We start from the raw sequence: 427220 nt of genomic DNA, 5'->3' as shown, positions 1-427220 counted from the left end.
GGCTCTGAGCACTATGGGACTTAACTTCTGAGGTCATCAGTCACCTAGAACTTAGAACTACTTAAACCCAACTAACCTAAGGAACAGCACACACATCCATGCCCGAGACAGGATTCGAATCTGCGATCGTAGCGGTCGCAAGGCTCCAGACTGCAGGGCCTAGAACCGTTTTTTTTTTTTTTCCTTCGATATAGTTCGTTGCGTTTGGTCTAGGCGGACGTCACAAGACATCAGTTGATTCCTTTACTCAGTTTTTTTTTTATTTATGACAGAGGGCAAGCAGCCCTCTGACCGAACACGCTGAGCTGCCGTGCCGGCTTAACCGCTCGCCCACCCCGGCCGCCTGGTTTGGCAACCCGTGGTACACTACTGTATGGGAGGTGGCTATGTCACAGACCTAGGGATAGAGCAGTAGTTCAGTTTTGCATCCCTTCTGGCGAGGCGCAAAATTTCTGCTACTAGCAACGCTCAGCTTAAGGAGCATAATGTGGTTTCTTCTTGCAGATTTTTAATGAAATCTAAACTGTTTATGGGGATGATGTGATGAATCTTTCTAATGTGTGAAGGTAATGTTGTGAGCTTAAGATGGCAGAACGAACGTTCGTGATGAACGAAGGAGTGGGCATTCCTCAATCGTAACTGATGGGATAGTGAATAATAAATGTTTCGAAGTGACCATTGATCGACTTTAGACGAGATGAATGCAATGTTTTCAGTTATCTCCAGACTTCTTCTGCGTGAAATCATTCCAGAAGCACTTCGTTCTTTAAGATTTTGTGAGGAGAGGAAACCAAAACAGTTCGCAGATCAACACGGAGTCAGCAGAATCACATATTCATGGGAATTTTTCGACCACTTCAAACTGGAAGGTGAACAATTCCTTGACTCTGTTGTGATGAGATGAACCGTGACTGGCCCATTACACCAATGAGACCAAAGAAACAATCAATGCAGTGGTGGAAACCCTCCCGCCTTCAGCAAAAAATTCAAAACCATTGTTTCAGTATGAAAGAAATGGTCTCTTATCTTTTGCGACCGTAAGAGGATTCTCATTGTATTTCCGTTTCAGGGGAAAACAATTAATACTGCGGCAGTACTGTGAAAGCCTAAAGAAACTATGGAGGGTTTCGTGACAATGCTAGTCTCCACACATCCAGTGCCACAAAGAAACTCTTGGATTCATTCCGATAGGACATCAACCATCCCGTCACAGTCTTTGATCTGGCACCTCTAGATTTCCATCTTTTCACCTTTCTAAGATATTTATGGATGGAAAAAGTGTTTATATCGACAATGAGGTTCAGAGGGCCATCAAACAATAGGGAAAAGATGCAATGGGTGAGTTTTCTGAGAAAAATATGTGAAAACTCATCTTTAGGTTCAAAAAGTGCATTGAGAACGAAGGCAACTACATCGAAAAATAGCGTTTGATGTACATCCGTGAATTTATAAATTGTTCGTAAACATATACTGCCGTTTCAATTTATAAACAGCTGAGTACTAGTACTAATTTCTGGACAAGGCTTATACTAATAGCAGATAAACAGCAGCTCTATAGTGTAACTAAGGAAGCAGCTTGTTTCAGAATATCAACTTCATTTCTAAATTCCTTGATTAAATTTACGTGGCATGAGCATGGAAAGCATTCAGCAGTAAATGGCAATTCATTGTTAATGCAGAGTACAGTTCAAGTTTTTAAAATTTCCTGCCTTTTGTTATTGTGTTCCTTGAATCACTACACGTCCCTCAAGGTGCTCCTTGTTGATGAGATCTAAATAACTTGATGAACGAATGGATGATTCATCCTACAGGAAACAGATCGGGTGATGGTTTATCACCAAATCTGTTTAACATCATCCTAGGAAAAATGAAGAGTATACGGAAGATCGCGATAAACACAGAAGTAATGAAAGAGATCAGACTGGCATCAAAAAGACAAGACCTGAAGGTAGTGTTCCCAGCATTTGTGCATTATCTGGCATTAAGTAAGGCAAATTTGTCTTTGGACCCTGCAGTCGTTTACCAGGGAAATTTTTGTTGAAGGTGATATGCCTTTGCGTACTTCCAACCTTTGAACAGCCTTACGTAGCTAGTTACAGTTACAATAGTTACAGCGGTCCTGTTATTCCATATAAACTCCAGACAAATGTGTGGCTTGGCATTTTTCACATTAAGAAATCATTGCCAGAGGTGAAAGAAGCAATAAGTCATAGAAAAATAAATACTAGGACTGATGAGGTACTGAATGCCAAACTTTAAATTTTCTGACTGATATTTGGCCACTCTGCCATTGACGAGTTACTAGCAAAAGAAGTAGATCTCTCATGAGAAAACAGAATGGATAGGACACTAACATGGCAAGGAAGACCACCTGGAAATTAGATCTGAAAAATCGAGAAATTACACTAATTTAAATATCTTAAGGAATGGACAGAGTAAAATGGCCTGGATGAAGTAACAGCTTTGAAGGTGGAACTACTATACAGGATTGTGCAGAAAAATAGGTACCTACAAAAAGAAGTTAATCACCTGTAAACAAAGATGAAGCACTACAACGCAGAAGGCGGGAACTCTCTACTTCTCAGAACTGAACAAGAAAGCAATACAAAGGAAACGGTAAAGTAAGAAAGAAAAACATTGAGGAAGAATGTAAGAAAATAAAAAGGAAAATATACTTCATGAATGATGATAATCATCACTTTTTAGCGCCAGCAAACTGGGAAGAAGAGGAAAAGTGAAGACGTGTATGCACAATCATGAAAAATTGCGGAAATAACATACAGAAGGAGATAGACATAGTGTGTGCACGTTACTAGAAAGAGTAGATTAGCAAAGGAAAATGTTCTTAATCATCGTGTTAAAACTGACCGCAAATAAAAGAGGTATGAATGAAGGTGTGATTGATCCTACGGAAATCCGGTCTAAGGAGGCTGACATTCATGTCACACTCGGACGACTCCCGTTTTTGTCTCTAGAGGACAGCAGCACACGACAGAATGAAGCGACTGGCTGGTAACTATCAAGAAGTCAGTAGTGGTTGAACTACAGAGAGGGGAGGAAGCACTTGCGGCTAGGCGAATAATGCTCACTTTGAATGGGCTCGAGATTCCCCGATACACCACAGGTTGCCGAGCCTGCTCAAACTATCACATTAGCAAGAGCGCAAAAGGTACGCTAGAAACAACGAAATAGCCCCAACAACAATCTATAGATCTGATTATAATTTGACAGTTGAGCGAGACTCAGTAGGAGAGAGCATTAAATCAATCCAGCAACAAACTTCTGTTGTATAAGAACTATTCTGCAATAAGAGTTCTGATACAATGAGTACGATAAAAAACTTTTATGCTGATTTTAAAGTAAAGCTAACAGTCAAAAGCTTTAAACGTTAAACCACAGTTTACTTGAAATATCCTTCGAAAAATGTCAATTGACTCTGAACCCAGTAAAATATTTTATTTCGTTATTAGAGACCGTAATATTACCAATTATGCATTTGAACTGTGATGGTTCCTAAAAATCAAGAAAGCCTTACACTTTTTCATCAAGATAATGCTTCCTCCACCAGCATCTTTGCCACTACCTCTGACCAGAATTCCTGTTGTTCCTCCCATATAGGATGGCGTATAATTACTCTATTGGCTTTTCATTCACTTCTAAGCCCATACAAATTAATCATTTTATTATATTCTCATCATTCAATTCTTCAATGCCACAATTTCCACAGGTACCCAAACTAGAAATTTAAAACTGCATGACCTCTTGTCTGACTGCTTTTGACAACTTCCCTGTTTCTCCAAAAATCTTGATACCAGACGCTGACATAACCACTGTGTATGTTTGGCTTGGCTCCAAACTACTCTTGCAAAACTGCAGAATATCAGAACCATTGTCCATGAGTAGCTCGGACACTAATCCACCTGCTGTTACCGCTACAATAGGATTAACGTCATACTTAATCTTCCATAGTTGGCAACAGCTTCTCTTCATGTAACAAACTTTTAATTACCACTTTTTGGTCAAAATCTGGCTTAACCAGCCAATTTTTAAGTCTCACTCTCCCTAAATGAAAACACTGAACTCTTGAAGCATACACTTATCAAGCACCAGGTAGTGAGCTTCACACCACCTAGCCTGTGTTTCTAAAAGCAATGTGTTCATATTATCCTGCCCAAATGACTGTTAGCATTTACAATTACCACTGAAAACAAATTCCTAGATAACATCGCTTTCCTCCATAGGTACCTTTGCCCCTGCTAATTGTTCTACATTCGAAAGTTCCCTAGCCTATATTTCAGAAGCATTCCCAACCTGACTCTATTCTAAATTCAGTTTAAGAGCCCAAATTGCCTATACTTGCCCACTATTACCTTGTGCTGCCACTGAATTATGTTCTTGTTCTTATATAGCTTTGCAGGTCCATCTGTATCATCCGCTGGAACGCACAAAAACGATCAGGTTGTATGGAACAATTACCGTCGAGAACACTTGCTGTGGCTCTGAAGTTCTTCTCCATTTGTGTCATTCGTCAAGGTCAACCGTGTCGCTCCAATGACCTGGGTCGCTATAACGCTCCATCAGTTTACCTGTCCACCCGGCGGACTGCTTGTTGCTGCGCATGGCTGCATCATTCTCCCAAATTCAGAGGTGGCGTACCCACTCCGTACTTCGTTTCCTTGTAAACAGGTGTTCTCCACGCCCAATTTCCTCTAAATGTAGGAATATATGATTTCTTGTGTCTGACCGATCCCGCGCCGAGACACCATTTAGTTTTAACGCTTGATTCGGAACATGGTGACTGCCATATTCTGCCCATAGGCTATGCATTGCGTGAGTTTTGGTTTCCACCATGACCGCGCCTAAGGTGCAGTGGCCTACAGCCAACTTTCCATGGCTATGTCTTCTGATACCCACCATCTTGCCCAGGTTATTTTTCCAAAAATCTGACATAGTTGTCTAGTGACGCTGCAGTCAAATCCCTACAAATATAGAATGGCGACATTCACTCAGTACAAGCGGCAAGCAATTCTGTACCCGTTCTCATGGCCATATGCTTAAGCCGCTTGCTCCAGTACTTGCAAAACTCTTTGATGTTTCTCCAGTCTAGTAGGTATCTACCTGTATTTCCACTCCAGAAATCAACCAACAAATCTCTCCGAATTTTTAAAATCCAATATTTCTTCAGGTATGAAACCATTCAAATCTGACAAGCATTTGCAATGTCATTCGCCCAGCAAACCGCTCCCCTTTTAAACCTCCCATTCTAAAAGAAATTTGTTCATGTGCCCGCCAAGATACTGGCAACATGTCTCTAAACTCCTGTAGAAACAATTTCGGATGCACATTACCCTGAAAACGGAATAATTAAGCTTGCGATATCCAATAAAATCACTTCTATTGAGATAACAGGCGAATGCTGTGCTACACTTCGAGACAATTTTAAAACTTCTTTATCATTTTTGATCAATTTCTCGTCCACAACAAGATTATGTGTAACCTGCTCCTGCTGAAACGACTTATGTGTTTTTCGCTCAGCATCCAGTGTGCGATTCATCTCTGTTACATTGTTAATACCGTTGGTACGCTGATCGTGCATGATAGTATCACTTTTACGTATGAGTCAGTTGTTAACACAAAGCTGGCTCATGTATGACTTGCTGAAGCTCTGAGTGTTCAGTGAAACAGCAATAGACACTTTCATTGGCTTCAAATCTTTTGACGATCTATAGCTCGGATTCTTTGTATTTGCTTTGCAACGTTTGGCACAGTACTGAGTTCCGAGGCTACCTGTGATACGCTGGACTCAAACTTTGAATTAAAATGTTCATTCTAAACTGGTTTGTTTTGTTTCACCCTCAATGTGAATTTAGACATTTAGGTAGGCACATGTGTCTGTGTTTGCTTAATTTCTGTCTCTATATTGGAATTTACTCTATCAACCTCATCTTTTACATTTTTTGCACTGGAATTAACTTTACCAATATTTGCATGAATCTCGTCAGTGTTATTTTCAATTTAGACTTTAAGTTACTTAACGTCTCAGTTAATGACACTATCAAAACATTTTGCCCATCAAGTATGCCACCTAGAGACCATTTCTCCTCCACTGAGTCTATCAAAGCACAGGTACTAAATCGCTCAGCTCGAGTACAATTGGTTGCAATTTAACTTGAGCTACTAAAACAACATTAGGAGATTCTGCAACACTTTCATCTCCATGCTGTACCTGAGTACAGCATATATCAGGACTGAAAACTTCAATACTGATAATTTCCCTCTTAACCCTGTCCAAATTAATGATATCCTCTACATCAAACTGTGGCATAGGACTTATTGGGTCCCTGTTATTGGCCATTCTGTTCTGAAGTTTTACATGCATGTCCAGAAGCTGAAAAAGTGGTTGAAAACTCAGCTGCCTCATAGCTGTGAAATACATAGATAGTTGGCACTGCTAGGATGGGTTGGCTTCCAGCTGTGTGTCTCCAGAACAACAACATGCCGCCTCCGGCACATCCCTCAGGGATCGTAGATTCATGTGGGTTCCCCAGTGACAAGCTGCAACTGAATGGTGGTCTTGTCTGCAACCAAACACACTGAACTGACTGTCCTAACTTTCACTTTATAACTTAATTTATATCCAGCTGTTCCATCTTAGTGACGCTGTTAACAAAACTTCCTTATTGGTGAATTCACTGAGAATTTATTACACACATTGATTACACAGCTGTGCTCAGTACTGTTTCCTTGTAACTCGATTTCACAGTTTAAAAAATAATTCTCCCTAACCATGAATATATTTGATATTATTCGTACAAAGAATAAGAACTGCAGTCCTCAGAAGCATCTCAGACTATCTAGCCATGAAGAATTAGTACATCACTCTAAACCAATAGGAGAAATATACATAAAACACTTTTGGAAGGTGTAGTAGAACTAGCTGCCTGCAACTATGAACAGAAGAATAACAGGAGTTCGTTGCCATGTGACAACAGAGACCTATATTTTTGCTCCATGTATTCTAAGTCCATCTGCACACCTTTTACGTGTTAAACCTTAATTTCCCTTACCTGTTCTGCAGTCATTCATAAGTTGAGCTTCCACTGGTAGAGCCTGATGAATCTTTACATGAATACAATGCAAATAATTAAAAGAGGTTTATGCACAATGGAATGAATAACATGATAATCATGTAGCCTGAAGCAATGAATTAAAATTTTTACCATCAGAAGGATTCAAACCCAGGTCACCTGCTTACTAGGGCGATGCACTAGCCATTACACCATACTGGCACTGTGGCTGCCAGACCTGAATGATCTAGCCTAGTATGTCTCTCTCCCCAATACAAATTCTGACTCACATCTATCTTATTGCTATTCTCTTTCTAAACTAGAATCAGTATTGCCAAGGCTCTCTAATATCACAATAGCACCTTAGCAATGAGAGAAATGTGGTTAATCCTACCTGTACCTCCGGAACAGATGATATATTAATCATATACAGCTGATGTGCCTAAGACATACTGAGTCTCAACTTTATCTATGACAATGATTTATGCGGAAGCAATAAATTAAAATTTGTATCAGTGCCGCGATATAATGCCGGGTTTCCTGCTTAGTAGGCAGGCTCCAGCCTACATCATTATTGTAGATAAAGATGAGACTCAATATGTATCTGGAAAATCAATTGTATATGATACTCTGGTAAAACACACACTATATTGCTGAACTCTACGTCCTCCAATTTGTTTGTTGTACATGGGTGACACAAGAAATGCAAAGATACACTGGTGTACATAATGTAAGAATGAAAGTATCTTTCAAATGGTGTCACTCCAAAGTAACACAGCTTGATGAAACTTGGACCTTACATAGAGAGAACTGCTACAGTGTAGTACAGAAGGTAACTGAAAGAAATAAGTAGTGATACAAATAGAAATGACACTTCTATTTAAAAACTTAATTACACTGAAGTCACAATGATTTATGATAGTCCCCTGAACATTACAAAAGGCAGTACATGGTTCTTAATAGGGTATTTGATCACCTAGGACAGCAATTCATGCTCTGAAACTTACTGCTGTGCTGGCAGTCCATTCCTCCACCAGCACAGTTGACGACTGTTGGACTGTCTTTGGTGCACGTGGACAGGCTGCTGTAATGTGTCTTCCAACACATCTCACATTTTCTCAACTGATTCACGTTCAGAGAATAGATAGGCCAATCCATTTGTTGAATGTCCACTTGTTCCAAGAACTCCTCCACTTGCAGTGTTTGATGTGGTTGTGCAGTGCCATCTGTAAAGATGAAGTCATGGTGGAAAGCACCCATGAATAGATGCACATGGCGAAGGAGTACAGTGCCAGAATAACTTGACCAATGAATGTATCATGTTCGAAGATTTGAAGGTCAGTATAACCATACAACATTATGTTTCCCCACACTGTAGCACCTAGACAACCAAAATGATTATGCTTCACAATGTTCGTGGATGGATTACATGTACCCTCATCTTGCCATATGAGGAAACATCCAGATAACTTCTCTGACTGAATCTTCTCTCATCTGAGAAGAGCACACAATCTTAGTCCACATTGATCCATTCCCTATGCTCTTGGCACCATCGTAAATGGAGCTGCCAGCTTCTGGATGTCAACTTGAACACAATATGCTTCTCGTCAGGCAGAGAGACCATCCTTATGGAGTCACTGTAGAGCATGAGATTGTGTGTCTTAAAGTCCTGTTAAATACAGTTACAGTTGCACCCACAGTTTGATGTAGGCCCCTTCCTGCCTGTTGCGTAATGTAATGATCATCTGCTGCTATAGTTACCATGGTCGAGCACCTCCTCTCCTTTGTGCAGCAATGGCTTGTGGTTCAAAATGCTCCCAGTGCATGTAAAACAATAGTGTGAGCAATAACAAACACCTGGGCTATATTCGTCACATTTCATCTGTAATCCCCTTTTTAAAAAAAATGTTTTCTGTTTGTGTGTATCAATATTTGTATCAATACAATTGTCAATGATTCTGTATGTAAATGCTTGAGTAATAAAAGAAGGTGCAGCCTCCAGTTTTTTAGAGAGCAGCTGGGAGGAACCTAGCTGTTTGCACTTGTTTTTCTGCTTTGAGATATCACAAGGTAAGCACCATAAGCTGCAGCTGTAAATGATTTCATAATATACGAGTTTGTTTTGACCTATCTGTTTCTTTCTTATTAATCCACCAGATCACATATTTATAGGAATATTTATTTAATTACAAGTTTTGTTTTTCAGAATTTCTAGCAGAAAAGACACAACTCTTCGATATGGCACCAACCCGCTATTGGTGTGATTTCATTAATAATTTGCAAAGTACATTTTTATATAATTTCATTTCATTTCATTTTGTTATCTTCCTGTAGATCATTAACATGATGTAGGAATTGTCATAAGAGTAATGTACATGCAAAGTACATGTAATACAAACATAATAACAGAATCTCACTTAAGTAGCTATTTTTAATGCTTTTTTGATAGTACAACATTTGTCATGAACATGTACACAAATGTTAAGACAATAATTTTCCACACATTCAAAGTACTCACCCACATCATAGAAACTTATTCTTAAGCTGTCTTAAATTTTACTTCATCTGTTATTTCCTTCATGCACATTGTCAGAGTATTGTAAAGTTTTATACCAAAATAACTTTCATACTTTTTGGTTTGTGTTATCCTTATTCTTTCTACATGTAAATTTTTACAATTTTGAGTATTATAATTGTGGCAGTCCTCATTGGTACTAAATTGTTCAGGTTCCTCTTGTATAAAGCAATCTTTTAAATATACACAGTGATGGTATTGTGAGAATTTGTAATTGTTTGAAGAGGGGCCTACTGTGAGTTCTTGGAGAATTGTGTGTTATAATTTGAATAGCTCTTTTCTGTTGTTTGAAGGTATTTATTAAGCATGATTTAGTTTTGCCACAGAATTCTATACCAGAAGACACAATAGACTGAAAGTAAGCAAAATACACTAATCTAGCACGCTCTATGCTGCGTTCACCAGATACTATCCTCAATGCCAAACATGCTGAATTGAGCCTGTGGGATAAATACTTGAAATGATCTTTCCAGATTAACTTTTGATCAACATGTGTGGAACCTGCAGACATTCAGAGAAGAAGTCCAAGTTTTTCATATCAGTCATACAGCACAGTGCAATTTCCAAATCGCAATATCCAGAGTACATCCTCTATTGCACTTTTTCCTACACCAATCTGGGATTACAATGTTCATCCAAGTAAAAGAATTTTGAAATCCATCCTTCTTCCAGTTTCCTGATGAAGTTATCTAAATGTTGCCTCTGGGCCTTGTTGCAATGAAGAACAACACCACAGGGCACAGGAACTCCTCACTGATTGACACTCACTGTCTTCTTCCGTTCCTTCAACTGCTTCATATTGTGAGGCCAGAGCCATTTGGTGGAGCAGACATGCAGACTTCACACCATGTGACAACCAGCTTTCTGTGTATGACTGAGAGACCTCCAGCAACATGCCCCCACACCTTCATTCTCTTCTACCAGGTAGTTAGTCCATTTAGCTGGTCCTTAAGTTTTGCAAAGCAGTGTAATATCACCACACACCAGAATTCATGGAGCCTGTAAAGTAGGTGCTAATTCTGATTGACAAAACACACTTTTACCTGTAACTCGCTAGCGACTCACGTTTCAGTAGTGTATTTCTTGATTTCGGAAAAGCATTTGACTCAGTACCACAACTATGTTTATTGTCAAAAGTACGATCATATGGAGTATCAAGAGAAATTTGTGACTGAATTGGAGGCTTTTTAGTAGGGAGGACTCAGCATGTTGTCTTGGATGGAGAGTTATTGTCAGATGTTGGGTAACTTCAAGTGTGCCACAGGGAAGTGTGTTACTGTTCATGTTGTATGGTAATGACCTAGCAGACAATATTAACAGTAAAATCAGGCTTTTAAAAGAAGATGCAGTTATCTATAATGAAGTATAAATCTCAAAGAAGCTACATAAATATCCAGTCAGATCTCGATAAGATTTCAAAGTGGTGCTGAGATTGGCAACTTCCATCAAAAGTTCAGAAATGTAAAATTTTCCACTTCACAAAATGAAAAAAACATAGTATCCTATGACTATAATATTAATGAGTCACTGCTGGAATCAGCCAACTCATACAAATACCTGGGCATAACACTTCTTAGGAATAAGAAATGGACTGACCACATAGGTTCAGTTGTGGGTAAAGCAGGTGGTAAACTTCACTTTATTGGCAGAATACTGGGGAAGTGCACTCAGTCTACAAAGATGATTGCTTACAAATCACTCATGTGGTCCATCTAGAATATTGCTCAATGTGGGACCTGTACTAGATAGGAATAACAGAGGATACTGAATGTATACAGAGAAGGGAAGCACAAATGGTCACAGGTTTGTTTGACCCATGGAGTGTGACAGAGATACTGAGGAACTGAACTGGAAGACTCTTGAAGACAGTCGCAAACAATCCCGAGAAAGTCTATTAACAAAGTTTCAAGAACCAACTTTAAATGATTTCTCTAGTACTCCGGAAATATACTACAACCACCAGCATATAGTTCACATAGGGATATTGAGGATAAAATTAGAATAATTACTTCACAGACACAGACATTCAGACAATCATTCTTCCCAGGCTCCATATGTGGATGGAACAGGAAGACACTCAAATAACTGGTAGAATGGGATGTAATCTCTGCCATGCACCTCGTAGCGGTTTGCAGAATATAGATGCAGATGTAATATCACAATAATACTGCCACTGCCATGAAGGACCTGGGAAATGAAATCCAAGGATTGTTCTGAATCTGCTTGTCAAAAAGCAGCACTATATTCTTCAAGACAATAATATCGACCCACACAGTCATGAGCAGAAGATCATCAGTGGAAAATTAATACAATACTGGAAAACCTCACAACCAGACAATAAGCATCATCCAACATACCGAGAGTGCGGTGAGAGCTTGCAAAACAGTGTGAACAAGCTTTGTTCATTTACATTACCAATATATAACACTGTAGATATTCCAGAATGAGATTTTCACTCTGCAGCGGAGTGTGCGCTGATATGAAACTTCCTAGCAGATTAAAACTGTGTGCCTGAACGAGACTCGAACTCGGGACCTTTGCCTTTCGCGGGCAAGTGCTCTACCATCTGAGCTACCGAAGCACGACTCACGCCCGGTCCTCACAGCCCTACTTCTGCCAGTATATCGTCTCCTACCTTCCAAACTTTACAGAAGCTCTCCTGCGAACCATGCAGAACTAGCACTCCTGAAGGAAAGGATATTGCGGAGACATGGCTTAGCCACAGCCTGAGGGATGTTTCCAGAATGAGATTTTAACTCTGCAGTGGAGTGTGCGCTGATATGAAACTTCCTGGCAGATTAAAACTGTGTGCCCGAGCGAGACTCGAACTCAGGACCTTTGCCTTTCGCGGGCAAATGCTCTACCATGTGAGCTACCGAAGCACAACTCACGGCCGGTCCTCACAGCCCTACTTCTGCCAGTATCTCGTCGCCTACCTTCCAAACTTTACAGAAGCTCTCCTGTGAACCATGCAGAACTAGCACTCCTGAAAGAAAGGATATTGCGGAGACATGGCTTAGCCACAGCCTGAGGGATGTTTCCAGAATGAGATTTTCACTCTGCAGCGGAGTGTGAGCTGATATGAAACTTCCTGGCAGATTAAAACTGTGTGCCCGACCGAGACTCGAACTCAGGACCTTTGCCTTTCACGGGCAAGTGCTCTACCATCTGAGCTACCGAAGCACGACTCACGGCCGGTCCTCACAGCCCTACTTCTGCCAGTATCTCGTCTCCTACCTTCCAAACTTTACAGAAGCTCACCTGCGAACCATGCAGAACTAGCACTCCTGGAAGAAAGGATATTGCGGAGACATGGCACTTGCCCGCGAAAGGCAAAGGTCCCGAGTTCGAGTCTCGGTCGGGCACACAGTTTTAATCTGCCAGGAAGATTCATATCAGCGCACACTCTGCTGCAGAGTGAAAATCTCATTCTGGAAACATCCCTCAGGATGTGGCTAAGCCATGTCTCCGCAATATCCTTTCTTTCAGGAGTGCTAGTTCTGCATGGTTCGCAGGAGAGCTTCTGTAAAGTTTGGAAGGTAGGAGACGAGATACTGGCAGAAGTAGAGCTGTGAGGACCGGGCGTGAGTCGTGCTTCGGTAGCTCAGATGGTAGAGCACTTGCCCGCGAAAGGCAAAGGTCCCGAGTTCGAGTCTCGGTCGGGCACACAGTTTTAATCTGCCAGGAAATTTCACTGTCGATATTGTCACAATAAAAATTATAGCTTCATAAAACCAATTAAAGTCATTGCCTACACCACTTTTCATAGTCCAACTTCATCAACATAAAGTTACCTATTACAAAACTTATTGTACCACTGATGTGCAACTGCCATCAAACATAGGTCATTCCTCAGCCAAAACCTAACCCATTCTGCTTCAAAAAATGGTCTGCAACCTCTTTTTATAGCTTTTCTGCTGATGATGCTGCCAAACAAGTCACTTTCCTAATATTTACACTTTTGATAATATCTTGTCCTAAACTGGTTCTTCCATTGGCAGCTCTTACATCGTATTACTTGAAATAATTTTACAAACATGCTAACAGCTTAAAAATGTATTGGAAGGACTATTTCTTTCTCCCTGGCTTCAGAGCTTGAGATGGGACCAATGACTCATTGCTATTTATTTATTTTACTGTGAGTTCAGGTGATCCTAATAGCAATGGAGTTGCAAGGATATGGAATGAGTCCATGTTAATAATACAGCAGCACACAATATGGTTAATTCATGACAAGGCTCGTAGTAACAATACGGGACACTAGAAGAAATAAAAATAGATTACATACATCAGAATTAACACTTATGTGTACACATTCAGATTAACAGTTTCAGAGTATTTGAGCAAAAATATAACATTACAGCAACAAATAGTTTACATTTATGCTTTCATTGCATGGCGAACAAGGTTGTATAATAAAAACTTGCTCCTATGCAGTAAACAATTCACTAATTGAATAGAGTGACTTTTGTAGTAGGTAATCCTTCAGTTTGCTCTTGAACTTTGGTGTTTCACGAGCAAGACTTTTGATGACACGTAGAGCACTGTAAATTCTGATGCCTGTATGATTTTCTCCTTTCTGTACAAGGGTATAGTTTGACTGGTTACTATGAAAGTCCTCTTTTGACCTTGTGTTGCGACCATGATATTCACAATAGGTTTTGAAGAGAGAGTGGTTTTTATTAATGAAACATAGAGGGTAGTATATGTACTGAGATATCATTGTAAATACCTGTAGTTTCCTAAACTGATTCTTGCATGAGTGCCATGGTTGCACACCACTCATGAAACATGTAGGTCCTTTCTGAGCAATAAAAACTTTTTTTGCCAAGGGCTAGTAGCCCCAAAATATGATTCCATGTGACAAAAGTGCATGGAAATATTCAAAGTAAGCAGCCTTTATGGCCTCCTTATGTGTGTTTGATGCAATTATGCAAATGACAAATGTTGCACAATGTAGCCTTTTTTCTAGATCTAGGATAGGGTTGGACAAATTCAGTTTGCAGTCTATGTACACACCCAGGAACTTAACAGAGTTGACTTTCTTTATTTGGTGTCCATTACGTTCCATATTTATATCCTGCAGTTCTTTCCTGCATTTCAGAATGTCATCAAATGCGTTGTTTGCAGATGTTTCCCAGTTCCCTGTTGCTTTACCAACTAGAAGGGAAGTATCATCAAAGAATATAAAAACAGTAAGGGTCCCAGTACCGAGCCTTCCTATCTGTAAGGTAGGATTTAATTCATATCCCCATTATTCCACTTAACCCATAGAAAAGCACTCCATTGTCAGGTCACAAGTGGCCTACCGGGACCATCCAACCACCATGTCATCCTCAGTGGAGGATGCGGAAAGGAGGGGCATGGCGTCAGCACACCGCTCTCCCGGTCGTTACGATGCTTTTCTTTGACCGGAGCCGCTACTACTCAGTTGAGTAGCTCCTCAATTGACATCACAAAGCTGAGTGCACCCCGAAAAATGGCAACAGCACATGGCGGCCTGGATGGTCACCCACCCAAGTGCCGACCATGCCCAACAGCACTTAACTTCGGTGATCTCATGGGAAACGGTGTATCCACTGCGGCAAGGCCGTTGCCCAGTTAACCCATAGTGGTCTGCTTTATTTAGCAAAATTTCAAGATTGACACAGTCAAAAGCTTTTTATAGGTCACATAGGATTACAATTGGTGCCAATTTTCTGTTAAGAGATTCAAGAATTTGACTGGTGAAAGAGAAAATAGCATCATCAATTGAGAGGCCTTGCCAGAAACCAAACTGACATTGACTGAGAATGTTATGGCTGTTCAGGTGATTAACAATTCTCCTGTATACCAGTTTCTCAAGGACCTTTGAAAAACTTGTTAGTAGGGATATTGGGCAGTATTTTGTTACATCAGTTTTTTCACCTTTCTTGAAAAGTGGTTTCATACAGGCATATTTTAATCTAAGTAGAACAATACCTTGTTTTAGAGATTCATTAAAAATGTGACACAATACTGCATTTATAGAGCCATGACAGTGCTTAAGTATCTTAGTTGAAATATTATACACCTCACAAGAGTTTTTTGACTTCATCTCTCTGATTGTCTTATTGATCTCACTAATTGTTTTGGGGGTTATCTGCATCTGGCAAACTCTGGCATTGTTAGCTTTATGCAAAAGGGTTATTGCATCACCCATTGAGCCTTCACAACCAATGTTTTTCTGTAGTTGTACTTCCTGTATATTTTTTACAATATTTCCATCCTGAATTAATTCTACATCAATCATGTACTCTACTTTTTTACCACTCTTCCTTTTTATAACTTGCCAGATGGTTTTTGATTTGTTATTTGAGTTACCAATTTCAGATGTTACATACATAGTTTTGGATTTTTTATTATCCTTTTTAAAATATTGCAGTACAATCTGAAGTCCTCCTTTTTGATGGGATCATTAGATAGCCTTAGGGATTCATATAAATTTCTTTTTGTTCTACAAGAAATTCTGATCCCTTCAGTAATTCAGGGGTTCTATTTTGCAGCCTGAGGATTGTTTCTCGGGATTATTTTTGGAAATACAATTTCAAACATTGACACAAACTCATTAGAGAACAGATTAAATTTTTCATTAATATCCTCTCCATAAGGGGCGACTGGCCCCATAATCTGTATCTCGCTTTCAATTCTTTCCTGTCGTATCCTTCGACCGAGGCTCCAGATCTCCAGACTACAGAACTGGGTAACTTGCATTTTAACGGGCCCTTGGCAGCTCATCATGTTACAATGTTCATACTTGGCCATTGAGTTCCCAAGTGCCTTCTGACACTAGCGCTCAATTAAAATTTAAATATTTCCATCTGAAATTAGATAGCACACACATAAAGATAGGTTCCACTGTCAGTCTTTCTCTTACTCTACTGACTGAATAATGCAACCTAGTTGATGGGAAATGAGTGTAGGCTGTGAGATGGCAAATCACTGCCACCCCTCAGCAAATTAGAAGCTGTACCTGCCATTGAAGAAATCCAGTGAGAACATCGGGACAGCTTTAGGAGTAACAAGGCAGGCAATCATACTCCTTATGATCTAGGGAAAAAATCAGGTTAAAATTTCTAGAACTCTCCCTGGTGGATTATTCAAAGTAGCCCTCCATATGCATCCTACCATAAATTACAATTTGTGAAGTTAACATGTCCAACACAGTAATGTGTCATGGCAAGAACATTTCTTCTAATTTCAACAAATTTAATGTTATTACATAGTTTTGACCAGATGAAGCACTTCTTTTTATGTACTTAATTTTATTTATTTTGCTATATTTCATTGTATATTTACTGGTTAAATGTGTGGATTCTGGCTGACAGTACCAACTGTACTGGGTCCCATTCTGTGGTCTGAAAGGAATGTTTTGATATAGCGAATTTTCATATGAGGTTACTTTATTGTCAGTTCAAGATTCAAGATTCAAGATTCTTTATTAGCCATTGATCATGCAAGATGAAATAGGCTTCGTCAGTACATAAAATAATATTAATATTCCAGACACTATATATAAGGCATAGATATAATTAGCATATGAGTAACTTACAAATAACCTAAACCTTAAGCAGGTGACTACAATGCTTAAAACATATTCTTGTTTCAGATACATACAAAGGTACCAAAAATGAGTTACATTGTAGTAGCAAACACAGTAGTTACGTAACACATCATAACACTGGCAAATAAAGTAGTTACCTAACACAGTTGAAATACAAAGGTATTAGATATGAAATATTTTGTAACAGTATATATAGTAGTTAATTGAGTTAATTATGCAATTACAGGTTTATCTCTGTGCTACTCAGATCATAATATTCTTGCATAGAATAAAATGGATTGTCAGATAACCAATTGTACAAATTTTGTTTAAGAATTTTTGTGGGCATATCCCGAGCAGATTGCGGTAGTTTGTTGAATATTTTTAAGGTATTCACTTTGTGTGAGTTACTACTTTTTGTTAGTCTGTGTCTTGGTATATCATAATCTGCCTTCCTTCTAGTGTTGTAGTTATGAATTTCTTCCCTGACAACACCTTCCATACCATTGTTTTTAATGTGTAACACACAGATATAAATATACAAGTTTACAATGGTCAACAGTCTTAGCCTTATAAAGAGAGGACGACAGTGCTCCGTGGGACCGACTTTACACATTATGCGCAGCATTCTTTTCTGCATCAACAAAATTTTGTTACTGTGAGAGCTGTGCCCCCATATGAGAAGGCCATATGTAATATGTGACTGGAAGAGTCCACAGTACATTGTTCTCAGAAAGTTCATGCTAAGTTGGATGTAGGAGTACTGGCTAACTTGGGAGGGGCAAAGCTGGCTTTCAGGATGGTGCATTGTGTATGTGTATTGAAGCGAGTAATGGAAATCAACAGATGCCAATTGTTACAATACAAGATGTTTTGGACTAAGTGAATAAGTCGAAGGGATTTCAGAAAAACGGTAAGAAATACAGAAGATATGTTGTAAGTAAAAAGGAGAATGAAGCCCCAAGAAACAATGTTGATATTTAAGCATGACTAGAGGAGATAAAGTGGTAACTCAACTGTTTCCCTAGGCCAAAGTAGGCTATATTAATGAAGAAGTATGTGACAAAATCAGGTATATTACCCAAGTTCTGAAATTATCCTCTGCTTTGTTTATAAACATCTGTATGCAAAAGAGTGTTGTACACGATGTATAGAACCATATCAAATTACACCTGTGACTGTTTATACAGGTGCAGTCATATTAATGTCAATGTGCAACAACCACTCAAAGATGGCAGGTGGCAATACTATATATAAGTAGGATATATAAGTGTGTCACGGGGGATGCTGAAAACTGTGCAGTTGTTGTCATAATGCAGAAATTGGTCGATATGTCTTATTCCAAAAGGGCATGATCATTGGCTTCTACAGCAAGGGTGGAAGCATTTCCAAAGCAGTTAAGTATGTAAACCATATGCATGTTGCCGTGGGTAAAGTATATTGCGTATGGCGAAATGGTGCTATCCCAAAGTGACGCCAAGGCAACTGAGGTGCACCAGGGGCCATAGATGGCAGAAGTGATTGATGGCTAGGGCAATGCAAACAGAAGAATGGGCGTGTAACTGTTGAGCAACAGACCACCCAGATGAACCAAGAGGCTACCAGCAGTGTCTGTCAATGACCATTCAGTAAATGTTGCTGGATATGGACCTCCGCAGTACATGCTTGGTTCATGGCCCCAAGCTGATCACTATTCATCAGTGACAAAGGCTGGAATTTGCACACTAATGCTGCAAGTGAACATCCACTCAGTGGTGACAGGTGGCTTTTCCAGATTAATCATGTTTTATGTTTCATGTGACAGATGGCTGATAGCTTGTACAGCCAGAAACAACTGTTGGAAGGGTCCATACCAGAGGTGGGAGCATTGTGGTCTGGGAAATGTTTTGTGGCTTCCCTGGGTGATCTTGTCACTCTGGCAGGCACAATGGATCAACACAAATATGTATCTATCCTTGGAGACTGTGTTAACTAGCACGTGTAGTTTGTTTTTTCCTTGGCACGATGGCATTTACCAGCAGGACAATGTAATGTGTCACAGCTCACAGTATATGTGCATGGTTTGAAGAGCACCATGATGAGTTTACCGTACTCTCTGGCCACCAAAGTCCAGAGATTTAAACTCAACTGAGAATTTGTGGGACCACTTTGATCATGCTGTTTGTGCCATGGATCTTCCACTGAGAAGCCTAGTGCAGCTGGTCATGGCACTGGAATCAGCATGGCTCCACATTTCTGTTGGTACCTTCCAGAACCTCACTGACTCTCTTCCTGCAAATTCACACTGCAAAAGGTTGTTATTTTGGCATTTGGCATGTGGTCACATTAATGTGAGTGAACTTTGTATATATGAAGTAGTTAAATTTACATCTACATTTGAATTTTACAAAACACCTTATATTTTTTGGTTGTGTTCCACTGCCATTTTTTCCCATTTAAAAATGGTACATTTGAAGGACAACTGCCAGTAAGCTTCTATGTGAGCTCAGCTTTCTATGATTTTACTATCATGATCATTTTGGAAGATTTATGTGCGACAAAGGAATATGTACCTTAAGTTCTCTTGGGCTGTACACTCTTGATGTTTTAATGTTCCACTGCTTTGTAATGTGTGACATCTAGCTTGGAACATCAGCAGCTGCAGTTGGATGAGCATCTCTTTGATACTCTTGTGCTTATTAAACTATCTGTCATGAAATTTGCCTCTTTTCTTTGAATCATCTCTTTCTACTCTATCAGTTCAGTTTGGTGAGAGTTTCACACAGATGTGCAATACTCAAGAATAATATGAGTGAGAGTTTTGTAAGGATACCTCTAATTCACTCATCGTGTTTGTGTAAAATAAATACGACAGATCACTCATGTTGTTGTGGCCAGGCGCAGTGTGATCCACAAGTAACTGCTCTCACGAAATTTTTAAATGGTCACAATGAATCCGTTGAAGATTGTTTGAAACAGGATTTACAGAATGCAAGAAAATACGTCCTCAACATTGAAAAAGTGGTAAGTTCTTTTGAAAAAAGAAGAAACTTGGAAGAAAGTGTTATTTGTAATCGTTTCCCTAATCCTATAGAAACGATCCATTCAAAACATCATGAACCTATGTTAACATTATTCTCGGCAAATACTAACAAGTGCAGCAAGCTGTTATTATACAGGCCTACTGAACAATTAAATGCTGCGAGTGTGATGTTTAAGTCTGCCAATGATGAAAACAGCAACCTCAAAAAAGTGAGTTTAACTTGTAAATCTACAGGGAAGAAACTTAATGTCAATCCAGTGCCAAATAAAAGTGAAATATGTATATTAGGAGATAGCCATGCCAAAGGAGTAGCCAGTATAATGATAGCTATGCAATCTCGCTACAAAATTACTAGTGTTGTGAAATCAGGTGCACCTCTTGGCGAGATTGTGAAAAACTGTGAAAAGCTAACAAAAAATTCCTCTGTCTGTGTCATAATAGGTGGTGCAAACGATGTTTATCGTAATGAAAGCCATCATGCAACAAGAGCACTCAAAGAAACTTTGGAAAAACTCTCACATATAAAAGTTTTCGTGCTTAGTGTTCCACATAGGCATGACTTAATAAGTAGCTCGTGTGTTAACCTAGAAATTAACAAAGTCAACAGGAAAATAAGAAAACTCTGCTGCAGTTTCCCACAGGCTACCTTTATTGACGCAAACAGCATGGAGAGAGCTCACTTTACAAGCATGGTATGCACAGGAACACACAGGGAAAGGAAGCTACGTGCAAACAATTGTTAAATTCTATTAACTGCAACACAGTGGAAGGTCGTGCTGTAATCCCTCTGCCAGTATGCTTAGTAACAAAAACGAAGAAAATGAATGGATCAGAAGTTTCAGTACCTAGATGCTCAGATGATTCTGTTTTTTCACCAAACAGAGATAACTCAATGGTTACATGTACTGCAGAAGAAGAAAAGGCAGCATTTCCACTCTGTGAACCTACAGCAACACCACTTGTGCACCTGCCTACATGCAGTTCGTCAAAAATATCACTGCCAGCAGAAACACCAGCTGCAACAGCAGTACAACCCCTGGAGCCTACAGCAACAGCAATCTTATCCCCACCTGCAAGCAAGTCAATAGCTTCATCATCTCCAAGGGAATTGACAGCATCAGCTCAAGGTAAATCAACAAGCAAGTCATCAGTTTCATCATCTTCAGTAAAGAAGGAAGCATCTACTGAAGAAAAATCGACATCATCACAGAGAACAGGAGGTAAACGTAAAGTTGTGTGTCCTCCTCATCTGAAGGATTTTTTAACCACAGGCACGAGAAAGAAGAAACCACCAAAATAGGTAATAATCCAAACAACTTCTCCATTTTTCATCAAAACATAAGGGGAATAAGAAGCAAACTAGATCAATTAGAAGTTAACATAAATAACAAAAACTTTATGAACAATGCTCAGATCTTATGTTTCTCAGAACACCATATTACAGAAGGAATTGAAATGTTACATATAGACAGTTATAGCCTTGCCACCTACTACTGTAGAGATAGCATGAGAAAAGGTGGAGTAGTAATTTTCATTAAGAATAATTTAACTTTTAGATCTGTAGATGTAAGGAAATATTGCAGTGACCAACAGTTTGAAGTGTGTGCAATAGAAGTGACATTAAACAGTTCCAAATTAATAGTAGTTACAGTGTACAGGGCACCAGGAACCAATTTCACAGTCTTTATGGTTCAGTTAGAATTGTTACTATCAACCTTATTTTCTAAAAATAATGACATTATCTTACTTGGGGACTTTAATGTCAACTTCGCAATGGAATGCAACAACAAAGTAGAGCTCCAGAATTTGCTGAGTTCCTACAATCTTACATCAGTGGTTGACTTTCCTACTAGGATCACACCTGACTGTCAATCTCTGATAGACAATATATTTTTAGATGTAAATTTATACCAGAACTTCACTGTCACTGCAATAGTAAATGGCATATCAGACCATGATGGACAGCTCCTCACTCTACATGACTACAGACCTGTCAAGAAAGCAGTCCCATCCTGGAAGGCAATCAGACTTATGAACAAAGAGACCCTGGAATTTTTTAACCATAAGCTGCAGCATGAAGATTGGAATTCAGTTCGCAGAGTAGATGATGTTGATACAAAGTTCAACATATTCATAAATGAATTCCTATCCCACTTTGAAGAAGCTTTTCCTAAAAAGTTTGTTAGGAACAATATTTCCTCGTCCTTAAAGAAGCCATGGATCACAAAGGGTATTCGAGTGTCATGTAAATATAAGAGAGAACTTTATGTTGCAACCAGAGGGTCAAGGGACAGAGAATTAATCAGCCATTATAACATGTATTGTAAAATCCTAAAGAAAGTTATTCAGACATCAAAAGCACTGTATTATGTAAAAGAAATTGATAACTCCAATAATAAAATGAAGACTGTCTGGCAAATAGTTAACAAGGAGACAGGGAACAATAAAAAAAGAGCTGTAGAAAACTTCATAATCAAACATGAAGGGAATCTTGTGCAAAATCCTGAGATCATAGCTGAAATCTTTAATAAACACTTCCTGTCAGTGTCTGAGCAAATAGGCTGCAAGGGTTCTGTGAATGATGCCCTGACCTTTTTGCGAAATGCTTTCCCTAACAAAATCATCCAAATGCATATTAGACCTGTTACAGTATCAGAAATTGAAAGAACAATTGCCTCCATGAAAACCAAGAACTCCTGTGGAGTAGACAATATTTCTAGCAAATTGTTAAAGCAGTGTTGTACTTCTGTAAGCAATATACTGTGTCATATTTTCAATGCCTCTTTGCAGCAAGGAATTGTTCCTGATAGACTAAAGTATGCTATCGTGAAGCCTCTCTTTAAGAAAGGGGAGAAAACTGATGTTAAAAATTTCAGACCAATATCTCTCCTGTCTGTGTTTTCAAAGGTACTAGAAAAGCTCATGTATTCTAGAATTTTAGAACACCTACATAAATTCAATATTCTCAGCAAACATCAGTTTGGTTTCCGGAAAGGTCTGTCAACTGAACAAGCAATATATGCTTTTATAGATAAGGTTTTGGAATCTCTAAATGAGAAAATGGTGACAACAGGGTTATTTTGTGATTTATGTAAAGCCTTTGACACTGTGAACCACCAAATACTGTTACTGAAGGCAGACCATCTAGGAATAAGTGGTGTAGCAAATAACTGGCTTCAGTCATACCTGACAGAGAGGAAACAGAAAGTAGTCTTAGATAAGTCAGACAATTTGTGTGGTGGAATGATTTCATCGGAATGGAGAGACATAAATTGTGGAGTTCCACAGGGCTCTATTCTTGGTCCTTTACTGTTCCTGTTATTTATAAATGATTTACCTTATTCTTCAATGATTCAGTGCAATTTTACCATCTTTGCAGATGATACTAACATAATGGTTAATGGTCTTAAATGTGAAAATGTTCAAGAGTCTGTTAATACTATTCTTATAGATTTAATGAAATGGTTTACTGCAAATGGTCTTTCACTTAACCTGAGTAAGACTAATTATATTCAGTTCACCCCAACTGCCAAAACTGAGGAAGAAATGACTGTTAAATATGCCACACAGGTCATAGAAAGAGTGGAAGTAACAAAGTTTCTAGGCGTGAAGATTGACTGTAGAGTAAACTGGTCCCATCACATTTTAGATCTTTACAAGAGACTCAGCTCTTCAGTTTTTGCAATGCGAATCATCTCTGTCAGTGCAAACTTAAGCATTAAAAAAGCTGCATACTATGGTTACTTCCATTCTTTGATGGCATATGGAATTATTTTCTGGGGAAATCAACCTCTTGCAAAGAAAATATTCATTGCTCAGAAGCGTGTTGTAAGAGTGATGTCTGGTGTAGATCCTAGATGCAGCTGCAGAAGCCTATTCCGGAATCTGGGAATTCTTACAACTACTTCTCAATATATATACTCACTTATGTGTTTCATAAGTAAAAACACTGATTTATACAAATGTAACAGTGAATACCATCAGTATAACACAAGGAGGAAACATGATTTCCACACTGAAGGTAAAAATTTGAAGATTGTGCAGAAGGGTGTACAGTCCTCTGGTATAAAGATATTTAATGCTCTTCCTCCAGAAATCAAATGTGAAATTGCCAACAAATCTACATTTAAAGAGCTTCTGAGGCAATTTCTTTTAGCCATGTCATTTTACAGTTTGGAAGAGTTTATGAAACACAGTGAGAAACGGCCTTAAAATAAGATGTATTATCATATAAATTGAACATTAAGCTGAACATTCTTGTCACATATGTAACTCTTTTAGTGTTAACTGCTTATATTTAACAGTCTGGGTTATATGACCTTTTCAGGTTTAATTTACTTTGTTTTATACCTGTAATCTGTAGGTCTAAGGATTCTCATTCCATTATATTGTGTTATGGATCATTGTAGTGGTTAAGTAACTTTATATTCTTTACCTGTAAACATAGTGTACAAGTACTTGTCATTGACAATGTAAAAATTGACACACACTACATCCATGTGAAATTGTCACAGTTGGATCCATGGTGTAAGAAATAAATAAAATAAATAAAATAAACAAATTTCAGCCAGGCACCTGCATTTCCTATAACTGGTTTTATGTGGCTTTTCCACATAAAACTACTTTTGATTTGTAGTATAAGATGTTGTAACTACATTTTCTCTTTTAATAATCCTAAAATAATCTGTAGGTTAATGAACAACTAATCGACTAGCAAAAGATATTTAAAAAAAAAAAAAAAAAAAAAAAAAAAAAAAAAAAAAAAACTTAGTCAAGTGACAGATATAGACTGCTAGTAAGAAGAAATCAGCAGAAGTTATGATGACAATGTGGTAGAAACAAGGTGTATGCACTGGAACAGGTTATTTTCTATGGAGTTCTGCAGTTCTTTCATTACATAGAGAGTATGAAGATGATTGGAGAAGGGATTTGTTGACCATTTCATACTGTGTTGCAGATCAATGTCTGGAACAAGATGCTATATACTTACAATTTATATTGTCTGCTGAAGAGTATTCTGACTAAAGGCTTGTTGTCAGTCACTCCATTACAGAAAACTAAATACAGTCTACAAGTCAACTAACTATGAATTATGAAAGTGAAATAATTATCAACATTTTTGGCATCAGCAGCCCAAACTGAAAACATGTTCTGTTAATGGAGCCACATTATTCTTTCAAAAAGCTACTAACAAAAAAAAAAAAAAAAAAAAAAAACAAGCAGATTAAAATGTCTCCTATTACAGTACATGAAACTGAGAATTCTGTTTGGCATTGATGGTATCTTTTCAAGGTTACTGAAGGAATGCTATAAGCCAAAAAGAAAAATACTGTGCCATACATTCAATGAATCTGTCCAGCATGGGATTGTTCCTGAGAGACTAAAGTATACTATTGTCAAACCTCTCTTAAAAAAAGTGATGAAACTGACATTACCAACTATCATCCTATCTCCCTTTTAACAACCTTACCTAAAATTCTTGAGAAATTTGTTCACAAAAGACTTATTGACCACCTCATTCATTATAAGGTAGCTAGTTTGGATTTCAACAGGGTGTATCAACAGAACAAGCTATTTTCTCCTTCAGTCACCAAATATTAGAGTCTTTTAATAATAAATTATCTTCTGTGACCTTTCTAAGGCCCATGATAGAGTTAACCATGAAATCATTTTAGCAAAGGCTGAATATTGTAGTATAAGTGGCCCAGCTGGCTCATGAATTAAATCCTACCTAACTGGAAGAAAGCAGAAGATCATGTTGAACGACTCTGAGGGGCACTCTGGGGCTCTATTGGCTGTGGTGTTCCTCAGAGCTCTGTACTTGGCTCCCTTCTCTTCTTCCTCTATATCAATGACCTCCTTGTGTACTAGCTTTAAAACTCATTTTCTCTTTTTGCTAATGACACCAACATCCTTATCAACAAAATTCCCAACCATAGTCTTGAGGAATCAACCAATATTGTTTTTAATGAAGTACTTAACTGGTTTGGTAATAATCAGTTATCATTAAATGTTAATAAGACCCAATTTGTTCATTTCCAATTAAGTATAAAAGTGAAAGATCAATTAAGTATTAAATGTTATGGTAGTGAGTTACTTCAAGTTGAGTCATCCAAGTTCCTGGGTGTACATATTGACAGCAATCTAAAATGGCCTGAACATATTTTACAATTTCTCAAAAAACTCAGCTCAGCAACATTCACTATTTGTATTCACTGTCTGTGACCGAAACACCACAAAAACTGCTTATTTTAGTTACTTCCATGCACTATTGTTGTATAGCATAGTTTTCTGAGATAATTAGCCACTTTCCAAAAGAATATTCAGTGCCAAAAAGAGAGTTATTAGGATAATAAGCAAAGTCCGGCCTAGACATACTTGTAGAACCTTTCTAGAAAATTAGGGATACTGACAACTGCATCTCAATATATCTACTCTCTTTTATGTTTCATTGCTAAAAATGAGCAACTATACATAACCAGTGATTCATACCATACCCACAATACCAGGAGGAAGATGGACCTCCATTATGAATTAAAAAACCTTAGTATTGTACAAAAATGAGTCTATTACATGAACTGCAAGGTATTCAGTCTCCCCACTATCACTGAAATCACTTGTCAATGAGCGTCCCAAAGTTAAACAACAGCTCAAACACTATCTAATAAATACTTACTTTTATTCAATTGAAGAATATTTCAATTGTGTTAACTCCAATTGATTTAAGTCTGATGTACTCTTATGCATTATGATAGTTGGAATCATTCTTAACATTACTAAGTCTTTTATGTAACTATTAAGATCTACATCCATTTTAACTTTTTAAGTGTAATTTGGTCTATATCCATTAATGTGTATTTTGTCTTATACCAGTACCTATATCTCCTCTTGCAAGAGTGTTTTTTATGCGTTTCTTTTGTATAATTTGTATAATTTTGTATAATTTGTAATAATCTGACGTGTCCTACATCCATGTGAATGTCTAGCTGTACGGAATTTATGGGACCTAAATAAATAAATAAGAAAGGGGAACTCAAACGTGGCATGTGTTGAAAGAATGAAAGAAGATATATCATTAACAGTTTTTGTACAGTTAGGTCATTTGAGATTGAATACAAGCTCTGTTTGGATGGAGACAACACAAAGGCATTTTCAAAGGAACCATCCCAGTATTTGCCTTAATTGATTTAGGGACACAATGACAGACTTAGATCTTAGCAACCAGATGGGGCCTGAATCCTGCTCATCCCAAAAGTGTGTCCTATGTCTCATCCACTGCAACCATAAAAAGGTTACAAGTGTCAGTAGCAGGCTGAATGAGGAATGTTTTCTACAAAGACAAACCACAAAAATACAAACTAAGTAGTGTGGAAATATATGTGAACAGACAAGAAAGTTGCATAAAGCTTATGTTATTCATTAATAAGCATGCTGAGAGTGTTATGTAATGAAAGGAAGACATTTCTTCTGCATGAAAGAAAGTTCAATGGATTTTGAAGAAATCAATGTAATATAAGCAATCTGATTATGCACTTAGGTAACTGCAATGGATGTAGTCTGTATGATAGGAAATTTGTTAGTGAAACAGGATGTAAAAAAGATGATCCATGATATGTGAAAGTGGCCCATTCTTTCACACTGAAATAAATGAAAATCATTTGAAACTATCGTCCATGAAACTCAACAGATTTTTCCATAGTACAGGAAAGTCAAACTAAGCACAAGCATAAAAAAGTAACGAAAATCATTAGACTGCTAAAAATATATTCACTCATGTTGCTAAATTTCTGTATACATATAAAAATTGGTGAAATCATATTCGATTTGGCAGAGTCTGACTTGTGAAAGTTTTGTGGCATGTCTATGTCTTTTGCTATGTTTCAAGGTCACCTGAAATATGAGGTAGGCTCACCATCTATTAAACAATTAGAGAGTATTTTTTTAATAAATAGGTCTAAATACAGACTGTTGTATCTCTGCCAATATTCTAAAAACAATTTTGAAAGCATTTACAACACATAATAAAGTACTATTTGCCTCACAATTTTGAGTCTGGAAAAGATACGCAACAGAGAAATTTATATTTGACCTCAATGGTGCAATGTACAAAGTAAACAATCCTGCTGGATATTTCCGCAACCTTGAATAGTACTGTGGTACTTTATTTGTGCTGATCATAAAATATTATTAGAGAACTTCATTATAGTGTCTATTAATTGTATCCATTGTGCCTGGATATGATCAACTCTAAATAAAAAAAGATAAAAGTCACTTCAACTGATACTGGACCAAGAATAAGACAAATCTAAAACAATCATGAGTTACATCACTCTAGGCTTCACAATTGGAATCATGATGCTTGTAACATACCTAAACGATGTGTCAAAGGCAATACAAGGGTTATAAATAGCTATAATGATTACTGGTGCTCAAACATTCTGGTAAAGTGTCTGAGCTCAACAGTTCTGCTCACAGTTAAATGAAGAGTTAAGCAAACAGAACATGTTTACAGTTACTGTTTTACTTTGTTTCTCATACAAATTATGTAATAGAATTCCATATAGATTATTCTGACTGCACACTGCTCAGCATGTCTAAAGTCTTTCATGCTTATGTGGATAACAGCCTGAAGTGAAATATTCACACTGATATTTTATCAAACGAATTAAAATTCTGTCATCCATTAAGTATTAAATTGAGGTGTTTCTCTCTGTGTATTTGTAAGCATAAAACTTACCACATCTTGCATATTTTCCATTCAGTACTGGCTTATCAGTACATTTTAGAGATGAGCAGTTAATGACAAAAGACCTTTTCTACAAAAAAATTTATGACAATGTTAGGCAGCCAGCGATAATTTATTACCTTCTGCACAAATTAAAAAATAAATACATAAATAAATAAGAAGCTAAAAAGTCAAATTGTAGATTATTCTGTTTTTGTCTAAAAGTACAAAAATAATTTCAGTAGTCCAACATTAATCATTTTAACAAGCTGCGAACCACCACTAAAGAGGAAACTAAGAACAGCCATACACTTGAGGACATGTTTAAGATAAAATTTTTCTGCTATCTTTTCAGTATGAATTCTGGATGACTGAAATCAGGCACAACAAAATTCTGTTTGTAGATTTTAAGACTGGAGTAAGTGTGAACAGACACAGAAATAAGTTTTTATTGTTTATTTGTGTGTGTGTGTGTGTGTGTGTGTGTGTGTGTGTGTGTGTGTGTGTGTGTGTGTGTGTCTGTGTGTGTGCATAAGCAAACAGATATGCTTATTATGTTTGTGTAATTATTCACTCCTGTAGAATAACAGAAGTGTATGACTAAAGAAGCTCCTTTTTCCCCAGTAATAGCTATTGTCAGCCTAGTCATTATTAGAGCACAGAGTTTATGAAATTCCCTCATTTGTAGTTATGAGCAAAATGAAAATTTAAACAAATTACACAAACTGACCCTTATTTCAAAGTTTTAAATTACATATTTTTACATATTTTGAGGTATAATACACATTTCACACTATGCTACATAATTTGATAAAGGTTAATATTATTGTGGAATTATTATACATTCCCATAACTCCCATACATTTTTGTTACATAACAAGACAGGAAAAAATTAAATTTTATTATTGTGTTTCACATACTGTTATCTATCACATTAAACAGTATGCTAAATCACACAATTTCGATAAAGACAATAATGTCTCATTCTGAACGCTTTCCTTTCTTGTTCGCAAACAGTTCACAATGTGTAACAGTCAGTTGTATTTAAGTTAATTGTAGCACAGGTTGTGTCTTTCTTGTCATCAAAGACATGGATTTCTATCAACAGTGCTTTAACCATAAAATATTGCCCTGCCAAACTTCTAATAAATGTATAGGATGGATTATGAAATCTCAAATTGAACAACATTTACAAAGCCATCTACATATTACGAATAAATAACAGATTTTGTCCAAGAAACATGTTCAACATACACAATCATAAGGACAGCCTACAGCATCTAACAGTGAATTTAAGAAAGAACTGTGTTTTGCATTGGCTGCAGGGAACATACCCTAGAACAAATTTCAGGTACCTGAATTTAAGCATTTCTTACAGAAATACTGCAATCACAACATTCCTAATAAGTCCAGTCTCAGGAAGAATTACCAGGATTTTTGCTATGTTGACATACTACAAAAAATCAGGGCTGACACTGGCAAATCAGCTACATCCCCTGATGAGACAATGGATGCTGTAGGTCACATAATCACTAATCTAATTGTGGGAAAGCTGGACTCTGAGGCTGCATCTACACCCTATTTAATTTATCATAAACCTTTAGAGGCAACAAATAGTTCAACAATTGCTAGATTCAGTAATTATGAGCTTAAAGTACTATGGTCATATGGCATAAAGGAAGAGAGGGTCATATTGAGTACACAGATGCAGCTTCATACATGTTGAAAGTGTAGAAATCACTTTAAGTATTTTATCCAAACTTAATGGAGATTACATGTGCAGCATTGTAATGAGTGGCAGGGAACAATTAGATATCAATTCCCAGAAGTAAATACACTGATATCAGCAACAAAGAAGGTTTTCTTGAAATTCTTGGAATGTTCTTAACATGTACAATGTTACAAGCAGCAACTGCATGATATGCCTCTACCTGTGGAGCGAGATAAAGTAGGCAACAGGGACTGAAGCTGTGATTTTCTACCATAAGTACTTTGAATGAGTGAAGTCAGTAACGAAGAACTTCTCTTCTGATCCTGTGGTGTCTGCAAGTAAACTCTAGTTAGTGTTCAACAGTTCTTAAGTGCTCAGTTCAGTTTCATACATCACAAGTCACTTCAGCCAGCTTCCTGGCAGTATCAAAAAACTGCACACTTCAAGTATATCTCTCCAAGAGGCTGTGCCAATAACGGAAGATGCAGCTCAGAAGGTTTGTGTTGTACCGTGTGAAATGGGTGGTGTGCTTTCCAGTCGGAAAGGTCGGCCCTCGACATCAGGGAAGAAGTGTTTCACTGTCCCATAAACTGCTGAAAGTTCGTGGCTGAAGGCTAAGTATTTTTGTTGAGCTCATGAAAGTTTCTTCAAAAATAACTGAAGTGGCATGACCACGTCATTGTGGCATTGTTGTAGGACTATACTACAGAGTCACTGGCATCCATCGTGATGAAGAGTTCAGCATTTGATATTGGACGAGTGAGGGTGATGGCTCGTGCGAGAGAATCTTTCAGGACATGGACGGCTGCGTGCATTGGTACCATCCTTGGAAGTTTGCTTGCCGGCAATGGCATTAGTGAGGGTGGCCTAGGTGTCGGCTGCTGCAGGCAAATGACGATGGTAGTAGTTTATAATTTCCAGAAACTAACAGAGCTCTTTGTATGGGGTAGGGAGTGGCATGGATAAGATTGATTGCACCTTCGTTTCAGTAAGGTGTATACCAGTGGCTGAGACTGTGTACCCCAAGAACTGGACAGGTTGTTGGTGCAGTTGTAGTTTGTCAGTGTTGATCTCGACTCCGTTTGATGAGAGAGTGTCCTTTAGTATCGTGATGTGGCATTGGTGATCTTGCACTGCTTTGCTGAAGATCAGGATATCGTCAAGATATATGAAACAGAAGTTGAACTAGAGCAAGAGAGAGCCAATAAAGCATTGCCATGTCTAGGCAGTGGTTTTTAACCTTAATTGCATGAAATGGAACTCGTACAACCTGATAGGGGTGATAATCACTGTTTTCGGAATGTCTTTGGTTGTGACTGGGATTTGGTGATAAGTGCGTCTGCAGTCCAGTAAGTTGAAAATTGTAGCACCCATGAGAGAGTGAGTGAAGTCAAAAATGTTCGGTATCACATAATTGTTCATCATTGTTCTAGCGTTGAAGCATCTGTAATCGCCACACATACAAAAGAGCCATCCTGTTTAGGGGTGAGGCATATGGGTGATAACCAATTGCTGTCAGAGGGCTGTAAAATTCCTGCCTCAAGAAGTTCTTGTATTAGTTGGTGAGCCGAGCGTACCTTGAGTGGGTTAAGGTGGCGAGCCTTGTGACGAATGGTGTGCTCTAGGGTGTGATGATGTGATGAACAGTTCCGTTGTGACAGTGGAAACTGAATTTTCGATGACTGCGAGTGGGTGGGACGTGGTGTCAAGTGACAGAATGAGATTTTCGCTCTGCAGCGGAGTGTGCGCTGATATGAAACTTCCTGGCAGATTAAAACTGTGTGCCCGACCGAGACTCGAACTCAGGACCTTTGCCTTTCGCGGGCAAGTGCTCTACCAACTGAGCTACCCAAGCACGACTCACAGCACCTCACAGCTTTACTTCTGCCAGTACCTCGCCTCCTACCTTTCAAACTTTACAGAAGCTCTCCTGTGAAACTTGCAGAACTAGCACTCCAGAAAGAAAGGATATGCAGAGACATGGCTTAGCCACAGCCTGGGGGATGTTTCCAGAACGAGATTTTCACTCTGCAGCGGAGTGCGCCTTTCTTTCAGGAGTGCTAGTTCTGCAAGTTTCACAGGAGAGCTTCTGTAAAGTTTGGAAGGTAGGAGGCGAGGTACTGGCAAAAGTAAAGCTGTGAGGACAGGGCATGAGTCGTGCTTGGGTAGCTCAGTTGGTAGAGCACTTGCCCGCGAAAGGCAAAGGTCGCGAGTTCGAGTCTCGGTCCGGCACACTGTGGTGTCAGTTGATTTATTAGTGGCGTGTGGCTAAGAAGCAGCTTAATTATCTGCTCAATAGGGGCATTGCACTGAAAACATCACGTATTTGTTTTGTTTACACAGGAGTGGTTGGGAGTTTGTTAATGCCGAGCATGAGGCAGGCACGAGTGGTGCGCGTAGAGGCTGTGTATTGTCTGTAGCGCACGAGAGAGGCGTGCTCGGTGGTGGCGGCACTCCTGGCATGTGTAGAGCTATGGAGCGATTTGTGAGAGGAGGCACGGGAGGTGGTGTGAATGTTTATCAACACAATGGGCAGGCGGGTGCACCCATGGCAGCTGGGGCACGGTCGGAGACCGGACGGATGGATTTTCACGAGGCACGCGAGTGTCAGTTTGCGAAACAGGAGAGAGAGACATTGAGCGGAACACACATGATGGGGTGGGGGAGGTAGGAGTAGCACTGTGTGGTTGAGACTGAAGTCAAACGAGATAGGTGTGGTGTTGTTAACCTGTGTGCTGTTGGTCAGGTGCAGCAGATGAAGGCTCAGGTGTCGACGCTGCCGAGCAGTGTGAATTGATGCGGGCAGTGATAGTGGCTAGCTTGTCATCGGCACGTGCAATGTGATATTTCTAAACAGCTTTCTCACAGAGGAGGGCTCATGTCTTGGCACTTTCTGTCAGGACGCGATTCACAGTTGAACAAGTCCTGCTCGTGAGAGCCGTGCATTGATGGACTAAACAGATAATGGCATTTACACTCAGAGCAGGTGGTGGAGCATGGTCACATGGGATGTGAAAGTTAGACATGTAGTGAAACAGAGGACCTCAAACAACATTTGGAGACAGGTGCTGGTGTGATAGAAGTCGATTCTCAGGATTGGTTCTGCGATGTGCACCACGTGGAAGATCCAGGGGAGGGAGAGTCAGTTAAAGAGGTGGAGTTGAAGATCGACGGAGCTGCAGGTCTGGAGTGGAAATGAGTTTATAACTTGCAGAAGAGAGCATGTGTATGTGTGAGAAGGCATGTGTCTATCGATTTAGGTATGATTGAAACGTCAGTGCCGGTGTCCACAAGGAAGCTGCAACTCGAAGAATACTCTTTGACATAAAGGCAGCTGCTCAATGGGACGGACTCGTGTCGGGAATGTAGTGGGGGTTGGCACTTGTTGGACGATTGACTTTTTGGATGCTTCCATGGGGTGCGACAAATTTTTGTGTCATCGCCAAATATGGTGTGGTACCAACAGTGATGGTATGTTAGGAGAGGAGGTGGCCAAACATCCTCTATGTGTTCTGGTTCATATGCCAGGGTGGTTGGCGCAGGAGCGATGATATGCAGTGACTCGGTGGGCAGAGAGTGCACTTGCTGAGTGCCGGGTGGCGCAGCAGTCTGGAGGGGCAGAGTGCGGCCTGCCCCTGCCTGCAGCCAGGTGAGTGCCAACCTGTTGTGTGTGCCCCACCCGCAGACACGAACCAATCAATTAGAGAGTGTGGGGGAGAAGATGAACCTGGAGATCTGTAGGCAGTTTTGATAACTACACTGACTACAAGGTTTCATCTGGCATCATCTGCTCACTGACCAGGAGGCATAGCCAGCGCCAAAACTGGTACGAGGTGCGGTCACCAAGATGTTCCTCATACAGTACTCGCAGAATAACCTCTTGTGGGGAACACGAGAGGCACTCAATGATAGTCTGTTTTGTGAAATTGTACTTTGAAGTTAGTGGCAGTGTCAGAAGTAGGTCACAGATCAGGTCTGCATGCCTGTGCAGTTGAGTCATGAGGCACAGGAATTTTGAATTGTCATCGGTGATGTGGTACAGCTCAAACAAATTCTCCACCAGTGCAAACCATGTTGCTGGGTTGTCCTCAGATAGGGGAGGACGGGGGGGGGGGGGGGGGGGACAGTAAGCAGCCTGGTGGTGGCAACAAAGGCACAGCTAGATCTGCATCTGAGTCCCTCATATCACTCATATGACGTGGATGCTGCTGGAGTGGCGTGATCGACACAGGCAGCACTGTGTTGGGTATGACCGAGCAGTCCATTGGAGCAAATGAGAAAGGCACCGAAGCACAAGGAAATGATGCTGTAGAGCTGTCTGATGCAATGTTTGCAGCGTGGAAGTCTGACATGGAAGGCATGGCCGGCACCATGTGAAAAGTGAGTGGGTGAAAGGCTGCAGCTGAAGCTTCCTGCAAGTTTACTTGTGGTGGTGGGTGGGGTGGAAGAGCGGATGTACTTGGAGCAGCACAGTAAAATGTTCCCATCGGGCTGTTGACATGACGAGCCGCGCATGTTCGGAGGGGCGGAAACCACAGTTAGCATCACTACGTGGCACAGTGTTCACATCAGGTGGGGGCCCATAGAGTGCACTGAGCGGCTGAACGGTCACTAGGGGAGGAAACTGGCCTGGAAATATTCATGATATATATTTGGTGTTGTCCACTTTGTAAACTGATGAAGCAGTAAAGCACTTAGGCATCATGGGAGCATGATCGCTACATGTGATCTGCCCTAACAAAGGCGAGGTTGCACACAGCACTGTTGTAACAGTCGCCCAGGCGACCGACATCTAATACATAGTTTGTGTGTGAATGAAGAATCCACATCAGCGTGATTAAATGCAGGAACTTTGCTCTCCTCATTATCATTTTCGAAATGCATGTGTCGATGCACACTCACTGGAGGGGCAAAGCCTGAATCTGCAGTCACATGTTGCACTGTTGAGTAGCGAAAGTGTTGAGGTGATGAAACTGCACGAGATGTATTGTAGAATCCAGGTGGCGCTGAAGCAATGAAATGTCCCATTGTAGATGCAGAAGCTTTGATATCCATGGCGTGGCAGGATACGTGGCCAAGTGCAACAAACGACAAACGAAGGCATAAACAAAGCCAGCGTGCGAATTCTTACTCAGGGTCAACACTGAGATTTCAGTTGGGTTGTAGCCCAAGGAAACACACTCATTCTGTAAGGCTCGGTGTATTTCATTACAGATGTCCACATTACAACAAATCGTACAGCCAACTGTACAAGCAAGATGGTGTGGACCATTAGGTTCAGAGTCAAAGAAGTTGTGATGGCAGAGATATACCATTCATACTTGTTGTCACCACACTAGCAAACTCCACTGACTTGAGTACATGAAAAACTGCTTATCATAGTTATTGTGAATCTGTCATTAGCTATGGAATAATTTTCTGGGGAAGTTCAATTAGTGTATCTCAAATACTGAAACTGCAAAAGAAAACTGTCCAATACATATGTACTGCACAGCAAACAGAGCCTTGTCACCCATTATTGGAAACCGCAAATCCTAACTGTTCCCTCCATATACATTTATGATATTACAATCTTCCTACACAGTAGACAAAAATTATTTGAGGAGAATCATTTTAGCCATACACGAATCAAATGATTTAGATTATGAATGTTATGAGATAAATAAACCACAATTCACAGTTCACATCCCATTCATTGTAGAATATATTCTGAGCTCAAACATAATGAGGTATTTCCATCATAATGAGGTCCTCCACAACAAGCAGCAAGAATTCTAAAAACATAGCTCATGTGATACTCAACTATCAGATTTTCACATGATATCCCAAAGCCACAACTCAAGGGAATCAGTTGTACGCAAATTTTCTAGACTTCTGAAAAGCATTTGACTGAGCACCATATCAATGCTTATTAACAAAAGTGTAATCATATGGGGTAATATATGAAATTTATGACTGAATTTAGAATTTTTTAGTAGGGTGAACGCAGCGTGTAATCTTGGATAGTCATCAAGAGATGTAGAAGCAACTTCAGGTGTGCCTTGTGGAAGTGTGTTGGGACCCTTGCTGTTCATGTTGCACGTTAATGACCTGGCAGGAAATATTAACAGCACAGATACCCTTCTCAAGGTGGGCATATTGTATAAATCCCACAATATTTCATTGATACAACTGTTTAACATTTTCAGGTGGTGACAGTTGCTGTTGTCACTGCTGCAAAAGTAGTTGCTGTTGACATTGCTGCAAAACATGACTGATAACAATCATGCAGCAGCATCAAAATTTATCAGACCAGGAATAGGTGATATGCGTATACAGGGAGATGCTCACAGTTGGAGGAAAGTGGCACTCATAGTACCCCCAACCAGGAACTGCAGAAAGGCTTTTGTGGGCAAAGACTGTGCTGCCAGACACTTCTGTGGTTAAAAGATGAATTAAATCTCAGCAATGTGTTGCATTGAGTCATGAATCAGAAGTTCTTGTTTCTCCTTTTTTAATTTAATGGCAGCCAATGCTGGATCCCATGTGGCACTTAATTGGAAACCTGCATCCCTGTTGATAAGATTGTCTGCTGTACAGATACCGTATTTGCTCAAATCTAAGCCACACTCGAATCTAAGCCGCACCTGAAAAATGAGACTCGAAATCAAGGAAAAAAAAAAAAAATTCCCGAATCTAAGCCGGACCTGAAATTTGAGACTTGAAATTCAAGGGGAGAGAAAAGTTTTAGGCTGCACCTCCAAATCGAAACAAAGTTAGTCCATTGTAATATGAGACACAATTTAGGTTGAATGAATGACGATACAGTTACAGTAGTTTGGTTCGAGTCATAAGCTTAGCAGTTAAGCATTACCAGGTAGCCATTGCTAAGCGTCAGGCGCTCCATCCGTATTTATACAGGTACCCTTCCTTTTTCACGTGCTTCGTCAGGTTTGAATCGATTGCTTATTTTTCTTTGATCTGATAAGTGCCGTTCTCTTTGTTATAGGTGTTTACATCACTATAAGCTGAAACTGCATTACTGTACTGTGTCATGCATTGTTATTCGCATTCTGATAATGAGTGTTTACGGCCTGTCACCACTCGCGGCATGGCTTGCTTTTGTGCGCGCTACCACCACTTACAATTAAAAAAATGAGAGGAGTTGTCTCATTAGTGAAACAATGGCAAGAGACTGCTATTTATTGTTATTGTTACTTGCACTGCTTCTTTCTTTTATAATGATCAACAAGAACCAAATAATAGACTGCGTATGACAGAAGATGTTCTGAATGAGAGTTTAGCTAAAATTTTTCTCCATTTCAAAATCTTTGCAGATGCCTCTTTTGTACATTACATTCTGCACAGAAATTAGAGTCATCTTAGATTTAAAAATCTAGTCAGTTGCCATGCTTCATATGTATATTCTTCCGCGTTTGCTGTTGTCTCACACTAGTTTCGTAGTTTATTAGGCAGACAGGATTTAAATGAGATAGCAGCAAACGCGAAAGAATACATGGCAAAATGTTAATATTCGTATTATTCTTATGGTGAAGAGAATACTGCATGTGATTCACAATTCATAAAAATTCCTATTAGCAACCATCTCTTCTCACAGGTAGGAAAAAATTCAGGACGAAGAGTTGGCCATATTGACAAACATCCCAAACAGTCCTGCCAGTTGAATTTTCATAGTACATTGAAATGCTGCTACATTCAAAGATGAACAGTATGGAATTTGTATTTACTTTGTTGGATAATGTATGAAAATGCAGTGGGCGAAACTCGGGGCAGAGAAAAAAGCTCATCTTCCACCTTTTTTTAAAATTTATTTACTGGCACAGAGGTTTTGGAGCCAGTATTTATCTTTGTGCCTGCAAAGCATGCCTGTGTAGCGTTACATATATTCATGGCTGAAGTTAGTCCTGGTGGCACCCACCAACATTTTTCAGAACTTCCGCTTACTTTGTACTCGATTCTAAGCTGCAGGCGGTTTTTTGGATTACAAAAACCAGAAAAAAAGTGTGGCTTAGATTCGAGTAAATATGGTATGTATAGCCTCCTTAACAACACAGTCCCAGAACAATGATGCTAAGGATAAAACTTCAGTCATCTCATAAAACATGTAATGCCCCATGTCCAGAGAATGCTCCGCTACTGCTGATGGCAATGTTCTCACATGGTTTGACATGTTTGCCCTATATAAGATTTGCACATTGGTGTGGATCTTATCTATGCCACATTTCCTAAGTCCAGACCCATCTTTGACTGAAAGCAACAAATTCCTCTGTTTTGCTGGTGGCCAAAAAACACACTTGATGTCATGTCTCTTGAAGATTCTTTCTATTCTTGAAGATATGCCGCCATTTGCAATGTGTGGCTATGATCTTCAGTTACATCCCTGTTCTGAACTTGCTTAGAATGGAATGCATGGCATTTCTGCCTATGAGATTGGCCTTTTTGTTGGAACACTGTTCTTAGATGTAGCTCACCAGGCAGACTATTGGTATCTGAGACCAAATGTGTTCTATGTACCAAAGAGTGTAAGAGAATACCATGGCTCCTGGCAAGGAGAAACTACATGCACCATTTTCCTCCAATTATGAGTATATTCCCACACATTTATTGGCTGCTCCTCACCAGATAAATTTTGATGTTGCTGCTTGATTATCATCAGTCTTGTTGTACAGCAGTAATTCTGACCTCATATATTTCAGAGGTGATGCAGTTATCTATAATAACGTACTATCTGAAAGAACCTGCACAGATATTCAGTCAGATCATGATAAGGTTTTAAAATGGTACAAAAACTGGCAACTTGCTTTAAATATTCGGAGATGTTAAACTGAGCACTTCAAAATATGTAAAATCATGGATCACTATTGAAATCAGTCAGCTAATGGGAATATGTGGGTGTAACAATTCATGGGGGTAAGAAACGGAATGATCACATAGGTTCAATCATAGGTAAATTAACAGGCAGACACTGGTTCATTGGTAAGGTACTGGGAATATGGAACCAGCCTACAAAGTGATGAAGTGTGTGGGACCCATACCAAATAGGTCTAACAGGGAATATTGAACGTATACAAAGAAGGGAGCATAATCATGACATGTCTGCTTGCTCTACAGGAGAGAGGCACAGAAATGCTGAAAAACATGAACTGGTAAACATGTGAGGATAGACACCAGCTATCTTGGAAAGCCTGCTTGCAAAGATTCAATTATCAATATAAGTGAATAATCTAGAAATATAATATGCCCTCATATTGTTATCATAGGGTCTGTGGAGATTAGATTACTCTTATAACAGATGCACAGAGGCATCTAAGCAGTCATTCTCCCCATGTGTCATATGCAAATGGAATGAGAAGAAACCATAATATGTGGTACAATGAGGAGTATCCTCTGTCATGCACTTCACAATGGTTAGCACTGTATGCAAAAGAAGATGTGGATCCCTTTGACTTCCAATATGTTCACTCTGGCTATTTTAGGGTATTTGTTCTGAAAGACATTGCTGCCAAATAAGTATAGGTCAAGTTACAACGATCAGGAGAGAAACAAAAAACAGCAATTTAGATAGCATGAGCTTGCTATTTATGAAAAAAGGGGATTGATCAATACAGGAACTGAAAAATCTGGAGGTGTTTCTATAGATGTCCTACACATAACAGAACATCATTTAGAAGTCACAGATATTGAAAAATATGCACTTAAATGTGTAGAAGTTAGTGTGACATTATTAGGGACATCATATGAAAAAGGAGAGAATGGCTTAAGTCCTGTACACAAAAGGTAGAGTTAAGTCCCAGGCCACAGATCCCAGTGAATACTGCAGTGAACAGCTGTTTGAGTCATGTATTTCAGTATAATAGACTTCAAAACTTCCAAGATAGCAGTTCTGGTTGTGTACAAGTCCCCAATAACAAATATTTTGTACTTCATCACACTGTTAGACATGACACTAAAGAGTACAAATAATTGAAAAATAAGAGTTTGTGGAGATTTCAGTACTGACTGCATCTCAGATAGTTCTGATGAAGGGCACTTAGAATTACTGACTGATCTCTACAGTAAATTGTAAACAAGCAAAGGACATAGTGCAACAGCATTTTTTAATTTATTCCTAAATTCAGTTGTATTTTATGAAACAGATAACAAATGGTTATCTGGCCATGATTATCAAACAGCAGTGATACAGCACCCTCCACCAATTGGGTTTAATTGAGAAAAGAAACATACAATTTTACTGAATCATAAATGTTTATGCAGTTATACTATTTGGAGAGAATTGACAGACAGAACAATGGTAGGAAGTTTACAAAGGTCACATAGTAATTAAGACATTTCTTTCTGAAAAATGTTCCTACATTCCACAAATCCAGTTTTCTTTTAAAGTAGACCAAGAACAACTGCTGCAATAGTTAAGAGAAAGGATTACCAAAATCTGGAATCAAATTGTCTTGTGCCAGCTGCCAGGAAGAGAGAGCTTTGTTAATGAAGAGGACTAGCTGAAATTAAGAAATAAAGGGCGCTACAAGCTCTAATGCAAGATTCTTTACTGTTTCATAAAGAAGGCAAAAAACCATGTACTATGCACAAAAAAATCAAAATTTCTAAAGCAAATGAAAGGCTGTTTGAAGCATATTTAGGCACAAAGTGGATGAACTTAGCCAGTAAAATGATATTCAGCTCACTGACGGCAGTAGCAGTCAACTAGATAGTACTAAATTCAAATCATTTGTTACTAAATTCAATGAATTCTTGCTAACGGAACTTGAAAGTACAAGGACAATAAAGGATAATCAAAAGCATATTCATTAGACATACTTAGACAGGCATTGCATACTCTAGCACCAAAGACCAGTTCTGTCTAATCACGTAATCACTAGGTCACGTAACCAGTCAATGTGACAAGTTGAATTTCTTGAATAACAAATAATTTCATAGTAACACTCATTAAAAAAATAGAGTTAAACAATAGCCCCCAATTATTGACCCATCTACCAACTGGAGAGTTCTAAAAATGACTGAGAATGTGGCTTACAACAGAATATTGAACCACCTATCTGACAATAATATTTTAGCAGCAGCTCAGTTTCGCTTCATTTAAAGCTCCTTTACTGAGGAAGAAATATATGATACCATGAAGTAAGTCATGGTAATTCTAAACAACAGAAATTACTCAGCTGTCATTTTCTGTGATCTTTCTAAGGTTGTGTAGATCATAAGATTCTACTAGGAAAATTAAAATGATATGGTTGGAGGTGTTCCTCTTGCAGTCAGTCATATCTAGGAACATTCTGGGAATAGGATTATTGTGTAATGAACATGTGATATATATTAAAGACTGGGGTTATTATGACCTCAGTAGCTATTTTTCTTATTGTGAGTATGTAAGTAAATTATTTTTTACTTTTTAATAAATACTGGTAACTAACTCACTTATTCAGTTTATTGAACAGGATACATTTGGAAACACAAATTTCATTTATTAGTGTTACAATATTGTACAACATAGCCTTTTAAATATATGTGACCATAATTTAAGCTAGGTATCATTTATACATTATCAATGACCATGTGCAGTGGTACATAGCTATGCTTTATAAGTTATACACTGGTTGAAATTTCTGCTGCTAATATAACCTCCTGTTTATGTATATGAAATTGAGATAGCTACAAGAAACAATAACATCACTCTTGCATTTATGAATATTAATTTGTTTTTCATTACAGGTGTGAACTCTGTATAATTCCATTAACCCTTATCAATGAAGTATTGGTTGGTGTAAATTTAATTTTGGTACCAGCAGTTCTATACATAGCAGACAAGAAAGATTTAAATAAGTGAGATAATCTTGTTTTATGAAATTTTCCATCATGCATTCTTTTGTAAAATTCTTTCTATTTAAGGCTAAATACAAATTGTAGGAGTTTGTAATGAAAGTTTCAGTATGTTATTATTAAACTATAGAGCAACATGTACAATTTTTTTATCAACAAGTGTACAATTTTTTTATTAACAAGCATACCCTCTTTCCTATAAGTTATGAGCATGAGTTTAGTGCCTTGATAATGGCACAAAACCAATCACAGCCAGCTTGTAGTGAGTTGTTCTGCTTCTAAACCTCAACTGTGCCTTACCAGTTGTTTGGTTGTGGGGTTGTGTATTCACTCAGATTATGAACTGTTATCTCACTGGAATGGGAATGCATCATGATGAGATAGGAGATAATTGAAGATATTCTTGTTGCAAGTACATGGACTGGCTTCTTGAATGCAGTGCAACTGTTATACTTTTCAACACCTTTGCAAAACTGATAGTCTTCATGCTAGGCGTCTTGGCAGTGGAAAAGATGCTGTGATAACACTAGATTTTGATAGATAGCTTTAGCAATGCAGTTCCAACTGGTATGCATGCTGTAGCACAAGCAATTGGTGCACTGATAAAGGAAGATTAGAATTTAACATCTTGGCCATCTTCATATTATCAGAGTTGGAGCAAAAGCTTACACAGGACATTGAAAGGAGAGGAAATCAACAGTGTATTTCTCAAAGGTACCATCACAACATTTGCCTTAAACAATTTAATCTGGCTGACTGAATGGTGACTTGAACCATGAAACTTCCTGACAAATTAAAACTGTATGCCAGACCGAGGCTCAAACTCAGGACCTTTGCCTTCTGTGGGCATGTGCTCTACCATCTGATCTACCCAAGCACGACTCACGCCCCATCCTCACAGCTTTACTTCCGCCAGTACCTCATCTCCTACTTTCCAAACTCCACAGAAGCTCTCCTGCGATGGTAGAGCACTTGCCCGCGAAAGGCAAAGGTCCTGAGTTCAAGTCTCGGTCTGGCACACAGTTTTAATCTGCCAGGAAGTTTCATATCAGTGCACACTCTGCTGCAGAGTGAAAATCTCATTCTGGACTTGAACCATGTACTCCTAAATGTGGGTCCAACCTCTCAGCCACTTCATCACTTTGTAAAACATTATGGACATAGATCATATAACTATTTAGAGGGTCCTCAAGAGTATAACCTATATTGTGTCACATTAGGATGATCCAACTACAAATCTGGTGTGACATTTCTGCATTTGTTTTTTCATCAAAATAATGGTAATGGTGTTGGCTTTCCAGCAATACTATTATTCACAGAAGAGGCATAATTTGTAGTGGTCAGCTATTTTAATAGAATGGTTGTAAGTTGGAGAATGAGATCCTATGTGTAAATTACTGTTTGTTATCACTAACAAAGATTTTCATAATGATTTTTGGTAGTGTTCTTCTTTTAGCCCTATTTAACTGGAGAACCGTACTACAAGATTCTGCACACCACAATTACAAAACAGCTGGTCACAATACCACTTTCTTTGCACAGCTATCTCTCTTTCCATTGCTGATGTGTGAGACCAACTAACTGTAACGATGGGAAAGTCAAGCAGGATCTGTTACCTGGTCAGTATCTTCACCTGATTTATTGTATCTTGATTCATTTCTTTAGCAGCTGCCAAAACAGTAGTTTACATTACTCCTATTGTCACCATAGCTGATTGATTTCACAAATCAGCCATGCATTTGATGACATGAAACAGAATCCTGCTATCCTCGATAGAGGATTGCAGCAAAAGTGACAATTATGTGATGATTTTCAGAGAAAACATTTTAAACACCTGTTGTGAGTTTATCTGAATATGTCTTTAATGAAACATAGTATGTGCACAATTCTCATTATTCATTCTCAGAACTTGACAGTCACTGTAGGTACATAACTCATGAACCATTGGTTCATGAGCTTGTGTGTGGAGGCTGTCATACTTATAACTTTGTCAGTGGAATCCTAAAACATGCTTCATATTATCCTTAGGTGTTTTTGTAATCAGTTATGGCATATGAATATGGGACGAAGAGAGAAGCGTTCAGATTAAAAAGGGCATAAGGCAGGTACACAGTCTTCCTGCACAGCTGCATAACCTATATATAAAAAAGCAATGAAGGAAATAAAATAAGGATTCAGAAGTAGAATTAAAATTCAGGGTGAAAGAATGTCAATAATAAAACTTTGTGACAACATTTAAGGTGATGAAGAATTACAAGGCCTGTTTAATGGAATGAACAGTTAAAGTAAGAAGAACAAGGATCAAGAATAAACCAAAAAGGTGAAAGTATTATGGAGCAGCAGATGTTGAATCACTGACAAACTATATTTAAATTTGGGTCCATGTATGAGGGGCATTCTACACTGATTTACACTATTTTTATGCTTATTAAAAACCTTTACGTGTTGGACATCTTCGAATCATGTTTTTGGAGTCTGTCACATCCACCGTCAGACAGCCGCTCACACTTTTGAACATCTGTGAAATGATGTCCGTGCAGCAGTTTCTTTGTAGCACTGAATAGTTGGTAATCATAATGGACAAGTCAGGAGAATATGGAGAGTGTGGCAGCACCTAGAACCCCATGTCAACAACGGCAGCTGTGATTGTTCCAGTCATATGGGGATGAATGTTATTGTGCTGAAAGAGCATTCACTTCACCCATTTTCCAGGCCATTTCTTTTGGCATGCACAGTGAGACCCTTTGGAGGCCACATCACGCAATTAAAAAGAAATGGCCAGAATGTGGCCACAAAGAAACCTCAGAATGGACACCATTTCACAAATGCCCGGGAACAGCTAGCAGCTGACCTGTGGTGGGTGCAACATACCCCTAGGAGGGCCTACAGAGAACCTATATCAGTGATGCAAACGTGTGCAGCTTAATGGAGACTATATTGAGGTAATGCAAGTGTCTACTGAGGCATACAGGTTCTTAGTGAGTGAGTGAGTAAGTAAAAGAGAGAGAGAGAGAGAGAGAGAGAGAGAGTAATAAAGAGCAAATCAGCATGGAACATGTCTCACTGTAGACAAAGTAAAGAAACTTGGCTTCCTAGGAAACATGATGAATAATGCAATGAGGATTTAAGTAGCAAATGAGAACAAGAAAAAAGAGCATTATCCATTAAATAAGTCTGCTAGTATGAAACCTAGATGTTAATTTTAGAAAGAAATTTCTGAGAGTGTCACTCAGAGGTATTATAAAGCATGGAAATGAATTATTGGATGTAATAAAATTGGGAAAGAAAAGAATCCAATCATTTGGTACATGATGTTATGAAAGGATGCTGAAAATGGAGTAGACTGTTAGGGTAAGAAATGAGGAGATTCTCCACAGAAGTGATAAAGAGAGGAATGTATGGCAAACACTAGGATCAGGATGACAGGGAATGTGTTAAGATACCAGAGTATAATGTGAATGATTCCAGAGGGCACTATAGAGGAAAAATTGTTTACTGGAAGACAGAGACTGGAATATATACAATGTGTAATTGAGGATGTTCGGTGCAGGTGCTGAGATTAAGAGACTGGCACAGAAGAAGAGATTGTGGCAGGACACAGATGACTGATAACCTAAAGAGATAAAGGAATTACAGGTGAATAAAATATTGCATCTTTAAATGCATTTTAAATACCATAATGAATTACATGACAGATGTATCAAAAATGACTGGTGACTGTGTATTGACACTTCATGATTGTGTGACCAAAGATGAAATTCACAGTCAGTACCGAATGCACCTGTTGTTAAGAAGATGGGAGAAGATGTCAATGGCGATATGGAGACATTCTTCAAGTAGATCAAGAAAGAATAGCAAATCTTTGGTTTTCATTGAAAGTCAATGGTAAATGACCTATGGGAATACTAACACAATGTTGGCTAGATATCCTCCAGTGAGTTTCCACCAAGATCAAGCTCAAGATTATGCCAACTGGAGCCAGAGAGCAAAAAAGGCAGACTTCTGTACATTGTGGGACAAACACTGAGGATGAAAAAGAAGATCACGTATTTACAAATTATAAATAATAAGTATAAGGTTGTTTCATTTGGATATTGTGTATTGTTAGTCCTGACAATCCTTTTTTGCTGCATTTTATGTGTAGGGGGAGCACAGATAGTAGAAAACTAAAAAGGAGAAGTAAGGATTTGAGAGGTGAGGATGGAAATTATCAGACATTAGAAGAAATAAACCTTTACAACATGGTAAAAGAGAAAAGTGCTTTCCCTCTATTGGCTGTGTTGATGCGTAAGCATACCAGTCACAGTGATGCTACTTCTGTTACTGTTAGTTTGCCACATCTCACTGTCACAAGAAGACCAAGATAGCATATCTGCTGGTGGAACAGTATGTCTTATCAGATTAAGTCCTCACATGCAGGATGGTGTCACAGTGCTAGGATTGTGCTATGTAGTCAGTGTCAGCTGCTGTCTCTGGTACCACTGTTGTCGTAGTTGTTGCCAGCTGGTTTCCCAATGCGAAAGGTGGTGTTTCCGCTGTCTCCACAATGAATACCCCTCGGGTCCTGCACACAACACATTCATCCATTTATACACTGTCTTCCTTACTTACTTTCAAGAAGGAGAACCTTCAGGGATGTGGACAAGTCCACACATTACAAAAGACAAAGAAATTGTTGAAATCTAATATGTATACCATATTAACAATAATCTATCATTATACTGCTTACTGTCAGTCTCGGTAGCTGAGTGGTCAAAGTAGATGACTGTCATGCAGAGAATCTGTGTTCAATTCCTAGTATTACCAGGGATTTTTCCTTTGTGGGAGGACTGGAACAGGGTGCAGTCAGCCTTGTGAAGCCAACTGAGGAGTTACTTGAATGAACAGTAGAGCTTCCAAGGTCAATAAACCTGACAAAGACTGGGAGAATGGTGTGCTGTACACATGTCCCTCTACATGTCCCATCCCGTGACACGAATGGTAGAGGATGAGACAGTGGCTGGTTGGCTGCAACTGGATCGTTTAGGGCTAGAATGCAGAACTTTACCTACCTTAACTATATTACTGCTTGATATTTTTCATGCTTATACCACCTAAATAATCAACAAAAATTGAAACATAGCTGCTACATTCAAAAAAGCTGTTACTTCCTCAATTGCATTAAATAACTGGTATTTGTAGATTAATACTTATTTAGCTTCCTAAATATGTAAATAATGAGCCCAGTTTACAGTACATTATAAACTGTTAACTGCAATGTCAGCTAATGTTACAAGCAGCTGGTTCGACTGCTGAAGGACAGTAAATAATGAGCCCAGTTTACAGTACATTATAAACTGTTAACTGCAATGTCAGCTAATGTTACAAGCAGCTGGTTCGACTGCTGAAGGACAGACTGAATCTAACAGGTTAGCTGTGGGACAGCGTGAATGTCTGTTGGAGCAGCCAGCTGTCAGATGGACTGTGAGTGCTAGTAAAGGTGGCTAGCAAGCCACGCGGGACAGCGGTCATCAGGGTTTTCCCAGGCTGAAAGAGCAATCTGTTCGGTTGACATGATCACAGGATGAGCTAAGATGGATGGGACAGTGACTTGGAATTTCATCAATAATATAATTTTAGTGAAAATATGTAAAATGCGTTATGAACATACTAGAGAAAAGACAATGGCAGCTTTGGGACCATGATAATGGGAAGAGCTCATTGAACATAAATCTGTGCCTGAAGCTTTAATAATTAAAAATATTAATATTATAACAATTATTGTCTGTAATAAATTGTAACAACTGAACCCATTACAAAAGTGACACTTATGATACACTAAATGAAATAGAATAATGTCAGCAATATAATGAACAGATTACTTTTCCAACTAAATAAATATACAAAAATGTCATAAACAATTTAGTTTGTTTATGTAAATAGTGCCATAACTATGGAATCCTCCACAGAGGCACAAATGATCTTACCAGCATTAGTTTCCTTCTTTAATATTCCAATAACTTTCAATGTACATTTAATTATATTTGTGATTTATGCAATAGTTCAAGTTAGCATTTTGACTTGAGGGCTGGATGCGGCAGTACGTCTGAGACTTGTTTAAAATTGTTGAAGTAACACATAAGTGAGTTTACTAAGAGGTTACAAAACAACCACAAAAATTTCTATATGTTTTATGATAAGTATTACAAAATTATTGTGAAAATTATGAATGGTGGTCAGGATGAAAGCATCTGCACTGAATCAAGGAGAGGTCAACTGACTGAACCTTTGAGTAACCATGCAAGGCAAAGCTTGTGGGCTTTTGTCAGTCATCTTGTGCATGGAGTTTTGGTGAGGTAGTTTTGTCTGGAATCACTGAAGTGAGGGCAGTGTTTATGCCTTGAATGTTACTTTTGTGTAGAGGACTTAGATTAAGCTTGGTCATGTGTGATAACTTATGAATCTTGGGACTCCGATTTCAGTCTGGGTAAGTTAGTGATGAGATCTCACTTCAGCAACTTCAGTTGCTATTGTGTGCCATTGTGAACAAGTAAAGATTTGTGGTTTAACAGATTTATATTGTGATGAACTTGAACTGATTTTGTTGGATTAACATTAATGACTAAAAATTTAGATTCTCTGGGGATGATAAAACTCATGCTAGTGAACGTTGAGGGATAGATCTGGCTTTTGAGAGTTTATTGCACTGATGTACTTTATTATTTAGTGCATGCTGCCAAGTGTAAATGCTGTGTATGTACAATGCAATTCAAAATTTTACACTGCTGATAGACACTGAACAGTTATTCAATGAATTATTTGTATGTGGCCACCACTTGCATACATTGTATTTTTCTGAAGAATAAATGAGATTTATATCAGAGTTAAAATAAATCTGTTTTATTTTACTATCCTACGTGATTTCAAACAACAGATCCATCCTCAGTACAGCTTTTATTAATTTGCTAATGTCCCATCGCTAGTATAAGACTTTGATAAAAATATAACTATGTATGTTGTTGTGCTATAGAGAAACAGTGTATGGCCTTCCCCTATTGATAATAATGAGCCATGCTTAAAGTTATTAGCTGTACATTGTCAACACTCTGGTGGAACTTATTACTGCATTGCAATTGTTTGTATCGAAAGGGATACACTGAGTGAAGAGTAGGAACTAGAAACCCATGAGTAATGCTGCACAACATTACAAAAAACACTGTACTTGCCATTATCTAGCAGAAATTTCCAATCATTTAATCTAGATATTACGACAATTTTTTAGAATGAATGGCCAATGAGATTTGTTTTGAATTGTTTTGAAATGTATGGAATTCCCAATTTCTTAGTTTATTTTAGATGGAAACTTGTTGAATACCTTTTGTACAAGACAAACCCTAGACAAGAATGTAATGTCTACATGAAAACTGTTTTGATGTTTTTTTATTGCACTTGTGTAGATCAAATTTCAGTCACCAACAAAAACAGTTAAAATGTAAATGTGTTGCGAAGTGAATGCAAGAATTCAAATATTCTTAAAAAAGGTTTCCGCAAGATGTATGATTAGTTATTTTACACAATATTGTTACTACTCAACATAATGATAGATGCTTCTAATGGTCAATAATGTGGAACTGAGGTCCTCAATTTGTTTATCTGTGTGATGACTCTTTCTTAATTTGCTAACCAACTCAATGTCAAGGAATTTTACACTTTGTTTCATGTAGAGTATGGCTATTACTGTCTTCTACTTGTAAGGCCATTACTGCTTGATTGAAATCACATAATGTGGGTCTTTGTGAGATTAAGACAAACTTCTAGCTGTGAACCACCTGTAGATCTGCTCAACCATCATCTGAGCTGTAGGTGCTAGGATTCAGTTTGAGCCATTGGCTGATATGCTTGTGTGATCAGCAAATATAACAGCTTTTGAATCACCCTTTAAAGTTATTGGGCAATCGTTTAAGGAGATTAAGAACATGTATGAACTCAGTTTTGATCATTGTGCCACCCTATGTGTTCTGCTCCCCCATTCTGAAGTTATATTCATGCCTGTGACACAATCTGTCAATCAGACCCACTGCTTTCTTTTACAAAGGTAAGATTCCACCAAAGCATTAATGCAACAACACTTTAGCTTATCATGTACTGTAGGCCTTTTTGGACCACAAATCCACAGGTTTTGGCAAGGTCACAATATACACCAAAACAATAATTTTACTTGCTTCACTCTGTCAAAAACACTCAAAGCTGGCTCTTTAAAGCCACATTCTGTTTTTTATCAGATACAGTGCTTCAGTCAGGTAGATAATTTGGAAAGTTGATACATAGGCAATCCCAAAAACTGAAGAATTGTGTGCTATCTATTTTATACATTAAAACTAAAGAAAAATGACACCTTGAACTAATACTTACATATGAATAGGGTGCTCAAATTATTTTTAAGCAAAATTGTGGTATTTCCAAAATACTGCACAAAAAATCCAGAGCAATGAATCAGTTTTGAGCCATACTGACGTAGGCCTACTACTTATTTATTTTGGCAAAATAAGAGATTGGTGTCATTACTCAGCATTAAACTTCAGTATCAACACAAATATTACATGTTCTGAATATAAGCTGGTGGAGAAGGCTCATGGCAGGAACTATGAGACTAATAATTTTATATTAAAAAAAAAACAAAAAAACAAAAAAAACAAAAACTGAGTAAATGAACTGGACTGGACTGAAAAATAAGTGCCTTAAATAAATTGTGCTTCTTTAAAACTACTGATTATTTGTTCTATAACAAATGGTGCAACTACATTCACAATAAACAGTTATGTTTGTTATATTTTAGTTTGAGAGCATGAAAGCTTCTGATTGAGAAACGCTTCAGTCTTACGAGTGGTATTCAAATGTAGCTACTAGCCTGACAACTTGATTTTCAAATTCTGTAACTGACTTCAGTGGTAGTTAGTTATTAATTTTAAGTCTCAATGATGTATTTTAATGAGGATCATGTTTGTTTTATGTCACATAAGTTGCAACATCAGTTCGTCCTCCATGTCCAGCACTAAATTTTGCATCACAAACTGTATATTCAACATTCTAAATCTGCCTTTTATGATCAGGGACTTGCACTAACTTCATGTTTACTTTGCACTTATGTCCCCCCATAACAACTGCAGGAAATGTTACAATAGAGTTTGTAAAAATCATAGATGCAGTTAGTGCTGTATGCAAGTATGTGTTAAACTGCAGTATAATATAACAGTATCATGTATTGCACAGAAACAGCAATACTGCTGTGGTAAATGAACACAAAAGCATATAAATTCAGAATTATGTATTGAAATCAAGATATGACACAGCTTAGTTTTTCAAATGTCAACTTCCCCAAATTGACACAATGACTGAAGTAACGCCAGGGACAAGTGTCCAGCATACTGAAAGAAAGAACGTATAAGGCTTGATGATAAGTGCAATAAAGAAAAAAGAAACACACACTTCACAAGAAGAAAAATCCAGGATATTTCATTGAATCCTGAATGTGTTCTGGGGCAACATAACAGTTTGTTCAAAAATAGGAAATGTTCAGAAAAACTGGGATGGTTGGGAATCTTTACACTTGTAAGACATCTACTTCATGCATTGTACAGGTTGTATACTACATAAGACCATTATCAGAACATCATACACCTTTATATAGACTGTCTAGGAAAATAATTTTGCCATGTTTTTTAATTTCTTTGAGTTCTTGCGTTTTTACATTTTCACCTCTCATAAGTTAAATTCTCCTTTGGTGTCCAAATATTTCTGCTAGGCCTTCTCTTTTTACCCATGTGATCCTCTGCTGCCTAATCACAGCAACTCATTCGTCTTCTATTGTATTTCTTTCTTCTGTTCCATCCCAACAGTGCCCAGTGCTCCCTCTGAAACCCTCAACAACCTCTGTTTCTTTTTTCCTTTTTTTTCCAGTTTATCCCAGTCCCATCTCCTTAGATTCTTATCTTTTCACAATAACTTCAGTTTTAATTTGCGGGCTACATTCAACAAATTATGCTCAAAGTGAGTACCCCAGGAAACATCTTACAGTTTAAAATCTGGTTTCAAAATCTGTGTGCCATCATCTTATGATCATTCTGGAAACTTCCAGTGTCCCCAGGTCTCTTCCATTCTCTTCCATGTATATAACTTTCTTTCATGTCTTAAAACAAGAGTTAACAATGATTAAATTATGCTCTGTGCAAAATTCTACCACATGATTTCTTCTTTCCTTCCTTTCCCCCAGTCCATATTCTACTATTTTTCCTCCTTGTCCCCTTCCCTGTACTGATGTGAGCAGAAGTCCTGTTCTTCCTGTCACAGCACTTTGGTAATTTTCACTACATCTAAGTTCAGTCTATCCATTTAACTGTTTAAATTTTTTAACCTACCCACCCACCTAAGGAATCTAACATTCCACAATCTAACCCATAGAATGACAGTTTTGTTTCTCCAGATGTTGACATCCTCCTGAGTAGCCCTGCCCAGAGATCTGAATGGGGGATTATTTCACCTCCAAAATATTTTACCCAAGAGGATACCATCATCATTTAATGACACAGTAGAGCTGCATGTCCTCACCATATACAACAATGTAGTTTCCCTTTGCTTTTAGCCTTTCACAGTACCAAGAAAGTAATGCCATGTTCATTAATGTCATAAGACCAGATCAGCCAATCATCCAGACTGTTACACTTGTAATTAATCAAAAGATTGCTGACCCTCTTCAGGAACTACAAATTAGTCTGGCCTCTTGACAGGTAACCCTCAATTATGGTTGCCCCTAAGGTACAGCCCTCTGTATTGCTATATTGTTGATGGATGCAAGCCACCCCAGCTCAGCATGGTCCATGCTTCACAGGGTGGGGGGGTGGGGGGGAGGAGGGGGGAGGGTGGAGGTAATTCATACATGGAATCAATAGTAGGTTATGTGAGAAATTATTACAAGGGACAGGGACACACCGGTACAATAAAGGGTAAACAATACTTCTAAGACAAATATTGGAACACAGAAAGTGTGTAAAGCAATTGCATTCCCTATAAAGCGTGAAACAGAAGGTAAGCCTCCTACTTGCCCAAAAGAGACAAAATCACTAGTGACAAATGCACCAAAAGTGCAACTATTATCCTATCACCTACTTTGCCTCATACATACAGGGTGTCCCATTTATCTTGACCACCCTAAATAACTGTTTGTCCAGATGCAAATTACAAAATGTTTGAAGAAAATGTCCTTTATCAATCTGAGGGACATCAATCAGCATGATAGCCTTCATTGTAGCTTTGTTTTTTACATTATGAACAGTGGTATTTTTTTAATGGCACCCTGTATTTTTTATTTGGTAATTAATTTCCTCTCCTACAGGCCTATTCAAAAATGTATCACAGTGTACCATTCACTGAAACACAACATTATTAATTACAAAACAACACTGATGTTGACACTCCCAGTGCTTAATGCAGGTACTCGGGGTAATGGAACACATCCATGTGCTGACGCTGACAGAGGAAAAATGTAAATGTAAGTAGATTGCACACCCGTCATTCCGTCAACGTCAACCCACAGCAACGAAATCATCATAGCACTCGCACAGATGAAGCTGGCAAAGTTACTGTTCTTGCTTCCATTGCAATGAATCCACATGTGAGCACACAACAGCTTGAACATGAGATAGGCATTCCTAAAACCAGTGTACATCATATCCTTACATGTCACCAGTTCCATCCTCACCATGTACACCTACATCAGGAATTGCATGGGAATGATTTCCATAATCGTGTACTGTTCTGTCAGTGGACACAGCAGCAAATCCTTGCCAACTTGAACTTCTTCTCCAATGTTCTATTTACCGATGAATGTTCCTTCTCAAACAAAGGACAGGTAAATACAAGGAAAATGCATTATTGGTCCAGCGACAACCCACAATGGCTTAGACAGGTGGAACATCTGCGTCAATGGAGAGTTAACGTCTGGTGTGGGATGCTTGGAACTACAATTATTGGCCCTTATTTCATCAATGGTAGTCTAAACTGCACAGCATATGCCAACTGCCTCAGACAAATTCTTCCTCCTCTTCTGGATGAAGTGCCACTAAGAACCAGAATGCTTATGTGGTGTCAACATGATGGATGTCCAGCACATAATGCCTTGCATGCATGTCGTGTTATGAACTGAAGGTATCCTGCCAGATGGATTTGCCGAGGAGGAACAGTTACTTGCCCTGCTAGGTCTCCTGATTTAAATCCTCTGGACCTTTTTCTTTGGGGATGTATTAAAGATATTGTCTATCACAATATTCCAACAACTCCAGAGGACATGCAGGAACATATCATGCTTGCATGTAATTCTCTTCAGCAGGCAACACTGGAAGAGTAAATAATTCTTTCATCAATGAGTGCACCAGTGTATCGGTGTCCAGGGTCACCACTTTGAGCACCTTTGAATGTTCTACTCCTGGGCAATGGTACAGGAGAATCAAAGTCAATTTTGTGTTATGTTTTTACTTGGTTTTCATTTCTTTACTGACAACTCCAGCAAGTGGACGAGTTTGTGATCCGGGGCTCAATGTCAATGTTGTGTTATGTAATTAACAACTTTGTGTTTCAGTGAATGTACACAGTGATACATTTTTAAATAGGTCTTTAGGATAGGAAATGAATTACCAAATAAAAAATATAGGGTGCCATTTAAAGAAGTCATACCGCTGTTCTTATCATTGTAAAAAAACAAAGCTGCAATGAAGGCAATCATGCTGATTGATGTCCTCCAGATGGCTAAAGAACATTTGCTTGAAACATTTTGTAATTTGGATCTGGACAAACAGTTATTTGTGGTGGTAAAGATAAATGGGACACTATGTATATTAAGCAGAGCAATGTAATATTCCATCTGTGACGAATAGCCGAGGTTATTTCTTTTTTAAAAATGGCGATAGACAAAAATGCGAAAATTATCGAAGGACTGCTTTGTTTATCATGCCTATGAAATGTATTGAAATATAATAAACAACAGAGTAATGACAATAGCAATGGGAAAGCTAGATGAAGGCAGGAAGATGGTTTCAGTAAAACTGATCCACTATAGATAACATTTTACTGTAAACTCTATCATAGAAAATGTCAAGGTTACAATTTCTAAACACATATTGCCTATAAAGAATTTAAAAAATGCTTTTGATAAGCTGAAGAGAACCAGATTATGAGACATAATGTATGGAAAAGGATATCCCGCACATCCCATTCCAGTTAAAAATAAAAAGCAATTCAGCCTATAGACATGTGTACACATTCTTAACTCAGGAAGAAGTAACTGCTGTATCCCACTACCTGTACGTGTGAGTATGAGTGCATCGAGTGTAGTGTTGCCACACCTGTGTACTTAAATCAAAGACCAACTGTAGCAGTGTGGGCCAGCCACTAGCAACCACCTGTAAGAAGCTTGCACATGGCAGAGTCTCTGGCACACCACCTACTGGTGCCTTGCATCTATACAGGGTGTTACAAAAACGTACGACCAAACTTTCAGGAAACATTCCTCACACACAAATAAAGAAAAGGCATTATGTGGGCATGTGTCCGGAAACGCTTAATTTCCATGTTAGAGCTCATTTTAGTTTCGTCAGTATGTACTGTAGTTCCTCGATTCACCGCCAGTTGGCCCAATTGAAGGAAGGTAATGTTAACTTCGGTGCTTGTGTTGACATGCGACTCATTGCTCTACAGTACTAACATCAAGCACATCAGTACGTAGCATCAACAGGTTAGTGTTCATCACGAACGTGGTTTTGCAGTCAGTGAAAAGTTTACAAATGCGGAGGTGGCAGATGCCCATTTGATGTATGGATTAGCACGGGGAAATAGCCGTGGCGCGGTACGTTTGTATCGAGACATTTTCACAATCAACATGTGTGGGCTAACGAGAATCTGCACGCAATTGTCCAATCACATCATCAACACAGATTTTCTGTGAACGTTTGGACAGGCATTGTTGGTGATGTCTTGATTGGGCCCCATGTTCTTCCACCTACGCTCAATGGAGCACGTTATCATGATTTCATACGGGATACTCTACCTGTGCTGCTAGAACACGTGCCTTTACAAGTACGACACAACATGTGGTTCATGCACGATGGAGCTCCTGTACATTTCAGTCGAAGTGTTCGTACGCTTCTCAACAACAGATTCGGCGATCGATGGATTGGTAGAGGCGGACCAATTCCATGGCCTCCACGCTCTCCTGACCTCAACCCTCTTGACTTTCATTTATGGGGGCATTTTAAAGCTCTTGTCTACGCAACCCCGGTACCAAATGTAGAAACTCTTCGTGCTCGTATTGTGGACGGCTGTGATACAATACGCCATTCTCCAGAGCTGCATTAGCGCATCAGGGATTCCATGCGACGGAGGGTGGATGCATGTATCCTCGCTAACGGAGGACATTTTGAACATTTCCTGTAACAAAGTGTTTGAAGTCACGCTGGTACGTTCTGTTGCTGTGTGTTTCCATTCCATGATTAATGTGGTTTGAAGAGAAGTAATAAAATGAGCTCTAACATGGAAAGTAAGCGTTTCCGGACACATGTCCACATAACATATTTTCTTTCTTTGTGTGTGAGGAATGTTTCCTGAAAGTTTGGCCGTACCTTTTTGTACCACCCTGTATATGCACGGAGCAGTGCTGACTCACTCCCACTATGTTCTTTTATTTTGTACAGCTGACATCAGCTGTTCTGTGTATCGCTTATATGTGGAGTCACGAGAGGCTTATTTCCGTTATTGTTCAGAGGCATATGAATAAAGCCAAATTCATGGTACTTGGTTTCATGTATTAATTGGTTACTACTACACAACTGGCAATGAGTTTGGAAAGGTTTCTTTGTGTGCAGTCTTTAAGTGTTGTTTCATCAGGTTTACTCATTATGGATGCCGTGCTACCGGCCAAGATTGAACAGCTTACTTCGGCAGTGATCACTTTGTTGGCTTCCATTAACAGACAGGGCACCACTCCACCAGTCTATGATGATTCACCGAAGTACTGGACGGTCACGGAAAAAACCTCAGCATTTTTTGGCTTTCAATGTGACAGACTCAAATTTGTGCAAAGTCTTATTTGCTCTCATGGATTCCATCTGAGATGTATCACTTACTGTGTCAAGTTGTACCATTACGAGAACCTGCAGCTCGTACTTTTGCTCATATGTGCAGTTTACTGTCTAAATACCATTGTAAACAAATGCATGTCATACGGCGCGAGTTGAGTTGTATTGATGCCACATGAAACCAAACCAGTCATACAGGGCCTGGGCAGCCAAACTTCACAGCTTTAGCCATAAGTGTCAGTTCACTGTTGATGCCCGTAATGACTCTTATGCGGACTCTATGGTGCATGACACAATTATCTCTTTAGCTCCAGAAGGATCAAACTGCTCAGGTCATCGGTCCCTAAGCTAACCCACTACTTAATCTAACTTAAACTAACTTACGCTAAGGATGACACACACACACCCATGCCCAAGGGAGGACTCGAACCTCCGACGGGGAGAGCACATGGACGGTGACAAGATGCGTCAGACCGCGCGGCTAACCCATGAAGCTGCGCCAGAAGGCTTTACTCTTTGAAAGCATCACACTGGCAGAAGTTTTGCAAATTGAACAATCTCTTGAAGTTTCTGGGGATGGGTGATCAAACCTAAAGTGTGGGCCGAGGTGCCCACTAGGATGACACAAGGAGGTGACAGTGGCAGTAAACATGCGCACCTAGCACTGAGCAGACCAAGGCCTGCCCAAGCAGCCGCGATCACCACAGCATTTTTTGTTTCCATCTTGTCCTTTCTGTCTTGTTCAGCATGAACGTTCGGCATACTCTAAGCGCTTGGCCACTCGTAATGCTTGCCAGTAGAAAGGCCACATCACCTCCAAATGTCGTTCACTCAAGGTTGCTCAGGATATGGTCATGGACGTAAACTGTATGACTCGAGTGCTCATAACTTCTCCCAAGGTGTTTGTGGAGTTAAGTGTTTCTCGCTGAGTGCCACGGCTACAGGTCGACAAAGATGCTACAGAGAAGTTATTGAATTCTCAAACTTATAGCTGCCCAGTTGTTGACACTGGTCGTGGAAGCTGGTCAGTTATAACAAACAGTACATTGTGCTGTTGGGACAATTTATGGCATCTCCCTCCGTGGTTCGTTACATTACACTGTGGTGGTTGCTGATGCCGGTATTGAGAACTTGTCCGGACGAACGCATTTCAGGCATTTGGATTAGGAAATCCAATGCTGTTCACATTGCGTCGATCAGGTACTGTATTCTCAATTGGAAAAACTGTGTGAGGAGTTTTCGGACTTATCTTCAAACGGCAAAGGGTGTGCTACAAATTTTTCATCTCAAATTTCTTTGAAATCCATGGCTCAGCTCATTTTTATCATGCAGAATTGGACAGACTTTAATCTGTAGGGGTGGTGCAATGTGTTATGGCTAGTGAATAGTTTTCTCCACTGGTTGTAGTTCGGAAACCGTCAGGGAAACTTCTCGTCTGTGGCAACGTCAGTACTACTGTCGACGCACAGTTAATCATGTATATGTATTCTTTCCTGTACCAGGAGGAACTGTTGGCAAAAATATCTGGTGGCCAGTATTTTTCAAAAATTGATTTGTCTGAAGCTTATCTGCTGGTTCCTGTGGATGAAGAGACTCAGTTAATTCTGGTTTGGGTACTCCTTTTGGTCTCTAACAATATTTGCGCCTTTCTTTTGATGTGGCTACCGCCCCTTCTATTTTCCAACGATTTTAGAGAAATTTACTATGACTGTCATAGGTCGCGTTAATTATCTCGATGAAACTGTTGTCACAGGCTCCTCCATGGTCGATCACTGGAAAAACATGCGAACTTTTTTTTATTTCTTACCTATACGCATCATGTTGATGGTGGAGTGGTGTTGTGGGGTGACATTACATGGGGCCAGCCTTCTATTGTTTCTTTGGGCTTTGAGGTCTCGCAGGATGGGATTCATCCTCTGCCAGACCACATCTTCGCTTTTACATCAATGCCTCACTCCTCAACCATGAAGGAGCTTCAGGCCTTCCTAGGGAAGGTAGGCTACTACCATAAATTCCTTCCAGGGGCGGCCATATTGGCATGTCTCGTTACGCAAGAATGTACCATTTTTCTGGAGCCTGTATTGCAAACACGCTTTTCGAATGTTGAATTCCAAACCACGCTCGGCCCCTCGTTTGGCTACGTTCTCTCCAGACCAGCACATAGTTTTGGCGACTGACACAGTATGGCCTTAGCGTAGTCCTAGCACGCCAATATGCCAACGGTTCTTAATGACCTGCTGCTTTTGCCTCCAAATCTCTCACTCCGGCCCAGCAATATTACTCTCAGGTGGAAAGAGAGGCTCTTGCCTTAGTCTACACTCTCCAGAAATTTCATTTTTTTTTTATGGCTCGAAGTTACTGACCATAAGTCCTTAGTGTCCTTGTTTGACTCTCACACTTCCTTGCCTGACAAGGCAGCATGCCACCTGCAACGATGGGCGTTGTTGTTGTCTCGCTACAATTATGAAATCCATTTTCGACCTGCATCTAAATGTGCCAATGTGGACGCCTTGTGCCGCCTCCCTTCAGTACTACAGAACTGGATTCGGTGGTTGAAGAGGCTACAGGATGTCGTGTACCACATAAAATTGCTAGGAGACGTGTATATAATGTGAATCTCCATTTCTGATTACCACAATGAGCACCACATTGTACACTGCAATACCACCGAGTTCGTTACACTTGGGCATGAAATCACACAGAATGGACACTCTAGGATTGATATAGTGTCTGATCTGTTTATACCCTGATAATACAAGACAATGTGTTTGGAGACAACCCCGTAATATCGAACACCTTTATCACTGTGTCCTATACACGCATCAAGTTGATGGTGGAGTGGTGATGTGGGGTGACATTACTTGGGGTCAGCTTACACCTCTTGCGGTTATTGAGGGCAACCTCACAGCTCTATTGTACAGAGACGAGATTCTGCAATCAATAGTGGGACCCTATCACCAACATTTTGGTGACAATTTCATCTTGATAGATGATAACTGCCTGCTCATCGTACTGTTCTCGTGAACATGTTCCTTCCACATGCTAGGATCACCAGACTGGACTGACCTGCATGTTCCCCGAACATGTACCCAATCGAACATCTGTGGGCTTGATTGAAACGAGCTATTTTTCGATATCGACAATAGCCATGTGCTCTGTGCAACTTACACAGAATCGCAATTGAAGAGAGGGACAATTTGGACCAGGGCTTGCATGATGATCTCATCGAAAGGTATACAATGATGTATTCAACCTTCATCTTGGCAAGGAGAGTTCCACAATGTATTGCTCAGGAGTGCTGCAAAAACCCACCACATGGGAAGCAGACGATTTTGTCATTAGACAAATATTTGTTTTTTTGTATTTTTTTTAATTATTTTGTGATCTAAACACACTGCAGATGAATACATAAGCATGCCTTACAGCCAATGTTTGTTTCCTGTGCCATGGATTTCGAAATAAAGGGGTGATGCAGAACTTCTGTTGATGTGCGTATATCGTGAAGAGCAGAAGAAGAGTAAGTAGGCAGTGTCTGGAGACGCACCCTGTGGGACAGTGCTCCCCCATGAGGATGGCCTGCTTGCGTGCCTGCTCGCCATCCGGGCACCAGCCCAGAGTGTGCTGCCAGTAGGATGGGCACGGCACACCCCAAAAGCCCGCAGCACTCTCCACTGACTCTGCGAAGTACACCGCCGACATGAGGTGTGAGCACACTGGCTCATCTGCAACATACACCGCATACTGGGGATAACAGCTTGCAGCGCCACCACTTCATTCATCTAAAACTTGTGTAAAAAAAATCAACAGCTCTAAACCTCAATCTACGCTCTACTGATGCTTTTATTTCACACTTCGTACTAAGCATTAATGTAACGGCACACAGAACACTACTCTGGGCCGTGCACATCTAGTCTGAATCACATCACTTTGGTAGCAGAGCATGGTTAGAGTACTGGGCTATTAGGATTAAGAAGGTGGAACAATTGATTGAGCTTTGGTCATAAATTTTACATAAATCATTTATTGAAACTTTTATTGCAATTAACATTAACTCATTTCAGCATGCGAAAGCCCACTTACATGAACTCACAGCTCAAAAAATTATGAATTTAAGAACAATCCAGAATTACTTGAGACTTAAAATTTTGCAGATACGAATCACTTAACAAAACAATTCAGCAAATAACCTCTCATCAAGAAGGCTTTAGTCAAAATGTCGGTCAATAACTCGAACAAGTTTGGAAGTAACAGCGAATTCAGAAAACAATATTAGAAAAAGAAAGGCTGGCACACAATGCTTTAGCTATTAAGAAACTATCTGTAATGTATACACCACAATGAGGTGGACTGAGAGAGAGGGACGAGAAGATGGACAGAAAGAGAGGGAAGGAGAAATAGAGGGACAGAAAAAGCAAGAGTAAAAGGACACAGAAAGGAGAGAGGAGGAGTAGAGAGGAGACTGGGAAAATGGGGAGATTGGCTGAAAGAGGGGGACGGAGATGTGCAGAGAGAAAAGTGGGTGGAGGGGGTGAACAAAGAGAGAGGGGAGAAGGAGATGGACAGAGGGGGAATGAAGTCTGACAGAGAGAGTGTAGAATGAGATAGAAAGAGAGAGGGAGAGGAAGAGATTGACAAAGAGAGGAGGAGGAGGGTAAGTTGTAAGAAGCAAGTGGAAGATGGATAGGGGAAGCAAGTAAGTGGAAAAGGGTGAGTGAGAGTCGAGATGGACAGAGGGGGGGGGGGGGGTGGGTGGAGGAGATGAGTAGAAAGAGGAGAGGAGGAAATTGATAGAGATCGGGGGAGGAGGATAAGGACAGATGGGGATGAGGAGATGGGTAGGGAGAAGTGGGGGAGCAGAAAGGGAGATGGACAGAGAGAAGCAGATGAGACAATGGAGAGAGCTGGGGAAGGAAGAGATTTGTGCAATATTTGTACCATATGGCTACTATATATATAAAGCAGCACATATGTGTGTATTTCTGGGATCTGCCCCCAAACCCCTGGATCGATTTCAAATAAATTTGGAACACAAATGGCGAACTTCATGAGTATCAGTGCTGTGGAGTTTGAAACCTCCCAGCTGCAATGCAAATGGGGATACGCGCAAAAAAAGTGTGTTTTCAGACCCTGCCACATACGTTTACCTGCACAAGAGGCATTTTAAATGGGAATATATCAGCCTGCCTTATCGACCTGCTTGGCATGGCAGGCAACATATCAGGGGTAAGAAACGATTATCCCACTATGCCATGTAGGCTGCCAGGCATGATAGGTGTGCTTTGCAAGGTAGCCTAAATGTCAGAGGCAAATAACAGTTTTCAAGCCCTGTGTGATAAGCATGTTGCAGGTGTGGTATCAGTCGACTTTATTGACCAGTTTTACGGGGACTCCATGTGCAGGTGGGCACATACCATACATAGATTAGAGATAAGATTAGATTAGATTAGTACTTGTTCCATAGATCATGAATACGACACTTCGTAATGATGTGGAACGTGTCAGACTAATAAAAGGTGTCCATGCAAGATATTACATTGGACAAAATATTACATGACACTCAATAATTTTTTTTGTGGAGGTTGGAAAATTACCCACTTACTATATCCAAAAACTCATCTAATGAGTAGAAGGAGCTGCCATTAAGAAATTCTTTTAATTTCCTTTTAAATGCTATATGGCTATCTGTCAGACTTTTGATGCTATTAGGTAAGTGACCAAAGACTTTTGTGGCAGCATAATTTACCCCCTTCTGAGCCAAAGTTAGATTTAACCTTGAGTAGTGAAGATCATCCTTTCTCCTAGTGTTGTAGCTGTTGTATATTGCTAGAGAAGACCGAAATGCACGCTATAAGCTCACGCAGGCTGGCGTAAGGTCTGAAACAGGATACGTAATGAATGCTATAAAGAAAAGTACGTAGCTGCTGGAATACTTAACTTTAATCCATCATTGTTGTACATCGCTCTTGACGATACAAGTGAGACTCTGTAGATTCATGCAATGTAATACTAATGGCGCCTTGCTAGGTCGTAGCCATTGACTTAGCTGAAGGCTATTCTAACTATCTGCTCTGCAAATGAGCGAGGCTTCGTCAGTGTGCATCGCTAGCTAAGTCGTCCGTACAACTGGGGCGAGTGCTAGTCCGTCTCTCGAGACCTGCCGTGTGGTGGCGCTCGGTCTGCGATCACTAACAGTGGCGACACGCGGGTCCGACATGTACTAATGGACCGCGGCCGATTTAAAGCTACCACCTAGCAAGTGTGGTGTCTGGCGGTGACACCACAGTAGCCATGTACACTGCTATTACTTTTGAATTCGTTCGGATTGTTAATAACAAATTTCATAAGTGAATATATATATATATATATATATATTGTGAGGCTACAGTGAAGATTTCTAGCTCTTTAAATAAGTGTCTGCAGGATGATCTTGTATGAGCTTCAGAAATTATTCTGATTACACGCTTTTGTGCAATGAACACTCTTTTACTCAATGATGCGTTACCCCAGAATATGATGCCATACGAAAGCAGAGAATGAAAATAGGCGTGGTAAGCTAATTTACTCAGATGTATATCGCCAAAATTTGCAATGACCCTAATAGCATAAGTAGCTGAACTCAAACGTTTCAGCAGATCCTCAGTGTGTTTTTTCCAGTTCAACCCCTCATCAATGCATACACCTAGAAATTTTGAATATTCTACCTTAGCTACCGATTTCTGATCAAAGTCTATATTTATTAATGGGGTCATTCCATTTACTGTGTGGAACTGTATATACTGTGTTTTGTCAAAGTTTAATGAGAGCCCATTTGCAGAGAACCACTTAATGATTTTGTGAAAGACATTGTTTACAATTTCACCAGTTAATTCTTGTCTGTCGGGTGTGATAGCTATACTTGTATCATCGGCAAAAAGTACCAGCTTTGCATCTTCGTGAATATAGAATGGCAAGTCATTAATATATATATTAAGAACAGCAGAGGACCTAAGACCGAACCTTGCGACACCCCTTTCTTGATTGTTCCCCAGTTTGAAAAAACACCAGTTTAAAAAACTTTTACATTAAATGACTCTGGTCGCAGAATCCTGTACACTTACAAGGTAGATTAGGGTTTAGTATCCTGTCGACAGTGATATCATTAGAGATGGAGCATTCACATTAAGGATTCTGGGAAATCACGGACAACCTAAATCTGGTTGATTGACAAAGGAGTTGGATCACCATCCTGCAGTATTTGAGTGCAGTGTCTTAGCACAGCGGTTGTCTTCCTTCATCACATTTATGGATGCGTGATTTGAGGAAAGTTAAATGATTCAAACACTTGTTTTATGACAAAATTCTGCCAGAACTAAATTGTTAATAATTAGAAGGCTAGTAAGAGTAAAAGAGCGGCTGAGGCCACAAGCGGTGGATCACATCTCTACGTGTTTGTTGCGCAGTATTTGTTTTGTCTGTGACATCATCGTACAAGCATAGGCGCATGCACGTGATAGAGAAATAGTCTCTGTGTAAAGTTATAAACTGGTGTAGCGTGGATGTGTGATTAGCTGGAACATTGATTCAGGTGGCACTGTGACGAGCTTACAGAGCACTACTAGAACCACAGTGAGACAATAAAAATATTTGCCAGAGTATAAGTGAAATCCGTATTAAATTGAAAATTACAAAGTAATGAAAAATATCCTCTCATTTGACTACATGAGCAGAAGTTGCACTAGTATGCCAACTTTACAAATTGCTGCTAAGGTCGATTTTAACTCATCTATCTCCTGTAATTGACCTCTTACTTATACTTCATCAGTCTGTATTTCGACGTGGCAAAAGCTATGGTGGACAGCAGCTAAATGTCACACAGTTTACAGATGATGGGTCTGAAGCTTTTAAGGTGACAGGTGTGATATTTGTCGACTTATCAGCAGTGTATGACATTGTCACTCACCAGTTATTTCTAGCCAAGATCTACAACCTGACCGAGGACTTTGGCCTAACTAGGCTCATCGCAGATTCTTCATCGGTTTCTAAGATCACCGCAGCCGATGGAGACTGCAGAAAATCGGTCTCCAGCAGGAAGTGTGCTGGCTACAATTCTGTTCGATGTCTACATAAATGACTAACCCTTAGCACCCAACAGCAGTAACTTCTTTTATACCAATGGCCTTGCTCTAGCCACCCAGAGCACAGATTTTGAATCAGTGGAGAACGCCCCCATGAATGTCCTTAACAACTTTCCAAATACTACAACACAAACCAACTTCAGCCAAATCCCACAAAGACACAACGTGGGCTTTTCATTTGAGAAACAGGGAAGCTAGTCAGAAACTAAAGATAGTATGGTCAGGTGTTGAAATTGAACACTGTGAGGTCCCAAAACACCTACAAGTGACACTAGATACAGTTCTTACTTTCAAGAAACATCGTATGAACTGCAAGGCCGAGGTTTCCACAAAGAACATTCTTTTACAGAAACTGGCCGGATCACAGTGGGGCTGAAACTCTACGGCCCTCTGCAATGGCACTATGCCATTCTGTGGCAGGGCATGCATATCCTTTTTGGTACAATTCAAAACATGCCAGACAGGTGGGCATAGCTCTCAGTCACACATGCAGAGTCATAACATGCTGCTTTAAATCCACTACAGTTGAATAGCTTTACCACCTCGCAAGCAATATCATCAGCACGACCACACCATAACACCACCGCCTCCGAATTTTACTGTTGGAACTACACACGCTGGCAGATGACGTTCACTGGGCATTTGCCATACCCACACCCTGTCATTGGATCGCCACATTGTGTTCCGTGATTCGTCACTCCACACAACGTTTTTCCACTGTTCAATCGTCCAATGTTTACGCTCCTTACACCAAGAGAGGCGTCGTTAGGTATTTACCGATGTGACGCGTGGCTTATGGGCAGCAGCTCGACCGTGATATCCAAGTTTTCTCACCTCCCACGTAACTGTCATAGTACTTGCAGTGAATCCTGATGCAGTTTGGAATTCCTGTGTGATGGTCTGGATAGATGTCTGCCTATTACACATTACGACCCTCTTCAACTGTCAGCGGTCTCTGTCAGTCAACAGACGAGGACGGCCTGTACGCTTTTGTGCTGTACGTGTCCCTTTGCGTTTCCACATCACTATGACATCGGAAATAGAGGACCTAGGGTCGTTTAGGAGTGTGGCAATCTCGCGTACAGATGTACGACACAAGTGACACCCAATCAGCTGACCACATTCGAAGTCCGTGAGTTTCGCGGAACGCTCCATTCTGCTCTCTCACGATGTCTAATGGCTACTGAGGTCGCTGATATGAAGTATCTGGCAGTATGTGGCAGCACAATGCATCTAATATGAAAAACGTATGTTTTTGGGGGTGTCCAGATGCTTTTGATCACACAGTATATATCGACTCCATCCTTAGTTTCATTACAAAACTTCACAGTTTCTGAAAGTTTCTTCTCAGTATTCTCATTCATCTTACATCCAGCATGCATGTTACTCAGAATACGTATATTTTTTTTCTTTTTCCATTGGTATGTTGAGAGAAGGTCGTCGCCTGACTTGTGTTTTGCATGGAATGTGTCGTCTCCACTTCGCGCAGCAGGAAGAACCTCCTTGAGTGAGCTCCGAAGAGCGCCAACGAAACTTGTTCCTTTTTGTTTCAGTTGATCTGCCAGTTTCACGGAGGTGAAGAAGTCAGTCGTGACGTCCCGTATGGTCAACGCGCCTGACATTTGTTGTCGTGTAAGAGAACTGTTAGCAGCGCTCCAGACAGCAGTGTAGAAGGGGACGGGGGGATTCGCCACTGTATAATATGTTATTCTGTAGCATTCTATTGTCACTCCGTAGGTCTGCTCGTCGACAGTCCATAGAAAACGGAAAGCCGCGCTAATACAAAGTATCCTCCGACCCCCAAATACTTCGTTTTTCGCGTTCTTTTTGGCCCAAAGTATCATAATATACTCTTAACATTTCATGAATAACGTCGAGGCACGCCCGGAAACTATTTAGTGTCTGAAGACCGGTGTTACTGATATCAAATTGCGTTAAAAGATGCATGGGTCAAAAATGACCCACATGGTACTACTGGCATAACAGGTAAATTTTTCATACTTCTAGGTGAGCTAGGGGGATGAAATTTTGGTGAGTTTTTCAACCCCGTAAATGATGAAAAGTCACGGGGACGTCTGGTCCTGCGATTATTATGGAGAAAAACCATCGTGGTTCAAAAATGACACACATGGTACTTCTAGTGTTTAGAGATTGATAGTTAAATTATGTATTCATACGAAACACTTCAAAAAAATGGTTCAAATGGCTCTGGCACTATGGGACTTAACTTCTGAGGTCATCAGTCCCCTAGAACTTAGACCTACTTAAACCTAACTAACCTAAGGACATCACACACATCCATGCCCAAGTCAGGATTCGAACCTGCGACCGTAGCGGTCGCGCGGTTCCAGACTGTAGCTCCTAGAACAGCTCGGCCACTCTGGCCGGCACGAAACACTTATTACGCACGATTTTATCCCGACGTTTTCACGAAAAATCTACGGCACGGACCTGAACTACAAGCGCACAGTTTTTTCAATAGCATCCACTATCGTGCTCGGCTAAACTGCTGAGAGAGAATTAATACGGTCACAGTGAACTTTTTAAACTAAGCGAGGACAAAGTACGTAATGAATGTAAAATTAATTTTCGCATTGAGGAAGTATAAGGGGACGTAGGCTTTGTTAGGGAACGACTATTTTTGGTGCATTAAACGATTGATTAACTTAACGAGAGGACTATTTTTTTTATTTCTCTTATGATTTAAACCTTGAAATAAAAAACGAATAACTATCGAAAGAGACACACATGAGCTACTTGTTTCGAAATTCTACGACATGTGCATTCTCCCTCTGTTAAGGCCCTTGTTCAGCTACAGCCAATGGCTGATCAAGTTTTGTTGTAGCCAAAAGTAGTAAGATGGTGTAACAACAGCTTTACAAGAAAAATGTGCAATGTGTTGATACGTTACTGCAGAACGGATGAACTCGGGAGAGGCTGCAGGTAGAATGCAAGCGTGGCTAGTAGAGAGAGGAGAGACTGACTCACTGCGCGCTTCTCGGCATGCGGGTTGATGTGTACCGCCGTTGACGTAGAAGTCTGCGTGGCCCGACGGCTCGATCTTGCCGAAGACGCCGGCGTTGGTGTGGATGGCGTCCACGAAGTCGGCGTCGCTGGGGTCCAGCTTCCAGGAGGACTTGAGCGTCGCGAAGAACGGCAGCGCCGGGTCCAGCCCTGCACAGCGTACGAAGCGACCCTCGTCAAAGTCACACATAGACAACACCTCAGTTGCATGTTGCGGTAGCAAATACCGAATGAAAAACGGTAGAGGCTTATCCGAGTCTGAACTTTTGCTGTGATGGCGACATTCCGTCAGTTTATAAAGTAAACACTTGTCACTATGACATTAAAATTACCGAGAGTTACAAGAGTATATAACGATGGATTACAATAATAATTCGGAAATATGGTAGAAAGGTTCAAAATGGTTCAAATGGCTCTAAGCACTGTGGGACTTAACATCTGAGGTCCTCAGTCCCCTAAACTTAGAACTACTTAAACCTAAGAAGCCTAAGGACATCACACACATCCATGTCCGAGGCAGGATTCGAACCTGTGACCGTAGCAGCCGCGTGGTTCCGGACTGAAGCGCCTAGTACCGCTCGGCTGGTAGAAAGGGAGAGGGGGGGGGGGGGAGGAGGCGGAGGTTAGTACGGACCCCAAGTAAAGCTAAATTTTTTATGTAACATTTACTGGATCTAAAATTAAGAGAGGCGTTTAGTAAGTAATGCAACACATTTTTTTTTCTCGGACAGTTTGGGTCGAAGAAATGCAGAGTAGTTGTGGGAAATATTGAACTATTCCCACTTCATCGGCGCCGCTGTACGTAGACTGTAAAATGGCGTCTGTAACAGAGGTGCGTCCCAAGCAGAGAGTTACTTTGATGGAGAAACAGAGCGTTGCAGATATTCATAGGAGCTTGCAAAATGTCTACGGAGACCTGGCAGAGAATGAAACGGTGAGCCATTTGGCGATGCGTCTGTCATCGTCGAAACAAGGTCGCGCGACCCTGTCCGAACTCCTGCATGCCAGAAGGCTGCACAGTCAAACACCTCTCTGCACAACTGGACGTCTCTGGTGGTAGTGTTGGCACCATAGTCCACCAGTTGGTGAACTCAAATGTGTGTAGTCGCTCGGTTTCTCGTTGCCTAACAGAGACCCATAAAGAACAACGAAGGACCATCTGTCCGGAACTGTTTACGTGTTACGAAGGTGATCGTGACAATTTTTTGTCGAAAATCGTCACAGATGACGAAACATGAGTTCGTCACTTCAAACCGGAAACAAAACGGCAATCCACGGACTGACACCACACCACCTCTCCTCTGAAAAGAAGGTCAAAGCCGCACCCTCAACCGGCGAAGTCACGGCGACGGTGGGAATCTGAAAGGCCTATTCTCTTTGATGTCCTCCCTCTTGCGGCTAGGATTAACTCTGAAGTGTACTGTGCTACCCTCAGGAAATTGAAGAAACGACTTCGGCATGTTCGTTTCCACAAAAAATGCAAAACAACTCCTTCTCCATGACAACCCATGGAGAGAAGCTCACGAAGCTTCGTTGGACTGTTCTTCCTCATCCACGTTTGGCCTAATGAAGGATATGTTCCGTGGGAAGCATTACGTGGACAATGGATAGGTTACTGGTACAGCCAGAAATTGGCTTCGACGTGGACCAGTAGAGCGGTATCTGATGTGAGGAAATATTATTATTATTATTTAAGCATCAGATTGAGAAGGGGAAGCAACATATATTTGCGTGGCTCCCTGTCCCGTTAAGAAAGTACCGCTTACCATTGTGGAACAGTGAGACTTTGTGCGAGCGATGTGCGATTAGAGAAGTTTGCTAAGAAATTCCCGGATGTCACTCGCACTGAAAATGTACCTAAGGGCCAGTTTAAAACTGAGTTGACGAATATTACAAGGGGGGAATATAAGTAGTATGTTAACGTCGGCCTCGACTGTTCTGTCCGCACAATGACACGTCGGACACGGTTGGCTCCGTAAAAAAACGTGGCACATAGAAAGTAAATGATTAAGCAAACACAAATTTAGAGTATTTGACACTATTATTACGAACTTGGACGTACATATAACAGGTTAACACTTACGTTAATAACAATGACAGAGCTTGAGTAGTTTGAAAAGTTTAGAAATCACGTAGAAATGTCCATTCATTAACCAAACTGTGTTTTTCACACATGCTAGTCTCACACGCAACAAAATAACAGTATTTATCAATAGATTTAAAGAAATTACAAATCTTAAAATGACGACTATGTAATGGTGCGTCCGTATTATATAGGACATAAAAAGAGAGTGATATTGTCCGGCAGTGGACGATGGGTTGCGCGCTTGTTTTTTTTTTTTTTTTTTTTTTTTTTTTTTGAAATGTCTTCAAGGTCTGTCTTGAATATCGATGTTTTTACAAACGCGTTGGTCTATGGTTTCCTAGGGGCGTCAGTGGTGCTGGATTCATTTCTCCTTGTAAATCGTCAAAATACATCATTACAATGCGTAGTTAAATATTATGTACTGACAAATAAATGGCTCTTGGCCTCTCATTACTCAAATCAGTGTTTTACTTGACGAGATGTGGCGGTGTGAAAATACAATATCTCAGGTACCATGCGGGCATACAGGCTCTCCGAGTAAGGTGGGGTAAGGCCGTCACGTTAAATGGAGATTGTGTTGAAAAATAGGGTTTCGTAGCCAAAAGAGTGGGGAATAATATGGTGTATTGGAATCCTGAATGAAGTCAACATGCTTTCAGAAAAAAAGGTTGTTTTGCATTACTTATTGAACTCCCATCGTGGTTAACATGTGAGCTCGTTAGGGTTACATATTTTAATAAATACTGTTCATGTAACCGTCGGTGACTTTTTAACCACTCTTGAAGACACGGAGAAAAATTATATCTCTTGATGATGGAAATAACACACTCACAAATAAAACACAAGGTCTCCTAAACTTTAATTTACAAAGAGAAAAGAAAAAGTCAAACTACATATATATGACAACACTACACATTATGGAACAAATACCTGCCTTCATAGGTTGCACTTCAAGGTGCTACATAAGCGAAGGTACTTCCTGCCAGCTAGCAGAAACAGTGGGACAACGTCCTGTATCTTGATTTTGGTGGAAATCTGCGTGTACTTAACTGGATCCTGCTCCGCATTGAGACTGAAGATATTGTTAAGCAAACATTTATTGGTTCCACTGCAAAGAATGGTGTACTCAGATTGGATGGACTTACAGAAAAGTCTGTCTGGAAGAACTGCTCAGGATTCAAAAGGACTGGGCTTCAAGCGTTTCACGATGATTATAAATATGAGGGCGTGCTGAAAAGTAAAGCCACCGACTTTTTTTATGTGAAAACTCTTAAACCTTTTTTGATAAAACAAGCGTTATTAACAGTATGCATCTTTATTTTTCATGTCTACATATTGGCAGCCCTCTGTCTTTAGAAGGCTCAGAATTGTAGAGTGTAAAAAGGCGCTGTTTAATGTAACTATGTCGATACATGAGGAACAGCGTGCTGTAATCGAGTTTCGGATTTGAGGAGTTCGTCATGACGATGCTAGGCCACACAAGGACACTGTGGCATTTGTAACGCCCCTTCGCCTTGGTTTCACTCTTGTCGATCATCCTTCATACCATCACGACTTAACCCTGTCCGATTTTCATGTTTCCAAAACTTTGATAGTGATACAACGGTGCAAGCAGAGGTGATGCTTCTGCTCCATCAATACAGTCAAACACTCTACAGTGACGGTGTGGTTAGCACACTGGATTCGCATTCGGGAGGACGACGGTTCAAAACCCGCATGCGGCCATCTTGATTTACGTTTTCCGTGATTTCCCCAAATCGCTTCAGGTAAATGCCGGGATGGTTCCTTTGAAAGGACACTGCCGACTTCCTTCCCTTCCTTCCCTATTCCGATGGGTCCGATGACTTCGCTGTTTGGTCCGTCCCCCAAATCAACCAATCAACCAGCGACGGTATCAACAAACTGATCTCCCGTTGAGAGGAATATTACCTTCACCAGGGTGACTATGTTGAGAAATAATTATGTAGACTTAAAGTAGTAAAGGAGTTTTGCTATTTGGGGAGCAAAATAACTGATGATGGACGAAGTAGAGAGGATATAAAATGTTGACTGGCAATGGCAAGGAAAGCATTTCTGAAGAAGAGAAATTTGTTAACATCGAGTATAGATTTAAGTGTCAGGAAGTCGTTTCTGAAAGTATTTGTATGGAGTGTAGCCATGTATGGAAGTGAAACATGGACGATAAATAGTTTGGACAAGAAGAGAATAGAAGCTTTCGAAATGTGGTGCTACAGAAGAATGATGAAGATTAGGTGGGTAGATCACATAACTAATGAGGAGGTACTGAATAGAATTGGGAAGAAGAGGAGTTGTTGGCACAACTTGACAAGAAGAAGGGACCGGTTGGTAGGACATGTTCTGAGGCGTCAGGCGATCACAAATTTAGCATTGGAGGGCAGCGTGGAGGGTAAAAATTGTAGAGGGAGACCAAGAGATGAATACACTAAGTAGATTCAGAAGGATGTAGGTTGCAGAAAATACTGGGAGATGAAGAAGCTTGCACAGGATAGAGTAGCATGGAGAGCTGCATCAAACCAGTCTCAGGACTGAAGACCACAACAACAACAACAACAACAACAACAACAAAGAACAAAAATGTAAAATGTTAATAACGTCTGTTTTATGTAATAAGCTGTGAGTGTTTTTACATAAAAAATTCGCATTACTTTTTAGCACGGCCTCGTACTTCAGAGAACAAGTTGGGAAAAGCTGCCCTAAGCCATTGCTGGTAAACTTAAATAGTTTCAGGAAACGGGTACAGACATTGTGATCTAGAGCAGGATTTAAAACGAGTGGCTAAACGCCATTCCATGGAGTGCTAATTGGTCAAAAGCCTCAGGAGAAACGTTATCCACTAAACTGTTACGATCTACAGGGTGAGTCAGGTGGAAAGGTACATGTTTTGAGGGGTGATAGCACAAGTTATTTTGAAAACAAAACGTCATTTGCACATGTGACTTGTTCGTACTAGCTTCCGAGGTAACTAATGAAAACAATGGCTAACAGAACAAATGCAGGTGATTGTAAATGAAAGATTGTAATCTAATGTTCTGTTTAATTATATGCATTTTCTCAAAAAATATGTTCAAAACGTCCACCGATAACTGCACTGCGCCGGCCGGTATGGCCTAGCGGTTCTAGGCGCTTCAGTCTGGAACCGAGCGACCGCTCCGGTCGCAGGTTCGAATTCATCCTCGGGCATGGATGTGTGTGATGTCCTTAGGTTAGTTAGGTTTAAGTAGTTGTAAGTTCTAGGGGACTGATGACCTCAGATGTTAAGTCCCATAGTGCTCAGAGCCATTTGAACCATTTAACTGCACTGCAGTTTGCAACTCTTGTTCAAAATGGTTCAAATGGCTCTGAGCACTATGGGACTTAACATCTATGGTCATCAGTCCCCTAGAACTTAGAACTACTTAAACCTAACTAACCTAAGGACAGCACACAACACCCAGCCATCACGAGGCAGAGAAAATCCCTGACCCCGCCGGGAATCGAACCCGGGAACCCGGGCGTGGGAAGCGAGAACGCTACCGCACGACCACGAGATGCGGGCTGCAACTCTTGTAAACAGTTGCTGTGTTGCTGATTTGAGCTCATCGTACGATCCTTTACTTGAACACACGCATGTAAAATACGAACGGGAAATTCCTCCTTCGTGAAGTTTGCATTGAAATGATTAGTGAAGGCAGCACTAACAATAAGTGGTCTAATGTCGCTTCGGTTGTATTCGCATGTGAGTTCTAGTGTAGAAGGACATGCGGCTGACGCCTGTGATTTTCGAATAGCTGAATGTGGATATGGCAAATAAAAGGGCATATGCTCATTTGAAGTTTTTTGTTCAGCATCACCAACACTATCACCCCTCAAAACTTGTGCTTTTCCTCCGGACTCGCCCTATAGATCTTTTATGAGAACTGTATTATAAGTTTTCATACTGTTACAATGCTTACGGCAAAGAGAAAAAAATGTGTGTGTGTTGTGTTAAAAGATAATACCGTGGTGAATGACGGACCCCGTCAGCAAGGGTGCATGTTAGTGCATAGGTGGAAATGCTGCAAGGCATTTGAATACAAATGCCTTTTGGTATTATCGATGAAAGTATTTAACTTTATGAAAAAATATTTACAGTATTCAGCTGAATATCCTTCTGCAATAAGAATTTGTTCATTTGTATTTTGTGTAATAAGTAAAATTGCCCGAATTTCTACTTCTTTTTGTGCCTCAGTTAAAAAATATGTGATATATGTGTGCAAATAGCAACAAGTGTAATAAATGTGTTAAAAAAAGTAGCCGAAGTCGGTAGCGCACATCCACGCTGTGGCACTCAACTTCGAAGCAGCCAGTTCAAGTCCTCGTGGAGCAACAAATTTTCAGCTCCAGTATTTGTTCAGCAAGGGGTGGGGAAGCAGTGGTTTAAGCTACCTGATCATCAGAATTTGTGCCTATCGATTGTTGTGGATTAAATTCCCCAACATGTCCTGAGTGATCGATACAGCGAAGCCATGCTTTTGTCTGTTATAACGCAAGTAGTCCGTAGCGAAATGCAGAAAGTATTGCGAACGATCAGTGATTGGCGCAGGGACTAGCAGCTGACCACAAACCTAAATAAATGTAGCGTGAAATTACAATGAAGTGAATACCCCTAGCTACATACAGACGTTGATATAAGTCAACGGGGACAGTTGAAAATGTGTACGACGACCGGGACTCGAACCCGGTATCTCCTGCGCACATGGCAGACGCTCTATCCATATATATATATATATATATATATATATATATATATATATATATATATATATATATATATATATTTGAAAGCCAGCTAGTCTAGCCATTTCTTTAATGAAGAAAACGAAAAAGGATTTTTTTTATTTTTTATTTTATTTTATTTTTGTACAAATGGATAAAGGAAAGCCGTTCCTCTTCGGCTACATAAACAGAGTAATAGGAAGTAGTCCCGTTACGACATAAGGTTGCTCCATACTATAGCTCGCTGCCAATTTTTCGGAAGCCGGCCGGAGTGGCCGAGCGGTTCTAGGCACTACAGTCTGGAACTGCGCGACCGCTACGTTCGCAGGTTCGAATCCTGCCTCGGGCATGGATGTGTGTGATGTCCTTAGGTTAGTTAGGTTTAAGTAGTTCTAAGTTCTAGGGGACTGATGACCTCAGAAGTAAAGTCCCATAGTGCTTAGAAAATGGCTCTGAGCACTATGGGACCCAACTGCTGAGGTCATTAGTCCCCTAGAATTTAGAACTAGTTAAACCTAACTAACCTAAGGACATCACACACATCCATGCCCGAGGCAGGGTTCGAACCTGCGACCGTAGCGGTCTCGCGGTTCCAGACTGCAGCGCCAGAACCGCGCGGCCACTTCGGCCGGCTAGTGCTTAGAGCCATTCGAATTTTTCGTTGACTATCGTCTCATTGCTGTGTTGTTTCCGTTGTTTGTTCAATCTCATAAAAAAAGAGAACTGGAAAGAGATCCTTGGTTATCTTCTCATGTCATCGATAATCCAGCTGCGAGGCGGATTATGGAATGTGCTCCAAAGAAAATTAGAAAAATATTGCCTGTATTTAGGGCTCTTGACGATCGCACAATGTCGTTCGTTGAGGTAATACCAAAAATCGGGTACCGTCTTTTAGCCATTACCGAAGAGGTAGTGAACTGCGTGGCCGCTGATCCACGTCACAGAGTTCGTTTTTGCTCTTGGGAAATAAATCTTATCGGGGAAAAGAAGTGATCGGGTAGTTATCCTGTCGGGAGTCGTGCGTGTGAGAAAAGCCAATATCCGGTGGCACAACTTTTTCCATTAACAGTTACGTACCATGCAGATTCCACGTCAGTATCAAGGGTGGTGGCATTCACTGCCTGCCACACTGCACGCCACTTTGTAGTGGGGTGTTTGCTTTCAATCACATTCGTCGTCCTGTTCATTTGCATGGCAGCATATATCGCCCTCGTCATCATCAAGCGTGTGGGTGGTAGTGCGGTATGGATGTAGCTTAATTCAAGGAAGAATTGTCTAATGTAGAAGAAAGGTGCTGGGATGTCCGATATCATCGCAGGGGGTGCGAGTGAGATTGGTCGTAAGGCTTCCAGTAAGAGACTTGTGAGGCACGTCGGACTTCGTCGCCACAGTTGCAGGTGACAGCTGACGAACAGGGCCTTCGCTCTGTTCTGAATATGACAAAGGCCTAAACCTCCTCTGCTCCTCGGGAGGGTTAGGGACTCGTAACGAATCTTAAATAACATGCCCGTATTAACGAAGGTTCCCAAACCCGCCAACACGCGGTGAGCCAGAGTAGGTGGTATCGGGAGTATCTGTGCAAAATGGGAGATACGTGACGCCAAACAGACGTTAGCGTATCGCGTCCGTTGCAGGAGGTCTAGATGTCTAAGACGGTAGTCACTTATTCCTGCTCTCATCTGATTCAATAAACGCCTGTAAGCTGTTGAACGCTTTATGTGAATTCAATGCCAAGACAGCGGATTGTGTCACTGATTCGTAGCGGCGCGACACTCTCGTCGGGTAGACTTCTGCCTACATACAGAGCGTGCGGTTTGTGGAGATTGAGTTTGTTCCCCGACGTCGCGCCGTAGGTCGCCACCCACGCCAGTGCTGCACGAGCATCGTCATTACTGCGAAGAAGGTTCAAATGGCTCTGAGCACTATGGGACTCAACTGCTGAGGTTATTAGTCCCCTAGAACTTAGAACTACTTAAACCTAACTAACCTAAGGACATCACAAACATCCATGCCCGAGGCAGGGTTCGAACCTGCGACCGTAGCGGTCTTGCGGTTCCAGACTGCAGCGCCTTTAACCGCACGGCCACTTCGGCCGGCTGCGAAGAAGGAGTACCAGATCATCCGCATAGGCAGTGCAGCAAAAGGTGTGTCCACCAATGGACATCCCAGTCAGGCGTTGTCGGAGGCCGCAGAGGAGTGGTTCCAAGACGAGGGCGTACAATATCGCCGAAAGAGGGCAGCCTTGTCGCACCGATCGCTGGATCTGTATCGGCGGCGTGAGACGGCCGTTATATAACACCTTGGACGTCGCTCCGCGTAGGAGACGCATCAGTACCTTAACTATTATGTCCGTATACCCCATTTGTCGCAGTACCTCCATCAAAAACGTGTGGTCGACTCTGTCAAAGGCCTGGCTAAAGTCGAGTGGGGCCAGTTGGCGAGCTTTGGCTAGCGCGATCATATCTCGATATCGACCCAGTGCAGTGCGAATATTATGGTCACCACCTAATGATGCCTGGTCCTGCGACACAACACATCGTACCGATCGCTTTAGGCGTGCCGCCAGAAGCCGGGTGAAAATCTTCAAGTCACTGTTGAGTAAGGTCAAGGGGCGATAATCACTGATCCTGGAACCGCCTCGTGGTTTGTGTATGGGCACAACCAGCCCTTCTAGGAACGCCCCAGGGGTCCCGTCGTGGGAGACATAAGATCGCGGCAAATATCAGTCCATGGTGGTGCCGGAAATTGCTGATATATCCGGTAAAATTCCAGAGGAAGGCCATTAGGTCCGGGGAACTTATGAGCAGCCCCCGCCTGTATTGCTTCAATGATTTCCTCTTCCGTTACATCTGCAGTCAAATCCGCCGCCACTGTCGGAGAGATCGTGCCATAAGTGAGTTGAGAGACTTCGGCGATCACCTCTGGGGGATGTCGGTGTTCCGAGTACAGCCTAGTGTAGTGAGCATGAAGAGCGTTTCCTATATCGCGCTGGGTATCAAGGCGCCGTCCGTCTTGCGTCGTGATTCCATCTGAGCCACCGAGGACATAGAGGATAGTGCGACTGCAGGGACTTACCAGTGGTACGCCTCCCGTGAGATCCACATTCCCAACTTATTGTCCCACACTATATTCATAGTGCCCCTGCCCATTATACTCATTACTCGCGGCTTTTTTCCGATTCCCGAAAGAGTTCGGTCACTGTTTGTGCATCCACACAGAAGAAGAAGATGGTCAAATAGCGAGTGAGCCTTTATATATATATATATATATATATATATATATATATATATATATATATATATATATATATATATATATACTCCTGGAAATTGAAATAAGAACACCGTGAATTCATTGTCCCAGGAAGGGGAAACTTTATTGACACATTCCTGGGGTCAGATACATCACATGATCACACTGACAGAACCACAGGCACATAGACACAGGCAACAGAGCATGCACAATGTCGGCACTAGTACAGTGTATATCCACCTTTCGCAGCAATGCAGGCTGCTATTCTCCCATGGAGACGATCGTAGAGATGCTGGATGTAGTCCTGTGGAACGGCTTGCCATGCCATTTCCACCTGGCGCCTCAGTTGGACCAGCGTTCGTGCTGGACGTGCAGACCGCGTGAGACGACGCTTCATCCAGTCCCAAACATGCTCAATGGGGGACAGATCCGGAGATCTTGCTGGCCAGGGTAGTTGACTTACACCTTCTAGAGCACGTTGGGTGGCACGGGATACATGCGGACGTGCATTGTCCTGTTGGAACAGCAAGTTCCCTTGCCGGTCTAGGAATGGTAGAACGATGGGTTCGATGACGGTTTGGATGTACCGTGCACTATTCAGTGTCCCCTCGACGATCACCAGTGGTGTACGGCCAGTGTAGGAGATCGCTCCCCACACCATGATGCCGGGTGTTGGCCCTGTGTGCCTCGGTCGTATGCAGTCCTGATTGTGGCGCTCACCTGCACGGCGCCAAACACGCATACGACCATCATTGGCACCAAGGCAGAAGCGACTCTCATCGCTGAAGACGACACGTCTCCATTCGTCCCTCCATTCACGCCTGTCGCGACACCACTGGAGGCGGGCTGCACGATGTTGGGGCGTGAGCGGAAGACGGCCTAACGGTGTGCGGGACCGTAGCCCAGCTTCATGGAGACGGTTGCGAATGGTCCTCGCCGATACCCCAGGAGCAACAGTGTCCCTAATTTGCTGGGAAGTGGCGGTGCGGTCCCCTACGGCACTGCGTAGGATCCTACGGTCTTGGCGTGCATCCGTGCGTCGCTGCGGTCCGGTCCCAGGTCGACGGGCACGTGCACCTTCCGCCGACCACTGGCGACAACATCGATGTACTGTGGAGACCTCAAGCCCCACGTGTTGAGCAATTCGGCGGTACGTCCACCCGGCCTCCCGCATGCCCACTATACGCCCTCGCTCAAAGTCCGTCAACTGCACATACGGTTCACGTCCACGCTGTCACGGCATGCTACCAGTGTTAAAGACTGCGATGGAGCTCCGTATGCCACGGCAAACTGGCTGACACTGACGGCGGCGGTGCACAAATGCTGCGCAGCTAGCGCCATTCGACGGCCAACACCGGGGTTCCTGGTGTGTCCGCTGTGCCGTGCGTGTGATCATTGCTTGTACAGCCCTCTCGCAGTGTCCGGAGCAAGTATGGTGGGTCTGACACCGGTGTCAATGTGTTCTTTTTTCCATTTCCAGGAATATATATATATATATATATATATATATATATATATATATATATATGAAGATGGTATCTGTTTTTTCGGACATGACCGAAACAGTAACGTCGGCCGTGGTGACCGAGTGGTCACCATCTATATATATATATATATATATATATATATATATATATATATATATATATATATATATATATATATATATGAAGATGGTATCTGTTTTTTCGGACATGACCGAAACAGTAACGTCGGCCTTGGTGACCGAGCGGTTCTAGGCGCTTCAGTCCGGAACCGCGCTGCTGCTACGGTCGCAGGTTCGAATCCTGCCTCGGGCATGGATGTGTGATGTCGTTAGGTTAGTTAGGTTTAAGTAGTTCTAAGTCTAGGGGACTGATGACCTCAGATGTTATGTCCCATAGTGCTCAGAGCCATTTTTTTGAAACAGTAACTACCGTAAAATACCTAAAAGCTATCCTGAGCGACCATTGGTTGCAGGAAAAGTACGAGGCAGGGAAAATCTCAAGGAAATGTACAGAGGGTGGACAAAAGTATGGAAACACGAAAAACAGAACACATCAGTATGCACAATACGGTGTAGGGAACCCATTGGCATTCAAAACAGCATCCAGTCGTCTCGGAATGGATAACTACAGGTCCACTATAGTTTTCAAGTGAATCTTATATATTCTACTTGTATGCAAAGTAGATCATAAAGGCTCAATAGTATTTCGATCCGGTGAGTGTGGTGGCCAGGGAAGTTGCGACAATTCATCCTCATACTCACAAAACCAGTCCTGGACGTTACGAGCTGCGTGAACAGGGGCCCTGCCGTCATTGGGGAACAATCATTGTACCACGGAACGGACCTGATCAGCCAAAATTGTCACATAATTCTTGGTAGTAATACGATTTTGCAGGCTAACCATGGGGTCCGTGGAACACCATGATATGGCTGCTCAAATCATCACCGAAGCCCGCCATGTTTCGCACTTGGGGCGTAATGACGGCCAGAAGAAGGAACAGCGTGAAACAAGACTCAACTGGCCAAATGAGTTTCTTCCTTTTCACCATATCTCAGGGTTTATGGCTTTGACATAGCGTTTTTCCTGTTACAGGCATTTGAGTCACTGATAAGTGTTTTCGTATTCCAGCTCGTCCTACAATTCCCTGCTTATGGTGCTCCCTTGATGTTGTTTTGATGCCGACAGGGTTCACGCGTGCGACGTTTAGCTCTGAAGTGAATTTTGCAGCTGTCACACTCTTTCATCTGCGTTCGAACTTAGTGGATGATGTCTTCCCGCTTTTCCTGTATGCGACATAAATTGTCGGTAGGGTGCCTCATGAAACACCAAACACTTTGATTACCTTGCTTATGAAAACACTCACCATACGAGCACCGAAAATTTGCCCACCTTCGAATTCATTTAGCTCCGATCTACTGCTTGAGGCAAATGGCAGGACGATTCTTTTGGAAAGGATACTGCAGATTTCCTTACCCCTCCTTCCAGTACCAGGCCTTCTGTTCGGTCTTTAATCACCTCGTTGTCGACGGGACGTTAACCTAATCTTTCATCTTCATTTCTGAGAGCGCCGTTCCTAAGGCTATGGCCCTTTTTTCCAGTGGGATATGAGCTGGAAAGAACACGGCAGAAAAATAGAAATACAGCTTCTGCTTGAGGACGACCACACAGCGCTGGAATTAGAGCTGCTGCTGTACATGCGCGGCGCATCTCTGAGGTCGCACACAGCAAAGTGCACTTCGACACATTTTCCTGCTGAAATTCCAGCTGCCTGAATGGCCACACTAACAATTTTCCTCGCGGTGTTCAGTCTGTCGCTCGTTCCTTATCACAGCGCGGTTTTATGATACGCAGAATGGAGTACTTCGATAGTGAGCTCATTCTGAAACTTCAAAAATATCCATATTTTTATGACATAAGGTATCCCGAGAATAGAAACGGAAGTATGAAGATGGAGTTGTGGCACCTAATATCTCGAGGTATGTTTTCAATCAACAGAGTGATTTACTGAGATAAATTAAAAATTTATGTTGATGTTCCATTACTTTTTTCGCTGCAGTGTAGAAAATGTTTGGAAGCCAACAGGAAGCAGTACGCAGTCAGTTCAGTACCTGACGTAACTGCATCGTCGCCAAATGTTTCAGCTCCACCTTTAGGTGGACCTGTTTCAACGTTTCCGAAACAGTCGAGAAAAACATACTTAACGCGTACTCCAACTCCATTAGAACAGGAAATGTTCAGTGTAATTAAAAATAATGTACGACGACCGACCCAGAATAGAGATCTTGATGAAATATTTTTAATCCTAGATTCCAGTGAAGAAGAAATTGAAACAAACGGACAAACTTGATTTTCAAGTGAAAGTTTTACAGTGTGTGCAGTCTTATTTAGAGAGATCAGTACATCCACCAGTACAGTCCAATAAAGTTATACACTATCTTATCAAAAGTATCCGGACACCTGGCTGAAAATGACTTACAAGTTCGTGACGCCATCCATCGGTAATGCTGGAAGTCAGTATGGTATTGGCCCACCCTTAGACTTGATGACAGCTTCCACTCTCGCAGGCATACGTTCAGTCATGTGCTGGAAGGTTTGTCGGGGAATGGCAGCCCATTCTTCACGGATTGCTGCACTGAGGTGTATCGATGTCGGTCGGTGACGCCTGGCACGAAGTCAGCGTTCCAAAACATCCCAGAGGTGTTCTATAGGATTCAGGTCAGGACTCTGTGCTCGCTGTCCGTTTCAGGGATGTTATTGTCGTGTAATCACTCCGCAACAGGCCGTGCATTATGAACAGATGCTCGATCGTGTTGAAAGATACAATCGCCATCCCCGAATTGCTCTTCAACAGTGGGTAGCAAGAAGGTGCTTGAACCATCAACGTAGGCAAATGGTTCAAATGGCTCTGAGCACTATGGGACTCAACATCTTAGGTCATAAGTCCCCTAGAACTTAGAACTACTTAAACCTAACTAACCTAAGGACATCACACACACCCATGCCCGAGGCAGGATTCGAACCTGCGACGGTAGCAGTCCCGCGGTTCCGGACTGCAGCGCCAGAACCGCTAGACCACCGCGGCCGGCCCATCAACGTAGGCCACTGCTGTGGTAGTGCCACGCTAAACAACAAGAGGTGCAAGCCCCCTCCGTGAAATACACGACCACACCATAACACCACCTCCTCCGAATTTTACTGTTGGCACTACACTCGCTGACAGATGACGTTCACTGTGCATTCGCCATACCCACACCCTGCCACTGGCCACATTGTGTACACTGATTCCTCACTCCACACAACGTTTTTCCACTGTTCAATTGTCCAATGTTTACGCTGCTTACACCAAGCGAGGCGTCGTTTGGCATTTACCGGCGTGATGTGTGGCTTATGAGCAGCCGCTCGATCGTGAAATCCAAGTTTTTTCACCTCCCGTCTAACTGTCATAGTACTTGCAGTAGATCCTGATGCAGTTTGGAATTCCTGTGTGATGGTCTGGATAGATGTCTGCCTATTACACATTACGATCCTCTTCAACTGTCGGCGGTCTCCGTCTGTCAAGAGACGAGGTCGGCCTGTACGTTTTTGTGCTGTACGTGCCCCTTCACGTTTCCACTTTACTATCACCTCGGAAACAGTGCACCTAGGGATGTTTAGGAGTGTGGACATCTCGCGTACAGACGTATGGCACAAGTGACACCCAATCACCTGACCAGGTTCGAAGTCCGTGAGTTCCGCGGAGCGCCCCATTCTACTCTCTCACGATGTCTGATGAATATTGAGGTCGCTAATATGGAGTACCTGGCAGTAGGTGGCAGTACAATGCACTTAATATGAAAAACGTATGTTTTTGGGGTGTCCGGATACTTTTAATCACATAGTGTATTTGATGCCATACTCCTTATCCTTTCATCGTGATCTAACTAAACTGCATTATCAGAACAATTCTCAACGGAAAGTAGTATGGGATCTGAGTGGGATACTGGCGATTCTGTCATATCATTTGTCAGTTTGTAACCGTAATATGGTGGTAAGCTCCTATGGGACCAAACTGCTGAGGTCATCGGTCCCTAGGCTCACACACTTCTTAATGTAATAATCTGACTTAAACTAACTTACGCTAAGGACAACACACACACCCACGTCTGAGGGAGGATTCGAACCACCGACGGGGAGGGGGGAGGGGTGAGCCGCGCGAACCGTGGCAAGGCGCTCTTGACCGCACAGCTACCCCGCACGGCAAACGTAATTTGATACACGTCATTGGTAGTAAATACCGTAATTGTACTCGCGACGTTGTTTCACCGGCACCTACACTTGGCCACCATACGCCAATACCCGGCAGTTTTTCCTGCTCGGTTTGGCCGTCTCACTTGCAGGGCTGTCCCACTTGCAGGGCCGGCCGGTGTGACCGAGCGCTTCTAGGCGCTTCAGTCAGGAACCGCGCGACCGCTACGGTCGCAGGTTCGAATCCTGCCTTGGGCATGGGTGTGTGATGTCCTTAGGTTAGTTGGGTTAAGTAGTTCTAAGTTCTAGGGGACTGATGACCTCAGATGTTAAGTCCCATAGTGCTCAGAGCCATTTGAACCATTTTGAACCACTTGCAGGAATTCTTGCCACGTTTTTTCCAGCTCAGATCCCGCTGTGAAAAACGCACGTGGGCAGTAGCCTAACAAAACATATGCGGCTGTGACATTCATACTCACAGACTGCAAGGTCTTAGGTGCTGAATGTACAGGGTGACAATTATTGAACTATATGAAGTAAAATCGTCACAAATTCTGAAAGGTTTGTGTTATGACGTTCAAACTGCATGGCTGAGAGCAGGGCACGTTGGTAATTAGTATGTATTGTATGGTTTGGTTTAGCGACGAAGCCCACTTTCATATGGATGTGTTCGTCAATAAGCAAAATTGGCGCATTTGGGGGACTGAGAATCCGCATTTCGCCATCGAGAAGTCTCTTCACCCTCAACGGGTGACTGTGTGGTGTGCACGGAATACAAATGTAATGTTGTGTGACTAGGCCCCCCCGTCGGGTAGACCGTTCGCCGGGTGCAAGTCTTTCGATTTGACGCCACTTTGGCAAGTTGCGCGTCGATGGGGATGAAATGAAGATGATTAGGACAACACAATACCAAGTCCCAGAGCGGAGAAAATATCCGGCCCAGCCGGGAATCGAACCCGGGCCCTTAGGATTGACATTCTGTCGCGCTGACCACTTAGTTATCGGGGGCGGACTGCACGGAATAATCGGTGCGATATTCCTTGATGGCACAGTGACTACCGAACGGTACGTGAAGGTTTTGAAAGATGATTTCATCCCCATTATCCAACGTGACCCTGATTTCGACAATATGTGCTTTATGCAAGACGGAACTCGGCCCCATCGAAGTAGGAGAGTTTCTCATGTCCCGGAGGAGCAGTTTGGGGACCTCATTCTGGATCTGGGGTATCCAGAGGCCACTGGCATGAGCCTCGATTGGCCGCAATATTCTCTGGATCTGAAGTCATGCGACTTCTTTTTTTGGGGCCATATTACAGACAAGGTGTACAGCAATAACCCCAAAACCATTGCTGAGCTGTAAACAGCCATTCAAGAGGTCATCGAAAGCATCGACGTTTCTACACTTCAGCGGGTCGTGCAGAATTTCGCTATTCGTCTCAGCACAGGCAGACATATCGAACGTGTCATAACCTACATCCGAATATCTGTAGTGACGTTTACATGTTGAATAAAGTGTGTGCACACCGTAGTTTGTAACTAATTTCCGTTTTTTGTATACTTCAATAACTGTCACCCTGCATGTAAGGCATAATTATGTTTTAAGACCTGCTGCTGCACTCCGTTTTTTACATCTAGATCTACATATGAAGGACTTATTTCAATAGTGGTACAAGTCCATTTTTGTTCATATTGAGAAACGGAGTCCTAAAGTTAAATGAGTGCTGAAAAATCTGCAGTTGAGATACCAGAAATATTCAAGAATATGGCTTCTTGCTAGAGATGAACCTTTCTTTCTGTTTCTTTGGCTCATTAATTTCAGAAGCATTATAGACAAAAAAGTGGAGGTAATGGACTTGTACCACTACTGAAATAAGTCCTTCATATCTACTCCTCAAGTCACAGTACGGTGCAAAACGGAGGGAATTTTGTACCACTATTAGTCATGTCCTTTCCAGTTCCACTCGCAAACAGAGCGAGGGAGAAACAACTTTCTAAAAGTCTCCGGACGATCCCTAATTTCTCACGTTTCATCTTCGTGGTCTTTATGCGAAATGTACGTTGCAACAGTCGACCTCTAATATCGGTCATCTAAATTTGCGCAATTGTGCCTTGCGAAAAGAGTGTTGTCTTCTCTCCAGGGATCCCCACTGGAGTTCTCCAAGTATCTCAATAATACTTGTGTGCTGATCGAACCTACCGGTAAGAAATCTAGCAGACGACACTCGGTCGCTTCGATGTCTGCCTTTAATCCTACCTGGTGGGGATCCCAATCTCTCGAATAGTAATCAAGAACGGGTCGCAGGGTGCGCTATACTTTCCAAATATTCTCCCAACAAAACGAAGTCGCACATTCACGTTCTCTACTATCAAACTGACTTGCTCATTTCATTTCATATCGCTTTGCTATGTTGTGTTGTTATTGTTGTGGTCTTCAGTCCAGAGACTGGTTTGATGCAGCTCTCCATGCTACTCTATCCTGTGCAAGCTTCTTCATCTCCCAGTACCTACTGCAACCTACATCCTTCTGAATCTGCTTAGTGTATTCATCTCTTGGTCTCCCTCTACAATTTTTACCCTCCACGCTGCCCTCCAATACTAAATTGGTGATCCCTTGTTGCCTCAGAACATGTCCTACCAACCGGTCCTTTCTTCTAGTCAAGGTGTGCCACAGATTTCTCTTCTCTCTAATTCTATCCAATACCTCCTCATTAGTTATGTGATCTACTCATCTAATCTTCATCATTCTTCTGTAGCACCACATTTCGAAAGCTTCTATTCTCTTCTTGTCCAAGCTAGTTATCGTCCACGTTTCACTTCCATACATGGACACACTCCATACAATACTTTCAGAAACGACTTCCTGACACTTAAATCTATACTCGATGTTAACAAATTTCTCTTCTTCAGAAACGCTTTCCTTGCCATTGCCAGTCAACATTTTATATCCTCTCTACTTCGATCATCATTAGTTATTTTGTTCCTTAAATAGCAAAACTCATTTACTACTTTAAGTGTCTCATTTCCTAATCTAATCCCCTCAGCATCACCCGATTTAATTCGACTACATTCCATTATCCTCGTTTCGCTTTTGATGATGTTCATCTTATATCCTCCTTTCAAGACACTGTCCATTCCGTTCAGCTGCTCTTCCAGGTCCTTTGATGTCTCTGACAGAATTACACTGTCATCGGCGAACCTCAAAGTTTTAATTTCTTCTCCATGGACTTTAATTCCTACTCCGAACTTTTCTCTTGTTTCCTTTACTGCTAGCTCAATATACAGATTGAATAACATCGGGGATAGGCTACAACCCTGTTTCACTCCCTTCCCAACCATTGCTTCCGTTTCATGCCCCTCGACTCTTTTAACTACCATCTGTTTTCTGTACAAATTGTAAATAGCCTTTCGCTCCCTGTATTTTACCCCAGTCACCTTCAGAATTTGAAAGAGAGTATTCCAGTCAACATTTTCAAAAGCTTTCTCTAAGTCTACAAATACTAGAAATGTAGGTTTGCTACGTTACGCTTAGATATTTATTCGAAGTGGTTGGATCACGCAACAGTCTGCTAATGTTGTATTCGAATGTTACAGGATTGTTTTTCCTACTCATCCGCATTAACTTACATTACGTTTAGGGAAAGCTTCCATTCATCGAATCCACTGTCTACTTCATCTTGTATACTCCTACAGTTACTCAACGACTACACCTTACCGTACACCACAGAGTCATCAGTAAACAGCTGTAAATGGCTGCTCACCCTGTCCGTCAGATCATCTATGGGTATAGAGAATAAAATCAGTCCTACGACACTTGCATGGGGAACACCTGACGATACCCTTGTCTCCGATGAGTACTCGCCGTCGAGGGCAACGTATTGGCTTCTATTACTTAAAAACTCTTCGAGTCACTCACATCTTTGCCAGCCACATCCGTATGCTCGTCCTTCGTCAACAGTCTGCAGTGGCCATAGTCATCAGTAAACAGCTGTAAATGGCTGCTCACCCTGTCCGTCAGATCATCTATGGGTATAGAGAATAAAATCAGTCCTACGACACTTGCATGGGGAACACCTGACGATACCCTTGTCTCCGATGAGTACTCGCCGTCGAGGGCAACGTATTGGCTTCTATTACTTAAAAACTCTTCGAGTCACTCACATCTTTGCCAGCCACATCCGTATGCTCGTCCTTCGTCAACAGTCTGCAGTGGCCATGGTGCCAATCGCTTTCTTACTCTTAGGAAAGCAATATTTTATCTGCAGTTTCTAAAAATTTCCCCAAAAAATTCCATACCTTTTCTTGCTGACAGTACGGGTAATATAACGGATGATGATAAACAGAAGGCCGTTTACGGTAGAGGACTGCAGCACCATTCCCCCTTTCAATTATCGAACAAACGCAAGGATGGATGACATAGTGTTTAGTGTATCTGAGATTGTAAAACAGGTAAGATCCTTTGACGCTTGGAAGGCATCTGGCCCAGACGGTATCCCCGTAAGATCGTATGTTGACTATGCTACAAATATAGCACCATTCTTATCATCATCTATCAAACATCACTGGAACAGCGGAAAGTTCCACGGGACTGGAACAAGGCCCAGGTCATAGCAATCTATAAAAAGGGGAGAAAATCGGATGCACATAATTACCGGCCAATTTCACTGAAAATGGTTCAAATGGCTCTGAGTACTATGGGACTCAACTGCTGAGGTTATTAGTCCCCTAGAACTTAGAACTAGTTAAACCTAACTAACCTAAGGACATCACAAACATCCATGCCCGAGGCAGGATTCGAACCTGCGACCGTAGCGGTCTCGCGGTTCCAGACTGCAGCGCCTTTAACCGCACGGCCACTTCGGCCGGCCAATTTCACTGACATCGATTTGTTGTAGAGTCATGGAACATATTTTGTGTTCAGACATAATGACCATTCTAGACTCTGATAAGCTCATCTGCAGAAACCAACGCGGTTTTAGGAAACAGCGGTCATGTGAGGCACAGCTGGCCCTCTTTGTGCATGATATACAACAGGCTCTAGACACCGGCTCCCAGGCTGATGCCATATTTCTTGACATTCGAAAGCCGTTCGACTCACTCCGCGCGCTTACGGTCTATCCGATCACATATGCGGTTGGATAGAAAGTTTTCTAACAGACGGGGAGCAGTATGTCGTCCTGAACGGGTTTACTTCAAAAGAAACAAGCGTAACTTCGGGTGTGCCCCAGGGCAGCGTGATGGGTCCTCTGCTTTTTACGATTTACATAAACGATCTGGTTGATGGTATTGACAGCGGCATAACACTGTTTGCCCATTTTGCTGTAGTCTACAGGAACGTAGTATCACTCGAAAGTTGTGAACAAATCAGTGAGGACTTGCAGAAAATAAATGTGTGGTGTCATGACTGGCAGTTATCTCTCAATATTAGTAAGCGTAACCTACTGCGTATAACAAGGCGAAAATCCCCATCAATGTACGAGTACAAAATAAATGCCCAGTCTTTGGAAGCGGTAACATCCGTCAAGTATCTGGGCGTGACTATTCGAAATGACCTCAAATGGAATGATCAGATTACACAAGTAAGGGGCAAGGCGAACTCTAGATTACGGTTTATTGGCAGAATCCTGAAGCGATGTAGTCCTTCAACAAAGGAAATTGCTTACAGTACTTTAGTTCTTCCAGTCTTACAGTATTGTTCGTCTGTATGGGACCTTACCAGTTGGATCTGATTGAAGAGATTGAAAAGGTCCAAAGAAGAAGGCAAGATTCGTGACTGGTACATTTAGCTATCACGAGAGCGTTACAGTTCTCATAGAAAGTTTGAGGTGGGATACACTTGCAGACAGACGACGCGCTTAACGGAAGGCTGCTCACTAAATTCCGAAATCTGATCTTCGCGGAGGATATAGAGCATATATTATTACCACCAACTTTCAAATCGCGCAATGATCACCATTCAAAGATAAGGGAAATTAGAGCTCGTACTGAGGCGTTCACAGTCGTTTTTCCCTCGTGCGATCCGCGAGTGGAACAGGGGGGGGGGGGGGGGGGGGGCAATATGCCTCTGGCGCGAATTGTGCCCTCCGCCACACACCGCTTGGTAGCTAGCGGAGTATATATGTAGATGAAAATGTAGGAACTATATTTGTCAGCGTCTTAAGAAGGGCAATGGATTTTTTTAAGTGTATAGACGGTTTCTTATCTGCCTGCCGAACACGCCGGATTTGGTATCTTTAGTAAAACGTAAATGCTGTGTGACATTTTTGGCTATGATATCCCACAGGGTGGGTACAGCCGCCTGTCTGAAAGGCTGACTTTCCTCCGCACACATTGGCCCCTTTCCTTCCTGATGCGTGAAAACTGTGTCGTATATGTCGTATTGTAGTGTGTAGGTGAGTGTAATGGATTCGTTTATAATATCGTTTTGTGTGATGATTACGACGATGAGAGTAGGGAGGGAGTGGAGTCTGGTGCCGGCACATAGCGTGCTCCTCTCGAACAGCACTAACGGGGTCGCAGAGCTTAACGCCCCATCTGCCCCTCCCCCCCCCCCCCCCCCCTCCCTTTTATGAGCCACTGTGTAGAGATTTCGACTTCAATCCAGGACACCGGCGCAAAGACTGGCGATCAGGAACTTTATGCCACACCTCTCCTCTCCTTGGCGGGCAAATACTGGCAGGGAAATTTCATCCACCACGAAGATTCGAACTGGCTTATCTCAGAGTCGAGTGCCACGACACAGGCGTGCGTTACCGATCTCGGCTACGGAGTCGGCTGGTTGCTTAGTGTTGCCGAGCAAGTATTCACGGAACACGTTTTTAAATACCACCACTGCTGTGATCGAAATAGATTTTCTCAGCAGTTTAGAAATACTGGGCTTTTTCTTGATTAGCGTCTTAACCTCTACAGCGTCTTTGAGGAGTAAATTTAAATAGAAATTTGCTTCTTTTTTTCACTTCATTGCACACACCATTCACAATGGATGCTCTGTCACAGCTCTGGCCGAAATACTTGTTCACATCTAATCCCTTTCGTTCTACATATTCAATTAAGTGATAATCCTATGCTGATGCAGGTTGATCTTTGACCCCAGTGAAGGATGTAAATGATTCGCATATCACTTACATCATAATGATTTCCAGAACAATAATTCATTATTTTAGCGTAGAAAGACTTCTCTTGACTGATTTATTTCACTAATTTCTCCACTTCCCTTTCACATATTCCCCATTTTTTCGTATTTTTTCTTTCTTTTGAGAAGCACCTTATTCTTAGGGGCATTGATACGGCCGTTCCAGACTAGATATGCCTCTGCTGTTAACGATGGATAGTTTCCTTAATTATCTAGTGACTCTTTTCCGCGTATCTCTTGGACCAAACAACATACGGCGGCACGCCGCAGTTCTCAACAATAGAAGGGTTCCTGCAGCGCAGTACGCTGTTGCTTAGCATCTGTTTGAGAGAAGTCGACTGGCGCGCAACACGAATGTTTCCGTCCTTGTTCAACAGACTCTTACTAAAACCGTGAAACGCAGGAAAAGTACGAGACGCAGTAGCAGTCAGAAGGTAAGATATCAACAGACATCTGCGTTCTGCCAGTCCGTACCTCCCAAAACTCACCTGTCAAATCAATTGCACCTTTCTGTGGACGCATGACGTAAAATCTTACAGGTATGTATGTCTGATGAATATCTTCGATACTGAAGTTATATTCACAATTATCTGATTTTGGAAACCAGTCATCCACACTATTTATCACTGTCAGTCTGGGGCAGTATGTGTGGTAAAAAGACGAATTTTATAAATCTTGTAGTTACTGGGAAACCGGAATACTACAGTCAGTACACTCTCCTACGATGCTTGCGTGGCAAGAACTCCCAGTATTCGCTCATATAGATAATATCTGACAAATCGAGTATATCTGCACATGTCAGCAGAAGTAATTTCCAAGAATGATCGGCTATCGACGTCACTGGGTCCAAACGATACATATCGAAAGAGCGATCGTAAATCGATCATGCGACTCTGGTGGCCGGCGTTGCAATCAATTATTTGTGATCATCATTTTTATCTGTTTCCCGTTGTTCCCGTAGTTGCTCTAAATTACATTCCTCCGCTAATTATTAGTGAGTTGCTAGGGAAACCCAGACGATTTATGTGGTTAGTGGGTGGGATGTGTGGTGTTCTTGATGTTTCTTTGGTGGATTCTCTCACATGGAAAAATCTAATTCCATGTTAATCCAGCGCAGAAAATTGTTTGATTTTTTGTCTCAAATATGGAGACTATCGGACGAGGAAAGAAGGGACTGTGTAGACTTGGGTGGTGCGAAGTGTGTAAAACTTCGTAAGAACAGTTTCGATGCTGAAATACCGTTACCATTTCATTGCAGATAGTGCGGAAAACGAACAAGTATCAGGAACAATACATGGTTCAACTCTTCCAATTTATCCATCCAGACGGCCGGCCAGGGTGACCGAGCAGTTCTAGGCGCTACAGTCTGGAACCGCGCGACCGCTACGGTCGCAGGTTCGAATCCTGCCTCGGGCATGGATGTGTGTGATGTCCTTAGGTTAGTTAGGTTTAAGTAGTTATAAGTTCTAGGGGACTGATGACCACATCAGTTAAGTACCAAAGTGCTCAGAGCCATTTGAACCTTTTTTTTTTTTTTTTTTTTTTTTTTTTTTTTTTTTTTTTTTTTTTTGGTCATTGCTGTAGTGATCACCGTAAACATAACGCCCGCCACCAGAGTTGCATGATCGATTTACCATCGCACGTTCGATATGTATCGTTTGGACCCCGCGACTTCGATAGGCAAACATTCTTGGAAATTACCAGGATTTCCAACACATTGTAGAGGAATTTTAGGCATTAAGCTGTATTTTTGTTAGAAGATTAATTTGCTTTTTAATTCATGGTGTCTTATAAACGGAATGAAATGTGATTTAAAATTGTTGTTCCTGCCTACGTGTAGTTAAATAAGGGTGGTCAGCTTTATCGTCCTTATGTCGCCTCAGTTCGTATCCTCAATCCCAGTACAGGGCGCCCACATTTTCTTGGCTTCTTGTCTCACTAGTAATGAGAAGCTAGAGGTCTCTGGAGGTTGAGTTGGTAATATACTGAATCTTCTCGCTGCCAACACTGTGCGCAAACAGGTTTAACTCTAGAATAGCATTGCTTAATGCTCCGAGTAATCTCGGTGAGAATTCGTTTGTGGCAATGAGTATCGTTCGTTCATGTCCTCTTGCGCTGTTGTGTATTTCCTTGATCTGGCACTATCATTCACTCCGAGAACTCCGGTGGATCAGTGGCTGACGGGAGTAGCTGTTACTATAGAAATCGGAAGAAGGTATATGGCTTCGGACTGATTATTCATTTGTTTTCGGTCGCTACCGACCTTAGCTTTCAATACTGTGTGCAAAGGGTGTCTTCATTGAATGTATCAGTAAATTTAAACCATTTCAAATTCAATTACACATAAAATTTCTGCTGTCTTGAACTCCGCTTGTTACGTCTGGTTTCGTGTACGATAACATAGACGCTGTGAACTCATTGTCGTCTGCTTGCTAAACTAGCTAAATGATACCCATTTACGTCAGAATACTTTGCAAAATCAGTTTTGATTATTTTAATACAGGGACAGACCTCATTTGGCTGACCGTTTTTACTAACATGCTCGTTTTCTTATCTGTCTGTCTTCCCAGTACAAATTTTGGAATTGATTGTAAACCGTCTTTCCATGAACTACAGACCTGAAACTTTCAGCATGCTCAAAACTGGATGACAATGCAATATTAACTCGCTTTCGTGTCAGGTCTGTGGTGAAGGATATTTTGTTTTGCTGTCTACTTGGTACAAATATTGAAATTGCTTTCAGACTAACTTCTTTATGAGCTAAGAACTTGAAACTTTCTATACAATCAGCGCACAATCCGCTGAAGAGTGAAAATCTCATTCTGAACTTTCAATATAGCTTGGAACTGGATAATAATGTAATACTAACTCCTTTCTTGTCTGGTGTGTGGCGGAGGGGACTTTGTGTAACATAGCTGTTGCCCCCTTTCCTGTCCAAGTCGCGAACGTTTCATGCTAAGAAAGATTGCTGGTAAGCCTCTGTGTGGGCTCGAATCATTCTAATTTTTACCTTCACGGTCTTTTCGCGAGATAGACGTCGAAATAAGCAATATACTGGCTGAGTCAAGCGGAGAGAAAAAGAAATAAACCTGAACTTACCACATGTCTGTGTTATAAACTCATCAAAATGTTAGAAATCAATTGAAGAATTTCACACACAAAACACTAAAAAGCAGAAAATAATTAATTAAGCAAAGTTAGTAGAAAATGTTGTTAAAACAGACTGAAAAGTATAAAATAATGTCTCCCAACTCCATAGAGATTACTGACCCTATGTAGATAGTCCTGAAAATGTGTGTTTGCGCCTTTTTAATAGCTATGAAAATGCTTGTAAGATTTAGAACGAAAAATGCGGGGAGCATGCAATACATAACTGATACATGAATAGTTCACCTCCTCAGTATTATCTGTTGCATGAGCCCCATCTTCCTCATCTACACCTACACCTACATCATATTCCGAAAACTATCTAACGATGTGCCGCGAAAGGTACTTACGGTACAACTAACTGATCGCCCCCTTCCCTGTTGCACTCGCGAATGGTGTGTAGGAAGAATGATTATCCGTAAGCCCGTGTATTAGCTCTAATTTCTCGAATTCTCTCGTCGTGGTCATTGCGTGAGATCTATGTGCGAGGCAGTAATATGTTGTCCGACTCCTCCCGGCAAGTACTCTCACGACATTTCAACAGTAAACGTCTCCGTGATGAACGCCTCTCTTGTAACGTCTGCCGCTCTACCTGGTAAGGATACTGACTGATGGGCAATACTCAAGAATCGGTGAACAAGCACTTTCTAATACACTTCTTTCGTGGATGAATAAACATTTCCTTAAGAACGCATTGTGAACCTCAGTCTGGCATCCACTTTTCCTAACATCTGTTTTCTGTGATCATTCCAGTTAAGATCGCTCGGTTCAAATGGCTCTGAGCGCTATGTGACTTAACTTCTGAGGTCATCAGTCGCCTAGAACTTAGAACTAATTAAACCTAACTAACCTAAGGACATCACACACATCCATGCCCGAGGCAGGATTCGAACCTGCGACCGTAGCGGTCGCTCGGCTCCAGACTGTAGCGCCCAGAACCGCACGGCCACTCCGGCCGGCTAAGATCGCTCGGGATATTTACTCCTAAATATTTCACGGTAGATGCCATTTGTAGGAATTTGTCATTATTAGTGTAGATGTACAGTAGTGGATGTCTTTTCCTGTGTTGGCGCGGATATGTTAAATTTATTTACGTTCAGGGTAAACTTCCAGGGCCTCCATCTTTTGTATCACGCGGCACGTGAGTCCGCTCCTGTAACTGAAGGGTAGACCGAATGTAGGAAGTAAAAATTGTTTTACTATATCACAACACAATAACTGGAATACATAAATTGTAACTTAACTTTGGCTGAGATGAGCACGTAGGTGCGAAGCGGTACATCAATCAAATCTAACATCGGCTAGAAGTTACAAAGGCAAAATCTGTAGTGGCCCGTCCACTACGAAATAGAAACAATGTTGCTTAGTCGTCTACTCGGAATCAAATGGGCAGAATCTGGAGCGGCGCTCGTAGAGCTGCACAGCGCCGGCTAGAGGGCGCAATCGTCGGTGTCGTAGTGCCAACCTACGAACTTGTACCTACGCCGTGGCATCGTAGCTATCGACACCACACCACCATTCATCAATCCTCTGCAGGTCATCCTGCAAATCGATACTGTGCTTTGGCGTAGCTACATTCTTATAGACAGCTGCATCATCTGCGGACAGTCTTAAAGATCATTTATATACATTGCAGACAGTAACGGTCCTATCACTTTTCCTTGGGGTACTCCGCAAATGGAAATGAGCGTACGTCATTGTGGACCGGGAGTCCCCCAATCGGGGAAGTTCGGCCGCCGAGGGCAAGTACTTATTGCATTCGACGCGACGCCACATTGGGCGACTTGCGCGTCGGAGATGGGGATGACATGATGATGAGGACAACACGACACCCAGTCCCTGAGCGGAGAAAATCTCCTGCTCCAGCTGGGAATCGAACCTGTGCCTCTTGGCGTGGCATTTCGCTGCGCTGACAACTCAGCTAACGGGGGTGGACGGGTACTCCGGAAATTACCTTTACAGCTGTCTGTTTTGTTGCGTTAAGAACGACGTGTTGAGTTCTGTCATCAAGAAAGTCTTGAATCAAGTAGCGAATCTGGTCCGCTACTCGATAAGCTTGTTTTCTCCGCTAATCGACAGTGCATGATGGTGACAAATGCGTTCCTGAGGTCAAAGGACATGGCATCAGCTAGACCGCCGTTGTGTACAGCGGTCTGGATCTCACGGAGGAACAATGCGCCCTAAGTTTGGCATGATCTCTGACTGCGGAATCCACGTTGTTTTTATAGTCGAGATTTTCGTTGACCAAAAACATCATATTTCTTCAGGATAAAACATGTTCTGTAATTCTACAACAGACTGACGACAACGATATAGGCCTATAATTACGTTCATCTCTCGTTTTAAGTCTTACAAGTATTTTCATAGCTATTAAAAATTGACGAACACAAAATTTCGGGACTATCAGCATCCCTATGGAGTTGGGAGAAATTATTTCATACTTTTCAGTCCGTTTTAAAAACGTTTTCTATTAACGTTTTTTAAGTAATTATTTTCTGCTTTTTAGGGTAGGAGAGTTTTGAAAACATGTTACATTAAAAATTTACTTTTATTTAAATAATTATTATTGTTTCGTGTCTTTTTAGTTCCTTTGTTCCGGGCGCCAGGGTCCTCTTAACCTAGGGGCTGACCATACACGGGGTTGATATTTAACCAGTAGAACAACTCATAATAAGAGGGAATCTTCAATGTATACAGTCACTGTAAAGAAACTTCTAAAGAAACAGAGATTACTACATAATAAGTGTGAAACAACGCGTAGGGCTATAAATAGGGAGAAGCTGAATGAAAGCCCGCATCTCGTGGTCGTGCGGTAGCGTTCTCGCTTCCCACGCCTGGGTTCCCGGGTTCGATTCCCGGCGGGGTCAGGGATTTTCTCTGCCTCGTGATGGCTGGGTGTTGTGTGCTGTCCTTAGGTTAGTTAGGTTTAAGTAGTTCTAAGTTCTAGGGGACTTATGACCACAGCAGTTGAGTCCCATAGTGCTCAGAGCCATTTGAACCATTTGAGCTGAATGAAACGCGTTAGGCTATCGAGAGAGCAATACGTGATGCCTTTAATGTCTACCGTAGCAGAGTATCTTCAAATGATCTTTCACAAAATCTAAAGAAATTCTGGTCGTATGTAGAGGCTGTTACAGGTACCAAAGTTAGTGTCCTGTCCCTAGTGAATCAGGCAGGAACTGAAATTGAGGGTAACAAAGCAAAAGCCGAAATGCTTAGCTTCGTTTTCAAATGTTACTTTACAAAGGAAAACACAGGAGAAATGACCAGATTTAATCCTCGTGTCACTGAAAAGATGAATGAAGTAAGTATTAGAGTCAGTGGTGTTGAGAAACAGCTGAAAGCGTTAAAACTGAACAAAGCTCGAGACCCGACGAAATCGTTTCAGATTCTATACTGAATACGCGGCTGAGTTGGCCCATAATCTACCGTAGATCCCTCGAACAAAAACTGTGCCCAGTTCTTGGAAAAAAGCACAGGTCACACCCACCTACAAGAAGGGTAGTAAAAGTGATTCAGAAAACTACCGTCCAATATCCTCGACGTCGATTTGTTGCAGAACATATTCTGAGCTCAATCATAATGAGGTATCTTGAACAGAATGACCTCGTCGATGCCAAACAGCATGGATTCCTAAAACGTCGATCATGTGAAACACAACTCGAATTTTTCTCAGATGACACACTGAAAGCATTAGATCAAGGCAGTCAGGTGGATGAAGTATTTCCTGCTTTCCGAAAAGCATCTGACTCAGTACTACATCTACGCTTATTGCCAAAAGTACGATTATACGGAGTATCAAGTGAAATTGTAATTGGATTGAGCACTTCTTGGTAGGGAGGACACAGCATGTTACCTTGGATGTCGAGTCGTCGTCAGATGTAGAAGTAACTTCGGGTGTGCGCCAGGAAAGAGTGTCGGGAATCTTGCTATTCATGTTATATGTTAACGACATTGCAGACAATACTAACAGTAACACCTGACTTTTTCCGGATCTAATATGAAGTACTGTCTGAAAGAAGCTGCACAAATATTCAGTCAGATCTTGATAAGATTTCAACGTGTTGCATAGATTAGGAACTTGTTTTAAACGTCCAGAAACGTAAAACTGTGCACTTCACGAAACAAAAAACACAGTATCCTATGACTATAGTATCAGTGACTCACTGTTGGCATTGGCTAACTCATACAAATACCTGGATGTAACACTTTGTAGGGATATGAAATGGAGTCATCACATAGGCCCTGTCTTAGGTTGACTGGTAGAATGCTGGGAAAGTGCAATCACTCTACAAAGCAGATTGCTTAAAAATCACTCATGCAACCGGTTCTAGAATACTGCTCAAGTGTGGGGGACCAGTACCATACAGGTCTAGCAGAGGGTATCGAATGTATACAGAGAAGAGCAAGCACCACGAATCGTCACAGGGGGAGAGTGTCACAGAGCTACTGAAGGAAAAGAGCTGGAAGGCTCTTGAAGACAGACGTAAACTATCACGAGAAAGTCTATTAAAAAAGTTTCAAGAACTGGCTTTAAATGATGACTCTGGAAATGTACTACAACGCCCTACATATCGCTCACATAGCGGTCGTGTGTATAATTATTCCACGTGCAGAGACATTCGAACAATCATTCTTCACGCGCTCTATAGAACTGTTGATATTTTAAAAATATCGCCGGCCGCTGTGGCCGAGAGGTTCTAGGCGCTTCCGTCCGGAACCGCGCTGCTGCTACGGTCGCAGGTTCGAATCCTGTCTCGGGCATGGATGTGTGTAGTGTCCTTAGGTTAGTTTGGTTTAAGTAGTTCTAAGTCTAGGGGACTGATGACCTCAGATGTTAAGTATGTCCCATAGTGCTTAGAGCCATTTGAACTATTTTTTTAAAATATCGAGAGATCTATATATCGATATTTAAGTAAATATTATTATCGACCTTTTATTATCTTGAGAAACTATCGATATGATGATGGTGAGCATATCGACGCACGGGCCTATAAAAATATTGGCTGCACATTGTAAATATGCTGCCAGTCTTAGAGCTGTATATTTAAGCATTGATTTTGTTGTGTCTAGACCATACAGCCTAGACACAATGCTGTAGCCGATAGGGCACGCAATGCTAACGCAGACGGGCGTGAAGTCTGGAACATGAGACTTATAAATGAATAAGAAGAAAAGTACGTAGATGCTTGTTACTTAACTTTTAATTAGTCCTTGGAATACATCTCTCTTGAATATTAGTAAGCTATAGGCACTGATACAAATGGCGCCTTGCTAGGTGGTCGCCAGTTAACTTAGCAGAGGGCTATTCTACTGTCTATCTCTCGGCAAATGAGAGCAAGGCTTAGCACGTCCAATCGCTAGCTATGTTGTCCGTACAACTGGGGATGAGGTCTCCTCAGTCTCTCGAGACCTGCCTTGTGGTGGCGCTAGGTTTGCGATCCCACAGTGGCGACACGCGGGTCCGACATGTACTACAGGACCGCGGCCGATTTAAGTTACCACCTAGCAAGTGTGGTGTCTAGCGGTGACACCACAGATTTATTATTAGATATTCTGTATATCAACAAGCTAGCAGCCTGTTTATCCCCCTTAGAGCAAGAATTAAAAGGATATCGATGCACATTCATGCTTGGCTGTTACCACTTTGCTAACACTGGTAACTGCATGTAAAAGCCACAATGAAAGGTGTCCGGTGGGTCCGTCGTTCGTTTCGTCCCATATCGAATTTATCTGGATCACTTCATGTCGACTTCTCTGTTTTTTTTTTTTTTTTATTTCTACAAACACCAGCGAACTAGCAGTCGTCTTGTCAAAACTGCGTGGTGAAGTCAAACGTTGCAGTTTCTGTTGGTAGCGACGAGCGCCTATTGCATCAGCATTTCCCCCCACAGGCCTCTCCCCGCCGCAAAGATCAGTCTTACACTAGTCTTGTTATTCCATTCAAACCGCCATCCAGCCCCCACCCCCCCCCCTTTTCACAGTGCAATTGGACTTCTTCTTTGTGTCAGCTATACTAGCTTCACACAATCAAAGAGAAAGACTCGACGTGATGAAAGCTCAAAAAGTAATGAATCCTTCACGCGGTGAAAGTAAATTATGTTCTAATACAATTTCAGAAGAACGAGTTCAAATATTTACTGAAAATTGAGAAAAAAAAATAGTATAAAGTAAAAATATTGTCAAGATTGCGATGTCGGTATATCGATAAATCGGTGAAAAAAAATATCGCCATTATATTTCGTTACTTCTTTTGAAAAAATATCGATATATCGATAATTAGACGACATTCGCACTCCATACGTGAATGGTACGGGAAGAAACCCAAATAACTGGTACAATGGTAGTACCCTCTGCCATGCACTTGACAGTGGTTCGCAGAGTATAGATGTAGATACAGATGTGGGGTACCCCGGGGCGATACAGCGGTTGTCCCATCCCTGTTACAGCCATGCATCGCAGCTCTTGGAACTCAGACTTGATGTTTTTGCCTCGCTTCGGCCAGAGACGTCCGTCTCGACTCAACACGACGCAGCACTTCTGGCGAAATCGGACGGCGCGCCAGCCGCAGGGAAAGCAAGCGGGCCCCAGCGTCCATCAGTATTCGGCGCCGCCAACCGGAGCGAGCATTCCGTGCACGTACCCCGCCAGATCCTCCTGCCGATGCCGCCGTATTGTGAGCTTCAACACTCTCCAGGCATGGATTTACTGCCTACAGTTGCCTATGTGGGGATGTCTTGTTCTGCCACTTGTTCCCGCCATGTTTTTTCTACAGACGTCTCGCTCATCGTCATCTACTAAAAACTATTCGATATATGGACTTAGACGTTTTGGCAATTGATAAGGAGGAATGTCCAGCTTCCGTAGCTCATTTATTTATTTATTACTTTTTTTAAATGTAACTGTTGTGTGCGATCTTTATTTTCCTTTCATTAGGATTCATGTTTCTTAATTACCCTTGTGTAGCGTTTCCTGGAAGAAGACGACGACCTGCAGGAAAAGGCGGCAGGTCATGTTTAAATACCGTCCATTACCATTAAGACTTTAATTTCAGTTCACAAAGGAAACACTTCTCGGCAGGACAGATAGTCGACAACGCCCAGTAAAAGGTGGAAATGAAGAGTAGGTTAGGAAAACGTGGTGGTGGAAGGAGGAACTGTTAATGACCAAGTAACCAATAACTGTATCGGACTGCTGGAAAGAACACTCAGGTTCAATTCTTGGAAGCGCCAGGAATTTTTCTGAATCTAAGGTAGTCGCTGACCCCAAAAACGCTTAGTGGCAATCAGTAGTTCACGTCTAACTACAGTGAACCACGGGCGGGCTCAGAAGAAAAATTGTTTTCGCGTAGATTTATTTAGTGGCACACAGTATTAGCAACGAATGTGTATCCTGAAATATTTCTACGGCGGAGGCTTGACTGATATTAATAAACAGTGTTTAAATTGAATTCAACAGTGAGTTACATAATTTAGCAGTGGAAGAAAACTCATTCACATTAGCCATAAATATGGGGTGTTTATAAATTAGTTACACAAAATTAACCTTCAACTGCGAAAGGGGTAAATAAGTTCAAATGGCTCTGAGCACTATGGGACTTAACTTCTGAGGTCATCAGTCCCCTAGAACTTAGAACTACTTAAACCTAACCTAAGGACATCACACACACCAATACCCGAGGCAGGATTCGAACCTGCGACCGTAGCGGTCGCGCGGTTACAGACTGTAGCGCCTAGCAACGCTCGGCCACCCCGGCGGCGGTAAATAAGTGACAGAAATTTTTGATACACTGTAAGAGGTCCGAGCAGATGTAATTTCGATGTATTGCTCATGCGCTGCCTGTGATATGCAAAATCTCTGACCAGAGAGCAGTGTTGACTGCTGTAGGAACTGTGTAGCTGTAGCAGTAAGTTGTTGCTAGTCTGGAGTCTGCTCTGGTCTGGTCTGGTGTATCGTGTTGGGTGGCCCGGTCGCGGTGGAGCGATGTCGGAGCCTGAGTATTAATGTATAAGGTAAAAAGCAGCCTCGTGCATATGTAGTAATGTTATCTCAAGTCCCATGTAAATGTTTTAAAAATCTCGTAATAATAATCTTTCTCATAAAAAGTGACTTTTAACAACCATTCATTTCAATTTAAAGAATTTACTAATTTCTCCCATCCATGATCATCCCGATTATTACAATAGAAAAATCAGTTGCTTCTTTTCATAAATGACAGATAGGTCGACCAGCATTGCACAGAGCTGTGCCGGAAAAATTTATTGTAAGAGCAGATATATCCGGCGACTTCATTGAGGTAAGAATTTTTCCTTTTTTATTCAGAATGATCTTTCAGGGCCATGACGCAGCACTGCCGTCGTCCAAAATTTACCAGGTTAAATTCACAGTGAATTATTGAAAAGTCATAAGTGAGCGACAATTTAATTGAGAGGTTAGTTACATTGTTTTATTACCAGGTTACTGAATTCATTTTTTATTGGGACGTTACACTGAATGTGAAGGACATAATTATAATTTTATTGTTGAGAGATTTAGGAATTTTTCTGTTTTGAGCTTACACTAAACGTGAATATTATTTATGTTAATATTTTCTGTTTTGAGGTTACGCTAAATGTGAATGAATTTTGAGCTTAGATTAAATCAGAAAGAATTTTGTGTGGAGGTTAATGTGAAAAGAATTTTGTAGGGAGGTTATAAATGGGAACGAATTTTGTGGGGAGATTAAATGTAAATGAATTTTGTGGGGAGGTTACACTGTAAAAGAATTTTGTTTTGAGGTTACACTAAATTAGAATCATATTCATATTATTTAAATATATTTTGTGGGGAGGTTACACTGAATGACGATATTTATTTATATTAATGATTATAAATTATTGTGGGGAGGTTACACTTCGCGACCCTGCCAGGATCGTATTTCTTTATGAATCTCTGAGAAGTAGTCATATATCTGCTCTTATTTACTTAAATGTAGTTCGCATCTGGCGCAACGCATTTACTAATTTGTCACTCTTTCTTTCACAGATCATCGGCAATTTATTGCTCTTTGTTGTAATTGTGTTTGTTCCATTTTTGCTTCGTCTTTGTTTCATTTTGTGCTCAATTTTTATTTGTGAAAAATGCCACGAAAAACTGTTAACAGTACATCGCCATGTGCAATGAGTGAAATAGCCGAATCGAATAATTTGACAGATAATACTAGCGACACTCAGTCTAATACTGATAACCCCTAATTATAGATAATCAGTGCGTGCCGATCACTAATATTGATTTTGATCCTAATGATGAGCAAACAAATGCAATTATGTCCACAGTAAATGTAACAATTGATGACGCGGCACGTTCCGTTACAATGAACGCTGTCCAGTTTGACACGCCTAATTTGCAAAATATACGTAGCGAACAGATAATTGTTTTTAACGAAGATGAACAATGTACTCAAAGTACGTCAGATTTATTTGATTCCGAGGTAGTGAGTAACAGTGCACATCCAATTGGCGAACCTTTTCAAGAATCAGAAAATGACCAAATGATTACACAAAACGTGACAAATGCACATACACCATTACACAGCATAGAAAATAGAGTCGCTAATTTTGGCTTGGATCAAATTATGGCAGTATTGCTACAGCGGAATGAAATACTAGATAACCATTTCAAACAACTTAATTAAAAATACGACAAACTTAATTAATCGTACAAACAACTTAATGAAAAATTCGACAACCATTTCAAACAACTTAATGAATTGTGCAAACAATTTAATGAAAGTTTCAAACAGTCGAACGAAAAACACGACAACCTTAATGAACAGAACAAACAACTTAGTGAACAGATTACAGCCGTTTCCGTGCAACGTTATGACACTAAAGAACAATTACGTGAGGAAAGTAAGGCTTGTGCTAGGAATAGTAGCGAAGAGTTACGTGATACACGTGTAGACACCACGAAATTACTTAGAGATGAAAGTAGTGCAGTCACTGAACAATCTTCTGAAAAAGCAACACAGTTACGCGACGGGTTTAAATTACCGTCAGCAGAACTTTCACACAAGCTGGATGCGGAAGTCGATAAGAGATTTGAACAACAGAACAGCCAAATTGACGAACGTTTTAAAGTGACAGAAATGAAAATTGTTTCAGTCACTAACACGTCACAGCATACGCCACGTTCCGAACATTCGTCACACCCACACAGCCAGTATAACTTAAGTAATTTACAGAGACCACGCGACTTAGAATCCGAAAAGACACAGACAAACAGATTCTCATGCAATCCTGAACCTGCTAAGACATACAGAGACGATAATTTTCATTACAAGCACTTTCTATCCGTGAGAAAATTTAAGGTATTTAAAAATGACAGAGCACAGGTACACGCTTTGGACTGGATACGACAATTTGCTTTTGCATTTCCACCAGCTTGGCCTGTAATGCAGAAACTAGCATTGGACTGGATACAACAATTTGTTTTTGAATTTTCACCGGCATTGCCTGTAACGCAGAAACTAAAATTTATTTGCAGCGCGTAATTGACCTCAGGGGATTTATTACGCTTCGATGAATATGTGCCGTAGCGTACACAGGGCCCCGAGCTGTAGTAGTGCTATTTCATCTTTAGTTTTCTGCACTGCTGCCTTCTCTTTTACTATCCTTTATATCTATCAAAACAACTCTTCAACTATCGATCTATCTAGAATTAGGAATGAGTAATGAGAGCCTGATATGACAAGTTTTAGCGAAAGTGACAGTTTCATTAGACACTCCCGAAATGACAAGAAATAACAGCATAATTTTAATAACAGATAAAAGTGTAATCATCAGTATGTACAAAATTTTCAGCTATCGCAGACGCGTTTTGGCAACAATAGTGGTTTTTCCCAACAACAGCAACAAAACCAACCGGTTAGCATACCTAACCAACAATGTAATGTACAAGGTCAACCAAGCTTTAATGTTTCGCCGCCTACACGTATAGCGTCGGCTCCGCCAAATAGTAACGCACAGCAACAAGGAAATAACTACGTACAGAAAAAACACCATTTCAACTCATACCGCAATGCGCCGTATAGAAATGACTATCATGACAGACGTAAAAGTAATGAGCACAATTTTCAGCGTACGTTTAATAACAGTCGGTCTTACCAGCAACAGAATCATCCGCAACAACAGATCATCATGGATGAACCAGACAGTCGGTATCATCCCGATCATAATACGTCAGGAAGAAATAACAGAACAGTACAAATAGTTGAAATACCACAGCATCCTCCCGCAAATAACCGCACGTCAGAAAGAATTTGACTAGATACAGTACAGGTTGCATCTTCCAGCAACGCAAGCAATACTTTTGACACACAGAATCTTGTTCACGAAAATGTTATTACTTTGGACGACATCCGAGACACTCTTTTGCAGGAAAAACCAGTTATTCAAAAAACCATTTATACCCTGTCATTGAAGTAAAGATTGGATCATCCAAATTTTCAGCAGTAATCGATTCTGGATCACCTATGTCAGTTATAAATGAGGAAACTTTCAACGAATGTAACAAAAAGAATACCTATCCTACGTTACCATTAGGCAAAACTAAAGTAAAAGGAGCAGTATCTGGTAAAGGAGTAGATGTAAAATTACAGACACACTTATCGTTTTGTATTGCAGGTCATACGTTTCACTCAAATTTTTGGATTGTTCCCTTATTGACAACAGACGTTATTTTAGGTACGAATTTTCTAGTACAACACGACGCAATTATTGACTTTCAAAATTCCTATTTAATGTTAAAGGATGAAAATGTACAACTGGCTTTAGAATTTCAGCACTCTTTATCTGCAGAAGAACAAACAATTAATCGGACAGAGGTAATTTCTGCATCACGTAACATAGACTGTCATTCCACATTGTTCACAGATACGTACGTACATAACTATAATACTCCAGACGAAGCCGACTATGACGTTATACAGATGATTTCTGATAAAATTAAACAGAGCAATGCAAATACAGACGACGAACGTACTCAACTACACAAAATTCTTTTACAGCAAGCTCCAGTTTTTGACAACGTCCCTGGTACTATGTCCGGTTTTATGTATGAATTTCAAGTTAAACAACACGACACATTTAAAGCCAAACATTATCCCATTCCGTATATTCACAGAGAACAAGTTAAGAAAGAATTGCAAGCTATGCTTGACCAAGGAATTATTGAACCGGCAGTTAGTCCGTACATAAAACCGCTCCATATTGTTAAGAAAAAGGATGGTTCACTTCGCCTCATACTTGATTCGCGTCACATCAATGACATTATTATTAATGAAACAGATCGCCCTCAAACACTAGAAGAACTTCTACAGAAATTTCATGGTACTGCTATTTATTCCACATTAGATTTGAAATCGGGATTTTGGCAAATTCAGCTCCATCCGAACTGCAGAAAGTACACAGCTTTTCTCTGTTTTGGTGACTGTTATCAATTTTGTAAATTACCGTTCGGATTAACTTTCTTCAGCAGCAATTATTCGCAGTTTGAATACTATACTTCCGACAGAACTAAAAGACAGAATCACAACGTATGTAGACGACATTCTTATTGCAGAAGCTAACTGGTCTGAACACAATCTGATTCTTGAACAACTGTTACGAACTTTTCGTGCACAAGGACTCACAGTTAATCTCAGTAAATCGCACTTTGGCAAAACTATAAAATTTCTTGGACATGTAATTTCAGGAGAAGGCATTGCGCCTGACCCGTAAAAACTTCAAGCTTTACGTGACATTACTGTACCTACGACGAAGAAACAACTACGCAGCTTTTTGGGTTTAATTAAGTTTTTTCGTAAATTTATTCATTACTCTGCTTTAGACACCCCTAGATTATGTCATTTGACAGGTAAAAACTCTATTTGGTCCTGGGATAGCCAAGCACAGTCTGAATTTGTCAATCTGAAACAAGCTTTGTTGAATGAACCACTTTTATCACATCCAGATCTTACTAGAAATTTTTCCATTGCCACCGACAGTTCTAACACCGCTTTAGGCGTACACATTTTTCAGGAAATTGAAGAAGATGGTTCTACAGTAATTAAAAACATCGCCTTTGCGAGTCGCATTCTGTCACCTGCTGAACGCAATTATTCTGTTACAGAACTTGAAACATAATGTGTTGTATGGGCATTTACGAGATTTCGGTATTTTCTTTATGGATGACATACGACCGTTTACACAGATCATAGAGATATCCAGTTTTTACTTTCAGCAAAATTTACACATGACAGGTTAAGCAGATGGAAACTTTATTTACAGGAATTTAATTTTACAATTGTTCACATTCCCGGTACACAAAATGTTGTAGCAGACGCACTATCCCGTTCTCTCAGCAACAATCAGCAAGACATCGTAACCAACTTCTGCCAAGCAAATTTTAGCGTCATGTATATTCAACAAGTTGCATTCGAAAATTTTATTTCGTCATCATTACGAGACATAGCACAGGAGCAGAGTAAAGACAACGTATGGAAAGAAATTAAACACCTTTGGCAAGATAGGAATAATGTTTCCATTAGAAATCATTACACTGTACGCAATAATATTCTGTTTCGCCGCTCTCACCCTGACAGCAACAGTTCTAACTATGTATTCCTGACGAACTGGTTAACAAATTAATTTGGTATACTCATTTAAGTTACGCACATTACGGAGCCAGAAAATGTTTTCTTATACTGAGACAGAACTGTTATTTTGCCAAGATGGAGAAACGTATTCGACGAGTTTTAGCGTCATGTAAAATCTGCCAGAAAGCTAAGTCAGACACGACTTCACATATTCCTCCGTTACATCCCACTGTACCTGTTAAATAGAGACACATGGCCGCTGTAGACATTTTTGGTCCGATTCCCAGATCTAATAGAGGTTTTTGTTACATCTTTGTCGCTGTTGAACTCACTTCGAAATTTGTTACCTTCACTCCGTTACGCAAAGCTACTGCTAAATCTGTTTCGAATGCATTTGTAAAACATTTTTTTATTTCATGTAGGGGATGTATTGAAAGTGATTTCCGACAATGGACCACAGTTTCGATCTGCTATATGGACACGTATGTTACGAGCAAGAAACATTTCTCCGATTTATATATCCAGGTATCACGCTTCTTCGAACCCTTGTGAACGACTAATGAAAGAAATTGGTAAACTATGTAGAATATACTGCTATAAAAAACATATTGATTGGGATACACACATACTGTCATTCGAGGATGTAATTAACTCCATACCAAATGAATCTACTATGCTATCTCCGACTGTTATATTGAAAAATGTTGAATCACCTAACAAAATTAAAGAATTAGTATCCTTTCCTACATCTCGTCGACTACGACACCATGAAATAATTGACATTGCGCTGAACAACATCAAACGTGCCGCAGAGCGCCGGAGAAGACTACAAAAACAGGTTTGTACACGCCGTGACTTTCACGTTGGACAGAAGATATTAGTACGCACACATTATTTATCCAACAGAGGAAAGAGTAGATGCAGTAAATTTGAGCTTCTATACGCAGGTCCATATCGAATTCGCAGCATTCCTCACCCCAATGTAGTACACGTCGAAACTCTGAGAAACAGAAAAAGTAAAGGCAATCACCATGTCTCCAATATTAAACCCTTTATCGAATGAATATACTTTATGATTTATCACACTGTAATGCCATTTGCAAATATTTATATGAACACTTACTGATGATTATCGTATTTTTTCTTGGCAAGTGCCCGGCAAGGTAAGGTTAGCAGGTCGCTTTTCTTCTCGTTACACATCAGACCGTGCACATTTTTCCAGATAAACTTACATATTTTATGAACACTTATGCAATTCTACCTATGTGACTACTTACTGATGATTATCGTATTTTTTCTTGGCAAGTGCCCGTCAAGATAAGGTTAGCAGGTCGCTTTTCTTGTCATATATCAGACCGTGCACATTTTCCATTTTTCGTGTATGTATGATTGTTTTCCTGTTTTGTTTGTATGCACTACTAAATCTTTAAGATATAACAAACACCAGTTGACTTTGACATTTTTCCTTATGATATCTCAATATCTTGACTATTCTACACTTTTGGCTACTGCATTATGAGACTGTGTGTCCTTTTTTGCACCTGAACACTCTCTATGTTTTTGACATAATACGTTTTCTGTCATGCTATGGTGTATGCTTAATTATATCACTAGAAACAAGTTTTTATTTATTGCGTTGTAATATCTCTTTATATTCGATGAATTATTCTGATACAATTCTACCCTTGAATGACGTTTACAAATTTTCTATCTTCATACTCGCAGAATCCATGCGAAAAGTAGTTCATACAATAGCTATGCCATGAGCGCATAAGTATTCGTTGTAGTACTCTCTCTGGTGGTTGTTAAAAAAAAAAAAAAAAAAAAAAAGGAATGGAGATTCCGGGATTGTCTTCGTGCCGATTAGCCTGAGCTTGGTATGGAAGAACTGTAATCTGATTATTGAGATTTATCACAGAAGATAACTGATACGAACTGTACGATTAAAAGGGAAATATATATAGATTGCTCCTTCAAATAAAAGGTGTGTGTTTGAAATTTGAGAATTAATTATATTTATCCATTTATTGCGTAGTTGTTAATCAGAAGGGAACTTCCGAAAGACTGGATACGAACCTGCATTTAATAATCCAAGAGCTCCATTACTTCTTCGGAAGGTTAAACTTCATCAAAGCCAAATATCCGCTTGATATGAGGTTTCCCGACTGATTATACAACGCTCCCAAAATTACGAGGCATTTTATTTGTACAGATTAGCAGACTGCCGCAAAGCACGAGCCTGCATAGAAGAAGAATCATCGCCTGATTTCATTTTAACAAGTAAAATTTCAGAATCATTTTGAGTGACTGAGCTATGACTGTTTCCTGTCATGAATGATTGATTGCTCGAACGAATTGAGAGCTACATAATTACGTAGATAGGAGGAAAAATTACAATGGCGAGTGTGACAGGACTCTCTTGGATTGTTATATAATAATGTATTTTTTGTTTTATGAAAACCAACGAGAACGAGAGGTAACTAATATGAAGAGAGATTCGGTGCCCATAGTAAAAGATTGCTGATACCAAGAAACGATTTCAACTATTGGACAGCCGGCCGCGGTGGTCTAGCGGTTCTAGGCGCTGTCAGGAACCGCGCGACTGCTACGGTCGCAGGTTCGAATCCTGCCTCGGGCATGGATGTGTGTGATGTCCTTAGGTTAGTTAGGTTTAAGTAGTTCTAAGTTCTAGGGGACTTATGACCACAGCTGTTGAGTCCCATAGTGCTGAGAGCCATTTGAACCATTTTTTGAACTATTAGACAACACCGAGACTACAGAACAAGGCCAGAGAAATCTAATTTTTTATCCTGTAGTTAAAATAGTTTGAAATCAATTTAGAAAGAACTTTTTTCCAGATATTAGTTAGATTGTAGAACTGTATATTGTGTGATTTTCGTATCTGGACACTGAACTTTATACCATCTGTGAAGTAATTTGAAAGTTAAGTGTGTCTACGACAGTAAATGTGAAACTGTATTTAGTGATTAGAACTTGATATTGACAGTTATTTAATGGTATTGACTAGAGCGGCATTTAAAATGTCATTGAATCAGCAACGAGACGTGCAACAGCCTTCAGCTGTTTGCTCAGAAGCAGAGGCCACGGATAGCAATTCTGAGACTGTTGTGGCTAGTGGTAGCAATATAAATAATCCCGCTGGTTCAGAAAACATTCATACAACAGCTGATCAGACTATTGTTGACAGATTAGTTGTTATTATGCAACAGTTGTCTCTATTAGCCGATGGCCAAGCGGAGGTAAAACGAGACTTATCCGTTATACAAAATGAAATCCAAAATCAATTAGCCGAAAATCAAACAGAATTACAAAATCAGTTAAGAGCAACCTTTACCGAATTAGATCAGAGGTTAAATACCCAGATACAGGAAATAAAAGAACAGGCAGAAAGGACCGAACAGAATCTTAATGCTCAAATTGAGCAGGTCCGCCAACAATGCTAAGAAAACAATAGTAAATTAAAAGCGGAACTAACCGAATATGTATCCGTCAAAATTGACACGATACAAAAACAAGTAGAACTGTTTCCTCAAGTAATACAAGCTCAAGAGGACATACAGTGTTCCGTAGCTATGATACCAGAAATTATAGAATCCCAAGATAATCTAAAGAAGCAATTTGACGAAGTGAAGGAGAAACAGGAGACAGTGGAACATAGAATGAATGTACTTGCGGGAAAGTTTTCAGAAATGACAGAGCGGCAAAATTTTCCTTCGGAAACCATAGAAGAAACTGTGAAAGTAGCTTTACAGGCAATTTCAGAGAGTTCAGAAGAGAATTTTTTCAACAAAGGGTTAAAGGAAGTTCGAAAACAACTTGGCGAAGAATTCTCGCGTTGGAAAGAAAATATCGAAAGATCACTAAATCTCTCGCAGGAGGATTTAGAAACAGCGAGAAGTAGGAAACAACATTCTCAATCTGCGCGTGAAATTCCGTCCACGTCAAGATCCGATGTAGACAGAACTGGAACGTCACAAGTTAGATTCGATATAACGGATAGCCACAGGGAAGAGTACGAACAGGATGATTTTTGGAATCGTTGTACCGTTGAGGAAAAGATGATTAAACAGAGACAATTTCAAATCTTTAACCCTGACAAAAAGAATGTTCATCCTGTAGTCTTTATTCGAAGTTTCAGAGGTCTATTTCCACAACCTTGGACAGAATGGCAAAAGATTAGTTTTGTATCTGGATATATACAAGGATCAGGAGCATTGTGGGCATCCGAACAAACATCTTCTTGTAAATGTTACAAATAATTTGAGCAGGCTTTTCCAGCAAAATATTGGTCTGCTGGAGTACAAGAAAGACTTAGGCAGGAAGTATTATATCCTGAGCCTTTCTCATTTTCTAGAGGATCTATAAAGAGATATTTTGAGAAATACATCAATAAATCTTTGTATTGGGATGTACCGATTCCTTAGCCGGATATACTTAGACTACTCAAGTCCAGACTACCCACCAGTATAAGGACTCAGCTGTTATATATAAATGATAAGGATATAGACTCATTTATGACTACACTTGATCGTATTGATATAATTGAGGAGGGCAATAAAAGGGCAAGAGAAATGTCATATCAAAGAAGAGCAATAGAAGCGAATCCGAGCTGCAACTCGAGTGGGAATCGCAGTAATGGTAGCAGTAACAATAATCATAACCAACTACACTCTCTGAGGAGACTTAGTAATGGACAAAATGCAAACAATAATTATTACCATAATGGAAACTTTAGTAATGGTGCAGCGAGGGGCTATTTTAGGAACAGTAGGAATTTTAATCGATATAATCCAATGTATGGCAACACAGGACAGTTCTACCAACACCAGCAGAACAACAACAATAATTACACGGATCAAGCAAGACAACATAGACAGAATTCACCACAACAACCGATAATCACTGAAGTAGCTGAAGAGACAAATACCAATCGGACCAACAATCAGTCAAACTAAACATGACCGCATCGTGCCCCGGAGGAGCGGTCAGGGGATCTGTTAGGGGCGAGACAGTAAAATTACAATTGTTAAGATATAATGATGGTGAGCTGTTGACTGAAGAGTTAACAAAGGATTTAATAACGTGTCATAATGAGAGATCGAGTGTTCCGGTATTGGAAGTATTTGTTGAAATAGAGGAAGTTCCAACGAATGTGATATTGGACACCGCCGCTTCCGCCAATGTCATCTCAGGCGCTCTTTTTCGGAGAATTATTAGGAAGAAGAAGGTACCAATTTTGCCAGTACAGAACTGCAAAATCATCGGAGCTGTGGGAGCACGCTCTCCCAACGTCAAAATACAAACACAATTAGAGATGAAAATGGGAAATGTAGCAATAAAATGCACGTTCCTTGTAGTGTAGAAGTTATTAGTGGACTGTATTCTTGGTATTGGGAGTATGCAGGAGTACGATTGTCAGATTGATTTTTTGGAAGGAATAGTTAAATTTAGATTAAATGGAGAAGAGATATCACTGGATTTAAATAGAAGGGAAACGGTGCATGAGAAATATTGTCGCGGTGCCATAATTCAATTAACTGACACTACAAACGGTCGTTGGAAGGAGCTTTCAAAGGATTTGATACAACAGGAGGACTTTAACCAAACAACAATGAGAAAGCTAGTGAATCAAATCACCTTACCGGAGAACAAAGGCAGCAGCTTCATTATTTGTTAGAGGCATATGAAGAGATTTTTGATGAGAAACCAGGAATTATTAAAGGGTATATTTGTCACCTACAAGTGAAGCCACATCAGACTTACTGTTACACGCACTATCCGATCCCCTGGCGTTTATAACAATCCGTTCAAAGGGAGATAAATAGAATGTTAGAATGGAACTTGATTGAGCCATCAACTAGTCCATATTGTTCTCCGCTCTTAGTCGTCGCAAAACCTGGAGGTAACGTTAGATTAGTTCTGGATGCGAGAGAGATTAATAAAATAATAGTACCTGTAAGAACTCATCCGGAAAATATAGATGAATTAATTCAAAATTTCCAGGATGTTTCGTACTTAACTAGTGTTGATCTGAGAAGTTCGTACTGGCAGGTCCAAATGGATGAAGAATCTAGGAAATATACCGCATTTATCTATGCTGGGAGAAGTTACCAATTTAGAGTTGTCCCGTTCGGACTTAATATTAGTGCCGGAATATTTATTTCAGCGTTGGATTATGTTCTTGGACCAGAATTGCGTAGTCGTATAACTGTGTTTGTTGACAACTTATTAATACCCACGAAAACATGGGAAGAGCATTTGCATATTTTGGAAAGGATTTTTGCTGTTTTCAAGAAAACCGGAATTACAGTAAACTTACAAAAGTCTCATTTTGCTTTACCACAAATTAAGTTCTTAGAACATATGATAGATGCAAAAGGTATCCTGCCTACCGAGAAGAAGATAAGTGCAATTCGAAATTTTCCATCACCACGGAATAAAAGACAGCTGAAGGGATTTATAGGTATGGCATCGTTCTTCCGTCGTTTCATAAAGACTCAAGCCATGAATTCTGAGGCATTAAACCGGCTTCTACAGAAGGATGTGCCATGGCAATGGACTGAAGAATGAGAACTAGCTTTTCGAGACATTAAAGACCAACTCGTTAACGCATCCTTATTATATCACCCTGATATGAACTGTGAGTTCTGTCTGTCCACAGATTCATCGGATGTTGGATTAGGTGCTTGTCTCTTCCAAATAAGGAAAATAAAAGGGGTACCAACATTCTGTCCGATAGCATTTGCTAGTCGAGTGTTATCGCCCTGTGAAAGAGCCTATACGACCACATAACTTGAAGCACTTGCGGTTATCTGGGCATTCAAGAAGTTTAACTATTATTTATATGGTTCGAAAACGATTGTGTATTGTGACCATCAATCACTAACCTTTTTGCAAACATGTAAATTATTACATCCTAGACTGTCACGTTGGACAATGACACTACAACAGTACCAATTTAAAATTATTCATGTGTCTGGCAAAGAAAATATTATTGCGGATGCATTGTCAAGATCCCCAGAAGGTTTAACGCCGGAAATAGAATCAGTAAATACTTCGGATTTTCCAGTATTACTGTTGCAGGACAATATCTACAAGACTTATTATGTACATCTTTGTAGAGATATGGGAAATTTACAACGAAAAGACCCTCGATGGAAGAAGATAATTCAGCTAAAGGAACAACAAAATTCAAGGGCTAGTTTAGATCATTATAAATTATTAAATGGAGTATTATTCTTCAGATGTGGGAAGGACAACAATCTACGGTGGTGTGTATGTATCCCGAAGGAATATGAGGAAAAATTAATTTGGTTTACCCACTTATCATGGGGACATTTTGGTGTAATTAAATGTGCTAATAAAATAGGAGCATACTGTTATTTTCCGAATATTCAGAGAAAAGTGCACCAAACAATACAAAACTGTTTACTCTGTCAAAAGGCAAAACCGGATAATAGAGGTAGTATGCATGTTCTGCATTCAATTATTCCACGAGAGCCAAGGGCGTTAATTTCGTGTGATATCTGCGGCCCTCTCCCACGATCAAGAGGAGGAGTCAAATTCATTGTTGGATTCTTTGACGTGTTTACAAAATATGTAAAACTATATCCATTAAAGTGTGCTACTGCCAGAGCTGTTGTAGTGAGATTGGTGTGTGACTATCTTCCGCATGTAGGTTTACCGAAATTCATAATTACAGATAATGCCAGAATTTTTACTGGATTTAAATGGAAGCAAACATTAACACAACTTGCTATTCGACAAATTTTGACATCATCTTACCATCCACAAGGTAGTCCAATGGAACGAGTTTTCCGAGAATTAAACCGATTTATGCGTACATACTGTCACAGTAAACAAACATCATGGGCTGATTATTTGTCAGAATTTGAACAAATATTTAATAATATGACACATACCTCAACTAACTTTACTCCAACAGAGCTTATGTTTAGTCAGATTGAAAAGAACTTCTGGATAAACCATCTGCCAAAGTATGAAGACCAGAATTTAAAATGGGAGGAAAAGATTCGACTCGCACTTCTCAATTTAACTAAAAAGGCAATACAACGGAAATTGACATATGATAAACGGATTCACCGGATTCAGACGTTTCATCTTGGAGAAAAGGTTTTATTGAGGCGACACATCCATTCCTCGAAACTGATGAAGAACATAAAGAAATGGAATCTCATTTATACCAGACCATATGTTATTGTAAATATACCAAATCCTGGATCATACTTGTTGGCATATCCCGAATCGAAAAGAATAAAGGGATTATTCCCGCATAATGATATTAAGAAATTTTTTGAAGGATCGTAGATCTGTGATACCAAATATGGAGAAGAATTTAGAGTGGAATTTGACTATGAGTCGAATGTGTATATAAATATCAAGAAGTTTATGTTGTCTAGAGGTTAAGAGACAGTGAGATTACTCCTATGGTAGATTAAGAGACAGTGAGATTACTCCTGTGATAGGTTAAGCGACAGTGAGATTACTCCTGTGATAGTTAAGCACAAAATTTTAAGATAGGTAGAAGAATTTGTTAATTACTAGGGTTTGTAAGTGTGGACTATGAGCAGAAGCCATAGTGATATACAATGAAAGTGCATATACATTTCCTCAAGACACGGCACTTATGTGAGAATTGCGTGTGAAACTTTAACAGTGCGGGATATGTAGGTAAATACGCTTTGTGTGTGATGTATGCTGTTCGCGCGAGAAAACAAATGAACTGTGAAATGGAGCAACAGTCGATAATGTCACTGCTGCAAACAATTGAAGAAACTCTGGTTGCGCGAGAGAAAATTATTACAATTTTTTGATTTTTCATTATGCCTTCTCTACCAGGAGAATTAATTTAAGAATTTTAATTGACATTTTAAGAATAGCAGTTTGTGTGTTTCATATTATGGACATAATTGTTGAAATATATTTCCATAAATGTTCATGAGATGATGAAGAAGATTCTGCGATTGGATGATTTGTTAAATAAACATACGTCATCATTAATGATATTTATTTACAAGTGGATCTATAAATCAATTAATTATAAGAATAATGAAAGTTTTTCAAATTATTCCTTTTGTGGAGTCAGTGTCATATGCCTATGTTTAAAAATTTTTCATCAGGTGTAAACTTAAATTTTATCCATAATTTCGTAATTGAAAGCAAACCTCGGACAGATTCAATGCTCTACTTCCACCTGCACTATAACAAAACGAAGAAAAAAAAATTGAGAGGAATACATTCGATTTAAATGTCCACACTCTATTGGGCAATGTTTTGGACAATCAGCAATTGTAATGCAAAACAACTGTGGTATTGAGGACTACAAAAAAAATTCGCGATTGTCAGGACTGATGGATGTTCCAGACTAGTACAGATGGAAGAATATAAGAATCCACTGCGATTTCGAGTTCAACGATGAAATATGGACTTCGTTGCCTTAATCCACTCTCTTCCAGGGATTTATTCAGTCACAACCTTTTCTTATTCCACTTTAAACCTGTTTCATGTTCACGTCCCTGACCATCTGTTCCTGAGATCATCTTCCTGTTTCTACGGCACGTTACCAGCTTCTATCCTGTACCATAAGCCATCGCCTGTCCTCCGTGCCGCCTCCACCAAACGCTGTACGTCGCCTACCCGGTGTCCGTACCCAGTGTTCCTGGTCCATCGACTTCACAACGAGATCGCCGGCTACATCGTCGAAAGAAGAATTATGAAAATTTTTTTTGAGCAATATTGTAATTTTTTTTTTTTGGCCATGAGGCACTTTTCCTTCGATCTAATCTATGGAGCTTCTATATATTTCAAAATTACTGGATTTAGGCTTTCCTATCTTCTTTAATACCTGAGCTGGGGTCTGTTCTTCCGGGTTTTCCAGGGTTTCCCTGTGAAGCCCAGTTCCCAAATGGATAGGCCTTTTTCGTAATTACACCAATCTACATCTTCCCTGGTTATGTACTCGGGATGCGGGTATGCCCCGGTACATGTAAAAGCTACAGCTTAGGTATTCTCGTAACTTATTGTCTTAACATATTACCCATAATCTCTATAGTAAAATTATACTAATTCAAAATATTCCTCTTTTCAATAAACAACACAACAAATTTTTTCTCTTAGCTCGCAAAGTGTATTATCGTTAACTTTGCTCGCTGCGAGGGGCAATTGTAATATCTCTTTATATTCGATGAATTATTCTGGTACAATTCTACCCTTGAATGACGTTTACAAATTTTCTATCTTCATACTCGCAGAATCCATGCGAAAAGTAGTTCATACAATAGCTATGCCATGAGCGCATAAGTATTCTTTGTAGTACTCTCTCTGGTGGTTGTTAAAAAAAAAAAAGAAAGGGGGATTCCGGGATTGTCTTCGTGCCGATTAGCCTGAGCTTGGTTTGGAAGAACTGTAATCTGATTATTGAGATTTATCACAGAAGATAACTGATACGAACTGTACGATTAAAAGGGAAATATATATAGATTGCTCCTTCAAATAAAAGGTGTGTATTTGAAATTTGAGAATTAATGATATTTATCCATTTATTGCGTAGTTGTTAATCAGAAGGGAACTTCCGAAAGACTGGATACGAACCTGCATTTAATAACCCAAGAGCTCCATTACTTCTTCGGAAGGTTAAACTTCATCAAAGCCAAATATCCGCTTGATATGAGGTTTCCCGACTGATTATACAACGCTCCCAAAATTACGAGGCATTTTATTTGTACAGATTAGCAGACTGCCGCAAAGCACGAGCCTGCAGAGAAGAAGAATCATCGCCTGATTTCATTTTAACAAGTAAAATTTCAGAATCATTTTGAGCGACTGAGCTATGACTGTGTTTCCTATCATGAATGATTGATTGCTCGAACGAATTGAGAGCTACATAATTCCGTAGATAGGAGGAAAAATTACAGGGTGTATGATTTAAATGCAAGATATTAATCCTTATTCATCATTTTCAGATAGCAATAACGTGTAAAAGAAATAAATTAAACAAACCACAGTGGATTACTATGAAATGGGAATTTGACCTTCGGAATGAACGAAAGAAAATGTAACACCTTGTGATGAAGAGTAAATGGATCAGAATTAACATGAATATACTATACACATCGTATGATAGCAGTCTTAACTTTTTTCTTTCTTTCAGAATACGAGGCGATTGATGCAGGCTGTCAGACAGAACAACACATCTTAGTTTTAGTGATGAAATATGCTAGAAATAAGAAACTCTACACTATGAATAGTTGTATGAAGTAAATGGTAATATGAATAATGAATAATGTAGTGTCTTTTTTGCAGATGATAATAAATGATGATGAATAGTTATATGAAGAATATGCTAATATGAATAATGAAGTTTTTCTTTGCAGATGAGAATAATGATGGAGTTTATATATTTACTGTTAGTTAAGAAATGCCATGTAGTTATTTAAGTATTTGTTGCAGTTCGCTTTGACAGTATGTCTTATATCGCATGGTATAATGACTGAATGTTTTGGAAAGGACAGCTAGAGTACATACATATTGAGTACACGTTTCATTACATGTTAATTCGAAGTTCAGTACTTTTCAGCATAATATGCGGTTCTTCTTTCAGCTGAATAGTCCATTTTGTATTTTTTCCAGGAGAAGCTATTCATGAAATTAATGTGCTATAAGCAGTTAGTTATTAAACCTGTTCTAGTACTTGCATTGTTTTTTACCCATTTGTGTGTGTCATTCATGAATGTGATCACATATACTCTACATGTTTCATAACCTTGCTACAGCTGACTCATGACGAATGACGTTACTAATCCTTATTTGCAGCAATAAGTCAAAAGCAAATATTTTCATGCCCCAGCAATTAATTATCGATACCAACGCAATGCATTGCTTGCACAAAAAAATGTGTTGCCAGTCCCAAATAATGCTACTAGTTTAATAGATATTTATAGTACTAAATATAATGCAGATTTGTCAGATGTATTGAATCCATTATATCTATGTACACTCCTGGAAATTGAAATAAGAACACCGTGAATTCATTGTCCCAGGAAGGGGAAACTTTATTGACACATTCCTGGGGTCAGATACATCACATGATCACACTGACAGAACCACAGGCACATAGACACAGGCAACAGAGCATGCACAATGTCGGCACTAGTACAGTGTATATCCACCTTTCGCAGCAATGCAGGCTGCTATTCTCCCATGGAGACGATCGTAGAGATGCTGGATGTAGTCCTGTGGAACGGCTTGCCATGCCATTTCCACCTGGCGCCTCAGTTGGACCAGCGTTCGTGTTGGACGTGCAGACCGCGTGAGACGACGCTTCATCCAGTCCCAAACATGCTCAATGGGGGACAGATCCGGAGATCTTGCTGGCCAGGGTAGTTGACTTACACCTTCTAGAGCACGTTGGGTGGCACGGGATACATGCGGACGTGCATTGTCCTGTTGGAACAGCAAGTTCCCTTGCCGGTCTAGGAATGGTAGAACGATGGGTTCGATGACGGTTTGGATGTACAGTGCACTATTCAGTGTCCCCTCGACGATCACCAGTCGTGTACGGCCAGTGTAGGAGATCGCTCCCCACACCATGATGCCGGGTGTTGGCCCTGTGTGCCTCGGTCGTATGCAGTCCTGATTGTGGCGCTCACCTGCACGGCGCCAAACACGCATACGACCATCATTGGCACCGAGGCAGAAGCGACTCTCATCGCTGAAGACGACACGTCTCCATTCGTCCCTCCATTCACGCCTGTCGAGACACCACTGGAGGCGGGCTGCACGATGTTGGGGCGTGAGCGGAAGACGGCCTAACGGTGTGCGGAACCGTAGCCCAGCTTCATGGAGACGGTTGCGAATGGTCCTCGCCGATACCCCAGAAGCAACAGTGTCCCTAATTTGCTGGGAAGTGGCGGTGCGGTCCCCTACGGCACTGCGTAGGATCCTACGGTCTTGGCGTGCATCCGTGCGTCGCTGCGGTCCGGTCCCAGGTCGACGGGCACGTGCACCTTCCGCCGACCACTGGCGACAACATCGATGTACTGTGGAGACCTCACGCCCCACGTGTTGAGCAATTCGGCGGTACGTCCACCCGGCCTCCCGCATGCCCACTATACGCCCTCGCTTAAAGTCCGTCAACTGCACATACGGTTCACGTCCACGCTGTCGCGGCATGCTACCAGTGTTAAAGACTGCGATGGAGCTCCGTATGCCACGGCAAACTGGCTGACACTGACGGCGGCGGTGCACAAATGCTGCGCAGCTAGCGCCATTCGACGGCCAACACCGCGGTTCCTGGTGTGTCCGCTGTGCCGTGCGTGTGATCATTGCTTGTACAGCCCTCTCGCAGTGTCCGGAGCAAGTATGGTGGGTCTGACACACCGGTGTCAATGTGTTCTTTTTTCCATTTCCAGGAGTGTATTATTGGACCGCAGACCTTGAGTAATAGTTGCAGTGTGTTGCATTTTGGATGTGTCCTATGTCATTTGAATGATGAGTTCTGAGTAATACTGAATGATGTTTTGTAATTATGCATAAATGCTATGCCAATAATTTCTGTAAATAATATTTTTGTTATACTCTATAAATGCTATGCCAATAATTAACTCTCATTTTTAATGATGACTTCTGAATAATACCGAATAATGTTTTATAAAAGTATATGAATACTTTGTAACTGGCCATTGAATGCCACTGTTTTTTTTTATGTTTTTAAATTTGTCTTATATCACTTACATGGTATCATATATGAATACCAGTAGCTTAATGCTACACTCATTAACTCCTGTTTTGAATGACTTCTGAATAATGCATAAAAATGGTTTGCAACTGGCCAATGAGTGCCAATGATTACCATAACTAGATGAATTATGTAAATGGTATGCCATTAATTAACTCTTGTTTGAATGATCACTTCTGAATAATGCATAAAAATGGTTTGTAACTGGCCAATGAGTGCCAATGATTACTATAACTAGATGAATTATGTTAATGCTATGCCATTAATTAACTCTTGCTTTGAATGATGACTTCTGAACAACGCATAAATATGGTTTGTAACTGGCCAATGAGTGCCAATATTAAGTGTAATCAGATGACTTATGAATAATGTTCTGTAATACTTCATACATACTACAGAAATGTTTAGTAACTAGGCAATGAGTGCCAACAATTACTCAAATCGGTTGATAGACTAGTGTAATTCTCTATGATGACTAGCATAAGACATAATGCCCTTCACCTTCTGACCTAATTACCAGAAAGTACTGCAATATCCGTTTGTCCTGTCTATCCTCATGATCATGGAGCACTATATTTGGTTTTTGCACTAATTCTACGTTGGTGAAAAAGTATCAATTCTGCAGGAGTGTGGTGTTGACACATCATGCTGTCCACCACCTTGAACAATGGAGATGTTATCATGGTCCCACTGTTTGGTGTACGTAATATAGTACCAAAATGATAATACTTCAGGGAAGAGAACTTCAGATTGTCTCACTTGGTGTTGTGCTTCTGTAGAAAGATATGGACTTTCAGTGCAGCTACGTGCAACCTACTGTGCTACAACCATGATGCAATCCTTCCCTTTCCTTTCCTAGTTCTTATAAAATGCACTTTGTGTCATTTATTAACATGTTTTGTACTCATTGCGTATCCTAGTTCTTGTAAAGTGGTAAAAAAATGTAAAAAATATATACAGTGCGTGTGCACTTTATGTCATTTATTAATATGTTTTGTACTCATTGCGTAACCTAGTTCTTGTAAAATGGTAAAAATATATACAGTGCGTGTGCACTTTATGTCATTTGTTAATGTGTTTTGTACTCATTGCGTATACATTTTGTCATTGCTTGATATGTTCTGTACTCAGTGCATGTGCACTCTATTTCATTTCATGTTCTGCACTTATATATATATATATATATATATGTATATACTCTGTGACTGTAAACTTAGTTAATTAAGTAGATTTTAGAAAAATTTGTTGCTCATGGCAAGTCCAATTGACTCACCATCGCTGCCAAATTTTGCCCCCCCCCCCCCCCCCCCCCCCAGTGGAGGGTTATGTAAGAGGTCTCAACAGATGTAATTTCGATGTAATGCTCATGCGCTGCCTGCGATATGCAAAATCTCTGACCAGAGAGCAGTGTTGACTGCAGTAGGAACTGTGTAGCTGTAGCAGTAAGTTGTTGCTAGTCTGGAGTCTGCTCTGGTCTGGTCTGGTGTATCGTGTTGGGTGGCCCGGTCGCGGTGCAGCGATGTTGGAGCCTGAGTATTAATGTATAAGGTAAAAAGCAGCCTCGTGCATATGTAGTAATGTTATCTCAAGTCCCATGTAAATGTTTTAAAAATCTCGTAATAATAATCTTTCTCATAAAAAGTGACTTAACAACCATTCATTTCAATTTAAAGAATTTACTAATTTCTCCCATCCATGATCATCCCGGTTATTGCAATAGAAAAATCAGTTGCTTCTTTTCATAAATGACAGATAGGTCGGCCTGCATTGCACAGAGCTGTGCCGGAAAAATTTATTGTAAGAGCAGATATATCCGGCGACTTCATTGAGGTAAGAATTTTTCCTTTTTTATTCAGAATGATCTTTCAGGGCCATGACGCAGCACTGCCGTCGTCCAAAATTTACCAGGTTAAATTCACAGTGAATTATTGAAAAGTCATAAGTGAGCGACAATTTAATTGAGAGGTTAGTTACATTGTTTTATTACCAGGTTACTGAATTCATTTTTTATTGGGACGTTACACTGAATGTGAATAACATAATTATAATTTTATTGTTGAGAGGTTTAGGAACTTTTCTGTTTTGAGCTTACACTAAACGTGAATATTATTTATGTTAATATTTTCTGTTTTGAGGTTACGCTAAATGTGAATGAATTTTGAGCTTAGATTAAATCAGAAAGAATTTTGTGTGGAGGTTAATGTGAAAAGAATTTTGTAGGGAGGTTATAAATGGGAACGAATTTTGTGGGGAGATTAAATGTAAATGAATTTTGTGGGGAGGTTACACTGTAAAAGAATTTTGTTTTGAGGTTACACTAAATTAGAATCATATTCATATTATTTAAATATATTTTGTGGGGAGGTTACACTGAATGACGATATTTATTTATATTAATGATTATAAATAGTTGTGGGGAGGTTACAACATCACTGAATGCAGTATATCTTCAAGTTTTATTCTCACCTAACGCTGTTAGTTCCCGATGTTCCCGATACCTGGCAAGCGCGAAAGAGTTATTCAAACAGATTACATGGAGTCTTACACTGAAGCGCCAAGGAAACTGGTATAGGAATGTGGATTCAGATGCAGAGATATGTAAAAGGGTAGAATAAGGTGCCGGGGTCGGAAACGCCTATACAAGACAAGTGTCTGGGGCAGTTGGCAGATCGGTTACTGCTGCTACAATGATAGGTTATCAAGATTTAAGTGAGTTTGAACGTGGTGTTACAAACGGTGCACGAGCGATAGGACACAGCATCTCCGAGGTAGCGCAGAAAGTGAGGATTTTCCCAGTCGACCATTTCACGAGTGTACTGTGAATGTCAGGTAGCCGGTAAAATATCAAATTTCCGACATCGCTGCGGCCGGACAAAGATTCTGCAAGAACGGGACTAACGACAATTGAAGACAATCGTTCAACGTGACAGAAGTGCAACCCTTCGGTAAATTGCTGTAGATTTCATTGCTGGGCCATCAACATGTGTCAGCGTGCGAACCATTCAACTAAACATCATCGATACGGGCTTTCGGAGCTGAAGGCTCACTCGTGCACCCTTGATGACTGCACGACACAAAGCTTTACGCCTCGTCTGGGCCCGTCAACACCGACATTGAACTGTTGAGGACCAACATGTTGCCTGGTCGGACGAGTCTCGTTTCAAATTGTATCGAGCGGATGGAGGTGTACAGATATGGAGACAATCCATCAATCCATGGGCCCTGCATGTCAGCAGGGGCTGTTCAAGTTGGTCGAGGCTCTGTAATAGTGTGGAGCGTGCGCAGTTGGAATGATATGGGAGCCCTGATATGACAGGTGACACGTACGTTAGCATCCTATCTGATCACCTGCATCCATTCACATCCGTTGTGCATTCTATTCTGAGTTTAAACACTTCTGCTGGCCACCAAACTCCCCAGACATGAACATTATTGAGCATATCTGGGATGCCTTGCAACGTGCTGTTCAGAAGAGATCACCACCCTCTCGTACTCTTGCGGATTTATGGACAGCCCTGCAGGATTCATGGTGTCAGTTCCCTCCAGCACTACTTCAGACATTAGTCGAGTCCATGCCACGTCGTGTCAAGGCACTTCGGCGTGCTCGAGGGGGCCCTACGCGTTATTAGGCAGGTGTACCAGTTTCTTTGGCTCTTCAGCATGTAACAATGCAGAGCGTGCGCAGTGTTGTTGATGGTTTCATGAATCCAGATCTGCTGCTAAAGTTCACAGACAATTCAGGACCACTTCAAGAGAGACTGTTATTATTTGGCACAACCGTTTCACCAAAACTGACTGTGTATCACTTAGGATGCCAGGTCAGAGTCGGCCAGATGTCTCTGACGCAGCAATTGAACAAGTTCGGCAGTCTTTCAATCAGAGCCCGCGCAAATCAACGAGACCTGCCAGCTTAGAATTGAATATGCCTAGTGTTACAGTCTAATATGTATCATGAACGTCACTAATTCAAACCCTACAAACTGCAACTGTTGCAAACTTTAAGAGAAAGTGACAAAGAGAAACAAGCTGAGTTTTGTGTACAAATGTTTAACAAAATTCAGCGCGAAGATGATTTTCTTAATAAAACTGTGTTCAGTGAAGAAGCAACCTTCCATGCCTTCGGTAAAGTGAATGGGCATAGTGTTCGGATATGCGGTGAGCACAAACTACATCATATAATCGAACATGTACGGGACACACCTAAGGTAAATTTTCCTTGCGCTGTAAGCTGTAATGAAATTTACGATCATTTCTTTTTTTTCGAGTCAACTGTAACTGGCATATTGCACCTGGACCTGCTTGAGCATTATCTAACGCCTCAGTTGCAAAAGGATATGGGCACAGCATGTATTTACTTGCAACATGGCACGCCAACACATTATCATCGTTAAGTTGTCGCGTATATGCGAAGGAATGTGCCGAGCTGAACTGGACGTTGTGGATCAGTATCCTGGCGGCCCTGTTCATCTTATTTAAGCACAGTGGACTTCAGTGTATGGTGGTACCTTAAAGATAGTGTTTGTTCCTTAGCTTCCGGAAAACGCCGACGAGCAGCGAAAACGGATTACACAAGAAGTTGTCATCATACATCAAGACTTGCTTCATAGAATCTGGCACGGAACTGATTACAGATGGGACATTTATCATGTTACAAAGGCCGACCGGAGTGGCCGTGCGGTTCTAGGCGCTACAGTCTGGAACCGCAGGACCGCTACGGTCGTAGGTTCGAATCCTGCCTCGGGCATGGATGTGTGTGATGTCCTTAGGTTAGATAGGTTTAAGTAGTTCTAAGTTCTAGAGGACTGATGACCTCAGAAGTTGAGTCCCATAGTGCTCAGAGCCATTTGAACCATTTTTGTTACAAAAGGTAGCCACATGGAACATAAAACCTGAAGATATACTGCATTCAGTGGCGTATCAAACATTTCTATAAGTTGTTTACCCTTTTCACAGTTAAAGGTTACCTTTGTATAACTAATTCATAAAAATCCTGTATAGGCCACAATAGTAGTAAACAGATATTTAGGACGCAACGAAGTTTCGACATGCCGACACCTGCTCCAGTACCCTAAAATCAACGCAATCTTCGGATGAGTCCGAGAAGTCAACCTAACAAAACGGTGAGTATAAAAGCTCCAGAATGAGGTTTTCACTCTGCAGCGGAGTGTGCGCCGATGTGAAACTTCCTGGCAGGTTAAAACTGTGTGCCGGACCGAGACTCTAACTAGGGACCTTTGCCTTTGGTGGGAAAGTGCTCTACCATCTGAGCTACCCAAGCACGACTCACTACCCGTCCTCAAAGCTTTACTTCCGCCAGTACCTCCTCTCCTACCTTCCAGACTTCACAGAAACTCTCCTGCGAAGTGTCTAAGGTAGGAGACGAGGTACTGGCGGAAGTAAAGCTATGAGGATGGGTCGTGAATCACGCTTGGATTGCTAAGCCGGCACGGTAGCTCAGTGTGTTCGGTCAGAGGGTTAGCTGCCCTCTGTAGTAAAAAACTGAGTTAATGGATGAACGAAGAAGCTGAACAAGCGTCATGGGACATACGCCCCGAAAAAATTAGAACGAACAATAACGAACAAAATGAGATAAAAAAATGATGGTAGAGCACTCGTCCGCGAAAGGCAAAGGTCCCGAGTTTGAGTCTCGGTCCGGCACACAGTTTTAATCTGCCAGAAAGTTTCAGTATGAAAGCTATTTGCAATAGTGGTGCTTCATAGAGAACTGGATGGAGCGTTGTTTAGGAGTGAATAGGAAAGGAGGGAAAGTGTGGATTATGTTAATAATTTTTTATTCACGAACAAGCTTTTAAATTACATATACTGTGGATCTAAGTTGTAACGAATGGTGACTATGGTGAAAACCGTTGCAGTGGTTAATAAAGAACAAAAACGTAGCGATATATTTAGTGAAGGACACTTGAACATTTGAATTAATACAGAACAGAATTCCGAGTTTGTTAATACCGCGAATTGTGGAACTGAAGGTAGCAGCACTTGCAATTTAGATTCAACAACGCACAGTTCGACCCCAGCAGTTAGTCAGAAAACAGTAACGAACATTCTAAGCAATCATTTAATGCTACTGATTATGCTAGAAGTTAAAGACTCTCGTAAAGAAATTAAAAACTCTCGTCAAGAAATCTAAGACACTCGACAGGAAATTAAAAGGGAAATGCAGGGGGGTTGTAATAAATTATGAAATATAATTGTTAGTCTGTGAACGGAGCACAGTAACACATTTAATCAAAAGAATGATTAACTCTGAAATGACTTTCATATCAAACGTGAGGGGGTCAAAACTGAAATGTAAGATTTTAAGACAGACTAACGAACACTGTGAATAAATGAAAATGTTCTTTAACGAGGCTCATGTTAAAATTCGTGTCCACAATGGCGAAATTGCGCGCGCAAGAAGTGCTTGCCGCAGCAACAAAGAGACGATTATGAAATTAGTGGGCGGGCTTCAGACGCAGTGCAGTAAGTTGGGCAGCAATGTACACGAAACTACGCAGGAAAGTCTTGGAATGCAAGGAAGGACCGAAGGAAGTGAGTAAAGACTTTGTACGGGAAGCGATTAATGCAGCGTTACGATAATCGGTCAGAACTTAGTTGACGTGCCCAAGTAATTGTAGACATTTGGATGAATGCCCTAAATTTCAAAGAATATGTTCCCAAACATGGTATCTACCCCTAGCTTTCATAAAGCAGTTCAAACATCCATTTCCGAAACATTAAACCGAACAAACTAAAAAAGATACGTGCTTCATCCACATGAAAGGATGCACATATCTGGGGTATTAGCGATCCGACAATTGTTTCATGTACAAAGAAATGGAAACAGCGTTCATAAATAAAAAATTTTTTCGAGAAAAACGGTGTGACATAAAATAAAAAATTCTTATACACCCGACATGGCAAGCCATCACGGTACTATGCGAGAGTATACACAGAAAACTGATTTGACAATGCATATCTCAGCGAACCGGTTAAAAAGAAAGAATTAGTATCAGTTTTAACACAGAAGTTACCACTCGTATGTAAAGAGTTAGGACTCAGCCCGTATTTGAATACGGAAGAAGTGTGTTTAGTGGTCGTTCGTACTGAAGCCCTGGTAGCAGAATGAGAACAACGAGAGAGAAATAAAGACGATCACCAAAATCGCTATACTTGCCCACCACGAGGAGAATTTCAGGATTATGGACGACCAAGTAGATTACGTCGATGAGACGACAGCAGGCAACTAAGGGACGAATATGACCCATAGAACGGATTTAATCCAAATCATTAATCTAATCGGTCGGCGTATGCAGGAGACAGGGCGCCGAATCTATCGCCGAAACTCGCTAGTTGCCGCGATCGTAATCCGCGAGAGTGACGGTAAACTAAATAAAGTTTCGGCAACGGCCCGCTGCTACACTGATGTTATGGAAAACGTGTCAGGTGTTACAATGTGCCCGCATCTCGTGGTCATGCGGTAGCGTTCTCGCTTCCTGTTCCCGGGTTCGATTCCCGGCGGGGTCAGGGATTTTCTCTGCCTCGTGATGGCTGGGTGTTGTGTGCTGTCCTTAGGTTAGTTAGGTTTAATTAGTTCTAAGTTCTAGGCGACTGATGACCTCAGCAGTTGAGTCGCATAGTGCTCAGAGCCATTTTTTTGTTACAATGTAAGCCATTAAATGCGAACGTATCACAGATGTGAAGGAAGAGCTACACAGAGAGAAAGAAGGGAATGATAAAGAAATCTTAATGTTTTTTTTAGAAGTGGAAATAAGCGGAATAATTATGAATGCCTTAGTGGATTCAGCGGGTAAGATGAGTTCTGTCTCGTAAAATTTAGTTTCATAACTGAAACAGCTAATAAATGCTTCGCCTTCGCAGCATTTGCTGATGATGGCGTACGTATTGCCAGTGCTGAAGGCAATCGTAGCAAACGCTTCAAACGTCCGGCACTACTAAAGCTCAAAAGCCAGGAAGATGAGTACAGGCAGACCGTACTGATTTTGGCGCCGGCCGCGGTGGTCTAGCGGTTCTAGGCGCTCAGTCCGGAGCCGCGCGACTGCTACGGTCGCAGGTTCGAATCCTGCCTCGGGCATGGATGTGTGTGATGTCCTTAGGTTAGTTAGGTTTAAGTAGTTCTAAGTTCTAGGGGACTGATGACCATAGATGTTAAGTCCCATAGTGCTCAGAGCCATTTGAACCATTTTTTTTTTTTATTTTGGCTTTCTTAATATTGATCGAATGCTCGGTATTGACTGGTTAACTGAAATGAAATGTAAGATAGATTTTGAAGAAAGCTGTCTTCGTGTGAAGTTAAATAATGGAGAGAAGTGAAGGGATTTGTTAGTGAAGATAACATGTAACCTCTCCCCACGGCTTGGACGACCTCTTCACGCCCTACTCGGCGGGAGGAGGTCGTTTTGGCCCGGTTACGGATTGGACACTGCCGGTTCAGCCACCGCCATCTGCTGACGGCTGCGCCGGCGCCGTTCTGCCCATGTGGGCAATTGCTGACGCTGCGCCACATTTTAACGTCCTGTCCAAATTTTAATACACTGCGCATTGATCTTGGCCTGCCATGTAGTCTGGATGAAATTTTAGCGGATGACCCAGGAGCAGCTGCTCGCGTTCTTCGTTTTATCCACTTGACAAACCTGTCTAAAGACATTTGATTATGCTGTTTTCTTTAAGTCCCTTGCCTGTTAATGTGCCTTATATAGTGTTGTCCTTTTTAGTTGCTGTTTTAACATTGTGCCTCGCAGTGCATTCATAATTTAGTCTGGGCGCTAATGACCACTGTAGTTGTGCGCCCTAAAACCACAAAAAAAACCATGAGCTCTGCGTGTGCCAGCATGAGGTTAATACGTTTTCGACAAGAAGAGGGAACTACAAATTTAAATAACTGTCTCCCAGCGCGATGTATGAACCTTCATCTGTAATGGTGCGAAAAAAAGGCCAGAGCCCATAAGTTCATATGACATGTAAAGCGGGTTAATGCTGTTCCATTGGCACCAAATTTAATCATAAATCTAGCCAATACCGCCGTGGACGTGTCACACGAGGGGGGAGGGGGGGGGGGGGGAATCGTCACAGTACCTCTTACCCAACTTTCGCCCCTTCATATCGCGGTTCTGCGATGGAGGTCAGAACCGCGACGCCCAAAGTAGAAATCAAGCAGTTTTCTTAAGAGCAGTGGCCGAGGAAACCACACACCGCCGCTCAGAATCGACAGGAAAAGGCCTCAGCGAGTGGCGTAAAGGGCGTCAATGAAATCATCCTTTTGTGTTGATTCCCATACATTTCTCGGTCGAAAAACCAGTTTGCAGTGTGAGACGCCACAGGAATACGTTCTTGGCAAGTTGATAGTGCTGACATCGCCCATCGCCTGACGCTTCAACCCTTCTCTAAAGACATCGTGGATTAGCAGCCCCACTGAATGCGATCTCACTCCTCCTTGCTCTGGTGTACAAGGTAGGACCACCATTCGACGAAATTTGAACATGATCCGAAACAGCAACAAAGGGTCTTGTGCTTTTTCAGTGCTCCTATTTCTTGCCCTCCTATGATGTGATAACAGAGGGTTGCGACATTAGTACGTGCGTGAATGAAATGGCAAAAATTGGGTCCCTCTAAGACCCCTGTTCCGCAGTAACCTCGGTGGCAGCCGCTCTCATTTATTGAGAATTTCAAAACACACCTTTACGGAGAAAACTTTCGAAATACTGCTACACGTCTGCAGGTAGGCAACATTCAATACAACTCCAGTGCCAGTTGCCTTTCTGATAGCGCTTAGCACTACTTTGGAAGTTTTTTTCTGTAACGGTACAGTTTTATATTTCTTTATAGATGTGTGGGGGAAGGGGAGGGGGAGGGAGGGAGTGTCACTGAGGTTATTACCGAAGTGGGGGCCTCTGGGATCCTTTTCCCTTCTATTCATGCATGCTTCATTGTTGTACACTCCTCTGTGATCACACCACAGCTGCCAATGGGACATCTTTGGCTCACTTTACATGTCACATGAACTTTGACCTATGACCTTTCCTTCGCGTGTGTCGACACCCTGTTTGTAGAAGTGTCACTGAGCCCGAGGGTTATGTCACCGGGTACAATGCTTTTGCACCATTACACGTGTAAGTAGACTGTTTAGGTTTTTATGTTGGTAACGCCACATAGCGCTGTGTATGAAAATCACTGACTGTGCTGTGTCCAATCTGTGGCTGATTTGCGTTGTTGGGATATTTGCTATTGTAGTGTTGGGCAGTTGGATGTGAACAGCGCGTAGCGTTGCGCAGTTGGAGGAGAGCTGCCAGCAGTGGTGGATGTGGGGAGAGAGATGGCAGAGTTTTGAGAGCGGACGATCTGGACATGTGTCCGTCAGAAAAAGGAAATTTGTGAGACTGGATGTCATGAACTGATACATATATTATGACTTTTGAACATTATTAAGGTAAATACATTTTTTGTTCTCCATCAAAATCTTTCATTTGCTAACTATGCCTATCAGTAGTTAGTGCCTTCAGTTGTTAGAATCTTTTATTTAGCTGGCAGCATTGGCTCACACTGTATTGCAGTAGTTCGAGTAACGAAGATTTTTGTGAGGTAAGTGATTCATGAAAGGTGTAGGTTATTGTTAGTCAGGGCCATTCTTTTGTAGGGATTATTGAAAGTCAGATTGCGTTGCGCTAGTCAGTTTACTGTTGATCAGAATAATTAAAGAGAGAAATGTCTGAGTACGTTCAGTTTTGCTCAGCTGTTTGAAAATCAAATAACGTAAGAGGTTTACCAGCACTGTCATTCTTAATTTTTCTAAGGGGTGTTACACATGTTGCGGTCATGTTTGAGCCAAATTTCAAACTGATGCATCGCAGTGGGAGACAACTTCAATGTTTCGAAAAGGTGATCCTGTAATTCTGTTGTGCAGTGTATTTTCAAAAACACCTTGTTTGATCAAAGAATCCACCTGCAAAATTAAAGCCAAGGATCACCAACCATTTCGCAGTAATTCTCATCCACTAGCCTTGATAAAGAGAGATACTGGGCAAGGGGGTAAAACAATAATAAAGGTAAAATTATTCTATTGCTAACTTAGTAACTACCCGTCCACCATAGACAAAATTCACATTTCGGTCCGTGGACACACAGTGAAGACACTCGCGCCCAAGAGACGGCCCACTAACCTGTGATCCTGCGGACCCTGGAGCCCGTGGCGTCCTGCAGGTGGTTGCTGGCGAAGGCGGAGATGTGCGCCCCCAGGCTGTGGCCCACCAGGTGCACGTCCAGGGGGGCGCCGCCGTCGCCGCCGCTGTGGCTACGCTGCAAGCGCACGAGGCTGGGTTAGACCTGGGAGGGTGCGGCTGCGTCCCAAACCCAAGCAACTGCTGCACCTCCGTAAACGACGACCACTCTCAAAGAAGGTTGTACACACATCAAAAAAAGTTTTGCATCACCCCGGTTCCCAGAACTCCTGAAGATAGATGTTGTCTGTGGATATTGTACCACAGACACAGTCCCTTCGACTGTTCAGAGATGTCACTAAACCCGCAAAAGATGTAAACAATCACGCATGAGTAGCGCCTATTACACGGAGAGGGTCCGACAGCCGATCAGTTCCAGTCATTCCACCAGGGAGAAGGTACACGGCTCGTGTTGTCTGTAGTTCAACCATGCCTAGACGGTCGATCGCGTCCGCGTTGTTACTTTGTGCCAGGAAGGGAAGCGTCCAGGCCTCTCGGAGTGAACCAAAGCGATGTTGATCGGACATGGAGGAGATACAGAGAGACATGGAACTGTCGATGACACTCCTCGCTCAGGCCGCCCAAGGATTGCTACTGCAGTGGATGCCCGCTGCCTGCGGATTATAGCTCGGAGGAACCCCGACAGCAAAGCCACCATGTTGAATAATGCTTTTCGAGCATACAGGACGTCGTGCGCAATAGGCTGCATGATGCGCAACTTCACTCCCGACATCCAAGGCGAGATCCATCTTTGCAACCACGACACCATGTAGCGCCGTACAGATGGGCCCAACAACATGCCGAATGGACCGCTCAGGATTGGCATCACGTTCTCTCCACCGACGAGTGTAGCATATGACTTCAACCAGACAATCGTCGGAGACGTGTTTGGAGGCAACCTGGTCAGGCTGAACGCCTTAGACACACTATTCAGCGAGTGTAGCAAGGTGGAGTTTCCCTGCTGTGTTGGGGTGGCACTATGTGGGGCCGACGTACGCCGATGGTGGTCATGGAGGCGCCGTAATGGCTGTACGATACGTGAACGCCGTCCTCCGACTGATAGTGTAACCATATCGACAGTATATTGGCGAGGCATTCGTCTTCATGGATGACAATTCACACCCTCATCGTGCACATCTTGTGGATGACTTCCTTCAGGATAACGATATCGCACGACTAGAGTGGCCAGCATGTTCTCCAGACATGAACCCTATCGAACATGCCTGGGATAGCTTAAAAAGGGCTGTTTATGGACGATGTGACCCACCAACCACTCTGACCGATCTATGCCGAAAAGCTGTTGAGGAATGGGACAATCAGGATGAACAGTGACTTTATGAACTTGTGGATAATATGCCACGACGAATACAGGCATACATCAATGCATGAGGACGTGCTACTGGGTATTAGAGGTACTGATGTGTACAGCACGCTGTACCACCACCTCTGAAGGTCTCGCTGTATGGTGGTACAACATGCAATGTGTGGTTTTCATGAGCAATAAAAAGGGCGGAAATAATGTTTATGTTGATCTCTATTCCAATTTTCTATACAGGTTCCGGAACTCTCGGAAACGAGGTGATGCAAAACTTTTTTTGATGTGTGTATATCACATTTTGGTGGCTCACTGTAATGAAGTGGTACAGCACATGAGACATGCTAGAATACCAACGGATGTCTCTTTTTCTGTTTACAAGTTGACCTATTTGTAATTTGAAAGTTGGCCATCCTGGAAGAACGTTTATAGCAATGAAAATAGCGGACGTGTCTGATGTAAGTTTCATTGCAAAGTATATTGTATCCTTAAAGAAAAGCATAGAAAGGGAAACAGATCGATCAAATTGAAAGCCGAGTGTCAAGAAAAGTAAGAGCAATGGTGTAGAATTTTATGTTTCTGCGACTGGTGAAGATGTGCCTGAAAAAACTACATCGAAATTGGTACATGTAAGAAAGTTGTATATCATTATAATGAAAAAAAAAAACTGGGAAATGATACTTTTGTCTAACTACCTTGTTTTTGACAGGATATTTTAGAACAGTAGGAGCTAAATTTATTGTTTTAGGGCACAGCTTTATGCCTAGGGGCCCCACTGTTGCATTAACTGGGAAAAAAGAAGAGTAATGAATGTCATGATTACCTTTGAATGGAAGTATGCAATAGCGGAAGCTTGTTTAAGTACAGCTTCCATTACAAAGGAAATGAGCCAGAATGATTTTACTGCTGTCAATGTTCTTGAAATACTTATGAAGTCTGACCCAAACTTGAATACTACTAGTTATATGACTGATTATAAATACAGATGATCCAAATGCTATGCAGCTGCGTCTTAATCAGAATGTCACAGAACATTCGGTATGTCGCTCCTTGCTATAAAACAAAAGAGAAAATCAACCTCAGGTTGACATCCCTGTACCTGTGCAATCTATATGTTGCAAGTGTCAGTCCTGGCCGGAACAATGTTATGTGTAATTGTGAGGGCGTTATGTAGGAGATAAGTGAATTGGATTAAGGAAAATGGTTGGTGTCCCTATGTTGGGGCAGCCATTGTTGTACAAGTGGGCGGGAAGTACGAGGGTAATCCCAAAAGGAAGGTCTCCTTTTTTTTATGAGTACATAGACCTGTTTATTTCTACAATGGTTTACATCAGTTTACAGCTAGAACATTTAGCTATTTTTCCACATAATAACCATTTCTGTCGATGCATTTTTGTAGACGCTGTGGCAGTTTCTGTATGCCCATGTCATACCAGCTCGCCGCCATGCTGTTCAAAAAGTTATGAACCTCTTTCTTCACCTCTCGTGGCCACCGTCGGCACTACGCGGCATGAAAAATCATTATCCTATTTAATGTTCTGCACGTTTGCGCCATTTACAATATTGATACATCAATATTAAATCTTAACAATCATTTAATGTTACCTGCTTTCTTCCTACCCACCCTGTATAAAGAATATTTTATTAGCTTACCCTCGGAACAGTTCAGTTTATTTTTCCGCCATTTAATTTTTTCTTTGTCATTGTTTCTTTTACTATATAGAACTAGCTTTTTCTGGTTTGGAGGTGAATTAAATACACAGTATTATTTCAGTATGTCAGATAATATGTTCTGTTTATTCTTTCTACTATTTTCGACATTGTAAAAGAAAATTATTTTTTAAATTAACACAGTTATTTGATAATGTACTTTTATAATATATGCAACGTTCTTACACGAAAGGCTACGTAAAAATTAAGATAACTTTCTAAATATTATAAAATATGCTAAATAAATGTTGCTGGTCTATGATACATTCTGTATCACTTGCTCATAAATAATGAAACATGTAAAAAAATAATACCAAAGGGAAACAACAATAATTTTTATGCAGTTGTGATATACAACCTTCTTTGAGGGAGGTCTTCAGATCATCGGAACGCCATCCACGATATAAATCTCACTGGGAAGAACATGCAAAAGGAAGCCGTATATACAGAATCAACTTTCTATAATTTTTTGATCTCGCACCCGGAACAGCAACATTTTTTCTTCCGATATGTTAGCTATGAGCCTTACAGCCATCTTCATGTTGAGCAGATGACTGACTTCCGAGTGACCATAAGTGCCTGTTGGTACGCTAAAATGCGAAAATATAAACTATCCCGAGAAAGACTACTTACAAAGTTTCAAGAACAGGCTTTAAATGATGACTCTAGGAATATACTACAACTCCTTACACATCGCTATCGTAAGGATTGTGAGGACAAGATTAGACTATTACGACACATACGGAGGCATTTAAACAATCATTTTTCCCGCGCTCCATACGTGAATGGAACGGGAAAAAAAATCCTAATAACTGGTACGGTGTGTCGTACCCTTTTAGCCATGCCCTTCACGGTGGTTTGCGTAATACAGATGTAGATATAGAGTGGGCTGAGCAGCGCATGCGCTACAGATAATACAACTGGCACAACAGCGTTAGTTATAGACAAAACTTACAAATCAAAATGTTACAAGTGCAGAGCATAAAGAAACAAAGAGCAAATGCAACTCCACAGTGGTTGTCCCAAAGAACAGATACCATCGGCGACCGTGCAGCTCGTTAGAATGAATTTACAATTACATCAATACAATGAAATGAATACCCTTAGCTGCATACAGGCATTGATATACGTCAACGGGGACAATTGAAAATGTGGCCCCAAACGGGACTCGAACCCGGGATCTCCTGCTTACATGGCAGACGCTCTATCTATCTGAGCCACAGAGGACACAGAGTATAGTGCGACTGCAGGGCCTTATCCCTGGCACGCCTTCCGTGAGACCCACATTCTCAGCTTATTGTCCCGCACTACGTTCGTAGTGCCCCTGCCCATTACACTCATTACTCGCGGCTTTAACGTTTCCCGTAAGAGTTCGGGCACTGTGTGTGCATCCACACAGAAGAAGATGTAATGGCTGGTGAGCCTTATATATAAGATGGATGTACGGATGCACACACATTGCCCGAACTCTTACGGGAATCGGTAAAGCCGCGAGTAATGAGTGTAATGGGCAGGGGCACTACGAACGTAGTGCGGGACAATAAGCTGAGAATGTGGGTCTCACGGGAGGCGTGCCAGAGGTAAGTCCCTGCAGTCCCACTATACTCTGTGTCCTCGGTGGCTCAGATAGAAGCCGGCACGGTAGCTCAGCGTGTTCGGTCAGAGAGCTAGTTAGCCTCTGTATTAAAAAAAAAAACTGAGTGGAAGGATTAACAAACGAACTTTAACGGATGTCATGTGACGTCCGCAACGGCCAAACCCAACGATAAAAAAAAAAAAAGAGGATAGAGCGTCTGCATGTAAGCAAGAGATCCCAGGTTCGAGTCCCAGTCGGGACACAAATTTTCAGCTGTCCCCATTGACATATATCAACACCTGTATGCAACTAAGGGTATTCATTCATTGTATTGATTTAATTGTAAATCTTCCTACAGTCAATTTAAGTTCTAATTATAAGAAACCTTTGTATCTTTTGTAGATTACAGACTTTGTATTAGTATCGTGCTATGACACAAACATTGCAGCGGATGACGTACAGGGGTTGAAGTTAAGCATCTTGCTTAGGAACCATATGAGCTGCATCTACCTTGCAGCATGACGTGTGACGTGACCGTGCACAGTAGCGTTCGGCAGTTTCTCTGTGACGAGGAGACAATAGGCTGAGATCAGCAATCCCTGTGTTCACATCGTATTATGTGACTCTATCCATAAAACATCAGCTGCATTGTAAGCGGTTCTGTCTGTAGATAATGATACAGGAGGTGGACAAAAACATGGAAACACCAAAAACACATTACCGCGCCTAGTACGATGCAAAAAAAAAAAAAAAAAAAAAACTATTGACATTCAAAGCAGCTTCCAATAGTCTCGGAATGGATAAATACAAGTTCTTTCTATATGGTGTCCAAGGGAATCTTATACCACACTGCCTGCAAAATAGTGATATGTGCAGGTGACTGGTGGAGGTGGATAGCGACCATGCACCCCTCTCCTCAAAGCAGACTACAAAGGCTCAGTAATACTGAGATCTGTGACTGGTGGCCTCGTGCTCACAAAACCAGACCGGGACGATGCGAGCTACACCCACATCTACTTCAATCTACATGGATACTCTGCAAATCACATTTAAGTGCCTGGCAGAGGGTTCATTGAACCACCTTCACAATTCTCTATTATTCCAATCTCGTACAGCGCGCGGAAAGAATGAACACCTTATCTTTCCGTACGAGCTCTTATTTCCCTTATTTTATCGTAGTGATCGTTCCGCCCTATCTAGGTCGGTGTCAACAAAATATTTTCGCATTCGGAGGAGAAAGTTGGTGATTGGAATTCCGTGAGAAGATTCCGTCGCAACGAAAAACGCCTTTCTTTTAATGATGTTCAGAGCAAATCCTGTGTCATTTCTGTGACACTCTCTCCCATATTTCGCAATAATACAAAACGTGCTGCCTTTCTGTGAACTTTTTCGATATACTCCGTCAGTCCTATCTGGTAAGGATCACACACCGCGCAACAGTATTCTAAAAGAGGACGGACAAGCGTAGGGTAGGCAGACTCCTTAGTAGGTCTGTTACACTTTCTAAGTGTCCTGCCAATAAAACGCAGCCTTTGGTTAGCCTTCCCCATAACATCTTCTGTGTGTTCCTTCCAATTTAAGTTGTTCGTAATTGTAACACCTAGGTATTTAGTTGAATTTATGGCTTTTAGATTAGACTGATTTATCGTGTAACCGAAGTTTAATGAGTTCCTTTTAGCACTCATGTGGATGACCTCACACTTTTCGATATTTAGGGTCAACTGCCACTCTTCGCACCATTCAGATATCTTTTCTAAATCGTTTTGCAGTTTGTTTTGATCTTCTGATGACTTAATTAGTCGATCAACGACAGCGTCATCTGCAAACAACCTAAGACAGCTACTCAGATTGTCTCCCAAATCGTTTATATACACTCCTGGAAATGGAAAAAAGAACACATTGACACCGGTGTGTCAGACCCACCATACTTGCTCCGGACACTGCGAGAGAGCTGTACAAGCAATGATCACACGCACGGCACAGCGGACACACCAGGAACCGCGGTGTTGGCCGTCGAATGGCGCTAGCTGCACAGCATTTGTGCACCGCCGCCGTCAGTGTCAGCCAGTTTGCCGTGGCATACGGAGCTCCATCGCAGTCTTTAACACTGGTAGCATGCCGCGACAGCGTGGACGTGAACCGTATGTGCAGTTGACGGACTTTGAGAGAGGGCGTATAGTGGGCATGCGGGAGGCCGGGTGGACGTACCGCCGAATTGCTCAACACGTGGGGCGTGAGGTCTCCACAGTACATCGATGTTGTCGCCAGTGGTCGGCGGAAGGTGCACGTGCCCGTCGACCTGGGACCGGACCGCAGCGACGCACGGATGCACGCCAAGACCGTAGGATCCTACGCAGTGCCGTAGGGGACTGCACCGCCACTTCCCAGCAAATTAGGGACACTGTTGCTCCTGGGGTATCGGCGAGGACCATTCGCAACCGTCTCCATGAAGCTGGGCTACGGTCCCGCACACCGTTAGGCCGTCTTCCGCTCACGCCCCAACATCGTGCAGCCCGCCTCCAGTGGTGTCGCGACAGGCGTGAATGGAGGGACGAATGGAGACGTGTCGTCTTCAGCGATGAGAGTCGCTTCTGCCTTGGTGCCAATGATGGTCGTATGCGTGTTTGGCGCCGTGCAGGTGAGCGCCACAATCAGGACTGCATACGACCGAGGCACACAGGGCCAACACCCGGCATCATGGTGTGGGGAGCGATCTCCTACACTGGCCGTACACCACTGGTGATCGTCGAGGGGACACTGAATAGTGCACGGTACATCCAAACCGTCATCGAACCCATCGTTCTACCATTCCTAGACCGGCAAGGGAACTTGCTGTTCCAACAGGACAATGCACGTCCGCATGTATCCCGTGCCACCCAACGTGCTCTAGAAGGTGTAAGTCAACTACCCTGGCCAGCAAGATCTCCGGATCTGTCCCCCATTGAGCATGTTTGGGACTGGATGAAGCGTCGTCTCACGCGGTCTGCACGTCCAGCACGAACGCTGGTCCAACTGAGGCGCCAGGTGGAAATGGCATGGCAAGCCGTTCCACAGGACTACATCCAGCATCTCTACGATCGTCTCCATGGGAGAATAGCAGCCTGCATTGCTGCGAAAGGTGGATATACACTGTACTAGTGCCGACATTGTGCATGCTCTGTTGCCTGTGTCTATGTGCCTGTGGTTCTGTCAGTGTGATCATGTGATGTATCTGACCCCAGGAATGTGTCAATAAAGTTTCCCCTTCCTGGGACAATGAATTCACGGTGTTCTTATTTCAATTTCCAGGAGTGTAGATAAGGAACAGCAAAGGGCCTGAAATCACTTCAGTTTTACTCGATGACTTTCCGTCAATTACTACGAACTGTGACCGCTCTGATAGGAAATCGCAAATCCAGTCACATAACTGAGACGATATTCCATAAGCACGCAATTTCACTACGATCCGATTGTGTGATACAGAGTCAAAAGCCTTCCGGAAATCCAGGAATACGGAATCGATCTGAAATCCCTTGAGTGAGCAGAGACCCCGTCGTCTTGGAACATTTGGAAATAAACATTGCACCATGGGACGGATCCGATCAGCCAAAACGGTCACACAGTCATTGGCAGTAACGTGACTTTGCAGACTAATCATGGAGCCCATGGAATACTATGGTATGGCTACCCAAATCATCACCGAACCTCCGCCATGTTTCACTCTTGGGACGTAATCTCAGTCAGAAGTTCGAAACAGTGTGACATAAGAGTCATCTAGTCAAAATAGACTACTGGCCATTAAAAGTGCTACACCAAGAAGAAATGCAGATGATAAACGGGTATTCATTGGACAAATATATTATACTAGAACTGACATGTGATTACATTTTCACGCAATTTGGTGCATACATCCTGAGAAATCAATACCCAGAACAACCACCTCTGGCCGTAATAACGGCCTTTATACGCCTGGGCATTGAGTCAAACAGAGCTTAAGTGGCGTGTACAGGTACAGCTGCCCATGCAGCTTCAACACGATACCACAGTTCAACAAGAGTAGTGACTGGCGTATTGTGACGGGGCAGTTGCGAGGCCACCATTGACCAGACGGTTTCAATTGGTGAGAGGTCTGGAGAATGTGCTGGCCAGGGCAGCAGTCGAACATTTTCTGTATCCAGAAAGACCCGTACAGGACCTGCAACATGCGGTCGTGCATTATCCTGCTGAAATGTAGGGTTTTGCGGGGATCGAATGAAGGGAAGAGCCACGGGTCGTAACACATCTGAAATGTAACGTCCACTGTTCAAAGTGCTGTCAGTGCGAACAAGAGGTGACCGAGACGAGTAACCAATGGCACCTCACACGATCTCGCCGTGTGATACGCCAGTATGGCGATGACGAATACACGCTTCCAATGTGCGTTCGCCGCGATATCGCCAAACACGGATGCGACCGTCATGATGCTGTAAACAGAAACTGGATTCATCCGAAAAAATGACTTTTTGCCATTCGTGCACCCAGGTTCGTCGTTGAGTACACCATCGCAGGCGCTCCTGTCTGTGATGCAGCGTCAAGGGTAACCGCAACCATGGTCTCCGAGCTGACAGTCCACGCTGCTGCAAACGTCGTCGAACTGTTCGTGCAGATGGTTGTTGTCTTGCAAACGTACCCATCTGTTGACTTAGGGATCGAGACGTGGCTGCACGATCCGTTACAGCCTTGCGGATAAGATGCCTGTCATCTCGACTGCTAGTGATACGAGGCCGTTGGGATCCAGCACGGCGTTCCGTATTACCCTCCTGAACCCACCGATTCCATATTCTGCTAACAGTCATTGGATCTCGACCAACGCGAGCAGCAACATCGCGATACGATAAACCGCAATCGCGATAGGCTACAATGGGACCTTTATCAAAGTTGGAGACGTGATGGTACGCATTTCTCCTCCTTACACGAGGCATCACAACGTTTCACCAGGCAACGCAGGTCAACTGCTGTTTGTGTATCGGTTGGAAACTTTCCTCGTGTCAGCACGTTGTAGGTGTCGCCACCGGCGAAAAACCTTGTGTGAATGCCCTGAAAAGCTAATCATTTGCATATCACAGCATCTTGTTCCTGTCGGTTAAATTTCGCGTCTCGAGCACATCTTCGTGGTGTAGCAATTTTAATGGCCAGTAGTGTACTTTCTTCCGTTACCGCATAGTCCTTTTTTTATGGTTCTGGCAGCACGTTTTCCTCTTACAGATATTTTTATCACTAACGTGTGGTTTGTGGAATTCCAGTTCGCCCCGCAATTCCCGGCTTACGGAGCTCCCTTCGTGTTGTTTTGCTGCTGACATGGTTCGCGAGTGTGACATAAGGCCCTGCTGCGACTCTTCCTGTTATTTTCCGTCACACTGTTATTTTACGTCACAATCCTCTTCAATGACCGTTTGTCACGATCACTCAAAACACATACTTTCGTCCGCTTTGTGACTTAGCGGATGGTGGTCTTCCGATTTCCCTGTATGCGGTATAAATCTTCGATATGGTATCTCTTGAAACATCATACACTTCGGCTACCTTGGTTACGAGAGCACTCGCCATATTAGCACCAACAATTTGCCTATGACCGAAATCACTTAGCTCTGACGTAGTGATGCACTCGCAACAACACGGAACGACTGACGCTGCAACGTATTCATGACAATGAACTGCCGCCTTCCGTGGACAAATAAAACGATGCAACGTGCTGGCTTCGCTAGCATCTCCATTTATTATGCGTTTCTGGCTTTATTTCCATATTTTTGGCCAGTCGCGGTAAAATGGAAGTGAGCGTATGGCACTGTTGGTCGGGAAGTTGGGCCGCCAAGTGCAAGTCTTATTTCAGTCGACGCCACATTGGGCGACTTGCGCGCCGGTGATGAGGATGAAATGATGATGAGGACAACAAATCTCTAACCAGCCTGGAGTCGAACCCGGGCCAGTTTGCAAGGGAGGCGAGCACGTTACCACCGAGCTAAGCAGGCGTCCCGGCAAAAGAGGGTGAGAAAACTGTGTGCAGTCAGAGCTTTGAAACTGTGAACAATGTATGCAAGTTCGAGAATGACAGTGATTGAATCAATCTATTACTTCGAAAGGAAATTGGTAGCATGTTTTTCGCACTACCTGTATATCCGTAAATAACAAAATGCTTTGTAGCGAGGCTCATATGGTTACACTGAATCTGGATGACTTGCGGCACTAAAGGAGAAATATAGAAAATAAAAACTGACGTTGTCGATAAATGTATTGTTCGATGGAGAATGTGGTATTTGTACCAAACGATTGGTGAGCACCAACTTCGAGAACACTGGTTGCAGTTTTATAAGACGAGACGGATTATTCAGACATCAGACGGTCTCTGCGAAAGACTATTATTTCTTTAGTATTTGGACGCATAAAAACCACAAATAAGTTAAATTACGTTTGAATTAAGGAAATATCAGCTTGCAATTGTAAATTTAAGTTTACTTTTCATTTGTTGTTGAATGTAGCGATGTCCATATAAAAACTTTACTTTTCATTTTTAGTAAAATGTAACCATTTCTGCGCGACATAAAAGTGTAATACTTTCCTATGTAAAAACTCTGCCCGTCATCGTTTTTTGTATTTTTTTTAAATTGTCGATATAAGTAATACCGGGAGGTTACAATAAAAGTGGAGCTACTCACAGAGGTCCAGCATCGGCTGTAATTACCGTATGGCAGCGAAAGTTGGTAGATATACTAACGCGTTAATGGGGAAGCGATTTACGCTGGAGAAAAATTTGTTCCAGTTTTGGCTACCGGACACAGATCTGGCACTGGACACTGTTTATATGACGGTAGGACATTCACAGTGTCATTTGACAAGCCATACCGTGCGTGAAAGTATAGCTATCGGGAAGAGAGAATGCATGCTGTTAGTGAAACTGTTTTCTGTGAATGGCAGCAATTACAGTGCTGCACTGGTCTAGTACCACCGACTGAGAGGTCTGAGGAGATGCCCGATGTCATTAAATGATTTAAAGAATATGGTAATGAAATTCGGAAACGGGGTGAGCTTTTTGTAACACTTGGAAGGCGTACTATCCCGGTGGAAGTTACTGACGAGGTTGCTTTTGCTGTAACTGATCATGCAACACGTGCCCCAGGTAGCGCTAGCTCTAGTGCTGTACGACGAGAGTCATCCAGCCCATGATCAACAGCGCGGAAAGTTTTGCGGTCTATATTACGCTGGTACCCGTACACGATCCAGACGGTGTAGTACCTAAAAAACCTCATGGTCCAGGGCAATGATCTGAGTTTGCTCTTCGATTTCTGGCACCGATCGAAATTGATGACATGTGGCTGGGCAATATTCTAAGGAGTAACGAGGCACGTTATAAACTACAGGCTGCAGTGAATAAACAGAGCTGCCGAATATGGGGTAGTGAAAAACCGTGTGCTTTGCACGATGAGCCGCTGCACTCGCCGTATGTGACTGTGTGGTGTGGATTCACAGGCACCTTTATTCTCGGGTTGTTCTTCTTTGAAGAGAATACACCCAGAGGGCCTGTCAGGTGTACCAAGTTCACCTTGTACAGCATGTGATTCCTGCTTTGTAGGCCGGCCGCAGTGGCCGAGCAGTTTTAGGCGCTTCAGTCCGGAACCGCGCGACTGGTACGGTCGCAGGTTCGAATCCTGCCTCGGGCATGGACGTGTGTGATGTCCTTAGGTTAGTTAGGTTTAAGTATTTCTAAGTCTGGGGGACTGATGACCTCAGCTGTTAAGTCCCATAGTGCTTAGAGCCATTAGAATTGGGTGTTGTGTTATTCTTATCATCATCATTTCATCTCCATTGACACGCAAGTCGCCGCAGTGGCGTCAACTCGAAAGACTTGCACCAGGCGAATGGTCTACCCGCCGGGAGGCCCTAGCTACACGGCATTTCCATTTTACCTACACGTGGAAGGTCTCAGGTACTGTATACTACAGTTCCTTGCAAAGTAAGAATGCTTAATTAATTGACTAATAATATTTTCAATCACGGATTCATATTCGAGGGAAATTTGCGAACCTAGTATCCGTAATAACGGGCCGATTACGAAAAAGTACTGAACAAGTTGGAAAACTTATTAGACAAATATCAGTAATATCAATTTTCTTAGACCTTCTGAATCCGCCGATGTGTTACTTAGATGCCATACCATCGAATGGTGGGGGTACATCAGTTTTATATCAGCCGAATAGTCAATCTGAAAAATTCTCACAAGGTGGCGTAAATCGGTAAAAGACAGATCCCGTGCGTTCAGTTTCTCGAAGCAGACTTTCCAGAGTCGAAGGAGGCTGTTCTTTCCCTGCAGTCGCGTTCCTTGTGCCACCGCAGAATAGTCAACTTAAATTCCCGACCCTTCTTTTCCAGTCAAAAACCGCTGGAACGGCCAGTACTGTCCCCTGTCCAGTAAGGTTGGCTAGAGGAACTATTGTTTCTGGAGTAGGTAGTCCACTGTGTTTGCTCAACGACAATTCACAAGACTTCGAGCCCACTCTTACGCAGACTTCAGACAGGGCCCATTAGATTGGAGGTATGGTGGTGTTAATTCGTTTGTTAATCTTTAGTTAACACAAACTGGCTTTCACTACTACTGAATCAGTCAGTCATATCAACAGACTTCTGCTCGCGCCATGAAGTTACCTCTTTTGTTAATATGCGCTGACCTCTGCCATTGAAATCAAGCGTGGTCGCAACTTGCCTCGTGAACTGCACCAATGCTACTGGGATAACAGTTGCCACACTTACTGTCCTTTGCGTCTGAATCTTTCGTCTCTTATGTGCAGTCATATTTCTCCTGTACGTTCCTTATGACGGTTTATCACGTCTCACTGATTAGGAATCTGTAAGGATTGGGCGGACTTGTACTTCTTGTTCAATTGTTTTCTTGTCTTCACTTCATTTTCTCTGGAGGACACGAAATCCGGAATTGTGGACTGATGGCGTCCCATGCTGTAACAAGACCTTTTATCTTTTACTTTTGAAAGACCAGTGAATTGAACAATTAAACTTTGAACACAATACAGTCTGCTGTTCCTGATGCAGTACAACACAAAGAGATTGACATTCTCCAGAAATTCTTCTGAGTAATTTGAAGGAAATTTTCGTCAATAACAATTGTTCTTCAAGGAAAGGAAAATACATTCTTGAGAGCTTGGATTACATTCTCTTGATCAATGAAAAGTCTATCTTCAAAACAAAATACGAGGGGTATTCGGAAAGTAAGTTCCGATCGGCGGCGGGAGGAAACCACTGTTACAATGAAAAATGTTTAGTTTGCAACGACTAGCTACAACTTCCAGCTATACATATGTATATGTCGTCGCCGCTCCGAGTTAGAAATTTGTCGTGGTGTTGTATAGCTTTCCAATACCACTGTCAGAAGGCACTAGTCAGTGGTTTCTGCCAATTCTCTACTCTGGTCTACAACTCATTGTTTGTGCCAGAATGTTGTCTTCATAGCCGGCGGTTGAGCAGAGATGAAACTCGGAGGAAGCCAATTACGGTGTGTATTGTGGGTGATCAAACACTTCACACCGAAAACGCTGCAGGAGCATCCTCATTGCACAAGGAAACGCGTGACAGTTATGTTATGTGATCTGAATTGCGTCAGACGAAATTTCTCAACAGGCCCCTCGTAATTGGCGGGAGACACACTTTTATAGGCATATTTACTCGCTTAAGTAAAGGTACATGTACCACATTGGAACAACCGAAATAAAATATTCAAACGTACCTACGTTCTGTATTTTAATTTAAAAAACCTACCTGTTACCAACTGTCCGTCTAAAATTGTGAGCCATATGTTTGTGTCTATTACAGCGCCATCTATCACAAAGCGAAAAAAGTGGTCCAACTAAAACGTTCATATTTATTTACGTACAACACGAATATGTAATAAAAAATGGGGGTTCCTATTTTAAAAAAACGCAGTTGATATCCGTTCGACCTATGGCAGCGCCATCTACCGGACGAACCATAGCGCCATCTGGTTTCCCCCTTCAAGCTAGACAAGTTTCGTTCTTTGTAGTTTTTTCGTTTGACGCTTATTTCGTGAGATATTTGGCCCGGTCACGACCAATGCACCATCCTGTATATGCATTCATAACGGTAAAACACGATTCCTGATTGTTTAAAGAATCGAACTCCCACGTATAATGTGGTGTCACCGCTAGACACCACACTTGCTAGGTGGTAACTTAAATCGGCCGCGGTCCTGTAGTACATGTCGGACCCGCGTGTCGCCACTGTGTAATCGCAATCCTAGCGCCACCACATGGCAGGTCACAAGATACGGACTAGACCTCGCCCCAGTTGTACGGACGACATTGCTTGCGACCAGACGTACGAAGCTTTCCTCTCATTTGCCGAGAGACAGATTGAATAGCCTTCAGCTAGTCCATAGCTACTACCTAGCAAGGCGCCATTTGTATCAGTGCTTATAGCTTACTACTATTCAAGAGATGTATTCCAACAAGAGAATAAAAGTTAAGTAACATCTACGTACTTTTCTTCTTATTCATTAATAAGTATCCTGTTTCAGACTTCACGCCCGTCTGCGTTAGTTTAGCGTGCACCTAGCTACCTCATTGTGTCTATGCTTTATGAGCTAGACACAACATATAAAACATAATATCCCCCGAACGATGTGTAGTACAATGATGCAGATTCACTCAGTAGCAAATGCGGATACTGGATACTGTATACTGGCGTGTCTCTCGGCTTCGTCGCCGCCGCCAACCCACAACACATCTATACTTATCGGGTTATTGTTAGCTCTACCCCTGCGTTCAGGCTGGTCTCCGCGGTGTCTGGCTCAACCGCTAGAGGGCACCCCGGTAACCAGCCAGAAGGAGCAGAAGGTAACACCAGGGGTCGCTCCAGACGTGCACCTCTTGTTGCATCCGCCGCAACTTCGGCAGCCAATAGGAAACTTGTAACCTTCAGCCGTGCGAGTACTTCGGCCCGAGCGGAGTCGCGTAGAGCCAGTCTGCACCTAACACCGGTCCGTCTAGTGTTGGAAACCACAGCTGTGGTGTAGACAAAGGCCGCAGATTCCTTCATCGCAACGCTGTAAGGGATCCAGAACCGAGATCTACATCTTCCAAGGGAATAATCCACTCGCCTGTTGCACGAGGACACAGGCATCCGGCTCCTGCAGGACAGATTCAGGATCATCGCGAGATCCTTTTATGAGAAAGCGCGAAAATCCAACTGGTTCCTCCGTGAACTGGGCCGCCAGCCACACCACAGGCGAACCTGACATGCTATGAGAATAATTTTCTCGCAGAACACACGGGATATCATCACCACATCACCCAAAGACAATTCGCATGGATAAGATTTTTCTTTTCTTCTCCATAGGAACAACAGGAACAGCATTTTTATGCTTACACTACTCAACATGTCGAGCAAGGAAAGCTCGCCAATGGAACCTCAGCGTCAGCAGCTAGAGACAGTTCCGTCTTTGCCAGCCAGCGACTGACGGACACTGCCTCGTCGCCCACGCCCCTCGGACGCGTGAGCTTCCGCGACCTGTGCTCTGAGCCTCGCTGTTCTGCGCCATGGAAAAGTGGCGCTGCTCGTGAGATAGAATTTTGAATACGTATTCTGTTTGGAAGATACTCTTTTCATTGGCCAATATAACGTATCTCATCTTCGATTCGTTGAGGAACAGTTGTATGTGACGAACTTTTCCTTCACATTACTAAGAAGGATTTCTGGAGAACGTTTATTTTATTTTGTTGTACTGCATCAGAAACAGCAGCCTGCTTTTTGTTCGAAGTTTACTTGTTTAAATAAACAAAGTTAAATTACATCTAGATGTGATTCCATGGAAGTATTCCGAGAGAGGAGACCTTTAGATACTGTCTACAAATTTTCAACTTGTCCCACTGATCTAAATCAATTTCCATTGGAAGCTAATGCCTTTAATTCTTTTGTGTCCTGAGAACTTTAAATTTTTAAGTTCTGTCAGTTATATGAAATATTGAAAATCAGACTGATAATGCCCCTCGTAGCTGTTAGGTGGGCATCTTTTAACTGGGACCGTGCACCAGCTAGCCTTTAATAATATAGAGCCACTGATTTACACTTTGTCTGTTACGAGTTTGAGGCGTTCCCAGTGTTCCTCATTATACAATTTTTTCTGACGGAAACACCTGCTGTAGCGACGAACTCTAGTGCTGCCGTGGCCAAGGGACGGATGATACGCAAGTAAGACTCCTTTTATCTCGTGATACGGAAGCAGAACGGGTAAGGTAATTCTTTTCATGTCGATATCATCAATAAATCTCGCACCACGCCACAGTAGTACAGAGACGGTACAGGGGTAGGACAAAAATATGGAAAGACCACGGTAAGTGCGTGCCTGAACATTTTAGTCAAGCCTATAGGTGGCGCTGTTGTATTTGGTCACGAATGTCACCTGTGCAATGTCCTCAATACAGTACAAGTTCATTCGTGAACAGACCAGTGTTCTGTGTAGTTGTAAGTGCATTATGTCGGAGCTAAGTGAATCCGTATGGTAGGTGCTTCCGTTACCAAGGTATCCGAAGTGTTTGGGGTTTCAAGAGATACCGTCTTAGAGATCTACACAACATACAGTGTAGCCTGAGAAAAATCGTCTGATAAGACGCAACACGGACGAACGTGTATGTGTGTGTGGGTTTTTTTTTGGGGGGGGGGGGGGAGGGAGGGGGGGAGTGATCGTGACTGCCGGTGACTGAAGAGGAGTCTGAAGAAAAATAGAGGACGACAGTGCAAAAGTCACTGTAGAACCGAATGTTGCACTCACGAACGCTGTTGGCACCAAACATTGAGGCAGCTCCATAAGTAGGGAACTGCAGGGTGAACTGGAATTCCAAAACCACTCATCTGTGATGCAAGTGTCCATATCAGGAAAATGTGGTGCTGAGGCAATAAAACCTGGACTATGGAGAATGGCACGAAGTCATCTGGTGGGATGAGTCTTGTTTCACACTCTCTCAAACTTCTGGCTACGATTCCGACCCAAGAGTGAAACATGACAAGGATTCGGTAATGATTTGGGCAGCCATATCGTGGTGTTCCACGGGCACCACCTTTAGTCAGGAGAATGTTCCTGACAAGGATTATGTGACCATTTTTGGCTGATCAGGTCCCAAGGCACAGTGTTCGTTCCCCAATGGTGATGCTGTGTCCCGAGACGGCAGGGCCCCTCTTCACACAGCAGGCATCGTCCAGAACTGGTTTTGTGCGCACGAAAAAAATGGTTCAAATGGCTCTGAGCACTATGGGACTTAACATCGGTGGTCATCAGTCCTCTAGAACTTAGAACTACTTAAACCTAACTAACCTAAGGACACCGCACAACACCCAGTCATCAAAAGGCATAGAAAATCCCTGATCCCGCCGGGAATCGAACCCGGGAACCCGGGCGTGGGAAGCGAGAACGCTACCACACGACCACGAGCTGCGGACTGTGCGCACAAATTTGGATTTCGCATCTCTCCTGACTTCCGCAGTCACCAGATCTAAATTTATTCAGGCTTGGTGGTCTACTTTGGAGAGAAAGTATCCACCTCCATAATCGTTACCTGAACTTGCAATATCTTGCAGGAACTCTTAGATTCCCTTGAAAGCCATTCAGGACCTGTATTTATCCATTCTGAAACGGCTAGAAGCTGTTTTTAGTGCCACTGGCTTTCCTTCACCTACCAGGAATGGTAACATGATGTGTTTTTTGTGTTTCCATTGTTAACCCGCTGTGCCCCAGGGAGGGTGTTTGGTGACGCACCTGGAGCCGCTGCAGCATGGCGGCGAGGCAGCGTCCGGCGTGCAGCGTGTTGAGCACGGCGGCCAGGTAGCAGGGCGACGGCGCCAGGTAGCCCCAGTCCACCACCAGCACGTTCAGACCGCCCGCGCGCAGGTATGCTGCGCACAACAGACAACACGTCAGCTGATTTCTCCACTTATGTAGGGCAAAAGATAGCATCAGGGGGTATTCCGAGGTAACATGAGTGTCTACATGCAAAAAAAGCACAAGCGCGACAAGGACTCGCGCTCTAATGATCCCGTACAAGCTTCATTATTGTATCTACAGGGTGTTACAAAAAGGTACGGCCAAACTTTCAGGAAACATTCCTCACACACAAATAAAGAAGACATGTTATGTGGACATGTGTCCGGAAACGCTTAATTTCCATGTTGGAGCTCATTTTAGTTTCGTCCACCTACGCTCAATGGAGCACGTTGTCATGATTTCATACGGGATACTCTACCTGTGCTGCTAGAACATGTGCCTTTACAAGTACGACACAACATGTGGTTCATGCACGATGGAGCTCCTGCACATTTCAGTCGAAGTGTTCGTACGCTTCTCAACAACAGATTTGGTGACCGATGGATTGGTAGAGGCGGACCAATTCCATGGCCTCCACGCTCTCCTGACCTCAACGCTCTTGACTTTCATTTATGGGGGCATTTGAAAGTTCTTGTCTACGCAACCCCGGTACCAAATGTAGAGACTCTTCGCGGTGGTGGTGGTGGTTAGTGTTTGACGTCCCGTCGACAACGAGGTCATTAGAGACGGAGCGCAAGCTCGGGTTAGGGAAGGATTGGGAAGGAAATCGGCTGTGCCCTTTCAAAGGAACCATCCCGGCATTTGCCTGAAACGATTTAGGGAAATCACGGAAAACCTAAATCAGGATGGCCGGAGACGGGATTGAACCGTCGTCCTCCCGAATGCGAGTCCAGTGTAGACTCTTCGTGCTCGTATTGTGGACGGCTGTGATACAATACGCCATTCTCCAGGGCTGCATCAGGGCATCAGGGATTCCATGCGACGGAGGGTGGATGCATGTATCCTCGCTAACGGAGGACATTTTGAACATTTCCTGTAACAAAGTGTTTGAAGTCACGCTGGTACGTTCTGTTGCTCTGTGTTTCCATTCCATGATTAATGTGATTTGAAGAGAAGTAATAAAATGAGCTCTAACATGGAAGTTAAGCGTTTCGGGACACATGTCCACATAACATATTTTCTTTCTTTGTGTGTGAGGAATGTTTCCTGATAGTTTGGCCGTACCTTTTTGTAACACCCTGTATATAGTTCATCTACAGCGTGAAGATTAATAAAGCCGACAAACTGCAGGGACGGATTCCTGACTGGAAATGGAGAAGAAAAGGCCCTAAGAACATGTGTCGAGAAATGCGTCTTTGCCACGTTAGATGGCGCTGTCGAATGACAGTTCCTCTGACCACGTGCCTTGAGTTCCTTGCGTGTTGCAGGCAGTGTGGTTGACGCAGCGTACTGTAAGCAGCAGAATGGTCCGGTATTCACGTCAGGAACAAGCCGCGATGGTGTTTGCGTACGAGCAAGCAGATGGAAACAGTGGAGGGGTAGCACAGCTATACCAAAACGATTACCCTCGCAGACACCAACCACATTACACAACATTTCACACGTTTGTGTGATCATGGGTCTTTTCAGACAGACGAACGTGTAGGGAGGCAGCCGACTGCGCTTACACCAGATTTGGGGGGCATGTTTGAATAGGATATTGAGACAAACCCTAGTACAAGCTCCAGGCAAGTGGCCTACCATCGTGGTGTTACGACATTTTTTCCTCCATTTCCAGTCAGGAATCCGTCCCTGCAGTTTGTCGGTTTTATTAATGTTCACCCTGTGTAGGTTCTGATGAGTAAGTTTACGAGTATCCAAGTACGTGACATAAATGGCCGTATCTTTTGACTGCATTGACTTAGAAGCTTAAATTTTTCACACCACCAAGGGACCGTACAACTTAGTATGCGACATAAATTTCAACTTGATACCTCCACCCGTCCCTAAGAAAAGGGATCTTAAAAGAACCACATACAGGCTGAACCTATAAGGGTTCAGCTTTTAACGACTGAGATACCGAACACTAAAAAGTAGATTCAAACTCGTTTCACATCCGCCCTATTTTCCAGACTTGGCTCCCTTGGACTACTATTTGTTCCCCAATTTGAATAAATGGCTGGCGGGACAATGATTTTATTCAAAAGAGGAGGTGGTTGCAGCAACTAATAGTAGAACAGTAAAAAGTAGCGGTAAAAAGTAGAAATAGTAGCAAACTGCTTTCTTCCTACAAGTCCTGGTAGAAAAACAGGCCGGTTTCCATATAGCGACAAGTCCGAGAGATGGCACCACCGGCGCGTATCGAGGTCATGTTTAGTTAGTAGCATCTTTGGAAAGAACGCACACCAAGTTTCAGCCATATTGGTCTATTTCTTTGTGTTTGCCATTCGGGCGAATCAAGGAAGTCGAGTGATTGTCAAAAAATGGACGAAAATGAATTTTGTGTGGTGATTAAACACTACTTTATGAAAGGCAAAACGCCTCAGGAGACTGAAGAGAAGCTTGCTAAACATTACGGTGACTCTGCACCTTCGATTAGAACAGTTTATAAGTGGTTTCAAAACTTTCGGAGTGGCCATATGGGCACAAGTGATGCTGAACGTTGTGGACGCCCTGTGGAGGCTACAACTCCAGAAATCATTGATAAAACCCATGATATAGTGATGGATGACAGAAGAGTTAAGGTGCATGAGACTGTGAGATTGCTAGTGCAATGGGCATCTAGAATGAATGGGTACATAATATTTTGCATAAACATTTGGACATGAGAAAGCTATCCGCAAGATGGGTTCCATGATTGCTCACGCTTGACCAAAAACGGAATCGAGTGAAGTGTTGCAAGGATTGTCTGCAGTTGTTTAGGAAGAATCCACAGGACTTTGAGCGTCGTTTCGTCACTGTGGATGAAACCTGTATACATTACTATACTCCTGAGACCAAACAACAATCTAAACTCTAAAGAATGGGTTACCAAGGGAGAACCTACACCAAAAAAGGCGAAGACCACTCCTTCGGCCGGAAAGGTTATGGCGACTGTCTTTTGAGATTCGCAAGGGATAATCCTCATCGACTATCTGGAAAAGGGTAAAGCTATTACAGGTGCATTCTATTCATCGTTATCAGACCTTTGAAAACCGAGCTGCAAGAAAAACGCCGGCGATTGGACCGCACTAAAGTCTTTTTCCATCACGACAATACATCAGCACACACCTCAGCAGTTGTGGTTGCAAAATTAATGGAAATAGGATTCAAACTCGTTTCACATCCCTCCTATTTTCCAGACTTGGCTCCCTTGGACTACTATTTGCTCCCCAATTTGGATAAATGGCTGGTGGGACAATGATTTTATTCAAATGAGGAGGTGGTTGCAGCAACTAATAGCTATTTTGCAGACTTGGACAATTCCTGTTATTCGGAAGGGATCAACTAATTAGAACAGCGTTGGACGAAGGGAGACTATGTCGAAAAATAAAAAAATGTTTACCACAAACACGTAAGTAGTTTTTATTTTTGCACGGACTTTTCAAACTCCCCTCATATAGCGAAACAGACCAGAGGTTATGTTGTGAAACATTTTCAATCACAATAGCGAAACCCTTAGGTATTGCCATTTCATGCATTGTTCTAGTTTTGAAAATTGTGTTTTGTACATGACCACCATTGCTACGTTGACAATCTGCAGTTCAAATCGTTCTCGGTACTTCCGTTCTCGCATTTGTATAGGAATGTTTCTGATTTCTTCACCAATGGTGTCTTTCAGTTCCGCAATTACGTGTGCACGTCTAGCATAAACGCTGTTTCAGGAACCCCCAAAGGAAGCAATGACAGGCCGATAGGAAGGCAGATCTGGGGAGCCACAAAATGTCCCCATTCCTTGAAGTCATCTGGTTACTAAACACACTGCACACCGAAATTTGAGCACCATGAGACGTAGCACCACACGCTGAAACCAATACTCATTTGCAGGAAACAGTCCAGGTTGAGTTGCACGGAATGCATGAACCATGGCAGCCTACCGCTGAGATGTGATTGTGGTTGCTCGACCATATTCATCCTAAAAAGAAGGGCCGATTATGCTCACTGAAGGAACAGCGCGCGACTCTGACTTTCTGATAGCGTGCCCAGCTAGCCGCCCAATGTAACGCGCTGCTTCCCGAGCGGGAAGGCGTGCCGGTCCCCGGCAAGAATCTGCCCGGCGGATTAGTGTCGAGATCCGGTGTGGTGGCCAGCCTGGAATGGTTTTTAAGGCTGTTTCTCATCTGCCTAGGCGAATGTGGGCTGGTTCCCCTTATTCCAACTCAGTTACACTATGTCGGTGATTGCTGCAAAAAAAAACTGTCTGCACGTGCGTGTACACCAATTCTACCACGCAAACGTTTGAGGTTACACTCGTCTGGTATGAGACGTTCCCGGGGGGGGGGGGGGGGGGGGGGGGATGGTGGAGGTGGGGAGGGGGCAGAGGGGAGGGGGGAGGGGATGGGGGAGGGGGAGGGGGGAGGGGGGGCGTGTTACTGGGGACCAAACCGCACAATAACCCTGGGTTCGTGGAGTGGGGGACTGCCATAGCCTGTTGTGGGGTTGTGAACGACTGAGGGCTACGGCGGGAACGAAGCCTCTACGTCGTTTCTAGGGCCCCAGTTTAATACACCATACACGACACAAGGGGCGTGATGGAGTTCGTGAGGATTATCCTCGAACCAGTAACAGCAGTTTTGTTTGTTCACATAACCACTGATATGAAAATGTGCCTCGTCATTCACTCATAGAAAATTTAAGAATCCTTAATCGTCCCTAATTTTAGTCAACAATTCAACAAGCAGTAAGTCACTTATATGATTAAAGTGTTGTCAAAACCTGTACCTTGTACGGCTGCAACTGTAAATTATTCCATAAAATTCTGTGCACACTACGACTGGACATTCCCACCACTGCTGCAGCCTGTCCCACAGTACGCTTTGACTGTTGGTTACAACATTTTCCGCTTCCTCTATTCGTTCCTGGGAGCGACAACTTCTGGACATTCCTGGAGATTTCAGCTTAAGTGCAGTTCTTGTTGCTTCGAAGTTTGTCACCCATAACCTGATCGCTTGTGCCGATGGTACAGGATCGTTCCGTCTAAGGGTGAAATGTCAACGGTAGCCCCGTATAGCAGCAGCAACACAGACACCGCTTTTGTAAAAGGCCTTCACAGCCATAGCACGTTCAGGCCCACTCCAGCATCCCATCTCGGCAAATGGCGCACCTACCTGAAACATATAACAAACTATCAGTGTTGCCAATAATATCATTTCACTTTTAGAGACGAATTAAAACAGACAGTTTTTTTGCCACACACTATATTACAAACAAATATTTCTTGCATTGTATTAGTGATTAACCGTTTTTTTTCTTCTTTACCTCGAACAGCCTATACGTATTGAGAAGTTTCATCAAAATGGATCAACTCGAAGGTAGTGACGAGTAGTTTACAACGGACCACAGTGGCATCTGCAAGGGTAAAAGGAGAGGGGCGGGGTGCAAAAGGGCACTTGCCCCCCCCCCACCCCCACCCCCTCTTGGAATAAAGAGTTCTTATTCATTATATTCGTTACAGAGATCTCTGGAATATAAGGACTTTTCTGTGTCACCAGTAAAATGTAAGACTTATGGCATGGCAAATATCTAAAGCGACCAACTCATTTATAACCAGAATGACAATTTTATTCTCTCCCCGCCACCCTCTTCCACCCATGGATAAATTTCTGCGGACGCCCATGGACAGACATAAAGGTGTAATCATCACCTGGGAAAAATCAAAACTTGGTGATGGTGTTGGTCTTCCTCTGTACATTCACCCTCGAATGTGACACATTATATGAACAGTGGATGACCTGGCGGAGAACTTGTTGTAGAAGTCTACATTTTGGCTGATTAAGAAATAGTCCCAACTCCTCATTCTGCAAATGTCTACCACGCAATGGTTTTCTGATCCCAGGAAAAAGAAGAAGTGACTGGGCGCCATGGTAGGCGAATATAGGGTGGTGAGGCCATATTTGAAAGCTCAAAAAAGCAGCATGTGTGACTGGCCTGCGATGAAAGAGGTGGAGCACTGTCGTGAAGCTCATGGTCTTCCACTAACCTGTTGGCACTACACCAAGACAGCCTCAAAAAATACTAAGCATCAGCTTGCCTATGATGATGGGGTCTTTGCCCTTTCCAGCGATGGCGAATTCACGTTTCCGCTGCTCTCCTTGCTCCTTTGTCATGCGGTCAGAGTAATACATTTGTGAAACCCAGATATGGTAAAAGTAACCCATGACAGCTTGTCTACTCTTAGTTTCGCCTCGACTACGATGCGGTGATTTTCGAGCACCAGGATCCTCACGTCTCTTCTGATTTACAGTTCCACACAGAGGATGGTCATCGACTTCGTTCTTCAGCATTCAGAGCATGGAATTTTCGGTGCCGCATGACCTCTGCGTCGTTTGAGGGCGCATTGTTGCCATGCACTTCCACCAGTTCACCATGGATTGTTGCAGTGTTACTCTCCTTCAAATGCAGAAAACGAATCACCTCACTCATACGTTCTCAGCGGGCTGAACAATTTCGTTTTGGCGCTCCTAGCGCGGTGCTGCGACACTTTGACGCAAAACATTCAATGTGTACCAGACTGCACACATGCTGAGACGAAGCAAGTTGAGTATCCAGTCTCATCTGCTGTTTTTCGGCCTCCCAAGATTTTCTAAATTTTTTCCTAAACTATTAGAGGTAAAGGTGGATAAATGGGCCCCTACTTTGTTTTTTTTTATATAACACCTTATATTTTTAGTATAATCACCTGAAATTAACATAAAGCATTTCTCTAGTATGTCCTGCAAATAGTTGCGACATGTTTTGGTTCAACTTTTTAATAGTTAAAACAAAATTTTATTTTTCCTGATAGTCTGCAGTTTGTTGCGTCAAGAATTTGTGCTGGTAATATGGGCCCCGAGGTAGTTTGAAATAAAAAGAGACAAAAATTTGAAAAAATAATTTTATTTAATTTTTGTGTATAATGAAAGAAAGATTCACTCTGAACATTGTTAATTAGTCTACTGGTGGGATGATTTTCACATCCTACGCCTAGTCTATTCACAAAAGTCGCACACATAAGCATCAAGTGATCCTGTTTCAGCTGCAGATAATGCACCAACTTGCCTTTTTTCCCTCAGGCCGATGACACGAGAAATTTTTCTTTGAACGACACTAAGACCTGACTCGTCTGCCGGCTGGGGTGGTCGAGCGGTTCTAGGCGCTACATTCTGGAACCGCGCGACCGCTACGGTCGCAGGTTCGAATCCTGCCTCGGGCATGGATGTGTGTGATATCCTTAGGTTAGTTAGGTTTAAGTAGTTCTAAGTTCTAGGGGACTGATGACCTCAGCAGTTAAGTCCCATAGTGCTCAGAGCCATTTTTTGATTCGTCTACATTAAAAACTCTGTCTGCAGGATATTTATACTTACTGAACGCAGCTTCAAGTAAACTGAAGAAATTGTTGACAGCTTGTTTATTAAACTCATTAGCACGTGAAATCGAAGATGTGGATGGCTTCAAAATAGACAGAATATTTTTGTGCCGTGACATAAAATGGTCAAACCAAGTTCGACCAGAAACTTCGCCCTTTACAAATGGATGAGGGATTTTATTTCTTGTACAAAGCTGGTAGGCCATGCGCCTGACATCATTTCTGGTAAGGCTGTAGAATTTGGATTCTATAATGAGAAGATATTTAACCAGTTCGTCCTCAAGTCCCTGTGGTAAAACCGGTGGACGGCCCAGTTTAATATTAACTATTTCTTCGACAGGCTTATCGATTCGTGAAAGCCTTTGGAGCGTAGAACGAGGGACAAAGTACACTTTAACCGCTTTTTTCAACCCAATTTTTTTCTCTTTAATAGCTACAATAGCATTTGACATATTTGCTTTGTCCTACGATTGCCGTTTCGATTTTTTTGGTGGTGCAAGATGTCTTCGAGGCATCTGAAACATAAAGAGTAGCAATATTTGTAAATGGTCCCATAAAATCTGATTGATTTTACGGGGCCCATAATACCAGCAGCAAAAGGGGCCCATGTATCCACCCTCGACATCTTGGGATAAACGATTTTGCCTACGGTTAGTTTGGTTCGCAACCGACGTTAATTAATGTAAAACGGCATCCCAACAACAAGCCAAATACGTACCTTACCTTAGTTTTAGTAATAACATGTTAGAAATTTGAGTTTTATTCAAATAAACACTAACTTTCAAACTTTTGATGACAGCGAAAAAATTCACAGCACAACTACTCACAAACCATGACAGCTACTACGTCTGCACACTCTACAGTGAAGTTTGGCAACTAGTTCTAGTAGTTCATGTGCTCTCCTCTAGAATTCATGGCCTGTACTTCCAAATATGTAGGGGGTCCATATACCAGCAGGGGCCCATTTTTCCACCTTTGCCTCTGTAATGACAATATGATAGTGTACCTAGTACCCAGTGAGTGCATAGTAATTTCAGACTCATAAATAATCCTAATCTCATTGAATTGCATTGCTCTTTATGTACTACTTGCTAACAATGTTGCAATGATCTGATTAATTAACTCAGAAACTTCGTAATAATGAAATAATGTTAATTGAAAAGGTTAATACAGTTCCACGTTACATATTTAGTGAGCAGTAGGAAACATATTTCAGGATATTAACGCCTGTCATTTGAAAGTACATATCTCCGACTTTTCCGTAAGGTATCTGTCTGAAACTAATTATCTTTCGAATTAATTAACATTAAATCTCTAGACCATTGCTAACTTCGGTTACAAATTACTGCCAGATTCTGAACTTTGGAGCTATAATTTCGTTGATACATTTTTTATGTTTCACTTGACGTGCATCGTTTGTTAATTAACACACTGATTAGAAAGTTCAATATTATGACGGTCATAAATATTTTATTTAAGATGGATGCCGTCAATAGTGAGTGGTGTAAAAGACACTGTTCATAGGCGAAACTATGTACAGACGCAGCAATTCTAAGGTGAGGCAGTCTGCGGCTGAGAGTAAAACGAGCAACATCTACGTCTCTTGTGAACAATATGCCGTAGTCTGATAGCCAGCATTCTGAAATATTCGTATATACTGCATACAGTTCGTTTTCGTAAGTTTGATTCATGACTTCTATGACAATAATTACTAATTAATTCCGAGAGAGATATTACTAGAGGAACAGAGTCATTATTGACTTCTGTCACCAATGACTGGATAGCAGAGCGTGTTGATGGACTTACTGATTATTTTTGTGCACTATTTTAATTGTTTCGAATACCTTAAATGCATATGAGGACAGTGATATGATGAACTGAAAATTTTTGCCACATGCGAACCATTTTGAACTACTGGATTGTGTTGTGTTACTGCACTACGACCATTTAACAGTTTAGGAACTACTGCTGTAGGCAGCAATCCGGTTTCCTTTAGTTTGAACTATATGTGAGAGCAGAGACTGTCAGCGAGTGCTTTAAACCAAGAGACACCATTGGTTTCGAACACAATATTGCTACAGACTGTTAGTAGAACTTCTTTCAACTAGTTTTGGAGCCAGCGCAGCTACAGAGAAGAACGGAAGATGCTTCTGCAGAAGGAAGCAGGTTTGTTCCAACGTGCCTGCCAGAAAACAAAAAACTAATCATTTAATTCAATTTGTTCGAAGAGATAATTAAAATTTTATGATACATCTCTTAGTCTTACGACGTACAGGAAACAAATCGAGACTGATGCTACAGATTTTACTAATTACCGAATGTGTTCAGTTATTGAAACTTCCTGGCAGATTAAAACTGTGTGCCGGATCGAGACTCAGCGCACACTCCGCTGTAGAGTGAAAATTTCATTTTAGAAACATCACCCAGGTTGTGGCTAAGCCATGTATCCGCAATATCCTTTCTTCCAGAAGTGCTAGTCCTGCAAAGTTCGCAGGAGAGCTTCTGTAAAGTTTGGAAGGTAGAAGACGAGGTACTGGCGGAATTAAAGCTGTGAGGACGGGGCGTGACTCGTGCTTGGGCAGCTCAGTCGGTAGAGCACTTGCCCGCGAAAGGCAAAGGTCCCGAGTTCAAGTCTCGGTCCGGCACACAGTTTTAATCTGCCAGGAAGTTTCATATCAGCGCACACTCCGCTGTAGAGCGAAAATTTCATTCTATGTTCAGTTACTGATGATCGCCTTCAAAGTAGGACAGGCTCATCAAAGAATTGCGCCCGCGGGCGCCAGGCAGTGTAGTTGAGCGCCCCGTCCGCGACCGTGTGTCGCTGGTGTCGGCATACGAGAAAGAGAGAGAGAGCTGCGGGGCGAGTGAGACCGCACAGCACTGCTGTGCGCCGGACTGTCCCGCAGTCAGATCCAACGCAAACAAAATAACAGAGGAAGCGCATCCCTGTAGGAGGCCGATGAGCCGTAAAACAAGCAAACCATTTACCGTTCAGATAACAACTAGTGTTCGTGTGGCAGAATTACTACGCAAAGCTTTAGACAACAATATCCAAAACAAGAATCGAAGAACATCTTAGTTGTTTTCTGACCCACAGGTTCATTCTATTAGTACTGCACATGCGCACTCGTCATGTGTACAATAGGCGTCTTCTGAAAAATATATTAGTTTCGCAAATGAACTGGAGTCATAAATATTCTATTTTAGAAATAACTTTATGTAAGGGATATAGAGTCTAATTCTTACTGTTAGCAGTTGCAAGTAAATATTTTTTGTTATACTTCGGGCTATATCTCTTTGTATCCCTTTTCAGAGTTTAGAACCCGCATCTTTAGTTTGCTGTTTTGTACGTAATAATTTTAACCGACCAAGTTTCAAAACTTATTAAAAATAGAATTAAGGTTTTAAAGCTCTTTAATTCTTACAGTCGACATTGTTAAAGAAGACAATTAACATTTTACACTTTTTTCTTTTTCGAGGATGCGGTTTTGTCATGTTTGGTACAATATTCCCTGAAACTGATAACCTCAATGAACGATTCGTAGTTTTAGCAAGCTCTAAAAGAGAGAAAAAACGCTCACAGATATACGTGGAACCAAACATTGAGAGAACATAGGCCGCGTGCTTGTGCAAAAGAGGATATTTCCCTCGTGGAAGACAGCTGTAAAAGTCATCCAAAGTTTTACACATGATAAAGAGGGGTTGCAGGTGGATATCTCACTGCAGGTCAATCAGCTCTACCTGAAGCACTTGTGAGGCGTCCTATGCCGAAGGGAAAACGGGCGAACAAATATATCTAAGACCGATTGAAGCTCACTTATCTCCAAAAATCTGTTTTCAAACCGTTCTTGTAATTTGCAAATGACTGCAACATAATCTGAAAAATCCACATCTTCTTTAACGCTGTCTAGTACAGGAAAGTGTCCACAATTCTTCTCGCGCAATTGTTTTTCCCACAAAATAAGATTTTTTTAATGCTTGAATCGTCTGCACTAAATCAATGGCATAGTGATTTTCGCGTTGGAGTGAAATGTTCAAAAGTATTTAAATGACCAGTAAGGTCACTCAAAAAAGCCAAATTCGCCACCCACTTAGGATCACAAAGTAATTCTTCTGGACGTCCTTTCATTTCCAAAAAGGTATTTATTTCGCCCCTCAAGGAGAAAAACCGATGAAGCACCTTTCCTCTGCTCAGTCATCTTACTTCAGTGTGGTATGCGATGTCGGGGTATTCTGCTTCGATATCAGCCAGAAATTCTTTAAATTGGCGATGTGTGAGTCCATGCGAGCGAAGATAATTAACCGTTTGAAGAACTGTGTCCATAACATTTTTTATGTTGACAATCTTCGCACAAAGTGCCTCCTGGTGTATCAGACAATGAACTGTCTCGAATAAGAAACAGCCAACTTCAGCCATTTTTGACCTCACGTAACTCAGAAATCCAGTGCGTATCTCTCGTAGCGCAGGGGCTCCATCCCTTGTTACACTGGTCAGGCGTTCCCAATTTAAACCCATTGACTCTAACACGTTTTCCACTGCTACAAAAATATCCAAACCCGTGGTTGTGTCTTTTAATGGTATAAGATCGAGAAATTCTTCGGTGACACGCAGATTGTGGTCGACATTTCGAATGAATATGAGATATGTCCGCAACGTCCGCGGACTCGTCAAGAGCGTTAGAAAGTGAAATGAAGTTTGCCGCTCTCTACATTAATTGCTGCTCCATATCTGAGACCATATCTTCGACTCTGTGAGCAACAGTTTGAGGCGAAAGAGCTATTTTTTCAAATTTTTCCGTGAGGTCTGGTGGACAAATACAAGCCGCCGAGTCGACCAGGCAATCCTTGATGAGATTCCCAGCAGCAAAGGGTTTCCCTGCTTTCCTAATTCTCAGTGATCATTTGTAACCTGCACACAGACTTTGTCCACCTGTTTCCTGCTCGTACCACGCCAATAAAGAACATACAATTATTTTTGTACAATCCTGTTTTTAAAACACTTTTACCACTTTAACAATTAATCGTTTCATTCATTGAAACTCAAATAAAAAAACGAACTAAAAAGATTGGTTTTAGATGCGTTTTCCCCCAGTTCCGCTGAAAAGGACAGCGATGTGTCGTCGCAAAATAAATTTTTATCTATTGCAAATATTTGCGTACAGCGGCATGGCGAGGCTCGGCGGCCGGTCCGCACGGCCAGCTAAGCGTCACGGCTTGGCCACTGCGACAACTCACGAATTCGCCCGGGGCGCTGGCCGCGGCCGATCGCGGGCGCTAGCGCCCCAGGGGCACAGTTTGGACGAGCCTGAGCTAGGACCTACAGTCCAGTCTCGATATCTCGAACTAGGGACCTAACAAAAAATTCAAATAGTTCAGAGTTCGATTTAACGGAAACTTGACAGACCAAAGTGGAATCAGAAAAACCCTCGAAATAAGAGTATGTTCAAAAACGCTACTGTACTTTCAATAACATTTTCCTTCCTTTATAAAAGGAAGCAAAAAGTAATAACTAAAACAATACTTAAAAGAATGTTGATTTTAAATTCCTTAATTATTTTTCGAGGCCGCGGTGGTCTAGCGAGTAGAGCGCTAGACACCGGCCCTGGAGGTCACGGTTTCGATAACGGATAAGGGCGGGAATTTTTCCTCACTCCATTTGCTCCATGATGGCCTGCTATCAAATGGGTATCGGGGATCTAGTTCGGATCTAAAAGGCGATCGGGGCGATGGCCCCGCCACCCTCCCCTTCCTACTGCAGTGGCAAAGAAAAGCTGTCCTTTAGCTGCAGTCAGGTTAATAACCCGGTCAACGGCTTGCGCTACCGCCTTCAAATTACGTTTTAGTTATTTTTCATTTACTTTAACATTTGAAATTAAAGACACACACAAATTTCATGGAATACAAAAGAAAACTTCTGTTTCATTCTTTTCTCCATGCTAAACAATCTGTGTCATCAACGCCCGCAATTTCTCCGCAAATCATCTTTATAGTTAGTGTGCTACCGCTCACCAGCGACGAACGTTTCAGTGCCGAGGCTAACAGCAAGTGAGTTAGCTTTTTTTAAGCGTATAACCTTCGACTGGTATTTTTTGTCCCCTACATTGACTAAGCCATTTCAACAAACTTTCATCTTGGCACTTCCACTTTCTCGCACCGTATAAGTTTCAGCAGTCAGATCGAACGGTTCCAAGATTGCTGAAAGTGTGGATGAAAGAATCCCGTAAGTTTTCGCTACTTCCTTCTTTGATCAAATGTTTGAGCTGAGCGAAAACAAGACATGCTATGAATCACACAATGGGATATTGTCCGAAATTTCGTAGGCAAACGAAGGGTGGGAAATTGACAAATAGGGTATCAAAGTGACCAGTGTGAGGTCTGGTTTTTCAAAAACATACTTAATGTCAAGAAATTCATCTCTTCAAGGCGTAGCAGTTTCGCGAGTAATAAGTTGCATTGGTGTGATAATTAACTGTTAAAATGGTTTTCTTCGTATCAAGAACGAAACTGAGGACATTTCGAGAACAGAAGACAGTAGAAATCTAAATGAGGGGTCGAAAAGATCACGCTTTCCGCACAAAATCTGCAAATAAAAAAGGTCTAAAAGACGGTCGTATGTTTTGTGAAATTATTTGTGTAAAAGTAGGAAATAAAATGGATTAGAGAAACTATTAATGCTCCTTTGAATAATGTTCCAAATCATGTGCAGCAAATGAGGAGCCTGTTGCGAGTTTAAAGTTCAATGTTTAATTTTTCAATGCTATAATTTTAAAGAGTGCTAGAGGATATTTGTCTGGTGGGTTATGTAGATCGTGCAGTCTGTTGTATCTGCCCTGACATATTTCTGTCATCTACGCTCAAAGATGTAAAAATGTTCCAACAACTTTCCAGTCTCAAAAATGTTTCACTAGAAAATCCTTCAAACATCGGGAAGGGAAATGAGCCTTCTCAACCTGCGTCTCATTTGCTGTACATGATTTCGAACATCATTCATAGGCGTTTTAAGTGATTCTCGAATGTATTTTATTTCTTATTTTTTGAAAAATAATTTCGCAAAAACTGCCTTTTTTTCTTCAAACTTTTGTTTGCACTACACATTCCACGACCTCATTAACCCGCTTTTTTTCTGCGAACATCAAAACTTGAACTTCTTTGAAGTCTTTTTGCAACTGATTTATGTACTGTGGTAAGTTACGCACTATTGAGACAAAAAACGAGTGTCACAAAGAGTTGCATGACGAAGCAACTATCTGAACAATTCGCAAAACAATTCGAATTACCGAGTGTTTCGCAAAACAATTCGAATTACTGAGTGTTATCCAGCCGCTAACTTCGGATTGGGGTATAAACTGTTTTCGATACGATCTGTCATGACACTCCATTCGCTTTATCCAGCGTACCAAAACACTTGGTTTATTCGATCACCGACGTTTTGTCAAGGGACTCCACAACTTGTTTGATTTATCGAGAAATTCGATTTACCGAAGTTAGAATTGGCAAGAGCTGTATTCGTATTTGAATCCACGCAGTCTACAGTTGTTCCTTCCACTGCTCAAAACATTCCTCCACATTATTTCCCGCGAGCTTACGCAAAGCTCCGCCAATTAGCCGTCCGGCAAGGTGGAAGAATACATATTTGGTCAACTGCGCACCAACAGTCGATGAATTAAAAGTTTTCTTTGGAACATTTTACAGTTGAATCCGTCTTCAGAAATAATTAATAATGCAGCCAGTCTCTTTTTGTCAGAATATGTATTGTGCCACTAGATAATAAAATACTGGTCATAATACTAATTAATGTTGTGGCTGAAGCTAAACAATTGGACCACCAACGTTATGATTAAAACTCTTTTTGTCAGAATATGTACTGTGCCACTAGATAACAAAATGCTGGTCATAGTAGTAATTAATACTGTGGTTGAAGCTAAACAATTAAACCACCAACATTATGATTAAAACTTCTTATCATTCGATTACAGTTATCCAGTGTATTGAGTGATTATAGAGTATTGGACGAATTACAGGACTATGTATTTTTATCGACACAGAACGCCCATCTTCAGGGAGAAATCTCAGATTGAACGTTCTGTTTGTTGATAAGTAATACTCCAAGACGCAATCGCAAAAAATAAAAAAAAATGAAAGTGTGAACGACTATGGGAATCCATCCGACATCAGTCTAGTGAATTGAAACCTAACATATGCCTTACATTTAACAGGGTCTTTGTTATCACTGCATTTTATATCCGCATAAATCGTCCCTCCCAGGTAGCCTATTGGTATGAGTAGCTGAGTGTGACTCACTGGTTTGGAAATTTGTGGTAAGTTCGTATGCGACCAAATAGCTGAGGTGATCAGTCCCTAGGCTTGCACACTACTTAATCTAAGTTAAACTAACTTACGCTAAGGACAACACACACACACACACACACACAAACACATACACACACACACACACGCACACACACGCACACACACACACACACACACACACCTATGCATGAGGGAGCAGTCGAACCTCCTACGGGGGGAGCCGCGCGAACCGTGGCAAGACGCCTGAGACCGCGCGGCTACCTGCGCGGCCTCACTGATATTGTCGTTAAAGGGTGCTACTGTCCTTCAGTTTGGGAAGCACACAGTTTTACATTTCCGTACGTTTAAAGCAAGTTGCTAAAATTTGCAGCACTTTGACATCTTATCGGAATGTGGCTGGGTAATTGTGCAGCTTTACTTTCTAATGTCTAACAATGTAGACAATCATTGGAGGGCACTTGGCGGTAAGCGTAGCCGTTCAATGGCAGGTGGCGTTCGCAGAAGCGAGCAGCGAGCCAAATTCCGCGCCAGCTGGACTGGACTGGGCTCGGCCGTTCCTGGAGAACTGAACGTTACTCGCGATTGCGTCATCGTTTCGCCTGATGAGCCAACAGTCCGAGGGCACTGAGCCGAAACTCTCGGCCAGTAAGCGCGCCACTGGAGGGTTAACGCTAGCACCGTACACATCTGAAACAGACCCCTAATCTTCTAACTGAAATAAACTAAATTTCAGTAAGTCATTATAATGTCAATAAACGGAGTGTTAAAGAAAGTGCCTAATACTTTGAGAGAGACTGACGGAGGGTATGTCGAAAAAGTCCAAAGAAAGGCTGCACGTTTTGTATTATCGCGAAATATGGGAGAGAGTGTCACAGAAATGATACAGGATTTGGGCTGGACATCATTAAAAGAAAGGCGATTTTCGTTGCGGCGGAATCTTCTCACGAAATTCCAATCACCAATTTTCTCCTCCGAATGCGAAAATATTTTGTTCACACCGACCTACATAGAGAGGAACGATCACGAAGATAAAATAAGGGAAATTAGAGTTCGTACGGAGAGATATAGGTGTTCATTCTTTACGCACGCCATACGAGATTGTAATAATAGAGAGTTGTGAAGGTGGTTAGATGAACCGTCTGCCAGGCACTTAAATGTGATTTGCAGAGTATCCATGTAGATGTATTGAACTGGGGACCTAGAAACGATGGAGAGGCTTCGTCCCCGCCATGGCCCTCAGTGGTTCACAACCCCACAACAGGCTACAGCAGTCCACTCACCCCACCGCCGCCCCCTACCGAACACAGGGTTATTGTGCAGTTCGGCCCCTAGTGGACCCCCCCCCCCCTCGGAAACGTCTCATTCCAGATGAGTGTAAACCCAATGTGGTAGAGTAATTATGATGTACTTGTACGTGGAGAAGTGTTTGCGCAGCAATCGCTGACATAGTGTAACTGAGGCGGAATAAGGGGAACCAGCCCGCATTCGCCGAGGCAGGTGGAAAACCGCCTCAACAACCATCCACAGGCTGGCCGGCACACCGGACCTCGACACTAATCCGCCGGGCGGATACGTTCCGGGGACCGGCACGCCTTCCCGCTCGGGAAGCAGTGCGTTAGGCCGCACGGCTAGCGCGTGGGCTTTGAGAGGTGGTAGTACTCACAGAAACAAGAAAAATAATTCCAATACACGTGGGTCGAGAAACGCGTACTTTCCGAGATACATGTGTTTATAGGAAGGGCTGCGAGACTCTTGGCTACAGATATTAGCACGGTCGTTGTATTGGCGTTCCGTCAAATGTATCACCAGGGTATTATGATGTCTTACTCACAGTACTCTGTTTACCATTAGGCGGTCTGCAGTCAGTCGTGTGGTTCGGGTAGTGTTGTACGCTACGTGAGTTTTCGTCGTGTTTGTGTGCCTTATTGTACAGTACAGTCAACACTGTGTATTGTGTTTTACCTTCTTCCAAAAGAGTACTCATTCATGTGTTTACTGTTATTGCGCTGTTTGTACGTATAAATGGGATAGTACATTTACATTTTCTCTGTTCCATCACTTGTTAGCATTGGAAGCCTACCACTCGACAAGTGAAATGGCGGATATGATATTCTGCTACGGTTTAAAAAATGGTCGTAGACTGAGAGCCCGCGTCCCCTACGCTGAAAAATATTCACAGCGCAGGGTGCACTCTGGTAAGCTGTTCGGCAGAGTTTCCAGCGTCTGAGGGACACAGGTAGCCTTGCACCTCGAAAGACTGACTGTGGAAGGCCCCTGAACAGAGAGCATGCATGACATGGAGAAGCGTGTGCTACGTTCGTTGGAGGAAACCCCTGGGACGATCAGCTGCAGCAGAAGGCGTGTCTCACTCTCTTATCTGCGGGGATACTTCATGAACAGTTGCTGTACTCCTATCATCCACAGCGTGTTCAGGACCTAAGCCAACAGGATCATCACGGCAGACGGCTGTTCTGTCAATGGCTGTTGCAGACGTGGGGCGCAGATCCACTGGTCACATCCAAGATTTTATTTACCGATGAGGCACAGTTCACAAGAGATGGTGTTGTGAATTTCCATAACCATCTTTTATGGGCAGATGCAAATCCCCAAGCAGTTCAGGAAAGAGGGCATCAACACCGATTCTCAACCAACATATGGGCAGGCATACTTGACGATAGATTAATAGGGCCATACGTGCTGCCGCAAAAGTTAACTGGAGCGCATTACTGGACTTTCTCATAAATGTACTGCCTACGTTGCTGCAGACTGTGCCATTACAGCAACGAATACAAATGTGGTTCACCCATGATGGCGCAATAGCACATTTTCGTCACCATGTGTGCTAACATGTGGACATTCAGGACCGCTGGATTCGTCAGGGCGCTTCACGCCTTGGCCTGCTCGTTCCCCAGACCTCAGTCCCCTAGACTTTTGATTATGGGGACACTTGAAGTAATGGTCTACGCCACGCCAATCAGTCATTTGCGGACACTACAGGGTCACGTCTTCAATGTGTGCCATCAGGCACAACAACAGTCGGGTATACTTCAGAGGTTGCTTAATTCCTTACGCCGGATGGCAGAAAGGTGCACTTTCATGAATGGACGCCAGTTCCTAAAAAAACGTGTTTATCTCAGAAAGGATGCATTTCTGGACCCATATTTATTGGACTTATCTCAGCTTACCCATGTACTGGACCCATGTTTACTGCACTTATTTTTCTTGTCTCGATGAGTACTATCACCACTAAAAGTACACCCTGTATAGTGAAGACAATCTAAGAAAATCATTCTAATCCATCAGAGAACTAAAAAGCTCTTAAGTGGTTGCATAATAGAAATTCAGTGGGAAACGGCCTGGCGCAATTCTTTCAACCGGACCCCATTTAAACGGCTTGCGTGGCAGATTTATCCTACTGGGGAAACCGGATCAACAGTTTAGCGTGAAACCTGAAGCACGTGAAGTGATATTAGTAAGAATTCTTACGTCGTCCGTACTGGATTGTGATTTGGAAATTGTGCCTGTCTTATTTTAAAATTTTTGCTCGTTGAGCGCAACCATAGAACTGTTTGAACTCATTTAGCACACTTTTCCTTCTTTTCCTCCCAGAGTCTCTTCATTTGTTCACTCTTTTTCTCTTTACGCTCTCCTGTCCATCCCGAGCTTCGTGGGGCAGGCTTAGCAAATGTTTCCTTCTATCTTGAAAGAATTCATGATAAACGCCAATTCTTTCTTGGTCTTCCTTAACTTCTGTCACACAGCTGTTATTTTTTGCATGTAAGCTAAGTTTAGATTTTTTTATGAGCTTGTTGTTGTCAAATCTATATAGGTGACCGTAAAACTGTAACCAGTCTCTCTTGACTGCGTTTGTCATTTGATAGAACGTCTGTTTCCTTTTTACCCAAATTTCATTTCCACATTTCAGTCCTAAGATTTTCCCTCTCTTGTTATTCAATGATTTGCGTTTGGAGTCTGTCACCATTTATCATGGTTTCAGATGAATTAGGAATTTGTATTATAACGTCGTAATTTTTCCTTTCGTAATACTTTTTCTTGTACCTGCTCTTTGTATTTTAACAATTTTTTACCTTTGGATTTAGCTCTGCCGGTCCATTGATTTCTCCTTGATATCTGAATTCTTGTACCTCTTTTTCGAATTTAGTGATTAAAGGTTGACTGGTAAACGTAATCTGGCACCTTTCATCTAAGCTTAAACTTTTATTTGTGAGCCTGTTGCGGCCTACTCTATGTAGTGACCGTAGAACTGTAATCGTCGCTTCCTAATGGTCTTTACCATATTTTCTGTAAGCTGACAGATCTGCTATCCAATTTGAGTTGTTTGGCCCGCTGAAGACGCACAGTTTTACGTGCCACTACGAACAACAGCTTTTTCTGAGGTACCCTACTGACAGTAGCAGTTACTGTTGGGTTTGAAACCGATTGTCATTAACTGCGTCTGACAGTCCTTCGGATCTTGGTTCAAATGGCTCTGAGCACTATGGGACTTAACATCTGAGGTCATCAGTCCCCTAGAACTTAGAACTACTTAAACCTAACTAACCTAAGGACATCACACACATCCATGCCCGAGGCAGGATTCGAACCTGCGACCGTAGCGGTCGCGCGGTTCCAGACTGAAACGCCTTCGGATCTTGTTCGACCTTGTTGCGCCCGATATTTTTACGCCGTGTTACATGGATGCGGGTGATTTGCTTTTCCTCGTACACACATTGGACGATCCACTTTCATCCACGTTCACACATGTACAAATCAGGCTACTTCATTCGCTGAGTGGTTATGCACACTTGCAAACAGCTACATGGGCATTCCTATGATAACGTTTCTCTACCCCATTGTAGGGATATACACTCCTGGAAATGGAAAAAAGAACACATTGACACCGGTGTGTCAGACCCACCATACTTGCTCCGGACACTGCGAGAGGGCTGTACAAGCAATGATCACACGCACGGCACAGCGGGCACACCAGGAACCGCGGTGTTGGCCGTCGAATGGCGCTAGCTGCGCAGCATTTGTGCACCGCCGCCGTCAGTGTCGGCCAGTTTGCCGTGGCATACGGAGCTCCATCGCAGTCTTTAACACTGGTAGCATGCCGCGACAGCGTGGACGTGAACCGTATGTGCAGTTGATGGACTTTGAGCGAGGGCGTATAGTGGGCATGCGGGAGGCCGGGTGGACGTACCGCCGAATTGCTCAAAACGTGGGGCGTGAGGTCTCCACAGTACATCGATGTTGTCGCCAGTGGTCGGCGGAAGGTGCACGTGCCCGTCGACCTGGGACCGGACCGCAGCGACGCACGGATGCACGCCAAGACCGTAGGATCCTACGCAGTGCCGTAGGGGACCGCACCGCCACTTCCCAGCAAATTAGGGACACTGTTGCTCCTGGGGTATCGGCGAGGACCATTCGCAACCGTCTCCATGAAGCTGGGCTACGGTCCCGCACACCGTTAGGCCGTCTTCCGCTCACGCCCCAACATCGTGCAGCCCGCCTCCAGTGGTGTCGCGACAGGCGTGAATGGAGGGACGAATGGAGACGTGTCGTCTTCAGCGATGAGAGTCGCTTCTGCCTTGGTGCCAATGATGGTCGTATGCGTGTTTGGCGCCGTGCAGGTGAGCGCCACAATCAGGCCTGCATACGACCGAGGCACACAGGGCCAACACCCAGCATCATGGTGTGGGGAGCGATCTCCTACACTGGCCGTACACCACTGGTGATCGTCGAGGGGACACTGAATAGTGCACGGTACATCCAAACCGTCATCGAACCCATCGTTCTACCATTCCTAGACGGGCAAGGGAACTTGCTGTTCCAACAGGACAATGCACGTCCGCATGTATCCCGTGCCATCCAACGTGCTCTAGAAGGTGTAAGTCAACTACCCTGGCCAGCAAGATCTCCGGATCTGTCCCCCATTGAGCATGTTTGGGACTGGATGAAGCGTCGTCTCACGCGGTCTGCACGTCCAGCACGAACGCTGGTCCAACTGAGGCGCCAGGTGGAAATGGTATGGCAAGCCGTTCCACAGGACTACATCCAGCATCTCTACGATCGTCTCCATGGGAGAATAGCAGCCTGCATTGCTGCGAAAGGTGGATATACACTGTACTAGCGCCGACATTGTGCATGCTCTGTTGCCTGTGTCTATGTGCCTGTGGTTCTGTCAGTGTGATCATGTGATGTATCTGACCCCAGGAATGTGTCAATAAAGTTTCCCCTCCCTGGGACAATGAATTCACGGTGTTCTTATTTCAATTTCCAGGAGTGTATGTGTAGTGTATGTTCTTTAGGACATGCCCGAAAGAACAGACACCATTCTTGATCCTGCAACCGTACATATACATTGTTGTTGTTGTTGTGGTCTTCAGTCCTGAGACTGGTTTGATGCAGCTCTCCATGCCACTCTATCCTGTGCAAGCTTCTTCATCTCCCAGTACCTACTGCAACCTACATCCTTCTGAATCTGCTTAGTGTATTGATCTCTTGGTCTCCCTCTACGATTTTTACCCTCCGCGCTGCCCTACAATGCTAAATTTGTGATCCCTTGATGCCTCAAAACATGTCCTACCAACCGATCCCTTCTTCTAGTCAGGTTGTCCCACAAACTTCTCTTCTCCCCAATCCTATTCAATACCTCCTCATTAGATACGTGATCTACCCACCTTATCTTCAGCATTCTTCTGTAGCACCACATTTCGAAAGCTTCTATTCTCTTCTTGTCCAAACTGGTTATTGTCCATGTTTCACTTCCATACATGGCTACACTCCATACCAATACTTTCAGAAATGACTTCCTGACACTTAAATCTATACTCGATGTTAACAAATTTCTCTTCTTCGGAAACGATTTCCTTGCCATTGCCAGTCTGCATTTTATATCCTCTCTACTTCGACCATCATCTGTTATTTTACTCCCTAAATAGCAAAACTCCTTTACTACTTTAAGTGTCTCATTTCCTAATCTAATCCCCTCAGCATCACCCGATTTAATTTGACTACATTCCATTATCCTCGTTTTGCTTTTGTTGATGTTCATCTTATATCCTCCTTTCAAGACACTGTCCATTCCGTTCAACTGCTCTTCCATGTCCTTTGCTGTCTCTGACAGAATTACAATGTCATCGGCGAACCTCAAAGTTTTTACTTCTTCTCCATGAATTTTAATACCTACTCCGAATTTTTCTTTTGTTTCCTTTACTGCTTGCTCAATATACAGATTGAATAATATCGGGGAGAGGCTACAACCCTGTCTCACTCCTTTCCCAGCCACTGCTTCCCTTTCATATACATGATGAAACGAAATAAATTATGACAGCGACCGCTGCGACTGCGCTGAAATGGAAACAATGACGGCAAGTGAAACTTTGCGTCGAACCTCGACTCGAACCCGCAGTTATCGCTTTACGCGAGTTGTCACCTTCACTCTTCGGATATCCGAGCACTTCTTTCGCCTGTAGGACCAACTAAGTAGTATGCTACAAGTTGGGACTTCTGGTCGGACAGAAAGCGTGCTCGGATAATCAGTGAAGGCGACCACTCTTCTACAGCGGGAAATCGGGATAGGAGACAGAGTCCGGCACAAATTTTCGCTTGTCGCCGTTGAATTCATTTCAGTGTCCCATTGTGAAAATTATTTCATTTCGTCACCTACTGCAGGTGCATCGTGGTATTTACGTCAGCCATTCACTACCAACCGATGTGTTGCCACCGTTAGTCGGTCAGTACTCTCGCGGACAACCTTCGTTTTCGTGCAGTTTCTTGCGCTATTTGAGTTCTAACACCGTGAATAATGGAAATAATTACAGCAACGAAAGGAAAGCCTTGTCCTCTCAAGGACGGTCATCAATACCAGGTGCACCGAAAACGGAGTGAACAGGTTGTGCATCGATTTCTGAACTGAGTAAGTGTCAAGGCCGTTTAAAAATTGCGAATGGCAGAATCTGGGCTAACAGCAACATTCTTGCCCACTTGACGAATCAAACACGTAGATTAAAAAGAGAATGCATTACTGCTGTCTGTTTTCCCGGATTTTTAAAAGAGAGATTTCTAGATCTGTGACATCGTCTCAAATATGCCAAATTATGAGAACTCCAAGTCTGCATTGTATAAAGCAACAAGGGAAGCTATTGGGATGACCCACAATCCTGGCACTGAGATTCAACTGAGTGAAGGCATTTTGAAATTACTGAAGGAAATAACTTGCTGAAAACTGACGATGCGTCTATTTCTCACAGAAGAATCCTGTTGTTCCGTTGTGAAAAGCGGAGAAAACTCTGTGTGGAAATGGAGCTGTTCTTATGGATGACACATATGACAGTTGTTCGAAACAATTCAGACAATTGCACACAATAAACGGCAATATCGGAAGCACAGAACAGGAGAAGAAAGTATTTCCTACTTTACTTGCTTTGCTCATCAGACAAAATTCAAAATAAATATGAAAGACCTTTTCGGGATTGCAAAATAAGATGACCGGGTGGTCGCCGGAAACTGCAGTGCTAGACTTCGAAATGGTAACAATTAAAGCAATGAAAACCTTGTTCCCTGAATCCCTTACCGGTTGCAGTTTGCACTTCAGTCGATGTCTGTGGCAGAAAATAGAAGAACTGGGATTAACGGAGGAATACAGAAGTAGATAAGAGGTCCGATTACTTTGTAGCATGTGTGCTGCAGTGGCACATTTTCCACTAAACAGCGTCGATGAAGCGTTTATGGTTATCATAGAGGTAATGCCCGGTGGAGAAAAGTTCACGCATTTCTCAGACCACATGCGCAATCAGTGAAAGCAAAATCCTAGTATATCGGTTCAAATGTGGGATGTTTTTAATCAGCGGCACAGGGTCACGAACGCTGTCGAAGGTTGCTACAGAAAACTGAAGTCCTCCATAAATCAAAAGCATCCGAAGGTATACTTCCTGATAAATAAACAGAAGAAAGATTCAGTTAATGCTATGTTTGAAACTAAAAAAGACTCCATTGCCGTGCCTCTTAAAAAATAAATGAAGTACATAAATCTTAACAAAAGAATAACTGATATTATCGTTACACATGCGACATCTTGCGCCACCTAATAAGTTCCAAAACACGCATAAAAACGGGATTCCTCCGGGGCTCATACATCGGGTTCTGTTGCGTCACGTATTCGCCCTTTGGACTATGGACCATTTGTCACCAAACAGAAGGAGCGTCTTAGTGGCGTTATCCTACAGTGTATGTCAAATTATGAATATTACACACTTCCTCCTTCTTAGGCAAATGGAGCAAATGGATTGGTTCTTTTTGCATTTAATGTGGCCTACGGTGGGCCTTAAGAGGCTTATGGAGGCAACATTATTTCATGGGCGGTTCCTTAGAAAACCTCAAAACAAAAGGTTTTTTCACCATTTATCGTACCAAAACCGGGCAGTGAGTTCCAATACGGCTGTTCACTTTAAATGGCTGAAATTTTTACGACATATTCCTAAAATCGCGATTCGGACATCCTTGAGAATTTTCTTGACATCTTTATCCGTTTCCAAGATACAAGGGTTCAAAGTTACCTTACATGCACACGTGAAATACGTTGTGAGGCGGGATCTAATTAACAAACAATCGCAGAAAGTTTCAAAAAATTTTAACATTACATTCTCTAGGCATTTGTGTAGATGTACCACCTTCCTGTTTTCAAAAATCTATACCAGTTATCGAGAAACATCTGAAAAATTCTGTTTTTGGGTACCACAACAGAGCCGCGGCTCGTGGTCTTGCGGTAGCGTTCTCGCTTCCCGTGCACCGGGTCCCGGGTTCGATTCCCGGCGGGGTCAGCGATTTTCTCTGCCTCGAGATGACTGGGTGTTGTGTGTCTTTCATCCTCATTCACCCGCAAGTCGCCGTAGTGGCGTTAAAGAACCGCCCCGCGAGGGGTCTCCCAGCCATCAATGCTATACGCTCATTATTGCCGAGCCGCAGATACCAAGACAGCTATGCACAGAAGATGGGTGTAATTTTTACGGTATATTCGTAAGATTGCATAGGAATGTCCTTGGAACTAAAATGGTCGGAAAATTCACGGCTACAATATCTGTGTCCGAAACATCATGTTGAGATCACGGGTCGTAAAGTCAACGGCCGAAAAGTCCACAACCGCACACAATAGGTACTTCCCGCCATCCTGTCATATCTTCACATCGAGCCATGTTACTGCGCTGATTCCGTACAACCTGCGTACATTTCGCTGCGACGACTTCTGTCAGGGGTAAAGGTTGATATGAGTGCCTGGCACCAGCTCTGGAACATGTGCGTTTTTCTGAAGGGATGAGTTTTCTGGTGAGTTCTTTTAACTCTAACACATAACCGTGTTCTACGAAAAACAAAGCTAGAGTTTGACGCCACGACGACGTTGATATTACAGATGGAGCACAAACTCGGATTTGACGAATGTGGGATAAAATGGCAATCGTGACCTTTTTAAGGTTCAAAATGGTTCAAATGGCTCTGAGCACTATGGGACTTAACATCTGTGGTCATCAGTCCCCTAGAACTTAGAACTACTTAAACCTAACTAACCTAATGACATCACAAACATCCACGCCCGAGGCAGGATTCGAACCTGCGACCGTAGCAGTCGCGCGGTTCCGGACTGCGCGCCTAGAACCGCTAGACCACCGCGGCCGGCCCTTTTTAAGGAACCTAACTGGCATCGCCTGGTGCGTACCAGGAATAAGAATTAAAGTATAGATCAGATCATCATGGTTGGTCGGGAATGGACATCTCGTTCCCCCGGATAAATATTCAGCGTCTTTAACACTGGCCACTGGGTCCAAGACAGTCTAGCTCATGACAGCAGCTTCATAATATTCTGCAAGTCGAAGACAGACTATAGCGCTCATTGTCGTCGAAACGTCACAACGTGTTTCCAGACTTACATGAAACAAATGACGCACGTGTATTTTTCCGGCCCCTAACAGGAGGACAGTGAAACTAAACAGCAAAATTTAATATTGCAGTCTACAAAGTTAATAACGTGACTGCAAAATTTCAGCTTTTCTTAAAATCTGTAACGATGCAATATCTGAGAAAGCCGCATTAACATTCTGTCAGATCTTGATAATATTTCAAATTGGCGCAAACATTGCAAGCTTGTGTCAAATATTCTAAAACTGTACACTTTGAAAAACGAAAAAAAAAACCTATTAGCCTATGACTGCAATATCACCGACTCACAAATGGAATCTGTCAACTCATACAAATGTCTGTGTGTAATAATTTGTTGGGCTATGAAATGGACTGGTCACATAGGCTCGGTCAAACGTAAAGCAGGTGGCAGACGTCAGCTCACTGATAGTATATTGGGAAATTTGCAGACAATCTACAAAACGTGCCGCGCGGAGTGGCCGCGCGGTTAGAGGCACCATGTAACGAATTGCGAGGCGCCTCCCGCTGGAGGTTCGAGTCCTCCCTCGGGCATGTGTGTGTGTGTGTGTGTGTGTGTGTGTGTGTGTGTGTGTGTGTGTGTTTGTGTGTGTGTGTGTTGTTCTTAGCATAAATTAGATTAAGTTAGTTTAAGTAGTGTGTAAGTCTAGGAACCGATGACCTCAGCAATTTGGTCCCTTAGGAATTCACACATTTGAACATGTGAAAAAAACATGTAGCTTACAAAATACTCGCGCACCCCTATAGAATATTGCTCAAGTGTGTGGGATCCACAACACATAGAACTAACAGGGTTGGGTTCAAATGGCTCTGAGCACTATGGGACTCAACTGCTGTGGTCATCAGTCCCCTAGAACTTAGAACTACTTAAACCTAACTAACCTAAGGACATCACACACATCCATGCCCGAGGCAGGATTCGAACCTTCGACCGTAGCAGCAGCGCGGCTCCGGACTGGAGCGCCTAGAACCGCACGGCCACCGCGGCCGGCAACTAACAGGGAATATTGAACGTATACAGAGAAGGGCAGCACGAATGGGCACAGGTTTATTTGGCACTAAGCGGAGAAGCCGAAAAATCTGAACTGGCAGACGTTTGAAGATACACTACTGGCCATTAAAATTGCTACACCACGAAGATGACGTGCTACAGACGCGAAATGTAACCGACAGGAAGAAGAAGTTGTGATATGCAAATGATTAGCTTTTCAGAACATTCACACAAGGTTGGTGCCGGTGGCGACACCTACAACGTGCTGACATGAGGAAAGTTTAAAACGATTTCTCGTACACAAACAGCAGTTGACCGGCGTTGCCTGGTGAAACGTTGTTGTGATGCCTTGTATAAGGAGGGGAAATGCGTACCATCACGTTGCCGACTTTGATAAAGGTCGGATTGTAGCCTATCGCGACTGCGGTTTATCGTATCGCGACATGCTGCTCGCGTTGGTCGAGATCCAATGACTGTTAGCAGAATATGGAATCGGTGGGTTCAGGAGGGTAATACGGAACGCCGTGCTGGATCCCAACGGCCTCGTATCACTAGCAGTCGAGATGACAGGTATCTTATCCGCATGGCTGTAACGGATCGTGCAGCCACGTCTCGATTCCTGAGTCAACAGATGGGGACGTTTGCAAGACAACAACCATCTGCACGAACAGTTCGACGACGTTTGCAGCAGCATGGACTATCAGCTCGGAGACCATGGCTGCGGTTACCCTTGACGCTACATGACACACAGGAGCGCCTGCGATGGTGTACTCAGCGACGAACCTGGGTGCACAAATGGCAAAATAACATTTTTTCGGATGAATCCAGGTTCTGTTTACAGCATCATGATGGTCGCATCCGTGTTTGGCGACATCGCGGTGAACGCACATTGGAAGCGCGTATTCGTCATCTCCATACTGGCGTATCACCCGGCGCGATGGTATGGGGTCCCATTGGTTACACGTCTCGGTCACCGCTTGTTCGCATTTGAAATATTACTGTATCTCATTGCTACCTATCAGAACCCCTTGGAAAGCATTAAAGACAAACACTAGTCCTAATTGTTCAATTGTAAAATGACCTGTTTCCAAATTACATACAAAAAAACACTATGTATACATATAATTCGAAAACGATGCTTTGCTGATTAACATTGTTCTTATGTGAGCAACATAATATAAATGTGAGATTAATACTGTAACTAATCGAAAGAAATGTAGCACATGGTCAGGATTTACCAGTAAACCTATCAGTATAAAATTACTACAGCAAATTAAATAGAACATATAAATAAAGCATGTTAATTGAATCTCCGATATATGTTAGCACTAAAATTCAGGCACTAGTTGATTTGTTATAAACAAATTTAGAAATGTGATTGTTATCTGTAACATAATTAGTCAGAAAATGTTATATTAACTCCTAACTAAGTTGAAAATAGGTTCACCTTGTTCCGCACTGAGAGTGTAAATTTTTAGCAATGTGTAGCTCATATTCGGTTTAACTTTTAATTGTGGTTTTACATAAAATTGTAATTTTCATTGTAGGTAATTGTTAACAAAAGTATAAATAGAGGTCACGCAGGTGCCTTGGGGCACTCGTTTTTTGGCTAGGGTTGCGAGCAAATGTATTGTAGGCTCACTCTTTTGTTGATTGTTGTGAAGTCTGTGTCGATTGACGTCAACTTTGGGTACATGTGATGTAACCGGTACAATTCACCAGGCTCGGACACCAGAGTCCTGGAAATATATTGGTGTTAAAACTGCACTGTACTTTGGAATTTATTTGGGAGTCTTCCGCAATCCTTTTCATAGGCTGCACAGCGACGAGACGAATCCAGGAATTTTACAAAACCCCGAAAACTAAACAACTTTCAATGTTGGCAGATGGCTCTGAGCACTGTGGGACTTAACTTCTGAGGTCATCAGTCCCCTAGAACTTAGAACTACTTAAACCTAACTAACCTAAGGACATCACACACATCCATGCCCGAGGCAGGATTCGAACCTGCGACCGTAGCGGTCGCGCGGTTCCAGACTGTAGCGCCTAGAAACGCTCGGCCACTCCGGCCGGCCAATGTTGGCAGAATTGACGTGAAAACAACAGCGCATCGACTGGGCATTTCACTCAAAACATTTGCAATGCGGAGGTGGGAAAATATAAACATCTCACATTGACCGCACTTTGAATAGTGGACGTTACATCTCAGATGTGTTACGACCCGTGGCTCCACCCTTCATTCGATTCCTGCGAAACCCAGTATATGAGAGGAAAGTTCCTGTAACGGCGCGTAGCAAGCTGGATGTTTCAGTGATGCCAGTGTGGCGTACAGCATTTCTAATACAGTGATGATATGCCAGAGACGAGTGTCAAAAATGGTTCAAATGGCTCTGAGCACTATGGGACTTAACATCTGTGGTCATGAGTCCCCTAGAACTTAGAACTACTTAAAGCTAACTAGCCTAAGGACATCACACACATCCATACCCGAGGCAGGATTCGAACCTGCGACTGTAGCGGTCCCGCGGTTCCAGGCTGAAGCGCCTAGAACCGCTCGGCCACACCGACCGGCTAGAGACGAGTGTCGTGTCGCCCACAACGAACCGAGCACTGGTTATCACACGACTATCCCACGTGACCACTTGTGATGCTACACACTCTAGTTGTGACAAACCATTAGCGCCATATCAGAACTAGGTCAGTTAGAGATTAACAGACCTTTGAGGTTAGCAGTTTCATTAATTAATTTCTACCTTAATTTAATTCGTAGTTTAATGGGTGTTGCGAGAGCAAACGAGCGATACCAAGTACACAGTATAAAGATACTGTCCATAATTTTTGCTGGTCATAACTGCTATTAACTCGGGCACTGGTAATTTATGCCAAGGTGGCGTTTTAAGTTGTATGAGAAATCTTTCAGTAAATTTTGAAATGTTGACCTCACAAGAATACCCCAGGCAGGTGCCTGTGCAGCGGTTCTGGCTGTTAGGAGAAGTCAGTGTCTGGCAACCTAATCCAGCTAAGCAACTGCCAAAAACTATGTAGATGAGCACTGTTAGGTTGGCTACGAAAAGTAGAGACCTCTGCGCGGTCGGTCATTTTCTTTGAAAGCCAATGTTTTAGTAATCCCCACAGCAAGAGATCTGCCTCGCTCGAACCCGAGTCCTTCTGCTATTAAGACGCGATTCCATGACTCCAGACCACATGGTCCTACCGTTTAGGCGCCATGTTGAGACAGTATAACTGAGTACTACAGATACCATAAAGTTTGATAACAGATCGGCAGATAGTTGGAGAAATAGCTAATGACCTCCTCCTGCAGCAGGGACGCCTACTGATTATCAGTGCACCCAGAAACAAAGTCTTGACTGACCTCCAAGTAGTGGCTGAAATGCTTTCGCCAGGCCTAAAAGCGAAATTCCATGCTACAGGAATGAATTTCCCCTAGCATTCTACAAATTTTGCTATGAGCCTGTCCATACAACTGATTCGACAACTCAGTGTGTTCATGTAACTAAACGAATTATTATCAGCGTCTTTGGTTGCTGTTGCATAATGGTCTCTTTTCCCGCACACAGACATATTCGCTAGCCAAGAACACGTATTTCTAACATTCCTGTGGAATCTTGAGTACTATTTGTTCCTGCCACATCTGCAAACTCCATGACCTGTTGAGTTATCAGTTTGTCAGGTCCCGCCATTGCATTGTCTCCAACCTTGCAAGCCAACGATATGTACTGGGTGTCCGTCCAGTCCATCTGAGTACACAATAGTGCCCAGGACGCCATCGTCCAGTGTGGACCCTCTACCGTTGCGTTTTGTCAATGTGGCCAGAGGTCCTCTCATACAGACACACCACGTGCTGACATCAGAGCCTGTGGCGTGCAATTAAAGATGGCGTGAATATGTTTCTCGGAAGAAATGGTCGTGTACAAGTTTAGAATGCACTTGTTACTGAAAGGGTGTTATGAAAAAGTCGGCGAGCAACTACTACCCAGATATGTGAGATGGGCAACACAGCAATCGAACGTGCAGGCCTTCAATCTTTGGAGAGGGCTTGTAAGTCAGTTATTGTTGCCATGTTGAGTTGTCTGTTAGACAAGGGGGAGCGTGCAGTACTCCAGGCTCTACAGCTCCGTGATGTGGAGTTGTGTTCATTTTCTCCTCAATGGAGCCAATAAGATAATGACGATGCATCCATATCACTGCGTATCACTGAAATCCCCACGCCAGCGCTATATCTATAGCTATAGCTACGTTTACATCTACACTCTGCAAGCCCCTCACGGTGTGTAAGACAGCTGCTACGTGCCATCTTTACGTCTTTAGAGAGTATCTCTCTCGCTCACCCTCAATTAGGATCATCATCATCATCATCATCATTTAAGACTGATTGTGCCTTTCAGCGTTCAGTCTGAAGCATAGCCCCCCTTATAAAATTCCTCCATGATCCCCTATTCAGTGCTAACATTGGTGCCTCTTCTGATGTTAAACCTATTACTTCAAAATCATTCTTCACCGAATCTAGGTACCTTCTCCTTGGTCTGCCCCGACTCCTCCTACCCTCTACTGCTGAACCCATGAGTCTCTTGGGTAACCTTGCTTCTCCCATGCGTGTAACATGACCCCACCATCTAAGCCTGTTCGCCCTGACTGCTACATCTATAGATTTCATTCCCAGTTTTTCTTTGATTTCCTCATTGTGGACACCCTCCTGCCATTGTTCCCATCTACTAGTACCTGCAATCATCCTAGCTACTTTCATATCCGTAACCTCAGCCTTGTTGATAAGGTAACCTGAATCCACCCAGCTTTCGCTCCCAAACAACAAATTTGGTCGAAAGATTGAACGGTGCACAGATAACTTAGTCTTGGTACTGACTTCCTTCTTGCAGAAGAGTGTAGATCGTAGCTGAGCGCTCACTGCATTAGCTTTGCTACACCTCGCTTCCAGTTCTTTCACTATGTTGCCATCCTGTGAGAATATGCATCCCAAGTACTTGAAACCATCCACCTGTTCTAACTTTGTTCCTCCTATTTGGCACTCAATCTGTTTATATTTCTTTCCCACTGACATTACTTTCGTTTTGGGGATGCTAATCTTCATACCATAGTCCTTATATTTCTGATCAAGCTCTGAAATATTACTTTGCAAACTTTCAATCGAATCTGACATCACAACGAAGTCATCAACATATGCAAGACTGCTTATTTTGTGTTCACATATCTTAATCTCACCCAGCCAGTCTATTGTTTTCAACATATGATCCATAAATAATATGAACAACAGTGGAGACAGTGTCTTACCCATGAAACTACTCTGAACCATGAACTCAACTTACCGTCAACTCTAACTGCTGCCAGACTATCCATGTAAAGACCTTTAATTGCTTGCAAAAGTTTGCCTCCTATTCCATAATCTCGTAGAACGGACAATAACTTCCTCCTAGGAACCCGGTCATATGCCTTTTCTAGATCTATAAAGCATAGATACAATTCCCTGTTCCACTCATAACACTTCTCCATTATTTGCCGTAAGCTAAAGATCTGGTCCTGACAACCTCTAAGAGGCCTAAACTCACACTGATTTTCATCCAATTGGTCCTCAACTAATACTCGCACTTTCCTTTCAACAATACCTGCGAAGATTTTACCCACAACGCTGATTAAAGAGATACCTCTGTAGTTGTTACAATCTTTTCTGTTTCCATGTTTAAATATTGGTGTGATTACTGCTTTTGTCCAGTCTGATGGAACCTGTCCCGACACCCAGGCCAATTCAATTATCCTGTGTAGCCATTTAAGACCTGACATTCCACTGTATTTGATGAGTTCCGACTTAATTTCATCCACCCCAGCTGCTTTATTGCACTGCAATCTACTGACCATTTTCTCCACTTCCTCAAATGTGATCCTATTTCCATCATAATTCCTATCCCATTCTACCTCGAAATCTGAAACATTACTGATCGTATTTTCACCTACATTGAGGAACTCTTCAAAATATTCCCTCCATCTGCCCAAGGCATCCACTGGATTCACCAGCAGTTTTCCTGACCTGTCCAAAATACTTGTTATTTCCTTCTTACCTCCCTTTCGAAGACTGCTAATTACACTCCAGAATGGTTTTCCAGCAGCTTGACCCATAGTCTCCAACCTGTTTCCAAAGTCTTCCCAAGATTTCTTCTTGGACGCTGCAATTATCTGTTTGGCTTTGTTTCGTTTCTTTCTTTAACATAACTTTCTCTGTCTACCTGAGTTCTAGTTTGTAGCCATTTTTGATACGCCTTCTTTTTCCTTTTACAGGCTGCCTTGACTGTGTCATTCCACGAAGCTGTTTGCTTCATCCTACTTTTACACACTACTGTTCCAAGACATTCTTTAGCCACTTCTAGTACTGCGTCCCTGTACCTTGTCCATGCCTTTTCCAATGACTGTAATTGACTACATTCAACTAACTGGTACCTTTCTGAGATCGCTGTTATGTACTTGTGCCTGATTTCCTTATCCTGAAGTTTCTCCACTCTTATCCTCCTACATATGGACCTGACCTCCTGCACTTTCGGCCTCACAATCCCAATTTCACTGCAGATTAAATAATGATCAGTGTCATCAAAGAATCCCCTGAATACACGTGTGTCCCTCACAGCCTTCCTGAATTCCTGATCTGTTATTATATAGTCAATGGCAGATCTGGTTCCCCTGCCTTCCCAAGTATACCGGTGAATATTCTTATGTTTAAAAAGGAGTTTGTGATTACTAAGCCCATACTGGCACAGAAATCCAAGAGTTGTTTCCCGTTCCTGTTGGCCTCCATATCCTCTCCAAATTTACCCATTTACTCAATTAGGAGTTTTATTTTTATTCATTTTCTGTCCTCCCATTATTTATGTGTGTGGTTTTTCGTGACTGACCAGACATTGTCTCCTAGTCCAGTAAGAAGTATATGGTAAAGCAAGGCACCCTTGCTACATATATCGGTGCCTTTTTTACTTTGTTTCAATCGTGTAAGCTCCGTTATTAATTTATTTGTGAGTCTTCCTCAAAATATACTGATTAATTGATTATGTAGTCGACTCCTATTTCAGTACAGTTGTGCTACAACGTTCAGTCCAAAATCTGTCACCACATCTGATCTATTTTACTGTGATTTTACAGAAATTCACGGTCAGGGCAGGGATTGAGGTAGTTTGTGCAGGTTTCCAAGCAACACAGATGGGAATGCGGTTCCAACTTTTCCCACACAGGAGCCTAATTTAACTCTGGTGGTGGGGCTAAAGAGCCAGTTTTGACTGCCGACCCACTGTGTTCAGACTGTGTAAACACACACCTATCATAACAACACGCAAGTATGCTGTTTGGGAATAGGTACAGACAGCTGATTTACTAGCCTACGTTGGCCTAACGACATTTACAGTTTGCTTTCTTTTTTCTTGGTCCCACACCAAGTGCTACACCAGCTCAGCTTAACAGGGACGACTCCAATACAAACGTGGACTGTCTGTCAACTTCTCAGAAAATGTATGCGGTTGCTCCAAGATGTCCTGTCCGCCGCTATGGACTTGGCAATCTACAGAACAACTGTTTTGTGTAGCTAAGATCTAGCTTCATTTTTAAGCCCGTTTTATTATGAATTTTGTTTAGCAGATAAATAGCTTGTTGCCTAGTTTCAACAGAAGACAAAGGACAAACGTGGTTATCTGTCAGACAGAAAGTCACTCCCTTTCATGGTACATACGTTACATATTCTGCCAGAAGTTAGTATTATATACTATCTGCTCAATAGTATCTGGACACCTAGTAGTGGACATTAATATGGACTGTGTCCACAATTCGCCTTTATAATGGCTTGAACTCTGCTTGAGACAGTTTCAGAGAGGTATCTGAACGCTTCTGGAGGTAGCACATTCTTCCTCAACCGCTGACATCAGAGAAGTCGACGTTCTCACTAACCCTAAAGGTGTTCCATTGGTATAGGTCGGGACTATTAGCAAGCCATTCTATTTCAGGAATGTTATTGTCCACAACCCATTGTCTCACAGATGCTGCTTTATGGCAGGATGCATTGTAATGCTAATACACACAGTACGCAGCTCGTGGTCTACTCGCTAGCGTCGCTGGCTCTCGAACACGGGGTCGCAGATTCGATTTCCGACCGGGTTGGGGATTTTCTCTGACCATGGATTGGGTGTTTGTGTTTTCATCATCATTAGTGACAGTGGCAAGAATGGACTGTGTAAAAATTGGTACTTTGTACGGGCGCTGATGACCGCGCAGTTGAGCGCCCCAGAAACCAAACATCATCTAATACACACAGTCGTAGTCCCCGAACTGTTCCTCTACTGTAGGCAATGTACAATGCTGTAGAATGTGTTAATACTTAAGCGCAATAAGGGGACCACATCATTACTACTACACAAGGGCAGGTAATGGTTTTCAGACTTTCTCCAACTCAAACCTTTCCCTTGGATTGCTGTACGGCGTAGCGTGATTCATTATTCAAAACCACTCGTTTCCCGTCATTCAATGTCCAGTGGCGTTCCACTTGACACCTCCTCAAGTTTCGCTTAGCACTGACTGCAGATATGTGTGGATTATGACGACCTGCTTGACCATTGTAACCCATCCTTTTTAACACCTTATGCACAGGCATTGTGCTAGATCGACTGCTGGTAGCACTCTGAAGCTCACGAGTGATCCCTTTTTTTGATTTTATGCGTTTTTTTACAATTACGTTTCGAGATTCTCGACGGTTGCTGTACGCCAGTACATGAGGTCTGCCTAGGCTCGGGTTAGTTATGGTTGATCCTTCAAGTGTCCACTTCACAATGGCATCACCAACAGCCGACTAGGGCAGCCTTAGAATGATTGAAATGTCCCTGATGTACTTATTGCTCAGGTGAAATCGGATGACTAATCCACGTGAGAAGTCATTGAGCTCTCATGACCGAATCATGCTACTGTTACTGATTCTCTACTTACAATACTCCACACCTCCAATTATAGTGGCGGGTCTGCCTGTCGTGACATCTAGTGATTAATTCCCTATTACGAGGTGTGTTTTTTTTTTTTTTAAGTGAGGTCCGCTTGAACATAAGTACACAACGAAAGGTTATTTGAAAACAGTAAATTTTTTTTCAGAAACTACATACTTCACTCTATGTTTCGACATAGTTGCCAAGTTTGTTGAAAAACGTATCATACCTCTCAACCAATTTTAAAATACCGTCTTCATAAAAACTTGCCGCCTGCTCCGATAACGAAGAGTTCAGTGCCGTTTTCACGTCGTTGTCATCATTGTAACGGTTGCCACTGAGGTGTTGTTTGAGGTGGGGGAACACATGGTAATCGCTCGGCACAAGATCAGGACTGTAGGGTGGATGGGTGGGTGGTCTAAGACTTCCCAGCCAAAACTGTCCAATAAATCGTGGGTGTGACCTGCAGTGTGAGGTCTTGTATTCTCATGCTGAAGGACAATTGCCTTCGTCAGTGTGCCGCGTCTTTTGTTTTGAATCGCTCTGCGTAGCTTTCTCAGGGTTTGGCAGTATGCTTCTGCATTGATAATGGTTCCTCGTTGCATGAAGTCGACCAACAAAACACCATACCTATCCCAAAACACCAACACCCTGATTTTGCGCTGGAATAGAGTCTGTTTGGCCTTCACCTTTACAGGCAAGTGTGTGTGTCTCCATTCCATGCTCTGTTGCTTCGATTCGGGCGTGATATACGAAACCCATGTTTCGTCTCCAGTTACGACCAGACTCAAGAAGCCATCACCTTCTTCGTGATAACGAGTCAAGAACTTCATCACACACTCAGATCTTTGGTTTTTGTGGTCCTCTGTTAGGAGTTTCGGGACCCGAGGGGAACACAGTTTCCTAAACTTAAAGTGTTCAGAAACAATGTTGTAAAGAACTGATCTCCACACGTCAGGAAATTCGTTTGAGAGACCTGTTATTGTGAAGCGCCTGTTATCACGAATCCTCGCTTCAACTGAAGCCACCAAATCGTCCGTAATCAAAGAAGGGCGACTGGAGCGGTCCTTATCATGGACGTTGTCACGGCCATCTCTGAATTCACGTACCCACTTGCGCTTTTTGCTTTCACTCATAACAGTATCACCGTACACTTCGCAAATCTGTCGATGAATTTCTGCAGCAGACACGTTCCTTGCTGACAAAAACCGTCATATCTGATCGAACCTCGCGGCGGGCGAGTTGATAGTCTTAAACATTTTGAAAGCAGACAACAGAACCGTACCGGTTAGCTACACAGCTGAAACTGAGCACAGTTGTTCCCGAGGCATGCCGGTACACGACGCTCGCGCTCGTTGCGGTATGCGCGCCAACTACAAGTGCCTACAACAAAACGGACTTCACTTCAAAAACACGCCTCGTACATATGCCTGTCTGGATACTTCCAATGAAATATGGTATTCGGCATGGCAGGTGATTAATTTTTTGTCTAGCCGGGCGTACTGTGCATTGACTGTGGGAGCTGCAGAGACGCACCTTGTCGGACCATCTTGGTGACGTTGAAGTCGACGCCGCCCACGTAGCCGTGCACGATGACCTTGGTGGGGCGGCGCGGGTCGAAGACGCCGTCCAGCCGCTGCTCGCCGTCTTCCAGGCGCAGCTCCACCGGCTCGTCCGGGTGCTCGCTACAAAGACACGTGTCTTCAGAAATAATTTTGTTCATAAACACTTACACCGAGGAGACAGAAGGCATGGGACAGCGACATGCACGTATACAGATGGCGGTAGTATCGCATACACAACATATAAAAGGGCAGTGCAATGGCTGAGCTGTCATTTGTACTCAAGTGACTGATGTGGAAAGGTGTCCGACGTGACTATGACCGCGACTATGAACGCGGAATGGTACTTGGAAAGAGGCGCATGGAACATTCCATTTCGGAAATCGTTAGGGAATTCAGTATTCCGAGATCCACAGTGTCAAGAGTGTGCCGAGAATAGCAAATTTCCTATCACCACATACAACGCAGCAGCGTACATCCTTCACTTAACGACCGAGAGCAGCGGCGAGTTGTCAGTAGTAATAGAAAAGCAACACTGCGTGAAATAACCACGGAAATCAATGTGGGACGTACGACGAACATACTCGGTTGTGGCTTCATAATGGTGTTTACACGAATTGGACTAGGTCCTCTGGTCCAATTGAACTGATCACTGACAGGAAATGTTTACGTTCGGCTACTTGGAGACCATTTTGAGCCATTCATCGATTTATGATCCTAAACAGCGATGGAATTTTCATCGATGACAATGCGCCATGTCAACGGGCCATAGTTGTTTACGAGTGGTTCGAAGAACATCCTGGACAGTTCAAGCGAATGATCTGGCCACCCAGATCACCCGGCATGAATCCCATCGAACATTTATGGGACAGAATCGAAAGGTCAGTTTGAACACAAAATCCTGCACCGGCAACACTTTCGCAATTATGGACGACTATAGAGGCAGCTTGACTCAATATTTCTGTAATGGACTTTCGACGACTTATTGAGTCCATGCCACGTCGAGTTGCTGCATTACGACGAGCAAAAGGTGGCCCGAAACGATTATCTGGAGGTATCCCATGACTTTTGTCACCTTATTGTATATACTACTGAACCAACGTTTATTAAAATTTTTACCAAGGACACATCTGCAAAGAGCTGCACTGCCAGATGGAAACGTGAAGCGCTCAGAAGACACGATCGGTCGAAGTTCGTACACGTATACGCCATCGACAAGTATGTAAATAATTTGAGTTGCGATTCTGTGTGACAAATAGAACGCCCACCAGATAGCGGCTTTAGTGTTGTTATCAGGCCTGGTTGGGTACATAAAGGCTGTGAACCGTGCCAGATGTTTAGTGATCACTGTGAAGGACACAGAGATGACACATACTTGTGTGAGACGGTGTTACCAGCAACTGACAATAGTTTGGTTGGTTGATTTGTGGGAAGGGAGCAAACATGGAATTCATTGGTCCCATTGGTTTAAGGGAGGATGGGAAGGATTGCGGCCATTCCCTTTGAAAGGATGACGATGGTGATGATTTAGTTGAGGGGACACACGACATCATGGTCATCAGCCCAATGCAAAAAGTCAACATGAAATCTCATGGGTGGGGACGAAGTCTGTCCCCACATGCGGAGCAGTTTATAACGTACTAAAGTCTTCCGCCCTTCCCTACCAGTTTAGGGACGAGACCTGACAGTTCACAAAATTTCACCTCTCTGTTAACACTGGTATCGGTATCTACGAGGATGGTAGGCAGATACCAAGTGAGACCAAGGGTTGCCCTAATATCAGTATAATACACAACACACGTAGCCACAATATGCTGAAATGAAAGCGGCAAGCCACAAACTTCACAGAATGGTGGATCCTCCCGCCAGAGGAGGAAGCCATGTGTGAAAGGGCTATGCCCGATGCGCAGTCTGGTAAGCAAAAGCACTTTCCAGGGGGCGAGACTGACACAAAGTCCGCCAAGCCTTTGTGGTCAATTTGAGCGACCACAGTTTGTTGTCTGACACCTGCAACCATTCAGTCTCCCATTGACACATGATGCATCTGTCAGAAAATTAGATAATGGCGTGCAATGGGATGGGACACTGATGGACAGCACCATCCCAACATGCTTCCTTGGCAGTTTTGTCAACCATGTCGTTATCCTGTATCCCAACGTGGCCAGGCATCCAGCAAAAGATCACCTCCTTGCCACGGCGTTGGAGCCACTGCAAGCAGTCAGGGATGAGCTGAATCAGCGGGTCTACCGGATACATCTGGTGAAGTGCTTGCAGTGCACTGTGCGAGTCGGAACACACAAGAAAACTCGTATGGTGATGTCTGTGAACCCTCTCCAGTATCATCAGAATACCATATAACTCCGCATCATAATTTGTAAATTGTTCTGGAAGACGCACTTTAAAAACCCCATAAGGGAAAACCACAGAACAACCGAGAGCATTCTCCTGCTGGGACCAATCTGTATAAATAACAATAAAACTATGGTACATACTTAAAATAGACGAAAACAAAGTTGTAAAAACCACATATGGAGTACAACTTTTCGTGTGCTGTGTCAAGCTTAAAATCACTTTGGCCCTCTGAAGACACTAAGGCGGCAGTGCATTCCATCCCTGGGAGTGTGTTTTCATGCCCGAGAGATCCAGATCCTTGAGACAGTCCGTAGCATGTATACCAAATGGCTGGGTCGCTTAGGGCCGATTCGCTTTCAAAGGAACCATCCCGGCATTTTCCTGAAGCGATTTAGGAAAATCACGGGAAACCTAAATCAGGACGGACGGATGCGAGTCTGAACCATCGTCCTGTCGAATGCAAGTACAGTGCGCTAACCACTGCACCACCTCGCTCGGTAACAGTAGCCTGAAAGGGGCCTCAATATGTGTCTCCATTTGGCCACCTTGGGGAATATCCAGATTTGTAGAGCATTGCAATGTGACAGTGGCCCGATGTTGGACTGCATGGGATCGTGGGATCAAGCATACTCGTTGTCTAGGTTCCAGCAGATCACATCTGACCACAACCAGCGAGCATTGCCATATTGTACACCAACTATGTCGTAACCCCTTCATAGAGCCTACCATCTGAGAACAAGTAGTAATGGGCTGCCTGCAACATTCTAGGTCTTCCTGCACCATTGGTGCAGCAGCTGGTCTAAGGAACTGCCATTAACACAACAACAAAAACGGCTGCAATTAGAGTGGTTCCATCACCAGGAAACGTGAGCTTCTGATGAATGGCGTTGTACTGTGTGCCGAGATGAATCGTCGTTCTGCACCATTCCAGATGGTCATCGTCGGTGAGTATGTTGGAGACAGTTCTCATTCTTCCTATGTTTTCGAGAGACATATCGTCTTACTCCCGATATCACGCTGTGGGGAGCCATCAGATATGATTCCAAGGTACGGCTAGTAGCAACTGAGGGAACTCTGAGGTCATGACGGTACGTCACGAACATTCTGCGTCCTCAAGTGTTACCTCTCACCTGACAGTACCGTGGTGCCACCTTCAACGTGTAACATGTGTCTCTGAACTGTATGCATGTTTTCATGGTACTCCTGTCGCCACCAAGATCCCCATACCTGTGTCTGACAGAACATGTATGGTGCCAGCACAGATGTCCATTCCATCCCAGTGCCAGTATTCAGGATATCAAGGACATTTACGACACTTGTGGGCCATCTTTCCTAAGAAAAGAATACAGCAGCTTTATGAGATCCTTCCCAACCAAAGCAGTGCGTTTACAGGGTCAGTGGAGCTGTAACATTATATTAAAAAGTGGGCTCATGCTGCCAAGTTCTTTGTAAATTTGACTCGCTATTGTAATCACTAGAATAACATTACATATGCTCTCAACCTGTGAATTTTTACTTTGCTTACTCCTCCACTTCCGGGTGCTACACGTTTTTTGTTTGGCAGTGTACGACGTGTGACAATAAAGTAATGAGACTTAGTAAGATGTGATAACCCTACAGGCTTGCGTAGGCATAATATCTTTGACCTTGGTCTATAAGCTGCTTCGCCGGCCGGTGTGGCCGTGCGGTTCTAGGCGCTTCAGTCTGGAACCGCGTGACCGCTACGGTCGCAGGTTCGAATCCTGTCTCGGGCATGGATGTGTGTGATGTCCTTAGTTAGGTTTAAGTAGTTCTAAGTTCTAGGGGACTGATGACCACAGATGTTAAGTCCCATAGTGCTCAGAGCCATATAAGCTGCTTCTACTCCAAGCGGCACATCGATGCAACTGCTCAACCGTGAGTTGTGCTGTAACAAGTTAACACGTGTTTGTGTCTCTCGTCACGGAAATGGAACCGCATAATATTGCGCAACGGTATGGCATTTCTTTTTGCGTTAAATTGGATGAAAACGCGACGACAACTTACAGTTCGCTTCAGAAGGCTTTTGGAGAGGAGGTTATGTCAAGAGATCAAGTTTTTCATTGGCATTAAATGTTTAGTGAAGGCAGAACGAATGTTGAAGATGAAGACCGCAGAGGACGCCCATCAATCTCACGGATGGAAGTCAACTTGGCCAGGGTGCGTGAAATGGCTCTGAGCAGTGTGGGACTTAACTTCTGAGGTCATCAGTCCCCTAGAAGTTAGAACTACTTAAACGTAACTAACCTAAGGACATCACACACATCCATGCCCGAGGCAGGATTTGAACCTGCGACCGTAGCGGTCGCGCGGTTCCAGACTGTAGCGTCTAGAAGCGCTCGGCCACTCCAGCCGGTAGGGTGCGTGAACTCGTATCATCTGATCGCAGATTATCCATGAAAATGATTGCAGAAGAACTTAACATCAATCGAGAAACGGTTCGTCTAATAATAACTGAAGATCTTGGTATGAGAAAGATTTGTGCAAAAATTGTCCCCAAAAATCTCACACCACAACAGCGAGAATACGGAAAAATGTGGCAGCGGATCTGTTAGAGCAGACGAAATCAATCCAGAATTGTTGAGTCGTGTTATCACTAGTGATGAAGGTTTGTTTTTTCATTACGATCCAGAGACAAAGCACCAAAGTTCGCAATGGTGCTCAAAGGGATTACTCAGACCAAAAAAAGCTCGCATGTCAAAGTCAAAAGTGAAATGCATGTTTGTGTGCTTCTTTGATTCCAAGGGAATTGTTCATACAGATTAGGTGCCTCCTGGACAAACAGTTAACCAATATTACTACAAAGAAATTTTAGAAAGACTTCGTAAAAGAGTTCTTCGTGTCCGTGCCAACATTGGTGATAATTGGATTCTGCATCACGATAATGTGCTATCCCATACTGCTCTGTCAGTACAGCAATTTTTAAACGCAAAACAAATTTCACTACTACTACAGCTACCTTATTCACCAGATATGGCTCCGTGCGACCTTTTTTTATTTCCAAGAGTCAAAACTGCTTTCAAGGGACACCATTTTCAAACAACACAAGTTATCCAAAAAGCTGTAACGAGGGTCTTGCAGGATATTACAGAAGATGAGTTCCAGAAATGTTACCATCAATGGCAGAAGCGCTGGAAAATGTGTTTGCAATCAGAAGGGAACTACTTTGAAGGAGACAACACTAAACTTAACTAAAACGGTAAGCAACATTTTTTTCACATCAGTCTCATTACTTTATTGTCGCTAGGGCTAGAATACTCTACATGATTTTAACTCTAAGAATTCAGTTTCCTGGAAAGCTTCCAAAGACGTTTAGTAACAGGTTTTGTTAAGCTCTAACTTGGGAAGTCATTTATTCAGTAAAGTATTTGTTATTTGAGGGTCATTTTTAAAGTAAGAACCGACAGCACATCGTTTTCGCGCATCCTACCACAGTCGCCCGCTCTTGGCCAGTCTCCCACCATGCCGCCATTATGTTTGACGTCTCTGCCGGAGTTGCGTGTATTGTTATACTGCTTCGTCTGTCGCCACCAGTAATTCTGTTAATTGTGAAGTGAGCTCGGTTATTAAGTTCTCAAATGCAAGACATGTTCGTCTGGCTGAAACTCACCAGCAGCTTGTTGCAGTCTGTGGTGCTGGTGTAATGAGTGATGGTAATATGCGTAAACAGTGTAGATTGTTCAATGAAGGAAGGGCAAATGTGCATGATGAAAAACGATCTGGATGGTTTGCTGTCATGAATGAAGACTTGATACAAAAATTTGACGAGGCAATTCGCCAAAACAGGCGCTTCGCTATTAACGAGTTCCACCAGAAATTTCCACAAATTTTAAGATCATTGGTTTTTCACCTTGTTACTGACAAACTTCACCACAAAAAAATGTGTGTGAGATGGGTGCCGAAAATGTTGACAGAAGAACACAAAACAATTAAATGGCACATTCTTTGTCCGGTTTGGAGCGCTATGGTGACGTTCTTGAGTCACGTTGTGACCGGTGATGAAACGTGGACTGCGCACTACACTCCACAGAATTAACGTCAATCCAATGAGTGGCGTCATTCAAACTCCCCGACGAAACAACGAAAATTCAAACAAGAATCTTCAACACGGAAAATCATGGCCACGATTTTTTGAGATCGGAAAGGCATTCTTCTGTTAGACTTTTTGCCAAGTGGAATGGCAATAAATGCTGAGAGATACTGTGAAACATTATTAAACCTTAGGCGCTATTCAAAATTGCGCCCGGGGATTGCTCTCTGGCGGCGTCGCTCTGCTTCACGACAATGCTCAACCTGAGGTTGCGGCAGGAACAAAGACTTAGTGCCACAAGTTTCATCGGGAATTAGTGGATCACGCACCATACAGCCCTGATTCAGCACCATCACGCTTTCATCTGTTTCCAAAACTGAACGAATTTTCTTGTGGAAAGCGCTTGGAAAATGATGACACGTTGAAGTAACTGTTACTAACTGATTTAATTGTCAGGTGGCAGAGTTATTTGATCCAGGGACCCAAAAGCTGGTGCGACGACTTGAAAAAGTTTAGTAAATGTTCATGGTGACCATGCTGAAAAGAGAAAAAAATGTGCATATTGTAGTTTCTGATACATTTCACTCTATTACAAATTGGTTCTTAATTTAAAAATGACGCTCGTATTACCTATTTGGAGAAACGACAAGGTGTACAACTTTGCTTCTGCTGTTTTTCCCCAACATTAACGAAAGAAATTGGTTACACGTGTATCATTCAAAGTGTTTTCCATCGCTGGCCACTACCTTTTCCCCTCTTTCGGGCAGTGTATGAATCCCGCGTCGAAAAAATTTTTCATCTTTTGAAGCGATCCATGAGTCGATCCAATTTGTGACTTCTTCATGAAATCGGAAGTGTTGCTCAGCCAGGCCATGCGCCATTGATCTAAACAGGTGATAGTCAGAGGGAGCAATGTCTGGAGAATACGGCGGGTGGGGTAGGACTTCCCATGTTAACGTTTCCAAGTACGTTTTGACCTCTCTTGCGACGTGGGGTCGAGCGTCGTCGTGCTGCAAAATCACTTTATCGTGCCTCTCGCTGTATTGCGGCCGATTGTCTTTTAATGCTCTGCTCAAACACATTCATTGTGTTCGATAATGAGCACCTGTGATTGTTTCACTTGGTTTTAACATCTCATAGTACATGACGCCCCCCCATGAACCATGGACCTTGCCGTTGGTGGGGAGGCTTGCGTGCCTCAGCGATACAGATAGCCCTACCGTAGGTACAACCACAACGGAGGGGTATCTGTTGAGAGGCCAGACAAACGTGTGGTTCCTGAAGAGGGGCAGCAGCCTTTTCAGTAGTTGCAAGGGCAACAGTCTGGATGATTGACTGATCTGGCCTTGTAACAATAACCAAAACGGCCTTGCTGTGCTGGTACTGCGAACGGCTGAAAGCAAGGGGAAACTACGGCCGTAATTTTTCCCGAGGGCATGCAGCTTTACTGTATGATTAAATGATGATGGCGTCCTCTTGGGTAAAATATTCCGGAGGTAAAATAGTCCCCCATTCGGATCTCCGGGCGGGGACTACTCAAGAGGATGTCGTTATCAGGAGAAAGAAAACTGGCGTTCAACGGATCGGAGCGTGGAATGTCAGGTCCCTTAATCGGGCAGGTAGGTTAGAAAATTTGAAAAGGGAAATGGATAGGTTAAAGTTAGATATAGTGGGAATTAGTGAAGTTCGGTGGCAGGAGGAACAAGACTTCTGGTCAGGTGACTACAGGGTTATAAACACAAAGTCAAATAAGGGTAATGCAGGAGTAGGTTTAATAATGAATAGGAAAATAGGAAGGCGGGTAAGCTACTACAAACAGCATAGTGAACGCATTATTGTGGCCAAGATAGATACGAAGCCCACACCTACTACAGTAGTACAAGTTTATATGCCAACTAGCTCTGCAGATTATGAAGAAATTGAAGAAATGTATGATGAAATAAAAGAAATTATTCAGATAGTGAAGGGAGACGAAAATTTAATAGTCATGGGTGACTGGAATTCGAGTGTAGGAAAAGGGAGAGAAGGAAACGTAGTAGGTGAATATGGATTGGGGCTAAGAAATGAAAGAGGAAGCCGCCTGGTAGAATTTTGCACAGAGCACAACTTAATCATAGCTAACACTTGGTTTAAGAATCATGAAAGAAGGTTGTATACATGGAAGAACCCTGGAGATACTAAAAGGTATCAGATAGATTATATAATGGTAAGACAGAGATTTAGGAACCAGGTTTTAAATTGTAAGACATTTCCAGGGGCAGATGTGAACTCTGACCACAATCTGTTGGTTATGACCTGTAGATTAAAACTGAAGAAACTGCAAAAAGGTGGGAATTTAAGGAGATGGGACCTGGATAAACTGAAAGAACCAGAGGTTGTGCAGAGTTTCAGGGAGAGCATAAGGGAACAATTGACAGGAATGGGGGAAAGAAATACAGTAGAAGAGGAATGGGTAGCATTGAGGAATGAAATAGTGAAGGCAGCGGAGGATCAAATAGGTAAAAAGAAGAGGGCTGGTAGAAACCCTTGGGTAACAGAAGAAATATTAATTTTATTGATGAAAAGAGAAAATATAAAGATGCAGTAAATGAAGCAGGCAAAAACGAAAACAAACGTCTCAAAAATGATATCGACAGGAAGTGCAAAATAGCTAAGCAGGGATGGCTAGAGGACAAATGTAAGGATGTAGAGGCTTGTCTCACTAGGGGTAAGATAGATACTGCCTACAGGAAAGTTAAAGAGACCTTTGGAGATAAGAGAATCACTTGTATGAACATCAAGAGCTCAGATGGAAACCCAGTTCTAAGCAAAGAAGGGAAAGCAGAAAGGTGGAAGTAGTATATAGAGGGTCTATACAAGGGCGATGTACTTGAGGACAATATTATGGAAATGGAAGAGGATGTAGATGAAGATGAAATGGGAGATACGATACTGCGTGAAGAGTTTGACAGAGCACTGAAAGACCTGAGTCGAAACAAGGCCCCCGGAGTAGACAACATTCCATTGGAACTATTGACGGCCTTGGGAGAGCCAGTCCTGACAAAACTCTACCATCTGGTGAGCAAGATGTATGAAACGGGCGAAATACCCTCAGACTTCAAGAAGAATATAATAATTCCAATCCCAAAGAAAGCAGGTGTTGACAGATGTGAGAATTACCGAACAATCAGTTTAATAAGCCACAGCTGCAAAATACTAACACGAATTCTTTACAGACGAATGGAAAAACTAGTAGAAGCCGACCTCGGGGAAGATCAGTTTGGGTTCCGTAGAAATACTGGAACACGTGAGGCAATACTGACCTTACGACTTATCTTAGAAGAAAGATTAAGGAAAGACAAACCTACGTTTCTAGCATTTGTAGACTTAGAGAAAGCTTTTGACAATGTTGACTGGAATACTCTCTTTCAAATTCTATAGGTGGCTGGGGTAAAATACAGGGAGCGAAAGGCTATTTACAATTTGTACAGAAACCAGATGGCAGTTATAAGAGTCGAGGGACATGAAAGGGAAGCAGTGATTGGGAAGGGAGTAAGACAGGGTTGTAGCCTCTCCCCGATGTTATTCAATCTGTAAATTGAGCAAGCAGTAAAGGAAACAAAAGAAAAATTCGGAATAGGTATTAAAATCCATGGAGAAGAAATAAAAACCTTGAGGTTCGCCGATGACATTGTAATTCTGTCAGAGACAGCAAAGGACTTGGAAGAGCAGTTGAACGGAATGGATGGTGTCTTGAAGGGAGGATATAAGATGAACATCAACAAAAGCAAAACGAGGATAATGGAATGTAGTCGAATTAAGTCGGGTGATGTTGAGGGTATTAGATTAGGAAATGAGACACTTAAAGTAGTAAAGGAGTTTTGCTATTTGGGGAGCAAAATAACTGATGATGGCAGAAGTAGAGAGGATATAAAATGTAGACTGGCAATGGCAAGGAAAGCGTTTCTGAAGAAGAGAAATTTGTTAACATCGAATATAGATTTAAGTGTCAGGAAGTCATTTCTGAAAGTATTTGTATGGAGTGTAGCCATGTATGGAAGTGAAACATGGACGGTAAATAGTTTGGACAAGAAGAGAATAGAAGCTTTCGAAATGTGGTGCTACAGAAGAATGCTGAAGATTAGATGGGTAGATCACATAACTAATGAGGAGGTACTGAATAGGATTGGGGAGAAGAGGAGTTTGTGGCACAACTTGACCAGAAGAAGGGATCGGTTGGTAGGACATGTTCTGAGACATCAAGGGATCACCAATTTAGTATTGGAGGGCAGTGTGGAGGGTAAAAATCGTAGGGGGAGACCAAGAGATGAATACACTAAGCAGATTCAGAAGGATGTAGGTTGCAGTAGGTACTGGGAGATGAAGAAGCTTGCACAGGATACAGTAGCATGGAGAGCTGCATCAAACCAGTCTCAGGACTGAAGACCACAACAACAACAGTACATGACGCCGAGCTGGTTCCACCAAATGCAGAGCATGATCTTGGAGCCGTGAATATACGGTTTTGCCCTCGACGTGAAATCATGGTCGGGATATCCCCATGATTTTTTGCGTTTAGAGTTATCATAATGAACCCATTTTTCGTCCCCGGTCACAATGCGAAGCAGAAATCCCTTCCGTTTTTGCCTCTGAAGCAACTGTTCACAAACACAAACACCGTTCAACGTCTCTTGATTTCAGCACACACGGGACCCAAGTACCTTCTTTCTGAATCATGGCCATAGCCTTGAGACGTTGTGAAATGGCTTACTGTGTCACTCCCACTAATCATGCCAATTCTTCTTCAATTTGACGCGAGTCTTCACTCAGCAATGTCTCCAATTCTGCATCTTCGAAAACATTCTTTCTTCCACCACTATGCCGGTATACGACGTTAAAATCACCGTTCTTGAAGCGTTGAAACCACTCACGACACGTTCTTTCACTAATAGCGTCCTTAGCATACCTACTTAGGAGCATTCAGTGAGACTCAGCCGCTGTTTTCTTCATATTGAAACAAAACAGTAACACCTCCTGCAAGTGACGAAAATTAGGTTCGTAAACTGACATTTTCAATCAAGAACAACTTTATGATGCAGACACAAATCGACTAATGTTTTAATGAGGTTATGCTGACCGAGGTCGAAGCTAATTTCCTGACGTCTGCGATCTGTTTCTTTCGACCGCTACTTACAGTTATCGCCACCTTTCGGCAAACGGCGGATGCAGAGTTGTACACCTTGTATTTCCTCTTGTTTAGATTTACTACTACAAAGTAACTGGAATTGTGTATGACATTTGCAGTTGATACTAAATATTAGGACTTGGTGCACCAGCTGCAGCAGTACAGTAAATTACAATTATTTTATTTCCACAAAATTCACTGATGTTCAAATGGTTCAAATGGCTCTAAGCTCTGTGGGACTTAACATCTGAGGTCATCAGTCCTCTAGAACTTAGAACTACTTAAACATAACTAACCTAAGGACATCACACACATTCACGCCCGAGGGACGATTCGAACCTGCGACCGTAGCGGTCGCGTGGTTCCAGACTGAAGCGCCTAGAACAGCTCGGCCACAGTGGCCGGCTGATTACGGGGAAGGGACCAAACAGCGAGCTCATCGGTCCCATTAGGGAAGGATGGGAAATGAAGTCGATCGTTCCTTTCAAAGGAACAATACCGGCATTTGCCTGAAGCGATTTAGGGAAATCATGGAAAATCTAAATCAGGATGGCCGGACGCTGGTTTGAACCGTCGTCCTCCCGAAATGCGAGTCCAGTGTGTTAACCACTGCGCGGCCTCGCTCGGTCCCTGGGTGGTGTTTACGTTTATCTGTATCCAAAAACCATCAAGGAATACCAGTTAAAAGATCAAACAGAAATTGTGCGAGTATATGCAAAAATATAAAATGAAGAGAGGAATACCGACTTCAGAGTCGCTGAGACTCTTGCTGGACCCCTCGTGGCTGCGAGTATCGCTATTCGCTCCCCGCGCGAGGCGCGTTAATTCGTGCCGGAGCATCAGGCAACTGAGCGATCGAGGTATTAGACATTCTCGAAATCGTGAAAAGAATGTCGTCCAATTTCCTTTGCAGTCATCACGGTTGGGGGATTCCTTAGGGTTTTTAAGTGGCTTAGCTCATGGCTGAGATTATGAAATCATTGTTAATTCTTTCTCCCGTGCTCTTTCAGTTTAGCTAGTGAGCCAGCACTTATGATCCGATCGACAAGGGGACACAAAAGCTCTAACTGTTCTCTTCCTCCTCATAAGGCGATCGATGGGTAATAAAGTCACTGTTACGGCTGATTCTCCGTTACAGCCTGTCCTACGCCGCGCTAAATGATGGAAGACCACGGTGACGGCTTGATCTATGCAGGCTTCGGATCTAACGCTAGGCGACGAATAAATATTGCGTCGCTTCGTTTTTCTCCCACGTCTTTGTGGGTCCCTGCGGCGTTGTGGTAGGTTCTGAACAGACGGTCATCTAAAACTTTGGAGAGATGCCAATCCCTGTAAGAACGCGAGATATATTTGCAAAGCAATACCTAAATCCTAATAAGCAAGTGGATCTTCAGATCGACGCAGATTTTTGTTTTTCATTCGTAAAGAAGTGAATTTTTATGTACATTTCAATAAGTACACTGGACCAAAAATTTCGAGAGTTGACGCTAATACCGCGTAACACCGTCTTTAACGTTGTAATGGCCTCATCTCAGCGAGGAAGAGGGCCTACAAGTTTCTTCAGGTATGCCGTATCCAGGGATAGCCACACATCGGGGATTATATCCCGTAGGGCAACCAAATTGAGGGGGTATTGACTCACGTTTCACCCGCTGTTCCAAATAATCTGACATTTTGTATGTGTTTAAGGCATGGTCATTTAGAGAGCCAGCTGATGAGTGCTAGGATGCCTGAATGTTTGTGGCCCATCAACACGGTTGTTGTCATTTTGTACACAGCATATGACATGCTCGCAGGAGATGTGGCTAATAAAGACAATCAATAAGAAATCTACGAAACGTTACACTACATTCAGTGAACTGACATGGAACCCCTTGAGTGCGAGATAGCAAGCTCGGACTTTAGTAAGGCTCATTTAAAAGTCTCAATTACGACAGGAAAAATATTGGATGCTGATGACGCTCACCATGTGCATCAAGAGGACGACAGGAAATGAATGTCCGGAAGGTGCAGAGATCAATCTTCTATGGAATATATGTATTACACTTCACAAAATGAACATCGTCGATATTCAAGAAATGTTCAAAACAAACCATTAACTTGCATCATGGAGACCGAATGAAAAATAGCACGCCACAGTGATCACAAAGGCCCGCGCCATCAAGACTGAAGGAGAACTCTTTGGGAGTTAAAACCGTCAGGACTTCCAGCTAGGTATCCACTCTTAAAGAATACGTATAGAATCATATTAGTGTAACGGGTGATGAGAACTGATGAATTGTGATGGCTAGCAACCGAATGCGAAACAGTCTCTCGTGAAAGTGGCTGTCCTTTAAGGCCTAACTACAGACAGTACGATAATACGTTTTATAGGCACGGAAAAAGCAAACATCCTGGAGCTGAATTTGTCCGGTGGTTCCAGGTGGTATGAACTGCAATGTCGCACACTTTTCGGGAGGGATAATTTACTCAAAAAGAAGTATAATTTTTATATGCAGACCTAGAATGAAGCAAAAACTGGTTATTTTGACTAGCTATTGATAAAAATCAGTGCTCATACCATAGTTGTAGTTCTCTTACGTCCATTTTCCCATTCTTGCATGTTGTGACGTAAAAATTCCCTACTGCCATTCCAAGCTCACGCACACGAGAAAGAATCGTAGGGGGCAGAGAACCTCTAACTTCTCGCAGGACAATGAATAACTGTCCAGCCAATTTACCATCCAGATTAACAGTCGGTTAAGGCATTGGTGTTAGTTGATCTTGATACAACTCCCTCGGTACCTCTGATTTCCAGGGTTCCTTCCAGATGCATTGCCTCTTCATCTCCCCATTGGTTGGAGTTGAAAACGAATTCCTTACTCAACGATGGGATAAGTTTACCTCATTTACAAATTTTCGGGCCGATTCCACAGTTTGCTGTGCTTCGTCAAGATTACGCTTTGTTTGAAATTTCGTTATCATACGTCTTCCAGCTCTGCAGCGCTGTTTGAAGTTATGCAACCATCCGCTGCTTCCCTTGAAATCGCTGTAATCTACGCCGCGCGCAGTTTTTATACGCAGACCAAGAATGAGGCAAAAACTTGATATTTTGACCATTTATTGGTCAAAATCAGTGCTCATACCATAGTTCTAGTTCTCTTACGTCCATTTTCCCACTTTTGCATATTGTGACGTAAATATTCCCTATTGCCCTTGCAAGATCACGCACACGAAAACGAATCGTAGGGGGCGGATTACCTCTAACTTCTCGCAGGACAGTGAATAACTTTCCAGCCAATTTACCATCCAGATTAACAGTCGGTATAATTGTATACGAATCCGTTAAGGCATTGGTGTTACTTGATCTTGATACAACTCTCTCGGTACCTCTGATTTCCAGGCTCCCTTCCAGATGCATTTCCTCTTCAACTCCCCATTGGTTGGAGTTGAAAACGAATTCCTTACTCAATGATGGGATAAGTTTATCTCATTTACAAATTTTCTGGCCGATTCCTCAGTTTGCTGTGCTTCGTCAAGATGACGCTTTGTTTAAAATTTCGCTAACATGCGTTTTCCAGTTCTGTAGCGCTGTTTGAAGTTATGTAACCATCCGCTACTTCCCTTGAAATCGCTGTAATCTACTTCGCGCGCAGTTTAATGTGCATAACGTAGTAGATCACTATCATGCATATCCTGTAAATCACATCGAGCATCCTTGAAACTCGCAAACACCACTTTTTGTAACAAGTGGGCCTTGTCGTCCCTTCAATATCCGTAGTTTTTCTTATGCACTACACTATCATATTGCTGCGGACTTATCGAAATCTGTCCATGATTATTTTTTTTACTGTGCTGCGGATGTACTTCCATGTACGTAATTATGTTTCGTGCCCGCTCCTTGGACGACGATTGTCCTTTACTGAGTTTCGCTATAGATGGGAATTGTGGCTCCCTGTCCGACAGAGATTATGAACTACAAGGCTCGGCACCTGTTTCATTATCAGTTTCACTTGTTAAGCACGCATCGTCATCACTGTACACCTCACATATACTGCCCGCACAGTCGAGCGCATACGACACCACATATTCCACTGACTCATCTTGCAGAAACGCTAATACTTCACCTGGAATTTCTTTCTCACTCTGCGAAATACCTTGGGTTCCTTTCTGACGAAATGTCATATTCGCCAAACGTGGTTGTCGGTATAATGCAATGGTTGCTTTGCTTACCGTTGCCATTACTCTGCTTTGTATCAACACCACTAGCACTGTTGTGAGTTACTCGTCGACAAAGCAGTTGAACTACGCTCTGTAGCCTCATGCTGTGCTCACGATCTGATACCTCCAGCCTCCACCCCTGCTACCATTAAAGCCAATATTGCGGTTGTATGGTAGGCCATGTGTCGGGCATCGAATGTCGTAATCATCATTGACCTTTCGCAACCTCACACTCAAGAGGTTCCTAATGAGACGTACATAACTTTGTATAAATGTAGGTTCTTCTGCCATACACGGTGGTCCATTGATCGTGACAGGGCCAAATATCTCACGAAATAAGCGTCAAACGAAAACTCTACAAAGAACGAAACTTGTCTACCTTGAAGGGGGAAACCAGATGGCGCTATGGTTGACCCGCTAGATGGCGCTGCCATAGGTCAAACGGATATCAACTGCGTTTTTTTTTTTAAATAGGAACCCCCATTTTTATTACATATTTGTGTAGTACGTAAAGAAATATGACTATTTTAGTTGTACCACTTTTTTCGCTTTGTGATAGATGGCGCTTCAATAGTCACAAACATATGGCTTACAATTTTAGACGAACAGTTGGTAATAGGTAGGTTTTTTAAATTAACGTTTGAACGTTTTATTTCGGCTGTTCCAATGTGATACACGTACCTTTGTGAACTTATCATTTCTGAGAACGCTTGCTGTTACAGCGTGATTACCTGTAAATACCACATTAATGCAATAAATGCTCAAAATGATGTCCGTCAACCTTAATGCATTTGGCAATACGTGTAACGACATTCCTCTCAACAGCGAGTACTTCGCCTTCCGTAATGTTGGCACATGCATTGACGATGCGCTGACGCATGTTGTCAGGCGTTCTCTGTGTATAACGATAGCACATATCCTTCAACTTTACCCACAGAAAGAAATCGGGGGACGTCAGATCCGGTGAACGAACGGGCCATGGTAGGGTGCTTCGACGATCAATCTACCTGTCATGAAATATGCTATTCAATACAGCTTCAACCGCACACGAGCTATATCCCGGACATCCATCATGTTCGAAGTACATCGCCATTCTGTCATGTAGTGAAACATCTTGATGTAACATTGGTAGAACATTACGTAGGAAATCAGCATACACTGCACCATTTAGATTGCCATCGATAAAATGGAGGCCAATTATCCTTCCTCCCATAATGCCGCACCATGCATTAACCCGCCAATGTCGCTGATGTTCCACTTGTCGCAGCCATCGTGAATAGTGCATATTATGCCGGTTCGCGTTACCGCTGTAGGTGAATGACGCTTCGTCGCTAAATAGAACGCGTGCAAAAAATCTGTCACCGTCCCGTAATTTCTTTTGTGCCCAGTGGCAGAACTGTACACGACGTTCAAAGTCTTCGCCATGCAATTCCTGGTGCATAGAAATATGGTACGGGTGCAATCGACGTTGATGTAGCATTCTCAGCACCGACGTTTTTGAGATTCCCGATTCTCGCCCAATTTGTCTGATACTGATGTTCGGATTAGCCGCGACAGCAGCTAAAACACCTACTTGGGCATCATCATTTGTTGCAGCTCGTGGTTGACGTTTCACATGTGGCTGTTTCCTTAAATAGCGTAACTATCCGGCGAAGGGTCCGGACACTTGGATGATGTCGTCCAGGATACCGAGCAGCATACATAGCAAACGCCCGTCGGGCATTTTGATCACAATAGCCATACATCAACACGATATCGACCTTTTCCGCAATTGGTAAACGGTCCATTTTAACACGGGTAATGTATCACGAAGCAAATACCGTCCGCACGTGATACCACGTACTTATACGTTTGTGACTATTACAGCGTGACTATTACAAAGCGAGAAAAGTGGTCCAACTAAAACATTCATATTTCTTTACGTACTACACGAATAATAAATAAAAATGGGAGTTCCTATTTTAAAACACGCAGTTGATATCCGTTTGACCTATGGCAGCGCCATCTAGCGGGCCAACCATAGTGCCATCTGGTTTCCCCCTTCAAGCTAGACGAGTTTCTTTCTTTGTAGTTTTTTCGTTTGATACTTATTTCGTGAGATGTTCGGCCCGGTCACTATGAATGGACCACCCTGAGAGTAATGTTCTTGATAGAAACAAATACTCTGTAATGCTGACGCTCTCATAAAAGTCTCCGAGTATTAGTAGTGTCGGGCAACGTTGATGTAATGTCCTCATTGCAGCTTTCCGTACTAATGTTGATAACTCTACAGATGAACCGAAGCTGGGGCGGAAGCACTGAGTGTGGCTGTTTAAAACGACGTTCCAGCCAATCAAAGTCGTGAGAAGTGAGGTCATGTCGGTTTATCATCCTCTGGTGGCGAGTATGCGTGCAGTCGCCTCTCGGAGAACACCCAGAAGCAGAACACACAGATCCTCGTCGCCCTTCAGGCAACAGTCCAGCAGTCGCTCCCCTCTGCTACTTCCTAACAAGGGAAACTCCCCATCGCACCCCCCTCAGATTTAGTTATAAGTTGGCACAGTGGATAGGCCTTGAAAAACTGAACACAGATCAATCGAGAAAACAGGAAGAAGTTGTGTGGAACTATGAAAAAAATAAGCAAAATATACAAACTGAGTAGTCCATGCATAAGATAGGCAACATGAAGGACAGTCTGGGCTCCGGAGCGCCGTGGTCCCGTGGTTAGCGTGAGCAGCTGTGGAACAGGAGGTCCTTGGTTCAAGTCTTCTGTCGAGTAAACTTTTAATTTTTTGTTTTGAGACAATTATTATCTGCGCGTCCGTCCGATGCGAGGTAACTGCGCCGTAGTATGGGGACACTACACCTATACAAACATTGAAACACACGTCAGTCGACTACAGCGCACGGGAGTGTTCCTGCTATCGAGGCTCCCTGGTTGGCAGTTGACTGTTCGCTACTTTGGACGAGAGTCCATTAAATACGTGAGATGTATTCCGTGGGCAATATGAATCCAGCAAATATAGCTCGCGACTTCAATAACAAGGTTAATGAATATTTTTCGAACCCATACTACGGCGCAGTTACCTCGCATAGGACGGATGGACGGACAGATAATAATTTTAAGAAAATAAAAAATTTAGTTTTTCACTCGAGGGAAGACTTGAACCAAGGACCTCCTGTTCCACAGCTGCTCACGCTAACCACGGGACCACGGCGCTACGGAGCCCAGACTGTCCTTCATGTTGCCTATCTTATGCATGGACTACTCAGTTTGTATATTTTGCTTATTTTTTTCATAGTTCCACACAACTTCTTCCTGTTTTCTCGATTGATCTGTGTTCAGTTTTTCAAGGCCTATCCACTATGCCAACTTATAACTAAATCTGAGGGAGGTGCGATGGGGAGGTTCCCTTGTAAGTAGTATCAAAACCCCATCATGAATAGATGACCGAATATTCAAGGCCTGACAATCTGCGTCTTTAACGCAGATGGCATTGTTAATCAAGAGGTCGAGTTCAGAGAACTCATGAAGAAGTTCTCCATCGACATATGCATGATGGGGGAAACCCACCTAAAACCGGGAATAAAAGCGACAGTTCCCAACTACGTTAGCTACCGTAAAGACAGGCCAACCCAAGGCGGAGGAGTGGCCATATATGTAAAAAGAGGGATCCCCCACCACCAGGTATTCTTACCAGCTACCAACAAAATCTAAGCAATGGCGGTGGAAGTAAGCACTGCCACTGGACCCCTAACAATTGTTGCAGTCTACCGACCCCCACATGACCAGATAGATGAGGGAGACATAGCTGCTCTAGAGCAAATTGAAGGTAAACTCATAATAGGGGGAGACTTCAATGCCAAACACCCTGATTGGAATTCTAGAGTAACCTCCAGAGCAGGCGCCAAACTGCAACAACTATCGCGCACCCACCACTTCGAAACATGGGGTCCAGTCGAGCCCACACATTTTCCAAAAAATGGAGGCAGGCCCGACGTGTTAGACAGCTCTCAATAGGAGTATCGCAGGGTTTGTGGCCGCAAGGACAATCAACAGAATGTCCTCCGACCACAACCCAGTGATTCTGGAGGTCGATGTGGGAGAATGGGTAGCACTCCCACGGTACCAGACGTCGTACAAACGTACAGACTGGGAGCGATACCAAGAAACTGTCGCCTCTGATATCGCTCGCGCTCCGCCACCTACTGCCGAAACAGTAGAACAAGCGCTACAAGACCTAACAGGCACCATCTTGCAGGCAGCGGAAGAAGCCACCCCTCCACAAAGGGATGGCCCACCGCCGCAAATACAGCTCCCGGAACACTTGCTAGCTAAAATCCGACATAATAACATAGTGGCAAAAGGGTGGAGGATCGCCAGAAATCAGGCCACCAGGAGGCTGCTCAATCGTCTACAGAGAGAACTGAAGGTAGCGCTCAATGAGCACAGAAACCAGCAATGGCAAAACCGCCTCACAGCTCTCAAAGTAGACGATCATACACTATGGCAAGCGACCAAACAGTTTACAAAAAGACGCGCTAGGATGCCGCCACTGCATGGCGAGCGGGGACTGGTCTACAGCCATGCTGGAAAGGCCAATGCCCTCGCCGACTCCTTCGAGAAGCAGTTCCAAGCGGCAGAACCCCAGGATGAAGAGCATGAAGAGGTAGTCAGTCGTCAACTGACTGTCTTCCTCAATGCCGAGGAGGACCCAGAGGACGAACCCATACTTTTTGCCCCCGAGGACGTGGCAAGAGTAATCAGGTCCCTCCCTACAAAAAAGGCAGCAGGGCACGACAGTGTCACTAATCAGTTAGTCAAAAATCTCCCACCCACAGCAATCACACACCTCGCGAACGTCCTCAACGAGATTACTCGATCTCGTGTTTTCCCAGCTTGCTGGAAATATGCGGAAGTGGTCGCGATACACAAACCAGGGAAAGACCCTCTATTCCCGCAGCACTACAGGCCGATTAGCCTCTTGCCAACTCTCAGCAAGATCTATGAGCGCCTCCTGCTAAGACCAATACAAGAACATATTACCAGAGAGCAAATTCTGCCGGATTTCCAATTTGGGTTCTGGCAGAACCACTCTGCCCCACAACAGGTCATGAGAATGGTTGAAGCAGCCACAGAGGGCTTCAACCGCAGAGGCACTTGCGGGATAGTGCTACTAGACGTAGCCAAAGCCTTTGATTCAGTATGGCATAGAGGGCTACTCTACAAGTTGTACACACAAGGGTTTCCCGGGAGCATAGTGCAGCTGATCAAGAGCTATCTCACGAACAGGACTTTCTCCGTCAAAGTAGAAACTGCCACCTCCACCAGAAGGCGTATTCGTGCTGGGGTGCCACAGGGATCGGTCCTTGGGCCCTATTGCACAGTTTGTACACTGCGGACACTCCAACAGCCCCCCTGGTGCACACTGCACAGTACACTGACGATACAGTCTTCTACACGAGAAACGCGAACAAGGACCTGGTCATCCGTAGGCTACAAAAGGTTTTAGATGACAGAAACTTGGGCCCGTCGCTGGCGCATCACCATCAACTCTGAGAAGACGCAGGTAATGCTGATTACCCGCAGGCTCGGAAGGCGCGAACCTCCTCAACGTCCTCCCTCCACCTTCACCTAAATGGAACCCAACTCCCCTGGCGCAGAACCGCCAAGTACCTTGGCGTAACCTTGGACTCTCGTCTTACGTGGAAACACCACATAGACGAGGTCCACAGGAAGGTCTGCGCCAGAATGTCCATCCTATACCCTATCCTGAACACAACCAGCTCCCTTCCCTGCCCAGTAGCAGTAAATGTGTACCAGGCCCTGATCCGGCCAGTAATGGAGTATGCGTGCCCTGTCTGAGGATACGCGGCAAAGCAGCACCTGGACAAACTCCAGAGGCTGCAGAACCGCGCCCTCAGAAGGTCACTGCATCTACCTCTTGGATTCCCCACAGACGACCTGCACGCCGCAGCCGAAATCCCACTCCTGAGAGAGTGTTTCCAGGATCTGGCAAGGGCCTTCTATGAGGGTTCTTCCAGATCCGGAAACGCACTCATCCACTCCCTAGGTCGGTATGACATGTCCCGCGATAAGCACAAGCGCCCTATGACGATCTTCGACGACTAAGTCGAAAAGAAAATCCCAACACCCAATCCCTAATCCTGTTCCTTCCCATATAACACCAATCTTCTCACCTACCTCAGGCAAGTACCAGACACACTCACAACGATCATCACATATCACAGACACCAAAAAAACTATAGAAAAATCACACACACAAGTTCACAGGGGAGTAAAAGCCGAAAAGCTACAAACTCCCTCTCACACTTCCCCAAAGAGGGGAAAGTAAAAGATGAAAGCAGCAGCTCGGAGAACAGCAAGCGACGGAAGAGCTAGCTCGCCCACCGGCGCCCTGATAACAGGTTTAAACGTGCCGTGTCCCTCTAGCTGTGAGCGGCTCGCGGAACACTGGGTGCGGTCGACGAAGAAGCCGCCATACCGCAGCACACTCGTCATCAAGGTGCAGAAGCAAAGGCAGAAAATGCACACGCCACCAGTTAATTACTGCCTACCACCTACTCCTATTGTCTATTACTTATGCAGATGTTGTCACACACAAGAGACCTAAAAATACACTACTGGCAATTGAAATTGCTACACCAAGAAGAAATGCAGATGATAAACGGATATTCAGTGGACAAATATATTATACTAGAACTGACATGTGATTACATTTTCATGCAACTTGGGTGCATAGATCCTCAGAAATCAGTACCCAGAACAACCACCTCTGGCCGTAATAACGGCCTTGATACGCCTGGGCATTGAGTCAAATAGAGCTTGGATGGCGTGTACAGGTACAGCTGCCCATGCAGCTTCAACACGATACCACAGTTCATCAAGAGTAGTGACTGGCGTATTGTGACGAGCCAGTTGCTCGGCCACCATTGACCAGAAGTTTTCAGTTGGTGAAAGCTCTGGAGAATGTGCTGGCCAGTGCAGCAGTCGAACATTTTCTGTATCCAGAAAGGCCCGTACGGAACCTGCAACATGCGGTCGTGCATTATCCTGCTGAAATGTAGGGTTTCGCAGGGATCGAATGAAGGGTGGAGCCACGGGTCGTAACACATCCGAAATGTAACGTCCTCTGTTCAAAGTGCCGTCAATGCGAACAAGAGGTGACCGAGACGTGTAACCAATGGCACCCCATACCACCACGCCGGGTGATACGCCAGTATGGGGATGACCAATACACGCTTCCAATGTGCGTTCACCGCCATGTCGCCAAACACGGATGCGACCATCATGATGCTGTAACCAGAACCTGGATTCATACGAAACAATGACGTTTTGCCATTCGCGCACCCATGAGTACACCATCGCAGGCGCTCCTGTCTGTGATGGAGCGTCAAGGGTAACCGCAGCCATCGTCTCCGAGCTGATAGTCCATGCTGCTGCAAACGTCGTCGAACTGTTCGTGCAGATGGTTGTTGTCTCGCGAACGTCCCCATCTGTTGACTCAGGGATCGAGACGTGGCTGCACGATCCGTTACAGCCATGCCGATAAGATGCCTGTCATCTCGACTGCTAGTGATACGATGCCGTTGGCATCCAGCACAGCGTTCCGTATTACCCTCCTGAACCCACCGATTCCATATTCTGCTAACAGTCATTGGATCTCGACCAACGCGAGCAGCAATGTCGCGATACGATAACCGCAATTGCGATAGGCTACAATCCGATCTTTATCAAAGTCGGAAACGTGATGGTACGTATTTCTCCCCCTTACACGAGGCATCACAACAACGTTTCACCAGGCAACGCCGGTCCACTGCTGTTTGTGTATGAGAACTCGGTTGGAAACTTTCCTCATGTCAGCACGTTGTAGGTGTCGCCACCGGCGCCAACCTTGTGCGAATGCTCCGAAAAGCTAATCATTTGCATATCACAGAATCTGCTTCCTGTCGGTTAAATTTCGCGTCTCTAGCACGTCATCTTCGTGGTGTAGCAATTTTAATGGCCAGTAGTGTAATATTTCGAATAATAACATTCCATAATCTCAAACAGGATCAAATTCTTAAGTAATTCATCTACATCTACAACTACATCGATACTCAGCAATCCACCTTACGGCCAGTGGCGGAGGTATCCTGAACCACTACCAGTTATTTCCTTCCCTGTTCCACTCGCAAACAGAGTGAGGCTGACTGTCTATATGTCTCCGTATGAGCCCTAATTTCTCTTGTCTTATCTTTGTGATCCTTACACGCAAAGTAGTAACACTTATATGTTGTTTGAACCTACCGGTAACGAATGTAGCAGCCCACCTCTGAATTGCTTCGATGTTTTCAATCCGGCCTGGTACGGATCCCAAACACTCGAGCAATACTCAAGAACAGGTCGCACAAGCGTCCTACATGCGGTCTCCTTTACAGATGAACCACTCTTTTCTAGAATTCTCCCAAAAAAACCGAAGTCGATCATTCGACTTCCCTACCACAATCCTCACAAGCTCGTTTCATTTCATATCGCTTTGCTACGTTTCTCCCAGATATTTAAACGTCGTGACTCTGTGAATCGAGACACTACTAACATAGCATCCGAACATTTGTTTTTCCTACCCATCCGCTTTAAATTACATTTTTCTACATTTAGAGCTAGCCGTCGTTCATCACAGCACCTAGAAATTTTTTCAAAGTCGTCTTGTATCTTCCTACAGTCACTTGACTTCGACACCTTAACGTACACCACATTACCATCAGCAAACAACCGCACATTGCTGTCCGCCAAATTATTTACGTATATAGAGAACAAGCGCTTAGTACTAACCTCTGTTTTGGCCGCGCTGGGTGAAAGTGGGTGGTTGTAGGTGACGAAAATTGTAATGCTGACCTTGCGCTGCCAACTCAAATTGCGAAGTGTAATCCCTGCCTAGCGCGTATTAGTATTATTTATAATAATCACAGGAAAAAAATAGTGAATGAAAAACTACTCTCGAAAACAGTGATTCAGTTCCAATTCAGCATTTAAAGAAGGAGTAATTAATATCTGTGCTTCAACAAAAAAGAAATTGAAAATATATTGGAAAAATGCCCAAACGTAAAAACAACTTTTCGCGACCCTGTGTAGTGTCGAAAAAACAAAAGGTGGCGCGGAACAGCGAAACCGATGAAGAAAGAAGCATGGCTAGCAGTGTTCTCTTACATATAAGATATTTGTCCGTATAATGATTTTTAAAAAAAATAACGAAAAAGTCTTGCACCGCATTTTTTTGTCATTATTACATTCATAAAACTACTGGCAGGAAACAAAAACGCCAGCGAAGCGGATTATTATCAGCTGGTATCAAGTAATGCGGATATTGGTTCAATCTGATTTCTGCATATCTTCAGCTCAATAATGTAATCAATGTAAATGAGGATTGTATAATGATTTTCTGTCTGATAATGTGTCTGTTTAATAGCCTAATATTTATAATCCCAGCATACTCGAAATTTCTAGTTTTTTACTCCTTTTTTAACGAAAACATGTTTCAGATTTTTTGACTTATTCCATATCCTTTACGACTAGTTCGCTTGAGGTTTGTGGAAGGTACATTAATATATCTCTTATTCTTTGTAAATGTGTATTGGGTATTCTGGTTTAATGACAAATCTGACAACCTTGATGATTTCCTTACTCGGCGTATCTATAGAACAAAAAGTACATCTAATGTGGTCTATATGGAGTATACTCTACTCTAATCTAATGTAATCGAAACTGTTCACTTTCTGTACTGTTTGACCCACTGCAGACGTGCACCTTCACGTGCCGCTGTGAGCAGTGGTCTTTTACGAGATTTGTATTGTCTTAAGCATTTTATCTCATTTTCATCGACTCGCAAGTCGCCGAAGGGGGTAGAAACATTTGCAGCAGGTGGACGAGTAATACCGGGCATCATCTCCCAGCTAGGAATGCCATAAATCATTTCAAATATTTTTTATGATGAACCGGAGTCATATAGTCCACTGCATGCAGTTCCCTTTTCAATGTTCGCGCCTGACATTGGTTCACATGGACTAGCATTCACTGCCAACAGCAATCCATGTCGGGTTTAGATCCGGTTGATAGCGACAAGGCACTTTATGACCGCTTTCTTTCGGCGTGTTACGTGGCTGTGAGTGGTACATCATTCTTTGCACAGCCAGCATTGAGACATCAACAGGTCGAGAAAGTTCATTCGCAGTGTGGTGGTGGGTACGTCCAAGCACGGTGCTTCATTTCTGGCATTCTGCCACAGCTTCACGTTGACCCACCTCGCTGCACAACTTCCATACAACTGACTGCTGAATACACATCACTGTCACCGTCATTACTTACGGCAGCGGCGTAGGTTCAGAAGATCGCCTGGTTCAGTGTTATAGGACCATTACATTCCACAATATATACAAATAAAAGTGACAAAAATTTGGAAATTTGTGGTAAGTTCCTATGGGACCAAACTGCTGAGGTCAGCCGACCGGTTTGGCCGAGCGGTTCTAGGCGCTACAGTCTGGAACCGCGTGACCGCTACGGTCGCAGGTTCGAATCCTGCCTCGGGCACGGATGTGTGTGATGTCCTTAGGTTAGTTAGGTTTAAGTAGCTCTAAGTTCTAGGGGACAGATGACCTCAGCAGTTAAGTTCCATAGTGCTCAGAGCCATTTCAACCATTTTTTTTGCTGAGGTCATCGGTTCCTAGGCTAATCTAACTTACGCTAAGCACAACACACGAGGGTGAACTCGAACCTCCGACGGGAGGAGCCGCGCGAACCGTGGCAAGGCGCCCAAGACCGCGTGGCTAGCCACCGCAGCATAAAAGTGGCCCGGAGGTCAGAGCTCCAGGGTACAAAGGAACACAGCGTAGGAAAGGAAATACAGTACTGACATGGCTACTGCAGATGTTTAAAGTGACCACCATTCATCTCTAGGCGCTTCTGGGCCTTGGTTAGCAAATTGCTAAGGCAGATCGAAGCTGGACTGCTGCAATTGCTGCAATCTCATCCGGAATGTTCTGCTCCAGTTCTTGAAGACTGTGAGGGTTGTTGCGGTACACCTTAGACCTGAGGGCTCTCCACACAAAATAATCGCACACTGACTGATCGGTTGATCTGGTTGGCCAGCTAGGGCCGTGACCAGACTGACCGCTTATAACTCTGTCAGGCGTGAAGTTAGTGCAAATGTGCTCCAAGGTTCAGCCGGCTGTATGGGCAGTTGCTCCATCCTGTTGGAAGTAGCTATGGGTCTTTTCCCCGTTAATATTGCCACAAATGGTTTCAAAATGCTGGCAATGTAACGCGCCGAGGTCAGCGTCTGATGAAAGAAGATGGGACCAATAATGCGGCGTGCAAACACTGCACGCCAAACCCCAACCTTCCGATCATGCAGTGGTGCTTTGTGGAAGTTATGCGGATTCTCCGCTGCCCAGAACATCTGATTCTGTGAGTTGACATAACCACTCACGTAAAACCACGCTCCCTCAGACATAAAAATCATGTCCAAGCCATTCACTGTGCTGGAGGCGCTGACGAGAATCTGCTGCTTTTAACGCATGAACGAGAGAGAAGCGGCAGGGACACATGTGCAGGTCCAGGTGGAATATTCGTCCGCATGATCGACATTATACGTCGGTATCTTGCGACAGGCGTCAGGTTGATTTGGTAGAACTCTGAAATATTTTATAGTAACTGCAGTCACATTTTCTGGTGAGCGGACATGTTTTCGAACGTTTTTTGACCTGTTCAAAAAAGATCCTGTCTGACGCGATTTTCGGACTAAGCGTTGCAAGGCGCTCTTTCACACCATTGAACTTCTCAGCAAACAACTACCCTCACCGTTTCCACGACTTTATTGTCACGTAACTTTCCATAACGAACACCTGCTGCTTTTTGTGAGCACATCATCCCCTTTGCACCGATCCACTCACACTGACACAGCCCGAACTATGCTCTGAACCGGTGTTGGTCAAATGGCGGGCGTACACGTGGTGTGCGCGTCACGGGATGTGGTTGTATGCACACATTCGCGTCCAGTCGTATTCACTCTTCTGGACCACTTTTATTTGCCCCACCCTGTATAAATTAACTAGTAGATGAAAAATGCACACGTATCACTAAAGGCAGAAAGCTGGATGTAACCAGATGTTAATAAGCAAAGAAATACTGAATTCTCACAACAAATTTTGCTGAATACTTTTACTATCTCGACGTAATACCCATGGCTTCGCCCAAGTATGTTTCCTTTCCTTCCTCCTCTTTTTCTTCTAAACACACACACAGAGCAACTGTGGCACAAGCAACTGCAGCGCATAACAACAAGCTGTTGTTGTCGGACATCTTGAAATCTGACGAAAATTATGACGCCGGCCGGTGTGGCCGTGCGGTTCTAGGCGCTTCAGTCTGGAACCGTGTGACCGCTACGGTCGCAGGTTCGAATCCTGCCTTGTGCATGGATGTGTGTGATGTCCTTAGGTTAGTTAGGTTTAATTAGTTCTAAGTTCTAGGCGACTGATGACCTCATAAGTTAAGTCGCATAGTGCTCAGTGCCATTTGAACTTTTTTGAAAATTATGATGACACTGTAAAACCCCTTTTTAGTGCCATGTCAAAGAACTTTGTAAAAGAAATATGATAGAGTACTACTGGCCTAAGGCCATTACAGCATCACTGAATACGGTTGTAAATACGAATATAAAGAAAGTCAGGAAAGTCTTTTTCTTTAGCAAGAGCGATAAGAGACAGATTTCAGATTACTTGACAGATCATCTCGAAAATTTCATCTCCAGCACTAACAGCGTTAAGCATCAAAGGACGAAGTTCACGAGCGTCGTACAAAACGCTTCAGACAAGTATGTAACGAGGAAAATTGTGAGGGATGGAAAACATCCACCGTGTCACCGTGTTTCGACAACGGTAATCAAACTAAGCCAAAAAGAGGACGGCTGTGCATGGAGCCTTCTGTCTAACGACTTGACAAAACATATTAAGATGTTCTGGTGTATGGTTAAATCAGTGAACCAATCGACGCATTTGTCCAGACATTCCGTGATCATAACGGCACTGAAACAAAGAATAACACAAAAAGGCCAAAATAGTAAAAGTCTTTTTCCAAAACTATTTCACAGAGGAAGATCACACTTTAGCTACTCCTTTAAATCGTCGCACGAACGACAAAATGAGAGAATCGAAATAAGTGACCAAACGATAGAAAAGCAAATGAAATCGCTAACGGAGGAAAGGCCACTGGACCTGACGAGACACCAGTTAGTTTCTACACGGAGCATGCGAAAGAGCTTGCCCCTCAGCCAACGGCTGTGCACCGTAGGTCTCTTGATGGACGAAGCGTTCCTAATGATGGGAAAAAGCACAAGTCATCCGTGTTTTCAAAAAGGGTCGCCGAACAGACACACAAAAATATAGGCCCATGTCCCCGACGTTGGTCCTCTGTACAGTTCTGGAATATGTTTTATGCTCGTGTATTACGAAATTTCTGGAGACCAAAAATCTCCTCTTTAGGGACCAACATGGGTTCCGAAAACAAAAATCGTACCCAGCTCGCCCTGTTCGTCCAGGAGACACACGATGCAGAGGATACAGGCGCCCAGGTAGATATTGTGACCCATGACTTCCGAAAGTCATTCGATACAGTGCCGCAATGCCGCCTAATGAACAAATATACGGACTTCTGGAATATCAGACCAGCTGTATAACTGGATTCAAGAGTTCCTAGCAAACAGAGACAAGCACATCATCCTGAATGGGGAGAAATCTACAGAGGTAGAAGTAACTCTGGGTGTGCCGCACATGAGTACTGTCGGACCATTATGTTGCACAATGTACCGAGTGGTTATAATTAAACTTTCCTTGTTTAACACGGAAACTAACTACCGTAGGAGTACCAAACTAGGTAGCATTAATGTCAAGGACATGGGGATGATAAATAATGAAGAATCAATTCAATTGAAACACTTGTAATGTGCTGCTACGGTACATCATATCATTACATAACGGTACCATCATTTGCTTTTCTATCATTAATTGATGGAAGGAGAAAATATAAAAATGCAGTAAATGAAGCAGGCAAAAACGAATACAAACGTCTAAAAAATGAGATCGACAGGAAGTGCAAAATGGCTAAGCAGGGATGGCTAGAGGACAAATGTAAGGATCTAGAGGCTTATCTCACTAGGGGTAAGATAGACACTGCCTACAGGAAAATTAAAGACCTTTGGAGAAAGGAGAACCACTTGCGTGAATATCAAGAGCTTTGATGGAAACCCAGTTCTAAAGAAGAAGGGAAAGCAGAAAGGTGGAAGGAGTATATAGAGGGTCTATACAAGGGTGATGTACTTGAGGACAATATTATGGAAATGGAAGAGGATTTAGATGAAAATGAAATGGGAGATATAATACTGCGTGAAGAGTTTGACAGAGCACTGAAAGACCTGAGTCGAAACAAGGCCCCCGGAGTAGACAACATTCCATTAGAACTACTGACAGCCTTGGGAGAGCCAGTCCTGACAAAACTCTACCATCTGGTGAGCAAGATGTATGAGACAGGCGAAGTACCCTCAGACTTCAAGAAGAATATAATAATTCCAATCCCAAAGAAAGCAGGTGCTGACAGATGTGAAAATTACCGAACTATCAGTTTAATAAGTCACGGATTCAAAATACTAACGCGCATTCTTTACAGACGAATGGAAAAACTGGTAGACGCCGACCTCGGGGAAGATCAGTTTGGATTCCGTAGATGACACTGTAATTCTGTCAGAGACAGCAAAGGACTTGGAAGAGCAGTTGAACGGAATGGAGAGTGTTTTGAAAGGAGGATATAAGATGAACATCAACAAAAGCAAAACGAGGATAATGGAATGTAGTCAAATTAAATCGGGTGATGCTGAAGGGATTAGATCGGGAAATGAGACACTTAAAGTAGTAAAGGAGTTTTGCTATTTGGGGAGCAAAATAACTGATGATGGTCGAAGTAGAGAGGATATAAAATGTAGACTGGCAATGGCAAGGAAAGCGTTTCTCAAGAAGAGAAATTTGTTAACATTGAGTATAGATTTAAGTGTCACGAAGTCGTTTCTGAAAGAATTTGTATGGAGTGTAGCCATGTATGGAAGTGAAACATGGACGATAACTAGCTTGGACAAGAAGAGAATAGAAGCTTTCGAAATGTGGTGGTACAGAAGAATGCTGAAGATTAGATGGGTAGATCATATAACTAATGAGGAGGTATTGAATAGGATTCGGGAGAAGAGAAGTTTGTGGCACAACTTGACTAGAAGAAGGGATCGGTTGGTAGGACATGTTCTGAGGCAACAAGGGATCACTAATTTACTATTGGAGGGCAGTGTGGAGGGTAAAAATCGTAGAGGGAGACCAAGAGATGAATACACTAAACAGATTCAGATGGATGTAGGTTGCAGTAGGTACTGGGAGATGAAGAAGCTTGCACAGGATAGAGTAGCATGGAGAGCTGCATCAAACCAGCCTCAGGACTGAAGACTACAAAAACAACAACAACAACCATTACGCCTACCAAATGGGCTCAATATGGCACCCATCAGAGTCCAGAAGGGGCTGAGAGCTCAGGATTGCATTCTGCACACCAGGTCGAATCATGTCCGTTGATGTGCTGGCTACCTCTCTTGATATGCTGAGCTTCAATTCCACACATGTGTAAACCTCTTAAACCTCGTAAACCCTGTCCTTTAGGTAGCCCCACAACCAGATATCGCAGGGAGTGAGATCAGGTGATCGTACTGGCCAAGCATTTGGAAACTATCGGCTGATAATTCGAGCAGGAGCGTATCGCAGTAATTTTGGCCAGTCACATTGCACGTCTTTGGTCCTTGAGCGCCAAGCTGTTCGAAAAAGAATGGGCCAATAATGAACGTAGCCGTGAAGTCACAACATACGGTGACACGTTAAAAATACAGAGGAACCTCATGCACCGTGACCGGAGGTGAAGATCCTCACACTTGGCAGTTGTGTATGTGTTCAGAGAAAAATGAGCTTCATCTGTCAGTAGGATGGTCCAGGGCCAACTCTCGTCAGCTTCAATCCTTGCGAGAAAGTGGAGAGCGAAGTCAACACGTCGTTGTGCGTCCTGTGGTGCAAGCTGCTGCACAATATGGATCTTGTACGGATACCACTTGAGAATGGTGAAGCACCTTCCGTACAGTGGACCACGGGGTGTTCAACTGTCGTGACACAGCAAGCGCACTGCCTGACGATTGGGAATTGCTCGCAGCGTTGTCTGCTACAGAACAGCGATTTCATCAACCACCTGTGGTGCAACCGGACAGCGATTTCATGAACCACCTGTGATGCAACCGGTAGTCGGCCTCTTCCCGGAGCGACGCCCAGTTCTCCAGTTGATTCGAACTTCTTCATCATGCTCCGCACAGCAGATGGAGGAAGAGGACCCTTCTGTAATAATTTCAGCCGGCGATATTCTCGAAGTGCAACTGCAGCATTACTGTTGTTTTGATAATAGAGCTTCCCCAATAATGTCCTTCTCCTTTTGTCCAAGCTCATGTTGACACGTCAACAAGTGCACTGCGACTGGTCAGGTGTGTGAGACTACGAATTACGATGCCTGATCACGGCACCTGGTGGCCATAATTGGAACTGGATGGTGGAGCTGTGACGCATGGAAATCATGCACCCCATACTTTGGACACTAATGCTACCAAGTTTGGTGCTCGTACGGTAATAACTTTCCGTGTGATAACGTGTTAAATAGGGAACATTTAATTGTAGCCACCCGGTATATAAACAGTTGGCAAATGACGCAACCACCCATGCGCGTCGTCAGATGGTTAACAATTTTCTTTAGGTAGAGTTTGGGTTGACAGCATGTAGTCTGCTCCACACTGCACAAGAATATTTGATTATTTAGTAGCACTTTATCCTCTGTTTCATTAATAAAAATACGCTAAAGTGCTTGCAATATATGAGGCAAAATACTTGTGTTCACTTAAATACACTCCAGCTGGTGGCGGTTCGTTTTGTTGTGGTCCATTCAAAAAGTATTTGTGGCTGGTTGCTTAATTCACCAAGTTTCATTAACAGGCGCGAAATTCAGAAGATCCAACACGGATAATATATATATATATATATATATATATATATATATATATATATATATATATAACATATTAGATAACATCGGAAGTTCCATGAGGCTTTCCGCAGATGATGCTGTTGTATACAGAGAAATGCAAGAAGACCTGTAGAGGATCGACGCTAGGCTCAATGAGTCGCAACTGATCGTCAGCATGAACAAATGCAAGGTATTGCGAAGACTAGATAGAAAGACCCTTTACTGCATGATTACACAACTACAGAACAATTGCTGCAAGCAGTTACTTCCATAAAATATCTAGGAGTTTGCCTACGAAGAGACCTGAAATGGAACGAGAATCCTCACGAAAGTGTACCACAGCGGCCAGCATGCAATTCTCCATGGACGCACCAGCATATCATGGATTCAATGCAACGGTGGGTTGATGGATGTATCTTTGCTAACGGAGGGCATTTTTAACATCTCATTTAGGAAAGTGTTTCACATTGTGCTATTCAGTTTTTTTCTTGTGTGTTTCGCGTGTGTAAACTATTGAAGAGCTGTAGAAACTGACCCCTAACATGGAAATAAGCCGTTTCCCGATCCATGTTAAAATGTTCAATCCCGGGTCCGGCCATCCTGATATAGGTTTTTTATGGTTTCCCTACATCGCTCCAGGCAAATTCCGGGATGGTTCCTCTGAAATGGCACGGCCGACTTCCATCCCCGTCCTTCCCTAATCCGATGGGACCGATGACCTCGCTGTTTGCTCTCTTCCCCCAACCAACCCAACCCAAATTTTCAAATGTGTGTGACATCTTATGGGACTTAAGTGCTAAGGTCATCAGTCCCTAAGCTTACACAGTATTAACATAAATTATCCTAAGGACAAACACACACACACATGCCTGAGGGAGGACTCGAACCTCCGTCGGGACCCGATCCATGTTCGTGAACATATTTTCTTTCTCTACGTCTGAGGAACGTTTCGTGACGGTTTGGCCGTAGGTTTGGTTTCACCCTGTAGAGAGCACTTCGTGTAGCAGGTACACAGTGATGAGGAGACTGGAAGAAGGTAGAGAGAGAAGGATGATGATGGATGATAATGCATGATGATGATGATGATGATGTTTGCTTTGCGGGCCGCTTAACTGCATTGTTATCAGCACCCGTACAAATTCTTAATCTTTACACAGTCCAATCTCGCCACTTCTATGAATGATGATGAAATGACGAGGACAACTCAAACACCCAGTCCCCAGGCGGAGAAAATCCCCACCCTGGAGAGAGGTGCAGGACGGTACCATACCAATCTTCGAAACGTCAACAATCGATTGAGTCCAACACCAAAAAAACCAAAGATTTAAAGACATGTCGGTAGCTTACCTGTGAAAGAGGTAGAAGACGACATTGCTGCTGCAGTTGGTGGACAACTCCAGGGTGCACGGACCAATCACCCATTCAGGTCGCACTCCAGCCGTTGCTGCCAAAACACAAACATTCCATCTTTACTGGCGTCTTCTGCAAAGTTTCAGACTACTCTACCTGCTGCACTTTCATAACACACTGAAGAAACTGAACATTGGAGTTCCTTTAGCAGGCTCCGAAAGGATAACAAGTATCCTTTTCGGTGGTGGCAGCGGACGTTGGGACAGGTTGTCACGACTAACGGACCTCCGTCGAGGTTCGTTTCTTAATTACACTGCTGGGCTATAAAATTGGAGCACCGCGACTGCGGAATGCAGCGAACGTCAGTTTGGTGTAAGATGTACTACATGCTCAGATATGCAAATGGTTAGCATTCCAGCGCAACCACTTAACGCCTTTGGGAGTGGCGCCATCTACGTTTTCTATACAAAGAAATATTACACAGCGCGTTTTTCATTCTGAAATCGCATTGGAGTGTCCGTAGTTGGTGAGAGGATGAGGCTACCTCTGGTGTAAGAAGGAGAGACGCCTGCCAGCACATGCTGCCGTCCTGAGTGTCGAGGCTGCGGTCTGTCGTTCCGCAATGTCGCTGCTCGGAATGGCCGGCATGCCACGAGTCGTAAGAATGTGGAGTATATGGACTGAGGAGAGACACAGCACAGGGCCGGCCACGGCGTGTCAAAGTTCAAGCGTGCAGCGTCTGTGGGCCGCTTGTGGGCGAAGGCCCGACATGTCACTCGGGTTTGCTCGGCCCTTCTCGGAAGTTCTCGTAACAGCGCCGCATTTCATGTAACATTGCGGTGCGGCGTTTCTCGGTCGGCACAATTCTCTGAGTTCCGCAGAATCGTGGTGTCAGCACTGTTTTGCTACTTGTTCGTGGTATGGAGGACATTCACAGGTCCAGTGGCTGTTTGCAAAAAAGAGGCAGTCTAGCGATCTAACGTCACAATCCTTTAAAATGAATGGGACTGACTGAAGAGAGGGATGACAATTCTCAATTCGCATAAGCGATGGATAGTGCTTATACCACGCAGACACAATTTAAATATTTAGATGACAGTAAAAGAACGAAAAATTACAACGGTCCACAAGACGGGATTCAGTGTCTTGTACATCAAAAAGCACTTTTTGAGAAATTTGCAGGCATGCAGTATGGAAAGATATTGGTGGTATTAACAGTAAGTTTTCTGATTATTCCACTGTGAGTTGTAACTGTTTTCGATGGAACTGAATGGAGAGTATGGAGACTTTATGTATTACTGTAAAATACGTTGGTTAAGTCTCAGGCACCTTGGTTTTAGCAAGATGTAACATTTACTATGGTAGGATGTACAGAGAGGCCATAGATAAACAAAACACAAAAACAATTTCAACAGAAAAGGAGAAGGATTGAAATTAGGCATGTTGTGTGCCTTAGTGTTAAAGGAAAAAACAAAAAAAAAACACTGTCAACTGTTCCCCATTACAAGCTCCACAACATATGTCGGAGCGACTCCACGAGCTTAAGTAGCAGTCTGATGACGTCAGGAACCGACCGTTGCGTAGATATAATCAGTTCAGCTTGCTGAATTTGGCTGAGTCTGTAACAGCTTTCTGAGTCATTACAGCCACTGACGGTGTGTGCAGCATTGGAAGACGAAACGTTAGGCAGATAATTATGCCATGGACCACGGCCTAAGGCCCATAATAAACATATCAGCAATATTTGTAATTTATATTTTTTCCAAAAATATTGTGACACATTTAGCCGCGAAATGTTCCCTGAAAAAACCTGCCAGTCAAACTTTTGAATAATTCCGCAATTTATATACCAACTGTGACATCCAGTGCAAAGGAGCGTCATGGTTTTGAGAATCAGAATTCTTGTCCAAACCGCCGTTGTTCATACTGTCAGTCAGATTCTCTCTACAACCACGAAGACATTTCTTCCATAACTCACTACCGGCGTCAGACAGAGCTCTGAAAAATGACGATGTCCATGACAGATGTTGATAGACTCTGGTTATGTGTAGAGCCTTCTCCGATCCATGGTATATATTATATTTGCAGCAAATGTACTGTCGCACTGGTCATAAACCATGTAAAGATGCAAGATGTGTATTATATTCTGAATTTACGAGTATATTATGTTATTGTCACATATAGCAAAGGAAATATTACATGGTGAAACAGAAAAAACAGGAACTTTTGAAACACCCAATAGAAACAGAAAAAACAGGAGGAAACTTTTGCAGGGAGCATTTGAATCACCACAACTTGCCTTTTAAGGGGCAGTAATCCAAATTACTAGGGCTGGAACTTCAATAGCGGCAACTATTTGTTCACAACCGATACAAAACAGTTACGTGTTTGCACCTGTTACTGCCCTTCAGAGTAGTCACCAGCGTTATCTGGAAATCGTTGCCACCGATGTGGAAGGCGTAGTATACCGTTAGCAGAGTTTAAATTCCAAACCTCGTATATAATCTCCAGAATGAGATTTTCACTCTGCAGCGGAGTGTGCGATGATACGAAACTTCCTGGCAGATTAAAACAGAGTGCCCGACCGAGACTCGAACTCGGGACCTTTGCCTTTCGCGGGCAAGTGCTCTACCAACTGAGCTACCGAAGCACGACTCACGCTCGGTACTCACAGCTTTACTTCTGCCAGTACCTCGTCTCCTACCTTCCAAACTTTACAGAAGCTCTCCTGCGAGCCTTGCAGAACTAGCACTCCTGAAAGAAAGGATATTGCGGTGACATGGCTTAGCCACAGCCTGGGGGATGTTTCCAGAATGAGATTTTCACTCTGCAGCGGAGTGTGCGCTGATATGAAACTTCCTGGCAGATTAAAACTTTGTGCCCGACCGAGACTCGGACTCGGGACCTTTGCCTTTCGCGGGCAAGTGCTCTACCAACTGAGCTACCGAAGCACGACTCACGGTCGGTACTCACAGCTTCACTTCTGCCAGTACCTCGTCTCCTACCTTCCAAACTTTACAGAAGCTCTCCTGCGAACCTTGCAGAACTAGCACTCCTGAAAGAAAGGATATTGCGGAGACATGGCTTAGCCACAGCCTGGGGGATGTTTCCAGAATGAGATTTTCACTCTGCAGCGGAGTGTGCGCTGATATGAAACTTCCTGGCAGATTAAAACTGTGTGCCCGACCGAGACTCGGACTCGTGACCTTTGCCTTTCGCGGGCAAGTGCTCTACCAACTGAGCTACCGAAGCACGACTCACGCCCGGTACTCACAGCTTTACTTCTGCCAGTACCTCGTCTCCTACCTTCCAAACTTTACAGAAGCTCTCCTGCGAACCTTGCAGAACTAGCACTCCTGAAAGAAAGGATATTGCGGAGACATGGCTTAGCCACAGCCTGGGGGATAGCTTCTGTAAAGTTTGGAAGGTAGGAGACGAGGTACTGGCAGAAGTACAGCTGTGAGTACCGGCCGTGAGTCGTGCTTCGGTAGCTCAGTTGGTAGAGCACTTGCCCGCGAAAGGCAAAGGTCCCGAGTTCGAGTCTCGGTCGGGCACACAGTTTTAATCTGCCAGGAAGTTTCATACCAGCGCACACTCCGCTGCAGAGTGAAAATCTCATTCTGGAAACATCCCCCAGGCTGTGGCTAAGCCATGTCTCCGCAATATCCTTTCTTTCAGGAGTACTAGTTCTGTAAGGTTCGCAGGAGAGCTTCTGTAAAGTTTGGAAGGTAGGAGACGAGGTTCTGGCAGAAGTAAAGCTGTGAGTACCGGGCGTGAGTCGTGCTTCGGTAGCTCAGTTGGTAGAGCACTTGCCCGCGAAAGGCAAAGATCCCGAGTTCGAGTCTCGGTCGGGCACACAGTTTTAATCTGCCAGGAAGTCTCGTATATAATATTATATACCGGTATATAATATTATATAATGTTTGAATATTATATCCATATTCTCAGTTAGAATATAATAAATTTCCTTGAGGCCGAAAAGCTAGCTTTTGTTCACGAATCAGCACGGTTTTAGAGAGTAGCATGCGCGCGAAAATTAGTTTGTCCTTTTCTCACACGATATACTGAGAACTATGGATGAAGGGCAACAGACAGATTACACTATTCTAGATTTCTGGAAAGCATCTGACATAATGCCGCACAGCAGACTGTTAACGAAGGTACGAGCATATGGGAAAGGTTCCCAGACATGGGAGCGGTTCGAAGACTTATTGAGTAATAGACCCTATTACGTTTTCCTCGACGTTGAGTGTTCATCACAGACAAGGGTATGGTCAGGTGTGTCCCATGGAAGTGTGATAGGGCCTCTATTTTTTTCAGTACTCATAAATAATCTAGCGGAGAGTGTGGATAGCTACCTGTGATTGTTTGCTGATGATACTCTGGTGTACGGGATGGTGTCGAGGTTGAGTGACTGTAGCAGGATACAAAAAAATGGTTCAAATGGCTCTGAGCACTATGGGACTTAACATCTTAGGTCATAAGTCCCCTAGAACTTAGAACTACTTAAACCTAACTAACCTAAGGACATCACACACACCCATGCCCGAGGCAGGATTCGAACCTGCGACCGTAGCAGTCCCGCGGTTCCGGACTGCAGCGCCAGAACCGCACGGCCACCGCGGCCGGCCAGGATACAACAACGTTGTTCTAAGTTTACAAAAATATACGTTAATGCGGATGAGCAGGAAAAACAGACCGGTAATGTTCGGATACAGCCTTAGCAGTGTCCTGCTTGACACAGCTACCTCCCTTAAATATATGGGCCTAACGTTGCAAAGCGATATGAAATGAACGAGCATGTGAAAATTGCGGTAGCGAAGGCATATGGTCGACTTCGGTTTAGTGGGAGAATTTTGGGAAAGTGTGTTTCATCTGTGAAAAAGACCACATACAGGACATAAGTGCGACCTATTCTTGAATACTGACCGAGTGTTTGGGATCCGGAACAGGTCGGATTAAAAGAAGACATCGAAGCGATTCAGAGGTGTTGTTACCGGTAGGTTCTAACTACACGCAGTATTACGGAGATGCTTCGGGAACTCAAATGGATATCACTGGAGGAGAGGCGACGTTCGAGACACGCTTGGGGATTATTTAGAAAACCGGAATTTAAAGGTGACTGCACGTCGATTCTACTGCCGCCAACGCAAGGACCACGAAAATAAGATACGAGAAATCGGGGCTCATACGAAGGCATACAGATAGTCGTTTTTTCCTCACTGTATTTGCAAGTGGAATGGGAAAGCAAATAACTAGTAGTGGTACAGGGAACCCTCCGCCACGCACCGTACGGTGGCTTGCGAAGGATGTATGTACACTGGTGTCCAAGATTAAAGCAACATACGGAAATTTTCCAAAATTGCGTTTATTTTGCCACAAAACAGTATAAACTGGTGACAGCAAAGTAGAACAATGTAAAGAATACAGAACGTAAACTAATGCAATACGCAGAGCGGTAAACAAAAATTTTCTTCGCATTTTTTTTCCAACCAAGCGGATTTGCACACACATGCCGACAATTTTTAATGTGCTCAGTATGGAGTGTGACCACCTCTGGCAGCAAAACAGGCCTGACAACGACGGGACATGCTGCGAATGATGTCATCAGTGCCTTGTTGAGGCAATAACGCCCATTATTCTTGCAGAACTGCTCGTTAGTCTTGGGGTGTGGGTGGTGGATGCTGACGTGGTGCAAGCCGTCTCCCTAGTGCATCTCAGATATGCTCTATGGGAATAAGTATGAAGTTGGGTATCGGGAGAGCGAGGAGGCCACGCCATGTGTGCAATATCTTCCGTTTCCAAGGAACCATCAACCACACTTGCTCTATAAGGTCGAGCATTATAGTCTGTCAATACGGAGTCTAGGCCCACTGCACCTCGCATCAACCGCACATGAGGTCTCAAGATCTCATAACGATACCTGGGAGCAGTTAAAATTTGCCGATTCAACTGTACAAGTTCATGTAGAGATGTTCGAGTGGTCAACATAATCCCTGCCACACCATCAGAGATCCTCTTCGATATCGGTCTCTTTACACAATGTTTTGGTCCCAAAATCGTATTCAACATTCCCTCCAGAGTCGAATCTGTCGAGAGTCACTCCCCAGACAGAATTGGGACTCATCTGTGAAAAGAACTTTAGCCCACTACTCGGCCGTCCAGGTGGCAAGTTGACGACTCCAATCTAGACGTTCCTTTCTGTGAAGATGTGTTATAGGTATTCACACAGCAGGTCTCCGACAATAAAGGCCTCTCTGCCGAAGCCTTCTGTACACCGTTTGCCTCGATACAGCACGACCAGTGGATACTGCGAGTTCACATATCTGTTGCCGTGCAGTACTAAGGCGGCACCGTCGTACCATTACAGCCAAATAACGGTCTTCTCTTTCTGATGCCACACGTGGTTGGCCCTGCCGTGGTCTTTGGGATACAGTTTCGGCCTCTGTAAACTGTCGCGACATCCGAGGAACAACAGAACGATTCACATTAATCCATCGCGCCACATCAGTTTGCGACCGTCTTGTTTCCATTCTTCCTATGGCCCTTCACTGCAGAAAGCCTGGTACTCGTCTTCTCTGTGCTATGCTGCACCGTCTGTGATTTTGTACACAGCGATTTTGGATGTGCGACTGTCCCGTTTCATAGGTGCCCTGAAGTGGTGTGGTTGTCCATTGACCGGAATGCCGTCTTCCGTGCAGAACACGATCATACGGACATCTGTTGACAGTTTGTTTGAATATATCTTGAATTAGACACCAGTGTAGGTGTAGATAGTGTCCTCCAGTAACTATGCATTCTTCCAATCTGCTCTTAAGGTTCCTCCTCGATTACCGTTACATCTCAACTGGGATCCCACGAATTTCGTTCTGAGTTCATAGTTTCAGTTCATCCAGTATTCTTGACCGAGTCGTGTAGGCCAACTCTTAAGTCAGCCACACAAGGAAAAAAATCACAGACGCAAAAATCCGGTTATCTAGGGGAGGGGAGGGGGGGGGCAAGGAATGTCATCGAGTCTTGAGAGGCCACAGTTACTGAAGAGTTCTCGCACAGGCCTCATTGACTGCCTTGTAGTGAACGATGTCACATCATGCCATTTAAACCAGGTTTAGTGAAGTTGTAGAATATTGTTCAATGTAGGTGCAAATAAAAGTTGCAACATAATACCTGTGATCCGCTCCTCATTTCCGAATAAGCAAGGTCTGATGACCCCATGAAACGAAACTACACAACATACTGACGTGTGACAGGCGTTCATGAACTTCATTAAGGTTTCGGTCTGCCCAGTAACGGTAGTCCAGCCTATTTACGTAACTTGTGACATGAAAATGAGCCTCATCTGACAGCCACAGCTTGTCCAGAAAGCCATTGTCCTCGTTTATGTTCGTCATAACTTGCTTACAAAATTCTAATCGCAACTGGTAATTGTTTTTCTTCAATTGTTGCACGATCCGCAATTTGTATGGATGAAATTTTAAAACCGGCCGGAGTGCCCGTGCGGTTCTAGGCGCTACAGTCTGGAACCGAGCGACTGCTACGGTCGCAGATTCGAATCCTGCCTCGGGCATGGATGTGTGTGATGTCCTTAGGTTGTTGTTCTGGTCTTCAGTCCTGAGACTGGTTTGATGCAGCTCTCCATGCTACTCTATCCTGTGCAAGCTTCTTCATCTCCCAGTACTTACTGCAACCTACATCCTTCTGAATCTGCTTAGTGTATTCATCTCTTGGTCTCCCTCTACGAATTTTACCCTCCACGCTGCCCTCCAATACTAAATTGGTGATCCCTCGATGTCTCAGAACATGTCCTACCAACCGATCCCTTCTTCTAGTCAAGTTGTGCCACAAGCTCCTCTTCTCCACAATTCTATTCAATACCTCCACATTAGTTATGCGATCTACCCATCTAATCTTCAGCATTCTTCTGTACCACCACATTTCGAAAGCTTCTATTCTCTTCTTGTCTAAACTATTTAACGTCCTTGTTTCACTTCCATACATGGCTACACTCCATACAAATACTTTCAGAAACGACTTCCTGACATTTAAATCTATACTCGATGTTAACAAATTTTTCTTCTTCAGAAACGCTTTCCTTCCCATTGCCAGTCTACATTTTATATCCTCTCTACTTCGACCACCATAAGTTATTTTGCTCCCCAAATAGCAAAACTCCTTTGCTACTTTAAGTGTCTCATTTCCTAATCTAATTCCCTCAGCATCACCCGATTTAATTCGATTACATTCCATTATCCTCGTTTTGCTTTTGTTGATGATCATCTTATACCCTCTTTTCAAGACACTGTCCATTCCGTTCAACTGCTCTTCCAAGTCCTTTGCTGTCTCTGACAGAATTACAATGTCATCGGCGAACCTCAACGTTTTTATTTCTTCTCCATGGATTTTAATACCTACTCCGAACTTTTCTTTTGTTTCCTTTATTGCTTGCTCAATATACAGATTGAATAACATCGGGGATAGGCTACAACCCTGTCTCACTCCCTTCCCAACCACTGCTTGCCTTTCATACCTCTCGACTCTTATAACTGCCATCTGCTTTCTGTACAAATTGTAAATAGCCTTTCGCTCCCTGTATTTTACCCCTGCCACCTTCAGAATTTGAAAGAGAGTATTCCAATCAACGTTGTCAAAAGCTTTCTCTAAGTCTACAAATGCTAGAAACGTAGGTTTGTCTTTCCTTAATCTTTCTTCTAAGATAAGTCGTAAGGTCAGTATTCCCTCACGTGTTCCAACATTTCTACGGAATCCAAATTGATCTTCCCCGAGGTTGGCTTCTATCAGTTTTTCCGTTCGTCTGTAAAGAATTCGCGTTAGTATTTTGCAGCTGTGACTTATTAAACTGATTGTTCGGTAATTTTCACATCTGTCAACACCTGCTTTCTTTGGAATTGGAATTATTATATTCTTCTTGAAGTTTGAGGGTATTTCGCCTGTCTCGTACATCTTGCTCACCAGATGGTAGATTTTTGTCAGGACTGGCTCTCCCAAGGCTATCAGTAGTTCTAATGGAATGTTGTCTACTCCGGGGGCCTTTTTTCGACTCAGGTCTTTCAGTGCTCTGTCAAACTCTTCACGCAGTATCATATCTCCCATTTCATCTTCATCTACATCCTCTTCCATTTCCATAATATTATCCTCAAGTACATCGCCCTTGTATAGACCCTTTATATACTCCTTCCACCTTTCTGCTTTCCCTTCTTCTTTAGAACTGGGTTTCCATCAAAGCTCTTGATATTCATGCAAGTGGTTCTCTTTTCTCCAAAGGTATCTTTAATTTTCCTGTAGGCGGTATCTATCTTACCCCTAGTGATATATGCCTCTACATCCTTTCATTTGTCCTCTAGCCATGCCTGTTTAGCCATTTTGCACTTCCTGTCGATATCATTTTTGAGACGTTTGTATTCCTTTTTGCCTGCTTCATTTACAGCATTTTTATATTTTCTCCTTTCATCAATTAAATTCAATATTTCTTCTGTTACCCAAGGGTTTCTACCAGCCCTCGTCTTTTTACCTATTTGATCCTCCGTTGCCTTCACTATTTCATCCCTCAATGCTACCCATTCCTCTTCTACTGTATTTTTTCCCCCATCCCTGTCAATTGTTCCCTTATGCTCTCCCTGAAACTCTGTACAACCTCTGGTTCTTTCAGTTTATCCAGGTCCCAGTGTTAGCTATTATTAAGTTATGCTCTGCACAAAATTCTACCAGGCGGCTTCCTCTTTCATTTCTGTACCCCAATACATATTCACCTACTATGTTTCCTTCTCTCCCTTTTCCTACTCTCGAATTCCAGTCACCCATGACTATTAAATTTTCGTCTCCCTTCACTGCCTGAATAATTTCTTTTATCTCATCATACATTTTATCAATTTCTTCATCATCTGCAGAGCTAGTTGGCATACAAACTTGTACTACTGTAGTAGGCGTGGGCTTCGTGTCTATCTTGGCCACAATAATGCGTTCACTATGCTGTTTGTAGTAGCGTACCCGTACTCCTATTTTTTTGTTCATTATTAAACCTACTCCTGCATTACCCCTATTTGATTTTGTGTTTATAACCCTGTATTCACCTGACCAAAAGTCTTGTTCCTCCTGCCACCGACCTTCACTAATTCCCACTATATCTAACTTTAACCTATCCATTTCCCTTTTTAAATTTTCTAACCTACCTGCCCGATTAAGGGATCTGACATTCCACGCTCCGATACGTAGAACGCCAGTTTTCTTTCTCCTGATAACGACATCCTCTTGAGTAGTCCCCGCCCGGAGATCCGAATGGGGGACTATTATACCTCCGGAATATTTTACCCAAGAGGACGCCATCATCATTTAATCATACAGTAAAGCTGCATGCCCTCGGGAACAATTACGGCTGTAGTTTCCCCTTGCTTTCAGCCGTTCGCAGCACCAGAACAGCAAGGCCATTTTGGTTAATGTCACAAGCGCAGATCAGTCAATCATCCAGACTGTTGCCCTTGCAACTACTGAAAAGGCTGCTGCCCCTCTTCAGGAACCACACGTTTGTCTGGCCTCTCAACAGATACCCCTCCGTTGTGGCTGCACCTACGGTACGGCTATCTGTATCGTTGAGGCACGCAAGCCTCCCCACCAAGGGCAAGGTCCATGGTTCATGTGGGGAAGGTCCTTAGGTTAGTTAGGTTTAATTGGTTCTAAGTTCTAGGCGACTGATGACTTTAGAAGTTACGTCGCATAGTGCTCAGAGCCATTTGAACCATTTTTTTGAAATTTTAAATGGAAATGGAGAATTCGGCGAAATTTTCTCGAGTCACTCTGTCCACACTGCTTCCTTATGAACTGAACGCCGTGGACTCCATAAAACTGAAACGCGTATATCTTCGAGGTTCAGCGGAGTATGTGCACTTCTCGGTGGCCTTGATGGTACATTTTTAAAGCGCATCCAGTCCCTTTAAATATATTAATCCAAACGTCGGAACTCCCTCTTCGCACTTTCCAAACTACCACTGTTTTTGTAAAATATCTTTAGGCAAAAGCATGCTATTGACCGTTCCACAGATCCATAGTTATTCGTTGGCTAGATTGTTTACAGTTCGAGGTCACTGTTCCACAGTGCTGTCAACAGCATATGGCTGGCTTTGTGCATTTTTGTGTCACCAATGCGTTATGTCCTCTGGAAAATATATGACTAATGCTATGTCATTCATAGACAACCGCTGACAGACAACAGAAGAATATGGAGAGGCAATCTAGACAAAGGACGAAAGCCTCTGAAAGAAGCACAGATGAAGAGTTACCAAGTGAATCAGAAAGTCCTACCTTCATGAAACAGCTGTTCAAACTTTAAACTTCGTTTACTGAAAAGAGAGTCTACCATCCCTGCAAGAGAATTTACATCTCCAAAAATATTTCTAAGAACGTTAAACTCAAACATTGCAACTCAGCAGTAAGACCCTCCATACTGTACGCCTTTGAATGCCTCTTGATGAACAGGAAGGGTCCACTCAGGAAACTGGAGCCAAAGGAACTGAAAACGCTAAGGAGAATACTAGGGCCAATGAGAGAAGAGGATGGCTCCTACAAGATCAGACACAGCAGTGAGCTTTACCGTCTCCAAGAAGACATAATCACATCAATGAGGATAAGTTGACTGGCCTTCTATGGTCATTTAACCCGAATGAACTCATGCAGACTCAGGAATGGGATATTCACCATAACGTGCAGAGAGAAAGCATCCAAGAACAAATGGATCACCTCAAACCTGGAGTAACTTGAAATTCCGTTAGAAACCATACAGTACAGGTCCATATTCCGGCAGAAAACTCTACAAGAGGTACCGGTGTCCCCAGTGTCCCTTACCAGCAAAAAGATCACAGAACTGGGGCCAAACTGGACGTAGGAGAGAAATCGTGCTCACAGCCATAGAATGAAAGCTTTTTGGCATAAGACGAAACAGAAGACACGTGTAAAGAGTCAAACGAGCCTCGTGATCCTAAGTGGGCCCTAACGAAAAGAAGAAGTACCAACAGAAGTTGGTGAAAAATTTTTCAGTTTTTTCAGCCATAATACAGGGTGGTCCACTGATCGTGACCGGGCCAAATATCTCACGAAATAAGCGTCAAACGAAAACACTACAAAGAACGAAACTTGTCTAGTTTGAAAGGGGAAACCAGAAGGCACTATGGTTGGCCCGCTAGATGGCGCTGCCATAGGTCAAACTGATATCAACTGCGTTTTTTTCTTTAAATAGGAGCCCCCATTTTTATTACATATTCGTGTAGTACGTAAAGACATATGAATATTTTAGTTGGACCACTTTTTTCGCTTTGTGGTAAATGGCGCTGTAATAGTCACAAACTTATAAGTACGTGGTATTTGCTCCGGCATACATTACCCGTGTTGAAACGGACCGTTTACCAATTGCGGAAAAGGCCGATATCGTGTTGATGTATGGCTATTGCGATCAAAATGTCCAACGGGCGTGTGCTATGTATGCTGCTCGGTATCCTGGACGACATTATCCAAGTATCCGGATCGTTCGCCAGATAGTTACGTTTTTTAAGGAAACTGGAAATGTTCAGCCACATGTAAAACGTCAACCACAAACTGCAACAAATGATGATACCCAAGTAGGTGTTTTAGCTGCTGTCGCGATAATCCGCTCATCAGTATAAGACAAATTGCGCGAGAATCGGGAATCTCAAAAAAGATGGTGTTGAGAATGCTACATCAACATCGATTGCACCCGTCGTGTACAGTTCTGCCACTGGGCACAAGAGAAATTACGGGGCGATGACAGATTTTTTGCACGCGTTCTATTTAGCGACGAAGTGTCATTCACCAACAGCGGTAACGTAAACCGGCATAATATGCACTATTGCGTAACGGAAAATCCAGGATGGCTGCGACAAGTGAAACATCAGCGACCTTGGCGGGTTAAAGTGTGGTGCGGCATTATGGGAGGAAGGATAATTGGCCCCCATTTTATCGATGGAAATCTAAATGGTGCAATGTATGCTGATTTCCTACGTAATGTTCTACCGATGTTACTACAAGATGTTTCACTGCATGATAGAATGACGATGTACTTCCAAAATGATGGATGTCCGGCACATAGCTCGCGTGCGGTTGAAGCTGTATTGAATAGCATATTTCATGACACTTACCCCCATGAACCATGGACCTTGCCGTTGGTGGGGAGGCTTGCGTGCCTCAGCGATACAGATAGCCGTACCGTAGGTGCGGCCACAACGGAGGGGTATCTGTTGAGAGGCCAGACAAACGTGTGGTTCCTGAAGAGAGGCAGCAGCCTTTTCAGTAGTTGCAGGGGCAACAGTCTGGATGATTGACTGATCTGCCCTTGTAACAATAACCAAAACGGCCTTGCTGTGCTGGTACTGCGAACGGCTGAAAGCAAGGGGAAACTACGGCCGTAATTTTTCCCGATGGCATGCAGCTTTACTGTATGATTAAATGATGATGGCGTCCTCTTGGGTAAAATATTCCGGAGGTATAATAGTCCCCCATTCGGATCTCCGAGCGGGGACTACTCAAGAGGATGTCGTTATCAGAAGAAAGAAAACTAGCGTTCTACGTATCGGAGCGTGGAATGTCAGATCCCTTCATCAGGCAGGTAGGTTAGAAAATTTAAAAAGGGAAATGGATAGGTTAAAGTTAGATATGGTGGGAATTAGTGAAGTTCGGTGGCAGGAGGAACAAGACTTTTGGTCAGGTGAATACAGGGTTATAAACACAAAATCAAATAGGGGTAATGCAGGAGTAGGTTTAATAATGAACAAAAAAATAGGAGTACGGGTACGCTACTACAAACAGCATAGTGAACGCATTATTGTGGCCAAGATAGATACGAAGCCCACACCTACTACAGTAGTACAAGTTTATATGCCAACTAGCTCTGCAGATGACGAAGAAATCGAAGAAATGTATGATGAAATAAAAGAAATTATTCAGGTAGTGAAGGGTGACGAAAATGTAATAGTCATGGATGACTGCAATTCGGTAGTAGGAAAAGGGAGAGAAGGCAACGTAGTAGGTGAATATGGATTGGGGCTAAGAAATAAAAGAGGAAGTCGTCTGGTAGAATTTTGCACAGAGCACAACTTAATCATAGATAACACTTCGTTCAAGAATCATAAAAGAAGCCTGGAGATACTGACAGGTCTCAGATTGATTATATAATGGTAAGACAGAGATTTAGGAACCAGGTTTTAAATTGTAAGACATTTCCAGGGGCAGATGTGGACTCTGACCACAATCTATTGGTTATGACCTGTAGATTAAAACTGAAGAAACTGCAAAAAGGTGGGAATCTAAGGAGATGGGACCTGGATAAACTGAAAGAACCAGAGGTTGTACAGAGTTTCAGGGAGAGCATATGGGAACAATTGACAGGAATGGGGGAAAGAAATACAGTAGAAGAGGAATGGGTAGCATTGAGGAATGAAATAGTGAAGGCAGCAGAGGATCAAATAGGTAAAAAGACGAGGGCTGATAGAAACCCTTGGGTAACAGAAGAAATATTGATTTTATTGATGAAAGGAGAAAATATAAAGATGCAGTAAATGAAGCAGGCAAAAACGAATACAAACGTCTCAAAAATGATATCGACAGGAAGTGCAAAATGGCTAAGCAGGGATGGCTAGAGGACAAGTGTAAGGATGTAGAGGCTTATCTCACTAGGGGTAAGATAGATACTGCCTACAGGAAAGTTAAAGAGACCTTTGGAGATAAGAGAATCACTTGTATGAACATCAAGAGCTCAGATGGAAACCCAGTTCTAAGCAAAGAAGGGAAAGCAGAAAGGTGGAAGGAGTATATAGAGGGTCTATACAATGGCGATGTACTTGAGGACAATATTATGGAAATGGATGTAGATGAAGATGAAATGGGAGATACGATACTGCGTGAAGAGTTTGACAGAGCACTGAAAGACCTGAGTCGAAACAAGGCCCCCGGAGTAGACAACATTCCATTGGAACTACTGACGGCCTTGGGAGAGCCAGTCCTGACAAAACTCTACCATCTGGTGAGCAAGATGTATGAAACAGGCGAAATACCCTCAGACTTCAAGAAGAATATAATAATTCCAATCCCAAAGAAAGCAGGTGTTGACAGATGTGAAAATTACCGAACAATCAGTTTAATAAGCCACAGCTGCAAAATACTAACACAAATTCTCTACAGACGAATGGAAAAACTAGTAGAAACCGACCTCGGGGAAGATCAGTTTCGATTCCGTAGAAATATTGGAACACGTGAGGCAATACTGACCTTACGACTTATCTTAGAAGAAAGATTAAGGAAAGGCAAACGTACGTTTCTAGCATTTGTAGACTTAGAGAAAGCTTTTGACAATGTTGACTGGAATACTCTCTTTCAAATTCTAAAGGTGGTGGGGGTAAAATACAGGGAGCGAAAGGCTATTTACAATTTGTACAGAAACCAGATGGCAGTTATAAGAGTCGAGGGACATGAAAGGGAAGCAGTTGTTGGGAAGGGAGTAAGACAGGGTTGTAGCCTCTCCCCGATGATATTCAATCTGTATATTGAGCAAGCACCAAAGGAAACAAAAGAAAAATTCGGAGTAGGTATTAAAATCCATGGAGAAGAAATAAAAACGTTGAGGTTCGCCGATGACATTGTAATTGTCAGAGACAGCAAAGGACTTGGAAGAGCAGTTGAACGGAATGGACAGTGTTTTGAAAGGAGGATATGAGATGAACATCAACAAAAGCAAAACGAGGATAATGGAATGTAGTCAAATTAAATCGGGTGATGCTGAAGGGATTAGATCAGGAAATGAGACACTTAAAGTAGTAAAGGAGTTTTGCTATTTGGGGAGCAAAATAACTGATGATGGTCGAAGTAGAGAGGATATAAAATGTAGACTGGCAATGGCAAGGAAAGCGTATCTGAAGAAGAGAAATTTGTTATCATCGAGTATAGATTTAAGTGTCAGGAAGTCATTTCTGAAAGTATTTGTATGGAGTGTAGCCATGTATGGAAGTGAAACATGGACGATAAATAGTTTGGACAAGAAGAGAATAGAAGCTTTCGAAATGTGGTGCTACAGAAGAATGCTGAAGATTAGATGGGTAGATCACATAACTAATGAGGAAGTATTGAATAGGATTGGGGAGAAGAGGCGTTTGTGGCACAACTTGACCAGAAGAAGGGATCGGTTGGTAGGACATGTTCCGAGGCATCAAGGGATCACCAATTTAGTATTGGAGGGCAGCGTGGAGGGTAAAAATCGTAGAGGGAGACCAAGAGATGAATACACTAAGCAGATTCAGGAGGATGTAGGTTGCAGTAGGTACTGGGAGATGAAGAAGCTTGCACAGGATAGAGTAGCATGGAGAGCTGCATCAAACCAGTCTCAGGACTGAAGACCACAACAACAACATTTCATGACAGGTGGATTGGTCGTCGACGCACCATACCATGGCCCGCACGTTCGCCGGATCTGACGTCCCTGGATTTCTTTCTGTAGGGAAAGTTGAAGGATATTTGCTATCGTGATCCACGGACATCACCTGACTACATGCGTCAGCGCATTGTCAATGCATGTGCGAACATTACGGAAGGCGAAGTACTCGCTGTTGAGAGAAATGTCGTTACACGTATTGCCAAATGCATTGAGGTTGACGGACATCAATTTGAGCATTTATTGTATTAATGTGGTATTTGCAGGTAATTACGCAGTAACAGCATGTGTTCTCAGAAATGATAAGATTACAAAGGTACATGTATCACATTAGAACAACCGAAATAAAATGTTCAAACGTACCTACGGTCTGTATTTTAATTTAAAAAACCTATCTGTCACCGACTGTTCGTCTAAAATTGTGAGCCGTATGTTTGTGACTATTACAGCGCCATCTATCACAAAGCGAGAAAAGTGGTCCAACTAAAACATTCGTATTTCTTTATGTACTACACGAATATGTAATAAAAATGGGGGTTCCTATTTTTAAAAAACGCATTTGATATCCGTTTGACCTATGGCAGCCCCATCTAGCGGGCCAACCATTGCACCATTTGGTTTTCCACTTAAAGCTAGACAAGTTTCGTTCTTTGTAGTTTCTTCGTTTGAGGCTTATTTCATGAGATATTTGGCCCGATCACGATCAATGGACCACCCCGTATATATATTAGAAATAATAATTTATTGAAATAGTTTTGACGAAACTTATCTTTATAGTGCCAGTATAGCAGGATCTCTGGGTCCTGTTAATGCAGGCGATTGTGTCCTATACTCGCAGTCAACAAGGAAACGTAAGACTACGTGTCGCCAGTGCTATACAGGTGTACCCCGGTACAGAGAATGTCTGGCTGTTGTCTGTCTCCTCCAGATCTCCCACCCATAGAGAACATTTGATCATTGATTGCCAACGCACTGGCACACCACAACACGTCAGCCAGTAAGATTAATGGAATCTGGAATAGAGTTGGAGAGGCGTGGAATCCCTCAACCGTGTCTTTCATCCAAGCTCAGTTGACTAGATTACCAGTTGGGTTAACATGTTGTTGTTGCTGCCAGAGGTAGTAGATCCGTATACTAAATTAAGTACCCTGTAATTCCCCAAACAATCTAAAATCTGGCTTCTTACTATACTGTAAAAGTATAGTAACTCACAATTCGTTACTTACTTTCGGCATCTACATATATACTCCGTAAGCCAGCACACAGTGATGGTGAAGGATACGCAGTGACAGTGTGTAGGGAAGCAGCCTACTCACACTGTAGTAAATTCACATCAGTCTTTCCATTGTGTGCCAGCCAGTCCGCTGTAACTAGCTCTGACGTCATAAATGTTGCGCAATACATTAAAAATCAAGCAAATAACCTAAAACATTTCTAGGATGTCAGGAGTAATACTAAATTAATGTGTGTTGAATATCAGTTCGATAACTTTAGCCATTTTCGAAATTTGGACGTTTTTCTGTAAAAATCATTGGCGCAACAGAAAAGAGCTAGAGAGTTAAAAATTTATAATTAGATTCATTTTTCATAATTATTTAATAAAAACAGTCTTCTGGATCTCACAAATTAAGATTTTAGTGGAAATTCGTGATTTTCTGGTTTTCGTCTCAAAACTTAAGGAAGCAAGATAGATTAAGTAGGCTAATAAATAAGGCTAGGATGTTTATATTTAAGTAGAATGGAGATCCGCTATCACCATAAGGATGTGAGAAGTTTCATTTGAATACCTATAAAACTATAGCGATAGCGTATCTCCAAAGGGCCAGTTCAGAGCTCGTCTACTGCGTGCAATGTAATTAAATTAATTCTCTCGCCCAAAATATTTAACTTAGCCACATCAAAATTTTATTATGATTACGTACCTGTGTGCTGAATGCACATTTAAATTAAGAGCTTCATCGGCCATCAGCAAAAGAAGCTATGATTTATTCGGTAACTTAAAGTGGTGCATTACTAGCCCAGCGGCTAGTCGGGAGAGCCGATTTGATCAGGCGTTCCCTTAGCCGTCCGCACCGCGGCTTTATATACAAGAACGCTGCGCGAGGAAGCAAGGCCCCAGTTCTCTCCAGACGCTGAATAGCACGCCATATGTGTCGGGAGTCGCGTCGCGTCGGTATCATTGCTACAAACAGCCTCGGAGGCCGTATTAAGTTACTCGAGATACGCGTACCATGAAATCATTTTCGAGTGAAGTGTTAATTCTGGTATGACTATAATTATCGATCTTCAGTTTGCGTATTGTCGTATTTTCACGTGCCGCCGCGGGACAAACATTCTACCATTTTTAGCGTGGCGTTTGGTGAACCTAATCATCAAATTTTGGCGAGCATTCATTTAAATATTTAATTTGGACAGTTATATTGGCATCAGCGCATTAGACTCTGAACTGCTCTGTTAGTTAGATTGTGTGGATTCTTTTTTTTTTTTTTTTCATCTGTGACTTTCAGAATATATTCAACTATTTTAGAAAATCGTTTTTGATTATGAATCCCAGACAATCTCCTATTCCCCCAGAGCTATAAGCTGTAACTACACTCCTGGAAATTGAAATAAGAACACCGTGAATTCATTGTCCCAGGAAGGGGAAACTTTATTGACACATTCCTGCGGTCAGATACATCACATGATCACACTGACAGAACCACAGGCACATAGACACAGGCAACAGAGCGTTCACAATGTCGGCACTAGTACAGTGTATATCCACCTTTCGCAGCAATGCAGGCTGATATTGCCGGCCGAAGTGGCCGTGCGGTTAAAGGCGCTGCAGTCTGGAACCGCAAGACCGCTATGGTCGCAGGTTCGAATCCTGCCTCGGGCATGGATGTTTGTGATGTCCTTAGGTTAGTTAGGTTTAACTAGTTCTAAGTACTAGGGGACTAATGACCTCAGCAGTTGAGTCCCATAGTGCTCAGAGCCATTTCAACCAGGCTGCTATTCTCCCATGGAGACGATCGTAGAGATGCTGGATGTAGTCCTGTGGAACGGCTTGCCATGCCATTTCCATCTGGCGCCTCAGTTGGACCAGCGTTCGTGCTGGACGTGCAGACCGCGTGAGACGACGCTTCATCCAGTCCCAAACATGCTCAATGGGGGACAGATCCGGAGATCTTGCTGGCCAGGGTAGTTGACTTACACCTTCTAGAGCACGTTGGGTGGCACGGGATACATGCGGACGTGCATTGTCCTGTTGGAACAGCAAGTTCCCTTGCCGGTCTAGGAATGGTAGAACGATGGGTTCGATGACGGTTTGGATGTACCGTGCACTATTCAGTGTCCCCTCGACGATCACCAGTGGTGTACGGCCAGTGTAGGAGATCGCTCCCCACACCATGATGCCGGGTGTTGGCCCTGTGTGCCTCGGTCGTATGCAGTCCTGATTGTGGCGCTCACCTGCACGGCGCCAAACACGCATACGACCATCATTGGCACCAAGGCAGAAGCGACTCTCATCGCTGAAGACGACACGTCTCCATTCGTCCCTCCATTCACGCCTGTCGCGACACCACTGGAGGCGGGCTGCACGATGTTGGGGCGTGAGCGGAAGACGGCCTAACGGTGTGCGGGACCGTAGCCCAGCTTCATGGAGACGGTTGCGAATGGTCCTCGCCGATACCCCAGGAGCAACAGTGTCCCTAATTTGCTGGGAAGTGGCGGTGCGGTCCCCTACGGCACTGCGTAGGATCCTACGGTCTTGGCGTGCATCCGTGCGTCGCTGCGGTCCGGTCCCAGGTCGACGGGCACGTGCACCTTCCGCCGACCACTGGCGACAACATCGATGTACTGTGGAGACCTCACGCCCCACGTGTTGAGCAATTCGGCGGTACGTCCACCCGGCCTCCCGCATGCCCACTATACGCCCTCGCTCAAAGTCCGTCAACTGCACATACGGTTCACGTCCACGCTGTCGCGGCATGCTACCAGTGTTAAAGACTGCGATGGAGCTCCGTATGCCACGGCAAACTGGCTGACACTGACGGCGGCGGTGCACAAATGCTGCGCAGCTAGCGCCATTCGACGGCCAACACCGCGGTTCCTGGTGTGTCCGCTGTGCCGTGCGTGTGATCATTGCTTGTACAGCCCTCTCGCAGTGTCCGGAGCAAGTATGGTGGGTCTGACACACCGGTGTCAATGTGTTCTTTTTTCCATTTCCAGGAGTGTTTAAGTGTATTCTCAGATGAAGTGGGCACTAGTAATTCTAATTACAGGCTTCACGTTTTGCTAATCACTTTCTGGTTGCCAATATTGTAGTTAGAGAGCCAGTGTTGAGAACGGCAAAAGACAGCATAAATAATAGGAACATTTAACATCAATCATTTCCACCCGCCGCCCCACAAGCGTTAGTCTTCTCTTTCAAGTTTCATTCGCAAATGCAGCAAGAATACAGAGACTGCCTAATTGAAGGGCCAAAATATTATTACCACCTGCTTAACAGCTTGTTTGTCCGTCTGTGGAACAAATTACGTAATTGATTCTGGGTGTCAGAGATCCGGCAGTTCATTGGTGGGTTTTTGGAGGTATGTGGCATTGGATGTCTACGCACGGGTCACGTAATTCGCATAAATAATGCGCCGCTGATTTGCGTACGCGTTGATGGCGTCTGATAGCGGCCTAGATGGATTCTGTAGAATATACATCAAGCGAATTTTGCCACCGAGACATCATGAGAGTTCACTTTAATGCTCCTCAAACTACCGTAGCATGGTTCTGGCTCTGGGACACGGACAATTATATTGCTGAAAGATGACATTACCGTCGGAGAAGACATCAAGCGTGTAGGTATGCAGGTGGTTCGCAGCTGTCAGCGTGTCTTCGATTACCGCCACAGGTAGCATCCAAGCGCAGAATAATGTCTCCCATAGCATATTACTGCTCCCGCCTGCCTGTGTCCGTGGTGCGCTGCACGTTTCGAGCCGCCATTTACCTCGATGACGCCGTTATGGAGACGAGAAGCGACTTAGAGCAGCAAATATGCGATTCACCCGAAGAGCCGACACGTTTCCATTGACCGACGGTGGAATCCAGATGGTCCCGTGCCGACTGCAGTCGTAATTGGCGATGTCGTTGGGTCAACATGTGAACACGTAGGGGAGGTCTGCTGCAGAACTCCATGTTCAATAATGTATGATGAATGGCGTGCTCCAAAACACTTTCGCGTGCACCAGCATTGTGTTCTTTCGGCAGAGACCACAGATCACCATCTGTCCTACTTTTCAGAGCAGACACGCTTCCAAATCCCACCTTCTGCGAAGAGTCGTGGCTGTCTAACCATTTAGCGCCTAGTGGTAGTTTTGCTATTATACATGGCGTGCATTCGATACGTCCTTTATATTTTTTCGGAGATATTTAGTACCACATGTCTAAGCACAGGTCACGAAATTCCCGTAAATTACGGACTGGTTGTTAATGGACGCGGATATGGTGAACGTTGGTGTCCTGATGTGCTGCATCAGGTTCAGATCAGGCAAATTTGAGGGTCAGGACATCAACGTGAGTTCACTATTGTGCTCCTCAAACCGCTGTAGTGTGACTGTGGCTTTGTGACATACACTGTCACAGGGCTACTTATTGTTTATTGTAAACGGTATAAATTCGAGCCCCTATTAATAACATGGATTCCCAAATGCATAAATCCCGTGGATATTATTATTTTGTAGTCTTTCGTTGCCATGGGTTTCAGATACAAAGGTTCGCACGTGTGTCTGAGGTGACCTTACATCTTTACAGACGAGAAACAGAATCTTCGACTGATCTTTGTTTATTATTGATCTGTACATAAGCACATTATGAGATCGATCCTTCGTGCATCTTGCTGAATAAGTGAGTCAGTGTTTCACCTCCATCCTTGGTAAAAACAATCCAGTGCCATCTTGGAAACACGCTCATTTGTCGTCTACCAAAGCGTCTGCCAAGACTCTCATCACAACAACCTTTCACGCAAGGGGTGCAGCCAAAAATGACCGCCCTTCAGCCGAGGCTGCGTCTTTTATTCTAGTGACGTCATTCCCATGGCGACAGAAAAGTCAGAATTACGACGTGTCTAACGATACAAATTAAGTATCGTGTAAACGTATGTTGAGGGCTAATAACACGGATACTTCAGTGTGTCCAAATGTCACTGGGAATCCCTCACAAATTTTCGGTTCTGGTCACATGCAAATCGTGTTTGTAATATATTGATTGAACCGGGTTGAAAGTGGTGTAAAAGACTAAAAACTTATAAAAACAGAAGTCACAAGGAAAAAATGCCAAAATATTATCAGAATATACAGGATGATTCACGAAGATATGCAACTATTTTAATATGTTCTTCTACAAGTAAAAATAAAGAAAAAAAATTCATATAAACATAGGTCTGCAAAGGTTTAGTAACTATTGCCTGAAATTTAGCAACTTCGCTAACATGAAGCCATCGCAAAACTGTACGAGGTCAAAGTAAAGCACAATTTTCATTTATTTTGTTGTTATTGATCTGGTGAATGTAACATCTCCCAAACATGTATCTGCAGTAGTTTTCCAGAATATCCAGAGAAGCAAAGAAGAAATTTCGTACAAATTTTTATTTATTAACTACTTGGTCCAATTTGTTTTATTTTAAATTCCAGACAACTGCACAACGTTTTCAACAGAAGTTAAGGTGAATTTAATTGATGGTAATAACGTTAACTGAAACTGTATGAATGTGTCACATAATATGCTTTTATTAATACCATAGCACACGTGAATTGATGTTAAACCGAAAAAAAACTCAATGTTAAGGAAGTTATACAATGTACATACAATTTCACAATACATTCAGACTAAGTGTTCAAAAATGTCTCCACTGAGTTCAATTCATTTAGCTGCAAGACTATGAACAGATTTTGTTGCTCGTTTCAGTTTCATAGGGTTGTTCTTAACTTCGTCTATTGCATTCATAATGCGAGCAACTAATGTATCAAATGTATTGACTTTGTCCTCATAAATTATGTCTTTCATCAATTCCCAGACATAAAAATCCATTGGTGTTAAATCGGGCGATCTGGGTGGCCACAGACGTGTAGCACCACGACCAATCTATTTCTGGGAAAATGTTCATATAAATGTGTGGTAGCGGTGTTGATGAAATGTGGAGGCGCGCCGTCATGTTGAAAATACATTTTCAGTCTCGTAGCAAGAGGGACATCTTCGAGCAAGCGGGGCATTTCTTCTTGAAGGAACTGTAAGTATGTCTTACCAGTTAGTCGTCCTGGGAAAATTAATGGTCCAATAAAGGGTGTGTTTATTATACCACACGACACATTTATGCTAAATTGCTGCTGGAAATTGCGTTGCACTGTTGCAGGTGGGTTTGCTTAAGACCATACGTGCTCGTTATGTGTTTCGTTTATACCATCTCTACTAAACAGTGCCTCATCAGTAAATAAAATGCATTTGTGTAACTGCCAATTAGTATTTAACGAGTTGCACAACTCCAAGCGAAGGGCAGGACTCCCGGATGTAAATGATGCCCTTTTTGTTTATGGCAAGGATACAGATTATTGTACTTGAGTGTACTCCATACCTTAGACTGTGAAATGCCTAATCGTTGAGAGATACGTCGTGTACTGGTACCCGGGCTACGTTGAACAACATTCATAATATCCTCATAATCGTCTTCGCATATCCAGCACTTGTACTAATTATGAACGCTAGGAGAGAACCTGTCTCCCGTAACATTCGAAATACTCCACTAATGGTTGTGCATCTGGAATCCTCCGAGTTGGATAACGTAGGAGATATTCGTTAACTACAGCCTTAGCATTACCACCACATTTGCCATAAATAAACACCATATCGGCGTATTCCTCTGTCGTAAATTTGAAAGGCATCCCTATTTCATAAATAATCTACAAACAGCCACAGTTACTGTGTGGTTTCACTAAAATACACTGTTGCTATTATGTTCTTTCACTGAACAATACAGAAAACTAACTCGGTTCAAGGTTAGGAAACGACTGAAACAACTCAATAACGGTTGCCAACAAGGACATAAACGTTTCCAGATTCTTAATGGAAAGTAAACAAATTTACTCGTATAATAATCTGTGCTTCTCTGGATGTTCTGGAAAACTACTGCAGATACACGTTTGGGACATGTTACATTCACCAGATCAATAACAACAAAATAAATGGAAATTGTGATTTACTTTGACCTCGTACAGTTTTCCGATGGCTTCATATTAGCAAAGTTGCTAAATTTCAGGCAAAATCTTCTATTAGCCGTAACTCCGTAACTTAACATTTGCGGACCTATGTTTAGTTTTGCTTGTAGAATAACATATTAAAATATTTGCATATCTTCGTGTATCACCCTGTATATCAAAGGCTCAGTTTCATGAGAGGATTAGAGAAGATGGTTGGATTTCGTCCTGGCAAAGTATTATGAAAGTTATCTATATGTCTCTTCCGACGTTAGCAATTAAAGCAAGGCGCCGGCCAGGGTGACCGAGCGGTTCTAGGCGCTACAGTCTGGAACCGCGCGACCACTACAGTCGCAGGTTCGAATCCTGCCTCGGGCATGGATGTGTGTGATGTCCTTAGGTTAGTTAGGTTTAAGTAGTTCTAAGTTCTAGGGGACTGATGACCTCAGAAGTTAAGTCCCATAGTGCTCAGAGCCATTTGAACCATGTGAATTACAGCAATTAAAACATCGTCTTTTAAGTGGACTTAGCCGTCAGAAGTGAGGTAGTTTTCTTCGATTGGAATATATCAGTTGCTTCAAAAGACTATTCTATAAAAGTTTCAAAAGTAAGATGAGTAGCGTTATCGTTACAAACTTTGTAGAATTGGTTAGTGGATGTTATGTGTCACAAAACTATCATGTCACTTTGAAAATGAGGTAGTTCTGATTCCGAATACATGTTAATAAAGTTGCTTCTAATACATGTTAATAAAGTTGCGGATAATTTGCAAAAGACAAACTTCAACCACACGAAGAAAGCTGGTGAAATAAATATAAATGAAAAGACCGATGGGAGAAAGGGCCGGATAACTTCAGGTAATTTTATGTAGTGACCGAAATTGTACGTTATGTTACATCGGAAGCAATTTTTATTACACAGAATTTAAGTTGTGACGAACAGAGGAGTTTTCATCTGAAGCAATCGATTTGGAATTGATCTCTTGGTCCCAATCGATCTCAGATTTATGAATAGAACTGTCCACTTCCTACTGAAGACTATACCGATGTCATGGCCTCTGGGAAGACGTATAACAACAGGGACAAACAAATGAGCAAGAGTCACCAACAAAAATTCCAGAGGTGAGTGCAGTGCCAAAGAAAAGCAAGTAAAATAAGTCGCCGTAATCAACAACAAGCGTTCGAACAGTATGACTTAAAGTAAGAAGAGAGCGAGTTATTTGCTTGCGCTCCAGTTTTAAAAGAAAAATTGGTGTGTAATGGCCAGTTTTAAAGCTGTATGTTATTACCTTAGGTTTCGCCAGATAACGAGTGGTATTGCACCTTTAACGTGGCTTAGGTACATGTAATTGGGAACACGTAGCGTCTTTTATTTAGGCTGATCACTATGTCAGAAAGCGCGACTGTGTCGCAGAAGCGGGACACGCTATCTCCCGGAAGTAGAGTGAGAAAATTGCAAAGCTAGAAACTAGAAGACTGCAAACGGCCTGATAAAAAGTAGATAGTGCGTCTTTTCGTACAAAAACTGTTTAGTGCCTACATGATAACGGTAGATGACAATGTGGACTTCGCTTTCTCAGTAATAAGCGCACGTACATGACGTCATCCCTGAAGTGGGGCACACTATCCCGTCGAAGGCGCGACAGGACTGCCCTAACAAATACTTTGCCTGTGCGACTCTTTCTTGCACGGGGACGAGTAATGACTTCCGTTGAAACAGTAATATCTATTGGCTCTCAGCTGCTGTGTGTAATGCTTTGGTTAAAATATTTCTGTGACCTTCACATGAAGTGTTTGTCTGAATACAATGACCTCCAAATGAAATATTTGCCTGAATACAGTGACCCAGTAACGAAGCCGAGCGCACAACGAATGTTGAATCTAAAGGTTTCCTCATACAGAGTACCTATCAAGGCTTGGATCTGATCGCCTAGCAACATAAATCATGTTCTACACAAGATGATTATACGTAGTAGTAATTTGAGCTATTTTTCATCCATTAATGTTCAAAATGGTTCAAATGGCTCTGAGCACTATGGGACTCAACTGCTGAGGTCATAGAACTACTTAAACCTAACTAACCTAAGGACAACACACACATCCATGCCCGAGGCAGGATTCGAACCTGCGACCGTAGCGGCCGCGCGGTTCCAGACTGTAGCGCCAGAACCGCTCGGCCACCAGCGGCGGGCCCATTAATGTACTACTAGCACTAACTATGTAGCAGTTCTCACCAGATCGTGACACAGACAGCAGCAAATACAGCTGAATAGAAAAAGAAAAAAGGAAAGAACTGAAAAAAATTATTATTTTTCCTCTCTATTAGTTGATGTCCACTCCACATCGTCTTTCATTACCATGGACCAAAGTGATCTGCCCGGTCACTCTTTGGCCATAGTGACATCACAAAGGAAAATGAAAAAATTGAGGATAAAATACTAAATTACTTTTGTGCGAAATTACATCAGTGATGAAGATCTCAACGTGCTTCTTACCTTTTATTGTGACTCAAGTGTGAAAATAAGAGATACAGTAATAATTGTGCGTGGCATTGAAAGTCAGCTCATGGCTCAGTTGTACCGTAGCCCCATGTTATTCAGTTTATGTATACAGTTAGCAGTAAAGCAAACCACGGAGGAGTTTAGAAAAGGAAATTATAGCTGGAGGACAAAAAATAAAATCTTTGAAGTTTGCCGATGACATCATAAATCTGCCAAGAGACAGTACAGAGCTTGGAAGATCAATTAAACGGAATTGATACTATCTTGAAAGGTGTGTATAAGATGAACATTTAAAAAAAAAGTGAAGCAAGGATAATGGAATGGAGCCGAATTATAGCTGGTAGTGCTGAACGATTTATATTAGGAAATCAGAAACTGAAGGTAATGGTCAAGGTTTCGTAGCAAAATAACTGACGATGCCCAAAGAAGACAGGTTGTAAAATGCAGACTTGCCACAGCGAGAAAATATTTTCTATAAAAGAGAAATATTTTAAAATCGAATAAAAATTTGAATGGTAGGAAACTATTTCTGTATATATTTGTCTACGGTAAGGTAGTGAAATGTGAATGACAAGCAGCTCAGAAGAGAATACAATAGTAGCTTCTGGTATGTGGTGCTATAAAAGAATGGGTAGAATGAATAGATAGTGGTACTGAATCGACTGGAGAGGGGGGGGGGGGCGGAGAGAGAAATTAACGGCACGGCTTGACCAAATAAAGAGAGCGGTTGATGGGACACATTCTGAGGCTCAAAGAAAGGGCGAGAGATCAAACCTTGAGGGGAACACACGCTTGACTACAGTAGTCGGGTTCATGTGAGTGTAGGTTGAGTAGATAGGCAGAAATGAAAAGACTTTCAAAGGATAGTTTTACGTACAGAGCTGTGAGAAAGTACCAGACAAGTTTTATGACTGAAGTACATAACAACAACAACGGATGAAAAAACACCTCTGGTACTGATGTGTTCAATTAGAGTCGATGATGAACATGTAGAGGAACTGGTCCCATTTCTAGTAAAAATGGGTCGCTGGAATAATGAAGTGTCACATGCGGCCGAAAAAATGCTCAGGACGTTCCAATCAATAAGAAGCGTTGAAGAATCGATACACCGGCAGTGAAACAACCTTTGTCTCTTTCTTACATTTTCCTTGATGATTTGCATGTAAACTCATTCTACATGTCAGGCGAAGCAAGGCAATGAGCCTAACGACGATGAGAAAGAAGCAGTTTTACATTCCGCTGTCGAGGCGATGCTTTATCGTGCAGCTGCAGCGAGTTCGCCACCTTGTGGAACATTACGGCGTCATAAGAGAAATGCTCGCCACTGGTACTACATGATCAGCGGGTAGCCTATTCATATCCTGGTGACGCAGTGGGCTAACTCGCTTCAAAATGTGGGCATAATACAAAAACTGATATAAAATACTACAAAACTGTGTTCTTCTTAGATTCATTGGGTGGCAGATTAGGATTCCGACGTCAGAATTACAAAATTAAAAATGACGGATCGAATTTGGCGGATCAAAAATTATAAATTTAGCGGATTCGAGTAAAACTTCAAGTATAAAGTATTGTGAGGTCGGTGATGTCGAAATTGCCGTATTGAAATGTTTCCAATCGAAATCATAGCCACGTTCGTCGCTTGTGTCATTACTGCTTTCAGAAGGGTTGTCCACTTCGAGATGGTTCGAAAAGCAGACCTTTTACCTTAGCTGGCATCTGTTTATCTTCTTCAATTGTCATTTTCTGGGCTCTAGAGACGATTGGATCCGCAGACGCCAGAAGCCAATGGAATGCGACATGAATAGTTTTCTCACGGAAATATTTGCATGTAAAATCAACTCGATAACGGCGCATATCCGTATTTCGAGCTTCATGCACATCTTCGGTTAGCCGATCAGTCAGCAGTGGAGCAGCTTCGATTATGGCATATCCGAGCATCAAAACTTCGTGGACTGATGTCGGCATGAATAGTTTTCTCACGGAAATATTTGCATGTAAAATCAACTCGATAACGGCGCATATCCGTATTTCGAGCTTCATGCACATCTTCGGTTAGCCGATCAGTCAGCAGTGGAGCAGCTTCGATTATGGCATATCCGAGCATCAAAACTTCGTGGACTGATGTCGGCATTGGGCCTTATTGCAGAATATTGTGAGTAAGGTAAAGGACCCGCCAGGTTAGCCGAGAGCGCTAATGCGCTGCGTACTGGACTCGGGTAGGCGCACCGGCCCCGGATCGAATCCGCCCGGCGGATTACCAACGCCGATCGGTGTGCCGGCCAGCCTGGATGTGCTTTTTAGGCGGTTTTCCACATCCCGCTAGGTGAATACCGGGCTGGTCCCCACGTTCCGCCTGAGTTACACGACTCGCAGACATCTGAACGCGTTCGCACTATTCTATGAATTACACTAGATGCAGACGGCAGGGGTACACTAATTCCGTCCTGGGGGGTACGGGGTGGCGGCAGGAAGGGCATCCGACCACCCCGTTCCATTAACCTTGCCAAATCCGTTCCTAACAATGCCGACCCTGCGTCAGCGCGGGACATGGCACCAGTGAAAGAAAGAAAGGAGAAAGATTGTGAGTAGGGTAAAAAAGTTGCCCGACCAACTAGCCGCGTGGTCTAACACGCCGCTTCCCGAGCGGAAAGGCGTGCCGGTCCCCGGCACGAATCAGCTGGCGGATTAGTGTCGAGGTCAGGTGTGCCGGCCAGCCTGTGGGTGGTTTTTAAGGCAGTTTTCCATCTACCTTGTGAAAGCGGGCTAGTTCCCCTTATTCCTCCTCAGCTACACTATGTCGGCGATTGCTGCGCAAACACCGTTTCCATGTACGGGAACACCGTAATTACTCTAGCACACAAACATTTGGGTCTACACTCGTCTGGCATGAGACATTCCTGGGGAGGGGGGGGGTCTAGAACACTTAATAACAAGTGATGCTGTTGAATGTCACGCTTAATAAACTCACGGGGCAAAGCATTCGTCACCCACTAAAGAGTACACTGGTCGCTCTAAAGCGCTGTAGATAGAGTAGAATTGGTACCAGATGGTCATGTGACCCTCCACCCTAACGTAGTGTGTAGTGGTACGTATGTATGGAAGTGTAGTGGAACGTATGTACCAGTCAGTTGTAAGGAAGGTAGAGCAATAACATGGATTGACGGTGAGACGGACGGAAGGGCAGAAACGAGGGACCGTGATTGGATGTGTCCATGACCACGCCATAAATGAAGTTGCCTGATTTGTTGGTGTATCAAAGCAGCCTGTGCAACGTGTCTGCATGGAATGGTGCACCACTCACAACCACGTGACACAGCTTAATAACAGTGGTCCTCCAAACATACTAATCGACAGGGACCAGAGACGAGTACGACGCCTCGTCAACGAAGTTAGGTTCCAAACCTAACAGGAATTACTCTTGTCAATGACAGCAGGACCACCTCAAGCACTTCCAAGTCAACATTACGCAGAGAATCGTTGCGACGGACATTTGGAATGGCATATGTCTCAAAAGCCCTCTGCTCACAACGGTACATAAAGTTGCAGATCTTCAGCAGATCAAACAACAAATGAACTGGACTGTAGGTTACCGAGTTTGTGCCTGGTGCGCTTCTTACGGTCTACAAGATTGTGATATGTAGGTTACTTCTCACAAGTGCTAACCCTTTCCCCTCGATTTTTTTCACCCTGTACTGCCACTTCACTCGTAATATTTGCACAGAAAATAACCTCTGTTCGCTCCCTTTGGACGCAGACATTAAAATTTTCCAAACCGACGCAAACAATGTAGCCATCCAGCGTCGTCTGGTAGGAGAGCGGCGGGCCCCTGTGCACTAAACAATTTGAGAGGTGTCCGGCAGCGACGCTGCCCACATCCCAGACAGCCTGCTCGCCTCGCTACAAAAGGCGAAAACGCAGGGCATCCCCCTGTGTTGCGACGAGCGGGCCGTATTCTGCTCTTGTCGCACGGGAATCCGTGACGCCAAGCATCGTCCCACCCCAAACGAAGTGTGCCAGCCCCGTCACTCTGTTTCTATGTAAAGAAAATCAAAGCTCTCATTCCAGATTTCATTACTCCAGTGACCTTAATTGGCAGCAACAACTCGAGAACTTAACGAAAAAAAGTTGAATCGAGGCAACAAATGGAAAGGACAAGCCGCGAGACCTTGACGTCTTTCAAAATAAACAATAAAACAAAATTGCACTTATATTATAACACTGAACATGTCATGTTTTGTCTATCATTCTGTGTATTTCGTTACTTAGGCCTTACATTTCTTCAAGGTGTTGTACTTTCCGATGCATTGTCCCGGTTGGAGTTCTGGTTTTCTGGAACATATATTGCAGTAGTAAAGAGTTCTACGACCTTTCACTTTCCGGTTAAAGCAAAATCCATACTGTTACTGTTTTCAGTGGAGAAAATGAAGGGCGGCTTCTACGATAGTCTCTTCAAATGGTTCAAATGGCTCTAAGCCCTATAGGACTTGACATCTGAGGTCATCAGTCCCCTAGACTCAGAACTACTTAACCCTAAGTAACATAAGGACATCACACACATCCAGGCCCGAGGCAGGATTCGAACCTGTCTGTGATCGTAGCAGCAGTGCGGTTCCGCACTGAAGTGCCTAGAACCGCTCGGCCACAGCGGCCGGCTACGATAGTCTCTCCTCGTCATCGAAACTAGATGGTCTTCCCCTCTTTCTTCCATTTGTATTCCGTACATGTCCAACCAGAGCTTTCAGAACTGCCACTCTGTGTCCCTTGTGGATCCAGTTGGATTTCTGCTTGGAAATAACATCCAGATCTTACCGAATAAAGCTATTGACTACAGTACAGCTACTTCCACCAGGCAGTAAAACATCTCACGCGACTTTTTTTTATTTCATGATAAAGCTGTAGGATGCGCAGTGCTGGTCATTACTACTACTATATGTAAACTCTGCGTGTTCATCACTACCAATTTCTGTATTTTTACCTTCACTCTCACAACTTTGTGAACTATAACTACTGATGTCATCGCTCACCCAATATCTCCAATATTGTTTTAGGATTATCAAATGAAACCGCGACTTTTATTGTTATAGTTCTAAAAACCACCTTCGTACTTAGGAGTGAACGAGAAACGTGAAAACGAAACAATAGCGGCACGCGTTCGACAAATGCGTTTCTTCGTAGCTACATCGCTTGCTGACCGATTTCAGAACACTTCAGTACAAAAAATACGGCGACGAGAATTCGGATATACGAATTATAGCGAATTGAAGTTTGTGTCGGTCGATGCCCAACTTGTGAGTCTGTTACGATATTTATGCTGTCGGTCGAGCGCTATGGGTTCATAATGTTTTCCAAAGAAATGTACCTTCTGTGCCCAACTCTCTCAGCGACGGTACGTTGTCTACCCAGAGGTAACTACATCAGAAAATCCAGAGACAGAGGCGGGCGCCCAGCCAGTAGTTGTCTGCCGGCGCACCTCTTGGCGCACCAGACGGTGTGGCCACGTCAAGGCCGCGGCCAGCTGTCGCGTTGCCAAGGAAGGCCGCGTCGACGCAACTAAGTCCCCTTGACTTCCGGTGATTCGGATGTACTAGGAGTGACGTCTGCTAGCGCGACAGACAATGAACGTGAACCATAACTACCTACATCTACATCTACCTACACTCATGTTCAGAAAAAGAGAACACCTTGAACGACTATACAGAGTGATCGGAAATTCCCGTTACAAACTTCTAGGACATGTAGAGGGTAGTGAGTACATAACATTTTGAATGGCTCTGACCACTATGGGACCCAACATCTGATGTCATCAGTCCCCTAGAACTCAGAACTGCTTAAACCTAAGGACATCACACACATCCATGCCCGAGGCAGGATTCGAACCTGCGACCGTAGCGGTCGCGCGGTTCCAGACTGAAGCGCCTAGAACCGCTCGGCCACAACGGCCGGCATTTTGAAGGGGAACCCATGTCTGGAATCGTATCGTTTCCGTTCTAAGACAGTTTCAATTCAGATGTGTACCTCGTCAACGTCTGCTTAGGGCAAGAGAAACGTCTCAGAGTTCCCTGTCCTTGTATGCAACAGGCTAGACACGATGACGAGTACTACGTCAAACGATCCCCAGATGTCACTAATTGTTTGCGAGTCAATTCCTGTGCATCACCGATAGAGGAAACATGGTGCAGTACACGTTTGCGGAATACACAGACATGCTCCTTGTGTATGGCGAAGCTGGAGGTAACGTATCACGAACGTTTTCCACACCGTGACACTCCATCGCACAAAGTGTTTTCCCAAGTTACACAACGGCTACGAGAAACGGATAGCTTCACCGTGAGGAGGCAGGACTGTGGTGCTCTCCACGACGACGCCGCACTCCCGAATTTGAAGAAGGTGTACTACGTCGCATTGAAGATAGCCCGTCAACGAGTTCGCGAACAATTGCGCGTGCTATGGCTTTTAGTCACGTTACCATCTTGGACGACCTGCATGAGCAACAATTACATCCGTACCACTTACAAAGGGTACACGCTATGGGTCCAGCAGACTTCCCACAACGCGTCGCCTTCTGCACATGGATCCTGCACCGTTGCATCGTCGCGCCCCTGTTTCCACGTCGAGTTCTCTTCACAGATGAATGTAGGTTCACAAGGGATTGTGTTCTGAATGCTCGAAATAGCCATGTCTGGGCGGACGAAAACCCTCATGCCACGCATGTTCAGCGATTTCAAGACAGGTTCGGAATTAACGTGTGGGCAAGTATTCTGGACGGGCATGTGATTGGACCATACCTCCTTCCATCCAAGCTCATGGGTCCCGCACACTTAGTCTTCCTAAGACACGTAATGGACCCGTTCTTGGAAGCTGTTCCACTGAATGTCCGTCAGAAAATGTGGTTTCAGCATGAGGGAGCACCACCTCACTTTTCACTGGCTGTCCGGAGATATCTTCAACAGACGGTAGGGTGAAAGATGTATAGGCCGTAGTGGTCCGACCGCGTGGCCGCCACAATCGCCGGTTCAAATGGTTCAATTGGCTCTGAGCACTATGGGACTTAACATCTATGGTCATCAGTCCCCTAGAACTTAGAACTACTTAAACCGAACTAACCTAAGGACAGCACACAACACCCAGCCATCACAATCGCCGGATTTAACCCCTATGGACCCCGGTGGGGTCGTATGAAGAGCCTAATTTATGAGACACCTGTAGAGACAGAGAAAGATGTGCTGGCACGAGTTCTGGCCGCTGCACAAGACAATGAAGAGACACCAGGTTTGATGGAGAGAGTGTACCAGAACATTCTTCGGAGGTACAATGTGTGTAACAACGTTGGTGGTCGCCACATCGAGCCGCTGTTGTAATGCATCGGTGCGTTGGGTCTGGTGCCGTAGTTGCTGGGTTCTTGTTGTTGTCGACTAATGTAAACCATAAGGTGCACGTTGTAATGCAAATGCCTAAGTAATAACGGAACGAGTCAGTATTCTTTTCAAATGGATTGCAACAATTGTACTGGGTCACGCCTAAAGTACATTCCTCACGTGGGTGTGGATGAGGTAATCATCTGCATTGAAACTGTCGTAGAACGGAAATGATACGTTTCCGGACATGGGTTCCTATTCAAAGTGTTATGTACTCACTACCCTCTACATGTCCTAGAAGTTTGCAACGGGAATTTCCGACCACCCTGTAGATGGGACGTTATATTCACACGACATATACATTAGTACGTACGGCAGAAATGATTATCATTTTAACCATGTCGGCCCTCGGGGTTCAAGGTCAACATCGACATTGCGGCGCAACACCATGTACCGCTGAGATGTGCCTCCAGCTCTCGACCGAACGAGGTGGCGCAGTGGCTAGCACACTGGACTCGCATTCGGGAGGACGACAGTTCAATCCCGCGTCCGGCCATCCTGATTTAGGTTTTCCGTGATTTCCCTAAATCGCTCCAGGCAAACGCCGGGATGGTTCCTTTGAAAGGGCACGGCCGACTTCCTTCCCCGTCCTTCCCTAATCCGATGAGACCGATGACGTCACTGTCTGGTCTCCTCCCCCAAACAACCCAATCCGGCTCTCGTTGTTGCTATTAACCGAAGGTAACAGATGGTTGTGACTTGAGTAGACGTGCAGGATGTCTCGCAGACGTAGGCGCGAACCGTACCGTCAAATCAGTGAGTTTGAGAGAGGGCGCATTATTGGCATTAGTGAATGTGATGAATGCATCCAAAAAACTGCTGCACGTGTGGGACGAAGTGTTTCGGCAGAGCAACAGGTGTGTGCAGAATGGTTCATGGAGGGCCGCAGAACATGACGAGATAGGTGAGGTCACACCACACAGACCAGCCAACGAATGGCATTGCAGGACAGCTCTGCGTTCTCCTCGGCTCTGGAACAGTGGAACACATCGTACGCTATCAAGGGTGACAGTCCGTCGCCGTTTATTATTGCATGTGTTACGCGCGCATCGTCCACTTCTCCGCCTACCTTTGACGAATGTGCAGAAATATGCTAGACGACAATGGCTTATGGAACTTCGTCACTGGGGACAGGAATGGCATCAGATAGTGTTTTCGGATGAATGCAGTTTCTGTTTGTTTGAAAATGATGGCCGCATTTTAGTTCGCCGCAGATAGGGGGAGGGCATCACAGTGATTGTATTTGCACAAGACATACAGTGCCACATCAAGGCCTTAGGGAGTGGGGTGCTATTGTTTACAACCATAAATCACAGTTGGTGTGTCCAGGGCACTGTAACCAGTGTGGCCTACTTGAATGACATCCTGCAACCAGTAGCCATATCCTTTCTGCGCAACATCCGGACGCCATTTTTCAACAAGACAATGCACGACCACATGTCGCTGCATGAACACGTGCCTTCCTGGTGTCACAGGATGTCAGCCTTTAGCCCTGATCTGCTAGATCAGTAGACTTGTCACCAATCGAAAATGTGTGGAATATGACGAAACGACGGGTGGAGCGCTGTGACTCAATGCCAATCACCACAGATGAGCTTTGGAACCAGGTGAATGCAGCACGGATGGCTATACCGTAGCACGCCATTCGCGCCTTATATGCTTCGATGCCATCACACATGGAACAAGTTATCAAGGCCTAAGGCAGATCCTCTGCCTATTAGGCAACATGACACATGCTGAACTGAGGTGACTGCAATGCTAATCATTTTCCAGAACATACTAATGGACATGTCCTGTGAATATGAACTTCCTACCTCTAGTTATTCGAGGTGTTCTGTTTTCTCTGAATATGAGGGTACCCTACTCCGCAACCTACGTATGGTGCGTCGCAGGTATACCCTGTAGCACTAGTAGCCATTTCCTTTCCTGTTCCTCTCGCAAATAGAACAAGGGAGAAACGATTGTCGATATGCTTCCGCACGAGTCCTAATCTCTCCACTCTTATTTTGATGGTCCTTATGCGAAATGTACATCGATGGCAGTGGAATCGTTCTGCAGTAAGCCTCAAATGCTGGATCTCTAAATTTTCTCAATAGTGCTCCTCGAAAAGAACGTCCCTTCCCTCCAGAGATTCCTGATGTTTTTTTTTTTTTTTTTTTTTTTTTTTAGGGCGCAAAACCGCTATGGTCATTAGCGCCCGGTCTGTGACTTAAAAATCCACTACAGAAAGGGGTTGGTTGTCCCCAAAAAGGGCTTCAAATGACTGACGTCATCTCACTGGCACTAATGAACTCGAGAACGCGATCGGCCGAGCGCGTGTCATCTGCTAAAATGGACGATATATCAGGCGACAGCTGTAGACGGGCGCGTAACGGAGTAAAATAGGGGCACTCAATTAAAAGGTGTCTTACCGTCCACAACTGAGAGCAGTGGGGACAGAGTGGGGGAGGATCGCCGCTTAAAAGATGTCGATGGCTAAAAACACAGTGCCCTATCCGGAGTCTAGTTAAAATTACCTCCTCCCGACGACGCGTTCGGGAGGAAGAGGTCCAAGCACAGGGAAGAGCTTTGACGTCCCACAATTTATTATGGGGAAGTGTCGACCAATGTACGTGCCATAAAAGAACAACGCGACGACATAAAACACTCCGTAGATCGGCGAAGGGAGTCGATCGAATAGCTGGCCGAAGAAGAGAGACTGCAGCCTTGGCCGCTATATCGGCCGCCTCATTGCCACAGATACCAACGTGTCCTGAGAGCCAGAGGAACGCCACAGAGACGCCCCCCAAATGGAGCAAGCGCAGGCAGTCCTGAATCCGGTTGACCAGAGGGTGGACAGGGTACAGAGCTTGGAGACTGAGGAGAGAGCTGAGAGAATCTGAACAGATAACATACTGTATCAGCTGATGGCGGTGGATGTAGTGGACAGCCTGGAGAACAGCGTAAAGCTCCGCAGTATAAACCGAACACTGGTCGGGAAGCCGAAATCGATTGGGGGTGTCGCCAGCAATATAGGCACTCCCTACACATAACGATGTTTTCGAGCCATCACTGTAAATAAATGTGGCTTCCTTCATTTGTGCACATAGAGCAGCAAATGCGCGACGATAAACAAGTGAAGGGGTACCATCCTTGGGGAATTGACAAAGGTCACGGAGCAGGCAGAACCGGGGACGGAGCCAAGGCGGTGCTGTGCCCCAAGTTGTCAAGAAGGTTTTAGGAAAGCGGAAAAGGAAAGAGAATGGAGCAGTTGACGGAAGCGGACTCCCGGTGGTAGTAGGGAGGAAGGACGGCCTGCATACCCTACATGCAAGGAGGCGTCGAAAAAAATGTCATGGGCCAGATTAGCAGGCATGGAAGACAGATGGCTAGCATAACGACTCAGAAGGACAGCTCGCCGATTGGACAGCGGAGGTTCAGCAGTCTCAGCATAGAGGCTTTCCACAGGGCTGGTGTAAAAAGCTCCAGACACTAAACGTAATCCACGGTGGTGGATAGAGTCGAGACGCCGAAGAATAGACGACCGAGCAGAGGAGTAAACTATGCTTCCATAGTCCAATTTCGAGCACACTAAGGCGCGACATAGGCGGAGAAGTCCGCAGCTCGTGGTCGTGCGGAAGCGTTCTCGCTTCCCGCGCCCGGGTTCCCGGGTTCGAATCCCGGCGGGGTAAGGGATTTTCTCTGCCTCGTGATGACTGGGTGTTGTGTGATGTCCATAGGTTAGTTAGGTTTAAGTAGTTCTAAGTTCTAGGGGACTGATGACCATAGATGTTAAGTCCCATAGTGCTCAGAGCCATTTGAACCATTTTTTTGAGGCGGCGAAGGACCACTCGATCCGCTCCCCAGGAGGTACCATTCAGGACACGGAGGGTGTTGAGGGATCGCAGATAGCGAGCCGAAAGATAGGAAACGTGAGAGGACAAGCACAGTTTTCTGTCAAACATAAGACCCAAGAATTTAGCGACGTCCGAAAACGGAAGGTTGACAGGTCCTAGATGTAATGAGGGTGGAAGAAACTCCTTACGTCGCCAAAAATTAACACAAACGGTCTTACTGGGAGAAAAACGGAAGCCGGTTTCGATGCTCCAAGAGTGGAGGCGATCGAGACATCCTTGAAGTCGTTCAAGAAGGCTGGTCCGTTGAGAGCTGTAGTAGATCGCAAAATCGTCCACAAAGAGGGAGCCCGAGACATCAGGAAGAAGACAATCCATAATCGGATTTATGGCAATGACAAACAGTACAACACTCAGCACGGAGCCCTGGGGTACCCCGTTTTCTTGGGAGAAATTACGGGAGAGAGTGGTGTTCACCCGCACTCGAAATGTGCGCTCTGCCATAAATTCGTGAAGAAAAAGGGGCAGCCGACCTCGAAAGCCCCAAGAGAACAGTGTGCGGAGGATGCCTGTCCTCCAACAGGTATCGTATGCTCTCTCCATATCAAAAAACATTGCTACTGTTTGGCGTTTCCGGAGAAAATTGTTCATGATATAAGTGGAGAGAGCAACAACTGCAGAACGATGCTTTCGGAAACCGCATTGGGCAGGTGTTAAAAGACAGCGGGACTCCAGCCACCAAGCTAAACGGCAATTCACCATACGCTCCAAAACCTTATACACACTACTCGTGAGAGAAATGGGGCGATAGCTAGAGGGGAGGTGTTTGTCCTTTCCAGGTTTCGGAACAGGAACAACTATAGCTTCCCGCCATCGTCTGGGAAAAGTACTATCGGTCCAAATTCGATTATAAAGGCGAAGGAGGTAACGCAGACTATGGTATGATAAATGCAGCAACATTTGGATGTGGATACCATCCGGTCCTGGGGCGAAGGAGCGAGAAGAAGAGAGTGCATGTTGGAGTTCCCGCATGGAGAAAACAGTATTGTAGCTTTCGCGATTTTGAGAGGAGAAAGCAAGAGGTCGCACTTCCGCTGCACGTTTCTTCGGGAGAAACGCTGGCGGGTAATTTGAAGAGCTCGAAATCTCAGCAGTGTTGACCCAATGAGTTAGAAATTGCGACGGGGTCCACTAATGTATCATGCGCGACAGTGAGCCCAGAGACCGGGGAGAAACTAGGCGCGCCTGAGAACCGTCGGATCAGACTCCAAACTTCCGAGGAGGGAGTGAAGGTGTTAAATGATCTAGTAAAGAATTTCCAGCTTTCCTTCTCGCTATCGCGGATGACGCGACGGCATCGCGCTCGGAACTGCTTATAGCGGATACAGTTGTCCAAAGTAGGATGGTGGCGGAAAACGCAAAGAGCACGTCGCCGCTCACGTATTGCGTCACGGCATGCCGCGTTCCACCAAGGAACTGGGGGGCGCCGGGGCAATGCGGAGGTGCGTGGTATTGAACGTTCCGCAGCTGTAAGAATAACGTCTGTAATATGTGTGACCTCATCGTCGACGCTAGGAAAGTGACGGTCATCGAATGACGCTAGAGACGAAAAAAGTGTCCAATAGGCTTCGCCAAACTTCCAGCGTCGCGGGCGCATATATGGCTGTTGAGGCTGCAGTCTAAGGACACATGGAAAGTGGTCACTCGAGTGTGTATCATCAAGGGCGAACCATTCGAAGCGCCGAGCTAGCGGAACAGTACCGACCGAAAGGTCCAAATGAGAGAAATTTGTCGTGGAGGCAGACAAAAATGTTGGGTCCCCAGTGTTGAGGCAAACTAGATCCGCTTGGTGGAAGACGTCTAGCAATAGTGAGCCACGCGGACAAGGATGTGGAGATCCCCAAAGTGGGTGGTGGGCATTGAAGTCCCCAACCAGCAAATAGGGGGGTGGAAGCTGACCAAGAAGATGAAGGAGATCAGCTCGTGCCATTGGTGTGGACGATGGAATGTATACAGTACAAAGAGAAAAGGTATATCCAGAAAGGGAAAGATGGATAGCGACAGCTTGGAAGGAAGTGTTTAAGGGTTTGGGTGATAATGGAGAGTATCATGGAGAAGAATCATGAGTCCTCCATGTATTGGAGTGCCTTCAACAGAGGGGAGATCAAATCGGACGGACTGAAAATGGGGGAGAACAAAGCGGTCATGGGGATGCAGCTTTGTTTCCTGAAGACAGAAGATGACCGGCGAGTAGGATCGTAAGAGGATCGACAATTCATCCCGATTGGCTCGAAGGCCGCGGATATTCCAGTGGATAATGGGCATAGGGTGAACAGAAAATGGAGGAATGTGACCAAGGTTGCCGTCAACTCAGCGACTGCTCAGAGCTTGCGACCGACAGCATGGAATGGCATTCAGACGAAGGCAGAAGATCCTGATCCATACGTTGTTCAGGAGCAGCTCCTGCCACCAGCGATCGGCCGGTTGATCGGCCGCCACCAGTGCGCCTTGGCGACACAGAAGACGGCCGAGGGCGATACCGCGAGGTGGTGCTGTAGATGAGACACGCCTTGGCGGAGAAGGAGATCAACTGGGTTTCTTACTAGCCTTCTTGGAAACATGATGTTTAGATGAAGGAGGAACCGATGGTTGTGAAGTTGGGATACGTAAAAAATCTTCACGAGTATGCTCGTTTTTCGAAGTCTTGGTGTCTGACTTTTGGGCTCGAGATTTAGCAGAACCCGATGAAGGGTGAGCCATAGAGTGGGCAGGCGAAAGTGGGGAGGTTGAACAGGCGATCTTTGCGCTGGCCGATCTGACGACTGTGGCACTAAAGGTAAGGTCACAAGTCTGTGTGGCCGCCTCCTTCGTTGGCCGAGGAGAGGCAAGGACAGTGCTGTATTTTCCTGTCTGAGGCACGGTGGGCTGTCGACTGGCGAATAATTTTCGAGCACTCTGATTTCCTGAATGAGCTTTTCGTCTTTAAAAATGGGGCAATCTCGAGAGGAAGCAGCGTGGTCACCCATACAGTTGATGCAACGAGGGGATGGAGGAGGACAAGCACCCTCATGGGCATCCTTGCCACACGTAACACATTTGGCCGGATTGGAACAGGACTGGCTGGTGTGACTGAACCACTGACACCGATAGCAACGCGTAGGGTTTGGGATGTAAGGGCGAACGGAAATTATCTCATAGCCTGCTTTGATTTTCGATGGGAGTTGAACTTTGTCAAATGTCAAGAAGACAGTACATGTTGGAATGATATTCGTGTCAACCCTTTTCATGACTCTATGAACAGCCGTTACGCCCTGGTCAGACAGGTAGTGTTGAATTTCCTCGTCGGACAATCCGTCGAGGGAGCGTGTATAAACGACCCCACGTGATGAATTTAAAGTACGGTGCGGTTCCACCCGGACAGGGAAGGTGTGTAGCAGTGAAGTACGCAGCAATTTTCGTGCCTGGAGGGCACTGACTGTTTCTAACAACAAGGTGCCATTTCGTAATCTGGAACAAGACTTTACATGACCTGCAATTGCGTCGACACCTTTCTGAATAATGAAAGGGATGACCGTAGAGAAGTCGTGACCTTCGTCAGACCGAGAAACAACAAGGAACTGTGGCAACGATGGAAGGACTGTCTGTGGCTGAGGCTCATTGAACTTACGCTTGTGAGCTGACATAGTAGAAGATGAGGAAACCATTGCGAAAGTATCCCCCATGATTACCAGCGTCTCCGATGACGCGCTCCTTCCTTGTGGGGGCCCTCTCTGAGGGCACTCCCGCCTTAGGTGATTGTTCACACCTCAGGTCACACCTCCCGACGAACGGACGGAGGGAGCAATCGGCACTTTCGGAAGGTATCAGCTCGGGTTATCACCCCTCCCTGGGCCTGGCCATTACCAGGGGGTACGTACGTGTCCTACCTGTCTACCCGGGGCGGGAAATTACGCGTTACCACGTCATCGGCTACGCATGGAAATGCTTGGGTCGGCCTTCAAACACGCACAGGGAGGAAAAAAGAGGAAGGTAAAGGAAAGGAGGGAGGTCTAAAACGCCGCAGCGGAGAAAAGGGCAGATAGAAGAGGTAAGGAAAAGAGAAGGACAAGGGAAGGACGAAGACTTGCAAGCGGAGAAAGCAAAGAATTTGTTACAGTTTCGAGCGTCCGTCTCCGGACGTAGGCACAAAACATACTCCCAGAGGGGGAGAAAGGGAAGGAAAGAGGCGGAGGTGAGGGGGGGGGGGGGCGAAGATGGGAGATGGGGAAGGATACGAAAAGGGAAGGCATGCAGCCCGGAAAGGAAGGAAGGCCACATTAGCTCGGGGTCCCGTGCTCGCTACGCATGTATCCACAAAAGAGTTGTACACCCCCTGGGGGGAGGGAAACTGTTTGAGTTCCCGAAGCATCTCTGTAATACTTGAGGGTTGTTCGAATCTGGCGGTAACAAATCCAGCCGCCCACCTCTGAAATGCTACAATGTCTTCCTTTAATCCGATCTGGTGCAGATCCGAAACACCCTAACAATACTCAAAAATACGTCTCCTTTATAGATGAATCACACTTTCCTAAATTCTCCCACTAAACCGAAGTCGACCATTCGCCCTGCCTACCAGATTAGATTAGATTTACTTTCATTCCAATTGATCTGTAGTGAGGAGGTCCTCCAGGGTGTAGAACATGTCAGAAAAACAACAATACATGACAAATATTTACAACTCAAACTAATAAGCTAATGTACCATTCCACAGGTCCCAAGTGGTATGGTCGTCATTTTTTAGTGAACACTGTATGAAAGAAACATTTTACAAATACTAATGCATTGAATTTAAAATAAAAAAGTTTTTTATTTATTTATAAGGTAATAAAAGTGTAATACAACTACTAAATACTTATTTACAATGAACACATTACTGCACTGAACTGGTGCAGAAGTTAGATTGTACTTACACACACACACACACACACACACTTATTTACAATGAACACATTACTGCACTGAAATTGTGCAGAAGATATATACTTACAAATCAGTTGGTTTTACTGAGAAATTCGTCAATGGAGTAGAAGGAGTTGGCCACCAATAAATCCTTTAGGCTTCTCTTAAACTGATTTTCATTGTTTGTTAAGCTTTTTATGGCTGCTGGCAAGTTATTGAAAAAGTGTGTTCCTGAATAATGCACACCTTTTTGTACAAGACTAAGTGACTTTAAATCCTTGTGAAGATTATTCTTATTTCTAGTATTGATTCCATGAATTGAGCTGCTGGTTTGAAAAAGTGATATATTTTTAATGACAAATTTCATTAAGGAATAAATATATTGGGAAGCAGTAGTTAGTATCCCTAGTTCCTTAAACAGGCTTCTGCAGGATGTTCTTGAGTTCACGCCACGTATAACTCTTAATGCACGTTTTTGTGAACAGAAAACTTTAGCTTGGCTTGATGATTAACCCAAAAAATAATCCCACATGACATTATGGAATGAAAGTAAGCATAGTATGCCAGCTTTTTCATTTTTATATCCCCTATGTCTGACACAATTCGCATTGCAAATAGAGATTTGTTAAGACACTTCAGCAGTTTTGTGGTGTGCTCCTCCCAGTTGAATTTATTATCAAGCTGTAACCCCAAGAATTTAACACTGTCCACTTCTTCTATCTGCTTGTCATCATATGTTAGGCATATACTCTTGGGACACCCCTTACAAGTTCTGAACTGCATGTAGTGTGTTTTTTCAAAATTTAGTGACAAAGAATTGGCTAGGAACCAGTGATTAATGTCCACAAACATATTTTTAGTTGATCTTCCTAAGACTACACTTGATTTGCAATGTTTGTATCATCGGCAAACAAAATGAACTTGGCATCTGGTAATGTTACTGATGAAAGGTCATTGATATATACATGAAAAAGTAAGGGCCCCAAAATGGAACCTTGTGGGACACCACATGTAATTAGTTCCCAGTTGGATGATGCCTGACAGGTTGATACATATCTCTTTCCTAATAACACCCTTTGATTCCTGCCAGAGAAATAAGATCTGAACCATTTTGCAGCATTTCCTGTTACACTATAATATTCTAATTTATTTAAAAGGATATTGTGTTTTACACAGTCAAATACCTTTGACAGATCACAAAATATACCAGTTGCCTGAAATTTTTTGTCTAATCAATTAAGCACATTTTCACTGTAAGTGTAGATAGCATTCTCAATATCAGAACCCTTTAGAAATCCAAACTGTGACTTTGACAGTATGTTATTTGAGATAACATGGTTATAAAGCCGATTGTACATTACTTTTTCTAAAATTTTTGAGAGTGCTGGCAACAGTGAAATTGGACGGAGATTCGATGCTATTTCTTTATCTCCCTTCTTAAACAGTGGCTTAACTTCAGCATATTTCAACCATTCAGGAAATATTCCACTGATAAACGACTGGTTACACAGATATCTTAATATGTTACTTAACTCAGAATCACATTCTTTAATTAACTTTGTTGATATTTCATCATACCCACTAGATGTTTTTGATTTTAAAGATTTTATGATGGACATTATTTCTGCTGGGGTAGTGAGGGTCAAATTCATATTATGGAAGTTTCTTGAAATGTCTGGTCTGAGGTATTCCATAGCAGCATCTACCGAAGATATCCCTATTCCTTGAGTAATCCATGGCTTCTTTGTAGACTTTGCTCTAACCTTGGTAAGTTTTGGGGGAAAACAGTGTTCGAATAAGGTGAGCACTTTATTATCAAAAGTGTTATATTTTTCATTCATGCCATGAGCACTGTAAACATCAGTCCAGTGAATATCTCCGAGGAGTGTCGTAAAATAATCAATTTTTGGCTTATTGATTACCCTCTTGAGCTCAGATCTAACAGATTTTATATCCTGTTCAGTATTAACATTTAACAGAAGGAACTGCATGTCATGGTCTGAGAGGCCATTGACTATTGGTTTTGTAATATAATTTTGTTCATTGGACTTTTCTATAAAGATATTATCAATGGCTGTTTGTGAGCAATTGGCTACCCTAGTGGGGAACTTTACAGTGGGAATTAAGTTGAATTATAGTGTTACTAACTCAAATAAGTTCTTATTGGGAGAGTCTTTGAGGAAATCTACATTGAAATCACCAGCAACCACTATTTCTTTGTTTTTGGTTGTTAAATGGGCCAGTACAGCTTCAAGGTGGTTTATGAACAGATTAAAGTTACCTGCAGGTGCTCGATATACACTTAATATTATGAAGGATTTTTTGTGAAATTCTACTTCTGTTGCACATGCTTCCATATGCTGTTCTAGGCAAAATTTATGAATGTCTATGTTCTTAAATTTATGACAGTTTCTAATGAATGTGGCAACTCCTCCTTTCTCCATTTCTGATCTACAAAAGTGAGATGCTAACCTAAACCCTGCAACACTTAAAAGTTCTATACCAGTGGTCACATGATGTTCAGAGAGGCAGATTATGTCAGCTGGGTTTTAAGACTCTAATTCATCTATGCAGATAATTAATTCATTAATTTTATTTCTCAGTCCTCGAATATTTTGATGCAATAAAGATAACTGACATTTCACATTGACTGAGTTAAAATTGGGTAGAGTTAAAATATCTGCTGACTGTTGAAAATTCTAAACCGATAGCTGTTTATGCTGATGTAATAAGCTAGAATTATGTTTTTTGGTTTCTTTCTCAAACTGAAGGTTTGTCTCAGTCCTAAGCTCTCTTTAAAAAGCACACATGCTCGTTCCATTTCATTTCGCTTCGCTATGTTACGTCCAGGTATTTAATCGACACGGCTGTGTCAAGCAGTACACTGCTAATGCTGTACTAGAACATTTAGGGCTTTTTTTTTTCTTCCTACGCATTTGCATTAACTTACATTTTTCTACATTTAAAGCTATCTGCTATTCACCACACCAAGTAGAAATTTTGTCAGTTCACCTTGTATCCTCCTACACTCACTCAACGGGAAACTGTCGTCTGCCATAATCTTCCTCCACGACAACGTACGCTCTCACACAGTTGCCAAAACCGTCGAGAGGATTCAAACTTTTCGTTGATCTGGTGCAGCGTAACAAACAGTGTGTATAAACGGCGATTACGTGGAAAAGTACAGAAGATATGTGGTAAAATATTATTGTCGTTGAAAAACTTTTCACCTAATCTTATTTTTGTATGACCAGACGGACCTTAGTTTTGGAATACCGCTCGTACTTAAGAAGTCTTCGAGCCAGTCACTTACCTGGGAACCTATTCCGTATGCTCGTACCTTCGTTAACAGTCGCGAGTGTAGCACCGTTTCAAATGCCTTACGGAAATCTAGGAATATGGAATCCACCTGTTGCCCTTCATGCACAGTTCGCAGGATACTATGTGAGGAAACGGCAAGCAATACTTTCTAAAACTGTGCTGATTTGTGGACAGAAACTTTTCCCTATCAAGGAAATTTATTATATTCTAAAGATTAGATGGGTAGATCACATAACTATTGAGGAGACACTGAATAGAACTGAGGAGTAAAGAAATTTGTAGCAGAATCAGAGTAGAAGAAAGATTCGGTCAGTAGGACACATTCTGCGACATCAAAGGATCGCAAATGTAGTACTGGAGGGCAATGTGGGGGGTGGGGGGGGGGGAGGAGTAAAAATCGTAAGGGTGACCAATAGATGGATACTGTAAGCAGTTCCAGAAGGATCTAAGTTAAAGTAGTTGCTGAGAGATGAGGTTTGCACAGGATAGAGTGACACGGAGAGCTGTATCAAACCAGTCTTCGGACTGAAGAAGACAACAACAATAACTGAGAATATGTTCAAGGATTCTGCAACAAACCGATGTTAAAGATATTGGTCTTTAATTTTGTGGGTCCGTTCTTTTACCCTTCATATATACAGGAGTGAGCTGCGCTTTTTTTCAGTCGCTTTGAACCCTCCACGGGGCTAGTGATTTGCGATAAATGCAAGCTAAGTAGGGGGCCATTGTCGTACGGTACTTTTTGTAAAACCGAATTGGGATTTCATCCGGATCTGGTGATTTATTTCTTTCAACTCTTTTAGTCGTTTTTCTACATCTGGGGTGCTTATTACAATGTCCTCCATACCAGAGTCTGTAAATGATGTTATGTTCTTATGATTTTCCTGTGTGAAGAATTTCTTAAATGTGAAATTTAAAATTTCGTCTTTCTTGCCATCTGCTGCCACATCAGACTGGTCAACAAGCGACTGGATAGAAGCCTTAGATGCACTTAGCGATTTTGCATAGGACCAGAATTTTCTCCGATTCTCGACAGATCTATTGCTAAGGTATGATTGTGGCAGTTGTTTGCTTTGCGCATCGATCTTTTTACAGATGCACGAATTCTATTAACATTTGGCTGTCGTTATTTTCGCTTTCTCTTTTGAACCAAGGGTGTAACAGCCTTTGCTTCATCAGCATTTTTCGAATTTCGTTGTTCAACCAAGGAGGTCTTTCCCGTCTTTAATCCAATTACTCGGCACACACAGTGAGATGCTATCAACTGTCTATCTGCTGTTTCTAGCACAAATACTCTCCTAGACTTCTTGACTCATTTATTAACGTTGGTATTCAAAGTCGCTACCATGACATCAGGGTTACTAATACCTGTCTCTATACTGACGCTACCGATTAGGTCAACTGTTTGTAGCTACAAGGTCAAAAATATTTTCGTTGCCTGTGGGCTGTCAAACTAGTTGCTCAATACAGTTTTCGGAAAATGTGCTCGAAAATTCTTCGGAAGATTGTCTGTCTGTACCCCTGTACTTTGTTGCGTCTCTGTAAAATAAAGAAGTTGCGTGAAGGTCATCGAGTTCATGTTGTCGCTGAATGAATCTGGGGACAAAGACTTCGTTCTACGAATTAAAGTCAAATGAATTTCAGTTGCATGTTTGATTCTTATATCCGACGAGTTTGTTAATGAACACGTATGCAGTTGTTTCGTCACTTTTTCCGCATTGGAGACCACGTCATATTGTAAAATGATGCACCAACGATTCTCTTATTAAACTGCGTTGATGAAGGCCGCTTGGTACAGAGGTGGAAATTTTGTTGCCTCATATTACAACGTGACAGCCTTTGATCTCACAAGAGTGGACTATGACTCGAAGTACGTAGCAGTGTGGTCCGTAAGGCCACGAACACATAAAAGGACAAACGTATACTAATCTTCTTCCTCAGCGTTTGTCTCGCAGTGTAGCTGGTGCAATCTTTTGGCTGTCTGTCTTCACTTGACACGATCTTGACCTTCGTCAGGGTGGAGCACGCTATCTTGAGATTTATATGAATAATGCAACGACCATGTACGAGTATAATAAAACAGGACATCCTATTTGAAAAATAGCATTTACGATCACATTGCCTTCATTATGTTCAGATACCGCTTAAAAATGTGTCACGCTCGAAACCGGTAGCAGGAAATAAGAAAGATATAAAAAAGCAGCTCTCGTGGATTACGATTACAATGCAGCACACAAAAACACTGAGGTCATGGGATACCTCCTAATATCATATCAGACCTCCATTTTCCCGGCGCAGTGCATAAACTCTACGTGGCATCGACTCAACAAGTCGTTGAAAGTCCCCTGCAGAAATACTGAACCACGAACCACCTTGCCTCTATAGCCGTCCACAAGTCCGAAAATGTTGCCGGTGCAGGATTTTGTGCACGAACTGACCTCTCAATTATGTCCCATAAATCTTCGATGGAATTCATGTCGGGCGATCTGGGTGGTCAAATCATTCGCCCCAGAATGTTCTTCAAGCCAATCGCGAACAATTGTGGCGTGATGACATAGCGCATTGTCATCCATAAAAATTCCATCGTTGTTCGGGATCATGAAGTCCACGAACGGGTGCAAGTGGTCTCCAAGTAGCCGAACATAACCATTTACAGCCAAAGATCGCTTCACTTGAATCAGAGGACCCAGTCCATTCCATGTAAACCCAACCCACACCATTATGAAGCCACACCAGCTTGCACAGTGTTCTGTTGACAACCTTGGTCCATAGTTTCGTGGAGTCTGCGCCACACTCGAACTCTACAATCAGCTCTTACCAACTGAAATCGAGACTCATCTGCCTAGGCCACGGTTTTCCAGCCATCTAGGGTCCAACCGATATGATCACGCGCCCAGGAGAGGCGCTGCAGGCGATGTTGTGCTGTTATCAAAGGCACTTGCGTCGGTGGGCTGCCATAGCCCATTAACGCAGTATTTCGCTGCACAATTTCCTAACTTATACGTTCGTCTTACGTCCCACACTGATTTCTGTGGTTATTTCGAGCAGTGTTACTTGTCTGTTAGCACTGACAACTCTACGCTAATGCCGTTGCTCTCAGTCGTTAAGTGAAGGCAGTTAGGCACTACGTTGCCCATGGTGAGAGGTAATGCCTGAAACTTTGTATTCTCCGGACACTCTTGACACTGTGGATCTCGGATATTGAATTCCCTAACGATTTCCGAAACGGAATGTCCCATTCGTCTACCTTCAACTACCGTTCCGCGTTCGAAGTGTGTTAATTCCCGTCGTACGGCCATAATCACATCGGACACCTTTTCACATGAATGATCTGAGTACAGATGACATCTCCGCCAATGTACTGTTCTTTTGTACCTCGTGTACGCGACACTACCGCTATTTGTACAGGGTGGTCCATTGATAGTGACCGGGCCAAATATCTCACGAAATAAGCGTCAAACGAAAAAACTACAAAGAACGAAACTTGTCTAGCTTGAAGGGGGAAACCAGATGGCGATATGGTTGACCCGCTAGATGGCGCTGCCATAGATCAAACGGATATCAACTGTTTTTTTTTTTTAAATAGGAACTCCCATTTTTAGTACATATTCGTGTAGTACGTAAAGAAATATGAATGTTTTAGCTGGACCACTTTTTTCGCTTTGTGATAGATGGCGCTGTAATAGTCACAAACGTGTAAGTACGTGGTATCACGTAACATTCCGCTAGTGCGGACGGTATTTGCTTCGTGAAGCATTACCCTTGTTAAAATGGACCGTTTACCAATTGCGGAAAAGGTCGATATCAGGTTGATGTGTGGCTATTGTGGTCAAAATGCCCAACGGGCTTGTGCTATGTACGCTGCTCGGTATCCTGGACGACATCATCCAAGTGTCCGGACCGTTCGCCGGATAGTTTCGTTATTTAAAGAAACAGGAAGTGTTCAGCCACATGTGAAACGTCAACCACGACCTGCAACAAATGATGATGCCCAAGTAGGTGTTTTAGCTGCTGTCGCGGCTAATCTGCACATCAGTATCAGACAAATTGCGCGAGAATCGGGTATCTCAAAAACGTCGGAGTTGATAGTGCTACATCAACATCGATTGCACCCGTACCATATTTCTATGCACCAGGAATTGCATGGCGTCGACTCTGAACGTCGTGTACAGTTCTGCCACTGGACACAAGAGAAATTACGGGACGATGACGCGTTCTATTTAGCGACGAAGCGTCATTCACCAACAGCGGTAACGTAAACCGGCATAATATGCACTATTGGGCAACAGAAAATCCTCGATGGCTGCGACAAGTGGAACATCAGTGACCTTGTCGGGTTAATGTATGGTGCGGCATTATGGGAGGAAGGATAATTGGCCCCCATTTTATCGACGGCAATCTAAATGGTGCAATATTTGCTGATGTCCTAGGTAATGTTCTACGGTGGTTACTACAAGATGCTTCACTGCACGACAGAATGGCGATGTACTTCCAACATGATGGATGTCCGGCACATAGCTCGCGTGCAGTTGAAGCGGTATTGAGCAGCATTTTTCATGACAGGTGGATTGGTCGTCGAAGCACCATACCATGGCCCGGATTTCTTTCTGTAGGGAAAGTTGAAGGATATTTGCAATCGTTATCCACCGACAACGCCTGACAACATGCGTCATTACGGAGGCGAACTACTCGCTGTTGAGAGGAATGTCGTTACACGTATCGCCAAATGCATTGAGGTTGACGGTCATCATTTTGAGCATTATTGCATTAATGTGGTATTTACAGGTAATCACGCTGTAACAGCATGCGTTCTCAGAAATGATAAGTTCACAAAGGTACCTGTATCACATTGGAACAACCGAAATAAAATGTTCAACAGTACATTCGTCCTTTATTTTAATTTAAAAAACCTACCTGTTACCAACTGTTCGTCTAAAATTGTGAGCCACATGTTTATTACAGCGCCATCTATCACAAAGCGAAAAAAGTGATCCATCTAAAACATTCATATTTGTTTACGTACTACACGAATATGTAATAAAAAATGGGGGTTCCTATTTTAAAAAAACGCAGTTGATATCCGTTTGACCTATGGCAGCGTCATCTAGCGGGCCAACCATAGCGCCATCTGGTTTCCCCCTTGAAGCTAGACAAGTTTCGTTCTTTGTAGTTTTTTCGTTTAACGCTTATTTCGTGAGATATTTGGCCCGGTCACGATCAATGGTCCACCCTGTATATTGGTATCCCATTACTTTTGTCACCTCACTATACGAGTATATGGAAGGTATCTAAGTATCCAACCAACGTTGCCTCGCTTTGCGAAAAGAACGTTTACCTTCGACTTTCAACGGAAACTTGCCTTATGCTGTGTGTTCGAAGTACGTGTCCACACCGCGGTAGACAGCTTCTTCTCATCCTCTCGGCGACAGGTGTCACTCCGAACCGCCTGCGAATTCCGTGACTGGTCGCATGATCACGAACTTTCAGGACAGGTGTTCACCAAAACATTTTGCTTTTCAGAAGTCATCCTGTTTCTTTTGTTACGGGGCAACACTCTGCACCATACAAGGCAACTGGGCGGAACGCAGAGCGGTATATTTTCGATTTGAGTTGGTCCGGGATCTTCTTATAACAGAGCACTCCAGTCTTCGCCCGCCATTTAAGTCACGCACTTCCAACGCAGTATGTGATTTCAGAACCGAGAGAACCGTGAAATAATAAACCGCGTTAACAACGCTTGTCGGACAGTGACTGGTGTGCTTTGTGATAGGAAGATCCCGGACCGACTCTAAGGGCAATACAATTAAATCTACATCTATATCTACATGGATATTCTGCAAATGACATTTAAGTGCCTGGCAGAGGGTTCATTGAAGCACCTCAGTGAATAAAAGGCATAAAAGCTACAGCTAACAATTAGTGAAAACATAGAGCTTTAGCCAATAGAAGCCCAATAACAAGCCACGCATTTCCCACTATTAAGGCATTAGGGGCGTTACGGGACACTGCTGTAGTTCGTATTCCGCTGGAATCACATGTACTCGTATCGCAATCCAGATCTAGGTTAACCAACCGCTGGTCTGGTACACTGGCCAGCCAGAATGTGGCTTGAAAGCAGCTTCTGACAATCGCACGGGCAAATGCTAGGCTGGTGCCAACAGCCGCTTCATAACATATGACACACAAACAGTTTAATTACAGGCACAATCATACACAGGGCAAAGTTAACGCGATTCACAGACCGGTGGCTCTTACTACATATCTCCTCTAGGGAAACACGACTGTGGCGGCCGGAAGGGAACCCAGCCACAGAGCAGAGATCATGAGAACGCTGCTGCAAATGAACGTCATACCCTGGGAGAACTGCTTGGAGGTTGGAGGGAAAGCTGTTTTTAAAAGCTGCGTCGATTACATGTTGCAATATTTACATTGTTAAAAGCTGTGGCCGAAGAAATAGTTATCTCGAGTGGGAAAAGAACCATAGTACACCACAAAACAAAAGGAGAAACATGGTCGACAGTGCGAAAAAGTTCAGAAATCAAAGTCGGTAATTAAGTGGTAGTGCGACCTCCAGACCAGATGAGAGGAAATGCAGATCAGCAAATCGTAAGTAATTACTTTTTTACGTAAAGTCGCGACGTGAATTGTTTGATAATCTAAAAATACCAGAACTGTATCGTTATAGATCACACTGATGACGCCTGAGAACAAGGAAAAAGCAAAACGGATCTGGGAAAAATAAATTAAGTGGCAGCAGGAAAAGGGGGTTTTATTTACAAAACGTTTTCGTTATTTCCAGCATCGGGCTGGGTTTACGTCTGGAGAAAGCCAAAAGCAGCCTACATTCCTGACTGCTTGATTCCAACGGTTAAGCGTGGAGGTGGAAGCGTGATGGTGTGGGCAGCCATATCGTGGTATTCTGCTGGTCCCATCATTACTCTCAAACGCTGAGTTACAGCCAACGATTATGTGAACATTTTAGGTGATAAGATGCACCCCATGATTCAAATATTGTTCCCCAAAAATGATGCCATATTTCAGGATGATAAGGCACTCATTCACATGGCCAGAACAGTAGAATCGTGACTTGAGTAGCATGCAACTAAACTGCAGCATCTTCCTTGGCCAGCACAGTCTCCGGATTTGAACCTTATCGAACCCTTGTGGGCGGTATTGGAACGAGAAGACTCCGGAGCAGATTTCCGTCTTCCTTGTCACTACAGGATATAGAAGAGGTTCTGATCTAAGAGTGGCATAACATTCCACTAGAGATTATACAATGATTATATGCCACTATTCCAAGAAGAATGGCAGCTGTATTACGGGCAAATGAGGGTCCAACAATTCCCAATTAAATATATGTATATGAAGATGGTATCTGTTCTTTCGGACATATCCGAAACAACAGATACCATCGGTGACCATACAGTTCGTTAGAATTACAATGAAATGAATACCCCTAGCTGCATGCAGGCGTTGATATAAGTCAACGGGGACAGTTGAAAATGTGTGCCGTGACCGGGACTCGAGCCCAGGATCTCCTGCTTACATTCTATCCATCTGAGTCACCGAGGAAACACAGGATAGTGCGACTGCAGGGACTTATCTCTGGCACGCCTCCCGTGAGACCCTCATTCCCAACTTTTTGTCCCGCACAATATTCATAGTGCCCCTGCCCATTATAGTCATTACTCGCGGCATTTTGCCGATTCCCGTAAGAGTTCGGACACTGTTTTGTGCATCTGTACAGAAGAAGATGGTCAAGTGTCGGACCTGTCCAAAAGGACAGATACCATAAGGTTCACCGGCCATTTGCCCATCTTCTTCTGTGTGGATGCACAAAACAGTGCCCGAACTCTTACGGGAATCGGCAAAAAGCCGCGAGTAATGAGTATAATGCGCAGGGGCGCTATGAATATAGTGCGGTCAAAAAGTTGGGAATGTGGGTCTACGGGAGGCGTGCCAGGGATACGTCCCTGCAGTTGCACTATCCTCTGTCATCGGTGGTTCAGATGGATAGAGTGTCTGCCATGCAAGCAGGAGATCCCGGGTTCGAGTCCCGATCGGGGCACACATTTCAACTGTCCCCGTTGACTTATATCAACGCCTGTATGCAGCTACGGGTATTCATTTCATTGCAATTCCCAATTAAGTACAGGTGTGCATGTTATTTTCCCTACGTCCACATTATTTTGCCTATTCCCTGTACAATGGCAACATTCCTGCAAGTCTTTTTGCAGTATTGCAGAAGGAATTTCCAGCTTCTCGTAGCCCTATTGCAAGGCCTCATTCGAGTTCAATGAGCTGATGGTAATGGCGCCTTTGTCGTCTTGAAGGCTTTCTTGACTAAAATCATCTCGGAACGTCCGACCTCAAAGGTAACTAACGCTCGCTATCGTTATAGCGCGCTTTTAAAACAAACCTAGTTTGCATCCTCATAGGACCGCTACCATCGGCACTCTTATGCGATTGGCGTGAAATTTGAATAGACGTCATCTTTCATTAGTAGACACACACATATCAACTTTCATTTATATCCCACAAATCCTTCTCGGCGATGATCTTTTTCCGTCAGTGTGTATGTGAAACTCTCCGCCGAGCCGGCCGCTGTGGACGAGCGGTTCTAGGCGCTTCCGACCGGAACCGCGCTGCTGCTACGGTCGCAGGTTCGAATCCTGCCTCGGGCATGGATATGTGTGCTGTCCTTAGGTTAGTTAGGTTTAATTAGTTCTAAGTCTAGGGGACTGATGACCGATGTTAAGTCCCATGGTGCTCAGAGCCATCTGGGCTTCTCCGCCGACGTCTACATTTATGTTTGAAACCGGCGGTCGGCTCTCACGCGCTCGACATCACCCGGGCGTAAAATCCAGTTTTGCACCCTCGAAGACCGCATTCCAGCCCCAGAGTTCGTCCGCTGGGGGCGGAGAAAGGAACAGGGGTAGGGGGTGTCTGCTTTCCTCAGCAATGGAGCAACGTTCCGGCGTGCATTCGACACAGTCTACGCTTTCCCTCCTGCTGTACAGCCTCACCAAAGCACGGTTCCTCTTCCTTCTCAGCCGCTCCGACAACATGACACATAAATAGCAGATTTCGAACCTACTGGGATGATTCATAAGTTCGTGGCGCTTTCCAATACGTTTAATAAACACAACAGATACAAATAACAGAGACTTTAGTCATCGATAATACATTCTCTTCACTATTTACAACAGTGTTCCAACGCTGGGGTAAGTTTTCGATTTCGCGACTGTAGAAATCAGATGGTTTTGAGGCGAAGAACTCTTCGAGTTATTTTCATCCGAAAAGGAAGTTCCTTGAAGGTTTATGACAGAGAGCGAAAAAGGGAAAAATCTGAAAGAGCAAAATCAGGTCAATAAGGTGGGTGCGCAATGACTTCCCAACCCAGCTCCTGTATAGCGTTTTTTTGTCAGTCCACCAGATTGCGGGCGGGCGTTAGCGTGGAGTAGCATCACTTCACGCAGTCTTCCTGGTCGCTGTTCTTGGATTGTGTCTGCAAGATGTGTAGTTGTTGACAATAAATGTGAGCAGCGATCATTAGACGTCGGGGAAGCAATTTGTAGTACACCACACCGTCACTGTACCACCTGATACAATAGCTTCATATTTAACAATTAAATAAAACCGCTAGCTCACAGAAAGATCCGTGCCTAAAGACTGGAAAATAGCCCAAGTCACACCAATACCCAAAAAGGGAAGTAGGAATAATCTGTTGAATTATATGCCCATATCACTAATGTCGATTTGCAGTAGGGCTTTGGAACATGTACTGTATTCGAACATTATGAAGTACCTCGAAGAAAACTATTTATTGTCACGTACGCAGCATGAATTCAGAAAATATCGTTCTTGCGAAACACAACTAGCTCTTTATACTGAAGAAGTAATGAGTGCTATCGACAGAGGATGTCAAATTGATTCCATATTTTTAGATTTCCACAAGGCTTTCGACACCGTTCCTCACAAGCGTCTTCTAACCAAACTGCGTGCCTATGGAATATCGCCTCAGTTCTGCGACTGGATTCATGATTTCCTCTCAGAGAGGTCGCAGTTCGTAGTAATAGACGAAAAGTCATTGAGTAAAACAGAAGTAATATCCGGCGTCCCCCAAGGAAGTGTTATAGGCCCTCTATTGTTCCTGATCTATATTAATGACATAGGAGACAATCTCAGTAGCCGTCTTAGATTGATTGCAGATGATGCTGTCATTTACCGTCTTGTAAAGTCCTCAGATGATCAAAACGACTTGCAAAATGATTTAGATCAGATATCTGTGTGGTGCGAAAAGTGGCAATTGACCCTGAATAAAGAAAAGTGTGAAGCTATTCACATGAGTACTAAAAGAAAACCGCTAAATTTCGATTACGCGATAAGTCACACAAATCTGAAGGCCGAAAATTCAACTGAATACTAAGAATTTCAATTACAAATACCCTAAATTGGAACGATCACGCCGGCCGAAGCGGCCGAGCGGTTCTAGGCGCTACAGTCTGTGTGAAGCTATTCACATGAGTACTAAAAGAAAACCGCTAAATTTCGATTACGCGATAAGTCACACAAATCTGAAGGCCGAAAATTCAACTGAATACTAAGAATTTCAATTACAAATACCCTAAATTGGAACGATCACGCCGGCCGAAGCGGCCGAGCGGTTCTAGGCGCTACAGTCTGGAACCGCGCGACCTCTACGGTCGCAGGTTCGAATCATACCTCGAGCATGGATGTGTGTGATGTCCTTAGGTTAGTTAGGTTTAAGTAGTTCTAGGGGACCGATGACCTCAGAAGTTAAGTCCCATAGTGCTCAGAGCCATTTGAACCATTTTGCAACGATCGCATAGAAAATGTTGTGGGTAGAGCCAACCAAAGACTGCGATTCATTGGCAGAGCACTTAGAAGGTGCAACAGGTCTACTAAAGAGACTGTTTACGCCACGCTTGTCCGCCCTATTCTGGAGTATTTCTGTGCAGTGTGGGATCCGCATCAGATGGGACTGACGGATGACATCGAAAAAGTACAAAGAAGGCAGCTCGTTTTGTATTATTGCGAAGTAGGGGAGATAGTGCCACAGACATGATTCGTGAATTGGAGTGGCAATCATTAAAACAAAGGCGTTTTGCGTTGCGAGGGGATCTTCTCATGAAATTTCAATCACCAGTTTTCTCCGACGATTGCTGGAACATTCTGTTGGCACCCACCTACATAGGAAGAAATGATCATCATGATAAAATAAGAGAAATCAGGGCTCGCACAGAAAAATTTAAGTGCTCGTTTTTCACGGACGCCGTTCGAGAGTGGAACGGTAGAGATACAGCTTGAAGGTGGTTCAAAATGGTTCAAATGGCTCTGAGCACTATGGGACTTAACATCGAAGGTCATAAGTCCCCTAGAACTTAGAACTACTTAAACCTAATTAACCTAAGGATATCACACACATCCATGCCCGAGGCAGGATTCGAACCTATGACCGCAGCAGTCGCGCGGTTCCGGACGGAAGCGCCTAGAACCGCTCTGCCACCGCGGCCGGCTTCAAGGTGGTTCGTTGAACCCTCTGCCAGGCATTTTATTGTGAATAGCAGAGTAATCACGTAGATGTAGACGTGGATGTAGATGTGATGCATAACATTACCTTTTATGGATGCATTCAGTCTTCGTACGGATAGTTGCTGCTTTCTTTGAGCTCAACCATTCCTCTTTCTTTCCTTATGTTAGCGTAGAGACACCATTTCTCACAACCAGTACCGATAATGGATAGCTAGATAGTAATGGTCGATGTTGTTCACGAGCCAGTTGATGAGGAAGCAGGGAAGCACATACAGCCACCTGCTTAGATCGTGTGATACCCATACGCTCGAGTGGTTTTGGCTTAGAGCATGCGATACCCACATACCCGATCTTTGGACCTTCCTCACTGCATGAAAATGTCGCACGATGGTGGATTAATCACAGTTCATCACATCTTCCAGTTCTCGAGTACAGTGACGTGGATCATTGTGGATTAATGTGTTCAAACGATTTTCGTGAAACCCCAAACGTCTTCCTGAACGTGAAGAGTCACAAATGTCAAAACGACCCTCCTTAAAACGAGAAAACCATTTTCTCTCCGTACTCTGTCCAATGGCATTATCCCCATACACGGCGCTGCTGTCAGTCCTCTGTTGAACTCAAACAGAAGAATGTGTCGGAAATGTTCCGATTTATCCACTTGGCGCTAGAGTTTATAGCGTCCACAGCTCCACTCACTAACTCCAAACGACAAAAGGGCAGCATGTAAACTCAAATAGCAACAGTGAACCACAAATAAAAAATGACAAACGCTAAATAAACCCATTGCAACAGGAATATCCACAAGCAAAACGAAAATACTATGAACTTATGAATCAACCTAGTCATATCAACACTATTCTCTAACTTATAATATCTGTTTTGTCATTCATCACTGCGAGCTGTTATATTTATGGGACTGCAATAACAACAAGAGCCTGGTAAGCAACGATAGGCTTAAGTTTTCTCTCATTTGTTGCATTTAAGTTACCAATACTGTGAGCAGTTTTCACTGTTTGTCACGTGGGAAGAGTCGACATGCAGTCGTGAATTTGAAGGTGTGATAGCGTACGGTAAGAAGTCCATATATGTGATGATTCAACGCAGAGGTTTAGGGAAAAAATTTGTTTTCCCACTCGCTTCAAGATATCCTTCGTATTAAGGATTTAGGGAGCCTGTCGCCGGAAACCAAGTTATTCAAGAAAAATAAAATGACAAGTAAAGAAGCTGTAAGAAATTTCAGCCCACACATTTACAGGAGAGTAGATTGGATATATGACTGTAATATCAGAAACAAATTGTATTGTTTCCGTGTTTTTGTTTGTAAGAGAGAGAGACAGAGAGAGAGAGAGAGAGAGAGAGAGAGAGAGAGAGAGAGAGAGAACTTGCTGGGTGCGAAAAGACTTGGAAGCTAAGAGACGTTGACGATCTCGTAAATTAAACACGGGAGATAAAAGAAACATGAGCGGTCCACATCACACGTAACTGCACAGCTAGAGCACAATCTTTTACAAAAACAGGATATTAGACCACAACTGGATGTTGGCTATAGGCAGTCAACTGAAAGACACAATGATCAGATCTACAAATATTGTTACGTTAAAACTGTGGACTGTATTAAATTTTATTGTATTTTCGACCTTGCATTTCGTGTAGACAGGAGGTTTATCATTACCGAGCAAGAAAATAAATTGCTGCCACTGATTTTGTATCAAGTTATCGTCGATAACACAACCGATATTTCAACAATTTCGCAGTTTGGCATGGTTATCAGATACGTTTTGTCTAAGGGAAAATTTGTAGAAAGGTTTTAGACGTTACTCAGTCGTCATGAACATGCAAAAACGTTAGCGTAATGGCTTAAAGAAACGTTACTATATATCATGAACAATTCAGATAAAGCTATTATTTCTCAGAGCTACGTGGGTGCAGCTGCTGCGTGCGGTCGTCGTCCAGGTGTACAGGTTCTTCTGAGAGAGCATCTTATACATGCCTATTTATTCATTGTTATGCTCGCACATTTAAGCTGATTTCAGCCCAAAGAACGATTCTGAATATGGACTTAAAGAGTTTTTTGGCTTTTGCTGACCTTCTTACTCCTTTTTTGTTTCACAGTTCTTCACAGCGAACAGCGATGCTAATTGACATAATGAGCAGGAAAGTCCCCCTTTCGCAAAACGAGATGGAATTTTTAATCGAGAACTGAGCTAGTTGTGTACGAAAATAGAGAGTCTCTTTTAGAATGGCTGGAGTACATTCAGCTTAAATTTCGACAAACTGCAAGAATTACTCAAAAAAGAGGGCTGCGCCCGAAGTAAATTTTGGTTGTCTGTATTTTCTAATATTATGCCACACGTTGACATAGTGTACACTAAACACTAAAAATGCGCGGTTGACCCTTGACCGTACAACAGAGGGGAGAACATTTCAAAAAAGCCATAAGCATATACGAGACAGAATTATTGACATGATTTATATGTGTAGAAAACTGCTGGATTCTGCGAAGATAGAGAGACATGGAAACGAATTCCAAAGCCTGTTGTTAGCGAAAGAAGTGTGTTATACAATAATGGCTCAGGTTGTTGAACACTGACTTCACAGGGTATCCTGTCATGCAAACATTTATTTATGAAAAGTTTACTTCGTATATAAGTCAATTTCCACAAACATTGTCGCAGAGGTCTTACATATCCCTTCGTTGATGTAGATAAGCTGAGAACAGAAAAATGTTCAAATGTTTGTGAATTCCTAATGGACCAAACTGCTGAGGTCATCGATCCCTAGACTTATACACCGCTTTAAACTAAGAGCAACACACACACCCCATGCCCGAGGAAGGAGTCGAACCTCCGTCGGGAGGGGCCGCGCAAGCCGTGACATGGTGCCTCAAACAGCGCAGCCACTCCCGCGGCTGAGAACAGAACTTGCGAATACATAGAAAGAAGGATCCGTTATTGTATGATTATATGATAACGGAACAAACACTGGTATCAGTTACTTCTGTAAAATATCTAGGAGTATGTGTGCAGAACGATTTGAAGTGGAATGATCATATAAAATTAATTGTTGGTAAGGCGGGTGCCAGGTTGAGATTCATTGGGAGATTCCTTAGAAAATGTAGGCCATCAACAAAGGAGGTGGCTTACAAAACCCTCGTTCGACCTATACTTGAGTATTGCTCATCAGTGTGGGATCCGTACCAGGTCGGGTTGACAGAGGAGACAGAGAAGATCCAAAGAAGAGCGGCGCGTTTCGCCACAGGGTTATTTGGTAAGCGTGATAGCGTTACGGAGATGTTTAGCAAACTCAAGTGGCAGACTCTGCAGGAGAGGCGCTCTGCATCGCGGTGTAGCTTGCTGTCCAGGTTTCGAGAGGGTGCGTTTCTGGATGAGGTATCGAATATAATGCTTCCCCCTACTTATACCTCCCGAGGAGATCACGAATGAAAAATTAGAGAGATTTGAGCGCGCACGGAGGCTTTCCGGCAGTCGTTCTTCCCGCGAACCATACGCGACTGGAACAGGAAAGGGAGGTAATGACAGTGGCACGTAAAGTGCCCTCCGCTACACACGATTGGGTGGCTTGCGGAGTATAAATGTAGATGTAGATGTAGATACTAAACAAAAGGAGTGAGTTTGTAACTCTCACAGGTGCTGTTCTGCTTCTGCAGTTCGCGTTCCAAAATAATTTGCTGAAGCCTTTTAGTGATAACAATTAAATTCCAGAAACCCATCTTTACCATACCGGCTACGATGACAGCGTATGATGCAGAGCGATCTTTCTCTGCTCTGGAGAGAATATAATTTTTCTACGAGGTACCACGGCTAACGACAGATGCAGTGCTCTCTATCTATGGAGACTTCGTACACAGCATCGTAGGCTCCAGTGAATGCTTCATTGACAGAGTCTCTGCTCTTAAGGAGCGGAGAACGGATTTTTCATATAAACATTCATCGTAAGGTAAGCGTGTTTCCGTATAGCAGTTACGTTATTGCTCATTTCTAGCCTTTTTATGTTAGTTCGAACTTTGCAGTCCATCTCCCAGTGAAGCCCTAGGACAGTGATTCCCGAACTTTTCCTCAGGCGGACCTCTTTGAGAATCTTGGTACACTTTCATGGAATACCTTGTCTCAGTTTGAAGGGTACTAAAAATTTTAAAAAGAGGAAAACTTGTGTTGTTCAGTGATTAATTCAATTTTAAATCATAAACAATAACATAGTAAATACAATAAAATTTTAAAAAATAATTTTGTCAAAGCGTCGAAAAAGTTGTATTAATTGTTTTTCGCGGAGCACTTTTTCACTTCCCGCGAAACATGTAGTTTGGGAAATTCTGTCCTAGCAAAACCTCCAGGAACCGTCAAGGTGCCATTCGTCTCCCCAAATAGAAATTCGGTCTAAGTACCCTCCTACAGTCGCTTATAGACGACCCCTTCCCGTACACCACATCGCCATCACCAAACAGCTGCCGGTGGCTGTGGCCGAGCAGTTCTAGGCGCTTCAGTCCGGAACCGCGAGACCGCTACGGTCGCAGGTTCGAATCCTGCTTCGGGCATGGATGTGTGTGTTGTCCTTAGGTTAGTTAGGTTTAAGTAGTTCTAAGTCTAGGGGACTGATGACTTCAGATGTTAAGTCCCATAGTGCTCAGAGCCATTTGAACCAAACAGCTCCTGTCCGCCAGATCATTTATGTATATAGAAAATAACAGCAATTCTATCACACTTCCCAGCGGCATTCCTGCCAATACCCTTGTCTCTGATAAACTCTCACCGTCGAGGATAATGTGCAGGATTCTCTTACTTAAGAAGTCTTCGAGCCACTCACATATCTGGGAACCTAATCCTTATGCGCGTACCTTCGTCAACAGTCTGCAGTGGAATACAGTGTCAAATGCTTTCCAGAAATCTAGAAATACGAGTATGTAATCTGCCTCTTGCTGTTCATCTATAGATCGCAGTATACACATGAGAAAAGGGCAAAATGGGATTCGCATGAGCGATGCTTTCAAAAACCGTGCTGGTTCGTGAACGTAAGTTTTTCGATCTCTAGAAACTCTATTACATTCGAACTCAGAATATGTTCAAGATGTTCTACAGGATGTAATTCTCAGACACTGATAATCTGGATTACTGTCTCTTAAAAGGCAAGTTGTGCTGGTTCAATTGTTCTCAGTAAAAGTTTTCTATTAGATTTTCTATTTTTACTGGGTGTTTCAAAAGTTGCCGTTTTTCTGTGTCACCCTGTAATATTTTCCCTTTGCTGTACGTAACAAGAGCATCACATGGTTATAAATTTAGAACACAATACATATCTTGGCTCTTTACATGGATTATGCCCAGTGTGGCGATACGTTTGGTGCAAATACATTAGATACCAAGGATCAAAGAAACCACGAAATACAACCAGAGTCTACCATCATCTGGACGTTATAGACATCATAAAGTTATTTTTCAGAGCTCTGTCTGGCACTGAGTTATGGAACAAAACTCTTCATGGTTGTACAGGGAATCGGATTGAGAGAGCGAACAATGGTGATTTGCACCATAATTTTGGTTCTAAAAACCATGACGCTTCTTTTCACTAGATGTAACAGTTGACATATAATCTGTGGAATTAATTAAAAGTTTGAATGGCGGGTTTTTTCAGCCAACAAGTTGCGACAAATGTGTGTCAGAAAATTTTTAGACACTAAATTAAGATTACTCAGAGTTACGATAAGTCATTTTAAAGAGGTGATAATAATAATTTCTTGTGTCTCAGTGGCCTCATGCAAGTCTTCTATTGGACGCCACTTCGGTGACTTGCTTGTCCCTAACCTACCTCAGTTATCAAAAAGGGGAAAGGGGAACTACAGTCTAACGTGGAGTCCGAACCAGGTGTCACGTGTCGTTTCTGGCAGTCCCTCACATCGTTACCAACTGAAGGCTATGTTAAAACGAAGACTGAAAAATCCGTGTCCGGCCAAGATTCCATCCCGCGACCTCTCGGTTTCCGGGTACACGCTTTACCGCTTTTTTCCCAAACAGTAATTTATTGAGTAATCTACATGTACTAAATCAAATGGCTCTGAGCACTATGGGACTTAACATCTGAGGTCACCAGTCCCCTAGAACTTAGAACTACTTAAACCTAACTAACCTGAGGACATAACACACATCCATGCCCGAGGCAGGAGTCGAACCTGCGACCGTAGCGGTCTCGCGGTTCCACACTGAAGCGCCTAGTACCGCTCGGCCACACACGCCGGCAGTCTACATTGCCATAAAGATAATAAACATGGGTATGACACGGCTTCCATAACAGAAAATAGAATTAATTAGAAATAGTGCTAAACAAGACAGAATATTCGTGCAAATAGGAAATACCCCTCCATCACTGAAATGTTCCCTCGCAACGTAGCTCTTTTGTTTGTCTTGATATGACATTTACAACCACACATACATACACACGTTCAATAACTGAGGTGGCGAATAAAAACCAATCAGTCAAACAGTTTACCTGCGAGCGCCAGCAGCGCGGCGAGTAGGCGGCGAGCGGCCAGCATGTGTAGCGACTGGCGCCAGTCCCGTGGCGCACTGACTTCACGCCGCCAGCTACGATGCGCTAAGGTACCCCGTCCACACTGGCGGCGTCTGTGGTGGGGGCACGGTCCGCGGCGCTGCGGTCGCGCACCCCTTTATCCGCAGGCACGCCGTAACTTTATTGTGGTGAAATTCTAGAACTCATCACGAGTTCTCAGAGAGATCCTCGCCATAAGCGAGCACCTCGAGCAAGTCTGAAAGAAATGCACTGCTCACGATGTACAGTGGACATCGGTCCTAATAGCGAAAGCTGACACCGCCAGAAGTAGACGATAATAGAACCAAAACCAGCGGAGCAGCTTAAATCACTTGATGAAGGCAGATCTTCCAGTCCACAGCTTGTGAACTGTGGATAACAGTCTCTTAATTATGTAAACTGCAGAAAGGGGCAAACTTGGGGCATGCGAAATGCGGGCACAGAATTACTCGGCCAGTTAGCGTTACCAGGGAGACATCACAAGGAGACTGGCTGATGCTCTCCCATATCCGCAACCGAAATTACAACTAAAATAACAATCAACAAACATAACATTGACAAATATTACATCGTCAAAAATAAGTCGGCCAGTTTCTTCTCATGTTCTTGGGACAAAAACTTACCTGAAGCTAACTCTTTTAACAAACAATGGAAGCTGTAGAAATGAACTAAGATATGTACCACGACCGGGACTCGTACCGGGGTCTTCTTGCTTACTAGATAGAAATGCTAACCATTACACCACCGTAACACTATAGTCAACAATGCTGCACGAACTAGCCAAGTTGAATGTTCCCCTCGCCCCCCCCCCCCCCCCCTTCAACACAATTTCATATCTTTAGCTTGTTTTCTCCGTACATGCAATCTTGATTATAGTGCCGCAGTGGCGTGATGGTTACCATTTCTGTCTACACTACTGGCCATTAAAATTGCTACACCAAGAAGAAATGTAGATGATAAACGGGTATTCGTTGGACAAATATATTATACTAGAACTGACATGTAATTACATTTTCACGCAATTTGGGTGCATAGATCCTGAGAAACAGTACCCAGAACAACCACCTCTGACCGTAATAACGGCCTTGATACGCCTGGGCATTGAGTCAAACAGAGCTTGGATGGCGTGTACAGGCACAACTTCCTGTAGCTTCAACACGATACCACAGTTCATCAAGAGTAGTGACTGGCGTATTGCGACGAGCCAGTTGTTCGGCCACCATTGACCAGACGTTTTCAATTGGTGAGAGATCTGGAGACTTTGCTGGCCAGGGCAGCAGTCGAACACTTTCTGTATCCAGAAAGGCTCGTACAGCACCTGCAACAAGCGGTCGTGCATTCTCCTGCTGAAATGTAGGGTTTCTCAGGGATCGAATGAAGGGTAGAGCCACGGGTCGTAACACATCTGAAATGTAACGTCCACTGATCAAAGCGCCGTCAATGCGAACAAGAGGCGACCGAGAAGTGTAACCAATGGCACCCCATACCATCACGCCGGGTGATACGCCAGTATGGCGATGACGAATACACGCTTCCAATGTGCGTTCACCGCGATGTCGCCAAACGCGGATGCGACCATCATGATGCTGTAAACAGAACCTTGATTCATCCGAAAAAATGACGTTTTGCCATTCGTGCACCCAGGTTCGTCGTTGAGTACACCATCGCAGGCGCTCCTGTCTGTGATGGAGCGTCAAGGGTAACCGCAGACATGGTCTCCGAGCTGATAGTCCATGCTGCTGCACACTTCGTCGGACTGTTCGTGCAGATGGTTGTTGTCTTGCAAACGTCCCCATCTGTTGACTCAGGGATCGAGACGTGGCTGCACGATCCGTTACAGCCATGCGGACAAGATGCCTGTCATCACGACTGCTAGTGACACGCGACCGTTGGGATCCAGCACGGCGTTCCGTGTTACCCTCCTGAACCCACCGATTCCATATTCTGCTAACAGTCATTTTATCTCGAGCAACGCCAGCAGCAATGTCGCGATACGATAAACCGCAATCACGATAGGCTACAATCTGACCTTTATCAAAGTCGGAAACGTGATGGTACGCATTTCTCTTCCTTACACGAGGCATCACAAGAACGTTTCACCAGGCAACGCCGGTCAACTGCTGTTTGTGTATGAGAAATCCGTTGGAAATTTTCCTCATGTCAGCACGTTGTAGGTGTCACCACCGGTGCCAACCTTGTGTGAATGCACTGAAAAGCTAATCATTTGCATATCACGGCATCTTCTTCCTATCGGTTAAATTTCGCGTCTGTAGCACGTCATCTTCGTGGTGTAGCTATTTTAATGACCATTAGTGTAATAAACAGGAAGACCTGCGTTCGAGTCTCGGCCGTGGCACAATTTTAGTTCATTTCTTCACTTTTCCTCATTATCGTAGCTAGAGACGAGACTTATAGGTCTCAGGGAAACTTTAATTATAAGACCTTTTAACAAAACAGAAACAATTGATGACTCCTTTCCTCAAGTCTTGCATCTCCTCCCGTTAAAAAGTTTCCGTCTCAACAGTTTTATTTTTGTCGCTTCGCACTCCTGATTTTCACGTATGCGTCTGCTTGCACATCAAGCAGAATCTCTGCAAGACTGTAGACAGAAGGGTGAGCAGAATAAAACGAACCGTTCAGTTTAGAACAGAAAGCTTCACAACCGTCGGTGGTACCGTTGCAGGTGGGCGAGTGTTCGGCCCAGACAGTTAGTTGAAACAAGGCTTCAGGGAGTAAATACGCGTCGAAAACGTAGTCAGTAAATTTTACTATTGCAGGTTTCTGTTTGAACATGTGCTCCCCGTCTTCCCCACACAGAGTCACCAGGGATAATTGCCTCTAAATCATCAGTGAAACATTCCATCACCTCACCTAGATTCAAGAAAGGCACACCGAAGAATTTATTCTCTGGCGTGCTGGGAGCTGCGTTTTCGACAGGCCTAGCTCCTGTATCCTCCACCACCGAGACTGAGCAAGGTGAAACCAACAGCCACTGACACTTGAATCTGATCCCGCGCTGTTCACTGCTTCGTTAATGCCACTTTTAAAAACGATAAAAACCTCTACAGGTTGAATTTCGTGGCCATGAGAATTTTGCGCAACATGCTGTAAAACTGTATTTTATGAACATGACCGTTTATCAGCCAGGACGACGAATACAAATGGCACGTAGGCACTATCTATCAGACCATGAATGGTGAATGATTGTGCGAAATATCGTGGGTACGTCTTAAACGTACCATTCACATATATTTGCGACGGCTCACTCAGTACCGTCAAATTTGTAGGTATTGAAAATATAAAGAAGTTCACATCGTCGTTCGTCATCAAAAACTGTTCATCACGACTCGTCTTCAGTGTGAGGAGCTTTATATTGTCGTGCGTTTCGTTTTCGCCACGGGGAAAGTTTAGGTGGAATGTTTATTGAGCAAGATGTATTTTGCATCGAATGCAGCTTTCATCCTCCTGTGTGAGAGTTTCGATATCACCGTTCTTCATCAGCCCTTGACGCAACAACTTACCCAGCCTGCACGAAATATCTTAGAGTGCTTTTCTTTTCCATAAGTTGCTCAACTTTCGGCAGTTCGGCTCTTGGCTAATTAGTTTTTCATGGTTATGATTGACACTGCTGGTTATAACTTTGTAGCCACTCGACACTTCAAGTAGGCATTACAAATATTCTTAGCACAAGCAGATCTCAGTATACCAGTCTTCAGATATTCATCTTTTGGATTTGCAGCTCTTGCATTGTTTCCGTGTTTGCAGTTAAAATGGCTCTGAGCACTATGGGACTTAACGTCTGAGGTCATCAGTCCTCTAGAACTTAGAACTACTTAAACCTAACTAACCTAAGGACAGCACACACATCCATGCCCGAGGCAGGATTCGAACCTGCGACCGTAGAGGTCGCGCGGTTCCAAACTGAAGCGCCTAGAACCGCTCGGCCACACCGGCCGGCTGCAGTTAAAATTATTGGATATAAGTTCCGCCTTTTAGGCAAACCATTGTTTTTTTGTTACCCAAACATGTTTCGGCATCTCTGCCCCATCATCGGTGGGTTTTGTTTGATGAAAAACTGTAAAAAGTGAACGTATTTTAGGTTGTAGCTGATTTAACAAAATGAGGCCTAAAGACAATTTTTGTTCGGTTTTGTTCTTGCCTGGATTTTATGTTGTATGGTTTTGCAGGACCATCTGTGTGGTGTCCTGCACTATAGCTTTCATCTGCAAACCAACGATGTAGAAGGGAATTTTATCGGCGAGTTAAGACATCCCGTGATTTTTAAAAACGCCATTTTGGTGTGACAGTATGTTTTGCGTATATATTTGTTGTTATTCACGTTTTGTTGTGACTGATCCTTCTTTTTTCGCATTCTGGACACACATATTACATGTACTTTGTGTAATTTCGGTTATACAAATGACCTTTTATTCCGCGTAACGCGGTGTACTCGCTGTTGTCCGAGTTTGGCACCGAATTTTAAATTTGTTTTGTTTTATCTCTCTTTTTCTGTGTGTGTCACACTTTAGACTTTATATCCGTTACTGATAGAATGGGACTTTCAGGATCAGTAAATAATGCCCTTGAATATCTGAAACTAGCCTTCACAAATAGCTTCAAGTACATGAATATATCACTCACTTCACCAAAAGAAATAACTTCCATAATATAATCTTTAAAAACAAAGCATTCTAGTGGGTACGATGAAATATCAACAAAGTTAATTAAGGCATGTTCTTGTGAGTTTAGTACAATTCTAAGTTACTTGTGTAGCCAGTCAGTTATAACTGGGACATTTCCTGACTGGCTAAAATATGTAGATGTTAAGCCTCTATTCAAGAAAGGGGATAAAGAGATACCATCAAACTACAGACCGATTTCACTTTTGCCAGCATTCTCAAAAATTTTAGAAAAAGTAATGTACAGGCAGCTGCTCAACCATCTGGCCACAAATAACATATTATCAAGAACACAGTTTGGATTTCTGAAGGGTTCTGATATCGAGAAGGCTATTTACACCTACAGTGAAAATGTACTTAATTCATTAAATAACAAATTACAAGCAGCAGGTATTTTCTGTGATTTGTAAAAGGCATTTGATTCTGTGAACCACAACATCCTTTTAAGTAAATTAGAATTCTATGGTGTCATGGGCAGTGCTGCAAAATGGTTCAAGTCATACCTCACTAACAGGAAACAAAGGGTGTCAGTGCAAGGGACTAGTGAATTAAGTCATCAGTCATCATCAGAAAGGGAAGAAATTACATGTGGTGTCCCACAAGGATCCATCTTAGGGCCATTGCTTTTTCTTGTGTAATGATCTCTCATCAGTTACACTGCCAGAAGCAGAGTTCGTTTTGTTTGCAGATGACACAAGTATTGCAATAAATAGTATGTCAAGTGTAGTTCTAGAAAGATCTGCTAATGATATTTTCATGGATATTAATAAATGGTTTAAAGCCAACTCACTGACATTAAACTTCGAAAAGACTCACTATATGCAATTCAGAACCTGTAAGAGGTTTCCACCCAGCAAATGCATAAAATACGAAGAAGAGCAGATAGAAGAGGTTAACAGTCTTGAATTCCTGGGATTACAACTTGATAATAAATTCAGTTGGGAAGAGCACACCACAGAACTGCAGAAACGCCTTAACAAATCTGTATTTGCAATTCGAGTGTTAGCAGACATAGGCGACATAAAAATGAAAAAGCTTGCATACTTTGCCTACTTTCATTCCATAATGTCATATGGTATAATATTTTGGGGTAACTCTTCAAGTCAAACAAAAGTTTTCAGAGTCCAAAAGCGTGTAATACGTATTATTTGTGGAGTAAATTCACGGACGTCCTGTAGAAACCTCTTCAAAGAACTGTGTATACTAACTACTGCCTCTCAGTATATTTACTCATTAATGAAATTTGTCCTAAATAATATATCTCTTTTTCCAACAAACAGCTCAGTTCATACGTACAACACCAGGAACAAAAATGATCTGCACAAGGACTTAAAAGCACTTACTTTAGTTCAAAAAGGGGTCCACTACTCACGAATACACATCTTTAATAATTTACCAGTAAACATAAAAAATTTAGTTACAAATAAAGATCAGTTTAAAAGGACCCTGAAAGACTTACTAGTGGCCAACTCCTTCTACTCCATTGACGAATTTTTTAATAGAAACAAATGATGTATTGTATATATTCATACTATTAGTATTGTTATTTCAGCTTTAAAAAAAATAAATAAATTGACATGTTCCACATCCACGAGGATCTCCTCAGCACGGATCTATGGAACGAAAAACTAATCTAATCTAATCTAAAAGACTCGCATTAATCGATTCTGTTAAGAAATTCGTCGGTGGAGTAGAAGGAGTTGGCCACCTGACTCGCCTACGAGAGGCGGACAGTTGAGATCCCCGTCTGGCCATCCTTTAGCTTTTCGCTGATTTTGTTCAATCGCTTAAGGCAAATTCTGGGATGGTACCTTTGAAAAAGGCACGGCCAGTTTCCTGCCCAAATTCCACCGTGCGCGCCGTCCTTAATGATCAAGTAATCGACGGGACATTAAACTCCAAACTTCCTTCCTTCATCTTGCAACTCCTGAGCAACTTTCATTCGTCACCGTTTTTATTCAAGTTTTTAAAATTTTGTAAGAAAATTTGCCATCACCCGTCTCGCTCCCAAAACATACGAGAACATGTGGTGGTCTGAGCCAATCAACATGCCAGCATAATCAGCGACTTCTCTTATTCTGATTCGGTGATAATTCATAATCAGTTCTTTCACTTTTTCCACGACATCATCGCTTAAGTTACAGGGGAATTTATCTAGTTGACTCTATAGGAAATGGTGTTTGTCACTCATATTACATCCCACGACATGAAATGCTGACGACGTATCACTTACGAAACTTCCATAGTTGGTTCAAAATGGCTCTGAGCACTATGGGACTCAACTGCTGAGGTCATTAGTCCCCTAGAACTTAGAACTAGTTAAACCTAACTAACCTAAGGACATCACAAACATCCATGCCCGAGGCAGGATTCGAACCTGCGACCGTAGCGGTCTTGCGGTTCCAGACTGCAGCGCCTTTAACCGCACGGCCACTTCGGCCGGCGGAAGTTCCATAGTTAGCAGCATTTTTATTACCAAGGAATTACCACGAATAACACCCATGCGGTCTTTTTTTTGGTATCCATCTTTGTGACAAATTCCTTATCACGTGCAAACGCTTGAACCTGGCGTCCACTAAAGACTCCTGTCCTGATCTTCTCAAGGGACAAAGCAGGAAGAGTGTTGTAAGCATTCCTTGCCTCTATCTAACGCGTTAACTAACTGTTTAATCAAACCCAGTCTGATGTGTAGTAGAGGGGAAATAGTTTTTTCTCGACAGGCAAAGAAAGCAGGGATACTCTGTAAATCCTCTCTGTTAACCTAGCAGCAAATTAAGCGGTTAATCGTAGTCTTCATGTCATTATGCTCCTCTCGTAAATACATATATGAACAATTGGAACATGTGCAAAGACATTTCCATTATGTAGTACAACACACTTCAGACTGTCTTTTGAACCGTCTACAAATAAACGCCAGTCATCTGGACTGTACAATGTAATACTTAGCGAAGACCTGAGATATTATGCACATGAACACACTTATTTTTCTCTGTACCTCTTCCAGCTTTCGGTAATTTGATACTTTTACACTATGACTCAGCACACATTTTTTCTTGCAATGTAGAGCATAACACTTCGGCTGTAAGTTTGGAGAGAGACCGAAATTCGTTTCAAGCTCTTTTGTTCGTGGAACACTTCAGGGTGATCTTGTTTAATACTCCAGCATCCATTTGCAATCTTGCAATCTTATATTTGTCCCATCTCTCTTAAAAGTATGTAATATAACCGAAAACAACTGGAACGGGAAAAATCAGTAAAAGAATCAGTAAATAAATATCACGCAACTGAGTGTCGTAGTGGCCCCTTGTTGTTAGAGGGCCCGCAGAACCGACTCGCAAGATGGGTTGCCGACCCCCTTTCAGGATCGCGGAGAGAAACATCGCCAGCGGACAGAAACAATAACAGACTATCCAAATAAACACGGAACTACTTCGCTAGACAACATGTGACAGTGTTCCACCAATCGGAACTCACATGAATGATATAGCACTCCGCCGACTTGGCTTTATAAACACGCCTAGACCGTCAGACCGGCTCCACCGACGACCAGCTCCTTAACCTTACCAATCTTCTTTCCCTCCAACTAAACTCCCGTCGCTCCGCTATCTTTGTTTCCCTTGATCTTCAGAACGCCTATGACCGTGTCTGCCATCCCGGGCTCCTCTTCAGACTCCAGACCTATGCTCTCCCCATCAACTTCGTCCGTCTTGTTGCTTCCTTCCTCTCCCATCGTCCCTCCTATGTAACTATCCACAATTCCAACTCCCGTACTTTCTATCCCTCTGCCGGCGTGCCATAAAGTTCTGTCCTTTCCCCTCTCCTCTACGCTGCTGATATGCCCAAACCTCCCCCTCCCGTTCATCTTCTCCAGTTCGCTGATGACACCGCCTTCCTAGCCCTTTATCCTACCCTTCAGCAGTCCCAACGTTCCCTCCAAACCCACCTTGACCAATTCACCGCTTGGTGCAACCAGTGGTTCCTCCATGTTAATCCCTCCAAGACCCAGGCGATCATCATAGGCCGCACCACCCGCTCCTTCCGCCTCCATGATTTCTACCTCACCATTTATGGCCATCCTATCCACCTCACTCCTACCCTCAAATACCTTGGCCTCACACTCGACCGCCACCTCACCTGGACTCCCCATCTCCTTACCATCCAAAACAAAGCTCACAACTGCCTCTGCCTCCTGAAACTCCTGTCCGGCCGGACGTGGGGTATGCATCCTTCCACCATCCTTCACACCTACAATTCCTTGATCCGCCCCATCCTCTGTTATGCCAGCGTAGCTTGGATTTCCGCCCTTCCTCGGTTCTATAAAGCCCTCCAAATCCTCGAACGCCATGCGCTCCGCCTCGCCTTCCGCATCCACCTTCTGTCCCCCACGCGCATCCTCTACGACCTCATCCCCTACCCCCACCTTCTCCTTTTCCCTGAACACATCCGCACACTATATATTGTCCGCCGCCTTGATCCCCCTCACCCCCTGGTGTCCCCCTTCCTCTCCACCCCCAACCAGTTGCCGCGCCTTTACCGTTGTGTCCCACCCTCTCTCCATCTCCACACCCTTCATCTCCTTTCCCAACACAACTTCCACTGTCTACCCCTTCCGGATGATGAGCTTCGCCCTGACATCTACCCTTCCTACCAACTCTAACCCCATCTTCCTGCCTCCTCCTCAGGGCTCCCTCTCCTCCCCCTCCCTCCTCCTGAGCGGCTTCCCCCTCCTACTCCCCCTCCATCTCTTGTGCCTCCTTTCAGTGTCTCTGCACTCCCTCCTGCCCTGTCTTCCCTCTTCATCTCCCGCCCTATGTGTCTCCCGCCTCTTCATGTACCCACTGATGCCCCTCCTCTCTTCATCCCGCCCCTACCCCTGCTGCCCCTTGCTCTCCCCTCCTTTTCCATCCTCTCTGCCCTTTCCCTCGGCAGGTCGCGCCTGGCAGATTTATTCTTCGTCGTGTGTGCTCCAAGTGGGTTTTAAGTGTGTTCTTCCGGAGTGTTTTTACTACTGTGGCCGACTTTTAACGTGTGCATGTCCATTCAGTGTCTTCTCTGAGTTTTGAAGAATCGCCAACTGTGTTTTTGAACTTTCTGGTGACATTTTTTTAACTGTCCTCCATGAACGTCTCTTTGTTAGTCTATTTTTTACACCCATTTTCTCCCATTATTCTGTTTTAAGTTCCCCTTTATCACCTTATGTATGTAACATTTTATTCTTATTTTAAGTTGTCATGTCACTCGGCTGAAGAGCAGCGGATTGTGCCGCTGACAGCCCTCCCCTGCCCATATGAGGCAGGGGAATGAAATCACAATAAAGAAAAAAAGAAAAAAGGTCAGACCGGCTGTGTTTACCAACTGCTAGGAACAGCTCCAGCCAATACTTACGCCGGCCCCAGCCTTGTATTCACTTGCCGTAGTCTTGTAGTAGCACACTGTATTTTGTAGAGAAGTTTTGGTCAGTATTTTCTTCCATTGTCTTGTTTCCTTATCTGTTTTGGCACCACAGAGTTGTTTTTTCTGTTTGTTCTGCCTTTAAAACTTTGTGTGTGCCAAGAAGGTGTCTTTTCTTTAATTATTAAAAAGTGTGTTCCAATTGACTGTTAGTTTTTTCCTGCCGACCATAGGGCACTACAATGAGAGTTCGAAAAATTTCTTGTCCAGTATAATCGCCGATATCTTTCTTGACAGGTGACAGCAGGCTGATTGATATGGTTAACACGGTGCAAATATTTATCAGACACGTTTACAATCACAAAAAGGAAAAATCGCATGAATCAGTCTAGTACAACAAGCGAAATTACGCAATTCTCGTTACTTTCTGAACATGCTTCGTACAATACTACTTCAGCACGTTATTTGTCACAGTTCACTGTACACACCTACCTGTGAAAGGAGCTTTTCCACGTGTCCTTTTCACATTTTGATTCAATACTGGTCTCATCTCTACAGAGAGTCATAGATTCTTTGAATCCCCCCAGTCAGGTCACAAATCTTGATAAGACTAAATTTCGCTGCTCTGGCCCGTATCAACGGGAATGCTGTACACTTCACTTGTGAGATGACACAAGACATAAAAAATCCAGAGGACTGATGTCACATGGCCTTGGAGACTAAGATACAGCCTCTGCTGGTCCATACTGGACATAGTGGAGCGAGACATGTCGAATTACATCAGCGGGAAAACGTGTTTCTGACCCTGTTCTGCATCTGTCAGATTTCCCAACCATGGTTCGTAGGTGAAATCTAAATCCCATTACATGGAGACTGAATCGAAAATTAGACGTTTTAAATATTTTAGCACTAACTAGAACAATATTTCATACTGTTGTGAATAGTGGCTGGTGACCACGCAGTCGCAGTCATCTCGCAAACGGCCTGTTTGCGGAAGCACGATAACAGAAACGTTTTTGTTTATGTTTATGCTTATTTTTACCTATGTAAATTTTCGTTGTTCATTATTGTACGAGCGCGAGCTGAAAAACAATGCTACCAAATTTCTTTTTATTCTGTTCTCGATATCGGTTCGGCTATTATCTGCCAAGCATATTACTCTGTCGACTTTCCCGCTGCGCTGGCGCAAGTTGCAACCGTCTGCCGCTAGAGGGCTCCTAATTGTAGCGTGTAACTTGGAGGTGTGACGGTGCGTGAGAAACGGCGCGCTGTAATCGTGTTTCTGACTGTCCACACATGGAGCACGCTCTCCTTCGGCATGAGAATGCCACATCACACGAGCGCCGCGACGTCTGCAACAATCCGACGCCTTGGATTCACTGTCTTCGATCATCCTCCATACAATCCTGACTTGCTCCCATCCGATTTTCATCTGTTTGCAAAAGTTAAGGAACACATTCGAGGACGTCAGTTTGATGGTTGCTCAAGGTCAATCCTTCCAAGACCCAGGCGATCGTTGTAGGCAAAACTACCTCTTCCTTCCGTCTCCTCGATTTCTGTATCACCATTTATGGCCGTCCTATCGCCCTCACCTCCACCCTCAAGTACCTTGGCGTCACCCTCGACCGTCGCCTCTCCTGGACCCCCCCCCCCCCCCCCCCGTCTCCGGACTATCCAAGCCAAGGCACGCTCCCGACTCCATCTCCTCAAGCTACTTTCTGGCCGCACATGGGGTCTGGACCCCTCCACCATCCTCCACACCTATAAATCCCTCATCCGCCCTATCCTCTGCTACGCTCATCCCACCTGGATCTCCGCCCCTCCTACATTTTACAAATCCCTTCAAATCCTAGAACACCATGTGCTCCGCCTCGCCTATCGCATCTGCCTCCCTGCCCCCACGCGGACCTGTATGACCTCATTCCGTTCCCACACCTCCTTCTTTTCCTCGAACGGATACGGATCCTCTACACCTCCCGTAAACTTGATCCCCCTCACCTGCTTGTCTCTCCCATCCTCTCCCACCCCTGTCCACTGCCGCACCTGTATTCCCAAGTCCCACTACCATACCCTCGCCCAAGGTGGCTTCCGCCAACTCCCCCTCCCTGATGACGCCCTCATCCCCTCCATCTACCCCTCCTAACAACTTTGATCCTCCCCTTCCACCCCATGTGCCATTTCCCAAGGGCACCCTCTCTCCGTTCTCTCCCTCCTCCCTTCCCCCCTCCCTCCTTTCCCCCCAGGCTTCCACTACCCCCCTACCTTCTTTCCTCCCCCTCCCATCTCCTCTGCCACTGACATCTACACTCTCCCCCCTCCCTTCTCCCCCACCTTTTCCCCTTTGGCAGGTCCCTGGACTCGTACACGTAACAGTGAACGTTCGCGCGCCAGAGATCATCGCCATCGGTTTTCTGTGTGTGCCATTGTGTCAGTGCTTTAGTGTTTCACCATCCACGCTCCATCGTTCAAGTGTGTCATTTCAGTCATCAGTGTTCGTGTACCAGTGCTGAACGTTTTTTTTATTTTACTACGTCTGTGAACGGACCCATGTTTCTTACCTAGTGTGTCTACTGTTTTTTGTCAATCATTTTGTTTTGTTTTTCTACATCTTCCTATATTTCCGCTTGTACTATCTGTGGCCGAAGAGCAGCGTAGTATTACCGCTGCTGGCCTACCTAGTATAAGGTGTTAAAATAACAATAAAGAAAAAAAAAGACGTGAGTTTGATAGTGATGATGCGGTGCAGGCAGAGATGTGGTCGTGGCTCCGTAAACAAGGTCAAACGTGCTACAGTGATGATATTATCAAACTAGTCTCCCGTTAGGAGAAATTTGTTCGCGTCAGAGTGCGTATGTTGAGAAATAAATACGTAGACAAGGAGAATAAAAATGCAGGATGTTAATAAAGTTTTATTTAAAAATCTTTCAGAATTTTCGTGTAAAAAATTCGAAGACATTACTTTCCAGCACGCTTTCGTACAACCTCTATAGGGGACATCGGGAGTGACAATTCGAGAGACGTTATTATGGACACTTACGAATCGGAGAAGTTTTTATTTAAATGTGCCTAATCGTAATTCGCTGTAGAGCTGCAGCTTTCTGAAAGTGACCGCTAACAAATAAAATTTTCCAAAAGCGAATCAAATGAAGCATTCTACGCATGTAATGACGCAAAAATATTCTGCAAAATTTTAAATTAAATTTTAATAAATGTTACAACATTGTAATAATACGTTTAGCGATTTTATCCTTTTAGGCAGAAACCAGATTGCAGTTATTAGGGAAGGGAGTGGGAGACGCACGCAGCCTACCCTTGATGTCATCCAGTGTATACAATGAGCAAGCTGTGAAGGAAACCAAGGAGAAATCTGGAAAGGAAATTAAAATTCAGACAGAAGAAAAGTACCTAGTACATAGACGAGTTATGTTATTTGGGAAGCAAAATACACTCCTGGAAATGGAAAAAAGAACACATTGACACCGGTGTGTCAGACCCACCATACTTGCTCCGGACACTGCGAGAGGGCTGTACAAGCAATGATCACACGCACGGCACAGCGGACACACCAGGAACCGCGGTGTTGGCCGTCGAATGGCGCTAGCTGCGCAGCATTTGTGCACCGCCGCCGTCAGTGTCAGCCAGTTTGCCGTGGCATACGGAGCTCCATCGCAGTCTTTGACACTGGTAGCATGCCGCGACAGCGTGGACGTGAACCGTATGTGCAGTTGACGGACTTTGAGCGAGGGCGTATAGTGGGCATGCGGGAGGCCGGGTGGACGTACCGCCGAATTGCTCAACACGTGGGGCGTGAGGTCTCCACAGTACATTGATGTTGTCGCCAGTGGTCGGCGGAAGGTGCACGTGCCCGTCGATCTGGGACCGGACCACAGCGACGCACGGATGCACGCCAAAACCGTAGGATCCTACGCAGTGCCGTAGGGGACCGCACCGCCACTTCCCAGCAAATTAGGGACACTGTTGCTCCTGGGGTATCGGCGAGGACCATTCGCAACCGTCTCCATGAAGCTGGGCTACGGTCCCGCACACCGTTAGGCCGTCTTCCGCTCACGCCCCAACATCGTGCAGCCCGCCTCCAGTGGTGTCGCGACAGGCGTGAATGGAGGGACGAAGGGAGACGTGTCGTCTTCAGCGATGAGAGTCGCTTCTGCCTTGTTGCCAATGATGGTCGTATGCGTGTTTGGCGCCGTGCAGGTGAGCGCCACAATCAGGACTGCATACGACCGAGGCACACAGGGCCAAAACCCGGCATCATGGTGTGGGGAGCGATCTCCTACACTGGCCGTACACCACTGGTGATCGTCGAGGGGACACTGAATAGTGCACGGTACATCCAAACCGTCATCGAACCCATCGTTCTACCATTCCTAGACCGGCAAGGGAACTTGCTGTTCCAACAGGACAATGCACGTCCGCATGTGTCCCGTGCCACCCAACGTGCTCTAGAAGGTGTAAGTCAACTACCCTGGCCAGCAAGATCTCCGGATCTGTCCCCCATTGAGCATGTTTGGGACTGGATGAAGCGTCGTCTCACGCGGTCTGCACGTCCAGCACGAACGCTGGTCCAACCGAGGCGCCAGGTGGAAATGGCATGGCAAGCCGTTCCACAGGACTACATCCAGCATCTCTACGATCGTCTCCATGGGAGAATAGCAGCCTGCATTGCTGCGAAAGGTGGATATACACTGTACTAGTGCCGACATTGTGCATGCTCTGTTGCCTGTGTCTATGTGCCTGTGGTTCTGTCAGTGTGATCATGTGATGTATCTGACCCCAGGAATGTGTCAATAAAGTTTCCCCTTCCTGGGACAATGAATTCACGGTGTTCTTATTTCAATTTCCAGGAGTGTAGTTCACGATGGCCGAACTAGGGAAGATATAAAATGCAGACTGTGAATAACAAGAAAAACATTTCTGAAAAAGACAAATTTTTAACATCTAAAACAAATTTAAGTGTTCGGAAGTCAATTCTGAAGGTATTTCTCTAGTGTGTAGCCTCATACGCAACGTGGGCGATGGGCGGTTCAGACAAGAAGAGAATGGAAGCTCTTGAAATATGTTGCTACTGGAGAATTCTGAAGACTAGACGGGTAGATCGGACAACTAATGAACGGTTACTGTATTAAAGGGGAAAAAAGAAATTTACACACAACTTGACTAAAAGAAGGGATCGGTCGATAGGATACTTCCTGAGGCGTCAAGGAATTGCTAATTTTGTAATGGAGGGAAGTGTGAGGGATAAAAATTGTAGAGGGACACTAAGGCTTGAATACAGTAATAAGTTCAGAGAGATTTAGGTTGCGGTAGTTATGCAAAGAAGAAGGGGCTTGCACAGGATAGAGTGGCGTGGGTAATTGCAGGTAACCAATCTTCGGGCTAAAGACAACAACAGCAACATAGTGGTATTATTGCACATACTGCGCGCACATAACTCGTCTCTTAGTTAATTTTTTCTCGTCCAACTTTGTTTCTTCATCAGTCTCCAGAGAGATAACCGTAGAGGGACAAAGAGCAGTAACCTTAATGGGCAATATAATAGATCTGCGCGCTCCATCTGTCAGTTAGGAAATGAGATCTTACTTGGGGCACGGAATGTTTAGAGACTTCATCATGCTGACGGAGTAAACGCATTCGAGTGGCCACGTTAAGGCCAAACGACCGTATCGCATAGCCAAGCGGTGTTCGTAATATAAAGCAGCCAACACGAAAAGAATTGTATGGCTTGTAAAATTAGCGATTTTTGAGTTGATTCTTGAATGACGTTAGTTAACAGAGAAAACATATACAACTGTTTATGTGGAAATGAGACAAAAATAATTAAGAACTCATAAGTACGATTAATTTTGTACATAGTATATACAACATTACTTGCACGTTTTTAAGCAAAACTGCTGACGTCTTTGAAAAAAGGCAATATTTCCGTGCTTATGAACTGTTAGGAACATCTATGGCATTTTTAAATGTAGCCTACAGTAGTTGTTTAGTAAAACATTCACACATATTCAAATAATATTTTCATACAATACGTAATACTAAGGCATGCACATCACAGTCGGTTGTATTCACACAGTTTTCTGTTACGAGTACAACATCAAGAACAAATTCAGTGACTAGATTTTTTTAAATTGAAACTTCTTTTGAATAGACTTCCACTTTCAAATGGTTATCAATCACAATAAACACTAAGTAATGGGGCTGCACAGATAGAGCGAAACACATAAAAATGAAACACTCTTGTTTCACTACTTTCGCTCAATTCTTCTGAAAATATGTCACATTAACATCATCTTTCGGCTCATAAATGCTGTTACATGAATTTTTTTTAAATACACATTATGGATGGCTGCACAAATATTGGTGCTTCCCTGCAATACCGCTGCCTCCAACAAGCTTTTTCTTCTGGTCCCTTCTGGATGGTCATCCCGTTGAAAATAGGTGGGCTGGACAGATCGGAAAAACGCTCGGCACGGAATTTGAATCATGCCGTGCTTTTGAAAGTGGAGCAGTTCTCACGATACTTCCCAGATAATATAGCCAGCTTTGAAATGCTTCCTACACCACTCAAAAATGAGCAGTACATTATTTGTAATATATTGTAGCCAAGTGATCCGGTAAATAATAATATACCATAACCTAAAACACACATTACCAAATTACATTCAAAACAAAACTTATTAGTGTTTAAATTAGTAACTGTGAGATTCTGCATTGAGATTTAATGGAACCATTTCTGTCTCATTATATCGGCTTTAGGAATCCTGAACACATGTATCTTGCCTCCCGCTGTGTAATATCCATCAGCTTTTTGCGCGCAACAATTCATAATCGTAATGAAAATGAAACTGCATAAACGTATATTATGTTGCGTTAAATTCACGCAAACAAAACTTCGAAACACTCAATATGACTTCACTGTACTTAAATAACAATTTCGTAACAAACTTATGGGGAACAAAATTTTATGCTCAACACATTGTTGATACAACGCAAGACAGCTGTTGGTTTTCGACGCTTCTCGCTGACATCACAAGTTCGAATACTCGCAGTTGTTTGATATTTGATTAGATGTACTTTCCGTTCCAGTTAATCCATAGTGAATAGATCCTCTGGGATGTGGAACATGCCAGAAAACAAGAATATACAATAAATATTTACAAAATAAGGACAGACATGCTAATGGATATTCCACAGATCCCAAATGAAATTTCCCTTGTGCGTGTGGAATCGGTAAAAAATATCTTAAGTATATTTACATTTAAAAGAATATAAAACTTGTCACCAAATATTAAATGGCCAATACAGTTAGGTGCATATGATAACTCTTAGGCTCTTGTATTCACACATCATCAAATAAAAAAATTAAATTAAAAAAACATTTACAGCACTTATTTACAGTGATCGCAATACTGCATGAAATTTGTACAGAAGTCATATTGTATGCAATATTAACATTATATGATATTATTAATAACATACACGCAACAATCCGTTCCCCTAAGAAATTCATCAGTGGAGTAGAAGGAGCTGCCGCCAGTAAATCCTTTAGACACTTCTCAAGCTGAATTTTATTATTAGTTAAAATTTTTATGACTGCCGGCATGTTATTGCAAAAGTGTATTGCCGAATAGTGGACGCCTTTCTGAACCAAAGTAAGTGACTTTAAGTCTTTGTGAAAGTTATTCTTATTTCAGGTATTGATTCCATGACCACAGCTGTTGATATGAAAAAAGATACATATTTTAATGGCACATTTCATTAAAGAATAAATGTATTTGAAAGCAGTAATTATTATCCCTAGTTCCTTAAACAGCCCTCTACAGGACTTTCTTGACTATATACCACAAATAATTCGTATTGCGTGTTTTTGGGCTCAGAAAATTTTAGCTTGGCATGATGAGTTACCCCAGAAAATAGCCCTGTATGACATTATGGAAGGTTTTTTTTGTATCATCCATCTCTGATAACATTTGCATAGCAATTGTTCAGTGCTTCAGAAGTTCAGTGGCATGCTGCTCCCACTTAAATTTATTATTAAGCCGTAATCCCAAGAATTGCTTGTCGTCATATTTAGGCATATACACGCGGGAACCTTTCACAAGTTCTGAAATGAATATATTATGTTTTTTCAAGGTTTGGTTGTAGAGAATTGGCTAAGAACCATTTATTAAAGTCTATTTAAATTTCATTTGCTCACCTTTCTAAGGCTATACTCGTATATGCGCATCGAAGTCGCGCTACGTTGCACATATGCTTCAGCAATGTCCTCAACAGAAACTTTTGGCCGCCTCTTATAAAACAGAGGCTGCCAACAGCAAGAAAACCAGTCTGAAAAATAAAAATTTGTTAACATAGATTATAAATTTCTTAAGAAATTGTTTCTGAAAGTATTTGTCTTGAGTGTAGCCTAGTATGGTAGTGAAAATTGAACAATAAACACTACAGACACAAAGACTTGAGATACTTTTGGAAAGTGGAACTGCAGAAGAACGTTGAAGATTAGATGGGTAGATCAGATAATTAATGAAGTGGCACCAAATTGAATCGGAGAAAGTGAGCTTTATGAAAGAACTTGACAAAAAGAAAGCGTAGGCTGAGAGGATACATCAATTAATTGCTAATTCGGTAACGGATGCAAGTGAGGGAAGTTAAAAATTTCAGAGGAAGACTAAGGCTTTGTATTGTATGTATTGTATGTTAACCGGGGACCTAGAAACGACGAAGAGGCTCCGTCCCCGCCGCAGCCGCAGTAGACCACAACCCCACGACAACTACCGCAGTCCACTTCACCCCTCCGCCACCACCACCCCACACCGAACCACTCTTTCAAGATTATTGTGCGGTTTGGCCCCCGGTGGACCCCCCCCCCCCCCCCCCTAGGGAACGTTTCACACCAGACGAGTGTAACCCCTATGTTTGCGTGGTAGAGTAATGGTGGTGTACGTGGAGAACTTGTTTGCGCAGCAATCGCCGACATAGTGTAACTGAGGCGGAATAAGGGGAACCAGCCCTCATTCGCCGAGGCAGATGGAAAGCCGCCTGAAAACCATCCACAGACTGGCCGGCTCACCGGACCTCGACACAAATCCGCCGGGCGGATTCGTGCCGGGGACCGGCGCTCATTCCCGCCCGGAAAGCCGTGCGTTAGGGGATCGCACGGCCAACCGGGCGGCATGGACTAAGGCTTAGGTTCCAAAATGATGTAGGTTGCAGTTCTTATACAGAGATGAAGACACTTCGAAACGTGACAGCCTAGTATTGGGCTGATAGTTCCATGTTTCATTTCTGTTGTTCCGACTTGCGGAACTCTATGTGGTGATCCAGACGATTTATAGAAATCTGTTTGTTAGTATCATGCATAATGATAAGGACTGCAAGGACCGTGCCACTGACACCTGCCTCAGTTAATTTTTTTATCTAATTATCTAGTTGTTTGTTTCTTTATTTAATGAGATGTACGAGGGTAAGTCCAAAACGAAAGGGACTTTTGCCATTTCTCGCGTAGAGCTTAGCAACACGCTATTATCCAGGACTGTAGTATCGTTGTATGCAACAATTCTATATAACGTGTCACTCTTATTCGTGCGTCAGTCGTTCTACTGTAGCAGACTGTGGAACATGGCAACTCCATTGTCTATTTGCACTAAGGAGGAAATGGGGGCAGTGATTCGCTTTCTGTTTGCGGAAGATGTTAAAACTGCGAAAATTATTCGTCGAATGCAAACGACTTTTGCTGTTTTTCGCGAAGCAAGATCTATGAACAGATAGAGCGTTTCAAACAGGAAAGAACTTCTCTGTGTAACGAGACAGATCGGACAAGCCCTCGACGTCAACAACTGAGGACAATTTAGAACTTGATGATAGTACGGTGATGGAAAACAGACGAATCACAGTAGAAGAAATCGCGAATACTTCACATATCATTTATGGTCCAATGTATTCCATCTTTCGGAAAGTGTGTGCAAGGTGGGTACCGAAATAATTGACAGCGCAGCATAAGGCGTAAACATTTGACTCGTTATCATCGCGAGGGAAACGGATTTTTGCGGCAAATCATCACAGTAGACGAAACATGGGTGCATTATCATTAACCAGAAAGTAAGACTTAGAGCATGGTTTGGAAATACTCATCATCACCGTGTAACGCCGGAAACGCATATCCTCCTATTTCCATCTATTGCACTGCAAATTTTTTTCCTTATTTTGTTACCTGAAGAAATAACATTTCTGTGTCTTTGTATACTGTAATTGTTTTACCATTTGTATATATATATGCATTTATGTCGATGTATAATTGGTTTGTTTTGTGAATATTATTTGTATTTATACGCTGGGTCTGGCCTAGGGAAAACTATGCTATCGAACGAATACATCGATAGGTCGTGTGGAGAACCAAAGTGTTTAGGATCTTTGGTAGTGTTAACTCTGTCGCGTGGAGCGCGGGCAGAGGGGAGTCTGGCTGGAGTAGTGCGGTGGAGCAGGTGTGTTGTGTAACGCTCCCGCGAGTTGCCGCGCTTTCAGGGTTTGGCAGCATGTAATTGCGCTCGACTTGCTATGGCAGTTTCTGACACGGTGTCGCGGACGGGAAGCATTAGCTGGCGCACATCAAGAGCCCGTTTCGTCTGGTAACAGTGTCGAGAAGAAGGCGCGCCAACATCCAGCTTCTGCAACAACGACGGCCGACAATGAGTGACTGTCGCCACCTCCTCGACCGACGACTTCAAACCTTCAATCAACCAACAAGGAAGACTGGAAGCACGTAAAGTTTTAGAACTGAATGGCAGACCTCAGCTTTTAAAATTGTTGCATCACAAAATTACAGCAACTTAGCATGAATCTTTGTTGCTCGTTGTCCCAATTGCATTACCAAGCAGGGTCCCTTCCTTTTCCGAAATGAACCCGAGTGTCGTTGAAATTCAGACGCCAGCATTAAAGTACTATCATTCCATTTCACTGCTTTCATTTCAAAGTTCAGTTAAGGTATTCATAGCTGGCCACAATATTTAGATTACACAAGCACAGATTAAGAGTACGAGTTTTGTTACCGTATTTTAGCTTACCTGTGACTACAGCTCAGCTTGGTACGTACTAAATTTTACTATTGTTGATTGTTCAGAATCAATTATCTCAAGTTCAAAGTTAAATCTCTTATTTCTAAATTGCGTAGATTCAAGTACCTTTTTGAAATGATTGTTGAGGTAGCCCAAGACTAACCGTATTTTACTGAATTTCGATGTGCTTCAGAAACAAAGCTCACTATTAATTTCAGTCACTAAATTAGCTTTCAATTTTCCGGTTTTATTAATTCTTTTGTTAAATTAAGTCAGAGTATAGCGAAATTTATTACTTCTGACGAACTTTCAGTTTTCACACTACACGTGTCAACCTTCAGTTGTCACGGTTCTAGTGCTAATTATGTGTGTAATAACCTTTCTTTTTCAGTTACTATAGTAATTGTCCATAGGACTGGCGACCGTAATTTCCCCCAAATCTCAAATATCTAATTACCGCTAGTTGATTGTTAACGTAACGGCCGCACATTTACTTTCTTTATTAACTTTACCCCTTTTCAGAATTAATTTCCACCAGTTTCATTTGCATTTTTCCTTTCATTTAGATGTAACCCTTTCCTCCCTCTTTACCGACAGATTAACTTCGGTGATTGCTTTTCCCAAATTTGCATTAGGTATACGCGGGTTAATTTTTCACTGTCATTAAGGTCGGTAAGTGAGGAGGAGGTTACAACCGGAAATTTAAACGTCAACCACCAGTTGCTAAGATGTTGTAGCCGTTCATGTCACCCAAAGAGGCGAAACTGTGAATAGTGAGAACTATAAAAATGTGTTGCTAACTAAACTGAAATCTGCGATCAGATACAAACGTCGCGGAAAACTGTAAAAAGGTGTCATCGTGCAGCAAGACAACGCTCGACCACATTCTGCGAAATGGACGGCCGAAAGAAACAATAAAGGAGTTGCGATTCGAATTTCTGGAACACCCGCCATACAGTCCAGACCTGACTCCGAGCGTATTTCCATACGTTTGGACCTTTGAAGGAAGGGCTCAGGGGAAGAAGATTAGCAACCGATGAAGAAGTCATTGATGCGGTGCAACATTGGTTACAGGTGCAACCAAAAAACTTTTTTTCCAACGGAACCAAAAAACTCGTGAAACGTTTGACAGAGCGTCGAAATGCAGGGAGGAAATTTTAGAAGGATAATGTATGTTTCAGTTTTCTATCATTGGAATAAATATTCCTTTTCTCAAAGACCGTTTGCTTTTTGACTTCCCCTCATACATCTCCGCAGAAAAATGAATGGACCATGGAAAAGGCAGCCTCGAAAGCCGTTTGTGGGCGGCAGGCATGTCCATAGAGATGGGGCGATTTGTGACGGGAGGTCGACCTTAGAACACAGCAATGCCCCGACCACTTATCAGAGCTAGGATGCGGCAGCCACACCACTTGGTCACTGTGGCGCCAGGAAGTCGCGTACAGCATCTAGTCCTTAGAATTGCGAACTTCATCCGGCACTGCACTCAAAGGATCGGTTTGAGAACAATGTTAGGAGTCTGCATGATGCATAATAAATTGCCATATCAACCGCTGTTCTTGTTAAACAGAAACTCTTGGTGATTCGTTTTACTGATAAGCCTTTCGAGAAAACTGTAGGAAGCCATCCTGGCAAAATGAAGCAATCTCGGTTGTCTTCACGTTGGAAAGCTTTGTATCGGTTGTTGTTAATGTTTTTCTCCTTTTTTGAGGGACAGGAACGGCACCGTCCCGACGTAAACTACGCGAACAACAAATTTCTCCATCATGGCGCTGGAAAGCACCTCATTGGACGGCTGAAGAAACACACTGACGGAAAAAAAATCGCAACACCAAGGAGGAAATGTGAGACATAAATGAAAGTTGGTGGGCGTCTTTCTACATCTGAAAGATGATGTCTGTTGAAATTTCGTGCCAGTCGCATACGAGTGGCGCTATTAGCCGTGAGCGTTAGTTACCTTTGAGACTGGACGTGGTGAGTTGAAGTTAGTCAAGAATGCTGCTAAGGCGACAAAGACGCCATTATCAATACCTCACTGAGTTGGCACGAGGTCGTGAGATAGAGCTACGAGAAGCTCGGTACTGCAGATAGACTTGGCAGGAATGTGGCCACTGTACACTAGGTGCGTCCACACTACTCGTGTCGCTCGTGAACTTGTGAGGCTTGCGAGCCTTACGAAATAATGTGGACGGAACTAGGCTCCGAGGGCTCGTCGCGAAACAGGCTTGCGAGCTGCCCGAGCTTATGGCTTGTCTGGCCCCGGCTGTTGTCGGCACATCAAAGGGATGCGCGGTGAGCCCGCGAGATGTGGACGGCAACAAAGCTCTTACCAGTTGGCTCTCTGCACTCGTACAGTTTGGTCTTGGTAATATTCTTTTTCTGTGTTGCGGACATCGGTTTTTCTTTTGAAATGGAGTGGACCGACGGTTTTGTCATTAAATTCATAAATACTTATGAACAATACCCCGTGCTGCGGGATGCAACAAACTCCTGATATAAAATAAAATTTTTAAATAAAGAAGCATGGAATTCCATCGCGACAGAACTCGGCGTGGATGTGGCCGAATTAAAAAAAAAAAAAAAGGCCAGCTTATTAGCCACTTACAAGGAAGTCCACCAGAAGAAGACTGAGCCTGGGAAGTCTGGCGCTGGGGTTGAGGAAGTGAACGCTCCAAACTGGTTCGGTTTCAAAGCATTTGAATTTCTGCACTGCAAATATCAGCCCCGGAAGACAATCAACACAGATGTAAGTAAAATATATTTATTTTTGGAAATGTATAAACAAACTATTAACAAACTTAAAGGGGTTCAGTCCCTTTCTGGTTCTGTCTCCACGGCCACCTAACTCTTTATCTTTCTCAGCTTACATTTTGGTCCCTGCTCATTTGTTAATTTTAAATGTTTTGGTGTTATTCCCTTATATACCATTAATCACATCATTTCTTAAGATATTTTTTCATATTTATTTTAGCTTACTGCCATTTCTATTAGGAATATACCTAGTAATTGCTTATAGTTTTAAAATTTAAAAATTAAAAAAAATTATAAAGTTTATGGCAAAATGAGTTCTGAACGTCACGGAGGGGAAAGGAGGAAATGTAGTAACAGGATTGGAATACATACTGGGGCGTCGCTGGGTACTCAGCTAGTAATAAATAAATAATAATGAATAACATTTATTTTTCTAACACAGTATATTGAAACACATGTACATTTATATGTATTTTATTTGTATATTATGTTATTTGAGGAAATAAAAATAATAAAATAGGAATTAATATAGGTAAAACTTCACATATATAGGCAGTTCAAATGTGTGCAGTCAGGCAGTCACTAGTATGTACGTAGCTAGTAGCTGAAAATTCTTTAATAAGTTATTGGTAATCATCTTGCCATGGCAATCTTCCCTCTTCGGAAATGAAATAAGCAGGGAATTCATCTCTAATGGCTTGGGCAGTCTGCGTTGAACGTCGTGGAATGTTCACTAATCGTGTAAACGTTGTAGCAGGAGTGATCTCATTTCTCCAAGTTCCTGGCTTTAAATGCCCGTTGTCCTCATTATTCACTGTTCCTACAGGGGTATAAATTTGTCTGGAAGCAGAACTTTTTCGCAAGAAATTATGGAGGTATATACAAGTCATAATAACACTTTGGGCTTTCTCAGGCTGTAGTAACATAGGCTTTCTTAGTATCCGGAATACGGAAGAAAGTATTCCGGACGGTTTTTCCACAATCCGCTTTGTCTTGAAAGTCTGTAGTTAAAAATTCTTTTCATTGACCTCAGTGGTTGTTGTCCACTATACGGCTTCATGATAAGATTGTTGAGGGGAAACGCGTCGTCTGCGACAATAACATAGGGTACTTTTTTCTGGCTACCTGGGAAGGTAAGATCGTCTGGGAAAACGATGGTACCATTACTCATATTCCTAAAAAAAAAAGATGTATTTCGAAAAACACCACCGTCTGAAATTCGACCTTAGCATCCGACATCAGCATACAGAAAACAATAGTAAGCATCCACTAGACCAAAAAGAACAACACTGAAAAATGTCTTATAATAGAAGAAATCGCTTCCAGAATTAAGTGGGCTTTGGATTGCGCAATGTTTGCCATCCATTGCACCGAGACAATGAGGAAAGTTCCATTTTCTCTCATATTCCTCTGCTACATGTAACCACTCTTGTTGTGTCTGTGGCATCTGCAAAAAAGTAAATAGAAACTAATAACTCCCAATAACATAAATAATTATTAAATGCATAGACAATAATTGACATTCTAATAATTATGAACATTAATAATAATTAAAATCAGTAATTTTGCGTAATAATAGGTACTAATCATTATAACAAATATTCTGAATTTCACTTTTCAACTTGACAATGTTCCCAATTTTTTACGATTTTTATCGTGTATCTCCCTATTCCTACATCCATTCTTTTATTTTTTATTTTACTTGCTTTGCTGTTGTTTATATCAATATTGTGTAGTCGCTTTGTTTTAGGAGGAATTTAAGGACGATTTGGAAGATCAGAGGGTTGCGGGCATGGATACAAACGAAGGTACAGCGAGCACTTGCGAAGAAATTAGTATTCAAGGTGTCGATCATCAAACAACGCAAGGCAACAAACTACCACCCGCACCAAACAAACACACGAAGGTATTTGCTTCACCTACAAAAAAATCAGAGGAAAAGAGCCGAAAATCCTCGTATAGGAGAGGCATATAATGCATTACAAACTGCTTTATCTAAAACTAGAGACGAGTTTGACGCCTATGGAGAGTACATAGCGAACGTTCTACGGCCCATGGACAACAGAACACGTGATTTTGTTAAATAAGAATTTTCCGACACGATTTTCAGAGCAGAAAGCGGCTGTCTCGAACATTGTAGACCAAGTTCAGCCAACAGCGACTACAGTTGCTCGTCGCATTTACCGATTCCTTCAACTCAACTAGTTCATACCCATGAGCAGATGCAAAGCAGCTTCCAACAGACATCTATTTCTACTTCTGACAACACCGAAAAAGGCTCTCCACATTTTCTGGATCTGCTTGATTTATAATAATTAAAAGTAATAATCTTTGCGTGTAATTGTTTCTCATTCTTTAAATCTACATGTTTTTCATTTCTTTTGCTTATTACCTGATGAATAAAAGTGCATTAATAACAAAATTTGTATAATTTGTCAACTTACCTTTAAAAACTCCTTCAAACCGCCGTAAGAGCTGCACATACTTCAGGAACAATGTTTGCTATCACTTGCTTGGAGACTTTAAATAAAAAACGGAGACTGGTGTAGGAATCGCCAGTTGCTAGGTATCTGAGCGTAAGTGCCAACCTCTCAGCAACTGGTATAGCTTTCCGAAATTTGCTGTCAGCCTTTGGATATTTTCGGTCCTACCAAATTTATCAGATATTCAAAATCTGATGCGGACATACGGTAAAATGTCTTGAAACGCATGTTTTCAACATCCAAGTCATCCATCAAATCACTCCCACTATATCTTTTTCTGCTTCTGAAAACTGTGGTCATCCACCACCTGCGTTTTCTTGGGACTTTGTAGCGTCTTCTTCTATCCTCTTCCCCAGCTAAAAGGCGTATCACAAGGAAGCTGGCACCTGCTATAACCACTTCGTCCATTTTTAAATTAGGAAACTGGCACTGGTCAAGACTGTGAGTACGGTGCGGATCCTCACGAGCCAAAGCCTGGCAAGCAGGTTAGAGCAGCTCAGTGTCAGTTAGACCGTCAGCGAGAGCGCATCGCTAGCTCCTGCTACTACTAAGGCGAGTACACCGTTTGCTTCTTACATATTTTACAAACAGCAGCGACTTATTTTCAGTTATCTGTGTAATTACTAGTTTATTTTTGTAATTTCTTGCGTGTTCGAGTGCTTACTAGGTAGAACCTTTTATTTCAATAACAGTGTTTTTGTACTTATTTGCTGCGCTTAGCTTTTAAATAGTTTTTCTGGGAAAACCTAGCGTAGTTTTCGCGTCTCGTATTTCAGTGAGTGTTTCTTGATTATCAGAGTAGCTCATCAGAAGATTATCTTGGGAATTTGTCACCGTATAGAGTAGGGTAAACATAGTCATGTGTAGGGACTGTGGTTGTTGTGAGCGGACGCAAGGAGAATTGGCCACTCTTCGGGGACAGGTGGAGGCTTTGTCTGTTAGGCTCATCGAGCTCGAGGCGCAGGCGTCGGCTCGTAGTGGCGTTGGGGCAACTGTGGTGAGACCTATGCCTACTTCGGTGGCCTTGGAATCACATGGAACCCCTCATGTCGCTGCGTCTTCCGGCAGTGAGCATCTTACCGGTCAGCCATCACTCCAGGGTGAATGGCGGACAGTGGTGGGCTCGCGCGTGCCTGGCCGAAAGGCGAAGGTGGGATCTGGCCGCGTGGCGGCTGCCTTACCCCTTTCCAACAGGTACGGGGTGCTTCCTAGTGGTGATGACATCGTTTCCGAGCCACCACAGGATGCCTCGCCTGTTGGGCCAGTGGCCGATTCTCCGGCAAGGTCCCGACAGTCACAGAGGGCGGGCCTATTAGTTATAGGGAGCCCCAACGTTAGGCGGGTTATGGAGCCCCTCAGGAAAATAGCGGGTAGGTCGGGGAAGAATGCCAGTGTGCACTCGGTGTGCTTGCCGGGGGGTCTCGTCCGTAATGTGGAGGAGGCCCTTCCGGCAGCTATTGAACGCACTGGGTGTGACCGGCTGCAGATAGTAGCACATGTCGGAACGAATGACGCCTGCCGCTTGGGTTCTGAGGCCATCCTTGGTTCCTTCCGGCGGCTGGCTGATTTGGTGAAGACAACCAGCATCGCACGCGGAGTGCAAGCTGAGCTTAATATCTGCAGCATAGTGCCCAGAGTCGATCGCGGTCCTCTGGTTTGGAGCCGTGTGGAGGGTCTAAACCAGAGGCTCAGACGACTCTGCGACTATAATGGTTGCAAATTCATCGACCTCCGTTATTGGGTGGAGAACTGTAGGGCCCCCCTAGACAGGTCAGGCGTGCACTACACACCGGAAGCAGCTACTAGGGTAGCAGAGTACGTGTGGCGTGCACACGGGGGTTTTTTAGGTTAGAGGGACCCCCCCTTGGGCGAAACGATAAAATACCTGACGGCTTACCAGAGAGAACATTATCATCGTTGATAAAGAACGTCCGTCCTCAGAGACCAAAAACAGGAAAAGTTAACGTAATATTGGTAAACTGCAGGAGTATCCAGGGCAAGGTTCCTGAATTAGTATCTCTTATTGAAGGAAATAGTGCGCATATAGTATTAGGAACGGAAAGTTGGTTAAAACCGGAAGTGAACAGTAACGAAATCCTAGACACAGAATGGAATATATACCGCAAGGATAGGATAAACGCCAATGGTGGAGGAGTATTTATAGCAGTAAAGAATTCAATAATATCCAGTGAAGTTATTAGCGAATGCGAATGTGAAATAATCTGGGTTAAGTTAAGTATCAAAGGTGGGTCAGATATGATAGTCGGATGCTTCTATAGGCCACCTGCATCAGCAACCGTAGTAGTTGAGCGCCTCAGAGAGAACCTGCAGAACGTCGTGAAGAAGTTTCGTGATCATACTATTGTAATAGGGGGAGACTTCAATCTACCAGGTATAGAATGGGATAGTCACACAATCAGAACTGGAGCCAGGGACAGAGACTCTTGTGACATTATCCTGACTGCCTTGTCCGAGAATTACTTCGAGCAGATAGTTAGAGAACCAACTCGTGAAGCTAACGTTTTAGACCTCATAGCAACAAATAGACCGGAACTTTTCGACTCCGTGAATGTAGAAGAGGGTATCAGTGATCATAAGTCAGTGGTTGCATCAATGACTACAAGTGTAATAAGAAATGCCAAGAAAGGAAGGAAAATCTATTTGCTTAACAAGAGTGATAGGGCACAAATCGCAGAATATCTGAGTGACCACCATCAAACGTTCATTTCTGAGGAAGAGGATGTGGAACAAAAATGGAAAAAATTCAGAAACATCGTCCAGTACGCCTTAGATAAGTTCGTACCGACTAAGGTCCAAAGCGAGGGGAAAGATCCACCGTGGTATAACAATCATGTACGAAAGGTACTACGGAAACAAAGAAAGCTTCACCATAGGTTTAAGAGTAGTCGAATCATAGCTGATAAGGAAAAGCTGAACGAAGCGAAAAAGAGCGTAAAGAGAGCAATGAGAGAAGCATTCAACGAATTCGAACATAAAACATTGGCAAACAATCTAAACAAGAACCCTAAAAAGTTTTGGTCATATGTAAAATCGGTAAGCGGATCTAAATCCCCTATTCAGTCACTCGTTGACCACGATGGCACCGAAACAGAGGACGACCGAAGAAAGGCAGAAATACTGAATTCAGTGTTCCGAAACTGTTTCACTGCGGAAAATCGTAACACGGTCCCTGACTTCAGCCGTCGCACGGACGCCAAAATGGAAAATATTGAAATAAACGATATCGGAATTGAAAAACAACTGCTATCACTTAGTAGCGGAAAAGCATCCGGACCAGACGAGATACCCTTAAGATTCTACAGTGATTATGCTAAAGAACTTGCCCCCTTTCTATCAGCAATTTATCGTAGATCTCTGGAAGAACGTAAAGTACCTAGCGACTGGAAGAGAGCACAGGTCGTTCCCATTTTCAAGAAGGGTCATAAATCAGATGCGAATAATTATAGGCCTATTTCACTTACGTCAATCTGTTGTAGAATAATGGAACATGTTTTGTGTTCTCGTATTATGACGTTCTTAGATAATACAAATCTCCTTCATCATAACCAACATGGATTCCGCAAACAGAGATCATGTGAAACCCAGCTCGCCCTATTTGTCCAAGAAATTCACAGTGCCGTAGACACTGGCGAGCAGATTGATGCCGTATTCCTGGACTTCAGGAAGGCATTTGATACAGTTCCGCACTTACGTTTAGTGAAAAAAATACGAGCTTACGGAATATCGGACCAGGTTTGTGATTGGATTCAGGATTTCCTAGAAGAAAGAACACAACATGTCATTCTTAACGGTTCAAAATCTGCAGATGTAGAGGTAATTTCGGGAGTACCGCAAGGAAGCGTGATAGGACCTTTATTGTTTACAATATACATAAATGACTTAGTTGACAACATCGGTAGCTCCGTGAGGCTATTTGCAGATGACACGGTTGTCTACAAGAAAGTAGCAACATCAGAAGACTCGTACGTACTCCAGGAAGACCTGCAGAGGATTAATGAATGGTGCGACAGCTGGCAGCTTTCCCTAAACGTAGATAAATGTAATATAATGCGCATACATAGGGGCAGAAATCCATTCCAGTACGATTATGCCATAGGTGGTAAATCATTGGAAGCGGTAACGACCGTAAAATACTTAGGAGTTACTATCCGGAGCGATCTGAAGTGGAATGATCACATAAAACAAATAGTGGGAAAAGCAGGCGCCAGGTTGAGATTCATAGGAAGAATTCTAAGAAAATGTGACTCATCGACGAAAGAAGTAGCTTACAAAACGCTTGTTCGTCCGATTCTTGAGTATTGCTCATCAGTATGGGACCCTTACCAGGTTGGATTAATAGAAGAGATAGACATGATCCAGCGAAAAGCAGCGCGATTCGTCATGGGGACATTTAGTCAGCGCGAGAGCGTTACGGAGATGCTGAACAAGCTCCAGTGGCGGACACTTCAAGAAAGGCGTTACGCAATACGGAGAGGTTTATTATCGAAATTACGAGAGAGCACATTCCGGGAAGAGATGGGCAACATATTACTACCGCCCACATATATCTCGCGTAATGATCACAACGAAAAGATCCGAGAAATTAGAGCAAATACGGAGACTTACAAGCAGTCGTTCTTCCCACGCACAATTCGTGAATGGAACAGGGAAGGGGGGATCAGATAGTGGTACAATAAGTACCCTCCGCCACACACCGTAAGGTGGCTCGCGGAGTATAGATGTAGATGTAGATGTAGATGGACGAAGATAGAAGCAGCACAGACAGACAAGTCTGACAAGTCTCCCGGCAGACGAGTATGACGAGCACAAGTCTGGCGAGCACGAGTAGTGTGGACGCACCTTACAGGCAGCGGTGGTCACGAGACTAGACACTCGCAAAAGACCGGGCTCTAGGCGGCAACAAAGCACTACCGAGAGGGAAGACCATGTTGTTCAGCGTATGGCTCTGGTACATTGCTCTACATCTGCAGCAGCAATTTAAGCAGCAGTTGGCCCTACATTGACATCTTTTCTTTTCTTCTAACAAAACACTACTGGTCTGTTTGCTAGAAAACAATTAACAAACCCTCAACTGTATTATGACTAAACATATCTACTTTTTAGTTCATTACAATGTAAACAGCAGTTTTGCTTTACAATCTTTCTCTATTATACGGTATTTCTCGCCTCTTAACAAGCCCCTTGAAGGGGCCAGTACACGTCCCTAACTACGTGGAAGTAGATGGAGTTTAGCACCTAGCACAGACTACTGCCAACCTCACAACAAATAATTTTGATATCCAAGAACAAAACATTAACAATTTAATTATTAGTCTGCAGGTGCTCGCTTGAGCTAACCCACCATCAAGAACAGCCCCAAACACTAATTCACTCAAGTTAGGTTAAGCCGGAAGGTCAAGAGGAGGCAAACCATCAACTAAGATCCGTTCCTGTCGACTTCATCCTATCCCTAAATTTCGCTATGCGGGGAAGTCTTCCATCGCTTATATCCCTGCCTCTGTAACCTTCCTAGTCAGTCCGGTAATTAAATCCATTCCGAAGAGGAGCGGCTTGGCCAGAGACTGGCCTGCCCTCATCGGCGGAAAACATTATCATACTTTGACTCATTTCAATTACTGACAATGTGTGTCTCTCAGCGCACACGACTTTCCTCTCTTATCTTTCGCCATGCTGCAGCATTTCTCTTTGACAAGTTTGCTGAGGTCCGATCGAAATCTTTTGTTACATTACGCTAAATTTTACATTTTTCAACATCACGAAAAGCTCCATAAACGTATTTTTCTCCAATGGTTTGCCTCTCCCTACGCAACGTGTGCGTTATTAGGGCACCCAAAGACTATACGTTCCGGGATGCCCTTCTCTGCTCCACAATCACAGGCTGGCCCTGGGCTTTTCCCCATCCTATGCAGATACAACGGATAGGTTCCGTGACCAGTTAGTAAACGGACGATCCCTTTTGTTCGCTGAAAATACTTCATTTTAAGTCTTTTTCGAATGGAAGGTAAGAAATCATATACTCGTCTAGCTCTCTCAGATGAATCCCATTCCCTTTGCCAAAGTTCTAAGAGTTGGCTTTTAATGTCTCTGCTATTCTGACAGGCTCTCCCCATTATATTCTCCACAGTGATATTTACAGCGACGCAACGAGCCGTTACAAATCGGTTACTTCAATGACAGCTCTCAACCCAGAAGCCCTGTGGCGTGCATTCCATCGACCCCAAACCATCGGCATTTGCGACTTTTTTTAAGTGGTGTCAAGCGAGAGCTCATTGGAAAGCAGTTGCGTATTCTGATGAAAGCTGGTTCTGCCTCACTGCCAGTGATGATGATGATGTTTGGTTTGCCGGGTGCTCAACTGCGCGGTTATCAGCGCCCTTGCAAATTCCCAAACTTTGCTCAGTCCAATCTCGCCACTTCCACGAATGATGATGAAATGATGAGGACAGCACAAACACCCAGTCATCTCGAGGCAGGTGAAAATCCCTGGCCCTCTCATTGCCAGTAGTGGTAGTATGTTGGTCAGAAGTAGTACAGGTGAGGGCCTGCAAACAACCTGTCTCCATGCTAGACATCCTGGACATACACCTGGAGTTATGGTCCGGGGTACGATTTCGTACGACAGCAGGAGCACTCCCGTGGGTATCCCACGCACCCTGAATGCAAACCTGTACGTCAGTCTGGTGATTCAACCTGTCGTGCTGCCATTCATGGATAGCATTCCAGGGGGTGTTTTCCAGCACGATGATGGTCGCCCGCACACCGCGCAGAAACAAGTGTAACTTCGGGTGTGCCCCAGGGCAGCGTAATAGGTCCGCTGCTTTTTACGATTTACATAAACGATCTGGTTGATGGTATTGACAACGGCATTAGACTGTTTGCCGATGATGCTGTAGTCTACAGGAAAGTAGTATCACACGAAAGTTGTGAACAAATCAATGAGGATTTGCAGAAAATAAATGTGTGTTGTAATGACTGGAAGTCATCTCTTAATATTAGTAAGTGTAACCTACTGCGTATAACAAGACTAAAATCCCCATTAATGCACTAGTACAAAAGAAATACCCAGTCTTTGGAAGCGGTAACATCCGTCAAGTATCTGGGTGTGACTGTTCGAAATGACCTCAAACGGAATGTGATCATGAATACACAAGTAATGGACAAGGCGAACTCTAGATTGCGGTTTATTGGTAGAATCCTGAAGCGATGCAGTCCTTCAACAAAGGAAATTGCTTACAATACGTTAGTTTGTCCAGTCTTAGAGTATTGTTCGCCTGTATGGGACCCTTACCAGATGGGGCTCACTCAAGAGATTGAAAAGGCCTATAGATGACGGGTACATTTAGCCATCACGAGAGTGTTTCAAATCTCACAGAAAGTCTGAAGTGGGATACACTTGCAGATAGACGACGAGCTAAACGGAAGGGGCTGCTTGTTAAATTCCGAAATCCGATCTTCGCCAAAGATGTAGAGCATGGAGAACAGCAAATCGCGCAATGATCACCATTCAAAGGTAAGGGAAACTAGAGCTCGTACTGAGGCGTTCAAACAGTCGTTTTTTCCTCGTGCGATCCGCGAATGGAACATGGGGGGGGGGGGGGGGGGAATATGACTTTGGCACGAATTGTGCCCTCCTCCACACACCGTTTGGTGGCTAGCAGAATATATATGTAGATGTTATAATGCAACATGCTCTACAGGGTGTCGACATCTTGCTTTGACCTGCTCTGTCGCCAGATCTGTATCCAGTCGAACAAATATGGGACGTCATCGAACGACAACTCCAGCGTCATCCACAACCAGCATTAACCGTCCCTGTGTTAACTGACCGCATGGAACTCCATCCCACAAACTGACATCAGGCATCTGTACAACACAATGCATGCACGTTTGTACGCTTGCATGAAACACCCTGGCGGTTACACCGCTTTTTAATTTACCAGCATTTCACATTTGCAATGGCTTATTTCGCGCTTAAGTTAGCCTGTGTTCTTGCAATGTTAATCATTTAAATGTGTTACCTAGACAAATGTACTCCCGAAACTTGACATACTACATTAATAATTTTTTGGTGCTGCGATTTTTTTCCGTCAGTGTATCTGCTACGTGGGATGTTGGAGCTTCGTTTCTCAAATTTCACTGGACATTATTTGGGCAAGCCTGCCTTCACGCCGGCCGGGGTGGCCGAGCGGTTCTAGGCGCTACAGTCTGGAACTGCGCGACCGCTACGGTCGCAGGTTCGAATCCTGCCTCGGACATTGATGTGTTTGATGTCCTTAGGTTAGTTAAGGTCAAGTAGTTCTAAGTTCTAGGGGACTGATGACCTCAGAAGTTAAGTCCCATAGTGCTCAGAGCCATTTGAACCTGCCTTCACACTGGTGGAGTAAAGTTCGTACGGTCTATTGCGGGAGTCTCTGTAGTGGAGACGAATGTAAAATTTTGGAGAGACTTGGTCAGGGAATGCAGAGCAAGACACTCGATCGGAAGACGTGGACAATAGGTAAACAGCTGCATCCAAGAATCAGCTCGTCACTCCATAACTGATGGGCTATTGCTGCCAGCAAGCCGCAGAAGATTCAAGTCTTATCGCTCTGAGCAGTCGCTTCTGTTGAAAATAGCTTCCGTCGACACTGTTGAGAACAGCTTGCAGCGTTGGCTGTCACGAGGAGAGAATGGCTAGGTGTTTTCGAATCGTTTCTTTTAAACATGTTTAGACAACACTGCTTGATCATCCATAACCGAGTGAGTCCAGACTGTTACATGTGGGACCAGTGCCTTGTTTCCTAGCACTATCGGAGCAGTCATTATGCACCGAACCCGATTATGCGTTTCAGGGGGACAATCTGTTGAGATGGCTGTCACTCTTGGATTATCCGTTCCTTGCGGGCATGTCAAGCAGATATAAAACTCAGTTCAATTATCTCGATGTTCACGGCTTGTTGGCTCTGAGCACTATGGGAATTAACATCTGAGGTCATCAGTCCCCTAGACTTAGAACTACTTAAACCTAACTCACCTAAGGACAACACACACATCCATGCCCGAGGCAGGATTCGAACCTGCGACGATAGCAGCAGCGCAGTTCCAGACTGAAGCTCCTAGAACCGATCGGCCACAGCGGCCGGCTTCACGGCTTGTATTTCCCTTAAGTTTTGAATTTTATTAATCTCGTTAATGTGTGCTTCTTTTCTCGTGTGTGCTTGCAAAGAGTAAATACAATTGGGGTTAATCTGGAGCAATACTGTGAATTCAGTAGACCGATAACATACCCCAGTTATCATTCATTAATGATCTTGTAGGAACCGACACCAGACTTCATTTATGAGGGCCTTTCTTTTTACGTAATACGATCCATTGAGTGCCAAATTCAATTATGGATCTGAGTACACTGTTCGTCTAGCAGTAATAGATCACAAAAACGATCGAAAGGTTCCTTAGCTCAAGTCGGCTTCTTGGAACTTAACTCGGCGTAGATTATCGGTGGAAGCTGTATCAAACAGGTTCGGACTGAAGTCGTCAATAACAATAACAAGCACGAACTAGTAGGGCATGCCAGATGTTTTTGATGGCTGAAAACATTTATTATTTATGACAAATGATTAAGCTCTAGGAAAAGATTCACTAATAGAGCAGCGTGCCCGCTTAGTATGTTGTTGTTGTTGTGGTCTTCAGTCCTGAGACTGGTTTGATGCAGCTCTCCATGCTACTCTATCCTGTGCAAGCTTCTTCATCTCCCAGTACTTACTGCAACCTACATCCTTCTGAATCTGCTTAGTGTATTCATCTCTTGGTCTCCCTCTACGATTTTTACCCTCCACGGTGCCCTCCAATGCTAAATTTGTGATCCCTTGATGCCTCAAAACATGTCCTACCAACCGATCCCTTCTTCTAGTCAAGTTGTGCCACAAACTCCTCTTCTCCCCAATTCTATTCAATACCTCCTCATTAGTTACGTGATCTACCCACCTTATCTTCAGCATTCTTCTGTAGCACCGCATTTCGAAAGCTTCTATTCTCTTCTTGTCCAAACTAGTTATCGTCCATGTTTCACTTCCATACATGGCTACACTCCATACAAATACTTTCAGAAACGACTTCCTGACACTTAAATCTATACTCGATGTTAACAAATTTCTCTTCTTGAGAAACGCTTTCCTTGCCATTGCCGGTCTACATTTTATATCCTCTCTATTTCGACCATCATCAGTTATTTTACTCCCTAAATAGCAAAACTCCTTTACTACTTTAAGTGTCTCATTTCCTAATCTAATTCCCTCAGCATCACCCGACTTAATTTGACTATATTCCATTATCCTCGTTTTGCTTTTGTTGATGTTCATCTTATATCCTCCTTTCAAGACACTGTCCATTCCGTTCAACTGCTCTTCCAAGTCCTTTGCTATCTTTGACAGAATTACAATGTCATCGGCGAACCTCAAAGTTTTTACTTCTTCTCCATGAATTTTAATACCTACTCCGAATTTTTCTTTTGTTTCCTTTACTGCTTGCTCAATATACAGATTGAATAACATCGGGGAGAGGCTACAACCCTGTCTCACTCCTTTCCCAACCACTGCTTCCCTTTCATGCCCCTCGACTCTTATAGCTGCCATCTGGCCTCTGTACAAATTGTAAATAGCCTTTCGCTCCCTGTATTTTACCCCTGCCACCTTCAGAATTTGAAAGAGAGTATTCCAGTTAACATTGTCAAAAGCTTTCTCTAAGTCTACAAATGCTAGAAACGTAGGTTTGCCTTTTCTTAATCTTTCTTCTAAGATAAGTCATAAGGTCAGTATTGCCTCACGTGTTCCAACATTTCTAAGGAATCCAAACTGATCTTCCCCGAGGTCGGCTTCTACCAGTTTTTCCATTCGTCTGTAAAGAAATTGCGTTAGTATTTTGCAGCTGTGACTTATTAAACTGATAGTTCGGTAATTTTCACATCTGTCAACACCTGCTTTCTTTGGGATTGGAATTATTATATTCTTCTTGAAGTCTGAGGGTATTTCGCCTATCTCATACATCGTGCTCACCAGATGGTAGAGTTTTGTCATGACTGGCTCTCCCGAGGCCATCAGTAGTTCTAATGGAATGTTGTCTACTCCCGGGGCCTTGTTTCGACTCAGGTCTTTCAGTGCTCTATCAAACTCTTCACGCAGTATCTTATCTCCCATTTCGTCTTCATCTACATCCTCTTCCATTTCCATAATATTGCCCTCAAGTACATCGCCCTTGTATAAACCCTCTATATACTCCTTCCACCTTTCTGCCTTCCCTTCTTTGCTTAGAACTGGGTTGCCATCTGAGCTCTTGATATTCATACAAGTGGTTCTCTTCTCTCCAAAGGTCTCTTTAATTTTCCTGTAGGCAGTATCTATCTTACCCCTATTGAGACAAGCCTCTACATCCTTACATTTGTCCTCTAGCCATCCCTGCTTAGCCATTTTGCACTTCCTGTCGATCTCAATTTTGAGACGTTTGTATTCCTTTTTGCCTGCTTCGTTTACTGCATTTTTATATTTTCTCCTTTCATCAATTAAATTCAATATTTCTTCTGTTACCCAAGGATTTCTATTAGCCCTCGTCTTTTTACCTACTTGATCGTCTGCTGCCTTCACTACTTCATCCCTCAGAGCTACCCATTCTTCTTCTACTGTATTTCTTTCCCCCATTCCTGTCAATTGTTCCCTTATGCTCTCCCTGAAACTCTCTACAACCTTTGGTTCTTTCAGTTTATCCAGGTCCCATCTCCTTAAATTCCCACCTTTTTGCAGTTTCTTCAGTTTCAATCTGCAGTTCATAACCAATAGATTGTGGTCTGAATCCACATCTGCCCCAGGAAATGTCTTACAATTTAAAACCTGGTTCCTAAATCTCTGTCTTACCATTATATAATCTATCTGATACCTTTTAGTATCTCCAGGATTCTTCCAGGTATACAACCTTCTTTTATGATTCATGAACCAAGTGTTAGCTATGATTAAGTTAACCTCTGTGCAAAATTCTACAAGGCGGCTTCCTCTTTCATTCCTTCCCTCCAATCCATATTCACCTACTATGTTTCCTTCTCTCCCTTTTCCTACTGACGAATTCCAGTCACCCATGACTATTAAATTTTCGTCTCCCTTCACTACCTGAATAATTTCTTTTATCTCGTCATACATTTCATCTATTTCTTCATCATCTGCAGAGCTAGTTGGCATATAAACTTGTACTACTGTAGTAGGCATGGGCTTTGTGTCTATCTTGGCCACAATAATGCGTTCACTATGCTGTTTGTAGTAGCTAACTCGCACTCCTATTTTTTTATTCATTATTAAACCTACTCCTGCATTACCCCTATTTGATTTTGTATTTAAAACCCTGTAATCACCTGACCAAAAGTCTTGTTCCTCCTGCCACCGAACTTCACTAATTCCCACTATATCTAACTTTAACCTATCCATTTCCCTTTTTAAATTTTCTAACCTACCTGCCCGATTAAGGGATCTGACATTCCACGCTCCGATCCGTAGAACGCCAGTTTTCTTTCTCCTGATAACGACGTCCTCCTGAGTAGTCCCCGCCCGGAGATCCGAATGGGGGACTATTTTACCCCCGTAATATTTTACCCAAGAGGACGCCATCATCATTTAATCATACAGTAAAGCTGTATGTCCTCGGGAAAAATTACGGCTGTAGTTTGCCCTTGCTTTCAGCCGTTCGCAGTACCAGCACAGCAAGGCCGTTTTGGTTAATGTTACAAGGCCAGATCAGTCAATCATCCAGACTGTTGCCCCTGCAACTACTGAAAAGGCTGCTGCCCCTCTTCAGGAACCACACGTTTGTCTGGCCTCTCAACAAATACCCCTCCGTTGTGGTTGCACCTACGGTACGGCCATCTGTATCGCTGAGGCACGCAAGCCTCCCCACCAACGGCAAGGTCCATGGTTCATGGGGGGCCGCTTAGTATATGAGCACCATTATTCGGCGTCATCAAAAAAAAAAGTTTTCATCCACATTTCTAGGCCACCTGTACAACTTTCTGAATTAACGTTACATGATTTACACTAGAGGCCCCGTAAACGGCGCACTCTCAATCTGAATGTCCTGGAACTTGAAAACTAGCTGTGGGTATCTGGTGCTCCTTCAAGAATTCGCTCCTGTTCAAACGATTTCACCGCTTTCAAGCACGTCTAAAACGAACAAGATAAATTTAGCTTCTTAACAGTTTTTGCAAGAGTACTTAGCATTATCAGTGTCCCGTTTTTTTTTCCTTGCTTCGATAACAAGTGTTCAGTTTCCAGGTATTAGTCAGAAACACGAAAGGCTTTTTCCTGGAACCGTTAACAGTTCCCACAACACCTAATTGTCATGAACAAGTCGTAAAACACTACTGCAGTCATCAACAAAAGATATTTCAAACAAACGGAGAAAATTCTGATCCATATAAAATAGCTTAGATAATCAAAATAATCTATTCAGTCACTCATGGATCTAGGTTGGTGCCCAAACAGGCAACGACGCAAGCATACCCGAAATTTTAAATTCTGCTTCTAAATCATGTACCAAATTCGTGCCACTGTGAGATACGAACATGCGATTGGACGCCACACCTGTAAACATCCCGGTGTCGAGAGGTAGCTGAAGTCTTTAAAACCGAATAACGCACTAACCACGACGGTATACTAACCACGAGGTATACGAGTCAAGTAGTACAGTGAGTACGTTACAAGATTATCTCCCTTTTCTGCATTCAAATATCTCGAGCCTTTCATCCTGCGAACACTACCAAGTGACTGAAAATTGACTGAAAAAAGTGTACATTTCTCGTGTTTATAAGAAGTTTAACAGAACAAATGTCTAAAGATACAAAAAGTACCATGAACGTCTGTCTGTTATATTTTTACATTACGTTATATTAGGCGTATTCCTACTATCCTGTGAATGGGGCTCGTTGGGATGTGCGCCTTGGTACACAAAACAGGTCAGAACACTGTTGTAGAAACAACGAAAACAGTATGCTAAATTTAAACGAACGCACAATCTCCAAGATAGGCGAACTTTTACAGAAGCTCGAAATTTTGTGCGGACTTCAATGCGAGATGTTACAGTAATTTACACAACGAAACTTTGTCTCTAAACCTGGCAGAACGAAAGAGATTATGGTCGTATGTAAAATATGCTAGACACAAGACACAATCAATGCCTTCCCTACGCGGCAGCAATAGAAATACTATAGAAGACACGGAAGAGGATGTAGATGAAGATGAAATGGGAGATACGATATTGTGTGAAGAATTTGACAGAGCACTGAAAGATCTGAGTCGAAGCAAGGCCTCAGGAGTAGACAACATTCCATTAGAACTACTGACGGCCTTGGGAGAGCCAGTCCTGACAAAACTCTACCATGTGGTGAGGAAGATGTATGAGACAGGCGAAATACCCTCAGACTTCAAGAAGAATATAGTAATTCCAATCCCAAAGAAAGCAGGTGTTGACAGATGTGAAAATTACCGAACTATCAGTTTAATAAGTCACAGCTGCAAAATACTAACGCGAATTCCTTACAGACGAATGGAAAAACTGGTAGAAGCCGACCTCGGGGAAGATCAGTTTGGATTCCGTAGAAATGTTGGAACACGTGAGGCAATACTGACCTTACGACTTATCTTAGAAGAAAGATTAAGGAAAGGCAAACTTACGTTTCTAGCATTTGTAGACTTAGAGAAAGCTTTTGACAATGTTGATTGGGATACTCTCTTTCAAATTCTAAAGGTGGCAGGGGTAAAATACAGGGAGCGAAAGGCTATTTCTAATTTGTACAGAAACCAGATGGCAGTTATAGGAGTCGAGGGGCATGAAAGGGAAGCAGCGGTTGGGAAGGGAGTGAGACAGGGTTGTAGCCTCTCGCCGATGTCATTGAGCAAGCAGTAAAGGAAACAAAAGAAAAATTCGGAGTAGGTGTTAAAATCCATGGAGAAGAAATAAAAACTTTGAGGTTCGCCGATGACATTGTAATTCTGTCAGAGACAGCAAAGGACTCGGAAGAGCCGTTGAACGGAATGGACAGTGTCTTGAAAGGAAGATATAAGATGAACATTAACAAAAGCAAAACGAGTATAATGGAATGCAGTCGAATTAAGTCGGGTGATGCTGAGGAAATTAGATTAGGAAATGAGACACTTAAAGTAGTAAAGGAGTTTTGCTATTTGGGGAGCAAAATAACTGATGATGGTCGAAGTAGAGAGGATATAAAATGTAGACAGGCAATGGGAAGGAAAGCGTTTCTCAAGAAGAGAAATTTGTTAACATCGAGTATAGATTTAAGTGTCAGGAAGTCGTTTCTGAAAGTATTTGTATGGAGTGTAGCCATGTATGGAAGTGAAACATGGACGATAACTAGTTTGGACAAGAAGAGAATAGAAGCTTTCGAAACGTGGTGCTACAGAAGAATGCTGAAGATTAGATGGGAATATCACATAACTAATGAGGAGGTATTGAATAGAATTGGGGAGAACAGGAGTTTGTGGCACAACTTGACAAGAAGAAAGGACCAATTGGTAGGACATGTTCTGAGGCATCAAGGGATCACAAGTTCAGCATTGGAGGGCACCGTGGAGGGCAAAAATCGTAGAGGGAGACCAAGAGATGAATACACTAAGCAGATTCAGAATGATGTAGGTTGCAGTAAGTACTGGGAGATGAAGGAGCTTGCACAGGATAGAGTAGCATGGAGAGCTGCATCAAACCAGTCTCAGGACTGAAGACCACAACAACAACAACATAGAAGACAGTGCTGCCGAAGCAGAGTTACTGAACATAGACTTCCGAAATTCCTTCACGAAAGAAGTCGAATTATATATTCCAGAATTCTAATCAAGAACAGCTGCTAACATGAGTGACTGGAAGTAGATATCCTTGGATTAGTGAAGCAACTTAAATCATAGAGTGTAGCAATCAGTCGTCCTTTTTTAGATTTCGGCTAGTGGCTAGCCATTCTCAGTGCACTATTTTCTATTCTCGATGCATGTAAGTCCCTGTTGTTTGGGTGAACGACAGAGACTTACATGCATGGAGAATAGAAAATAGTGCATTGAGAATGGCTAGCCACAAGCCTAAATCTGGATTTGAGTAATAAAATATAAAAAAGGACGACAGATTGCTGCCCTATATGATTTATAAACCACATAACAGTCGCTGAGTGCACCTACTTTCCGAATGGAAGGTAACCTGATGAACTTAAATCACTTAATAAATGCAAACCTTCCAGTCTAGACCGTATGGCAATTAGTTTCTTTTCAGAGTATGCTGATGAAATAGTTCCATACTTAAAATCATATACAACCGCTCGCTCGACGAAAGATTCGTACAGGTCACACCAATATTCAAGAGAGGTCGTGGGAGTAATCCACTAAATTACACACTCATATCATTAACTGCGATATGGAGCACGATTTTGGAACATATATTGTGTTCGAACATCATGAATTACCTCGGAGAGAATGGTCTATTGATACACAGTCAACATGAATTTAGAATAAATAGTTCTTGTGAAACACAGCTAGCTTTTTACTCCCACGAAGTGTTGAATGCTATTGACTAGGGATTTGAAATTGATTCCTTAGTCTTAGATTTCCAGAAGGCTTTTGACACTGTACTACACAAGCGGCTTGTAGTGAAATTGCGTGCTAATGGAATATCTTCTCAGTTATATGACTGGATTGGTGATTTCCTGTCAGTGAGGTCACAGTTCATAATAATTTATGGAAAGTCATCGAGTGATGATGTTTGGTTTGTGGGGCGCTTAACTGCTCGGCATCAGCGCCCGTACGAAGTCCCGATTTTTTTCACAGTCCAATCTAGTCATTGCCACGAATGATGATGATAATTATGAAATGATGAGAACAACAACAAACACCCAATCCCTGAGCAGAGAGAATCCCCAACCCGGCCGGGAATCGAACCAGGGACCTCGTGATCCAGAGGCAGCAACGCTAGCCACTAGACCACGAGCTGCAGACAAGTCATCGAGTAAAATAGAAGTCATTTCTGGCGTTCCCCGAGATTGTGTTATAGGTGCTCTGTTGTTCCTTATGTATACAAACGATTTAGTAGACAATTTGAGCAGCTGTCTTAGGTTGTTAGGGGTGATGCTGTCGTTTATCGTCTGGTAAAGTCATCAGAAGATCAAAACAAATTGCAAAACCATTCAGAAAAGATATCTGTATGCTGCGAAAATTCGCAACTGACCATAAATAATGAAAAGTGTGAGGTTATCCAGATGAGTGCTAAACGGAGTCTGTTAAACTTAGTTTACATGATAAATCAGCCAAATCTAAAGACCGTAAATTCAACTAAATATCTAGAAATTACAATAATGAACAACTTAAATTGGAAATCACACATAGAAAATATTGTAGGGAAGGCGAATCAAAGACTGCGTTTTATTGGCAGAACAATTAGAAAGTGTAGTACATCTACTAAAGAGACTGCCTACACTACACTTGTCCGTCCTCTTTCGGAGTACTGCTGCATTGTTTGGGATCATTACCAGATAGAATTAACGAAGTACATTGAGAAAGTTCAAAAAAGCGCAGCACGTTTTGTATTATCGCTAAATAAGGGAGTGAGTGTCACCGACATGATACAGGACATGGGGCAGACCTCATTTAAAAAATTTCGTTCTCCGGAAATTTCAATCACCTACTTTCTCCTCCGAATGCGAAAATATTTTATTGACGCCGACCTGTATAGGGAGAAATGATCATCATAATAAAATAAGGGAAATCATAACTCGCGCGGAAAGATATAGGTATTCGTTTTTTCTGCGCGCTGTTCGAGATTGGGATAATAGAGAACTATTTTGAAGGTGGTTCGCTGAACCTTCCGGTACACATTTAAGTGTGATTTACACAGTAGCCTTGTAGATGTAGATTTAGAAGATGGTTGCCGGCCCCCGAAGTACTGATCGTTAAATCATATTGTTTAACAGGGATCTATAGAAGCGAAGGTAAATTTAGTATAATAAATATAACTGATAATAAACATTATAAATATTTTTAAATGAATATAAAAGGGTCATATAAATAATAATAATAATAATTCTGTATTAATATTAAATACCGTGGTTTTTCAGAATTGTAAAAATATGTTTAACACTTTTTTTTAATATTTCAGTTTCTAGTCTTAAGTAGCTTTTCGTTGGCTTGTTTATATTCGAATATGAACAAAATAATATTAGACTATCCGTTTAAAAATAAATAAAAATCAAATTTCCTATTGTGTAAAGAATGTTAGAGATTGGGTACTGACCTTAGTGAATGTAAGGAACTATACATTAAAGACAAAAGTGTATCATTGACCAGTTTCCATTACAACCCCAAGCCAAGAAGCTAGTTTCTAAATATTTTAGTTTCGAAAAAGATGGCTTCCTTTTGCAACAGCTTTAGGTTCTGCTAGATAAGTCAGAATGGTTATGCATATGTCAGGATATACCTCTCTTACGTCTTATTATCGTTTGTTATTTTCCATAACTGTGCGGTGATTATATTCCAGGTGTCCTCTTAGAATAAACAACAGATTGAGAGATGCCGCGCCGGCCGCTGGTGGCCGAGCGGTTCTAGGCGCTTCAGTCCGGAACCTCGCGACTGCTACGGTCGCAGGTTCGAATCCTGCCTCGGGCATGGGTGTGTGTGATGTCCTTAGGTTTACGTAGTTCCAAGTTCTAGGGGACTGATGACCTCAGATGTTAAGTCCCATAGTGCTCGGAGCCATTGGAACCATTTTTTTGAGAGATGCCGCAAATTTTCAACAATACAGGAATCTCGGCTACGGCCCACGCCGTTGCTTAGCATCAGTTTGAGACGAGACTATTAGAGAGCAGCACAAATGTGTCCGTCCCTAGTCAGCAAAGCTTAAGAAACCCGTGAAATGCAGTATGTGGACGGCACAACGATAGCAGTCAGAAGATAAGTCATCAACGAACATGTGAATTCAACCAGTCTGTCACCCTCAAAACACAGGCGTAAAATCTGTTGTACCTTTCTGACGACGCCCAACAGACAAATATGTATAAATATGCAAATCTTTTAACAAGGCAGTTACATCCAGGGTAATTTTATTTTCAAACCAGTCGTCCAAACTGTTTGCCACGCCTTGTTTGAGGTAGTTTGTCTTGGAGGAGTCCGAATTTTATAAATCTTGTAAGTATAGGAAAATCGGACTGCTACAAGTTCTCCACTCTCCTATGAAATTCCCATGTGAAGTCTGCTTCTGTATAAACTTGTATTGATAATGTTCAACCAGCTGACTATATCACGATGGTGTATTGAAATACTCGCTTTCCGTGCACGTATCACACGAAATAATACAACTCCATAAGAATTTCTTACACACCATAAATGGATATCATGCTTTAAGATCTATTTTTCTCTTTAAACTGATTTGTCTTTTAACTCAATCTGTCTGCTAACATGCGATACGAAATAAGTGCTTCTGGTGAAAATTAGTTAAATTTATCGGATTTTTGTCAAATTAGTTCGTATCCTCAATCCCAGAACAATTCGCCCAGCGTTTGTTGGCTTCACATGTCTATAGCACTAGATAGGTAAAAGCTGCTGCCAAATTTGAATATCAAACAATATTATGCACAGTAGGCACAACACTATAGGCGTCACTGGTTAATGCTGCATTTGATGTCGGTGATAAAAATTTCTAGCAATAAGCATAATTTCGCATATGACCTCTTAGACATAATATGGGGTCTAGTGAAGCACGGGGTACAACCCGCCGGCTTTGACCAATGACGTCAGAATTCGCCAGAGAGTATTTATTACACAGATGAAAGAGCTGACAAGACTGTTCAGAAACAAAGGAATACGAGAGACGAAAAATATAGTTGACATATATCAAGGCAAGTACTATTTCCACGTTAAGGATATCGCGTGTTTGTATCGTATTATTTCTGTGGAAAACGAAGGGGAAAAAATGGATGGACATATTGGTAGCATAGAATACCTCACGTCACATATATATGGGTTGTATCTCGAACCTCATTCCAACTGTATTGGTTAACTGAAGTACGGGATACAAGTTTAGCGTACGTCGATTTCTTCGTGTTCGTTAGCAGTAATGTCCTGTTGTTCAGTTGAACTATATAGGTCAACTGAAGCACGGGATTCAAATTTTACATGTGTTGTTTCTTTCGCCTCCGCTACCACTAATAGTCTGTTCTTACTTAGATAGTTGTACTACTGATGGCAGGAGGAGCTACGCACATAATACACTCCTGGAAATGGAAAAAAGAACACATTGACACCGGTGTGTCAGACCCACCATACTTGCTCCGGACACTGCGAGAGGGCTGTACAAGCAATGATCACACGCACGGCACAGCGGACACATCAGGAACCGCGGTGTTGGCCGTCGAATGGCGCTAGCTGCGCAGCATTTGTGCACCGCCGCCGTCAGTGTCAGCCAGTTTGCCGTGGCATACGGAGCTCCATCGCAGTCTTTAACACTGGTAGCATGCCGCGACAGCGTGGACGTGAACCGTATGTGCGGTTGACGGACTTTGAGCGAGGGCGTATAGTGGGCATGCGGGAGGCCGGGTGGACGTACCGCCGAATTGCTCAACACGTGGGGCGTGAGGTCTCCACAGTACATCGATGTTGTCGCCAGTGGTCGGCGGAAGGTGCACGTGCCCGTCGACCTGGGACCGGACCACAGCGACGCACGGATGCACGCCAAGACCGTAGGATCCTACGCAGTGCCGTAGGGGACCGCACCGCCACTTCCCAGCAAATTAGGGACACTGTTGCTCCTGGGGTATCGGCGAGGACCATTCGCAACCGTCTCCATGAAGCTGGGCTACGGTCCCGCACACCGTTAGGCCGTCTTCCGCTCACGCCCCAACATCGTGCAGCCCGCCTCCAGTGGTGTCGCGACAGGCGTGAATGGAGGGACGAATGGAGACGTGTCGTCTTCAGCGATGAGAGTCGCTTCTACCTTGGTGCCAATGATGGTCGTATGCGTGTTTGGCGCCGTGCAGGTGAGCGCCACAATCAGGACTGCATACGACCGAGGCACACAGGGCCAACACCCGGCATCATGGTGTGGGGAGCGATCTCCTACACTGGCCGTACACCACTGGTGATCGTCGAGGGGACACTGAATAGTGCACGGTACATCCAAACCGTCATCGAACCCATCGTTCTACCATTCCTAGACCGGCAAGGGAACTTGCTGTTCCAACAGGACAATGCACGTCCGCATGTATCCCGTGCCACCCAACGTGCTCTAGAAGGTGTAAGTCAACTACCCTGGCCAGCAAGATCTCCGGATCTGTCCCCCATTGAGCATGTTTGGGACTGGATGAAGCGTCGTCTCACGCGGTCTGCACGTCCAGCACGAACGCTGGTCCAACTGAGGCGCCAGGTGGAAATGGCATGGCAAGCCGTTCCACAGGACTACATCCAGCATCTCTACGATCGTCTCCATGGGAGAATAGCAGCCTGCATTGCTGCGAAAGGTGGATATACACTGTACTAGAGCCGACATTGTGCATGCTCTGTTGCCTGTGTCTATGTGCCTGTGGTTCTGTCAGTGTGATCATGTGATGTATCTGACCCCAGGAATGTGTCAATACAGTTTCCCCTTCCTGGGACAATGAATTCACGGTGTTCTTATTTCAATTTCCAGGAGTGTATTTGTATCCCAAACTCCCGTTGACCTATATACATGTACACTGCAAACGAAAACAGGTAAACGGACGTACGTTACATATGCAACCTGTGCGTCAGTTGAACTGCGCGAAGAGGCAATAAGACGACACACATACAATTTGTATCCCGTACTTCACTATGGGGTACAGGTTTTTTTTTTTTTCGCCTTCGACGCTAATAGTATCGACTGAAAGTTATAGTTTTGATCGCAGCAGTGACAATAGTAGCCCATTCTTTATTTGAGCTATATAGCTATACACAACGTTTGTATCCTGCTCTCCAGTTGACATATATAGGTAAATCTCATCAGTGTTACATATGTCGTTCTTTCCGAACAGGTAGTCTCAGTGTAAAAGTCAACTGAAGGACGGTATACAAATTTTAGTAGTGTCGGGCGTTTCGCCTTTAATATTGCTAGTAAAGATTCGAAAAAATCATACTGATACTAGTACTGGGAAACGAAAGACGGACGACAGCTGCGAAATTTCTATTACATACTGGAGTACACGAAAACATACGTAATGGTGTAATACAACAATAAAAAACGTCAAAATACTCAAATGCAGTAAAAGAAAAAAATGGAAAACTGAACTCACCTCACGGCAACTTCTTAAAAGAACCGAAGCTCGCCTAGAAAGATATAAACAAAAATCACATACCCCCATACACAAGAAACAAAACATTATGAACACACACACACACACACACACACGCACCCCCCCCCCCCCCCCGCCCCTCTCACTCTAATGCAAAATTAGGTAACATATTTCGGACGGTACATTTGCCCAACACGTTTAACAAAACATTTAAACTGGAGAATACTGCGCCTCCATGAATATTCGTCTAAGTGACTTTGAAGTGTGGAAATCCGGCGTTTCTCCTTTCCCTATGAGAGATTTCACAGCTGACCAATTACCCTCTATGCTATTTGTGCGATCCCCTATGGATAATGATCTGAACTCATATTGTGATTAACTACGAGACTCTGATAACCTCTTTCCCCTAAATCCCTATAAGAAGAAAAACCATCTGAAATTACAATGGAACCCTCTGCAACGTGATCTTCAACTAAGCTGACCAAAACTTCCATCCTTCGATTGAATACTACTTTAAACACTACATCTTTACACTCTTGACCTGAAACTACAGCCCCCCCCCCCCCAACCCATAATCCCACCAGACGTTCTTCCCTGTTGTACTTTCTTTTGCCAAAATGCAACTCGTCAATTAACACCCGCCTCCACCCCCCCCCACCCCCCCACCCCCAACGGCCACCTATATTTCATGTACACCCCACAAACTTCCCTGCAAAAAGAGAACCAATCCACAACTGTACGCATACTCAGACGAATTAATGGACACACAGCCACACAGGATATCTCAAACACTAACAGTACGTGATTTTCATAATGTCTCTCAAGGCGGGCTTAGATTTTTCGAACCACGTTCCTCGTATAATGGACCGCCACAACCGATCCTTGCTGCAGAGCCATACGAATAAGTCGTGAGTACGGCGACGAGATATACTTGTGACGCGCATATGTTCGCCGCACTCACGACATCGAACATACTCGGCAACGAGACCACACATTTGTAAAATACAAATCGTGGCCAACCTACAAACGAAAATGAGATACTAAAAATTGTCCTAAAATAAGAAACTAATAGTCCAAATTACCTCAATAGCACTAAGAATGAAATTAAGTGCCGAATGAATTGCAAACAACCAATTATTTAAATAAATACACAAGAAGAATATTTTGAGAAATATGTAGCGCTCTCTTTTAAAATCACATTCAATTATTTTAATATACAATGATAGCACTTATCCGGAACACAGAACTGTTTTATTATCTATGGCTGAAAGTGAAGACATTATTATCTATGAGTTATGTATGACGTCATTGGTCAAAGCCTACGGGTTGTATCCCCTGCTTCACTAGACCACACAAATGTGTACCCCGTGGCCTGACAGGTCAAGTAGTCCCCTCGACGATGAGTCCATTAAAGGTCCGACGCACGAGCGATATATCTCTGTCATTCTTGCCAGCAATATCGCCTGCCATCGGGTGTTCTCAACGATCCGCAAAAAAAGAGTTATTTAAAAAGCGATTTTAGCCAGTACTTCGAATACCATTGAGTCGAGAAGTTCAGTGCTGTTTAGCAGCAGTCGACTTAATCTGTTATGTTGACTATCACTGGGAGGCAAAAAGAGAACAGAAGTGTTTTTACCGATCGGTTTTAGTAGATTTTCCTAGTGTCTGCTCAATTTTTGTTTGTCACTCTTTTTTCCTTTCGTTCCTTCGGGTGCCAGGAGGCTTCTTGTTCTTGGTTGGTTGCCCTGGTTATAATATGAGCGAATTCTCCAAATATTAACAATAACCGAAAATCAACTTCGTTTCAAATTAGACAAAAGAGCAACAAATGGGATGTACGCTGTAATAATGATAGGTCGACAGCAAGAAACAAAAACTGTTGCAGCTATTTATCGATCCAGAGAAAGTCTTTGATCGCTTGCTTCGGTCACTAGATTAGAGATTAGATTAGTTTTTCGTTCCATAGATCCGTGCTGAGGAGATCCTTGTGGATGTGGAACATGTCAGTTTTTATTTTAAAAAAAGCTGAAATAACGATACTAATCGTATGAATATATACAATACATCATTTGTTTCTATCAAAAAATTCGTCAATGGAGTAGAAGGAGTTGGCCACTAGTAAGTCTTTCAGGCTCCTTTTAAACTGGTCTTTATTTGTAACTAAATTTTTTGTTTGCTGGCAAATTATTAAAGATGAGTGTTCCTGAGTAGTGGACCCCTTTCTGAACTAAAGTAAGTGCTTTTAAGTCCTTGTGCAGATCATTTTTGTTCCTGGTATTGAATGTATGAACTGAGCTGTTTGTTGGAAAAAGAGGTATATTACTTAGGACAAATTTCATTAAGGAGTAAATATACTTAGAGGCAGTAGTTGTTAGTATACCCAGTTCTTTGAAGAGGTTTCTAAAGGACGTCCGTGAATTTACTCCACAAATAATACGTATTATACGCTTTTGGACTCTGAAAACTTTTGTTTGACTTGAAGAGTTACCCCAAAATATTATACCATATGACATTATGGGATGAAAATAGGCAAAGTATGCAAGCTTTTTCATTTTTATGTCGCCTATGTCTGCTAACACTCGAATTACAATACAGATTTGTTACGGCGTTTCTGCAGTTCTGTGGTGTGCTCCTCCCAACTGAATTTATTATCAAGTTCTAATTTCAGGGATTTAAGACTGTTAACCTCTTCTATCTGCTCTTCTTCATACTTTATGCATATGCTGGGTAGAAACCTCTTACAGGTTCTGAATTGCATATAGTGAGTCTTTTCGAAGTTTAATGTCAGTGAGTTGGCTTTAAACCATTTATTAATATCCATGAAAATATCATTAGCAGATCTTTCTAGAACTACACTCAACATACTATTTATTGCAATACTTGTGTCATCTGCAAACAAAACGAACTCTGCTTCTGGCTGTGTAACTGATGAGAGATCATTAATGTACACAAGAAACAGCAATGGCCCTAAGATGGATCCTTGTGGGACACCACATGTAATTTCTTCCCTTTCTGATGATGACTGATTGCTTAATTCACTAGTCCCTTGCACTTACACCCTTTGTTTCCTGTTAGTGAGGTATGACTTGAACCATTTTGCAGCACTGCCTGTGACACCATAGAATTCTAATTTATTTAAAAGGGTGTTGTGGTTCACACAATCGAATGCCTTCGACAAATCACAGAAAATACCTGCTGGTTGTAATTTGTTATTTAATGAATTAAGTAAATTTTCACTGTAGGTGTAAATAGCCTTCTCGACATCAGAACCCTTCAGAAATCTAAAGTATGTTCTTGATACTATGTTATTTGTGGTCAGATGGTTGAGAAGCTGCCTGTACATTACTTTTTCTAAAATTTTTGAGAATGCTGGCAAAAGTGAAATCGGTCTGTAGTTTGATGGTATCTCTTTATCCCCTTTCTTGAATAGAGGCTTAACATCTGCATATTTTAGCCAGTCAGGGAATGTCCCAGTTATAATTGACTGGTGACACAAGTAACTTAGACTTGTACTAAATTCAGATGAACATGCCTTAATTAACTTTGTTGATATTTCATCGTAAGCACTAGAACGATTTGTTTTAAAGATTTTATTATGGAAGTTATTTCTTTTGGTGAAGTGAGTGACATATTCATGTACCTGAAGCTATTTGTAAAGGCTAGTTTCAGATATTCAGGGGCATTATTTACTGATCCTGACAATCCCATTCTATAAGTAACGGATATAAAGTAATTGTTAAATGGATTTGCCACACTATGCCCATCGGTTACTAAGGTGTCATCTACCCTTAATGCTATTTGCTCTTGTTCCTTTCTGGTTCTACCAGTCTCCTCTGTCACTATATCCCATATTGTTTTTATTTTGTTCCCTGACATTGCTATCTTCTTCTCGTAGTACATTTGTTTAGATGTCTGAATTACTTTTTTTAATATTTTACAATATTCCTTGTATTTAGCTAAACCATAGCATTGGAGCTATTCTTGGTCGACAGATACATTTTCCTTTTTGTCTTGCAGGAAATCTTTATTCCTTGTGTAATCCATGGTTTTATTATAGACTTCTTTTTAATTTGAGTAACTTTTAGAGGAAAACAGTTTTCAAACATGGTACTGATATTGTTCATGAATGTGTTATATTTTTCATTCATGTCATGAGCACTATTAACATCTTTCCAGTTCAAATCTTTGAGCAGTTTTCTAAAACACTCAATTTTTGGTTGATTGACTACTCCCCTGTATTCAGATTTAAGTCTTGATAATCTGCTTAGAATTTACATCTAAAACAAGGAGCTGCATGTCATGATCTGATAGTCCATTTATTACAGGTTCTATGATATGATTTTGTTCCTTTGATTTGTCTATAAAATGTTATCAATGGCTGTCCTTGAGGATTTAGTGATTCTAGTTGGAAAGTTTACAGTGTAAGTTAGATTGAAAGACAACATTACTAACTACAGTAAATGTTTACTGGAAGATAGCATCAGAAAATCTGTATTAAAGTCACCAGCAATCAATATTTCTTTGTTTCTTCCTGTTAAATAAACCAAAAGAGCTTCTAGATGATTTATGAATAGATTATAATTTCCTGCAGGTGCTCAGTAAATAGTTACTATTATATAGGATCTGTTATGGAACTCTACTTCAGTTGCACATGCCTCTAGATGCTGCTCTAAACAGAATTTATAATTGTCAATGTTCTTGAATTTATGGCAGTTTTTAATAAATGTGGCAACTCCTCCTTCAACCATGTCTACTCTGCAGAAGTAGGAAGCTAGTTTAAATCCAGAAATGTCTAACATATCTATACCAATGGTCACTTGATGTTCAGAGAGGCAGATTATGTCAATTTGGTTAGATGAATTCATTTCATCAATACAAATGAGCAGTTCATCAACTTTATTTCTGAGTCCCGGAATGTTGTGGTGTAATAAAGATAACTGATATTGCATACTAATGGCATTATAACTGCTTTGGCGAAGATGAACTGGCAGTTTCTGATTACTTTCTGTTAAACATTGTTTAAATGGAGGCTGTCTGCTAAAGTCTGACTCCTGTTCATCTGTTTTCTCAAACTAAGTGTATCTGCCAATCTCTCTTAAAACTCCTTTTCTTTCCCCCTTCCCTATCCTAAAAAAGGCATCCCTCTGAAACCTGTGACCACTGATATTTTACCACTTGTGAAAGTGTCCCCCCTTAAGTTTGCAATCAACCCAGACAGTTTTCCCTCCCCTTTCCTATTGAGGTGAAGGCCATGCCTAGTGTAGTCCCACCTATTGATAGAATCCACAGGAATCAAACCAATATGGGTTCCTATATCCATCCTAAGCAGCCACTCCAACTCCAATTTCACCCTCCCGACAGAAGAGTTCAAATGAGCCTGATCATGGCGTCTCAACACAGACACAAATCCCACACTCGTATGCTTCGTTGCTGATGCTATCTTCACCAGGTCACTCTCTATGGAATACTCAGAGTCTTTGTCAATGCTATTTCCCAGACCACCCACTATAACCACTGCATCCTCCTTTGTGAAATTCTTGCATTAAGAACTTACATCCTCTGTTACCTGCCCCAGATCTGCACTAGGCTTGAAAAAGTTTGTGACCTGGTACTCTGGATCTAGGTAGTTGGCCAACACCTCTACCATGGGAACTACCTAACAACAGAACTTTCTTTCTCTTTATAAATTTTCCTACCTTTTTCAAGTCCTTAAAAGCTTGTTGTGCCCTTTCTACAGCTTCAGCTACATGAGGCTCATCTGATTCTGACTGAGGCAACAGGTCAAATCTATTTTCAAGATTTATGACAAAGCTGTCTGATGCTCTCCTATGCCTATTCCCCCTATTACCTGTTGCCACTTCCCACCTCTGTTCACCCTTCTCCCTCTTTAACCTGTCCAGATCCTCCCTTGCCTTGTCTAAGTCAGCTTGAAGAGCTGCAGTTTTCCCTTCCTGTTCCAGCATTTTCCTACCTCTAGTATGGCATGATCTAAGAGGGCACGAAGGACCTTGTGAGTTAACAAGCATATCGCTCTCGTTTAAATATGTGGCCGAAAGAGACAGTCTTCCAAGAATTGTGAAACGCATCCTGTCGTCCAAGACCGTGTGCCACAAAGAGCGCAGATTCGTCACGAGATGTGGAAATTCACAGGCGTCTATTGTGCTGAATGAGGCCAGACTGATCAGGCCTAAGTGCTGTAGTGTGCAAGTGAGACAGACGAGAACCTACGTCATAGGGAAACCCCATAGGAATTGTTTGTGCCCAGGGGATCGTGTCAGTGGTAAATATGGCGGACCTAAGATCGGACATAAAGGGAAATATTTATGAAAACTATTTAGTTCTGTACTAAGCCAGGGAATGAAGTCACAGTAATTTTAATCTAACATCTTTCTTAAATTTTCATGGTGATCCTAAAAAAACTTGAATATCGATCATATCTATAATAGTTTAGGATTTACTGTTAAAGTGAAATTAACAAGTTTTGTAACAAAGACCTGAATGCTAAAATCTGAATGCTTTGGTCGATCTTCACGTTTGACATTTCATATAAAAGTGCATGATTAAAATGACAAATGTTGTAAATATCAACTCTGCAAATTTGTTTAAAAGATATAGTAAATTTAAACTAACAGTATTTTCAGTTAAGCATCAGATCATTTCCTCCACTCAAAACACATTGAACGATGACAGCATGACACCTTATTGAATGATTAGGTAATAGTATATTTGTTGTAAAGTTTAGTGCATAATAGTTATTTTCGTTCTTTGTTTATTTATCAGAACACACATTGGTGCAAGGCTACTGTCCATGACATTCAAAGTTAAGAAGGAAACTGTACTGATTTTATGTAAATGAATTTATGTTTTATTGTGTAGTGGATATTATTGTTACTTTATTTAGAACGTGAAAGTGGTCAGGCTCTGAGTATTTAAAGATGTTGAAATGTAAAATAATGTAGAATAAGCTGTAGCCAATCAGATGGACGGCTTCAGGGAAGGGAACTGCACTAGTCAGTTGAGCGACGATGTTCGGCACGAGAGAGACGCGGCCAGAGATGGGCAGAGAGACAGTGCTGGTCTAGGCACCAAAGGGGACAGTTCGGATTGAGATGCGAAAGCGGACAGTCGGTCTTTAGTTAGCTAGGAATTGAAACGATTTAGAATATTTCGCGTTATGTGGTATCGCGGAACTTAGTCTCTGAACGGTGAGCAGCTGCGTGCCTGGTGTCAACTCTAACTTTTCGCGTAGATAACGAGGTGAAGTATTGGACTTGTATTTCGCGATGAGATTGTGAATGATCGAACTGTGTCAAATGGATATGCGCTCGAGTGTAACTGTAACACGTAACGTTACCGACAGCCCCGGACGGTGCAAAGGCTCGCCCAATCACCCCCCTCCACACCAATCCATATCCTAAGCTCCGCCCTTGGTCTGCCGCATGTTCCAACATCAAAGTTGTATGTATCACAGATATGCCAGTCATAACAAGGGAGAAAATCAGTAGTTAGTACGAAATACAGTTTTTCCGGAACTGTTGTGAAAAGAATTAGAAATATGTTCATTGACTATGCGAGTTGAAAAATCATCAATAAGAAAGAGAAATAAAAATGGTATCCACACTGTCTTTTTTATTTCATGAACTTTCATCTGCACTATATCAAAAAATCTGATATTTGTTAACTGCAGTGAGGGCAAATTTCGGTCACATCGCGTGGTGTAAGAAATTCTGTTGGGAAATATTAATTGGTAGTATCACCAAGGATGCTGTCCATTATCTCGATTGTCTAAAGTCAATGTGGTGCATAAACAAGGCAAAGTCGATGTCTTGGTTTGTTTCTGATTACCTCATTAAGACTAAAGAATATAAGAGTGGGATAATGTAGAAATGCGTAATGCAAGCAGTCAGATATTTATACACTGACATTCTTCATTAATATTTGCCTGTGTAATGGGTGAATTTTTACTTGTGAACTCTTATGACTGCTTGCTTATAGCAGATGCGAGATTACTTCAGTGTTTGAGAGCTTTAGAGCTGCTTATTGTTAAGCATATGTACATAATTTCGTCAGTGTCATTCCAACACGTCTTATCGTACTTTAATGTCTGTTAGGTATCAGTTTTGACAGCAGTTTGCCACAACAGTCAAGATTAGGTACCTTGTGTATGATAACTTTATTGAGAGTGCATATCTATGTTTCATTTTGACAGTATTACACAAACTGCTGAGAAGTACTAACAGCACAATACTGCTAGTATGAACAATCGCGGTAAAACAAAAAACGACGAACAAAAACACGACAGCGACGAGGACTACCAAAGATCATATTGATGCGCTCTTGGTTGGTGTGGTGGGGGGTAGGTGTGGAGGGGGGTAAATGGGCGTGGCTTGTGCAAATGTCCGGGGCTGTCGCTAACGTTTCCTAACTGTAACTCTAAATACGACCACTTTCGCCATTAGTTTGCTTTCTGAATAGACATTATTCAGCTGTGTGGCATACATCATTTATGGGTCGTTAATTTAGCTCCGGATATTATTATTACTTTTATTATATGTTATATTAATTTTGTATGTTTCAAACAATTTCGCAAACTTGCTAGCAGCTAGACAGTTTAACCAAAGGTTCACAAGTGTCTAATTTAACTAGTGTCTAATTTAGGGCATGTAATGCTACATGTGCGGTTCAATCCCTAGACGAGTTTCAGCCAAGATATTTCGACGAAGAGGAACCGCATATGAGCCCGAACATCTTTTGGATGTTAGCTCGTAACCTGAATATCATGTTAACATTACTTCAGATACGAACAACCATGACCAGGCAAGTGTCAAGAGCCCAGTTTGGACTGTTTCGAAATGAATGCTAGGATGCATCATGAGTGCGCTCTCACAAGGGAAAGTCACGATATGTTGTCGCGCAAATTGTATTCAAAGACAGTGTAGTTAATACAACAACAAAATTTACATACGATTACACGAAAAAAATTATAGCTGCTATGGACTATTAGAACAGGAGATGTCAGTCGTCAAACCTGCGATGAGAATACTGTAAGTATAGATGACTTATTATACAGATGTATTATTTGAGACTAATAGTCAGTAATATGACATGAAACACTATACAAAAGAGTTTATTTGCCCGACTAAACTATCAGAGGGGGAAAAAAAACTCAAGTCAGCAATAACAGCACGGTCAGTGCATAGACAGTTCTCGCAGTGTGCACATTTGATGAAAGCAGGTTGGTCCAGTTCTTCTCGAAACGCTCTTCCCTTAATCCTTCTTCGAAGCAGTACTCCAAGGATGTTTGAAGCACACCAGGAAAGTCCTTGGTTTAGCCACATCGAAAACAATGCAAATTTGATGAAGATAGAGAATCATGATGGCGAGAACTCGGGATACACAAACGATTAAAGGCCTAAGAAGTTATCTCTATGCCATATGTTAATATCATTGTCAGAGGCTACCATAATTGTATCTGTAATAAATTTCGCAAATTTTTCATATGGACGGAAGAAGAAAACATCGACACGTTGCACAATGACTGCGCACTTTACTGGAATCAGCTTCTTGATCAATTCAACGCCTTCAGGAGCTATTGGCTGTCGAGGAGTCAACTAAAAGAAGAAGGGCTTTAGGTTTTTCTTCTGTATATCTGGCCATGTTCTTGGTCTAGGAAGATTTTTAAATCCCTAGCAAACGTCTTGATTTTCGGTAAATTTGTGTTCGTATTTGCAGGAAAATTGCCGGTACGCTCCATTACAAAGACATACCAATGGGGTATCAGTGTATCATCCATCACAATCCCAGGAATTATCATATAAGAGTGTGTGGTTGCCGCTATGGATTCTACCGCGCCAAAGACATGCTTGCTTCCCTTCTCTGCTTGAGACCGTCCAGATCGTAACTCTTTATCAAATCGTGATTGGTCGGCATTACTTTAACTGGAGACAGACGTTTTTCCTAAATGAAAGAAGATTTCTCTCGCGAATCGATAGCGTTTTGTTGGATATGGGCTTTCCCTTCAATCAACCTCTTGCTAACTTTGTGGGTTATTTTGTGACAGACAATTTTAATCTTGTGATTCCTGAAATTTTCCCAGGAGAAAGTATTCATGAAGTCTCGGGATTGCAGCTACATAACGTCGACTTCTTGCCACGCAAGAAGTCAACCCTATCCGGCTGCAATCCCGAAACTTCATGGAATAATTTTATTACATTTAAATTTCTTAGTCCACGAGTTGGGAGCTTTGAACTGCAGTGACTTGTGAGGGTCAGTTTTCTTCTTAATTGTCAGTCTCTAAAGTCTCAATGTACAATCACGTATTATTGCGTTTTCTTGGCTCTTTACAGTAAAATGATCACCTAATTCACGATTTGTCATATCTTGTAGAAGTCTTATGTTTGATGAATGACAACGTTTTAGCCTGTTTTCAAAGTTTTGTAACTAATTCTTGCTATCTTTTTATCCTTTTCTGTACCAGCATTGTAATCTTCAGGCGCAGTCCCATATCAATTGCTAAACCAGGGCGGCAGAGACAAGGAGGATCAACATTTCCATCTTTTTCCTTTGGTTGTTTTATCCATATCTTGTACATATCAGACAGATGTCCTTCTGGAAACTTCATTCGTTTCCTTGGAAGTGCTGGCTGATAAGATGAACCGCTGCAGCTGATTCCTCAAACTGGGGGGGGGGGGGGGGGGGGCTATCAAGTACAGGGTCCCACAGGGTTCGGTCTTAGGTCCTTTACTGTTCTTGATATACGTACATTAATGACTTACCATTCCACATTGATGAAGATGCAAAGTTAGTTCTTTTTGCTGACGATACAAGTATAGTAATAACATCCAGAAACCAGGAACTAAGTGATGTAATTGTAAATGATGTTTTACACAATATTATTAAGTGGTTCTCAGCAAACGGACTCTCTTTAAATTTTGATAGAAAACAGTATATACAGTTCCGTACAGTAAATGGCACAACTCCAGTAATAAATATAGACTTTGAACAGAAGTCTGTAGCTAAGGTAAAATTTTCAAAATTTTTAGGTGTGTCCATTGATGAGAGGTTAAACTGGATGCAACACATTGATGGTCTGCTGAAACGTCTGAGTTCAGCTACGTATGCTATTATGGTTATTGCAAATTTTGGTGATAAGAATCTCAGTAAATTAGCTTACTATGTCTACTTTCATTCACTGCTTTCGTAAGGCATCATATTCTGGGGTAATTCATCATTGAGTAGAAAAGTATTCATTGCTCAAAAACGTGTAATCAGAATAATTGCTGGAGCCCACCCACAGTCATCCTGCAGACATCTATTTAAGGATCTATGGATCCTCACAGTAACCTCACAGTATATATATTCACTTATGAAATTTGTTGTTAATAATCCAACCCAGTTCAAAAGTAATATCAGTGTGTGTAGCTATAACACCAGGAGAAAGGATGAACTTCACTATGCAGGGTAAATCTGGCTTTGACACAGAAAGGGGTAAATTATGCTGCCACAAAAGTCTTTGGTCACCTACCAAACAGCATCAAAAGCCTGACAGATAGCCAACTAACATTTAAAAATAAATTAAAAGAATTTCTAGATGACAATTCCTTCTACTCATTGGCTGAATTTTTAGATATAAATTAAGGAGAAAAAAAACTTAAACATTAGTGTCATGCAATATTTTGTGTAATGTAATATCTTGTACAGACATCTTTTATTAACCTGACACGTTCCACATCATTACGAAGTGTCGTATTCATCATCTATGGAACAAGTATTAATCTAATCTAATCTCTAATCTAGTTGCTTCCCGAAATCCGCTACTGATGACATTGTTTCATCCTTCACTGCCATGGCACTAAGATTTTCTTCTTCTGATGCCCCTTCATCTACAAAAGTGTAGTAACCCTGCTATTAAAGCATCCTGTTCTGTCAACTGTTGCTTTGTTTGTCCATAAATAACATGCTCTTCTGCAATACCGAAGTACTCCTCGAACAGTTTCACAGCCTGCCTCACTGTCCAGTGTGAAAAACTCTGTAAACAGATTCCATATCACAAAGATAATCTGATCTACTCTAACAAAAAACACAAAGCCATCTGACGTATTTTGACCATTGCGCCGTTTGTAGAGCGATACGTAAATGAAGGCCTTTAGTAGAGGGGGGGGAGACCTATTACCGCACCACCTATTTCTCCCTCTTCCGTCAAAACCGTTGCAGCATAGCAGTGGGTTTACACAGATTAGACTGAGATGGGAAGTGGTTAAAACTGCTGCAACGGCGGTCCCCACTCATGAGGGGCCTCAGGACGGGGCCAGGTGATGTACAACGCTATTGCTGCTAGCCATAGTAGGAACGGTAGTGACGTTTAGCTTTCAGCTAAGCGCTATTGCTGCCAAAGTTGGAGTTTGTTAATGTAACATACCCAACTACAGGGTAGGAGGAGGGAAGGGACCTAAACGCTGTTGGCCAGGGGCATCAGGGAGCTGCACTGCCCCACGACAGATCTACACTCCTGGAAATTGAAATAAGAACACCGTGAATTCATTGTCCCAGGAAGGGGAAACTTTATTGACACATTCCTGGGGTCAGATACATCACATGATCACACTGACAGAACCACAGGCACATAGACATAGGCAACAGAGCATGCACAATGTCGGCACTAGTACAGTGTATATCCACCTTTCGCAGCAATGCAGGCTGCTATTCTCCCATGGAGACGATCGTAGAGATGCTGGATGTAGTCCTGTGGAACGGCTTGCCATGCCATTTCCACCTGGCGCCTCAGTTGGACCAGCGTTCGTGCTGGACGTGCAGACCGCGTGAGACGACGCTTCATCCAGTCCCAAACATGCTCAATGGGGGACAGATCCGGAGATCTTGCTGGCCAGGGTAGTTGACTTACACCTTCTAGAGCACGTTGGGTGGCACGGGATACATGCGGACGTGCATTGTCCTGTTGGAACAGCAAGTTCCCTTGCCGGTCTAGGAATGGTAGAACGATGGGTTCGATGACGGTTTGGATGTACCGTGCACTATTCAGTGTCCCCTCGACGATCACCAGTGGTGTACGGCCAGTGTAGGAGATCGCTCCCCACACCATGATGCCGGGTGTTGGCCCTGTGTGCCTCGGTCGTATGCAGTCCTGATTGTGGCGCTCACCTGCACGGCGCCAAACACGCATACGACCATCATTGGCACCAAGGCAGAAGCGACTCTCATCGCTGAAGACGACACGTCTCCATTCGACCCTCCATTCACGCCTGTCGCGACACCACTGGAGGCGGGCCGCACGATGTTGGGGCGTGAGCGGAAGACGGCCTAACGGTGTGCGGGACCGTAGCCCAGCTTCATGGAGACTGTTGCGAATGGTCCTCGCCGATACCCCAGGAGCAACAGTGTCCCTAATTTGCTGGGAAGTGGCGGTGCGGTCCCCTACGGCACTGCGTAGGATCCTACGGTCTTGGCGTGCATCCGTGCGTCGCTGTGGTCCGGTCCCAGGTCGACGGGCACGTGCACCTTCCGCCGACAACATCGATGTACTGTGGAGACCTCACGCCCCACGTGTTGAGCAATTCGGCGGTACGTCCACCCGGCCTCCCGCATGCCCACTATACGCCCTCGCTCAAAGTCCGTCGACTGCACATACGGTTCACGTCCACGCTGTCACGGCATGCTACCAGTGTTAAAGACTGCGATGGAGCTCCGTATGCCACGGCAAACTGGCTGACACTGACGGCGGCGGTGCACAAATGCTGCGCAGCTAGCGCCATTCGACGGCCAACACCGGGGTTCCTGGTGTGTCCGCTGTGCCGTGCGTGTGATCATTGCTTGTACAGCCCTCTCGCAGTGTCCGGAGCAAGTATGGTGGGTCTGACACCGGTGTCAATGTGTTCTTTTTTCCATTTCCAGGAGTGTATGTCGCTCGCCACCATCCTCGGGTAGACTCCGTCAAGTCTCGTTTTTCCACTTGGAGTGCTGCTCTCAAAGTTTTTACTTTACAGTGCCGCTAGTTAGCTTCTGTTAGCTCTCACCCCACGGACTCAAAAACTGACTTCTGTTGTGCAACCAGTTGCAACCTTTGCTGTTTCTAATGTTTAGAATTAGCTTTCAGTGTAACAGTCTAAAAGCAAGTAAGTAGTGTTATTCAGATCCCTGAGTTCCTCGAATTTCCTACTGCGAGCGCCATATCGAATACCAGAATCCGCACCTCTCGTAGATGCCTTGAGACAGTTTTTGGTGCTGATCCAAGTAATCATCCTACCATTACCGGAAGTTTGTCCTTCAGCATTTGCTCCTAACCGCTCGACAATTGTAGACTGACCTGTAACCCTGTCTTCCCTCTATCCCACGTTATTACTATTATTCTCATGTCAGAAGTATACATAAAACAAAGTGTATGCGATTATTGACAGATCAGCAAAGTTTATGTAATCTTTACCCAAAATCTGGCCAATTCCAATGAATTTTCCGTTGTCTGGTGAAGATCATCTTTTGTGCAGGTGGTTTGACACAGTCGACACTGAAGCATATGTTGAACAGTCTGTTCTTCCCCGCAGTCACACTGGGTTTTGTTTTCTTCAGTGTATCCCCATTTTGCCACATTAACCCGTGGTCTGCCCACTCCTGACTTCAGCCAATTCAAGGACTTCCAGACTGGCCAGTTCTCATCACGACCAGGGCGTAAAGAGTAGGAAAATCTTTTCGTGGGATGTTTCAGCCCTCCATAGTTGCAGCCTGACTTCTTCATCAGTCGTTGTTAGTTTCTCCGATGTCCTGACGAAGCTTTTCCTTGACATTAGTAGTTGTGGTTACGGTTGTTGCCCATGCATGGGATGCGTTTTTTCCTGCTCCAATTTCGTTCTTTTCCTTTTGCTGCTGTTCCTTTTCGAACAGAAGGCGGTGCAATTCCTGCAAGATGATAGAGCCTTTCGACTGGAGCTGACTTCAAGCAGCCTGTTGTAATTCTGCATCTGTCGTTTAGGGTAATATCTACCGTTTGTAATGCGTTGTCTTGTACGAAAGAGGACAACCATACTCTGCAGCAGAGTATCATAAAGCCATTGCAGAACTTCGGATGGTTTCAGCTTGATCGTCCCACTGTGATCCGACCAGTCTTCTCAGTAGGTTGTTCCTGGTGCAAAATTTATTTGAAATTCATGCAGTGTATTTTGAACGTTAGAGATCTGTCAAGCGTTATTCCTAGGTACCCCTGGGAGTGTCACTGTGGTCCAGTTTAACCCCTGAACATTCTATTTTTAACTTCCAGGTGGTTTCCCTATTTCTCAGATGAGAAGTACACACTTGTGTCTTTGATGGACTTGTTTCAAGCTAGTTCATTCTGTAGAATTTTGACAAATCTTCAAGAGCACTCTTTAGGGAGCCTCCCCGAAGATTCCGATTGAGAAAAGCAATCGGGCGTACTCTGGGCGTCAAGAAATGGTGGCTGATACTTTCACACTAGAAACATCTATATACAAGCCATTTTTAGGGTCACAGCTAAGCATTCTCTTATGTTATGACCCGGCAGGAGTCTTCAACAGAGGTAAAGGTACCATAAGGGCACGCCAGAGAAGTGCGACAGAATACATGTAAACGATCTGACGGAGACGGTCAGCATAAGTCTGTGAATGTTTGCTGCAGACACTGCAGTGTACGTGAATGTGTCGCTGTTGAGTGACTGTATGGGAATACAAGACTACCTGGACAGATTTTATATTTGTTCTGGTCAATGGCACCTTGTTCTATATATGGAAAAATGTAACTTAATGCAAAATAATAGGAAAAACAATCCTCTAATGTTAGAATACATTATTAGTAATGTGCTTGATTCAGTCACGTCACATATATCAAGGCGTTACATTGCAAAGCGACATGAAATGGAATGAGCACGTAATATAGGCTGAACGGAAAACAAATGGTTTACTTAGGTTTACTGTAGAGTTCTAGGAAAGTGTATCTCATCTATAAAGAGTACCACATACAGAACACCTGAGCGACCCGTTTTCGAGTACTGTTCGAGTTCTGGTTACCGTAGGTTTATAGCCACGCAAGTATAACGGAAATGCTCCGTGAGCTCAAATGGCAATCCCTAGAGGGAATGAGACATTCTTCTGGCGAAACACAATTGAGAAAGTTTAGGAAACCGCTCCAGAAAGATCCTACTGCCACCAACGTAAATTTCGCCAAAGGGCAGCAGAGACAAGATAAGAGAAATCAGAGCTCTTAACGAAGTATTCAGATTGTTGTTTTCTCCTCGCTTCACTAGTTAGTGGAACAGGAAAGAGAATAACTAGCCATGCGCCGTATGGTGGCTTGTGGATTATGTATGTAATGAAATAATTGAAGAGCCCCTCTGAAATCAATTTTAACCGATTTGGCGAAATCGGTAGGGCATTCATGCGTTGGACAAGGTTTTCGATCCTGTAACTCACCCTCCAAGCCATGCGCCACACTTACTTAGTGCCAAAGCTTCAGTACCGGACGGCGCAGGCGCATGGTGGTCCAATTAAGAACGTAACCTGCAGGTAAACCACATGCGGGCGCTCGACGCTGCCTTCGGCGGTTATCAGTAAACAAAACAGCGAAACCAGGCCAGCATCCGGTCCCACGACTGCCTATTACGGCCATCAGCAGTTGACGAAATTTCGTGAGCCTCCAAAAGGTCAACTTGCTCGACAGCAGGTGGTGCCAGAACACTACACTTCCCAACTGCCGAGAGCAATTTGGTTTCATCACAGCTCAGATCTGCAGGTGGCTAGCTAACGCAGAAATCAAAACCCTGAGCGTTACTTCTACCGCATCGGCAGGGAAAACTATGGTAAGAATGGCAACATGTGCAAGTGTTCGTAAGAATTCGAACCTATTGTCACTGAATGTATCGTTTACGCAAACATTTGTCTAGTGGCTCCCTCGAATCTATCCATTTGCTATTTTGCCTCTTATGACTTCATATGTACAATTTTTGTTTGAAATATTGAGATAAGATCTCATTACCTTTACTTTATACATGAAAAATCCTTTTATATATATTGCCCCAGTGTGTACTTACTCCAATCTTCTCGGTCCATCTGTTCCTCTCCCTTCTCTCTGTCCATCTGCTCCTTCCCCCTCTGTTCATTTCATCCTCTCCCTCTTACTTCCTCCTCCCCCTGTTCATCTCCTCCTCATCCCTTCTAAAGCCATCTCCATCTCCTCTGTCTCTCTGTCCAACTCCTCCTACTCCTTACCCTTTTCGTCTCCCTCCCTCTGTCTGTCACCTCCTACCCACTCCCTCTCTGTCCATCTCCTCCTCCCCCTCTCTATCTTCCATCTCCTCCTCTTTCTTCTCTTTTCTCTCTTTCTCCCCCTCTCCCTCTCTATCTCCTCCTCCCCCCTCTCTATCTCCTCCACATCTTCCATTTGTCCATCTCCTCATCCCCACTCTCTCTGTCCATCTGCTCCTCTTCCCTAACATTATCCCTTTCTCTCTAACCCTCTCACTGTCCACCTCGTCCACCCCCTCCTAATCTATGTCAATTTTCTCCTACACCTCTCAGTATGTCCATTTCCGCCTGTCCTTCTCTCTTCCCAGTATGACACTCACCACACCAAGTTAGGTAGAAATCGACCCAGGTGTTTAGGAAGAGCCTTTTATCCTCTGCTTTGTCTATGTACGCAGTTGTCACATATATTTAACATATTTCACTCATATTTGAACACAATTTCACCTATATCCCGAGTGAATTTCGCCCTGCAACTTCATTTTCACGTAGCTCAATGTTTATGACATAATATCACCTGAACTAGGCATCATACAATGAGGTAATTTTGCAGATACTTCCCGTGATTTATGCAGATCCTGTCTGCGAAATGTGTTGCGATTAGAGTTAGTAACAAAGAAGTAATAAATTAAAACTTCATGTGCATCTCAGCGTTTATGACATCATTGCGTAGGCATATTCATCAGCATATTTGGATACTGCCTGCGAAATGTGTTGCAAATAAAGTTAGTAGTAAATTAACGTCTACATCATACTCCGCAAGCCACCTAATGGTGTGTGGCGGAGGGTACTTTCGGTACCACTCTCTGATCCCTCCAACCCTGTTCCACTTGCGAATAGTGCGTGGGAAGAAAGATTGCCGTACGCCTCTGTATTTGTTCTAATTTCTCGAATTTTATCCTCGTGGTCAATACGGGAGATGTATGTAGGGGGAAGTAATATGTTGTCCGACTCCTCCCGAAAAGTGTTGTCCCGAGATTTCAATAGAAAATCTCTCCGTGATGCACAACGCCTCGCTTGTAACGTCTGCCAGTGGAGTTTGCTTAGCATCTCCGTAAAGCTCTCTCGACAGCTAAACAATCCTGTGACGAAACGCGCCGCTCTTCGTTGGATTTTCTCTGTCTCCTCTGTCCTACCTGACAGGGATCCCAGATAGATGAACAGTACTCAAGAATCGGGCGAACAAGCGCCTTATAAGCCACTTCTTTCGTGGATCAGTTACATTTCCTTACGATTCTTCCGATGAATCTGAGTGTGCTGTCTGCTTTTCGCTCTGTCTGTTTTATATGGTCATTCCACTTAAGGTCGCTGTTGATAGTCACGCCTGGATATTTTACGACAGACGCTGTTTCCAGCTGTTTGTCATCAATAGTGTAGCTGTACAGTAGTGAATTTCTTTTCCTATGTATGCGCAACTTATCACATTTATTTACGTTCAGGGTCAACTGCAAGAGCCTGCACAATTCATCAATTCTCTGCAGGTCGTTCTGCAAATTCTTACTATCTTCTGGCGGTGCTACTATGGTATAGACAACTGCATCGTCTGAGAGTAGTCCTAAGGAGCATCCGACGCTTTCCACTAGATCATTTACATAAACTGTAAACAGCAACGGTCCTATCACACTTCCCTGTAGTACTTCGGATATTACCTGTACATCTGTCGATTTAGTTCCGTTAAAATAGACGTGTTGAGTTCTATCTGCAAGAAAGTCCTGAATCCAATCGCAAGTTTGCTCTGATACTCCGTAAGCTCGTACTTTTTTCGTTAAAGGGCAAATCGGGATGATGTCAAATGCCTCACTGAAATCAAGGAACACGGCATCAACCTGAGCGCCGTTGTCCAGTGCGCTATGGATCGCATGGAGGAACAGAACGAGCTGAGGTTCGCAGGATCACTGTTTGCGGAATCCATGTTGATTTTTATAGAGGAGATGTTCATTCTTCAAAAACGTCATAATTCTTGAGCACAAAACATATTCTACAGTTCTACAACAGATTGACGTAAACGATACAGGTCTGTAATTGTATAGATCTATCTTACGGCCTTTCTTAAAAACGGGAATGACCTGCACTTTTTCCAGTCTTTAGGTACCTTTTGTTGCTCAAGCGTAAAACGGTAAATTACTGCTAGAAGGGAAACAAGTTCTTTCACATAATCTTTATACAATCTTATAGGTACCTCATATGGTCTTGACGCCTTTCCGAATTCAGTATCTTCTCTGTTATCTTTCGTTTCGGTGCCGCTGAGAGAATGAATAGATGATTTTGAACCACTTACTGATTTTACATAAGACCAAAATCTCTTAGTGTTTTTACTCACGTCGGTTGACAACGATTTACTTTCAAAATTTGAACGTCATACATGATGCAGCAGTTTTTCACGCATCTCAGTGTTAATGACATATCTCCTGAACTACGCGTATAATGATGTAATTTTGGGGGTTCATTTAGTGGTATATGTAAAGACTGTCAGCAAAATTTGTCGCGAATACGGTTATCAGTAAAAAAGTAATAAATTAAAACGTTATTGCTGATGCAACAGTTTTACTACATGAACAGCGAACAAACTTTTCTCTTATCGTCATTTTGTGTGGGTTGTCAGCGAGAAAAAGTTTCGCAAAGATTTGAAATTATGTGACAGTTTGTTGCAAGTCTCTTAAGTGCTTTAGTTCTCAAATACTGGATGAATAAAGTCTAGGTATTCGCCTGTCGTGGGATACACTTCTTTTTCACCCCCAACCGTTTGACAGGTAGGTGGTTCTTACTCCTACAGCGACTCTTTCCAGACGGTAAGTGATGTTTGTACCAAGTTTGGTTGAAACCAGCCCATTGGTTTGGATAGAATAAAACAAATAATCTGTTTATTATTTCAAAATAAATCGCCATAACTGTTAATACAAGAATTGCAATGTAAGACGAGACGGTCAGTGCCATCATGGAAAACTGTTTGCAGTTTCCTATGGAACCATGATTGTATCCAACGTATTGCCAAGGTTGTTTCGAGTACATTGCAGAAGCTTCACTGGGAAGCCCTTACACATCCTCCATACAGTCCCGATCTCTCCCCATGCGATTTGCATATTTTTGTAGCTCTGAAGATGGGCATTCGTGGCCATCGATTTCCTTCAAACAAAGAGTGCCTGGATACAATAGTGGCAAACATTTTCCCGTAAGCCACTGACCATCTTGTCTCATAATGGGATAATATATAAACAGTTATGGCGGTCACTTTTCTTTTCTTTGTTATTTTGTCACTAGATAACAAGGAGTTAAGCTGACAATTAATCTTTTTACTTGCCCCATTTTTGTTATGTCTTGTGTACCTACCCCATTTGTTGTAAAATGACGGCTAAGGATTTAAATGTATAGACATTTTTAATTTTGTGTAATCTCACATCCACTACCATGTATACTTTTCTGTATTTATTTTTCTCCTTTACGTGATACACTCAAAGGAGAAAAAAAACGACCCACCACAAAAGAATTATTCAAATGGGAGAGAAATCGGTAAATGTGATGTAAATGTATAGACAAACAAAGGAGTATAATTTCAGAAAAAATGGATGATTTATTCAAGAGAAAGAGATAAACAAATTGAGCAAGTCAATAACGCGTTGATCCACCTCTGGCTCTTATGCAACAGTTATTCGGCTTGGCATTGATTGACTATATCCTCCTGAGGGATATCGGGTCAAATTCTATCCAGTCAGCGCGTTACATAGTCCAAAGCACCGACCATTCTCAGTTGGGGAGAGATACGGAGACCTTGCTAGCAAAGGTAGGGTCTGTCAAGCACGAAGACAAGTAGTAGAAATTCTCGCCGCATGCAGGCGGGCACTATCTTGCTGAAATTTAAGTCCAGGGTGGCTTGCCACAAAGGGCAACAAAGCGGGGCGCTGTGCTGTAAGAATGCTGTAGGTGACAACCAAAGGAATCCTGCTATGAAAAGAAATGGCACCCCAGAATACGACTCACGACTGTCTGGTCGAATGGCGGGTGAGAGTCAGACTGATATCCCATCACTATGCGGGGCTTCTCCAGATGAATTCATTCCTAACGTCAAGTTTCAAATGACAGTGGTTCTGTCTTGAAGTAACATAGCCTCTACGGGGCACAAATAATAACAATTGTTAATTACTAGCAAATACTGAATAGCCCTTTCAATTCTGATAATGAAACTTTCTGACAGATTAAAGATGGGAACCAGACCAGAATTCAACCAAGTACAATAGCATTTCACAAGCAATACTCTCACCGAATGAGTAGCAAAGAATGTAAAAGCCATGACACAGACTATTAAGTATCCCTGGATAGTGTAGCTGATAAGTACGTTTCTCAGATAGGTAGAAGCTCGCAGATCAAGTCATCCTCAGAACATAATTTTTATCTACCAAGAGAAATGTTCATTCTGGTTCTATTACATTCTCAATGTCACAGCTATTATGCTGCCAATAGTCTTAAAGGTTTAGTAATCATTCTGGAACCTCATCAAGAAAATTATTCTGCTGCTGCTGCTTTCAAAAAATAAATTACAAGTAGAGTACAGATTTTCCAATAACAAATTACATAAACAGCATGGCTCACTCATCATACTTCCATATAGCAATAAAACTAATGCTGGAAATTAAATGAGAAATAAACGTTATTACTGTGAAGTACTGATACTTGTTTTTACATTCTGATCCACCTCAGGCTACTAACTTCAATGAAATATGATTAACATTTTTTCAAAGCATTTTTGGGATTTTTATTGTACTTGTATTATGGCAAGAACAAAATGACAGCATAAAATTTACTATGCTTTACAAGCATCTGTGGATTCAGGGAATATCTAAAACACCAAACACTTGCTAAAACTAGAATCTTATCTCTCAGTAAATTTAAAATATTAAGTTTCAATCAAACTCTGAGATCAGTATTTCATCAAGGACATTTTGTTACTGAGAACACTTGACAACAGACTTTTGAAGTGTTACGCCCATCACACACACAGAACCTCAGAACAATTAATATAAACTAGCAAAACCATATCCTGGTACTTCACTGAGGAGAGGGCCCCCATTTAATTATAAAATAAACAGTAACTCCCTTCCTGTTCACTGGCATTCTTTGCATCTAAGAGACCAACACTACTGAAATCGTTGGTGTATATAGCCCAATTACACCAAGATTATCCATAGATTTTTCAGACCGCATTCCACTTTACAGCACATTTCTACACCAGGGCTTAGTTTTGAATGCAAAACTAAATCAAAATTCTCATCAACATTGTTCAACAATAGTGTCATCATATACTTTTCTACAATGCCATAAAAACATTGTTTGCATTGCGTATCAATGATTAAAAACACATCAACTTTTCACAGTTTCTCCTGCAACTGATATCGTACAGGAAGCCCTAGAAATGCAAGGTGTGGTGGATGCAAAACTGAAGCAAAATTTTTGTTCTTCACTGCTGAAAAACAGTGTTAACATTTAGTTTTTAACAATGCTACAGGAACATTATTTGTAATAGGTGTGAATTACTAGTAAACGCATTAACTTTTCATAGTTTATCCAGCACCTGTAATTTTGTACTGGACCTGTGCAACATGAACAGCCTATATCATAAGCAATCCAGTCAGGAAGTTTCATTTAGTGATAGAATGCATGCCAGATTTTTAATAATGTTTTGGAGCCTGCAAACAATACATTTAATACATTCTAACTTTTTTTTTTCAATATAATCTTGTTTAGGGGCTATTATGAACTGTATTTATAGAACAAAAGTTAAATTTTTTTGTGTAAATCTTGACATCATGGCCGAATCTCTCATGTGTGATATTAAATTTTGACAAAATTTAGAAAATACAAGTTAAGAAAAGTGTAGTATACAAATGATACTGATAAACATTACAAAAGTGTGTAAAGATAATCAAAATGTTTCAAGAACAATCTAGATTACTTGAGCAAAACTGAATAATGAGTGCTTCAGAATATATAATTACTGAACAATACAAGTAGCAATATTAATGAGACCTAGAGTTTTAGAATTAGTGGAGGAGCTTGGGAGATAATCAGGAATTCAAACATTGTTTACATTTCTGACAGATATATCCTGTTTGAGATCTTCAGTTGTGCCAACTGAAAATGTGGACAAATACAATTAAAAATATATTTTGCTTCTGTTTGTGTGTGTGTGTGTGTGTGTGTGTGTGTGTGTGTGTGTGCGCGCGCGCGCGCCCTCGTTTTACATCTGAACAAGAATTTTGTCCAAAAGTTGAGCAATTTTCCTCTTATGCTATGTAGTTGTCCAATTTCAGTACCTCTTCTATTTAGTATGCCGCAATCTGTCCTTGTGAAATCATAGTAAAACAATTGTTTTCATTTTTAAAACAAGGAATATTATTTATGAAAGAAAGTCAACAGTGGAATATTTTCTACACATCAAGCTAAGTTTACCAGTTGGCATGATGACTGAGGTAACTGAAATTGTTACATAAATATTATTTAAAACCATATCATACAATACATATAATAATACGATATATATAATAAAAAATAATGGCAAACTGAAAAGTTCTCAGACTGGTAAAGAGATTGCATTGATATACATGAATTTTTGTGTTTAGTATGTTGTTTCATGTTGCTCTAAAGTGTAAGCGACTTGCCTGTTTACTCTGCACAACAGTTTTGTTTGTATTGTTTTTTAAAGCAATCCTACTGTGTGTGATTTTTTGAGTGGAAAAACTAGAATACTATGCAATCACAAAATTCCTCAATTTGACAGTAGAGTATATTTATAATTGGCAAATGTTTATAAAGCCTTCTCAGCAGTTAAGAAACAGATAGGTGAACTGAAATAGCACTGTACTTCTCTCAAAGGCCATCAACATGGTGTTCCAAAATGGCAATCACAGGTGAAGACGTCTACAAAGAGCACAGCATGGTGTTGGATGAATGACAGTTCAAGGGGTATATAATGTCTGATGACACAGGCATACTATAAGAAAGATTTTATGCATATTACGTATAGAATTAACCATTACAAAGCTTTTTTTGAGATAGGTGCTTCATTTGTAAAACACTGGTGAAAAGCAGATGCATCTGATTCTGTGTGCAACTAGTTATTGTAGATGAGTTGCATCACTACTTAATTCCCTAAATGAAATGATGATAGGGGCTAGCTGACATACAACAAAAGAGATGAAGTTAACTCCATATTGCAGAATGACATGTTCTTGTTCATTTTCTTTAAATACATGAAAGTAGTGTTGAATACAATGCAAAGAGGCTTATATTGGGACAGAAACAAATAATTGCAGTGACCTTTAAGCAATGAGAAAACAAAGTGCAGGAGATTGGAAATCCCTAAATATTTAAATACAACATAAAAGAATACTTCATAAGCCACTTCTCCTAGAATTTATCACAGTACTTGAATGTATATTCCACATAACTCTAATATTTGTATTAGGTACATCCTTACTTTGCCAGTATATAGACAGCTGGTGGTGGGCTGTGTAAAACTGCATAAATGCTTTGCTTGAAGTATTATGTAAAAAAAAAAAAACAACAGTGGCCTTCGTCCCCCCCCCCCCCTTTCCAATAATATCTGTTTTTCTCCTAACATAAATACATAAAGTTATCTAGCCATAAATACCGTAATTATAGTTTCATTAGGTCAGCAATCCCAAAGAAAGCAGGTGTTGACAGATGTGAAAATTACCGGACTATCAGTTTACTAAGTCACAGCTGCAAAATACTAACGCAAATTCTTTACAGACGAATGGAAAAACTGGTAGAAGCCGACCTCGGGGAAGATCAGTTTGGATTCCGTAGAAATGTTGGAACACGTGAGGTAATACTGACCTTACGACTTATCTTAGAAGAAAGATTAAGAAAAGGCAAACCTACGTTTCTAGCATTTGTAGACTTAGAGAAAGCTTTTGACAATGTTAACTGGAATACTCTCTTTCAAATTCTGAAGGTGGCAGGGGTAAAATACAGGGAGCGAAAGGCTATTTACAATTTGTACAGAAGCCAGATGGCAGTTATAAGAGTAGAGGGGCATGAAAGGGAAGCAGTGGTTGGGAAAGGAGTGAGAGAGGGTTGTAGCCTCTCCCCGATGTTATTCAATCTGTATATTGAGAAAGCAGTAAAGGAAACAAAAGAAAAATTCGGAGTAGGTATTAAAATCCACGGAGAAGAAATAAAAACTTTGAGGTTCGCCGATGACATTGTAATTCTGTCAGAGACAGCAAAGGACTTGGAAGAGCAGTTGAACGGAATGGACAGTGTCTTGAAAGGAGGATATAAGATGAACATCAACAAAAGCAAAACGAGGATAATGGAATGTAGTCGAATTATGTCGGGTGATGCTGAGGGAATTAGATTAGGAAATGAGACACTTAAAGTAGTAAAGGAGTTTTGCTATTTAGGGAGTAAAATAACTGATGATGGTCGAAGTAGAGAGGATATAAAATGTAGACTGGCAATGGCAAGGAAAGCGTTTCTCAAGAAGAGAAATTTGTTAACATCAAGTATAGATTTAAGTGTCAGGAAGTCGTTTCTGAAAGTATTTGTATGAAGTGTAGCCATGTATGGAAGTGAAACATGGACGATAACTAGTTTGGACAAGAAGAGAATAGAAGATTTCAAAATGTGGTGCTACAGAAGAATGCTGAAGATAAGGTGGGTAGATCACGTAACTAATGAGGAGGTATTGAATAGGATTGGGGAGAAGAGAAGTTTGTGGCACAACTTGACTAGAAGAAGGGATCGGTTGGTAGGACATGTTTGGAGGCATCAAGGGATCACAAATTTAGCATTGGAAGGCAGCGTGGAGGGTAAAAATCGTAGAGGGAGACCAAGAGATGAATACACTAAGCAGATTCAGAAGGATGTAGGTTGCAGTAGGTACTGGGAGATGAAGAAGCTTGCACAGGATAGAGTAGCATGGAGAGCTGCATCAAACCAGTCTCAGGACTGAAGACCACAACAACAACAACAGGTCAGCAATAGTCATAATTTGTTGTTAGCATACTTTACAGAAGTAGCTAGCAGTGGTTGTTTCTCCTTGTTGATGTGTAAGTTATTCATTCTACATTCCTGAAGGCTTCATGATGGAGTTTACAGAACATGATTCCTGAGTGAGTGACAGTAAGGATTTAAAGTACGAATTATTCAAACATTCATTCTGTTCACATAGTATTGGAACTGTAAGCGTACCATGTACACTTATGCTTACTCAGGGCAACGTATTTTTTCTTCATTGGGCTGCCATTGCCACCAAGAAACAATAATGTGGCTAAAGAATGTGATAAGCATGGTTGCAGTGGAGCAAGCAGTCCACTGAATGATTTTGTGGAGTAAGGTTGAGGCATAGTGCCGTATACCTCCTCTGCCTTGGAGGCGGTTAAGTGGGAGATGTGTCTCAGAGCTGGATGGTGACAGATGGTGACATGAGACTGGACGCACACATAGGTTATGTATCAGCCGATAGAGGACAGGGGACTGTTATTTAGTTTCGATTGTGCCCACTAGAGTGCACTAAAGTAATGGAATGTTTTTCATAAATTGTTCTAGTATTTTCATAAAGTGTTGTTATGTCTTTTTGTGTATGTAAAATGTTATAAATGTGTTTTAGCAGTATGAATGATGCGTGAGTGTGGTTTAAGGTTAATATGAAGATTATTGTTTAACGAGTTATGTAGTGGGATTTAGTGTGGGAACATTTCGAAGAAGTATGGATGAGGACAAAGGGGATTTTTGTAGAAAAGATTTGTAAAGTAAGTTTATGGTAAAGAGAAAGTTAATTCAGGTATAAATAACAATAGTAAATAACTTTATTCATAAAGAAAACTTCAGCATATTAGATAATTACGTCGGTAAAAAGTGCAGTTGTTAGGTTTACTATTTTGCGATCGGTTATTGATGAAGAGCGCGGACTGACACAGGAGAATGTTGTTTTGCTATTGGCTGTTGAGTAAAGTGACCAATGGTAAAGCAATATTCTTCACGCGCCTTTCTCTGCTGGTAGGGAAGACTTAAGAGTATTCTAGAGAGGAGTCGGACCCTAGCATGAAACAGTTTGGACGTGTGTAGTAGTAGCTCCGAAGGAAATGATAAGTTGCCGGATCTAGCAGTGTTTCATACATCAAAAGTGTTGTGAAGTGACTGCATAATTATTCCGATGGGTGCGTAGAAATTTCAGAATTTTTAAGTGAATTTTGTGACGAGAAAAGACATAAATTCCACGTGGTGTATTGAGCAGGTCGGTGGCTAAAAACTGTGATTGTATTACGTGCCGACTGTCTTAATATTTGGCAAGCATTCTCAATCAAAGACAATCCGTATTTTTTGTAGCTATTACGTTTTCGGGAAATGCAATACCATAAACTTGCTACAGGATCATTTAATAATCGCGAAAGTGTTACGGAGATGATAGATAAACTCCAGTGGAAGACTCTGCAGGAGAGACGCTCAGTAGCTCGGTACGGGCTTTTGTTAAAGTTTCGAGAACATACCTTCACCGAAGAGTCAAGCAGTATATTGCTCCCTCCTATGTACATCTCGCGAAGAGACCATGAGGATAAAATCAGAGAGATTAGAACCCACACAGAAGCATACCGACAATCCTTCTTTCCACGAACAATACGAGACTGGAATAGAAGGGAGAACCGATAGAGGTACTCAGGGTACCCTCCACCACACACTGTCAGGTGGCTTGCAGAGTGTGAATGTAGATGTAGCTGTAGAATGTGAGTGAAAGGGATGGTGAGTGACTGTGTTAAGACTAGCACAGGCTTGGCAGTGATACTTGTTCACCTAAGTTTCAGAATATATTAATTAAGGAAATAATTTCCAACCTTTCATTTTATGCGAAAACTTTCTCCCGAAACGTAGATTAGTGACTTTAATTGCAGCCTAGTTCACGTCAAAGTACAGTAGGTTTCACTCGGCTTCCCTACTGATGATCTGCTGAGACAATGTTCACAGGTAGGTGCAGGTTCGTCATAAAGGGAGAGAAGGAACCGTGCCGCCTTAAGGTCAATGCATATGAGATGAGGGAATTAAGTCATCAGTTTCGTAAAGTTCATATTATGATGACTTTAAATCTATCAAAATTCAAGCTATCACAAATTATCGAAAATATGCAGATTTTCTGTGGAATTAATCAAAATTTCTCACTGCAATGTACAATATTATAATGGCTGTACAGTGTTTGTTGAACGTTTTATGACCAAAAGCGATAGTTACAATAAACAGAATTCACATTATATTTATCTGGGAAAGCTAATAATCTGTAAAAGGCAGCTCAAGCAGGAAGCTAGAATTGTATTGAATAGAGTGGACACAGATAGGCATTAACTGATTATTTGAAAATAAACTCAAACAATAGTGAAATTCAGTGTTAAAACTATGTTCATTTCAGGGTTTTCTTTCAACAATAACATATAATTTAAAACAAGGATTCTAACAATGATCATATTAGTGTAAGTACACACTCAATTATCAAAGAAAATGATCTACAGATGCACCCATTATCTTGTACTGTTTCCAGCCCCAGGTTGGGCCTGTCTGGAACATAGCCCTCACCATATAGTCCTATTTTCCCACCATCTTTCTGTGTTCATTCAAGTCCAGTCCTCACCTCTTTTCTTCAGACATACTCCGTACCTTTCAGCCATCTCTCTCTCTCGGTCTTCCTCTTCACTGTTCCCTTTGCATCTCCATTTCATGTATCCTCGTTTTCATTCTCTTTAAGTGTCCATACAATCTCCTTTCATTCCTCATGCTATCCCTCCTTGTTATTCCTCTCCTATGCCCGTAATCTGCTTACATCTCTTTTCTTCATTGACCATATTTCAGATGCATGTCAGTATTGGGATGTAGTGCTTTCTATGGATTACTTCTTTGCTTTTTTGTGGGACATCTTTATTCTAAACCAGGCTCCTAACACTTAGCATGGATGCTTCTACCTGTCTGCCATGTTTATTTATCTCTTTCTCATTTTTTCCCTATCACACTTTCCAAGTACTTACCGCTCCCTCCTTCAATTGTTCACCTCCAACCCTTATTCCACTAGCTGGTCCATCTTTCTTTCTAATTGTACTAGGGACCTCGCATTTGTTTACATTAAATTTCATTCCATATTACTTCACAATTTCTTCCCAAGCACCCAGCTGTTTCTGAGCCTCGTCCTCCCTGTTTGCCAAGGTCATCAAGTCATCCGTGAACTCCATTCCTTTCATCTTGTCTTCTCCACTTTTTTCTGCCATCTTATCATTATTTCACCCAGTACCACAATCAAGAGGAGAGGTGACAGTGCACTGCCCCGTTTCACTCCACTTGTTTGCTGGAAACAATTTGTCCTTTCATTTCACACTTCCACATAACTCAGACTTCCACAGCACATCTCCTCCACTCTGTTTGTTGTCTTTTTTTCCACACCCTTCTTTTCTACTGCTTCCCAGACGTTTCTTTTACAGACGCTATCAAATGCCTTTTCTGTATGGAGAAAGACCGTCACAAGGCCTTGCCCAAATTCATATTGGTGCTGTTGGAGCTCCCTAACAGCAAATATGAGGTCAACACTTGATCTCCCAGGTTTGAAGCCATGCTGTTCCTCTCTCAATTTAGTCTTGATCCTTGTTGGGATTCTACTCTCCAGGATCTTATTGTATACATTGGCACAGAGCTGTATCTGTGACTCTCCTGTAGTTTATAGTATCCTCCCCACTCCCTTTCTTGAATACAGGGCAAATTAGTGTCCACTTCCAATCTTCTAGTCTTCTTCTCATTCCACAACCCCCTCATCACACAATACAGCCCGTTTTCCAACCTTCCCGGCTTCCTTCACCACTTCAACACTTACTTCGTCCATATCTGGTGCCTTTCTTCTCCAGTGCCATTTCCATTTCATTCCATGTCAGGTCCTCCACCCCCACCCCCTCCCCCCCACCGCCCAAGTTCACTTCTACCTTCTTCCCTCCATTATCATTCCAAGTCCGTTCAGATTTAGCAATTACTCAAAGTACTCCTTCCACACTGTCTCGGTACCCATTTGTTATTAATCTCTTCCACATTTCTATCCATCATTGCTGCATCCTCTCTCAGACCTCTCCTCTTACTTATGACCATACCATACAGGGCTTTCTTACTTCCTCTGCTACCTTCCTCCATCATTTTTGTCCATTCTCCCATCCCCTTTTTGTCTCCTCAGCTTGTTTGCTACTTTCTTTGCTTTCTCGTGCTCCTCTCTCACCTGAACATTAACAAATGATGAAATTAAAAATAGAAAAAGATACCTTACATGTGGCTTATCATGCTATGATTTCACTCTCATGTGAGGAGTGTAACAGTGACTATTAGAAACTGTACATCAATCTACACTAGTGACAGTGATTGGAACTGCAACAGCTGTCAGCAGTAGGATTAATTACATGCATTGATCACGTTAGCAACAACAGGAAGTAGTTGCCAAGGATTTAACCACCACAATACATTTGATCAACTAAATAGCAGCAACATCCTTCAAGCAATGGACTAGTTTCACAGCACAAAAACAAGTAAATTCCATAATCACAATCAATTGCATTTTCAAGCACAGTTTGCTTTGCATGCCGGTAGTAGGTGTTTTTGGATGCGAACTTTGAAAAGCTCAGAACAGTGTATTGAACACTGATTTGCAGGAACTAAATTCTACCTTAACTGTATAACAGCATTAGAATATTGTGACAATTGTAGTTTGTCATCATTAAATAATTATGGCAGGGGAGGGAGAAGCAGATGGTAATCAGAAAAGCTCTGCTGTAGATGCAGAAATGAAACTGGAAGAGGTACACACAGGGTTTTTGGATGGCAGTAACGTGGTTAACAGTCTGACGGATAACATCTATGAAGAAGGAAACTGTATCTTACCATGCGTAGAATGACAGAATATCACAGCAGACAGTGGGAGAAACATCATAGAGACACAAGCATCATTTGATTGGCAGGTCACAACTGGGCTCATTGTGACAGAGTTAAAGATACTGGAGGAGGAGTGAACTAATAATATGTCCGGAAAAAATTGTTAAGAAGCTAAAACAGAGCCAGATACAGTTAAAACAGAATCAGGACAACACAGAAAGCAGAAGAAAAGTACCAGTTTGCTTTTGTTCTACAATATTGTAGAACAAAAGCAAACTGGTGCTTTTCATTTATTATTATAATGTTGTTCTACCAAGAACCGACGGAAGATTCTGTTAATATCAGAAGAAAAGTACTGACAAGTTAAAAATAAGCCAGGAAGAAAGTGTTAACAATTCGAAGCACACTAAATAAGCAGCAGGAAGAACTAGAAAGCAGTATGTATAAACTGCAACAACAGACACTGACAACTGGTGAATCAGTAAACAAAATAATGCAGCCAGACCTTTAGGAAGATTTTCGTAGCAAAATAACATTCGACAAATTTGTCAAATACAAAAATTACATCCAGTACTATTCATGTGGAGTTTCAAAGGCGTGTTATCACACAGTTTCCCAGAGGCTCATAAAATAATGTATGTAACAAAATGCTTGAAAGACTAAGTTGCAAGATGGGGAAATGAAATGATCATACAGCTTTATTGTCTGGGAGGCTGGGTCTGGGGTTGTTTGGCTGGTTGCTTTCTATTTGTCGCTGTTTCAGTGACTTCCTTGCTGAAGACAAGAGGAATTGATTGGATAACACACTCAGTTCCTGAGCAAAGAAAATCTTTTACCTGGCCTGGATTCAAACCCAGGACCCTTTGTTCTACTTAAACACTAGATCGCGAGCTGCAGACACAAGTTGGCAAGGGTAGCTAGGAAAATACAAGGTAACATACACAAATTTTGAAATGGCAATTCTAGTAAGGTAGTTGTAGAAGACTAAACAAAGTAACTTTGGTTTGTAACTGATGAGCATTTCTTCAAAACTCAATAAACGCAAAAAAGTAAATTTTTCAGGAAACACATATTTTAAATACCCAACTGATATAAATGCTAATTATGTAAATGAGATATTTTAACATTTACACAGCTTTTTTACCCACAATTCCAACTACGTGCTTCACTTTTCTAAAATTTTCGTTGTTTATTGCAGAATAAAGGGATGGAGTTTCCAAGTTTTTTTCAAAAGTTGATAAATGCAAAGATGGAATTTAAAAGTTCTGTTATTAAAATTGTTTTTTTCTGATTCCTTTTATCTCTAAGATTAATTGCAAAGAAAGCTACTTTTGTGTTAATTTTGGATAGAAATATAATAGTGCACTACAATATAACACTTTAGTATTATACTTTTCCATAAATGTTTGATAAGTAAAAGTGCTAAACACCAACAAACACTATTGAAATACAACACAGAATACTGGCTCCAACAATACTAAACTACAAACCTACTGATCACTTTCAACAATGTTCTCATAAAACTATACCGCTTGTAGAGGTGGAAGTCCAAACTGTCGGGCAGCTGCGCGTGATAAGAAAGTAAACAGCCACTGAGTTATAAAGAGACAAAAGAAGCTCTGTGTAGGGACCCGTGATAAGCAGTCAATTAGGAGTATCAACAGAGAGCACTTCTGGTTAGAGAGAGAAGTCTGGGAGTGGAGAGAGAAAGAAAGAGTGCCCTTGGTGAGGACAGCACTACGTTATGAGGAGCCAATAAAGGGATCAGGACACAGTGCGTGACCATATAGGGAGAGGCACATCTATCCCTCCACCCAGCTTCTGAAGGAAAATAATGAAAATAATATTTAAACAATACCAAATAAGGATAAGTTGCACTCGACACTAAGCCATGCCAAGTGCTGGCAGGGTTGAATTTGGAAAGCTAACAAAACTCGGGAGCACGCACTCTCGAGGTTAAGCTCCAGGCAACGACAGTAGTCAGCGTGGCTAGCAGCAGCCGACTTGGTCTGAGGAATGGGCTGTGGGCAGGCCACCAGAGATAGTCACTGATGAGCGTTTAGGCAGTAGCCGTGGGACTCTGATGTAAAGAGCTAGTGTGGGTAGCAGTTTCACTGAAGAGCTTCTACCAGGCAGTCAGAACGGTGGTAGTTAGTCACCGTCTCTGTGAAAGGATTGGCCATTCCATGGGTATAATCACCAACACAGTTACGGTGATCTGTATTCTTTCTGAATAAACTAGAACTTGTGTAACGTTTGGAATAGTTTATTTCCACCCACTTCCTAGCCTTGTACCTTCACACCAGGTATTTCAACATCTTAGCCAAAAAGTCTCCCTCTCACTAAGGTCAACTGGTTAATGTCTTTCACGAATCGTGTCACTCAATCCCCGGCAAAACCCACACTTGGGACACGACACGCTGCTTCTGGTATATTAAAATGCCTCACAAATTTTACGACACACTTTTTCCTTTCCTTGATGACCAGGTTCTTCTTTCATAAAGTGGCTGTTTTCCTCACTTCCTGACTGTAGTTTCAGGATTTCCATACCTCAACCTCTACAGGACTGCCATTATAAGTGTACGATACAGACAACAAACAGGACTTCAATTGTAAGTGTCTGATACTAACAACAATACCTTCTTCTTAGACTTTTCATGAGCCATCACTTGCTGAGCTGTTATTTTGAAAAGCATCTTACATCATAGGGCTTTTGATGCACTGGACTTGCAATCCTTTGCTTGAGCAATAATCAGGAGTTGATGTCGTTTTGTAAAATTATTCTCCATTCAGGTCTCTCAGAAGCAAAGCACAGTTGGAATTTACCAACTTTTGCTTTAGCTAGCTGAGAGTAAGTACTCAGTTTTGCAAAAAACTTGTAGTTTTCAATATCCTATAACAAAGTAAAAAATGGCTTTTGACAATACTATTCTAATCATTCTAATGATTCTCTTCAAGCTGACGAAACAATTGATTGGATCCCTGCTTTAGATGAGAGGGGTAGGCTGTGCATCAAGGGCACCTGGTAAGTTTAAGCAACTATACATGCAATACATAAAATTTTTTACTTACTGTTGTTTTTTTTTTTAATTTGACAGTTGCCCATATATTTTCACTGGTTCCGAAGTCAGAAAAGAAAAGAATTTTATTTGAACCATTTTCTGGGTGGGACACCTCAAGGTTTTTGAGAAAAATTCAATAGATACTTCACCTACACTTAGTTTTAGTATTGGTTGATTTTGCCGTATGCCAAAATATATTCCAACCACATTTTGATTTTTCATCTTCATTATTGCATAGAACTTTGTTGCACTAAGTTTGTGCAAAACATGGCTGGTTATTAATTGATTCTTTTTCTCTAAGTCTTGTTTCTTTTGAGAGTCTGTCCTTGAACAATCCCTGATGTTGCCTGAAATGTTGCAGCTCATACAGGTACAGTCTGGTACTTTATAAAAGCAGTATTCTTTGTTTTTGGCTCTTTCCTGATGTTTCTTTTGCTTGACAAAGCTGGCTCAAATTGAGCAATAATCAGGAGTTAATGTTGTTTTGTAAAATTATTCACCATTCAGGTCTCTCAGAAGCAAAGCACAGTTGGAATTTACCAACTTTTGCTTTAGCTAGCTGAGAGTAAATATTCAGTTCTGCAAAAACTTGTAGTTTTCAATACCCAATAACAAAGTAAATAATGGCTTTTGACAAAACTATTCTAATAATTCTAATGACTCTCTTCAAGCCGATGAAACAATTGATACGTGGATCCCTGCTTTAGATGAGAGTGGTAGGCTGTGCATCAAGGGCACCTGGTAAGTTTAAGCAACTACACATCTCATACATTTTTTTTTTTAATTTGGCAGTTGCCCATATGTCCATGTATAACATGAGCAGGTTGCATCTTTACTTTCTTTCCCCTCATATCTAGCCCATTTTTCTGATGAGTTTCACATTTACGAAAGGTCACAAATAATTGTGGTTGTAATGGCATGGGCTTGAGTCAGGTCCTGATTCTGAATTCCAGGCACTGACTGACACCCGCTGTTTCAGCTGTTACAGCATGCCACTTAAAGGCGACACAGGTGCTAGGTCAATAACTGGCATTATAAATTTTCATGGCACTCAGCGGGTATCATATGTGATCTCAACTTCAGCAAGAATTGCCTTATTGTATCTAAAATATGGCTGTCTGGCCATGTGAGACAGGTTGCAATAGCTGAGCTTTGAAACAGTGTGGGCTGTGTGCCAGCTGCCATCACAAGGCTGCCAACTTTGTTCTGTCTCAACGGGACTGCCAGCTGGGGTCTGACTGTAACTCAATTCGGACAGTGTTTGAGCTGATGTCCTTTTAGATGTGAACCACCAGGATGTGTGACAAGAAATTTCAAAGTGCTCAATCCTTCTGCAATTTGGAGGAACTATGGAGGGGCATTATAGAGGAAAGAACACTTCTACATACTATTGTGAAGAACTTAACAAGATAACTCAGAAACAGGGACACACTGTCAAGTTTTGTGGAATGGATAAAAAAGGTAAACATTGATATGTATAAACTGAAAGGTGACAGGCAAAAGGCAGGAGACAGAACAAAGAGCGATAGATGCATTTTTGTGGGGTTTGCCTATAGAGAGGTTATGTAAATTACACTTAAAATTTCCACAAACTTTAAATATAGTAGTAGCATTTGTGGTAACTTTGGCCAAGTTTTATCCGTTTCCACCCGAACCCACATGATTGTGCGGGTTCGGTTTTTATTTTTTTTACGACAAACTAAATCTCTTGCCTTGCTTCCAACCGACCTGCAACGATCGTGCAGGTTGTGCACTACGTGTTTCTCATGTTTATGTTGCCATTCGGCGCCAACAGATTGCAGCACATGTTGTTTAAGTTGATCGAGAAGTGAGCATTATGCCAGCACCTAGTTAGTAGCTCATAATTCAGTTAAATTGAATTGTTTTGGCGATCTGCTGGATCTGGTTATTTGTAATAGTGTGTACAATGTTGTGATATTGATAATTATTAGTAACTTTGTATCTTTGCGCAGTAATTGTGCGTTAAATTTGTACTAGCACGATCGTGCGAGTTAGGTGTTGGCTGTGTCCTCGAGTGGGTGTTGTTGATTGTGTCATTGGCCTCCCTATATTACTGCTTTTCATGAGGTTTTGAATGGGAAAGTTTTTACACACATTCCTGTTATTGTATGCAGGTTTATCAGACAATCGAACCCGTTCTCTATTAGAGGATTCGGATTTGAGTGGCATTTCGTCAGATGAAGACGATGAGTTTGTTCCTTCTCCTTCAAATATTCAGCAGGCAGACGACTCGTCTGATGATGATTTGAGTGCCGAAGAAGTTCCTGAAGAGCGCAGGAGTTCACACAGTGTTGCAGAAGGTGTCACGCCACTGCTTTTTGAGAGATCAAATTTTGTTCAGAAGTTTCATCCACCAAACATTAATTACAGAGCTGTTGAGGTCAATGACAAAGAGGTGCGATCTGAGTTACCTATTTCTTGTATCATTCCCATTTTCTTACTAAAATATCTTCTTTTTAATTCTAGAGTCTTTCACCAATTGTAACTCCTGCTGAATATTTCTGTGAATATTTCAGTGAAAAGTGTTTTGAAGAGGCAGCGAAATATACAAATCTGTATAGTGATGCAAAGACAGGGAAATCCCTAGGGACTACAGCTCATGAACTGAAGGTGTTTTTTGGGATAAATGTAATGATAGGCTGCGTAAGGTATCCTAGGCTACCCATGTACTGGAAAAATCTATTTATTTATCAGCTATTAGTGACACTATGTCTAGAGACCCATTCCTTGCACTCAGGAATAATGTTCACTTTGTTGATACTATAAAACCACCTGAAGAGGCTAAAACTAATAGACTGTGGAAAGTTCAGCCAGTGATCGACACAGTAAGAAGAAGATGTCACAGTTTGCCTCGTAGCTTTAACTACTACAGTCTTGATGAGCAAATGATCCCTTTTACTGGGCGTTGCAAACTGAAGCAATATGTCAAAGGAAAACCAAGGCCTGTAGGTCTTAAAAACTTTATCATGACCTCAGCATCAGGTAAAGTGTTGGATTATGAAATTTATCAGGGGGCTACTACACCTGTGGATGATAAGTCATTAGGATTAGGCCCTTCTGTTATTTTACGACTAACACAAACTCCCCCACAAGGAAGTTTTGTTTATTTTGATAGGCACTTTACCACAATTCCTCTCTTAGCAAAGCTTAAGGAGAAAGGAATTAAGGCTACTGGCACAATAATGGTAAACAGAATTAAGAATGTAAATTTGAAAGAGGGAAGAATAAAAAGAGGAGAGTGTCATTCATATGTTAGAGCAGATGAAGCTGTAGTAATTACTGAGTGGCAGGACAGTCAGAGGGTCGTGATAACATCCACTTGTGCTGGCATTGAGCCAAAATGTAAAGTTCAAAGGTGGTGTAAGCAGGAGGGTCACTATCTTGATGTAGATTGCCCTTTTGTAATTCAGCAGTACAATGCCAATATGGGTGGCATAGACATTCATGACCAGCAGGCTGAGTGTTACCGAACATGGTTCAGAATCAGAAAATGGACACTCAAGTGCTTGCTACATTTCATAGACCTTTCAGTGGTCAACTGCTGGTTTCTCTACAGAGAGCACTGTCGTGAAAACCAGACTGCCAAAAAGAACATTATGGATCTGTTGAAATTTAGAATGTCTCTAGCTGAGGCTCTTCTCTCATGTCCAGACAGAAAGACGAGAGCTGAACAGTTTGAAACACCATAAGATGATATGTTAAGTACCTCCACAAAGGCAAAAGTTTACAAACCCCATCCGCAACCAGGTTTGGACAAGCGATATGATGGGTATGATCACTGGCCGACAGTGGATGATATTTTGTCACCATGAACATGTCAGTATGAGCGCTGCAGTTCCAGAACAAAGACAAAGTGCATAAAATGCAATCAGTACTTATGTCTTGCAAAAGGAAAGGATTGTTTAAAATTATCTCACGAAAAGTGAAGCAGTCTGAACCATGACTTTGTGTTAGAAAACAAATAAAAAAAATTATTATTAATTTTTTTGCCACAGAATATGATTTGCAATCTATGTAACATTTTTTATAATAACTAATAAATAAAAGTAATGAAATAATAATTTTTTATTCATAACTGTTCCTCAGGTAACTTGTAATATCAAACAAATAGCAGGAAGCCAGAGAATAATTTTGGTGAAATTAAACCTGACCCTCACGATTGTGCTAGTTGTTTTCCCGCTACATTTTTTATGGAAGGGTTTTTTATTATTTTTTCCCAGTGTCTACTATGCCCGAGTAAACAGAGAATTCAACTTTATTCACCATTAAAAAAAAAAAAAAAGGTGTTCAGTGTGGAAAGGGTTATGCAGTGACTGAGCCTAATGTGAGGAAAGTAGCTTTTAATATTGAGACTGTGTGTTATAAATGTGGTCAGCTGGGTCACAGATGGTGGTGTTGCAAAAAATCACAGTGTAAGAAGGGAAAATGGGTTGGACATTCTATGAGATTGCCACTGCAGGGATTCACAAACAAGAGAGTGAATCATGTGGTACATATTGCGCTACAGTGTTAAATGAAAGAGGGAATGGTGCAATCAGTGTGTGGCATACCCATTGCCTGTTAGCCCAAAGCAGCCTGTGCAGAGTCGGTGGCAGTTGTTTAACAATATGTCTAGGAGGAAGGAGGGTGCAAACTTTGCAAAATATGAGATGGCAGGTATCCTTAGCCGGTCAGAACATAATCGGTATAAAACATTTAAACCCACCTTGTTGTATGCAAAGTTAGATAGCTGGGGATACCATTCAATCACTTGGTTTGGAAGTGCTGGGTTTTCAGTCAAGGGGGAAGGGGAAGGAGTGGGTGGGTGGGTGGGTGGGTGGGTGGGTGGGTGGGGGGGGGGGGGGGAGCAAGGCTTTGAAGCGTGCTTAGAAGTTCTCCAAAACATAGGCATAAACTGCAACATGCTTTGATTTTCTGACTAAACATCATCTCTAAGTCAATCTGCAACAGTGCATAGTGGACCTGGATGGGACATACTTCCCTCCTGATTTTACTGCTGAAATCACTAAACCACTCAAGGTAGAATGTAGGCATGGGGGAAGCTGGCCTAACTGTGATCTAGATCTCATATACTCGACTTGTGATGTATGCCGAGAGGTACAAGGGAGGTAGTCTGGGTGGGTGTGGGAGTGGATATCCCAATTTATACTCTGGTTGTGAATCCTCGATGAAAAATGAAGAATTGGATAAGATACGTGTTTTATTAACTGCAGTTTATCCTACATACGAGAGGCTGGCAGAAGCTGGGTAGTGGTGTTAGCACAGATATTTTCGGTTCACTAGAAGTGGAGGCATCATGAGGTGTACTGATGACTGACTTGGAATCATTGAAGAAGGAAGAATTAGATATGAATTTCACGAAAGAGTATTTGGAGCTGGGACAGTCTATCTATTTATCTGAACTGCGGGAAAAAATGAAGGATGTGATGGATAGATTATTAGAAAATGAAGTTGTCCAATCCTCCCTGACAATTGCCAGCTACGCCATTAATGTAGCGTTGGAATGAAGCACCAATGTATAGAAAACTATATGGAATTTCACATCATCATCAACCAGTTGCGGAGGAATTTATTAATATGTTTCTTCTACTTCAGTCATGTGACAATGTGCACAACCAAAAGTTGGGAGGATACCACCCTTTTCACTGACTACTGTTAATGTAGTTAATTATAGTTATTGTTGCTCTCTGTTTCATATAAGTGAATATTATCTGAACCATGGACCTTGCCGTTAGTGGGGAGGCTTGCGTGCCTAAGCGATGCAGGTAGCTGTAGCGTAGGTGCAACCACAATGGAGGGGTATCTGTTGAGAGGCCATACAAATGTGTGGTTCCTGAGGAGGGGCAGCAGCCTTTTCAGTAGTTGCAGGGGCAACAGTCTGGATAATTGACTGACCTGGCCTTGTAACACTAACAAAAATGGCCTTGCTGTGCTGGTACTGTGAACGGCTGAAAGCAAAGGGAAACTACAGCCGTAATTTTTCCCGAGGGCTTGCTGCTTTACTGTATGGTTAAATGATGATTGCGCCCTCTTGGGTACAATATTCCGGAGGTAAAATAGTACCCATTCGGATCTCCGAGTGGGGACGACTCAGGAGGACGTCGTTATCAGGAGAAAGAAAACTGGCATTCTACAGATTGGAACCCTTAATCGGGCAGGTAGGTTAGAAAATTTAAAAAGGGAAACGGATAGGTTAAAGTCAGATATAGTGGGAATTAGTGAAGTTCGATTTCAGGGGGGAACAAGACTTCTGGTCAGGTGAATACAGGGTTATAAATACAAAATCAAATAGGGGTAATGCAGGAGTAGGTTTAACCCTTTGAATGTCAAGGTAAATGGTCTATCGTCACCCCCTACTAACGCTAATACTGTCAGGGTGCCGATTCGTCGGTACTCTGCTTCATCTTGTTTAGCTTACAGAATCGGGTGCTAGATGGTGTTGGCGTGCTGATTACAGATGCTCTTTGCCTCGAGCTACGTGTAGGTTGACAGTTATCAACAATTGAGCATTGTTTCAGTGAAATATTAGCGTTCAATTATTCCAGTTTTGCATCGTTTGTTTATTGATGTCGTGTTTTGCACTACATATTTACATTCTGTTATTGCATTCTACATTCTTGTTTTTGCGCAGTACTGTTATTTATCACTGTTTCTGTGTGTTTTTCATCACGTTAAGAGTTTACAGTTAGTTTATTTTCTCTGCTTTTTGTGAAAAATGCGACCTACACCAGGCCACAGCAGAGGACTTACTGACAAAGAAATGTGTGAACTTTTAGAATGTGCTAGTGATACAGAGTGTTTTAGCGAAAGCAGTAATAGTTCAGAAAGTGACAGTGATGTACTTGACAATATTGTGAATGAAAGTGAAGATGAAATGGAAGATGTACAATATACTGAAGTAATTGCACCTGATCACTACAGCCATTACCCCATCCATTTCAAGAGCTTCCAGGACCAAAACATATGCTGCCAGCAGGAATTCCTGTGATAGAATATTCCAGTCTATTCTTTATTACAACGTTGCTGCAGCTTACTGTAACTGAAACAAATCACTCAGCTAAACAGTTTATGACTAAACATGCTATATTGTCCAAACTGTACAAGAAATGGAAGAATGTGACAAGTACCTACGTAAGAGGTTTTATTGCTTGCTTACTAAATATGGGACTCAATATAAGGCCCACAATGCTCACATACTGGAACACAAAACTGTCACAGGCATTTCCATGGTTTGGTAAAATGTTTTCTGCCCACCAATTTAGGCATCTTATGAAATTCTTTCATCTTGTGGATAGTGAGAAACATCCAGCACCAGACCCATGTATCAGGTACCACCCATTGGTAGATCATGCTAATAATATATTTAGACACCATTACACACCTCATGAACAGCTTAGTATTGAGTCTAGTTGGCACTAAACGCCACACTTCCCTATTACAGTATTTGCCACACAAACACCACCACCGATGGGGAATCAAATTCTGGATGCTGTGTGATTCTGTAAAACACTATTGTCTTGGGTTTTATACTTATAGAGGTGCAAAAGCCAAGAAGATAAGGCTGAGATTGCAAGACATGGCTTAGGTTACTGTGTTGTCCAGAAGTTAGTGTGTTTGGGCAATTATTTGGACAAGGGATATCATATCTTTGTGGACAACTTTTTCATGTCAGTACCACTTGTAAAAAGTCTTTATAAATTAGGTACATACATTACTGGCACTGTAAGAAAAAACAGGAAATATTTGCCAGAGCGATTTAGAAAGAAATTTGGAATTGGGGAAAAGATGTATTGTAAGTCAGGTCCAGTACTAGCATGTGCGTAACGAGAGAAAAGATCCCAGCGTACCCCCGTTCTCTTATTGTCAAGTAAAGTTGGTGATGGTTACATTGAAGTCCAAAATAAAAATGAAACAGTAAAAAAGCCAGAAATAATACACCAGTACAACCAGTATATGGGTGGAATAGACACATCCGACATGCTGTATGCATATTTGGATGAGAGACGTACTCTTCGTTACTGGAAGAAGGTAGCTTTTAACATAATGTCAAGAATGGTGCTGAACTCTTACATATTTTACAAAGAGCATAATAAAGGAAGGAAAGTTGTTTCCAGATATGTATACTCTGTAATGATAATTGAAGCCTTGTCAGATGAATGGCTGCAAGAAAAAAATGCAGCTGATGATCCTCGTGGTTCTCTGGGTTTTAGAAAACTTCCAGAGAAGAAAGAGTCAAGATGCTATGTGTGTCCTAGTGAGGGAAGGAAAAGAAGGTCAAGAACTGTTTGTAATAGACGTAATAAGGGATTGGATGGTGAATGTTTTCCTAAACACAAATGCTAAGTCATACTGTAGACATGAAAATTCTGTAATGTTCTCCTTCCAGGAATTTCTCACTTCCAGCCTTGCCTCTCAATCTTTCTTGAAATACCTAAATCCTACTCCCAACATCACCACACCTGAAGCCCAGGCTATCCATGATCTGAAGGCTGACCAATCCATCGTCATTCTTCCGGCTGACAAGGGTTCCACGACCGTGGTACTTGATTGTCGGGAGCATGTGGCTGAGGGACTGCGTCAGCTTTCAGACAACACTACATACAAAGTTTGCCAAGGTAACCCCATTCCTGATGTCCAGGCAGAGCTTCAAGGAATCCTCAGAACCACAGGCCCCCTTCAAAACCTTTCACTTGACTCCATCAACCTCCTGACCCCACCGATACCCCGCACCCCTACCTTCTACCTACTTCCTAAAATTCACAAACACAAACATCCCGGCCGCCCCATTGTAGCTGGTTACCAAGCCCCCACAGAATGTATCTCTGCCTACGTAGATCAACACCTTCAACCCATTATATGCAGTCTCCATCCTTACCCAATCTGTTACCCCTGGAAACCATCCTTGTAACCACAGATGCCACTTCCTTATACACAAATATCCCGCATGTCCAGGGCCTTGCTGCGATGGAGCACTTGCTTTCACGCCGATCACCTGCTACCCTACCTAAAACCTCTTTCCTCATTACTTTGGCCAGCTTCATCCTAACCCACAACTTCTTCACTTTTGAAGGCCAGACATACCAACAATTAAAGGGAACAGCCATGGGTACCAGGATGGCCCCCTCGTACGCCAACCTATTTATGGGTCGCTTAGAGGAAGCCTTCTTGGTTAGCCAAGCCTGCCAACCCAAAGTTTGGTACAAATTTAATTATGACACCTTCATGATCTGGACTCACAGTGAAGAAGAACTCCAGAATTTCCTCTCCAACCTCAACTCTTTTGGTTCCATCAGATTCACGTGGTCCTATTCCAAATCCCATGCCACTTTCCTCAACGTTGACTTCCATCTGTCCAATGGCCAGCTTCACACATCCATTCACATCAAACCCACTAACAAGCAACAGTACCTCCATTATGACAGCTGCCACCCATTCCATATCAAACAGTCCCTTCCCTACCGCTTAGGTCTTCGTGGCAAACGAATCTGCTCCAGTCCGGAATCCCTGAACCATTACACCAATAACCTGAAAACAGCTTTCGCATCCCGCAACTACCCTCCTGACCTGGTACAGAAGCAAATAGCTAGAGCCACTTCCTCATCCCCTCAAACCCAGAACCTCTCACAGAAGAAGCCCAAAAGTGCCCCACTTGTGACAGGATACTTTCCGGGACTGGATCAGACTCTGAATGTGGCTCTCCAGCAGGGATACGACTTTCTCAAATCCTGCCCTGAAATGAGATCCTCCCCACTCCACCAAGAGTGTCTTTCTGATGGCTACCTAACCTTCGTAACCTCTTGGTTCATCCCTATGAACCCCAAACCACCTTCCCTACCCTCTGGCTCCTACCCTTGTAACCACCCCCGGTGTAAAACCTGTCCTATGCACCCTCCCACCACCACCTACTCCAGTCCCGTAATCCAGAAGGTGTACACGATCAAAGGCAGAGCAAAATGTGAAAGCTATCACGTGATTTACCAACTGACATGCCTACACTGGGAAGCCTTCTATGTGGGAATGACCAGCAACAAACGGTCTATTCACATGAACGGACACAGGCAGACAGTGTTTGTTGGTAATGAGGATCACCCTGTGGCTAAACAAGCCTTGGTGCACGGCCAGCACATCTTGGCACAGTGTTACACCGTCCAGGTTATCTGGATACTTCCCACTGACACCAACCTATCAGAACTCTGGAGATGAGAACTTGCCCTTCAATATGTTCTCTCTTCCCATTACCCACCAGGACTCAACCTCTGCTAATTTCAAGCTGCCACCCCTCGTAGCTCACCTGTCATTCAACAACATCTTTGCCTCTGTACTTCCGCCTCGACTGACATCTCTGCCCAACCTCTTTGCATTTAAATATGTCTGCCTGTGTCTGTATATGTGCAGATGGATGTGTGTGTGTGTGTGTGTGTGTGCGTGAGTGTATGCCTGTCCTTTTTCCCCCTAAGGTAAGTCTTTCCGTTCCCAGGATTGGAATGACTCCTTACCCTCTCCCTTAAAACCCGCATACTTTTGTCTTTCCCTCTCCTTCCTGATGAAGCAACCATGGGTTGCAAAAGCTTAAATATTTGTGTGTGTGTTTGTGTGTTTTTTATTTTATTGTGTCTATCAACATACCAGCACTTTCTCGTTTGGTAAGTTAAAATATATTTTTTGGACTGCCATAATCAAATTCATTTGAAACATTATGATAATCTGTGTAGGCCATAATATTATACATACTTTTATGGATAAGTGGTAATGTTTTCATGTTTTTAAAGTGAATACTGTGTGATATATGGCAATTTAAATAGAATGTAGCACAATGGTATAAATATGCATGACATTTTTAGCACAAACCACTCCAAATTGGCTGACTGCAAAAGGGTTAACAATGAATAAAAAAAATAGGAATGTGGGTAAGCTACTGAAAACAGCATAGTGAATGCATTATTGTGGCCAAGATAGATACAAAGCCCATACCTACTGTAATATCCCCACGGAAAATTACCCTATACCACGCACTAATTAATAATGATTAATCAAATCATCCATATTTATTTACGTTTAAAAAGTATCTGATCAAATTTTCTAGTAAGATATGCGCCGACAGCTCGTCGACGCCAAGGTAGTTTTCTAGTACGTTTATTCTCTGGAACAACAGAGGTAGAGATATGTATGCTCCATGGTTAATATAGTTGGGATAGAGAGAGAGATAGAACGGAACTTTTTCCAAAATCGGGTTGTTAAAGAAGTTTTTGGGTACTCTTCTTCGCATTAAAGCGAACAAGGGAAATTTGTGCCGCTAGTGGGAGACATAAAGAAATAATAAACCTGTGAAAATAAATCTCTTGAGATTTAAAATACCAGAAAGCGGAATCTGTACAACAAAGGATTTAATATAAACCGTTCATCTGAAATCAGGTTTGTGAACATTTTATTACAGAGTGAATGAAGAATGCGTTCTCTGTATGAATCATTGATGATTGTCTGGGCCTGTAATTAATTGGGAAGTTTCAGCTGTGACGAAGAGAACCTGCAATCTATGAGTTTTACAAATCGTCCAAAAAGGCTTCGTCCACATCTGAAATATTAGATCTGTCGTAAATTGAACGGATTGTTCAAACGATCGATTTTCCCAACTGAATGCAGCGCTTAATAATAATAACAAACGTAAAGATCTTTTCTAGCAAAACTGCCGCTGAATATTAAGACGAGGGGCTCTACCAGAGATTCGACGAGGCTGATCTCAAGTAATATATTTTCATTGTACACAGATAAATTATAGAGAGAGAGAGAGAGAGAGAGAGAGAGTGAATGTAATTCTAGAAATTACTTACAATCCTCCAGTAGTATAATTGTTTGTCTGTCCTTTTACGGATCAGCCAATCATAAGACACGAAGCCCTGACTTTACTGTACTGATTCAGGTATGAGCGTGAAGGAGCGATAAAGACGACAGATACACTTCTGTACAGACAAACATTACACGAAGTTAGCGGCAAGCTGCATTCACACACAAAGACTTTCATCACGATTCAAAACATCACAAAACAATAGTAAGAAAGAGTTTTAATTAGAATGGCCAATCCGTGACAGGACACGTTTTTGGACGTTGTTAAAATAATTTTGTTCTTTGTTTCATGTGAACGACGACGAGACAACCTAATTTGGAAAAAAGAGAAGAAATACTCGCAGCTGAATTACTGGGGTCTACGAATAAACAGCATGCAGGGCGCAGAAAAATTAGGCCAGATCTATAATTTTTTTACTAAAGCTTGCTTGTATGCTGGAAGTAGACGTAGATTTGAACATTGACTAATTGTGTTCATACCAGACGTAGTTTGACCTGCCCTAGTTGCATTTAAATATATAAGTAATATATGAAACTGTTATTGTGTGGAGGGAGATATATATATAAATCTGGACTGTAGAACATTTATATGGTTTTAACTAGGGCAATGTTTAAGATGAGTCAAGCAGAGCAGAGCAACACGCAACAGCCTTCAGCTGTGAGCACCGACGATAATGAGGTAGTAAGAAGTGTTGTAGAACCGATCGCTACAGATAGCGCAATAGAACGCCCGGTAGACACGGCTGGAGATGTAACAGCAGTTATTGTGTGGAGGGAGATATATATATAAATCTTGACTGTAGAACATTTATATGGTTTTAACTAGGGCAATGTTTAAGATGAGTCAAGCAGAGCAGAGCAACACGCAACAGCCTTCAGCTGTGAGCACCGACGATAATGAGGTAGTAAGAAGTGTTGTAGAACCGATCGCTACAGATAGCGCAATAGAACGCCCGGTAGACACGGCTGGAGATGTAACAGCAGGGATGCAACATGGATTAGATCCATTAGTAATTATAATGAGACAGATGCAAATGATAACCGAGAGTATGAATAATATGAAAACCGATATTAACGCGAGATTAGCTTCAGTCACTGAAGGGCAGGAAAATTTGAAAGCGGAGATTAAGCAGCACTTACAGGCCAGTTTTTCCGAATTAGAGCAGCGGATAGAGGAAAAGACAAAGGAACTAAAAGATCAGGCCGAAGAGACGGAACGAAAATTAACTGCACAAATAGAATTGGTTAAAGCTCAATGTGAGGAATCTACTCAACGTGTACGTGTAGAAATGAAGGAGTATGTGGCCATTAAGATAGATACCGTACGCGGACAGGTGGAAATGGTTCCGCAGTTAGTACAAAAGCAAGATGCCATGTCATGTGCAATTGCGCAACTTCCTGAATTGGCACGTACGCAGACGAACCTAAAGGAAAGTGTGGAACATCTGACAGAACGTCAAGACGTCATTGACCACCAGATTAATGTATTAACGGGTAAATTATCCGAAATCACATTAGAAAACAAAAGGCTAATGTGTGAAAACGTTGAGCAAAATGCTAAAGCAGCATTCCAGAGTCTACGCGCCAAACACGAAGAGAATTTGTTTGCGAAAGGACTTGAGGAAGTGCGACAGCAGTTAGGTGATGATCTCGAGCATTGGAAACAAACGATCGAAGAATCGATACGCGTTTCACAACAGGGCTCAGAACAAATGAATACAGGTCGACAGCAGAAGTTGTCAGCGACTATAGACCCAGTTACTGCACATTCGCACACAATACCGACATGTGTAAGTAACTCGAATATCAAATTGCCACGAGCTAGTTGTTCGCGTGATGTCCTAGCGGATGGAGATTACGAAAGCCTTTGTCATGCCGAAGAAAAAATGATAAAGCATCGGCAATTTCAGATTTTTAACACTGACAAAAGGGGGGTCCATCCGATTGTTTTTATTCGAAGTTTTAGAGGAGTGCTACCCAGAAATTGGTCGGAGTGGCAGAAGATCAGTTTCGTTACTGGGTATATACAAGGTTCTGGGGCGATCTGGGCCTCGGACATGACTTCTGTTTGCTCGACGTATGAAGATTTTGAAAAAGCGTTTTTAGCGAAATTCTGGTCAGAAGGAGTACAGGAACGCCTAAGGCAGGAGGTGCTCTACCCCGAGCCTTTCTCTTTTTCGAAGGGAAGCCTTAGGAAATATTTTGAAAAATATATAAATAAAACAAGATATTGGGACAGACCTATGCCTTTGCCAGACATAATAAACATACTTAAGGCAAGATTACCGACTAGCATCCGGAATCAATTAATTTTCGGCAACGATAGAGACCTGGAGTCGTTCCTCACGACGTTAGATCATATAGACATTATAGAAGAGAACAGCCAGAAAGCACGTAATAGCAGATTCCAATATAGGGAGATAGAACCTCCGGCTAATGGTAGGCAAGGGAACGCACAGAGATCGATAAATAATGGAGAAACTCATCAAAATCTCAACAATAATACCGGTAATAGTCTTGCGAGGGGCTATCCAAGGAATAACAGGAATGGGAAAAGATACAATCCCGTATGGGGAAACGAAAGGAATTTTAGACCGCAAGCTTGGAACAATAACGGTAATAGAAAGTGGAATCAACCGGGGGGAATAAACTCAAACAACCAACATCAGTGGGGACAGACATCTACGAATCAACCGGTAATTACCGAAGTGACGGACGATGTCAACCACCAGGCGAATCAAAATCCAACAAACTTGTAAGGACCCACTCGTGCCCCGGAGGAGCGGTCAACAATAGGTTGAGGGGCAACAGGATATGTGTACCCATGCTGACGTATAATGATGGAAGATTACTGGCAGATGAATTGACCGAAGACTTAGAACCCCAAGATGAGGATAAGGAACCGGTGGCAGTAGCCGAAGTGCAAGTCATTTTGGAGACTGTACCTATAACGGCTGTTTTAGACACATCTGCAACCACAAATGTTATTTCGGAGGCTCTATTCAACAAGATCAGAAATATAAGACGAGTACCAATTTTTCCAGTTCAAAATTGTAGAATAATAGGCGCCGTTGGGGCTCGATCGGCGAATGTAAAAGTGCAGTCACTACTTAGTGTAGAAGTAGGAAATGTAGCAATATTAAGCACATTCCTTGTTGTGAAAAATTTGGTGGTAGACTGCATTATCGGAGTCGACAGCCTACGTCAATACGGATGCAGAATAGATTTTAAAACAGGAAAAATTTGGTTAAATATAAATAAACAAGAAATTGAGTTGGACTTGTTGAAAAAGGAAAGCCTTACCAGAAAATATAATAGTGGGATCAGCGTGCAAGTAATCAAGACTGCACAGAATTCTAAACAGCACGCAAATAATGAGTTCCAAGTCAAAGGAGATTTCGGTCAATTAGTGTATGAGAAGTTAAATGAATCTGACTGCATCACTGAAGATCAGAAGAAGCAGCTCAAAGAATTATTATTAATGTATGAAAACGTGTTTGATGAAAGGCCAGGAGTGATTAAAGGATACATATGCCATCTGTACGTTAAGCCACACGAAACATATTGTCGAACTTTCTATCCTGTTCCCTGGAGGTTAAAGGCTCAAGTTCAAAAAGAAATAGATCGCATGTTGAAATGGGGTTTGATCGAACCCTCCACAACCCCTACTGCTCACTATTGTTGGTCGTGCCAAAAGCATACACGGGATCGAACAAAATAAAAGGGTTATTTCCTCATAACGACTTAAAAAGATATAATGAAGAATAGAAGATAGGGAGCAATGATGTTCCGAGTGCCAGAGATGAACACTCGTAAAAAATATAACCATAAACTGTGTGTGTGTAGTGTTAAAAACATTTAAAATGAAATAGTTAATTAATGACATAGAATATAGAAATAGTGACTAATTATTATTATTGAATGTTGTAAAAAGGATAGTGGAGATAGGCTTCACCTGTGGTTTGAGTGAACATAGGACTTTAGCTTTGCTAATGTGATCAAGATGTATAAAGTATCTGACTGACCTGTGAGAAAAATGAAATGTTTCCCGCAAAAGGACGCTGAATAATCAAAAAAGGTTCAAAGTGAATATTCAGATATAATCTCATGTGAACGCTTAGATGTATAAACGTGTGAAGGGATGTGTTGTGGTAGTGAATCGTGAGTGACAGTTAACGCCGCAAAGACAATTTCCCGCGCAAAACAGTTGACGTCGGCGCGAGAATTAAAATCGATAGAGACGACACAGATATGTTTTATAAGAGACTCGCACCAAGCGCGAGAATAAACTCATTCAGGTTGAACTTTAAAAGGAATAAGTGTCACAATTAGGAGTTAAGAGTTTTTAAAATTATTAATATTTATAGAATTAATAGTTGTTAAATGGTTTGTGTTCGTTTGGGAATTCTGTTTGAAAAATCCAGTTCCATAGATGCGCATGGATGAACGCAGTATGAATCAGAGAGAAAATGAAAGAAGCGAATCCGCGTTCCTCAATGCTAATAAATTTTACAATTCAGCACTAAAGCGAATATATGTGTTTAGAATAAAAAGTTTTGAGGATAGCTAAATTATATGACTTATTAAGGGAATATGGATGATGTCTGGTATAAAATGAACTACACTTTCCATTATTCGATGATTTGAATCCAAAATCTATAGTAAGTTACATGAATCCTTTAAATTACGAAGAACAAATCAGTCATAGAAAATCTGTTAAAGCGTTTGGACTTATAAGTACCAGTGGGGAGGCAAAGTCAAAAGGAGTATTCAAACGAAAGTAAATCGTATGATGCTTTTGGCAACATCATTAATTAAGAGTTAAATTCATTGAAGTACGTCGTAACAAAAAGGATCCATGAAGACATAAGGATTTTGCTTTCAAAAAGGAGAATCTTGGACGGTGCAACCTAATCAGTTCTCTTACAGGAAGAGTTTCCTTTTTGTTCACTGCTAATTCTTTTGGGAATGAATGTTGCATGTCAATTCGAGTATCCCGGTTCCTTCTACTCTTCCCATTGTGGGCCGCGTAGAAGATCTACTACAAAGGGGGCCGCGTAGAAGACCGACTACAAATGTGGACGTCGGGGACATGCAAGACCCGGGGGAGTTTAGCACCGCAAGATATTGTACTAGGAGCAAGATTGTAAAACGCAAATTCACGTTATTTATTGTAAAAAGTTTTTTGCTAGAGGCACAAACTACCTTTTTCCAAATTGTGAGACAAATTGATCCCTATCTTTTCTTTAAAGACAAATTTCAAAATTATTTTTGTTCTTCTATAGGCTTTCCTATCTTCTATGTATCGTAGGCTGGGGTCTAAGCTTAAGAGGTTTTCCAAGGTTTCCCTGCTTAAGAAAGTTCCCGAATGGGTAGACCCTGACAACAGTCTATGAAAGATCATCTTCCTTGGTTGTGCACAGCAAACATAACACCGAGATGCACGTAAAAGCAATACAGCCGCGATACCTGTCTCTTCATTTCTTCTGTTTTCCACATTTCTTTTCTTCGTCTGTCTCAAACATAATATTCTTTTTCAGTCGGAGGACTGACAATCATCACTTCCGGGTTATCCACATTAATAGATAGCTCGCGAAGTGTGTTCGGTGAATCAAAATTGAGCTCACAAACTTCGCTCGCTGCGAGGGGCATTGTAATATCCCCACGGAAAATTACCCTATACCACGCACTAATTAATAATGATTAATCAAATCATCCATATTTATTTACGTTTAAAAAGTATCTGATCAAATTTTCTAGTAAGATATGCGCCGACAGCTCGTCGACGCCAAGGTAGTTTTCTAGTACATTTATTCTCTGGAACAACAGAGGTAGAGATATGTATGCTCCATGGTTAATATAGTTGGGATAGAGAGAGAGAGAGAACGGAACTTTTTCCAAAATCGGGTTGTTAAAGAAGTTTTTGGGTACTCTTCTTCGCATTAAAGCGAACAAGGGAAATTTGTGCCGCTAGTGGGAGACATAAAGAAATAATAAACCTGTGAAAATAAATCTCTTGAGATTTAAAATACCAGAAAGCGGAATCTGTACAACAAAGGATTTAATATAAACCGTTCATCTGAAATCAGGTTTGTGAACATTTTATTACAGAGTGAATGAAGAATGAGTTCTCTGTATGAATCATTGATGATTGTCTGGGCCTGTAATTAATTGGGAAGTTTCAGCTGTGACGAAGAGAACCTGCAATCTATGAGTTTTACAAATCGTCCAAAAAGGCTTCGTCCACATCTGAAATATTAGATCTGTCGTAAATTGAACGGATTGTTCAAACGATCGATTTTCCCAACTGAATGCAGCGCTTAATAATAATAACAAACGTAAAGATCTTTTCTAGCAAAACTGCCGCTGAATATTAAGACGAGGGGCTCTACCAGAGATTCGACGAGGCTGATCTCAAGTAATATATTTTCATTGTACACAGATAAATTATAGAGAGAGAGAGAGAGAGAGAGTGAATGTAATTCTAGAAATTACTTACAATCCTCCAGTAGTATAATTGTTTGTCTGTCCTTTTACGGATCAGCCAATCATAAGACACGAAGCCCTGACTTTACTGTACTGATTCAGGTATGAGCGTGAAGGAGCGATAAAGACGACAGATACACTTCTGTACAGACAAACATTACACGAAGTTAGCGGCAAGCTGCATTCACACACAAAGACTTTCATCACGATTCAAAACATCACAAAACAATAGTAAGAAAGAGTTTTAATTAGACTACCACAGTAGTACAAGTTTATATGCCAACTAGCTCCACAGGTGACAAAGAGATTGATGAAATGTATGATGAAATAAAAGAAATTATTCAGATAGTGAAGGGAGACGAAAATTTAATAGTCGTGGGTGACTGGAATTTGATAGTAGAAAAAGGAAGGGAAGGTAACATAGTAGGTGAATATGGAATGGGGGTAAGGAATGAAAGAGGAAGCCGCCTGGTAGAATATTGCACAGAACGTAACTTAATCATAGCTAACACTTGATTTAAGAACCATGAAAGAAGGCTGCATACATGGAAGAGGCCTGGAAATACTGGAAGGTTTCACATAGATTATATAATGGTAAGACAGAATTTAGGAAGCAGGTTTTAAATTGTAAGACATTTCCAGGGGCAGATGTGGACTCTGACCACAATCTATTGGTTATGAACTGTAGATTAAAACTGAAGAAACTGCAAAAAGGTGGGAATTTAAGGAGATGGGACCTGGATAAAGTGACAGAACCAGAGGTTGTACAGAGTTTCAGAGAGAGCATTAGGGAAGGATTGACAAGAATGGAGGGAAGAAATACAGTAGAAGAAAAATGGGTTGCTTTGAGAGATGAAATAGTGAAGGCAGCAGAGGATCAAGTAAGTAAAAAGACGAGGGCTAGTAGAAATCCTTGGGTAACAGAAGAAATATTGAATTTAATTGATGAAAGGAGAAAATATAAAAATGCAGTAAATGAAGCAGGCAAAAAGGAATACAAACGCCTCAAAAATGAGATCGACAGGAAGTGCAAAATGGCTAAGCAGGGATGGCTAGAGGATAAATGTAAGGATGTAGAGGCTTATCTCACTAGGGGTAAGATATATACTGCCTACAGGAAAATTAAAGAGACCTTTGGAGAAAAGAGAACCACTTGTATGAATATCAAGAGCTCAGATGGAAACCCAGTTCTAAGCAAAGAAGGGAAGGCAGAAAGGTGGAAGGAGTATATAGAGGGTTTATACAAGGGCGATGTACTTGAGGACAATATTATGGAAATGGAAGAGCATGTAGATGAAGATGAAATGGGAGATACGATACTGCGTGAAGAGTTTGACAGAGCACTGAAAGACCTAAGTCGACACAAGGCCCCGGGAGTAGACAACATTCCATTAGAACTACTGACGGCCTTGGGAGAGCCAGTCCTGACAAAACTCTACCATCTGGTGAGCAAGATGTATGAGACAGGCGAAATACCCTCAGACTTCAAGAAGAATATAATAATTCCAATTCCAAAGAAAGCAGGTGTTGACAGATCTGAAAATTACCGAACTATCAGTTTAATAAGTCACAGCTGCAAAATACTAACACGAATTCTTTACAGACAAATGGAAAAACTAGTAGAAGCCGACCTTGGGGAAGATCAGTTTGGATTCCGTAGAAATACTGGAACACGTGAGGCAATACTGACCCTACGGCTTATCTTAGAAGCTAGATTAAGGAAAGGCAAACCTACGTTTCTAGCATTTGTAGACTTAGAGAAAGCTTTTGACAATGTTCACTGGAATAGTCCTCTTCAAATTCTGAAGGTGGCAGGGGTAAAATACAGGGAGCAAAAGGCTATTTACAATTTGTACAGAAACCAGATAGCAGATGTAAGAGTCGAAGGGCATGAAAAGGAAACAGTGGTTGGGAAGGGAGTGAGACAGGGTTATAGCCTATCCCCGATGTTATTCAATCTGTATATTGAGCAAGCAGCAAAGGAAACAAAAGAAAAATTCGGAGTAGGTATTAAAATCTACGGAGAAGAAATAAAAACTTTGAGGTTCGCCGATGACATTGTAATTCTGCCAGAGACAGCAAAGGACCTGGAAGAGCAGTTGAACAGAATGGACAGTGTCTTAAAAGGAGGATATAAGATGAACATCAACAAAAGCAAAACGAGGATAATGGAATGTAGTCGAATCAAATTGGGTGATGCTAAGGGAATTAGATTAGGAAATGAGGCAAAAAGGGAATTAGATTAGGAAATGAGGCACTTAAGTAGTAAACGAGCTTTGCTATTTGGGGAGCAAAATAACTGATGATGGTCGAAGTAGAGAGGATATAAAATGTAGACTGGCAATGGAAAGGAAAGTGCTTCTGAGGATAAGAAATTTGTTAACATCAAGTATAGATTTAAGAGTCAGGAAGTTGTTTCTGAAAGTATTTGTACGGAGTGTAGCCATGTATGGAAGTGAAACGTGGACAATAAATAGTATCGACAAGAAGAGAATAGAAGCTTTCAAAATGTGGTGCTACAGAAGAACGCTGAAGATTAGATAGGTAGATGATACAACTAATGAGGATGTATTGAACAGAACTGGGGAGAAGAGAAAATTGTGGCTCAACTTGACAGTTGGTAGGACATGTTCTGAGGCATCAAAGGATTACCAATTTAGTATTGGTGGGCAGCATGGAGGGTAAAAATCATAGAGGGAGACCAACAGATGAATACACTAAGCAGATTCAGAAGGATGTAGGTTGCAGTACATACTGGGAGATGAAGAAGCTTGCACAGGATAGAGTAACATGGAGAGCTGCATCAAACCAGTCTCTGGACTGAAGACCACAACAACAACATTCTAATATGTCATGCATGATGACAAGCTTGATTTATAATTACAAAAATCTAATCATCTAGAGGTCAAAGCTTTTCTGTGCATGTTTGGTTACAAATAAATTTGTTTTTGGAGAGTATCTGTCATGAGCAAAACAATTTTTATTTTTATTTCCCACGTTTCCCTGAGTTTAGGAGGGGGGGATATCTTTCCACAAAGACAAAAAATGCTATTTACCCCTTTTTCACACATAAATTTGAGTTTTGAAGACAGTATTTACTTATTTGAAAACCATATATATGCTGTGGATTTCCTTGATTTTTATTTTACTTAATGCTGTTGTTTTGTTTCATGGTTTGCCATCTGCAGCCATACAGAACTTAATGTTCAAATTTTTATGATTGGGCAAGTTATTGTTGTGCTTACCATTAACTAATACTATGCAGAAGATTGTGTGTGTGTGTGTGTGTGTGTGTGCGTGTGTGTCTTTGCAATATGTTTCATTTACTTTTTTTGGTTTCCCCCTTATAGCAAAAAACACACACAAACACACAATCAATCTTCCACATAGCATTAGTTAATGACATGCATAACCATAACATGTCCAGTTGTAAAATGTCAAAGTAAATAATTGTCCTACATTAAGTTCTATAAGGTGACAAACTGTGGCCCAAAATAACTGTGCTAAATGTCTTAAAAATCAAGGAAACCACAGCATGTGGTAACTAGATACATATTCAGAACTTCGTCCATATTTCATACATGTAAGTACTGTCTTAAAAACTCAAATCTGTAGCTGTGCAAGTGGTAAAGCGAATTTTTCCTATTTTATTGACAGATAAAAAAACTGGTGATGCTCAAACTTCAACAAAACTTGTCTGGGAAATAAAAATAAAAATTTTGTTTGGCTCAAGGCGGACCCTCACCTAAAACAAAACAAAAATTATGAACAAATGAGCATGTATCGACTACTGACAAAAGCCTTATAAGCAAGAACAAGATAACATATATACGGTATTCTTGAAAGGGCAGCTCAAAGAAAATCAATACCTTGACATCCCACTTGAAGAATTCGCTGTAGTACGATGGGTGCTAAATCATTTACCAGTACATGCACAAGAGAAACTTTTTGGAACAATCATAAAAACAGTAGACCACGTGAGAAGAGTTCTTGACAAAGTCTTAGAACACAGTAGGGGCATCCACAGTATTTTTTTCAACTCTGAAAGAAGAAAGTAAAAATGGATGAGACAGACGTGAGTTTCATGAACCATGTGATAACAGGCGAATTCCCAGGTATTGCTGGTAAAACAGACATGGGAGGGAGGCAGCAAGTACAAACCAAACAAAAAGTCAGAACTGTGTCCATAATATAATTGCTCGAGAGAAGAATAACATGACTAATGTTCATGCTCTTCATGGGTATGCTGCCAGAATATGATCGTCTTCACTACACGATATTTTGGCGATCTATCTGACCATCATCTTCAGGTGCGATTGCTGAGTCTGGCGGCTGGATGGATTGCTGAAATATCATGTAGTGAAGACGATCGTATCCGACAGCATACCTGTGAAGGACATAAACACATAAGATGCCAGGAAAATCTGTGGAATCACAACATGCCTGATGTTTTATGTTACAAAGAAGGAGAATATCAGTCCCAACACTGTTAGAGGCACTCAGGGCATTAGGAGAAATAAGGAACTGGAAGAAGAGCCACACTATATGAAAGAAAGGAAATCTTTTAGACGAGGGTACACAGAAGCAAATGATTTGTGGCAGAAAGAAGCAAGATTCAAGAAGGAAGATAAAGAAAAAAAGAGGAAGGTATAGTAGAAAACCAAATACAAGGTAAAAAAAATTAGCAACAGGAGAAATACAAATGGCAGCATCAATAACAGAAATTTCTTTGGAAGAAAAATGAGACAGTTAGCAAACATAGAAGACCCTGCATAAAACAAGAGCCAAAAAGAGGGGAGAAAAGATTACCACATCAAGCGAGCAGCAAATACAACACTGAAAACGCCATTACGAAAATGTCATTGTGTGGGACTATATCATGTGGAGGAACCTAAACACTACAAGTCTTCCAATAAATTAACTAATCAATACAAACTGGATGGATGTACACACTTGTCTATACAGTGAATCGTTCTTTGTCACAGTGAACTCTATGGAATGTGAATTTGTCACTCTCAGAAAGATGAATAGTGTATTAATTAGACACTGTGAGCTTAAATTCAGTTAGGAATGTATATATATTGTGCACATGAAGCATTTTTTCTACCCTAAACAAACTTGAGACACTGAATTTGCTTGGTTTCATTCAGAACAGTCACTGACAGACATGCTGCGTGCACAGTGGGGACCTGTGATGGTGGCCACTCTACCATAGCAGCAAGTGAGACACAGCTGTCTTAAAGTTGTGGAGATTAATGCATACTGAGATACAGCACTGAGCCTTTTCCATTGGCATCCACTGCACTGGTAGAGTATTGCGCACATGTGAATGGTCTATCCTTTCTCCTGGGCCTAACCCCAATAAATAACCACAAATTTGCTGACTGGTATGCATTATAAACAATACTGCTGCCTGTTATCAACGGGCAGTGATGCAGAAAGAGACTTCTCACACAGAAACTAAAGTTTGTTGGTGGACCATACCCATCAGTCTAAAAAGTTTAGACTCTGGATTAAAAAGAGAGAGAGAGAAAGAGAGAAGTTAAGATTGTGGTTTTAATACTTCATGTGTTTTACATCGAAACACCCACCTGCTCCCCCCTCCTCCACTGATTTCAACACACAGAATGTTTATACAACCACATGGGACTGTCGAAAGTCCTTCTCTGACATGCTGTTCAACTCACATGTTGAGAATGGCTGTGATATGGGGTCTGAGTGGGGCACAGTCGAATGGGGGGTGCCCCAGGGATCAGTGATGGGGCCACTCCTTTTCCTTATTTATGTAAATGATATGCCCTCTAGTATTACAGGTAATTCTAAAACATTTCTGTTTGCTGATGACACTAGCTTGGTAGCAAAGGATATTGTGTGCAACCCTGGCTCTGTTTCAAATAGTGCAGTTCATGACATAAGTTCATGGCCTGCAGGAAATAAACCAATGCTAAATCACAGTAAGACTCAGTTTTTACAGTTTCTAACACACAATTCAACAAAACCCAACGTTCTAATTTCACAGAATGGGCATATGATTAGTGAAACTGAACAGTTGAAATTTCTAGGTGTTCAGATAGACAGTAAACTGTCATGGAAAACCCACATTCAGGATCTTATTGAATGACTTCAGGCAGCCATTTTTATCATTCGAATGGTATCTGAAGTAAGTGATCATTCGACACAAAAATTAGACTACTTTGCTTATTTTCATTCATTTATGTCATACAGAATTTTATTTTGAGTTAACTCTTCCCATTCTCAAAGCATATTTTTAGCTCAGAAATGGGCAGTTCGGGCAATAAGTGGTGTAAGATTGTGAACTGCTTGTCGACCCCTGTTCAATAGTCTGGGTATTGTGACACTGGCCTCTCAATATACATATTCTTTACTGTCGTTTCTTGTTAACAATATCAGTTTATTCCCAACAATTAACAGCTTTCACTCAGTTAACACAAGGCAGAAATCCATTCTGCATTTGGATAGTGCTTCCTTAAATCTTGTGCAGAAAGGTGCGCAGTATACTGCTGTATCCATTTTCAATAAGCCACCATAAGAATTCAAAAATCGTATCAGTAATACACATGTTTTCAAACCAAAACAGAAGAGTTTCCTCACGGGTCACTCCTATTCTATCAAGGAGTTCCTTGAAAAATTAAGCTTATTCCCATATTATATTGTTGATTGTGTTTACTCAAACTTATGGATTTACTTTTTTTGGGTTCATAAACATTTTATTTTATCTGTTATTACTTTTATGTTGCAATTTCATGTATTGAGATGTTCCATGACCTTGGAGATTTGCTCCTCAATTTGGTCCTATGGAACTAGACATGTAAATAAAAAATAAATAAAAACTGACCATAAAATTTTGCAATCAAGGGTGATGGGACTGCAAACTGAAGTTACGTTATTTTAACTCTGAGAAAGTTAATAATCTGATATCTCAATTAATGGACAAATCAAACAGGAAGTAGAACGGTGCCTGTGACTTCAGATCAACAGGTATCAACTGACATTTGAAAATAAATTCAAACAACAGTCAACTTCACTGTTAAACTGTTGTCATTTGAAGAAGGAGCCTCTAGAATGGTCATGCATGAAATAGTATTCTCAATGATCAAAATAATATTTCAGATGATTAGGCATGCCTTGGGCAACATTACAAGGAGTCCTAGTGGCAGATCTTTCCACCATAAAGGCCAATAGGGATGAATTTTCTCAGTCAGCCCTTAGAATTGAAATACTGAATACTGAAGGTATTTCATTTGATAAAGGAGTTTTACTGTCTATCAACTGCAAACAAACAGCCTGCTATTTTCTATTAATTCAAGAGAACCACAGGGGTCCAAAAGATCAAAGTCCAAAAATAAATGGATGAATTTCATCACTAGAAGACTAAATATAATGTAGGACAGTGTAGTGACTGCAGAGCCTGGCCTAAAAAGCATTTCAGTACCTTCAACATCAGATAATGACATAAAATACTGAGGGTTCAGATTCAGTCACATATAGTGACATTCATACATAAACTATGTAACACTAACGTCAGCATTTTTTTAAATAAGGTCTGGGCTCACAATTTTTGTAAAGGTTACTTACTGAAAGTTGTCATTCCACTTAAACTGTACCAAATATCTTTTTTTTATATACATCACAACAGACAGACAGACAGACAATGTTCACTACTAAATTACACAGGTATAATGTTGCTGATGAAACCACATTGCACAAAGATGAGGCGGTTAAAACTATGTATTTATCCTTACCTCACATCAGACCTGTTTTTGAAAGAATAGCCAAGTAATTTAAAAACATCATAGTGATAACGGGCTTCCACACTAACAATACACTAGGCCACACCATACATCAGAACATCCAATACAATAAATCTTATGCACATCTGGAGTATACAGAAGTAACTGTGGAGAGTGTAATAATTCTTATGCAGGTCAGATTGGCAGAAGCTTTAGTTATCATTTTAGGGAACACTGGAATACCAGCAAGAATTGTAAATTGTTGTTTGCTAACCGTCTTCAAGTAACCAAATACAAGTTAGATGACACTGACAACTCTTTAGAAATTCTATGTAGAATCGGCAAAGATAGGCAACTTAACTATTTAGAAAAGATTGAAATTTATAGGGCATTTAGAGACCAGCTGGAATGCATTTTAAATGTGCAGACTGAGCTATTTCTTGACTGCTTCACATTTTATGATTGGTCTTCGATAAGTTGGTTTCACCTTAGTTGATTTTGGCATGTAATCCTGGTCATGCTACACTTATTTCTAACAAGTACCGTTTTCTTTCTACAGCATCTTATGTCTGTGCATTACTTGTATCTCACCACATTTTAGTCTTCAATTGTGCCCTTGTAAGGGTATTGATTACTGGTTTTATTTATTTTTACCTGGAGTTTTTACTTTGTTTATACCTATGTTTATGGGCACAATTTTGTTGTGACTATTATTATCTTATGAGTACACTGCTGTTATCATATGAGTTGCACTTAGAGAACTTGTCATTACTTGCTTTCTGTGAGAATGTTCACATTTGGTATGTATTTTGATTGTAAAAAAAATGATTCGCCTGTGCTTACATTGCGTATGTTTATTTTGACACATAAGTTTGCTGTCAATTTTACATTATATTTTAGAATGCCATTTCTTTTGACAGGCGATCAACTTTAATTTTACTGTTTGACTGAACAGTCATAGTAAAAGTATAAGCGCTTATGTGCTTACAGTTTACTTACTTTTATTCACGTGTCAGTGTTATTTATCAACTTTATTTTATTTAATACTTTTTTCATTATTTCTGTTCTATTCTGTGTACATGGTCATAACATACGACGCCAACTCTGACAAGCATCTTTGCACTTTCAGGTTTATACTTGCAGTATATGAGACCTTTGCCACTTTTCCACCACTTGTGTTTCTTCCACCACACTGGTTTCATGTGACTTGTCTCCTGTGTCTATTGTGAACATGGGTTTTATCATTATGTCCAGTGTTCGTCACTTTTTAACCTGTGGTAATGTGCATTCTCACTTGGTGTTCAGAAGAACAGATGGACTTATGCCACCATATGTTATTGATTTTATAATATTCGGTACCATGTTGCCATATATTACAACTTCATATTGTTAAGTGGATACCATTACCACATGTATGCAATTATACATTCTTATTTTTCTTTATGTAAAATTTGTGTAATTTTTTTGGGGCTGACTGCTTCCAGGCCACCTGATGATGACAAAATGTCGAAATTGCAAACAAGTTGTATAAACAATAAGGATTTTTAATAAAGCCTATGAGGAATGATAACTTTCAGTAACTAACTTCAGCATCACAGAACCACTTAACTTTCACCATCAATCAACAAAGTTAATAGGTGATTTTAACTGCCACAGTACATCATGGGTCTATAAGGAAAGCAATAAAAATGGTGAAGAACTGTAAGACTGGGTTGGAAAGATGAGATTAGTGTTAATCCATGACACAAAAATGCCATCATCCTTCAACAGTGGAAGATGGTGTAATAAAATTAATCCAGATACCATTTCTGTCAATGAACACATTACAAAGCAAGTAAAGAAGACTGTTGCAGAGCCACTTCCATGGAAACAACATCAACCTATTATTTGTTCTGTTGACAGTTGTGAAACCAAGGATTGTCCCGTTCAAAACACAATTTAACTCCAAGAAAGCACAGTGGAAGAATTTCAGATCATAACTTCATATGGAAGTCCTAAAACTCAACCCATCTCCAGATATGTATGACCAATTTGTTGAATCAGTGCAAGTCATCTCAAGTAAATATATTCCACCATGATGCAGAATGAACCACATCCAAGAATTCGTTGAAATTCTAAGTTTCTCTTTGTGAGATACAAACAATTATTTGGCAATGACCTATTCTCTGAGGAAGCAACTCAAACAGGTGAAGACCTCTGCTTATCACCTCCAAGAATTAAAAAGAATCAAATCTAGATATGAAACAGAACAGCCAAAAGCATCGAAATTATTGGAGAACCTGAATAGTGACCCAGCCACTGATGCTCCTGATCTCTCAAAGGTAATTTCCTGCACAAATTGCCCATCAATTACTTCTGAATGGTATAACTAAAGGAAGATCAAAAAACTCCAAACTCCTGGGACATGCTGATGAGAAAGACTACCCCTGCACTCCTTTCACCTGGAAAGAACTGGATGTGGTTTTCAAGCCTATGAATAACAATAAAACTGCAGACCTAGATGACACACTATGAACAGAACAAATTAAAATGTTTAGACCTGCTACAAAGCAGTGGAAACAAAATCTTACCATCACCTGTATTTTAAAATTGTAGATTAACACAGTTTAGCACAAAGCTAAAGTAGCAGCACTTCTAAATCCTATGAAAGAGCCAACAGACCCAAAAAGATTCTGTTACATTTCACTTCTCTGCCATTTCTATAATGTATTGGAAAGAATGATTCTAATCAGATATTAGTGTGTGTCAACAAAAGCCTCATACGAGAGCAGTCAGACTTCCTCCCAGAAAGGTCTTGCTGCTGACAGATCCACCACATTAATGATGGGTATGCAAGAGTTTAAGTTACAGATGTGACTCATTGATCTTACAGCAGCTTATGATACAGTCAGCCACAAAAAGCCAGTTAAAAAAGTGTACTCGATAGTAAAGCATTACTGCTTAAGATACTTCACCCAATGTTTGCTGCAAAAGGACACAGGCATCAGCAAACAAAACAAGAAAAGTATATGGAGGATTAAACAAAAAAAAAAAAAAAAAAAAAAAAAAAAAAAGAAGGCCTCCTTCAGGGAGGTCTACTGTCCCTGCTGTTATGTAACATCTACACAAATGACCAACTTATTAGCTGTGGAACTAAAGAATTTATTTATGCTGAAGATACAGTCATTGCTCCCCAAGTTAAAAACTTTGAGAAGCTAGGGATAAAACTGACAAGAACTCTCAAAAGCGTGGCAAGTACTATGATGATAACAATCTGGATGTAAGTTCTGGATAGATGCAAGTTAGTGTATTTCATCTAAGAAATAGGGAAGCCAAAAGGAAACTGAAGGTCACTTGGAGAAGAGAACAAATATTCCACTTCAGTACTCCCAAATACTCTGGAGTACTCCCTTGCATTCAAAGCTGACTGCAAAGAAACAAACAGGAAAAACATCATCCACAAAGTTACAGGATCCACCTGAGGCACTCAACAAAAAGTACGCTGAACATCTGCCCTGGACTATACTTCTCTGCACAAGAATATTCTGCACCAGTTTGGCAAATTCTGTACTTATCAAACAGGCTGATACAGCTATGAATGGGACTAAATTCATTGTGATGGTCTATGACCAACTGGTGTCAGAAACTATAATACATTACAGATATACAACCAACTGGTACTCACAGGAAAGCACCTTCAAAAACAGAGAAGAGGAAATAGGAAAATGATCCTAGAAATCCCTTATCTGGACACGAGCCTCAACAATCAAGACTCAGATCAGGAAAGAGCCACGTGCATGCAACTACAGCAAATCCTTCATTTCCCAGAACCCACCACATGGAATTTCAGTGAGATCCTTTGCCTAGAGGACACCAAATGAATGCCAAAGACAAACCTGCTTTGAGTGACATGGAAGGCACTAAACAGATTGACCATTGGGGTGTCATGATGCAAAGTCAATCTCAGCAAATGGGAACTCAGCTGTTATGACGAAATTTTCCCATGTGGTAGTGATCTGCAGGACCTACAATATCTGCTAGCTGGCAGGAACATGTCAGACACAGTATAGCGTCCCCAGTGCTATATTACGAAAAGACTTAAAAAACAGTATTTATAAAGAAGAGGCATTTAAAAATTGAATAATATATTTTTATCATGTAGCCGTAAAACAATAATTTCTCTGTCAAGAAATGCAAAGAAATGCAATGCAAAGAAATATAACAAAGTGACCTAAAGAGACGACAAGATACGCTCTTTTGTTAATTTTTTAGTCAACTTCACTTCTTCTCTTGTCTTGATTGTGTATAGAAGGACATCTTGCGAGTACTGGCAAATGTAAGCAGATTTGTATGAGTTAAGCAAATTATATATATACTGATTTAATATTATTGTGCACTTTTAATTTATAAGAGGTGATCCCGATTTCATGTCCGCCTTCCTTGAATTAACCTGCATTCAAGTAATTTACAGTTCAACAATCGCAGCGGCCGATGCAGCCAACGACGCCATTACGTGGCGATATTAACTTATGAAAAATTACGGAAGCGAAATACTCGCCCGCTGTTAACATAATATTAATTTTTCTCCACAGCGGCACGAAGTTGCAGAAATACGTAGCTTTAAGACTCTTATTTTCAGTACCATAGCCGAGAGCCAGAGCCAGGACTCCGACTACAATACAATGGTTAACGGAGGTAAGAAAAATACTCTCGCGCGTGTGTGGGCCGCAACTGTAAATAATAACTAAAGATTTCTTGCTTTAAAGTGAACTGACTAGCCGAGGAAATTAATATGAAAAGTTTATTACATTGTTCAACTTATATGCTCATGTATTAAGATTCAGCGAGTCTAACATTCATTAACATAACAAATAATTTGAGATTAATATTGTTAAAAAGGAGAACTTCAGGAAAGCATTTAATCGTAAATCAAAATTGAATGAAATAACATTTTTATCAAGGCCCACCACGTAAGTCGGCAACAATCAAAAAATAATAATATATTAAATTACGACGGCCGACGGACGCGTGATTGGCGCCCAACATGGGGCCCGATCAATATGATTCTATTGTACTGAATGTAAATATGTATGTGTCTAATTGTTGTAAAATATTAATGCTTATATGAATTCTTTTACATGTACAACAACAAAACCACACCCTGAGGAGATCTGGAGAAGAAAAAGTGTAGAAAAGAAAAAGGATTGCGAGAAAGAAAAATAAGTAAGGTAAGGCCTATTGTGCAAGCATCCTGTGTAACTCTGTGCGGAATATCGAACCCATGTGTACATGAGATACCTTCGGTGTTTTGTGTATTTATGTGTTTATTTTTGGAGGGGATAATTATTCGTGTGTGTATCAGTGTTAAAGATTTGTCAGTGGCTTAAAGTGAATTTATTATGGGTAAGATAGGACAAGCTAAAGCATCCGTACCAGACGAACAAAAATGTGTTAATATGGAAAGTGAGGGTCATTTGCAATACGTAAACGAATCCCAAGCCACCGCCTCGGCCCCCCTGCGGGTCCGGGGTAAGAATAGGCCCGAGGTATTCCTGCCTGTCGTAAGAGGCGACTAAAAGGAGTTTCAACCGTTTCGGCCTTCCATGTGATGGTCCCCCTTGGGGTTTGACCTCCATTTTTCAAAATTCTACAGAAGTACGAGCCTTTTGGGGAAGGACGCTTTACGTGGTGTATCACTGGTCCTCAGTGCACTAAGACCTTGGCACTCAGCATTGTAACGGCGTTGTAACCACACCCACTATTCCTCAAATTGGGCCTAAACGCCTGGTGGGTTGCACAAGTTACGCCCATAGTGCGTCCCCATCTGCACCTGCGATCATGATGGACTTTCCATGGCACCCGAAATCCAGCACGGTAGCCAGCCCATTCTGGTGGGGTCGTCATTTACCCTCTAGGTTGTAGCCCCCTGACAACACAGGGATCGTACTGCCGATACCTGAGCTGCACCCTCCCCACATCGGCCAAGGAGTAGATGCCCGTCTCCTTGGGGCATCAGGACTCCCGGCAACGGTCATCCTGCCAGGTGGCCCTTGCTGAGGCTGGGTGGCGCCCGTGGGGAGAGCCCCTGGTCGGAGTGGGTGGTATCGGGGCGGACGTTTCGCAGATGAAACGTCAACATGTATCAGGTCGCTCTGCGGCCGAGTCTTTTAAAAAGAAAGGTACTGTCTCTGGTTCTGGTTCTCCTGCCCTTTCCCCCTTTGCCACTCCCTGGGAGGAAGGACAGGCCCGCCGGCTTGGAGCGAAGTACTTCCCCCGCTATTTAGTCTGTTCTCGGACCGATGGGGGGACGTTCGCCACCTCCAAGCCCATGTTCTTTGTCCAGCACATCGAGGACATCTTCGGGGAAATCGAGGCTCTCAGTAAGATGCGTTCGGGGTCCGTTCTTATAAAGACCACCTCCGCCACACAGTCGGCGGCGCTCCAGGCGTGCGACCGACTAGGGGACATCCCAGTGTCCATTGTCCCGCATCTGGCACTGAATAGGACGCAGGGGGTTATTCTTCATCGGGACCTCCTGCTGCAATCTGATGAGGAGCTCACGGCCAACCTGGAGCGCCGAGGCGTACATTTCGTCCGGCAAGTCCAGCGCGGCCCCAAAGACCGTCGCATCAACACCGGGGCCTTTATCCTCGCCTTCGAGGGGGATGTTCTCCCGGAGAAGGTAAAGGTGATGTGCTACCGGTGCGACCTGCGACCTTACGTCCCGCCTCCTATGCGCTGCTTTCGGTGTTTGCGCTTTGGGCACATGTCGTCACGGTGTGAGGCTGAGCCCCTTTGTGGCGATTGTGGACGTCCTCTTCGTGAGGAACATACATGCACCCCACCACCTTGGTGCGTCAATTGTCCTGGCATCCACTCGCCTAGATCTTTAGACTGCCCCGCGTATCAGATGGAGAAGAAGACTCAAGAATTAAAAGCTTTGGATCGTCTCTCTTATTCTGAGGCCAGGAAGAAGTATGACCGCCTCCATCCCGTGACGTTGACAACTTCGTTTGCCTCAGTCGTGTCCACTCCTTCCATAGTATCCTCACCCCTATCCTGTCCCCCCTCCATCTCCTCCCCCCATCCGGGGTCTATGCCTCCGCTTCCCAAATCCCTCCCTTCCAAATCCTCCTCCCTCGCAGCCCCTGCCCCTCTGCCCCAGGGGCCACCCTTCCTCCTCCTCCCCCTCCGCCGCCTGAGAAGCGATCTGCTGCCAGGCGCTCAGCTGGCCGCTCGTTGGCGAATGATGCTGCCCCTCCTACACAACCTGGGAAAGCGGCCGCAGCTGGCAACTACTCGATGGAACAGGATCCGCCTCCCGCCGGTTGTAGCGTTGTTCCCTCGAAACCTGGCCCTCCACGGCCGTCGAGGTGACCAGTTCTTCCCCCGTTTCGTTCCCCCTTTTTTCTGACTAGCGATGGCTTTGTTACATTGGAACATAAGAGGTATTCGATCTAATCGGGAGGAATTACAACTGCTCCTCCGCCTGCACTGTCCGCTCGTCCTTGGTCTCCAGGAAACCAAGTTGCGCCCAACTGACTGTATTGCTTTTACCCACTATACCTCAGAGCGGTCTGACCTCACCCCTGTGGACGGTATTCCAGCTCATGGTGGGGTCATGTTGCTCGTTCGGGACGATGTCTATTACCATCCCATCCCATTGACCACCCCACTCCAAGCAATAGCTGTCCGTATTACTCTTTCTGCCTTTACTTTTTCTGTTTGTACCGTCTACACTCCATCGTCATCCGCAGTTAGTCGGGCTGACATGATGCACCTGATTGTTCAGCTTCCTCCGCCGTTTTTATTGTTTGGCGACTTCAATGCCCATCATCCCCTTTGGGGCTCTCCTGCATCCTGTCAGAGAGGCTCCCTCTTGGCGGATGTCTTCAACCATCTCAATCTTGTCTGCCTCAATACTGGCGCCCCGACTTTCCTCTCGGACTCTACTCATACCTACTCCCACTTGGACCTCTCGATCTGTTCTACCACTCTTGCCCGTCGGTTCGAGTGGTATGTCCTTTCTGACACCTATTCGAGCGACCACTTCCCCTGTGTCATTCGTCTCCTGCACCACACCCCATCCCCACATCCTTCGAGCTGGAACATACCGAAAGCTGACTGGGGACTTTACTCCTCCCTGGCGACCTTTCCGGACCACGATTTTCTCAGTTGTGACAGTCAGGTTGAATACCTCACGGCTGTTATCATCCATGCTGCCGAACGTTCCATTCCTCGTACTACCTCTTCTTCACGTCGCGTTTCTGTCCCCTGGTGGAATGAGGCTTGTAGAGACGCTATCCGTGCTCGACGACATGCTTTACGCACCTTTCGCTGCCATCCTACGTTGGCGAATTGTATTGGATACAAACGACTCCGAGCGCAATGCCGTAGAGTCATCAAAGACAGCAAAAAAGCTTGTTGGGCCTCTTTCACCAGCTCCTTTAACAGTTTTACTCCCTCTTCTGTCGTCTGGGGCGGCTTGCGCCGGCTGTCGGGCATTAAGGCCCACTCCTCGGTACCTGGCCTGACCTCAGGTAATGAGGTCCTTGTTGATCCTGTGGATGTCTCCAACGCCTTCGGCCGCTTTTTCGCGGAGGTTTCAAGCTCCGCCCATTACCACCCTGCCTTCCTTCCCAGGAAAGAGGCAGAAGAGGCTCGGTGACCTTCCTTCCACTCACTGAATCTGGAAAATTATAATGCCCCCTTTACTATGCGGGAACTCGAACGTGCACTTGTACTGTCCCGGTCCTCTGCTCCAGGGCCAGATGCCATTCACGTTCAGATGCTGGCACACCTTTCTCCGGCAGGCAAAAGCTTCCTTCTTCGTACCGACAATCGCGTCTGGACCGAAGGTCAAGTCCCCATGTGTTGGCGTGACACCGTCGTTGTTCCTATACCCAAACCCGGGAAGGATAGACACCTTCCTTCTAGTTACCGCCCCATTTCTCTTACAAGCTGTCTCTGTAAGGTGATGGAGCGCATGGTTAACGCTCAGTTAGTTTGGATTCTTGAATCTCGACAGCTACTTACCAATGTTCAATGCGGCTTTCGTCGCCGCCGCTCTGCTGTTGACCACCTTGTGACCTTGTAGACATTCATCATGACCAACTTTTTGCGAAAGCACCAAACGATAGCCGTGTTCTTCGATTTGGAGAAGGCTTATGATACCTGTTGGAGAGGAGGTATCCTCCGCACTATGCACAGGTGGGGTCTACGCGGTCGCCTGCCCCTTTTTATTGATTCCTTTTTAACAGATCGAAAGTTTAGGGTACGTGTGGGTTCCGTCTTGTCCGACGTCTTCCTCCAGGAGAATGGAGTGCCTCAGTGTTCCGTCTTGAGCGTAGCCCTTTTTGCCATAGCGATCAATCCAATTATGGATTGCATTCCACCTACTGTCTCAGGCTCTCGTTTTGTTGATGACTTCGCAATCTACTGCAGTGCCAAGAGAACATGCCTCCTGGAGCGCTGCCTTCAGCATTGTCTAGACAGCCTATACTCATGGAGTGTGGCAAATGGCTTCCGGTTCTCTGAAGAGAAGACGGTTTGCATCAACTTTTGGCGATATAAAGCGTTCCTTCCGCCATCCTTACATCTCGGTCCCGTTGTTCTCCCATTCATGGAAACAACTAAGTTTCTAGGGCTCACACTGGACAGGAAACTTTGTTGGTCTCCGCATGTCTCTTATTTGGCTGCCCGTTGTACACGTTCCCTTAATGTCCTCAGAGTTCTTAGTGGTTCATCTTGGGGAGCAGATCGCACTGTCCTGCTTTGCTTGTATCAGTCCATAGTCCGATCAAAGCTGGATTATGGGAGCCTCGTCTACTCGTCTGCTCGGCCGTCCCTCTTACGCCGTCTCAAATCCATCCACCATAGGGGGTTACGTCTTGCGACCGGAGCATTCTACACTAGTCCCGTCGAGAGTCTTTATGCTGAAGCTGCCGAATTACCATTGCCCTACCGGCACGACGTACTGCTTTGTCGGTATGCCTGCCGGCTGTTGTCAATGCCCGACCACCCCTCTTATCAGTCCTTCTTCACCGATTCTCTCGACCGTCAGTATGGGTTGTATGTGTCTGCCCTGCTGCCCCCTGGGGTCCGCTTTCGTCGCCTGCTTCGACAATTGGATTTTGCCCTCCCTACCACCTTCAGAGAGGATGAGGGCCCGACACCACCTTGGCTCCAGGCTCCGGTTCATATTTATCTCGACCTCAGCTCGCTCCCGAAGGAGGGTACTCCGGCTCCAGTGTATTGCTCATGGTTTGTCGAACTTCATGCGCGACTTGCCAGTAACACCTTTAGTTACACTGATGGCTCCAAAACTGACGATGGTGTCGGCTGTGCCTTTGTCGTCGGGGCCGTCACCTTTAAATACCGGCTCCTCGACCAGTGTTCCAGCTTTACGGCCGAGCTTTCTGCTCTCCATCAGGCCGTTCAGTATGCCCGCCGCCATTCATCGTTATGTACTCTGCTCTGATTCACTCAGTGCTCTTCAGAGCCTTGGAGCTCCATATCCGGTCCATCCCTTGGTGCAACGGATCCAGCAGTCCCTCCATTCTTTTGCTGATGGTGGCTCTCCTGTCAGCTTTCTGTGGGTTCCCGGCCATGTAGGAGTGCCTGGGAATGAGGCTGCTGATGCTGCAGCCAAGGCTGCAGTCCTCCTGCCTCGGCCAGCCTCCCATTGTGTCCCGTCATCTGACGTTAGTGGGGTTGTTTGTAAGAGGCTTGTGTCGTTGTGGTGGGATACTTGGTCATCACTTCAAGGAAACAAGCTCCGGTCAGTAAAACCATTCCCAACTGCTTGGACAACCTCCTCCCGACCATCTCGGCGAGAAGAGGTCCTTCTGACCAGGTTGCGGATTGGGCATTGCCGGTTTAGCCACCGCTACCTGCTCTCTGGTAACCCAGTCCCGCAGTGCCCTTGTGGTCATGCATTAACAGTGCGCCATGTTTTATTGTTGTGTCCCCGTTTTTAGTCAATCTCATGTTGTCCTGCCTCTGCCATCTACTTTACAGGATATTTTAGCTGATGATGCTCGAGCAGCTGCTCGTGTTCTTTGTTTCATTACTTTGACTGGCTTGTCCAAAGACATCTAACTCTTTCACTTATTTTATCTGCATCTTTATAAGAACTTTCTGGTGTCCCCCTCCCACCCCCCCCCCCCCCCCCCCCCGCTTTGAGTTTTACTAGATTCTATGCGCTCTAACAATTGTGACTGGGCGCTAATGACGTCAGTAGTTGAGCGCCATTACCCCCCCCCCCCCAAAAAAAAAAAAACACCACCTCGGATAACATAATTGCCAGAGCAGGGGGCGAGGATCTGTGGTCGGTGAATGACGCTCCACAGCAGAATGGGAATAGAATAACAACAACTCCACTGCCTGGGCAGGGGGGCCAATCGAGTGCTAGATTAAGCGGGGCACCAGTATGCTCACCGATTGCAGACCCATTTGCAGAATTTCTGCGCAGGTTAGAAGAAAGAGATAGGGAAAAAGAAAGAATGTCAGAACAGAGGGAAAAACAAAGAAACAAAAAACTGGCTCAGATGCTACATGAGCAGGAGAAAAAATTAACGCAAAAGCTCATTGAGCAAGAGCAGCGCAGTGAAGCGAAGCTAGATAGTATCCAAAGCGAACTTGCCGAGATGCGGGACGCTTGCAAAGAAATCCCCGATCTTGTGCAAAGTTTAGCCGGCGAGATGCAAAAATTACAGATATCGCAGGCTAGGCTTGAAGATAATGTCTGCCGGCCGTGGTGGTCTAGCGGTTCTAGGCGCTCAGTCCGGAACCGCGCGACCACTATGGTCGCAGGTTCGAATCCTGCTTCGGGCATGGATGTGTGTGATATCCTTAGGTTAGTTAGGTTTAAGTAGTTCTAAGTTCTAGGGGACTGATGACCACAGATGTTAAGTCCCATAGTGCTCAGAGCCATTTTTAAAGATAACGTCCAGACTTTAACCAACCGCGTGGATAATGTGGAGATAGATGCACGGAAAGGTATTGACGCATCTTTGGAAGTGCAAGCTCAAAAAGTAGAAAAAGAATTAAATGAATGGCTAGAAGTAAAGGATCGCGAGATATCTGCAAAGATTGAAAGCGACGTAAAAACAGCTGTAGAACAAGCGACTGTGGCCGTGAGTGTAAATATTGACGCTAGCACTGCCGCACTACATGCCGAATTAACGCAGATCAAATCCCGTGTGACTGCGGAGTTACCAAATTGGCAACAGGAGGTCGTGTGGAGACTGTCTGCGTTGGAAAGCAATGTAAGCAGTGGTGGACAGATAATGAATCCAACTCCGCGTACTGATTACTATGATAACGATGACGGTGGGCATGGTGCGAGTGCACAACCGCAACCTAATGCGAATTATGAGCACGAACAACATGCGATACCGTGCAGCGCACATCACGAAGTAATGAAGGTCACAGAATGTAGCAATCAGATGTGCAAAAAAGAGGACAATGTAATAAAACACAGTACATTCCAACCCTTCAATAGCGAAAAACGAAATGTCCACCCTGTGGTATTTATTAAGAGCTTCAGGAATGTGTTTGCCAGGACATGGGCGGAAAGACAAAGAATACAGTTCGTGGTCTCCTTTATTCAAGGTGACGCGGCACTGTGGGCCACCGACGTGTCCGAAAAATGTCTAACGATGCAACAGTTTGAAGGTGCATTCTTGCAAAAATTCTGGTTCGATAGCGTCCAAGAAAGACTACGAAAGGAGTTATACAGTCCTGAAATGTACAGTCCTAAGATGGGAACGTTACGCAAATATTTTGAAAAGTATATAAACAAAATCAGGTACTGAGACAAGCCAATATCCGATCGTGACATAATCAGATTAATAAAAATGAAGTTGCCCAGTGAAATTAAAAGATATTTCATCAATGTGCCGGAATACGATATAGAACAATTCATGGAAATAGTGGATTCTGTTAACTTATTGATCGAAGATATGAAAACCGAAAACAAGTGGAACCATGCAGGCTGTAATCAACAAAAAGCCGATTACAATGGCAGCCACAGTAACGGTAGTAACTTAGTACCAAATGGTAACGGGAATAGGCAAGAGCACCGGTAACAGAATCGAGGCACAAACAATGGCAATGGTTATAACGGCAACGGTTATAATCGTCAAAATCGAAAGAGACATCATGATGGACGCATGAGTAATGGATATAAAGGTAACGGCAATCCGCAATGGCGGAACAACCGAAACCAGTGGCGTGGTTGTAATGAACCGACACCACAGTGGCAACAAAACACAGCGCCACAATGGAACGCCAACCCAGGTCTGTCACAGAACATGTCAGGAAGTTACAACCGACCACCACAAAACCAGGGCCATACACAGTATTAAAATACGCCATCGGGGAGGCAGGGCGGCCAACCCAACAGTAGCAACAACAACAACAACCAGAACCACAATGTGAGGTTAGTGGAAGTTACAGACAACTGTCAACCCACTAATGTTCATCCGTTAAACTAAATACAGCCACAATACGCTCTCCGTTGTTGGCTGCAGGATGGTGTAGTGAGGGCACATTCACGGATGACAGCCATAAACTTTGTATGCTGAGATACAATGAGGGAACAAAAATAGAAAAGGAACTTGTAGACATACCGCAGAAATGTAACCGAACCGACAAAAGTGTTGTGCAGGCTATATTGCAAGCAGATATGTACGGAGCACCAATACAGATAATAGTTGATACCGGTGCGTCAACCAATGTCATGAGTGCAAATTTTTACAAGTACTTGAGTCAAAATAATAGAATACCAGTATTGCCAGTGAAGAATTGTCGTGTAACAGGTGCAACAGGTGCACAATCTCATATCATAAAGCACCAGGTGCAAGTCGAGTTTACGGTAGGAAATGAAGCAATAAAAAGCTCGTTCCTAGTAGTTATGGGATTAGGTGTTGCTTGCATCCTGGGGATGGAATTTTTACGCCAGAGGGCTGCAAAAATCGACCTCTTGTGCAGGGAAGTAAGCCTTATGAATGAGGGTAGATGTGTAATTTTGCCTTTGTTGAGGACACGGGAAGTGCACGGTAAATGTTGCCGGAACTTTCAGTCGAGATTCCAAGGAATACAGGTAATGAATTTATATTCTGACTTAAGTACAAGACAAGCATGTTATAAAGAGTTTATTACTGAAGACAGAGAGGAAAAAAGGAAACTGATAGCCATGAAAGTCAGGGAGTCAGAACATTTGACTGAAGCAAACTGAACAAAACGAATTGACTCAGCTACTTACAGATTATGAGAATGTGTTTTCGGAAAAAGCTGGTGTTATCGAGGGCTACACCTATAACATCGAAGTGGTACCTCACGATACTTTCTGTCACGCAAACTACACCATCCCGCGGTCAAAGGAGGAGGCAATTACGAAGGAAACAAGAAAAATACTTACAAAGACTTAAAGAAGTTCGCTCAGTAGAGCAACGTTTACATTTGTGTGTAGTAGGTTAAGTTTATAGTTTTTTTTTTTTTTTTTTGAGTAAATGTTCAGATTTTAATGTAACATTTAAAGACAATGAGGCACACAAGATTAGTGCGATTCAATTTTGTAGATGTTAAGGAATAACAGTATTTTCAAGGAATTGCATTTTGAAAAAAAAAAAAAAAATGAACGTAGGTTTGAGAATACTTTACAAATTTCATGTTTAAAAAATGCTTTAAAAATATTAAAAAAAAAATTCAACAGCATTTAATGATGAAAGAATTTTTCATTAGTGTGTCATGAATAATTTTAAACTGTAGTGGTAATGAAACTTATGAAATTCAATATTATAGAGTATATGTTGTTCCATGTATTTATGTCTACACCGATCCTGAAATATGCTCAATCATAATTTACTTAACAATATGAGTGCAGGGTGTACATCACCCAAGGTACCTCATGTGTTGTGGACAAGGTACAAAGCAAATCAGTAAACGCGACTACCGCTAAGCACTGTTAAAATATATTGCCATCTGCTAAGGCAGAGATTTGCACGAATTTATCGTGTAAACAAAAGTCACAAATCTAACACTAATCTAGGAACTTGCATGCTAGGCCTAGATTATAAAATCTGTATGATAATGCGAGAGGCAAAGTTTTGTAAAGTCGAGCCTGGCTCTGGAGGGCAAGTACGCAATGAGTGGGCAGACGTGACATGGGGACTTACCTCAGATGAGACGGAAATACAATTGTATAGCAAAAAAAATCTGAAGGCAAGTACGACTCTAAGTGGAAAATGAAAAGAGATAATTAGTGCGAGAGACTGGTAAAATCCAGCACGAGCCAAAATCTAGTTCAGACCGAGCGAGATGGCGCAGTGGTTAACACACTGGACTCGCATTCGGGAGGACGACGGTTCAATCCCGTCTCCGACCATCCTGATTTAGGTTTTCCGCGATTTCCCTAAATCGCTTCAGGCAAATGCCGGGATGGTTCCTTTGAAAGGGCACGGCCGATTTCCTTCCCCATTCTTCCCTCACCCGAGCTTGCGCTCCGTCTCTAATGACCTCGTTGTCGACGGGACGTTAAACACTAATATCCTCCTCCTCCTCTAGTTCAGACTGAATGAAATACATTAGTGTTTGTGAACTAATCGAAACAGTTACTTTAAGCAGTGTGAAAAACTGTGAAGGTGAAACTGTGATACAGACAGTCAAGTGCTAGTATTGAACGTTCAACAGCGGTAAGGACGCCAAACGCCAATAGTACGCACGAAAAACTGTGAATTTGCTTATAAATGTGAACTGTTAACGTGAAGTGAACCCACAGTCAATATTTTTGGGACAGACTGTAATTTCAGTGAGTACAACAATGGAGATTGGAATGCGATGCGTGGACTGTTGCAAAACAGCGACCGCAGAAACGGCGAATGTTTGTGCTAAGCTCGTACTGGGACAGTCACCAGTGCCTGCGAGTGCGGCGAAAACATAAATAATTTTATCAAGACAAAAACTGACATGTAATGGAAACAGTGGCGAATCAAAACTTCATTCACGGGAGAAGATCCATGTCATGTATTCTGCAAGACAGTGCTGGCTTGACACTCGGAAACTGGCGAAAACTTAACAACAACTGCTGCACTAATAAATGCTTCTTTCCGACTAGCGTAACCATCTGCCGCGGGAAACAAATATTACGTTGGTTGTGTGTATGTTTCATGTACTACGTCGAAGATGCGTAGCAGAGCTGACTCCTGCCAACAAGCGCGGGGGGCGAATATCATCCCACTCCGCCACGGCTGGGCGAGACAGAAGCGCATCGCCACCCGTGCAGTCGATCAGCTGATTCTGACGTTCCGCGACAGCGAGAGACACGCTGGCGTCGAGCGGGTGTTGACCTCTCCGCAGCCGCCGCGAACGCCGAGCACCGAACACACCAACCGACGCCGTCGCGAGCTAAACGTCGCGGCGTAGATCATCAACAACACCGCAATCAATTGTTATAATGACCTCATTCTTTGCATAGTGCAACAAAAAAACATTTGTAATGTATGCACATCCTGTACTCCAATGACATCCCAGAAACAATTAAGTGAAAGTGACCAAAGCAGTTAGTCTGTCGCTCCGCCGAGGTTTTCCCCAGGGTTTCCCTACGGCCGCACCAAATGGGCAGCGAACAGTTGACACCCCTGGGACTTCAAATATTCCGGACTAACTCGTGCTTGTATACCTTTGAACACTGCAAAAGTTGCAACCCTAAAAAGAAGCAGCCAAAATGAAACTAATTGTATTCTATGTCCTTTTCTTTTGTACATGACTGTATACATAACCAATTGTATATTACATTGTTATGTAAATAACTTCATCTGTATTACACTTTGTGTGCAACACATCTCAGTAATTACAACGGTTTAAACATACGATGTGACATATGTAGACTGTGAAAGAAAAATCTGCGTGTGGACACTGTGGACATGAAAGAGGAAATATTTATGTCAAAAAACACGAACATTTTTTATGACATCAACATTTCGGGGGGCAATATAGCGTCCCCAGTGCTATATTACAAAAAGACTTAAAAAACAGTATTTATAAAGAAGAGACATTTAAAGATTGAATAATATATTTTTATCTTGTAGCCGTAAAACAATAATTTCTCTGTCGAGAAATGCAAAGAAATGCAATGCAAAGAAATATAACAAAGTGACGTAAAGAGACAACAAGAAACGCTCTTTTGTTAATTTTTTAGTCGACTTCACTTCTTCTCTTGTCTTGATTGTGTATAGACGGACATCTTGCGAGTGCTGGCAAATGTAAGCATATTTGTATGAGTTAAGCAAATTATATATATACTGATTTAATATTATTGTGCACTTTTAATTTATAAGATGTGATCCCGATTTCATGTCTGCCTTCCTTGAATTAACCTGCATTCAAGTAATTTACAGTTCAACAATCGCAGCGGCCGATGCAGCCAATGACGCCATTACGTGGCAATATTAACTTATGAAAAATTGGCGGAAGCAAAATACTCGCCCACTTTTAACATAATATTAATTTTTCACCACAGCCGCACAAAGTTGCAGAAATACGTAGCTTTAAGACTCTTATTTTCAGCACCATAGCCGAGAGCCAGAGCCAGGACTCCGACTACAATACAATGGTTAACGGAGGTAAGAAAAATACTCTCGCGCGTGTGTGGGCCGCAATTGTAAATAATAACTAAAGATTTCTTGCTTTAAAGTGAACTGACTAGCCGAGGAAATTAATATGAAAAGTTTATTACATTGTTCAACTTATATGCTCATGTATTAAGATTCAGCGAGTCTAACATTCATTAGCGTAACAAATAATTTGAGATTAATATTGTTAAAAAGGAGAACTTCAGGAAAGCATTTAATCGTAAATCAAAATTGAATGAAATATCATTTTTATCAAGGCCCACCACGTAAGTCGGCAACAATCAAAAAATAATAATAACAATAATAATATATTAAATTACGACGGCCGACGGACGCGAGAACAGTTACTACCAGTGATCTTGCAGCAGCTAACAAAGCAGCAGTCAAAACTGCTAAATACTGGGCTCTCCGCCGAATATGAAGTGAATTATCTTGCTGCTTATTTGTTTTTTTGTCTTTCTGTCTGCATTATACTGAATTTTCTTTGTAATTGATTGTGTCTTTAATTAATCTACATGCATGTTATTAGTGCCCTGTCAGTATTGTAATAAATTCACGACCTGGACACACAAAATAAGTACATAAATGTAGAGATGTCCTTTCATCAATAATATATAATTTAAAATGTGGATTCTAGCCAAAAATTGTATTTGTTAAGGAAAATGGCAATTGTTAATAACACTGTGATCTATGATGTGAGCTCAGTACTCATCAACAGTCCTATGCCTGAATATTAAGAAGCCAAAACAGGGTATTGCACGGAATCCATACCCAGGGTCCTGGTGCAGACTATAATAACGATAGTGGCAGAGGAGAAGACTATGACCCTACTTTCTAGAGATTAATGAAGAGGAGTACACTGACTTGAGGTAGAGTGGAAACTAAAAGGCTAAAAGGGATAGCCTGAAAAATGAATCTTCAGAAGTGAGGGGGCCTTGAGATTCAGCTTCTGAACAAATGAAATTGTCCAGCTTTCTCTTCTGCAATGATATTAATGACTACAGAAGCGATTTTAAAATGCAGTACCTTTCCAAAAATACAGCTATTTTCGCCCAGACAGGTCAACATAAGCATTTGGGGACATGAAATGAAGAAAAATAAGCAGTTTGTTGCAAAAATTGTAAAACATATAAATGAAATCTCAAGGAAGTGACAACATTGTTTCATGACTATACGAGACACGAGAATAATGAACACTGATAATGCTCCTTGAGGGGGGGGGGGGGGGGGGGGGGGAGTGTGGCAATAAGTATAATACGTGTAAAATGCAAGATAGTAAACCACTTTAGCTGTGTTAATGAATATGCCAAGCAGAAGATCTGGATGTGCAATAAGATGATGAACTAGGCTTAAAACTTAGAAATGAAAACTGTGCAAATGAAGTAATCAATGTGCTACTGAATGAGATTACGGAACTGAAACGTAAATATAACACAATGCTACAGCAAAAAACTGTGTGTGAACATAATTTGCAAAATAAGTGTATAAAACAGAGCAGTACGGTGTCCACTGCATCTACTGAAAGTACTACCTGCAGTGGTACTGTGGAAGATGAACCGTGTAAGAAGTGTATCAAAACAGTGAAAACTGGTGTTACTTGTAACCAATGCAATAAAAGGTTTCATTTTCAATGTGGCAAACTAGATCCTTTAGTGAGGGTGGACAAAAAACTGGCCCTGGACTGGATATATGGAGAGTGTAAATCTAAATTTTCACCATCTCGGATTAGTAGCAGTGGAGAAACTGCTGATGAGTGCCACAGATTGCCTGCAGAGAGAGCTGGGTCACTTTCAGACAGCAAGAAGGACAACAGCAGACATGCAAGAAATTTATTCATCAGTTATTCTCAAGACAGTGTAGTCAAAAGTGTTCACTCATCACAGCCGAAATACAGTTTGCCAAAGGAAATGCACAAGCTAGCAGAACAAGTCAGTCTTGCTCCTTCACCAGTGTTACCTAATTCTCCACTCCAAGATTCAGGCGGCAAAGAGTCTGCCAGAACAGACAGAACACACATAAGTAGGCATCCAATAAAGTTCCAACTGAAATGTTAAAATGTTGAGAAAATCATCATAATTTATGCGGATAGCCATGGAAAAAGACTCTCAGTTTCACTTAGTGAAAACATAAACTTTGATTATTCTGTGTTTGCTAAGGTCAAACCTGGTGCTCCATTTAAGTCTGTTGTTGAAAACTTAACCACTGAAACAAAGATGACTGTATTGTGATCATAGGAGGTGCCAATGACAAACACGAAAATGAAAACAAATCCACACTGCAAAATTACAGGAAGTTACTGGCCCAATTGCACCACAGCAATGTTGTGATAACTAACATACCGGTACAGTACGATCTTCCAGAGTCGACTTGTGTAAATAGGTAAATAGAGGCTAACAATACAGTGTCACAGAAATTATGTAAAACATTCAGCTGTGTACACTTGGTAGATGCCAGCAAACTGAAAGTGATGAACACACACAGAAGGGACTTCACATGAACATGAAAGGTAAATTCAGATTAGTGAACAAAACATGAAACGTAAATTGAGATTAGTGAACAAAATAAAAAGTCTCTGTGCCCTGTTTTGCAAGAAGAAGGAACCAATCACCCTACATTACAATCACAGCACTTTTTTAGAGAAGAGAAACACTACAGCAAAGTTTCAGCAACAAAAACAACAATAAACGATACAATGACATCTACAAATAGGTATTCATCTGTGTCAAAAGAAAATAATGCAGCAGAACAACTAGAACTGACAAGAAGAGTAAGTGCACTGAATAAGTCTGAAATAGACTTATTAACAGCTTGCAATGAAAAAGCCTAATGTTCCTTCATATAAATGTACAGTCCCTAAAAAATTAACTTCTAGAACTCCAATACCGGCTGCAAAAGTTAAACTGTAGCATTTTCATGATAAATGAACACTGATTATCACGTAGAGAACTAGAATTAAGTGTACCAAATGGCTATGAATTAGTTACAGGCTACAGCAGGACAAATATGAAACATGGTGGTGTGTCTATCTATATTAATAAAACTCTAAAACAAAACTATGAAATTATAGATGTAAGTGTACATTGTGTAGAATCTAGCTTTGAAGCTGCAGCAATACTGTTGCCAAAATTGGAAACTATAGCAGTGTCTGTATGTCGCCCTCCCAATCACAATGATGATTTGTTTATAGAAAGTCTTCAGAAGCTTATGTTACTTAAGTATAAAAACTGCAGAGTTTTAATATTTTGTGGCATTAATATAGACATTAGGATTAGGAGTAGAAATGTAAGCAATTAACTCAATACACTAAGGTCACTAAATTTTTACTGTATAAATGACAAGCTCACCAGACTGAATGTATGTTTGGATAATGTTATCTGTAATTTTTACATGAGCAGATATCAACTCAATACAATCAAATTAGGTATTTCTGACCACAAAGGATTGTGGCTAAGAATTCCCCTAGATCATGAAAAAGATAGTTGCCAGGAAAGAATAATCAAAACTATTAATGAACAGAATCTAAACAATCTAAAATCTAAATTAACATTCATAGACTGGAATGAAACACTTACTCATGATATGGATGTTAATGAGTCAGCCAAAAGACTTTTAGAAGTGGTAACAGAGATCTTTGAAAAAGTATGCCCTAGATATTGTAAGCCAGGAAGTTTAAAACACTGGTACACACCAAAACTAAATAACTTAAAAATTTGATAGATCATAACACAATAAGGTGGATAGAGATAAATACATGACCACAAAAAAGCACTACAGAACTGCAACCAAGACAGCAAAATGCATAGCCAATGATGGACACAGTCTTAACTCTTCAAATAAACATAAAGTGGCATGGGAAGTTATCAAAACTGGAATAAATTGTAAAAAGAAAGATAGCAGCATTCCAATTCCTCCTGATACACTAAATAAATACTTTGCCAATCCTATACTAGAAACTGAGAGCAAGGCCAAAGCACTGCTGCCATCATTACACAATAAACCAACTGAATGTTTTGAATGAAGTCAGGTAACTTGCCAACATGTCATTGAAGCAATAGCTAAACTCAGTAGTCTCAGAACAGAAGATTACTATGGCTCTTCTAACTTTCTTATTAAACAAATAAGAAAAGAGATAACAACAAAATTAATAGGCAAAATATTAACAGAGGGTGTGTAACCGGAATGTCCTAAAACATCCATAATCAAGCCAGTCCATAAGAAAGGTAGCACTTCATCACCTGAAAATTACCAACCCATTTCAGTAGTAAGCTAATCTGTCCTGCACAGTATGGCTTTAGATCTACCCTTTCCCCTGTGAAAGCAGTTGACAGCATAATAACAAAAGTATATGACTGTTTTGAAACTAAGTCAGTAAGCTGTGCGACAATACTGGACTTGAAGAAAGCCTTTGATACAGTATCCCATGTTATCCTAATAAGAAAGTTACAGTACTATGGAACTGGAGAGAAGGCACTCCTCCTACTGCAGTCATACCTAAGTAATAGAAAACAGTTAGTGTGTGTGAATAATTAAAAATCAGATCCTTTACCTGTTAAAGAAAAAAAAAAGAAAGGAGTGCCGCAGGGTACCGTTCTTGGGCCCTTTCTGTTCATTACATATATAAATTATCTGCCTTCCATATTGCCCTGTGACATTGTACTACATGCATATGACACCACATTAATAGCTCAGAATACTAACATGGATAAGTTACAGCTGAATGTAGCAATAGCTGCAGATGTGTGTACCTCCTGGTTTCAGGCTAATGCACTACACATAAATAATAACCAATCAGAGGACACTGTATTATCTGAATGCCCTCAAGAAGGAAACTTCTTGGATTTCATATTGATCAAAGTTTAAGGTGAAATACACAAACAGATGAGTTATGCTCCAGACTCACACATGTGATTTATCTGCTGAATAAGTTGAGAGGCTGTGTAAGTGAAACTCTGTTGCTCTATGCACACTTTGCTTTTTTCAGTTCCCTTCTGACATACGGAATTTTGCTTTGGGGAAACAGACCTGGATCTAAGAATGTATTTAAATGGCAAAGAAAGGCAAGCACATGCATTTCAGGACTCACACCAGGAGAATCATGTAGACACTACTTCAAGGAAATGAATATAATGGCATTATCTAAGTTTGTATATTTATAGTTCCCTCGTATACATGAGAGAAAATCTGGATAATTTTGACCTTAGGCTGTCAAGACTCCATCATAACACTAGACAGAGGCATGCAACTGACAAGCCTCATGCCAGACTAGCAAAGATCCACAGTAGCTATAAATGCCTTGGTGTCACATATTTTAACAAACTACCTAAAAATGCCCACTCAGTGCCCCTGAATAAATTCAAAAGTGTAATAACAAAGTGTGTAAAAAGCAAAGCCTTCTGCACAGTGAAAGAATTTGAAGCATGTTTAATAGAAGATTTTGAGTTTTGAGATGAGACTATAGTAAATTATAAATTGTAATATTTTATAAAGCTACCAGTGTGGTATGTTGATTCACTGTGCCATATTGTATAAGGCAATATAGAGATAAAATTTATGATTATTATAAATGTATACAGATTATTTAGATACAAAGAGACTAACATGATACACTGATTCATTGTGGCAAACTGTATATAGTTTGCAAAATGTGATCAGTTTGTGTTACAATGTACTTTTCTGAATAGATACTTGTGTAAAAGCCTCCTTGCAAATAATTATGCAAGGATATTTGTAAAATAACTGTAATGCTGTAACTATAAAACATATGACACAAATTACATGTAAACATGTTCAAAGAGGAATAAATATTCTACTCTATTACATCTTTTTGTGAGATTACTACATTTTGCACCTTTTCCCTTCTATTCCATGGTTAAGAACCTTTCCCCCTATTTTTATCTGCATTTTTAACAGATTATACAGACTTTTCCCTCTTCTTGAATAGGATTAAAATATCTGGTTTAATCAGAAGTCAAAATGGTCAATAAATATTAAAATATACTTTATGGAAAGTACCAGTAATTATTCACACCTCCAGCACAATAAGCAGAGTTTCTCGGTATGTAAGGAGCTATTCAGCTCAAAGCACCAGCAACTTAATGTCAAAAACAATGAAATGATGTGTGTAATCCAATATAACAGAACCCTGTAAATGAGACAAAGAAAGTTAATGTAGCTGGTTTAAACCCAAATAAAGTAATTTCATCAGTACCTCTTTGTATGTTTCTTGCAGAACCTTCGCCCTCCCCTTTTCTGACCGTATTTGCACCTTGAACTCCTTCCACTATTAATCATGGTGCAACACCCGATGCTGCATCACAACCCAAGAGGAAAACACACAAAACTCAATATGTGATTCAAATCAGGACTAGTACACTAAATATGCTGGCAAAAACTGGCTAAACAGAGGAATGTGTAGCTTGACGAAAATGAGGAAAATCAACATACTTGGACACAGTGAAACCAAATGGAAGCTCAAAAGCACTCAGAGAAGGATATCATGTACAGTGGAACCTCACATAGTGAGCACAATTTGTTCCAGGCTCTTACTCGTAGCGTGAAACACTCGTTAAACGAAACAATTTATTCCATATCAATTAACATAAAATATGATAATGTGTTCCATGCAGAAAAAGTACTAAATTTTTTTTTTATTCTTGCCATTTATTCAAAGAAAATTATACGCACAGTATTATGTACTTTTTTATGAAAAGGAAAGTTGCCACTCACCATATAGTGGAGATGTTGAGTCACAGATAGGTGCAACAAAAAGACTGTTACAAATAACCTTTTGGGCAGCGAGGCCTTTTGTCAAAAATAGATGACATGCACATGCACACGCACATGCGCACACACACGCTCTCTCTCTCTCTCTCTCTCTCTCTCTCTCTCCCCCTCTCCCTCTCTCATGCAAACGCAACTCATACACACATGACTGCAGTATCTGGCAGCTGAACTTTTCATATTAAAGTACATAATACTGTATGTATAATTTTCTTATAATAAATGGCATGAATAAGAAAAAGTTTTGTACGTTATTATTCAGGATACGTCACTCATTCTTTTTTACTAGGAAGCTACCTACAGTAATTTGCTCTACGAACACTTCAGCACTCGGCAAAAATGCGACACAGCATTATTGTCAAATAAATTTTTAGCACACAGAGCTACTGTGTTATTGGGGTGATGATTTATAGTGTACGATGCAACTAATTCCAATGTATGAAGATAGTAACTGTTCCGAAAGAACAGATACCAATGATGACCATGCAGCTTCTCTAGAAAGAAATGATAATTCATTGAAACCCTCAGCTGCCAACAGGTGTAGTTGATATACCTCAATGGGGACAGCTGAAAATGTGTGCCCCAATCGGTACTCGAACCCGGGATCTCCTGCTTACATGGCAGACACTCTATCCATCTGTGTCACTGATGGCACAGAGGATAGTGCGACTGCAGGGACTTATCCCTTGCATGCTTCTCGTGAGACCCACATTCCCAACTGTCCACAACCTACATTTGTAATGTTCCTAAGGATATTTGCCCAGTCACTCATTACTCGCACCAACTAAGGTGACGATTCCTGTAAGAGTTCGTGCTAAGTGTGTGCATTTGCACAGAAGGAGGTCAATGACCAGGTAGCCTTTAACTATATGAAGATAGTAACTCCCCCCATGAACCATGGACCTTGCCGTTGCTTGGGAGGCTTGCGTGCCTCAACGATACAGATAGCCATACCATAGGTGCAACCACAATGGAGATGTATCTGTTGGTTCCTGAAGAGGGGCAGCAGCCTTTTCAGTAGTTGCAGGGGCAACAGTCTGTGTGATTGACTGATCTGGCCTTGTAACACTAACCAAAATGGCCTTGCTGTTCTGGTACTGCGAACGGCTGAAAACAAGGGGAAACTACAGCCATAATTTTTCCCGAGGGCATGCAGCTTTACTGTATGATTAAATGATGACAGCGTCCTCTTGGGTAAAATATTCTGGAGGTAAAATAGTCTCCCATTCGGATCTCCGGGCGGGGACTACTCAAGAGGACGTCGTTATCAGGAGAAATAAAACTGGCGTTCTACGGATCAGAGCATGGAATGTCAGATCCCTTAATAACAGGCAGGTAGATTAGAACATTTAAAAAGGGAAAAGGATAGGTTAAAGTTAGATATAGTGGGAATTAGTGAAGTTCGGTGGCAGGAGGAACAAGACTTTTGGTCAGGTGAATACAGGGTTATAAATACAAAATCAAAACGGGGAAATGCAGGAGTAGGTTTAATAATGAATAAAAAATAGGAGTACGGGTAAGCTACTACAAACAGCATACTGAACGCATTATTGTGGCCAAGATAGACACGAAGCCCACGCCTACTACAGTAGTACAAGTTTATATGCCAACTAGCTCTGCAGATGACGAGAAATTGAAGAAATGTATGATAAAATAAAAGAAATTATTCAGGTAGTGAAAGGAGACGAAAATTTAATAGTCATGGGTGACTGGAATTAAAGAGTAGGAAAAGGGAGAGAAGGAAACATAGCAGGTGAATATGGATTGGGGCTACGAAATGAAAGAGGAAGCCACCTGGTAGAATTTTTCGCAGAGCATAACTTAATCATAGATAACACTTGGTTTTAGAATCATGAAAGAAGGTTGTATACATGGAAGAACCCTGGAGATACTAAAAGGTATCAGAGAGATTATGGAATGGTAAGACAGAGATTTAGGAACCAGGTTTTAAATTGTAAGACATTTCCAGGGGCAGATGTGGACTTTGACCACAATCTATTGGTTATGAACTGTAGATTAAAACTGAAGAAACTGCAAAAAGGTGGGAATTTAAGGAGATGGGACCTGGATAAACTGAAAGAACCAGAGGTTGTACAGAGTTTCAGGGAGAGCATAAGTAAATAATTGACAGGAATGGGGGAAAGAAATACAGTTCAAGAAGAATGGGTAGCTTTGAGTGATGAAATAGCGAAGGCAGCAGAGGATCAAATAGGTAAAAGACGAGGGCTAGTAGAAACCCTTGGGTAACAGAAGAAATATTGAATTTAATTGATGAAAGGTGAAAATATAAAAAAGCAGTAAATGAAGCAGGCAAAAAGGAATACAAACGTCTCAAAAATGATATTGACAGGCAGTGCAAAATGGCTAAGCAGGGATGGCTAGAGGACAAATGTAAGGATGTAGACGCTTATCTCACTAGGGGTAAGATTGATACTGCCTACAGGAAAATTATAGACACCTTTGGAGAAAGGAGAACCACTTGCATAAATATCAAGAGCTTTGATGGAAACCCAGTTCCAAGCAAAGAAGGGAAAGCCGAAAGGTGGAAGGAGTATATAGAGGGTCTATACAAGGGCGATGTACTTGAGGACAATATTATGGAAATGGAAGAGGATGTAGATGAAGATGAAATGGGAGATATGATACTGTGTGAAGAGTTTGACAGAGCACCGAAAGACATGAGTCGAAACAAGGCCCCGGGAGTAGACAACATTCCTTTAGAGCTACTGACAGCCTTGGGAGAGCCAGTCCTGACAAAACTCTACCATCTGGTGAGCAAGATGTATGAGACAGGCGAAATACCCTCAGACTTCAAGAAGAATATAATAATTCCAATACCAAAGAAAGCAGGTGTTGACAGATGTGAAAATTACCAAACTATCAGTTTAATAAGTCACAGCTGCAAAATACTAACACGAATTCTTTACAGACGAATGGAAAAACTGATAGAAGCCAACCTCGGGGAAGATCAGTTTCGATTCCGTAGAAATGTTGGAACACGTGAGGCAATACTGACCCTACGACTTATCTTAGAAGCTAGATTAAGGAAAGGCAAACCTACGTTTCTAGCATTTGTATACTTAGAGAAAGCTTTTGACAATGTTGATTGGAATACTCTCTTTCAAATTCTGAAGGTGGCAGGGGTAAAATACAGGGAGGGAAAGCTATTTATAATTTGTACAGAAACCAGATGGCAGTTATAAGAGTCAAGGGGTATGAAAGGGAAGCAGTGGTTGGGAAGGGAGTGAGACAGGGTTGTAGCCTCTCCCCGATGTTATTCAATCTGTGTATTGAGCAAGCAATAAAGGAAACAAAAGAAAAGTTCGGAGTACGTACTAAAATCCATGGAGAAGAAATAAAAACTTTGAGGTTCGCCGATGACATTGTAATTCTGTCAGAGACAGCAGAGGACCTGGAAGAGCAGTTGAACGGAATGAACAGTGTCTTGAAAGGAGGATATAAGATGAACATCAACAAAAGCAAAATGTGGATAATGGAATGTAGTCGAATTAAATCGGGTGATGCTGAGGGAATTAGATTAGGAAATGAGATACTTAAAGTAGTAAAGGAGTTTTGCTATTTGGGAAGCAAAATAACTGATGATGGTCGAAGTAGAGAGGATATAAAATGTACATCGGCAATGGCAAGGAAAGCATTTCTGAAGAAGAGAAATTTGTTAACATCGAGTATAGATTTAAATGTCAGGAAGTCGTTTCTGAAAGTATTTGTATGGAGTGTAGCCATGTATGGAAGTGAAACGTGGACGATAAATAGTTTAGACAAGAAGAGAATAGAAGTTTTCGAAATATGGTGCTACAGAAGAATGCTGAAGATTAGATGGGTAGATCACATAACTAATGAGGAGGTATTGAATAGAATTGGGGAGAAGAGGAGCTTGTAGCACAACTTGACTAGAAGAAGGGATCGGTTGGTAGGACATATTTCCAAGGATGGATATAAAAATAGCTGGGGAGAAATGGAAAGATCTGAGAGTAAATTTTATCACAATACGTGAGCAGGTCTGTCAGTGAACCAGTGGTATAAGAAACTGCGAGTCGAATGACAGAACAAGAACTGCTGTCCCGAACAAGAAAAACATGTCTAGAAAATACTTCAAAGCCCAGACTGACTATAATAAGGAACTATACAGTATTACTAACTGACAAGCAAGCATAGTTGTTACAGAAAAGTAAGAGAAGTGAATAAATAAGTGGAGTGATGAAATGAGAGAGATGATGATAATGGCAATAACAAAAGCTATAAGGGACGATGAAACAGAAAAAATGATGAGAAACATCCCAAGTGCCTAACAGATAATAATGGAAATCTCTGCATAGATGATGATAAGATTAAAGAAACTTGCAAGTCTTACTTTGATGAGTTGCTAAATGTAAATTATATACACCATACACAAGAAGACAGTGCTGTATCACATCCACCCAATTCAGACAATGGGACAGACATAACTTGGAATGATACTGAATATGCCTGGAAATACACAAACACTGAAAAATCAGCTGATATCGATGAAGCATCTGGTGAAATGATTGAAGCCATAAGAGTTGCTGGAAAACAAGGAATCCACTGAAAGTTTGAGAGACATGGGAAAAAGGAAGATAGGT

General features: G+C 42.5%; 1 protein-coding gene and 2 pseudogenes across 1 annotated transcript; 1 reads left to right on the top strand and 2 right to left on the bottom strand.

The window, feature by feature from the left end:
- Window positions 1-15122: 15122 nt before the first annotated feature.
- Window positions 15123-15240, bottom strand: LOC126196031 (5S ribosomal RNA; annotated as a pseudogene).
- Window positions 15241-42184: 26944 nt separating this feature from the next.
- LOC126194871 (pancreatic triacylglycerol lipase-like) lies at window positions 42185-289204 on the bottom strand. Its single transcript, XM_049933215.1, has 8 exons — window positions 289141-289204; window positions 224408-224504; window positions 190155-190303; window positions 151823-151959; window positions 133376-133511; window positions 68694-68879; window positions 61136-61313; window positions 42185-47054 (listed from the first exon to the last, which is right to left on the bottom strand). The coding sequence occupies exons 1-8, from the start codon at window positions 289184-289186 to the stop codon at window positions 46925-46927; spliced, it is 1059 nt and encodes a 352-aa protein (XP_049789172.1). The 5' UTR covers window positions 289187-289204; the 3' UTR covers window positions 42185-46924.
- Window positions 289205-312746: 23542 nt separating this feature from the next.
- On the top strand, window positions 312747-315399 carry LOC126195540 (uncharacterized; annotated as a pseudogene).
- The last annotated feature ends 111821 nt before the right edge of the window (window positions 315400-427220 follow it).

The sequence above is a fragment of the Schistocerca nitens genome, chromosome 7 (genome assembly GCF_023898315.1).
Source record: "Schistocerca nitens isolate TAMUIC-IGC-003100 chromosome 7, iqSchNite1.1, whole genome shotgun sequence".
NCBI lineage: Eukaryota > Metazoa > Arthropoda > Insecta > Orthoptera > Acrididae > Schistocerca > Schistocerca nitens.
Note: the sequence above shows the minus strand (reverse complement) of the source record. Positions and strands in the feature narration are given on the sequence as shown.

Bases quoted from the DNA above. Each gene is read 5' to 3' on its own strand.
- LOC126194871 (XM_049933215.1), bottom strand. From the start codon at position 289,186: ATGCTGGCCGCTCGCCGCCTACTCGCCGCGCTGCTGGCGCTCGCAG. The intron at 68,880-133,375 runs GTTAGTGGGCCG...TACGCTGTGCAG, and splicing joins CAGGGTCCGCAGGATCACAG to GGCTGGACCCGGCGCTGCCG. The intron at 61,314-68,693 runs GTGAGTCAGTCT...TGTATGTTGCAG, and splicing joins CGCATGCCGAGAAGCGCGCA to ATGAGCCAGTGTGCTCACAC.